Raw genomic sequence first — 433,479 nt, 5'->3', positions numbered from 1 at the left:
AGATCTATAAAACCTTGCCCGTGAATGGCCCCAACCAGCTTCTCCTCCCTTCCACCTTGTAAACCCCCAGGGCCTAGCCAGGGAGGGCGAGGGGGACAGTGGCCTGGGGGGTTAAGAGCTCTCCTCACTGAGCTTGGCCTCTGGGCACCGCCCTGGGAGGTCCAGGCAGCCCTTTAAACGCCCAGGTCCCTTGGGCTTTAGACCCCCAGTGCTCCAGCCCTCCTTGGACAGAGGCAGCTCCGGGAGGTCTAGGCCTGGGCTCACCACTGTCCCGGCACCTTGTATAGAGTCTTTGCCGTGGCTGGGCCCTGCACAGAGGGCTCCCCACCCTCTCTCTGCACCCTGAGGTGGTCCAGTCCAAGGTGCCCTGGGGAAGGGATGCTGTAAAGAATCATCTGGCAAAGCCCTGTCACCTGCTGGCACTTGTAACCTGGTGGCCAAGTGCCGGGGGAGCATCTCCCTCGCTGACTTCTCAGGAATGGGGTGTGGCCGGCCTGCCGCCCCAGGGAGGCCACAGGCTTGGGACACCCCGAGTTCTGTTTGGCAGGAGATGGTGGGACACTGTGCTTACTTGCAGGGCAGGTCGGCCGTGCAGAAGTTCTGGGCAGACTCCTTCTCCCACGCCTCACCCTCCCATCCAGCCGGCTCCATCCATAGAATGAGGAGGTGGCTGGCCAAGAGCATCACGCTCTGAAACAACCAGCCCTTGATGAGTCACTCAGCTTCTGCTTTCCAGCTGCCTTTGGTGAGGCCGGCTGTGGCCGAGGCAACCCTTTGCGAGCAGACCGCCCTGCACGGCAGCCTAGCCGCCTCCACGGCACTGCCTGGGGCTCTGCTGAGTGTCCGTGCGGTCAGGCCAGTTGCAGGAAACCCAGAATGCACTGGAAATACCTGCCTGAAACCTTTCAGAGGTCTTCATTTGAAAGCGATGGGTTAACGTTAGGGATGAGGTTTGCTATTTCTGGTTGCTGCCACTGGGGCACTGGGTTCTGCCTAACACGACATCTCTGTACCTCGTTTGGGATGGAGACTGTAATTTCGATGTTTTGACGTGAAATTCCAATAAAGCTAAGTGCCTGAAACCCTTTAATCCTAAAAGAGAGGCCAAGAGAGAGACCTGAACCCCTTCTCTTGACTTCTTTCCCATCTCCTCCCCGACCTCGGGTCCCGACAGCCAGGCACGTGGGGACGGGTAGGGGAGCATCTCCATTTGTGGAGTCCTTTGTTCTCCAGGGAGAGGACAGTCGCTTGGCAATTAACCCCTTAACTCGCTCAGGGAACAAGATCTCCTCTTCTCACCCGGGTTTCACAAGCCCGCGAACCAGGCCGAGTTACCCCACCAACAGCTCTGGACCGACCATGGCGCTGAAAGAGCAAGCCGTCCTCTCCCACGACTGGCCCCTGCTGGCCACGAATGCCGCCGGCGGTCCGGAGCCCGACGGACGCAACGGCAGAAGAGGCACGGGCTGGGGCCTCCTCGCTTCCACCAGACCAGGGCACCGACGGAAGCTCACGCTGGGCGCCTCCTGTGCTCTGGTCCCCCCTCCGGATGGAGGCATCACCTGGTTCGTGACCAGACTGGCTCCTGTCGGCTCATCTCCTCTACTCGGCCTGGAGGGCAGAGCTCATGCCGTCCCGTCCGCTCACCCTGGGAACGTGACAGGGGGAACACAGGCTGGAAAGGTATACTTCCTGGGGCAGCAAAGATCAGAAGTTGTGCCCCTGAGAAAGTGAGTGCCAGACTTCCCCGTGGGGACGTAACTGTTCCAGATTCAAGTTGATGTGCTCCCTGGGCCCCAGCCAGGCCCCCTCACAGCAAACTGGGTGAGGAGCGCAGGTGTCTCAAGTCTCTTCTGGCTGAAGGACAAGGCCAGGAATCCCTGAGAAGTTTATTACCGAAGAGACAGTCTACACCCTGAAAGGGACTCGGGGGAGGAGAATCCCGAGCCAGGTGGACACACTGAAATCCCGCCTGTCGCTTAGTATATGACCTTGGGGATAGCACTGTGCAGGCCTGACCCACAGGGGGAACTTGGGGAGGGCAGGCTCCCGCACCCTTGCCTCTCCGAGACAGCCAGCCTCTGTCCCCGGGGCTCCTGGCCCCTCGGCAAACACTCCCGCCTGGACTGAGGCATCCCTCAGGAGGTGCCCGCGTCGTGCTGATAAAGCAGCCTAAGTTCCATGACGTGCCCTGGGGAACCTGCCCATCACCCACATGAAACTTTTTTCAAAACAAATGAATCGTGTAAGAATGCAGAGTGCTAGCTTTACACACCTGTCTTCTGACTGACTGGTGGCCACTCTGGAACCCGGCAGCGCCTGCCAGGCCCTGGCCTCAGGCTCCTCCACAGCACGCCCTCCGCAGCCCTAGCGGGAGGTACGGAGGGCCAGCTCGGAGAACCCGCCCCAGGAGTCCCGGAGCCTGAACGGAGCGGGTGCGGGGTGAAGCTGGAGGGAGGCCGCTCGCCCCTCCCTCACCACAGGCACAGCCCCTCCCGCAAGAGCGCCAGCCTACAGACGGAAAGGCAAGCTACCCACAGCCGGCGAGGCGGCGCTCGGGTCCCGACGACCCCTCCAGGACCGGCCGCCTGCGGGCCGGACCCGAGCTCGGAGCCAGCGCGGGACCCCCGGCCACAGGGCTAGGGGACCAGCCATCTTAGCGCGAAGCCACTCATGCGGCCACTCACCTTGGCCTCAGCAGTTTCTAAAGATGACAAAGCGTGGCTTTAACTTTTCGGAAAAACAAGACCAAAGCAAACCACCAGGCTGGTTGGTCACCCGCAGCCCCTGTGGTGCACAGAGCAGCAGGCTGTGCCCGGGCTTCCTGCTCCGCCGCACAAAGGACCAGACTCACACCGACCACAGGGAGAAAGAGTCATTTATTCGAAGTCTTCACAGAGAACAGCGTCCTGACATTTCTTCATATTTAAAAACCGAATGTTTATTCTTCCACCAACGTGGTGAACAAAAGCACATACAACCATAGGCAGAGCACATGTAACAGCAAAGAACCAACCCGTAGGAACCCTTCCGGAATGACGGTCACTGTTAAGTAACTCTGAAGGTCAGGAGCTCCTAAGGAAGGGCTGTGTGGAGCCGCACGTCCCCCCACCGGCGGGTCCGCGGCCCTGCGAGCGCAGCCCCTGCAGGCGGGTCAGTTCCCTCCCGCTCCGCTCAGCCTCATGCCATCACGTGACTGCACCAACCACTGTGGCTTCTGGAGCGTTTTAAAGCCGTCCTTCCCTTTGGACAGTCCTGAGAAGCTTTTTTTTGTTTTTTAACTTCAAACATTTGTGGGAAAAGAGGCAACATCACCACAGACCCCAGGGTGCCCGATGGTACCTCCATCAGGAGCAGGGGGCCCCACTGTCCTCCCAGGAACAGCAGCACCACCTTGAAAACTACAGAGAAAACCAGTAAGGTGAGAGAAGAATGACACCAGGAGGAGGAGACTACCCTCTTCTTCCACGTTTTTTTTTTTTTTTTCCTTTTCAAAAACAGTATTAAATTAGGAAGCAAACAGGAAGAAAAAAAAAAAACGAATCCATTACATTTTATTATTAATACATCTTCGAGTGTTATCCTGTACTTCTACCAAAAGGTACTAAAATTTTGGAAACTCTAAATACAGGACCTATCAATCAAAGTAATCCCGCAGAGGTGGTCCCAGTACGCAGAAACCCTGACCTTCTGGAAGCACAGAAACAAACATCCACATGCTGAGGGACGGATGGAGGAGGTTCAGCAGGTCTTCCGACGGGCCTCAGGTATCTTCCATCTTTGTGTGAAAACTGCATTGAACTCACAGGGGAGACTCAATTCAGATTCAGGATCTTGAGGTGGCACAGCCAGGGTGGGCACAGAGGCATCACACAGCCCCGTGGAGACCGTTTACAAGGATGTGCCTCTGACACGGGCTCCACTGTGAGGGCCACGGCCTCTGGGAAGGTCGCCCCAGTGTGCACACTGCTGCCGGCTGATGGCTTTAGCAGCCCCATAATCCTTCCTTTGATGTCCAGGGTCAATGTGATCCTGGTCCCACCAGGGCTACGAGTAGATGCATGAAAAAGAATCTCGCTGTGATCTTTCCTGCAAAGGAAACAGCAATAAAATTTACTGCCCAGTCACAACGGAGGAATTCTTGTAAACGAGTACCTTTGTGTGTGCCTTTGCTCTCGGCCCTGGAGAGAGGGCCGTGAGCGGAGGACAGGAGGAGGCCAGGGCACATCTCACAGCCCCGAGAGGGGCTTTACAGCTGCACCATGTGCCACTCGCTTTGCTCACACGGGGCTGTGAAAGCCGGCGGCTATAACTTGGGCTCCGTTCACAGGACAGATACTAGAAAGGCAGCCTGTTTCAGCCCCGCACTCACTCCGACTGCTTTCGGGCCGTCCTACACCGTGACAGAGAGGTATGCACTGCCTGCATGGCAGGCGTGGCGCCAATGGGTGGAAGTTCGTTCCTGTCATGTCAGCAGAGCTCTAGCAACACCCACACACAGGGCACATACGCAGGGGCCTCCGCCGCCGGTCAGCTCTGCTGCGGACGCTCGGGCCTGTCTTCGTGCGGCTGCAGCCCCAGCTCCCGAGCCGCCGGGCACTCACAGACAGGAAGGCTTTGCTCTAGGGCTCGACTCCTGTTCCTGCTGAACTGAGCCAGTGTGTAAAATGAGAACTGATATCAGCTCAGTAGGCACCGGAGGGCGGGTCCAATTGACAGCCCGGAGAAGCAGTGCCTCAGCTGGGAGCTCGCTCGGCCTCGTCCCGCGGGCGGCTGCAGGAGACACAGAAACCTGGACTGCAAATACAAGAGAGAGTTCACCGTGCTCGGAAATCACAACAGGCAGTCTCCTCTGAAAGTACCCAGCTCTACTCACACGCCATCGACTGCTGACGTGGGCTTACTAGACTTTCGTGGTTCACTGGGTTTTAGATTTTTAAAAGAATAATTTTGCAGCTTTCAATACATTTGAACTTTCAGACACCGGTGTCTAATTAGCGGATTTATATTTCCGTAGACTTTTGGTATGTTCCTTGCATTCGTAACAAGACAAAGTGCATCCTCGCTGGGGCCAGGCAGGCTCTCGTCCTCCAGAATCGTGCTCGGTCCCCGAGCTGACCGCTCAGCAGCGGCCTCTGCCCCGGCAGGTCCAACTTAACTGTCCCCATCTCACCTTCTCTTCAGGTGCAGAACTTAGCCACTGTGAACAAAGCGGAAACCAGTCACTGTTCACCAATCAGCTAAGCTCTGCACCTCGTCAGAGAGGTCGTCGGCTGGGCATAATGAAAGGGCTGAAGAGCATCTTCCAAGGCTGTTGGCTTCTTCTGTTTCCAGAGAGGAGCTATGAGATGTATCTGTTCCCCGAACTGCAGAGAGAGAGTAACTACGGCTTCTGGAGGAGCAGTCAGGGTCGTGGTTGCGTGGTAATCCCTGGCAATGTGATTTTAATCTTAAGTCACAAATCAGCATGCCAGGAACCCAAGCAGCCAGAGCACTTGGGGGCAGCGCCGCAGGGCTGCCCACACCGCACGCACCAGCTTCCTCGGGCACAAGGTGACAGCACCACCTCCAGGCCTGCTACACTACCAAACGGGTTTTATTTCTGTTCACTATTCATTTACTGGGCGTCCTAGGGGTACAATTTTTTAAAATCAAAGGACTCACAGATGACCATACACATGCCAGTGCAGCTCTGGAAGATGAAATGAAAAATGCACTGACCAGCTGTTCTGGGGTAGCAGGGGGAAAGGGTGTGCACATGACCCTGTGTTCATCCAGAAGGGCAGGGACAGAGGGGCGGTGAGAAAAGAGCAGGCTTGTGACCGGGACTACTCCTTTGCCTGCTTGGGGCAAAAACATCACAATGAAGAACTGCCAAAGCTGTGTAGCCCGCGGTGGTTTCTCCACAATCTGGAACCCAGGGAACAACATCAAAGGCATAGTCTGCACCACTGCAGTTTCACACACTTCAAGAAACACAAACTCTCCGTGAAATTAAAAATCTGAAGAGAAATACGATTTATCCTGATTACTATATGAGGCTGGCAACACCTGACTGTGTAACTGTTCTGTGTTTTAAACTGGCCCGTCGTTGAACAGGCTCTGAAGGTGCCACAGGGGAGCTCTGGGGAAGCCTGCACATAGCTGCTCTGCTACGAGATATACAATCGTGGCAATTATTCCCACCATTTCCTCTCCTGGCCAACATGGCTCCTTGACTCTTCTGGAAGAACAGAACCGGACTTTAGAAAACCTTTCTCTCTTCAGTATTAGAGTTCTTTCAGATAACTAAGACAGTTAAACATATTAGACAGAAATGGTTTTTTATAAGAGCAAAACATTAGAAGCAAACTAAATATCCCACAATAGGTTAAGAATATCAACATAAAATCTTAAATATCCATTAAAATTATAGAGAAGCTATATGACATGAAAAATGCTTGAAATTTGATGCTGTTTTTAAAAAACACAAAATTAGACATACCCTATAATATCATGTAAAACCTTAAAGCAAACCAGAGAGTCAGAGAAATGACGTTAGACCAAAAAAACCCACTTATAATCCCACAGTTCTACTTACAAACCTTTATGTACCATTGCTAAATCACTTTTAGAATACAGAAATCCACAGTTAAAAACTGCTAAAACGTGAACGTAACAGGTCAGTGCCAAGCACATTTAAGAGAGGAAGCAGTTTAAATACTTAGGACTCCCACTCGAGGTAACCTGCCCGCCTGCCAGCAGACACGCAATGTGGAGAAATTCAGGACACCGGGGAAGAAGGACCTGCCAGCCTCGCCCACCAGGCGGGGACAGCCCGAGGGACTGCAAGTTCTCACACGGCTGCTCACAGCTCAAGGTGTGGGGAACCCACCACACACCCCCGCGCCAGCCTTCCCCTTGAAGACGCGGCTCACGGTTACACGAGGCTCTCCAGCGCACCTTCTAACCAGCTCAGGACGTTCTCCTGCGAATTCCCTCCCCACAAATAACAAAACCGGAAGTGGCCAAAACGGCGCCGAGGAAGAATGTTCCGCCGGGGTGGGTGGCACGGGCTTTCCAGTGGCCGCTCGGCCAGACGAGGTGCCCCTGCACCCTAAGGGAAGCTGCCCTCAGCTCACCACCCGGCTTACTAGCTTACTCAGCTCCTAAGAGGAATCTCAGAGCCGAGCAACGAGAAAGGAAAGAGAGAGAATCACCTCTTTAATATAACATCTCGGCCACCACCTCTGCTGAGGATCTGTCCATCTGCTCCTTGCTCAGCTCGAAGCACCTGCGGGCGAGACGCTGCTGCCGGGCATCCTCACTCACCATCAGCTCCCCGTAGAGGTAGATGCCCATGGCCTGCGGAAGGCACAGAGGCCAGAGAGCTGAAGAAAAGGCAATCGTGTGTCCCCACGGGCTCGAGTGCACAGTCTGTGCTTGTTCCGCACGGACTTGCTGGTCTGGAAGTTACAAAGACCCTAGAAAAGACAGACGGCTGAATAGCTGTACTTCAGGAACCTGCAGTTTTCAATCCCCTTCTCTTTCTTGTTCTTCTCGCTGCAACCCCCAAGGAATTCTTGGCTATCAGTTCCGTCAACAGACCCTGGTGGTTGAACTGACGACACTGCGAGCATTTCTCTAGTGATGGCTGACGAGGACAGGGAGGTTCCCATGGTGACTGACCCCCGTGGAAACCCCCGCAGCTGAAAGGAGCACCCGAGGCGCCGTGTGTATGTCACACAGACACAGGCCATCTTCCTAGGAAAGTGTGTGCCTAGCACAGCTGGGGAACGAAGACCACCCCGTCACATGGCACCATGGGTGGGGAGAGCCATCGGGCCGCCCTGGAAGATGCCTGCTGCTCCAGCCCAGCCTGCCAGCTCCCTTCAACGGGCCCCACGACCGCGGCAAACACTGGCTCTTCTGTTTCGAGAACAATGACTCACATCTGCATTTTTCCTACAATTTTAAAAACAGCCAGTTATGTTCTGGAAAACCAAAAGATCCACTTGGTTCCGCCTTCTCTCTTGTTCTAAGCTTAGTTATGCTACAGATTACGTTCTCCTGGAGCAAATTAAAAGAAGGATCTCAAACACAGCGCAAAAATGAAAACTCGGTGGTTAGGGGTTCAAAAATTCTTTCCTGAAAAAGCTGATGGTAATCCTTATTTGGCAAAGATCATGGTTCCAAATATACTGCAGTTAATTTTGGTTTTCAGAACAGGCCTTAAGTTGCTCTTACATTTTGTCCTTATACTCCCCTCTCTGTTTCCAAACACCTCTCGCTTCACTGTGCAAATGTGACATTTCTTCTGGTACAAAGTCGTGTATTTTTCTTTGCGGGAATAACGAGCCCTCACTTGCTGGCTGCCCCCTGTACTCAGGCCCTCTCAAAAGTCCCTTTGTTGCCCCTACCCCAACCGAAACATGGCTCCATGCTGTCAGCCCACAGCGCCCGGCAGAACGCTCACTCAGAGGCATGCACTGGTCACGCCAACAGGAACGAGCTGCAGCCAACTTCCCGCAGCTGACAGAAGCCACGGCACATGCGCCACCATGGACAGCCACGCTGGGGGACATGGTGTGGCGGGGTGCTGACCCCCATAGGCTGCGGCCCAGCAGAGGCGGCAAGGAAAACGTCTTCCAACGGGTTCGTGCACGCACGTGCTTCCTGTGGGCTCCTTGCAAGGTGATCGCTTTCCCTGGTGAACAGTGAGGAAAGTTCTCACGGGAAGGAATCTCAGCACAGGGTTCCACTTGGTGTGGCACGTGCAGATACAGACCAGACTGTCCCAGCCAGCTGGGGCTCTCCCAGTCTAATCTTCATACATACTTTAAGTGAGGCCCACTGAAGGCACAGGTACACACCATGGCATCACTAAGCCACAACCTTGACCTAATGAATCTGAGGTTCAAAGATGAAGAAAGCTCACGAGGTCTGCCCATGCTTCATTTGGTAACGGCAGTGGGCCACAGTTACGTCAAACCAAGGGAGCTTCTAAGGGACATGATTCAATGGGATACAAAGACAGAGGAAAAAAATCAGCTCAAAAGTCTGGTAGGTAAGCACCTAACAACTCTTTAAAATCCTTGAAAAATGTTTAAATATTCGTTATTTAAATAGAGATGTCGACAACTTGGGTGCCCGTGTTACGTCTACTGCATAGTCAGGGAACAGCATGTGAAGAATCCCCATCTGCTGAAAACTGAAACTTACCTGATCCTCCTGAAGGAAGCTCTCCACGTTGCCGTACGCTTCTGTGTATTTGTGCTTAACAACAAGTTCACACCATCGATGGCGAACCTTAAGAAAGGAGAAGATCCAGTAAGCAAAAAACTGGTAGGTTTCCTTGGCCTAACAAGTTTAATGATGGAGAGCCTTTCCTGTTAGAAAAAGTTAGTCTCTGAAGTATATTAACGTTGTTGACGCTTTTAAATTTCATTTTAATTTCATCTCTTTTACAAAGGAAGGAACCATGAGGTTCCTTCATGAGGAGGGCTGCCAGTCAACTTTAGGGGAAGACGATGCATGTTTCACTTAGGTATTTTGATGTTTTTAAAGACAATTTTGCCAGATAATAGATAAATGCAAAACGTTAACTGGGAAATTAAACACACATCCCCAGGCAGCCAGGCTGGTGCTCTGCCCTGCAGGATGCTGTCAACGAAGGTTTCCTTTATAAACCACAACTACTTAATTTCCTGCAATAACCGATTTGGTTCAGTGCTGGTGATTGCAACAATAAACACAGTAAAAGGAGGAAGACACACTGCTCTCCACATTCCTGAGAGGCAAAGCGCACCCTCTGAGGAGCTCAGGGTGCCTGCCGGAGGGGAAGGAAGGGGAGCAGCCCACCCTGACGCAGGCAGATCCTGCCACACGCCCACGAGTGTGTGCTGCAGGTCTGCACGACCTACTGAAAACAGACAAGCTAAATGTGGGTGCCCTTTAGTAAAGATACGTGACACAAGGTTTACAAGCAGGAATTTGCCAGGAAACCCTCCCCCAAACCCTACAGACAACAGGGGAGCTGGATCCCGGCACTGGCTGCGTCTGCGGTTAAGAGGCAGTCTCGCACCACCCCCCATCTCCAGGCACTTCAGACACATTCTTTACGTGGAGATGCTACCTACATCTGGTTTAAGAATTCAGTCCTGGGCCGTCTTCTACTGCATTAAAGCCCTCGCAATTAAATCCGGTGAGCAGTCCACCATTTTATATTCCATTATTGGTTCAACACTAGCCATACATGGAAGTGATTATGTGCATTTAAAAAATAAAAAAGCCTCCTTCCATCACTCTTCGTTTTTACTGGCTTTGAAAGAGGGAGACCCTTTCTAGTAATCCATTTGTGGCAATAGTAGAATGTAAGCAATTTCAACATTCTGGCCGGGGCCCCTGTAAATTATACCGTTACCCACTGATGGCCGGATCGCTTCTTTAATCCACCATAAATGCATTTACACACAAATAATTAGGAATGAAGAAAAAATCTTTTGGAAAGAATCCTTCCCCTAAGCTACAGTGCACTCTGAGACATGAGGGGGTTCTGGTGGTGGGCCCTTTGCTTACAGGCAGCCAGGCCCTTTGAACTTCTAAGAAAAGGATGCCAACACACTTTTTACATTCATGAAGGAATTTCAGAGGCACATGGACATGAGCTAATAGCCTTGGATCATCACAGCAAAAGGGAAGCAGGTTGGGCTGGACAGGTCTTGGAAATCTTTCTACCTTCAACAAAATGTTCTCTTTCCTATATAGCCAATAGAAATTAACACCATAAAAGGGAAAGGGTAGCCCTTAAAATATCTGGAGCAGAAGAACAACTGAACAGAGCTCAGATACTGCACCAACCAGAGAAGAAGCTACCAGAACAACCAAATCCCCGCTCTCGTGCTTTGGTTTGAGTACCAAAGGCTGAGCGCTGGACAGAACCCAAATGGGGCCCTTGGATGCCTCCATTTCTCGTTTCTGTCCCAACTCACGGAAACCACCAGTCCCATCCACGCACCAGTGGATGTGCTGTGTCTTTTTGTTTGCGAGCTCTGTGAAAGGAGAAGGCCCCGGCAAGTCAGTGTGGCCCGGTGGGATGTCCGCCATGCGGCACGAGAGTCAGGGGACTGGGGCCACCTGCTCTCACTTCTCACCACCGCATAGGGGGACAGCTGTACCAGCTTTTAGGAGAGCCAAGTATAAGAGAACTCTTGTCAGCCTGACAGTGATCTAACGACTTAGATTTTGCAACCTGATCACACCAAGCCTTTGACAAGGACCGTTGTTTATCGCTCCAAAACTTGGGGACACTGTATTTTTTTAGACCTGATTTTGAGAATGGAGGTATTACTGGCCTCCCATTGTTTTTCTCCCTGTGCTCTCCTTCATCTTATTTACACATACAGAAATAACAAAGCATAAATTGGGGTCTGTTTCCTAGGAGGATAAGGTCCACAGAGGGGCAAAAGGCAGGGTCGGTCCCACTACAACGACTGGAAGAAGATCCAGGAGCTGAGCTGAGTGAAAGAGGCTCTTTCACAACCAATATGAAGTCAGCATTTCCACTTCTCTTACTGTTAAAAATAGTTAGTTGTCACAATTAATAAGATCTAATCTTCTGACCCCTGAAGGCTAACATGGCATCCAGGAAATACAGACCAACCCCCCTCTCCACCCCACAAAGAGCAGAAAAAACAACAAGACTTTTCATTAAAACAGAATTAAACATAATTCAAATGTTCAATGACAGGATGTTTAAAAGACATCACAGAGATGGTGTGTGAGGCCGAGGGCCCAACTATCTCTTGCTTGTGCCCAGGGTTTTTACTTCTCTTCGCATTTCTTTGAGAAACAAAGAAAATTTTTATCTTTTATCCTCTGAACGGTCCAGGACCCACAATTCACAAGGCCACTTGTCACACCTGGAACGGGGGCTCTTCCCGAAAAGCTGGCAGCAAAGTGACATTTGTCACAATTTCTCCCGGCAGTATTTCCACGGTGGGCACTGATGGAATACCTTTCTCCAGATCACCGAGAAACTTAAAAAAAAAATTCCTGACAGAGGTCACCACACTTGTATCTGGCTCCTTCCTCTGTTAATAATGGAGGAAAGTGAAGTTCCCGGTGCTGGGGAGCACCAGAGAATTCGGAAGCAGAGGCAGGTCTCCAAGAAGAAAGCTGTTTGTTCTGCAGATCTGTTCTTGTTTTCTAATTAATTAATTAGTTAATGGTGGTAGTGGTCACCTTGTCTTTTAACTTCCTCAGTGAGGTGAAAAGTCAACAAACACCACCACATAAATACATCTGTGGGAACACCTGGGCCCGGCAGGCCTTCCACAAGCGTCTATGGCCTCTCGACTCCGTTCATTTAGCGTCAGCGTTTCACGGGTGTATACATTACGCTAAAACCAATCAATACTTACACTTTGAATATTCACATTATTCTGCAATGTCTCAAGAGAGAGAAAAAAATGTAATGACTTTTTCAACGGTGACTCAGATTCATAAAGTCATTCCAAACTCATGCTAGGAATCACCTGAAAGCCTCGAGCCAGCAAACCTCAGCCCTGAATTCCAGCAACGCGGTCACGCCACAGACAGGTAAGGGGCAAGGGCGAGGGAAGGGGGAGCGGGCAGAAAAAGAGTAAGAAATCTCGAGAAAATCAGAAAAGGGACGTTTCAGGAGTGGGAAGAGGCAGAGCTGCCCGTGGTGGCGAACAGCAGGGTCGGAGGACCTGGAGCACAGCACCCTCGTTCCAGCCGCCCCAGAGCGTGTGGTGTCGCAGGGCACTGGAAGCCTTGCCTCTGGAGCACGGGCCCATCTTTTCCTCACTGAGTCTTCAGTGCAGACAGCAGATGGTCTGGCCCACCTCCTGCCAGGACAGGAGCACATCCACCACCCACAGCACGCTGAAGGTTCCGTAACACAAGCAAAGCATTTAGCAGTCCCTGGCACAGGAATGAGGGGGGATGATGACGACGAAGAAAGGGAACATGGGTCCCTGACTCTTGCCACAATGAAGATGTGCACACACAGGTGTGCACCTCTTATATTCTGGTCCAACAAGAATTAGTTGGACTAATTCGAACACTTTTCAAAGTGTTCTGCTTAAGGGACATTGAACTGAAAAATGATATGGGTGGTTCCCTCAGTGCACGGGTAAGTTTTAAATTGGCAGTGCTAATTTACACCTTTGGAAATGAATTCCAGAAGTTTCCAGGTTTCCAAAGCCTCCATGAACAGAGGGTGAGGAGCACACAAATATCAATGCTCTCCCAGGAGTGCCCACTAATGCAATGGTTCTTTGGGGCTGGGTGCACATGGGAGGGTCTCAGAACTGGGGGCAGGAAGAAGGAAGGGTAAGTCTGCAGAAGCCCATTCATGTCAGACCCACGTTTGGTGATAGGACATTCAAACCCTCCTATAATTCATGTAACTGTAACTGCTCCAGGATGGGGGACCCCCGACCCACAGCAGGGACTCCACCGGGAGGATGGAGTGCATCCGTGGTAACAGGCCCGAGCCACCTGGGAGACCTGAGCAGACATGTGTCCTGGGTATACAAAACATATTTTTCACATGACATGTATACATGTGTATGTGCACGCACACACACACACATCGAAACAAAAGTTTCTTTTTTAATACTTTCCCTCACTATATGCAACTGCTGATAGTTATTGTTCTTCTTTCTTCATGCTGGCTGGCAACCTACTGAACTGATTTCATGACCCACTGGGTCCTGATCCAGAGCTGTCTCCCCAGGGCGGGGGCTAGAAGAGCCTCTGCCCCTGGGCTGCTGTGGGAACTGCCCCAGGTCGCTGCAGCAAGCCTTAGGATTGTGACTCCCACACAGTAAGTGCTTGTCTTCTTAGCAGGTGTAGCATGTTTCTGGCTTTCATTTCCACTTCAAAAGTTCCATTTCTTGAATTTATAAAAACTTGATAGTATCAACTCCAAGGAAAAGTTTGTTAACTGGTGAAAACCGAAGGAGCAAGGTGCCTGTCAGGTGGGTGTCCAGGAGGGAAGGCACTGGCAGGGAGTGGGAAGTGGGAGGGAGAGGATGGGACAACACAGCCGAGGAAGAAGAGCCGGCCCGCCCTGCGCCTAGCCTCAGGACTCTGAGACACCAGCGCCAGCGGGAACCCGCAGAGGAAGCAGGGCCTCCTTCAGGGAGGGGCCTCCTCGAGGCCTGGGCGAGCTGGTACTTACCATCCACCCTCGGGGAAGTATACCCAGGGGCCAGGCGCCTGGGAATTTTCCAAATCTGTCTGTAAAGACAGCCTCGCCCCAGCGTCAGCTCCAGGCACATGGCACTTCTACCATTTCAAGAACGTTATCACTACCCAAGAGGCCCAGGCGAACTGAACGACTTCTGGCCGGCCTCTCTGACTTCCAGCAGTGCTGGAAAAGTGGGACCTGCCTTGTAGGGTCAAACCGCAGCTCAGATTCAGGGACAAGTCCCACGATCCTCTGGGCACCTCTGTGATATAACCACACGTACCTCTCATTTATTAATTGTTCCCTCCTGGAAAAGGAAAGGAAAACTGCTAAAAGACCAGCCCCCCAACCTCTTCAATCTGAGAATTTTAATGCAGCCAGAACCAACTCCTATTAAACTCTAGAACAAGGGGTTGCCAATTTTTTCTGTCAAGGGCTATACACAGTGAGCATTTATGACTTCTCACCCCATTTGCCCTTGTATCACAAGAGCAGCCCTAGATAGCGTGGCTATCTTCAGATAAAACTTTATTTACCAAAAAAAGGGCAGTGGGCTGGACCAGCCAGCTCTAGTCTGCTGACCCTTGATCTGCAAAGGAAGCCCACGCCTTAGGCTGCCCGAGTGATGTGCTAACCCCCCAAATCCACCAGCACGACGCCAGAGAACACAGAGCTGGGAGGCCCTCCCCAGCTGGCTCCGGCGAGCTTCTGCCCGTTCTGCCAGGAAATCTCAGGTGTTCTTGAATGTGGGGACTTTGCTTTCCTCCGTGGACTGCACTCCTCTGTGCCGAAAAACCTGCTCTGGCATTCGTTCGGAAACAGAGCACCTCTTGGCCTACAGCCCAGCATGAATGCAAGGCGCCACTTGTGGGTAGGGGACCCAACACTGAGGAAACGCGAACTTTAAGAAGAATAATCCCCTCCACCAGGTCACTCCCAATCTCCCTCGCTGACCAGACGCTTCCTCTGCAAATCACTATACACCCCAGACCCTGCGTTCATTAACACTTTACAATTCTCAATGCTCTTTTTATACCTTTTATCTCGTTTCTTTTTTTTTTTTTTTGGTCTTCAATTTTAGTGTGTTCTCCGTGAAGCTACTTCAAAGAAATAATTCTTACATGAGAATGCTCCCCCACAAGCTGCTTATTATCTTATGGACTAATTTTCCAAAGGAGTCTTCAGACTTTCCTTAAACATAATTCTTCTTTTAATAAAAATGTAATCTGTAATTCCAGTACATATAAGGACATATTAGGGAGAAAAACATACGTGGGTTATTCAAGCAGTTTAAATCAGTCTGGTAGAACACATCTTAAACACTAAACTCCCTTGGTTGGGGGGTGTGGGGGGCTGGGTTCCTTCGAGGTGGAGTCTGCAAAGCAGGGTCTCACAGAAGCCTCACTGTGCCTGAAGAGTACGTGGAGTCACAGAGGCTGAGCAGACGCGCTGCAGGGTTAGACAGAACCAGCTCAGCGTTAACAGCCTGGCCCACACCCCAAGCTTGGTTCTGCTAGCCACTGTGCCGTCAACAAAGCACACTACACAGTCAAGGTCGGACTCAGAAAATCAGCTGGGTTGCTTCTGTCACTGCAAGCCTGGAGCCAGGGTTTGTTTTGGTGCACACTCACTGCCACGCCTGAAAAAGCACCTGTGGCTCCTGCACACAGCTGCTTCCCTTGCTTTATTTTTGAATAGTAAAAGTTATAAACGGATAGCTTTACATATAAACAACATGGATATATTATTTTGTGTTTTCCTCATTCTCCATTTGCTGCCGTTGGATTTACTAGCTTAGTGTGGCCCATATACTTTAACGTGGTAACAACTGCAGGGCATCCCCTTATTAATATACTACAGTTCCATTAGTCTTTCAATCCTCTGACGATGCCAGAAAAGTCCATTTCAATCAACTATCAACTGTGTCCCAGAAAGTCCCAAAGAGTGTTAATAGCCTTTAGCTTTTTACCAGGAAGGCTATGAGGGGTCAAGTCAACAGAGGTCAAGGACATCTGCTGTGACACTAGATGGCACTGCTGTGGCCCCACCTCATCCAGCACACCCTAGCTTAGTGGAATGACCTGATATTGATATGTCCACATCCCTGAACTCACCTCTTGGGCCCAGAATTCCTCAGCTCCACCCGCTTCCCCATGGGTCACTCTCTCAGAGCTGTGTCTTACATCCTCTCCAGCCCAATGTTCTTTGAAACTGCTGTCTCCTTATTCAGTAGTTTATGTCTTTACTAACAATACAGTGCAAACTCAGTGAGAGCATGGGCCTGGGAGCCTTCAGGCTATCTCCAGGCCCTGTCTCAATGCCTGGCACATAAGTAGCTGCTTAATAAATGTTTCTGAATAAACGTACCATTTAAAAAACCTCAGAATGCTTTTCAGCTACTTTGAAATTATAATGCACAGTTGGAAGCTGTAAAATGCTTTGAAGAATGCCACCCATCCCATTTATGACAGGAAGCACTCCTCTTTTTAAGTCCTTTTGATTTCAGAATTTACTGTTGAAGGGGAAGAAAAATCTGTCCAGGGAACACGATCTGGGAAGCCCATTAAACCTCATTTTGAGTTCCATTTTATAATCTGTAAACAGAAAGACCAAGGCTCATGGCTTTTGCGAGTTAATAAGTCTAACGCTGCAATAAACAAACCTCCTTTTTAAATTTGCGTCCTTAAATTAGACTTAACGTTGCTTTAAAGTGGGTTTACTGCTGGTGAGGGAAGCCTGCCTGGCAGCCTGGGCGTGGGGAGGCCTTCCTAGAGCAGCTCCAGAACAGACGGCCTTTCCAGCAGGTATTTCGTTTAGGGGCATCTGTAACGGTCCAGGATGTCTCATCTACTCATTCTCATGAGAAAAGATGAGAGCACAGCTGAGTGTACAGCTGTCACATAAAGATTTCCAACACTTCTCTTCTCCTTCTCTCTCTCACCTTACAGCTCCTTACTCTCAAAGGGCTGAGATCTTAACACTGTTTTAACTAAAGGGAATGAAAAGTTGCTCTGTGTACTGCCACAAAGCCAGGCTAGTAAACCCCCTTCGCCCTGAAGTTAAGACAACAAACGAGGAGGCGGAGGCTCTCAGCTCTTTTGCAAGGGCTCTTGCTAACCTTGCTTGAGTCAGACCCTAAAACTCTCCGCTCTATGTTAACTGGATATAGCCGGTAATAACGGGTTTTACCAGTTATAACTAGAGCTGTGGCAACGTGCAAAACAGGGATCGTCCAAACCTGCTATCGGGATCATCACACCAAGTGTGCACATGGAGTGACGGTGAGGATCAAAGGTGATGACAAACATCAAGTTTTATATGTTCTCTCAGGCAAATTCCAACCTTTCTTCCTTCTCCTATGTATATACTATTTCAATGAATGACATTAATGCCATGCAAGGCAGCTGGCTCCAAACAGTAGAACTCAGTAGCCCATGTTGAGTCCACCCTGAAATACAGCACAGTGAGCCTTCCCTCCCTATCAAAATGGCACACTAAATGGTAAAACATTCCAATATGGAATTCCACCTCCTTTCCTCATTTCATTAACATACGACACGTGGCCTTTGCTAAAAAAAAGGACTTTTACTGTTGGCAGAAAACTGACCATGGGTTACTTCCTCTGAGAAGCTCTGAAGGGGCACTCGTGCTTTCTCTCCATTTCCTCAGGGGCAGACGTGACTGACTCAGGAGGGCCTCACCAAGTCTGCCAGAAAGGTTCGCTCCCTCCTGAAGGGGTTTCCCTATAGCTTTAGTTATCCAATCACCTTATCCTGTCATATACTAGTCACTCTATTCCAGAATACCTGGAGATCCAGGAAACGTCATTCTCCAAAAAAATAAGTACTGGGTATTAAGGATGAAGTGGTGAATAAAACAGACAAGATCCTACCCTCTTTGAGCTTATAGTTCAGTAGAAAGTCTAAGAAAAATCCAGTAAGCAGGCAAAAGCAGACTCACGTTAGTGACAAACGCCCTGACAGGAGATAACAGGGTGCAATGAGGGCAATGGGAGTGACCCAGGGATGTAGTCAGGAGACTCCCTGAGAAAGGGCCACTCTAACTAAGAGACAAAGGAAGAAAAGACACCAACTGCTGAACGGGGCAGCCTAAGCTCAGTCGATTGCCAGCCTTACCAAGTGTTCCATGAAAAAATTCAACCCTCCCTTCCCCGTTTCTTCTTAGTGGCTATTTCTTCCAATACCTTCCTTACAGAAGCTAGAGAAATGAACTTTAAAAATTAAACCCGAAGACTTAAATGTAAGAGCTAAAACTATAAAACTCTTAGAAGAAAACACAGACATAAATCTTCTAGACATTGGATTAGGCACTGGTTTCCTAGATTTGACACCAAAAGCACAAGCAAAATAAGAAAATACAGGTGAATCGGACGGCTTCAAAATTAAAACGTCTGTGCTTCAAAGGACACTTTCAAGAACGTGAAAAGACAACCTAAGAAAATGAGAGAATATTTTTGCAAATCATATACCTGATAAGGATCTTGTATCTAAAATATACAAACTATTATAATTCAATAATAAAAAGAAAAACCTGTTTAAAAATGAGCAAAAGATCTGACTAGGTATTTTTCCAAAGATGTATAAGTGGCCAATAAACAGATGAAAAGATGCTGACCATAATTAGTTAATAGGGAAATGAAAATCAAAACCACAACGAGAGGGGCCCCGTGGAGCGTCGACGCCTGGAAGAGGATGCTCTAGAGGCAGGGGTCCCTGTGGGAAGTTGCCACTCCCCTAGGGCACTGCTCCACGCCTCAGCCACCTCCTACCCTGGCTTTCTTTCACCGCCACCCACTGTACTTTGTGTCTTGTCACTCCCGAGTCATCTTACCTCCAGTTTTCCAGAAAATAATTCGGATTTTCCTGTTAACCCCTGTGCATTTCCAGTACTGCCGACAGAAGTAAACGCATGGATGAACAGGCTGAACAAAAATTCTGGAGGTTGGGAAGTTATGATCAACGCTAAGACCCAGCTCCACCCAATGGCCAGCAAGCTCCAGTGCTGGACGCCCCATGCCAAACAACTAGCAGAACAGCAACACAGCCCCATCCGTTAGCAGAGAGGCTGCCCCAAATCATACTAAGTCCACAGACACCCCAAAACACACCACCGGATGCAGCCCTGCCCACCAGAAAGACAAGATCCAGCCCCACCCTCCAGAACACAGGCACCAGTCCACTCTACCAGGAAGCCTATACAAGCCACTGAAACAACCTTAACCACTGAGGGCAGACACCAAAAGCAATGGGAACTACGAACCTGCACCCTGCAAAAAGGAGACCCCAAACACGGTTAAGTTAAGCAAAATGAGAAGACAGAGAAATGTGCAGCAGATGAAGAAGCAAGGTAAAAACCCACCAGACCAAACAAATGAAGAGGAAATAAGCAGTCTACCTGAAAAAGAACTCAGAGTAATGACAGTAAAGATGATGCAAAACCTTGGAAGTAGAATGGAGGAAATACAAGAAACGTTTAACAAGGACCTAGAAAAACTAAAGAGCAATCAATGATGAACAACACAATAAATGAAATTTAAAATTCTCTAGAAGGAATCAATAGCAGAATAACTGAGGCAGAAGAACGGATAAGTGACCTGGAAGATAAAATAGTGGAAATAACTACCACAGAGCAGAATAAAGAAAAAAGAATGAAAAGAATTGAGGACAGTCTCAGAGAATTCTGGGACAACATTAAACGCACCAACTTTCGAATTATAGGGGGGCCCATTAGAAGAGAAAAAGAAAGAGTCTGAGAAAATATTTGAAGATATTATGGTTGAAAACTTCCCTAACATGGGAAAGGAAACAGTCAATCAAGTCCAGGAAGCTCAGAGAGTCCCATGCAGGATAAATCCAAGGAGAAACACGCCAAGACTCATGTTAATCAAACTATCAAAACTTAAATACAAAGAAAACATATTAAAAGCAGCAAGGGAAAAGCAACAAATAACATACAAAGGAATCCCCATAAGGTTAACAGCTGATCCTTCAGCAGAAACTCTGCAAGCCAGAAGGCAGTGGCAGGACATATTTAAAGTGATGGAAGGGAAAAACCTACAACCAAGATTACTCTACCCAGCAAGGATCTCATTCAGATTCAATGGAGAAATTAAAACCTTTACAGACAAGCAAAAGTTAAGAGAATTCAGCACCACCAAACCAGCTTTACAACAAATGCTAAAGGAACTTCTCTAGGCAGGAAACACAAGAGATGGAAAAGACCTGCAAAAACAAACCCAAAACAATTAAGAAAATGGTAATACAAACATACATATCAATAATTACCTTAAATGTAAATGGATTACCATTTGGTCTTATGTTCAACCAAAAGACACAGACTGGCTGAATGGATACAAAAACAAGACCCATATATATGCTGTCTACAAGAGACCCACCTCAGACCTAGGGACACATACAGACTGAAAGTGAGGGGATGGAAAAAGATATTCCATGCAAATGGAAATCAAAAGAAAGCTGGAGGAGTAATTCTCATATCAGACAAAATAGACTTTAAAATAAAGACTGTTACAAGAGAAAAAGAAGGACACTACATAACGATCAAAGGATCAAACCAAGAAGAGGATATAACACTTGTAAATATTTATGCACCCAACAAAGAAGAATCACAATACAGGCATAAAAGGGGAAACTGACAGTAACACAGTCATAGTAGGGGACTTTAACACCCCACTTTCACCAATGCACAGATCATCCAAAATGAAAATAAATAAGGAAACACAAGCTTTAAATGACACATTAGACAAGATGGACTTAACTGATATTTATAGGACACTCCATCCAAAAACAACAGAATACACTTTCTTCTCAAGTGCTCATGGAACACTCTCCAGGATAGATCATATCTTGGGTCACAAATCAAGCCTTGGTAAATTTAAGAACTGAAATCGTATCAAGTATCTTTTCTGACCACAACGCTATGAAACTAGATATCAAGTACAGGAAAAAAACTGTAAAAAACACAGAAGCATGGAGGCTAAACAATATGCTCCTAAATAACCAAGAGATCACTGAAGAAATCAAAGAGGAAATCAAAAAATACCTAGGAACAAATGACAATGAAAACACGACGACCCAAAACCTATGGGATGCAGCAAAAGCAGTTCTAAGAGGGAAGTTTATAGCAATACAATCCTACCTCAAGAAACAAGAAAAATCTCAAATAGACAACCTAACCTTACACCTAAAGCAATTAGAGAAAGAAGAACAAAACCACCCCCCCGAAGTTAGCAGAAGGAAAGAAATCATAAAGATCAGATCAGAAATGAAGGAAACAATAGCAAAGATCAATGAAACTAAAAGCTGGTTCTTTGAGAAGATAAACAAAACTGATAAACCATTAGCCAGACTCATCAAGAAAAAAAGGGAGAAGACTCAAAATCAACAGAATTAGAAATGAAAAAGGAGAAGTAACAACTGACACTGCAGAAATACAAAGGATCATGAGATTACTACAAGCAACTCTATGCCAATAAAATGGACAACCTGGAAGAAATGGACACATTCTTAGAAAAGCACAAGCTTCCTAGACTGAACCAGGAAGAAACAGAAAATGTAAACAGACCAATCACAAGCACTGAAATTGAAACTGTGATTAAAAATCTTCCAACAAACAAAAGCCCAGGACCAGATGGCTTCACAGGCACATTCTATCAAACATTTAGAGAAGAGCTAACACCTATCCTTCTCAAACTCTTCCAAAATACAGCACGGTGAGGAACACTCCCAAACTCATTCTACGAGGCCACCATCAACCTGATACCAAACCAGACGAAAATGTCACACAAAAAAGTAAGCTATAGGCCAATATCACTGATGAACATAGATGCAAAAATCCTCAACAAAATACTAGGAAACAGAATCCAACAGCACATTAAAAGGATCATACACCATGATCAAGTGTGGTTTATCCCAGGAATGCAAGGAATCTTCAATATATGCAAATCAATCAATGTGATAAATGATATTAACAGACTGAAGGAGAAAAACCATATGATCATCTCAACAGATGCAGAAAAGGTTTTCGACAAATATCCACACCCATTTATGATAAAAACCCTCCAGAAAGTAGGCAGAGAGGGAACCTGCCGCAACATAATAAAGGCCATATGTGACAAACCCACAGCCCACATCGTCCTCAATGGTGAAAAACTGAAACCATTTCCTCTAAAATCAGGAACAAGGCAAGGGTGCCCACTCTCACCACTATTATTCAACATACTTTTGGAAGTTTTAGCCACAGAACTCACAGAAGAAAAAGAAATAAAAGGAATCCAAATCGGAAAAGGAGAAGTAAAACTGTCACTGTTTGCAGATGACATGATACTATACATAGAGAATCCTAAAGATGCTACCAGAAAACTACTAGAGCTAATCAATGAATTTGGTAAAGTAGCAGGATACAAAATTAATGCACAGTAATCTCTGGTATTCCTATACACTAATGATGAAAAATCTGAAAGAGAAATTAAGGAAACACTCCCATTTACCATGGCAACAAAAAGAACAGAATACCCAGGAATAAACCTACCTAAGGAGACAAAAGATCTGTATGCAGAAAACTATAAAACACTGATGAAAGAAATTAACGATGATACAAACAGATGGAGAGATATACCATGTTCTTGGATTGGAAGAATCAACACTGTGAAAATGACTATACTACCCAAAGCAATCTATGGATTCAATGCAATCCCTATGAAACTACCAATGGTAGTTTTCACAGACCAAAAAATTTCACAATTTGTATGGAAACACAAAAGACTCTGAATAGCCTAAGCGATCCTGAAAAAAGAAAAACGGAGCTGGAGGAATCAGGCTCCCAGGCTTCAGACTACATTACAAAGCTACAGTAATCAAGAGAGTATGGTACTGGCACAAAAACAGAAATATAAATCAATGGAACAGGACAGAAAGCCCAGAGATAAACCCACACACATATGGTCACCTTATCTTTGATAAAGGAGGCAAGAATATACAATGGAGAAAAGACAGCCTCTTCAATAAGTGGTGCTGGGAAAACTGGACAGCTACATGTAAAAGAATGAAATTAGAACACTCCCTAATACCATACACAAAAATAAACTCAAAGTGGATTAAAGACCTAAATGTAAGGCCAGACACTATAAACTCTTAGAGGAAAACATAGGCAGAACACTCTATGACGTAAATCACGGCAAGATCCTTTCTGACCCACCTCCTAGAGAAATGGAAATAAAAATAAACAAATGTGACCTAATGAAACTTCAAAGCTTTTGCACAGCAAAGGAAACCATAAGCAAGATGAAAAGACAACCGTCAGAATGGGAGAAAATATCTGCAAATGAAGCAACTGACAAAGGATTAATCTCCAAAATAGACAAGCAGCTCACACAGCTCAGTATCAAAAAAACAAACCACCCAATCCAAAAATGGGCAGAAGACCTAAATAGACATTTCTCCCAAGAAGAAATACAGATTGCCAACAAACACATGAAAGGATGCTCAACATCACTAATCATTAGAGAAATGCAAATCAAAACTACAAAGAGGTTTCACCTCACACAGGTCAGAATGGCCATCATCAAAAAATCTACAAACAATAAATGCCGGAGAGGGTGTGGAGAAAAGGGAACACTCCTGCACTGTTGGTGGTGGGAATGTAAATTGATACAGCCACTATGGAGAACAGTATGGAGGTTCCTTAAAAAACTAAAAACAGAACTACCATATGACCCAGCAATCCCACTACTGGGCATATACCCGGAGAAAACCATGATTCAAGGAGTCATGTACCACAGTGTTCACTGCAGCACTATTTGCCATAGCCAGGACATGGAAGCAACCTAAGTGTCCATCGACAGATGAATGGATAAAGAAGATGTGGCACATATATACAATGGAATATTTCTCAGCCATAAAAAGAAAGGAAGTTGAGTTATTTGTAGTGTGGTGGATGGACCTAGATAGTCTGTTATACTCAGTGAAGTCAGTTAGAAAGAGGAAAACAAATACCATATCCTAATACATATATATGGAATCTTAAAAAAAAAAAAAGGTTCTCATGAACCTCGGGGCAGGACAGGAATAAAGACGCAGACGTGGAGAATGGACTTGAGGACGTGGGGAGGGGGAAGGGTAAGCTGGGACGAAGTGAGAGAGTGGCATGGACATATATACACTAGCAAATGTAAAATAGATAGCTAGTGGGAAGCAGCTGCATAGCAGAGGGAGATCAGCTCGGTGCTTTGTGACCACCTAGAGCGGTGGGATAGGGAGGGTGGGAGGGAGGGAGACGCAAGAGGGAGGGGATATGGGGATACATGTATACATATAGCTGATTCACTTTGTTATACAGCAGAAACTAACAGAACATTGTAAAACAATTATACTCCAATAAAGGTGTTTAAGGGCTTCCCTGGTGGCACAGGCACAGAGTCCGCCTGCCGATGCAGGGGACGCGGGTTCGTGCCCCGGTCCGGGAGGACCCCACATGCTGCGGAGCAGCTGGGCCCGTGAGCCATGGCCGCTGAGCCTGCACGTCCGGAGCCTGTGCTCCACAACGGGAGAGGCCACAGCAGTGAGAGGCCCGTGTACCGCCAAAAAAAAAAAAAAAAAAAAAAAAGATGTTTAAAAACAAAAAACCACAATGAGATAGGTCTTCACACCCAGTAGGATGGCTAAAATGAAAGCCAGACAATAACAAATATTGACAAGGATGAAGAAACACTGGAACCCTCATACACTGCTGGTAAAGATGTAAAATGGTGCTCTGGAAAACAGCCTGGCAGTTCCTTAAAAAGTTAAATAAACTAACCATATAAGCCAGCAATTCTACTCCTTAGGTATAAGTCTGAAAAGAAGTGATAATTTACATCCACACAAAACACTGCACCCAAATGTTCACAGCAGCGTTACACATACAGCCACAAAATCCAAACGTCTATCAACTGATGAACAGTTAAACAAATGGGGTTTACTCATACCATCACAAGTATTTGGAAATAAAAAGCAAAGAAGTATTGACACGTGCAAAACATGGATGATTCCTGAAGACAGTATGCTACGTGAAAAGAAGCCATTCACAAAAGGTGTATGTGATCCCATTTACATGAAAGCCCAGAGTAAGCAAATCTGTAGACACAGGAAGAGTCTGGTTGCCAAGGACTGGAGTGGGGGGAGATGGGAATGACAACTAAAGGGTACAGGGTTTCTTTGCGATCGGATGACGAACACATTCTATAATTGACTGTGGTGATGGTTACACAGCTCTGTGAATACATACTAAAAACTACTGTTGTGCACTTCGAAATGGGTGAATTATATGGTATATGAATTATTTCTCAAAAAAAGTTGGTATTAAAAACAAGCCTAGAGTCAAGCTGGGGAAGGCTGTTTCAGGAAATGGTACTACTCTACGCAGTCAATTCCTGAGAAGACCACCTGCTGTCCTGACAGTAGAGCCAGGCGGACAAGCCTGCTCTGGGCTGCTGCTGGCTGGCTGGCTGCTCTCCCCAGTGCCTGTAGATTTCCACGCTCGGCGTGGTCATCTGCTCCTACCCACAGATCAGTTGGTCTATGGAACACAATTCCATGTGGTTCAAAGCTGCAGCAACATGTAGACTAAGTAGCTTTAAAAATCATTTTTAGGGCTTCCCTGGTGGCACAGTGGTTGAGAGTCCGCCTGCCGATGCAGGGGACAGGGGTTCGTGCCCCGGTCCAGGAAGATCCCACATGCCACGGAGCGGCTGGGCCCGTGAGCCATGGCTGCTGAGCCTGCGCGTCCGGAGCCTGTGCTCCGCAACGGGAGAGGCCACAACAGTGAGAGGCCCGCATACCATTAAAATAATAATAATAATAATAATAATAGTAATAATATTTAAAAACTCATTTTTAGTGCCACCCCATAAAGTCTGCTGATCTTTAAATTTCGTGCCCTGACAAACACAAAATACCATCATTTGCACATAAACAGGGGTCCTTTCATTTTTTAAAACAATTTGAATTCAATACAACTGTTTTCTCTTTGCTATCAGGTACCAGCACAAACATTCGCGCCTAAGAGGCATAAGCTGCCAGGGAATCCTGTAGGATCTATGGAGCACCGCCTCCTCCCTAAAGGGCAGGTTCAGGGACCATACTTAGGCCACTGACGCTGTGGGAGCCTCCCACAGACTACAGGAAGAGCTCATTTTATCTACAGCCTGAAGGTTCCACAGCTTGAAGGCCAGAGAGAGCGAACTCTCAAATTCTGGTGTACCATGGAACTAGAGAGCAAAGGAGGGTGCACCGGAAAGGCACCAGAGGGAAGAAGAGCAATCTGGAAAGGTATTTTGGCAAAAGTGAGCCCTCTATTTTAGGGCACTGAAGGCAAACTTTACATGGGAATGAGACTCTATAATTGCGAAAGAAAATGGCAGTGGGCTCACAGACAACTGTGTGCTTTTTGGGGGTGTGGATTTCAGTACAGAAATCTAATACAAAAATATATAAACTACTGATGGAGGTATAAAGAACCTAGAAACAGCAATAAAACCCCACATGGTGATTTTACTCACAACAGCATTAAAGACAAAAGGAACAGGAGATGTAGCTGGGTTTGGGGCACTATCGAAAGAAGAGTGTCAGGGCAATGTTATTTATTAACCCAGAAAATGTGTACATCTCCACATCTTTCTGAGAAAATCTGTACAGACTTGGCGGGGGAGGGGGGAACATACACAGATGGCAAGAGGTGATAATGCCCCTTAAATCTCCAAATATCTATACAGTAGGACGTGCTGCTAAGTACATGGAAGAAAGAATGGCAAAGAATAAGCAACCAGGGACTTTTCTAATAAAGTCTGGCTGAACCTGTAGCTAAAAGCCCGCCGTTAAATGCTCTTTTCCTCTTTTATTTAACAGATAAATTCTAAATGCTTTGACTGATTATAATTGTTTACTTAAAAGGTCTTTTCAGAAAAATTAGGCAGATTATGCCACCAGTGGTTCATTTTCTCTTTAAACAAACATCTGATCAGCCACAATGTCCTGTAACAATTCAAGGTAAATAAAACTCAGGCCCTGGCCTCAGGAACAAGAGAGGAATACTCATCTAAAAACAAAGTCCTTTGTCATTTTAGCTCAGTTTTCAAAAATCATCGTATCACTATATAAAGCAATGGAGACTTTTCTGGTCTCCAAAGGTTTCCACAGAAAAATTCTAGGGGCACTGAACTGAATAACAGAGAAAGAAAATGCCAAGAAGAAATATCTAGAGATATCCTCCTGACTTTGAAGAAATGTTCTAAAGCAGTAAGTGTTTCATAAACCAAATACAACAAAGAAAAAAATACACAAGTATAACTAAAGAATTATATAAGAGCTTTTTATCCCACATTATAAAACGCACATGTTTTAAAATCCCAGTATGTCTAAGCAACCAAAGAAAATCACCCCAACCCTTTTATCAATCCATACCCTGCCCAGCTTTCCAAACTCTACAAATTACAACGCTGTATCAAAATGACAGCCGCGTCCCTCACCAGGACTGTTTTAGCTTTTTAAAAAATGGATATTAAGTCACACTACTTATAGGTCACATCCTCAAGTTCAGATCCATCAATGTTTGACCCTCTGATTTGCAACCTGAGCTTGACCATGTCAAGGAGCCAAGGAGCCAGACCCCTTGTCCCTGGGAAGAAACGGTGACAAACCTGCCCAATGTTGGATATGGCAGGTGTCAAACTGCCTTTCTGGAAGCTCCCATTCCATCGGGCTCCTTGTATTTTACCCTGGAAAACCACTTTGCTAATTGCACCACACCGTTCCAACCCTCCACAACGGTCTCCTTTTTTTTTTTTTTTTTGTCTGCATTGGGTCTTTGTTGCTGCACAAGGACTTTCTCTAGTTGAGGCAAGCGGGGGCTGCTCTTTGTTGCAGTGCACGGGCTTCTCATTGCGGTGACTTCTCCTGTTGTGGAGCATGGGCTCTAGGCACGCAGGCTTCAGTAGTTGTGGCACGCGGGCTTCAGTAGTTGCGGCTCGCGGGCTCTAGAGCGCAAGCTCAGTAGTTGTGGCGCACAGGCTTAGCTGCTCCACGGCATGTGGGATCTTCCCGGACCAGGGCTCAAACCTGTGTCCCCTGCACTGGCAGGCGTATTCTTAACCACTGTGCCACCAGGCCCCAACAGTCTCCTTTTTATGTTCAATCTGAAAACCTGCCTCCTGGCGCACTGTTCCACAATGGTGCCTCCTGACACTGCTGGGCAGTGACCTGGGGAAGCCTGGGGATGTGCATTCCCCCAAGACAGACTCCAAAAGGGAAGGAGGGGAGGAAGAGGCGCCCACCAAGGGGGCTGGGGCCGGCGCTCTGGCACTGCTCCTACGCTTGGGCCCTGGCGACCCTGCACAGCTCTGCAGTCCTGCAGGGGCTGTGGCGCCAGCCCGGCAGGCTGCCCTCACACACCGCCGTGATGACAGGACCAGACGTCAGCAAGGCTGGTTTCTGCCTTTGTGCTACTTAGATTCTGCATCGAGGTGTATCAAAGGGGAAGGAGGCACCAAGTTCAGCACACCGCGGTTTACTAAATATAAACTGTTGAGCACCCTGAAGTGGCAACAGAGCCCACTGAGATTACATCTAACCTCTCCTCTAAACTCTTCCTGTGAGGAGCACAAAATAGAAATGTTTTCTTTATTTTGTAGCCAGAATACTACAGAAAAGCAGCCAGGGGAGAAAAGGGGAGTGCTGAGCCCCTGAACGGACGGCAGGGAACAGACCCTGAACACTGTGCAGAAGACGACGGTCATCATGACCAGAAGGAGTTTTAGCATAAAGGGAATGGGCAGAATCACAGCTACAGATCAGTCTTACATTTTAAACATATGATAACCTGACTAAACCTTTCTCCTCTGCCCTTTCAGTATGCCTCTCCAGAGGTCGGTTGATAATGGAATGTTCTCAGTTCACAGAAACTATGCTTTTGGCTCAAATGAAATTTCAGAAATGAGCATCGGAGCTGTCAGACTTTTGTGGGCCTGCAATCGTGCCTTCCACTTGTGGACTTCAAATAAATGCTGTGGTATTTTCTTTTCAAATAAACAATGAGTTCTCTTACTGACCAGTATTAAAATCTACCCCCTCCCTGCAGAGGTAAAACCCACCAAGGGAGGTGGCCAGTTTACACGGTTTTCAAGGGCTCTTCCACCTGCGCCAGAGGAAAGGCAGTGGTGAGGGAAAGGCCTGCAACGTTGGATGTTCTTCCATTTGCAATCAACCTTGAAAGTGTCCTTTTCAGAAAAGAATGCAGACAGATACTGGCATGGCTTTCTCTGGGCACTAGTGGTAAAACAGATTTGTCCTCACTCACTCACCTGTTTCCTTAGATTTACTTGCTACTACTACTTTATTTTGCAATTCCTTCTTTTTCTTCCATGTGAAACATTTTGTTTTCACCTGACCCAGGGTTACATTCTTCGGAGCCCTGAGAGAATACAGCCGGCTCAGGGTGGCCCCTAAATGTAGTTAACCATGTTCTAGCTATTCCACTCTGTATTGTAACCATCAGGCACTTCATTAGATGAGATGAAAAAATTGCCTTTTGTGGTCAGTTGCTGCTTTAGAGCAGTGGTTCTTAACCAAGATGACTTTATCCCCCAGAAGATATTTGGCAATGTCTGGAGACACTTCTGACTGCCCAAACGGGTGGGGTGGGGAAGGGAGAGAACTGCTATTGGCATCGCAGGGAAAAAAACCGGGGGTGTGATACATCACCCAAGGCACAGGACACCCCACAGCGGAGAATTATCCACTCCAAAATATCTGTAATGCTAAGGTAGAGAAACCTCGGTTTAGAGCAAACCACCCTGGACCCGACCCCACCGAAAAAGCTGCCAAGACCCCAGATTAAGAATTCTGTGACCAGGTGCTCAGGGGCTCCTAACAGCTGGTAGCTTGTACTTCTTGTCTCTCTTTCTCATTGCCAGTCCTGACAGATTAAAGAGACAATACAAAGGTTGTCTGAGCTAAATAAAATTTGACCGTTTCACACCAAACGAGAGAATGTGAATCTTATATGACAAGAAATTATGCTAAAACTTCTCCTCATGGTGTTAACAATCCCATGAAGAGGGGGTTTATGGCTCCATTTTAATCTTGAGGAGACAGAGGCTCAGGGACCTTGGCCACAAGTCTGAAGGCAGGAAGCTGGTGAGGACTGTGAGATCGTCCTGTTCCACGTTTTCCAAACTGTGGGCTGCGACTCGTTAGTGGGTCACAAAATCAATTTGCTGCATCACAATGCACATTTTTAACGCAAATAAAATAGGAAATAATAGCGAATATAAGAGTACAAACAGTTTCGTAAAGCCGTTTCTGCCAGTCGGCCGTGGTCAAAAAGGCTGATAGCCAGCAGTCTAGTCCCGGTACTGCTGTGCAGATGAAGAAAAAGGGGCCCGGGAGGGTGGGCAACTTGTAAGCGGCCACCAGCCATTTGGGGACCTGGGACCAAGTCCAGCTTTTTGCTAAGTTGATGCCTCTGCCAGTACCAGGTGCACGGCCTGGGTGTCTAGATGGGATGGAGACCTGGAAGAGCAGTACCCCTGAACAAAGACTGGGACGTGGAGCCAGGGCAAGATGGAGACACTGTGCCCACCCCTTCCCACCCCAACCTAACCCAGGAGGCCTCTTCCTTTCAACCAACAGCACTTTCCCAAATACAGTGAGGGGGAGACCTGGCTGGTAGTGGCCTCACCCAGAAAACTAAATTTCTGGCTCACCCTACCAAATGAAACATCAGAGCAGAGCATGGTACTGTGGGGACCATTTTGACTAACATCCACCACTCCCATCTGAGCCAGATGAGACAGGGAGTGGGCTGCTTCCACATTTTCTGAAATTCACCTGAGGGGTGCCCCAATTTTGAAGTGTTCAACTGTAGTCTGTAGATAGAAATAGCTGCTTCGAGGTCAGTCATGGGGCTTTTGGGGAAAAAGGTCACAGAGCCAAGTGGAGTGGAGCCTCTCTTCATTAACACAGGAAAGCTGTTTTTGAGGCTTAGGAGACCTGATAAAGCGGGCTGGGAATTCATTATTTTAAAAAAGGATCTCAGAAAACACCTCTTGTTTGAAGAATCAGTTGTTTAACATGTTTTAAAACCTTTTGGGTCTTTCTTGGAACCAATATGCTCGGAAACTGTAGACAATGTATTCCTATGAACTAAGTTTCCCTTTCAGTTCATTTTCTGACCTGGTTAAAGCAGCCCAGCAACATGGCCAGAGGCTTCTTTGATTCAGGAGGTAAAAGATGGTAACTACTCCTGTAGTCAGTGTTACTTTCCAGGCTAAGGAATACAAACGTTCCTCCTCCAAAGCCCCACTTCTCACGTGGTGGCGACACGAGTGGCCAGGCAAGGCATAAAATGGCCTAAGATGACATGCATTACTGTACCTAGCTTACTACATCTGTCCTCATGCACTTTTCCTTTAAGATTCTGAACACAAGGTGTCCCTCCGTGCAGGGCAGACTTGTGTATTCACACCACATGTGATGCAGGCACCCGGAGGACAAGGGGCGCGTAACATGGAACAGCGTTCCCCTGACACGCAAACAGCTGGCAAAGAACACCATCCACCTGGTCGCCATGCTCGGAAATCCTGACCAACAGATTGGACATTCTGTGAATACAACCGGAAACACAGAAGCAACACAACTAATACAAATATTGAGCTACACGAAGAGCATCATTAAAATAAACTTCCCAGTGAGACAGCACCAGCCCACCCACAGACACAGAAGGAAGGAGGGAAGGGACAAGTGGGCACGACAGCAAAGAAGCTAAAGCAACTACTGAACAGAGGGAGCTGATTCATGGTAGCACAGGCTTCTTACACAGTTGAGACTTCTGGTACATCAAGAACATGCTGCTCTGCCAACGAGAGAGCTCTGCAGTGCGCTGGGCAATTAGGAGCTTAAACGAGCTACGGAAATAGCAGGCTCACCTTCTCAAAAAGTGACTTCACATCTGTGCTTGCTTTCAGGAGAAATGCTAGTCCAAGGAAGACTAGGGGGAGCCTTTCTTTACCTCCTGGAAATATGAGGAAGTAGCCCCCCGCCCCACCACTGTCCTGAGCACTCCCTGCTGCTGTGCTAGAGACCCTCCCCGCCCCCCGTCCTGGGACTGAAGTCCTTCTGCACAGACACCTAACCCAACACCATGGTCCCAGGGCCTGTGACAGCACCCTGAACAGAGAGTATCAGCACAGTCACGCACATTGCTCCTTGCCGGGAAAATACCTCTAGAGCCATTTCCCACAGGGACGCTCCACATCCAAGCTGCCCCTCTCCAGCACCTTCAGCCATGTTTTAAATGACTGCTATTTACTACACATTTAAAGCCCTGATGATAACTGAAAGGGACTATCCTTGTATGTTTGGTCAAGGAGAAGCACCAAGAGTAAAGTCAGAATCTTCATTTTCCCAGCAAATAACAATTCTTTCTCCCATGAAATGTTCTGTCACTTAAAATAAAGGCAGATGGTTAGTCAACGAAATTCCTGCTAATCAGTGTCACAATAAATCACACTTAACTAATAAAGTTTCTAGAACATACCCTGGTTGGCCAAAATCCTGTTGCTTTTCTGGTTCTGAGTGACCTTTCAAGGAAACCTCGCAGTGGGATAAGCTGTCAATGTAACTGACTATGTGCCAAGGCCTAGGAGGGCCTGGGAAGGGGGCAAGGCAGTGGCACGTTAGGCCTCAGGGCCTTAAGGCCCTGATCTGGGCCCTACCCACCCCTGACCTCAACCCTGCAGGCCCCAGAGCAGGGGTCAACAAACTCAGAAGGGGGCAGGCCAAACCAGCCCACAGCTAGAAGTGGTGTGGGCGTTTTAGAGGAAGGAACAACAACAAAAAGAATTATCTTGAGATGTGATAATTATATGAAATTCAAGTTTCAGGGTCCATAAACAGCTTTACTGAAACACAGGCACGTCTGTTCGTTTACATACTGCCTATGGCAGCTACAACAGCAAAGTTGAATAGTTAGTTGTGACAGAAACCGTATGGCCTGAAATACTAAAATCTGCTCCTTTACAGAAAAGCCTGCTGACCCGTATCCCAGAACATGCCATGCTCACACCTTTGCACTTGCTGTCACCTCTGTATGGAAATCAGTCCTGGCCCCTTGGCTTTGTATGGCCAACTCCTTCTTGCCCTTAGGTCCTGGCTCAAATGTCACTTTCTCTTGTGGCCTTTCCTGAACTCTACCTAGAGACACCTAGCTCACTTTCACCTGCAATCTCCTTTGTAGCTCTTATCTGAAACTATCCTGCTCATTTCCTTATGAGCTGTCGTTCTAGAAGAATCCAAACTTCCTGAGGGTGACCCTTGCCACTACTGTATCCCTAGTGACTGGCAGAGTATTTGTGAACTGCATGGACGCTGACCACGCCAGTTACTTAAACCAGTTAAGCCTCCCTCAGGCCCCAGTCTCTCATAACCAAAGAGCCAAGCCTGAAGAGACTGCTCTGGCTTTGGGCATCATGATGCAGTCTGAGATGCAAAGAAGCAACCAAAATAAAACCTGTTATATTTCCCGAAGGTTTAAGAAGTTACGTATAACAACTAAGTTGAGCTGTAAGTTAAGAACACAGTGTGCTTTATGTTTATGCCAACAGGAAAGGGGTGGGGGGACCAGGGTCTACCACCTCCCAGCTTCTGGCAAAAAGTGGAGGAGTGACAGGTGCCCAGCACCTGCTTTGATCCTCCCGCCTTCGTCTGCCCACTGCCTGTCACTGGGGCCTGGCATTTCAGTGGTATTCAGCTCTGATTAAAGCATAACCTCATGCCTATAAATAGAGACCTCTATAAAACACTAATTAAAAATAACAAGCTGGCATTTGGAAACTCCTATAAACAAAAATATAAGAGCTGAAATAAACAGCAACAGTTGCACGTTTGATCTATGCTGAGATGGGTAAAGAGCTACATATGTCTTCTCTGGAGTTTTTCAATTAACTCCTGAATTTACATAAGGGTTTTAACATGTATAACAGTGCCCATCTTACCTTTTAATCTAATAATGAGCTGGCTTTTCTCCATTTACTCCATTTTAAGAATTGTGAAGTTAATTTTTAATAATATTTTATTTAACCCAACATGTCCAAAGTATCATTTTGAGAAGACATTACTGAGACATTTTGCTTCCTCTTTTTATACTATGTCTCCAGTATCTGCTACGCATAGTTCACACTTACAGCACACCTCAATTCAGAACAGCCACATGTGCCTAATGGCTGCCTTACTGGACTGTACAGTTTTTAAACGTTCATTTATTCTCAACTGAACACAAATCAAACCTACTTGCCTTTAAGGAGTTTTATATAAGAGAGACCGTGTGCTTTTTTACTTTAGATGACTAAATAATTTATTATTTTATATATTTAGAAAACTCTGGAACTCATCCTAGGGTTCACATTGCATTCTTCACAATAAGCTAAAAGATATTAAGGACCCCATCATATTGCTTTCCCACAAGCATCCAAGTTTGCTCTTCAAACCATGGCTGTTAGATTTAGTTTTCATTTCCTTGACACATGGCTCCTTTCCTGTCCTAACTGAATACAACTAAGAAGCTCTGGCACATCTCAGCCCAGTTTTCTTAATGTGCAACAGGACGGCACCACCATCATGCACAAGATGACCCACCCAAGTTTATAATTCAAAAACATTCCACCCGCCTGCTCATTCCTTTAGGAGACTTATGTCCATCTTAATGATTTAAGAAGAAAGAGGGAAAAACTTAGGACCTCAAAATACCCTGGTAATGACCAGGATCAGAGGTCCCCTGCTGGAGCAAGCGCAACCAGGGAAGCAGTTTACTCTTTGCTCGAAGTGCTGCTTTTCACTCGTAAGACACAGCATGGGATGCTGCTTACAGAGAGTTCCAACAGCTGGGGACGCAATGGGATCATACTTCACCAACAGTGAGGACCCACAGTGTAAATCCTGAGGGTGTTCCTGGTTACCTCTGCATCCTGCTCCGAGAGGTGGTACGTCCTCTCAAGTCTTTGCAGAGTTCGGGGATTCAGAGTCCTCTGCTCCAAGAGATGCTCCAGAAGCAAGACCAGCTGGTCTGGAAGAAGCTGAGGACAAAACCAAACAGCCTGTGAAAATGCCATTCAGCTTACAAGAAATTAAACCCAAACGTTTAGACCAAAGACAGCAAATCCAGGGTAACCCTGGGGACTCCCAGCAGCTGCTGAAACATTGGAAGACTGTAGACTTTACTATGGTAAAACCTCAAGGTTTACCTTGTATCCCCAAAGACACTGCATTCTGGGGTCTGATTAAGCCCTATTCTCCATGGCTTCTCATGTCAGTTCTATATTTAAGAGCAGATCAAAAACTGAGTCTACCTTGTTTATTTTTTTAGGTTGTACACCATGAGTTTTTTTTTAAGGTGTACAACATGATGACTTAAATGTATACATACACTGTGAATGATAAAAACTGTGCTTATCTTAGGGCTTCCCTGGTGGCACAGCGGTTGAGAGTCCGCCTGCCGATGCAGGGGACACGGGTTCGTGCCCCGGTCCGGGAAGATCCCACATGCCGCGGAGTAGCTGGGCCTGTGAGCCATGGCCACTGAGCCTGCGCGTCCGGAGCCTGTGCTCCACAATGGGAGAGGCCACAACAGTGAGAGGCCCACGTACCGCAAAAAACAAACAAACAAACAAAAACCTGTGCTTATCTTAATAAAACATTATCATGGTTTTATTAGATCTTTTTCTCTACAGCATGCATATGCCAAAAAAGGTCATTTAGCCTAGACAAATACTCAAGAAACCGTCTGATCTTAGGTAAACACATGGAAGTTTAACAGAAATAAGCAACTTTCAAATTTCCTTCTTTAGCATGTGACTTGCAAATGTACACCAAGAAATAAAAAGCATGTAATGAAACTAGAACCATGTTTCACAATCCCTCTATTACAAAATCTGTAAGTTTATTATTCCATTAAAAAGAAGGTTGTATGTATGATTACACACACACACACACATGCCCAACCACACAAGGTCACTCAGATCCCTGAGTTTTCATACAGGATAAGTAAAAATGGTATTACCACTTAAGGGCAAAGAGAGCAAGACGTTTTTATATGGTTCAAAAATAACACAAACTAATCTGTGAACAAACAATACTTGTGAAATCCAAGAACTTAAAATATCTGTCTTATTCACTCTTGTACCACAGTGCCTAGATCAGCCTCTAGCACAGAGCAGCACACAAACGGTTAACAGAAGAAAAAAATTCAATTTAAGACACATCTTGTAGGAACCAAAATGTATTTATTCTAAAATGAAGGTTTTAAAATAACTACTATGAATTCCACTATTCTCGACATTTAGCTTTTCTCCATTCCTGATTATGCCCAGGCAATCCTGTCAACTAACTCAAATTGACAGTTCTGGAAGTCAATACTAGAGCAACAGGATATTCACAAGAACACCTGGATTTTAATCCCCATTTTGTTACTCTAAAAGAAATTTCAAAAATTATTGGCTTCTCCCCTACCTCTCTTTACCTTTCAGCCCCCAAGTGTGCACTGCACCTCTGCCTCCCTCTCCATTCACACACACACTCTTCCAAAATGCACTTGCAGGAAAACCCAGCAGAGACGGCATGCATGAAATTTACTACATAATTCCACAAAGAAAGCATTTCTTATCTTTCCTCACCTCACCTTTCTAAGGTCTAATTAAACCGCCACTTCCCTCTAGACAGACAGACACAAATGCACACCACTTGATTCTTGGTTATTTTCATTTCATAACATCACTCCATCCACTACAGTCATGCCGTGGCTCCTCTCTCAGGCTGAGAGGAGAAACGAGGTGCTTCAGCAAAACCAGAGGTTTACGATTCAGCACTGACCTGTGAGGTTATATATGAGAACACTTAATTTCCTTCCATTAGAACTACTGTGTCTGTAAGATGCTTTAAAGATATCAAATTACTATATACTAGTACAAAAATGCCATGTTTCCATTTTCTACAGTTTTAGACACATGAGGCTACTCGTATGATATTAAAAGAAACTCGCTGTTTTATAAAACAGACCAAATTCAGAACCACCAGCTTCTGGGGAGCATGCATACCCTTGTATACCACGGGCACCATGAGCACTTGGCAGGCAGGCACTCATGGCCGCCGGCGGAGGGAGGAGTCTTACCCAGCCTCTGGCACTCCCGACCCGGCAGCAGAGCTGACACTTTGTTCTCAGCCTTTCTTGTGGCCCCTCTTATTGTAGTTCCATCTTCTCAGCTCGGCCCAGCTGGGCCTGGCACCCAGGCTCCCTCTGCCCTCCTTCCCATCCATCTCACCCTGCAGCCTCCCTCTCTGGATCTTCCTTCCCTATGTTCCAAGAGGGGCCCCTTCTCTGGTGGAGGCTAAGCCTTCAGCCCCAGCCATGAGTGTGCCCCTCATTCCCCCCTAAGGCCACTCTCCCTGACTGCCCTCCTGCATTTGAACCCTTCTCATGGAGTCTACCCTTTCTCCCCAAAATGGTCTCTCCCCACCTGCCCCACTACATCCCTTTCCAAAGTGTGCTCCAGGTGGCTCCCACCCTGCGGCGGGCCTAGGTGCCCGTCCAGCAGCAGCCCATCTGTCTGTACAGGGGCAGGGGAGGGGAGGGTCCCAGATTGGGTCAGAATGGCTAGCCAGTCCTGCATCCCCACGCGCACGCTCAAAACCGGTCAGCAGTGCTTCTACAGGCAGCCAATCCAGGGCAGCAACAGCTACTCAAGAAGACCGCTTCTGGGGAAGGGCCCAGCCTGATACAGCACAGAACACCCATGGGCTGCGGGTGGCGGCCTCATTCGCTAACTAAGTGCAGCAGGAACAAGCCCGGCCAACTTTCAGAACTGCAGAAAAGGGAAGAGTAGAAAGAAAAGCATCTCCCTATTACGTGCCTGCGCTTACAAAGAGGCCTATTGTTAGAACCCAAGCTTAGGATTTGGTTTAAGCTAGAGAGACCCAGGGAGGAAAGAAACCCTGAGTAAGACAACTAGCTTGGTCCTCAACTTACCCCAGCTGGGTTTGACCAACAAACTCCTGTTTAATATCAGAGAATTACTAACATGGGAACCTATCAAAATATCTGGATTCACACTTTCGTATCTCTCGCAGTTTTCTTCTAAGCAAAAAGTTCATACACACCTGCACAGAGAAACAGAACCAGAAGGATCACTGACAGCTTTCGCCTTCTCATTTTATGCAATGGAAAAATATCTAAAGCCAAGCCCCCTGACTTAAGATGGGCAGCCGAGATGGAAGGGAGGGAGTCAAGCCTTTGCGGTTCTTTGTTCAGTTTAATTGACTTTAATTGGAGAAAGGCAAAGAACAAGCATGCACACACCCCACCAGCTCTCCCTCCTCCTTCACTAAGGTGCCTGCTTGCTCAGAGGTGGGCAGGGGCACCAAGGACCAACACAGAGGCTGAGAACATTCCTCCATGATGCTGAGAGGTCTTCAGAACGGACTTGTGTAAGTGACTCTCCTTAGTAAAACCACCTGTAGCCATCTGGCTTTCAACTGTCATTCCTCCAATTCGGGGGGGAAGGGGGGGCTCGTATTTCAAATCGGTGATCAAATGCTATTTTAGTACATAGGCAAAATTCAGTCTCTCTCACTCACAAATGAGTACGTGAACATTACATAATTTTTACATGAGATTACACACCCTGAAAAGAGAATACTGAAGCAAAAATGTGGCAAGCAGCTTGCTTTAGTACAGCATATTTCTCTTTGTAAAATAAACACTCCCTATAAAGCCACCCTATAATGAAAAAGAAGTACTAAGTAATAAACCAAAATGTTCGCAAAGTAACTGAGAGAGATCATACACCAGCAAACGTGTTCAGACGCAGTGCTGGGTGCCACCCGCCCTGGCAGCAAGCACAGGGGTGTTAGGAAATGCCGTGTGGGTCACTCCACTCCCACCCATGTAGAAATCAAATTAAATTTCACATGACTTCTAGGCCCACTGTGTTTAATACAGCAGTGTGGGGCGGTGGGGTGGAGACAGACACGGCTTTAGTCACAGCATGGAGTGATTAAGAAAAATAAAGCACATGCTTCAGAGCATTATCTCCTGAGAAAGCAGCTCGTTCAAACATTAGAAAAAGAAACTGCCTTTACTGCTGAGGGTCTAGGAGTGCTCACACCCACAGTTCAACAGTGAGAGGAAGAGCAAGTTCTTTCCTTTGCACAAACTAGGAACTCACGATGAGGTTATTATTTTTTCCGTATGGAAACCAGCTCGGTATTTTTTAAATGCATCTGCCTCAGAAACTTAGACAAAATAAGAGTGGGGTGCCAAAGTCATGTGGGCACTTGAAATAGAGGACTTCACAACACTGGAACACTTACTCGAACACAAACAATAAAACACCAAAGGAGGTCAATACATTGAGATTTGTTAAGAATTCTGGAAGTCTGTGTTCTTGCTCTAAACATGGAGGATTCCACGGCTGCTAATTACCCAGAAACGCACAAAGAGAAAAAAAGTCTACCTCATAATCTTTCCCAGTCAGCCTAAGGGTTGAGGCAAGTTGCACAAGTTTGAACAGTTCTAAAGAGTTCTTACACAGGCTCTTGGAAAGAAAATATGGATTTTCCAAACGCACCCTCCTAGTCTACAAGCAGCACAAAGAAAACGAACCTTGACTCTTCCAGAAGCCTAGAAACCTCTTTCTACTGTCACGGGGGCATCACTCACTCCTGGCTCCCTGAAGACCAACCACACAACCGAGGTCCTCCACCATTTCTTCTATAAACAGGACTCCGAAAGGGCCAGCTAGGCTCCTAGATCAGAAAGTGCCCCATACGCATCTCACTACTGACCTTCCACAGGCAGGACCAACACAGGGAACCCGGGGCCCGCGAACATCCACGTCCACTGCCCGTGCCCCTCCAAAAGCAAAGGAGGGCACCTCCCCTCACAGCCCAGCTGGCACGCTGCAGCCACACACGAAGGAAGTATCAGACTCCCAGACGGGGAATGAGCCTAGGACTAATGCAGCCACCGACGGACAGTGGCGTGAGTTCTATTATTACCTCACTATCACTCTGGGATCTGCGCCTAAATGAAGCATGCTTCCTCCCTGATGCCATTTCCTTTTATCCTGGCTGGAGACTAAATGCAGATCAATGGGGGCAAAATACATATGATGTCACTTCAATTTATAGCAATGGCCTCCCTCTCTTTCGGTCTGCCTGAAATACACAGAAAGATCAATTCTTCCCAAAAATGGTTAAAAAATGCTTAGGGAGCATTCTTCTTCCAGAAAAGCATTCTCTGCTATATTTGTCTATGTTACTACGGCAGGAACTGTTTACACTGAACAAAAACAGAAAAAATGGGGGAGGGAGGAAAAAAATCTCAAATTCTCCTGTACGCTGGCTGAGATTCAACACAAGCAGGGTCCAAACCAGAATTGGGGAGGCTGACCTTTGAAAGTCACATGTATTCTGGCATAGAGGCACAAAAGAGACAGCAGTTCTCCTTTGCCCCTTGGATTAAAAAGGTAATCCCACAGATATAAAAGGTCTTTTTAATAAGATTTCCTCCAAAGTCTAACAAATTCCTTTCTACTCTTCCCAGAAAACACATCCACCACACTACCCACCCTCAGGTGCCCTGAAGAGTATCAGAACTCTGGTGAAGTTGACCTTGCCTACTCCAAACACTGGCCAGGACCATGGTTCTCACTTCATTGTTTGTATAGGATCTTTCATCTGGCACTTTCTTAACGATAAACATTTTTAAGTGACAAAAATGAACTATTTGATAATATATACATAGGAAAGTGTCTGGCCAAGAGCTGTTGTCAACAAGGATATCATGATATAATTAAAATGGTTTGAGTCTAAAACAGTAACTTATATAGAAGAAAAACACAATTGTTCTAACTGCTTCTAGAAACAAAACTTACAAAAGAAAAACCATCCTTTCCATGTTGAAGAAAAACAATACATTTTAAAGAACTGACGAATTTAAGAATTAAAGTCTCTGGTTCACATTATTTGGGGGACATAAATTTGATTTGCCAACCAATGAAAGTCACTAAATAAAATTAAAAGTGAAAATAATTTTCTTCAAAAATAAGGAAATCATTGAATAGATGTACTTATCCAGCATAATCAGTATTTCTGATTATCAAACATCTTTAGGGAGTATGCCTATGGACAAATTTTAGGAAAATTCAAGCAGAAGAAAATATTTATATAATTCAGTTCACATAGAAAAAAAGCATATTTACTATATTTTGGGGAAAACAATTCTAACAGCTACAGTTGAAAAAGACTACCGAACTTTTGAGCCATAGTTTGGTTGTGGTGCTTCCAAAAGTGACACCACAGTGACCAAAACAGACACCATCATTAGCAAAGAGTACCTGAAATAATTCATTGGCATAAATCATTCTCATATCTCACTCATGTTAGATTATAAGGGTCAAATTTTCATGTGCTAACACTTCCCTAACTTTTGTAAAAAACATTACCCAAACTATATGCAATTTGATACAAAGCGTATTATTTAAACTACATTAAATGCAGTCCTCCTGTCAACTCTTATAATCACGTGTACACTTATGGTTTATGTTATAACACAGTTTGAAAATAAATCTTTGTACACACTCAAATTGAAAATTCCCAAGTATTTTATAAGAGATTCTTGGTATCTTTGCGTCTGCCTTCCCTATTCAGGAACTTGCCAGACCAATAACCAAAGGGGCCAAAGGGAGACCATTCCTGATCTGAATTTTATGCTTCTCAAGAAAAACATCGCGCATGAAGAAGAAACTATAAATTCCTAAGTGATTCAGTCCATTCACCCTGCCATAATAACACTTATGCTCCAGGCAGGGCTTGTTTAAGGCTTTCTAAAGAATTTGGAACACTTGAAAGGCTCAGAGAATACGTCTAATTTTTCTCGTATTCACAGGTTTTTGGTTTGTTTTTACTTTTAATAGAAATCTGCTTCTTTTCCTTTCTTTAGAATTAATGCTCTTATCTAAGTTAATATTGTATTTAATAATTGATTTATTTATCTTAAGAGTATACATTTTATGAATCTGAGTTCCTAAGTTGTAAAGTGATATTTTCTAATTCAAAATTCTGGTTGCATACCAACTGATTTATGAACCTCCAAAAGTCCACCATGTGTATATACCTTTACCGTGAAAACTGTCAGTCAAAATCTGTGTGTCAAAATCGTGGCTATGGTATATAACCATCACACAACAGAATATCACACAGCTATTAAAAAGAATGAGATGTTAACTGTTTCTGTAATATGCTGAGATGGAGAGAAATATTATTAAGTGGGGGGAAAAGTTAAGAACAGAACATAGACTATGGCTGAATTTGCGTGAAAAATTTTCTAAAGATACACAAAAAGGAATTAAGCAACTCTTCACATCAACTTTTCTCTGAGTAACCTACATGAGCAGCTAGCTGCCTGGCCTTTTTCTTTTTCCTGCCTCCAGATCAAGCTGAACTATTTTTCTTAAAACATGTTAAAAATTTCCCAATAATTTACTTAAAGAAGAGAAGATCCACTTTATGAAGAAATTTAATACTGCAATCTAAGCACTGAAATGCATAAATGATTAAAGCACATGCTCTAACAAAATACTGAGCTAGCAACCTGGAAACCAGGGGCTTCTATAAAGCAGTTAGAAGCAGATCCCCTAGCAGGAGTGTGCACCAAGAAATCTATCAGAGCCTCTCTATTCTTAGTCATAACAACAGTATTTCAAAGCAACATAGGTCTCAAAAGTTCTGATGTCAATACTTCTCTGCGTAGAGATGAATACCATTAAATATAAGACATAAGTTCTGTGCGAGCAATGCGCGAATACTGAAAGAATTTTAGAGCAGCTCCCTCACTGTGATCTGTTGAAAGTCAGCCTTCGGCATAAGGGTTTATAAGAAATAAAGAATAAAAAAAAAGAAACAATTGAAAGAATTTAAAATTTTCCAAATGCTTTGCAAATATACATGAAGCACTGCATCAGTCACGTGCTCAGATTTTTATGTTGTCATTTATAATATAAATGAACCATCAAATATTTTCAGAGTTTTTTCCAAGGGAAAAACCAGTAACTGTAATTTCATTCAAACCAGAATTTTTTCCTATCTTTCTTCAACTTCTGCTATTACTCCCAATATATCAAAATCAGATCATCTGCGAGGGATTATTTGTTACAAATTTAACACTCCTAGAAAATAACTGCATCAACATTAGATTCTTCTGGGCAACATTCAGTTGCGTTTATTTTCTATAGCTAGCCCTATGTTCCTGGCAAAAAGTGATAATACGCACAAAATTAAGGTGTTCATATGCACAAATACAAAATTCTTAGGAATATTCAGTATGAAAACAGTTTTCCTCTATAAATTACAGGTGATTAGCAAAATGGGGGGGGGCGGAACCTAAGCATTTACCGAAATTAAGCTCCTTAAAATTTTACAGACAAAAATAGGATCCTCCTCTTTTAAGTTTAAACAAGAATAACTGAGTTCAAATAAAACCATATTTCAACTTCTATAAAAAGAATGTACCTTTTTAAGGCAACTCCCTAAGGGATGGAACCCTATCATTTCATGTGCCACCTACCTCATGCCAGATACTCAAATGTTTATCAAATTTAAATAAAGGACTTAATGTCCAACCCGGTAAGATGGAGTAATACAGAAAAATGACTGCAAGAACAACTGTCAAGCAACCATTCAGTGATTTAAATAAAACTATACTGAAAGAAAATTTATATAGCGACACATGAAAATTCAAGCCAGAAGTGATTCTCACTTCTAAACGAAAACGAATCCAAAAATACACAACTTAAATATATCAATTTTAAAAGTTTTGTAAACCTTCTGTATAATAGATTCTTACTCTAAAAGCGAATGGTAAAATAACGGAAATGCCTCCTCAATTATAATCGACTGTAATCAACAAAATGATGGTTCTGCGATGTTTTTAAAGAACTAATCTAATGAATAAGCTAGACTGTAGTGTTTGTAACAATCCATTTTGCGCTAAATGCAATGACTCAATAGTATGTCTTACAAAGACCTGTCCCTTTGCTTTCCACAGCCTCCTTGTTAAAACCTGTTATTAGATTAATTTTTAAAAATTATCAAAACTAACATCTATAAAAAAGTAAGCCACAAAAGCATTTTAGAGATAATGACACTAACAAGAGTTGCAAGGTGAGAAAAAGACAAGAAACAAGGAAGGAGAAACGAAGTCACACGCTGGCGCTTGGCTCAGACAAACGACTTGGGAATGGACACACACATATACTCAACAAATTTTTAAGGAGAGAGCATAATTTACAAGCAAATTTCACTCTTGGGTATTTATTCTGGTGTAAAATACTAACATTCCATTACTCCTAGTTCCTGTCCTTTCTTCTTCATAGGTTCATAGTCAAAACAACATAAACACCTTTTTGATTAGATTTTAATTTCTACTGTTCTTCTTACATTTTCTACCAAACCCAAACTACGCATAAATATTAGCCACACGTCCACAATTTGTTGTGGTTTCTGTCATAAAGTAGACAAAGAAACATATCCTTAGGGATATGTATAGCCAACCACAACTAAAGAAAAATTGGAGGGGGGGTGAGGTGGAAGAGGGTAGGAGTCCAACTACAAGAATTACTGCTGGAAGAATAAAGGAATAAAGTTGTTTTTACTTAATAAAAATGTGTTGAGAGTATCGCACAATTTACTATCCAACGTCTCAGTTTTCTTTCACAGAATGATTTAATGTATATAAAGCACAGGGGTCAGATTTCACTCAAATTCTGTACACTTTTGGATTCTAGTCCAGACATTTTATATCCCGGATTAACTCTGAAAAGTTTTATGAGGAATAGAGCAAAGAATTAACTTCTTAAGGGTCACTGAGAAACTTACGGAAATTCATATTATTGAAAAAAAACATGGACTTAAGAGCTTCAGGAAAAAGAAAGGCAAAGAACAAGTTTCACATACTTTCAAGAAATGTTTCCCTCACGTTTAACTCTTCCTTTTCTCTCCTCCACCTCAATACCAGTGCAGCTGAAGGGAATAAAAGCTCTTAATGGGTCAGCATTTTGTATGGAAGAGAAATAGCTGTCTTACAGATGCACATCATGTGAGAAAGTGAAACAAACAGGTGAATGGGAAACAGAACAATAAACTACATGCACATGAATGGTGCCAGGTTTTTTACCCCAAAGTTGCAGGCTACGTACTAAGGGCTGAAAAATTCATAAATTAATGTACTTTCCATCACGATAAGAACTATTCCCAACTAAACAAGAGACTGGAATAGTGTTATAAAAATGTTCTTTTAAAGCTAAACACACTCTTTACAGCTATCAGAATTCAGACATTAAAATCTTAAGTCTACTGTGAGCTCCAGCTTGGACTCATGGCCCGGAGCAGCTGGAAGCTGGTACAGGAGCAGGAAATCTGAAATTCGGCCTTGTTTGCTGCCATAGAAAAATCCTCTCATGTGAATTCAAATACTTCAAAGTCAATCAACAGAAGTAAGTCTTCAAAGATGAAAAATAGATACATACCTAAAATCCTAGTAGGTCTGAGACCTACCAAAACCTTTTCATAGGTGTTGGTTGGCATAAAGCTGATTAAACCTAAGATACATTTTCTGGTAACAATCTAAAATCTCAAGTATTGCAAGTTATTCCTAATAGACTCCTAAAGAAGTGTCATACAAATTGTGGTTAAGTTTTAGCATTTCTATTCTGTTTATATCTGCCTTCATGTATATATAACATGCTTATATAAGAAAAATTCGGTATTATCTTATCAGCGTAATACATTTTAATAGCACAGAACTTTTGGAAATTACAGGAAATGTTAAGACACTTCTCAGTTTTTGAATTGCTTATTCAATTTTAATGAAAAACAGTCAGTCTGCGAAAAACCAAACTTTCCCTCCCCCGAGTATCCAAGCTTATCTGTTTTATGAATTAACTTAGAATTCATGTTAAAAATAAAAAAGGGAGCAATCAGTTTTCTTTGTGTAGGTTTTAAGAAATTTTTCTTATATAATTAAAACTAAAAAAAGAGAAACTTTAAAAAATGTTTACTCTCCACATTTTTAACAGAATTTCTGCAACTGTGCTTTTATCGAAGTTACAACATACCAATTATAATCTACACATTCTATTCCGAAGTGAAGCTTGACTTGCTTATAACAAATCAACCTGAAGAACCAGTGATCACAGATTTCCGCCCCCCCCCCACCACCACCAAAAGGAAAAGTAGACACAAAGATTTTTAGATTTACTAAATGCAACCTCACAGGTTGAGAACCACTTTTCTGCTGACTTCACAATGTAGGGTGTCTCATCTCAGAACTTTACAAGTAATAGTTACCTTTGAGACAGAAATAAAACATGAACAGGCTGCTCCCTCCAGGGCAACCCTCACAAACTTTTCCTCAAAGTTTAAAACCTGGTCTACGTTTCCATCTAAGAATGTTTTCTAGGAATTGAGACCAAAGACCAGAACCCCTCTAAGTTAGCACACACCCCTTAACAAAGAGGAAAGAGAACAGTAAGTTAACCTGCGGAACATTTCTAAAGAAGGCTCTAGTCTGAAGCAGTAATTTGTTACTCTTTTCCTGCTGGATTTGTCCTTCAAGTAAGCTTTCTTGAGCACTTCAGAATGTATCTGTTTACCTGATGTGTCTTCCTGGAAGGCTTGGTAAATAAAATACACAAAAAATTACAATACCGACACCCATGCCCTTGAATGCACTCAAAGTTTAAAACGTTTACAAGTACAACGGCGTGAAAACAAAGGCAAGAGCCCGTCAGAAGCACTCCACAGTATTTTTGAAGGCAACGAGAACTCCCATTCACATCAAATGATACCACCATGGTAGTGGGAATGCAAACTCCACAGAATGGGCTGCTCGCTATAAGCAGATAAGGACAGGATTATGAAGCAAAACGAATACGAGTGAACCAAACTTGGCTTTCTTTCCTGCTAAAGCTCATTTGCTGGAAAGACTGAGGTTATTTAAAAGGAGGAAAATGAGAAGGGATTTGGTAGACGGAGAAGAAACCACCTTAATTCTCCTAACGAACACCAGCTGACGGCCCCGGGCCCCCGCAGCTGTCAGACGGGCCCGGCTGCGGCGGGTGGGCCCGACTTGGAAAGAAGAAAACGGCTTACTTACTGCGGCTCCCGTCGGGGCGCAGGCCAGAGCCTAGAGTCCTCCCGGATCCTTCCCGGGCGCCGGCTGATATCTGCAGCGCCCGCCGCGCGCGCCGCCTCCTCCTCCCGGGCCAATCCCCGGAGAGGCCGCCGCCGCGCCTGCCCGCCCCGCCCCGCGCAGCCAGCCGGGCCGGGTTCCCACCGCGCGGCGCCCCTTCCCAGCCACACCCCTGGCCCCCACCCTGCCCCCGCCAGTCAGCTCCCACCCAGTAATTACTCTAATTAGAAGTTTTAGTCTCAGCATTTAAACAATGTACGAACCAGTCCCAACACAGCCTGCAATTCAAATGGCTTTGAGAACAAAGGCAATCATAGCTGTAGCAATTTTTCCTCTAATTTATAGAATGTGAAGACTTTCTCTCGTTGCTCACTGTACTTAAAACAAATTTAACCTCTAGTGTACATGCCACTTCACTTTCCATTTGAATGGAAAAACACCAGACCATGCCCGTTACAACAAAGAAAAAAAGAAAAAAAAAACACTGTTTTCAAAAAATGAATATTGAACTGATGAGTTTCGTCCCTCCTGCGGAACATTCACAAATGTTCCTGGATCACCTGGTAGAAACGTAAAAGATGTACAAAGATGCGGGAGGGCTGTTTTGTTTACAGATTATGTGAATAAAAGGGAAACAAACTACCCAGGGCATCTTTCTAGTAAACAATCTGCATAATTCTTAATTAGTACTGATGGAAGTGATCAGGCCTATTTTCCCCAGAAATTTATTAACCGTCCATTCACAGTTCTGAGTATTAATCTCTTCAGCCTAGTTTGAGATGTACAGGAGATATTTCAGGATGAGGAAAACTATACCCATAAAATATGTGCTTAGAAAAATAAAACCAAACACCAAAAACAAAAAAGCCTTTCTGTACTTTCTTTTCCAGTACTGGTTTGATCTTTAGAGCAATCTGCATCCATTTTAGAACTACTGAACAATTTAGAAATTAAGTTCATGTGAAAGATTTTTTAAAAATAGGCAATGAACTACTGGAGTAGAAATAATAATAAAACAACCACTACAAAAACGCTGCATGAAACAGGTTGTATGACTCATATGTCTTCCCCTTTCAATCTATATATTTCAAAAACATTTTCATTTTTTTCAAAATTTCAGGTAACTATAGTTTTCAGTCCCACTCCATGCATTTACTAGATATGCTCTAAAATTTCTCCATTTTTAAATGAAGGAAATCTTAACTGCCACATTATGAAAAATTAATTTAGTACCTTATTTTACTACAAAATGCTATTTTTGTTTAGCAGTTAAATTTGCCTCTCTAAATATTAATATGACAGATATCTGAACACAATGTAACGTTTCACTGCAGTAACCACTTTGAAAGTTAGTATCTTTTAAGAAGAAAAGCAACTAATTTCAAGTTAAAACAAGTAGAAAATAAGAAACAAAACCAAATGCAAACACTTTTAAATGCTAATGTGTCTACCTCACCTAAAACTTTAATGTCCTGAAAGTAAGATGACATTCTTCAATGCTTAAACTAAGAAAACCAGGTGTCTGGGAAATAAAAACTTTAAAAGGACTCCCAAACACTTGTTCTGCAGGTGAAATAAACATGATGAGCAACTGAGGACATAGGTAGAAAGCGCCTGCAAGGAAAATGTAATATTCCCCCAAACTTATTTTTCCAAGATTCCCCAATGAGTCAAGATCTAAATCTTTAAATTAAATAGATTTAAAAGTTCTCTTCGCTAAGTTTATCTCGTGTGCAAGACAGGACACCACGCTTTAAATGTTAAGAACATTAATAAGGTTTATGCATATTTTCAAATGTATCAGAACATTTCAAATTTTTTAATGAATTTTTTCAGTTTGAAAAATGCATGATATCTACCTTCAGATAATTAACAAATATTCTTCAGTGAGAGACAAGAATACAAAAATTTTACAAAATATACCAAAATGTTCTTGTAAAAGTAAACATCTAACGGCCAAGCACCATGCTGCTATCAGCCTGACAAAATTATTTTAGAATTTACTATTAAACGCAAAAAGCTGTTGCTGATTAAGCTGTTGATCAAATCTGGAATTCTGCTTTAAACTGAAAGGTAAAGCAAGACTTAAGATAAAAACCACATACCACATACTGTCCGGAGAGTATCTCCACCTAAGATAGAGTTCTCATCATCACCACAGACTTCATTTCTCACTGACTCCAATACTATTTGTTCAAGCTCTTTCTATAATTACCATTTCCCATTTTGCAAGTCAAATCAGTAGCCCTATCCCATAAAATTATTATTGTTTTTGAAAGAAACCCTATCTCCGAAACGTTTTACCCTCTTTTTTCTAAGCAGAGCACAGTCGTTTGCTGGCCAACAGTGCTTGCAGCCACTTGTGCATCACCCAGCTCCCCCCGCCCTTCAAAGCGGGGGTGGGTGACTCCTTTCCAAAGCAAGTCCCCAAACTGCACTACCAACTCTGCCGGGCCCGCTGGGCAATGCTGTCCTAAATCGCTGCACATCGAGCTCCCCGCTCTCGACTAACTTCATCTAAGTTTAATTACGGGGACTGACATCTGTCCCCGGAGCACGTTCGTCTCTCAAAGCAAAGAATGACCCAAATTAGAAGCACGAGGACAATGGAATTATGAATGGAAGAGACCAAAATTACAGTGCCCAGCTCTTAGTGGAGCTGCGGCTGTGGTGCAGCAATCGATCTGAGCAACTCTCTTGGTTCCACAGCCGAGGTCCTGGTGAACACGCGGGATCCCTCATTGCGGACAGAAACCCTTAGCTCTTCGCCAGAGGACCGAGCCTCCAGCGTCCACCAGGAAGGCGCAGTCGGTCTCCGCAGGGAAGATGGGGGGAGGGGCGGTTTAGGGGATCTCATGTGAATCCAGCCCAAAAGCCGGGCTCCAAAGCCGGGAGCACACCTAAACAACAAGGGTTTAGCTGTGCTAAACCTAAACCAAGCAAGCAGTTCTTCCTCCATGCCCTGGACCCTCACCCGACACCGACCGCGAGGCCCCAGCTAAAGTCTGCCGCCCACACCACTGCCCAGGGCGGCCTCATAGTCTGCGTGTCAGCCCACCGCCCGTGCGGAGGCACCGTCGGCGCGAGACGGAAGGGGGGTGGGGCAGGGACGCAAGGCCACCCACGGAGCGGCATCCTGGCCCTGGCCCTGCCCCCGCCCCCCCCCCAAGCTGCGGCCCCCCTCCCCGCACCACGCACTGCGTGGCCCGATGCGGGCCCTGCCTGCTGCAGGGGAATGAAACTACCCCTAATTAAACACTAGCGTCCTTTCCTCCGAACACATAAATAGTAGGCACTAGGAGCACCTTTCCGCTGACGAGTCACCTACAACCCGGGTCTAATCCTGCCGGGCTACTCACCTAGTGACCTTGGGCACAAGCTTTGCGACTTTCCTTCTCTCATCCATTAAAAACTCGACCCAACTCTTGAGAGTTGTCAGGAAATCAGGAAACACTCTTGGCGCCCACTTTGCTCGCTCCTGGGCGTGAATTAACAATGGCCCACCCTCCTCCTCAAAGTTCCTTAAAAGACCAACTGTGCAGACAAGCAGCAGAGGGTGAGGAATACAACCGGTGACCCTACCAAAATAACCAGCAAATGTAAACCAGTTGCCCAAAAAATTCCTTTCTCATCCCTGATTTCCAGCGCCCCCCTTTAGTGAATCAGACCTGCCCTGCTGCAAAAACCTGGATTATTAAACCCATTTTGCCCACCACTGCCAAGCCGGGCGAGTGTCACTAAGGCACAGCTCTGACCCCGGCCTTCCCATCTTTCCGTCCTGACTAAAACAATGACATGTATGCCCCCATGTGTGTTGTTCAATACGCTCATTTCCAGTTTCAATCCCAATATGAACTGATATCCCCATGCCTGGACTTCTCTTGCTCTCCCTCTCTGTGAATCACTTTCCAAGGGCTACCTTTTTCAAGAACCCTTCCAGAAACAATTTTTGCTTTCTGGGTTTTGTTCTCTCATTCATTCCCACGTAGGCAGTTCTATTCCGCCATGTAACAGAATCATTAGAGTGCTACTGTGCATATGCTCAAATTTCTGAGCTCCTTGCAGGCCTGGGATGTCTTCTCTGAATCTCCCCACCTGCCAGGACCCACCACAGTCAATTTTGTATTAACGTAACCGTCTGTAGCAAGATCAAAGTTTCGATCTTGTGCCCATTAGCACTAATTTTTAGCAACTAAATGATGAAAATTTGTTAAAATAGGTTCAACCTTAGAAAAATTTTAAGATAATAACTTTTTTAAAAGCCTTACACTATTAATTTCACAGGCAAAGAAAGCCATTACAGGTAAATGTCATATCTATTTCAGGGACATTTTCTACTAGGAAGCTGTTGACAGCTTAACCACTGCAGCTCTGCTTTATGCAAATGCATGTGGCGCTTTTCTCCCAGGGAACTTAACAAATCTATTATCTCAGCTGACTTTGCCATGACCTTGAGGGGGGCAGGACGGGCAACACAGTACCCAAAACCTTAAATGACTGGGGAAAAGGAACCAGAAAAGTCTAGCCACTTAACACACAAGAACATGTACAAGAGCGGTTAAAACTACATAAAATTTTTACAGATGTGCACACCGAAAAGAATTTTATAGTGTTTAAAATAGAGTATCATTTTTTTTGGAGGTTCTCCTATGCAGTTGTGTTAATAAAAACAAATTACAGCACAAAAATGTTCACAAGACGAAACATGACTAATTCTAAAGTTAATAAAACTATAATAATTGGATCATTCTTTTGAATAGAGAAATGCCAATTTCCCCCAAACTAAAATTATAAATTATTTGGATGTCACACTTAAAATTCAGCAGTTGACATTGGATATAACAGTAAGACCCCACTTAAGCTAAAAATATGAATGACTTTTTGCACTGTTATAGCATATATGTGTGTGTAAATATACATATATCAATATATGTATTTTTCCTGATGGTAGCTATGAGAAACTGTAGTAAAAGAAGCTGTAAAAACCCATTTCTAATACCACACCCTGTATTTGTCTTCTATCCAACCCTCTGAACTCCCCAATTCACTTACCCTTTACATTATCAACATTCTCTGGTGTGGTGAGCAGGATAACAGCCACGTCCTAATCCCTGGAACCTACGACTATGCTCGGTTACATGGCAAAGGGGAATTAAGGTTGTCAATCAACTGACCTAAAGATGGGGAGATGATCCTGGATGATCCAGGAGGGCCCAATACAACCACAAGATCCTTGTAAGTGAGGAAGGAAGGCAGGAAAGAGAGAAACCAGAGAGGCAGCAGCATGAGAAGGACTCAGCCTAACCTTGCTGGTTTTGAAGATGGAGGAAGGGGTCATGCGCCAAGGAATGCAGGGACCTCTGAAAGGTGAAAAGGCAAGGACATGGATTTTCTCCTACCACCTCCAGAAAGAAACAAAGGCCTGCTGACATCCTGACATTAGCCGAGTGAAGGTGATTTTGGACGTCTGACCTCCAGATACCATATGATAATAAATCTGTGTTGTTTGAAGTCACTGGATTTGTTACAGCAGAAATAGGACACTAATACATCTGGGTTCCAAGTTCCTCTCATAATCAACCTCACCGCTTCTTAATGTTTGGCTCAACATGTGAGGAAAATAAAAGCATTCTTTAAAATCTCTTAGCTAGGGCTTCCATGGTGGCGCAGTGGTTAAGAATCCGCCTGCCAATGCTGGGGACATGGGTTCGAGCCCTGGTCCGGGAAGCTCCCACATGCCGTGGAGCAACTAAGCCCGTGTGCCACAACTACTGAGCCTGCACTCCAGAGCCTGTGAGCCACAACTACTGAACCCACGCACCACAACTACTGAAGCCCGCACGCCTAGAGCCCGTGCTCCGCAACCAGAGAAGCCACCGCACTGAGAAGCCCGTGCACCACAATGAAGAGTAGCCCCCGCTCACCGCAACCAGAGAAAGCCCGTGCACAGCAACGAAGACCCAATGCAGCCAATAAATAGATAAATAAATTTATTGTAAAAAAAAATCTCTTCACTACACCTGAACTCTAATCTTTTCCTTCTAAAAGGAGATTTCTTCGAGGTCCCTCTTCTCACCTCCCGCCAAGTACACACCTTTATGGGGGGATTTCAGGTTCATTTCTAGGGGTTGAAAAGTTTGCTGGGGTTGCTGGAGAGGTTTGAGAAGAAAGCTGGATAGGGGTCTAAAAGCCCTTTTGGGTCTGGTTCCTAACTGCCTGGCTGCTCTTATAGTGCCACAGAGGACTGGGCAGAGCATGTCAATGAAACAAAGGACAAACATGAAACAAAACGCCATAAGCAACCACGTCTTGATCAAATCTAAGAGCGATTCAAGTTAATAAGTAACATAACCCTACCACCTTTTTCATGGCTTTAATTATTACAGCCAGTAAAAAATATTCAGGCCATCCCTGTTTAGGGATGTTTTATTTACCCCTAAAGGCTAAAGTCTTCATTAAATGCAGAAGAGTTGTGTTCAATTCATCACATATGGTGAGATCACAGCCCAGTTTAATGTAATTTTTAAAGTGTCATTCCTCCTTCCCCCAAACACAGACCCACACACACATACACATGGACTCTGAACACACAGCACTGCAATTACAATCTGGCTATATCAGATCTTACATTATTACATAACTGGTTTAAAAGACAGTCTTATTTCTGAATAGTTTCCCTTATTTTCTATTTTTCCAGCATGAATCAATCCTTCCATGAGGCCATTTCCTACAATGTTCAGAGGGCATGTTACTGCTGTTAACAGGGTAGGGTCTTCCTTGGCCCCCAAGTGTTTCATTCACATAGGTTAAACCTGGCTAAGTCTGAATGGCACAGGACCTTTTGGTCTGAGAAGTTTGACAAAGTGTCTATGTAGTAAAAGGAACGGGTAAGAGGCTGGAACAACCCACATGTCCACAAGATCAACACCATTATCTTCTTTTTTCATTGTGTAGAGACTTTGCCAGGGAACTGCCTGATTATGTTTTACAGAGTTCACAGTTATATTTTCCAAAGGGAAACAAACAGCCATATCTTTCCAGATAAACTCGTCACTGAGGAATGAAGTACAATTCTTTACCATGTCTTACATTAGAAAAGCCATTTTTTCCTATCATTCCTCACTTAGATATGTTTTTTTATATCTTTGGCTCTCATTTGGCATTACTGTCCATGGAGCCGAAATGGCATGAGGAGATGGGATCACTCACAATTAAGTCCCTGAACCCCTGCAAGAGAAGGAGGCTGAGCTGCAGGGGGTTCTATTGTGCATGGCTTCCACCTCCATGAACATGCAAGCAGGAGAGGATGATATAGCCTGCAGCACCAACAGGCGGCTCCTGGAGCACGTGGTCAGACATAAGTGAAGGAGAGGAGCGGGAAGAAGACACCTCCCTGCTCTCCCATTTAATCTCAGGGATGGAGACAGGATCTGGGGAAGAACTGGCAAACGTGCCGCTTCAGGCAATGGGTAAGTAACCCAAGATGAAACACACCTGGGCCTGGGCCTCTGCCCTTTTTCCTTTGGAAAAAGGTGCTTATCATGTGGCTTTACAATGGTCTAAGGCTAAAGGCTAAACTTGGCTTTGTATTTGATCGCCAATTTTATTAGCAGAATTGCACATCATGATATACAGCCCTCCTTGTTCTCTAGTTCTCGGAAAACCATTCCTGGTAGCTATATAATTCTAAAGGGGGAAAATAAAATGCAGAATAAAAAGGCTTGGGCATTAAATTTTACAAAGCACAGGAAAGTAATGGCTGTTTGATTTCGTACGTTCCTATCAATGTAGGTGCAAGCCTGTGGGAAGGGGCTTGGGGAAGCAGAACCCTCTGGTGAAGCTGTCTCCTCAAAGTCTCCTGACCCTGTGCTCCTCTCTCCCCTACTGAGGTCCTATGCTCTCCTCTTCTAGTTCCTCTTACATGCCCCTAATGCTATTCTTATTATATTCCCAGAATTAAATTAAACTAAAATAGCATCTCTAACATGCTTTAGTTCTGTGGGAAAAGGAAATTATCAATCATGCAATAACTATAAAAAATTAACATCCTGAAAACTGTTTTTACAAAATCTGAAGAATAAAAAAAAGTCAGCAATCTTATTTAGTCTGCCATCACAAATCATTGCTCTTGACGATAATGTCAGTGGCTATTGAAAAGATTTCTTAAAATCAGTAACATAAGAAATGAATGAACGACTGAATAAATAAAAAAGCATGATGCCCATAGCAGGGATAAACAAATTAGCAAACTCATAAGCTGTTTGTTTGTACAGCTTGCCCTAAAGCTTTTGAGAGAAGTATTTCTTAAGTAAAATGTTGTTGTTTTGCTGGTAAGATAGGACTTGCTTAAAACTGTGATCCTGTTTTTGGTGAAGCCATGAAAAATTAGCATTGAGGATAACCATGTAAAAATACATGAATTTGTTCATTGTTTCTATTCGTAGCACAGTATATTATTGACTTATTATTCACAAAAATATCATTCTTAAACCCTGCCAATGTAATTTAGGTCACTTAATTTTTGTGCTATGAAAATAAAGAATAGCTTGCGATCACCTCCTTTGAATACCAGAATAAAGGTAAAGATGGCAGGGTGTCTGGCTCCCTCATTACATGAGAGTTTTAAGCCCAGAGGCACCCAATGACTTGTCTGCGGCACAAAGGTTAGGACCCTGGTGCCAGCTCATCCCCAGAGCCCTGAACATTGTTATTACTAGATGGAACAGATCCAATTTTTAAAATCTTATCTCATAGGTCTTATTTTTTATCCCCATAATATATATATATTTTTTAATTTGGACCTGTCTCAACTGATCCACATTGTTCAAGATGCAGACTCCAAAAGCATATAAAGTGGCCTGGCTGATCCCCTCCTAACCCTTCCTGCCATCACATTACTCAATATTTAAAGGCATTGAACACATACCCACAGGTGTTCCATTTGACTTCTGTCCATCCGCCGGACCACATTAACCGTTTTTTCAAACCTAGAGCTGGTCAGTTTTCCACGTGAATCTAAACAGTGCCTAGTTTAACAAGATCACTTAGACTGCCAAATTTACAGGCAACCATATTCAATCCACCTCGTTTATAAACTCAAACTCACCAAGGTTACCTTCAAGTCCAAATCTCCAATAGCAATATTAAGCCACCCTGATGGTGGGACCGCTCCTATCATCTCCCTTCTTGTGGCAGGGGAGTCACTGATGAGCGCCTGCCCACCCAGAACTTGGACACTTAAATATTTGAGTCCAAAGAGCTTCTATGGCAAAAAATGACTGGCGGAGACCAACAAAGCCAGTATTCATCTAGTACCCCTTCATGCACTGAGCGCTCTGCTGACAATAACAAGATCTACAACTTCTAAGAATTTTAATGCAGGACTAATTAAAAGTACAGGAAAAGAAATCTCTTCTCTTGCAGGGGACGCTGGAGGTAGAGTACCCATGATTTGCCTGTACTGTAAAAAGAGTCAGCATTTCAAAACAAACGGAGTTATTTAAGCTGCTTTGTCTTCATTTTCTAGGTTTAACTACCAGAATCTTTAAATAGTCAGGTAGTTGCCTGGATTTGTTTGCTGTAGTTACTGAGGGCTGTGGCAAACAGAGGTTATATCATTAAGCTTTCTATAATTTTATTTGTTTTTTTAATTTTGGGGGGAGGGGTATATGTTTATATTCAGATTTAAAATTTGTGCAAGTTACCTGGAAACCAAAGCACAGAAGCATTCACAGCCTGATGCATGCTAGATGGAAGCTGCTGGAAATAGTATGTTTCCCCAACTGCACTCCAGGGTGGGCTCATTCCTATCTAGCCTGTCATTCAAGCTTGATGGTATCTAGTTTTCCAGAGAGTCTGGTTTAGTTATACCATCGCCATGGATAAAATGGGAGAGAAATCAGTGTGGTTTTTTGTCCTGCTTGAATGCACTTTATTCTTCAAGAAACTTGTGTCCCTCCTCCTGTAACAGGACAGTGTGTGTAGCTTCAGATTTGGGAGATACAAGCCCAAGTGACATAGAACTTGCTTTGCATGCAGCGTGGATGGATAAATAGATGGAAGCTTTCTCACTCTAAAAGCATCTCCCACACTGAGAAACCTTCATCCAAGGAGTGTGCCATGTATTTCGTACAGGTCTGAGGTGCCAACATTCCCCACCATGTCATCACACTCACGGTCACATTTTGTAAATGGGGGCTCAGTCAGAAAGCCAGTCAGGATCACCGTATATCCGAAAGTGAAGCCAGATATTAACCCTTAGGAATTTCTTAGCTTGTCCTGCCAGGTACTAGGCTACACTATTTAAATAAATCACTTATAATGTTGCCATAGTTTTCAGGACTGATCACTTCCCTTCTCCAAGAGTGCCTAAAAGCACTCGGCTTTCAGCTGAAGAGGAATGAATAGAGCTTGTGAAGTTTCCTTTTTAGTTTAGCAAACTGGATAGTTAACTACTCCTGAAACGGTCTTTCCTCAGTCCTCCAGCAACCTCTTAGAAGAAACTGTGCCTAAAACAAAGGTTATGCTTTATTCACTCCACAAAATTAGGAGTGGAAAAGAAATGTGACTATACCAGGGGAAAATTGCAAGTTAAACTACTTGGTAAAACACCTGAATTCATCAAGCTCTGGTGCCCAAGACACTGCATTTTTTTATATCATTATCTCAAACAATAAAACCCTACACACCCTTTATAATCAAATGAGGCAATACTCTGACAACGACTTTAGGTGCCAAGGACAAAGATATTTTTCATGGTTATTTGTACAGACCATGATTTTCTATCAGCGAGCTCTAATCAGCTTTCTGGTTAAAATAACAAAGAATGACTTCCGGCTAAAATAAACAAATAATTCTTAAAATGGTTAAAGGTTGTTAAAGAAAAATTTCCCCTCTTTAAGTCACAATAAAGGCTAAAAGGTGGACAAAAAATATGTTACTCCTGAAACTTCATAAAACAGTCACCTATAACTAAACTACCAACAACGTGCTCTGAGGTCTTTTCGGTAAAAAACTTCAGAAGCCTCTACGTGTTCTCCTACAGTTTTCATGCCCACTCTTAGGCTGAAGACACCTCATACTTCGGTGATGTTCAAACTAAAAAGAAGCGTATCTGCTTCGAATGAAAAGTCTAACATATGTCACCACTTTCTGCAAGTGGCACACTGAGAACGCCTATCTTGCCAAATCGCAGTGAGCATCTGATCCCCTAACAGTTGAACGGGCAAGAGAAGACACTCGGGGCACTGACTGCTAGGACAAGCTTGTGGTCAGGCTGGAAGAACAAGATCACAGGGCTCCAAAACCCAGACCTCCACCAGGCTGACTTCAAGCCTAGCAACTCGAGGTCACATGTGGAACTCATGGCGACAGCTTTCTTCCATCTCAGTTATATCATGCCTGGTGACATTTGGAACAAAATACAATGTTTTCCCCACAATGAAAAAAAATTCCCTACCATTCTGACATCTGCTGAAAGGAATGTAATGCCAGATTTTTGTTTTTTAAGAGCAAGTAAATACATATTTTATTTTATGGCCAATATTTAAGATAATTAAGGAGTAAGGAAAGCTTTTTTAAAAAAAGATTAAACACCTTTATAAGGGATGAAAGACCTTCCCCCACCTTCCATTATGATTCTTGTCATTTTAAGGGTTGCTACTCTAAGGAATTTATCTAAAACTTAGAACTTTCTTTCCATAGGCAAAGATTAAAAGAAAGTAGGACCAACTTCAAAAATAAAATCAAAAGATTTTATTTCCATATTTTCAAATAGCTAAATACTTTAAAGTGTCTTGAGAAATCAGTGGTAAGATCTTGAAAAAGCAAGCAAGGTCACTGGAAGATTGCAACTGGGCTCAACCTTAGGCTTAGAGAGATGTGCTCACACAGGATCATACATATGTACATCCTCATAAAGGAACCCTTAAACACAGCAGAAATTCTTAAAGACATCTCAATCACTAGACAGAAAACATCTAGGAAGATTTAAAACACAAATATTTGTATAACCCTTTGTTTTCAAGAAAACTCAGTGCGACCAGTGTCACGGGAGCCTCTCCTTGAGGTCTACAATCAGAACCCTCATGCTCATTTTCTAGGTGAAGCATCTGAAAGCACAACGTAGGAGGCACGTCTGGGAGAATGAATTAAGAGGGGGTGGGTGCCTGCTTTTACTGACAGACAAGCTATGTCACAAGCAATTGCTTTAAAAAATATTACCTGAATCTGGTGTCAAAGGAATTCCTATAAAAAATACCCGCAAATCACCAATACAAAGGAAATTCCTTAGAGTTTTACTACTGCTTAGATATTCAAGATATTCCAACTGGTCCTCAACTTGAGTCACACTGCTATCTCTGGTTAATGACTGTCCCTATGGGATGTCGAACAGGAGCAGATTTTTCAAATATGCCAACAATTAATGTCCAGTTTCAGGAGAAAATTGGTATGTGATTACTGTTAAAAATGTTTTCCTTCCAAGTTATTAAATGAAATGCTATGTTAGTATAGGATGTCTTCCCACTTCAATCCCAGGTTCATAATAACAAAACCAAATTGTATCAATCAATCCAATCCAGCCATTGGAGAGAATCACAGCAAGGCCTAGTTGTCAAGCTCCTCTTTCCAGAGGTCCATATTACAACACTGAAACAGTATCTGCTTTATCTGTGTGGCCCATGTCAAATCAAAGACAGTCAGCTGATCAGAACTGAAAGCATGATTGTTCCAACATTTCTCCATTAAAAACACGAGGATATTTACATCTTCCAAACAAGCGCCTTTAGCCCTTGGCTCATAAAAACTGATGAGCCAAAGGAGGGCTCACAGGCCCCCAGTGTGTGGCTTAAGGACAAAATTATTAATACCCACGTAGACTTTCAAGACTAGCTCACCTTTACTTTCAAACTGTTTCAACCTCGCTCCTCATGCCATTTCCACCCCATTTACAATTCCCAAGTTATGAGGAGCATGGTCTCAAATTCTCTCATCTCTATGATCTGTGTCAGAACTCAATTTGCATTTACCAGTTTTGTCCTTTGATACCCTGATGCTATTCTATCAAATCTACCTATTGTAAGGAAGGAGAAAATGGAGGGAAAAGGTATGTTTTAGTGCATATCTAAATCTATTTTCCTTTGTCAAGGATCCCCTTTATGAAGACACCTGTCTAAGCTATTATCCAAAAGTATAGTTAAGAATAAAGTTAAAATAATTGCTGCTTACATCTTGGCTTTCAGCATGAAATAAGAATACTGATTATGGGGGCTTCCCTGGTGGCTCAGTGGTTGGGAGTCCGCCTGCCGATGCAGGGGACACGGGTTCGTGCCCCGGTCCGTGAAGATCCCACATGCCGCAGAGCAGCTGGGCCCGTGAGCCATGGCCTCTGAGCCTGCGCATCCGGAGCCTGTGCTGCGCAACGGGAGAGGCCACAACAGTGAGAGGCCCGCGTACCGCAAAAAAAAAAAGAATACTGATTATGTTTCACATATATCTGAAAAATATAGCTTTCAAATATGTACCCTGAGAACAAAGTAACACGAACGTCAGGACTCAAAACCAAACTTCTAATAGAGGACAAAGTGGGGACATGGCCTCAACATGTCATTCAGAAAGCAATTCTCTCATTTTTGATGGCTTCACTACCCTGATACAGCTGACAGCAAAACAGGGGCAGAGAACAGCACACAAAAATTTAAAGTCTCCATTTGGTTAAGCACATAATGTAATCTGATATTATAAATTTCTATTTACAGTACACTACATTTAATTGCTCACACATGGGATTCTGGGCATTTAACTTCTGGCTACACGATATTCCCATTTCTGAAATGTCACAAAATAAATACAAAAAAAACAGTATTGTGATTTGCTGCATCTTGCCAAAGACTCAATGTAAAGCTCATGTTTTTAAATGTCAAAAATTTCCCATGTGATATTTTTGGTGAAAGGCATATTAACTAGGTTAAATTTATTATTAGTTATAGTGTCATATAATTAACCTAATATTTCATTTTCAAGAAGGAGGGCACTTTAAGTTATGGAATTGTACCTTCAGTAAATCTCTCTTTTTTTTTTTTTTTTTGCGGTACACGGGCCTCTCACAACAGTTGTGGCCTCTCCCGTTGCGGAGCCCAGGCTCCGGACGCGCAGGCTCACGGGCCCAGCCGCTCCGCGGCATGTGGGATCTTCCCGGACCGGGGCACGAACCCGCGTCCCCTGCATCGGCAGGTGGACTCTCAACCACTGCGCCACCAGGGAAGCCCCAGTAAATCTCTTTTAATATGAAGAATCACTGACCAGTGGGGAGAGGACCACACACACATAAGCCCATCAATTCTCCTGGTTTATCATAGCACCTATGGAAGAAAGTCGAGCTAAAGGAACACGATGGGGTGGAAGGAGAGGAAAACTGGACGAAGAGGTTCTGCAGGAGGGAAGGAGCCACCATGTGAGCTGCTGCAGGAACAAAAGATGAGAATGGAGACACACACTGGGCACTTGGAGGGTATGAGCACCTGAACTGACAGGCGGGAGGAGAGACTAGCATTGGAAGAACAAAGGTATCAAAAGAAGAGGTGAAATGAGGACACACTAGGCTGGCACCTCAACTGTGCCAACCACTGGCCTCCATGACCCCAGCAGGAAAACACTGCCTCTGAGACTAACAGCACCCAGTCGTGGGGCTATTCTTAGCTATCTGTGTTGGCTGAAGTCAACCACGTCAGGTGTGCCTCCAGCTGCACTGTTTCCAATCTCATTGGAAGTTACATGGGTACCTTAAAAATAGCCATTCTAAAATGAACTCAAGTGTTCTAGCACTTGGCCCAACATTAGAAAACCCTTATCCCCATTACACACACAAGCACACACACACCCCCACTCAGTAAAGACCTACGGGGAACCTTTCAGGGCAGCACATCCTACAAAATCAGCAATAAGGCACGGAAGTGGGAATAACTACAGATCACCCTGCCCTAACTTTATTCAGTTGTGTATTTACTGACCCGCTTCAGTGAATGTGCATTTATTCCTAACTATCATTTACTAGTTATAAATAACTAGCCTCTGGTACGACTGAAATGTGCCAAACCTGGGCCTCAAGAGTGACCTACAGAGCAGCGATATGCTGAGAGAGCATCAGTTCTTCTGACTAGTCCCACTGGGCACCTAAGGTGAAGGTGAACAGCGCCATCTTTCACCGGCCCTCCCAAACGACAGAGGAAAACATCTCTCAATTTCACCCTGCGGCTTGTGTCAATGGAAACACCTTTGAACAACAACTTATTTAAATGAGAACATACCTGAGAGGCACATTTTAAAAACAGCGCTGCAGGGCCCGCCTCGTCTCCCCAGAGGCCAAGTCCACTCTGGTCCTGAAGGGACAGGCCTTCTGAGGGCCACGCAAGGCCTAATAGACCGTCAGGCCCAGGATGGCTACCCTGCACCTGCAGAACACCTGGCCAGCCCCAGCACTCTGAGAGGGCCAGGGGGTGTACCTACAGCTCTAGGAGGGGTGACCTGACAGGAAAGCACACTACCAGCAGTTGGCCTCGGCCAGTCAGGGCCAATGGTGTTTTCCTGGACACACAGGACAAAGCATGTCTCCAGGCCTACTCCAAGTCACACACCAGAGGTTTCCAGCCACCTCACATTAGTTTGATATCCTGGGACATATGCCTTCTGATCAGGCCCCTTTCCATGTTATGCTTAATACAAGATGAGAGAAACCACAAATTACAAAAAACTACAGGGGACTGAGCAACTTATTCATGCCCCCTATAAACACTGGAAAAAGATGTCTTTAGCAGAAACATGTAATCAAAAGAAGGGGTGGAGTCAGTGGAACATCAAAGCCCCTCAGCTGTGGCACACAGTCGACAAACTGGAGAATCCTCCAGATATATGGGACAGGTTGAAAGACGGGGCAGATAGCGTTCACTTGTCTGAATTGAGATACATTTGGAAAAGCGAACCTAAGATGACATGATCCAGCGAGCGCTGAGGAAATGTATGTTCTAATTCTCCCACCCTCCAGCATTCCAGCTGAAAGAGGATGCACAGCTGAGCTTTAGCAGCTCTCTGGTGCCTTGTGGGAGTAAAACCCAAAAGTCCCTTTTGGTCTTCAGGAGCATGCAGTTCCAACCTCAAGCTCCACCTGTCGGCCACTGTCAGGGCATCAGCACAGAGCTGTGCTCCCGGTCTTTGATGGATGGCGAGGTTTCAATCAGGTACCAGTTCCTACAAAAAGCTGCTCTAAGGAACTTACTTCCTCCTCACATTAAAATGGAGACCTACCTGACATCACGTTCCGGTTCTCTGGGAACACATGGCGCACGCCCAACACGTTCTGCTACTGGATGTTGTGAGGGAAGGCGGCCTACTTAAGTTTCATGACATTCTTTTTAAACTAAAAAGAGCAGATGCGTGAAGAACAAATACAGAGAGAAGCACCGACTCCATTTCACTTAAGTAAATACAGGTAAATGAAGAGAAATCTATTAATTGCCAAAATAATTAATGCTCTTCACCCACACAAATGTGCATTTGACATGCACTTTTATGTGCTAACACTACTGGGCTTGTGGGGTGCATGTGTGCCTGCACATCCCAGAGCTGAGCCAGGCACTGCAAACACCAGACTTTCCACTAGCCTGGGACCACACCTCGCCAGGAGGGGTTTTCACCAATGTAGAGAGCAAGATGGTCAGAAAAGCCAGCCAGGCTGGAAGGTAAAACAAAAATACCAAAGAAGTAGCAAAGCATCAGAGTAATAACCCCTTTCAGGATTCAATTATGTTACTTTGAAGTTAAGACTATTTGCATTTTAATAAAAGCCAGAAAGCAGGAGATGGTTGTGTGACTGCATATTCCTTAGAAATAAGTTGAGAGTATCGATTTCAGCATAACTCTTAAAGTAGAACAGAAAGAGCCTCACAGTTAATTGCTGAACAGAGGCTCATCTTCCATAATTTCCATATTGTGACTACAAGCTCAACACACAAGTCACAAGGTGAGCTGGTAGCATACCCTCAGATCTTGAAATGGATGTCAGTTTGATTCCCACTGAGAGAAGAAGAGGAAAAACAGCACAGCTGCTGCCACTTTTTACATCGACTGTCACAGAAAGTCAAAGGTAAAAGGAGTCATCCACAAGCCCTCATTTACCCAGTCCAACCAGCCATTCATGAGACAGTGGTATCAGATTGCAGTCTGTATTTACAAAAGTTTACTCCAGTATACTGGGGATTGTTTTCAAACAGATTTGGTTAAGGTATACAAGTCCTGGGGAAAGCCAGGACTACAGCTGCAGTTAAATGCTGAATTCCAGTACACGTCAGTCAAGTTACCTTTTAAGAAAAGTACAGATCTTTCCAAAAAGGCAGAATTTCAAAATTGCTGAATTAAATTTTTTTAAAACAGTAACCTGAATGAACCACCTTTGAAGTCACAAAGTAGAAGTGACAAATAAAAACATGCTCTCGCTCTTTTTCAATAATTATTTTCACCAAAAGATTTAAATGACAAATACCAAAATATTCAGAGTAAGTAGCTCTCTGGATAACTGGATTACTGGTAGTTTTCAATTTTCTTCTTTCCACCTTCTTAGATTTCCTAGATTTTCTCTAATCGACAGTATCACTTCTATAATGAGAAAAAAATGTTAATTTCCTTGGCTCATGGTTTGTTTGAAACTGGAAGGCGGGGACTAAATATGCTGAACTGAAATAAAAAGACAGGAAAGGTGCCACAACAGAAAACAAAACTTAGTTACCCTGCGCAGAAATTGGAACATACCACGGCTGCAACAGTCAACTTGGCATTCGATCTAGATTTTAACAATTTGAGCAACATGAACTGGTGTCCCCGGGGAGCCTACCCAATCAGCCCAATTGGGCCTGCTGTAGCCTATGCTGCCCTGTGGTAGCACTCAGATTTAATCAAGGCACTCTCAAAGGTATATGCTAATAAGGCTTAGTGGAAACTCAAGTTTTTATGTTAACAGTGGCTTGGTTATCACAAATGAAACCAAATTAAAATTAATTCCAACCTCCTGCCCCTGAGTAAACCTTTCTCAGGAGTTTTCATGATATGGCTGAATTAACTTCTTTCCTCTTCACCGTGTCCCTGATAAGCTGCTGGAGAAGGTGCTTATAATCACTGTAACGTCCAAAACATCAGTAACAAATACAAGAAGGAGGAGAACGTTATTAGAAAATCTACAAACTTTGATCAGTGCTAAAACAGCCAGTAAAATGCCACGTCTCTCAAACGTGGCATGACACGTGTTTGGCATGACACCAAGTGGCCTGGAGTGATGAACGGACGGCAGGTGTCCACAAGCTCAGGAGGGCATTGAGAGCCCAGGTGGGTGAAATGCAGCACGCAGGGAGAAGGGGGCTTACACCTGAGGGCTCCGACTAACTCTACGCTGCTAAGAAAACACAGGCTGTGGAAGGGGCTGCTCTGATGTGTAACAGGGCATGGCTCCTTGTCAGGCGCACACACCGACCGACAAAAAGGCAAAGGCCAGGAAAGTTGAGACTGGTAAAGCGATTTAACGTCTGCATCTATGCAACACCCCTAAGGAACTCAGTAATGTTATCGTGAGGCCCAAGAGCTTAATTCTTCACTCTCATCTCTGCTCTATACCTCTCAACCACATCCCTTCTCAAAAGTACGTGGCTGGCCTCTTGACACTACTGTTCCCCTACTGAGAGGGCACATGGTGACAGGGATGATTCTGCATTGGTGAAGGCAGCCAAGTCCAGAAGGTTGCATCCTAGGGAATGTTACAGAACCCATTAGAGAATCGGTTTACAGAAAATGAGCACAGATCAATGACATGTAGCCCTCCACCCAATTACCAGGATGCTTTGCGCCATCTGCATCACCTGAGAGCTGCTACTGCCTCCTGTCACCTCTGTCGCATCCCTACTCTCACACACACACACACACACACACACACACACACACAACATTTCGGTAATATGAACCAAAAACCTATTGTATCTTGGAGCCCATGGCTCTCATGATAATACAAACAATGCCTCACTTTTAACACTATCTTGAAATGAAATTTTTTTTCATTAATTAATTTATTTTTGGCTGCATTGGGTCTTCGTTGCTGTGCGCGGGCTTTCTCTAGTTGCAGTGAGTGGGGGCTACTCTTCATTGTGGTGCGCGGGCTTATTGCGGTGGCTTCTCTTGTTGCAGAGCTAGGCGCTCTAGGCATGCTGGCTTCAGCAGTTGTGGCACACAGGCTCAGTAGTTGTGGCGCACAGGCTTAGCTGCTCCGCAGCATGTGGGATCTTCCCGGACCAGGGCTTGAACCCGTGTCCCCTGCATTGGCAGGTGGTTTCTTAACCGCTGTGCCACCAGGGAAGTCCTTGAAATGAAATTCTTAAATGCCGTAACTCACATAACACATATGATGCGGGGACCTTAATAGAATGCCTCATCTCTAACATAAAGGAAAATTAAAAGGAAAGTGGGTCAGGATGCATTAATACGGATTTCAGTATTATCAAGCCTGAATACCCTATAAGACATAATGAAGCAATGAGAGGCCTAGGGAATCCCCATAAACACACAGCTATTAACACAAACTGAAGTAGGTGTGAGGTATAGTTACTCATACACAAAAGCATTCCCACTGATGACAAGATTTTCCAAAATGGCAAACAACTCTCCGGAAAATTCAACAAAATACAATCTTCCCAGATTTATCTGGCACTCACATTCCTAGATAATTCAGTAAATATTAAAACTGTGCATATAAAAGAGCTTAAAGGTTAAACATTAGACACAGGTTTTTCACCTGTGTAACTCTCTAGCAGACACCTGAAGACTGTGTGGAAGACAGAATAATTCCTCGCCATGCTGGGAACTGCTGCGCATTGCAGGCATAATGTTCCTGGACTGAGGCTGAGGCCACTGAACGCCAGGAGCACCCCCAATCACTGCAACACCCACATCACCCCCATGGGGGTGATTCTGACCCGGGAGAACCACCTTTTCACCAAACTGCCCCCACAATGACAAAGTGCCTATGGAAGCCCGACTAATTCATGCAAATTGTATCCAGTTGAGGCTCTCTCTTCAGCTATCAGATCGTAAGAAAATCACCTCGGCCACTATTTCCCTCCCAGACTTCTGTCACTTGGTGCTTGAGTGCCTCTCATCCTTTCCTCTCGTTAGGTCACGTGCCCTCCCTGAAGGGTATCATCTTTAAGCTGGTCATTGCTAAAATCCACTTTGAACAATCACAAACTCAAAAGACAAATGGGCCTGTAACGAGTGTTCTGAGACTCACGCTTCGGCTCATACCCAAAGAGCGGTCATGAACCTCACCCATGATGAAATGTCTACTTTACCAGAATGCTCGGTCATGACTGAGTGTATGACTTACTTAGAAAAATAAGTTTATTTGATAAGCTCACGCCAAAATAAAACATACCTGCAAATCCTAGAATAAACAAAATAATGAGCTATTTTCACCACTTGGTCTTGAACGTGCACAGTAATCCCTGCCATGTCAAGTGATGTGATAAATTCTTCCTGTAAAACTTTTGTGAGATCTTTGGAAATAGCCCAGATTCATACAAACATCCCTAGTTGCATTTTTAATAAAGAACCCTTAAAAGCTACCTAATTCTGTAAGCTAGAAACTTTACCATTTAATTATTTAAAGCACCATAAAACATGGTTCTATAGATACATGTGTCTATACTAAAAGAGTGTATATAATCAGAAACATAAACTTACAACCTTTGATTTGAAAAACAAGAGAAACTAAAAACAGAAAAGTGCAAACAATAAATCCCTTCTAAAAGTAAACCAATGTTTAGATAATTAACGGCATATCAATTATGATTAATTAACACACATACCTACACACACACCCCTCCATACTTTATATTAAGTTTATAAAATTAAATGGAAAGTTGTCAAACTATTGCAAGCATGCCTGGTGGCAGAACCAAGAGATTAGACAGAATACAGTACCAAGGACTATAATTTTAGTTAACATGTGTTAACGATGCTTGAAAAATTGCAAAATACTTAAAATTGTTCCTAGTCAAAGGTTCCGAGTCAAAGGTTAAGATTATTCCTTAAATATGGCCTGTGATAGGGATGTGGAGAAACTGGAACCCTCATACATCACTGGTGGGAAGGTAATATGGTGTAGCCATTTTGGAAAACAATCTGGCAGGTTCTTAAAAAGTTAAACATAAATTTACTATATGACTTCTAGGTATCTACCCAAGAGAACTAAAAGCATATGTCCACACACACACAGAAAAAAAAACACCCCAAAACACAATAAAAAAAACTCCACACATGTCCACACAAAAACTTGTGTGAGTCTTTAAAGACAGCCCCAAACCAGAAACGACCCCAATGTCCACCAACTGTGAATAGACAGACAAAAATATGGTACAACCACACAATGGAATACTGCTCAGGAACAGAAAAGAACTACTGATACACACTACAACGTGGATGAACTTCAAAAACATTAAGCTAAGTGAAAGAAGGCAAACACGTAAAACCACATATTGAGTTATTCCACTGACATGAAATCCAGAAAAGGCAAACCTATAGTATAGAAAGAGGAAGTAGATTACTGGTTACCTAGGGACTGGGGAGGGGGTGAAACGGGGAGTGACTGCTAATTGTCACCAGGGATCTTCCTGGGATGATGGAAATGTTCTAAAACTGGATTCTGGGGATGACTGAACAACTTGGCAAATTTACTAAAAACCAGTGAATTGTACACTGACTTATATGGTATGTACATTACACCTTACACAAGCAGTTTAAAACACATATATACACACACAGAGCCTACAGCTGAAGCCCTGCACAGCTACAAAGTGTTAAATCTGTGTTTTGGTTGTCCCTCTTACTTTCTTGACTCCAGAGTGGAAAAGATGACATCAGGCTATTAACATTATGAGAATGCAGAATTTTGCTATTCAATTTCCTCTTAAAGATAATAAAGGAGGATGAGGGGAGGGAATCATGCAGGGGGAGCAAATAAATCTGCTCTTTCCTCATTATGGAGTTCAAACCGGGTCACGGCCCTATTAGCTGGTAACCACGAGTAGCTTACTTATTACTGTGCGCTGCCGGCTGGGGCAGTGCTGGGGTCTGGGAACAGAGTCCACCACCCTGTGAACACAAGACCTTTGTAATGGGCAAAGCCAGGCCAGGCATTAGGCTACGCACGATAATGGACACGCTAAACAATTAGGAAATGAGAAACTACAGAAATTCTTATGTTTAGTTCACATATTGAAATCTAGCAAGAGGGAGGGTATATGGGGATATATGTATACATGTAGCTGATTCACTTTGTTATACAGGAGAAACTAACACAACATTGTAAAGCAATTATACTCCAATAAAGATGTTAAAAAGAAAAAAAAAAATCTAATACAAGCCACTTACCTCCCAAACCTCAAACTGAGGTTTTATTTGTTAAAATCAGTATCAACTTAATAATTTTACATAATCAAAAACCTTAATCTGGTAAAACAGGCACACCATGTATGATACCCTAAGACAACCTACGTTGCCTCCCCTCTCCCATCTCTTAAAGAGCCAACTTGCCAAGCATGTATTAAATAAACTCACTGCTTTACTCAGTCGGGCCTTACAGCCCATGTGCTAGCTCTGCTTTGCAGACTCATGACGGGTCTCTTCGCAGCAGAACAAGGGACCGGACGGTACCATCACTGTAGACAAGGAGCGGGCTCTCTGGGGCCACGTCTGAGTGCTGTGAGCTGACAGTACTCACTGATGGAAGGCTGGAAGGGGCAGGGTGACAAGCATATGGAACAGCCCCTGCTGGAAAAAGGGTCATGAAAGAGCTAAGTGCAAGGATAAGCTAGTCAGAGTCTCTGTAGTTTTCTGACCATCCACAGCCAGGACACCAAGACTGCCCCTGCCACCTACTCACAGAAGTTCCCAGCTGGAAGCTGCAGCACATGTGCCATGTCCAGAAGACATGCATTTTAGGCCCATCTCATACGTCCCTGTACAAAAGTTTCTGAATAGGGGAAAAAAAAATAGTAAGTACATAAGTGATGAGAGGACCAATCTGATAGAAACGGCATGGAATTATTTTTAGTTGAAGTGGATAGGATCTCATGAAAATGAAATGTTGTGGAAAAGAGTATTCAGGCAGGAAAAAGGAAATACTATATTTATCCCCTTCTCTCCCACCACTCTTGAGCATTTCCTCTACTTTGAGAAGAAAGCAATAAAACTGTTTTCCCTCTGCTCAGAGACACAGTGACTCAATGGCATGGGGAACCCCACACTTGGGCCCGGAGTACAGAAAAACACCACCTGACAGGGGTCACACATATTATACGGTGAGTGGCACTTGGGTGAGTGGCACCCCCCTGGCCTATGAAATCCTTCCAGTGGCTCTCACTGTTCTGCCTGGGAGAAAATGGGGAGAATGTTCCAGCGGCCTCCTCAGGGGCCCACACTGTCCCTGACTGCTTGTGAGCCTGCAGCTGAACTACTGCTCTCTGTCAACAGAGGTAAGAATATTCCAAGAATGCCAAGGACTAACAAAATGACCAGCACTGTTTTCTCATGATTCATTCCCCTCGTCCACATCCCACTTTCTCTCTCATTCCTTAACCTCTATTTAAAATAAACTTCACAGGGGAAAACTAGGGATCAGGTGAGTAAAAGCAGTTACCTGCATGATCTGATAGAGCTAGCTGGCTAATATAACATTTGACATGAAAATTATGCTGCATAAAAAGACTTCCCTTCTCATAAAAAATTCAAGCATGCTCATAATGTAGAGGGCATGTGGAGCTTCAATCCTTAGCAACTAAAAAGCCAGTGTCAGTCTATAGGGTTTTGTCCAATGACCCTTTTAACTACTTGAAAATTATATCTAATTATCAAATAATGTTATGGCTTATCAATAAAGACTTCTTCCTGAAAAAATATTGATCCTGGATTTACATAAGCAAGGACATTCTGAGAAGCCTTTTTAAAATCACGCACAACCCATTACTCATAGTTGAGACAAACACTGGGCCCATTTCTTCTGTGTCTGGGTGGGTTTCTATTAGTAAGTCAGCACCTGGGGAAACTTACTATTCCAAGCCAGTTCTACATAAGAATAATAGTTATTGTAAACTCAGACCTCTATAGTTACAGGGTGTGTGTATGGGGATATCTCAACACTTGTCTTTAGAAGCTTCCTGGAATTACATAGGGCTCAGGACACCAGCAAACACTGTATTTCGTGATAGCCAGACTTTTTGCAAATCGAGATCACTTTAACTAAGACCTGAACCCAAATCAATAAAACTGCTCTGATGATTTCAACTACAATTCTCTTTGGAGGATCCCTGTGGAAACTTCCAACAGAATGTGAGGCAGTTTTTCCCTGAGGCAGAGTGGCCCCAAAGAGCAGATTCATGTGTCAGCTTGGGAAACAGGTGCACCTCTAGGCATGGCTGGGACCTGCCAGAGAAGTAATGGGGCTGCCTCCCCGGTCTTAACTCTGGGGATACTTCAGCTGGCCCATAGACACCAGGCTGATGTTCCAACTCATGCCCTTAGGGCCATTCTTCCCGTGGCCACATTTCTTGGTCTATCCTGTTGGTTCTCAGGGTTACTTCTGTTCTCATTAATACACCACGGATGACAAATGACTTTAAACCCTGATAACAGCATTGTAAAAGCCCATCACCACCAACATTAATAACTACTGTTGGTGAGCAATGACGCAGCCGCAGCTCTTTGCTAAATGCGTTACAGTAATTATTTTACAGGTGAGGAAACTGAGGCTCACACAGGCTAGTTTATTCAAGATTAAAAAGCTAGCAAGGGGTGAATATGGGATTTCAACCCATCTGTCTGACTATGAATTCCATATCATGAAGGCCTCTAGGGGGAAGGAAATGTACTTTACGATTTCAATTTACTTCTAAGAGCGCAGATGACCCACAAGGCATTAGCTGCGGCCATCTCCAAAGTTCTGTGGAGAGAGAAGTTAATGGAAACCACACGTGTTCTGGGAAAGGAGAAAAAAAGTGTCTATCCACAACAGATTAACATTTCTCTTGCCAAGAAAACTAGAGTCGGGAAACTGCCTGGGAAGTAAATGCTCTTGACAAATGAACTCTTTATACTGAGCTATTGTTAAAACTGAACTATTGTTGAAATAGTATTTTATTGTTCACTTATTTTAATTTTGAATTATTTCTGATATTACAATTTACTATAATGAGCTGTCTTTTTAAAAAAGGAAGGTTTTTGTTTTTGTTTTTTTTCTTTTTTTTTTGTGGTACGCGGGCCTCTCACTGTTGTGGCCTCTCCCGTTGCGGAGCACAGGCTCCAGACGCGCAGGCTCAGCGGCCATGGCTCACAGGCCCAGCCGCTCCGCGGCATGTGGGATCTTCCCGGACCGGGGCACGAACCCGCGTCCCCTGCATCGGCAGGCAGACTCTCAACCACTGCGCCACCAGGGAAGCCCAAAAGGAAGTATTTTTAAATATGCTGTTAACAGTTTTTCACAGGAAAAAGTGCCACCAAGAATACAACAGATATACTTCTTTATTTTTAACCCTCATTTAAACGATGTGTCTCACCCTCCAAGATTATTGGACGATCACTTTAAAGACAAGTAATAAGAATACTGCAGGTCAAATATATTTATAATACATTCCCCTCCCCTTGTCTGTAACAGTGTATGATTGCAAAACAGGTCTGATACAAAAAAATTAAAAACCGAGCAACTATGAATACATGTTCAAGAACTACAACAATCACTGAGGGTTATTTTACTCTCTTCTCCTTGTCCTGTTCAAGAATTTGAACACCAGAGCAAGGAGTCTTGTAGCAACAAGTCAGATTTCCTCTCTTTTATCTTGAACTTCATCAGGATTATAGCACTTCCCAAAAAAATCGAATGTGAAGTTAAGCAAAAGTAAACAAAAACGTATCTTTCACCTTCTGTTCTGGAGCCAGGTTTGCTCCACCTTCACTTTTTCCACTGAGCCTCTCCCTAGGAAGGCTCATGATGACAATGACTTTGCATTATGCCCAGGGCAGTTCTAGGGAAGCATGAGTCAGAGGCAGACACAGACGCAAACAGCGCCAGTTCTGGAAATAGCGGCTGCAGCTTTCCTCCAAGATGGGAGATAGTGGTCACAGTCTCAGCCCAAAACCTCCCCAGCTCAGAGGTAAAAGGCCAATGAAATGGTTAAAGTGTGTGTGTCTGCATGCACACGCACCCAAGCTATACATGCACAGTGGTACATCAGTGATCCTTTGATGGAAGATAGTTCAGCATCATTTAGATTCATCTTATGATAACCTGGTGCTCTACGATTAGGTAATGCTACTGCTGGCCATGCCAGTGACTTAATCTCTAATACAGACTCAAAGTATGCCAGGGTTGGCAATACGGGAGTATCATCCAGTGCCTTCTCTCCAGCAGCGTTCATTTTGATGGGAACGAAGGGAAGGGCGCCTTCGACAAGTCTGAAGCAGCTCAGTACCTACCTTTTCTTTTCACCTGCCCACCTGAGACACTATCTGCCCGCTGTATCGCAGAAAACACACAAGCAGTTTCTTCCGCAAACCATAATATTCCTATTCACTTTGTCCTGCCAATAGTACATAGAGATCTGGGGGACTAAACCTTTTATAACCCAAGTTCAGCATTTATTAATACTGTTTTGGGGGTAGAGTTGGTTTCATTTGGCCTACAAGCAAATAGCCAATTCAGAAAGATTACAGAAAAACTTCACTTCACTTTAAATTTGCAATACATCAAGGTATGAATATATTTAAACATGGAAAGCAGCCATGCATTTTAGAAAAAAATTATAATGTATATATTAAAAAATATCTGCACAGACTGAAGAAAAGGCATTTGTGAGAGTACCTTTACTGCATTCCAAAATAAAATGGCTTGTTATCTGGTCACACTATTGTTTGACTAAAAACAGCAAAAACATTTTCATGTCAAAGTTGTTTGGTCCGTGACAAATATCACAAAAACCTCAAATAACCTATGCCCTGTAAAGTTTACTAACTTAATATGAAAAGCAAAATTTCACACCAACCCTTGAAGACACCTGTCTCACCACGTAGTCTTACCCACTCTTTGGAAGGCCTGAGCCTTCAAGATCTGACCCAGTCCACACCTAACCAAGCCAGGATGGGAGAGTCCTCCATAAACCATGAAAAGGCCCTCACTCTGGACGAGTTTCTAGGCCACAAGGGGTGGCCTTGGAGGGGCAGCCTGAGTCTCCCAGACCTTGCTTCCTGCCACCCCCAGGTGTCTGTGCCCCAGAACACGACAAAGACCAGCTGCACACGTTTCTCCTGGCCCAGCATCCAAAGCTGCTCCCCACCTCCTACTTCGAGGAGCTGCCCTGGCAGACAGCTGAAAAGAGCACGGGGGGACAGAGCCGGGCCTGGTCCCAGGCCAGCACTGCGGACCCCCATGTTCTCACATGTAAAACAAGGGTTGGAGTCAGAGAGGCAATAAGGCCTTTCCCCCAGTCTAACAACTCCAGTCCTGTACAGCATTCCAAATAAAGTGCTGAAGTGAAGCATGAGTTGTTGAACTCTCCACGAGATGCTCTCCCCCCTGTTCACTCTTGTGGCCAAGCACACCCAAGTGTCAAGGACTTCAAGTAGCTTTCGTAACATTTTATTCACTAGCACACTCCTCCAGGTGCTTGATTTATCATTTTTCCAGGTATTTTAGACAGCTCCTAGCTGGCGATTTTATTTTAAGTTACCTGAACTTTTTAGTTCTTTCTAATGTTCTGTGCAGCTGCACTACATAACGATGATTATTTCCACAGATCCAAAAACTATGTTCTAAACTATGTTAGAAACTCAAGATGACCAAGAACTATTTTAGAGAATATAATCATTTCAAGACAACTACCTGTACTAGAATTCACTTTTTGTCAGGAGATAAACTGAACAATGCAACCCTGCCTAGTGAAAGGTAACAGAGGTAGTCTTCCCCTTAGACCAGAAATATACTGCAAAATGACAACAGAGGAGGAGGTATGCCCAATACTCAGTGCCATTCATTAGCGCATATTTGTATAAGCTCCACCAGCCTTTAAAGGAACTTCAAATCATAACAGTTTGGGGAAAAGAAATAAAAGCAATGACTTGAGTACAAAAAATGATTATAGACTGATTTTAAAATGGAGCTTTACTAGAATAGAAATCTTATCAACCTGAAGAGCACTTTGAGAGCTTCCTGTTTGGAACAACAACAATGACAATTTACTATACTGTAGTAGACAAACTGAAGAGAGATGCAAATGAAACTGTAGAGTAGTGCGGAGAAATAGGACCCGTCTTCTTGAATAAAGTCAAACGATAGAGACAAAACATACAGACTTGTATGAGTACTACCGCTATATGTGCTGCCAACCAAAGAACAATTACAGGAAGAAATCAAGGCTGGTTTGGGGGGTGGGGGGGTTGTTTTTGTTTTTTGGGGGTTTTTTGGTCTATAAATAAATTTAAGAATGTTTTCCTATCTCACTACTGTGGAGAAGGAAAAAAAAAAAACGAATGGTGTCTATCCACATGCTATTAGGTAGTCAGTCTTCCACCATCGTATTTGAAGAGGTGCTCCAAAATGTACTAAATGCTTCGTTAGTGCCAGCTGTTTTAGATAAGACACCTCACTTAACTCCCACAAGGCTCTGGCAAGACGAGTATCCAGCCTCTTTGACAGGATGACACGTGGTGGTTACAGTCATCAGGGGTCCACCTTGGGAGCCAGGCCCAAGCCACCCAAGGTCTGCAAGCCACCCAAGATCTGCATACTTCAGGAAGGGTCACCTCTCCAAGACATTAGCACCCCTCTGCAGAAAACAACTGGATTTCATCAGACAAAATTCCAGAGACAAGAATGGATCATTCTACGAAGATCAAAAGAAAGGCACACCTAACAAGGCTATGTGGACAAGGAGGACCAGAGTCACAGGGAGACAAGAGTCGGAACAAAAGTAGGTCACGGCGACTCCCACTGACACATGAGGACTCTAGGCTCAGTGACTCATTTGGGGATCTTGGGGGAGACATTCAGATTTTCCATTTACTGCACTACTGCCTTCTGATCTGCAAAATGGAGGACAAAAGTTTATTAGGATTATCTAGATACTTACAGATCCTCACAAGAAATAAAAGCCTTAAGTATAAAAAACATGGTTTAATACCCATGAGAATAGCTAATGTAAAGAAATCTGACAAAAAAAAAAAAAAAGAAATCTGATAATACGGAGTGCTGATGAGGAGGCACAGAAACTGTAACCTTAAACATTGCTGGTGGCAATTTTTAGTAATTTCTTAAAAATTAAACATACAACTACCGAAAGGCCAAGCCATGCCAGTCCTAGGTAACTACCCAAGAGGAATAGGTCTACATTGAAGACAGTTAAACCACTATGCTAACAGCCAGACACTGCAAAAAATCCAAACATCTATCAACCAATACTAGATAAACAAAATGTAGTACGTCCACACAACAGAATACTTCATAATAAAAAAGAACAGGGACTTCCCTGGCGATCCAGTGGTAAAGACTCTGCACTCCACTGCAGGGGGCACGCAGTTTGATCCCCGGTCGGGGTAAGATCCCACATGCCGTGGGGCAACTAAGCCCACATGCCACAACTACAGAGCCCTCGCACCGCAACGAAAGATCCTGCATGCTGCAACTAAGACCCAACACAGCCAACAAATAAATAAATATTAAAAATAAATATGGTATTCCTTATTTAAAAAACTGCTTGTGTGATTTATAGAAAGATACATAAAATGATCAATGATTTGGATATACACTTAATGCCATTTTTGTGGCCTACCTCACAAGTTCATTTGTTCTCATCACCAAAAAATAAAAGGGGTATATAACTGTTCTTTAAAATACTGTTTAAAAAAAAAAAAAAAAGAGGTCATCTGTGGTGTTGAAAACACGTGGAATACTTTTTGAATAAGAGAACACAACATCCAAAAATCACAAGAGGGGGCAACTCTGAAGAGCTCTGGAACTTGAAGTCACCACCCCTAACTCTGAAACATTCTCATTTCTCATTTTGCCTTGAAACCAAATATTTAGAGGGAAGGAAAAAACCCCAAACTGAAAGACGCAAATAAAGGGGAAAAAAATAGAGAAATAGAAGGAAAAATTTACATCCTCAAGTTCAGAGGTAGCCTAAACTTGCTGCAGCACTTTGATTTCACATTAGTGAGCCAAAGAGAAATACAGCTTACCCCTGAGCAATGTGAGTTTAAACTGCATGTGTCTACTTACATGCGGATGTTTTTCGTTAGTAAATACTACAGTACTACATGATCCATAGTTGACTGAATCCAGGGATGTGGAGGAACCTCAGATATGGAGGACTCACTGTAAGCTAGTTATACCTGGATTAACCTCCAAGTTATTCAAGGGTCAACTATACCGACTTTACAGTTTCAGTATGTTATGAAGACAATCTGAATTTTGAGAACAGAAATTATGGCATCCTCAATTCTACAAAATAACAGAAGTTGAATGAACTGGAGCAAATATTTGTTTCCTGCTATTAGCCTGGACAAGGCTTGTGGATAATGCAAATAGCCCAAAGTGATATGGCTTCCTTTCCTTATGAGATCCAAATTGCTCTGTATGCATACCTAATGTACCTCTGATACAGGTTTCATTCAATTCTGTTTTCTTCTGTTTCTAGTTTTTTACATCTCAACTGTAAACTCTCTGAGGACTGTTTTCCATTCATCTTTGTACTCCCTACTCCTTACTCATTTATGTTTTATGTGTTGTGGATATGCAATGAAGTTAGTAAATAAATACTTTAAGTAAATATAGAATTTAATAAGGAATGCATTACACAGAATCATAAACAGTATTACATTTCTAGCCCTGGGTTTCCAAATCATTCTGATTCATAAGTGTCAGAAGAATTTTTATGATGGGTTCCAGCCTTACTTGCAAAACATGGATGGATTTATTTTTTAAAATCACATATTCAATAAAGACACTAACACTATTTATATGTATGTCAATCAAACCCCTATCTGTGCTTACAAATCAGGTAAAAGCATTAAAATGGATTCAGTTAATTCAATTACTCCATTTCCCACCATAACTTCCAGCCTGCATGTGTACAGGGCTGCTTTATCAAAACAAGGCCCAGGAATGGAAACTCTAGTCCAGGGTAGCCTCAGGTAAAATGCATCATATGCTCATATCCTTAGTTTGTGCTACATTGGTTTAGATTTATTTATCACATGCTAGCTTGTAGTAAATGATCTTTGATATGTTGTGTGTTTTATCTCCCATGGCCAGAAATGACATCTCCTGTTTCTTTGGCATTTTCCAGCAGCTTCTTACACAGGGCCTTATATACAACAAATCTAAGAAAATATGTCGACTGATTAGACTGATTCAGGTTTTCAGCTCTCCTCATTATCTGAAAAAATAGAGTCCTTTAACTTTTTTTCCTCTGCCTTGTTTTATGCACATATAAACTAAAATCACACAACCCCAGAGCTTTGTGTGGGAAACTAACATATGACAGGAAAGAGTATGAGAAGAATACAACGGAGATGGAGTTTTCTAAATGAGACACTTTCAAAAAGCACCAGTGCTTTTAGGCCAGCAATTCTACCCAAGTGGATCAGGGTGAGTTTATTCACTGCCAGAATACAGACAGAAGACTTCAGGGTACCCACTTTAGATTTCTCACAAATATAAAGCCAACTCAAATCCGAATGACTCTAAAATGAAGTACTGTAAATTTTAAAGTTCCTGACAACAAGGCATCTTAAAGGGTAACAGGAAAGTAAAATAAACGTAAAGCACTTTATATACGGTATCTCGTTTGGTCTTCAAATCCACTCCCTGAGCAGGCAAAAACAGTTATCATTATTCTCATTTTACAGATGAAGAAAATAAAGCTCAAAAGCAAGTGACAACTGGGAAAACGGACCCACAATGAGTTATATTAAAGAAAAATTTGGGGAATTTACAGAAAAAAAATCTGGGCATCCAGGAGAAAAAACCAGGTCACTCTGAGGAAAAGAAATGAGGCCACTGTCAAACTTTATGCAAGACAATGGAGGAACATATCTAGGATACTTAAAGAAAATATGAGCCAAGGATTTTATGTCTAGTTGAACTGACCCTCGTGTATAAAGAACAAAAACTTATAAACATACAAGAACTCAGGAACTACTGCTGCCCCAAGCTCTTCCTGAGAAATCCACTATAAAACTAGCTTCAAAAAACCAAACTGACTGAAGATCAATACAAGGGTAGGTGATGAGCATTAAATATAGATGGACTTGCAGAATTAAAACTAAGTGATTTTATAAAGGATACAGTATAATATGTACTGGTTACATCCTCTGACATTGTAGGTACAACTATCAAAAAGGGGAGAGGGGACGGGAAGATTATATGAAAAATACTATTAGTTTGTTGACTGTGTCATAGGTATTTACCTGGAAGCTAAAAGGTAACAACACCTCAAGTCACAGGATGGAAGACAGAGTGGGGTGGGGCAAGAAAAGGTTAGTATCTAATTTTACTATTGCTCACAGCAGGAAATCAATACACATGAGCAAAAAAAGTGGACAAGAGGCAGAAATGTGTTATCATGTCAAAGTAACCATTAGAACAAAAATACAAGCCTTCCTAAATGCCAAAAAATGGACAAAAGAGAAAAAAATGTATCATAAAACTGTAAATATTAATTTTATAATTAATACAAATTGGCTTAACTGGCCTATTAAATGAAAGGATTTTCAGATGAAAGCAAAAGTCAAGCAACAAACTTAAGGAACATAATTAGGTGGCAGAGTTGGGATCAGTGTCAGTCTTCCTGGCTGTGAGCTCTCTTTATAGAAGAGATGAAAAAGATGACCCACGACAGCCAGGAAAGCTCTACCAAATGTGCTTTAATGGAAACCTCCGTCATTAGAGAACAAAATAAAAACCTGGACATTAAATTTTTTTTAAATGCAAAAGCCAGGTATAACTTTATAGAAAGGTACCATTTGTGAGATTCACTCATCTAATTCATTCCACAAATATTTATTGAGGCTGTATGTGATCAGGTCCTTTTCTAAGTACTGGAAACACAAGGCTTGAGTGTCATTTTTCCTTTGTGCAGAGACCCAGAAATATAAATGAAATACATGTTGGCTAGACTTAAAGACACATGCTAGTGTCGGCCTCCTAAAATAGAAGATTAATGGAAACAATGACAGGCCCTAAACTACACTGACACCAGTAGGTGCTACTAAAATAATGCATCTTATTAGTGCCATATGATACCAGGCACAAAACAGCAGCTCATTAAAATGCCTAAGATGAGAATGATTGCCAAGTAAAGCATTCTGTCACAGGAATGTAACTAATGCTTCCTATAAAACTAAAAGTCACAAAAATTTCCTCTGCCCGCCTCCCTTTTCTAGCCAAACTCTTATGTTTTATATTAAAATGGCTTTCATCTCTCACGGCACATAAGAGTTGATGGCTGCTGGCATCAAATCTGCTAAAATCAACAATGGTGTAATTATCTGCACACTTTCAAGTGTTTCCAAAATACATGCTGGTTGAGATTTTCCTAACTTAGAAACGTATGCTTTATGTTGGTGGTCTAGGAATGTCAATAGCCTGGGTTAAAAAGAATTTTTAAGTCTTGCCCAAAGCATTCTTTTCTACAACAATTATTCGATTTGTTTATAACTCATCTACCTCCACAAGGCATCTGACATATCATATTGCTATTTTGTGAAACTACTTTAATGGTACAGTTACATGAGTTGATACGTGTAAAGCACTGAGAAGAGTGTTTGACACATGATAAGTGTCAGCTATTATTACAGTAATAGTTCCATTCAAAGAGTCTTTTTAAAATATGTGAATAAGTGCATGAGGGTAAGTGGATGACTTTTAAATTTTCCCCATCATGCCAGCTGAAAATGGGAAGAAATTTTAGTACACTCAAAATTCTCACTTTTCTTTAAAGAACTGCAGATTCTTAAGAAAAATCTACGAAATCGATGAAAATTTAATCCTATAAAATTATACAGATCAGACCTCCTTCCTGAGGCTACCAAAAATACATTTTATCAGCAATTCTTCTTTGGTCCAGCTAAGGGGGAAAAAAAAAAAAAAACAACCAAGATCTTGTGAAACCAGATCTAACCTGAGACCTGGTACAGAAAATTTAATAAGTTATGTATTTGTTAGGGATTTACAAGGAAAAGAGGGAGACGCACAAAAAAGACTGAGTTCCAAATATTTCAGCAATAAAATAACGAATTGCATACTAACAGTGTTATAATTCCCCCTTTTGTTTGGTTTCTTTGTAATTATTTTTAATAAATTATTCTGCCTCCTCCTATCACTCAAGTAAGTCGTCATCCAAAGGCACAATCAGTACAAGAGAGGACACAAAGCCACTCACTGATAGGGAAGGCGTAAGAGAGGGCGGCTGGTGCCTCAAGAGCTGTGACTCATTAGAATCCATAAAGCTTTTCTACGAGATCAAGTATCAATGAAGCTATTGTAAGAGGTTACAGCTATATAAATGTAGACTAGTTATGAATTCTCACATGGCAAGAGCATTTTCGAAAAGAGGAAAGGGCACCAGTGCCTGGGAAACCACTCAACACGAATGCTGCCTCAGTTACAGAAGAGTGGCTGCCCACACCTACCATTTTGCTAAATGCAGGTAGTGCCTATAAAGAGGAGGGACCCTTTGGTTCAGCACTCCCTAAATTCATCTTGTGCCGTTTTGCCAAGCTTTGAATCCTAAGAGCTGCAGAGTCAAGCCTAACACCGTTGCCGACTGCTGTTAGAGATCCAAGAAAAAAAACAGAAAATTTTTATTAGTCTTAAACACTGTTTTCCAGAAATCATAAACCAAATAGAAAACAGATCTTTGTCACAAAAGACAAATAGCAGTAAAGCACTTTATTAAATAGTTTAAAATTTGTACCTACCTTTATCATTTTGAATATTTCAATATCAGAATTGTAATAAAAACATTCTCCTAGAATGTGTAAAATTTTAAAAGGAGCAATAAATGTGGCAAAATGCATAAGCCAAGTTGGATTTAAAAAATCTTCTGTGAATTATTATCAAGGTTATCAATGATTTCAGTTCAGAATCAAGCGTGTGGAAAGAACAAATGAAAAAGCTGAGTGAAAATGGTCCAGAATTTAGGAAGGATACTGTCACAAAGAAAATAGTTCCAGTATTTTCTCTCAAAGACTCAGAAAATAGAATTTACCATTTAGATCCCACTAAAATGGCCGCTAAATGCTATGAATCCAGTTTCACAACCATCTTTCTAGATTTTCATGTTTCGCTCAATATTTCAAGGAAAACTTCACCAAATTTTAAACAATTTTATGCTTACGGGTATTATTTTTCAGGTTCTGGCAGAAAAGAATAATTAAGGTAACCTTAAAGGGTGCTTTTATTGGAGACCATTTGCACCTAGCGTTTCTTATGACTAATCGTAACAGAGGCCAATCTTACCCTCAGCAAGGCACTTGCTTGTAAACAGACACACATGAAGGAGCTCTTGTTAATAATAACAGCAAACCTTAGTACTGTTGAATTTTCAATGTTTTGAAAGTATGCCAATGAGTACTTCTGACATCATATTACTTACTGATGACTAGAAATTAGTATTTTTAAAATTTGTTCTATTTTCGGATGTGCATAAAGTAGAAAAGGTACTTCTTTCAAATATGAAAACTGGAATTTTCTTCCTCTAAAAAAATCATAATGCCAGTCAGATATTTTCTTCAAATATATGATTTCACAAATTATTATATAATCCTTAGAATACTGATTAAAGAATTATCGAAAATGCTGTATTATCAAGTGTATATTTATAAGAACATTATATTAGTCCTTAATCTTTCAATATGATAGATAATTTGTATTTATCTTTGAACCAGTTAAAAATAAAAGCAGGAAAAAAAATGTGTGTTCTTCCAAAACCAGTAGTCATTTAGTAAAATCTATTAATATTATTTTTTAAAATATACATTATACAATTCACTGTGGCAATCGCCATTGTTTGACCCGCCCCTTGCAGAGCAGCCTGATCCATTCATCCTAGTTGTTCTTTGTATAGTTGTTCACATTCCCCTTGCCTTTCTGTTGCATAAATTATTCAAACTAAATAAAAGGAACTCGAAATAGTGAAAAAGGAATATCAGAATGTAAGGAGAAAATACCTGAGGACCAGAAGCAAAAGAGAGGTGAGTTTTGTAACTAAAATTGAAGGAGAAAAAACCAACAATGTAAAGGAATTCAGTTACACCAGTGGAAAAAGGGCTAAAACATAAAGTAAAATGGAAATAAGTGTGAGAGAAAATAGGAGAAAATGCAGACAAAAGAATGACGCATCTACAGAAAAGACAAGAAATGAAAATCCGTAAGACAGCACAGAGAGACAGCAGAGCTATCTGGTGGGTGGGTGGGAATGACACAACACAGCAGTAGGCCAGGAAAGGCCAGGAGAGCATCTTAAATCACTTTACCGGTGGTACCTCTCATTCACCCAGTTTACTTTATTTCATTATTCGTTATTTTAACCCACAGCTGAGCACAGTATAAGTTTGTTTTGCTTCTCCTTCTGAGTTCACTGAAAACCTCAACTAGTATTTCAAGTTACACCAGGTTATGCCTACCACTTAGCGCCTTCAAGATTTTAAGGGGGGGAAATAATCATTCCTGTAAGATTCCATTCTTTAACGTTTAACTCCTCACCAAACGCCCCTCTTCAGACTCTGGCCTTGCACCACTGCTTTCTGTTTTCCTTCCTCGAGCAGGTCAGTAAAAATCAGAGAAAAAATGTTATGACCCTAGCATAGTTAAATACAGACCAGTCATCCCACAAGCTCACCCATCAGGGATGAATTCTGCCTGAGGCCTGAAGGTGCAAATACAGACTTACGGGATGGAGGAAAGGGCAGCAGGAGGGAGAGAAAGGGGCAAAGACAAAGTAGGCAAATAAAAGCAATGGCTAGATTTTAAATGTACAACCAACCAGAAACGACTAAAACTCATATTCTTATTTTACAGTTACATCAAATGAATAAAAGCAGAAAACACCATAGTTTTATTCTAACGTTGCAGAGAAACAGTAAACGCATGAAAAAAGAAAAATTGACTTCTGCTATGGCAAACATTTAAAAAAACTTACTAAACTCAATAGTAAGTTAACTACCTACATTCCTACGAATAACAGGTTCAAATCCCAGCAAAAAGTTAACAAATGACCTATCTGAATACCCATAAGCACAGAATTTGATCTGCGTTTTGGAATAGACACTCGGGCAATCAGAGGACACACCTCGGCTACCAGCTGCAGGGTAGCTTCTGTGCCTTTCAGAACTTGTTCTCATGCCCCTGGCAGCTGATCGCTCCCCCTTTCTAAACCCTGCCCTTGAAAATATTGCATGTGCTTTGCCTCAGTGAGCTCCAAACTCTCTCGCAGGTGCGGCAGAGGCAAAACAGTGGGCAAAGGGCTCAGCCGCTGTGCAGAACCAGAAGGAGAGACGGAAGACGCTGATAATTAATATTGTCTGATACAATTCTGAAATCTCCCACCTTCTTGCCCTGCCCACCTCCACCCTCAAAGCTAGTCAGCTTTAAGCTCCATTCCTGGAAAGGAATCTCAGCATGATGGTCTCAACCCACTTCATTTTCACGTCCTCCTCAAAACTGCTGCCTACAATTTCTAAGAAAAGTCAAAAGTGCGTCCTCCCCATAAGCTCCAACACAACAGCCTCTCTCAAGGAGAAATGGCTCAATGAAGAACTCCAGTTTTCCTGGAAGGCAAAATCCTCAGTCCCTACCCTTCTCATTCTCAGAAGGCAGTGGTCAGGTCTTGGGTGTCACAGATAACGGTTACTTCAAATTCAGATTTTGGTAGTGATGGTAGCTGGTAATCCACAAAGATAAGGGCTTCCACTTCTTTTATGCATGATACATTGTGTGCTTGGGTAATCTTACTTTGGGTTTAAAAAAATAACAGCTAAAAACTATTTTTTAAAATACTAAATAAGCCGTAATTCTTTTTCCTTCTTTGAACATTTTATGATCTCATCTATCTATCACCTCACAAACATTTTTAAAAACACCTAGACCATGAAAGTTAAACAAACACGACCTACCATAGCATGTCAAGGTATGGTCAGAAAACTCAAGCCCATTCAAAATGACAACTTTTTCTATTACTGTTTAACTGAAGTGACATATGTGACTCTTGGTTTAAAGAGTCACACTCTTCACACACTGGATGACTCCTTACAAATGACTATACTCCTAGGCCAGTTCTTTTTGTAATTCTCTCAGAAGCTGCCCTTGGTATCCTTAAATGCACTCTGAAACTTTGGTATCACCTTCATTACAATGTGCTCTATGCACATTCTCGGACGCTGCAATGCCCATACTAAGGCAACACATCACAGAAGTTGGCAGCAATGCTATCAGCAAGAATTTGGCTTCAGAATCAGAAGTGATTCATCATACATTCTAGCAGCAGAAAAACAACACACTGCTATTTTAATCCCTTGGTGCTTTCAAGAATCAAAAAACAGTAAAATAATTAAAGCAAAAGCAACAAAAATCATATCTGCTGTAAGGTTTGTAAAAACATTATTCACTTTTGAGAGTTTTCAATGAAATCACTCAGGAAACGACAGACTACTTACCTTATTTCGTATTACTTATTACAATGACAAATCAAGTTTTGACTTAATACAATTTCAGGAGAAAACAGGTAGTCCAAACTTCTGCAAAGTAGCATACTGAAATTCTAAGTGTAGAAAAACAAACTTCTCATTTGCATTAGTAAATAAAATCTCTCCTAGTGTTTCAAAAGTAATACACTTCTTTCATTTTCTCTCTCCATTTTTCAGAGTACTCTAAAGTCTAAATGAATGAGTGTGCTACTGTCTCTGTCACGACCAAGCAGAGAAACCTGATACTGTGGGTGACTTACTCAGAACAACCCCCTTTTATAGAGATAGTTATATAATAATATAATACCATAATAAATACTACTGGTCTAATGTAATAATGGAACTCGCTTATGTCCTAACGCTCTATTTAATAAACATGAAAGAAATCTCTATCCTGGGTCATTCTAACTTCCTGAGAACACAGTACGTTGATAAGTCACTAGAATTATCAACCAGCGTTTCTATAGAACTATCCAGGTATATCTAAGGTTTACTGCAAACTTAAAAAAAAAAAAAAAAAGCTACTCTGTCGTTGCGACCAAGTATTCAGGGCCAGACGGGGAGACTGATCAAGAACTCCATCCAGTGCTCTCTTTCGGGGACCCCTACCTTTTCCAACACTTCTTCTGTCTCCTTTCGTTTCCGTTTTCGGGGTCTCCTGTTCACTCGGACCCATTTGGCGACCTGAAGTTCAAAAACCACAGGGCATTTTAAACACAGAACGACGGGTCCTGAGGGCCGCCCCTCAGCGTGAGAAACAAACGATCGACAGCCTCGCGACATAGCCTTCCTCGGCTTCACCTGGGGGAGCCACAGGCACCCTTCGGGGCTCGCGGGGCCGCCTCAGCGCAGGGGGCCCTCGGGTCTGCGGCGAGCCGAGGCCGCGACCTTCGCCCCGGCCGCTCCCTCCGTTATCGGCCCGATTTGCCGCCCCCGCGCCGGTGGGAGCCAGAGCCCCCGAACGAGGGCCATCTTACCCACCGCTGCCACGCGACGCAGCCGACCGGGGTCTCCGCGCCAGGGATGCAACGCGCGACCCACCGCCCGGGGAGGGAGGGAGCCCAAGGACCGCGCCGCCCGCACTCACCTCGGCGCTCACTTGCCGCACGAGCCCGCACTCCGCCCCGGCCAGGCGCTCCCTCTGCAGCGGCTGCGGGGGAAGGGGACAGAGTCAAGTTTTTCCCGAGAGCCGCCCCAGCCTCCCTCCCCCGCGCCCCACCAACTCGGCGCGCCAACCCCGTACCTCGCCCGCGGTAGGTGAAGGTGGGAGCCTGGGGCCGGAACCCGCGCCCAGGGCCGTCCGCCCCGCCGGCCCGCCGGAGAGCGGGGAACGCTCGAGGCCCGCAACACCTAAGGCACAGCGCGGGCGGCGGGCGAGCGCGGGGCCCGGGCGGCGGCGCGGGCGGCGGGCGGGCGCTGGGCGGGGGCGGGGCCTGCCTTAAAGGTATAGGCGGCCGCGCCGCCCTCCCCGCAGGTCGCCTCCGCCCCCACCCCCGCCGGCGCTCCGCCTGTGTTATTGTTCTCTTCGCAAACATCTTTCTTCTCCTCCCTGCGTCCTGCCCGCGCCCTCCCACGCGCGGGCCGATCCCCGGCGCGCGCACTTACCTTTCCAGCCCACAAGCCTGCGGGACCCCGGGTACCGCGAAAGGGCTTCTTGACCGCGGTGGGAGCAGAATTGCTGCCCGCCGGCAGGCGAAAAGGCTTAGCGGCAAAAGCTCCCTCAACCCCGCGGCCAGCCTGAACTCGCCCTTCGGGTCAGAAACCTAAGTGTCCAGATGGCCTTCGCGGAGGGAAAGGAACTTTCCTAATGGAGTTTTCTCTGGGAATGGATTAGACGCCATTGAGTTGACCTTTTTCAGTGGCCCCTCCGGACTCCGGGGCGGTGGCAGGTGACCTCCTGGGAGAGAAGCCGCGAGCGCGTGAAAGGCGAACCCGGGGCTCCGCCCGCGCGTCGCGGGAGCTAACGCGCTCTGGGTGAGCCCGGCCGGTGCCGCGCTTGCCCGGCCTGTGGACCCCTCCAAAGCGACTAGCAAAATTTAAGAAGGGGTCAATACGTCTTCATAAATAGGGGTAAACTTTCCACTCAGTTTATAAAAGTGTGAGACACCCTCAGTCTTTTCCGCCGACCCCCAAAAGGCTTTCTTTCCATCCTCATCAGAAGTGGGCTGAACCAGCCTGGGGGGTGAGTGCTTTGGGAGAAGAGTCGGGTCGCACTCGCGTTTGCTGATGTTGACCATTCCTTTAACTTTATCGCATTTCTTTAAAGAAAATCTGTCTTGCCCTCTCTTTATTGCTACTCCATCCTTCTTTCAAGATCAAAAGCTTTAGATCAAAGCCAAGATCAAACTCACTACTTTAAATAGAAGCAACTTTGCCATGGAGTATTTTACACAAAGGGGAGCTTCTTAATGGAGACATCAGAGTGGAAAACTTTATTTTATCCCTTCATCCCAGATTCATAACTGGACTAACTTAAAATTACATTGATGATGCACTTCTGTTTCCTAAAACAAACAACAGGACTGCTCAAACGGGAGATTCTTGACTCGGTGTTTGTGTTAACAGGAATTAAAAAAAAAAAAAAAAAACCCTATGTAGAGTTAAATCAACATATTAACCGGTATTAGCTAAGTGCTATGAAATGCATGCTCGTTTGCTAAAGATTTTTTCTAGGTGTTATCGAATCTTTTTATATATAATGTACAACCATCGCATACAATTTTTTTACTGTAAACGAAATGCACAAAAATAGATAGTCTTGCAAGCCTCAAATGCACATCAATATAGGCAGGTTAAAATTACAAATGATGAAGTGGATTATGTAATTGCAGAGCTGCTTAATTTTAAATGGAAATAAAACTTTGAACTATTTAAGCTTCCCTGCTACTAATAACAGTTCCAGAATCAATAGAAATCTATCACTGACTGACATTTCCCTTTACCCACTAGAATTTTTTTTCTTGGGAATTCACCATGTCTAAGATTCCCTGATACAAACAGTTCAATATTGATGTACAGTGCCATGCCTAAATGGACCTCTCTTAAGTGTCCTCTTTGTTGATTTAGCAACAATTTAAAAACATGTCTTAGAAGAAACAAAAACCAAAGTAAATTCCAACAATCCAGCAGCAGGAAGAAAGATAACTATTGCAAATTAAACCTTACACAGACTTCTATGAAAATCTGCTGTTACAGCTGGGTAGTTAGTACTTGAAAGCTTTTTCCCCTTATAATTTTCATCTGGTTGTGGTCTCAAATACACACACACACACACACACACACACACACACACACAAGATTGTTCCTCATTCTAAAAATCCCTTTGAGCCAGTGGAAAGATCTTAAGAACTGAGACCTGGGAACACCATCTCGGTGCCATTGACAGTCTCCTTTCTTGCTAGCACCCAGTTCACAGAGAATCTAACGGTTTCTGGCACAAGCTGAGCAAGAAAACATCCTACTGTTACTCTGCTCTTCTAGGACTCTGAGTGGGTAGCAAAAGCTGTGGTCCATTCTAAGTGCCTACTAACTTGTCTCCTTGTTTGTCCTCTTGCCCCCCAAACCCACCCCCTCAATCTTTCTTCTCCACAAAGAAACCAGAATGGTATTTACAAAGGTAGTTCAAATGGTATCACTTTGCTTTACTGAGAATGCATTTCCTTCTCTTTTTTGCCTGGCTGGCTCCTACTTATTCTCTAGTGCTGGGCTTAAACAACACTTCCCCAGAAAGGTCTTCCTCACTCCCCAATCCAAATTATGTCATCCCACTGTGTTTTCCTGTTTATTTCCTTGAAAGTAATTATTTTTTATAGATATTTAAATTTTTTATTTTTATTATTTTTAAAATTATTTTTAAAATAATTATTTATTTTTGGCTGCGTTGGGTCCATTGCTGCAAGCGGGCTTTCTCTAGTTGCAGGGAGCGGGGCCTGCTCTTTGTTGTGGTGCGCGGGCTTCTCATTGCACTGGCCTCTCTCGTTGTGGAGCACTGGCTCTAGGGCGCGCGGGCTTCAGTAGTTGTGGCTCGTGGACTCTAGAGCACAGGCTCAGTAGTTGTGGCATGCGGGCTTAGTTGCTTCACGGCATGTGGGATCTTCCCAGACCAGGGCTCGAACCCGTGTCCCCTGCATTGGCAGACAGATTCTTAACCACTGCGCCACCAGGGAAGCCCTAAAATGTTTTATTTTTATTGAGACATTATTTTTTAGAAAAATTTGTGCAGATAGCACAGAATTCCCATGTGCCAACATAACCCACAGTTTCCTTTATTATTAATTTCTTGCCTCAGTGCCAGGAATTTGTTACAATTAATGAACCAATATTTAATACATTATTAAGTAAAGTCCCTAGTTTACATTCGGGTTCACTCTTGTGTTATACAGTTCTATTATAACTATTTTTTATTAATTTATCAAATATCTATTTCCCTGACTGGATTTTAAGGTCCAGGAAGAAAGAGATCCTGTCCCTTCTGTTCCTGATTTTTGTCCAGTCACTAAAAACACTGCCTGGCACATAGTAGATGCTCAATAAATGTGTTAAGTAAGTGAATGGAAGGATAAAGGAATAAATGACTGAATAAGTGGCATATGAAATTTCATGGGGGAAAATCTTAAGAAGAAGATCTTTCTAATTAACTCCTGCTCTACTAAAATATCTTAATTTGTAAAGAGCACAGAATTATACATTTTTAAAAAGGAGACACCATGGGTTTTCAGTTACATTGCCAGGGTACTTCTAAAATGACCTTTTTTAAAAAATAAAATAAAAATAGAAATGGGAAATAAAAGTTCCTAATTCCCTCATACATTATTCACTAAAATTGTATCCCAAAATGGTGGTAGGAGCTGAATTTAATCTGGAATGAAATATTAACATATTTCATGACCCTGGAAAAGTATTAATTCTCTTTGAGCATGTTCAATATAACCTCAACACGTTTCTCCTTTTGTCCACCTAAATCTACCTTTCTTCATCAGGGGACCCCAGTGAAGGACCCCAGTGAAACTTGAAGAAGACGACTTTTTAAAAAATTGAATTCTGTAGCTGGGGATGAATACTCTAATAACTGTCTTTGAAAATGTGGTGAAAGCACTTTAAAGCTCTCTTTTAAAAACAGATGTCTTCTATTTTAATTATATCTTTAAAAATGGCTTGTCTAGTAGAGATGCAAGTTTTTTTAAAAAAAAGTGTTTTAAGAAACTTTCTTGTCAAAGCAGTTTATAACAGCTGAAGACAATTTCAGAAGCTGAGGAAAATGCCATTGCTTTTAAAATAAAAGCATTACTTAACCTAGTGGCTGGAGATTACTTTTGGAGGGAAAAATCCTTTTTCTGTTTTCTTTTTTTAGTCGAGAGGAAGTAACTCCTTGAAATGACTCCTTTCACTGGAAAATGATAGTGATACAAATTTCATATTGTTAATATGGATGTGTGCCTCTGCTTGGTGATGAGGTACAGTCCAGAGGAATGAGAAGCAGCAGCATGCCTTCCTAGGCAACCAGAAGGCTGAAAGGGCTAATGAGGGAAGCCCTTTAATTAGACCGAACAGCTTCAGATGGCAAATTATACTCCCTTATGCACAGCAGAGGGAAAACTATCCACTATAAGAAGTCAAAAGACTTTTTAATACCAAACAAGGTACAAAGGTCCAGAAGCTTTTGCTGGCTTCAGAAGGGCTCTATAGCCAACATATATTCAGGGTAAATTAGAAGGTAAGAGTCTACACATGTCTGGAAATAAAATCAAGGTTAGTTCAGGTTGCAAATAATAACAAGCAAGGAGTAGGGGCAAAGTTAGCCAATGTTTATGTCTTTAAATTTTGCTCTTTCATTTTAAAATGTAACATTCCTTTATGATATCTTTATATTTGACTTATTTGACTTTAGAAAAATTATAATTTGTATTATAATTTATTGCCCGTTTTGTCTGTATGTTAGAATGAATGCCTAATTTCTTTCTGAAGAAGATTTTGGCCCTGCCAAATGAACTTCTCAGTGGAAGTCCTTATAAAGCATAGCTTTCAAAAAAGGAAATCCATCCCACACTTGCTTCACAGTGACCTGGCTGACAGAATCTCTCCTCTTAGCAACCATAACCCTGAACTCACTGTTGCTCAAAAACTTTTACAGAGCTTGCCTGAGGTAGCATACTCAGTTCTTCCATTTCTTGATTCCCTCTGAAAATCTGATGAAGCATTTGCTATCAACTACTGGCTCCCCAGAGAAAAATACACCAAGGTGCACAGCCACCCAACACACCAATTGTCAGGAGGTTCACAGAGTTTGCGGATACCAAAACTCCTGCCCAGGAGAGTCTAAGGTTTTCTTGGGTTAAGGCAGACCACCTCACAGCTGGTGCAGGATGCATCTTACTGGTGCTCTGTGAAATTCCTTTTATCGCATTACATTCTGGGAAGAAGCCATCAACCTTTATTGAGGTGCATTATGAAAAACAAGCCATAAAATCCATCACAGTGTTTACCGTAAGGATGGTTTTAGATGGTCGTTTATTATATTAAATAGTAATTTTCTGTGAGGACCCATAGGAAAAACTTCCCCGTAGTATCAACATCAGGAATAGCTGGACTTAGGCAACTGGTTTGTTTTACCTCATGAACACTGCAAATTGATCCTTTTTGCTTCTTCTAGAAAGCTCTGTGACCCTACCTTAAGCCAAGTACAGGAACTTCAGGGGGTACATATTGTATGCTAATGGAATTCCTGGCCCCATCTTATTTTCCTAACGTTATTTTCACATTGCTTCAGTTTTCTTATTTTAATTTACTTTTATCATGCTATATTTTGCTTTCTAAGAGTTTGCTTAACTCTCTTTTGAACAAGGAGGAGTATAAATAAATAAAATATTCTGGGTTTATTTTTTCTTTCTTTAAATGTCTTTTTCTCTTTTGGAGGGAGGAAGGGGGTCTGAAAAAAATTTTATGGTTCTAGTATTTCGCTCCATTAACACTTAGAAGTGACGTATAGAAGGTAAGGACTTATGATTATACCCTATTTATAAAATTTGAGGAAAAGAACTGTTAAAAAAATAAAGCCAAAAAGAAATATAATACTATACAAACATCACAGAGGACTAATATAAAAATGTTAACCAACCAAGTATTTTATCACTTTTGATATCAAAACCAGAGGAACATATAGACGGGTTATTCACTTAACGAACACATTGAGTTTGCCTACTGCAAAACAGAGCACTAGACTTTGTGAACACAAAGATGAATAAGACACCATCCCTGTCCTCAGGAGACTAGTATGACCAGGCGGTAAGGCGGCATGGTATAAAGAGTGCGCAGACAGCCTGTCTGGGTTTGAATCCAGGCTCTGCCACATATTAGCTGTCTGACCTCTTTAAGCCTCTTTCTCATAGAGTTGTGAAGATCAAATGACACATGCGATGTGCTTACAAGAGAAGGCAGTTGTTACTTATCAAAAGTGTAGACTACCAGAACTGAGAAGCAACACAACGTCACTAGAAGCTGGAGGAAAGTGACCTGAAGACAAAAAAAAGTGCTGAAGTACTACATATATCAGAGACCGTGGAACCTCAGAACTGGTAGAAAGAACCAGAGTGGCCAGTTTTGTACAAGATTAAGTTTACAAAGCACTTCCACATATAGACTGTTCTGTTTGTTTCTCATACTGTCCCATCTTCAGGATGAAGAGACTGAGTCTCAGGGAAGTATAGTGCTTTTAATATCTCATACTGTGTGGCCCTTAGACCTCCCGGCTGGAAATGTAGTGTTCTTTCTACTCTAGCATGAGAGCTTAGGGAACATCTAGCCCGACTGTCTCGCTTTAAGATATTTGCTTATTATGTGGATCAGATCAACCATTCATTAAAACACAGCCCGTAAAATATAATCCCATACCATAAAGGTCTATTGAAACAGACATTTTAGAAAACAGGTATAAGTATATCCTCCTCAATCCCCATATGACTGCAGTTCTTTACAGGCACTTAACATTCTTGGACACTATAATCTTAAAGAGTTTCACAGGTGAAATATAAAATTATGGAGATGTGGTTTTAGATCAGTTGTTGCCAACCCCTGACTGCTCATTAGAATCACCAGGAGGGTTTACAAATCCTAGTGCCCAGGAGGCACTCCAGACCACTTAGATTCACATCTTCGAAAGTGGGCCCCAGGCATCAGTCAGTTTACAAGTCCCCCCCTCCCCGACCAGGGATTCCAACGGGCAGCCTGTGTTGAGAACCACTGGTTTGGATCATTTTAATGATGACCCATCTCTAATAGGTTACTATGAAGAAATTCCAGGCGTTTGAGAGACATCTAAATTTCAAGGTCAATGCCACAGAGGACAGCCACCTATTGTGTTCTATTACAATAAGTCCCTTTGGGCAGATGGCAGACACAAAGCTGGACAGGATGGGCTGTCAGGCTGACCTAGGGTAGCATTTCCTATAGCTTACTCTTAGGGATAAACTTCAGGGCAAGATTACTTAAGCGTGCCCGTGTGCACGCACACACACACACACACACACACACACAACACACACACACAAGAATTAAAAAGAAGTGGAAATGGAAGATCTCAACACTACCCAGAAGGAAGGCAAGAATGGATGGATATTTGACTGTCTATAGAGTTTTTTCCAGGTTCCTGGTTAATATGATTCTGGATCCTGACTGAAAGAGCATAGATCCTCGTCTTCAGGGACCCTGATTTTAGTGCTGACCTGGAATTCTGTATACAGGAGGTGGTATTTCCCACTCCTCCCCCGTGAACAATGCTCTAATTATGTTGATGGCTGCCACACATTCCCTGGAAACAAGCATTTTGCATTTGGAAGATTGCTGGCTAGGATTAGGGGACAGTGGCTACCAATGGAAAAGACCCTTTGCTGCGTGCAAAAGCTACTGTTTCACGCAGAAGGCAACCCGGGTAGCTTGAGTCTTGGGTACCGTGCTCTAACCAAATGGGCTTCCTTGTTCAGGAAAGACACACTACATCAATGCTACAGGGAAACTACTCTGGCAAAATGCCTTATATTATTTATTTATTATTAATTATTATTAATCCCAATCAGGGATTGAACCCGGGCTCCGGCAGTGAAAGTGCCAAGTCCTAACCAGTGGACCACCAGGGGATTCCCGTGATATTAGTCACTAATTTAAAACACAAACCTATATGTTAACATTTCACTAGCTTGAAAAGCAAATACTCACGTCTGGGTCCCTTTGGTTATTCCCTAAACTGGAATGGGTGTGGTATCTGTAAGTGGGTGCACATGGAGTGCCCGTGCTCCCTGGAGTCTGTGGCCCTTGGCATGTCTATTTTTCTTTTTCCAACATTTCTATCTTTAAAAATCTTGGCACTCAGACTCTGTTGCCTATCATCTGGTCTCCCAAAGGAACCCCATGAAGTCACAATTTGCAAAGTCACAAGAGGAATGGGCCTAAGTCATCCGACCTCTGTAGAGAAATAGGATCACACACGTACATACGTATACACACACAGTGTAGGAAGAACAAAATTCATCACAACTGGGGGGAGATGGCTGTCCCAAATGTAAATAATATACGAAAAAAGCTATTTTCCAGAATGTGTGTTCACCAAACATTTAGATCCATGTAAGAGATGTTCCAGAAGAACAATGGGAAGGGCCAGAATTAATTGGCTGCTAATCTCTACTTTCTGTAGGATGTTTCCTCCAGCGGTGGATTAAATCAGTGTTTAATGCTACACAGGCCCAGCTGTGTCCATATTAGGAAATCCTGAGCTCACATCTCTCTCTCTCTCTCTCTCCCCATGAAAAGAGGAGGTATCCTCCCTCCCTTTGCTCTGCTTCCACCCCCTGCATGTGTAGGTGGGAGAGTAGGAGCCTGGGAATGTGAACTTGATCCACCATTGGTCAGCCAGGCAGTAAACTCTCATTGTTCTTTAGATACCAAACGTAACTTCTTTCTAGTAGGGATAAACCCAGCCATTCTGCACACAACACAGCTTTTGTGCTCAGTAGTATGAGATGGAAAAGAACCGCAAAGAACGTTAGCGCTTCATTAGACTCATAAACCTCTCTTAATATGCAGAATTTAAGAATCCACCCAGCTAATGTATATTCATACTAATATTAGGTACGTTAGAATCTCAAACCTAACAATCTTCTGGTCACTTGATTGTTTTTATAATTATGGATTTCAATTTACAGTTTAAATCCTGTGGTCTGTTTTAGCTTTGCCTTCTATTTGAGCACTTCCTATTTCACTACCTTGCTCTCAGGTTCAAGGGCACTGGAAATCATGCTAGTGTACAACCAAATATGCTGTTGCTGTTTTCGGCGCTGGCTTGTGAATGTGGCTTAAGTACCTCTGTACAAAGCCATATGTAATGGGAAATACACACCTGAGAACTTAGACCTAGGCACCCTCCATTCTTGCCATCTAGAAGCTATGTAACCCTGAGCATGTCACACAACCCTTAGGAAACCTGCCTCGCAGAGCTGTACTGAGGACGAAATGAGATGGTGCATAAAGGGAGAGGCACCAAGTAGACCAGTAAATGCTAATTCCCTTCCTCTTTCCCCTCAGAAGCAAACGCCGGTCTCGTATTATGAACCTAAGTAATCTTTGAAAGGTCTCAAAATAATCGAGTTGTGACATCCTAATAAAAACCCACCACACTGACACGATGCCACTGGACAGAGCCTGCAGAGATATGACAAGTCTGAGGCGCTGCAAACCACTGCCTGTCCCTTCCCAAAGGACTGGTGGACAAAATGGAGCAAGTTCTCTTCCTCGTATGCCTGATTATAAAGGAGATTGTGCTGTTTCTGACCCCACCTCGCTCAAAACAATAAGCCCACTGTTGTTACAGAAAGACCGTAAAATGAAATTTGATATTTCTACATTCTTCTCTGAAGATACCAGCACGATCTGGTGCTAGATGCAGAAACATCTAAAATCCTAATAGTAGCTACATGCATTTAAAACCAATATAATAATTCAGAACTTGGGCTTTCTAGTTAGACAGATTTGCTTTTCCTCATCTATAAAATGGGTATAATAATGATGTCAGTCTTAGAGAGCTGTGACTAGAAAAAGTATATAGCAATTACGTATAATGTACTGAGCACCGTACTCAATAAAATGCACCTACTCAGTAAAATGATAGCCCTTTTTTCATTCTGGATATTCTAATAGGCAAAATAGTATACCCCAGTGCACTGTGGGGAGGGGAGAAGGATTAAATAAAAAATACAATTCTATAGGGAGTTACACTACCTATATATTCTTGGATTTACCCATTTACAGTTTAATTCACTATAAGTATTTATGCCAAACCCAGGCAGACATCCCTCAATTACAAAATCAATGACAGTGTTGAAGAAATACAAGTTGAGAAGCAGAGAACCAGTGAGAACTCAGGAGAAGCCAACTTTGTAATAAATACAACCGAGAAGAGTCTTAAAGAGAATGTGTTTTTGGTTGGCCGCACAAAATATGAAGTTTCAGCACGCAGAGCTGAGGGAAAAGGGAGAGAGCACAGAGGGAAAAGGAGGTGGAGTGCTTGGAGCAAAGGCCAAACGAGCCACTGGACCTGGGGGGTGACTTCTCCCCAGGGCAACAGGCCACAGGGATGAAGGGGCTCTCTCCAGTCTAGTCGCCTTGTCACTTGTGCCCCTAGAGTCTCAGTCCTCCATTCTGATGTATTGACTCTGGCCTAGCTCCCATGCATTTTCATGCCAATAAAGTTGCTGAAATTAAGAACCGAACTGTGACTCTTCGGGGCATAAATAATATCATATTGTGAAGTCTGGGCTGATAACAACCAGGATGCCCTTAACACTCTTAAGAAAAACCATCTGATCTATGATGCCCTCGATGTGGTTTGAAATTTCCCTCGGCCTACAAAGGAAAATATTTTTAGCATGTAGCACAGTTTGTAACAGACATATAAATGCACTGAAAATATAATTTTAGGAAAGCATCTGGGTTTAATCATTTCTTGTTATACCTCAACACCTAATAGGTTCTACTTTCTCAGTATAAGGAGCACTGCAACATTCTGCTACAAACTATGCAGCAATCACTGTAGCAATTTCTCATAAATATTTCATTATTGGCTCTGTTTTTATTTTTAAAGTGGCAAATACTCTGATTTAACTATAAAAGCAGCCTAAAAAGGAAGTGCTCCTTCTGGAGCATTTGCCCCCAATGTTTTCCCCTCCTTCAAAAAGCAACCTAGAATTCACTGGACGAAGTTTCCCAAGGTCATTTGGACAACAGACATATACCAGTACTTGCTTTTATGTCTCAAAATGTATCCTAGCAATAGTTGCCACGGTCCAAGGTGAAACTCACCTGCAGTTTTTATTGATACGCAGGAATTTTAAGTCATTAACAACCCTACCAAAATTTTTTTCATCTCCTGAGGGTCAAACAGGTTAATATCTGTGAATAATTGATTTTAATCAGTAGCAAGTGCCTATCCTTCAATGATCAACCAGCATAAATGCTCTGGCAGATTGATTATTACTTAAGATTTCTCCCAATAACCTTTCATATAGCAATTTTCCAGTGGAAGAGAAAAGAAAGGCATGAACAGGGTTTTTTTTTTTGATAGTGTACGTTTGTAAAACACCACTCAGGACAAAACATATGAAAACTCTCCCGATATCACTCCTAACTAAGGGCAAGTTTTCAGTCTGAGGGCAATTCAACAGATTCCTGGAGAGGAAAGGAAGACACTCAGAGGAAAAGTAAATTCCAACTTCCTCCTTTCAGAGGTAACCAGGAGCTGAGGCCTCAGCGAGGTACTAGGCACAGCATACGGTGACATGAGGCTCAAAGTGGCTGTGACTTTCACCTAGGCCTGTTCCCCTCATTCCCCAAAGAAGCAGTGAGGACTCAGAGAAGACGAGTGGCTCGCCCACAGGCACACAGCTTAGTGGTGCAGGGCTCTCTCCAAAGCTGTATCTAATGTATCAGTTATCTCCTTCATCCAACATAGACGATTACAGAACAAAACTTCACTACCGCATGCTTTGTGAAGACAGCACATTGCATATAACACGCTTGACTCTGCTCCTCCATCCAGCCTCCACTCTTGTTCACTAACCTCAGAATAATGCAGCTTTGCATTTTATGCATCAGATTGTCCGAATCCCACTCAGAGTGTGATGGTAGCAATTATAACTAGACAGGATCAGAAGCAGAAAATACTGAGCTTGTAAAGGCCCAAAGCGGAGGATTGACCTGGAAGGATGGGGTCTTCTGCTGAATGAGCTGAACACGCTCGTTACCAAGCGCCAATAAATCCTGGAGAACTGCCATTTGGAGATATGTGTGACACGAACGCTGCCCTGTTTTAAACACGCATTTGGATTTGGACAGTCTGACAATCATTGACTGTTACCCTGACCTGTGATACACTTGCTGGTTGGCTGCCACTGGGCTGTGCCACTGACACTCTCCTCCTCTGGGTCAGCAGAGGGGACAAACGAAGGCAAAAGCCAGGGACTCTAGTTGGCATTTGCTTTTGAAAGCAAATAAGCAGATATGGGAACCATCCCTTAAATGCTTTAGAAGGTACATAAAGACACTTTTTTGTTCAACCAATTGCTTTTTCTCACTTGTTGTTTTGGCCACCGGGTATTTATTATTTAATTTGGTTTCCAACTCAAGAGAGGAATAGTTGTATCTATCTTTCCAAAGACAATAGACCTAATCTCTACACACACTTGCATTCATTCACTCCAAAAAAGATACCAGCTCTTCAGTACAATAATGCCCCGTACTTTCTTTTTTTTTTTTTTTTTTTTTTTTGCGGTATGTGGGCCTCTCACTGTTGTGGCCTCTCCCGTTGCGGAGCACAGGCTCCGGACGCGCAGGCTCAGCGGCCATGGCTCAGGGGCCTCGCCACTCCGCGGCATGTGGGATCCTCCCGGACTGGGGCACGAACCCGCGTCCCCTGCATCGGCAGGCAGACTCTCAACCACTGCGCCACCAGGGAAGCCCTGAATGCCCCATACTTTCTATGCAAAATATTTTGTCAGACATACAGGGCTACCATTTAGATATATATAAATGGAAGAGGGTCGTGTATACCTGTGACACATGAAAAGCCCTGGAATGTGAGATTCACATTACTGTACACACAAAGCACATTTTTTTTTGGCCCTGTAAAGAATAGAAATGAACATATTCAGGCAAAATAGCGGTCATTAATTAATTCAAAATCATCCCTGCTCAGGCTTTCTGCTGTATTCATTTATTATCTCTTTATATGTCTTGTAAAAACTAAGTCAAGAATGGGACCAAACTAATTTGGATTAAAAGCAACTCTGCTAAAAATATAAAATGTCTTAGGTAGACTGAGGACTCAGGGTCCTAGAGCGAAGCCCTGGCTCTGCCATTAACTAGGGCTATGAGCTTGGGCACAGCTACCCCACAGATGAACAGATGAGCTCTTCTCCAAGACTTGCTCCTACCAAGGATTCTAAAGCAGACTGAAAGTCCTGCAACACCAGAAAAGCCTAAAATTTAACCATGAAGCAATAGAGGCCACACCCAAGAGATATGTACCACGCAGATATTAAATGTACACCTATTTTATACGACATGATGGCTCTCCACAAAAGAGGAGAAAAGAGCCCCACGTTCTAAAAGCAGCCAAGTGTTCCTAATAGCTTTTGTTGTCAGCAGGTGCTCTGGCAGCAGAGATGGGCAGAAATCCCGTGAGCACTGTGAACGGCCATAGCAGGAGCTGATGCCCCCAGGCCTGGGATGCAGATCTGAACACCAGCATGTACAATGATGCCGTGCGATGTCAAAGAGTCAAGGAGGCCTGCGTGTGTGTGCACCCACGTACACAACTCACTGCACTGCTAGGTCTCAGGGCTTTCCCCCAGGTGTGGGAAGAGCACGATGCAAATATAGAATAACGTGCCTTTGATGAAGAGTCTACCAGAGTACGTCTTCAGCCTAATAGAGAGAATGGGGGCAGTTCTTAAAAGGCAGAACTGAATGTCTTTTCTATTGACAAAAGGTTTGTAATCCGAAGTTGAAATCCTTGTCGTAGTTCTTTGAGTTTACCTTGTTCCTTCTTTCTAAAGATCTCTCTCTATGAAACAGATAAAGCAATGCTCAGGGAGATCCTGTTAAACAGAATCACTCTTTGCAAGAGCTACAGTGTCCTTATGTAAGTGAATCTTTCTGTGGGTGCACAATATGTATGAACCTGAAGAACAGGTAATGCCTGTGTGTTCAAACATGACCCACCAGTCACTGCACCTTGAGGACCATCACATGGGCTCCCTTGCACAATAAGCTGGCCAACTTGTGACCAAGAGGGGGCAGGGGGGATGGGGGTGGTACAGCCGAGTCTCCAGCCTCCAAGCATGTTGTCTTCTAATGGACTTGGCCTCCTGGCTGAACTTGGCAAATACAGAAGTCAACCTCTACGGTTCCCCATAGGTCTCAAACTCAGAGCAGAGGCCCCCTGAGCACACCTTGAACAATGGTTGGTTTGCAGATGCTCCCACAAACCATGGGCTCCTGGGCAGGGATTGTGCCCTTTCAGCTTTGTTATGTCCACGGCCCAGCGCAAGGCTAGGCATATTGGTTGAATGAATAAACTAAACCACAAAGCCAAATATTTGGATTGCTCAGGAAGAACATAAACGTGAAGGCCTCTAAGAGTTTAGATGGTACTCGGCAAAGAAGGAGAACCCTTTTCACAGAATATATTTCAGAAGATGACATAATTATGGATTCTATCAGTCGGTCCCAGCCCTCCTTATGGCGATCCTCATTCAGAGGGTGTGGCCTGAGTCTGGGACCTGTAGTTTTTTTTGTTTTTTTTTGCGGTACGCAGGCCTCTCACTGTTGTGGCCTCTCCCGTTGCGGAGCACAGGCTCCGGACGCGCAGGCTCAGCGGCCACGGCTCACGGGCCCAGCCGCTCCGCGGCATGTGGGATCTTCCCGGACCAGGGCACGCACCCCTGTCCCCTGCATCGGCAGGCGGACTCTCAACCACTGCGCCCCCAGGGAAGCCCCTAATGATGCTTTTTTAAAGTATCCATGTAAATGAATAGCTTCTAGACATAAAATTTCAAAAGTTGAAAACCAAGGAGCAAAAGTCTCTCTAACTGTGCCTCTCACTCCACGAGACTCCCTAGTACCTGCGTGGAGGGGAAAGACTTGGCCCTTCATCCAGGGAGTTTTCTTTCCAGCAAGGCTGCTGGCCCACCTGTCCAGGTATCTAACTGCCACTCAAGCACTAGCACTCTTTCTACGAGCCTTCGGTGCATTTTGTGAGAACTCTTCATCATCACGTTCAGCCCTGTGCAGTCTGGCTGTGTCCTGCCTTACTAATCAATCCGCTTCGCAGATCCTGCTCTCCATGCAAAGTGGGCAACAATAAACTACTTCCTAAGAAGGAAAATGGAGAGGGAGAGATCGCTGTTCCAAATGATAGTCAAAATGCATTCACCTGATGTATTTTATCACTATGAGTTGCATTCACCTGTCTATTTTGGGGGGTGGAATCGCCTTGGTTAGAGTGTGGCAGGGGCCGGGGCTGGGGCAAGTGAGCTGAGAGTGAGAGTAAGGCTCACTTAGGAGGGTGGGTCCTTTCCTCCGCTCCTCCCCCCGGGAAGTTGCCTCCATTCCCCTTGTCCTGAGGCACGACCCACAGAGCCTTAATCATGCTATGACAAGCTAGTTAGTCAACACCTCCCCTCACCCCCATCACTGAGATCTGACTCTGCCCCATGCTGCTCAAACATGCACACTTAGTTTCCACCACTAGACGCTGAACGTCACTCCCCCTGCCTGAAATGACCTTCTCCCCTACCTGTCCTTCAAGACTGAACTTTAAATGGTACCTCAATCCTTTCTGCTTCCACAAATGCAAAATGACCTCTTTCTTCCCAACCCTAAAAGTGAGTTAGTTTTACACCACTCACGGCTCTCTGCCTTAGGTCGGTTATTTGCGTATCTATTTTTCCCACTGAATTATTAAGCATCCTGAGGGTGAAGCCTGTGTTTCTCTCATCTTTGAGTCATGCACAGTCCCTGGTAAAGGATAGATATACGGGCAACATTCACAGAAAGAAGGGAAGGGGCAGGGAAGGAAGGCACCAGGGAAGGGGCAGGAAGGAAGGGGCTGGGAGGTATGATTTCAGATCCTGGAAGAAGCGTCCCCTAGCAAATCTCATCCACCTGGTCTGGGATGCTTGACAGTTTTGTCGAAGCCTAAGATCTGACACAGTTACAAAGGAAATCTTCAAGGGAGAGGAGACACTTTTAATCCTTACTATTCACTTGGTGTCTAGTCATAGATTACTGTGAATGAGATTCAAATTCTTTCTGGAAATCAGGTTTTGAAAGGGAGAGAAAAGAAGGAAAGAGACAGTGCTTTCATTTGGGGCACCAAAGGAAAATGTCTCCTGTTTCACAGTGCCTTACACTGTGAAGAGGTCAATACATTTGGACAGTGTCAAATCGGATGTCCCCCCAATAATACACAACACCTGGCACAGACCTTCGATTACCTACTTCTCCCTGGGAGAATGGACTCTTCCTTCCCACATTTGTCTCTCATTTCATCAGAGACTTTAAATTTTTGTGGACAGGATGCTAATGTCATTTGGGACCAAAAAAAATTACATCCAAAGCATATTCATTTATAAGGGAATAAAATACAGTATGGTTGACTTGAGTGATTTTTATAGGTCACTTTGAAAGGATTCACAAGAAATGTGGAACTAATCAGAGAAATATTGGGAATCAGCATTATTGTGGGCTAAACTTGTACCCTCCAAATTGACATGTTGAAGTCCTAGCCCCCAGTTCCACAGAATGTGACTGTGTTGGAGACAGGGCCCATAAAGAGGTGATTAAAGGAAAATGAGATCACATGGGTGGGACCTCATCCAATCGGACGGGTGTCCTTATAAGAATAGGAGATTAAGACACAGCTCTCTACACACACAGAGGAAAGACCGTGTGAGGACACAGCAAGAAGGAGGCCATCGGCAAGCCAAGGAGAAAGGTCTTGGGAGAAACCAAACCTGCCTGCACCTTGATCTTGGACTTCCATCCTCCAAAACTGTGAGACAATAAATGTCCGTTGTTTAAGCCACCTAGTTTGGTATTTTGTTATGGCAGCCTGAGCTAACTAATATGCGCACAAAGCCACAGATGCCAGAAATAAAGAAAATTAGGCTAAAAATGAAAGTATTTCAATAAAATCTCTCCTCGTCTCTTGTGACTGCCAAGCAGTATATCACTCTGTGGAGCTTGTGGGAAGAGGGGCCGTCACTTCGATGAACGCTGACAGTGGTGACTCATCGACAATGCAGGCCCTGCCCCAAGTGAGGACAGAGAACGTATCTCCAAGGATCCCCGACAAGATGTTTAGTCACTTAGAAATTGTTAATCTAACCACTGAACAAGAATGACAGCAAAATTACTAGGAGCCCAAAACCCACACCACATTATGGCCACGGCTATTATTGATATAAAAGAACCAAGGATCTCATAACACATATAATTTGAAAAATATGATTTCTCTGGAATTTGCAAAATAACCAGTCTCAGTTTTCTTGAATGACCATTAAATGGAGAATTTTTATAGACACCACTAAGATTAAGCATCCTAATGGGCCTTTAGGTTATGCTGATAATAGTACATAATCTGTGCTAAAAGAAGCCTACAAGTTATTCCTCTAACAAACCACCTGGCTTGCTCTGTGCTAAAAGCACATCACGGCCCCAACGACATGCACCTCTTGCGTCATGTCTTATCAAGTTTCCTCAATTTTGTGACTGCAGCATTTTTCCCTACGAGACTTCACTTTTGCATCATTTGCTTGTGTGGCCTTTGGCAACTTGCAGGTGTTTGTTTAGAAAGGAGAGGCATTTTCCAAGATGACACAATAACCTGATGTTCTAAAGCCTGGGAGCTTGACTCCTGCCTATTTCTAGGATGCTTTATGTGATTGGCCATTACCCACCCTCTCTATCCCCATTGCTGCCACTGCTGCCCGTGACTTTGCCATTGAAGGCTGCTGAGCGCTTTCCCCAAAGAGGAGCCCAAGCCATAGAAGGGCTGTGAGGTTCACCGGCGTTATTGTGTTACTTGTTGGCACCTTGGGAAATGGGTCACCTGGGAGTTGAAATTAAGAGCTGAAGAGAGGCTGGTAATTCGTTCATACCCTTATGAACGCCTGCTGTGAGAGCAGCGTCCGACTCCTCACCCGTGCATTATGATCACCCATGCCATCAGAGCAGATTGAAGGGCGTCTGTGGATTGGCCAGCTCCATCTTTATCCATACATGTGACCAAAATACAGATGATTTCAATGATATCTATTCAGTGAGGGATTTTAAGGCATTATGCACTCAGATTTTAACTCAACTAATAGCTTCAGAGCATCACTATTCAATACGAATATATGCAAGCCACATTTGTCATTTAAAATGTTCTAATTGCCACATATAAAATGTAAGCTGTAACAGCTAAAATTCATTTTAATAATATATTTTCTTGGGTATGTATACATTGGGTTATAATGTATCCGAAGTATAATCATTTCAACATGTAGCCAATATTTTTAAAACTTTAATGATATATTTTACCTTCACTTTTTTGTATAAGTCATCTAAATCTGATGTGTTTTCATAGTCTGTCTCAATTGGATGCTAAATTTGATTCAGAAATGCTTGGTTTGAATTTAGATTTCATAGAATTGACAGTTGAAAAAGTGGATACATTCACACACCCATGTTGTTCCAAACCATGACAGTATTATTAGATTTTCAATTTAAATTTAGATTATATTAAAATTAAACTTCAGCTCATAACTATTTGGAGACTGATAATTATGATTGGGCATATGCCTAGCAGTGGTGGAAAATAAAGTTTAAAAAGGTAGCTTGGGGCAGTTCTGCTGACAGCCTCAAACAGCAAGCCAAAGAGATTGTTCTAAATGGGGAAAAAGTTTCTGGTGAGGAGGGATGTAAGCTGTGTTTGGGGGAAGATTCACTTAGCATTGATGTAGATGATGGATGGAAAGGGTGACAGCTTGGTGGCTAAAAGAGCAACTAGCTACTGCACTAGTCCAAGCAAAATATAATGAAAAAGTGGGGGAGGTGCTAAGAAAGGAAAGAAAATTATAAATTTACATAAGGATATCAGGTAATGTGGGCAGGAAATCAAAGAAAGGGAGGAGTCAGAGAGTTCTGTAACAACTAAAATAAAGAAGTAAAGAGGAAGGGCTGGAGGGAGAAAAGTTATTTCTAACGTATTTGCATAGAAATGTTTAAAAAAAAGATTGGAATATATGTACATATGGGCCGGTGGTGGGAGGAGATCTTTGGGCAAACATGAAAAGAAATAAAAATCTATTTATAGAACTGTCAAATTAGCAGAATGGGCAACTTTCTTAGAAATAACGTATACTATTCCAACAGTCGGGAGGGTCTGAGTAAATTAAATTATGGTACCACTTATTAGAAAGCTATGCAGCTGTTAAAAATCATTGCTCTTGAATTATATCAAGGGATATGGGAAATTGCTTAAGATATATTTTTAAATGAAAACCTTAAGTTTGGATGATAAGATTCCATTTTTTTTTAAAGGATATACATTTACATAATGTAAAGCACAGACAATGTGTGGAAGGACACATACCAGACACAGATTATCTCTGCAGAGTAAGACTGAAAGGGGCAAGAGCTTTTATGTTTTATACTTTGGTAGTGCTTGAACTTGCTACAGAGAACATATCATTTTTATTTTTGAAAAGGGAGACCAGTAAAATGACTGAAAGGATTTCTATCAAAAAATTATCTCTGGGTCATTTTAATTTTCTTATTACAAACTTTTTATATTTCAATATGTAATACTTCTATAGTCAGAAAAAAGTCATAAAAGGAATAATCTATAATTCCAACGACACAATCAATTTTAAGTCTGTTTGCAAAGTCAAAGTTTATAGAGTTGGGTGTTTCTTTAAAGAGGTTTGGATCCAATTTCTTTTACTTCTTTGGGGCTCATGCTTACTTTTATAGCTGCTGAAGCTATTTCCACATTAAAAAAAAATGATTTCCATTCATGTGGGCAGAAAGGAAAATGGAGGCCAACCCCAAGGCAAGCCTTCCTGAGAGAAGACAAAAAGCCTCTGTAACCTGTAGAATGAAAACTTCACCAGTAGAACGTGACTCTTTTGTCGTGAATGACTTCAATTGCTGGTGAACAGAAATTTTCAATGAGAACAAAGAGCATCAGAACGATTTCAGTGCTCTGGTTGTCATTCCAGGCCAAACACACCAGTAACTTTATATTATAATGATGGGGACAAAGAACAAGGTGTTCCATTCACTGTGAGGCTCCTGCAACAAGAGGGCGCAGAGTCTTTCACTGAAGTGGAAACGAGAAGGAACTCTCAAGGAAAGCGAAAAGGGCTGCGAGCAGGTAAATCACCATCAACTGCATAAATAATGGCAGAAAATGGGTGAAGAGATGAAAAGATGCCGTCTGATCATTCACCAATGGAGAGATGTGCACTAAATCAGGGTCTTTTCTGTCTGACGCTGTTGTTTTTACCGAACAGTTAAGCACCCAAGGAAATACCAGTTGGGTCTTAAATACAATTTATAGCCGGGTTGGCCTCATTGCACCTGGCTGTGTTTTGACAGCAGGTTTCGTCAGTTTATAGCGGAGATGCTTGTCTATGCTATAAGCTGTCACTAATGCAACTAGACCTTTGGAAAAAACGTACCGCTCAGAGGCAAATCTCTCCCTTCCACGCACCCCTCCCCCTTTTAATGAAAAGCAAAAGCCTCCTGCTGGTGGCAAAGCCTCTTCTTCTTCAGGGGAAATTAGAGCCTCCTGGGAGCAAGCGGGTCAGTCCCAGTGCTGCAGCCCGAGTGGGGTGCGCCTGCTTCTGGGCACTCGATTAAGGACTCTTTCTTTTCTCTTCCCTCGGGGCTAACTGTTGAACACAGTGGCCTTGTTGTTCTGGGCCAGGAAATGTGGGATTCTGCTCTTTGAGCTCCCAACTCTTCCCAGCTTCCAGGCCCTGCTAAGAATGTCTGGAAGCCTTGCAACAGCCTGGCCTAGGAACACAAGGCAGACGGCTTCGCGGGATACCCAGCCCTCACCTCAGCCTCATCGGAGACAAGAAGAGCAAGGCTTGGCTATTTAGGTTCAGACAAACCTTAACTTTGTTTCCCGGGAGTTTTGTACTCAGCTAGTGGCCTGGTTTGGAAGCCACTGACGTAGAAATCACAGGAGCTCATTATAATATACACGAGTTGAAAGCACTGCCTCCCAGGACCAGGTGCTGCCTTATTCCACCCATTTTGTTTTGCGTGTTTATTCTTCTTCACTGCCAGAAGGACTGGGCCAAAACACAAACAAGTTTTAACAGGTGACATGCATTCCCGAACCGAAGGCAATGCGTCCTTTTTAGGAATGAGCTCATGGTGGCTGGTGGCCGACATTTCCCCCCGTGTGGTAGAACAGGACAAAGATGTGAGTAGAGGGATGAAAAGGTAATGGAGAACAGCCCCTTCTGTTCCTTAATTTCATGGTTCACAGACCTTCATTGACATTCAGACACTCCCAAGGGGAAGCTCATATAACCGGTCATGAAACCAGAAACGAACAGGCTAACAGCGCTGCTTGCCTGGGCCCGGGGCAGAGTTTCTCACCACCTTGGGGGTCCACTCCCAGACGCTAGGGCCCACTATGATGGGTCTGCAGCTGCTCCGGGGGCCAGCCCAGGCTGGGAGAGTTGCAGGCCTACAGGGTCCTTTGACCAGCCGCATCCAGGACTCCACCCTCGGACTTCTCAGGGCCCAGGCTCCAGCTAGGGTCGGCCCTCGGGGCTGCCCTTCAGGCTCCGCGAAGCACAAGACCCGGGGAGCGCGGAAGGGAGAGAAGGCTCCAGGCCGGGTGATCCCCTCGCAGCGAGGGAGGCCTGGGAACCGTCTCTCCCTCAGAGTTGCCCATGGGCTGAAAGGGAGGGAGAGAAGGAAAGCTGAAGGAGGGATGGGTCCCGGTCCCTAAGGCAGAGAAATGAATCTAAACTGCTCCCTCAGATGAGAAGAGCAGCCGGAGGTAGAGATGCACAGCCAGGGGAGGAAGTCGAGGGCAGCCGCACAGGGGTGACGACGGAGAAACTACGGGTACGCCCGGTCCGAGGGACGCGGCAGGCAAGCAAGCTCACGCGTATGTGGCTGCATCCAAATGGCAGAGCTCGAGGCCCGATGGCAGCATTGACCTGCTGCCGGGTGACACCGCCCAAAGTATACGCCACGCTTTGCAAGACCTCATTTAACACTCAGTTCAGGGTCAACCAGAACGTCCACCTACAGCACCACGCTCACTAGAGGCAGAGGCCTGAGGCACACATCACCGTGCAGGCCTAAGCGGGTGGGAGACCATCATTTTCCTGACTCAGGGATATTCCAACTCAGCAAGAGGATTACTTTTGTAAGTATATACAGATAAATCACTGTCATGATGGATACACCAAATATGAAAAGCAAAGTACACAAGCCTTACTGTCCTCCACAGACTCTCGGGAAGCAGTTATCTTAAGCACACCTGTGGTATTCCGGAACTCTCCAGCCAGTCTTGGAAGATGTTTTCAACAGACAACTCAAGCCTTTAAAAATAAAACAACAACAACAAAAAGTAAAGGACTGAAAAAGTTACAGAGCACTCATTACACAGAATGGTTCCAACTGTTCGGGCACATCACCGCATCAATCTTCCAGAGAAATCGGGAGAAAGCGCAACACTGTCGCAGGTTAAAGTGAGGAGGGGGACCCAGTCACATTCAGTACAGCTCCTCTCCAGTCAAAGAGAGTGCACACAATGAAATCTAAGAATCAAAGGCACACCACAATAGGTGCTTTTAATGTCTTGAGAGGAACTTCTTGGTTGGGAGTGCCATTCAAGGAGGATAGGGCATGTTCATGGGACACAGCAGGCGTGACTGCTTCCTGGAAAGAGGTGGAGTAAAGTGAAATCTGAACACTATAGCACTTAGCACACCAAAATGAAATTCCAACTTTATGGTGACCATGGGCTACAGCAAGCAAAAATGATACAAATCATTATTGGAGCCCTGAGAGGCTCACAGCCATGGAGCACACATGGCTTCTGCTGCTTGTTTTCAAGCAGGCCTTCGTTCTGCTTTATCTGAAATATTATGATTGCTTGTTACGTCTGATCCAAAGGAAGCTGAAATCTTTTGGTTTCATGCCCTGCTGATTTAAATACTCCTTAAATGTACTAAGTGTCCAATATTTTTAGGCTCAGCAGACTGTCTTCCTGAAGTTTAAGCCATTCCTCCCTGGCTTCTAGATAATTCTTGCTCATGCCTAGTCTCTCTAACCACAGAGGCCTTCCTGGAGCCTCTCCCAGGCTGTGTGTGTCATACCCACCATGCTTCCTGTCTTCTGTGGCACAGCGTCCGTCAACAGTTTGTGACTGCAATTGATTTGGTTACTTGACTTTTAACTGTCTCCTCACTGGCTCAAAGCTCTCTGAGTCCAGGGTCCAAGTCTGTTTTACTCACTTCCCTAAACCCAGCACTTAAAACAATTCTTGGCATAAGAGAGGATCCCCATAGATATTTTTTATTTGCATGAATGAAAACACATTTCATTGTTGACTCAATAAAGATTATTCCTTTTTAAGTTACTAATCACCTTTCCCAGTAGGATATTCCCAAGTTGTTACGCTCTGTATTCTTTTTTTAATTTTATATACTATATTACATATATGTAATATTCCCTCCTCCCTCCCTTTGGAATTGTAAAGAAGTTGTGCAAAGATACAATGCTGTCTGCATTAGTTAAGGTGCTGAAGGCCAAGTACCCCCCTCACACCTGTGCTGGTTGGGCTTTGGGCTGGACCACAGTGAGAAGGGAGGGAGGGAAGGAGTGGGGTGGGCTTGGGGAATACGGGGCTGACTGATACTGTCCCTTCCTTTGCTTCTCCACTGAGAAGCAAGTCACCTGTGTGCCTCTGTCTTCCCTGCCCAGGGCAAAAGCAAAGATTGCCGAAGGAGGCAACTGTTGCTATTTCAAAACAGAGAAAATACAAAGAGGGAAAGAAACTGGTTTGGATTCATTTTCAAGATGATGCCCACCTGTGGGACGACCAGGCAGGGAAGAGGCCAGAAGTGAATAAGGGGAAGGTGACCACCTCCCTAGGCTGTCTGCCCAGTTCCCAGGTCAGCGGAATTACTGGCTGTGCCTCTATGAAAGGCCAGGTACCACCATCCCTGGGCTTTTCCCCACTATTTCTTGTCATCTAACATCACCACCCTCAGTGCAGATGGCCAAGTCCCCTCTGTAGGCTGTGAGAGTGTGGAAGTGTGTGAGTGTGCTCACGTGCGTGCATGCGTGTGTGCCCTCAGGTGTCTGTGTGTGAGTGTGTGTGCACATGCACGTGGGCCGGGGATGGGGGCGACGAGAAGAGAGGAGGCATCTCTCAGAGCACCTTAAATCAAGATCATGATTCTTTCTTGGTTTCTTGGGCTTGATTTATTTGCTTGGCCATGGAAAGAGGCACTGGAAATGCCCTCAACTGGCATGACTGATCTGCTAGGAGGAGGAAAGTGGGGCAGAAGGGCCACTTAGAGAAGTGTCCAAGGAGACCTGAGGTTGTTTTATTTTCTAGTGACATTGGTGAGGCTGGAAGGTAAGACAAATCTTGTAATTTCCACTGAAGACTATGCTCAGTGGAAGGCCTGTTCTTGTTTGGAACGAATGCAAACCTTCTGCACCTTTGCCTGGCACCCGGGTGGGAAGGGTTGCTGCCCCGGGGTTTGAGCGGCTGTGCAGGCCCTGCTGGCAGTCTAAGTTGTTTGCCCTGATTCAGAAGCAAGGGTCCATTTTCTTCCCTGTCCTTCCTTCACTGGTGCTTCTGTCTAAGCAGCTCATTCATCTACTTCCTTTCCAGCCAAAGAGAGACACTCCTGTGTCCAGGGCCCTGGGGCCAAAAGCTCCCGTCACCCATCCTTCAGGTGATACCCAAGAAGGCAGCAGCAAGTGTCCGACTCGGAACTGAGCTTCATTGTGCCGCGGATTCTAGGAAAACGGGCATTCTTAAACCTGCCACAACTTAAGACAGAGAATTTAGAAAGGATTTAGAAAAAAGCAGTAGTGATGATCAAAGGGCTAAGCACATTGGACCCACAGGGGAGGTCAAGGGAACTGGGATTAAATATCCTGAAGAAGAGAAGTCTGGGGAGTGACTTCAGAGCCATTTTCAAGCGATTTTTACAAAAGATGGTGAACAGCTGTTGTGCATGTCCACGGAGGAGTGAGTAAGAGGACAGGGACATAAATTTCCTTCAGGGAATTTTAGCTTAAAGACACTTCTTTAGCGGTGGCATGGCGGGGGGATGGCATGGAGGAGGGCGGGGGCTGGGGAGTTGAGTCCCGGCATGTTACTAACTGAGGTTCAAGTCTTCACCGGAGAAGACTGAGAACAGGCAAAAGCTTCTCTCTGCGGCAAACATTCGGTGGATGTCTATCAGGCGTGAGGTTCTGTACAAGACCAATATTATTATCCCCATCTTAGAGTTGAGCAAATAAAGGTCCAAGAGACTGAGGGCCTTATGCAGGGCCTCCTAGATGGTGCTTGAAGAGCTGGGATTCAAACTTGTGTTGCCTGGCTGCAAAGCCCTCGCTTTTCTTTCTGCGTTTAATTCAGGAAATTAATCCACAATACATTGGTTCACGATTTATCATGCAGACAAGCCTGCAGGAGGAGAAGGCCTGCGCTGGCTCTCACCAACGCTGACTTCTTGTTCACATCTCTCCTGCTGAAGGTAACCTGGCCGCTGCTGCGGTTGCCCTGCGTGTCCATCCCTCAATTACAGTTCCAAAGAGATAGGGAGACTCTTGGGAGGGGCAGAAGCATGAGGACAGGAGAGTTCATTGTTTAGCTGCATCCAGGAGCAAAAGACACTCTCCTGTGAATGAAGAGAACCTGTGTTTCCAGATCGCTTTCCCCTGGAAAGGTTCAATACATCTTATAACCATTATCACTTCATTCCTCATAATATCCTCGTGAAGTGGGTGTCAATGGTTGTGCGGCTTTTTAGCAGATGGAGAAACTGCAGTATAAGAAGACCAGTCAAAGTCAGCCCAGGCTAAAGAAAGGATCTCAGTTTCTAGACTCCCAGTATCAGCACAGACATCAAACTGCACTGATGCCTGTTTACAGATTCCTAACGTGGAATGAGATGTTAAACTATGAGAGGAAGGTCAAAGCACTAACTCCATCTGCCAGAAACAATTTTTTAAGGTAGTATAAGTAGCCTTACCTCCCAAGGAAATTATGGGAGACTGTTTGAAAATGCTGAACTTTCAGGAAAGAAATGGGCTGTATGTTTTATGAAAAAATATGTACAGAATTTTGGCTGTTTTGATCATAATTACTGAGATGACAGTACAGGTGAATTTTTAGGTCTGAGCTTGGATATATAGCAGTGGCAAAGCTGAAATCTGACTTTTTCAAATCAAGACACTCAGAGTCAGAGCCAAGGGTGAATTTTTCCCCTCTGAGATCATGTGGCTTAAATAATCACAACAGACAAGCAGAAGCATTTCCACTTTGCTGGGATCCAGAACTTACAGGAAATTACTCTTCTGCATGTCTGATCACTATGGAAATTGATTTTATACAGATAGCTAAAAGTACACAGACCCACGACTGCACGCCCTCCATCTCTGTACTAGTGAGCGGTACTTCTGCCTCATTACTGAGACCTCCTGGGTATCTGGAACAGCAAGTTGTTTTACCCTCTGGCAGGAGAGTTCCCTTGCTGTACGCCTACGTCCTGAAAGGCAGCTCTGAGTTTTAGGAGTGGGGTCTCCGGACCCTGTGAGCTCTAAATGTGGTCACGTGTAGTTAATGCTGCAAGGGAGAGAATATGCTGGCCATCCTGCACGACGCTGGCTAGAGAAATAATCTGTGTTTAAGGCTGCGGAAGTGACCAGTTGCTCCTCTCTTCGTAATATTACAGTACATAGAAACAGACCCGGGCGTGCGAGAAAGCAGTATTGCCTGTGGTGTATTGCTTCTTTGGTTGATCTCTGGGGTGGAGTGGCAAGGATGGGGAACTGACTATTAACCAGATCTGCTGCTTGTGCCTATCAACTTGTTGCTGATCAGGAGAAAGGTCTTTATCACTCTTGGCTCTGTCTTCGGCCTCTTGAGATTCTAAAGATCACATTCTATCTGCGCCTCTGAAGGAAAGCGCAAGGCCCGGTAATGTTCCCAGGAACTGAGAGAAGATGGAAAGAATTGGGGAAGTACAGTTCTAGATGGATGAAGGCTTTAGGAGCTTCCATGCTCAGGGTCTGAGACAGAAAATGCTCTTGTTCTGGAATGCAACTTACATTCTGTATGGGTTTTTAAATTTTAGTAATTTACGTTTATAAGTTCCCTCCCTATGTGGCGGGATGCAAATAGTGTATGCCTCAAAGCTTTACACGTGGTTACTTCTTTTCTTGATCAGAGCAAGTCATTTGTGCTTGGGTAGATAATGAAAATTGCTGAGGTAACAGTTACAAACGAGTACTCCCTAGCTTCGTGGGGGAGGAAAAGTACTGAATTAAAACAAACACGTGAATGCACACACACAAACAACAATAGCTGATGAGCAAAGAGAGAACCCGCAGCTGTTGGTACCGCTGGAATATCAGATGGGCAAGGCATGTTGGATATGGTGCTGTTCTACCAGGGCAGACAGGCACCCAGGATTTGTTTGAATCTCCTTCTAAGCACTTCTAGCTTTTTCTTTCCTTGGTCTCATCAGCATTTAAACTGAAACCTCACACTGAAGACGTCTAAAACATGACTTCTCATCTCCGCTCTTCCACTGCAGATACCCTCCCTTCCTTCCCTCTGCCCCATACTGACTCCTGAGACCAAACAACTACCAGCTGGATTTCCAGGGCTTCTACACTCAGCACGTAACTAAGTGGCCAAGAGAGAAAGGTCAGGTCACGCTGGACTCCTCTTTTCAGCTTTCACAACCAATCAACCAAGTCTTAACTGTGGCACCTCCGGAATATTCCTGAGATCTGTTCGTACTCTCAAAGCCCACTGCCACCATCCCACCCACGGCTCCAGCTCTGGATCTCTTGAGTGAACTACTGTACCGGTCTCTAATTGGTCTCCTGACATCTAGTTCTCCCCACCCCCATCTATCTTCCCTGCTGCCTCCCCCGAGTATCTTTCCAACCTGCTGACGGCACTTCCCTACCTAAAACCTTCAGTAGTACCTCTGGCCTGAAGGCTCGAGGCTAGGACTGCTGAACTGTATCTCCATGCACCCAGGACTCTGAAGCTCACCAGAGAACCTCCTACCCTGAGTCATGACCTGTGTCACGTACATCTTCGTCTTCAGAAGTTGACCAGGAGCTCCCTGAGGGCTAGGCATAGAATTGATTCCTTTCTGTTACCTAGTGTCCAGCCTAAAGTCTGGTAAGGGAGGTGCTCAGTAGAGAATGCTAAAATTCATCGAAGCAGGAGAACAATGGAAACGCAGTATGACACAGACGTGCCAGCCCCAGGACCCTAACTGGCTGGTCTAAAGTGAAAGACTGTCCTGTTCGGAACAGCTCACGTGCTTAACAGATGTGCCTGAGGATCGGTTTGCAATGGAGCCAAAGGTTGGAAGCTCCAGGGGTAGGTGTGGGGCCTTTGGAGACCTGGATGAAATTGGTACAACATGCCGCACAGGCAAAAGGGTGAACAGTCTGCTTTAATAGCTGGATTCGATTCTGAGATTAGTTGGCAGGAAAGAAGATGTTTCAGTTTCAAAATATATTCTAGTATACTTGCTGAAATACATTCATTGTAGCAATGAAATCTCCTTAACGCTTCAGGAGAATTTTAAAAAGAAGCTTAAGCCTGCTAGCGAAAAAGTGATCCTAACTGGGCAAGGCGTCCTCTCAGGGGTGAAGGTTGGTGGTTGTGGCCACCATTCAATGGAGATGCTGCTCTTAACTTCCACAATCACAACAAAAGTCTCTTTGTGGGTCCACAAAAAATATTCGCAATGATAAAATCCAGGTCCCCCAGAGCCAGAGGGCTTGGGGCCATCCAAATGAACTCCATAACCTTATTAGGAAGAGGATGAAAAGAAAGAAGACCTCCAAAACTAAAAATGCACTTTGTGGCTTCCACGAAAATTGCTGTATTTGTGTCCTGAGAAGTTCTTCTTAAAGAATGCTCAGTCGTCATTCAGAAACAGACTTTCGTAACAGCCTAAGGAGGCAATATACAATTTCTATTCATTTTCTTTTTCCTTTTTCTGTATTAGTTCCTAAGGAAACTGCTCCATTCTATTAGAGGACCTGAAAAGTTATTTCAGGGCAAGTACAAAAGAAAAGAAAAATTCTCACAGGTAAACTGTTGTTCTTGACCTTAGGAATAATGGCTACATCTGATGTGATTTTTTACGTGAAGAAAACCCATATGTTTACTTTAAAAAAAGAAGGATGGTAAATCTGAAACATTTCAGACATTTCAAAACAAGCCACCCTAACTGTTAGAACTTTTCTGCCCTCCATTCTTTTCCACAGCAGCTGAGGCCACAGAGTGTCCTTGGCTTGCCTCCTCTACCACTTTCAGGACTCCTGACTCTGGGGCTCCCCTGCTGCGTGTGCTGGCTCCCAGAATCCACACTCCCAATATTTCTAGACCTAGTTGATCATCCCAGGACTCCTGCTGTCTGCGGAGGTCCCTCCTCTATTGAGAGAGGAAGATTAAACTTTCTAGGTTGCAACTTGCCAAACAATGGCAGAGTCATTTTTAACATTAAAAATAAAACTGGGCTCCAATAAAGATGTTAAAATAAATAAATAAAACTGGGCCCTTAATTCCTAAATCGGTCCTCACCTTCTTTCTTCTGGGATGCTCTCCAACAGCATTTGAAGGAAATCCTGGAATAAGAAAAAGACAAATCATTAAAGATGTCCATCAGTAAATAACCCTGCCCAGAGTCACGCCAGGGACTGAGCGTTCCCAGCTGCTGACAGCTCACCTGCTAGGGAAGGTAGGCCGATACTGAATTATTAGGCTATATACTCAATTTATTAATTTACCAGGGCTTCAATCCAATCAGTTACAACCACAAACAAATTGAAAAAAGTAACGTTTGTTATTTTGACCTAACCCAACGGTTTATTTCATTTCATGTTTCACTATTTTCAAAAGGCTGGCCAGAGCATAAAGCCCTATCCCTCTCTACTTAACCATGCTCTACTCTCTGTGAGCTCTCCCTGGATATCCTATTACACACTGAATAATCTCAACTCTGGGAGGCTAGTAACCAACAGCTTTTTTGCATTGCTCTATAGACAATACAGACGAAAATCAAGGCAATTAATATCCCAGTGGAGGAACAAAGATGTCACAATTCCAGAAATCGTTCACGGGCCCTTGCCTCCATCTGCAGCCTCTTCTGGTGCCACTGTGCAAGTCCTCAATTGTTTGACATTTAAGATGTTTCAAGAATAGATTTTTTTTTTTTAATCTAAAGGCATGACTTACACACAAACCCATTTTATCCTTTATTATGGAAAATTTCAAACACATTCAAAAGTAGTAAAAAAGCATAATTACCTTCATGTACCCATTATCCCACAGCAAATCTGCCCCATCCACTTACCTACCTCCTGTATTATTTAGAAGTTAATCGCAAACATTACATAATTTCACCAGTCAATGTTTCAGTAAATATCTCTAAAAGATAAGGCGTCTTTTAAAACATAACCACAATACCAGAAGACCTAAAAAATATTCACACACGAATGTTCAAAATCACATTTGTATTTAATTTACAACTTGTGTGTTGTGATCAATCTTTTTACCCCATCTAACTCTGGAATCTTGATTTGGTCTCAACTAGGTTTGTCAGATAAAATATAGGATGCTCAGCTAAATTGGGGGCATATTTACACTAAAAAGTTATTTGTTCTTTATCTGTTATGGGGGTTGTACATTTTTATTTGCTAAATGGGTAAGTCTAGTGTCAACCCTCCCCCATCTGAAGGTTTGATAAGATACATTTTGGATAAATACAGAACACGAAACAAACAAGAACAATGTTTAACTTTCTAGAGGCTTGATATTGAGCAATAAATAAGATCTATACATGAAGGTTTTCTTTCAATAAATTGAAAATAACCCTTCAAACTCGTCCTTTAAAGAGGGCACATATGTAAGCCCAGATGACCAAATATGACACTGCTGAATGAGCATCCCTCCAGACTGAAACGCCCACCCCAATCAAGTCTGCAGATCCAGGGTCAGCACAGGGCTCTGATGAGATCCATTTAACTCAGAGCGTGAGGTGCCAGCAGCAGTGCAGACCGTCGTATTACAAACAGATGGAATTACACAGGAATAGAAATCTGCAAACAATTTGTATGACAAGGGTGTTCTTTTACTATCATGGCATTAAGCACAGCCGTCACTACATTGGTGAAGCCAGCCATCACTTCCTATGTGTTTATGGGTGGCTAGGTCCATCTCTTCCAGAGGCAAAAATCTTTCTATTAAGAGCAGTAGTGAAAGATTTATTTCTTGCAACTTCTGTTCTTCTAAGACTCTACTTGCCTATTGCTGCTTCACCCAAAATAGACAATACAAATACAACAAAACTAATATTAAAAACATGTATCAGTCCATGCACCCCAATGTTCATAGCAGCACTATTTACAATAGCCAAGATATGGAAGCGACCTAAGTGACCACCAACAGATGGATAAAGTATTACTCAGCCATAAAAAAGAATAAAATAATGCCATTTGCAGCAACATGGATGGACCTAGAGATTATCATACTAAGTGAAGTAAGTCATACAGAGACAAATACCATATGATATCACTTACATGTGGAATCTAAAAAAATAATACAAATGAAATTATTTACAAAACAGAAACAGACACAGAAAACAAACTTATGGTTACCAAAGGGGACGTGGGGGAGGGATAAATTAGGAGTGGGATTATCAGATACATACTACTACGTTACACACTACTATATATAAAATAAACAACAAGGCTCTACTATATGGCACAGGGAACTATATTCAATATCTTGTAGTAATTTATGATGTTAAAGAATCTGAAAAAGAATATCTGAATCACTTTGCAGTACACACCAGAAACTAATACAACATTGTAAATAAACCATAGTTCAATTAAAAAACAAAACAAAACATGTATCAGTCAAAATGGAAGGGGACAACCCCAAATAGAATAATGCACCTGCAGTGGGTATATTGGGAAAAATAGCAAGGGAAACAAAAGCAATATTTAGAATGCAAAAAAGTATTTTTGACTGAGGTTCTTAGAGTCATTATTTTTATTATTTTAATAATTATTTTGTAAATAATAGTTGAATTAGAAATTAATTTTTCATAATCTATTATTAGATTACTTTGCAGATATTTCATTGGCTTAATGACAGAATTCTTGCTTCTTAAAAATCCAAGTACTGTATTTATAATTTCTTATAATTTTACTTCATTATCTTCTTATAGTCCATATCAACTTATCCCACATTTGTCCAGTAATTTATGCCCAATTATGTGGGGGGAAAATTACATTAACTCAATGGCAAGGGGGAGAATTTAATTGCATGAGAAGCAGGAAATCCAGAGTTAACCTTAATTCTGCCCTTTTGCATTTTCCAATTACAATTGGATCTTTCTTTACAAAACTGCAGGGCGCAATGTTTCAGATTTTGTGTGAATACAAGAAAACTGCAGGAAGTCCCCAAGAAACCCTGCTTCATTTTTTAAGAAAGATAACTGTCCCACTTCTTAGCAGGTGGCCATCTGCCTCTTCCTGTCTCAGAGCTGAGACCTGCAAGACACACAGCAGCTAGCTGAAGGCTGCCAACCAATGCTGAGGATGATGGTTCTAAGGGATCACCCTAGGTCACAAAAAACCAATACCTCAAGCATCTCTAAGACACGATGCCTGTATTTCCACAGGCTATGGGAATGTTTGTCTACAGTGCTAGACATTCTCTGTCCTATGCTCCATCCAATGCAAGAAGACACTTGGTCTCATCCAGGCGGTCTTTGTATCATCAGTGGAATCAACTCAACTGGCCCTTTGTATTCCTTTCATAGACATAATCTTAACCACAAAACGCTAGTTCTCCTGGTTCTAGTCATAAATTGGCATATACTCCTGGAGTGGATTCATCATAGAAGCCTTTCCCCATTCTCCACAACAGAATGTTATAAAAAGAAAGATGTCTCTTATGATTATTCCTTCCCTTACCACCTCTTTTCAATTTTCATCTGTCTTCACTCTTCCCTTCAGCATGTTGGCACTTTTATAAAAACAATTTACAAATATCAATTGGACAAGGAGGGTTTTCTTTCAAGGCTGATTCTAGGATCACTGACAGGATCTAAGACACTGACTTGATCTAGGATCACTGACAAAGTCAGCTAGCAACAAATACTAGGGGTCCCAGTTTCTCACCACTAGAGTATGCCTGAAAAAAATTAAAGCCAAAGACAAAACCAACAACAACAACAATCCTGCCGTTTTGACAGTGGGTCGGGGTGAAATTTTATCTGGATCCCTGACAATTATTACAAGCCCACACTCTGGTCGAAAAACACATTCCTTGGGAATTTTTTTTTCATTTTTTATTCTCCTAATAATCTATATACTAATCAGGTCAGTCCCAGACAGCTTATTTTGATTATCACCTAACAACACTAAATAAAGCATTACAATTAAAAAAAAAACGACACCGATTTCGGCACATGACGAATTTGGTAATTATTTTTTAGTCCTGGTGAAAGTATTCAACAAAAAGCAGGCGCATGTGGAGTCTACTGGATAAACTGACACTGGCTTGATAATTACCCAGGATTAGGGATTTCTGTCAGACGTTTTATGAGTAATTACTATGGTCATAGGGAAGGGGGAGGTAGGAGAGGCAAAACAAACAATCAAAATGTTGAAATAAGGACAGTGTTGGCAGCATAAGAACTGAAAAGGAACGAAATGGTCAGGAATAAGTTATTGTTAAACTCAAGAGAGCAATTTTAGTTGGGAGGTAGAAAGATGATAATTCTGAAATACTGGGCAGATGGGGTATTCGGAAAGAAAAGGATTCAAAAGTAAATTGGAAAAAGAAGAAACTGAGGAACTTCTGAGTAAAGAAACTGAATCATGGTCTTCCTCATCAATAACTAACTAGCAATATAAACAAAAACACAATCCATTAAAAAAAGTTAGCAAAAACTTCACCAGCAGCGTCCAAACACAGAGAGAATACAGCTTGTGGCATAAACTTCAAAGAGACAACTAAAGAAGAAACATAAGATTCCAACACAGCCTCCAACCTTCCCTCTGTACCACCCCCTCCCTCAAGCTTAGCAGGAGTGGTACTGGTGAATTGCCCAAACCCCACAAATTCTCACAAATACCCACACATTTGGAAAGAAACAGGAATATCTTTATTTTTCCTCTCTTTTTGACTGTGAAGGGACTGAAAAATGTTTGCTCAAGTGAGATGAGCAAAACCTGGGAAATAAACAACCGAGGATGACACTCTCATGAACTGTATAGGTTCTAGGGCTCCGAGCTGAATTGGAAGAACAATATTAATTGAGAGAGTACCTGCAATGGAAAAAAGTGGCACCCAAATTAGGTGAAGAGAATCTTGGCTGGGGACCCTTAACAAAATTTCAAGAGTTAGTGGAGCCAAATTCTTACAACAAAGGCTGTATACAGCTCCAGAGGAGCTCTTCCCCTCCACCCTCTCCATGCATAATATCCAAACTTCAAACCGTAGCTCAGAGGGGAAGAAAAACACTCCTAAGAGAAGTTGCAAAAGAAATCAAGGATAACGTTCCAATACATAATGAGAATAAACAGAAGGTCAGGACAGTGCAACTCATGCTGAGAATGAGCCAGAAAAAAAGTATGGCAACTATGCAAACTAATACAACAAAAACCCACCAAAAGAGAGAGACAGAAACAAGAAGCATAGCATAAAAGACAAAGAATCCAGTCTTGAAGAAAACATAATCCACGGCACAGAAGAAAATTCTCCATGAATGCTTTACACTAAAATATAAATTAAAAGAAAATAATAGGAACATAAATTCAGTAAAATGAAAGCTCAGACAAGATGACAAAACAACTAAATGAGAGGAAGAGATTTCAAAGCAAAGGGAATAAATTAGGAACCAAAATAATACCACTATACAAGCATTAATAAAACAGAAACATCAAGAAAAAGAACAGCTATTAAAGAAAAAAATTAATAATTTTATAATAATAACATTAATAAAAAATAATATTGCTTGAGATAAACATATACTATAAAGACAAAAGCGACTAGAAAATAACAAGTACGGAGGACAAAGATGACATAACATACAGATAACCAGTAACCTTGAAATTCAGAATCCCGCAAGGGAAAAAAAAAAATGAATGTGTTCAAACATACAATTAAGACAATTTTACTGAAAGAAGGAAGAATAGATTCTGAGTCTAAAAATGCACAGTGTTTTCCAGGAAAAAAAACTGATGCAGACTCACGGACACCAAGCCACTCTTGATTAAATTACTAAACATCAATGGTAAAGAATTCTTCTGTCATCTGAGTGGTAGAAAGAGAAAAAAATAGACTGACTTCGAAAGTTTCAACAGCAGTATTTAATGCCAGAAGGCAGCTGAGCAATAGCCACAAAGTTCCGAGGAAATGAAAGCATGACCCAAGAATGTTATACCCAGACAGTTTGTAATTCAAATATAAAGGCAACAGGCAAACATTCTCAAGCAACTTGAACATCAATTTGCCAACTAAATTTAGCCAAAGAAGAGTTGAACCAAAATAAAGCATTCATGAATACAGAAGCGTGGTAAAATGACTGTTAGTGAATACCGAAATCCTTTACATACAGAGCTAGGACTATGCAATGTGAAAACTACATTGTAGTAACAGCACACACCATAAATGATATAAACCTCTTAACTATGTAAAAATATGAATTAAGAACAATCTAGAATTGGGGGAAAAGTAGTTGAAGTACATAACTACTGGTTTCCTCATCTTATACATAAGAGAAAAAACTGATGCTTTCTAAAAATAAGATATATATCTAAAGAGAAAAAAACTAACAATTTCAATCTCTTAAAGATTTTCTGTAATTGAAGAATCTTTTAGGAAGTGATCTCTCTTATATTTATCTGAAGTTCAAGAAAGTCTTTTATATTCATCTTAGTTTCTTTTTCATGTGTTAAATCCAAGTAAAATAAAATTTAAAACATTTCATTAAAAAGCACATATAAAATAATCATATTTTTAGAAAATTATTTCTAAATATGTCTTTGTAACTATACATGTGTGTACAATCATACACAAACACACATACATATGTACTATATACCCATATACACATAGATACGTGTATACATATCATATATAATATATAGAAAGAAGAAAGAAACAGAGTGCAATTTCTAAAATGGTGTTCACCTAATATTAATTATAGGTAATTATGGATGGTGAGATTTTGAATGATATTTTATATTCTTCTTTGTACTTTTCTGTACTGCTTATTACATTTTTTTATAATGAGTAGGTGTCAGTCGGAAAAGCAATAATTTCCAAACTTACTATGGGACTGGCAGAAGGACGACTGGATATTCACATGCAAAAGAATGGAGCTGAACCATCTACCTCACACTATATACAAAAATTAACTCAAAATGGGTAAGAGACCTAAATATAAGAGGGAAAATACAAAGTCCTTAGAACAAAACATAGGAGTAACTTTTAATTAGGCAAGAAGATATTTGCAAATCATATATCTGATAAGGGACTTGAATCTAGAATATATAAAGTACTCTTATAACTCAATAAAAGACAACCCAAATAAAAAATCAGCAAAGGATCTCAATAGACGTTTCTTCAAAAAATATATACAAACGTCCAATAAGTCCATGAAAAAATCCTCAGCATAGTTACCAGAAAAATGCAAATTAAAACCACAATGAGGGCTTCCCTGGTGGCGCAGTGGTTGAGAGTCCGCCTGTTGATGCAGGGGACACGGGTTCATGCCCCGGTCCAGGAAGATCCCACATGCTGCGGAGCGGCTGGGCCCGTGAGCCATGGCCGCTGAGCTTGCGCGTCCGGAGCCTGTGCTCCGCAATGGGAGAGGCCACAACAGTGAGAGGCCCGCGTACCGCAAAAAAAAGACAAAAAAAAAAAAAACCCACAATGAGATACCACTCACACTCACTATGATGGCTATTATCAAAAAAACCAAAACAACAAGTGTTGGTGAGGATGTGGAGAAACTGGAACCCCTGTGCATTCCTGGTGAGAATGTAAAATGGTGCAGCCCGTGTGGAAAACAATATGGCAGTTGCTCAAAAAATTGAATACCACATAATCTAGCAATTCCACTTCTAGGTATATATTCAAAAGAATTGAAAGCAGGGACTCAAACAGATCTTTGTACACTAATGTTCACAGCAACATTACTCACAAGGGCCAAGAGGTGTAAATAACCCAAGTGCTCATTAATGGATGAATCGATAAACCAAATGTGGAATATGCATACAAAGAAATATTGATAGGAAGGAAGGAAGGGAATTCCCTGGTGGTCCAGTGGTTAGGACTCTGCACTTTCAGTGCTGAGGGTTCAATCCCTGGTCGGGGAACTAAGATCCCACAAGCTGTGTGGTGCGGCCAAAATAAATAAAAATAAAAAGGAAGGAAATTCTGATACATGCTATAACATGGATGAACCTTGAAGACATTTCGCTAAGTGAAACAAGCCAGATACCAAAGGACAAATATTGTATTGTTCCATTTGCGGGAGGTACCTAGAGTAGTCAAACTCAGAGACAGAAAATAGAATGGTGGTTGCCAGGGGCTGAAGGGAGGAAAGAATGTGGAGTTATTGTTTAATGGATACAAGTTTCATCTGGGGAAGATTGAAATGTTCTGGAGATGCATGGTGGTGACAGTTACACAACAACGTCAATGTATTGATACTTAAGGCACTAACTATACACTTAAAAATGGTTAAAATGGTCAATTTTCTTATGTATATTTCATCACAATTTAAAAGGTTAAAAAGTAAAATTAAAAAAGAGAAATGAGGTACTGATACATGCTACAACATGAACCTTGAAGACATTATGCAAAGTGAAAGAAGCCAGTCCCCAAAGGCCGCGTATCATATGACTCCATTTATACGGAATGTCCAGCATAGGCAAATCCATAGAAAGTAGGTTAGTGGTTGCCTACGGCCGGTGGGAGGTGGAAATGGAGCAGTGACTGCTAATGGGTGTGGGGTTTCTTTGGGGGGTGATGAAAATGTTCTGGAATTAGAGAGCAGTCACGGTTGCACAACTTTGTGAATACACTAAAAACCACTGACTTGTACACTTTAAAAGGGTGAAATTTATGGTGTGTGAATTATATGTCAATAAAACTGTTATGAAAAAACAATAAAGCTATAATTCAGAAGAGTTTAACAAAAGTAAAATTGAACGATTTGGTGGAGGGAGCACTGAGTGTTCCATGGGAAGCGGGTATCAGAGCCTCAGAAGTCACAGTAAACCCAACACTCCTTCAGTGCGGCAGTATCTTGGCGAGAAGTGGTTTGGGCTATTCAGTCAACTGATCATATAAGACTCCTGAGCCAGTTTTCAAGCTGCCTTTCCAAATACAGGTTTAGGAATACCGCCCCTCCCCTCAACCAAAGAATAAGAAGAGGGTAGAGACACGGAACGGGTATCTAGTTTTGTCACACTCATGCTATTCCTTGCACATATGTTCGATTATACACGTACATCCTTTACATCTAACATTGTGCACAGTTTGACTTCAAAACTGTATATGAGCACAACTGTCAAAAATCAGAAATACACATCAGTCCAATCTGCGCTGGGACTGCATCCTTTATTCTCTATCAGCTACGAGCACTGTTTTCAGAGCCTCTCCCTCTTTGTTAACTTTCTTGTTATGTGCAGCTTGGCCTCACGCCCGTATAAACTGACAGAGTCTCTCTCCGACAGTTTTGTGGCCAGACTGTCTGAATATTTCAGTGTATCTTGTCTTTAATCTATTTGTATATCAAATATATATGGTGTATGTACTGTGTGCGAATCATATACTAAGTACTGGTGAAATAAAGTACTAGTACTTCATACTGGTGTGGCCTTGTTGAGTTTATACACAGAATGGAGGAGAGGGAAAAGAAACAAATGGACCCGTAAAGGAAAATATAATTGTGAAGAACGGTGATGGCAAGGAAGGCAATGAAAAAGGCAAAGGTTAGAGAAGAACTGGGTGAATGTATATCTGCTCAGCTGGAGTGACTCTGAGATTGTGGCAATGACACTGAGACAAAGGACAAGCAGCCAACCTTGGAAAGCTCATTCCAGGTGGAGGGGAGAGCAGGATTGTTTCGTTTTTGTTTTCCAGGTCACTTAAGGTGCAACTACCCACATCACTGTGCACAGGACAGCTTTGGGTTACAGTCTGTCCTAAACTATGGGGAGATCACCCTCCCGGAAACAACACTTCCCTGTGTCCACTTCATTAACTTCCTATCTTTCCTATTGTATTAAAACAGAAATCTTTTCCCTGCTTTTTTTTTTTTTTTTTTTTTTTTTGCGGTGCGCGGGCCTCTCACTGTTGTGGCCTCTCCCGTTGCGGAGCACAGGCTCCGGACGCGCAGGCTCAGCGGCCATGACTCACGGGCCCAGCCGCTCCGCGGCACGTGGGATCTTCCCGGACCGGGGCACGCACCCGTGTCCCCTGCATCGGCAGGCGGACTCTCAACCACTGCGCCACCAGGGAAGCCCTCCCTACTTTTAAACATTCACATCATCTAGTCACCACAAGCTACACCTCCTCCAATTGTATATCGTGGACTCACAAGGACTTATAAATTACCTGGGAAAGAATCAGCTGCCCATGAAATTTGTGCACAAACTTTCTTAAAAATGAAAAATAGGTGTCATCTCCAAGTCTTCTGGCAAGGAACCGGAGAAGGAAATAGCCCTAAAAGAAAGGAAGAAGAAAAAAAAGATACTTATCATGTGTTCATCAGAAAAATGCTTACAAAGTCAACTCTAATCTACCCACCAGCACCTTGTGCTCATCTAGAAAGTTTGGCCTGACCTGTCCCAGGCAGCCCTTTATATTCTTACCAGTAAGGTTGAGTCTGGTACTTAAGGATCAACTACTCTGCTTTCAACTGATCTACTAATGGTATCACCATCTTGTTTATCCTTGGCTTACGTGAAGCCTGGAGGTCCATCATGGACCAAAAGGGAAGAGAGACCCAGCTCCTCTCTCCCTCAGCTATCAGGAAAGGCCTTTACGACTTAGAATACTTTTTAAAATCACTCCTATCTTCTAGGTGGAACGTGACAGCAATTTTAAGATTCTGCTCTTCAAAGCTGACATGAAGCAGGGAGAAGGGAGGTACAGGGAAGGGAACAGTTCGGCTTCCTTTGATTCGTGCCTGATTATTCGGGTATGAAATGCTTTAACTATTGGACAATCAGAATCTGCTCAGTCAAATGTCATTACAATGTTGATGATTTTTTTTGTTTTGCCCCAACCACGTTACTAACCTTCACTGTTTATATGTAAGATCTAAAAAGTGCTGCACCATAATAACTGGCTTCTGCCACTCAGATATGCTTACCTTTAAATAATGAACCTGCATGAAGACCTTATCCGGATTGAGCCCGTGTTTGATGACAGAAGATCCTGAGTCACTCACATGGCCAGTTTTCTCTTTATTGGGTCTAAAATGATGCAGTAAAATTTTCTTTAAGTATAGCATATTCTTAACTAATTAGACCATATCGCCTTATTTCTTATTTTCAGAGTTGCCCAACAGCGTCTTAATTCTATTCAATAGTACCAGGTATAATTTAAAACGGTTTACGTTATAAATGCATATACTGAACAGGGAGGGATTTATATCTGGGTTGGCAACCTGAGGTTGGCTACTGGCAGCATTCTACATCATCTTATCCAAGATTAAATCTTGCCAGACCCTCAAGGAATCTCAGCTCCAACATGAATTATTTAAGAAACTATACACTTTTCTTTTGGTGGGAATGTTGGACTGGGAAATGCAATGGAAAATGTAGCTTTACTTGGAAGAGTAAAGAACTTATATCTTTTCCAAAAAATTCTGAAAGCCCCAATGTTATCTACTTCTCTTGATTTGCATTTAGTAATTAAGGCTCCTTTAAGAAATATTCATACTCTAAAGCCATTTTAGAGCCACAGAAACAGAACAAGAAAAGTCACAGAGGCCTATGGTTTTAGAACAGGTAGAGACATTAGTAATCACATACTTCAACCTCCTCATTTCACAAATGAGGGAAACAGGCACACAGAAATTAAGTCTGTATCCAAGGTCTCACAGCTTGTTTTGATTCATGGCGACATTAAGGATTGAAACCAATGATGTCTCCTTATTATCTATCAGTGGTTTCCATTATGCTCTATGGTTTTAAATATTTTTAAAAATTCCCTTAATAAAATATAATTGTGTTACAGTGACAATTCAACAACTAACTAAATTCAAAGTAAGTGACAAGGTATTTACAGCTTTTAGCTGTTCGAAAACCAGTCACTTATTGGACAAACATTGAAGAGCATATGCTGGGGTGAGGGGAAGGCAAGGGTTGACAGAAGGGCTGGCACATCAGAAAGGCAAGGGGTTATTTTTATTTATATATATATATATATTTAAAGATTTTTTTTGATGTGGACCATCTTTAAAGTCTTTATTGAATTCGTTACAATATTGCTTCTGTTTTACGTTTTGGTTTTTTGGCCGCTTGGCATGTGGGGATCTTAGCTCCCCAACCAGGGATCGAACCCGTACCCGCTACACTGGAAGATGAAGTCTTAACCACTGGACCACCAGGGAAGTCCCCATTTTTATTTATATATTTATTTTTTGTTGCTGCTGTTTTTAAACTTATTTGAGGTATAGTTGATTTACAATGTTGTGTTAATTTCTGCTGTACAGAAAGTGATTCAGTTATACACATATATACATTCTTTTTCATATTCTTTTCCACTATGGTTTATTACAGTATATTGAATATAGCCCCCAATGCTATACAGTAGGACCTTGTTGTTTATCCATTCTATATATAATAGTTTGCATCTGCTAACCCCAAACTCCCAATCCATTTGTTCCCCACCCCCCTCCCCCTTGGCAACCACAAGTCTGTTCTCTACGTCTGTGAGTCTGTTTCTGTTTCGTAGACAAGTTCACTTGTGTCATATTTTAGATTCTGCATATAAGTGATATCATATGGTATTTGTCTTTCTTTCTGACTTACTTCACTTAGTATGGTAATCTCTAGATCCATCCATGCTGCTGGAAATGGCATTATTTCATTCTTTTTTATGGCTGAGTAGTATTTTATTGTATATATAGCGAGGGGTTATTTTTAAAAGGTAGTTAGTGTTACAAAGTACACAGCATTTGGAATCAGAGAGGCCTAGTGTTGACTCTCAATCCTACTCTTTACTACCTGTTACTTAGTAGCAGTTTACTTAAATTCTCTAATCCTCAATTTACTCACTTGCAAAAATGGGGATAACCTTACCTCTCTCCCCAGGTCACCCGGGGAATAACTGAATTAATATAGGCAAAGCCCTTAGCGAGGGCTGGGGATACAGAAATGACTCAATAAACTTAATAAAATTTTCTAAAGTTAGCAGTAAATATTGCTAAATTCAAGGTTGGTCATCTGATGTTAGAGGCAATAGATTTCAATGGTTCATCCCCTTAATCCTATATGCCCGCAGACACAAACATGGAAGGGCGCTGGACCTGAACGGCAGTGCCTGAGGATGACCCAGCTTGCCAAATCAGTCCTTTTGCAGTGTGCTGTAGCTGCCAAGCAAAGAACCCCTGATTAAGTCCCTGCTGAATATTCTAGTACGTTATCTCAGCAGACACAGGCTCAGAACCAGCAGATACCTAAAGGAGAGACGATGACGACCAGCCACTAGAGCTAACTGCATAGTTTGAATTTTTCTAGTTGATCCCTGACTTACAGACGTGACCATACTTGCAGGAATAACTAGTTAGTCCCTTTCATCTTGATTTAAGACTCCATTGAAAAGCATCAGCTTTATTCCTGCTCTCAAGTTTGTCCTGGAGTTGAGTGTCTTTAGAAAGAAAGCCATGCTGGTTTTGATAGGAAAGCCTGCCAGACACCTTTGGGGGAGGAAGACTTCTCAGTGTCAACCTGAATTCAAACCAGTTTTCCCAGCCCCAAGACAGACAGAGTTGCTGTGAGTTTCTTTTGCCCTTGAGCTCTGAATGGAGACTGTTAGAAGGGGAGGAACACAGAAGACCAACCTAAATCCCTGCTCCAAAGGCTGGCTTCCAGGCTCAAGTTTCAGATGACGACTTTAGTTGGTGCTTTTTTCCTCTGACTAAAAATGTCCTTCCAGAAAGTATCTCTCTCTTACTCTCCTCTTCCACCCTCTCCAAGCGTTCAAGAAAATTCTTTTACGCTGACAGCATCCAAGGCAAATGTACAAGTCCCCAAGAGATTCCTTTTAAAGTAGACATGGTACGGGAGAGGGCAGTGCCCAGGCGAGCTTCGTGAGAAATCGAAGGGGGCGGTTTTTATGAGGAAAAGATACTCCACAAGTGGAAAAAGGGTGGCTTCCATTTCGGTGCTATTCTGGTTCTCGTGATACCACTTACTCCATGTCTGTGCAGGGAGACAAAGCGCAGAGAGAAAGCAGGAAACAAATGAACTACCACTACCTATGATAATAGATGACTCTCACAGGTGAATGAAAGAAGTCACACCCAAAAAGACTACATACAAATGTATGACTCCAGTTAAATGAAGCCAAAGAACACGCAAAACAGATCTAGGAGGATACAGATTAGAATAATGGTTACCTTTGGGAGAGAGTATTAACAGAGTGGGGAGAAAAGAGGAAAGTTTCTGGGACGGTGGGATTAACTCTATGTTAATCTGAGTGGTGCTTTCGTGAGGATAAATAGTAGAAATCTACTGAGCCATCTAGAAATATCTGTGCACTATAGTGTATATATATTTCCATTAAAAAGTTAAGAAAAAATAGATGCACATGAAACAGTACACATTTTGTGAGAATAAAATGGAATCAGTCTAGAAAAGGGGCTTTGCTGTTCATGTGCCATGAACACATGACTAGGGTTAACTAAGCTCTCTACACCTGAGGACGAATTAAATAAAAAACTTTTTAAGGACACTGTAAGAGGCAGGTAGAACTGTGGCAAATACAATTGGCTCAGTCTACTCCCATTCTCATCCACCTTCTTTCTTGCCACTTGTACAATTAAGTCTAAAAAGGTAAACACTCACTTTCCAGGTGTCCTTGAAGCTACAGAGAGTCAGAAGACATAGTCCAGGCCAATGAGACAAAAACAGATGTCTGCTGTAGTTGGGAGTGGGGTTCTGGGAAAGCTTTTGCTTTCTTTACAAAAGGGGAAATATGACTAGTACTATTCCTCTTTCCCCCAAACATGGTGGATGGAGCTGCAGCAGCCACTTTGCAATCATGAGGCAGCAAATCAACATGCTATGGAGACCCGGATGGAATGAAAGAAGGTAAACAGTCTTTGATAGTCTTTGATTCAGTCTTTGATTCAGCTGCTGGCCAGCCCAAGACTGCCTGCCTTCACACTCACTGTATGAGAAAAGTAACCCCTATTTGTTTAAGTCAACGTTGCTTTACTATTCTGTTAGTTGAAGCCAGATTCATTCCTAATGGATGGAGAATTGAACCAATACTAATAGCTACCATTCCTGTTATCTCCCTGTGCCAGGTACTCTGCCAAGCTTTTTATGTATCATGTCCTTCTACCTTCACAAGAACCTGTGGGGCAGGTACTGTGATGATGCCCATTTAAAAGTGGAGGAAAGTGAGGCCTGGAGACGACCACAAAGCTAGTTAGTGGCAGAAATGAGGCTAGAACCCGGGTCCGTGGAACACCAAAGTCCTTGCTGCATTCTGGGGCTTCCCCAAGATCCAGGCCCCCATCTCGGTTTTGCCAAAAACTAAGTGGAGAACCTCAGACAACATGTTTACTCCCCCTTACGCTCAACTTCCTCACCTGTAAGGAGTGTGATGAGGCTCAGATAACATAAAAGCACTTTGTAACGTAAAAGTGTTAAGTATCTCTTCAACATTTTACACCAGTGTTTATTTCCTTGGCTGGAATACATGGAATGTGAGAGATCAAGTTACCAAGGTCGTTTGGGCTTAAATGCCCTTGGTTTCTGTTGTACCTGGCACCAAATGTAACAACCGAGATTAGCGTGACCTTTCCCTGCCCACCTGCTTGCTTTTCCACGGCGCTCACAGAAGCAATATGGACATTTAAAAAGCTGTCAGATGGCAGTGATATTTGATCCACATGATTTGATTTGGAATCAAACCTGCTGAAGAAAGAACCGATTCTGCAGGGCTATCGCCAAGGGTGGGATCTGAGAAAAGGCCTCTGAAAGGTGCTCAGGCATGTCAGCCTGGGTCTGAACACCTACTGCTCTGCCACAGCCCAGACGGGCCGTCTGCCAGCATTCTCTGTCTTGTACTCCTTGGCAGTAAAAGTGAGAGCCACGAGACAGCTTCATCTATAAACTTGCCGCTGCAGTGCTTGAGCCGGGGATGAAGCATCCCAGAAATGAGACAGAAAGGGATTAATCAGCATTCTCACATCCCTGCTCTATCAGTGGCAGCTGCCCTGCAAGGTTTCAGGGTCCGGGAGCAGGGCCTCACTCACCCTGAAGTAACAGACGAAGTTAAATACTACCTTTGTGGAGACCCCTGGAGACCTCTGAGCTCCAAATGCACAAGTGAGATCTCCTGGGGAAGCAGCATAACACACTGGGTTAAGAATCTTGACTCTGCCACTTAAGTGCCACGTAATCTTGAGTGAGTCAGGCAACCCATAAAGGCCAGTTTTCATCTGTAAAAAGGGGACAATGATAGTGACCGTGGCACCTCATTAGGCTGTTGCAGTGTCTAAAAGTGCTTAGCCAGAGTGCCTGTTGGCATTTTGTAAGCACAATATAAATGATGCTAATCTCACATAATGAATACTGATTGGGGTCAGGGAGTACCAGCTAAGCCTTCCTCTGACAGGCAAAGACGTTAGAAAAACATCACCCTGTAGTTACATGTGTACGATGTTATCGTTGGGGGAAGCAAGGGGAAGGGTACACAGGAACTCTATGATTTTAGCAACTACTTGCGAGTCTAAAATTATTCCAAAATAAAAAGCATTTTTTAAAAAGACTAGGCACATAAATGTGGCCGTACATCTTCTCTTTCCGAGACCCCCGATTTGGAGCATAAACCTTTCAGGGGCTGGTCTGTAAGCCTGCTCCTTGTGGCATCATCATCAGAAAACAAATACAAAGAAACAACAAATTTCAGGTGTTGCTTAAAATTCTAGAAAGCTAGGTATGGGTGTATTCCTGACACCCCCCGCCCCCCAGTCTATACCACTCTGTGAAAAGATTACTAAAATTTTGGGTGAAAAATGGAGGCAGAATGATTGAAAGTACAGGAATTTTATGTCCTCCATTTGTTTTCGCAACAATTTTTCCATCTATAAAATGTGTATAATGAACACCCGCCACTGCCTTGCCTTTGGACGGTGCTACCAAAGAGAACTGGACAAAAGGCTGTGCACACCTTTAACTGATAAAGCTGTATCGTGTCAAAGCTACTGGTGTTTGGCAAGTTTGATTATCTGTGTGCTTTTCACAATGGATTTAACAGCTACCCAGCATGAAGGTTTTTCCCATCGGGGACCATTATCCTATAGCAAACACAGCAAGATGTCACTCCAGTGCTGAAAAAGGCAATTGATAAAATGATTTAAGACAGAAAGAGACATCTCTCCAAGGAGCCACAGGAAAGTGAAGAAGGTATAATCTGTCCCCTGATGGTGAAAGGAGAAGTCAGCTGCTGACGAGGGTGACATGAAAAGACCGTAGTTAGAACTGCGGACAACACAAAAAACTCCTCAAATTTTGCTAAGCAGGGCCGAGAAACGAACGGTGAAACTTAGAAAAGCAGGAAGTAATGAGCATTAATAAAAAAACCAAAATAGTCCTCAGGTTTTGAACGGCCATAAATCAGAAATTCCTTTCTAAGAAATGAAATCTCCCAAAAAGAAAAAAACGTGGAACACACTAATACAATAGTCTGAGCAGTATATCATCATATTCAACACACCAAGAGGTCATTTGCACATGTTTTCAAAGGAGACGAAGAAGAAAACAGAGAGCAAGGAGTGCCCCGGAGGTTTCTGATAAGGTGGGTTGTCAGAGGACATGCACGAAAGAGGAAAGGGGGGGTGCTGGAGAAAGCTCACTACAAGAGCTGGGAAGCAGGAAAATCATTGCCAGGAAGGCAGAAATTCAGAACGAGCCGGTGCTAAGGGAGAGTGCCCAGGACAACAAAAAGGGCTTTTGAAGTGATGTTTGGAGCCTAAAGAAGACCAGGTGTTAAGAGGTGACAGAACGAAGAGAACTACTGACTCCACTTTGCTTCAACTTTCCTGCCAAGGAGAATACTTTTCAAACTATACATGGTAGAACAAGCACTGTTATGTGGGAACTGACGTTTCATACTTGGGAACTGATCCTTGGTACCGGTGGAGAGGGCGCCTTCATCCTTTAAAGGAGCTCTGACTCCAGGCCCAGGTGAGGGACATGCCACAGCTTGGAAAACTTCCATCTGCAATATCACAGGCCTCTGGAGGCATCAAATCATGGAGACGTGATTGCAAAGGAAGAGGGAATAAGAGGAGGGGAGGCAGAATTTGTGACTAGGTATTGAACAGATAGTTTGTGAGCACTTAGAAAATGATGGACTGCAAGGAGGTCGCATGGGATCTTGAGGGCCACTTCCAGAAATTCACTGTGGGTATCAGGCATCCTGACTTCCGGCAGCTGGCAGAATGGATGTGGTGGTTAGCATATGGTGGCTGTTTCATGGCTTTCTGGAAGGTTCAGAAACAGAACCCCAAGGCTGTTGATTAATTACTTGCTATAACCAGGAGGGAGTCCTTAGGGCTGTGCCCAAGGAATGAAGACTTAACAGATTTGCAAATAAGTCGAGTCTGGAAGTCTAGCTGACAGCATCTACAGTCAAGAAGAGCAACCACAGGCTGGGATGAGGATCCAAAATTAATAAAAACAATAGTTAGTAAGGACAAAGGGGCTTTTAAAAGTTAGTATTTACCTATGAAAAAGATTTGGTGTATTAAATTGTCTGTAAACTCAACATGTAGCAAGAGGTGAATGATGTGGCTTCCAAAACAATAAACACAATAGTAGGTGGATCGACAGCAGCAATGAGATGTAACGGGAAGTCCTGCTGGGAACGGGGCAGACATCATGGAAGCTGGGCTCTGGAGCCAGACTTGCCTCCGCTTGCACCCTGGCTCTGCCACTCCCTAGCGGTAGAAAGGTGGTCAATTGCTATACGCATCTGTTTCCTCATCTATGAAATGCGGAGGAAGACGGTACTAGTATCTATCTCACAGGGCCATTTTGAGGATTAAATGAGATAAATGTACATAGAGTGCTTCGAATAATGTTTGGCGCATCGGAAGCACTCAATGAATGTAACTAAGGAGAAAAAAATGCATGGGAGTTGAAATGCTCAGACTGCCCTGGGAAGGTGTATGATACTAGGTTTAAAAATGAAATATGGTGTATATGTGAGCGCTTTCAACTAATCCTATTAATGCTTGTCCTTTCTTTTCTGGATTATCCAGATCAAGGGAAGCAATAATAGTGACACTCTTCACAGGTGTAACCTCAAACAGAGTGCTATATTCAGTTCAGGTGTCACATCTGGAGAAGGCCATTGTCAACAAAGAGAACAACAGGGAACCAAGCCCGAGAAGGGAACCGTTCTCTCAACCCTGTGACCTAGTGACTAGAAAAGGAAAGACAACGGTCTTCAGACATGTGGACTGTTTGTGTGAGAACAAGGCGAATCCTGGGCAACTCTGGAGGTAAGGGCTAAGAGGACAGGGCAGACTTCATAGGGAGGCAGCTTCCAGCCCAATCCAAGGAAGCCCATTCTAAGATAAGCCGTTCCCATGGGGAAGCTGCCGCTTGCTGAGGCAGTGAGATCTGGATGCTGGGAATACTCAGGAAGAAGCTAGGTGGCTGTCTGTCAGGGATACGGAAGGCTAGGCAAAGTCACTTTTAAGGCCCTTTCTGACCCTAATAGTCTATGATTGAATGAGATAAGAGAGCCCAGAGTATATTTAAGCTGCAGCATTTAGAAGTAAAACATCATTCATCCACTGCAGTGGAGTCAATAAGTTTGCTCTGCAGCCTTGGGTTTGCTAAATCCACCAAGGGTGATTTTCATTAAAAAAAAAAAAAAACCTAAATGAATTAGAGGAACCATAACTGAATTTTATTCAACCACATATATTCAGGGATAGACTTAGCTAAAGAGTATAGAATCCAAGCGATACAAGGCTCTCGTTATCTTTTTTACAGGGTTGCGTCTGAGAGGTGCCTATGCAATATACCTGAACTAGTATCCTCATAAGCCAGGTTAAAAAGCGCTAAGGTGATCAAAATGAACCACAGACTGTCAGTCTGCTCCAGACATTCAGAACACAGGAACATACAGAACCTGAAAGTTACAGGAAGCAAAAGGAGAAAGGGTAAAAATGGAAAACTTTTCTTGTGATGTGTCAAAAAAAACTCCATGACTTTATCTTGGAAAGAGGCGAATGAGACAAATGCTGACTTCATTTTACAAGGGGAGATTAGAAGCACGTTTTGAACACTAACAGCATGTGTGGTGCTGTGTGCTGAGATAATGGGAAGGATCGTCTCATCTTATGACTCAAAGAGGAGCAGATGGTCTGTGGGAGCTGGAGAAGGACTTTTCCCTCCTCGGTGGAGGATGGCACAGTGCTGGGGACTTAGAGGTGGCAGCGGGTGGAGGGCCTGCGTGAGTTTGAAGCCCAACACGCACCAGGATGTAAAACAGGACGAATAGTTGGAAGAGCAGCTCTGTTCTCAGTCTTGTGGGCAACTGTGTACTATATTTAGGTCTTACATTTAACATTCATACATTAACTCTTCAACACAGTATGGTTTGTAAAAGCAAAAAACTGGAAATTACCAACATGTCCAATGGTTAACAAATGGTTAGTCAGTCATGGAGTGTTCATACCCTGGAATATTCTGGAGCAGTTAAAAAAAAGGACCTGCATGCATCGATAACAGAACAATAGTCAGGATTACAGGGGGTGGAAAAAACTAACACACACACTGGTGCATATACACTTGTACTTGAGGGATGCTTTCTTGGAAGTGAATCATCTCTCTGAGGGGTTGTTATACCACAGACACTATGGAGACATCTTCCTGGCATGCAGCACTGGAAATGGCTCCTTAAGTCTCATCCAATGCCCTGAGGACAGCAGTTGCCTGCTGCCATACTTTCTTCTTCCATCTCTCCTTGGACAATTGCTGGTCAACCCTGCTACGGCTACAGTGATGTTATAAAACATCCAATGATTTCTATCAATCCCTCTCTTTTTCAAACAATTGAGATATAACTTGCATATCATAAAATTCACCTTTTTAAACATGTAAACTTAGGTGGTTTTTAGTATATTCACAAGGTTGTGCAACCATCACCAGTACCTAATTCCAGAACATTTTCATCACCCCCAAAAGAAACCCTATAAGCAGTTACTTTCCATTTTCTCCTCCTCCCCCAGCCCCTGGTAACCATTAATCTACTTCTTTTCTCTATAGATTTGCCTATTCTGGATGTTTCAGATAAATGGAATCATACAACATGTTGCCTTTTGTGTCTAGCTTCTTTCAGATAGCAAAGTGTTTTCAAGATTCATCCATTTTTGTAGCACATATCAGTAGTTCAATTCCTTCTTATGGCTGATTAATATTCCATTGTATGAGTATAACACATTTTGTTTACCAATTCATCCCTACTGGATGTGGGTTGTTTCCACTTTTTGGCTATTAAAGATAAGGCTTCTATGAACATTCATGTACATGTTTTTGTATGGACTTACGTTTCCAGGTCTCATATATACCTAGAAGTGGAATTGCTGGTGTGTACGGTAACTCTACGTTTAACCTTCTGAGGATCTGCTGGACTGCTTTCCAAAGGAGCTGCATCATTTTACATTCCTGCCAACAGTGTATAAGGGTTTTAATTTCTCCAAATCCTCACTAACATTTGTTCTTATCTGTCTTTTTCATTATAGCTATTCTAGTAGGTATGAAGTGGTATTTCAATGAGGCTTTGATTTGCATTTCTCTGATGGCTAATAATGTCAAGCATTTTATGTACTTATTGGCCATTTGTTTATCTTCTATGGAGAAATGTCTATTTAGATCCTTTAACCATTTTTAAATTGGGTTATTTGTCTTTTCATTGTTGAGTTGTAAGTGTTCTTTATATATTCTGGATACAAGTCCCTCAGATACATGATTTGCAAATATTTTCTCCCACTCTGTGTTGTCTTTTCACTTTCTTGATAGAGTCCTTTGAAGCACAAAAGTTTGAAATTTTGATAAAGTTCAATTTATTGATATTTTTCCCTCTTTGATTTTTGACCCTTTTTAGGTGTCATATCTAAGAAACTGTTACCTAAACCAAGTTCATGAAGACTTATAGCTATGGCTTTTTTCCTAATAGTTTTAGCTCTTACATTTAGGTCTTTGATCTATGTTGAGTCAATTTTTGTATGTGGTATGAAGCAGAGGGTCTAACTTCATTCTTCTGCATGCGTATCCAGTTGTCCCATGAACATTTGTAGAAAAGAATATTCTTTCTCCCATTGAATAGTTCTGGCACCCTTGTCAAAAACCAACTGACCATAAATGAAAGGGTTTGTTTTTAGACTCTCAGTTTTATTCCATTGATCTATATGTCTGTCCTTATGCCAGTACCACGTTGTCCTGAGTACAGTAGCTTTGCAGTAAGTATTCAAACTGAGAAGTATGAGTACGCCACCTTTGTTCTTCTTCTTCAAGATTGTTTTGACTATTCTGGGTCCCTTGAATTTCCATGTGAATCTTAGGATCAGCTTGTCCATTTTTGCAAAAAAAAACAAGGCCACTGAAATTGTAACAGGGATTATACTGGATCTGTAGATCAGTGTAGGGAGGATTGCATCTTAAGGACCCTAAGTCTTCCAATTTGTGAACACAAGATGCTCTTCCAATTATTTAGTTCTTCTTTAATTTCTTTCAACAGTGTTGTGTAGTTTCCAGTATACATTTTGCACTTCTTTTGTTAAATGTATTCCTAAGTATTTTATCAGTTTTGATGTTATTATAAATGAATTTATTTTTTAATCTCCTTTTCAGATTATTTATAGCTAGTGTATAGAAACACAACTGTCTTGATGAATAAAGAAGGTGTGGTACACACAATGGAACATTACTCAGCCATAACAAAGAATGAATTAATGCCATTTGCAGCAACATGGATGGACCTAGAGATTATCATACTAAGTGAAGTAAGTCAGATAAAGACAAACATCATATGATATTACTTATATGTGGAATCTTAAAAATAGTACAAATGAACTTATTTACAGAACAGAAAGAGACTCACAGACACAGAAAACAAACATATGGTTACCAAAGGGGAAGTTGGGGAGAGGGATAAATTGGGAATTCAGGATTAGCAGATACACACTACCATATATAAAATAGATAAACAACAGGATTTATTGTATAGCACAGGGAACTATATTCAATATCTTGTAATTAACCAAAATGGCAGACAATAGAAAAAAAGAATATAGATGTATATGTGTGTGTGTGTGTGTGTGTGTGTGTGTGTGTGTGTATAACTGAATCACTTTGCTGTATACCTGAAACTAACACAATATTCAATTTAAAAAAAGAAGCACAACTGTCTTTTGTATGTTGCTCTTGTATCTTGCAATCTTACTGAACTTGTTTATTAGTTTTAACAGTGTTTGGGGGAGGATGCCTTCCTTCGGATTTTCTATATATAAGATTATGTCATCTGCAAAAAGATAGTTTTACTTCTTCCTTTCCAACGTGGATGTCTTTTATTTCACTTTCTTGCCTAATTGCCTTGGCTAGACCCTCCAGTACAATGTTTAACAGAAATACAATTCCTCTTTTTTATCCCTTCTCTCCTCAACCACTGACTTGAAAGGGGGAGGAGTCCCTATAAAACTGGATTTTAATATGTAGCAAGAAGTTTTTCTTACTACATATTAAAGACATTATGTGTCTTTGAAGCAGGTTCAGTCAAATAGTTGCACAATTTTTGTCAGCTGTTCTTGGTCAAAACTATTGGCCAAAACACAATAGTTTTGGGGAGCATGGGGGAGACCTACAGGGAGTAAGCAAATAATTTGTAGAACAGAGTCAATTTAGGATTACGAGAGAAAGTACTCACTGGTTGAGAGTTTTTCTGAATGGGAAACTAACACTCATTAGCCAAGAATGTAATATACATAGTGCTAGGATTGGCTGAGGGCATGAGATATCCTCCAAGGATGAGCAAAATAGGAGTGAACTATTATAGGTTGGTTTATGGAGATGAATTATTTTTTAAGAAAATATTTCACGGGCAAATACTGTTATAATGAATCAGTGCCCCACAGGGCAGCAATACAGAAAAAGTATGCACATATACTTATAAAATTTATTTTCTGAAGGATTCACAAGAAAATGCTAGCAGTGATTACCTTAGGGTGAGGACTACGGTGGTGGGGATGGAATTTTATACTTTTCTAAACTGAAATTTCCCATGATATACTTGTATTTTTTTTAAAATGGCTAACTAAATAGTGATTATGAACAACTTTATTCCTTCTTTATGTTTTTCTATATTAAAAAAACTCTACCAAGTGTTATTGCAAAAAATGAAACACCATGTACAGTAAGTATGTTATTAGGGGCCTATAAAAGAGAATTCTACCCCTCCCTTAGAAATACCTGAGTGATGAGTAACCAGAGAATGGTCTAGAAAAATGAATAAGGAAGGGTTATTTGAGTTCAACTATTCAGGACATGTCTGTCATCTTTGCTGGGTAAAAGAAGTGAGAGCTGAGGGTGTCCCTCCAACAGGAAACAGGAACTGAGTGGGCAGCTCAAGGGGGTGGAGCTGGCCTTTGAGACAGGAAAGGACAGAGTCTGTTTCTGGCTGGCTGAGAGCCCTCAAGTTTTTCAGAAAATGCTGGCACAGGTACAGAAGCCTCCAGTCACAAAAGGGTAGAAACAGACTACACAGCCTAGCATGTGTGGTTCAAATTAAAAAAGCAAAACAAACAGCAAAAAAGAATGGACAGGGAGAATGGGGTGGAGGGGACCCCGAGCCTGAGTGATGGAGGGTAGAGGGCAGAAGTTCCAGGATACAGAGGTAGAGATTTAGGAAACTCACAGGCCAGTGCCAGCGGTCCGAGCTCAGGTTAGAACTCTTGAAGGCCATAGAGGCAAGAACGTTTTTCTTCTCAGGACGGTAGTCAGATTCTGTATAGGGGCCAGGGAAGTGGAGCCAGAGGGGACACCAGGGTGGCCCTTATGTAGAGATTAGACCAGAAGTAGGTTCCAGGAAGGTATGAGGATCCCATTAGTCTTAGAAGGATTGCCAAGTTAATTCTTCCCTCAAGCTATTCATTTGAGCATCTTTGTTTAACGTTCAGATTTTTTTGGGCGGGGGGGATGGTTTGCTTTTAACCCTATCCTTTTCATTTGTAACCAGGCATTCTCTTGCACTTTTAAAAAAATATTCTCTTAACTTCTTAGCAAAATTAACTTTTTGAACATTCCAGCCAATTGTAAGTTTGTGAGGAGGAAAAGCAGGTGTTTCCAGGCTCTGGTTGTTAAAGAGAGACGAGCAGGATGCCTCTGTGGTTGCCATCCGGAGGGTGGCAGCAGTGAAAGAAGAGACAGAAACCAGAATGAACCAGGAGGCAGAGTGAGGCTGTCTGTGGGGGCTGTGTCCTGTGCCTCTGTCACTTGTTGGGCAAACTTTTATCAGGTGCCGGAGGGTCTAGATGACAGTATCTAACATGTGCTGAGTATTTACTATAGGTTGAACCACAGGAAATTGCCGATAATCGGTTATTTTAGATCCATCAGAATGGCAATTTCCTGTGATTCAGCCTAACACATGTGTTCTAAATGATTTGCACGTACTCATGGCATCTATTCCTCATACTCACCTATAAAGTGGAAACTGTCGTGTTATTATTCCCATTCCATTCGAGGAGTCTAAAGCTCAGTATGGTCGTGTAACTCTCAAAGTCACATAGCAAGTAGTGGAGTCAGCACTGAACTCAAATCCAGGCAGTTTGTCTTCCAGGCTTGCTTAACCCTATACTACTTTCCCTGCGTTGAGAACTGAACACTGACAAGCCCTGGAGAGAGTTCAGTTCTGCATCCTCAGTTGATGTTTCTCTAAAATGAGGCAGAATAGACCAGGTCTTGGCCAAGAAGGCACTGGGACTGTTGCCCTTCACTCTGTTCAAAGTCATAACGAACTTCACAAAGCTCACATATTCAATCAGTTCCTTTATTGGGTCGATCCTTATCTGCGATCAGGGATAGCTTTACATCATATTATTAGAAGACTTCTTGAAGCTGTATTGACATTTCAATCAGTTTTGAATAACTCCAAAGTGACTCATTCAAAGCCTTATTAGGCCATCCAAGAAGAGGATTCCAAGTTCTTCTAATCTCAGGTCTGGGTTCCTGAAACAGCCATCTAATTCTATCTGACCTCTCCACTTTGTCTATCTGATCATGTGTTATCCCGAAGGCTGGGTAATCTTCCCAGAACTCCGTTTGCATTACATCATTCTTGGAACTGAAAATAGCTCCCCACCGCCTGGATGGTCACACGCAAACTCTTGAATTTGGCATCTAAGGAACTCCATTACTTAGCCTGGTCCACCTTCAGTCTCATAGGTTCTTAACGGCTCTCCTCTTCAGTAAACCCATTCTCACTTAATGGACATTTCCACAGTCGATTCACTGTTTATGCCTGCCAGGCTTTGCTCATTGAGTTCCCCTCTCTTCACTGCTTTACCAGCCTCAGTGAAATTCTTTCTCACCATCCCAGCTCAAGCCTCACATCTTCCCAATGGCCCTTTCTAACTAAGCTTACCAATATTCAACTCTCAGCTCTTTGAATTCTGAGGGTGCAGCCTAGAATTCGTCTATCTATTGTCTTGTGACCAATATTTCAACTCTCTGAATAATATACAAAGAAACTCAGGGACAGAGATCATGTTGTCTACAGCATTCACTTCTTCAATATTTATCAAGCACCCACTCAGTGCCAAGCACTGTGGTATACAGAAGCAAAGAAGACATAGTCCCTAGGTTCAGAAGGTTGATGGGTCTGAAGAGAGATGTATCAAGCTGGGCAATGTGAAAACGCTGTTTTTATAGGTTAAAAGTAGTCAAATATTGGGAATTTAACACGGCTCATTCTAAATATAATTATAAAATAATGTAGTAAGGTCATGGGTGGAGATACAAGCAGAGCATTTAGTGGGTAGAGAGGAAGGTCACCAGCTTATCCTGTCAGGGTAGGGCCTGAGACTTATGGAAGGCAGTTGTACCTGTGCTGAGTCAGAATGATCTGGAGTCATGCAACAAAGGAAGGATATTCTAAATAGAGACAATATGAAAAAAGGCAAGGAGATAAGAAAGAACAGGCAGACAGTAGATGTTATGGGCTGAATTACATCTCTCCAAAATTTTTATGTTGAAGCCCTAACCCTCAGTACCTCAGGATGTGACTGCATTTGGAGATAAGGCCTTTAAGAAGGAGTTAAGCTAAAATGAAGCCATTAGGTTGGACCTTTATCCAATCTGGTTGGTGTCTTTATAAGGAGAGATTAGGACATACAAAGAGACGTGGGAGTGCAGACACACAGAGAAAAGACCAAGTGAGGACTCAAAGAGAAGGCAGCCATCTGCAAGCCAAGGAGAAACACCTCAGAAGATACCTTGATCTTGGACCTCTAGCCTCTATAACTGGAAGAAAATTAATTTCTGCTGTTTAAGCCACGTACCAGTCTGTAGAATTTTGTTATGGCAGCCCTGGCAAACTAATACAGTAGGGTTCTATGAACTATTTGTGGTGGCTAGAGAGTGAAGCAAAGAATGGTAAGAGAAGAGACCAGAAGAATGGGAGTGATGGTGTGCCAGGCTTCGCCTGCTGTGGAAGTTTTTCCTGGAGACAAGGGGAAACTTTTGAAGAGTTTTAAGCAAGGAGGTGGTGGAATCATAATGGGTTTTAAGTAGGGCTCCTCAGTGGCAGTGAGGAAGATGGATTTGATGGGGTTAGACTACAGGTAGAAAAAACAAGTCACAGGATATTAGATTGGTGCCAGCAAGCCATTAAGCTCTAAACAGAGAGAGACAGTGGTATTAGGGGTGGAGAAGCGTCGAATTGAGAAAGACTTATGAGGTAAGTTCATAGTGAAGGCTTAAACCCTCCCAGGGAGAGGGAGGAATTGGACAAGTTTCCCAGGTTTCTACCTTGGATGAGTGTGTGAACTTGTGCTACCAGGGATGAGTTCAGTGCTATTGGAGGTGAGCAGATGGGAGTGGGAGAGGGGATTACCACTGTGAGATGTAGGGCAACCAGGAAGAGATGATGTCAAATGGAAAAAGTTTCCCTAGACTTGTGACCCCAGTTCACGTCCAAAGTCATGAGAGCTTCATCCTCCCTTGGTGTACAGCTCCTCCTTCCCTTCTCCCTCGTGGGCAGAGGGTTCCAAAACTCACTTATATATGTAGCTCTATGATCTGCATCAAGGCACATTCATTTCTAGTTCTGTTTCTGGAACCAGAAAATTGTCTTTAGCTGTACTGAGACCGACAAGTTGGCACTCAGGCATCTGAGAGGTCAGGGTAGATGTGCACGCTGATGTGCTTACAGAATCAAAGGGAGAATAGGCTGGTGGCCTCCGCCTTCCCTGTGGGACAGGAGGCAAGAGAAGGAAGAGAGCGTGGGGAAGGTCTGGAATAAATACCGTAGGCAAGGAGAAGGGAGCTGCCCAAGGAGGAGTGAAGGGATTTATTTATGCCTGCAGGGCCAGTGGAGACTGAAGAAGAATTCTGGGGAGTGTTCAGGCCCAGCAGTGAAGCTCTGGGCTGGAGCTTTTCCATGAGGCAGGCTTGTGCGGCTGAGAATGGACACGTTCCCACATGTGGGTGGGAAAGATTGCTATGTTCTTCAAGGACTAGAAATAAAAATTTTGAAAAAAAACTTTAAAGGTGAAAACTTCATGAATACTAGAGAAGGTTTACACATAGGCTTTTAATGGAAAAAAGTCTCACCGGTTAAATGGAATACACAGTGCTTAGGCATCGTGCAAACTCACAGAACCTGTGGCATGCACATTTCATTTTGGCTGTAGATAGAGTTACATACTTGGGGGGGGGTTCCCTATTATTATTATGGAATGTCTTTGGAACCGGGGGCTGAGGGATTCATGAGGAAGATGGGAAAAGAGACTGCATGTCTCTAGAATTGTATCAACTGTGGAGGCAGCAGCTAGAAAGAGCCACGTCAGACTCCGGGCTTGTCAGCGCCTACTCAACGTGATATATTTTAACGTTTTTCTCAGCACGAGCTTGACTTTAACAATGAATCCAGAAAAAGGGGGAAGTGATAATAAATCACAAACTATAAAAACCAACAGAGATTTCTTCTGACCCCGCCACCGTAGCTCTTCCATCCCGCCGGCCTGTCATGATACACTAACTGAAAACACTTAGAGGGAAGATGCTGACGCAGCTATACCCTAGAGACCAAAGGCACGGGAGCCTTTCAGAAGCCCCCTGGCATCTTCCTTGTCAAGAGTCATGGCTGCTGCACTGGACAAGAGTGGGGGGATTGGGGGAACGAATAGGGGAGAGCGAAGTGGTGGCAGCCAGGCGGGGCAGAGTGGAAGAGCAGTCACATCAGGCTTTGAATGGCAAACGGTTCTGCCCAGGCCTGGCGGAGGGAGAGGTGAGGGATAGTCTGGAGAGAGCCACTGGGGTCTCATCTACGGGAAAGGCATTTTAATAATTAACAAATGGGAAAAGGCATGGAGCCAGTAATGTGACCCTAGCATTTTGAAACTATGCCTCGGGAGCCTGCAGCCACATTACAGGCTCCCCAGCCAGGGAAGGCTGAGAAACCTCGGAAAACACAAGGAACTGTTTTAACCAAATGAAACTTACAAGCAGGTCAATTTAAGACACATTTGATGAGAGCCATGATTCAACACTGCATATATGGGAGGCACAAATGGAAAACAGTGCTTATAAATTACTGAAATTAGCAAGTCAGAGACAAACATCATTTTAATTTTTCTCTTCTCACTTTATCAATACCCCTCCAACAGCTATCATCAACACAATATTGAGTTTTCCTGTTTCCCTATATTGACTGAAATAATCAGACACACACTCTCATGTGTAAAAAGACAAAGATACTTTGCCCAAGGATACTTTTTTCAACCCGACCTTCATGTCCTTCCACAGTTCAAGATACCTGGAGTATTTTTTTTTTAATGCAACTAAATGCTATATCAAGTTCTTTGGAGGCAGGGAGGTGGTGTAAGGAAAAGAGGATTGTTTCCATCCCCACTCTGCTCTTTATTGGCTGTATCATGTTGGACACCTTAACTGGTCTTTCGAAGCCATGAGTCACCTAAGTGAAGATGTTAAACAGCCAGCAGGAGAGGTGGGGAAGGACCAGCAGTGAGGTAGAAGGAAATCAAGGAGAGTGTGACACAGAAGCCAAGGGAAGAAAGTGTGTTTAGAAAGAGGGAGTGGTCAACCATGTTGCAAGTTGCTGCAAAGGTGGGTAGGAGAAGTTTCCATTGCCTCTGGCAACGTGAAACCAAGACTTCTAAATTGTTCTTGGTCCATCATTTGAAGACCATGGGGTATCTTAAAAGCAAGAAAGGAAAAAGATAGCATCTTTGACTACTGTATTGTTTTAAGAGACTTCTTTCCCAAGGTCTTATTTGTGTACTAAAACAAAAATCCGAGAACAAATTTTTACAACTCTGGTTCTTCCTTTCACTGTCAGCCATTTCTAGGTTCTCTGAGCCCATTTAAGGGAGAATTCTAAGGGATGGGAATAAACTAAACCTAGACTATATAATTTGGGGCAGGTTCAGAAACATTTCCTCTTCATTGTAAGTGCATCTGATAACAATATTTTCCATACTGATGGGCAACAAATCTTTCAGATGCACTCATTTCATGGTTAGCCTAAATTTAGGCAAACACAATTTCTGAATACTAAGAAAAAGAAAAACAAATGCCATAATAAGCCTTTTAGCACAAGGTTCTAAAAATAGCGTATTCCTTCTCCCGGCTCCACACACAAAGGACAAGCTCTTGGACATCAGAAGCTCCATGAACCCCAGAGACAAGGCTCTCCACTCATGTGTACTGACTTCCCAGGGTCCATCTGACTGCTTATAAGTTGGGAACACGTTTCACCAACTGCTGTTAATTATAGTGTCCTTACCCGAACCGACGGTCTATGATCATACAGAACTGGGGGCATCAAAGGGACTTAGAGACTTGGAGAGTGGGGAAACTGAGTCTTGAGAGCTGGCAGGATTGGCCCAGTTATACAGCTCACACATAAGCTTGTTCCTGCATCAGCCACCTTAAAACAAACCTCCCTGATCCTCATTTCCCTCCCCTCCCGGCACAACATCTCTCACAAGGTCCACACTCAATGTCTCTGCTTCCAGACCTCCCATTCACCCCTCTACCCACTTCAGTCGGGCTCCCTTCTCCACAGCTCATGAATTAATGCCTGCATGTCAAGGTCACCAACACCTTTCATGCAGTCCACCCGAAGGTCACTTCTCTCCCCCCCTTTTACACACCCCTCAGCAGCAGCCGGCATTTCCTTTCCTGACTCCCATGACTCCCGGCATCGGGGTTTTCTCCGCACTGATTTCCCCAGCTCCTCCACGGGCCCCTCATCTTCCTCTCAACCTCTTCTCTCACTTTCCTCTCTAGCTGGTCATTTCAACGTGCTCAGAATTTTAAGTCTCCATAGGCTGAACGTTCCAGTCTCTCCAATGAGCTCCTAACTTGTAAACCTCACTGAGTTTTCAATATTGAATATCTATTTGGCATGTCAAACTTGACACATGCAAAACTGAAATCTTTATTCTTCCCTCCAAAGCCTGCCCCTCCCAAAGTCTTTACCGTCTCCCCAAATGGCATCACCACCTGTCTACTCAGCTGCTCTGGTCAAAAGCCTCGAAGTCATTCTGGACACTTGCAATTTCCTTTTCTCCACATTCAACAGACCAAAGATCTGCCAACACATGTCTTAAATAGGTCTGCTTCTTGTGTCCGCCCTGCCACAACCAGGACCTCTAACGTGGACTACTACAACCTTCTAACCCTTCTCCTGGCTTTCTGTCTGCTGCCTGCAAGCACAAGACAGATAAGGATCCTTCCGTGCTGAAGGCCCTGGGGCAGCTTCCATTGTGCTCAGGGTAAGGCTGGATGATCCGAGCTCCTGCCCGCCACTCCCCGCCCTTCTAACCACACTGCCTTCCTTTCTGCCCCTCGAGCACCAGCATGGCAAGCCCTTTCCCGCCTCAGGCCTTGATGCTCTTCAGAGAGGCATTCCCCAGCCTCTTTACTGTAAATCTCGGCGTTCCCTTCACAGAACTTCTCACCACCTGTAACTAGCTGTGCCTACAAGAGAGTCCCTGCTACGTGAAAGTTCCATGAGAGCAGGGACCCTGTCCACGTTGGCGGTGGGTGTAGCCATCCCACTGGCTGAGTGAACGGATGCTTGCACAGTGGCGCTGGGTGGGGAAGACAGGACTCCCGGCTCCGGCTTTCCTAAACAATGGATGAGTCAGCAGACGCCAGCGGTTAGCGTGCGAGAGAGGACTTCTCCGTGGGAAGAGCGGCCACACCCTGTGCTGCCGTGCCGCACAAAGGACTGGCGAGCCTTGCTGGGGTCAGGCTGGGCTCGGCATTCCCCTCAGACTTTGGCCTCAGTGGGCAGTCCTGCAGAGAGGGGTGTTTATTTAAAAACAAACAACAACAGGACGGGTCCAGGCAGGCTTCTACCCAGGCGGTAGACTGGCCTTCAGAGCTGCCATCTAAAATGAAGGGTGATTCCCGGATGGCTGCCTTCCCACCTGTCTGATGGCAGATTCCAAAGGCTTGGCTCCAGTCAAGAGGGGACAGGATGAAAGCATCTGTTGCCATAGCAATCACAGTGCTCCTGGGGCCGCGGCTCAAGCTTTCAGATCAACAACTATTTACAGAAGTGGAGAAAAAACAAGCAAACAGCGAGGGACAAAAAAAATGGGAAAATGGCAAGAAGTAATCCTACAGGTGCTGCAAGAAACGCTCTGAAAATACAACACAGGAGCTGAGAGTAGAATCCTCCCACCAGCACAGGAGTGGCCTCCTGCCGGGACACATCCGGAACAAAAGGCCCCATTGACACAAACATCTGTTACTACTAAACACTTAGGAATCAATATTTTCTTAAAGGTTTTTTTTTTCCTTTTGGCTTTAAAGAGTTACTGTCTGCCAGGCTACCAGACCCTAACCTTCTCCAAGTCCACAGCCACCACATAAAGTAACTATTAGAACTTCAAATGAAGAATTTGGTCCCGGAAATGGCCTTGTGCTAGTTTTTTCCTGAACAGAGACACCAGGAAAATGTCAGAAGGCAAATCCAAACCCACACCCTGAAAGACTTAAAACATAACAATCACATCCCTGGGAAGATGAGTAATCTAGCCCAATTTAATTTAAAAAGGAAACACAGCAGATTTAAGAGATGGCCTGGACGTGCCTTGCAGGAAAGGAGGAGCGTGATGGGGAGGACCGGAAGGTAACGGGATCACGTAGTGCTTTACCTCAACACCTGCATATCCTCCGGGGAGTTCCGCACCTCGTCCTGGAGGCGACGCCAGCGCAGGCAAGCCCTCAGCTCCCGCTGCTCCTGGGCCTCGTGGGGGGCCAGCTGCTTGGAGCACAGACACACAAACACAAATGCTCAGGACACAGTCACTGTCGTCTTCCCGCGGAGTCGGAGCCACCACTGGAGCAGCTGGCTTTGTTTCAGGGGGGATGGCACAGACAGTCCCCGCCGCACCTTGCGCTCCATCAGAAAGGGCCTCTTAGGTCCTCAAACAAAGAACCAGCCCTCACTCCTGCACTGCCTGTTTGGGAGGTGCTTCCTGGCCCCGGAACCTCCCCCTGCCCCCTCACCTCCACCCCTGGCCTGGAAAGAGCAGACCTCCCTAGGGAGCCATTTCCACTCTGATCCCATCCAGCCTTTTCCTGCTTTGTCTTCTTGCACAGGGTGGGAAAGGTCCCCTCCATTTACCTCCTACTTTTTCCAGCCCTCAGTTTTGTTAAGGGCTGTTTACAGTGCAGCCAGCTAATGCAACCCAGATGATTCTGTTTGCATATAACCAGAAAGAGTGCACTGCCTGGACTCACTCTTGGGGAGGGGAAGGCCATCACACCCTGCCCTACTGGTCAGAATTGGCTCCTGTCACTCGATGTGCTCACAAGGCCCCATGGCTGTAACCCCACAAGGGAGGGCAGCAGAGCATCCACTGTGGAGGGAACTGTCAGTGTCTACAGGAATTTCTGGGAATTAAAGGTCCCTAATAGTTCCCTCAACAGATATTTACTGATTCTCTGCTAGGCCCTGAGGACATAATGGACACAGCTCTGAGTGTGAGGAGTCCAGGGAGACAGATAAGCACAGTAACCATCAGAATTCAGTGATGGCAGGGGTTAAGGAAGAACCCAGATGCCACCTGGCCAACCAGGGTGGTCAGAAGGCTTTCCTGAAGAGGTGTTCCCCAGGGAAAGCAGGAGCCAGCCAGGGAAGGAGGAATTTCAGGAAGATGGAAAGCATGTACAAAGCTCGTGGGGCCTGGCAGGAGTGTGAAATGTTTTAAAAATGGTGAGGGTTAGGGTCAGGCAGGGAGCAGGATGCCAGCCAGGGAGGGACAGAGGTGCCAAGTAGCTGGCAGAGGCCAGGTGATCAAGACACTGTGTGTGTCCTGTTGTCGTGGACTGAGTTGTGTTGTCCCCTTCCCCAACAAAAATCATGTGCTGAAGCCCTAATCACAGCTGTGACTGTATTTGGAGATAGGGCCTTTAAGGAGGTAATTAAGGTTAAATGAGTTCAAAAGGATGGGGCCCTAATCTAATAGGGTTGGTGTCTTTACAGTAAGAGGAAGAGACACTAAAACTCTCTCTCCATGTGTGCACTGAGGAAAGGCCATGTGAGGACACAGTGAGAAGATGGCCCTTCCCAAGCCAGGGAAGAGAGGCCTCACCAGAAACCAAGCCTGTCAGCACCTTGGTCTTGGATTTCCAACCTCCCAAACTGCGAGAAAAACAAGTGTCTGTTGTTTAAGTCTCCTGGTCTGTGGTACTTTGTTATGGCAGACCAAGCTGACTATGACAGCTGTGAAGGAGTTTAGACTTTCTCCAAGTTGATGACAAGTTATACGATTCAACTTGCCACTAACTCAATTCACCTCTCCCTACAGAAAGCCACTCTGAGAGGAATGTGGGTTTCTATCTCCTAGTTCAAAGATTTCTCACTCCCCTTTGCTGTACTTGCTAATGCTCGGTGCTGCACAATGCAGTCTCCTGGGCAGCAAAGCAACACGGCACCCTCACGCCCTGTTCAGTGATGAAATGACCTGCTGACTGGGAGTCCCGTGAGGTGGCCCACCCTTTCCTGCCCCAAGGAGCACTCCTCTCCTGCTTGGGAGGCTTGCTGTGAACACTTGTCAGGGACCATCAGCAGCTCAGTCTAACTCAACCTTCAAGGAAGGGGCCAGAGCAATGGATGTACTCTGGAAATGTTTCCAAACTTTGTGCTGGTTCTAGAATGGCCACTTCACTTCAGGGGTGTCCATGTTTTCACATATTGAAGACTTACTGCGTGTACCTTAAAGGATGATGAGGTGGATTGCCCCCTACTCCAGGTTAAGGGAAAAGGAGGGGTAGAGAAACTTCAACTCCTACTTTCCCTTTGAGACCCACAAGAAGTCACCTCCTCCAAGAAGACTTTTTGGATTTTCTCATACCCAGCCTCTTCCACCTGTGAACTCCCACAATATTTGGTGTTTACCTCTCTTTTGTAACTTATTTTCTTCTTCCTTCTACTGTGTGCTTTCCTTATCTTCAAAATTAGACTCTGACCTCTTTCAGAGCAGCGTTGTAGTCTTATCCTTTTATCCCTACAGATCTAGCACAGAATGGACACATGGAAGTTGTGCAGTTGTGAGATGCAGCCAGGCCAGCATCGTGCCTTTTTTGGTAGAGACAGATGTAAGGTAGGGCAGCTGGAGGGAGGACACAAGCAAAGAGATTCCAGGAGGTACAGGCAAGGGGAAGGATAAAGGGGGAGTGTTCTTTGGGGATTCAGGAGATAAAGGACAGAGAGATGATCATCAGATGCCTGACATACACTCAGGATTATGAAGAATAGCATAAATCTGATTGTCTCAGGATGGAAGTACCTCAGGGAAGTGATGGTGAAAGAGGCACATTTACACTAAACCTATTTAATCCTGGCTGAATGCCTACTGTGTGCAACGTGGTGGCAAAATCAAAGAGGAAGAGAACAAGAAAGGAGAACTGGTATTTCTTGGACACCCTCCACGTGTCAGGCACTGTGTTAAGCTCATTCACACACTATCCCTTTCACTCTGCAAGGTTAAGCATTCCTATACCCATTTTATAAATGAGGAAACTGAGGCTCAGGGAGGCTACATAACCTACTGTAAACAGCAAAGCTGGAATTCCAAGTCCGGTCCGACTCCAAACCCAGCCCCTTTGCTCGAGAACCTTCCAGGTGGCCTCTCTCCACAGGATTCTGTGTGGAGGGGGACACAACTATGCACACTGCTAGCTCTACAGCCAAGGTGTGAAAGGGGGAGGCTGAGTAAGACACAGTGCCACTTTGAAAGGGGTCACAGTCTAGTCGTGACGATAGAAAGAAGAAGAAAAAAGTGAGAAAAAACAGGTGGAAATCCAGTTTCTACAAGAGTATTATTGAACTGTGAGTGAGATGAACAGTCTGGGCTATCAAGGGAAGGTGACCTTGAGCTGCTAGTGAAAGATAAATAGGATTTCAACAGGCAGCAGGAACTTGGACAAAATCATGCAGATATGCACAAACTTGGGAATTTCAGAAAAAGTCAAGTAGTCCAGTGTGTAGAGACGGTAGGGAACAGAAGTAGCCAAATATTAGAAGTTAGAAAATAAGCAGGAAGCCGGTTAGCTGCCATATCTTCCTTATTGCCGGTGGCTAATTCTTTAAAGTTGAGGTTGTAAAAAACAAAAGCCCACAGATCCATAGAACAGACTGGTGGTTGCCAGAGACAGGGGTCAGAAAGTGGGAGAAGTGGGTGAAGGGGTCAAAACGTACAATCTTCCAGATATAAATAAACAAGTCTTGGGGATGTAATATACAGAAAGGTGACTATAGTTAATAACACAGTATTGCATTTTTGGAAGTGTTGAGAGTAGATCTTAAAGTTTTCATCACAAGAAAAAAAATTGTAACTATGTAAGGTGACTAATGTTAACTAGACTTGTTATAATTTCACAATGTATACAAACATAGAATTATTATGTTGTGCACCCAAAACTAGTGTAAGGTTATAGGTCAATTTTACCTAAATTTAAAAATTTTTTTAAATAAAAATAAAGTTAAAAAAAAAAAGTTGAGGTTGCAAACTGGGAGTGTGTTGACTAGGTTTGGCCTCAGTGTATGTTTGGTTTGCATAGTTTTTAAATGAGTAAATTTCACATAAAAATCCAGAGTCATAATTTCCTTTAAAAAACTAGAAGTCCAGGTTGTATTGAGCCCTCCTTTCAGCATGACAGCAATCGGTTAGAGCTGAGGAGAAGCTTCCGGTTTGCCACAGTCCTTACTATTCCCGAATCTATAACACCAACTGCTTCATTCTTCATTACTTGCCAGCAGACATCTGAGATCATGACTCTTGATTTAAAATTTCATCTCATTATTTAATAAAACAAAACACACCACAACCATCCCACAAAGGAGTGCTTGAGTATGCACAGTACCACCTTTTCTTCAAGTCTTTGCTCAGATGTCCCCTCATCAGAGAGCTTCTCTGACAAGCACCTTCTAAAACAGCACTAAACCCACCTCTCTCTATCCGGCTTCATTTTCTTGACAGTACTCATCACTACATGTTAAAGATGTAGTCGTGTATCTGTTCTCTCTCTCATCGCTAGACCATGAACGCCGTGAGGAGCAAGGACTCTCCTCCCATTTACAAAGCAAATAGAACAAGTGCCTAAGTGCATAATGAGCACTCAATACCTATCTGTTGAATAGGAAGACTCTGAGTTGAACTTGACTCTGGGTAGTGAAATGCTTAGTGCACTTGAAACCTACCTGCTGCGCCTTGGCCCAGAATACATCTTCCAAGTGAGTGGCGAACCCTTCACTGAGCCACTCTTCCGTCCAGTCACGGGCCCCGATAGCCAGGCCAAACCAGGCGTGAGCAATTTCATGGCAGAGACGGGTCCCACAGAACTGGCTCATTCCAGTCAAGGTGCTCTGAGAGAGGAAGACGAGGTGTGGGCTGTGGATCATGGGGGAGAAAACACACACAGTCTTATCAGGGCCTGTCCTCACAGCCGCCCCCAGGGCTGGCTTTCTCAGCCCTGCCAGCCTGTTATTATCGTGTGCATGCTAGATCACGACCAATGGGCTCGCAGCTTAGGTGCTTTTAGAAATAAATAAAGTGTCAGTTTAAGTTCCTGGCAGAGGTTCAGGTTGCCTTTTCTGCCAAGCAGTCGTCTCCGTCATCAAGCAGCTATTACCTGTAATAAGCAACCTGCACCGAGGTTTCACACTGAAGAAATTACAAGGCGATGGAAGCACTTACCCTGAAATCTGGACTGTAAAAGAAGAGCAGGTGTGAGAATGTGAAGCCCATGCCTTCGAGACAGTGATCAAAGAAGAGCCTTCAGCCAAACAATCCGAGCAGCTTACAAACAAAGTGAGAAGTCATGCAGAAGGATGGGGAAAGCCGAGAAGAATGGAACCAAACATTTCCTAGTTCAGACTGAGGGTGGTTACAGAGGCAGCAAACTCCTAGGTGCCATGGGTGGGTGAGGTTTCAAGAGACTCTGATAAAGGCTGAGTCTCTGTGAGGCCGAGGTTTTCAAAGGTATCTTCTATCTATAGATGTTTATACGTTCCCATGACATAAAACTAAGCAGAGAGAGAAAGAAGGGAATTAACTCACTCAGGTGCGCAAATGGTTCCAGGGCTGGCACCAGCCTGGGAGATTTATCTAATCTCATTTCCCACACCTTCTTTTAAAACCCCAAATACCATGATTAGAATTGCATTGATGGAATGGGAAGAAGGGAGGCTGAAGAGAGAAGAGGCAAAGGAAATACCTCCTGTGCTTCCACCTTCGGTATTTCTCATTTATACAGGACTCGTTTACCGTCTTATGAATGAAGAATTTGCTCTTTAAAAAAAAGCACTCTCGGGCTTCCCTGGTGGCGCAGTGGTTGAGAGTCCGCCTGCCGATGCGGGGGACCCGGGTTCGTGCCCCGGTCTGGGAAGATCCCACATGCCGCGGAGCGGCTGGGCCCGTGAGCCATGGCCGCTGGGGCTGTGCGTCCGGAGCCTGTGCTCCGCAACGGGAGAGGCCACAACAGTGAGAGGCCCGCGTACCGGGGGAAAAAAAAAAAAAAAAAAGCACTCTCCTCCATCGATTGAACAAAAGCAGTCGTGAAACCTTCCAAATTAAGAAGCTGTACACACTGGTTCGTTCCTTTAAAAGCCATGCATTTGCCATCGTGTGGGCTCTGCGCAAGCCAGGACGGCTTGCGGTTTTGTCCTCTGCCCCCACGGCGGCCAGTAGAGAAAACTCCACCTGTACTTGCCTTGCACAGCATCGCCCGTTCAGCTCAGAGAGCTCAACTGAAAGCGCGGGAGTCATGTGTGCCAAAATAGACAGCTTTCATGTGAAATAATAACAAGGCAGGCGCGCAAATGAGAAGGTGTCAGCCAGGATCCCGGCAGAGTCCACCAGAAACGCCAGGAATTAAAAGTGTAGTTGGGGCATTTAGGATACAAAGGTGCGATGCAGGATGCAAACAACAGAAGTTCAGAGCACTAACTCAGGAAAAAAAAAAAAAAGGAAGGAAGGAAGGCAGACAGGAAGGAAAGGGAAAAGGGTGAGAGGGAGGGAAGGAGGGAGGGAGGAAACAGAGGCCCAGGAGCTAAACTTCCTCTTCTTGAGAAAGTGGCCCCACGGAGAAGACAAACTGCAAAACCTGGCATTTTCAAGTAAATAACCCTTTGCTCTGGCATGTGCAGCACTGCAAAGAAAAGCCACAGAAATGTACCAAGTAAATAACATTCCAGACATACTGCTGGCAGCACTTCACCCTTTTGGCTAAAGCAAAACAGAAGCAACTCCGGGCTTTGTAAACAGGCTCACAGACAGCCTGCGCTGGAAAGGTCTTCTGGCCAGAGACCCAGACGGTGCACACGCAGTTACAGAGATGGTACAGCTGAGCAGACCCCGCAGCCCAGGAAGTGTACACACGCTGATGACCGTGACATGGCAGCGAGACTGTTCACGAAGAAAAAGACTGCCCTGTCCACGGCGACCTGCTCGCTGCTTTGTCCCAGCGTGGAAGCCGAGCCAGGCTCTTTTATGCAAATATCAAAGTCCGCAAGGGCCTGAAGGAAGGCACAAAACCAGCTGTGTGTGGGGGGGATGGCATTTCATTTTCCTGTCCTGTAGTTTTTCCCCTTCAACAGTCTTTGTTGTCTCCACCAGACCTCCTTCCCCACCTGTCAGTACTCTGGAGATACCACTCTGGCCTTGGCTGGGCTCAGGACAGACCCTGGCATTGCTGGAATGGTGCCTGAATTCCCACTTCCCATCCTCAATACTTTCTTCCTAGCCAGGGAGAAATGTATTTCCTCCTGTCTTCTGAGAAAGACCAAAGCTTAAACTTCCTCCTAGGTCGGAGGATGTGCGTTTCACTTGATATAAATGACCCTGTTATCAGTGGAAAACATGACCTTCTCCCTGAAAAGCAATTTTCCAGTTGAGAACCAGACCCCAAATCCTCCTGCAGCGGAGTTTGTCGTCTAAGGTTGGGTTTTACCTGTGGGTCATAGCTTCTATGAGCGAAATAGGTTCTTTCTTAAACTGAATTAAAAACACAGAGTAAGGTTTTGAGAACCTCTCTCAAGGGTTGTTAACAAAATTCTGGCATAAAAGGACCCATAGAATTTTTTTTTTCTAGGAGAATTTCTTCCTCTCCTTTTGAACCTAAGTGTCAGGATTTTTCATGTTAAGTAGAATTTTTAAACTGCTTTTTCCAACAATGAATGAAGAAAGGTATAATGCTCTTAAACTCACTTCAAGGAATAATATTAAATATTTCTCTACCAGCAGATAATCTCCTTCATGCCCACCTTCAAAACAAAATGAATGTTTAGAATTTTCTACTCCTACCTTACACTTGATTTATAAGTTTTACCCCTGGGTTCCTCACACTTTCTGAGTTCTCAGAATCTTATTCATGGTCCTAATCAGGCAGCGGGACACCAGCCTTCATTCTGACAGGCCCTATTTGAAAACAGGTTTTCTTTTTTCTTTTCCCTTTTTCCCCTGAAAGGGCCTGTGTCAACTGCCTCTACAAATGCCAAATTGTTGATTCATCATCGTTACAGAGGACGGAAGATAATCACTTCAATGACATCTTCATCCTAAAGAAGGTTTTTGTTTTGGGTTTTGATTTTTTTTTTTTTTAAATCACAGAGTTGATCATTTTTCCCAAATAAGAGATGGGTGGGAAAGTAATATTTTCAACTCTCAAAAAGTACAAGTCCTCTTGTTTTGTATTCTCCATCATAAATTCTCTTTCACTGCCAGTGATCTAGGAGGCCAGCAGGGCAGAGCAGGGGGGTGGGCAGAGCGACAGCAGGACACGTGTTCTCCTTCTTTCCCAGGAGACCACCAGCAGCGGGGCTGCCTCCCGACAAAGGCCACGTGGTACTGTCTGTCTGCCGCCTTGCCCCTCAAGATTAAAAATATCATTTCTGGTCTGAAAACAGTTTCTCAAGATTGTTCCTAAAAGCTACCTCCCCAACCAGATTAGAAGGCTGTGTCAGTTCATTTAAAACATGCTTCTAGCAGAGGAGGAAGGAGTGCCTTCATTACACGGGAGCTGCTCCAATCCTTCGGGAGGAATTCAATTTGGAGCGGAAATGGGGAATTTCATCAGATCTTAAGCAGGGGCTGGAGTGTGATTTATTTCTCCTTTGTCCAGGGAGACGTGACCAGCGTGGCCCACCTTGCTGCTCAGGGAGAGGTACAGCACTGGGGGCTCCAGCCCTGCAGGCTGCAGGGGGACCAGGAGGACAGGAAATTGCTTTTGGTTAAGGACAAGAAGAGCTCCAGGCCACCCCTCCATTACACTGGAGTAGATCCCAACTCCCCTCAGGGGGAGCAGATTCACTTTTTGTACAGATTCTTGGAGGTTTGTCCAGGAAACAGACACATATTCTTCAAGTTTGAACTTCTTATGGGTTCAAAGTTTTTCACAGTCTCAACATGTGGAGCCCAATAGCCCATTAGAGAGAGGAAAGAAGAACAAAGAAAGAGGGGAACTCAGGCTCCTGTACTTTCAGACTTAAACTGGAGAGTTCTAAGGGCCTCATAATCATGTGAAAGCAACTTTTACTTGCATGACTTAATTACTTGCCAATTTAATTTGGATGACTGAAAGGCAGACTCATAGTACTCTGGGGCAATCTGAAAGGGAGGACGAATCGTAGTTAGCCGTCCCTTAGACTCAGGACGTGCTTTCCCTTCCTCAGTAAGGTGTGATGTGATTTGTGCCAGTGCCTCACTCGGTGCCTTTACAAACCAAACGCTCGGCTCCGGCCCCTTCACCCGTGCAATGAAATCCCTTAGCCCCGCTCCCCGATGCAGTCTAAGGTAGGGGACGTGTCTGTTGTCCCAAAGGCAAAGGGATGGCCCAGATGACCTGGAGGGCCTCTGCTCCCCTCTGGCTCTGAGACTGCTCAGCGGAGACTAGTAACCTTCCCTTTGCTCCATCAGGCATCCCGCGCTGTGGCCACATGTTGTAGTCTTAAACTGGTGCCTTAGGAGATATGGGGATATGGGCCTTTCGGTAGCCTGAGGGGGAAACCAGATCTAAAAACTGGAAGAAAACTTACTACAGCGGATCAACACAAGGATCTAGGTTTGAGAGAAAAAGCTAATGTTAGTTAGTGTATGTTTTCCTTTAAAAATTCTAAATAGCGGGACTTCCCTGGCGATCCAGTGGTTAGGACTCCGCGCTTCCAACTGCAGGGGGCCCAGGTCGGATCCCTGGTCAGGGAACTAAGATCCTGCAGACCATGCAGCGCGGCCAAAAAATAAAAAATTAAAAAATAAAAATTCTAAATAGCAAAGAGGCAGTAAAACATCTACTCACTTATCTGAATGAATTTTGGCTAAAACTGCCAACATGACTATAGCAGAGAGTGACTGAGGGGAAGCCCCAGGGCCAGAGACTTCTACCAGAAACATATACGCCTTTGAAAGACTCAAATGCTTGAGTATCTGCTGTGTGCTAGGCACTATATGTTACATACATCATCTCAGGAGATAGATTTCATTATCAGCCCCATTTTACAGATGATGAAAGTGAAGCACAGAGAGGTAAAAGGCCTAGCTCAAGGTCACACAGCTGGTAAGTAATGGAGCTGGTATTTCCATTCACGCAATCTTGACCCTGAAGTCCTACTCTGACCCACTCTGCCCAGGGTCGCTGGGTTTAGACCTGTGGCTTCAGGGCTCCCATTCCTCCGTGCCAGCTCAAGCCGGTGGTACAATGTTCACTGTTCTCCCTGGTGTTCCATCTTCAGAGTCCACCCAAGGGGAGCGACCAGCCACACCCCAGGACCCAGCTAGAACTGACCGGAGGTTATCAGACCTTGTGATCAGCAAAGCTTTGGCCTCTTTCTGGTGAGATGGAAGGTAGGGAAGGAAGGGAGAGGGGAAAAGAGAGGGAGCATCACTACTCCTCTGGTGAAGCCCCCCCAAGAGCCTAAATTCCTGAATGCAATACCATTCTTCCTAACCCTGTCCTATGCCAGGTCCCTTGTGGGCCACTGCACGGGGATGCTTAGACAAGCAGGTGCAAGGGTGCAAGGGTCAGTCCCTAGGGTACGATTTCAGGAGCCCAGGAAGGACAACATGCCAGACTGCCTACTGCCTCTCCCCAGCCTCTACCTCCCACCCCCTTTTGTTAAAGCCTGACTTTTCTTTTTCCTGAAGAGACATTATTTTTTATAGCAGTTTTGGGTTCACAGCAAAACTGAGCAGAAAGTACAGAGACTTGCCATATGCCCTGCCGCCACACACACAGCCTCCTCCTCTATCAACCTCCCCCGTCAGAGTGGTGCATTTGTTATTGCAGATGACAAATCTGCACTGATGTATCATTACCCAGGGTCCGTAGCTTACATTAGGGCTCACTCTTGGTGTGGTACAGTCTGTGGATTTGGACAAACGTATAATGACATGTATCCACCAGTAGAGTATCATACAGAGTAGTTTCACTGCCCTAAAAATCCTCTGATTTTTTTTTTTTTTTTTAAGAAGAGATGGTTCAAAGCGATCACAAACTCAAAGGACTACAGGAGCCAAGAAGATAACAAAATGAGGGAGGTGGATAACTCAGTGGAGAGAGTAGAAAAAAGATGAGAAAGTAGACAAAGAGGTGGGGGGAGTAGACAGGAGATGGGAAAGTAGATGATGAGATGAAGGAAGTAGATAAGATGGGGGAAGCTGGTAACAAAAGTTGGGAAGTAGATAACAATAGAGGGAAGTGGGTAAGGAGATGGGGAAATAGGTAATGAGAGGTGGGGAAACAGATAAAATGAGGAAAGCACGTAACAAAAGGTAGGAAGTAGATGACAAGATGGAAGTAGAGAACAAGATGAGGGAAGTAGATAACGAGATCAGGGGAGTGATAACAATATAAGGAAATAGGTAACTACGGGAGGAAAGCAGGAAACAATAGGGGGAAGTAGATAACACATTTGAAAAACGTTTTGCCAAAGCAAACCAACCTATGGACAGGAGCTACAAGTTTATCATCTCAGGTTTGAAGCAGTTATCTTAGGAGGAGAAGCGCACGGCCTCATGGCACGTTGTGGTGTAACATCTGGATCCCACCAGGTTCCGCATGGCTGCTCACAGAAAAGAGGGAAAGGCCCCAAAGCTGAGCACGGATGACAGCTGGGAGGAGAGAGGGGGCTCCTCCTGAGGTACAAGGAGGGGGAAAGTGGTGCCGCTGGGGACACCGAAATATTTTTGCCAGCTTCATAATTTTGTTTAGTGCCGGCCTTGGCCTACTGCTAAGAGTAAAAATTAATAGCATGGCCATGACAAAACATGGAGACCACCTCTGACTCCAGACAACAGAGACCGCCTTTGGTGGACTGCTCAGCTAGCGATCAGCAGAGCCATAAGCAGAGCGGACACTTCACTTCTGTGTGCAGGCATCGTCCCTAGAGCTGGATTTCTAGATCTCAGTCCTGCGTGCTAAGTGAAGGCAGCCCCGGCAGTCGATGATTAGTAGTTGGCTACACCTAACTCAGGCTACCCTGCCTGAGGAAGGTGGCAGGGTTGGCATCTCACGGTTATGCTCACCTAAAAAGCTAAAGGAAGTTTCAAGTGGATGTCTCAGGTTTTAAAGCTAAAGGTTCAGAGACAAAAACCAGTATTTGACTGAATTTTCCAACTCTAGATTCGGACTCCTTTTTTTCGGAATCTTAAGGTACATGTTCAACCTAAGGAGTCTCTGGATGCTCCCGGGGAGAAGAAAGAATTAACTTTTTTTTTTTAAGTTACTGAACACTCTGGTGTTTGGGATACCAGGGGCACACCCATACCCAACTATATAAACAATATTTATTGGAGCTGAAGAGGTCTTCTGAATCATCTCTAAACGAGTTATGCACTGAGAGCTGTGCATTTTCTGCAGGATCTGGAGAACTCTTCTGGTAAGTAATTACCAGTTAAAACGTGTTGGCAGCCTCCACTGGAGCACATGGATGACAAAATGTGATTCTCTCTGCTCCCTCACCCCCGCCCCCCCTCCTGGCCTCCCCAACCAGGGTGATGATGTTTGTTCCCATAAAGAGAGCTAATAAAATTAGCCTCTACCATGATACAGGGAAAATCTTTATTTAATAAAATAATGCATTTTGCTTCATTCCCAGAACAGCAATAATATGGCGCAACTGAGAACCATAATAGCTCATCCAGTTGGTTTTCGCTGTGTGTATAAGTCTGTCATTTGTGGCCATGTGGAAGCTTGGAAAGCTGCTTCATGAAGGGAGACGTTTGGGCAGCTGGCACCACCCGCGGTAAGAGCAGTGCGGTTATGGGTTTCCTTTGAAATACAGTGCAAGCACTCTCTGGGTCCACAAATCAAGTCTAAAGAAAGAAATGGTGGGGAATTCCCAAAGAGTACTCAGAACTTTAATTGGTGAGGGGGCCATCCGTTGCTTCCACAACCGAGAGCAAGCACCCGTGGCCCAGTCAGGCAATCTGGGCGTCTGAAAACTCGAGATGTAGTCAGAAATGTGTTTAAGTGTTGTGCTGGGGGCTGGTGGAGGCACACATGAAGCACAAAGGCTGGTCGTTACAGCCACAGGCCTGGATACCGCAGGGCACTGCAGGCTGAGAGGACGAGCCCTGAAAGCAGATGCTGGTGTGGAAGGACACACGAGTTTCCTCTGCCAGACAGCCACACTGTCAACTAGCTTTCAAAGCAGGAGGTTACTTTGGGTAGGAACGAGCACCAGAGCTACCTTAGGGCTTAGGGTGTCAGAATCAGCTCTATCACGAAATCAAAGTTGGATCTAGGATAAGAGAATTGAAGGAAGCTGAGTTCAAGTATTCCCTGACAGTTGCAATGATGGTGGTGGAGAAAAAGAAAAGGAAAAATAAAGCACTGATGACAGTAAACTCTTAGACGTCGCTTACCCTCTCTCAGGCACAGTTCTAAGGACTTTACGTTCACTAACTCATTCAGTTCTAACAATAACGCTGTGAGGGAGATATTATTATCCCCGTTTTACACACAAGTAAACTAAGCCGCAGAGAAGTTATACTGCTTGTCCAAGATCCCGCAGTTGGTATGTGCCAAAGCTGATTCACATACAGGCAGCCTGGCTCGCATACATGTTTCGCTTGATCCACATCAGCGTGTTTCAGAATCACCTAAAGGTAGGTTGTTAGACAAATACTAGACACTCAGTTAAATCTGAATTTCATAGAAATAACTAAAAGTTTTTAGTGTGTGTCCCATGCAATATCGCTAAACCTGGCAACCCACCTGGAGGGCTTGTTAAAATAAATCATGGGGCCCACACCTCCCAAGAGTCTGATTCATAGGTCTGGGTGGAGCCTGAGATCTGCATTTTCTAAGTTTCCAGGTGATGCTGGTGTTACTGATCCAGGGACCTCACCCTGAGAGCCGCTGATCTACACTTTGACAGACGCATTTTTAACTTAAAGAAAAAGAAATCCATTGCCAAAATTTATAAATAGGAAGATTTCACCTAGAAATCCAGATTTTCTAATTTTATTTAAAATTTGAAAGATACGACTACACTAGGTTCACATTCCTATGTAGTAACTGCAGCTGAACAGCAGCTGACCCTTTCAGAGGGGGCTTGGGCTCCCCAGCTCCCCCTCACTCCCCCCTATCTCCCCACCACTGGCTAACTCCATTTGTCATTTTTAATCATGTGATTATATGTGCTTCCCTCCACCCCTTTCCTATAGCAGGATCAAGAGAAAAGTGAAATATTTCTTCTATCTACATCTCCATCAAAAGTAGGCAGAGAAGACCAAGTATTTCTTAAAGGATGCTCTGCCCATGCACTCATTTATATTTGCTGCCTGACTCCTTACAGGCATGTGGATTTAACCTCTTGTTTAGTTTTTCTTTCGAAAAATTCTACTATAAAACTTGTTCATGGGGCTTCCCTGGTGGCGCAGTGGTTGAGAGTCCGCCTGCCGATGCAGGGGACACGGCTTCGTGCCCCGGTCTGGGAAGATCCCACGTGCCGCGGAGCGGCTGGGCCCGTGAGCCATGGCCGCTGAGCCTGCGCATCCAGAGCCTGTGCTCCGCAACAGGAGAGGCCACAACAGTGAGAGGCCCGCGTACCGCAAAAAAAAAAAAAAAAAAAAAAAAAAGGCAAAAAAACTTGTTCATGGCTATAAAATAGTTTAGCAACTCTTGCTTCATGGAGAGAGCAAAGATACAAACTTTAGCCTAGTTCAAGTCAGTCACTACCAATTCCATATCACTAAGGGTGGAATTTATTGGATTTTTTGTATTTTTAAAATCCAAACACAGTTTCAATTATTACTAGCCACTAATGGCTTATAATGAAGGCAGAGCTTGTTAGCTAAGCAGACAACTGGTATGTTTGTTTAAAGTGTAAATAAAGGGAAATTCATGAGTTAAATGAATGAATTCATCGATTGTTCTCCCTGGGCTGTAAAGGAGTATTCAGCTGCCATAATATATATCACCACCTTTTTGCTCGAGTTGTCTTTAGCTGGCCAGAGATCTTTCTTAGAGGTTGCTTACAAAGTCAATGTCTCTGAGTTTTTGAAAGTACTCGTCACACCAGTAAGTGCTATTAAGGATAAGGGATCACCTGGCTCCTGGGGGTTCATAAATAACTGAGCTTTTAAGAACAATAGCCAGATTTCCGAATCTCAGTCTGTGACTCCACAAATAGACCAAAGCAGCACACTTGTGGAGATAAAGGGACAATACGCCTCATATTTTCCAGGGTGGTCCTAGAAAGTATGGGACAGATGGTCATTCTCAGAGGTCCTGAACTTAACAGCATTTCTCTTTAAAAGGCAATAAACCTCACCAGAAACAAAAATAAACAAATAAAAGGTTTTGCTCTCCAAAGTCTCCTAGCTCTAACTAACCTTTTCATTTAAAACTACGAGCACTGCACTTCTTCTCTCCAAATGCAATGCATCAGGTTTACTGGATATCTATAGTTAAATGCCATTCTCCTGGGATGGCTCCCCTGGAGGTGCTCACCATGGTGATAGTGTGTGTGTGTGTGTGTGTGTGTGTGTGTGTGTGTGTGTGTGTGTGTGTGTGTGTGTGTGTGTGTGTGTGTGTGTCTGGTGGGGGGATCAGAGGAATTTCTCTCCTTCTAAATAATTCTTGGTGCCCATGTCCCTATTTCTGGGTAGTTGCCTTATTTATAGTGAGCTGAAAGGCACCTCATTCCATTCGGAATGTATTCGGCTTCGAGTAACAGAAAAGACAACTAGCGTTGGCACGCACACGGCAAGGTTTTTTCCTTTCCTGTAACAAGACCCCTGGAGGAGGGTAGCTGCTGGGGTTGGTTCAGTGACTCAGTGATGTGGTCAGAGCTCTAGGTCTTTCTAGCTTCCCACTCTGCCATCCTTACCATGTTCACTTTCATCCTCATGCTTGCCATCTCATGGTCACAAGTTGGCCACCACAGCTGCAGGCATCACTTTCATGTTCAACAGAGGGAAAAGGGGGGGGGGGCGGGGCTGCAGATGAGGGGAGCCGTGCCAGCAACATCTATCCCTTTCATCAGGAAAGCAAAACTTTTCCTAGAAAGCCCATATTATATTTCCACTCATTGGTAACCCAAGCTACAAGGCAGCGTGGGAAAGGGGATCTTTGGCTTTTTCTGATTCTGTGGTAGAGGTAGACAGGAAGAAGGGAATTGCTTATGGGGTGCTGGGTTCATCAACGCACAGGGTCAGCTGCAGTACCCTAGTGTAACCGTCTTTCTCATAAATATGAGAGAGTCATTCCTTGGGTCTTTTAGAATGCAAATACTTTAGGAAGGGATAATATACTAAAATAATCCACACTGAAGTGTTAGTAACATACCCTCATATGACATTTTTCTAGACAGGAGGCATTCTGAACATGGGGACTGTGGGATGGGCAAGTCAGCATACTTCGAAGACACATTCTACCTACTTCCCAACTTAACCTGATGCTGGATGACGTTTGGACTTTTATTTTACCTTCTGATCCTCCACAAAAGGCCAAAAACCTACTAAAGCTGAAGGCAGTATTTTATATTATGGTGGTTTTTAAGAACTCAGGCTTTGGAGACAGAGCCCTGACTTTGACTTGTGGCTCTCCCATCTACCAGCTGCATCACTGTATCAGTTTTCTATGGCTGCTGTGACAAATAAGCACAAACGTAGGGGCTTAAAACAACACAGATTCATCATTTTACAGTTCTGTAGGTCAGAAGTCTGACATGGGTCTCACTGGGCAAAAATCTATGCTATTAGAAGTCAGGACACTGGTCCCTGTGTGTATCAGGTGGGAGGTGACTGGAAGGGGGCACAGGGGTCTTCTGTGGTGTTGGTCACATTCTGCTGTTTTTTTAAAAATATTGATTTATTTATTTTCCTTTTTTTTTGGCTGCATCGGGTCTTAGTTGCGGCACACGGGATCTTTGTTGAGGCATGCGGGATCTCTGCATTATGGTGTGCAGTCTGCTCAGGTTTCTCTCTAATTGCGGCACGCGGGCTTCTCTCTAGCTGTGGAGTGTGGGTTTTCTCTCCCTAGTTGTGGCGCGTGCGCTCCAGGGTGCGTGGGCTCTGTATTTGCAGCACGCGGGCTCTCTAGTTGAGGTGCACGGGCTCAGTAGTTGTGGCACGCAGGCTTAGTTGCCCCGCGGCACGTGGGATCTTAGCTTCTGACCAGGGATCAAACCCGCATCCCCTGCATTGGAAGGTGGGTTCTTTACTACTCGTCCACCAGAGAAGTCCCACATTCCGTTTCTTGATCAAGGTGCTAGTTATAGAGGTGTGTTCAGTTTGTGAACTTTCGATGAGCTGTACACTTAAGATGTACACTTTTCTGCATGTATTGTAATTCAATGAAAATTTAAAAACAAAGAAACACACAAACATAGAAAAAAGTATCTTGGGAGGTCTCCCTTTGGAGAATCAAGGCAAAGATTAAGCCAGAGTCTTGTCAGTAGGGGCAGAAACGAGACCAGAGACTGGGCTGCCTGCCCCTAGTCCGTCCAGATGAACGTACTCCAGGCCAGTTCCCAACACTAATTGTACATATATTTTAAGTCTCTTGAGGAAAAGGTTTTTTTCTTTTCTTTAAATTTGCTTTTGCCATAGAGTCACATTTCTATTGCAAGTGAAAGGTATCTTGTATCCTTCAGACACACCTGTAAAAACAGAACTGATACTGTCATGTATCCATGCCTGCTTCATTTTCTTCCAGACACAGTGGAAAACATGACACAATAATAAACCCCTTTTCTATCCTCACCAGCTGGAAAATTACGTTATGACTGAAATGACATCATTCAGCTACGACACTGAGCCAGCGGCTGCTCTGAGAAATCAGGGTGAGGCAGTGACAGCATGGATGTGAACGCCACTCAACAATGAATCCCACCCTTTCTACTAGCAAATGGCTTTTTTATTGCCATGGCATTTTGAAAATGAAACTGCAGCAGCTACGTCCTCTGAGGCCATTGATCACCCAACATTCCTTATCTCTGAAACTAACCACATTGGCCAAGACAAAACAACCATGGGAGTAGAAAGAGAGCAATTTTAAATAACTAGTTCCAAAGGCGGGAGACCAGGGGCCAAGGTCAAGGCTCTTAGCTCCCAGGGGGTGATTTAGTGTTCCCTCTATCTCTATCAATTGTTGCTAAAGTGACCTCAAGTAGTAGTGGTAATAACTATATCTATACAATAATACTCTTTGATATAGAATATTAACATTCTTCTGTAATATAATATTCTAGGCAAATATAACGTCAGGACAAAGCCTTGACCCTCCTTCATCTTTTCAACTTTTAGGATGAACCCTATGAAACTGCTGACATTTGACCATTTCAACCTCCCAAAATGAGCAGCTTCACGGGGCTCATCCTATAGACTGTCCCTCCCTCATCCAGGACACTTCACTGCAGAAACGGCAAGATCTAAGGAAATTCCCATACTTTTCAAGCAACAGAATTAGAAACACCACTGCATCCCACTGTGGAAAAGTACAGAGGTCCCTGGCAAATGACACTGTGCTGTCCTTAGAAAGAGCCGGACCCTAGTCACTGCCCCAGATCAGTGCCACCTCAGTCCTTTGCCTGCTCAGTGTGAAGCCAGGTGCCTTAGGGTAGAAGTAGATCTTCAAGTCAACAGCGGAAACGGGAGTGGTCAAAGCAGGGAGACTGGAACAGCAGTGGCCCCCAAGGCTTGGGGGAGGCTGAGTGGATGTGCAGCTGATGTGCCGCACGCTACAAGGCCACCCAAGACCCACGTCTGCACCTGCACACTGGGGCGAACAGGTTGGGCCATTACTGCAGCGAAGCTGGAATCCCAACTGGAGAATGTGATTTCAGTCGACCAGCCTGCCACAGATGCCTGAGCCAACCCCAGTGGATTAGGTATCACACGGTCCCAGGGCCCAGTGGAGAAAGCACGCTGCTTCAGAAACACTTCCCCCAAGGCGAACACATGTACCATGTTCGGTTCCAGCTGCCAGGAAGGGCTCCGGGAAAGAGAACAAGTTCATTTTGATGGAGGACTGGAGGTGAGGCGGAAAGGTGAGAGTATAGGGAGAACTATCAAAGGGAAGGAATTAGTCCATAGGGGGCTGGGGCTGGGGAGGGGAGTGGGAAGAAGAGCACATCTGGGGCAGGGACACATGGATTCAAAGGCCGGTGCAGAATCCGGCTCATAGGTGGGATAGGGTCTGCAGCGGAGAGACAAGCTAACAGTGAAGTCGGGGAAGGTGTGAGACTGGCTCAGGAATGCCTGGACACTCAATCCAAAAGGCATCTTAGAGACCTACCCCTCCCCATCCTACATAGGAGAGAACAGAGATCCAGAGAGCCAGCTTGTTCACGCCACATGGTTGGAGCTGCCCACGTGCCACAGTTAAGCCATATCAGACCTAAATCCGCCCGATGGTTTATTCAAAACTGTTTTACAAAATCTTGGTCATGGGCTTCCCTGGTGGCGCAGTGGTTGAGAGTCCGCCTGCCGATGCAGGGGACACGGGTTCGTGCCCCGGTCCGGGAAGATCCCACATGCCGCGGAGCGGCTGGGCCCGTGAGCCATGGCCGCTGAGCCTGCGCGTCCGGAGCCCGTGCTCCGCAACGGGAGAGGCCACAATGGTGAGAGGCCCGCGTACCGCAAAAAAAAAAAAAAAAAAAATCTTAGTCATAGCAGAACCAAAGGAGCCCCCTTGCCTGAAACTGGTGACTCACTCAAGGCTAGAAGCTCACGGCGACTGAAGGCAGAAACCTGTGCTTGCCGCCCTCTGTAGCCACCTTCACAAAAGGCTTCTGAGATGGGTATGACACCGAGTACCAGCAGCTGCGCACTAAGATGTTTACTCAGGCAAGACTTGGCCTTTTCCTCTGCTGACAAAGAGCTACCTTTAAGGAAAGTTTCAACAACCTCAGATACCACGTTGGTTTGTTGTTCACCAGTTTCACTTGGGAGGAGAATGACAACAGACAAGAGAAAAAAAACATTTCACACTATCTTCTAAGTATAACAAGTGTCATATTTTTCACAGTTGTGTTATTATAATGGTTTACCTAATTGTTTTCAAATTTTCTTTCTTGTTCTTTCATTTTTTTTAAGGCTCTGAATATTCACCTTTGGGTTGAACACATTTGTGGAAAGAAAGCCTGGCCTAAAGAAAAACCAGACCATGCTGGGGCATCAATGCACGTAACCTTAACTACAGTGTTCGCTCCTGCAAAGACTATAATGTATGAAATAAAATATTAATAGCCATTACCTCAGTTCTTCTGAGAACAGACCTGAGTCACAGTTTTCACGTGGCATGATTTCCACACATGCACCTCGCCGTGAACACTGCTCACGTTACCAGGCGAGGGAAGCCTCAAAGTGGGCGAGACCAAGAGGAGCGTGTGTTTTTATTCCATAATGTCATGGGCAATGTTGCTTATTTTGGTGACCAAGTTCAATTCTCCTGAATTTCCCATCTATTACACATTATAAGACGAATCACCTAAACGTGTACTAGGAGGGTTGGCAAAATTATGTTTCACTCAGAAAGGAAAATATTGGAATAAGATTAACATCTCTATTATTCATCAGCAGCTAAATTAGCAATCACTCAGCTGAACTCTCTGACATTTGCAAGCATCAAGAGGGCAAAATATTTGTGTGAATGGATGTCTTTCCAACGCCTCGTATTTGTGCGTTGCAAATGGGCATAATTAGATTTTTAAACTCTGTGTGGATGCTGTTAAGAATGCTAAAGACATTCAGCTCCCCAGGGGCTTATGTTATGGTAGGTCTGGTTTCCCCTTCTCTCCCTCTGCTTGTCCATTGTCTTCTTGATAAGCTTTGGGTTCTTAGTGGCCTAAAAACCAACTGTTTGACAGTTTTGTGTCTGATGATTATACAGCTGAGTTAAACAAAGAATGAAAGTCAAGTGCCCACCCTAGTACCCGGCACACAGTAAACATGCCGCAAATGGTAGTGCCTCCCCCTTACACGCTCTCGTAGATTGCTAAGTGCTTTCAAGTCTGTGTTTATAAATGATTCTTCAAATCCCCCATGCGATAGTGTAAAGTGAACGTTCCGCTTTTATTGGCGGGAGGCCGGGAAGGGGAGGATGGCTAATTTACTCCTTGAGATGGGATCCTGACATAGTCCGAGGCTGGACGGCCGCAGCTTAGCGGTGGGGCTCCTGGGCTAAATTGCTTCTTTAGGTGGCCTGCCACACTGAGGTGTGTTTTTTAAATCTGTGCAATAAAATTTCGTGTGGTTGGAGAGGCGGCGGAAGGGAACCCACCCACAGGCAAATGACGTCAAAAAGCTAAAGGGAAACATTGGGCTTCTCTGTTCTCAAGAAGCTTCTGCTGTGTTAAGCAACCTCAGAAGGAAGCTGGCTTTCCATTAAAAAAACAGCCACTTTGGCAGTTGTCACAGACAGCCTGGGGTCTATACTTCCCCTCTTAGGAAAAGTGGGGAAAATAATTTTCATAAGTTGGAAAGGAAGAAACCTGGAGTTCAAAGAGTCTTAGAGCTGGACAGGCACTTGATGGCCATTTGATGTAACCTCTACGTCCAAACAAGGAAACTGAGGCTCAGAGCAGGTTGGAGACTGAGCCTCGGCCCTTGGATCTCCAGGGCAACCCACTCTCTATACCACACTGTCGTCACAGAGCCAACAGTCTGCACCTTTACAGCCGCTCGGGGGAGAAATTACCTTGCACTTCGTTTACAAAGGGGCTGCTTCAGCGGAAGTTCATGCGTGGCTGAAGAGAGAATCATCCTGTCCCACCGACCCCCTGAGGCCAGAGCTTTTGCTTGGGAAGAAGCTCTGGAGAGGCTCTGCCTATGTATAAGGGGCACACATACAAGCAGACCCTTCCCTCTTATACCTCTGCCCCCAGAAAACAACCTGATATGTGGGGTTAAGCACACTTTGCAGGGGAGCCCATACCCTGGAACCCTGGGGAGCCCCACTGCTCGGGGACTGGGGCCAACCACTGGATCTCTCAGTTCTTCAGGTTTCTCCTCATAGGATGGACGCCGACGTGACTGCTAAGGGACAGCTGAGAAGCCGTGTGCACAAGTCACAAAGCAGGGTTGTCCACTTGTCCCACACATAGCTGTGGGTTCAGCTCTTCCGTGTGTCTTTGGGAGAACAATAAAGCCTGATACTAAAATACCATTAAGTCGCTTATCATTTATTTATTATTATTTATTATAATATTTATCATTTATTATATTATTTATTATTTTCCTTCATAAATTAACTCTCCTGTCGGTGACCTCCCGGAGAAAAATCCTTCAGTTAATAAAGTAAACAGTAATACCCTTATCATTTTAAAAGCCCTTCACTTCCATATTTTCCTTCTCTTTTTAATTGAACCTCAACAGCTTTGTGATGGTTGTGGATTTTTTTCTCTTCAGGTGAGGAAATGGAGGCTCAGAATGTGGAAAAGACTGCCCTGGAACACCAAGCTTGAGCATGGCAGAGCAGGAACTCAAGCCCAGGGCTTCTTTCTAACACCACTCTGAACACATGCTCAGTGGGACCAGCTTTGGTTCCTGGACCACAAAGTGATTTCATTCAAAGAACAGAAACTCTTGGTCCAAGACTAGGTTGGACAAACAGGACACAGAAGGCAGACAGTGATGCTGAACCATTCATTCATTCAGCAAATATTTACTGAGAGCCTACAGCCTGCCAGGCCCTGTGCTCGGTGCTTGGGATACACTAACAAACAAAAGGGACAGGGATGGGCTCTCATGGAGATCACAGTCTAACCGTGGGGACGGGGGGGAATTCAATAAATGAGATTATTTCTTTATTGAGCCATTCACTTCTCTTCCTCTGTTAGCTCCTGTGTTTTCACCTAGAAACTTTGGGTCGTGTTTGGATAGCACCACCTTTGTTTGTGTTCTGCTCACTACTGGCCTCTGCAGCAGCCCTCCCTTTCCCCTCCCTGCGCAAGGCCCTGCTCTCCACTGCCCGCTGAAATGACAGGGGTGACGGATGGTTCCACACACTGTCTGACTGCTTCAGTCTTGAGTGTTGGCAGTTGTTAGTGATGGGTGTTATTATCTGATCACTGATAGATTTCATTCACTGTACCTTTCTATCATGGCTTTTACCGAAAGAGTGTGTGTGTGTGTGTGTGTGTGTGTGTGTGTGTGTGTGTGTGCGCGTGTGCACGCACGTGTGTGTGTGTGTCACAGAGCATATTTTATGATAGGTTTTAACAGCACTGGGGCAAAAGTGTGAGATGAGCAGCTTTCCAATAGAACTCAATGATATGAACAGGGAAGGTATATTTGGATGGCAAGGCTGTTCCCCTAAATATAACTACAGAAAAGAAATGACAGAAGAACGTGCATGTTTACCATTTTGATTAAACTAGAATTTTAAATCAAAGTTTTATCTTTTTTTTCTTTACTATATGTAACTCTTCATTTCTTGATCCACAGGCTGACTCCTCCGTGTTACCCCTCTGTTATCTGGGGATTCAGAACAGTTATTGAATGCAAGCCCTACACAATAACTGCTTTTATAATGTTTTTAAACTTTCTTTCTTAAACAATATGTAAATGGAGTATAAAGGAACCAATATTTTAAGTTTCCTAAAAGACCACTGATTGCTCTTGAGTATGTTATTGAGATGAGTGAAACATATTCTTTAATCAGGAAAAAAGAGAGGAAGAAATCACATAAAAGCATAAGCAGCAGCTCAAAAATTATTTTCTTGGTTTATTTTATGTTGCAGCTACACAAGCCAAGCCATCCCTTTTTGTGCGTCCATCAATAAGATATCTGTTGCGCTTTTGTACAAAGAACAAAGATGCTTTTATCAATTCTCAAAAGTCTGTAGGACAAACCATTCATGCTGTCAAACCCCCTAAAACCCTTTCAGCAAATAATGAAATCCATCAGTGACAAATGTCAACATACTAATTTGTTAAATACAAAACAAAAGCAACATTCAGACAAGGCGCTTCATTTCATGTTATATCAGCACTCCAATTTGTACCAAGTTTATGGCAACCCACAGATCATGCAATATTAAACAGGACTGTATTATAATGAAAACTGGAACAATAAACTCCCCTTAGCTAGAATGCTAATAGTGCAGCTGAAATACATGCTATGATTCTGGAACATTCAACTTCTCCCAAACTACTAGAAATTCTATGAAGATACCTATTTCTAATAGTGATGGTATAACCCAAATATACGGATTTCAGGTAGATGAGAAAAGAACCTTGAGAAATAAAATTTCTTCTTCCTAGAGAGGACCTTAAAACTCACTTAGTTCAGCAAGACCAATCAGAACAAAATGAAATTCTTAAAGGTATGAAAGAAATATATAATGAGAGGATCTTCCTGATTTTTATTGTTGATCTTGATAAAAAGGATATTTTAACTGAGACTATCACATTCCACATTATAGCAGACTTTTAAAAAAAAAACCCTACAGGAAACAAGAGGGTGTGTGACGCTGAAGCACAGGACTCTACTGGAGTGTGAGAGGGAGAGCCTCTGAATACTGTTTCACTGTGATTTAAAAAAAAAAAAAAAAAAAAGCTTCAAATGGCACCGAGTGCCCTAGAGGACTCGCAGTACATTGTCAGGGACCTACTGGGTCTGGCACAGGCTTTGAGGCCAGACATACTTGAGTTCAAATCCTGACTCAAGTGCATGGCTCAAGTGTGACTTCAGACCAAGCTCTCCACCTCTCTGGGTCTCAGTTTCCTTTCTCTAAAATGAACATCACAACCACTTGACAGGGAAGCTATCAGGATTTCCAGTGCCATGTAAATTTTTTTTTTTTTTGCAGTACGCGGGCCTCTCACTGTTGTGGCCTCTCCCGTTGCGGAGCACAGGCTCCGGACGCGCAGGCTCAGCGGCCATGGCTCACGGGCCCAGCCGCTCCGCGGCATGTGGGATCTTCCCGGACCGGGGCATGAACCCGTGTCCCCTGCATAGGCAGGCGGACTCTCAACCACTGCGCCACCAGAGAAGCCCCTAGAACACTTTATAAAATAGGGAATTTAGCTCCTTATTTGTCATATGCTGTAAATATTTCCCCTCTTCCACTTGTTTTATTTTTTTGGTATTGTTTATGGCATTTCTTCAATAAAGAAGTTTAAAATTTTGATGTGAACATGTTTCTTACTATTTCTCTTTATGGCTTCAGGTTTTACTGTCTGAGTATAAAAGGTTTCCCACATTTTAAGAGCATAAATAAATTTATCCATGTTTGTTTACTACTATGGTTTGATTTTTTAAACATGTAATGTTTGATCTGGATTTTTGTGAAAGAAATAACTGTATGCAACTAAATTTCAAAATTGCTTATCAGTTATACCAATAACATTTATTGATCAATCCATCTTTTCCTCATTGATGTGAAATGCCACCTTTATCATATAAAAAGTCCTGAATGCATCTGAATCTGTTTCTGAGTTCTCTTCTATCACATTCCAAGTGCTTAGTTCCTTCCCAGCAAAAAATTATTCTAATATATCTTTGTAACATTTATAATGTTTGATAGAACTAGAACATTTTATTAATTTTGATTTTTTCCCATTTATTCTCACATGTTTATTTTTTTATTTACTTGGTTGCACTGGGTCTTAGTTGTGGCAGGTGGGCTCCTCAGTTGCGGCATATGAACTCTTAGCTGCGGCATGCATGTGGAATCTAGTTCCCTGACCATGGATCGAACCCAGGCCCCCTGCATTGGGAGCACAGAGTCTTAACCACTGTGCCACCAGGGAAGTCCCATTCACATGTTTATTTTTTGAGATGACCTTTAGTATCTTTTTTCTTTTCTTTCTTTCTTTCTTTTTTACTTTTCTAAAATATGTATTTATATGTTTGTGATCTGGGAAATTTATTGAGGCCAGTCTATACAATATATTTTACCTTTTTTAAAATTCTTTTTTATTTAAATGATTTTAGAATAGTTTTAGATTTATGGAAAAGTTGTGAAGATAGTGTACCCCCCATCCAATTTCCCCTATTGTTAACATCTTACAATAGTATGATACATTAGTCAAAAATGTGTACCATACTAGTAACATAATGAACCAATATTAATACATTATTAAATTCCACAGTTTATTCAGATTTCCTTAGTTTTGACCTATTACCCCTTTTCTGTCCCAGGATCCTATTCAGAACCACATTACATTCAGTCTTTATGTCTTACTCATGAAGACATGAAGTAAGCTCCCTGGGCTGCACAGCAGGAGGTGAGCGGCAGGCGAGCAAGCGAAGTTTCATCGGTATTTACAGTTGTTCCCCATCACTTGCATTACCGCCTGAGCTCCGCCTCCTGTCAGATCAGCAGTGGCATTAGATTCTCATAGGAGCGCAAACCCTACTGTGAACTGTGCATGCGAGGAATCTAGGTGTGCGCTCCTTATGAGAACCTAATGCCTGATGATCTGAGGTGGAGCTGAGGTGGTGATGCTAGCGCTGGCGAGTGGCTGCAAATACAGATTATCATTAGCAGAGAGGTTTGACCGCACAGAGAGCATAATAAATCAATTGCTTGCAGACTCGTATCAAAACCCTATCAGTGGGGCTTCCCTGGTGGTGCAGTGGTTAAGAATCCGCCTGCCAATGCAGGGGACACGGGTTCGATCCCTGGCCTGGGAAGATCCCACATGCCGCAGAGCAACTAAGCCCGTGCGCCACAACTACTGACCCTGCGCTCTAGAGCCCGTGAACCATAACTACTGAGCCTGCATGCCACAACTACTGAACCTGTGTGCCTAGAGCCCATGTTCCTCAACAAGAGAAGCCACCGCAATGAGAAGCCCACGCACCACAAGAAAAATTAGCCCCTGCTCGACGCAACTAAAGAAAGCCCGCGTGCAGCAACGAAGACCTAATGCAGCCAAAAATAAAGAAAGAAAGAAAGAAATAACAAAACCAAAAACCCTATCAGTGAGTGGCACATGACAATTAAGCTGCATCTGGTGGCAGGCTTTAAGTCAGAATCTAACATTTACTTTAGTCTGCGCGTGGCTCGCCCATTATTTTATTTACCACTTCCGTCCATGCCTCTTTTCCGCACTGTGCACTTGTCTCAGTCACAGTTTTGTTAAGCCCACAAGCTAACCTGGCCAAAATGAGTAAAAATCAAATGTTGCTGGAGAGCTTCTTTGAAAGGGGGAAAGACCCAATGATGAGACAGCAGAAGACTATAAGACTGCCAACGAAAAGAAAGCTGCATTTAAAAGAAAATACCAAGAGTCCTACTTCAATTACAGGTTCATTGCAACAGGTGATTCATATTCTCCAAGACTGCTTTGTATAATATGTGGCGACCAGCTATCCAATGAAGCCATGAAACCTTCAAAACTGCTTTGCCACATGGAGACCAAGCAACCTGCATTAAAAGACAAGCCTTTGGAGTTTTTCAAAATAAAAAAAACGTGAACACGAAGAACAGAAGCAATTACCAAAGGCCACCGCTTCATCAAATGTTTCTGCACTGAGAGCATGATTCTTAGTGGCTAACTGCATTGCTAAAGCTAAGAAGCCCTTTACTATTGGTGAAGAGTTGATCCTGCCTGCTTCTAAAGACATTTGTCGTGAACTTTTAGGAAAGGCTGCTGTTCACAAGGTGGCACGTGTTGCTCTTTTGGCTACCGCCATAACTAGATGAATTGATGAAATAGCAGAGGCTACTGAGGCACAATTGTTAGAGAGGATTAATGAGTCGCCGTGGCAAGCAATCCACGTTGACAAGTCTACCGATGTTAACAACAAGGAAACAATGTTTGCTTTTTTGCGATATATTTTTCAGGAGGATGTGCATGAGGTTATATGTTATGTGCACATTTGCTGCCAACTAACATCACAGCTACAGAACTATTCAAGTCTTTGAATGATTACATATCAGGAAAACTGAATTGGTCATTTTCTGTCGGTATATGCACAGATGGAGCGGCCGCCATGACTGGACGGCTTTCTGGTTTCACTACTCAGGTCAAAGAGGTCGCTTCTGAATGTGAGAGTCTATGCACTGTGTCATCCATAGAGAAATGCTGGCTAGACGAAAAATGTCACCTGAACTTAACATTTTGCAGGAGGTGATTAAAATTATCAACCACATTAAAGTACATTCCCTTAACTCATGTCTGTTCAAGCAGCTCTGTGAGGAGATGGACGCAGAGCACACACGTCTTCTCTTACACACAGGAGTGAGATGGTTTTTCTAAAGGTAGATCACTGGCCAGAGTTTCTGAGTTACGAGAGCCACTCCAGAGATTTCTTTTAGAAAAACAGTCACCACTGGCAGCACATTTCAGTGACACAGAATGGGTTGCAAAACTTGCTTACTTGTGTGACATATTCAACCTGCTCAGTGAACTCAATCTGTCACTTCAGGGGAGAATGACAACTGTGTTCAAGTTGGCAGATAAAGTGGCTGCATTCAAAGCCAAACTGGAATTATGGGGGTGACAAGTGAACATTGGGATTTTTGACATGTTTCAAACATTAGCAGAGATTTTGAAAGAGACTGAGCCGGGGCCTTCTTTCTCCCAGCTGGTGCATGATCACCTATCTCAGCTTTCAAAAGAGTGTGGGCATTACTTCCCAACCACAAAATACCCCTGAACTGGGAAGGAATGGATCCGCGGCCCATCTGTGAATAAGCCAGGTGAATCGACTTTGTCCGTGCTAGAAGAGGATTAACTGCTTGAGAAGGCAAATGACAGTGGCCTTAAAAGTATGTTTGAGACAACTTCAAATCTCCATATGTTCTGGATTAAAGTGAAGGTGGAATATCCTGAGATGGCCACAGAAGCACTGAAAAGCCTGCTTCCATTTCCAACATCCTGTCTTTGTGAAGCAGGGTTTTCTGCAGTGACAGCAACCGAAACAAGATTACAGAGTAGACTGGACATAAGCAACACACTTCGGTGTCACTGTCCCCCATCACCCCCAGGTGGGACCATCTAGGTGCAGGAAAACAAGCTCAGGGCTCCCACTGATTCTGCATTACGGTGAGTTATATAATTATTTCATTATATATTACAATGTAATAATAATAGAAATAAAGTGCACAATAAATGTAATGCGCTTGAATCATCCCCAAACCATTTCTCCCCCCACCCCCACTCCCAGCCCCGGTCCATGGAAAAACTGTCTTCTACAAAACTGGTCCCTGGTGCCAAAAAGGTTGGTGACCACTGTCTTAGCCTCCTCTTTGTTGTGACAGTTTCTCAAACATTCCCTCTTTTTGATGAACTCGAAGGTTTTGTGGACTGGTCAGGTATTTTAGAGAATGTCTTTCAGTTTGTGTTTGTGTTACGTTTTTCTCATAGTTAGACAAGGGTTACAGGTTTGGGGGAGGAAGACCACAGACATAAAGGGCCATTCTCATCACATCACATCAAAGGACATGCGATGAACAAGACTATGCATTACTGTTGATATTGGGGCTGAGGTGGTAGTAATGTTTGTCAGGTTTCTCCACTGTAAGGTTACTCTTTTTCTCCCTTTCCATACTGTACCCTTTAGAAGGAATTCACCATGCACAGCCCACACTTAAGGTGTGTGGCATTATGATCCATCTCCTTAAGTGAGGGAGTCTCTACATAGAGTATCTGGAATTCTGCACAGGAGATTTTTCTATTCTTGCCCATTTATTTATTTATACAATCATTTATTTATATCTGTATAAAGTCACAGGTATTTATTTTATACTTTGGGTTATAGTCTAACATTGCATTAGTTTATTGGTCAATTTGTTCCAGGTTTTGTCATTGGGAACTCTTTCAGTTGGGAACTCTTTCAGTTGCATCCTTTTGACATATCCACATCATTGTCAGGGGGTTTTGTTGTTTTTTAGAACTTAACTTTCTGGCATTACAGGGTACTATAGACTTATCTTGTATATTCCTGCCCTGGTCCTAGAATCAGCCATTTCCCCAAGGAATTCTGATTCGTTTTATTGGAAAATGTTAGAAACCAAGATCTTGATACCAGGTGCGATCTTTGCTGTTGCGGTTTCTTTGCTTCTAGGTCATTTGAGTGGACAGAACAATGAAACATATGTGCATATACAAACTCATGTTTATACACACATTTATACATATTTTTATATGCATCCATCTGTATCTATATTATTTAGTATCTTTTTTTTTTTTTTTGCGGTACGCGGGTCTCTCACTGCTGTGGCCTCTCCCATCGCGGAGCACAGGCTCCGGACGCACAGGCTCAGCGGCCATGGCTCACGGGCCCAGCCGCTCTGCGGCATGTGGGATCTTCCCGGACCGGGGCACGAACCCATCTCCCCCGCATCGGCAGGCGGACTCTCAACCACTGCGCCACCAGGGAAGTCCCTATTTAGTATCATTTTTAAGTCCCCTTTCCCCCACCAATTCAACCCATTTCCTACTGATATTTTAATTGGCATCACGTTGAATTTACAGAGTATTTGAAGTTGTTTCTTTTTTGTAAGAGCTTACTGTAAAATAAGTGATAGATATATTTTTATAAGTCTATCATTTTCCTTCCCTTATGATCCTCAAGAAAGTGTAGGTTTTTCTTCATATGTTTCTAGACACATTTCTTAGGTTTATCCCGAGAAATGTTTTTTTGTGTGTGTTTTTCTAAACGAGAGTTCTTCTTCTACTATAATTTTTTATTGTTCATAAAATAGAAAATTAATGATTTTTAAAGAAATTTATTTTGCAGCCATCCATCTTGTTGAATTCTCCTATTGTTTGCGTTTTCTGTTCAATTGATTATCTTGGGTTTTCGATGTATCTTCTGCAACTAATGATAATTTCACTTCTTCCTTTTAATAATTATGTGTTTTATTCTTTACCTTGTCTACTTGTACTGTCTAGAACAGAGATGGTCAAACTTTTTCTATAAAGGGCTAGACAGTAAATACTGTGGACTTTATCACATATGTCCTGTGTCACAACTACTCCATTCTGCAACTGTAGCATGAAAGCAGACATAGACAATATGAAAATAAATGGTCAATACTGTGTTCCATAAAACTTATTCACAAAAACAGGCAGTTGGTCCACAGGTGGTAGTTTACTGACCACTGGTCTAGAATCCAAATTAGGTTACATAATGATGGTGATGGTGGGTACCTTGTCTTGTTTTAATCTTCACTTTAAACAGAATGGTTTCTGTGTTTCACTATTAAGCATAAGGCTGGCTTTCAATTACAAATATACACACACACATACACATAGTTTAAATAATGTTAAAGAAATATTAACCTTGTCCTATTTTCTCTAAAAGTGTTTATTAGGAATATTGTTGAATTTTGTTAACTGCTTTTTTTTTTTTTGCACCTATCGAGCGTTGACTCTTTGTCCTCTATTAAGCTATGTTAATACATTTCTTAAGGTGAAGCCATTCTTATACTTTTGGTATAAAACTCACCAGGTTTTGTTTTATCATGTTTTTGATATGTTATATACTACTGAATTATTTTTAATAGTCTATGTACGATTTTTACATTGATATCACAAATAAGAGTAGTTTGTAGTATGTTATTATTCTAACTTGTCAGGTTATGGTATAAGTAGTTTGCTGGCTTCATAAATATAACTTGAAAACCTCACTTTCTATGAAAATATTTTTATGGTTAGGACTTGCCTGTTTATTGAAATGCTGGGCAAATTCACCTATATAACCCCCTGGGTCTGATGTTTTTCCAGGGAAAACTCTTTGATAACTTTCTCAATTTCTTCCATGGTTATTGTTTATTTGGTTGTTTAGGAATAGTTCTTCTGGTATCAATTTTTGGTGATTCATATGTTCTTAGAAAATCATTTATTTCACCCAGATTGTCAAAACTATTTGCTGAAAAACTTATGAAGTACTATTTACGATTCTTTTAATTTCCTCCGCATCTGTTGTTGTTTGCCATTTTTCGTTTCTAATCTTCTATATTAGCAAGTTCTTCCTTTTCCCCTCTTAATTAAGCTAGCCAATAGTTATTTCTGTTTTATTGGTTTTGGCAAAATATCAACTTTTGGATTATTAATTCTGGCTTTCTTTTTCATGTTTTCTAATTACTTCATGTTTGCTTTGATCTCTATTTCTTCTGTGTTCTTTAGGTTGATTTCATTGTTGTTTTCCAACCTCCTGAGAAACGATGTTGGGCTATGAATTTGTCATCAAAAACAATTTCAGTGTCACCCTATAGATTGAGCTATAGGGTGTTTTCATTTATGTTTTTCTCTAGATATGCTGCAGTTTAGGTCTAATTTCTTCTTTGATGCAAAGGCTAAGAGAGAAGAGTTTTTTGGGGGGAGGTATTGTTTCTCCTTTAATATTTCTTAACTTTATTATTTTATTGCATTGGGATCAGAGATAGTCTTATTTCTATTTTTGAGGAACTGAATGACATTTTTAGTAAGTCCTCAGACATGATTAATTTCTGTAAATGTTCCACGATCTATATCTATATATATATTTATAAATTTATTTTTGGCTGCGTTGGGTTTTTGTTGCGCACATGGGCTTCCTCTAGTTGCAGCAAGCGGGAGCTACTCTTTGTTACAGTGCGTGGGCTTTTCACTGCAGTGGCTTCCCTTGTTGCGGAGCACGGGCTCTTAGGCGTGTGGGCTTCAGTAGTTGTGGCTCACGGACTCTAGAGCGCAGGCTCAGTAGTTGTGGCACATGGGCTTAGTTGCTCTGCGGCATGTGGGATCTTCCCAGACCAGTGCTCGAACCCGTGTCCCCTGCATTGTCAGGCGGATTCTTAACCACTGCGCCACCAGGGAAGCCCGTGATCTAATTTTTAAAAGCAATTACACACTTTACATGGTTCTTTCTAAGAACCATGTAAAGTTGTTTCTGCATTATTGTTTTCTTAAGAGCAAGAGACCTATGTTATTTGTGTTTGTATCTCTAATATCTGGTACTGTGCTTAGTACACAATTGTTGTTCAGTCAGTGGTTGATGAATGAATGAATGAACGAATGCTGCCTGTATTCAATGAGTTTATTTTTCTGAGGATAACTGGCTCTGGACAGTCTCTCCTCACAGCGGCACAAGACTGATGGACTACTAAGCCACTCATTTCATAGGGTCTATGATGAAATGGGTCAATGACAAAGTTAAAACAGGATTTTATATGTAGGTTGTTAAAATCCTGGTTTATATTCTGTGTTCTTAAATGTCTCCTCATCTGCTCATTTTATACTCATTTTATGGCTGAAGACCTGACTCACCCATGAAATCAGGCTGAGTTCACTGACTTTCTCCTTTCTCTACTCTTGTAACCTTCACTCACTAGACTCATTTCAGCATGTGATCTAAAGGGCCTTGCACTGTAATCCTGCAAGGATAGATTGGGTAGATATTGCTTTGATCCTTACTTTTGAGATGAGAAAACTAAGGCTCAGAGAGGTTAAATACCTGCCCATGGTAGCAGTGCTATTAGATAGTGGAGCTGAGGCCTAGAACCCAGGTCTCTCTCACACTAAAGATACTTGGTGAAAGTTTTCTTTTTTAGTTGAATTAAATTTAATTTACATACAACAGAATGAACAGATCTTAAGGGTTCTTGACAACTGAATACACACAAGTAACCACCACTGAAATCAAGAGATAGGACACTTCCATTACCCAGAAAGTTCCCTCATGCCTTATTCCAGTCAATCCCCATCCTCGCCCCAAAGAGAGCTACTTTTCCAGCACATACATTAATTTTGCCTATTCTTGAATTTCATAAAAATGGAGTCATATAGTATATATTCTTTTGTACCTGGCTTCTTTTGCTAAACACAATGTTTTTGACATCCATGTTGCTGTGTCATTGAGTAGTTTATTCCTTCTTATTGCTGGGTAGTATTTCATTATACTAATATATTACAATTAATTTATTCTCCTGTTAGTAGGCATTTGGGTTGCTTAAAGTTTGACAATATTAAGAATTAGGCTGCTATAAATATATTTTTAAAATAAATTTATTTATTTATTTATGGCTGTGTTGGGTCTTCGTTGCTGCACGTGGGCCTTCTCTAGTTGTGGCGAGCGGGGGCTACGTTTCATTGCGGTGTGTGGGCTTCTCATTGTGGTGGCTTCTCTTGTTGCGGAGCATGGGCTCTAGAGTGCAGCCTCAGTAGTTGTGGAGCACAGGCTTAGTTGCTGCACGGCATGTGGGATCTTCCTGGACCGGGGCTCAAACCCCCGTTCCCTGCATTGGCAGGCATATTCTCAACCACTGTGCCAACAGGGAAGCCCTGTTATAAATATTTTTGTACAAGCCTTTTGGTGGATAACTTCTTTTGAATAAATTCTTCAGAGTGAGATTCCTAGGTCATACGGTGGGTGTATTTTTAACTTTATAAGAAACTACAAAAACGTTTTTCAAAGTGGCTATACCATTTTACAGTTACACCAGCAATAGATGAGAGTTCCAGATGTTGTATATACTTGTTAACATTTGGTAAAACAAAATAATATTTTATTTTAGCCAATCTTACCCATTAGAAATTCTTGTAGACATATAAGTGGTATCTCAGAGTGCTTTGAATATTTGCATTCTCCTGATGACTGATGATTTTGTATACTTTTTTATGTGCTATTGACCATCTGTAAATCATTTTAGATTGGGTTATTTGTCTTCTTTATATATTTGAAACGTAAGCCCTTTATAATGTGAATATTTTGTCCCGGTCTATAGCTAACCTATTCATTTTCAAAAATTTATAATAAAAATTTAAATTGTATTAATTTTTATCATTTATGGTTAGTGCTTTTTATGTACTAAGAAATCTATGTGTACTCCAAAGTCATAAAAATATTTTATATTTTCTTCTAGAAGAGTTACAGGGAATTCCCTGGGGGTCCAGTGGTTAGGACTCTGAGATATCTCTGCCGGGGCCTGGGTTCAGTCTCTGGTCAGGGAACTGAGAAAGCACAAGCCACATGTGGTGCGACCACAAAAAAAAAAAAAAAAATAGAAGAGTTATAGTTCTAGAGAGTTCTAACAGTCTTCTGTTACACACAGCAGAAGCAAGAAGAACTACAGTCCTGCATCCTGTGGAACAAAAACCACATTCACAGAAAGACAGACAAGATGAAAAGGCAGAGGGCTATGTACCAGATGAAGGAACAAGATAAAACCCCAGAAAAACAACTAAATGAAGTGGAGATAGGCAACTTTCCAGAAAAAGAATTCAGAATAATGATAGTGAAGATGATCCAGGACCTCGGAAAAAGAATGGAGGCAAAGATCAAGAAGATGCAAGAAATGTTTAACAAAGATCTAGAAGAATTAAAGAACAAACAAACAGAGATGAACAATACAATAACTGAAATGAAAAATACGCTAGAAGGAATCAATAGCAGAATAACTGAGGCAGAAGAACGGATAAGTGACCTGGAAGACAGAATGGTGGAATTCACTGCTGTGGAACAGAATAAAGAAAAAAGAATGAAAAGAAATGAATACAGCCTAAGAGACCTCTGGGACAACATTAAACGCAACAACATTCGCATTATAGGGGTCCCAGAAGGAGAAGAGAGAGAGAAAGGACCCAAGGAAATATTTGAAGAGATTATAGTTGAAAACTTCCCTAACATGGGAAAGGAAGTAGCCACCCAAGACCAAGAAGTGCAGAGAGTTCCAGGCAACATAAACCCAAGGAGAAACACACCGAGACACATAGAAATCAAATTGGCAAAAATTAAAGGCAGAGAAAAATTATTGAAGGCAGCAAGGGAAAAACAACAAAAAACATACAAGGGAATTCCCATAAGGTTAACAGCTGATTTCTCAGCAGAAACTCTACAAGCCAGAAGGGAGTAGCATGATATACTTAAAGTGATGAAAGGGAAGAACCTACAACCAAGATCACGCTACCCAGCAAGGATCTCATTCAGATTCGATGGAGAAATCAAAAGCTTTATAGACAAGCAAAAGCTAAGAGAATTCAGCACCACCAAACCAGCTCTACAACAAATGCAAAAGGAACTTCTCTAAGTGGGAAACACAAGAGAAGAAAAGAACCTACAAAACCAAACCCAAAACAATTAAGAAAATGGTAATAGGAACCTACATATCAATAATTACCTTAAACGTGAATGGATTACATGCTCCAACCAAAAGACACAGGCTTGCTGAATGGATACAAAAACAAAACCCATCTATATGCTGTCTACAAGAGACCCACTTCAAACCTAGGGACACATACAGACTGAAAGTGAGGGGATGGAAAAAGATAGTCCATGCAAATGGAAATCAAAAGAAAGCTGGAGCAGAGTACTCATATCAGATAAAATAGACTTTAAAATAAAGAATGTTACAAGAGACAAGGAAGAACTCTACATAATGATCAAGGGATCAATCCAAGAAGAAGATATAACAATTATAAATATATATACACCCAACATAGGAGCATCTCAATACATAAGGCAGCTGCTAACAGTTATAAAAGAGGAAATCAACAGTAACACAATAATAGTGGGGGACTTTAACACCTCACACCAATGGACAGATCATCCAAACAGAAAATTAATAAGGAAACATAAACTTTAAATGACACAACAGACCAGATAGATTTAATTGATATTTATAGGACATTCCATCCAAAATCAGCAGATTACACTTTCTTCTCAAGTGCGCATGGAACATTCTTCAGGATAGATCACAACTTGGGTCACAGATCAAGCCTCAGTAAATTTAAGAAAACTTTAATCATATCAAGCATCTTTTCTGACTACAATGCTATGAGATTAGAAATCAATTACAGGGAAAAAAACGTAAAAAACACAAACACATGGAGGCTAAACAATACGTTACTAAATAACCAAGAGATCACTGAATAAATCAAAGAGGGAATCAAAAAAATACCTAGAGACAAAGGACAATGAAAACACGATGATCCAAAACCTATGGGATGCAGCAAAAGCAGTTCTAAGAGGGAAGTTTATAGCTATACAAGCCTACCTCAAGAAACAAGAAAAATCTCAAATAAACAATCTAACTTTACACCTAAAGGAACTAGAGAAAGAAGAACAAACAAAACCCAAAGTTAGCAGAAGGAGAGAAATCATAAAGATCAGAGGGGCTTCCCTGGTGGCGCAGTGGTTCAGAGTTCACCTGACGATGCAGGGGATGCAGGTTCGTGCCCCGGTCCGGGAAGATCCCACATGCCGCGGAGCAGTTGGGCCCGTGAGCCATGGCCGCTGAGCCTGCACGTCTGGAGCCTTTGCTCCACAACGGGAGACGCCACAACAGTGAAAGGCCCGCGTACCGCAAAAAAAAAAAAAAAAAAAAAAAAAAAAAATCAGAGCAGAAATAAATGAAATAGAAACAAATAAAATAATAGCAAAGATCAATAAAATGAAAAGCTGGTTCTTTGAGAACATAAACAAAATTGATAAACCCATTAGCCAGACTCATCAAGAAAAAGAGGGAGAGGACTCAAATCAGTAAAATTAGAAATGAAAAAGGAGAAGTTACAACAGACACCGCAGAAATACAAAGCATCCTAAGAGACTACTACAAGCAGCTCTATGCCAATAAAATGGACAACCTGGAAGAAATAGACAAATTCTTAGAAAGATATAACCATCCAAGACTGAACCAGGAAGAAATAGAAAATATGAACAGACCAATCACAAGTAATGAAATTGAAACTGTGATTAAAAATCCTCCAACAAACAAAAGTCCAGGACCAGATGGCTTCACAGGTGAATTCTTTCAAACATTTAGAGAAGAGCTAACACCCATCCTTCACAAACTCTTCCAAATTATTGTAGAGGAAGGAACACTCCCAAACTCATTCTATGAGGCCACCATCACCCTGATACCAAAACCAGACAAAGGTACCAGAAAAAAAGAAAATTACAGACCAATGTCACTGATGAATATAGATGCAAAAATCCTCAACAAAATACTAGCAAACGGAATCCAACAACACATTAAAAGGATCATACACCATGATAAAGTGGGATTTATCCCAGGGATGCAAAGATTCTTCAATATGCGCAAATCAATGTGATACACCATATTAACAAACTGAAGAATAAAAACCATATGATCATCTTAATAGATGCAGAAAAAGATTTTGACAAAATTCAACACCGATTTATGATAAAAACTCTCCAGAAAGTGGGCATCGAGGGAATCTACCTCAACATAATGAAGGCCATATATGACAAACCCACAGCAAACATCATTCTCAATGGTGAAAAACTGAAAGCATTTCCTCTAAGATCAGGAACAAGACAAGGATGTCCACTCTCACCACTATTATTCAACATAGTTTTGGAAGTCCTAGCCATGGCAATTGGAGGACAAAAAGAAATAAAAGGAAAACAAACTGGAAAAGAAGAAGTAAAACTGTCACTGTTTGCAGATGACATGATACTATACATAGAGAATCCTAAAGATGCTACCAGAAAACTACTAGAGTTAATCAATGAATTTGGTAAAGTTGCAGGATACAAAATTAATGCACAGAAATTTCTTGCATTCCTATACACTAATGATGAAAAATCTGAAAGAGAAATTAAGGAAACACTCCCATTTACCACTGCAACAAAAAGAATAAAATACCTAGGAATAAACCTACCTAGGGAGACAAAAGACCTGTATGCAGAAAACTATAAGACACTGATGAAAGAAATTAAAGATGATACCAACAGATGGAGAGATATACCATGTTCTTGGATTGGAAGAATCAATATTGTGAAAATGACTATACTACCCAAAGCAATGTACAGATTCAATGCAATCCCTATCAAATTACCAATGGCATTTTTTATGGAAGTAGAACAAAAAATCTTAAAATTTCTATGGAGACACAAAAGACCCCGAATAGCCAAAGCAGTCTTGAGGGAAAAAATCGGAGCTGGAGGAATCAGACTCCCTGACTTCAGACTATACTACAAAGCTACAGTAATCAAGACAATATGGTACTGGCACAAAAACAGAAATATAGATCAATGCAACAAGATAGAAAGTCCAGAGATAAACCCACACACCTATGTTCAACTAATCTATGACAAAGGAGGCAAGCATATACAAGAGAGAAAAGACAGCCTCTTCAATAAGTGGTGCTGGGAAAAGTGGACAACTATATGTAAAAGAATAAAATTAGAACACTCCCTAACACCATACACAAAAATAAACTCAAAATGGATTAAAGACCTAAATGTAAGACCGGACACTATAAAACTCTTACAGGAAAACATAGGAAGAACACTCTTTGACATAAATCACAGCAAGATCTTTTTTGATCCACCTCCTAGAGAAATGGAAATAAAAACAAAAATAAACAAATGGGACTTAATGAAACTTAAAAGCTTTTGCACAGCAAAGGAAACCATAAACAAGACGAAAAGACAATCCTCAGAATGGGAGAAAATATTTGCAAACGAATCAACAAAGGATTAATCTCCAAAATATATAAACAGCTCATGCAGCTCAATATTAAAAAAACAAACAACCTAATCCAAAAATGGGAAGAAGACCTAAATAGACTTTTCTCTAAAGAAGACAGACAGATGGCTAAGAAGCACATGAAAAGCTGCTCAGCATCACTAACTATTAGAAAAATGCAAATCAAAACTACAATGAAGTATCACCTCACACCAGTCAGAATGGGCATCATCAGAAAATCTACAAACGACTAATGCTGGAGAGGGTGTGGAGAAAAGGGAAGCCTCTTGCACTGTTGGTGGGAATGTAAATTGATACAGCCACTATGGAGAACAGTTGGAGGTTCCTTAAAAAACTAAGAATTACCAAATGACCCAGCAATCCCACTGCTGGGCATATACCCAGACAAAACCATAATTCAAAAAGACACATGCACCCCAATGTTCATTGCAGCAGTATTTACAATAGCCAGGTCATGAAAGCAACCTAAATGCCCATCGACAGATGAATGGATAAAGAAGATGTGGTACATATATACAATGGAATATTACTCAGCCACAAAAAGGAACGAAATTGGGTCATTTGTAGAGATGTGGATGGATCCAGAGACTGTCATACAGAGTGAAGTAAGTCAGAAAGAGAAAAACAAATATCGTATATTAACGCATGTATGTGGAACCTAGAAAAATGGTACAGATGAACCAGTTTGCAGGGCAAAAATTGAGACACAGATGTAGAGAACAAACGTATAGACACCAAGGAGAGAAAGCTGCAGGGTGGGTGGTGGTGGTGGTGGTGTGATGAATTGTGTGATTGGGATTGACATGTATACACTGATGTGTATAAAACTGATGACTAATAAGAACCTGCTGTATAAAAAAATAAATAAAATAAAAAAAAGAAGAGTTACAGTTCTAGTTTTCATATCTAGAGCTACAATTCATCTCAAATTAATTTTTCCTTATGGAGTAAGGTAGGGGCTGAGGTTCACTCGTGTTCATAGTGATATATAGTTTTTTCAGCCCCATCTCCCCCCACTGATTTCCCTTGACATCTTTGTGAAAAACCAGTTGACCATGTATGTATGGATCAATTTCTAGATACCCTATTCTGCTGTAGTGATCTTTTCTACCCTGTGTTCAGCTTCCATTATTTCTGAGGAAATGCCTGCCGACGTTTCTAATGTTGTTTCCCTGAATGTAAGTGTCTTTTTAATTTGGCTGCACTTTAGATTTTCTATTTATCTTTGATATTTAGCATTTGACATGACCTTCATAGGTGTCATTTTGTTTTAAGTTCGTTATTCTGCTTGGGGTTTGCTGATCATGTTAGATTTGTGGGTCAATTTCTCTGACAAATTTTGTAAAATTATTGGCCATTATCTCTTCAAATATTTTGTTTCTGCATTCTCTCTCATCTTCCTCTGGGACCACAACTACTTACGTGTCAGACCATTTGATAATATTCTATAGTTCCGAGATGCTCTGTTCAGTGTTCTCATCAGTTTTTCTCTTTATTTTATTTTATTTCAGAGAAATATGCTTCACTTTATTTCAGATAAATTCTATTGACTTGTCTTCAGGTTCATTGATCCTTTCTTCTCTGTGTCTAGTCTACTCTTTATCCCATTATATAAATGTGTCATTTAATATCTTTTTTCTTTTTTTTTTTTGACTTTCCATTTAGTTCTTTCTTAGCATTTCCTTTTTTCCTCCTGATATTCCCCATCTATTGTCTACCTTTTCTATTAGATCCTTTAACATATTTATCATAGTTATTTTAAAGTCCTTGTCTGCTAATTCCAACATCTGGGTTTTTGGTGGTCTGCTTCTAGTGACTAATTTTTTCCTTGATTTTGGGTCACATGTTCCTATTTCTTCACCTTTCTTTCTTTCATGTTTGTTTTTCTGCTTACTCAGCTGAGGGTAAAAAAAAAGACTAAAATAGATAATATTTACCCCAGGAAAAGGTATGCTCTTTCCTTTGTCAGGCTAAGTCAATATAACCTGTAGTCAAACAGTGGCTTGTTTTTGTTGCAGCTGTAGTTCAATCAGTTCACCACTGGCTTCAAAAAGTTTTGAGGTTTGGATCATTAATTTTCCTCCAGAAGAGCCAATTCCAGGAAGAGTCAGATACTGGAATTATCTCACAAGGTTTTTAAAGCAGCTGTAATCAAAAAATGCTTAAACAATCAATTAAACAGTATCTTTAAATAAATAAGAAAATAGAAAATTTGAGCAAAGAAAAAGATGTTATCAAAAAGAACCAAGTGGAAATTATAGAGTTGAAAAATACAATCATTAAAATAAAAACTCAGTGGATGAGCCTGATGAGTAGAGTAGAGATAATGGAAAATAGAATCAGTGAACTTGAAGGCAGATCAATAAACTTAACTCAGTTTTAACAACAGCAAGAATATAGATTGGAAAAAATAAGCAGAGCTTCAGGGTTCTGTGGGAAAATAACAGAAGATCTGACGTTTATATCATTACAGTCTCAGAACAAGAGGAGGAAGAATGTGGAACTGAAAAAGTATTCAAAGAAATAATGACTGAGAACTCCCCAAATTTTGCAAAAGACATAAACCTACAGTTTCAAGAAGTTGAGCAAATCCCATATAGGAAAAACCCAAAGAAATCCACACCAAGACCCAGCACTGCTAAACTTCTGAAAATCAAAGAGAAGGAAAAAGTCTTGAAAACAATCAGAAAGAAGTGTCACATTATCCATAAAGGAACATCCATTCAAATGACAGTGGTTTTTTCATCTGAAAATATGGAGGCCAAAAGGAAGTGGCACAATATTTTTCAAGTATTGAAAGAGATATCAACTCTGAATGCTGTATATAGTGAAACTCTCTTTCAGAAGTAAAGAGAATATAAGGACGTTCTCAAGTGAAGGAAAATTAAGAGAATTTGTTGCTAGCAGATCTACTCTTAAAGGATGGCTAAAGGAAGCTCCTGCAACAAAAAGAAAATTATATCAGAAGAAGGTTGGGAGATTCATAAAGGAAATAAGAACAGAATGGGTAAAAATAGAAGTAAATGTAATGGACTATTCTTCACCTCACAGGTTTCTTTAATCATATTTTATGGTTGGAGCCAAAGTTATAATACCATGTGATGTGGTACTCAAAGTATGTAGATGAAATATTTAAGACAAAATATATCTTAAAAATGGGAAGGGTAAAGGGACCTAAATGTAAGGTTTCTGCACTGCAGTTGAAGGAATAAAATGTCAACAACAGTAGGCTGTGATAAGTGACATATGTAAATGGTATCACCTAGAGAAACCACTACGAAACCTAGAAAAAACAATATACTTAAAAACATTATAAATAATCAGAATGGAAGGAAAAAACAGAAGAATGACAAACACAGAAGAGCAAACATAAAACAAATAAAATGTCAGATTTAAGCCCTGTTATGTCAATACTTAACTGTAAATGGTCTAAATATGTCAATTAAAAGACAAAACCCAATTCAACTACAAAAGCAACTGTCTACAAAAACTCACTTCAAACATAACATTGGTAGGTTGAAAGTAAAAGAGTAGAAAAACGATATATCATGCAAACATGAATTTAAAGAGTAGGAGTGACTATATTAATATCAAATAAAGTAGACTTCAGAGCAAAGAAAAGTACGAGAGAAAGAGTATTAATTCTAAAAGAAGTTATAGCCATCCTAAATGTGTATGCACCAAACAACAGAGCTTAAAAATAAAAGTACATGCAGCAAAATCTGATAAAGCTGAAAGGAGAAGTAGGCAAATCCGTAATTGCAGTTGGTTTCTTTAACACCCCACTTGCAGCAATTGATAGAACTACTAGACAGAAAATCAGCAAGGATCGAGAAGAACTGAACAAACACCATCAACCGACAAGATCTAATCTGATATTTATAGAACACTTTACCTAACAACAGCAGAATACATATTCTTTTCAAGCACCCGGGGAACATTTACCACAATGGATCCTAGGTCACAAAACAAATATTAACAAATTTAAAAGAACTGAAAATCATACATAATGGAATAAAACTAGAAAAATCTCCAAACACTTGGAAATTATACAACATCCTTCTGAATAACCCATAGTCAAAAAGAAAGTCTCAAAGGATATTTTTTTTAAATATAAGAATGAAAATGCATATATCAAAGTTTGTGGGATACAGCTAAAACAGTGGCAGAGGTAAATTTGTAACACTCTTTATATTCAAAAAGAGGAAAGACCTCAAATCTATGATCTAAGTTCCTAACTCAAGAAACTAGAAAAAGAAGAGCAAAATAAACCCACTGCAAGGAGAAAGAAAAAAATAATAAAGATTATAAATCAATGAAACAGAAAACTGTCAAAACTCAACATTAAAAATCAAATAATCCAATTAGAAAATGGGCAAAAGACATGCACAGACATTTCACTGAAGAGGATATACATATGGCAAATAAGCACATGAAACGATACCATTAAGCATTAGAGAAATGCAAATTAAAACCATAATGCAATATCACTACATACCTATCCAATTGGCTAAAATAAAAAAGTGATGACACTAAATGCTGGAGACAATATGGGAAAACTAGATCACTTATATATTGCTGGCAGGAATGTAAAATGGTAACCCTCACTGGGAAGTAGTTTGGCAGTTCCTTTTAAAACTAAAAATGGACTTACCATGTGATTCAGCAATTGTACTGCCTTATACATTTATCCAAAGAAATGAAAACTTATTTTCGGGACTTTCCTGGTGGTGCAGTGGTTAAGAATCTGCCTGCCAAAGCAGGGGTCATGGGTTTGAGCCCTGATCCAGGAAGATCCCAGCAGGGGACATGGGTTTGAGCCTTGATCCAGGAAGATCCCACACGCTGAGAAGCAACTAAGCCCGTGCACCGCAACTACTGAGTCTGCGTGCCACAACTACTGAAGCCTGCATGCCTAGAGTCCATGCTCTGCAACAAAGAGAAGCCACTGCAATGAGAAGCCAGTGTACTGCAACAAAGAGTAGCCCCTGCTCGCCGCAACTAGAGAAAGCCCACAAGTAGCAACGAAGACCCAACGCAGCCAAAAAATAAATAAATAAATTTATACTAAAAAAAAAAAGAGAAAACTTATTTTCACACAGAAATTTGACATGCATGTTCACAGAAGCTTTATTTGTAATAGCCAAGTAGTGGAAACTATTCAAATGTCTGTCAGTGGTGATCGGTTAAACAAACATCCATACCATAGAATTCTACTCAGCCATAAAAATGAATAAACTATTGATACACACAACAACTTGGATGAACCTCAAGGAAATTATGCTGAGTGTAAACAGCTAATTTCAAAATGATACATATTGTATAATACAATTTATATAACTTCTGTGAAATAATTATAGAAAGAATATATTAGTGGTTGCCAGAGGTTAAGGATGGGGGAAGGGGTAGGTACAGCTGAAAAGGGACAGTATGAGGGAGCCTTGTGGTGATGGTATACTTAAGTATCTTGATTGTGGTGGTGGTTACATGTCATGTACCATGATACATACATGATAAAATTGCATAGAGCTATACACACACACACAGACACACACACACAGAAATGGATTCATGTATAGCTGGTGAAATCTGAATAAACTCTGTGGATTGTACCAATGTCAATTTCCTGGTTTTCACATCATGCTATAGTTATGCAAGATGTTAACACTCGGGAAGGCTGGGTAATAGGTACATGGGACCTCCCTGTACATTTCTTTGCAACTTCCTGGACTCTGTAATTATTTTGAAATAAACCCACACATACAACACGTGCATGGTCTCAATTTATTCTATGAGAGGTTAACATTATATGAGCACTATGGCCAAAAATGTTTAAAGTCTCATCTTATGGAGAAGGGAGTAAAATTCTAATTGGTTGACACGTCACCTGTTATGGATAGATTTTCTTGCTCTTTTTCATTTTTACTCCTTTCCTTGTCATTTAAGTTAGTTATATGCTACTGTAATTAACATAATGCTCTTTCTAAGATGTACTATTAGGAAGAAGATGAAAGTTTGGTGAACAGACATATTTTCAATAGTCAGTTAAAGCAAACAGTGGCCTTATAATTAGAAAACTTAACAGCGTGATGAATCTGTTCCCAATAAAACCCACTGCTCTCTGCCTACTGAGGGAAACTTCCAGTGTTTACACTGGATTTCTCGATGGGCTTATTTCACGTAAACATGCACAGCCTAGCTTCTCTCTGTACAGGCTGAAGTTCAAGAAAAGAGCCCAATTTGCCTTCATTACATCAGATACATTAACAGTGCCTTGTGCATAGGTCCATCTGAGTGTATTTGCCACGAGGGCAGGGAACACAGGACTGAACTATCTCACTGATTTGGTCATCCAACGTAACTTCCGGCAGAAACTTATGAAGATTCAATAGCAATAAGACTGACATGGTGCCAGCCCTCCTGACACTGGTGGGGTCAACCTAGTGGAGACCTCTTAATATGTTTAGTACGTTAGAGTTTACATCATTTCATTTGCTCTTTATAGAACTTATGAGGTAAGTAGTATAAGCCTCATCTTACAGGTAACAGAGGTAAAGCCTGGAAAGATCAAATGACTTGACCAAGATCATAAAATGCCAGGACTTCCAACTCAATCAAGTCTAGTGCTTGTTGCTCTGTATCACAGAATTTCATCTTGCATGGATATAACTTTCATGAACTAAGCCATACCCACTCATAATTAAAAAAAAACTAATAATAATTTAAGTAGTACCATGAGACAACACTTGCATGTACATTTCATCATTGATTATACATTAGTCTATATTACATATTCATATTACATAATAGATTTATATAAACAAATCCACATACAGTATACTTTGTGGGTGCTTTAAGGGATTCTAAAGATAATTGCAGCTACTGGGATTTTAGACTCATGAACTTAATTTAAAATGTTACATAAACCCTTTATAAAACTGTCTCCACTGTCCCCTAATAATTCAACAGTGCTAAGAAACAAAGAGCAATCCTACTGTAGGAAATCAGTCTAAACCCCTTTCCTAAGAAAATCTTGCATGATACCATCTTCTTTTTACTTTTCTTAATTCTAAAAGTAACATATTTATTATAGAAAACTTGAAAAAAAATTTCTATTTTGGATTTTTAAAATTATCACAAGTTTGCTTTCTTAAATAGGTAACGTGAACTGGTAGGATAATCTACATCAAGAAAATTAGTAAATGTGTATAGACCACATGAATATAACAGAATTTTAACCTTTTCTGTATGGCTCAGTTACACAGGTATCTTTTCTAAAGCATTAAAATTGGATTTTTACAAATTTAGTTTGTGGACGTCTTCTCAGAAGTGTTTACACATTAAGCAAAGAGCATCTGGCCCTTGGCTATGTTTTATTTGTGTACTTTAAAAAGTGCCAAGGAAATTCCATTGCCCACCACCTGTCAGATGCACATGACTTCTCCCTCTCCTTTGGGGTAGCTTTTTCATCAGACAATAGAAAATTTAAATTGCTGTGACCCTTGTGTTCCATCCAGGCCTCTCAATTTCCTCCAATGCTTTGTGGTTTTAATTTTCACTAACACTTTGGGGTTTCAAGTGTACTAACCTCAGGTTGTACTGACACTGACCCTGGCTGCTGAGCCAATAGAGTGAATGTGGATTTTACAACGATGGGTCAGTTGTTTGTTACTGAATGGAGAATGTGTTTCAGAACTTCTGGCACTGTCCTGATTTTGCACAATGATATCCTGTTAAATAAAAGTAACTCTTTAAATATACAACCAGGCTTCCCTGGTGGCGCAGTGGTTAAGAATCCACCTGCCAATGCAGGCGACATGGGTTCAATCCCTGGCCTGGGAAGATCCCACATGCCGCGGAGCAACTAAGCCCGTGCACCACAACTACTGAGCCTGCGCTCTAGAGCCCACAAGCCACAACTACTGAGCCCGCATGCCACAACTACTGAATCCCGTGTGCCTAGCACCCGTGCTCTGCAACAAGACAAGCCACAGCAATGAGAAGCCTGCCCACTGCAACAAAGAGTAGCCCCTGCTCGCCGCAACTAGAGAAAGCCTGTGCACAGCAACGAAGACCCAACACAGCCAAAAATAAAAACAAATTTATAATAAATAAATAAATATACAACCAAATGAATTTAATATTTATGATTTTGTAAGACTTTTCATAGAAAAAGCTTGCACTAATCAGAAAAAAAAATTTTCAGGCCACATATAAAATGTTCAGTAAGCAAAAATATGATCACTGCACATGTATTTTACCCACATGATATCGTAAAAGAGAGAAACAGCTAGGAAATTCTCGATGGGTTTTAGGGTTGTGACAGAGACTTTTGCTCAGCAAAATCTACATTCTCCTTTTGTTCCTGGACTCCCAGTGTTAGGCTGTATTTTCCAGCTTCCTTTGCGGTTAGATGTGGCCATGTGACTGAGTTCTAGCCAGTGGAATGTGAGTAGGAGTAATGTTAGCCAGGACCAGGCCCAGCTCATAAAACCTTCCTATGTGTACTCCTCCATGTTTTTTCCCCTTCAACCATTTGAATGTCAGCAGGTAACTAAATACAAAGTATTTTTACATTTTTTAGTACAAAATCATCATCATCATCACAGCAGTTATTACTATAATATCCACTTTGTGCCAGTCCCTGATTTAAGAGCTATCTGTGCATTAACTCATTTCACCTTAACAATCCTGTGAGATAGGTACCATAGTAATATTGTTTTCACTTTTCAGACGAGGAAACTGAAGTGCAGGGATGTTAAGCAACTTCCCCAAGGTCACACAGCAAACAAGTGGCAAGGTTGGGTGAGCGTGCTGCAGTCCAGGTTCCAGTGTCTCTGCTAGACATTACTCTAATTCTCTACCGATTAGTAACATGTGTTTCATGTTTTGTGATAACTCTAAGTTAACCTAAATATGTGTTCAGTCAGAAAGTCCCTACTAGCTAACAGAATTTCATCTTCGGCTTTCCCAGCAGTTGAGGTGGTTTGCCACACCCAATTCCTTATAAATTCATTCTTTAGCTAGTAGAACAGCTATCTTGCCTTTGGATTTCAAAGCCTTACTTAGGCATCCTTAATTGTCTTTCATTAACAATTTTACCTGCTGGTACTTGGAGGGAATTTGAGACAAAGGAAGAAGTAAACAGCATTATTAAAAGGTATTTCATGGTTTCTTCCTCTCTCCATCTCTCTCTGTAACCAGAGGAGAAAGACTTCTCCCCAGGCTTATGGTTTGCTTGGTGCTGATGAAGACAGAGGGTCATAGGGAAGATTCAGTCAACTCTTTGCATTCCAAAGCAGTTGAGCATGAGTTAGGGATGTGTCTCGTGCAATTCCATGTGGGGGCATTCCATGAAGCGACTCCATCTTAGAGTGTAGTCCTGAGGAGTGAAGTAGCCAGAAGCCTGCCCTGAGTCCCAGCTTTTAGAAACTCTTTCCGGCATAGAGGCCCCACAGTACCATCATTCTGTGGGGTCTCCTCTCGCAGCCTCTCCATATCGTCTTTACTATGTCACACAGTATTTCTCTGATTTCTGTTTCAAACTTAACTCCTGTTTAACATTTTAAACTGATGTCTTCTGCTATCAACTGAAACTGTTTCAGAGAGATAGACAGATGAAAGAAACATATTTTTCTGATACTTAGAAGTATCTTACTCCTATAACTTTATTATTCTCATACATAAAGGTCCGTACTCAGAAACAGTATTCTCACGCCATTCTTGAACTGGAGTAATTAAAAAACATGTGGGTGAAAAAATACGGCCCTTGAGTTGAAAAATATCCCCCAACCCCGCTCTCCACCTTAACAACTTGAAGAATATCTAGAAAGGCCACTGAATTGTACCTACCAAAGGAAATTAGCCTGTTTATTGTCTAAAAATGGCTAAGTCTTGAGACTTTTAATCAACAAAATCTTAATGGATACTTCATAAAACTTCGAATTACTGGCAGCCTATTTTCCTATCCTTGGCCTGGGAAATATTTATAGATTAATTCTGCAGCCAAGAATCCATCTTTGGGACTTCCCTGGTGGCACAGTGGTTAAGAATCAGTCTGCCAATGCAGGGGACATGGGTTCGAGCCCTGGTCCGGGAAGATCCCACATGCCGTGGAGCAACTAAGCCTGTGTGCCACAACTACTGAGCCTGTGCTCTAGAGCCCATGAGCCACAACTACTGAGCCCACGTGCCTCAACTACTGAAGCATGCCTAGAGCCTGTGCTCTGTGACAAGAGAAGCCACCACAATGAGAAGCCTGTGTACCACAGCAAAGAGTAGCCCCCACTCACCACAACTAGAGAAAGCCCGTGCACAGCAATGAAGACCCAATGCAGCCAAAAATAAATAAATAAATAAATTTATTAAAAAAAAAAAAATCCATCCTTAATCTTCCTTCCCTACACAGATGAAAGGCATCAATTCACCTTTGGAAGAAATATTATAAGTAACATAGTTGTCCTGTTGAAAAATACTGATTAAAATGTCAGTTCAGCAAAGCAAGTCTGCCTCTGTATCTTGGAATAATTTAGGACTCGGAGTCTACTGAGTACCTTTGTGGACACTTCAAAATATGTAGAGATTTCTGTCTCTGGTTTTTAAGTTGTAGCATGTGTTATTGGGAATTTGAAGACCTTTCCATGGCTCCTTCCTTCATCACACTGAGTTCCTAGTGGGTTGGGACCAAGCCATATTTCTTCTGGCCTTTAACAAAGAAAAAAAAAAAAAGAAGAGGAAAAAAAGAAGAAGTAAAAAAGGAAAAAGAAAAAAGGAGAGTCCACATGTCTTTGGACCTTAGGACACAGTGAGTGCTTTGAAATCAAACAGAAGCAGAATTACTGCCCAATCTTCTAAGTGTGTTATGGATTGATGAGTCGACACTTGAAAAGTGCTTGAAAGTTCTTAGATGAAAGACCACAGATCTGTATAAAGTATTATCATTATAAAAGTAACTCAATTTTCCTGTGGTTATTCTTTTTTTAAAAAGGAATATTCATTTGGTTGCTGTTTTAATCAATTAAAAAAAAATTAAAACCACCAAAAGTAGGATATTCTTGTAAAAGAATGTGAAATAATCAGGACTTTTCTGGGATTAAAAGAAGGGAGTAGGTAGCTGAGCAATGCCTTTAAGAATGCTCAAGGTGCTGCCTGGATGGTAATATTGGAGAACTGTATTAATACAATTAAAATGTTTTTTATAATTGTATTTAATGAACTATAACAGGAAAATTTCTAATCACCATTTTTCACTTTTTTTCTATCTAGTTTTACAGGGAAACCACATTTCTCCAGAATCACAAAATAAAATATAAGCCTCATATTCTTTACATGCCCATTCCTTCTTCTTTTTTTTTTTTTTTTTTTGCGGTACGCAAGCCTCTCACTGTTGTGGCCTCTCCCATTGCGGAGCACAGGCTCTGGACGCGCAGGCTCAGCGGCCATGGCTCACGGGCCTATCTGCTCCGCGGCATGTGGGATCTTCCCAGACCGGGTCACGATCCCGTGTCCCCTGCATCAGCAGGCGGACTCGCAACCACTGCGCCACCAGGGAAGCCCCATTCCTTCTTTTTTTGAAGAGAAGCTGTATTCTACATCCAGGCTGCACACAAGAAGGAATGTAGTCAATCAACTACTAATAGTTTATGTATCCTCCATTGAGAGTAGGACCTATAATCTTCTCACTTCACCGAGCACAGTGGCTATAACTGTCACAGTGGCTGTGACCTGAATTATGTTGGGAATATATCATATACTGGACTTCCCTGGCAGTCCAGTGGTTAAGACTCCATGCTCCCAATGCAGGGGGCACGGGTTCGATCCCTGGTTGGGGAAGATCCCACATGCTGCGTGGCTCAGCCAAAAAAAAGGAAAAAAGAAAGAGAAAAAATATATATATCATGTACTACCTAAATCTTTTTATAGCATGCTGATGAAACAGAGAATAATATATTACTGTTTCAAAGATGTTGTTTGAAAAAAATTATACTAAGCATTTTCTCATTTTTATTAAGTCAATAAATATGTATTAAATATGTGAGTATAATAAACAGAATAAAGAAAATGAAATTTTTTCTTTATGGTCAACAGATAACTGCTCAGCTTCTCCAGGTTGATAAATTCTTATGTACAAACCAGACACGGAAGGAGAGAAAAGTGAAATGCAGAGCAGAGATTTCTCCTCTTCTTTGTTCTTTCTTCCAACTTGGCCCAAGTCCGAACTTGTTTTCAGAGTTATCTCCTAACCACCCAGGCAACTGTAATTTATTAAGTTATACTCTGGCTCCAAAGATGTCAAGTGTTTCCCGAAGTGATGAACTAAAGACCACACCTCACATATGTTAATTCCAAAAAACTCAAGAATCAGAACTTTAAAATTATATTCTTGGTCAAAAGGTATAACACTTTCTTTTATATTCTTTCAAATAAGAGAAATAAAAGTAGAGGTTTGGGGAAAGCATTCAAGTATTTCAGTAGGGAGTTTTCTCCTAAGTTTCCTCTGGACACCAAGCCAAAGCATTTTTGACAGATAATTGGACTAGAAATAGTGCCCTTGGAAACCATCAGCCAGCATTCCCACCCATTAATTAGGTGATTCATTTTCATCTTTTTTCCTCCCCATTTCACCCTCCACCCCCAGTTCCTTTTCCCACCCTTTCCTTGTTGGTTTTTCTTTGGATCATCTATACCTCTGCTCTCCTCCTCTATTTATTTGTGCTATAACTCACTGCCTCTGGATATATTTCCTGTTCTTATTGTCTCTCCTGGCCTCTGGGTACCTCTCTGACAGATCCTCCTGTCTTACTACTTTGTAAAAAACCTTAAGCATGTTGCAAGTGAGAAACCTCTCTAGAAGCCTCTCTGGACTGCTCCAACTTCCAGTGATTTTTATTTCTCTTAAAGTTCTGCGGCACCAATGACTGGTACCACACAATTAGTACTTTATTGCTGTTTGTTCATCTTTCACGTCTTTTCTTTCCAATTGAGTAGGCAGCTACTCAAGGACGTGGAACATCACATCTAAGTCTTGAAAAACATACTGTATAAACTTAACAAATAGTTACTGATGGAGTAGGATGGTCGACATATCTCATGGAAGTAAGTTAGAGCCTCATTTGGGGATAACAGGATTTGAGGTAAATGAGTTTTAGATAGTTAAGCTCTTTTACTCAAGAATATAGGAGACACATGGGTTATAAGAAGCTAACTAATGGAATATAGAACTTTTGCCTCAAAGAGGCATTTCTATTGCTTCATCAGTTAGTGACCCAATATTATGTGGAAGTAAGGTTTCAGAATTCCTCCTAGAGGTTCTGAGTATACGAACTCATGAGCCGTGGGTCTGAGACCACTTCTGTCATAAATTAGCTTAGTAATCATGAGTAGGTCAACCTTTTTTGGCTTCAGTTTACTCCTCTGTCAAATGAGGGAGTTGAATAGATGCCCTTTAAAAACCAAATAAAGAAAACAAAAACAAAACTAAAGAATGATTAGTACCCTCATTTAGACCTTATCAGGAAGTGTCATTGTTTATCCTGCCATAAATCTATTTTAAACACATGCCCTACTTAGAGGATCACTCATTCAAATATCCAGAGAAATGTCATCCAGATGAGACCCAGAGAAGAAAAGAAGAAAAATGAAATGGAAATTCTAGGTACTACTTTTATTGTCATCAGAACCATTTACTTCCTATAGATAGGTATCTTGTTGGACGATAGAAAACTAGTAGGAAAAATCTTCAACCTGTCATATTTCTTATTACTCTATGAGATACAAGACAAGGAAAAAAACCAACTGATCTTCAGTGCCAGCAAATATCAGATAGGTGAAATACTTTTAAGTCCGGAATGATGAGGTTAATAAAAGGTTACAGAAATCCAAGTGTGCTGGAATGCCAATTTGACACTCCGATGTTAGTAAAACAGTGCATGCCAGACCTACTTTCTTAAATCAAGCAATCTCTGTGGTAAAGGAAAATGGATCAAAATATCAAGGCAAGCATGCCATTGGCTTGAGGTATGCGTCAGATTTATTGTGGCCGAGAAGATTAAAATCAGCCAGCATTAAGGAGGGCGTGTATGTGCCGCATTCAGATGTCAGGAAGTCTGAAAATTACGCCATCAACCCAAAGAGTTTCCTGGGTTGATGATAAATAAAGGACACACTTAAAACAGAAAGGCTGAAAAGCAGCCGAGACCTGAAGATAAAGTGATCACTTGAGTCGTGGCATTACCTGTGCCTACGGTTAAGAGAGCGAACCTAAAGATAGCAAGATGAATCAAGGTCATATGAAAAGACTGTAATGAGAGTGAGGAGAAAGGTTGCTGACACAGGCTCAAAAATATGGTGTCAGGGTGGGGCGCCAGAATGCACTCCAGGGTACAGACCTTTTCAGAGAATGGAATTGGGAGTTACGCCCATGTTTCAGAAGAGTCGGGGTGGAAGGTTGAGAGAAGGCTGGAGAGAAAGGAATGACCGACCTCGTGCATTGAGAAAAAACACTATTTAACTGCTGGAGGAGTGTACTCTGGCCTAGCCCGGGAGAGCAGAGAGAGGCGGGTGATGGTCCCACCACCCTTCAGAAGGCCAGCCAGCCACAGACAGACCTCAAATAGGGCAGTGATCCTTTGAGGCCAAAGGCGGATCTGTAAAAACCCAAATCATAGTGACTTTTTAGTTTTTTTGGCTCTTCCTTAGAAACCACATAACCACTAACATTCTACTTCTTTTCCCACTGAGCTGACCCACATCCAATTTATATATTCCCTATCCACAAAAGTCACAGCATACATCCAGTCATCACCCTGTGCCAGGCACCAGTGATGATTCCGGTCTATGGCAAAGCTGAGTTGCTGCTAAACTGTGGCATCAGCAAGCTTGGTTTGCTGGAGTGTGTAAAGAACCCTGCCTCTATAGCCACGTTGGGGTCCAATCCCAGCCCTTCCGTTACCAATTCTGGGACCTTGAGGGAACTGTTTCAACGTCTTTGAATTTTTCTCATCTACAAAATGATAAAACAAACATCTATTTTGCAGGGCTGCTGTGAGAACTGAATGGTATTTGAATATATGTAAAGCACTTGGCATGTGCTGAGCAGTATTCTAGAAATGGAAGCGATTATTATTAATTCTCTGTACTCTTCTCCTTTAAAAAAAAATCATGTTTTGACCATTCCTTCCCCTTTTTCAAAAAAATCCATGGCTTTAATCCCCTCCCCTGCCCAAGCACCAAGTACCCTTACGTTGCCCCATCTTTCCTGTTAGAGAAATCAATTTGATCATGTCACTCATGTCAAAGGGTGACTCTAAAAAGCAATGCATATAATGGGATTGGGCAATGATTATATAAAAGAATAATTTGTGGAGAGATATTCACAGCAGATAGGCTGTCCTCAAATGACATTTCTATAGATGAGTAATCATTCATTCTGCTTCTGGGTAAGACAAGCCTTATCTGGCTTGGATTCTACATCTCTACCATGGTTCCTTTTATACTAATTCAATCTAATTTGAAGGTAAACAGTGTAACCAAAAAAAACATTACCCACTTCATTCTACATGGCTATGCCACCGCACAGCAAATGATTGCCAAGAGACACTAGTAAACTTTTCCAACACATATTTTGCCCAGACAATGGCTGAATGGAAACCCAGTGAAACAGATAAGGGTTGATGACTCAAGTCTCCAAACAAGTTTTCAGTTAAATAAAGCTTCAAAGGCTAATCAGCATATAAAACCCACCCTAGCTAGAAATAAGGCATTCAATAATAATCAACAACTCCCTACAAGATCACAAACTTGGAACTTCGGAAACAGAAAATTAAACTGGACACCAAGGCTAGTGCCATAACAACATGGACAAATTTCAAAAACATACAGTTGAGAGTAAAAAACAAGCTGCTGGATGTGTACCAAATGATACTGTGCACAGTTAAGTTTTAAAAAACAACAAGCAGTACTAAATACATGTTTTAAGAGTACATACATATGAAGTAACAAAATAAAGATATGCAGGAGAATAAAAAATAATAGTAGTTGCTGGAGGGAGGGGCAGGAAGAGGAATGAAGTTGGGGAAGGTAACACAGGGAACCGCCATTGTATTTGTAATATTTTAGGTCTTATTTGGACGATGGGTACCCAGATAATATGTAATTCTCTAAATCTCTTTATTTTTCTGTGATATTTCATATTAAAAAATATTAAAAATAAGAACAGTTCTATGACACAAAATTGTTGACCTATGAGAGAGAAGTCTGTTCGATAATATTGTTAAGTTGTTAGTAATAATAAAATGGATCCTAGCAACCCTCATTTCCATTTCACTGGGTTGAGTGGGGAGAGATTAGGGGAGGGTTAGATAAGAGGGAGCTGAGCTAAAGGGGAGAAGGCCTGCCTTGAGACAACTCTTTGATAGGGGCTGAGCAAGGGCAATCTGGGTCAAGGTGGAAGCATCAGCCTCTGGCTCATTCCTGCTCTCAAGACCTTCCCAGCAGGCAAAACTAGATAAGGCAGGTGAAGCATGAAGCCCCATACCTTTTAGGATCTTAGTCTACATAGGAGGTACAGAGTACTCAGGGCCAGCTTCATGAGCATGTGACCTGTGTAGTCAGTCACACAAGTGTTCCTCGTGGTTGGTTTAATGTCACTGTCTTGAAATTCTTAGTAGTGTTGTCTTTGAACCTGTGTTGTGTAAGTGAAGACTGATGGAACAACGGAGTGTGTGCATAAACAGAGGAGCTACAAGCATTATGTGTGTCTGCCACTGTTCCTTCCCACCCTGTCCACATACAGCAGTCGCAATGCCCGTGAACAAAGACTTCTGGTAGACCCACCACGTGTGGGAGGTTCAGTGAGACCCAAAGTGAGTACAAGGTAGCTGTGTTATGTCTAAGACAGAGTAAGTGGAATTGCTGACAGCCTGACAGGCTCTGCTTTCCATTTGAACCAGAATTTTCTTCAAATGCAGAAAGAAAGCAGTAGTGTTCTAAGAAACACTAACAACCAAAAGACCCTATCACATCATTTCTTATTCCTGCTACTTCTCCATATTAGCCAACCACGTATGTTGAAAAAAGGCATAAAGGAAAAGGAAAGATAGGGCAACCTATAGTTCATTTCCTTTTAGTTTTCCTTTACTCATCAGTAAGACAAAAGTAGAAAGTGCATGTATCAAGAAGCTAAATAAAAACAGTGAGTTAGTTTTGTGCAGGCTTTCCACTGTGCTGGTAGGAAAGAAAGAATACACGTGTGTACAAGTTACGAAGAATTGTCTCATTTCAATGACTCTGCATATGAGTTAGATGTTCTTACATTTGCATTTAAAATTGACTTTGATAATATAGAGATGTGTTGTAAAATTCATGCCAATAATTTAATCTTTAAATTTTTTCTTTACTTAAAATTAATAAATGATAAATAAAACATACCATAAGAAGTTGAGAGAGAGACTGAGGAAAAAAGGAAAAATCTCTCTATGTTACTACCTTTTTCCCTGCCTTTGAATAAAGGGCCCCACATTTCATTTTGCACAGAGCCCCACCAATTATGTAGCCAGTCCAGAGAACACTTAACTACCAAGTTCTCCCCCAAAGGAAGCATGCTTCTAACAGTCCGAAATGAGTGTTCATTTAATTGATAGTATCTGTATTTAGGTGTATCTCCTGAACAGCATTTTAGGAAGTGTAAGTGTCGAAGACACACTTAGAAGAAAAGAAAAATTGTTAAGTCTGTGCCATTCTGAAGAGAAAGAGGAAATTTAATTGGAATATATACCTCCTAATGTTATGTGGCAATGTTAATCACATTCTCTTCTGAAACCACCTTTTCCCCAAATATCAGTAAGTAGATATGGTTATACATTTTAGTGAGGGTACCTTGAATACTCTTTTGAGAAAGAGAGAGAGGAAGAGAGAGATAGGTTGAGAGCACAGCATGTCTGTGTGTGTGTGTGTGTGTGTGTGTGTGTGTGTGTGTGTGTGTGTGTGTGTGTGTGTGTGTGTGTGTGTGTATGTGTATGCTCAGCAGTGCACACTCAACACAGGGAAGCACAGAATCCTAGTTCTGGGCTGTCAGTAACTCCCTGGGGCTCCTCCTCAAATTCCAGTTAGGAACTGGTTTTACCTTTATTTATCATACTTAAAACATTTCACAGGGGCTTCCCTGGTGGCGCAGTGGTTGAGAGTCCGCCTGCCGATGTAGGGTACACGTGTTCGTGCCCCGGTCCGGGCAGATCCCACATGCCGCGGAGCGGCTGGGCCCGTGAGCCATGGCCGCTGAGCCTGCGCGTCCGGAGCCTGTGCTCCGCAACGCGAAAGGCCACAACAGTGAGAGGCCCGCGTACCACAAAAAAACAAAACCAAAAACATTTCACAAACATCACTCGGGTGGCTCAAAAGCTTAGGAGACACGTGATGTGTAACTATAACAACTGAAAAAAATCAATGTTTTGAAACAGGTTTTCTCCAAGGTCAGAAAGCTCGTCCTCAGGATCAAGGGACCCACAGGTATTCTTAGCCCTGGCTAACTGTCCTCCCCACACTGGTGAATTGGAGTACATCTGAGCTATCTGAATCTGGAAAGAAGAAGTAGTCATCTGCAGCCTCTAAACTGCTTTCCTGGGAAATGAGTGACCCAAGGCCTGTCTATCCTGGTTGTTATAATAATTAATGCTAATGGATCTTGGGAATGACTGATTTGGGTCCACTGTTTTACCCAGCAGTGGGCTCATTTATTTGAGCTTTGTAATTTTCCTTAATAAGTAATCAACAAATCCTTAATTTGGTGGCCACTGTCTGTAGGCAAATCTCCAGAGTTTTCTGACAGTAGAACGTAAAACAGCCATGGGGCAAGCGTTGAGAAAACAGGAAGGATTTATATTATAAACATGTTACTGTCCAGGCTCTCATTTTCCTGGCTGGTCTGATGTTATAGCTTTATTTGGTACTTTGACATGGTTGCAATGAAAGGCAAGTGACTTAAATTACCCAGCTACAGGGAAGTCAATGCACTGGTACATAAGAAGCAAGGTTCATTCATCAAAAGAACGTTCCTTGATGTTCTGAGTCAGAACAGATCCTCTCAGAGCTGGGAGGACTCTGGTAAGGATGATAAGGGGTGCTGACCTAGTGCCATTCCTTTCTTTGGGATGAGGTGGTGGGAAAGGGAGCATTCAGCCATCATGGTTAAAAGGCCAGGTGCCTTCCACGACTGGAAAAGAGTCAGACAGAACAGGAAATCAGACAGAAAAATAAACCCATTCTTCAGAATATGAGGTGAATTCCATTACTCTTTTAAGGTAGAGTCAAAGAATTTAGACCCAGAAAAGAAAGTAGGGAGGATGCCTTGGATAAAATATTTTCTTTTCCTTCGCCAGTCGTGTGGAACAGGCAGACTTATATGTGGACTGCTGAGGTTGATGTTAAAGTGACCTCTGAAAGCAAACCCCCCAGTGAAACTGTTCTGTACATCGAAATGACTAGACATTCCAGGCCACCGCAGCATGGGGCAGACTGTGCTAATGACAGTTCACCACCTGTAAGTAGCAAGTATTACTGAACAGCAATGGATGGATGCAAATATCCTGTCTGATTTTACAGTAGAGATAAAATTTTACATTGGATAAAGTTGTGTAAGTAATGGAGATCTAAACAGTTCAAAATTTTAGAGAAAGGCTTTATAAACTTGATAGGTTGTAATAGGAAGACTTTGCTGTTTCGAATCTGAATGGTAGGAACTAAATCTAATCAAAACAGCAGGCCACAGACTGAAAAGTATATAATATAATATGGACTAATGTGTTATTGGCTCATGTTCACTACAATGAGATTAACTCCCATCAGCACCATAACTTTGCTGGTTAGATCTATGTCCAAAGGACATATGGCCAGAAATAAGGTTAATGCATTTCACATTAAAATTTTGACTTATTTAAGTTGCTTTTAAGAAATCTCCACATTGTATAAACCGATTGCGAAGCAACAAACCCTTCAAAAACCCCTTACATAAACAGTCTTAAAAAATCCATTTCGAACAGTGGTTATATTGATTTTGCTTATATTTTTAATCAATCAATGAACTTTATTTGTAAAGCCAAATGTTTGGTTTTAAAAAGCCATATATTTGATGTGCTTCACACCAAAAATCTGCATATTCAAGTGAGCTGCTTTAAAAAACAATCCTAAAATTCTAAAAACTGATTGAAGTCATTCACCTCTTCGAAGGGCTTTTCTTAAAGTAAACAATCGGAAATATTCTTTTTGAAAAGTGGCTTCACTGATGCTTGTTCTATTTTTCATCAACCAATAAGCTTTATTTGTAAAATTCAAGACTTGGTTTACAAACGCCAGGAGGCCTGGGCAGAATCATCAGAGAGGAGCCCTGCATGTCCTTTGTGCATGAGAGGCAATAGGATTAAGGCTTGAAGAATCGAATAAAAACCCTGAGCTGGTTAAGATGGGTGTGTCACATTTCAGGGCTCCCATTTCATAACCGGCATGCCTCACTTTTCATAAAGTAAAACATGCTGGTGAGCTTATTTAAATGGTTCTTCAGGAATACGTCGATTCCAGAAACTTTAAAAGGAGACGAGTGTCCATTTCCTCGAGCCATGTGGCTTTTTGTGTACTCGGCCTGCCCGGTTTTTGGCTTGCTCCTGCTTCACAGTCAGCGATTCTCTGCTATGGCCCAGTTACAGGGAGAAGAGAGGACAAATTTCTGTGCTCAGAGAATTTCTGTATAAGACCCAATACTTGCTAATTTTCACAATGATGCAATTTGCACTGGAATTAATCATCCGTAAATAAAGCAAATCTAAGGTAAAATGCCAAAGACCTGTTATCTTCCTCCAGATCATGTAATGGAACTGGGGGTCTGCTGCTTTCTGCTATTAAGGTGGTTATTATCAAGTATAATTTGTGGTTGGAAATGTTTGGCATTCCTGTCTAGCAGTAGCCCAGAGTGTTTAGAATAGATTTTTACATAGGAGTTCAAACATCTGTCCATTTTAGGTCAGATTTCTGTGAGAATTTAAGCATATAGTATCTAAACAAATGCAGCTGTCCCGGATTAAATGGGAATGGTTTCTTGCATTACGATGGCAACAAAGGGTCAAGTTTAAAATTAAGAATATAAGAATAAGCCTAAGAATGGTAAGCAAAAGGTATTCTCATTCTACAAAATGCCAGATAATGTTACCAATTAAAAGTTGGACTAGAAGCCTGTTTAAGTATTATCCTGGCAAAAGACTCATTAATTAGAAAATTTATAACACCAGTTTGCCTATGGATTAATATGCAGCATTACAATTTCATTATAGATTCCTTTCATTTGCAATTCCTCTATTACAGAAATCCAGTTTGAAGTGAAAAGTGCTTATTAAATGAAAGCTGTATATAAAACTGCAAAGAAATATAACATCAAATTTTGGAAAGGAAGTTGACAAAGAATTAAAACAAGCTGTGATAATCTTAACAAAGACACATAAAACCTGTTACTAGGAAGAGTTGTTTGGTCCAATTTCCTGTTTTTTCCTAAGTTCTGGTTTGTTTTCAACATGTCGTCAGCACACAGTTTATTGCTGTTGATTAACGTTTCTATGTGTAAAATCAAGAACTGTTCTCCAGGACTTCTTATTTAAAGATATTCTAAACAATATGGATTTTATCTTTCTTATCCAGATTGTGCTCTTCACCATAATTAAGAGATGACAGGCCATGGATCAAAATAGCTAAAAACTAATATGATAAACTAGAAAGTTACTCAAGCACGGGTTAATGAAAGAATCATAAAATGAAAATTTCATAAAATACCCCTTTATCCTGAAGCAATTTTACTACAAGATTCCAGGAATCAACTTGGACTGCTATAAAACACATCAAATCAAAGCCACACGAGTGTCACTGATGGCTCTTTGTTCTGTTCACTTAAAAACAAACAAACAAAAACTCCTCTGTAAAGACATATCTGACTCTAACGGCAACATATTATAAAATTTTAAAAACTGAATCATACTGTTGTGTGTGAAATGTAGGGAAATAAAAATTCCTCCCCTGGGAAAAGAGTATAAAACATTAACATTTTTCTAAGTATTTTATAAATTATGCAGCTTTATTAAACACATACCATTAGAAATCTCTTCTATTACTGACAACACTTTTCTTAATGGTCTTTACATGTTTAAATAAATGGCTCCTGAAAAATGTGCATTTATATTATATAAATAAAACCTTAATTAATATAAATATACACCAGATATAAACTTTTTAGAAATGTAGGCTTAAAACTTTCCAGTCTAAATAAATCCTCTTATAAACGGTCCAGCAAAGCAATCTTTAATGCATTTTTCCCCCTAAAAAGCTCACAGATTTACAGGCACAATCCAAAAGAGAAACCAAAATAGCTTTGAAGGAGACTGAATGTTTCATTCATGTAATTAATAACTCTACTCATATTCAATAGATGGATAGTTTTTGAAACCAACTAAGGCGAGTGATTTTCTTTTCTTTTCAGTACTCACTCTTATCTCATATTATTTTGTACACTTATTTGTTTTTCTGTTTATTGTCGTCTCCCTCACTTGAATTGTAAGCTTTCTGAGAGTAGAGTCATCTGTCTTGTTCTCTGCTCTATCTCTAACACTTAGAATAGTGTCAGACACATAATAGATGCAAAGAGTGGCTCTCTGAAGAATTCATGAATGGTTTGATGAGATAAAGCTAAAAAGATGCAGTTATTTCAATGTACTTCACTTTATCCAATTGATCCTATGTGTTAGAGTCTCTAGCTGTTTTCCCTTTTCTTTTTTAGTATCCCTAAGTTTCCACTGAATACATGGCCCCCTGGAATAAAGACTACATCTTCCAGCCTCCCTTGCAGCTAGGTGTACTAGATGTGAACTAATAAGATGTAAACAAAAACATTTAACAACAGCTTTTTGGAAAGCTCCTCAAAAGACAGCCTGTGTGAGGGGCTCCTTTGCCCCTTCTTCTTCTCCCTCTCTCCTTCCTGCTGCCTAGAATGTGCATGTAATGGCTGGAGCTCAAACAGCCATTATGGACTATCAGTTGACCTTGAAAATCTAGGAGTTGACCTTGAGAATGAAAATCATATGTTAGGATCATAGAGCAGCAAGAGAGAAGGCTGGGTTCCTGCCCTGTGGAGTCCCACTCCACCGTGGACTCTACCTCTGCCTTTTTTTTTTTTAACATGGAGAAAGAAATAAACTTCTGCCTTAATTAAGGCATTATTATTTTGAGCTTTCTCTCACATGCAGCCAAATCAAATAGTGATATGATTTTGAAAATAATTTGAAAAACAGGCACAGGTAGACTTTACATAGGCCTTTTTGAAATCTATTGTTTGATAAACATACTGAGAACTCTTTTCAATGAGTAGGCAAGTACAGTCACACTCCAATATCTGTGGGCAATTGGTTCCAGGATGCTCACCAATTCCAAAATCCATGGATGTTCAAGTCCCTTATATAACATGGCGTAGTAAGGTTGGCCCTCCTCATCCACAGATAAGGATGGCTGACTGTATTTGTGGGCATATATTTTGTCTTCAGAATTAAGCCTGATACTATAAGAAAATATAAAGAAATTCAAGACCAGGTTTTTATCCTTAACAAGTTAGTGATTTAGCCGATGGAAAAGAACATTCATGAACTGCCAATACCTGCATCCCCAAGACACCCACCAAGAGGAAACAATGAGGAAACAGCACACAGCAGCAAAGAACAAAAAGTGAAACTGAAGTGAGATGGCAATTATGGAAGGAATTCGGAAACCAAAGGGGCAATGAGGACTGGGGTTCTTGTGGAAGGGTGCAGGGAGGAGCTGGCCCTTGAGGTGAGCCCTTCAGGAGGGGCGGAACCTGGAGAGTCATTGGAAACTAGCTGGGTGTCCCCAGGGTGGGGACCAACAGCAGGGAAACCACTGTTTCAGTAATGAGCACAGCATGTTCAAGGAGCCTGGAAGGAGGTCAACCAGATGTGTGGCCTCTAGAAACAGAGCCCTCCCTTTTCCCAGAATGTGGTCTCTCAGTCCTCGTAAAGGATGGCTTACCTCACCATTCACCCCATGTTTAGGAGATGAATCTCTGCTGCACATTCTCCCTGCCTTGCATATCACACACACCTGATGTTGCTTATGGCTCCCCCAGGGCCGACTACGTAGGCCCTCAGCCCAAGGCCCTTGCTTTTCTTTAGAGATCCTGCTCAGAGCTCAGCCCAGTAGTGACTTCTAGAGCAATGTGCTTCCTACTCTGCAACAGGCACGTACGGAGTCTAGCTTGCACCCTCTGATGGGGCTTTTAAAATTAAACTGTTAGGTAGAGGTAGTGTGATCCGCCTCCTACGTTGCTGAAATAACAATAAAGCCGTAGACGGACCAGTCATTGCTTCCAAAGAAGAGGCCAGGGAATTCGATTACTCACAAGCTAACCACAATCACAGGATGAAGCAGCATCTTTCCCAATAAGTTTCCTTTCAGCTGCTCCTCATAAACAAAGTCGTTCAGTTTTGTTTTCTTTTTTTATTTTATTTTATTTTATTTTATTTTTTTGTGTGTGTGTGTGGTACGCGGGCCTCTCACTGCTGTGGCCTCTCCCTCTGCGGAGCACAGGCTCCGGACGCGCAGGCTTAGCGGCCATGGCTCACGGGCCCAGCCGCTCCACGGCATGTGGGATCTTCCCGGACCGGGGCACGAACCCGTGTCCCCTGCATCGGCAGGCGGACTCTCAACCACTGCGCCACCAGGGAAGCCCTGTTTTGTTTTTTTTTAAATCAACCAACACCTTTGGGGAAAAGGGCACTGTCTAATCTAATGAAAGACTCGGGCAGAGCCTTCAATCACAGAACATGCATCGGGAGAGTAAGCATTCCGAAACTGGGGAGCCCAGATGAGGTCAGTAAAATAGAAGGATCCCTATGGATCAAGGCCCAGCCAGGTTTACTAGTGACTAATAAAGCACTGACTGAGGAGAGGGCCCAAATCGTAACGAGTTGCAGAAAGTGTTTTTCTATCTGGAGGTTAGGAGGAGTGAATAATCTCTCTGGGGTCTCGACTAAGGCAAATGAAACCAAACCTGACCCCTTTTCCACACTTGGGCCTCAAATGGCTCGCAGGAGTCACTGCTGGCAGCCCAGTGGGGCAGGAAAGTGCGGAGCAGCTTTGACTGCTGGTCCGGCTCTGCCACCGTGGCGATTGCTGTTGACCTTGGTTTCTTTCTCTGTAAATGAAGGGAGTTGGCCTGGAGATGATCTACCCCTAACCCCCTCTGGCTCCAGCCATGACTCTATGCTAACTACAGAGGAGTGCACAGGAAAGAAGGAAATATGATTTTTCACTCATCTTCTTTTCTGCCCATCACCATTTCTCCATATGCCCCAAATCACATTAATTTGCCAATGAACAGGCAGCCATCCTTGGCTGCAGTCTCCTCCTGCGAAGTTTAGTGAATTTCATGCTTATTTGGTGACAGCAGCAGCTGCTGCTCTCCTCAAACCACATCCTTCCCTTCGTCATGAGGCCTCCTCACTAGCCACAGTTTGCCTTGGCCAGACCTCCCTCTGCGTCAGCTTCCCCCAGAAACTGCCACCCATACGCAGAGTTCTAGTTCATCAGCCTCTCTGAAGGGGATCCAACTGGCCAGAGTAGCATTCCAGGTGGTCAGGACCAAAGAATTTCACGGCACTGCAGGCATATTAAAGCTGAAAGGGAGCAAAAAACGCATCTAATTCAACTCCGATTTATAGATGAGGGCACTGATGCCCAGAGAGTTTTATGTATCTAAAGTGGCCTAGTCAGAGCTAGAACCTAAGTCTATTGACTCAAAGGCCAGTTATGATTTTGAAATGACTGACTGAAATAGAAGCTACTATTTATGGTGTGCTCTGTGCCAGGCACTGTGCCAAGTGACATCTTAAAGGTTAACATATACAAAGTTGAACTCAGAGTCTTTCCTCCAAGTGTGCTCTTCCTGTCCTCCCACCTTCATCAGTGGTACCCTCACCCATCTCACTGCTTAAGCCAGGGACTTGGGAGTCATCCTTGACACCTCCCTCTCCTCACAACTCCCCCACATAAAACTTTCAAGTTCTGCCATTTCTGCAGAGCATATCTTGAATCTCTCCAATTTTCCCCACAATCACTATCTCCACCCTGGTCCAAGCCACCTTTGCCTCTTGCCTGGACTATGGCCAAACCTCTGCTCTCACATCCCACTGCCACCACTCCTGTCTCTGTCAGTCCCTTCTCTAACCAAAAGCCAGAGTAATTCTGTAAAAACACAAACCAGATCATGTCATGCCCATCCCTATTCCCACCCTGCCACTGCATTAAACCCATAGTCTTCCCAATACACTTAGGATGAAGCTCAGATTTCTAGAAGGCCCTGCCTAGTCTGACCCCTTGTCTCACCCCAATCCTCCCACAGCTCCCTAAGTCCTACCAACACTTCTTTCAGGTCCTCCAGAGTTCCAAGTTCCTTCCAGCCACAGGCTGTCCCTCCCTGCATGAAATGCTCTTCTTTCTACGCCTAGCCATGCTCACTTCTCACCATCCTTCAGATCTCAGCTTAAACACTACTTCCTCAGATGGACCTTCCCTAAGACCTTGTCAGGAGCCACTCCTTCTGCATAGCATTGACCAGTTTGTGGTATTATATTTTTCAGAGTATTGGTTTAATTTCCATTTCCTGAACAAGACTATAAACCCCATGAGGACAGGGACCATATCTATTTGTTCATTATTGTAGCCACAGAATTTAGTGGCAGGCACATAGGAGGTCCTAAATAAATTAGTGTTGAATTAATATGTTTATGCTCTTAACACTTAGATTACGTCAGGAGAAAAAGAAGATACAGGAGATATGGAAGATATAGGAGCCATGATGTTTAGTGGATTCATTTGGAAAAAACGGAGCCTGTGATAGGCTGAAAAATGACCCCCCAAAAGATATCTACATCCTAATTCCTGATACCTGTGAATGTTACCTCATATAGCAATAAATAAATACATAAGGAAGAAAGGGAGGTCTTTTGAGAGGTGATTAAGTTAAGAATCTTGAGGTGGGGAGATTATCCTGGATTATCCACCCGTGCAGGCCCTAAATTCAATCACAAGTGTCCTAAAAGAGAGGCAGAGGGAGTTTGACACACAGAGGAAATGCGGATATGAGAAGAGAACAGAGAGGGATTTGAAGATGCTGGCCTTGAAAACTGGAGTGATGCAGCCACAAGTCAAGAAGTGTTGGCCACCAACAGAAGAGGCAAGGAACAGATTCTCTCCTACAGCCTAGGGAGGGAGTGTGACTCTGCCAACACCTTGACTTCAGCCCAGTCACTCTGATTTCAGACTTCTGGCCTCCAGAACTGAGAGAGAAGCAACTTCTATCGTTTTAAAGCAACAAGTTTGTGGTGATTTGTTATAGTAGCTATAGGAACCTAATACAGAGTCCATCACATTGCCCTGCTACAACACAGTGGTTTATACCTGGGGAAGTTCTACTCCTTCCCTATGTCCCCCATCTGCATTGCACTATTCAGCCACAGATAAACATAGCACCTCCATTCTCAGCACCATCTCTACTATACATTCCCAAAGACAAGAATGAGTAATGAGGAAAGAAAAAAGAAAAGAAACGACTGACCACCAAGGATAAAACTGCTTCAAAGCTCAGGACTTATGTCCAAACTAATGCAAACAATGTCTTAATATTGCCTCCAAAATGTTTTTGGACCCACAGAGATCTTCTGTTTGCACTTATACAATACAGTAAATTATTTATAATATACAAACAGCTGCTTTCAAATAGCTAAAGAATCATATTCCATGAAACTAAAGGCCACGTACTTTCCAATCCACCTTTCAGCCTACCTTTGGGTCATGGTTTCATATAGTAAAGGTCTGGATTTGGCAGAGTGACAACATACTCTGCTTTAAGACAATCTATAATTTTATAAGACAAGGTGCTGAGAAACATAGTTTTCAATGACTAATTTCAACATCATAAGTCAAATGCTATTTATGAGGTGAGACATACTGTGAAGAAATACATTTTAACATTCTCTCAATATTCCCACCCAGGGTACAGGGATGATAACCCTGTTGCCAGAGCAGCCATCTTGCTATTATTCCATTTAGAGCTTCCAGAGGGGAAAAGGATATTAAGTCGTTGGAAATTAATCCTGCCAAAGGAAATCGGAAATTTTCAAAGCTGTTGTCAATATGGCTCTGCAGTTTAAGATGACATACATGAGGTGAGTTCACAGTAGTTAAAATCTGGCTGAAGAAATGACTATCATAAGAGCCGTGTAAGAGAGCACAAAGAGAACTCTAGAGGATGAGGGGGAGAGAGAAAATATGGTTGAGGGAATTCGGTAACTCGAGGTTGCTGAGTTTTGACAGAGGCAAGGCAGGAAGGTGAGCATATTTCAATGCAAGAAAATCTCCTGAGCAAAGGTGCTTCTCAGACAGTCCAGGGCACAATTGGAAAGCAGTTAAAACTCTTAAAAAGTATTTCATTTATCATAATATTTAGAGAGTAGGAAAGACTTTTGGAGATCATAGCTCAACTGCCCCATTTTATAGATGAGAAACTGAAGCAGACATGGGTTAGGTCACCCTCCTAAGGACAAGCAGCTGTCACGTGGCCAAGCTGGGTTGCAAACTCAGGTCAGGTAGACCCTCCTCTAGCACTCTGTGTGCTCTGCCTCTCCACATTCCTTTCAGACGTTAGAGATGTACCTACTGGCTTAAATAATGACAAATTACCTTTTATTTCTTAGAGGCAAATTAATTTTTAAGCACTGTCAATCTACTCTATAATGAGCTATTTCAAACCGATTGCTTTTGACCAATTCTTTTCAATAGGACATTTGAACAGACGTAGCACCCCCTGGTCCTCTTTTACCCTTTGCCTCCCCTTAATCTCCTTGGTGGTAGATAGTTACTTGATCAAATAGTTTTTTTTCATGGAGATTGCACTGGTTTTACAGCTGAGTCATTACCAGCCACCCTGAAGACCGCAGCCTGTGGTGACACTGCACCTTTGCTGAGCGCAGGTGCCGGGTGAGTGCGTGTGTGCACACTGGTCCATGGCTACAGTGCCTAAGGCACACATACCAGATGTGATGCGTGCCTAGCCATCACACTCAGGGGCTCTAACCTCTCTGCTGCTGTACCCCCAGCCCAGAGCTGGTGCCCAGAGGTACTGGCCTCCCCAGTGACAGCTTGCTTCTTGGCTTTTAGATTCAACTTAGGATGTGAGTAACTCTAAGGCATGAACCCTGCGTATGTGTCCCTTTGCTGGGTTCTTACGCTAACGCTTCCTCAGTGGTGACTCACGCACATCTGATGACGGGAGTACACCTCTCCTTCATCATATATTCTTTGAGTCTCACCCCAGAATCCAAGAAGAGGACACCTGTGACTTTGTATAATGGAGTTTTTATAAGAATAATTTGCAAATATGTTTTGTCTATCTCTAGGCTATTATTTATCAAACCCAATGGGAATCTGACCCACATGCCAACCACCAGTTCTAGGCAGATTAAAAACAAGATTCCTCACAATGTTTAAAGGATAAACTAAAACATAGTATTAAAACATCATTATTTTAGAGCTTCCCTGGTGGCGCAGTGGTTGAGAGTCCGCCTGCCGATGCTGGGGACGCGGGTTCGTGCCCCGGTCCGGGAAGATCCCACATGCCGCGGAGCGGCTGGGCCCGTGAGCCATGGCCGCTGAGCCTGCGCGTCCGGAGCCTGGGCTCTGCAACGGGAGAGGCCACAACAGTGAGAGGCCCGTGCACCGCAAAAAAAAAAAAACAAAAAACCCCATTATTTTAAATAAGTTCATATCAGCAAAAGGGATGATATGGTTTATAGCATTTAGTTAATGTGTGTGACATGTCTATAATAACAAGTTATTTTGTTATTATACATATAATGAGAAATAGTTTGAGCTGTCTTCTAGGTAGTTTCTTTTCTTATTTTTTATTTCTGCTAAAATAGAATCCTTACATGTAAAGATCGTCAGAAAGGGCCACAAGTGTTTGATGGCTCTGTTGTATATATTTGGATGTTCACATTCAGCATAGTCCTAGAAATCATGGGATGATTTCTCACCAAGGACTTCTTTTGGTGCTGGTAAATATAAGTTGATGAGCACATTAGATTCAAGAGCCAGAAGACTGGGCTGAATATTCCAAGAGGATTAAAGCAACAAACAGATGCTTACGCTACTTTTTGGTTGTATTTGGCAAGCATGTTGCAGCATTTGGATGTGGTTTTAAAACATAACCTATACTATACCACCAGTTCTTTCTCTGACTAATGACTGAACATCCATTCATTCAGCAAATATCTGTTGAGCTACTGCAGACATTGCTAGGCACTAGGGATACAGTAAGAAACAAGACTGGGTCTCTGTCCTCACAGACCCACAAGATAACAGGATTTCTCACACTTAAACGTTAAATATCTTAATGTTCAGGTCCAAAATAGTATACCACTTGAAAAAGCTACCTAAATAATAGAAATGGCTTTTATAGACACTAATCAGAATCACAAAGATATGTTTTTAACTCATACCGCATTCTAAAATCTTCTCCTCCTCTATGCTATTTGCTGCCCATTTTCTTCATATTGCAAGAAATTGACACACTTTTCACTATTTCTTTCAACTACAATCAGGATTAAGAGGCACAGTACAGATCACCCACTGTTCTCTGAGAATAAAATAATGTTATTCACATTCTAGTGCAATTTATTTTATTCATGTAGCAATGTCCTTTCTCCTTCTTTACCTATCACTACTGATTCCAACTTACCTTTTTCATTCCCCTTCATGGCACACAATATAATCATTGACCAAAACAAAACAAAACATTCTTCTCTATGACAAGGGTTTTCACCGAACAGAAACTCATCAAGCAATTCTCTTTCTTGTAAGTACTGCACATAGGTCAAGAGTTGACTCATAATCTGCACATCACTGGTTTTGCCCAAATGTAAAGCAAAAGATCTGCTGGCATATACTATTATATAACACGAACTGCTTTTCCATACTTATATCATGGATATTATGCAGTATCCACTTGATAAAAGCATTTTGCCAAATACCCTATTCTGCTTTCTCTGAGAAATACACTTGTCATTAACTTTGGAGACAATCTTAATGCGCTTCTCAACGTGGTGCAATTTGTGCCTGGTTTTCACTATGTGGAGTATAGCACTGAGTAGTGTCTCAGTCATTTTGATGTCTCTGATTTCATTATAGAATTCAACAATCTCATTCTGAAAATCACTATTTTGGATATGTTCTGGAAAAACTTAATGGATTTACCTCTGTTGTGTTAAAAGTAACAGAGAAGCTTCAGTGACTTCATGGCACTCTTTGAGAAAAGGGGACTGTGAAATGTTGTTGAATGGACTACTGGCTCAATAAAATCTAACTTCAGATATTCATCAGTAACCTTTCTTCCTTTGCTGGCTGCTTATGTTGAATCATGCTACTCAAGTAGTCATTTGTCCCATCAGCTTGCAAATACACATTCTATCTTTGTACTGGTACCCTGCTCACTATTTACAGTTCTAACAGTATTATGAGTGCTAGTATTTACCTGACTCATTCCATTCTTTTGCCCTTCACCATTGAGGCTTTTTTTAAAATTGGTGTATAATAACTGTAAAAAAATGAAAATTTATGGGAACAGTAATGGCAGATAATGTAAAGCTATGTCCGCTAAGATGAACTTCACTAAGCTGAACAACAAATAGCCAAGACAAAGTGAATGACAGTCTTTCTAGCACATACACAATCTTTGAGTATAAAGATTATTAGGAATAGGATTACTGTGAAAACAATAATGTTAATGTTATTTCCAATCGATAAAAGTGCGTGAATATAATGACTTCATTGATCTCTTCTCTGAAACTGTCAAAGCACCTGTGGATCACCCGACCGGATGGGGTAGGGGGGAATCCATTTGGGCCACACTGAGAAATTGCTCTCAGCGTTCCAGCTTGACTTAGGTTTGTGTATCAATCAGTCATATAATTGTCATGGATTTCAGACTCCACTGTCCACTCAAACTGAACCTCAAGAAGAAGCGTTTATCTTCTCCCCTCATTCCTTACCCTATGTCCAATTTCCAGCCAGCCCTCCCGTCACCCCTGGTCTATGCAAGCTTCTCCTCAACATCACAAGTCAGGAAGCTTGGGATAATCTGTTTGATTTCTAATATAAAAGTAGGGTCAAATTCTACTGCTATTCTTATAAGGCAGTCGTTCTCAATCTCATTAGAATCACTTGGAGAGTTTTAACAAAATTAAAACGGACCATTGCCTAGACTCCACCACAGAGCAATTTAATCAGAATCTCTGGATGGGGTTCAAGTACTTTATGTTTTTAGAAAGCTTCCCCAGTGATTCTAACAGGTAAGCAGGATGAGAATCATTGCCATAAGGTAGTACTGCCATAAGTTATCTCCCATAGTAGTCCCTCAATTATTATGCCCGATGACCCCACTCACCTGCTGAGATCATTATCTCTCATCAGGGCTACTGTGACAAGCTCCCTGCTGGATTCTCTGGATCCAGTGGATCTACTGATGCTGGTGCCTTTTACATCTACTGTCAACACAGTTCTCAAAATAGCCTTCATCATCTTTCCCTCTGGCTATGTTATTCTCTCCCTCCAGGACAATGGTCTCAATTGACTGAACTCCGCAATCCACTAAGGCCTTTAAAATACCAACATCCAGGCTGCACCCCACACTAAATAAATCATCACCTCTGGGGATGGGAACCAGGCACGAGTGTTGCTAAAAATCAGCCAAGATTGAGAATCAATACTCTGGGATTGCATTATCTTTCTATGACTACCACATCTAGGTTCATCTAGGTACCACGATTGAGCTGGCTCTGGGCTTCCGGACAGCCATTCTCAGTAAAGAACTTTTTTCACTCAAGAGCTTACAGTCCACGGGCAGAGATGAACTTGAAAACCCAGTCTTTAAATCACAGTGATGTAAGTGCCATAACAGAAATATTAAAAGTATTTTATAGGACACAGGAGAGAGCAATTAACAACCTATGAGATCGGGGAAGGCTTCTCAGAAGAAATTATACTTGAATGGGATCTTGAGGGTCATCAGGCTCAAAGAGAATGGGGCGTCAGATGTTTTCTTAGAAACATACATTTACCCTTTCAAATATTTTTATTAAATATTTTTATTACTGACACACACTGAAACATAATTTTTCTCTTATGTGTTTTTGATCAGTTAGTACAGTGTTTGCCAATCTTCTTTTTCATCAGTATATTTAGTTGTCACAACCATAGGTACATTGTCATCTTGTATTTTTTTGTGTTTACTTTGTTTATTTAATAGAAAATTTTTTTCTGATTTTTAGTAGGAAAAAAATTTTAAGCAGTTTTAGGTTCAGAGCAACACTGATCAGAAGGTACAGAGATTTCCCATATATGCCCTACCACCACACATGCATGGCCTCCCCATCAACAACCCCTGCGCCACAGTGATACATTTGTTACAATTGATGAACCTACCTAAACACATCATTATTTCCCAAGGTCCATAGTTTACATCAAAGTTCACTCATCCCACTTTGTCCAAACTCACAGAATGTTCAAATTCTCTCAAAGTTGTACATTTTGTGAGTTTAGACAAAGTATATCGACATGTATCTACCAATATAGTATCATACAGAGTAGTTTCACTGCCCTAAAGATCCTCTGTGCTCTGCCTATTCTGGGTATCGGCTGCCTCTTTAGGCTGGTGGAAAGATGGCTGCCACATCGCTAGGCATCACATCCAGATGTGATAAGATCAGGGAAAGAAGAGAGGTGTCCTTCCTTATGTGTCTATTTCTCTCAGTGAAGAAATCATTCTCAGAAGCCCTTGGAAAGTTACTCCCTCAGCCAGAATCTTGTCAAATACCCTGGCTTAACCAGATTCTTGGCAAGGGGAAATGGGTCACCATGATCGATTTAGATGAACCAGGATGGACTCATGGAAATGTGGACAGGATTCACCTTCTCTGAGACACATAGGGAGAAGTAAACAACCAAACAAAATCAAGTCTCCTTCAGCAAGGAAGAAAGTGGCACTAGGTTTTCGACAGGCAACAACAGGTCAGTTCAGGTTTACATCATATTAGAAACAGGCTGTAGAGCATAGTAGTGAAGAGCATACGCTCTGGAGTCGCAGGCAGTGGGCTCAAATTCCACTGTACCAATTACTAACTGGTTCTGTGGGCTTCAGTTTTCTTCTTTCTGAAAAAGGGATAATTAAATTTCCTAGCTCAGAGTGTTGCTGAGAGGATCTATAGTGCTTCAAATAGACTTGGGCCCATATTAGGGCTTAATAAATGTTACTGGCCATCTCCACAGTCTCAGTCATAGGCAATAATAGCTAACAAGCAGGGACTACATCCATAGGGGAGAAGGGAAACAGAAGCAATCAACATGGAATGCCCTAACTCTTCCACTACCAAATCTACCATCCTACCTGCACCCACCTCCACGTGTGCCTCTTCTTCTTTGACAGTGGGAGAATGTTTTGTGTGCCCATCAAAGACTCACTCTACTCTCATTCTAGTCCTCTCTGACTAGTACTGAGTACAGTGTCACGCTCAATTAGGCATTTAATAAGTTCATTTGGTTTTTTGCATATTAATAACTAAAAGGACCATTTCTTCTTATTGCTAGCAAAAAGATGTTACTGACCAAAAGTAATTACAGTTTGAAATACTTCAAAAATATATTGCTCCCTGGAAAATATATCCAGAGAAATACAATAATTATTATTATTTATAATGAACATTTATTGAGCCTTTATATACTATGTGCTGGAGCCTGCTATAAATGTCTTATATGCATTATCTCATTTAATCCTAAAGCTAATCTATGGAGTCAGGTTTATCAGTAAAACATTCTTAAAGCTAACCTTAAACAAAACATAGGTTTATCTTTTTTTTTAAATAAATTTATTTATTTTATTTATTTATATTTGGCTTCGTTGGGTCTTCGTTGCTGTGCGTGGGCTTTCTCTAGTTGCGGTGAGCGGGGGCTATTCTGTTGTGGTGAGCAGGCTTCTGGTTGCGGTGGTTTCTCTTGTTGCGGAGCACGGGCTCTAGAGTGCAGGCTCAGTAGTTGTGGCACAGGGGCTTAGTTGCTCCACGGCATGTGGGATCTTCCCGGGCCAGGGCTCAAACCCGTGTCCCCCACATTGGCAGGCGGATTCTTAACCACTCTGCCACCAGGGGAGCCCCGAAACATAGGTTTATCTTTAAAGAATAAATGTTTCCACAGTATAATGTCAAATGAAAATTTTAGCAGCCTAATTTCCAGTTCTAAGCTATGTTTTCTCCCCTTCCTATGACCTCTACCCCTATTTTAACATTGCTAAAATCAGGATGCATCTTACATTCAGTGTTTATGCTTACTATAATAATGTGTGTGTGTCCCACTGTTATTTACTTGGTGAGGCCTTCGCAAAAGGGAGGAAGCTCAGCAGTTCCAGCCATCAGGGAGTCAGGTTCCATGGTTTACTGATTAACCCTCATTAACCAAATATACGCTGCTTAGATGCTCTCTTCCACAAAGGGCCTTAAAATGGGAACTGAATGACTAATTGCAGTATTACATTTCCCCTGGAGCCAGTAGCCAAATAATTCCCACTTTAAATTGTAGAAATTACGTGAAGCAGTTAGGGCCTGAAAGTTGAAGACTAAGTGGTATGCCTCAATCCTGCAGGTGGTTCATAGTCAGGATTTACCACTTTGCTTCAGTCCAGGGACCAAGTAAAGCACTAGAAATTCAAGGATACTATTTAAATTCTGGATCTATCCTTAATTTGCTGGGTGCTACAGGCAGTTACAGAAACACTCTGGGCTCTCATTCTTCATCTGTTAAAGGATATCAACTGTCCCTACAGAATGTCTAAGGATATTAAGAGTAACTAATGAGATTGTTTTGGTTCCACCAGAACTCAAATATTCTCCCACTCATATCTGTTTCCTCTTTTACCACACACGAAGGCCCCAATCTCCCACCCCTTGAATGATTCAACCTATTAAGGAAATCAGTTGCTCGCCTGCAGCTAATAACATAGTTCTGCTTCATTACTTCTTGAATGAATTTTATTTTCTCCCAATCTTCTATAAGAATCTATTCAGTCTCAAAAAGGTAGGTGTTAACAAGAAATCAAAAGCATAAAGAACCAAAGAGAGATGTCACCTGGTCCATGGCAACAGCCTCTGACTGTGGCTTCTGTGGGAAACAGAAGCAATCAACATGGAATGCCCTAACTCTTCCACTACCAGATCTACCATCCTACCTGCACCCACCTCCACACGTGCCTCTTCTTCTTTGACAGTGGGAGAATGTTTTGTGTGCCCATCAAAAACTCACTCTACTCTCATTCTAGACCCCCCATCCTTCTCACCACAATGATGCATACGGTTGCTGCCAACATCACCTGTCTTCTCATTCTCTCCTTTCTCATCAATTTCTTCCTCTTTACTCGTATCATTCTCATCAATGTACAAACATGCTCTGATAAAGTCTGTCCTTAAAACATCCCCACTTGACTTCATATCCTTATCCAGCAACCTCCCTATTCCTCTGCTCCTTTAGAGTAGGACTCCTTCAAAGAGCTTCCTTACTAGATATCTCAACTTTCTTGCCCCCCCCATTCTCTCCTTAACTCACTCCAATTAAGCTTTCTTTCCCACAATGCTGTCACCATTGTTCTCTATAAGGTCACCTCCACTGGACCAAATCCCATAGTCCATTCTCAGGCCATGTATATTTCACTTCCAGTGGCTGACACACTTGGCCACCACATCTCAGTCCCCATACCTCATCTTTTCTTTCCATCTCCTTCCATGATGTGCTTCTTGGTCCCATGATTTTAAATACCACCTGTATCCTAAAGAACCCCTCCAAATTCATATCTCCAACCATGAACTTCCCTTTGAATTCCAGCTACATTTCCACTTAGACATTTCAAACACAACAAATTTAAAATCAATCCTGATCTTCCCCAACAACCTTATTCTTTCCCTGCCGTTTCCATCTCAATAAAATAGCACCAACATTTTGTTCAGGCCCTAAATCTTGAAGTTGTCCCCAATTCCTCTTTCTCTCACATCTTACATACAATCCACTCTAAAATCTCATCAATTCAATCTTCAAAATATCCCAAATTTGAACACTTCTTTTTTTTTTTTTTTTTTTTTTTCTGTATGCGGGCCACTCACTGTTGTGGCCTCTCCCGTTGCGGAGCACAGGCTCCGGACGCGCAGGCTCAGCGGCCATGGCTCACGGGCCCAGCCGCTCCGCGGCATGTGGGATCTTCCCGGACCGGGGCACGAACCCGTGTCCCCTGCATCGGCAGTCGGACTCTCAACCACTGCGCCACCAGGGAAGCCCATGAACACTTCTTACCTCATTCACTGTTACCACCCTAGTCTAAGCTACCATTATGTCTCATATAGATTTCTCTGTTAGCTTTCTAATTTGTATACCTGCTCTGCTCTTACCTGCCCCTATCCCCCAACCCCAAATATCAGGCAAGCATCCAGAATCACATTTTCAAGGTATAAATCAAATCATGTTACTCACTACACAAAACCTTCAGGTGGTTCCCCCATATCACTCAGAATAAAAGACCTAGAAGGCCCTACAAAACTGGATCATCCACAGCTTCTCCAACTCCACTCTCTATCACTCTTTCCCTTGTTCATTCAACACCAGCTACCTGGCCTTCTTTCAAATTGCTAAGTATATTCCTACCTCAGGGGCTCTGTCTCCCTGGCCTTCTCCCTTGCTTCATTCAGATCTGTGCTCAAATACCACATTATCAGAAAGTTCCACCTGAACTCGCCATAAAAAAATAGCAAGTTTCCTCACTCTCAGTTCCCTTACCCTGCTTTATCCTACAGAGCACTTCCATTACCTGGCTACATATTACGTGTTCATTTGTTTGTTTATGTCTTCCTCAACAGAACTTAAGCTCCATGATGGAATGGACTTTGTCTGTTCTGAGTCCCTGGAATAGTACTTGGCACATAGTAAGTGTTCAATAAACATTTGTTAATTGACAGGTTGAGTAAATGATTAAATTCTTAGGCTTCTTCACTTTTTTCTGAAATGGACACATTTTTATTACCACGTAGACTGGCTCAGGTAACTTACTCCCTGGCCTAAAAGGCTTCACACCATCCCACCTGAACTCCACTCCCACAGATAGCCCCTACCTGGCTTGCTCTGGCTTCACAGGCAGCCCTCAGAGAAGGTCCATCAGCCCCCTGAGACCATTAGTTCTTCCAGGGCACAGATTTTGGATTTATCTTTCACCCCCAGTGCTAGGGGTTTCTGGCACAAAGTAGCTAATGACTATGTGTTTTGGGATTTAAATAATATGCTAGATATGACTGAGCAACTCCATGGAGAAAAATAAATAGCCCAGATATAGTTAGATGAAGCAATAATTGTACCTAGGTTTACTCAAGAATTATTTTCATAGCATAGGGCCCAACAATCAGATAGTAACGATCGAAAAAAAAAAATAACACCAAGACATATATAAAAAGACAGGAAGGTGTGTTGAAGGGAAACAAAAAGCCAAGTGCAAACAGTATAGCTCAGGCTATAAGAGAAAAATCTATGAGACAGTATAATCTTTTCCTTTCTGAAGAGTAATAGAGTGTTCAAGAGCCATAATCATTACAGTAATACCTGACAAGACAAAAAAGAGAGTCCTGGTCAAATTGAATGTTTTACCCATAAGTTCCATTAAAAAAACTTGGTTCAAAGGTTCATGGGCATTCTATGCCCAGTACCCAACCTACCCAGTAGGCTAAAGGAGCAAGAATGATGATAATATAAACTAGACATTCATTCACTGGTTGAGCCTCTTCTAAATGCCAGACTGTGCCAGGCACTGAGAACATAAGTACGAATAAGACACAGTAGACCACGAGGTCCTTGAGAACTGAGGCTAAGAGAAGGAGGCATGGACACAGACCATCGTAACAGAGTACAAAAAGTGTAATAATAAAAACACATGGAATGTACAATGGGAAAGAAGAAAGCTAAAATGAACTCACTCTGGAGGATCAGAGATGGATCATCAAGGATGAAAGTCCTGAAATGGGTTTTCTAGGATGAGTAGAAGCTTGTCAGACAGCAAGGGAGGGGCGTGGGGAAACAGGGAGGGCAAGTTAGGCAAAGGAACAAGATGTGAAAAGGTGCAGAGGCACAAAAACCTCAAATTGTGAAGGAATCTGGACAGAGTTCTGTGTTGAGACATGGGCAGAGGCAGGCAGGGAAGGACCTCGTGTATGATGCCAAGGGGATAAGCAGCCAATTCGAGTTACTTTTCAGGCGGGTTGGATAACCAGGTTTGCATTTTAGAAGGATGATTCTGACAGCAGTGCAGAGAATGGATTTGAGGGGAGCAGGCCCAGAGGCACGAGTGCCCAGGAGAAGGCTTCCTCAAAAGCTCAAGTGAGATGCTAGGGGCTCTAATCAGGAAGCACCTGCAGAAGGGAGAGAAGGTGGTCGATTTCATAGGTACTTTGGAGGAAAAACAGGTAGTGCTTGGTGACTGGTAGATGTAGCGAATGTGAGGTCAGCAAGAGTTCAGGCTAACTTGAAGGTTTGCGTCTTAAGTCACTGAATGGATGTCCCACTACCCAAGAATGAAGAGGGGAAGAGGGGAGGGAGGAAGATGAGAGCTGTTAAAGAGATGGCTGTGTCTGCCTGCTCAACTCTGCCCGGGCGCGGCAGCGGGGCCTCCATTACACTCAGCTTGTTCTCCAGAGCTTCCAGAGCTGGCCTGAGGAGAAAATAGGTGCGAGTTCCCTGGACTCTGGCCTCTCTGAAGAGATGTGGTGTCACAGGGCTGGGGACACTGCTTCCCTGGCATTGTGCCCTCACACTTGTTGCACCATACAAAGGCCACATTAAATAAAGCAGAGGTGACACGGTCAACCCCATCTGCTGACAGAAACTGAAAAACCACAGGACTTGGCATCCTATAGCCTTCAAACAATACCGTAAGTTTATTGGCACATGAATAAGCTTTTGGAGGGTGAGCATGGAATTTTTGGAGACTTCAACATTTTCTTCCGTTTGTTCCTTCTTATGTATTATTACTTCCATGTAAGATAAACATTCCAGTTATAGTCTGAAAATATTTTTGAATTTTATTCACTTTTGGTAAATAAAAATGGATTAATAAGTTTATTTTCTGAACTATCACTACCATAATCAATTTCAATAAGCTTTTATTAGTATCATTATAATACAGACTACAAGAAAAAATGAAAGTACCATAAAGTCCTTTGAGAAAAACTCTTGGTTCATGCAGGATAACCAAATGTTAACTAAAAGAATATAGGTCCAGCGGAGTTCTGGTTTCAAGTTGTATGGAATAAGCCCACTTCACCCTCTCTCTCCCAATGAATGCAAATCTGAAACATCGACAGAATGCATGGAACAACTATTGGAAGACTCTGAAAAATAAATTGTAGCAGGAGATTTGTACATGAAGACCAGAATTCAAAATACTATTGAACCAGTGGTGAAATCCCCATTTTTCCTACAGCATTCTCCAGAGGAAACTCAAAAGCAATCTGAAAACCAATGAAAAGCACCAAGGCAAGGACAGATAGCGCTCCAGGAGAAATCCTCTAATTCAAAGGGGGAATAGGATGGAGAGGAAGAACACTTAAAGCTCAGAGGGAGGGCAGGGGAGACACATGGAAAGAAATCCCCTACTTCCTCTTCTTTTTTCTTTCTTTCTCCCTTCCTCCCTCCCTTCCTTCCTTCCTTCCTCCCTCCCTCCCTTTTTCCCTTTCTCTCTTTCTTTCTTCCTCTTTCTTCCTCTCTTTCTTTCTTTCTTTTCTTTCTTTCTTTTCTTTCTTTCTTTTCTTTCTTTCTTTCTTCCTTTCTTCCTTCCTTCCTTTCTTTCTTTCTTTCTCTCTCTCTCTCTCTCTCTCTCTCTCTCTTTTTCTTTCTTTCTTTCTTTCCTCTCTCTCTCTCTCTCTTTCTTTTCTGCATGTGGGATCTTACTTCCCCAACCAGGGATGGAACACACGCCTCCTACAGGGAAGCATGGAGTCTTAACCATTGGACCGCCAGGGAAGTCCCATTCCTCTTCTTTTCTTTCCTCTCTTTGCTCACATCCTACCCCCAGGCAATCTTGAGTGGCTGTGGTGACTGGAAGTAGAGACTTTGGGGTGGAAAACACCTAAAACTGAGGGTGGGAACCTTCCTTTACTTTTGGAGAAGCTGTGATCCCAAGAGGCTGGGGAAAACACCTATTGCTTTTTTTTTTTCTTTTCTTTTCCTATGTCTATACTCTTGCTGCTTGGCCCTGAACAAGGGCAGAGTTGTGGGCAGTATGTGAAAGAGGAGGGTAACTAAAGCCCCAGCTTTTTGGCCAGAGCACCAAAAAAAGGAGGCCCAGGTAACCAGACAGTACTAAAGAGAATGCAGAGAGAGAGGGGCTCAGGACCCCACAACATTGTTTATAAATTCCTAAGCTTACTCTCAAGCTGTGCAAGTAGGGATCTGATCATAAAAGGCATACCAAAGACATTGAGAGCTGCACTAAGGGAAAGACCATCTCCCAGTGCCCACTGGGTGGTACACATGAGGGACAGGTCCAAACAGCACTGCACAGACTTTTACAACAGAGCAGACGTTGAAACCATAACCTTACAGAAGGCTGGTCAGAACCTCTTGTCTAAACCCAATTGTATCAACTACCTGCTCTTAAAAAAAGAAATCAACATAATCCATAGGTTTAAACAAGACCCAAAATTTCATAATATTCAAAATGTCCAAGATACAATCCAAAATTACTTTGCATATGAAGAATCAAGAAAATTTCAATTACGTGGGAAAAGACAGTCAATGTGGAGATGACAGAGATGTTGAAATTACCCAACAAATACTATAACATAGTAATTGTAAAAATGCTCAGCAAAGTGAGGCTGAACACACTTGAAATGAATAAAAAAAATAGAAAGTCTCAGCAAAGAAACAGAAGTCATATGTAGCATTACTTACTATAGCTAAATTATAGAAACAATCTAAGTGTCCATCAATGACTGAATGGATAAAGAAATGTGATACACACACACTCACACACACCACAATGGAATATTATTCAGCCATAAAAAAGAAGGAAATGCTGCCATTTGTGACAACATGGATGGACCTTGACGTCATTATGCTAAGTCAGACACAGAAAGACAAAAATACAAACAACTTATGATCTCACTTATATATGGAATCTTAAAATAAAATCTCATAGATACAGAGAATAGATTGGAAGTTGCCAGAGGTGGGGGGTGAAGAAGGTCGAAAGGTACAAACTTCCAGTTATAAAAGAACTAAATCCTAGGATGTAAGGTTCAGCATGGTGACTATAGGTGATAATACTGTATAGTACATTTGAAAGCTGCTAAGAGAGATCTTAAAAATTCTCATCACAAGAAAAAATTATAACTATGTGCAGTGACGGATGTTAACTAGACTTATTGTGGTGATAATTTCACAATATATACAGATAACTAATCATTATGTTGTACACCTGAAACTAATACAATGTTACATGTCAATCATATCCCAATTTAAAAAAAGAAAGAAAGAAAAGATATAAAGCAGAGCCAAATGAAAATTTTAAAACTGAAAAATATAGTAACCAATATTTTAAAAAGCCACTTCATTGAATAGGCTCTATAGCAGATTAGAACTGACAGAGAAAAGAGTCAGTAAACTTGAAGATATAGTGATAGAATACAAGCTGAATAACAGAGAGAAAAAAAAATTTTTTTAATGCTCAAAGCCTCAGGGACCTGCAGCCACTAAAAGGGCTAATATTTGTTTCATTAAAGTCCCATAGAGGAATATTACTTAGCCATGAAAAGAATGAAATATTTCCATTTGCGGCAACTTGGATGGATCTAAAGAATATTATGCTTAGTGAAATAAGTCAGACAGAGAAAAACAAATACTATATAATATCACTTATAGGTGGAATCTAAAAAATAATACAAATGAATCTATATACAAAACAGAAACAGACTCATAGACATAGAAAACATATGGAAAATTAGGAGTATGGAATTAACATATACAAACTACTATACATAAAATAGATAAGCAATAAGGATTTACTGTATAGCACAAGTAATTATATTCAGTATCTTGTAATAACCTATAATGGAATACAATCTGAAAGGAAGACCTTAATCACTATGCTGTACACCTGAAACTAACATAACATTATAAATCAATTGTACTTCAATTAAAAAAAAATCCAGAGAGAAGAGAAAAACTGCAGTACAGAAAAAAAATTTGAGGATATAACATCTGACAACTACACAAATTTGGCAAAAGACATAAACTTACAGATTTAGAAAGATGAGCAAAGCTTAAACAAAATAGAAATCAATTCCAAGACAAATCATAACCAAACTGCTGAAAACGAAGGACAAAAAAAAAAATCTTGAAAGCAGCCAGAGAAATCACTTATAAGAGAACCTGTGTAATTCTCATCAGAAACTATGGAGGCCAGAAGAAAGTAACAACATTTTAAAAGTGTCAAAAGAAAAGAACTATCTACCCAGAATTCTATGTCAAAATATCCTTCAAGAATGAAGGTGAAATGACATTCTCAAATGAAGGTAAATTAAGATAATTTCTTGTCAGCATATCTGCTCTAAAACAATTGCTTAAGGAAGTTCTTCAAACACAAGAAAAATAAAACCAGAAAAGAAAAAAAAAAACTTGGAACATTGGGAATGAAGGAAAAGCAAGAGAAAGGGTAAATATCTGTGTACATATAATAGACTAATCTTCTCTCACTGAACTCTTTAAAATTGCTTAACAATTGAAAGTAAATATAATATTGTATGATGAGATTAAAAACCTTAAAAAAAAGAATTAATATCACAAAAGTTGTGGTCTCTGAAAATAGCAGAATTAACTGGAAATCAATAATAGAAAGATAGGGACTTCCCTGGAGGTCCAGTGGTTAAAACTTCATGCTTCAAACACAGGGGGTGTGGGTTTGATCTCTGGCTGGGGAACTAGAATCCCACATGTCACATGGCATGGCCAAAAGAATAATAATAAAAATAATAGAAAGATAATAGGAGAATTTGTAGACAACTGGAAATCAAATAGCACACTTCTTAACAGCCCATTGGTCAAAGAGAAAATCTAAAAGGAAATTAGAAAATATTGACTTGAACAAAAATGAAAAAATATCAAGACGTGGAATACAGCTAAAACAGTACTAAAGGAAAATTTATGCTATTAAATGTTTATATAAAAAAGAAGAAAGGTCTCAAATCAATAAGCTGAGCTTCTACCTTAAGAAACTGGAAAAAAAAAAGAAGAGTAAAATAAATTCACAGCAAGCAGAGGCAGGAAATAATAAAAATAAGAGCAGAAACATATTAAATTGTCAATAGAAAAAGCAAAAAACAACAGAGAAAACTCAAAGATGCCAAAAGTTGGTTTTACAGAAGATCAATAAAAGTGATAAATCTCTAGCCAGATGACAAAGAAACAAAGAAAAGAAGCAAATTACCAATATCAGGAATGAAATTATATCTACAGAGTCTGAAGACATTAAAAGGATAACAAGGGGATACTATAAACAACTCTATGTACACAAATTTGACAACTTAGATAAAAGAAAACAATTGCATGAAAACTACAAACTACCAAAAGTCTGCCAAGATGGCAGATAACCTTAATAGTACTACAACTTTAATGAAATTGAATTTGTAGTTAGAAACCTTCTGATAAGGAAATTCTCCAGGCCCAGATAGTTTCACTGGTGATTTCTACCAAACATTTAAAGAATAAACAACACCAATTCTATACAATCTCTTCCAGAAAAAGAAGAGGAGGTAATACTTGCCAACTCACTTTATGAAGCCAGAATTACCCTGACATCAAAACTAATCAGAGAGTATAAAAAAAGAAAAATGTAGGCCAGTATCCCTCATGAACATAGATGCAAAAATCCTCAACAAAATATTAGAATATTGCATCCAGCAATATATAAAAAGAATAATACACCACAACCAAGTGTGGTTTATCTGGAAATGCAAAGCTGGGTCAATATTTGAAAATTAATCAATGTAATCCATCATATTGACAGTATAAAGAAGAAAACCCACATAATTATACCACTTAATACAGAACAAGCATCTGACAAAGTTCAACATCCATTCATGTTAAAATCGCTCAGCAAACTAGGAATAAAAGAGAGTGTATTCAACCTGGAAAAGACATTTACAAAAAGCTACAGCTAACATCATATTTAACGGTGAAAGACTGAATGCTTTTTCCTTAAGGCAAGGATGTGTACTCTTACTACTCCTTTTCAACATCATACTGGAAGTCCTAAGAGTGCAACAAGGCAAGAAAAAGAAAGAAAAGTTATACAATTTAGAAAAGAGGAAATAAAACTATTCCATTTGTTGACTTCTAGAACTAAGAAATGAGAAGTAAGATCACAACATAGAAGGTCAACCCACAAAAATGAATCATATGGCTATATACTAGCTATGAAAATTGGAAACCAAAGAATACCAGTTATATAGTAACTTCAAAACAGTAAACACTTAGGTCTTGATCTAGTAAGACTGTATAGGGTCTTTATATTGTAAACTACAAAACACTGCTGAAAGAAATCAAAGACCTAAACAAATGGAGAGACATACTAAGTTCTTGAACTGGAAGACTCAAAGTAAAGACTCAGTAAAGATCAACACTTTCCATATTTACCTCTAGATTTAAGGAAAATCTAATCCAACTCGCAGCATAATATTTTTGTAGATATAGATAAATTAATTCTAAAATTTATATGGCCTAGCCAAACAATTTTTCCAATGAGGAAAGCTGGAGGAATTACAATACTTAATTTTAAGAATTATTATAAATCTTCAGTAATCAAGACAGGTACACTATTGGAGAAGAGAGAAAACACAGAAATCAATGGAAAAGATTAGAAAGTCCAGAAATAAACCCACACAAAAATGGTCAGAAATTTTTTGCAAAGGCAATTCAATGGAGAAAGAGTAGTATTTCAACAAATGATGTTAAAACATCATTGGCCATACGAAGACAAAAAAATGAATGTTGACTTAAACTTCACACCTTATCAAAAAGTTATCTCAAATTAATCGTAGACCAAAATACAAAGCATAAAATTATAACATTTTTAAAAAATGTAGACAATCTCCAAGACATGGAAAGAATTCCTAGACATAACACCAAATACAAAATCTATAAAAGAAAAGACTGATAAATTGGACTCCATAAAAATGAAAATAGTTTGTTTTGTAAAAGATACTGTTAAGGGAATAAAAAGACAAACTACAGATTGGGAGAAAATATTTGCAAGTCACATATCTGACAAAGGACTTGTATCCAAAATAAATAACAAACTTTCAAAACTCATTGTTAAGAAGACAAACAACCCAATTAATAATAGGCAAAATGGACTTCCCTGGTGGCACAGTGGTTAAGAGTCCGCCTGCCAATGCAGGGGACACAGGTTCGAGCTCTGGTCCAGGAAGATCCCATCATGCCGTGGAGCAACTAAGCCCGTGCGCCACAACTACTGAGCCTGCATGCCACAACTACTGAAGCCCACATGCCTAGAGCCCATGCTCCGCAACAAGAGAAGCCACAGCAATGAGAAGCCCGCGCACCGCAATGAAGAGTAGCCCCCGCTCGACACAACTAGAGAAAGGCCGCGTGCAGCAACAAAGACCCAACACAGCCAAAAATAAATACATAAAAATAAATAAAAATTAAATAAAATAATAATAGGCAAAATATCTGAACAGATACTACACCAAAGAAAATAAGCATATGAAAAAATGTTCAACATCATGAACTATAGGGAAATGCAATGAGAAACCGTTACATGCTAATAGAATGACTAAAATTTTAACAACTGACAATACCAAGTGTTGCCCAGTATGAACAGCAAGTGGTGTCTTGTTCATTGCTGATCAGAATGTAATAGTGAAAAACCACTTCGCAAAATAGGACGTTTTTTATAAAGTTAAACATACACTTACCATATGACCCAGCAATCCTCTCTTAGGTATTTACCACAGAGAAATGAAAACTTATGCTCACACAAAAACCTGTACATGAATGTTTACAGGAGTTCTGTGCATGTCTTAAGTTACATGGAAATTACATTTTCCTTGAAAAGGGTGTGTGTGCCTCTGTGCCTTTGGGCGCACGCACAAACACACACATACACACACAAACTAGCAGGAAGAAAAGTGAACCAAATGCACGTAATCTCATCAAGGCTCTTTCTCCTATAAACATACACAGCTCCATGCCCCCACCCTGCACCACTGCATCTCTGACCTCAAGATCCCCTGCTCTGGGATTGACTGATTTTCTAGGGGAAAAGAGATAGACAAAGAATGGTAGAAGAATCCAGAAAAAGCCCGCTGAAACCTCAATCAGGTGATCAAAGGAGGCTCTGAACTCACTGCCTGGAAGAGATACTGGGACTAGCCATAAATAAAGAATTGCCTTGGCCCTCTACTCTCTCCACGCATCTACTCTTTGGAATTTTCAGATACTATTTTGACTGAAGCAGAAAGGAAATAAGTTCAAGCAGTCACCTATAAACTCTGTGTTGAAGTCTTTGCTCTCACCTGCTTTAAAGAGAAAGAAATATAACAAAATTTTAGTAGAATCAGAAGTCTCAATACCTTTCTTAGAGAGGCCTTGCATCTCTAACTCAAGTCACTGGGAAATGTAGGAAACCAAGTTAGAGACGTGACAGCAAGTTAGACTTACTTTAAAGGAGAAAAAAGAGGCTTATTTGATGATAGAAAATTTTCCATACCCTCTTCCATCAGTCACCAGATTCTCCCCAGTGCCCTGGTGGTTTCTAGTAATGTAATGAAGGAAAACACTGGTCAAGGTAAGGAAGGAACAGATCAAGGGTGATCACAGAGCACGCAACAGTTGAGCCAAAGCAAAACCCTGACTACAGCAACCCTTAGTAAAGAGTTAAAGTATATATTGTTGCGGAAGAAAATCACTGCTGTATGTCCTGTGGTGGCACTCCCCTAGGTGGATTCCTGTCCACCTAATCTATTCTGCTCACTCATTTACATATAATAAAATGCACTGGTTTAAAGGGTATATTTTGAGGAGTTTTAACAAATCTGTACACCCAAGTAACCACCACAATAGTGAAGATACAGAATATTTTCCATCTTGCCACTTAATGCCCCATCCCAGCTAATCTGATCTGCTGCCTATCACTAAAGATTTATCTTTTCTAGAGTTTCATATGAATGGAATTATACCATGCACTCTTTCATATCTGGCTTCTTTTAGCATAATGCTTTTGAGATTCAACTATGTTGCTGGGTGTGTCACTTCTTTTAATTGCACTTCACTTTATGGCGCTTTGCAGGTATTGTATTGTTTACAAATTGAAGGTTTGTAGCAAGCCTGCATTGTCAGATAATAGTTAGCATTTTGTAGCAATAAAGCATTTTTTAATTAAGGTATGTGGAGTGTTTTTTAGATATAATGATATTGCACACTTAATAGAGTACAGTATAGTTTAAACATAACTTTTATATGTACTGGGAAACCAAAAACTTCATGTGACTTGCTTTATGGTGATATTTGTTTCTATTGCAGTGATCCAGAATGGAACCCGAACCATCTCCAAGGTTGCCTGTAATGTTGAGTAGGAGTCCATTATATGGACAGTACAGATCTACCACAACTTGTTTACCCATTCTCCTAATGGTGGACATCTGGTTATTTCTAGTTTAAGTGACAATGAACATTGGTATATAAATCTTTGTGTGGACATACACACAATTTTTATTTAGTTTTAATTTCTCTTGGGGAACTATCTAGAAACGGAATTGATAAGTCATTTGGTAAATGTATGTTTAACTTAAAAACGGCAAAACTGTTTTCCAAAGTGTTTGTACCATTTTGCATTCCCACCAGAAATGTATGAGTGGTTTAGTTGCTCCATGTCCTTGTCAACGCTTGCTACTATCAGTCAGTCTTTTCAATTTTATTCATTCTAATGTGTAGAGGTCAACTGAGGTGTCTTTGAGGAGCAGTTTGCATTTCTCTGATGGCCAGTGATGTTGAGCACATTTTCAATTGTTTGTTAACAATTTATATATCTACTTCTCTAAAGTATCTGTTAAAAATTCTTTTTATAATTAAAGTATAGTTGATTTATAATATTATATTAGTTTCAGATATACAACATAGTGATTCTAAAAAAACTTTCATCAATTATTTATTGAATTCTCTTCCTATTATTGAATTGCAAGAGTTATTTATTTATTATGGATAAAAGTCTTTTGTCAGAAACATATATTGTGAATATTTTCTCCCAGTCTGTTGGCGTGCCTTTTCAGTTTCTTAACTATGTCTTCCAAATAGCAGAAATTTAAAATTCTGATGAGGTCCAATTGAACCTGCTCCCCCTGCAGTGGAAGCCCAGAGGCCTAACCACTGGACTGCCAGGGAAGTCCGCTTATGCTTTTTTATGGAAGTTTTATGTTACTTTTTACTTTAGGTTTATGATTCATTTTGAGTAAATTTTTGTGTATTGCATAAGGTAAGCATCAATATTCGTTTCTAATATGGCTATCTAGTTGTTCCAGAACTATTTGTTGAAAAGACTGTCCTTTTCCACCATGAACTAACCTGGCATCTCTGCTGAAAATGAACTGACCATATACGTATGGGTCGACTTTCATATTTCCTACCCTTTATTGTGCCTCTTCCTTTCTCAAGAATCTATAATGACTCCACACTGCCCATCATATCAAGTATAAATTTCCCATTCTGACATCAAAGTGTTTAAATCCAGCAACTTTCTGGTTCAGCTAGACCTACCTCAACCTCCACCACCATTTCCTGAATACTGTACACCATTCTCACTGCTGCCCTATCACCCCATTCATGCCATTTTTCTTTATCAGCCTGGGATGCTTTCCTACCATCCTCAAAACACTTCCTATCCTTTCGCATTCCTTGATAGTTGTATGCAACAAAGATCTCTTCTCTCACTGCCTATAGTTCTTACGATGCTTACAATACATGCAAATATCATACCCTTTCATCTTTAAATGTGATTCAATAGGTAGGCACTGGGTAAATAGAAGTGAAAATAAAGGATCATCACCCAGAAAGTCACAGACTAGTGAGGAAAGAATCAAGTAAACAGGCAAAAGTAATTCAATATACTCTCTTATACTGTTCACTATATCATGTTATAACTGTTTCATGATGTACATCTTGTATCCTTCAAATATTTCAGTATGTAGCTCTAAAAGGACTCTTTTTTAAACAAAACAATACCAATATTATACCTTAATACTGTAATAATTCCTTAATATTAACTATCCAGTCAGTTTTCAAATTTTCTCAATAGTCTCATAAATGTTCATTTACAGCTGGTTTGTCCAAACTGTTATCCAAATAAGGTCCATATATTGGAATTGGTTGGTATTTCTCTAAGTTTCTTTCAGGTTCCTCTCTCTCTCTCTCTCCTTGCAATTTATTTGTTGAATAAACCAGGCTGTCTGTCTTATGAGTTTAAGATTGCCTAGAATTTGCTCATTGTATTCTTGTAGTGTTATTTAATTTGTTACGCTGTCATCTGTATTTCCTGTAAATTGGTGATCAGATCTAGAGGCTGGATCAAATTCAGGCTGATTTTAGCTGGGAAAGAATATTTCAATGAAAGTGTGTTGTATATCACCGTGAGAAGACACAAATGACCATTGCCTAGATCCATTAAGTAGGTGTTGCAAATCGGTAATATCACATTCTACCATTACTGTTTTTTTTTTTAACTAAAATATTGAACAGTTTATTTTCTGCTTTTGCATAAATCAGGTGACAAACATTTTTTTTTTTTTTTTTTTGCAGTACGCGGGCCTCTCACTGTTGTGGCCTCTCCCGTTGCAGAGCACAGGCTTCGGACGTGCAGGCTCAGAGGCCATGGCTCACGGGCCCAGCCGCTCCGCGGCATGTGGGATCTTCCTGGACCGGGGCACGAACCCGTGTCCCCTGCATCGGCAGGCGGACTCTCAACCACTGTGCCACCAGGGAAGCCCAACAAACATTTTTAAGTTTGCCAAATACTGTCATCTTTTGGCAATGTTAACATCACTGGCTTGATCTATTTTCTTTGTGTGTGTGTGTGTACTCTGTTATTATTTTGATTTATTATCATTATTATTTATAGTTTTTTTAAAAACTTAGTTTTTTATTGAAGTATAATTGATTTATAATATTATATGAGATTCAGGTGTACAGCATAGTGATTCAGTATCTTTACAGATTATACTCCATTAAAAGTTATTACAGGATAATGGCTATAATTCCCTGTGCTACAATATATCTTTGATGCTTTTCTATTTTACGTATGGTAGCTTATATCTCTTAATCCCATACCACTAATGTGCCTCTCCCCCGTTCCCTCTCCCCACTGGTAACCACTAGTTTGTTTTCTATGAGTCTGTTTCTGTTTTGCTTTATAGATTCATTTGTATTATTTTTCAGATTCTACATATAGGTGATATGTACAGTATTTGTCTTTCTCTGTCTGACTTACTTCACTAAGCATAATACTCTCTAGGTCCATCCATGTTGGACCATGTCACATCTTCTTTAACCATTAATCTGTTGATGGACACTTGGGTTGTTTCAATATCTTGACTGTTGTAAATAATGCTTCTATGAATAGTACATGTATCTTTTCAAATTAGTGTTTTCACTCTTTCCAGATATATACCCAGGAGTAGAACTGCTGGATCATATGGTAGTTCTATTTTTAGTTTTTTGAGGAATCTCCATACTGTTTTCCGCAGTGGCTGCACGAATTTACATTCCCACCAACAGTGTACAAGGATTCCCTTTTCTCCACAACCTCGCTAACATTTGTTCCTTGTAGACTTATTGATGATAGTCATTCTGACAGGTATGAAGCAATATCTCATTGTGATGATTAATGATGTTGAACTAATGATTTCTCTAATGATTAGTGATGTTGAACATCTTTTCATGCGCCTATTAGCCATCTGTATATATTCTTTGGGAAAATGTCTATTCAAGTCTTCTGCCCATTTTTTGACTGGGTTGTTTACTTTTTTTGATATTGAGTTGTATGAGCTATTTATATATTTTGGATATTAACCCCTTGTCAGTCATATCATTTGCAAGTATTTTCTCCCATTCTGTCAGTTGCCTTTTTGTTTTGTTGATGTAAACAATGAGATTAGAACATTTCCTCACACCATATACAAAAATAAACTCAAAATAGATTAAAGACCTAAATGTAAGACCTGAAACCATAAAACTCCTAGAAGAGAATATAGAACACTCTTTGACACAAATCGTAGCAATATTTTTTTTGGATCTGTCTCCTGAGGCAAAAAAAATAAAAGTAAAAATAAACAAATGGGACCTAATTAAACTTAAAAGCTTTTGCACAGCAAAGGAAACCATTACTTCTTAATTTATTAGCTGAAATTCTTCTGTAAAGAGAAACTCACTTTCTCAACAATTTGTTTATGCTGTATGCAAGAAAGACAGGATAAATGCTTGATTCTTTTTCTTTATCTCTTTTTAAAATACTGAGTTAATTCTCTGGCATCCTTAAAAGGCAACCAATTATGTGAATTTATTTTTATTATTATGAACTTGTGGATTTAAACATGCTTGCTGTGTTTTAAACCACTGCAGTTTTTACCCTTTTGATGCTCAAGTCGTCCCAGTAGGAACCTCTTCAGTTTGGTTCCTGAGTCTTTTGGCAATGGCTCTAGTTGTCTTTGATAGTTTCTGTGCTTTGCGGTATGACAAGAAACTCCAGGCACAAGTTATAAATTTCCTGCCCTAAATTGAGAAATAATCGTTTCTATAAAGAGTCCTAGTTCCTTTTAGCAAGAAAAGGTACTTAACATCCACACACTATGTGCTAGGGATACTCACTGCTACTGTGTTAGACACTATTCCTCAGCCTTTCAGCTGACAAGAGCTGGGAAATATTTTTTCTCATGATGAGTTCATACAAACTCTTCCAACTCAAATTCATGACTGTAAAGTTTTTACTTAACCTCATCAATTTTACATCTGGATCTTATTTCTCCCATGCCTTAAATCTCAGTTATTAAAGATACCAACATAATTATTCATTTGCTTTACCCTACAATAGACAACAATTTCAAAATAACAATACCATCACTACAAATCATGCTAGATAGACCAGAGTAATCTCACTAGGAGTATACAATCAAATTACTGCATTTTAAAGTCACTTGGAAGAGTTATTCTGCGCAGTTATGCTATCAACCCCAAAACATAGATATGTTCATTTGTTTCATTTTGCTTTTAATCTTTAGAGATTGCTTAGAAATAACTAGTTTTGTAATTATATACAATACTTACTTAGTTCCAAAGTCAAATCTACAAAGCAAGTATAGTCAGTAGAAATCTAGCTCCTATCCTTGTCCCTGCCACATTGTTCCCTTCCTTCTACCATAGGTAACCCCTTTTTTAAGATTATCATTTATATTTCCATTGTTTTTGTTAAATACAAATGGAAATGATATTTAACATACCATACACATTTTCTCCATCTTGTTCTTTCCACTTAAAATGTACCTAAAGATTACCGTATAGCTTTAAAGATAGTCCTCATTCCTTTATATAGCCATATCGTGCTCCACTGTGTGGATGTACCATAGTTCCTTTAAAAAGGCCCAAATTAATGGGCATGTGGGTTGTTTTTAGTCTTTTGCTGTGCCAATAAATAACCACATATATGAGTATTTTCATATTTTTGCCAGTGCATCTTTAGTATAATTTCCTAGAAATTGGAGTGTTGAATCAAAAGCCTATTTAATTTTGCTAGATATTGTAAATTCCCCTCTATGGAAGTTAAACCGGTTTGTATTTCTATCAGCAAATTAGACAGCCTGTTTCCCTGTGCTCCACCAACAGAGTATGTTGTCAAATTCTTGTATCTTTGCCAGTCTGATAGGTAAGAAATGACAACTCAGTGCAGTTTTAATTTGCATTTCTCCTATGATGAGCAAAGTTGGGCATCTTTTTATAGGTTTCAGATACTTGCATTTGTTTTCTGTGAACTCTTTGTTTATATCTCTAGCTCATTTTTCTATATGGCTGTGGGGTTTTTTTCTTATTCTGTTTTTAGAAGCTCATTATTTATTTGTGGCATAAACTCCAGATATTTTTTCTCAAGGAATCATTTGCTTTGCTTTTTTCTTTACATGCAAACATATTTTGTTTTCATGTCTAATTTATCAGTCTTTTGTTTTATTGGTTCTGGATTTTGAAACCAGGATTTTTTTCCACTTTCTGGTTAAAAAAGGAATTCATTCATGTTTTCTTCTAGGACTCAACATAACGTTTTTACTTATCATCACCTTTTCCCCTTCCGTTCCTTGGAAAATGTACAAAAGCAGTCTTATACTCAGTCAGTTCATATGTTGGAAGTAGTTCACTTACCATTTTAAAAGTCAAAACCTCGATGCGGCTCATGCCATCATTTTCCTAACACTGCTCTTTCACACACATGAACACTTAAGATTGTGCAGACAATGTAAAGGGATGCCTGTGAATGCGTCATTGTGTTTCCCTTTTACAGAGCTCCCCTGTGCCACCTGCAGTCATGAAGTCAGATAGTATCCAAACCACCAAATGCCCCAAAAGCCAAGGGAGAGCTAGCGCCAAGGCATTCTGTTCCTTCTCCATTCAGGGAATGAACAGCAAAGGAAATCTAGGTGCAAGAGGAGAACAGATTCTCCCTGGGGCCAGTGGCCAGGGCGAGTAAGGGGTATTCACACAGATGTTTTGTGGGTGTTTTTATGCAAGAGAGAACAATTTTGGTAGAAAGAGCAGCTGCGGCCAGCTGCTTAGGGAAATTCTGCCCAGTGCCCTGGCATCATGGGTATGGCCTGTGTGGTGAAGTGCATCCAATTTAGGAATGGGGGGAATAGTTTCTTACTTCTCTTTCCAGAGATATATCATGTTTCCCATCTAAAATATTTCTTCGTCAATAGGCTTTTGGAAGAATGACTTCCACAACTGCAGTCTGGTATGTGTTTTGACAATGGCCTCACTTCTTTGGATCTCAAAATAAGGCCACAGAAAAGGCTGACTTTTTTCATGTTGAAAAATACAAATCAATGATATTCAGATATTTGATAATAATCTAAAAGGAAATAATATCCAGGCCTAGCTAGCTTTCAATATATAAAGCCGTGATTCTTACACTTGAGTTATGTAAGAGTTTTATATATATATATATGCATATGTAGATATATATAGAAACTCTTTATATATATCTACATATACATATATATGTGTGTGTGTATATAAAATCAGTCTGTTTGCTTTCTTAACAAGCAATCCAGGTAATTCTAATGCATGTTTCCTTGTATTATATTTTTTTAAAAAACTCTGCTCAAAAGTCTAGATAGATCCTCTAAAAGTCTACCTTACCTCCCAAATTTCTTGAATTGCTTTTTTTGTCCCCAGGTTCTGAAACCACTATTTTGTTGACAGTTCTATCCCTGGCATCCAATACAATGCCTGGCACACAATGTGTATGTCATACATATTTGTTGAATTAAGGAATGAAAACCTGGGACAAGTAGATATCCTCAAGCAAAAGGATGAAGTTCTCATACCATAAACAAAAATCAACTCAAAATAGATTAAAGACCTAAATGAAAGAGCTAAAACTATAAAATTCTTAGAAGAACACATAGGTATAAATCTTCATGACCTTGGATCAGGCAATGGATTCTTAGATATGACACCAGAAGCACAAGCAACCAAAGGAAAAAATAGATAAACTGGACTTTATTGAAAATAAAAACTTTTGTGCTTCGAAGGACACTATCAAGAAATTGAGAAGACAGGGACTTCCCTGGTGGTCCAATGGCTAAGACTCCACACTCCCAATGCAGGGGGCCAGGGTTCGATCCCTGGTTAGGTAACTAGATCCCACATGCCACAACTAAGAGTTCGCATGCCACAACTAAAGATCCCACATGCTGCAACTAAAGATCCCACATGCCACAACTAAAGATCCTGCATGCCACAACTAAAAAGAAAGTTCCTGCATGACACAATGAAGATCCCACACGGGGCAATGAAGATGCTGTGTGCCACAGCTAAGACCTGGCACAGCCAAATAAATAAAATATTTAAAAAGAAAGAAAAGAAATTGAGAAGACAACTCACAGAATAGGAAGAATAAACATCTATTATAGCATCTGCCACCATGCTTCCTATAGAAATATTTCCCTGCACCAACTCTAGAACTGCTGCTCTTCATCCCTCTTTTTCTTGCTATCTGTCTCTGGTCCTTTCTTTTTCCCTTCTCATCTTTTATCTTTTCTTTTTGTTCCTACTCTGTTTCTCCATCTTTTTCTTATTCTGTGCCTAGGGAATGCAATTTAAATTTTTATTTTTATAAATTGGATTCTGTTTTTTGTTTTGCTTTTTTCCCCCCAGTGTCACTAGGGAATTAGTTTGAGGGTTAAAGACCCTGGGTACCACAGGGCCTTCACTACACTGCCAGTCGCCTGCTTCTGTATACTTATCCAAGGCTCACGAACAGATACACACAAAGTAGGCCTTTGATCCTGAAAACCTAGGGATCCCACTGGGATGACGATAAATATTTATCTCTATTTGCTTTTTTCTGTTGGGGCCTGGTTTCTGGCTTGCTCAATGTCCTATTTGGCCAAAGACCAGCCAGGTCAGGAAAAGATCACACCACAGATCCAGTCCTGAAAACATGCGGGAAGAGCCTCCAAACAGTTCCCATATGAATTTTAAAAGGGTCATTTGAGTACACTATGAGTGTAAGGAAATATGTAGGAAGAAAAGACATTCTTTGCCCTCATGCTAAGTTAGAGAAGAAAACCAAATACAGAATGTTCTCTTATGAATTTCTTCTCATACCCTTCCCTAAGTAAAGACAACAGACATTCTAGAATGCTCTATGAGGGCTGAAATAGTTCTCTGGTGGCTGCAATGCAGGAAGAAGGAAAGGGTTTGGGGTCACATAGACCATGGTTTTCAAATCCTAATTTTGCTACCTATGAGCCAAGCCTCACTTTCCTAAACCTGTAAAACCAAAATAATAAAAGCCTACTTTACAGAGTTGTTGAAAGGATTTATAGATAATCATGTAGGTAAAACACAGGGCATGGTTCCTGAGACACAGTAGCAATCCAATTTTGGTAGAATTACTAGATACGTCCCACTCTCTACTAATAGCTCTGGTTCCAGAGCTTCAGGTCACCATGTTCCTTGATCCTAAACTGGAAACCATAAAAGAAGATAGGCTGGGGCTTCCCTGGTGGCGCAGTGATTGAGAGTCTGCCTGCCGATGCAGGGGACATGGGTTCGTGCCCCAGTCTGGGAAGATCCCACATGCCACGGAGTGGCTAGGCCCGTGAGCCATGGCCGCTGAGCCTGCGCGTCCGGAGCCTGTGCTCCGCAACAGGAGAGGCCACAACAGTGAAAGGCCCGCGTACCGCAAAAAAAAAAGAAAAAAGAAGATAGGCTGTTCTCTGACTCTAAAATGGAGACCTGCCTCTGAAAAAGGGCATGTACCCATCTCACCCACAAACAAACCTCACTATTCAGTGGAAGGCAAGATCTACCAAAAGCCAGTTGTTAGCTCCACTGGGCATACTGTGTGTAGCAAAGGGACAACAAGCAGATTCCCTAAGCCAATGCATCTGCAAAGATGAAGAATGGCTTCTGTAGGCAGAAGTCTGTAGCCCCCAGTGCTGCCACCACCACCATCTCTACCCATCACCACTGTTACTTCCCCCATTGCCACTGCTGCTATTGCCATTGACTACTGCCATGGCCATCACCACCTCCACTAGTAACATTATCAGCACCATCACCATGACCAATACTACCTTTTCTTCTTCCCCCATCACAACCACCACTACCATCACTATCATCACATGGCACCAGTCAAGGCCCCGGTTGCTAGAAAAAGAATGGTTAAAAGTAAACCTGCTTAGCATGATGACTTAAAGGTGGTTCTATTTAGAGAACTTTTGAATCACCTGGAAAAACTGTGCCACATCCATCTCTCAGCATGTACAAAAATGGCCGCACCTAAAGCCACTTGCTACAACAAATACCTCTAAATTGAAAAGAGACTCCTGGAGAGGCACACTTCTTCCTCCCCTTCCCCACCCTTGTGGGACGCAGAGCAAGGACTGAGAGAAGGCTCCCCAGGCCCCCAAGTGGGTCTCTAACCTGGCTTTGTACCTGGGCTATTCACTGTGTCCCAACATACAGAGCCCAGAAGGTTAGGGTTGAGTGGAATAAGTGAGTAGCCATGGCCTCATAACCGGAAGGGCTGGCCATATTTCCATCTGCCAGGAAGAGGCTGGCCAGGAGTTTTGTAACAACGAACTTGGAGCCCACTGACAAAACAGCTTTGCCAGTAGTCCTATGGGAGGCTCATGTCTTGGGAGAACAAGAACGCCCTGCTTGTCACCGTAAGGAAAACTGAAACAATACCTTTTTAAAATATCTTTCACAGAGATTTTGCTGTTTTTTTCTTTGAAGACATAAAAAATATGTAACAACTCTGTCCACATTTAAAAAATAGGTCACAAGTTTCTGCTTAAACAAAAAAAAAAAAAGGAAGCTATTTTTATTTCCTTACATCCTTGTAACTTAACAGTAATAAACAGCTAAACTGAATTTTTAATTATCTTTTTAAAAAGACTTTTTTTAAAAAAAATAAAGGTTATTCCTAGGTTGACACTGAATATGCCAGGTTTGTAGCGAGAAGCAAATTTTTATAGCTGGTTATAAAGCCCTGAATATGAGTTTATATTGGAAAAGCTGAAGCAATCTTAACTTCAACCATGCCGATGGGCGCCACTTTAATTACAGTCCCAGAATCAAATAAAATACAGTCTCTCTTCTATAGTAGCATCACAAAGAAGCCCATTAACTCTCCAATTACTAAATGAGGAAACAACATTCTCTAGAACCCAAGCCAAGGAAAGAAGAGCACTGCGTGTTCCAACTTAAAACCTTAAAACTGGGCTTCAAAGTTACAGTCTACATAAGAAGACTATCCCCTGCACATTAATGTTTACTTCACTTATTTAAAATAAGTGAGTGTCCTGGCCAAGGTTCACATAAGACTATTTGTTTAACAAATAAAGATGTGTGTTTCCTGGAGTGTTTCTCATTGGGATCTGAGATCCCATCTCCTAAGAAATCTGGGCTTGGATACCTCCCGCAGGATGGCTTTGACAATGTGGGTATCCCCTATCGAGGGGAGTAGAGGGTCTGGTGTTCATAAGGAAGCACGCACATGGAAAAAACTATAGAACAAATGGTTTGTCTCCCACCAACGCATCCATCACGCTTTCAACAGGAAAGAAAAGTGGAGAAGGTCAAACGGTGTCCAGTAGGATTTGTAAATTGAGCTATTCAGTAGGCAAGCGAACTTTAAAAATAGTGATTTGGGGGAGGCCAGTTTCCCTCATCTCCCCCATTCTCTCACTCCTCCCTCCCCGATCTGCCATGCTCCCCCTGCTGTCTTTGCAACAGCAGTTAAACAGCCCTGTTTTCAAAGCCATGCTAACATCTTGGGAAACACCAGGGCAAAATCAAAGATTCTTTGGCTGGGCGTGTAATATAAAACTTGAAGTTGTTCCTGTTAAATAAAAACAGCCATGTTAATTTTGGTGCCATTGAAAACACAGGAAAATGCTGTTGCCAAATGGAAAAGGGAAAAAAAAAAAAATAGCTTACCAAAAGGGAAGCAGTTGTATTTTCAAGACTTGAGAACGGTATTATAAAAACTGGAGAGCAAAATTGAACGAGGAAAAAGAGATGTAAAAGAATGGTTGTTTTCTCTATTTAATTCTTTTCCTCCATCAAGGTAAAGGAATGCACCCATAATTCCCTGGAGGAGACGTGGAATTCAAGCCTCAGGGGTTTCATTCCCTTGTACTGTAAATAAGGAACCATTTTCTTGCTGGGTCTCGAGCTCCTGGTTCCACCCTTCTGCAAATGCACTCAATAACACTCCCGTGGTTTACAGATTAACTGAGCTACGCAGCAACCAGAAAAAATATTCTGTACTCAAGATCTTGTTTTGAGCTGAGTTTGACAATTGATTGGAAGAGCATAATCGCAGAGGTAGAAATTGTTTATTTTCTGTTTCCACCTGTAAGTTAGGAACTATTCCCAGCAGTGTTTCCAAGTGCCTCTGAGTCCTGAAATAGAGTAGACAGCAAGCTACACTTGTAATGATGAGTATAATTGCAAGGGATTCGCAGGAGACCATCCTTGGCTGATTTTAACATCTTTGGGAAAGAAACCAGAAAAGGGGAGATGGAAAGAAATGCCAAAGACCAGAGACTCTTGAGATCCTCTTTTGAGGGGCTTGAGGAGATTCTGGAACATTGATTTTGTTGTTGTTTGTTGTTACTCCTAAAAAAATGTGTTATGAGAGATACTTTTCACTTTAATTTTAATTTCAAGTATTACTGTAATGGTGATTCCTGTCTTACTCTCCCCTGTTGAAACTGATGTCCATACACTGGGGAAATCACACCAGCTTTGGCAGAAAGTAAAATTGCTTTCATCACCACTGCTACTCCTATATGCCTTCTTTCCCTCACTTTATAAATAGTAACTGAATGTCATCTACATGCCCGGTACTGTGTAGTATGCTGGTTGTGACACAATTCAGCGTCAGGTGAATATTTTTCATAGACAGTGTTTTTTCATTCCGAAGACATGACTTCCACAAACTGGCATCTCGGCAGCGCCCCGCATTCTCAGTAAGAGCAATGAGTATACAGTAGCCCTGGCCTTGAAACAAAATCCTAGTTGGATTTCCTAGTTCTGAAGTTATTGTGAAATTCTGGTGGATCCTCCAAATAGATAGTACTTAAAAATTCACTGCCACTGGACAGCCAACATTGTTGCTCACTCTACACCTCTTTCCATTCAGTCTGCTGTGGAAACCAGGGGAGGGCCAGGGTAAGTGTGGGGAATGACATCAGGGAGGGCACTGGACACCCAAGACTCCCCAAGGGGCGCACCATTTAAGAGACCTCATTAGATCCTCCAGGGAATCAAGCTTAGAGGAGTTAACAGCCTGTTGAAGGGCTGAATTAGAATGCAGAGAGAATCAAAGGACTTGGAAAAGTGGTTAAATGAAATGAATTTCCAGGAACGCATGCCCACCAGTCTGAAGTAAGGAATGACTGATCGTGTTGTTAATAAAGTAGTGAAAGGGAGCTGTAATGATATCAATGGAAAGCAAGTCAGCTGCTCAGCGAAGTTGTTAGAGTTAAATGTAAGATTCTGGGATTGGTGAATGAAATCATGGCACCAGGGAGAAGTGGTTTAGACTGCAGGCTCCACAGTCAGAGACTGGGGTTGAATTTCGGCTGTCACTTGGGTGATGGGAAAGACAGAGAACTACTCTTTTCTCAGTTTCTTCATCTACAAAATGCCAGTAATAACAGCCTCTACCCTGTAGAGGCTGTGAGGCTTAAACAGGATAACGCACGCAATGTCCTCGGCACAATGCTGGGCCTAGAGTTAACAGCTCCATAAATGGATCCCATTTTCACCGTGGAGACACCTTTGCAGCTTCCCGTGCCTGGTTTTGGACTTTTCAACTTCTGAGTAATGATGAGAACTAGAAAGTGATCCAGAAGAAAGCCACTGAAATGATTAAAGAAAAGGAAACTAGAAACCATAAAAAGGAACTCAAAACTGTTGGGACTATCTAGCCTAGAAAAGCAAAAGGCGGAAGCTTAAGTAGCAAAGCAAATAAGCAATAAAGCACCCCTTATTCAGAACGGGGTGACCAGCTCTTCTGCTGCTGGAGTTAGGCTGTGAGGGAAGATATGCTATTGCAGCAAGAGGAGCAAGGGTTAGCTATAAGAAAGAACTTCCTCACAATTTTCTTTTTATGAAGCGTCATTTCCCTTGGCCTTAGAGACCAGACAAGCACAAGTCTATTTCCCATCAGATGAGGCATCCATTTCAAAATCTAAGAAAAATGAGCCTCCGGTTCCTGCTTTAGCTTCTAACAAGATCACCACATCCCTAAAGGGGTCCAGGGTCCTGCCAGGTGGCGGAGGTGACACAGATGACCAGCAGCTCCAATTACTGCGCTTTCTGAGCCTCTGAGCCCTTCTGTAACAGTTCTCTTTGTCTGTTCCCCCTAAGTGATGACTGTCCTGCCAAGCCAGTGCGGGGATCGCTATATTCTGTGTGTGTGTCTATAGGAAATAACTACCAGGGAGGTCAATAGGCTGAATGCTTGTGGTGTGTGTTTACATATAGTGCAAAGGCCTATAGCTTATATTAATTTTGTATCCACTAAAGTGGTTGCCCTTTAGAGATTTAAAAAAAAAAAAAAATTGCCACGCTGGTAAAACATTTTCCAAATTTGTTCTTTCGTGTCATGCCTTATTAAGGCTGAAATAAATCATGTCCATTGCTTTCCTCCCATTGATGTTACGGAAAAAAATTAGATTATTCTGGCCAACATGAAACCATAATGGAGTAGCAGGCTAGGCCCTGCCAACTATTTAAAATTGAGTTTTGAGTGATATGCTCTAGAATTATGTGGCATATGGATATTCAACTGAGCTTTAAAAAATGTTTCAGCAACACTGCCACAATTCAACCTATTCCTTGAAGAGCCTGGAAATTCGGACACATTTGGTTGTTTCCGTAACTCACTACTTTCCACTTCCCTTTCTGGCATTTCATTCTATGTTTTCTGTATTCAGATCATGCTTGGCCTTCTGCCTAAGTCTGAAGATTAAAACCATTAAAAATCTGTCTCCTCAACATCCTCCTATTTAAAAAAAAGATAGCATTAGCTTTCTCCTTCATTTTCTTCTCACTGTGGTTAAAGACTATTTTCCCTTTTCCTCCTTCAAATTTTCTGACTTGAAACCTACACAAAGGCATTATTTTATAAGACTGGTTGCTGGCCTTTTGGTGTGAGCTGAGTGCAGCCTCTTGCTGGCCTACCTCTGGAGTAAACGCTCTGCTCTTAGAAGCCCAGCTACAGGTCCCTACACCAGCTAGTACCGCTCATTCAACACCAGGGCGCAACCCAAATAAATATAACCGACAGCTCAAATTGTGTAAATAATATCCAGTTCTCTTTACCAGAAAAATAAATGGTACTTCTTAATGCTATTTAAAAATAGCAAATAGATGGGTTCATTTTTTTAAAAAAAAGGTTCTTTAAACTTCCAAAGTTACTGAGAATAGAATGAACACAATTTTACGGTTGATCAAATTAATGAAATCTGAAGAACAAGGTCATTACAAAACTAGTGAAAAGGGGGTCATTATGGCTTCCACTTGGTTTATTAGATGAGGACTTGGGCCTATATGAGCAAGGGCTTCACAATGATACTTTAGGTTTATTAATCTTACTTCCATCCCTACTTTACTGCATGGAGGTTCCTCCAAGTCTTAGTGAGCCACACAAAAGTGCTGCTATTCCGTTGCGTTGGAAATTTCCCAGAACAGAAATTTCATGTGTTTCCACCTACAGTTATAGCACTGGTGGGGGATACATCAGATGCAGGCACATCCCTACTTCCCACAAGATGGCAGGTACATCAGCAGAATGATGGAATCTTTGTGCAATTTATCGACTCTAAAATGCACCAAGAGCTCCATGCAGCATTGTTTACAACAGTAAAATAGTCAAAGATCCCTAATCTGGAAAAATGAACTGAGAACATCCATAGAATAGAATACCATGCAGCTAAATAAAAACAGAACGAGAAAACTCTCTAAGGCCTAATAATAGAAAGAAATCCAGGATATAATGCGAAGCGATAAAAGCACAGTATAAGCAGGGTGTGTGCTCTGCCCTCCTTTGTATAAGAAAAAGGAGCAGGGATAATAATCTGTATAGTTTTATTGGCTATTTATTATTGCATCTGCATGAAGAGACTCCTTAAAAAAAGAAACCACCAGTCCAAAATGAAGTCACTCGTGCTTAAGCCCCACGTCAGCAAACCAAAACCTAATACCCAGCACAACTGCAGTTTCAGCCTCTCCCAGGAGCAGGATTTTCAACCAATCAGTCTGGAATTTCCTAATCAAAATCAGTGAGGTAATCTGCATGACAGATGCACCTTTCCTCCAAAGGAAGGTGACTTTGCCTGAAACAACCCTTTCTTTTGTTTTTGACTTCCTTGTTCACCCACTTTCTGCCTTTAAAAATCTTCCATTTTGTACAGCCTCCCAGAGCACATTTCTGCTTGCTGTCCGATTCATGAATCACTGAATAAACCCAATTTATTGGGATCTTCAAATTTACTCAGTTGAATTTTGTTTTTTAACTGGACACAGAAGGTTATACAAAAAGCTACTAAAAGTATACAAGGAATGAGAGGAATGGGGTAGATGGAAACAGAGGTGGGGAACAGAAGTAGAAAACAATTTTACTAAAGAACTTACTATTCAAATGCCTTTTAAGATTGATTCCTTTGCAAAAGCGCCTTGAGCCATTCTGGGCTACAGGATTATCTCAACCAACATAGGCAGTACTGTTTACAAAATGCTGTGTGTGCTTCTGGGAGAGGGACCTTGCAAAGGCTGTAGAGTGGGACTGGTATTCAAAGGAGAGCAGTGAGAGTCACCCCACCCTGCTGCTGCTTGCCCCCTCCATCCTGGCCTTGTTTCTGACTCTGAGCCTCTCTCGCTCCATTTGGAAGCAGCAGATGTGGCAACACTGGGTTCTTTCGGAAGTTTCCATCATGTAGTCCTTTCAAGCACAGGTCAGATAATGCCTCTGATACCAAGAGCAGACCAGAGACAGATCAGAGACAGCTGCTTCAGGAGTGGACAGGGCTCAATCTCTGACCCAAAAGTGAGGGGAAAAGAGGTCACTGTCCAACTGGTGGACCCAAAGCCCCAGAGGAGCTGGGACAGTTCAGTCGAGTCCAGGTGGGATCCCAAATCCCAGGAAGATCAGGATTTCTTTTAATTTGTTATTAGATACGGAAAAGGAACTAAGAAATGCATTCAACCTAAACCAGAAATGCCCAGTGGTTTTATTCTGCTGCCCTCTTCAACTTTCTTTTGACGGGAAGAAAAGTTAATATGTACATTTAAACTACTAAAGTTCAAGCTACATCCCTAAAGGAAGACCTGACAAGAATATAGGTGCTACTCTAAAATGCTCCCTCAGTGAATTAAGAAATTCCATTTGCACAATCTAAGTAATCTGGACTCAATAACTCTTTGAAACAAACCGTTCATGTCTTCATACTACCATGGTTACTTATCACACCTATTTTTTTCTTCTCGCTGCGGCTATTGTTTCAGAGAATCTTGGACATTCTGGGTTGGTAGGGACCTTAAAGTTTGTGGTTCACAGTCATAAGCAATGAATCATAGGTGTTTTCTGACCCAGAAAACTACCAAATTTCTCCAAGCCTACTGAAACAAAGGGACCCATGCCGAGGACGTTTTACACATGATCTTATCTAATGTGCCAAGAGTTCTGGAGGTGAGTAGTGCTTTCACAAACGAGTAACTGGGCTAGGTTTCACAGCACTCAACAGCACAGTTGCATTGCCACCTGGTCTTCTGACTGCAAAATCAGGACTCTCTTTCCACCGTCTCACATGGTGTCCCGAGGGTCGGACGGACGAGCACGGGCTCTGAAGAAGCGTGAAGTAACATCACGGCAGTTCTACAGGCTAACCGAGGAGAAATAAATGAAATGAGAAGACAGTAGGTGCACTTGGTTGCCTGGGGCTCACCCTTCCTTAGCTCACAAGCCAGGCGTGGGCCTGCAGGTTTCTACCGCTCAGCTCAGGCCCACAACCACCATTAGGCTCCACTTGCCCTATGCCTCAGAGGCTGAGAGTCACAGAAGCCTAGGCCCTGATCCCAGCTGTCAGCACCTGCTGGGACTCATCACGCCACAAGATCAACTTCTGGGCTGAGCAGAAAGCAGGAGAATCACGGGAGGGGCTAAGCAGAGAGGACTTACTCAGTAACAGGGATTCCAGATCTCAGACACACTGGGCAGAGCTGCCACAACAGGGCTGGTCTTGAGGGAAGCCGTGGGAAGCCTGTGACAGCCGGGCCATGGAAGCAGGCCGAGAGCTTGTTTGGGAGGATCAAATGGGAGAATGTATATATATGTTCTATATGGTGTGTGTGTGTGTGTGTGTGTGTGTGTATTCTCTCATTTGATCCTCACAAACATATATGTATATGGAGACACTCTACAACCTATAAAGAGTCAGGCGGTATCACCATTGAAGAATGAAGGCTGGAGGGGAAAGGATCCGAGTTGCTCAAAGCCACTGACTTCCTTTTTTAATCCTAAGGACTAATGATGCTTTTGTTTGTACAGGCAAAAAAGAAGTAGCCCTTGTAAATTAGTCAGGGCCCTGGGTTGTAAATGTCAGAAACACAGCTCAACTAGCTTGGGCCGAAAAAAAGGGCAGGGGCACACAAGTGAATGCCATTTCTCACCCATATTTCTGCTTCTCTTACATTCTCTGAGACCAGGTCCCCCTGGTGATTGGAAACATAGTCCAGTTGCCCTCACACCACACACTTCGCAGCCTCCTCTACTCTTCATTCCAACCAGGAAATCCCAGGGAAGGACTTGGGCCGAAAGTTAAATAATAAGATCCCTACACAGAGGTGCCCCTAGGGCAGGGGTTATGAAGAGTAAGTGGCTTGCATCCCCTGGAGGGAGATAGTGTGATGTCCAGCCATGGCTTGGGAGGGTTCCTGAGAGCTGAGGGGGATGCGTTGACTAGCACTGATCTTACTCTCAGATCCTCAGTCAGATCTCAGGGAGGTGTCTAGAGGACCAGCAGAGACTCTCTCCTCCAGGCACCTCTGGGAGCCCACTGAATGCAAGAACACATGGTTGGTGGTGGCAACGTCAGAAAGGTAAATATCTAGATCTGGGCCTATTTCCCTTCAGATGTTGGAGGGAGTATTACAGAATAATAAGATGGACATTCATTTGTTCTTGAGAACAAGCACCCTCTCTCTCACCTCTACCTTTAGAAATATAGTACAGATTACCTTCAACAACTTTGGGCCTTACACATGGAAGTCAAAGAAGAGGGGTTCCCGGAATAAAGAGCCATCATCTGTATCCTCAAATAACTTGAAACTATCCAAGCATTTGTAGGCATGAGGCTGAATCCAAGGGGTTTCCTTCATCTGTCCATTCACTCTCCTCACCCCAGCTTCCGGACACCAGCTTGTATGGTCTCAGAAGGCAGGAGAAAAGCTCAAAGTTTAAAAGGACAAAATTCAAACAGAGATGACCCTGGACCACATAGGAAAGGTCAGAATTATTCCCGAAGAGGTCTGTTCCCCGAGACACCACTTAAGCTGAGGAAGTACCTCACCCCCCAACCCCGGGGATCTGGTTACCAGAACAGGCACAGGGGCCAGGGTGGAGGGTCTGGAGGCTGGCAGATTTTCTGGGTCCCATTTCCTGTGGTGGCCTGGGGACCGGGGCCTGAGCCCCCTACCAGGCATTGTGCCTTGCTGAGCTCTGGGGTCCATAATCTCCTGATTGCTTGCAGCTCTGCTAGGAGATATCAAAGACAGGAAGAAATGGTTTGAAGCCAAGCAGAGGGGGTGAAAGAGCAGGGAAGGCTGACTGGGGGTGGAGGGAGACTGGAGGGGGTAGCGGGGAGAGCCTAGGGGCGGGGAGCGTTAGGCCAAGGGAGAAGAGAAATCAGAATTAAATGAAAACAGCATTGTAGCTGGGCCCCTCTCAGTAAAGTCCTGCCATGCATGCATTAACCCTCCATCGATGAAAACAAAATCCAGGGGCCTGGTGCCTGCCTGCTGGGGCACATAAAGCGTAGGGGATATAATATCTTCCAGGTGGGTGTGCCCAGAAGCACACAAAGGTGCTTGACAGGTCGTTTAAAGCTGACTGTCAAGGTCAAAACAACACCACCTGCAGGTTAAACTGAAATGTCTTCATCCATCCCCCACCCGGGGTTGTCTGCTGTTGTTTGTTTTAAACCAAAGCACAGTTTGAGCAGCAGAGAAGCCTGACAACTGTTCAAACATATGTACGTGCAACTTATTGGCTTGCAAATGGAGATATCTGGAGGCTAAAAACAAGTGGGGCGGGGGGCAAGGGGGACTGACAAATTAGCTGCTAACTTTGAGGAGATGTGGGGAGGGGGTCTGAGTGGTAATTTGCCAGGCTGAAGGAAGAAGGCCTTCTTCCACGCAGCATACTCCTGATGTAGTATTTGGAAATGCTGTTTTGCATTGATGGTGCACAGAGCAGAGGGGGCTATTATGAAAGGAAGGGGCCCCTGACCTTGAGATCTGTTTATTTTGCAATTGAGTAGGGGTAAGAGAGGCCCCTTCTGAACCTCCTGCTTGCAGGCCTAACAGTTAAATGCCTACTGCTGCCCAGGTGCCCAAGTACAAGGAAATCGCAGGCTTGTGATGTAACTAGCCCTTACATCAAAAAGAAAATAGGGCTTCCCTGGTGGCGCAGTGGTTGAGAGTCCGCCTGCCGATGCAGGGGACGCGGGTTCGTGCCCCGGTCTGGGAGGATCCCGCATCCCGCATGCTGCATGACACAGAGCGGCTGAGCCCGTGAGCCATGGCCGCTGAGCCTGCGCGTCCAGAGCCTGTGCTCCACAACGGGAGAGGCCACAACAGTGAGAGGCCCGCGTACCGCAAGAAAAAAAAAAAAGAAAATATACCTGTGGTAAATCACTGAATGAAACTGAGTCACCCCCACTCGGGTTCAAAATAAAACTCAAACCTAATCAAATCAAAGAATGTTAAGGCTCTAAGACACTCTGCAGGCGATTCTAAATCAGCCTCTTACTTTACCAGAGAAGAAAACTGGGCCAGGGAGGCCCAGTGACTTGCCAGGGATTCTGGCCTGTCACTGGGCCCAGCTCCTGGGGAACACATTCCTTATGAATAACAGACAAGCAGACAGCATCACCAAGGAGCTTCCCCACCATCCTCTTTCCTCAGTCTAACATGCTCTCCTGAGAGAAGACAGCAGGGTGTAGTCTGTGAAAACTACCCAAGAGACACGTCCCTGTCCAGAGACGCCCTCACAGTCCCCACAAAATAACATCTGCAGCAGAATCACCTGGGCAGAAGTGTTAACATACCAGATGCCAAGACGGCACCTCAAACCCACTGAATCAGAGTCTCCGTGGTGGGACCCAGGTAGCTGCAGAGACCCTAGGGCACTAGCCAACCCAATGATGTGCAGGGAGAAATGTTAGAACTTCCTTTCATAATTGTTTTCTTCTTATGGAAACTTTTAAGTTTCCATTTTTGTGTGTATTTTATAATATACCTAATATATTAACACCGTACTAAATGTATACAACTAATAAATAAATATAAATATGTGGAAGGGGTGATTGTTCAAAAATTGATATATAGTCAGAAAAGTGTGGGACCTCCTGCACTAAATGGTGACCCCATCTTCTTCACTGCTGTAAAGCAAGGCCTTTGAGCAGTGGCTGACACACGGCAGGTCCGCAACTGCTACCGACAGCATGAAAGCTGGATTCCGCAGCCAGCTATGCAATGGGCTCCAAGATATTTCTTCCCCAAGAATCACTTCCTAAAGTGTGTTTTGAGGAGGTGGTTTTCTTGAGACCACAACGGCCCAGCAGCCACAACAAAGGATTAAAATTTTACAGGAAAAAAAGAAGGTACGAGCTGCTTTCTAGGATTCACACCCACCTGTTTGTAAAAACAGAAAAGAGTTATAGAGGAAAATGAGCATGGTAAAGGGGGATCCCTGGGCATAAGATTTGGGGGAATCCTGCATATTATGGCCCTGTCTTTGAGAGGCACATATATGACAGGATATTAAATCAGGATAATAAGGATATTAAAGGCTTTCTTTCCTCACATCTTTGGCCTTTTAAAGTTAATGCTTCTTTTTAAGAAAAGTAGCTGGGATACTCTTCCAATTACATTCTAGGGGTGGGTAAAGTGACAAGGCAATCTCTTACCCACTTTATGCAAACAGGCTTCTGGGGCTCAGACGGTGGTGGGTTCCAGATGCACAATGGCTATCATACAACAGAGGCAATGTTCCCTTGAGCAGAGCTATTCATAGATTGTGCCTTGCTTGTTTCCGGAGTTGGTGTTTTCCCTAAAAGGAGTCTAGCCCTAAGAGAAATACATAACACCGCTCCATGGCCACATGCACACACAACACAGTCCAGAAGCCAGGAGCATTCGCTCACTCTGTGAAGTGCTTCAAGGAGTGAGAACGCACAAGATTGGTAATATTCCAACTCAGACAACTTTGCACATTCAATTCCATGGTACTTTTTCACCCAAGGAATGTATGTTCTATTCAATAATGGTGCTTCTGTAGAGAAATAACTGAGAGGAGAAAAAAATACAAGGCTTTTCTTTGCAATGGAAAGATGGAAAAGTAGGGCCAACTGGCCATCTCAGGCTCGAGGGCTGGAAAAGATTAGGGGCCTATGATGACATCAATAGAGAGAGAAGATTACAAATGTAGGTAGATGGATGATTGCTTCAGGAAGGCCTTTCAAAGGCCTGACAACTTCTCTTGAAGAATGGCCCCAGCAGTGTCCTCTGAAGGTAGGACTGTTCAGTCTATGTGTGTGGAGAACAGTTCAAAGAAGACAAAACACTTAAGCGTAATCTCTCAGAGGGTGAGGAATTGTAGTAAAATGGTGATAAAATGCTACTTCGGGATCTGACAAGCAGCGCAGCTGTTTGATGGCAAGAAGAAGATTCTGGCTAAGCCAAAAGCTGTGAGTTCACTCTGCCTGCTGTTCCTCTATACAGAGAATCTGGCCCCAACATACTCATGTGATCCAGGAATTTGCCCGGTACCCAGATTCTATGGTTGCCTCAAAGCGAGCCCATAGTGAACACTGATCTTCAACTAGACTCCATGACACTATGATTCTACAGGGGGACCTTGAAGCAAATATATATACCCCAGAGAGGGTTACAGATAAGTCTTGCCTAAGTCTGAACCCCAGGCTCTGACAGCCATCCCAGGATGAGGCCCTTTTACTTCTGTCTCTGACTTCCCAGCTCTAAGTGACCTGGGGACATCATATATTCTCCTGTACCTGCGCTGTAAGGAATGTAGCATACGCACACCTCTTCACTCCTGTCTCAATCACTACAGACTGATATTGTCAAAACTAACCAAATAATCACAGTCAAGGGCTTCCAGAGTCCCAGAAGAACATCGCCTTATGAATACCTGTTTATATTTCAAGAGAGAAAAATGAAAGAACCAGAGCACATTAGAGGGGGAAAGCCCTTCTCTATAAGATAGGAGGAAAATAAAGTCAGGTAATTTTCTTAAGAAGAAAAATAGAAAACAGAGTGGAGAAATAAACACAAAGAAAGCAACAAAGGGGAAGCATCTGAGGGGGCCTGAGGCCCCTTGTGTGGACCTGTGGACCTTGCTACTCACAATGTATCCTATTTGCTCATTGCTCCAGCAATGGCAGGGGTGCCAGTAAACAAAGGATTAAAATTTTACAGGAAAAAAAGAAGGGATGAGCTGCTTTCTATCATTCACACCTCCTGTTTGTAAAAACAGAAAAGAGTTATAGAGGAAAACAGGGAAGGAAGTGCTCCTTCAAAATACTTTTTAAAACAATCCATGCAGAAAGAAGAATTTATTAAAGTCTGGGAAACAAACAGCAACAATAACAAAGAACTTAAACCCACACATAGACCCCGAAATCCACAGCACATCAGAGAGAGCAGAGGAGCTGGCAACCTTGGTGAACCGAAAGGTACACTAATTTCTGGCTCAAAATCAGTTTCCCCAAGGAAAGAATCCCTATGGTTGCATCCTGCCTTGAAATCAAGGGGTCACAGCCCCTGAAATTTACAAGAGGATTGTCGAAAAGTATAGCAGTTTTTGGTTTAGGGGAGCCAAAACTTCAAGTAGAAGCTAACAAAGAACAAGTAAAGAAAAATTCCCAAAACTGTGAAACCTTGCTACTTAAGATAATGACAAAAATTTACGACCGCTTCCTTCCCCAACAGAAAGGAGCACAATTAGAAGGCTGAAAACAACAGGCCCTTTGTACCAGCACGTTATGTTTTGCTTATTCTATTACACACTGGCTGGGAGATAAGAATAAACGGGGCAATACCCTGTCTAACCCCAGGAGGAGGAGGTGGAAGGAGAGCTCGTTACATTCATTCTTGGGCATGTATGCGCACACCGCTTATTTGCAAATTGAGGCACTTAAGAAAATTGGGCATGCAACAGTCAGCAACTCTTACAAGCATTCAGAAGCCTTTTATTGCACAATCCAATCTTTTAAGAAAAAGTCATGTGTAATTGGGAGCTTTATAGTTTTGCTCCACTGTGAAGTGCACTGAAGATGTTTCAGTAATTGATAATTATTTCTCTATGTTCTTTATCCATCAGTCCTATTTTTGCTCAGTCTTTAAAAACCTTAAAAATTAGGCTGAGCAAACATATAAATAATGCCTCCCTCCTTGTGACCTGTTGTGTTAAAAAAAAAACTTGCAAGGAATCAACCAGCAGCCACTGGGGAGAGTTGCCAGTCTGGGTACCAAGTGCTCTGATGCCCCCTCAGTGGAGAATTCTGCTCAAGCACAGTAGATGCTAAGCCAAGTCAGGCTCCAGTCAGTCAGTCACAAGATGCTATGGTCCCCAGAAAGCCGAGAAACAATTTGACCTCTCTGACTACTCTCTCCATATACACAGGACTGCATGGAACCATCAATCTCTGCTCAACCTCTGCCCTTTCTTAGTGGCTCTCCCTCACTTTCCTCAAATGGGTGTACGGGTGGCTCAGGTGACCCAAGCCCTGCAGGACCATGGCATTTCCTGGTGCCCAAAATGAGTCTAAGGAAAGCCATTCTAAAAGCTCATTGCCCTCTAGTCATGCTGGCCTTCTTTCTGCCCCTCCAGCCCATTACAACGGTTCCCTTGGGGCCTTTGGACTTGAACTTCCCTCAGCCTGAGTTGCTTTCCCACCAGATTACCACAAGACTGGCTCCTTCCTGCTCTTCAGTCTCACTGCAAAAGTCACTCTTTAAAGAAGCCTTTGCCTCTTCACCCTAACGATGCTACTGGTCCCCAGTTACTCTGTCACTTAATGTGGCTATATTTTCTTCATAGCACACATCTCAGTTGTTTGTTTTCATGTATACTATTTTCTCCCCTGACTGGAATGTAAGTTCCGTAATGACAGAGATTTCATCCACCTTGTTCACCCTTGTAGACTCAGCATCTTAAATCCTACCTGGCACACAGTATGCGCTTAATAGAACTTTAAGAATGAATAAATGAATAAATAAACAAACAAATGAACTGATGAACGAGACAATCTGGTACAGAACCAGAGGGAAAAAGATCAAAGCAGAACTGGTCACCTATCATCAACCACACTGCTACCTTTTTTTTTTTTTGTCCCCAGTTTTCCAAGAAGGACTGGGGTGAAACTACACGTGAATGGTAGAGGGGGGAAGCACGGCCATAGAGGACATGGCTTTTTTATTCAATGCTCTATACATAAAACCACTCTGAAATGATTTGCAGAAGATTCTTCCAATTCAAATAGAGGAGGAAAAAAAACAAGAACGTATTTCGATGTCAGCAAGGTAGTTCTGCCAACCTAATTACACCCCGTGACATGTAATTGTGAACCGCTGAAAGACAAATGGTGGAGCAAAGCACCTATTACAAACATACACAGAGGTAAGACTGAGGTGTTAATTTTGAGACAACTGTCATAAATCTGATTCCAGGATATTATTCCATTAACATTATTATTATTATAACAAAGGGTGTAAGGAGGATGACGAACTCCTTTCATGAATTTTGCAATACCTAGGAAATTAGGCTTACTAGTCAATGCCTGGCTGAGACATTTGAGAAAATAAGAGGACACAATGAAAATGACAGAATGCTAATTACACCAACATGAAGAGAGTTGTTCTATACATTAGAGACTCATTTAAAATGCATTCTTATCTTTGTTTAGATAACATGTTACTCAATCCAAGAAATGTACACTCCACAGCTCCTCATATGGCAGATTCAGCCTTTACAGAAGGCAAACGTAACATGAAACAAAAACAGAAAGCCCACATTTACAAAATGAGAAAAGGATGGGAATGCAACTGTGAATAGTGCCTTAGAGGCAAACTAGTCATTTTTCTTAAAATCAGAATAGAATGAAAGTATCTCTCCCCTGGAGGGGTTGATAAGTAACAGTTCCTAGTATATTAAAAGGTGACAAAAATCATGAAGTGCAGTATTGATAAATGTTCTACTTACTGCCATTTGGAGTGAAAAACACTCCAAGTTCTAAACAGTTGTTGTTTTATTATTTACTTTGTTATAAATTGATTTGTCATTATCATACATTCAAATTGTACAAATGTTTTTTTCTTGCTTTATTGAAATATCAGAATCAGGCTCAAAAACAGACTCAGAGCGGAGAGTTTTAAGGTTATTCATGTGAACTATGATATGTAATATGTAAAATACAGTGAAATCATTATGGATATTATCCCCAAAGTTTTTAAAACTTTTATTAACAATTCACCCATTTTAGTTCATGTGGGACTGCTTAATGTCATCTACTAAAAAAGAATACTAAGTTTATGTAAAATGTTATTCATTATGATTAAGACCTAGTCACTAAAGAAATCCAGAGGTATGGAATTTACGATCTTACATACATGTTTATAAAATGTGGACTCAGGAAAGAAGCATTTAATTTACCAAGGAATCCTTTGATCTCCAGTGCATTACAACTAATAGAACAATGGCAAATTTCAGAGTAGATGTCTTTTTTTTTTTAATAGATCTTTATTGGAGTATAACTGCTTCACAATACTGTGTTAGTTTCTGTTGTACACCAAAGTGAATCAGCCATATGCATACACATGTCCCCATATCCCCTCCCTCTTGAGCCTCCCTCCCACCCTCCCTATCCCACCCCTCTAGGTGGTCGCAGAGCACCGAGCTGATCTCCCTGTGCTATGCGGCTGCTTCCCACTAGCTAACTATTTCACATTCGGTAGTGTATATATGTCGACACTACTCTCACTTCGCCCCAGCTTTCCCCTCCCCAGCCCGTGTCCTCAAGTCCATTCTCTATGTCTATGTCTTTATTCCTGCCCTGCCACTAGGTTCATCATTACCATTTTTTTTTTTTTAAGATTCCATATATATGTGTTAGCATACGGTATTTGTTTTTCTCTTAGACGTCTTCTTGAGTGGCTCCTACTAGACTTGGGGTTTCTCTACTCCTCTTTAGGGTACAGAATTGACCTACAAGGCTGTCATTTTTGTTTCAGTTTGCTTTATAGAGCCCCAAGCAAAGATTTGACCATAAATAAGGCAACAGGGCCCCAGGAGCCAGCTGAGTCATAAACCTCACTCAGTTGCATGTGGCTCAAGGTGTGGGGATCCCGAGAGAGTCAAGCCAAGCAAGTGGAATCAATTTAGGTCAGAGTTAGGAAAAACAGTGCCTCCGTACCCCCAGCTGGCAGTGGAAGATACCACAATCCCCCCTCCACTGTTCAAATACAGGGAGAGGTAACTAAGCCCAGGAAAACATCTAGACCAGGGCAGACTATTTCTACAGTCTAAAAAGAAGGAAAAAAAATGGTATTTGACAACCAACCACAAATTTTTAAATGTACGGTTCTCCTGTTTTTAAGCATAAAAGCAGTCTTGTTCCTGCTAAGTTATTATCACCATCACAGTTTTTGACATTTGTGCCCAGTACCATTTGGCCGTAGGGTACTTAGGTTTACTACGTTAAAAAAACAGATTTAGGCATGTTTAAATCAATTTAAATATCTCAAAAAGAAGCAAACACACAGCTTGGGCACACAAACTTAAAAAGAAAAGCTTTATAGATTGGCCTACAGGTCAACAAATTCTGGTTTTGGCAGACTGATACCAGAAAGGAGCTATAGAAAATAAATAAGTTTCTCTGTATGAAAAATACTATGCCTCTGGTTCCCTCAGGTCAGAACATGGAACTGTTAGCAAACATGCCCTGAAAAACTGCAACTCTCATAAAGTGCTAAAAACTCCCAAATAAACACGGTCCCTCAAAACGGTGTACAAATCAGACACATTTAACAAACGACCCTTCCTTTGCCAGTAATTCCACTCAAATTAAGTCCAGCGGTCTCTTCAAAGGGACCAAAGAAGACCCCTTGTTAAGACAAATTCTATATATAGACAGCCAAGACAATTACATGAGGCACATAACCAAATATATATAATGATCCTAGTTTTTACATTCCCATTATGTTCATGAATATAGGATACACGTCAGTCTAAATGACCTTCTCAGACCTCCTCAAGGATTAAAACTACCAGCCAGCTTTTAAAAAGTATACGTATATAGTAAAGATCAAAAGCAAATGTTCTGGTCAGTTCTTATCTACTCATGGGTTTCACTAAGAATGTGTGCAGCTTTCAGGGAAAACACCACGAATGACAGCTGTTCAAAAGCATAGAAATTAATTGGCAGCAGGAATTTCCTTGACTAATAGGGAAAAACTTAAAGTCACATGTTTTGATGAGCTTATTTTTCCCATCCTTAGTCGAGCATATTCACTGTTAATGATTAAGATTTTCAAACAAATAGAACCAAGAAAATCCTGAGTACATAACCAAGTAAAACACTGAGTGAAACGCAGTTACCTATTACTGAATGAACAACAGCATTAATGAATGAATTTTAGGCATAAATTACATATAGGAAAAGGTTCAACTTTCAGGTCTTGATTTTCCATAGGAACTGAACTGGGATGACAGTAAGAATAATACATTTATTATATTAAAAAATAGTAGCAAGACAAGTGACCCCCCCCCCCAACCTTCCCTAGTGAGCCATCTGCTTTGAGCTGTTTTTCTAGCAGCCGTGATAGATTTACACTGATTCATCCACAGTCTCTCTGACACAGGGGCTCTCAAGTCGTTGCCCTTGTGACCAGTGGTGAGAATGCATGAGACAGCTGGTCGGGATTACGCGAGCAGCCTGTGCTCTAGAACCAAGTTGTGTTACTCTGTCCAGAGCTATGACCGTTGGGCTCGTTAGCATCATGCTCTCACCACCTGAACTAACTAGCCCCTGATTAGCCACAATCCAACATACACCATTCTGGGGGCACAGTGTGTTCTCAATCCCAGCAACAATGTGAGTGTTTACTCTCAAGGCAACTGAATTGAGCCCATGACACCCAAAGGCTCATGCATGGTGGAGTATACACACACCGTCCCTCAAGGCAGCGGTGAGATGGCCCTTCCAACCTAATCAAACGATTGCTCTGACAGAGCTCAGGGAAAGCAAGAAGTAGTCAAAAAAACTTCCACAGAGCCACAACAGAACAACGTACCTGGCCATCCCCAGACTCGGAAAGTTGGCAGGAACAATGAGTACATCCAGCCTGGAGAACGGGTGTGTTCCCAGGACAGAGTGTGCTGCTGAGAGGCAAGGAGGGATCAGCGGCAGAAGGGTCTCTTGGCAGGCACCCTTCAGGCACACTGGAGCGAAGATCCGATGAGGAATTATCTCCTGGGTGGTGGCAGAAGCGTTCTGGAAGCGGCAGGGGTATTCCATGTGACCACAAACACCAACATACCTGGGAACAACATGAAATAAGTAGATGCGTTTTATTGGTAAATCAGGTTTATTCCCCTTGCCATGGAGATGAGGAACTCTCACAGACACAGACAACTTCTGGGAGACAGTGGCTCTGATGGGCTTATAAGCAAAGCAGTTCATTTTGGTTCCTGGCTTGTCTGTTTCTGCACAGTGGTGAAAAATGACAGGTCAAAATACTTATCAATGTGCTGAATAGACTATTTTCAATCTAAGCTAAGTAAAAGTAGTAAAATCTTCTTTTAGAATAAATAGGGGGAACCTCCAAGATTCAAAATAACAAAACAACCCCCCCCATCAAAATAAAAAGCAATTTCCTGCCCTCAGAAACGTGCCTTTCAAATGTCACTACGGGGAAAATCTTCTCCAATTCAGGGACAATTTGCAACTCAGAAAGGAAGGGACTGTGCAACCAAGCTAAAGATCTCACTCTGAAATGTTCTACAATAAAAGATACAGACTCGGGCTTCCCTGGTGGTGCAGTTGTTGAGAGTCCGCCTGCCGACGCAGGGGACACGGGTTCGAGCCCCGGTCCGGGAAGATCCCACATGCCGCGGAGCGGCTGGGCCCGTAGCCATGGCCGCTCAGCCTGAGTGTCCAGAGCCTGTCCTCCGCAAAGGGAGAGGCCACAACAGTGAGAGGCCCGCATAAAAAAAAAAAAAAAAAAAAAAAAAATACAGACTCAGTGATGTATCATGCGAACCAAATGACGAAGCTTTTCAAAAGAATACAATCCATTTTACTGAAAAGTAACCTAGCTGTTCTTTACAAAGGCCATCAAAAGTTGTGCTGTTAAGGAATACAGAGGCACTTTGATACAGTATTTCCCCCAATCCACTTTCAATACAAATTTAACTGAATCAACCTTTTAAGGAAACAGACCAGAGCCCAGCCCATACCATCTGACCACTGCCAGTTATTCTGTCAAAGGTGGAGCTGAAAAAGAATTCCTAGAACCTGACTCAGAGGCCTCAAGAGAACTTATCTACCCAAAGAAACCAACATCAAAGGAAACTCTATTTTTCCACCGGTTAACACATCCTTTATTCAAACAGAATGGAAAGCCTCTCTAATTTAAATTTACAAATTATAATTCTAACCGTAGGTGCTTATTAGATTCATACTGAATACTGAAAAACCTGAAAATTCTGGCACATCCCAATAAGGGCAGACTGCAACAATAATTCCTCTCCACGTTTCTGAAGTGCCTTTCACCCATCCAAGGCCAGCACTGCCCAAGGAGATCCACACAGCTATGGAGATAAGTCTTGCTCTCCACCAGCCTGGGACATAGAACACAGCTTCCAGCACTGATGACATTTCACCACAGTTTAGGGTAAGAGAAATGGGTGGAGACCCATAAAAACTTCTGCCAGGATAAAGTGACAGGAAGAATATCATTATTGACATTGAACGCTAGCCAAAGTCCCTGGATTGATAACCTTGCCTTACAGAGAGTGAGTATAGGTGCCTATTGGTAAACATCTAACTGAAAAGGCTGCAACTGTCCACCTAATGACAAGTACTGTGCTGGTGCATCAATTCAACCAAAGGTTAGAGAATAGTTTGGGGTAGCCAAAGGTATACCCAAAAAAGCCACTTCGCTCAAATGAAAAGGCGAGTTAAATTCTCTCTGGACGGGAATGGCACTAGCCAGGGTAATGAAGGTCATTCCGGTTGTGTGAATCAGCACCATTTTTCATAATCAAAGCCTGGGAGAATATGCAGGACTTTAAGGCAACCTAGCTATAAGCAAGCTATGTGAGACCATTAAGGCTCCCAATAAAAATGGAAATGGCATCTGGGAAGCCACACGTGTGTTCCTAACGTGGGGATCAGGAAACCTAGGCTTCAGAGTCTGTTCTCAGACTGGCTAGCTGTGACCTGAGGCAAGCAACTCAGTATCCGGGGCCTCTTTTTTCCTCATCTCTTAACACGGTCTCACAAAAGTGGCTGCTGGGGGGAGGGGAGGAATTGATTGGAAGGGGGTGTGAGGGAACTCACGGGGGTGATGGAAGGTTCTCTGTCTGGTTTAGGTACATACAATCATCAAAAGCTCATCAAGCCAAACACTTAAGATCCATGCATTCTGTTGTATGTTAATTATGCTTTAATTAAAACCAAACAAACAGAAAACCTAAAATGGTTTCTAAGATTTCTTCTGGCTCTGTTATTCCATGACAACCCACCACAGAAGCCCCTCTTCATACAACAGCCATGTTCCTGAAGCAGTGAGGCAACACTGTACTTGCATAGAGTCAAGAATAGTCTTCCACAGAACCAGTATTAACTCAAAGGTGCTGTATCTTCCTTTCACACTAACCTTCAGTTATTAATCTCTGTGTATGTGCCTGCTCCAATATACTCTCAATACCAACAAATCAAGCATTTGTAAATACCTCTTCCTTGTGCCCAGACTTGTAACCAGAGTCAATATATTAACAGTACAGATTATTAATAATATTCGATTGTTAATTAATAATCTGTAATACTAACTATAATAAGAATAAACAATAACTCCTACCACAACTGCTATTGAACATTTACTATGTGCCAAGCACTGTTCTGAACACTTTATGTACATTATCCCAATTAATCCACACAACATTCCTAAAGAGTAAGAACTATTCTTTTCATCACATCGTGAATCATCATAAGCTCCTCACTGCTGACCCTCCTTCTCTACATACTTCATGATGCTTCTTGAGTTAACTGGGACCCTGGATTTTTTTCGAAGCTGAGCTCAGCTGGTATGTGGTTCTCTGGCTTCCTGCTCCTCTTTTTTTTTTTTTTTTTTTTGCGGTATGCAGGCCTCTCACTGTTGTGGCCTCTCACTGTTGTGGCCTCTCACTGTTGTGGCCTCTCCCGTTGCGGAGCACAGGCTCCGGATGCGCAGGCTCAGCGGCCATGGCTCACGGACCCAGCCGCTCCGTGGCATGTGGGATCTTCCCGGACCGGGGCACAAACCCATGTCCCCTGCATCGGCAGGCGGACTCTCAACCACTGCGCCACCAGGGAAGCCCTTCCTGCTCCTTTTTGTAGTTATTGCCCATTAATGGGCAAGAGTGGGAAGAACTGGTGAAATATATGTTAGGCTAGTAAATGATGGGAACCTGGTCACTGGTTCCCTCTCATACAATTTCTAGGCTGAAATTATTTTATAAGAGGTCCTTCCAAGGAGTGAGAGTGACCATGTTTTACTCATAATCCCAAGATTGAAAACTGTCAGGAAGTTCTCCTTCAGCCATCCTCTTGTTTCAAGAAGGTTCTGAACTAGAACCACTTGACACAAACATTTCCCTGTCATAGGTTCAAAAGGAATGGCTGGAAAAGTCTCCCTTGGGAATGCATAGCCTTTACTCAAAAACCCCTTCCTCGGTTCAACCTGACAATTTAGTAAATATTTCCAGCATCCTTGCTCTATTCAAGGCACCTCAGAGGATGCTGCTGTGTACACATGTATGAATAAATCTCTAACCCTATCTTTTTTTAAATTTTTTTTGCAGTACGCGGACCTCTCACTGCTGTGCCCTCTCCCGTTGCGGAGCCCAGGCTCCGGACGCGCAGGCTCAGCGGCCATGGCTCACGGGCCCAGCCACTCCGCGGCATGTGGGATCCTCCCGGACCGGGGCACGAACCCGCGTCCCCTGCATCGGCAGGTGGACTCTCAACCACTGCGCCACCAGGGAAGCCCTCCAACCCTATCTTTGAGGAGCTTTTTCTCTTGGGAGAAAAAATTTTAAATTCTGAAAGGTACAGTGACACAGTTTACACAATTTATTAACATATTTCAGCAAGCGGATTAGATGCTTGCTTACCGTAAAAATCACGAGTGTTCAAAATCCCAGCACCAGCCCCCAATGAATTGTTGACAATGATGTCGATATATACAGTGATGTAGTAGTGTCTGGAAGCTGGATGCATTTTCTCAGGGCATTCAGTACATTGCAAAGCAAACTGAGATGGGTGCAGTAAGAGACGGAAAGCCGAAATACCTTGAGGGAGCAAGGGCTGGAGAGATCAAACCAAGCCAGAAAGATATGGAAAGGCTTCTCTCATAGTGAAGGGTGTACTGGAAATTGGAATTTTTTCCTATGATTTATATATATGTATAATATGTTATATATATATATTATTCCTTCTTTTCCAGACTCTCAAAGAGATAGAAACAGCATTCATCCTCCAAGGTCCACAAGGAAATTTTTCATCGCCTTTACAACTCTAAAGAAGACCTCTTCCCCTACCAAGTCTTCCCTTCTTTAGAATGAACAACCTCAATGACTTTTCTTCTTTGGGTTGCCTGCTTTCCATGCTTTCAATCATTTTTCCTGAGTCCTCTGAACTTTATCCAAGTTTCCATGTCGTGCTTAAACTGTATGGCCCCCAAGTGAAGACAATGCTTTAACAAAGGCCTTTTGAGAGGTTAAACATAACACAAAGATTCCCCTGTGGCTGCAGAAGGTTATACCGCAGCCAAAGAAAGTTGATAAACTTTCAAAAGTTTACCTAAGTGCCTGTTAACTAACGTATTTGCTCACCCAGAATGGGCTAGAGCATGTGTGGAACTGGAGCTGGAAGAGAGAATGTTCTTCCGATAATTTAGGCCACATGAACAGTGATCAAAAGTTCAGTGACCAATACTTTGGTCAAATTTCTGGGACCCAGATGAACACTTCAGTCAAACGCAAGCCTGTGGTATATAAGGCCCCTGCATACGTTACATTTACATGAATTGAACTGGCGGTCTTAGGAAGGTTTGAAGTAGAAAAGGGCAGCGGGGCGGGGGGGTACTGGGGGGGAAGCCAAGGGGACCAGATGTGAACATAACCAAAAACACCACTGCGGTTGGCACTTCAGAGCACCTCTGTTGGCAAACTTAGCATGGAGCCAAAGATTTAATGGATAAAAACACAAAGCCACCCTTTGATGACTAAAGACAGCACACATGAAGCACGCAGCCAGGGAAGGATTAAGCAAATGTAAGCTACTAATTTATCAGCAGTACATTTTTGATGAACGGAGGGAAAACTTAGTCATAGCATGTCAGACGTGGAAGGGCGTGCAGGAGGGACTCCATTCTGCAGGCCCTTGTTTCCATACAAGGACATGTTTCCCCGGAGTGGTACTCTTGACCTCTCTCCACAGCTGATCAGACTGGCTTGCCACTCTGGGCTTTCTCTTGTTTAATCCGCTTGCCCACAGAGGGATTACTTTTGGCTATTGGGCAGTCTGTGTGCATCTGTGGAGGCTGGCAGAGGTCCAGCTGAGTGGGTCACTGGGTGGGTGGGTAAGTTTGTCTAATTTGGCAATGAAGTACTAGAAAGCCCACTGAAACTGTGCACCTGAACACTCCCTCCGCCCAGCTTCTGTCAACCAAAAAAACCCTTTATTTTGCTCTCCTTCTATCTGTTTCTCAATTGGTTCTGACTCAGGAGGACAAAAGAGGAAACAGATTTACCCCTTCCCCTAAACCCCATTAGGAATTTCAGATACCATCTCTTCCCAGAATCCCCACCCAATCTGTCCATATCCTGCTCCCATCACAATTATGGGTGCAAGAAGAGTGAAAAGCCATTGCAGTTACTTCTGGGCAGCAAAGAGCACACACGAGAAATGGTTGCTGCCCCCACCTCGTGTCTCTGGGAATATGGCTAGAAGGACAAAATAACAAATTTCTATCTTTGCTTTTGCCTCTCTTCCTAAGGCACACATTTTTCAATGCACACCTCCCCTAAGAGTCAATGAGTCCTGAGGGTGTAGATGATGAGCACAGTGCTTCTTTACCACAAAGAATCTGAGAACCCCGAACAAAGTCTTTATTCTACAGAGAAGGGAAGTATGGCTTGCCCAGAGACATATCCAATCAGTAGAAATGGCACCTTCGGCCTCAAAGGCAATGCTCTCAACTTCTGCTTTCTATTCCAACATGACAGGTTCCAATCAACAACCGTGGCTCAGTCATGGTGCTGACTCTCCAGGTGGGAAGGTAGATCAGACTCCAGGTGAGGTGTGGATGTTACATAGAGTTTTTAAAAGTCCCCAGGCAAGATTCTGAATCACCTGTCTAGGGGGTCAAGCCCAGATGTGAATCTGGGCATTGTAACTCAGTAGGGTTATGAACATGAACAAGTTGCTGTCTGAAGCTTCAGTATCTTTATGTGAAAAATGGAGATAATAAAGCCTATCTAACTTACAGGCATATCCTCAGAACTAACTGAGATGACATTTAGATCAAGACTTTCCCTGACTGCCACATCCAGTGGCTTCTGTATCAATTCAGGATGGGCTAGGATATGCTGCAGTAAGAAACAGCCCCAGTTTTTCAGTGGCTTAACAGAAAAAAAGGTTATTTCTCACTCATACCAAGGGCACTGTGAATCCAAGTGACTCTCCAGGGCACCTGTCCTCCCCACTCAGAAGTCTAGGCTGCCTGCAACTGCAAAGTGAGGCCTATTCTGTGATCTCAGTAACAAGCGAAGAGAGTATCGGAGGGTTGCACGTGCAATTAAATGTTCCCATGTGAAAGCAGCATGTCACTTCTGTCCACAATTCTCTTCTTCCCTCAAGAGTGCATAAGTAAAAGCCAATAAGCAGTCTAGGATCCTCTATATAGCTCAGGGCTGACAGTCCAAAATAGGCAAGTTACTGAGTAGCAAGTAGAAATTACTTCCCTTCCTCCAAAAAGTAAATGCAGGCAATAAGTCGTGCCTACGTTAAGAGAGGCCTCAATGGCTTTATCTCCTAAGGATACCAACCACTGTTGTCACTGTGGTAAGAATGAAAGCAACGTAGCAAAATAAAACAAAAGGAATTTGCACTAAGAGCGTATCTTAGTTGGTTTTCAAGGATGAACTAAGCATCTGTATCATTACTCTCCACCAAAAGGTACTGACTTAGTGACTTTCTGTAAACAGGAAAAAAGATTAAACCGAGGTGGCTGTCAAAGTCCTAGGGATAAAGCATGATGCAACAGCGCACAGTGAGCACACTTCTGTGCCTCATATGTGCATTCTCCTCCCTATTGGCTCTGAAAACTAGAAATAGGTGAATGCCTTGGGAGGCTGCAAGTAAATATCCTAAGGCCTATACTAATTTAAAAAAAATTTTTTTATTTTCTCTGATCGACCCTGAAAAAGAAGACATTGTTGTTGAAGTTAACAGAGCCCTGACCCGGCAGGATTCTTATAACCCAATGGCCGTCTGACAGCTTCCTCATGTCCTGTGCTCCTAAGGAGGCTGACTCCCCCCACGTTTGTAGGGCTGCCCCTACAAACGCACTGCTAATGGCAGTCTCGGAACCAAAACAGCAGAGTGGCCTACAAGGTAATCCATCAGACGAGCAACTTCTTTCTATTAAGTTGTGTTTTCGAACAAGTACTGAAAACCAAAGTTAAAAGGTGTAGAAGGAAAGTATTGAATCTGAAGATTCTGTTGACTTAATGAAACACATAAAGATATTTCACCTGACTACACAGAGGATTTCATATATATTTCTTTTCTCTTTCTTTCTGCATAAACAATATGCCCTCATTTCTGCCTCTCAACTCTCTTTCTCTCCCATCAGGGCTTTTCCTGCTTTGATTAATCATATTTTGGTTTAATTTCTCAGCAGGAATGACTCACATTCCCAGCGCTTGGAATAAATGCATCATACTGCTCCCTCAAGTGTTTGTTTTTCATCAAGTTCCCAAGTACAAACCTGAAGTCAGCCTCGAAAGGTGAGAAGGATTTCTCTGTTGCCAGATCATCTGATGAGCAGATCTCTGGCTTCGTTTCTGTCCAGGATCCTACTGCAATTGTGAAGGTGGAGGCTGGCATTGGCATGGTTACGTAGTAATGCCAACTTGAGCATCCTATAAACAGAGAGAGGAACACATAATGAGGCCAATGTATGGTCCTAGACCTTACTCTGTAATTTTTCTCTTTAGTCACTTGAAGAGCTTGTGTGCTAAGCTGGGATGAGCTAATTCTTGGAGGTGGGTCATGTCAACTGTGGGGGCGTTATTCTAGGTCTCAGGGAAAGCAAAACAGGGATGATGGATTCAAGACAGCCAAGGAGATCTGGATCTCTTCCAGGGATCAGTTTGAAGCCCTTCAAGTGAGGCTATAAATGAAGGGTGGTCAAGGTGGCCACTAATAGCTGCAAATGTGTAAGGACAGAGGTTGTATGCTGCTATGGAGTCAAGGACATGGCTCATCTGTATTGCCTAGCACGGTACTTGGCATAAAAAAGAAGATGCTGTGTTGAATGAATGAATGAGTGAATGAACAAATGAATGATCGCTTCTGTGCTGCCAAACTACTTTGTCTAAATTCAGTTCAAGTCAATCTAAAATGCATACAGTAAAAAACAATGAGACTAGGGAAGGAAAGTATCTGGATTTTAGTCCCAACCCTGAAACTACTTATCTATGGAAGTTCAGTCTTATCCCTCACCCTTTTTATCTGTTAATGTATTGGGGCGGTCCCAATTCCTCATTAAGCAGATGAAAAACAGGTCTACAGAGGTTCAGGGGAGCCAAGGACTCCCAGCTAGTTTGTAACAGGGCTGGAATTCGTAGCTGGGGCTCCCTACCACAGCCAAAGGTATACACTCCATTTAGTCCAAACCATAAAGAAGGTTTTTTAACCAAAGGAACAAATGACTAAACTTATAACACTATGCTTCCTTTCTTCTAAGATGGGAAAATGATTTTAATGTTACTGAAATAAATCTCAATGTATCACGCAACCTGATTTAATATATTATTTTTTCTGAGCATCTGCTATAAATTAATGGTGTGTCTTCAGGGATTTGGTATCACCTCACATTATAGAACACAGTTCTCCACTCTTCATGTTCCCATGGGGGGAACTTCCACTAGAGTAACACCCCTAGCCTCTCTTTCCACCCCTTACTGACTCCCTTTGAGGAGCTATTCTTTTCTTTCTTGTTTTAAGTTTTTGAGGGTTAAACACTTATAGAGTGGCCTGTGCTCATCCAATTTGGTCAATGAGTGAATAAGATGTCAAATTCGGGGTAGAAATATTACCATGCCTATATTGACCAGCAGACCTCTAATGACATTTTTTAAAGTGTTTTACCAGTAAAAATCAGTAATAGGTTAGATTTTGCTCTCCATATGCTTGGATTTTTGTCTCTCAACTAATTCTGAACTTTGGAAGGTTAGTGGGGTCATTATTTATTACCCTCTGAAACTCTACCAACTTAGATCCAAAGAAATACATGACAGAACTTCTCTGATAAAAAACAAAATTTTAAATAGGAAACAATGACAAAATAAACATGATATCAAGTTTGAATAAATATGATATGGTATCACGTTTGGAAGTTATTAGAGGAGATACTTGAAGAAGAAATGTAGAAAGGCATGCTGCTGGAAACCCATTACAGAGGCAGCCATTCTCTCAAACTTGCTTGTAAGTTTGATCCTGGTTCTAGAATCAGAATGGCCACTCTTGAGATCACTTCCTCCACAGCTGACTAAGAAGCTGAAGGGATGCTCCTCTTTAAAGAGACAACCAAATCCAGTGATGCTGGAGACAACCTGATGACGTGCGTAGCTTCTTCTGGGCTTGAAGGAAAACCACAGATTTAAAGAAAATGGCTGCTGTGATCCCACGCCAGTAAGAAGAAGGCAGAGACAATCCCAGCAGTCTTGATAAAAACCTGACATGGATCTGACGTGGCATGCTGCACTGCACCCACCTCCCTAATGTTTCTACTTTCTTATAACTACCTCACTCGCAACCTGATGTCTCCCTGTAGCAGCTCCATGAAGAACTTCAGTTTGGACTGAACAACACAGTGAGAGCTGGCACAAGTTGGGTGGGGGGAGGTGGAGATAGAAGAAGAGAAAAGAAGGCATGGGTAAAGAACTAAATGTTTTGAATATCCTAGGTTTAAAAGAGAAATTTTAAATAACAAGACTCTCTTGGTCAAAGGGCTGTGGTCTGGTCATTCTTTCTCTGAAACATATCTTGGAGTGTTTAACATGGGTCACTGAACCTTCCTTTTAAAACTTCAGACTCTTGGGGGTTCAGTGAATAAGCAGCAATAGTGAGGATTTCAGGAAAAAATGGAAGATTGAACACACTTATCTGATAAGGAGTTAATATCCAAAATATATAAGGAACTCATACAACTCAATAGCAAGAAAACATATAATCCTAGTTAAAAAATGGGTAAAGGACCTAAATTGCTTTCTCCCAAAACCCAATTAAAGGACAGTAAAGGGATTTTTTTAAAGGCTTAAACCAAAAGGAACAAGGAGAAAGTATAGGAGACAATTACCGCAAAATATTGGAAGCCACAGTGCAGGTGGGAAGAGTGGCGGATGACATGGCAGCCCTGAATCCTAAGTTAGCTGTGGGAAAGACAAGATTCACCTCATTTTATTCCCCAGATGCCCCCAAAAGGCTGGGAGTAGAAGAAGTACTAAACTAAGCAGGACAGGCTGGATGACTAAGAAGGGCTCAGATCCCTGGATGGCTTCCCCTACTCCCCACACCTGGACTATCTGCCCATCCCCACACACACACACCCCAGCAAATAACTGGAGGTTTATTTTCTAGAGAATAAAAGAGAGGGCCTCTAGGGGGAGAATGGCATAGTTGAAGGCAAACTGAATGGGATTAGATGAACATATGCATATCAGATACTGAGACCATCAGCTATTTCCCCTTATTTGGTTCCCAAAATGCTGACAACCAGGTTTTTACCTCCAGGCAGGAAAATGAAAAAACCTGACCAACCCAAGAGAAGGATATTGACATTGGAGGTTCCCTAAGATCAGCCTATGATGAAACTTACAGATGAGAAGCCTTATGTGTTCACTCAGTGCTCCAATCAGCATTTTAGTCCCCTACCCTCAAACACCTACAGAGAAATCAAGGACCTTCAGGCATCTTTAGAAAGCCCCTAATGCAAAACTGAGAGACCCAAACAAAGAGAAACAAGCAACTTGGAGGACAGTGACCATGCAAGAAGAAGAAAACTTCAAAAAACACCAGACAGATACACACTGAAAGTTCAGAGAATTTATTGCAGTGCTGAAACAAAAACAGTATAAGATTTAAAAAGAGGACTTGAAAGTAAAGAGAATTAAGGATAGAAGGAAAGAAAAAAATTAAAAGGAGTAAGATGGGATATAAAGCTGAGGAAATCTCCCTAGAAAGAAAAAAAAGACAAAAACATGAGGGAAAAATAGAAGAGCAGTTCAGAAGGTCCAGTATCCAAGTAATAGAAGCTCCAGAAAAAAGACAACAGAGGAAATAGAAGGGAGAAAATCGTCAGCTAAGAAATTAGAGAAAATTTCCCCAAAGTTAAGGGACCATGAGTTTTCAGATTGAAAGGGCACACAATACCCAGGACACTGGATACAAATCCAGCCACATCATGATGCACCATTATGAAATTTAGAACCCTGAGGATAAAGACAAGATCCTACAAGCTTCCAAAAAGAGAGAGAAAACAAAATTCACATACAATAAGGACATTTTCAGACACGTAACGTTTCAAAAACAATTCACCTCCCACACATTCTATTCTCTGGAAGCTACTAGAGTATGTAAAATATGCTTCAGGGCTTCCCTGGTGGCGCAGTGGTTGGGAGTCCGCCTGCCGATGCAGGAGACACGGGTTCGTGCCCCGGTCCGGGAAGATCCCACATGCCGTGGAGCGGCTGGGCCCGTGAGCCGTGGCCGCTGAGCCTGCGCGTCCGGAGCCTGTGCTCCGCAACGGGAGAGGCCACAGCAGTGAGAGGCACGCGTACCGCAAAAAAAAAAAAAAAAAAAAAGCTTCAAAAGGAGGTAGTAAACCAAGTAAGAGGAAGACAGATGATCCAACACAGGTTCAAAGGGAATCTGTAGAATAAAGTCTACTTCTGGGTATATACCTGAAGGAAATGAAATCACTTATCTCAAAGATAGACGCACTCCATGTTCATTGCAGAATTATTCATAATAGCCAAGACATGGAAACAACCTAAGCCCCAAATGACAGAGGAATGGATAGAGAAAATGTGATACACACATGCACTCACAGAGGAATATTATTCATTCATAAAAAAAGAAGAAAATCCTGCCATTTGCAACAACGTGGATGTACCTTGACGGCATTATGCTAAGTGAAATAAATCAGACCGAAAAAGACAAATACTGTATGACCTCACTTACATGTGGAATCTAACAGAAAAAAAAAACCAATCATAGAGAAAGTAGATTGGTGGCTGCCGAGGGTGGTAGGTAGAGGGCAGTTGGGGAGGAAATGGGTGAACGCGTTCAAAGAGTACTAACCTCCAGTTATGAGATGAATCAGTTCTGAGGATGTAATGTACAGCATGGTGACTACAGTTAACAATATTGTACATTTGAAAGTTGCTAAGAGAGTAGATCTTAAAGGTCCTCACCACACATGCACACACACACACACACACACACACATATATATATATATATAGAGAGAGAGAGAGAGAGAGAGAGAGAGAGAGAGAGATACATAGAGAGAGAGATTCTTATTGAGGTCATTTTGCAATATATACATATATCAAATCATCACATTGAACATCTTAAACTTACATGTTACATGTCAATTATATCTCAATAAAGCTTAGGGGGGAAAAAGAATGAAACACTATGCACAATAGGTTTTCTCCCTACGTTCTGCTTTGAACTTTTGAGCTGTTTTTTTGCTGCCCCTCTAGTTCTTGTACCATCCATCTAGCACAGGGACAAGATGAAATTTGTGGAAATAGCAGGAATTGAAACTACTTTCAAGAAAGAACACTGCTAATGGAATAAGAGGTATCTGTTAGATGCCTGCACATGGCCATGGAGAATCCACACAGAGTGCCCAATCACATCATGTCCCAGCACCTTTATCAGAATGTCTGTACCCTCAAGGTGATGTGGGGAGGGCACTGAAAGCCACAGAGGGGTGTGGCAGGGGACTGGAATGAGATTAGCAATTAAAAAAAGTCAGAAACCTTAAAATGACCTAGAGTTTGGGAGTGAGATAGCAAAAGTGATAACAGAACCTGAGTCAAGTCCAGCAAAAGTATTTTAGAACTGCCATGCTCTCTCCTCAGTCTTCTCAGGAAGTTAAATAATAGAAAGAAAAGGATTTGAGGGGGAAATGTATTGAAAACATCCCCCAAACCCATATTCTAAATGTTCAAAATGATTTTCTCCTATACAGCCCTCAAGACTTTTTATTTTTTTAGATTTCTCTACTTAGTGGAGCTCATATGGAAGAAACTGTTTCATACTTCAGGCTTTTAAAGTAAAAGAGTTTTCCAGGCTACCAAGCAAGTCAAAGAGGGGCAGATCATCACTAGGCTGGGCCACATAAGAACTGGCCAGGAACCCACTTCCCAAAGACTCTAGCTGGACTCTTCTCAGAAGCTTCTCAAAGGTCCAGTCCAGTGGGCTTCTTGCCTGACCCTGGGTAAATCTGGAGCCAGTGCTGCGACAACTGAATGCTTCCAGGGCTCTGGGGAGGCTCTTGCTAGTTGATTACTATGAGGACCTGTCTAGTATCCTCATTTGGTAGCAAAGTCTCTTTTCGGTTGTCTGTTCACGGATTATTCCACTGAGTCCAATCTTGCATGAAGAAAGCCCACTGCTACAGGGAGGTAGCTGCTCAGGAAATAGCTGACCTCACCTCAAACCAGACTGCAAAAAAATGCAAATAACAAGGTGGGAATACTGCCCCCAGAAAGCAGAGCGTGCATTCCAAAGGCAAAGAGAAATAATTTCTGGATTATCTATTGTTTGGGATAAGTCGACCTTGCGAGGAGAATTGACAAGAGTTTATTTCTCTTGAATATATCCACTGACTGAGTTCCAGCTCTGGAATCTGATTGCAAGGGTTCAATTCCCTGATCCACGCTTACCAGTCTGGGCACATTGCTTAATCTCTCCATGCATCAGATTCCTCATCTATAACAAGGGAATAATCACAGTCTCTACCTCACAGCATTATGTGAGGATTAAGTTAGATAACATATATATTGATAGAAATCTCTAGGCATGGTAATTGGCACATAGTAAGTGGTGAAGAAATGTTAACTGCTGTCATCTTTACAGCTGCCTCCCCCTGTTGCTTGGGCTGACTTTCTGGAGGCAGAGACTAAGAATGTCGAAGGTATGGCTGCCACATGTGCACTGAAGCCTGTGGCCCGATGAGGCCCACATATGGGGTTTAAGGTTGAATGGCATTAAAACACTGTGCACACAAAGCGATCCATTTAAAGGAGAATGACAGCCCAAAGGGGGCATCCTGTATGACTTCATATAGAATGGGCCATTTGGAGACTATTTAAATGGTGTTTACTTTAAATGAGCCATCCTCGATGAAATAGACAGTGAATGCCTTCATTTTCCTTTTTGATTTAATCCACTTGCCCTAGACTCCCTTGCTACACCAGCTGCAAAGCAAAGAGAACATCCTGTGCTTGAATTAACCCAGAGTTTTTCCTCTGCACATGATTTCACGGCCAGGCCAGGCCAGGATTCATTAGCAAGATGCACGGGGAGAGGGGCGGTAGGAAGGGGCCCAGAGGAAGAGGCGCTCCCTAACTGTGCAGGCTTGAGCAGCCACCAGTTCGCCTCCCTTCTGGGCCTCCTCATAAAGGTCCTGAAAGCCTCTATGCCACCTCCTCTCATTGGAACGTGTTTAGGAGAGAAAATTCTTACACTTCAATAGTCTCACTAGTAAGACAGATATAACAAATATTGTTCTTATAATTGTGCTAGCAGCCGCTACAAGATCCAAATAGACATTTTCGTCTTCAAAACAGGACTGAAGGGCTTCCCTGGTGGCGCAGTGGTTGAGAGTCTGCCTGCCGATGCAGGGGACACGGGTTCATGCCCCAGTCCGGGAGGATCCCACATGCCGCGGAGCGGCTGGGCCCGTGAGCCGTGGCCGCTGAGCCTGCGCGTCCGGAGCCTGTGCCCCGCAACGGGAGAGGCCACAACAGTGAGAGGCCCGCGTACTGCAAAAAAAAACAAAACAAAACAGGACTGAAATTTTCCTTAAAGATGACTGTGTGTTTTGCAAGTACGATAAGAATTTGAGAAGGGTAATTTTTCAAATTGTAAGTTTTGAAAATCCTTATGACTAGAGAGTGTTAAAACAATTACCTTAATTATTTTCTTCATATACTATTCTAAAAAACTGTCTTATGAATTGTCTTGAAGATTCTATCTTTCAGGGGAGGAAAAGTGGAGAGGAAAAAAGGAAGAACATGATGGAGTATTCCGTTCATGGGAAGAGAGAGAACTTTTTATGCTAAACCTGTGAAAAACTTTGCTAATTATTTGAGGAAATCGTTCCTACAAAAAGAAAAAAAAATTAAGGGAAAAAAATCAAGATACCGTAGTTATTTCTACACATCGATCGTGCCTGCTAATAGTAAATTAAATACAAAATTTATGGAACGTCATTGTACTATTCTTAGGGGAGTCTTGGACATACTCACTCAACTCACACTAAAGGCACAGCCACAACACACAAAAACACTCTGCTTCCACAGAGGCAAAAGCAGAAGACTTATCTTTGCAAAGTTAAGCATCTCACAAAATTTCTTGTTTTTAAAGAGTTATTGTTTCACTGAAAATTAAAACAGGCACTTAAATTCTCCCTAGTTAAAGCATCCACTTTATCTTTTAAACTCTTCCACCGTAGGTTAGACAAACAGCATGAAGCAAATGGAAACACCAAAATGATACGTGCTTTTATTTACATATATTTCTTTACTCAATTCTTCTGTAGTGCCTGCTTCTTTCCTACCTCAAGCTTGTTTCTTTCTCTAGCCACTATTCTTAATTTCAGAACTTCCTGCCCAAACTAGTCCATATGTCAAGCTATTTCATTATTTTGGAACATATTTGTACTACAAACTTAAAATGCTTGATGGTATATATAAGAGCATGTATATATAGGGATATGAATTTATAAGTGTATATAGACACACTATATATAATGTTTTTATTATATATTTTTATATATTTATTATAATAAATATAATAGATACATAACAAGATAGGCAAAGCTCCCAGTTTGGGTTGCTCTTCCTCTTTTGGCTTCTTTCTCTAGTGCTTGGGGCTTTCAGCAAACCCCAGCTTTTTTGTTTCACTACTTTTTGGATGCTGAGTCTACACGTTCTGGTTTTATGAGCTAGTACCACCCTCGTGAATACCCATGGCATGTCTGCCTTTTGTTAGTCCTTTTCCGCTGTTCCCCAAGGGCAAGAACTGGCACCACAACAAAGGAGACGACAGTAAGACGCCCTGGGCTGGTATGCACCAGCACTGCCTGACCGGGGCCATGTGCCAGATCATGCCACCACTTCCCAGGCACTGATGCCACCTGGCAAGGCTTCAGGTTTCCTTTCCTGGCAACATGGTACTGCTTATGGCACAGGAGACCCAGGAGGGAATGGCCTTCAAGATCATTCTCGTGAACCAGGTAGAAGAGTGCCACCTACTGAACCCAGAACACAAGCACCTCCACAGGTTTTGAGGTTTTCCCTCGTGGCTGATGGAATACCTAAAGGAATACATTTCACCAGGCTTGTTATGCCAAGTCTCACCTGCACTCTGCCCTACGCTGTGGATAACCTAGTTCCCCTTAAACTTAAATACAAAGTGGATCAGCAAACTGGACACCAAATCATTCTGTGCCAGATGGTCACAAATGTGCTTTAGTACTTTACTCACTTGAGAAAATTCATGAATGTCAAGCCTAAAACAAAAATCCAGGGGCCTTCCCTGGTGGCTCAGTGGTTGAGAATCCACCTGCCAATGCAGGGGACACAGGTTCAAGCCCTGGTCCGGGAAGATCCCACATGCCATGGAGCAACTAAGCCCGTGCACCACAACTACTGAGCCTGTGCTCTAGAGCCCGTGAGTCACAACTACTGAGCCCGCATGCCGCAACTACTGAAGCCTGCACGCCTAGAGCCCGCACGTACTCCGCAATAAGAAGCCACCGCAATGAGAAGCCCGTGCACTGCAACGAAGAGTAGCCCCCGCTCGCCGCAACTAGAGAAAGCCCATACACAGCAGCGAAGACCCAACACAGCCAAAAAAAAAAATCCATAGCAACAAGAATGCGTATACACACGCCTGCCGGAATCATCACTACCCAAAAGAAAGCACGATGACTTCCCCATTTGCCAAATAAGGTAAGTGCAACTCTAGGAGGGCAAGCAAGAACTAGACAAAAAGCAAATCACAAACAAAAGAATGAACTGACAAAGATTTAGAAAGTGCAAGGCATTATGTGAGACCTTATGAGGAATGTAACAGAGCAGAACACAGTCTTCAATCAACAGTAGCTTTCTAAAGAGAAAAGATGCATTCACTCTGTACTCCTACCCCTTGAAACACATGTATGTATACTAGCCCAGTATAAAGTTTCCTCAGTTCAAGAAACAAGGAGCTCTCTCAACTTTGCATTCTCTCTTTGTGAAAACACTTAATCATAACCATTCCTAATGTCTTTTAATTTACCATTTCCTTATACGTAATTCCTGGTCTCATACTGTGGAAGCAGTCTAAATAGTAGTATTGCTCATTTTGAGCCATCAAGAGGAAAGAAAAGTTGGCTTTCAATTGCACACAGGAGGGTCCAAACCCTGAAATCTTGGCTTTTCCCTGGAATTTCCCACACGAAATCAAGAGAGAGAACGTCAGGGAGCTGGTCAGTTGGGCAGGCCAGAGAGTAGCATTTTGCTCAGGATGAGGTAATGTCTACAGTCTCCTACTTTTGCATAGAAAAATGAAATCAGATCCTAAGCAAAGGCACAAATAGTTTTTAACACCTTTCACTTGTTCATATGCTTTTTCTCCTATATTTGGAAGGAGCTTAAATTAGTCAGTCTTGTTCATTTACTTGAGGCTTCCCATGAAAAACATAAGTGGAATGTTTTAATTTTCTAGGAAGTAGACACTAAATTAGACTCTGTGAAAATAAAACAAAATTAAACAACAACCACAAAATTACCAAATTGGGGGAAATAAGCATGTACTACACCAATTTTTTCCTTTCAAAATATACTGAGACTGGAGAAAAGGCATAAACTCTAATCAGAAGCAAAACTAAAGGAATGACCCTGAAATCACTTTTGTTACTATCAGTAGTGATTTTAAATGCTTCTTCCATGAACCTATTACTTCTGTCTGATTACAGAGAACACATTTATTCAACAAATAGGTATTGAGCACCTGTTATATACAAAACACTGTACTGGACATTGGGTCTCTGTGCTTAAGAGTTTAGCTACATTTTGGCAGGGAATATAGGCTGACAATAACACACAGGCTAACATTTCGGTCTGCCCAAATGACATGATGCTGGGGAAGTTATATAATAAAGGAGCTAAATAAGTCAATCTAAATCTATGGCCTTGACTAAGCCTTATTGAGAAAAAGGATAGTGATTTCTCAGCTACTAAGATGCTTATGATGGTCATCACACTACCGCCTAAACCATTAGCCTTCTTCTTAAAAACAGGCAGGAGGGGTCTTCCCTGGTGGCGCAGTGGTTGAGAGTCCGCCTGCCGATGCAGGGGACGCGGGTTCGTGCCCTGGTCCGGGAGGATCCCACGTGCCGCGGAGCGGCTGGGCCCGTGAGCCATGGCCGCTGAGCCTGTGCGTCCGGAGCCTGTGCTCCGCAACAGGAGAGGCCACGACAGTGAGAGGCCCGCGTAAAAAAAAAAAAGTAGCCAGGAGGAATGATTTCCCTCATGTAGTGAGAACTCGGAGGTCCATCGTCTGATTTCCATCCCCTGCCCAAGGGTTGTTATCATTTCTGTCGCTATTATCTGCCTCATTACATTATGCTGCTCCCAGGTGCTTTTCTTCTTTCGGGAAATCAGCTGGTGCCTGGCAAATGTACTAATCAGGTTGACGTGTCACTGTGATGGAAACTGTGACTTGCGGGTTGGGTTTTGCTGCTCATGTTTTCAATGATAGCTCTTCGTTTTAAAGGGCACTGTGCACAACAGAGTGGAGGTCCTATGAGACCAATCTACCAGTCTAGAAAACATGACTTGGAAAGGAAGTAGTAGCATCTTGTATCCACATACCCTTTTTCTCTAAGGAGTGCAGACACATTTGGAGATATTACTCCATCCTCAGAACAGCCATTTTGGGCCTGGCAAAGAGCGTTGTTAATACTCTTGCCTGACTGTATTCTGATAAACCCCAGCTGTGGGCTGCAGGAGGCGTGCAGTATTAGCATAAAGTTCTTTCTGCTGGTGTAGCTCTCTCCTCTCTCAGTTTGAATTGGTAAAGTCTGCTCTATGGTATCATATAAAGTTGTATATAAGCAAATCCCAATTATTATCTACTTTATTATAACTATGCCCTGAATTGGAAATTCGGAGGAAAAAATCCACAGACACACTGTTGGAGGTATGAACATTTTCCATGCAAATGTTAAAGTCAATTCTTGTTTTAATTTTTGATGGTAATCTTCAAATAGATAGGTAAACAGACAGATGTTGAAAGGATCAGAAGACTTTTTTTCTGTAAAGGGTTAGTTAGTAAATATTTTAGCCTTTGTAGGCTATGCAGTCTTTGTTGCAACTGTTTAACTCTGCCATTGCAGCACCAAATCAGCCATAGACAATAGTTGTATTTCGATAAAACTTTATCTACAAAAACAGGCAGTAGACTGGATTTGGCCAAAGCGTTGGATTATCCAGATACAAATAAGTCCTGACAGACAATTTCAGAGTTCACATCTGCAGCAGTGTATATGATTGCACAGGGACATGTAGCACTGCTTTAATTATTGAGAGATTATGAGAAAAGAACATAAGAATGATGCTTTTGGTGAGTAAAGGCTAAATGACATCACGGCATGATTTGTAAGCAAAAGCTTTACAGCATATGGAAGAAAAGTGGTGGAGAATAAGATCATCATGTGGCTCAGGGTAGAACAGGCACAACGACCTCAAGAGAACCTTCATGGAGCTGTCAGCACCACATTCATATTGTAAGGGGCAGCTTCATTTCAGGAAAATAATAATCTTTTACAATAAACTGAAGTTGTCCATTTGAATTTCATTGATTTAATGGTTTGGTCTGCATTTAATTTAAACTTTTTTTGGTGTTTTAGATGTGTAAGAGTATAGGAATACAAAATTGTTTGGCAGGATTTATTTATATCTGGATAATCCAGCCCCCTGGCCAAATCCAGTCTACCGCCTGTTTTTGTAAATAAGCATACATTTATAGTTTTAAAGATATCATTCTAATACAAATAACTTCAGTCAACCCTGGTGAATCATGAGGGTTTTTTCCCTCTGACAAGAAAAGTAATGCTCAAGTTTGAGCAACACTGCCAAACACAAGCTTTGACATCTGAACTGCAGGACCAAACCATGAATGAGAAAGTATGTCGGCTTGGTGAGGTGGGGGTAGGGAGTGCCACATCGCATCTTGGGAAGCGTAGTTATCATCAGAAGTAAACCAGAAATGGAGGCTGGAGGAGTCCAGCTATCAGTGCCTGCTTGAGACTGCAGTGTTTCATTTACTCAATCAATTCAGCGTGTCAGGGAAACAAGCAGGGAGGGTAAAAAAGATGCTGTGTGGGTCCCAGAGAAGCTCACCAGACAATTCATGAGACACCAAAACCTGGATAGAGGAGCTGTGTGCCTCAGTAACCCTTCATCTGTTGAACAGAGAGGGGATTTCAGGCAGCACACAAGTGGACAGTGAATGGAGCTAAGGGAAATCCTCAGACTTTATCCTGTCTGTTGAAACACCAGAGAGGAAAGCCATGAGCATGACAGGAAAAAATACTGCAGGATAAAGGTAAAAGAAAACATTGTTCTAAGGACTCAGAGGAAGAACAAGCCTCGGAAATAAATTTACTACAGAAACCAAAACAAGTTTAGAAAACTGGCACTCCCATTATGATACAAGAAGATATAACTTCTGTGAAAAAATGGTAAAAAGCCATGAGAGGACAACAGGCTGAAACAGTGTAACAGATTGAGATCAAAAGACAACAAAGTAACAAAAAAGATAAGGAAGAATTGCAAGGGTTGTTACAATAACAATCTATAATGGAATTACTAAAGAATAAAATGTCTCCATGGAAACTCAGTGGTATAAAGTGTAAATAAAAAATGAAAAGGCAAGCCATACAGTCGGGGAGAATATATCTGTGACACATATCTGGCAAAAGGCTAGCATCTAGAGTATGTAAAGTATTCTTACAGTCTAACAAAAAAACAACCAAAAAAACCATATTAAATAAATGGCAAATGACTTGAAGAGACACTTTTCAAAGGCAGACATAAGAACGTACAATAAGGGCATGAAAGTTGCTCACCTTCATTAGTTATCAGAGAAATGCAAATTAAAACCACAAGATAGTATTTCACCCCAGTTGGAGGGCTAAAATTAAAAGGACTGACAACATCACATGTTTCCAAGGATGCAAAGCTACTGGACTCTCATACACTGCTGGTGGAATATAAAATGATTGAATCACTTTGGAAATAGTTTGCCAGATACAAAGTTAACTTCTCTGAGCCAGCAATTCCACTCTTAGGTATTTACCCAAGTGAAATTAAAACCTTTGTCCACAAAAAGGCTTACACATGAATGTTCACAGAATATTTTTTGTAATGCCCCCTGAAAATTCAGATGTCCATCAACAGATGAGTGGATAAACAAACTAGTTTACTCACATAATGGATTACTATTCATCAACTTTTTAAAAAAGAATAAACTATTGACATCCATAACAATATGGGTAAGTCTCATGCTGAGCAAAAGAAGCCAGACACAAAAGAGTACACACGAATGATGCCATTTACATGAATGTTTAGGAGAGGTAAAACTAATCTATAGATATGGAAATCAGATCAGTGGTTGACTGGAGTGGGGTTAGGGAAGACTCACTTAAGGAGGGATGGCAAAGGCACAAGGGAATTTCTAGGGTAATAGAAATGTTCTACATCTTCATAGGGGTGCTGATTAATTACTTAGATGCATTTTTTTGTCGAACACCATTGAACAAGATGAACTGTGTGCGTTTCATTATACATAAATTATACTGTAATTAAGTTGATTAAAAACCAAGGTACCCACAACCAGCTCCATTCTAGAAAGTTTTGAATTACATAAATAATTTTTTTAAATTCTATGAGCCTAGGCAGAATAATCAGGCTACTTTCAAAGAATTTTTTAAAATGATATCAGATTTCTCCTCTGAAATACTAAGTAAGATATGGTAATGAAAACATTTATAGTCGTTTAAGAGGGAAAAGAAGTAAGAATTTAATACCTAGCCAAGGAATGTTCATAAGTAAACACAACAAAAAGCTCACCTAAAAATGGGAGGACTAAGAAAATATACCACATACCCATCCTTCTAGGAAGAAAAAAAAAGTAGTGAAGCCATTTCCCAGCTGACTAGGAGATGACTCAGACTTAAGAGATCAAGAGTAAAGAAAGTCTAAATACTTATTGCAAATATAAAAATATAATTTGAAACTGGATGAAAATGTAAAACAACGATTATAATTCCTAGAAAATAAGATATAATACAAAAACAAAATATAGAGATAGTATGAGTCACAAATCCCAAACTGTATTTATTAAAACTGGAGAATGTGGGTGAGGGAAGTTGACAGAAGTAAATGCCCATTAAATTCTTTATTTGATATAGAATAAAGTCAAGAGCTATTGGTTAACTAAATTGTGAAACATCCATTTATGGAATACTCTATAGTCATAAAAATATTGAGGAAGCTCTTCATGGTCAGATACGAAATTATCTATAAGATAAACTTATTCTAAAGAGGGAAGCACAATACAAAAAAGTGTATAGCATGTTATGATTTGTGCAACAAAAGAGGAAAAAATATACTATACAAAGGAAACTGGTGACCTTGGTTGCCTTGGGGAAGGGTTACTGGGTAGCTGGGAATTAGGAGTAAAAAGGAGACATTGTAAATTTTTTTGTCCTTTGCTCATTTGTAAATGAACCATGTAAATGTGGCTTATTTTTAGAAATGAAATTTTAAAATGTATGATTTGTTTTGTTTTGACTTTCAGAATCAAATAAACATTCATTGAAGACTTTATCACATGTGTAAATCTAGTTTTTTTATGAAGAAGGCATCACAAATCAGAAAAGATTCAATAAATGATCTTGGATAACTGGTTTCCTATTCGAAGACAAAAATGTTTAGTCCTCATTTCACAACCCTGACCAGAATAAACTACAAACAGATTAAAGAGTGAAATTACAAAAATAAATAAATAAATAAAAATTAAATAAAAATATTAGAACAAAACAGGTGAATCGTAGAGCAAAGAAAGACTTCCCAAGAGAAACCTAACATATTTTATTACATAAAATTTAAAATCTCCTATAGATTAGAAATATTATATAAAATTAAAAGGTATACTAAAAACTGAGAAAAATACTTTTCACAAATATAAGAGATTAATATCTTTATTTTATATATATATATATATATTTTTTTTTTTTTTTTTTTTTTTTTTTGCGGTATGTGGGCCTCTCACCGTTGTGGCCTCTCCCACCGCAGAGCACAGGCTCCGGACGCGCAGGCTCAACAGCCATGGCTCATGGGCCCAGCCGCTCCGCGGCATGTGGGATCTTCCCGGACCGGGGCACGAACCCGGGTACCCTGCATCGGCAGGCAGACTCTCAACCACTGCGCCACCAGGGAAGCCCTATTTTGTACATTTTTTAAACAGGAGAATAGCTTACAGATTTATGTAACGTAAGTCTTATGTGACACGGGAGCCTCCACAGGAAATGAAGGCCCGAAGAAACAGACCTGCATACTTTTCTGCTGGGTTTGATGACGAGTGGACACTCAACTCAGGAACAGCCAGATGGAAGAGATGCACGGGGCAAGGTACGTGAGAAAGAGCACGGAACTTCCATGCCCTCTCCAGGTACACAATTCTCCCCACATCTCCACGTGTTCACTAACCTGGAAGTTCCAGTATCTTTATTTTTTAAAGATCCAATCAAATTAGAAGACAAAACAAACTTTTTGAAACCTCACTAACACCTCGATATAAAAATGAGCAAAGGAAATTAACAAACAGGAAATGAAAACGGTTAAGAAACATAAGGATGTATGAAACCTCATTGATAATTGTAGTAATCCAAATTAAAGAGAGGCCTTCTCTTGCCTATCAGATGGCTGAAACACCAAGGGAAAGAAGACCTTCATAAACTACTGATGGATATGTAAATTGGTACAACCTTTCTGAAAAACAACTTGAGATATGTACCCAGCCTTAAACAGGTTCAAAACTTTTGACTCAATAATTCTAATTTTATACAAACTGTCTCCCCAGGAATTTAATGCAACTTTATTTATAATAAGAAAAAACTTTGGAAACAATAAAAATGTCTAATAATGTGGAAATGTTAAGTAAAATCTGATACATTCATACAATAAAATATTATGCAGACATTAAAATTATCAACTTGGGGCTCTCCCGGTGGCACAGTGGTTGAGAGTCCAAGGAGAAACCATATTTTAAATAAAGAAATGTTACAATTACAGAAATTTTACCTGGCATCAACATGCCCAGGATCTCAACTGAAAGTGTTAATTATTGCAATAAGCAAGAAATTCGCAGACAAAACCTTGATGATGCATTAGCACTTGCCTTCCATCTTTCTTATACACCTTTGGTTCAAAACTTCATGGCCAGGGCTTCCCTGGTGGCGCAGTGGTTAGGAATCCGCCTGTCAGTGCAGGGGACACGGGTTTGATCCCTGGTCCGGGAAGATCCCACATGCCGTGGAGCAACTAAGCCAGGGGGCCACAACTACTGAAGCATGCACTCTAGAGCCTGCTTGCCACCACTACTGAGCCCGTGCTCCACAGCTACTGAAGCCGTTGTGCCTAGAGCCCATGCTCTGCAACAAGAGAAGCCACCGCAATGAGAAGCCTGCACACTGCAATGAAGAGTGGTCCCTGCGCACTGCAACTAAAAGAAAGCCCGCGCACAGCAACGAGGACCCAACACAGCCAAAAATAAAATTAATTAAAAAAAAAAAACAAAACTTCATGGCCAAATAGTGTACAGAACAGATGCAATACTAGGATGACTCCAGTGGGCCAGCCCACAGGAGCACTGTCGCTCAGAATAATGAATAACCCTGTACAGGCTCCATGACCAAACCACAGATAACTCTACTATAATGGTGTTTCCATGGCACACTTGCCTGCCCAGAAAGTCTTCAACCAAGAGCACCCACTTATGGCCCACAAACCATCAGCTGAAAGCAGCTGCCTTAATAATCTAGGAATTGATAACTCTGGCATGAAGAACCCCACATGCCATGCCTAGGCTTCCAAGTGCCTCTCCCCATCCCGGGCTGTTTTCTCTGACAGGATGTTTTATAGTATGTTCAGTCCAACCCAGCTAATAAAGGAGCTCTTTTAAAGTGGAGAAAAACACTGTGTGTTGGGTTGCTGGGTCCAGCATGTGTGCAATACATAAAGAAGCACAGAACACATGTACAGTACCTTCCCGAAGCTGTGTTGGCTTGGCAGAATTTTCCCCACTCATTAAAACAACAAAAGATGCAGCTGCTCGAACCGTAGCCTGCCATGTTGACATGGCAACGGGTGGCTCCTGGCATGGAAAAAGGGCCCTGTTGTTTATGGGCGATCCCATAGTATAAACACATGGCCTGCAGAAGAAAGACAAAGAAACAAAGGGGGAGAATCTTTAAAATGAGTTGTCACTTTTCTCACCACCATGGTAGCGAAGGTTAAGTTGAGCTTTCAAAGAGAAAATATCTCAGACTTTGTAGCTGGCTGGTTTCAGAGCATCTTGAACTGAAACTACCAAGGGCTGTGTGAATAGCTGAGTGGTAATTTCTCCCAAATGAATTACTTAAACATGTAAAGAGAGTTTTTTGTTTGTTTGTGTGTTTGTTTTTTAAGGGGAAAAATATTTTTTTGGATAAAGTTTTAAATACTAGTCTGCCAAGTTAAAGTTTACATTAACCTTGCCCCTCCCTTTAGGCCCTTAGGCCTTCGAAAGAAAAAAGTTTTAGAGACATTCTTAAAAAATTGTGGAAAATATTCTGGAAAAGAAAATATGTTTAGCGATCACTGAGATATTAATACTTAGAACAAACAAGCCGGTGGTCTCAAATCCAGTGCTGGCGGACAGATACCCCCAATCTTGGAAACCACCACCTCAAAATGGAACCCTTGTGGGAATCCTTGTGTGGAGGCCAAGAACAGGGGTTGGCATATCAACAGGACTGCAGGTCACAACAACCAGGCTTGTGACGGGAAGGCCAAGTGCAGAGCTGTTACCAAAGCAAGTGTAGGAAACCAACGGCATCACATTAGGGCTCATTCTGCTACAGTTAAAAAACACAAACCCACACATACCAAGAACAATCCCTTCCATGATTAAGTCACAGACAGAAATGGAAAAAAAAATCTATGAGATCAAAGAAATCTATTCTTTTAACACCACAGAGGAGAAGGTACAGACTGACCCTCAGGAAGATGTCTTAGGAAAATGTTTCTACTTTTTGCTTTTCAGGAGTTATGGCAAATATAGTTTTAATCAGCTTGATTTATAGAGTAAATAATAGAGCAGAGCACTACCTCTCTCGCATAAACTGGTTTTCCTTTTTAGTTAACATTGTTATGACTGAACATTTATTGTGTTCTTACAATAAGCAAGAACACACAGAATGATGGCCCCACTCCATCAGTCAGGGTCCAGGAAGGAAAAAAGAAACCAGTCTAGGACTTAATAAACAGAGGTAATTTAATATAGGGAATTGGTCATACAAGTAATAGAAGTGCTGAGAAGCCAAACAGGGGAGAGTGAGGCAACTCAGAGATTAGCCACAGTGGTAAGGAGCTGTGACTCTGCAGGTTGGAGGAGGTACTGTTACTGGGTGTTACAGGGTCATTTGACAGAAGCCAGAGTCACAGTGGGGAATGTCCAATGGGTGCTGGGACCAGGGAGACTCAGTCATTGATGGAGATGCCAAAAGAAGCAGAAAGAGGGGAGGAAATACCTTGTTTCTCGCCAACTCTCAAATGTTCCATCAATGCCCCGCATTGGCCAAACCTGACAGGAAGCCAGAAGACGAGGCAGCCTGAGAAATGAGGTTCCTTGTCATTCAGAGATCATAATAAGAGCAGAAAATGGACCTTAGAGCAAACAGGCAGTCTACCTCCTAGAAGTGTATATGCTGTGATAACTCATAGAATTGACATGAGGCAGAGAAAGAAGATTAGAAATTCAGAAGACTTTAGTCCTGGCTGGGTTACCAACTCATTAAATGGCTATGGAAAAGTCCCTTGACCTCTCTGAGTCATATGCAAAATGGGGATGGGGGGCAGGTATGTGACTTCTATTGTCTGTTCTGGTCCATAAACCTATGATGATGTCCCAGAAACATAGATACAAGAACAAAGGCAAATTTTCATGGAAGGCCCAGAATCCCCCATCGATTTCAGTGAGTGCTGAGCTCCCACCCTGGTCCCCTTGGATCCCTGGTTAATTGACTTAGCCTTAGTTAACTGCCCAACTTCAGGTTGTTTGAGAACCTAATGACAAAGTTGCCTAAAGCCACCTCCTCCTAGGCGGGGCTGCTGGTTGTGGTTGCCTGGGGTGGGGGGGGGGAATGCTTTAGCAGCTCAAGTTCTGAAAATTCCACCTGTTTTTCCCCAAAAGCCCCATCTTAGGGAAGGATCCCAAGAGGAAACGTATGGTCAGTGGAAAGGGAGTATATTGCCACTGGCCAAATGGCAGGTATAACTCCTCTTCCTCTGACCATGGCAGCCATTGAGAATCAAGGCTTTCTTTCTCACTGAAGCAGAATGGATCCCACAATTTTGCTCAGCTCATGAGCTTTAGGAATCCACTTCCAATCTAAGTAGACTTGTGGAGATAAACCTATTTGTGATGCTCACAGGAAGTGGGAGGCCCTTGCCTAGAGATCGCCTAAGACTTTCTCTGCCTTGTGCACAGGGGAAGCTGACCCCATATTATGGTCCTAAGTCCTAGGGTATTTAGGCCAAGTCTGAAAGTATCTGTGCTCTCTTGCCTTTGCACGCAGCACCTCATTTCCCTCGGGTGACTCTGGTGCTACAGGTCTTCCCTTCCCTGCACAGGGAGCAAATCCTCCCCCAAAAGACTGGCTTGCCCAGATGTTTGCTCTCCTTCTCCCGATAAGCTTGGGTTGGAGGTCATGCTGGTATATTATTATGCATTCCACCTGTGCCCTTAGGTATGTGGTCTCCAAGGCTTCCTCCATCAGCCTCCCTACCTCTTTCCAGAAGAAACAATCAGATTTGAGATGAGGTCATATGTGAGAAACACTGCAGAGGAAGAATCAGAAGGACATAATGATTTGCTGCAGGAAAAGGAACAGAGGCCTCTCTGAGGTAACCAACTTTCAAGATGGACCCCAATGACCCCTGTCCCTGGTATTCACACCCCTGTGTAGCCCCCTCCCACATTGTATCAGGTTGGCCTGTGTGACCGATGGCTATGGCAGAAGTGATGTCACTTGTGAGATCAGATTATTTAAAAATCTGTGACTTTTGTTTTAGGGGTTTTCCTCTGTGTCTCCTCACTTCCTCAGGACAGGGCAGGGGGGGCCATGTCATGAGGACACTCAGGCAGTCTATGGAGGAGCCCACGTAGTAGGAACGAAGGCCTCTAGCCCACAGTCAGTGAGGATCTGAGGCCTGTCAACAACCTTGCATGTGAGTTTGGAAGAGGATCTTCCAGCTCCAGCCAAGCCTTGAGATGTCTGTGGCCCCGGCAGACAGCTGACTGCTACACTGTAAGAGATCCTGGGCCAGAACAACCCAGTTAAGCTGCTCCTGGATTTCTGACTCTCAGAAACTGTGTTTAAGTTTTGTTCTTTTAAGCTGTTTAGTTTTGAGGTAATTTGTTATGCAGCAATAGATAACAGAATTTTCTCAGGTTTCTGCCTCAAGGGAGAAGATGGATCATGAAGCTATTAAACAAGAGAAGAAACTAAGGGTACCAAGCAGGTCACAGGAAGGGACAAGGGAGAAGGAGAGTTCCTACCTGTTTAATTTGCATAGAAAGGGCTTTACACACCATATGGCAAAGGACACTTGTACGGACACAGAGACCTCAATTTCCTAACCCCAAACAGTATAGTGTCCAACAATGGGACTGAGTGTCTGAAATTAGATCTATCTCAGAAATTTAGAAATGATGATGTTATGAAGTAGTAAGTTACTGAGGCTGCAGGCAGATCTGAGTCTGGGTATCGTACACAAATAGGGAGGTGGGGAGGGAATCCTTCCATTGACTGGATTTAAAAAAGCATGTTATCACCATCATTTCCTCCCCAGTTCTCTATTATTTCCCCCTCTAAACAGCCTAGTTCTAGATATTTTGTTCTAGAGTTTTGTCCTGATCCCCTGTCATCCTCTTGAAGGCTCATTTTGCATTGGCGCCTGAAGTTTCCCACCAAGGGGATTAGATGCCTGGCCAGATCCCAGGAAGCTCTCACCTCCAATCCTCCCACTGTCCCCACAAGTCTCTTTCTCTCCCCTCTTTATATGGCTGGGGCATCCTTTCTGCCAAAGTCTGTATGTTTTCTTTCTAGCTTTCCACTTGGTCTCTAGAGCTATAACTCTGAAAGTATAGATCCATTCATCTGTCTAAAAGCCACACCCATAAATATACCCTTGTCTGATATGACTGAATCACTTTCTTATTGGAATGTTTTCAGAAATAGGAAAACAATCGTAGGCAAAATTTCTTGAAAATGTAGATTCCCTTCATGTTCCCAGTCTACTCCCTTCTTGGCCTTTTCTTCTTTCTCAGCTGCAGCTTCACTCCTCCCTCCTCAACACACTCAAACCGAGTGCCAGTGACTTCATAACCGATGGCTTTTTCAGCTTTCACAATCTGATATTCTTATGCATGTCATATGTCATGGTGCAAATGTCTAAAACAATCTAAAGTTAAGTAACTACATTTTAACAGGGATGAAAGCTTTAATCCCTGGATAAAGGTCTAGTGGTGGAATTTTGGGCATCCGACAGAAAGTGGAGAACTGGTCGACATAAGGTCTTCACGGAGTTAAACCCTCCTGAAAATCATACTCTCTACGTGGTGACTCCTACCACACACACATTCCCCACCCCTCCCTCCCGCCGCCCCTGTGTCCCAAGAGGGGAGGAAAATCTACGTGCATTTATAAACATGCTCTGCAGTTATCTGGGTATGTAATCACCGAAAGAAATGCAGCTGTGTTTATTCAACATGCACAGCCTTACACCTCGGCCATGTTGCTAAAATGCTTATGGGATAGATGTTTAGGCGCCAGCCTGCAATTCTGATGTTTATAACTTCATTATTTCCTAACTGAACAATTTCTTCCAACATGAAAAGGAAAACTCTCTTTCACCAGGGCTCGTTCTACATGCCCTGGGATACCCACCCGCATGGAAGACCCCCCTGGAGAGCCCAGACTAACTGCACAGGAGTTGTGGGAATGGGAGGAGGCCACTGAAAATCAGAAAGAAAACAGGGTAGGATGGGGGTCACAGGCAGGCCCGTGGCTTGTTGCGTTGAAAGAACTTCTAAATTGAGGAAGAACCTGTCAGAGTTACAATTACTTCAGCTTCTTGTGTGTATGCGGAATAGTCAAATGAGGATAAGATACACTATGCTGCTATGGTCTGAATGTGTCCGTCCAAATTCATATGGGAAATCTTAATGCCCAAAGTGATGGTATTAGGAGGTGGGGTCTTTGGGAGGTGCTTAGGTCATAAGGGCACAACCCTCATGAATGAGATTAATGCCTTTATAAGAGGCCAGACCGAGCTTCCTAGCCCCTTCCACCATGTGAGACCGCAGCCAGAAGTCGGCAGTCTGCAACACAAAAGAGGGCCTTAACCAGGACCTAACCATGCTGGCATCCTGATTTCCAACTTCTAGCCTCCGGAACTGTGAGAAATAATTTTCTCTTGTTTATAAACCATTCACTCTGCAGTATTTTGTTGTAGCAGCCCAAATCGACTAAGACATCAACTAAACTAACATGTTTGCTTGTCTTTTTGGGAGGAGCCATCTTTAAAGCCATCTATAAAACTTGTAGGGAATAGATTCAAACCATATATTTTCTTTATTTTCAGTTTACTATATGCATGTCTTTTTGCGGTCGGAGTGAAAGGGGGTTATTTTTAGTTTAAAAAAATGTTTCAAGTTTCACCACTTTCCATAAAAATCACCCATTTTCAGAGACTTGATTATCACAGATCAACAACTGGGGAGAGGGCTGCTTCAACAGACTCGGGTAGGAGGTGATGAGCCCCCTGTTGCTGTGGGTGTGGCTTGATGGGATGTTTTCCCACACTGATCTGGTCACTGGAAGCCAGGGGACCACAGATGTGACAGCTCAGTGGGTCAGATTCTTTTATAAACTCCCCAGAGTTACAAAGTCTTCAGGCCTCCTCTAATTCCTTTCCGTCTGTACTCCTTCCTGCACCCGATCTTTTTTATGGCTCCATGTTCTCATTAAACCTAAGTTACAATTTCCATTGTAGGTAAGAAACCCTCTTGCTTTCTTGTTACACAAAAACCAAGAGCAGACTACTAAAACAGGAAGTGTCAACCACAACTCTCTCTCACCCCTATACACACACACACACACACACACATTCTCACACACACCCCTTCTTTATTATCATTCTTCTTCATGGCACAGTCACCAAAACTGTGACTCACCAATCATAATAAACATATATGGCAAGTTCAAGGAGAATGCTGCTTTGACTTGGATAGATTTTGTGTATGGTCAAAATGGACTGGACTGAAAGTGGCTTTGAGTCAGAAAGTCACCTCTCCTTTAACAGAGGTGTTTTGGGTGCAAAATAAGCAAGCTGTTTGTACAGGCAAAGATAGTACTTTTCATCTGGAAGTCCCTTGTGAGTGTAGGATTTCATGTATGGAAAACATTTGGAGGTCCTCTCACGGAATTTTCTCATTTTACACACAAGGAAATTAAGCTCCAGAGATGTAAAATGACTTATCTGAAGTCACATAGCTAGTTGGCAGCCCAGCTCTGAGTACTCAGTTCTCTTGGCTCTCATTTTTTAGATTCTTTTCAACACTCCAGGCTTTTGGTTATAGGTCATTTTGATTTGTTATCTTCTGTTGATGTTTGGTGATTCATGGTTTTTTGTTGTTGTTGTTTGGTTGGTCATTTTTGTTACTTGTTTAAATTAAGACAGTCCATCATTGCCTTTTCTCGCAAGACTCAACTGGGATACTGAGAAACAGAGATCCATCTAGACAGTGCAGCAAGGGGATAAGGAGGCTGAAAAGGAACACTTCCAAACATTTTCATGTTTGGGATTATCAATTCCTCCTTTGCAGTTATACTATGATATTATAGAATTAATGGGTATTTCCCCTCCAGTTCTCATGAATTTTACATTGGTTTCTTGATGCAAGTAGGGGGGAAAAAAGGTATTAATTACAGAAATGTTCATTTTAGACCTGAAATCTCTTCTAAAATATCTTCTGCTCATTCTTTTAATTTTAAAACTTAATAGTAAGATACAAAACAATGAAACTATTTTCGTGTTTGTGTGTGTGTATGTGTGGTGGGGGGACATGTTTTAACATCTGGTTTCGATATCAAACTAAAAATACTCCAAAGGTCTACATCGTCCTTGGTCCAACAGCTGAACAATAAATATAATTTAAAAAAATCATTCCCTCCTTAGTATTTTGCCAACATCATTCTGGCTTTGTCTAAAACAAAGAAACATCATACTGATCTAGGAAATTTTAAATTTTAATATCACTTTAAGTTATAATGTATTTTCCTAGTCAGCTACCTTTAACAATGACCCAAATAATTATAGTTTTTAAAATAAATTTCCTATGTTTAACTGAATTTCCCCTCCATTCAATTCATGTTCAGTGATGTCATCAGCTTAAGCAAGATCTCCTAGACCACTTGGCTGGTTCCACAACTATTATAATGATCCAAAGGGAAAAAGGAATGGGTTAACAGAAAAAAATGCTTTGGTTTTAAATAACATTTTATTCACTGGAATGGAAAAAAGGCAGGAAAATGCAGAAAGTACATAAACTTTGAATAAAGATTTCCATTTTTTTAAAGATTTTTTTTCTTAAGTATGTTGAGGCTCTGGAATCAAAAAGATATTAAGGCCTCTTCCTGTCTAGCTTAGCAAGTACACCATTACACATTCTTGACTGTTCCAGGTCTCATCAAAATATTTTCAAAGGGCACACATACTCACACACCACAAAAAAGTAAACATTGTTTCCAAGAAGCATGTATCATATTGTTAAGTATGTGGTTATTTCATCAGTCAGTTTTAAAGGTCACCTAAAATCCAGTATCTGAATGCTGGAGGCAAGAAAGAGCACTTAGGTTCAAGAGAAGCCAGAACCCCACAATGGCTAAAACAAAGTAAGAAAATGTAGTTTTGTTTGTTTTGCGGTACGCGGGCCTCTCACTGTTGTGGCCTGTCCCGTTGTGGAGCACAGGCTCCAGACGCGCAGGCTCAGCGGCCATGGCTCACGGGCCCAGCCGCTCCGCGGCATGTGGGATCTTCCCGGACCGGGGCACGAACCTGTGTCCCCTGCATCGGCAGGCGGACTCTCAACCACTGCGCCACCAGGGAAGCCCAGAAAATGTAAAAACAAAGTAAGAAAATGTAGTTTTTATATTTCCAGCTATTTCATTTTAGAACTAGAATAACAATGAGGAAGAAGAAATGATTAACAATGATTTAAAGAAATACTCTTTTATAGCTGCAAATACATTTTCAGTTCTTGTCCAGAGAACACTGCTACTTGGTAAAAGTGGGATGAGAGCTCTTATGAAAGAGGAATTTCAGGATGGAAAGATGATGATTTTTTTTCAAATTTGAAGTTTATTCTTTAATGAGTTTTTTATTTGATCAGTTTTAGATTTATTTTTAAAAGTACAAAGATAAAACACAGTCCCCATATATCCCATACCCAGTTTGCCCTACAACTTACATTAGTATATTTGTCACAGTTGACACATTATTATTAACTAAAGTCCAGACATTAACTAAACTACTCAGATTTCATTAGTTTTCCTCCCTTTTCTATACCAGGTTACTACATTAATTTTAATCATCATCCTTAGGCTTCTCTTGACTGTGACAGTTTCTGAAGACTTTATTTATGTTGGCCTTGAGAGTTTTGAGGAGTACTGGTCAGGTATTTTGTTGAAAGTCTGATTTATCTCATGTTTTTCTCTTGGTTAGACTGGGGTTATGGGTTTTGGGGAAGAAGGTCACAAAGATGCCATTTGCGTCACACCATACCAAGGGTGCATACTATCAATGTGACTCATCACTGTTGATGTTAACTTTGATCTCCTTGCCGAGGTCACATTTGTCAGATTTCTCCAATGGAAATTTACTTTTTCCCCCTTTCCACACTGTCATCTTTGGAAGGAAGTCACTATGAATAGCTCACACTTAAGGAGTGAGGAGTTATGCTCTACCACGATAAGGGCAGAGTATCTATATAACTTGGACTTCTTTTGCACCATGGATTTGGCTATTCTCCTCCATTTGTTTATTTAAGTCAATCACTGTTTTATATTAGTATGGACTCATGGATATTTATTTTATACTTTGGGTTATCATCCAAAACTAGTTTTTGTTTTGTTTTGTTACTTTTTTAAAACATCTTTATTGGAGCATAATTGCTTTACAATGGTGTGTTACTTTCTGCTCTATTAAAACTATTTTATTTTGTTGCTCAGTTTGAGTCATTAGGAGTTCTTTCAGATGGCTCCTTGGACTTTGACAGACACACGTAATTCTGGGTTCTTGTTGCTGCTCTTTGAGCATTTCCTTATTTTCTGGCACTATAGATGCTCCAGCTTCATCTTGCATGTTGCCTGCCCCAGTCCCAGCCGTTTCTCCAAGAAGCCCTGGTTCCTTTACTGGAGAATATATTAGAGGCCAAGATCCAGGCACTAGAGTACACTCACTGCTTCTAAACCCACTCAGCTGACAAACAAGGAAATATATGTGTGTATGCTATCACTTGCAAACAACCATATCTATAATTATTTCTATATGCAACCATCTGTATCTACAGTATGCTAAACATGAGTTCATAGTGATGTCTCCAATTCTAATCCATTTCCACATGGATCATTCTAGCCTCCTCCCCTTGCTCATCTGTAATCTCCCACTTCAGCAGTGAGAAACCTGGCTCCCATCACTTGCACCCATTTACTAAATTGCTCAATTCCAGGATATATATACAGTGGTACCAGTATTGTTAACCTGTACCCCTATGGGAAACAACTCTATCAACTACAGTACAGTATTTATGTACAGTTCCTTTTGCCTTTAGCCTTACAGATTCAACTCATTTCCAAAGTTACTTAGGTCAGTATCTTTTTCCTCTACTCCCTTCAGTGAGGTTGTTTCATACATTTTTAATATAGCTAGATTGTTCTGTCACATTTTACATTTCATCCTAGGATCCTCTGACCTCTTGATTATTTATTTACATATTATCAAACAAAATAACAAGTTTTATTCTCAACAAAGGGTAGGATAAGAGTGGGAAGGGGAGAAGCCACTGATGGAACTTGAAAGGAAAAGTACCAGTTTTGAGCTTTTCTTAAGTTTCTGTCTAGTATCTGCTTAAAAATAGAAGTTTATTGAAAGCTAATATAATTTGTTTCTTTAAAGGTATTGAAATCTTTGCATACAATAAAGGACATGGTAAAAATCAAAAGTAAGAGACATAGCTCCCTTTCACAATTAACACATGGATTTTTGTAGGCGCTTTCAGTAACTTTATTCAATTTTCCTATTTGTAAAATGGGAATAAAAAGTTTCTCATCCAGACTAAGAATTTATAGTAGGCGTATGGATAGTATTCTGCCATTCAAGGGTAAAAATGTAACCACTGCTTTAGTTTAATAAATGTAGACTCTATGCCTTGAAGGAAGTAAGCTCTACCCAGTTATATTTTTCACACAATTGTGAAATTTTACATTTTCACACAATTATATTCATAAAGCATTGTAATCGTGATGATTACTATTTGCTCATATCACTAAGCAATTATTTCTGTCTAGTAACCTGGGATCCTTGGGCATTTTAAGTCCTTACAGTATCCAAACAGTTACCAGTATATATCTAGATTTATTCTTAAGCATGTGGGAAAATTTATATAGAGAGATTTGGTGGTCATTCATGGAAGATTATCTTGACTATAATAAAATTCCCCAAAAAAAAAGAAAAGAAAAAGGAGAAAAAAAATCTTTGAGGATTAAAAAAATTTTTTATCCCTGTAAGACTGCATAAATGCCATTTATTTACTAACATATAATCACAAACTTCCAAAAATGCACCTTAAACTCCTGCTGTGATCATGTGTTTTACTGAATTTTCAGAAAAGGAGACATCAAGAGTAAATTCAAGTCAACCTTTCAGGAGCAAAATGTGCCCACGGACCTTCTGAGTTTCTTTAAGGAAACCAGCATTTATCAATAACTCATTCCTACTCAACACTTTACATGCAGTGTAATTCACAAGTCTAATCTCTTTCTTTGTAGTAAGCACTAAGAAGAAAGCCATGTTTGAGGCCATTACTGAGAATTTCTTCTAAATACTGTCGACAGTTTCTTCTTCCCCGTTATTCTAATTCAAAAATGAAATATCTGAGAGTATAAAATCTAGAATTTCCTAGTTAAATATTCAGAGACAGTATATTGTCAAATCTTACTGAAAAGCCCATCTTCAATAATTTCAAAAAAATCTGAAGATACAGTAGGAACACCTATTTCTTTCCCTCGCAGACTCCCAAGAATATCAAACAAGTTATTCTATAGATAAGTCACTACGCTTTTGTACTGATGTAAATTTGCACCACCCCTGCACTATCCCAAAGGCCACCTCAGACTCCAGCAGAAATGACAGGAAGCAAACTCATTCTGAGCAGGGAGGGAGACCAGAGCAGGAGGTAAGATTAGAGGCAAAGAACGGGATAATGAGAGCTCAAAGTCAAAGTGATGGCTTTCAAAATATGATCTAGAAGGTTTTTTGGGGGGTGAGTTGGGGGAGAGATGTAAGCAATTTACCGAGACCACTGCCTCCATTAAGGGAGTCCAACGCTATAAAAGAAGACGCTGAAAACAAGCTCACAGAGATGAACGCTCCTCCAACCAAGATCTGCTATAATTATTGTATTGCTTTGCAGTACATTAGCACAAAGAAATAGGTAGAATAATGAGGAATCAATAAAGTTTGATTTGAAAATTCTCAAATTCTAAAAACCCTGAACAACTGTTAGAGGACAGGCAAGAAGAAAAGAACAAATGACTGCCTAAATACCCACCCTCTGAACATCGATGCCTCATCAATTCCTTCTCCCCACACAAAAAATCAGCAGTCTCCTTGGTGTCAGATACCCAGAATCATGGCCAAAGAGGCAAGTGTGGACTCAGCAGGACTGACTGTCACCCTCAGAACCAAATCCTTCCAGTGTTTGAGGGTTCATATTACATAATAACTGACAAAGTCCAGGGAGGCATTGCTGCCAAGAGACAGGTACAGTAAGAAAGCCACAAAGCGGAGCTGGCTTTATTTGGAAGCACTTTGCCAGGCTTCACACCAACCCAACTTGGCAGCCATGTAATCCCTCAGGGGGAATATGAAGGAACTTTGAGAAAGTATTTGCTCAAAGATACATATCATTTCCATCTACAGTACTGGAAGCTGCCAGCAGAGATCTCAACAGAGAGCTAGGCTCGGCATTTAACCATTAAACCTGACTTTCAGTCTCCTAACTCAGAAATACGGGGGCTTAATAAAGTAATCTTTTCATCCTGACTTAAGGGAAGTAATCCTATTAAGAGTTCAGCATGCCTGGGAATTTACCTGCTTCACTGTGGGTCGAAGGATTTAAGGTTAGATGGGTAATGCCACAATAAAGAGAAGTGTCTTTACACACCTCCCGGTGTGTAAGATTAATGGGCAGGGGACTGCAGAGTGCCCAGATAACCTACCTGCCACTCTGGTCTGAGGTCCACGTAACTGATCGCCCCTGGGGTTTGGTTGTGTACTGTATCCTTATGGCATGAGGAAAGTCAGTAGCTGTCTGAACCCCTGTCTTCCTGATCTGTAAGCTCCAAGTGTCAATGTCAAACAGGAGTTCCCCACAACCAGGAGCCTGGCTGCAGCGAGCATAATAGTCTAACTGCTCCCTCCAACGATCTGCAGGCAGAGCCACGAGTTCACATACAATCTGATTCCTGAGCTTGGGAGACCTTGTAAATTTTTCAATACCTGGCACAGCAGCAACATCCACCTCCTCAACCTTTAACACAGATAAATCACAGCAGTCCAACACTAGCAAAAAATCCTCACTCCCATGATTCCCTGCGTCACAGCAGTACTTTGAGCTAGAAATCCCAGAAGCCTGTTCCTGGTTGTCATGGTTACCATCTTTACCAGACGTATCTTTTTCACCTTTACCACAGATTACAAAATCATTATATCCCATTTTAGATGAGACGGTCCTTGTATTTGTTACAGGAATATGGCAGGGTTCAGGCGTCCTAAATTTGCAGGCTTTGTTTGACTCTGATGGGTAGGTTTCCTCGGTGGAACTACTCTGTTTCTTGAATTTATTTCCAGACTCGAAGAAAAGCACTATGGTGCCCTCAATGATTTGACTTTCGAAATCCACATCTAAATCCAGTACATAGTGCTTCACAAGTATGTGGCTGGTGTTGGCCATGAGAGGCAGGTCATCTCGGGAAGGATCCAGCTTTATGTCCATGGTATAGGTGTTGTTCGAGAACTTTGTTTAAATCTCAGAAGGGGCTTCCTGTCAGTCCCAATCTTCCAGAGTCATAAATGGCTGCTTACCAAAAAACACCCGATGTCACAAATTAGGGTTCCACAACTTTCAGTCCCCTGGTAAAGAAGAAAAACACAATCACACAAAATTCCAAACAAGACCCTTTGCTCCTGCAACTGCTGCTTCTGCAAGTTGACTACCTCCTTAAATAATTCCCCAATGTAGTAGAAGCTCATGGCTAGAAGGCAGACTAATCTTTTTGACTGACATCAAAGAAAATTACATTATGGGTTTCTAAAAATATTTCAATTATCAATGGAATGAAAGGGGCCTCCACAAAACCAGAAGAATCATGTTCCTAACTAGAACAGTCCTTGTTCCAGAAAACAGCAATTGTTAGGCAAAAGTGTAACATCACTGTACCTCTTGTTTTAAAAGATATTAAATGTATCGTTTCTAATTTTGTGCGCCAAAAGAAAAGGGATTGTTTCTCTACTGTGATTCTAAGTAACAAATGTGAATGAAGGCTAAATGGTCTCATATGTTTTATTCTTTGAGAGTAATCATTTAATACATACAATGTAACTCCAGGGATTATTGTACTTTTCACATTAGGACTGCTCTCATATCAGCACTTCCAGTAAATTACAGGAAAATGAGCCAATTTACCAAGAGTGCATTCTAAGTATTCCTTTGAGATTGTTCATGGAGATTTTTCAAATTTATAGTTAAATACTCAAGGTATATCATTACATCTTAATAGCTGAAAGCCCATTAACATTCTGGATAATAGCCTTCTTGTGGCAAACGAAAAGGTCTTCTCATCTGAAAAAAAAAAAAAAGGTATGCAAATGCCTATAAAAGGAAGGAGAGAAATTAAAACGTGGAAACAGATGTTGTAATAAAATGCCCAAGTTCTTCATAAAAGTTCTGATCAAAATGTAGTCCTATTTTATAACAGCAATCCAGCTAAAAGAAAAATTATTTGAAATTATTTCAGTCCCTGTTGTGTACCTAATTTCTTTCAGCATATTTTTTTTTAACCAAAAGTGGAAAAAAAAATGGCAGGGAAAAAGAAACAAAAACTCTGACAGAGTAGATTTATTTAAAATCACTTTTGTATTTCTAAATATCAAGAGGTATTCTTTTATCAACAGCAAAACATTACTTGCTTGACTTTTCAAGTAAAATTGAGCCCTCCATTTTTATTGTTTAACTCCTCCTCACTTCCCTTCTAACTTTTTCGGCCAATCTACTAGACTCTTATTTCCTTTCCTTCTAGAATCTCATTCCAACAATCAAAACTATTGAACTTTCATTTTCTACCTCTCTACAGGCTATTTCCTCATCAAAATCTCACCTATCCTTAAAAGAAGCTGGCTTCCTGCAGCCTTGTACAATCTGGTTTCAGGCTATTTTTTCCAGTCATGGAGACCACACTCCCTTTGAATCCTTGTCCTCTAGTCAAAGGGCCTGCTCAGCACACTGCTCCCTAAAGATGACCTGACATCTTGCCTCCATGCTTTTTGGAGGCAAGTAGTGTGCCACACCTGGAGTGCTCCTGGCTCCCACCTCCCATATCCACCTGCCAAATTCTCTTCTCCCTCCACACAGTTCAAGTCCAATTGCCTCCTGAAATCCTTCCCTGCTCCCTACTCTCCCTCCCCCATCCCCACCAAACCGTATGTGGTAATACACACTTTGACTTTAAGAATGATAGGAATTGAGAGAAATCAGGGATGTAAAAGAATAGTCTGAGATTACCTTAAGGAGAAGCTGGCACTCACTTTAATCCTAGAAAAGTCAATGGGCAAAGGGAATAAGCCAGGGTATTTTCTTTTCTGCATGAGAACAATTGAACTTGTCACATAATGAATAATAAACTACAATAAAGCTACTGGCTATATCTATGTAATCAGAAACAATGGATGCTAAAACTTCATCCTGCTGGTGTTTGGAGCTGCTGTAATGCAGTATTTTGTTGACTGGGCTATTAAAATTTTTTTTAATTAAAAAAAAAACTGAATACACACACGAGGAAAAGCCTGAATCAATTAAGACAAGGCTTAACTTTGTGGCTGTCTAAACTATCAAATTTGAAAAAGAATACTTTAGTATTTCTAATAATATAGATAAAACCATTTATTGTCTAACCCTAATAGATTCCTTCATTTACTTGTGAAAGTTAATATCATTTAATAAAATATATTCTATAGAGTAGTTTTCATCACTTCTGTCCCTCGTGGCTGTCCCTAGGCTGCCTTAGAGCCCTGCCCATCCAAGACTGTTAATGTCACTTTGTTTGTCAACCTAACTGGAAATCCTTTTGTCCTCTTCAGTAGATTCTTTTTTTTTTTGAATTGAAGTCTAGTTGATGAACAATATTATATAAGCTACAGGTATACAATTCAGTGATTCACAACTTTTAAAGGTTACACTCCATTTATAGTTATTATAAAATATTGGCTATATTCCCTGTGTTGTACAATATATCATTGTAGCTTATTTTATACATAATTGTTCATACCTCTTAATCCCCTACGCTTATGTTGCCCCTCCTCCTTCCCTCTCCCCACTGATAATCACTAATTTGTTCTCTATATCTGTGAGCCTGCTTCTTTTTTGTTATATTCACTCGTTTGTAGAATTTTTCAGATTCTACATATAAGTGATCTCATACAGTATTTGCCTTTCTCTGTCTGACTTATTTCACTTAGAATAATACCGTCGAAGTCCACCCACATTGTTACAAAAGGCAAGATTTTCATTCCTTTCTATGGCTGCATAGTATTCCATTGTATATGTATACCACATCTTCTTTATCTGTTCATGGACATTTACGTGGCTTCTGTATCTTGGTAAGTGTAAGTAATGCTGCTAAGAACACTGGGGTGCGTGAATCTTTTCCAATTAGCGTTGTTGTTGTTGTTGTTTGAATATATACCCAGGAGTGGAATTGCTGGGTCATATGGTAGTTTTATTTTCAGTTTTTTGAGAAACTTACATACTGTTTTCCACAGTGGCTGCAACAATTTACATTCCCACAACAGTGTACAAGGGTTTCCTTTTCTTCACATCCCCTCCAACATTTGTTATTTGTGTTCTTTCTGATGACAGCCATTCTGACAGGTGTGAGGTGATATCTCATTGTGGTTTTGATTTGCATTTCCCTGACGATGAGTGATGTTCAGCATCTTTTCATGTGCCTGTTGGCCATCTGCATTTCCTCTTTGGATAAATGTCTATTCAGGTCTTCTTTGCCCATTTTTTAATCAGGTTGTTTGTTTGGTTTTTTGTTGTTGTTGTTGTTTTGATTTTGGGTTTTTTTTTTTTTTTTTGATGTTGAACTGTATGAGCTGTTTATATATTTTGGATATTAACCCCTTATCAGTCACATCATTTGCAAATATTTTCTCCCATTTAGTAGGCTTAGTAGGTTGTCTTTTGTTTTTGTTTTTTTTTTCCTTTGCTGTACAGAAGCTTTTAAGTTTAATTAGATCCCATTTATTATTTGTGCTTTTATTTCCTTTGTTTAGGAGATAGAGCCAAAAGAACATTGCTGTGATTTATGTCAGAGTGTTCTGCCTGTGTTTTCCTCTGGGAGTTTTATGGTTTTGGGTCTTACATTTAGGTCCTTAATCCATTTTGAGTTTATTTTTGTGTACACTGTTAGAGAACGTTCTGATTTCATTCTTTCACATGTAGCTGTCCAGTTTTCCCAGAACCACTTATTTAAGAGACTTTCTTTTCTCCCTTGTATATTCTTGCCTCTTTTGTTGTAGACTAGTGACTTTATTCCTGGGCATTCTATCCTGCTCCATTTGTCTATATTCTGTTTTTGTGCCAATACCATTCTGTTTTGATTACTGTAGCTTTGTAGTATAGTCTGATGTCAGAGAGTGTGATTCCTCCAGCTCTACTCTTCTTTCTCAGATTGTTTTGGCTATTTGGGGTCTTTTGTGTTTCCATACAAATTAAAATTTTTTTTGTTCTAGGTCTGTGAAAAGTACCATTGGTATTTTGATAGGAATTGCATTGAATCTGTAGATTGCCTTGGATGGTATGGTCATTTTAACAATACTGATTCTTCCAATCCAAGAACATGGTATAGCTTTCCATCTGTTTGTGTCATCTTCAATTTCTTTTGTCAGCGTCTTATAGTTTTCAGAGTACAGGTCTTCTGCCTCCTGTGGTAAGTTTATTCCTAGGTATTTTATTATTTTTGATGTTACGGTAAAGGGGATTGTTTCTTTAATTTCTATTTCTGATAGCTGTTAGTGTACAGAAATGCAACAGATTTCTGTATATTAATTTTATATCCTGCAACTTTACTGAATTCATTGATGAGTTGTAGTAGTTTTCTGGAATCTTTAGGATTTTCTACAAATAGTATCATGTCATCTGCAAATAGTGACAGTTTTACTTCTTCTTTTCCAATTTGGATTCTGTTTATATCTTTTTCTTCTCTGATTGCTGGGGCCAGGGCTTCCAATAATATGATGAATAAAACAAGACAAGGGCATCCTTGTCTTGTTCCTGATCTCAGAGGAAATGCTTTCAGCTTTTCACTGTTGAGTATGATGTTAGCTGTGGGTAGGTCCTATATGGTCTTTATTATGTTGAGATATGTTCCCTCTATGCCCACTTTCTGGAAAGTTTTTATCATAAATGGATGTTGAATTTTGTCAAAAGCTTTTCTGCATCTATCAAGATGATCATCTGGTTTTTATTCTTCAATTTGTTAATGTGATGTATCACATTGATTGATTTGCAGATATAGAAAAATCCTTGCATCTCTGGGATAGATCCCACTTCATCACTGTGTATGATCCTTTTAGTGTATTGTTGGATTCAGTTTGCAAATATTTTGTTGAGGATTTCTGCATCTAGGTTCATCAGTGATACTGGCCTGTAATTTTCTTTTTTTGTGATATCTTTATCTGGTATTAGGGTAATGCTGGTCCCATAGAATGCATTTGGAAGTGTTCCTTCCTCCACAATATTTTGGAATATTTGGAGAAGGATAGGTGTTAACTCTTCTCTAAATGTTTGGTAGAATTCACCTGTGAAGCCATCTGGTCCTGGACTTTTGCTTGTTGGAATTTTTTAAATTACTGACTCAATTTAATTACTGGTAATTGGTCTGTTCATATTTTCTGTTTCTTCCAGTTCAATCTTGGGAGATTATACATTTCTAAGAATTTGTCCATTTCTTCTAGGTAGTCCAGTTTTCACAGTAGAGTTGTTCACAGTAGTCTCTCATGATCCTTCATATTTCTGTGGTGTTGGTTGTAACTTCTTTTGCATTTCTGGTTTTATTGATCTGGGCCCTCTCCCTTCTTTCTTGATGAGTCTAGCTAAAGGTTTATCAATTTTGTTTATCTTTTCAAAGAACCAGCTTTTACTTTCATTGATCTTTTCTATTGTTTTAGTTTCTATTTCCTTTATTTCTGCTCTCATCTTCATGATTTCTTTCCTTCTACTATCTTTGGGTTTTGTCTATTCTTCTTTCCCTAGTTCCTTTAGGTATAGGGTTAGGGGCTTTTTGGCTTTTTTTTTTCCTATAAGTTATGATAATGTTTTATTTTATTTCTTTTTTCCCAGCTTCATTGTGATATAATTCACCTATATTTTATTTTTTTCCATTCTTTTTTTTATTGAAGTATAATTGATTTACAATGTTGTGTTAATTTCTGCCATACAGCAAAGTGATTCAGTTATACATACATACACATTTTTATATTCTTTTCTATTATGTTGTATCATAGGATATTGAATACAGTTCTCTTGAACTATATTGAATATAGTGTTACACAGTAAGACCTTGTTGTTTATCCGTTCTATATATAAGAGCTTTCATCTGCTATAGGGTTAGGTTGTTTATTTGAGATTTTTCTTGTTTCCTGAGGTAAGCCTGTATCGCTATAAACTTCCCTTTTAGAACTGCTTTTGCTGCATCCCATAGGTTTTGGATAGTCATGTATTCATTCTCATTTGTCTCCAGGTACTTTCTGATTTCCTCTTTGATTTCTTCAGTGAGCCACTGGTTGTTTAGCAGCATATATATATAATTAAGTTGTTGATCTGTTAATTTCAAATGCATTTTAACAACCCAACAGTTGTACTCTCCTCCCCTCATGATTACTATTTTTGATATCATATTTTACATCTAATTGTTTTGTGTCTCCCTTAACTGCTTATTGTGGATATAGATTATTTTACTACTTTTGTCTTCTAACCTTCCTACTAGCTTTGTGCATGGATGATTTCCTACCTTTATGTTTGCCTTTATTGATGAGCTTTTTCATTTTGTAATTTTACTTGTTTCTAGCTGTGGCCTTTTCTTTCTCACCTAGAGAAGTTCCTTTAACATTTGTTGTAAAGCTGGTTTGGTGGTGCTGAATCCTTTTAGATTCTGCTTGTCTGTAAATCTTTTGATCTCTCCATCAAATGTGAATGAGAGCCTTGCTGCACAGAGTATTCTTGGTTGTAGGTTTTTCCCTTTCATCACTTTAAATATATCATGCCACTCTCTTCTGGCCTGCAGAGTTTCTGCTGAAAAGTCAGCTGATATCCTCATGGGAGTCCCCTTGTATGCTATTTGTTGCTTCTCCCTTGCTACTTTTAATATTCTCTTTATTTTTAATTTTTGTCATTTTAATGACTATGTGTCTTGGTGTGTTCCCCTTTGGGTTAATCCTGTAGGGGACTCTCTGCACTTCCTGGACTTGGATGACTGTTTCCTTTCTCAAGGTAGGGAAGTCTCCAGCTATTATGTCTTCAAATATGTTCTCAGCCTCTTTCTCTCTCTCTTTTCCTTCTGATACCCCTATAATGCAAATATTAGTGCACTTGATGTTGTCCCAGAGGTCTCTTAAACTGTCTTCATTTCTGTTTTTTTCTTTTTTCTTTTGTCTGTTCAATGTCAGTGATTTCCTCTACTTTGTCTTCCATCTTGCTGATCCCTTCCTCTGTATCATTTAGTCTACTGTTGACTCCTTCTGGTATATTTTTCATTTCAGTTATTGTATTCTTCATCTCTGTTTGGTTGTTCTTTATAACTCTTTGTTAAAAACTTCTAACTTCTTGCTCTGTGCATACATTCTTCTCCCAAGTTCTTTGATCATTTTTATGATCATTACCCTGAGCTCTTTCTCAGGTAGATTGTCTATCTCCACTTCACTTAGTTCTTCTTCTGGGGTTTTATCTTTTTCCTTCATCTGGAACAGGCTCCTCTGATGCCTCATTTTGCCTGAGTTGCTATCTGTATTTTTATTTATCTGGTAGGTTAATTATGTTTCCTGACCCCAAAGAAGTGGCCTTCTGTAGGAGAAGTCCTATGTGTCCCAGCAGTGCACCCCCGTCTCATCATCCAAGCTATATGTTCTAGGGGTTTCCCCTATGAGGGCTGTGTGGGTCCTTCTGTTGCGGGAGGCTATGTGGGTGGTCTGGTAGTCTTGGTTGGCCCCTAATCCACTTGGTTGCCAGGCCCTGCCTTGTGCGGAGCCTTCTGGCTGCTGGTTGGCTGGGCCTGGTCATGAAGCAGCTGACTGCAGAACCCCAGGGGGCCTCTGGGCTAGTGCTGGCTCACTGGTGGGCAGACTCAGGGTCCAGTAGACCCCAGGGCTGTTGTCTACCCACTGGTGGGTGAAGCCAGGTTCTGGGGTTAGTGCTGGACTACTGGCTTACAGAGCTGGGTCCTGGAGTCTGGCTACAGGGCCCAGGGATCCCACGGCTTGTGTCAGATCACTGGTGGGGAGGGGCTGGTTCCTGACACAGTTGGGTACAGTACCCGGGATATCCCAGAGCTTGTGTTTGCCTGACAATGGGCAGGAACAGGGCCCAGCTGGCCCCAGGGCAGGATCTGGCCTGCTGTAGGTAGGCTGGGTCCATAGGCTGTGGGATCATAGTTTTCTTATACCTGGTGACTGCCCCCTGGAGTGTGGAGCTGGGTCCTGGCCCTCTGGTGGGCAGAATCATGCCTAGAAGCATGTCTAGAGGTAGCTGTGGGCTCAGGAAGTCTTTAGGCAGCCCATCTGCTGAGGGGTGGGGCTTGTTCCTACCCAGTTCATTTCCTGGCCTGAGGCATCCCTACACAGGTGCTAACGAACAGTTGGGTGCAGCCAGGTCTTAGAACTGAGCTAGAGGGAGGGTTCCACAAAGGCACCTACCAGCACCAGTGTCCACATAGTAGCAGCTCCCCAGAATGGCTGTCACCAGTGTCTATGTCCCTACGGTGAGCCACAGCTGACCCCCGCCTCACTGAGAGACTCTCCAAGACCACAGGTAGGTCTGGTCCAGGTTCCTATCAAATTACTGCTTTTGTCCTGGGTCCCAGAGCATATGAGATTTTGTGTGTGTGCTTTAAGAATAAAGTCTCTGTTTCCCAGTAGTCCTTTGGGACTCCCGAAATTAAGTCCCACTGGCCTTCAAAGCCAAACGCTCTGGTGGCTTGTCTTCCTGGTGCAGGACCCCCAAGCTGGGGAGCCCAACGTGGGGCTCAGAACACTCACTCCTGTGGAAGCACTATAATTATTCTCCAGTTTGTGGGTATGGGAGTTGATTATATTGTGAATCCGCCCCTCCTACCCGTTTCATTGTGGGTCCTTCTTTATGTCTTTAGTTGTAGAAGATCTTTTCTGGTAGGTCCTGGTCTTGTTCACTGATGGTTGTTCTTAAAATAGTTGTGATTTTGGTGTGGTTGTGAGAGGAGGTGAGCTCAGGGTCCTTCTACTCCGCCATCTTGGTCCCCACCTCTAAACCTCTTTCAGTGGATTCTTGAGTATACTCCATATAGAGGCAATTATAAATCTTTTCTCCTTTTAACTTTCCAAGTCCATGCCTGATGACTCATTCTCAGCTGATTATTTGGCCTCCTACCTGACTGAGATGATTTTGAATCCCTGAAACTCCACCATACCTCAAGGATTTCTAGTTCTTCACAATTAGTGCCATCTCCTGATTCAGAGGAAACATATCGCCTTATCCAGATTCAGAGGAACCAATAATCCCTTCTCACCAAAGCCAATTTTTTCCCCCTGCATCCCAGCTTTTGGAGTCTGAGAGAGCCAAATGAACAGCACTCTTCTTGCACATTCAAATTCTGAACATACTGGGAAATAAGATGAGGATATGGCAAAGGGAGACCAAAATATCACATTATTGATGAAGACTAAACTGGAGAATATGACTTAGTGTGGGAGCCATATATATCTCAAAGCATTACGTTGTACACCTTAAAGTAATACAATATTATGTGTTAATTATATCTCAATGAAACTGGAAAGAAAACAAACAAGCAAAAACTACGTTTGGTCCTATTGTCCATTTTAACTAGTCTACTTTACTGAATTCTCAAGCTGAAAAATTCCTTAGGGCTCACTTCTAACACTCTAGTTTTACCAATGAAGACAATGAGGTCCAGAGAGGTAAAGCAATTTGCCCAAGGTCAATTTCTGAGGCTCTTCCACTTGCTGGTACTTTTCCTTGAAATTCTCATCCTCATGACCATTTCCTTCATATTGTCCAAGTCATAAATCAAATGCTAAGAATCTCTTCCATACCCCACTCTACCTTTTTTATCTTCTTTCAGTTGTGTGGACTAGAATCAATTCAGAGTATAATAGCTTTGGAGAAAAAAGGAGAATTTTTAAGCAAGCCCAGAAGACTCAAAAGATCACCATCACCTTCGCATGGTTTCTATCCTAAGTTATGTTTAATGTGTAACTCTATTAAAACTTGTTTCTTATTACACCTATTTCCTTTTTGCCTTGCATTCATGGATGATCTAAACATTTTTCTCTGCAAGTACATAACTCTCACTGACATCAATCAGGGTCACAGTCCCATGTTTAGGGAAGAACTGAACTGACTGTGGTTGCAAACGCATATATCTGGCCACCTTGAAAGGCCTCTCTCAGCAAATAGTAACCATATTTCTAAGCAGTTCGTTGACTTCAGCACTTTTTGCTATTATTGTGCTCCAATTTTAAATGCCAGCTCATCTCACTAAAACATTTTTCCATTCTCTGTCATAAGCCATAACATAAAATTCCTCCCTTTATCAAACCCAATGATTAGTTTCCAGTGGCTAACCACTGCTACCTCTAAAATAAGTGTACTATGTGGTGTGTGTTTTAAATGCTTAAATGATTGTTTCAGCAACACCATTAAAGGCTTTGAAAGATTTAATGTACAGAAATATTTTTCTTAAGAAAGGCTGGGGGGGGTGCGGGGGTTAGTGGAAGAGGATTAAATACTAAACAGAGCTATGGCACAGCAAAGAAACTGCCTTGTCACCTTTAATCATCCAAACAGAAGTGAGCACATTTACAAATGTGGAAACAGCTTCCATTCTGGAACCCTCCAAAGAAAATAATTTCTCTCCTTTCAAGCTACAAAGCCCTCTGTATCACTCTCATGGCCCTTAACTTATCCTGCCTCGTTTTATAGTTACCTTCATCTTCCAAAGGTCTATAAAGAACTTGGGACTCCTAACTCATCTCTGTGTTCATGACCATGTTAAGTAGAATACCCTGTACACAGTAGGTTCTCAATAAATATCTGTGGAATTTGACATCTGAGGGCATTTGTGATTTCAATGTCTAGTTATTTACAGCACAGGGATTCTGGTCTGCATAGGTTCTAGAAGAAAGTTATTGCTTAAACACCTTCTTCCAGACAGCTCTCATTTCTTCTTCTCATCATACACCTGTACTTCTTTCTGCCACATCTCTTTTCTTGTAAGCAACTCAAGGGAAAAGGAGAGAGTTTTGCATATATGCTTATTACATAGCGTTGAGCATACTGGGAACAGTTACAAAATATTTAATTCTACAGATTACTTGTTCAGAGGAAGACAGTTGTCTTCTATTGCAAGTGTGTTCATTCTTTAGGATACAGTGATTGCTCTTAATGACAGTAATTAGGTTACTGAAGTATACTGTTTCTGGGCATACTTCCTCAGATAGTCAAATGCATATTGTCATAGAAATATAGCTTATTGATGTGAAATTTGATGATTTCAGAATTAGAAGGAATCTTAGAAGTGCAAATGTATTATGTTTAGAAATGTCACACTAACATGTTATTTTGTAACTTATTTCTCTCACTCAAATAGATGCAAAATATAGCCATGAAAATGCAAATAAATCTAGCTTATTTAATTGCTATACGTTGTCCTGATATGAATTTCCACAATTTTTTTTTAAATTTACTTGGTTGCACCAGGTCTTAGTTGCAGTAGGCGGGCTCCTTAGTTGCGTGCGGTTCATGGGCTCCTTAGTTGTGGCATGTGAACTCTTAGTTGCAGCATGCATGTGGAATCTAGTTCTCTGACCAGGGATCAAACCCAGGCCCCCTGCATTGGGAATGAAGAGTCTTAACCACTGTGCCACCAGGGAAGTCCCTGAATATTCCACAATTTAGCCATACATTTCCCTACTGATAGAAATTTCAGTTCTTTCAAATTTTTCATTATTACAATATTGCAATGAACATCCTTGTACATGTCTCCTGGTACACATGTGCAAGTGTTTCCTGGGTAAAACACCTAGAATTCCATTTTGCCTAATATTAATATTGTCACACCTGCTTTCTTTTTTTTTTTTTTTCCTGATATACTGATATATCTTCTCTATCCATTTATTTTTAACTTCTTTGGGTTGTTTTGCCTTGGGTATCTTTTTAAAGCAACATTGGGCTGTATTTTTTTTAATATATAGTCATTTAGATAACTGAAATTAATTTTATTTCCATTTATCATGATTATGTTATAAGAGCACTAGTCTCAACCAACTTATTTTGTGCTTTCTATTTACCATGAATTTCTTTGCTTCTTAGCTTTTACTTTTCTACTTTTTGTTGAATTTTTCTGAATTCTCTTTTTTCCCTCTACTGTTTCATACCTTATACAATCTATTTCTTTTCTTGACTATGCCTACTTAAAGTCAATCTCTGAAAAATACAAGGACCATAGAAAGTCTTATCATGAGTCCTTCCTCTTCCCTACTCTATACCAGCTTCCATATTATTGTTGCTAATATCTTAGCATCACATTCTTTTCAACAACCTTCATCCAACTTAGGAAAAAGTCAGTACTTATTTGTTCACAAGCTTCCTTGCTCATGATGGATTCATACATTTCACTCCTTCTTTCGGGGTTCAATTTTATTAGTTACTACTGCTACATAACAAATTAACCCAAAATTTTATAGCTTCAAACAGCAAGATTTTATTATATTCTTTATAAATATAAAATATATTTATTATACGCCTTATATATATTACTCAGATAGGGCATTCTTCTGAATCTTATGAATTTGACTACGGCACTCAGTGGAGAATGGGCATGTCTGGGAGGTCTGATGATCAGAGTGGCTACACAAAACCTCTCTAACATGGAAATCTCAGAATAGTCAGAAAACTTAAACAGTACCTGGCAGCCTCCAGAGCAAGTGTCCCAAAGAACCAGTTGAAAGCTGAATGACCTTTTCTGATCTAGCCTCAAAGGTCAAGGCTTTGTGGAAGTGGTATCACTTCCACCAGATGCTACTGGTTTCAAAAGAGAGTCATATAGCCAGTCCAGATTCAAGAAGAGGGAATTCAACTCCACCTCTGGTTAGGTAACATTGGAGAAGAGCATGTGAGATGGTAGATATTGTTATGACCCCTTTTGGAAAATACAATTTGCCACAATTTCCTTTTTACTTAAGTATATCTTTAGTAACTCTTTCAGAAGGAATCTGGGAGTAGTAAACTCTTTCAACACTTGCATGTTTGAAAATGTCTTTAATACATCCTCACTATTAAATGATCATTTAAGTGTAGACTTTTAGGCTGACAGTTATTTTCACTTAGCACTTTGAATATATATTACTCTACTATATTCTGACATCTTTTTGCTGATAAGAAGTTTGTAATCAATTTGCATTTCTTGATATTTATTGTTTTTTCTCCCTAGTAGCTTTTATATTCTTTCATTATCTTTGAGTTTCTACAGTTTCATTCAATGTGACTAAATGTGGATTTATTTTTATTTGGCTTGCTCAAGATACAGTGTGCTCCTTCAGTTGAAGGACTTGGGAATTCTTTCCATGTCTAGCCCTGAGAAGACAGCAGATTTCCTTGCCTCTCTGTTGGGACAGTGTAACGGAATTTTCTTTCTCCACTGAATGTAGGGATCTCCCCCTTATGGCTTCTGGCTTTACACAAATAATTCAGTTTTAGTTCTCCACATGTACTGAGTCCATGGCTGGGTACCCCTTCCTTGGTGGAGATCAAGTCTCCCTTACCCACCCCCGCCACACCCAGCTATTAAGGCCTATACCTATTCCTCTGTGAGAGCCTCTTAGATTAGACTCCTATTCATCATACTAACTTTACATTCCCTCTCCATTTTGGTCAACTAAGATAAGCCTTTTTTGGTTTTGAATTTGCGTGTATGTGTGTCTGTGTGTGTGTAGCCATGTGTATGTTGTTATATTTTACCCAGCATTTCTAAATACCTGATATTGGGAGGGGGATTTCCTTTTAACTCAGTTGATCATATGGACCCTGCTATACCACTTAAATAGTCCATACCCACAAGTCCTTTGGCTCAAGAAATTTTCATGAAGGACATGCTTCACTGAATAATTTTATAAAGACCATAGCTATAGATACCCATTCATCATCACAGAAGCCTGGAGAGATGATTAAAGATTAAGAGGATAAGAATATGTGCAAAGAAAGAAGCCAAGATGCAGAGAAAGCTGGATTATATTATTCATTCATTCAACAAATACGTGGAATCATCTTCAATTTTCCCTTTGTCTAGTAACTCTCTCGCTCTCCCCACCATGTCCTCAAGGAAAGCTTTCCTGACCTCACTGATTAAGTCAAATTACCCTATTATGATATCTCACAGCACTGTGTAGTTTGCAGCACAAAAAAAGTTTTAGCTTTACATCTGTTTTTATAATTATTTAATTAATATTATTCTTCCTCTAAAATGAAGGGGAGTGCCCCTTCTGGTAGTAGTGGAATAGCTTATATCAGACCAATCCTCCCATTGACAACACTTATAAACTCTAGACAACAACAAAAAAAATCTGAAGGCATATGGGAATAAGCAAAAAGCTCACAGAAACTGTAGGTAGTTGACACCTGGGAGAAGAGAATGGCACTGAGCTTCCTGTTTTACAGTTTTTCATCTAACAGTAGGCCCTACTTGGTGCTAGGCAGAGCAGCTAAAATTCAGACTGAAATCTGCAATTTCAATGGTTGAAGAATCGGAGGACAGAGTTCAGAACTGACTCAGCAGCTAGAAAGTAAAGAAGGAAAACTTCAGGAAGGACGAGAGCCTCATATTCTACATATAAACTGCCCAATTTTCTAACTGACCCCATGTTCAGGGCAAACCAAACAGTCCTCTTATGCTAAATGAACAGAACTAAACTGAGATTTTTACTGCTGCCTAATGCAGGGAAGGTAAAGTCAGAAGTTTGAGTTCAGCCAAGTTAACTGCCTGATAAAATAAAACATTTAGTACTGCTTAGAGAAACATAAGGAACCCAGAGTTTCTATAAAATATCAACACAATGTCCAAGGTAAAACCCAAAATTATTAGGCATAAAAGAAACAAGAACATAGGACCCGTATTCAAAGAAAAAGCAATCAAGGGAAACTGACTTGAGTGGACCAAAATATTAGAATTAGCAGGCAAGGACCTTAAAGCAGCTATTAGTATTATAATTAAGGACATCAATGATGTAATAAATGAACTAAAAGGAAAACTGAGCAGAGATAAACAAAACTAGACTCACCAAGAAAAAAAGACAGTAAGTTCAAATAAATAAAATCAGAAATGAAAGAGGAAAAGTTACAACTGATACCACAGAAATACAAAAGAACATAGGAGACTACTATGAACAATTATATGCCAACAAACTGGACAACATAGAAAAAAATAAATTCCTAGAAACATACAGTCTTCCAACACTGAATCATAAAGAAATAAAAAATCTTGAATAGATCAATTACTAGTAAGGCAACTGAATCAGTATCAAAAACCTCCCAACAAACGGAAGTCCAGGACCAGATGGCTTCAGTGGTGAATTCTACCAAACACTCAAAGAAGATTTAATCATATCCTTCTCAAACTGTTCCAAAAAACTGAAGAGAAGGGAACACTTCCAAATTCATTTTTTGAGGCCATCATTACCCTCATACCAAAACCAGACAAGGACACCACAAAAAGAAAAGAAAACAAAAGAAAAGAAGAGAAAATTACAGGCCAATATCCCCAATGAACAAAGATGCAAAAATCCTCAACAAAGTATTAGTAACCTAATTACAGCAATACATTAAAAAGATCCTGCACTATGATCAAGTGGGATTTATTCCAGTGATCCAAGGATGGTTCAACACAGCAAATCATCATAGGGATACATTACATTAACAAAATTAAAGATAAAAATCATATGCGCATCTCAATAGATGCAGAAAAAGCATCTGACAAAATTGAACATCCATTTAGGATAAAAACTCTCAACAAAATGAGAATAGAGGGAACATACCTCAACATAATAAAGGCCATTTAGGACAAACCCACACCTAACAACATACTTAACAATGAAAAGCTAAAAGCTGTTTTTCTAAGATCAGGAACAATACAAGGATGCCTACTCTTGCAACTTTTATTCAACTTAGTATTGGAAGTCCTAGCCATGGCAATTAAGCAAGAAAATAATAAAAGGCATCCAAATAAGAAAGGAAGAAGTAAAACCATCACTATTTGCAGATGATATACTCTATGTAGAGAAAACTCAAAGGACTCCAGCAAAAAACTCTTAGAAGTACAAATGAATTTGATAAAGTTGCAGGATACAAAATTAATATACAGAAATCTGTGGCATTTCTATACAGCAGTAACAAAATATCAAAAAGAGAAGTTAAGAACACAATCCCATTTACAACTGCATCAAAAAGAAAAAAATATCTTGGAATAAATTTAACCAAGAAGATGAAAAACCTAAACACTGGAAACTATAAGACACTGATTAAAGAAATTGAAGACATAAACAAATGGAAAGATATTCCACGCTCATGGACTGAAATAATTAATACTGTTAAAATGCCCATACCACCCAAAGCAATCTAAAAATTCAATGCAATCCCTATCAAAATTACACTTTTCACAGAACTAGAACAAATAATTCTAAAATTTGTATGGAACCACAAAAGATCCTTAATAGCCAAAGCAATCTTGAGGAAAAAAAAAACAAAGCTGGATGTATCATGCTCCCTATTTCAAACTATACTACAAAGCTATAGTAATCAAAATAGTATAATACTGGCATAAAAAGAGACACATAGATCAATGGAACAGAATAGAGAGCCCAGAAATAAACCCACACGTATACTAATTTATAACAAAGGAGCCAAGAATATACAACATACATACAATACAAAAGTATTGAAAATACTTTTCAATAAATGGTACTGGGAAAACTGGACAGCCACATGCAAAAGAATGAAACTGGACCACTACCTTATACCACACACAAAAATTAACTTGAAGCAGATTATAGACTTGAATGTAAACTGAGAAACCATAGAACTCCTAAAAGAAACACAGGTGGTAAGCTCCTTCACATCACTCTTCTATATGTGTGTGTGTGTGTATGTGTGTGTGTGTGCGTGTGCGTGTGTGCGTGCACACACGTGTGTGTGTGTGTGTGTGTATTTGGATCTGACTCCAAAGGCAATGGCAACAAAAGCAAAAATAAACAAATGGGACTATACCCAACTAAAAAGCTCTGCACAGCAAAGGAAACCATCAGCAAAACAAAAAGGCAAACTACTGAATGGAAGAAGTTATTTGCAAATCATATATCCAATAAATGGCTAATATCCAAAATATATAAAGAACTCATCTAACTCAATAACAACAAAAAAGGTGATTAAAAACTGGACAGAGCATCTAAATAGACATTTTTCCAAAGAAGACATACAGATGGCCAACAGGCACATGGAAAGATGTTCAACATCAATCATCAGGGAAATCCAAATCAAAACCACAATGAGATATCATCTTACACCTGTCAGAATGACTATTATCAAAAAGACAGGAAATAACAAGTGTTGGAGAGGTTGTGGAGAGGTGGGATCCCTCCTACACTGTTGGGGGGAATGTAAATTAGTACAGCCACTATGGAAAACAGTATGCAAGTTCTTCAAAAACTTAAAAATAGAACTACCATATGATCCAGGTACTCCATTTCTGGGTATAACAAAGAAAACAAAAACACTAATTTGAAGAGATATACGCACCCACTACGTTCACTGCAACATTACATACATTAGCCAAGATACGGAAACAACCTAAGCGCCCACCGATGGATAAATGGATAGAGAAGATGTGAGTTATATATACATAATGTAATACTACTCAGCCATAAAAAAGAAGGAAATCTTGTCATTTTCAACAATATGGATGGACCTTGAGGGTATTATGCTAAGTGAAACAAGTCAGTCAGAGAAAGACCAATACTGTATGATTTCACTTATTTGTGGAATCTAAAAACCGAACCAAATGAACAAACAAAACTACACTAAACTAATAGATACAAAGAACAGATTGGTAGTTTATCAGTGGGGAAGAGGTTTGGGGGTGGATGAAAAGGGGATTAACTGTATGGTGAGAGATGGTAACCAGAATTTTTGTGATGATCACTTTGTAGTGTATACAAATATCAAATTATTATAGTGTATACCTGAAACTAATATACAGTTGACCCTTGAACAAAGCAGGGTTCGGGGTGCCAACCCCCTGTGCAGTTGAAAATCTGTGTATAACTTATAATCAGCACTTCATATACATGGTTCTGCATCAGCACATAACAACCATGGATCATGTAGTACTGTAGTTCGTATTTATTGAAAAAAATCTGCATGTAAGTGGACCTGCAGTTCAAACCCATGTTGTTTAAGGGTCAACTGTAATATTACATACCAATTTTACCTCAATAAAATATTTAAAAAATAATGAAGAGTGAGAACAAGCAGCACCCAGATCGTGGTTTCTAAATACCTTTTCCAATAACAGGAACCAGGCCTCCTTGGAGAAAGGGCTGACTCTAGTACTGGGACAGGGAAAACATAAGATGAGCCTGGAGCATCATATAGGCCCCAAAGTAAGGAAGTTTAAAAAAAAAAAAAAAAGGAAGGGGCATCTAAAAAGGACATAGGAACCAACTGAAAGAGCTTCCAATGGCCAAAGCTGGAACAATCTGAGTAAGATCATAAATAGTGATAGTACTGGATTAGAACCCAAAGAATAAAATAAATACCTATGACGACTCTACTTTAATATAAACAAATGATTGATAAATGGGCAGAGGGGAGGTAGGGTAGGATACATCTTCCTTACAGAAGAATTCCAAATATTAGATGTAGGTACTACCTCTTCCAAGAAGTAGAGTTTAATTTCCCTCCTCTTGAGTATAAGCTGCATTTAGTGACTTGCTTCCAAAGAATAGAGAATGGAAAAGGAAAAATACTAAGTTTACAGTAGAGGAACGTGCAGACATAAACTTGACCACATTATCAAAGTTATTAAGTCATATCATTATTGCCTGATTTGATTTGATAAGAAGGGCGCTTTACCTCTGTAGTATTCTTCCCAAAACCAATAACCTAAGCATAAGAAAACACCAGACAAACTTGACATTAAGGGGCATTCTAAAAAGTACTTGACCAGTACTCTTCAAAAATGTCAAGGCATGGGGACTTCCCTGGCGATCCAGTGGTTAGGATGCCATACTTCCACTGCAGGGGGCGCAGGTTCCATCCCTTGTCCGGGAACTAAGATCACACACACCACGCGGCGTGGCCAAAAATAAAAATAAAAAACATTAAAATTCAAGGCATGAAAAGCAAGTAAAATCTAAGAAACTGTTACAGATTGGAGGAGACTTGGGGATATGAAAATGGAATGTAATGCGGTATCCTACATTGGATCCTAAAACAGGAAAGAAAGAAAAAAGGACATTCGTGGAAAACTGTAGTTCATATCATTGTACCGATGTTACTTTTATCATTTAACAAAGACATCATGATTATATGTATATTATGTATACCATTAGGGGAAGCTGGATGATGTATGTGAGAGTTCTATACTATCTTCACAACTTTTTTAGTAAATCTAAAAGTGTTCTGAAAGAAACCATTTATTTTTAAAAGAATAGTTAAAATTTTACAAATTTGGTGAGATATGTAAATCTAAAGATTCAAGAATCTGAACAAACCCAAACAAGACAAATGCAAAGGAAACCACACCTAAGCATATCATAGTCAAACTGCTGAGAATCAAAAACTTTAAAACTTGAAAGCAGCCAGAACAAAATATTACATTGGGGGACAGTAACACAAATGATAGCTGGCCTCTCATCAGATTGTCACTTGACTTATCAGAAACAATGGAGGCCCAGAAGACAATGGAATTATATTTTAAGTGCTCAGTGAACTGGGAGCAAAGTACATTTGCCTCAACTATATTAGTCCTAAAATCTTATAATTTGTTAGGAAGTCCTTATTTTTATACCTAGCAAAATGGCAGCCCATTTCTGGTTAAAATTATCCAAAATTCTGAATGAGCTGAGATTGAATTAATTTCTACTTTATTCAAAATTGGTATCTCCTCTCATTTATCTGTCTTCTTTAAAATTCTATTTCAAAACAAATATATTCTAATATACTAACCCTCCCTCTAAAATATCTAGCTCTTTCCTTCTTCAAGTATAAATTCTTACGAATATTGGACAAACGGACATAGCATGGAACAGGTTTTCTACTCAAAGGTTTGAGCAGCTATTAAACTCTCAAGTCCCTCAGAACTTTTCTTTCAGATCCTCATTTTCATATAGCCTCAATTTAACAGAAATCATTTGCTCTTAAACAGTTAATAAACTTTTAAAGTTGAAGTAATTTTTAAACAGCAGAAACAAGCCAATCAAAAGATCACCATTATCTCTGGTACAATTTTAATCTTTGAGTTTGGGACATGCTGACATGCTTTCAGTCACTGTATTTGGTTTCTGGCATTTTAACTTTAAGTTTTTCCCCTTTGTTCATTCCTTTTAATTTTTCTTTTACTTCAAGTAAAAATACAGTGTTAAAACAACATTAAGCTATATGTTTTAACTGAATAAGTACCAGGATATTCGGAGTTTAAATTCCCTTGGGAACCATAACTCTAACAGCCTTCCCCCTCCCCCATATAAATACATGCTACAATAGGGTCTTTCATCGCAAAACTCATACCCGCGAGGCAACGTCATTTATCACTGAGTAAATAATGCAAGATAACATAATGAAAAGGGGATTTTGCTTTATTCCCTTAACTATAAATAAAAATATATAGCACTTTGCAGGATTACCACATGTGGTAGGATAGTAACTTAAATACCAACCTTTAAGCCAAACTATAAATAAGATAAACTATGCTCTCTGGTCTCAAGTTTTAAATAGTATCTCTTTTCTTTAAACTTACTGCTTTCATGAAGCATATAAGAGTGACTGCATATAATTTGTGATCATTGTGATCATGTAATGAAAGATCCTATTGTGATATGTATATGCAAAAAACAAAAAACAACTAGAGTTAAGGTTGTTGCAGGAATTACAAAAAGTGCTTGTGATGAAGATAATGCAGTGAAGCCAAGTCAGAATCAGAGCCAAAGACCTTTTCCTGGATAAAGAAAGCAAATCACTGTCAGCTGTGGCTTGATTTATATATTATAACAAACCAGTCAAGGGGTGAGGGAGAAAGAGGTCGAAAATGTGAACACTGAAAACAAAAACTGATTCTACTCGCATCAGTATCAGTACACTGAATTATGCTTCAACATGATGTGGTATGATGGAATTCAGATTCCCTCACGGCAGCTTGTGTTTATTCTGGCTGTTCTGATCACATCTTAGCATCCAGATGCCATTCCTCTTTGGTGCCTAATGTGTTTATGCTCACATTATCATCAGGCATTGCAAAGATCATATTAGAAGTGATTTCACTCCATTTTCAAAGAGGAAGGAATTTATCCCTTTGATTGCTACTTGCTCACAAAATACACCTTGTTTCAGTTTTCTAAAAAAGTGCCACTTAAACTAAATTATAGCAGAGCGATCGGAAAAGGACTCCTGGGAGAACTCATTACAGTTATACAGAAAAGGAGATTTTGCTCTTCTACGCCTTTTTCAAGAAGTCATACTTGCCCATGGAGGCCGGCCAGTGAAGGCACTGGAAAGGTTACTTACCTTCTTAACTTCGATATCTGATTCCTCCTTAGGAGATGTGTCTTCATCAACACTGACTTATTTGTTTTGGGAAGTACCAACAATTAAAGATTTAAAATGAAATACCTAAATTAGAAAATAACCTTTCTGTGTCAAAACTATTAAAGACATATCAATAGAACACAACAAAGAATGAATCAATCAGAACATTGTCTGTTGTAGCTACACCTCTCCTATCAAGTTTGACCATGTCCTCCTATAATCCTTTATCCTTCCCTCTTCCCTTGGCCTTTGTCATCTTGCTCAAGGAACAGGACTTTATATATCCAGACAACTTTCCACTATCCAGGGGCAAATAACCTGATTTGTCAGGTTTTTTTTTAAAAGTGCACTTATGAAAAACTTAAAACTAGTGAAAGGTAGTGAAAACATCTATAAGAGAGTATCTACTTAGAAGAATTTATTATTTATTCAGTGCTTACTATGTAGCCGCCACTCTCCTACTCTCTTGAAATCCTTTTTATTCTTACTATCCCCTTTTACAGATGAGGAAATTATCCCCAGACAGGCTAAGTGCCCAAGATTACCAACACGTGAACTCATGCAGCTGGACTCCAGAGTGTTCTTAATCACTATATACATGGCCTCTAGTGCATGGCAATCCTACAGAGTAACCAGGCCATGCCACCTCGTATCAATGTCATTTGGAAACCAAAAAAAAAGGCCCATCACAGACAACAGCCAAGGTGAGGGGACTCCTGAGGGCTGAGTTCAGGACGGTGAAGGGAGAATAATTAGGTCAGGGAAGGGAGAAGTGGGTACAAACAATAGACACTGCATCTCTGCCCAGCTCTTGCCCCACTCTAACACTTAAAAGAAGAGACAGTTCAATGAAAATGAGAGATCAGTAACATAGTTCTCTGACAGGTAGGAATTTTGAGGCGCTTTTCAAACTTTATAATGTTTAGTGCACCTAACTTCACACATTTATTCTTTTCTTACTTTTGAAGAATAATGACTGTGTTTCTAAATATTAGCTATAAATAATTTTATCCTATATCCATTTTATACCATATTTTTATTCTTCTTTTAATCATGACTGGGGATTAAGTAACCCCACTCCATTCCTCCTTCCATTACATTATTATTCAATACTCCTATTTACTGAGCATTGACTAGAGTAAGAAGTTGAATTTCCTAAGCTGAACCCATAATCACAATTTCAAGCCATTTCATGGATACTCTCACAAGGGCTTCTGAGTCCCTGCTTACTTAACTGTGACCACATCCACCGCATTAATGCTTGACCCCAGTAAAGTGCCCCCTTGTATTTTCCCATCTGAGTCAGCTGAGATTTGCAAGTTCCCATGTTTGCCCCCTGACCACACTCGGTTTGCCACCTCCCAGTAGTTATCTGGGTTCTGCACCATTCCTCTTCAATCCACCCTCATCTCCACCCCCAGGTTCACTGCCATGGCTTCTGCTTTCCACTCCTGCTCCTGGCCACAGACCACTGCCACCTCCTTCCTTCTTCCCACATCTACTTTCCCACCTCTCAGCTGACAGGAGCCTTTAAAGTTGCTCAGGCTTTCATGCTGGAAAGAAACAAGGATAACATAAATGTGTCTTCCCTTCTTTGGCCCAATAACTACCATTCTAGTCTTTGCTTTCATTTTGCTATCAAAGTTTTTCAACTGGTAATTTATACCTCTTCCATTGTATGATCACACATTTCTTATAACTGTTGAAATCTGGCAACTGACCAAACCACTTCACTGAAAGTTTACTTTTAAACATTCACAATGACTTACTTCTTACCACATCTAGCTTGACCTCAGTCCTCATTTTTCTTGACTCTCTGTGGCGTCTGACACTACTACCTTCCAATGATTCCTAAGACATTGTACTACCTATCTTTCCTCTTACATCTCTGACTCCAGAACACTGGGTGTTCCCCAAGGCTCAGTCCTGGGCCCTCTTCCATTCTGGAGTCTTCCTTTTGCTCACATATCAGATACTCAACTAATCATTCTATGGAAAGGACTCAACACCTTATCAACAGCTCTGATCGTTAAGTCCCTGTCACCTCTCTCCAAAGCAATGCTGCTCAAACTATCTGTGGTAAGGGGCTAGTCATTTTTTCCCATTACAGTTCAATACTTTTGTAAAATATAATAAAAACAAATCACAAAAAAAGAAAAAAGCCATACAAAATACAAGCCCCTATTTTAAAATTATTAGATTTAATATAAACACAATCAGAACAAACAACAGCATAGGAAAAAAAGACGAAAATTACTATAACAGTTTCTAAATTATTACTCTTTATTTCTGCACTTCTCTTCTTGCAGACCAACTAGTTTGTGGGTAGACACTGGCCATGGACTACATTTCAAGGAGCACAGCTCTAGAGGCCTGTAGGGCATCCAGCTACCATCCTGCCACTCCCTTAACAGACAACAACTTCCATATTTCCGTCTGTTATGGCAGCATCACCTTCCACTGGGCCCAAAAGTTTTGCCTCATCCTGACTCCTCTTTCCTTTGTAACTCAATCCAATCAATTACCAACCTTTAAATTTTCTTCCTTCAAATTGTCTTCCATCCAACTCTTCTCCACATTGACTGCAACAACCCTAATTCAGAAGCTAAGATCTCCTACTTGAACTATCATACAACAACCTTCTAAACGAGTCTCCTTGTATGGTGAGCAGTCATTAGTGCTATTTACGAATATTTCCAGTTTCACCTCCCTGGCCCTTCCTCTCAAACACAGAAAACTACAGTTTCTGGAACCCTTGTAGTTGGTTACTGCCATGTGACTAGTTGTACCCAATGAGTTGTAAATGGAAGTGTGAGTGTCATTTCCAGGCCTCGTATTTAATTGCTGGTGCCTGACCCTCTAGAGCGTTCTTTTCCCTCTCTTAAGGCAAACAAAATATGAGATATTGGCTATTCTATCAGTCTGGGTCTCTGAAGGACTATGATAAAGGAGAGCCTCCAACTGAGCTGTGATGGACATGCAGCATGAGCAAGAGACATATCTCTATTTTTTTTAAACCACAAAGATTTTAAAGATGCTTGTTTCTATTGCTATCTCACAGCTTGTACACTCTGACCCAAGCCTCTCCTCTCTCCAAAACCACACCACCAAGACGAAGGTCCCTGAAGCACTAATTTATCATCATGTCCCCACTTTTAAAAAATAAAATAAAACAAAATGGCATGCCTCAAATGAATTTCTGTGGTTTAAAGAAAAAAAAAACAAAAAACGCAAACTCCTTAGTATCAAAGCTCTCACTAACCTATTTTTTCAAACATCCTACCAGATCAACCTCTTTTACCTGAATCTGCCAGACTCACCACCCCATACCATCCCCTGCCCAAACAAAGGAACAATTCCTCTCTCTCCTCCTTAAAGGAAAGGTCAGTTCTATCCATTCCACTAAACTTCCTCCACAGTCCTAAAATCAGCCAACACTTCATGAATACTTACTAAGTGCCAGGCTTTGTTCTAAAGTTAGTACTTTCAATGTACTAACTCACTTAGTCTCATAATGACTCTATGAGGTAGGTATCATTAAACTAATTTTACAGATGAGGAGACTGAAACACAAGGATTAAACAACTTGCTGAAGGTTATACGACTAATAAATTATGAAGCCAGATGAACCCAGCAGTCTGACTCCAAAGACTGTCCTTTTAATCACTGCCCTGTATTGTTTCTAGGACACTCTGATCTCCCTTTCACTGAACTTCCATTACACTGTGTGGATCTTCCTAGCACATAAAGTTGTGCCTTGCACGACTAGTCACAATTTCATGTGTGCAGCCTTTACCTATCAATACTAAGCTAGACTGTAAACTCTGGGGATATACCTTACCACTCTTTGTATCATTCAATAAGAAAATGTCCCCAAAGGAATCACTCTGCGATAAGTATGCTTCTACTGACAAGGATAGATATTAGTCATGTTTTTTTTTATTTTCTGTATTTTATAACACTTGAGATCTTGAGGCCTTGCTGATCCTGGAGAGACAACCCCTTCCAGGGATAGCTAATATGCAAACCAGCCAATCCACAGTCCATACCCCCAGCCACCTCCTTTATCTAACTCACACATCAAGCCAATATTTCCCCTACCCTAAATCACCCAAGGCAAGATACCAGACAACTAGGGACCACCCTTGTAGCCCAGAGCCTCTGAAATTATTCAAACTAGCCAATCCTAAGTCTGCTGACTCTGTCCTGCCTTGCCTTTTCCCCAGAAACCACAATAAAGGCTCATGTCCATGCTTCCCCCTTACTCCTCCTGCCTCCTATCAACCCCGGTGCCTCCAGTGTGACCCTGCATAGCCAGCTCCCTTCTCCTGGGAACTGTAAATAATAAACTCTTCTTTCAAAGGCATTTGTCTCCATGTCTGTCATCCTATCATACCTGATTAAAACAAAACCCCGGGTATATTTTAAAACAGATCATCACATCTGGAGGTCCTTGAAAATGCAAACTGCACACTTGAGACCAGGCAGGATTCTATCTCCATTGGTGCTGGAAGGAAGGATTTTCAGTGGGCATAGAGGAGACAGAGGAGTGGTACATGGAACAGAATTGGTTTGGTGGTCTTCCTGCTTAGCATAAAGAAGACAGAAGCCCATCTTGTCTTCCAATTCCAATTTTAGCAGTTACTATCTCAGCACTGAATTGGTAATTGTAATTGTAGAATCTCCAAATCTTTAAAAACCCTACATATGTTAGTTGTTTTCTATTTTTTCCATAAGGATTAGCAAGAAAATCCCTAAGAGTCTGAAGACAACCATAGGGGCAACAAGGAAAGGCAAAAGCTAAGGAAAGTGTGGCTTATCTGTAGACAGTCTTAGGAAAAACAAAATCCAAGGAGAGGAGTGGGTGCAGGCAGTTCTGAGAAGAGAGAACACCAGCTTGAGCCTCTGCAACCTGCCACCAGGAAAAGAGTATAAAGATCCCAACCTGGATTTGAGAAGCAGTCTTAGTAATGAAACCCAAGGGGTTTCCTAACACACTCTCTCCTAGATAAAGCTAAGCAGTGTCCATAAATGCTTAATAGACACTTGTTGAATGGATACCTCAATCATATAAAATTGAATAGTTTTAAGATACTCACGGAGACTTAGACATAGTCCACTTTGTCCCCCCCGCCCCGGTATAAAACCTTTTTTCTTGCCCTTTTCTATATCTCCCCTGAGACAAAGGTACTTCTTTTCTCCTACAGGATAAAATGGTGCAATTTTTCACAGTGCTCTGAGGTTCCAGTGTTCCTATGGAATATCTGCACATTCAGCCATTGCTCCTCTGAAAAAATGCCAGAGGACTCCCACTCCACAAACACTCCACGTTTTAGAGGTTCAGGAAACAAGGTGGGGAACAGATCTGGACTATGGCAGGCCAGGAGAATACTATTCACCCAAAAACTTCCCTAGAACATATTGGTCCCAAGCTAGCAACATGAATCTAGAATGCCTTAGAGAAATCAGGTAGACCAGAGTCTTTAGCCTATGGGGAGTCAGTCAATTCAGAACTCCTCCGGACTACTCAGAAATCTTTGAGAAGGCACCTGACCTTTGCATAGCAATATTAACGACAATTAGCAACTCCATCTAACAACTGCTTGCTATAAGGCTAGGCGTATTAAGTACATCATTGCATCTATTTACCTCTATCTACCCAGTGAGGTAGGTTTTTCATCCTTTCTACAGATGAGTAATTTGAGCCCCAGATAGGTGAAGATACTTCCTTAAATTCAGTTATTAGATGGCAGAGTTGAAATTTAGATTCATATGGTCTGATTTCAGATCGCAGACTCTTAAAACTACGCTTTGCCTGAAGCACAGACCAAGTCTAGATCAAAAATGTCCATTTAAAGCACAGGAAGTGCATTAGATCCTAAATCCATGAGTTGAAAGAGAATGGCGACACTGAAACAGGTAAAAAACTACTCCCGTGTTCCCATACAAACATGGCTATCCACCATCACCAGTCTTCCCACCACTCACAAACACCATATTCTACTGCTTACTGGCAAGGCAATTTATACTATGTCACAGGTCCTGCAATTTATATTATGCTACAGGCCCTGCCTCTTAAGGAGTAATAAAATCTTACACATACACACCAAGTGAAAGGTATATTTTAATCCTGACCTAATAAAAGTTGACTATATAAAATTGCATAATACCAAACAACACTTTACATGTTGATATCCTATTTGTTAAAGCTAAAATCATGTATTAATGATGATGCAAAAATATAACATTCTATATATCCCTGAATAGGCAACATTCTTACCATGAGACACTCGACTAGACATTCTAGGGGTTGGAAGATGACGGAAAGGTAAATAAGGATGGGATATTAGAACACAAACTCATGTTTTAGGTCTACTTCTAGGCTTCCAGGGATACCAGCCTTGTTGATATATGCTTCTTTCACTCAAATTTCTTCCCACCATTCTCCAGAAGAAAAGACTCCTATAGACAAGCTCTGAATGGCTTCATCTCTTCAAAAATGGAACATCAGTTCTTTCACCTGATTTTCACATGACAGTTTCTAAAACCCTCATAAAAATCCCAGGTCACACTCGAGGTCACTCACTGTCCTCAATGCAGTACAACAGTTGAAATAAGGTTTGACCATAGCAGATTCAAAAGGAAGGGGTATTATTTCACCAAGTGCTTTGCATACCACAGGCCCAAGATAAGTAACTACTGAACACTTTTGTGGATATAATTCAACTAATATAGCCTTTAAAAATAAAAAGAACTGGCTTAATATCTAATATTTAATGATGAAAGCATTATCAAACTACCCAGGAATTTTTGTTATGCTATGATAAAAATTAACAAAACTTTTAAAACTCTATTAGGAGAAGTAATAGAATTTATTATGTCCATAAATATTCATATACTGGAAACAGGATCTAGATTAATAGAGCTGGGTTACAGGGTTCAGTAGGGTAAAAATAAAGAAATTGGAAAAGAAAACATAGAGAAAAATATCAGCTTTTTAAGTAAGATTTCCTCTTCTAGAAATGTTGAAAACCACTGGGTTTTTTTGTTTGTTTTTACTTTTTGAAGCCACACCACATGGCATGCAGGATCTTAGTTCCCCAACCAGGGATTGAACCTGTGCCCCCTGCAGTAGAAGCACAGAGTCTTAACCACTGGACCACCGGGGAAGTCCCTGAAAACCACTGTTTTTAATAGAAGCTATTTTTGATATTTTGGCCTTAAAGAAATAATCTGAAAGTAGTTTATTAGTAACAAATGTTCTACCATGGAGAAAAAGTTACTGCTCTAGCTCGTAGGAGAATATATTTTATTAGCATAAAGAGATTACAGATGCAGACTCCTCGAATCTATGATCACAAAGGACTAGAAATCCAGTTCCCACTCACAGCATGAATCCCCTCTAGAACACACCTGCAGAGTCATCCAATGACTATTTCAAAAGCCCCAGGTATTTTTAATATTGTTTAAAAACAGCAGAACAATCCAAATGCCCATCAAGTGATGAATGGAAAAACAAAATGTGGTATATCCATACAATGGAATATTACTCAGCCATAGAAAGGAACGACATACTGATATATACTAAACATGGATGAAGCTTGAAAAAATTATGCTAAGTGAAAGAAAGACACAAAAGGCCAAACATTATATGATTCTATTTATATGAAATGTCCAAAACAGGCATATCCGCAGAGACAGACAGTATATTAGTGGTTGCCGGGGGCTGGGGAAAGGCAAAATGGGGACTGACTACTAATGGATAAAAGGATTCCTTGTGGAGTGATGAAGATCTCCTAAAATTAAACTGTGGTGATGGCTACGCAACTGTGTGAATATACTAAAAAGCACTGAACTGTACACTTTTAAAGGGTGAATTTTATGGTGTCTGAGTTACATCTAAATAAAGCTGTTATTTTAAAAATTGGGGAAAAAAGAAAAGCAAACCATTTAAACAAAGTTTTACAGTGATTTTCTCACAAGTGTCCTATGGAAGATAGAAAATCTTACATAATTTAGAACAAAAGACTCAATAGAAACATATAAATGATATTAGCAAGGATTATTAGGGATATTACGGTTGACATATATACATTACCATGTGTAAAATAGATAGCTAGAGGGAACCTGCTGTATAGCACAGGGAGCTCAGCTCGGTGCTCTGTGATGACCTAGATGGGAGGGATGGGGTGGGCAGTGGGAGGGAGGTCCCAGAGGGAGGGGATATATGTATACATCTAGCTGAGTCACTTCACTGTACAGCAGAAACTAACACAACATTGTAAAGTAACTATACTCCAATAAAAAAAAATAAGCTTAGTACTTTAAAGGGACTATTTTAAAAAGATACATATTGATTTCAACAGGAACTTACAGTTAAAGAATTATGCTAAGTACACGTCTCCTTCCAACATGGCACAGCATTTCAATCTTAGAACTTATTTTGATATTATTTTGAAGACTATTTCAAAAAGTGTTAGCCTTGAGTATTTGTTTAAAACAGTATTTCCCAAGCTTTAGTCACGTATGTACCGTCTTCAGTATTTTTGCCATCCTCACACCATCTGTATTATTATTTTTTAAATATTTTCCTTCAATCCACTTCACCATTGACTCACCTTTTGTAATAACCATGAAATCGTGGGTTTGAAGTGCTAATACACACTTTTCCCCCATATATTAAAATTCAAAATATGCTTATCCATGTACCACTTTAAATCATCTTGTATACAACTCAAGAAAACACTGGTTAAAAAAACCAGCTTTGCCTGGTAACATATCTATACTTTAAAAAGTGACAGGGAAATTAGAATGGTCAGAAAAACACTGTTAGGACTTTTCTATAAAGTAAGGCACATGTTCAACGGGAGCAACAGGGCTTGAACTTGGCCAAGAGAAAGTCTTTGAGAACAGTACTGGCGTGGATGGTAGAGGAAAATGGCGGGCAGTAGGCCTCCATGAGGGAAGCAGCTGAAAGAACAGGGATGTTAGGTCTTTTCTACAAGTTCTTGGATACAGTATGATACAGTCCGGGTGCTACTGCCATGTTCAGCTTGTCAAACAGAGCTGAATTTGGCAGAAGGAAGGCTGTCTGATGATCAGATGGGGCAGGGCTTTTTTTTTTTTTTTTTTTTTTTTGCGGTACGCGGGCCTCTCACTGTTGTGGCCTCTCCCATTGCGGAGCACAGGCTCCGGACGCGCAGGCTCAGCGGCCATGGCTCACGGGCCTAGCCGCTCCGTGGCATGTGGGATCTTCCCGGACCGGGGCACGAACCCGCGTCCCCTGCATCGGCAGGCGGACTCTCAACCACTGCGCCACCAGGGAAGCCCAGGAGAAGGGCTTTCTACTGACTCTGCTTCTTCCTTCCTGTTGACACCAGTCCTAAAAGCCTGCAGAGGGGCCCACTGCTAAAGTAGTGACTCCAGGGCAGAGAAAGTCTGGGCTCTACTACATCTGTTCCTCTTGTGTAAAGGAAACATGAGTTAGATTTCATTTTGAAATATTAGTATGAAGGGTGGTTTGAAACAGATTCCTTAGAGAAGCTTATTCCCATTCCTGATGGGAGATGTCATCATACAACCCCTCCTCAAACAAACACATTGAAGACCCTGGAATAACTGATCATCCCCTTTTTTACTCCCTTTTCCCACTGCAGAGGGAACAACTACTGTTGTTGACAATTATCCATCCTAAGTAGGTGAATCAAGAACATGCCACTGTCTTTACTCTTATCCATTTAAGAAGCCCTAACTGAATTCTGGAATAGCAAGGAATACAGAAAGATAGTAACTGAAGGCTCTCTCCAAAGAGAACAGAAAAAAAAAAGGAAAAAGGAAATAAAAAAAAAGCTTCCTTCCCTATTCTTATTCATTAATCATTTTCCTGAGAACTAGATATAACAACTTTTAAAAGAAATCTATGTAAGAAAAAATCATAAATCATTTTTTAAAATTTATTTATGTATTTATTTTTAGCTGTGTTGGGTCTTCATTGCTGCGTGCAGCCTTTCTCTAGTTGTGGCGAGCAGGGGCTACTCTGTTGCTGTGTGCAGCCTTCTCATTGTGGTGGCTTCTCTTGTTGCAGAGCATGGGCTCTAGGCACATGGGCTTCAGTAGTTGTGGCACATGGGCTCAGTAATTGTGGCTCGCAATCTCTAGAGCGCAGGATGAATAGTTGTGGTGCCTGGGCTTAGTTGCTCCACAGCATGTGGGATCTTCCCGGACCAGGGCTCGAACCCATGTCCCCTGCATTGGCAGGCGAATTCTTAACCACTGCGCCACCAGGGAAGCCCCATAACTCATTTTAGATAAACCTACTCCTGCCCCTGAAAGTGATCTTAGGGTTCTGGTCAATAGGCTCACTGACATATTTTCTTAACACTCTTGATGCCTTTTAGCCTTCTGGCACATGGCTTGGAGACTGTGGAAAGATATACTTTCCTAGTATTTTCTCAAGTTAATTTATTCTTTGTGTGAAGCTTTGATATATAGCCCCATAACTGTAAAGATAGGCTTCCTAAAGACTGTTCAGAAAATATAAATTATAGAACTACAAAACCTTTAAGTCTGATTGGTTTTGTGTTATATTATACTGTCAAAATGGTCTTTGGGAGCATTTTAACCTAGGAAGACTACTGATGATTTCTCAAAGAATTTCATCCCAAGCATCAATTTCCATTGAACATTACACATTCAGGTAGCTTCATTACTAGCAATTCAGATTCACATCTGTAAATATCCTCAGAAACTCATGAAAACATTTGTTTTATAACCAGATAAATCGCAACTCTTCTCAGAGATCTACCACAGCGTGTCTCAAAGTGTGGTCTGAGGATCACACGCACTAGAATCAAATGGGGAGGGTGTTTGTTAAAAATACAGATTCTTCTAAAATATGACACAAATGAACTTATTTATGAAACAGAAAAAGACTCACAGACACAGAAAACAAACTTATGGCTGCCAAAGGGGAAAGGGGGTGAGGGAGGGATAAATTAGGAGTTTGGCATTGGTAAACAACAAGGTCCTACTGTATAGCACAGGGAACTATATTCAGTGTCCTGTAATAAACCATAATGGGAAAGAATATGAAAAATTATATATATATATATATGAACTAACTGTGCTATACACCAGAAACTAACACAACATTGTAAATCAACTATACTTCAATTAAAAAGATTCCTAGAAACTATGTCAGAGCTATTAAATCAAAATCTCCAGGTATGGGGCCACTAATCCACATTTTATATAAGATGGCCAGGGAATTCTTATGTACCTCAATGCTTCTGAACCACTTAGCTACTTGAACCAACTCTTGCCATCACAAAAACACAAAAACAGGATTCTCACAAGTCATTGCATATATAAAGTATACATTAAAAAAAGAATCAAGGAATAAATATTTAAAATGGAAAAGAAGGCAAAGTGAAAAGTTCTCTTCTATTACAGTCTGGAAGAATTTAGATTCTAGTGTGAACTGCAGCCATGAACAGGAAGTATTCTCTACCTGTAAGACAAGTGTTATTTGTTACTATATTTATAGTAAAGATACCAATATCTCTTCTGTCATTCAGTGTGAAACACAGGATACTCTGTAAGAGGAATGCCATACTTACACAATGATTAAAGGATGCTCCAGCATGCAATAAAGTCTGCACTCATTCTTTCTCAACACTGTGACTTTGCCACCACAATTTGGCAAAGTGGTTCTCAACCACTTTGAATTTCCTGGGCCAGTGGTTTTCAAACTAGACATACATTTAAAATCATCTGAAGATCTTGTTAAGACACAGACTACTACTTGCATTTACAAGTTCCAGGTGATTACTGATGCTGTTGGTCCAGAGACCAGACTTGAGAAGCAAGTCTAACTTAGGCTTAATCTAACTCTGATCTCCTTCAATGAGTTCAGTGATGCTAAAAAAAAAAACTACTCCAACTGGCAAAGACTCTAACCACTGGTTGCAGGGCTTCTTGTGTAGGACCCTTGCTGTTCAGTATCTTCAGGAAGTTCCCATCATTCAAAACTTGTAAGGGTGATAAGCTTGTCCTTTCTTGGCAGCTCCAGGGATAAACACCCTTCCTATCCCTCCCCCAATTCCTAGCCTCTGTCTGACCCTACAGCCTCACTTCCTACCCTGAAACTATACTTCCTATGCAGGAAAGCTATTGGAAAGTCAAGAGGTCCGTCTGTTCCTGTCTTAGGGAACTACACTTCCTTTAGCTGGAAATCAAGGCAGCCTCCCTCCAGTTAGTGATTTATTTGATGACTGTCACAGGACTACAGCTGTACAAACGAACTCAGCAAGGAGTACACGTCTGGAGGCACAATTAGGTCAAGTATAAACTCAAAAGACTGTCCAGAAATAGAAGCATTCAGCTCTCAACATTTACATACTGGTCCTTCGTGGGAATAAATATATAACACAGATTTCTCCATTCAGAGATAGATCCAGAATTTACAGACTACAAATGGGTGCCCCATGCTCTCTAAACAGCTTTCAAATTCATCTCATCAAGGTTTAAAATATATTCCCAGCATCAGGTTCTAAGTGGTGAATTGCATATATATTCAGTTCATCCTTCCCAAGAAAAGATATTTCAATAAATTCTTAGAAATTGAAAAACATGTCGGAGCAAGGTAAGAAAACGCATTGGATAAAGCTTAAATATCTTTAGAGGATCTTCAGGAGCTCAATCATCTTTTCAATTTGAACATATAACTAACAATTTGGGGACCATGTTAAAATTAATTAGGAAGTTTAACAGGTAAGGCTAAACAGTTTATTTTTCTTTTTTCTATCCTTAAGAAAAAAGTAAACCTGGAGAACAAATACAGAACTACACCAATAGGGAAGGATGTTTTTAAAATGTTGGCCATAAGCTAGTTAAATGTTGCAAATACTGCATAACATTAATAATTTACTATGTATGGTAAAAATATATGACTTCCTTAAACCAGTGTAAGAAAATGATTAAATACAACATACACTATAACCATGGTATTTCCAAAACCTAGAACACTTGTTTAACAAGAAAATATGTTAAGCCATGTTCTGAATCAAAAAAATTTGTTATAAAAAACAGTCCAAATCCTTGGGCATCCACTTGCTCTAGTGTGACCACTGAAGAGTCTTAGGTTTGTCCAACTACCGAATATGGGTGCAAACTGAGCACACAAATCATTTAATGTCATCTGCTACTGGAGACCAACTGATGGATGTAATGCTGCTGCTTTTTACCACACAACTTCTTTGACAAAATGTTGTTTTCTGGCATGTTGTCGTATTTAGCATAAACATCCATTTTCATGGTTTGGAGAGAGCAACCCATTTCTCCTTTGAGGTGCTAGATCCTAAACACCAAAACAAATCAGATCCATATGGTATAAAAAACTGGTCATGCGCTTCCCTGGCGGCGCAGTGGTTGAGAGTCCACCTGCCAATGCAGGGGATGCAGGTTCATGCCCTGGTCCGGGAAGATCCCACATGCCACGGAGCAATTAAGCCCGTGCACTACAACTACTGAGCCTGTGCTCTACAGCCTGTGAACCACAACTACTGAGCCCGCATGCTGCAACTACTGAAGCCTGTGCTCCACAACAAGAGAAGCCACCGCAATGAGAAGCCCGCGCACCACAATGAAGAGTAGCCCCTGCTCACCGTAACTAGAGAAAGCCCTCCCACAGCAACAAAGACCCAACACAGCCAAAAATAAATAAATAAAAATAAATAAATTTATAAAAAATATTGTTAATCACCAGTAGAGGATTTACCTATTATAGGATATTCCTTGACAGAAGCTGATTTTTTATACTACATCAAATAGATTGGCTTCCATGAAAAATAATTTGTATTACATTCCCCTGCCCTGCATATAGCCACCTGAGGACCTGGTCCTGCTCTCCAGCAGGCCAGCAGCAGACCCACACCACTCCCCACCTCTGAGCAGCCAACCACACCAGAAGTCTACCCCACCCTCCAGCAGACCTGCAGCCACCACAGGAGGCAGCCCTGCCTACCAGCATGCCCACAGCAGTCTGCCTCACCACAACAGAAGGGCACACACAGCCCACATAGGGACACCTCTAGAGCATATAATTCTGATGACCAGAGGGGAGTGCACTGCTGGATCCCACAGGATGTCTCCTACATTAAGGCCACTTCTCCAAGATCAGGAGACGTAACTGAACTGCCTAATACACAGACATAAACAAGAGAATTGGCAAAATAAGAAGGCAGAGGAATATGTTCCAAGTAAAGAAACAAGACATAACCTCAGAAAAAGAACTAAACAAAGTGGAGATAAACAATCTACTCAAAATGAGTTCAAGGTAATGATCATAAAGATGCTCAATGAACTTGGGAGAAGAATGAACACAGTGAGAATTTCAACAGAGTTAGAAGATATAAGGAAGAACCAAACAAAGCTGAAGAATACAACAACTGAAGGAAAAAATACATTAGAAGCAATCAACAGTATATTAGATGATACAGAGGAATGGATCAGCAATCTAGAAGACGAGTAGTAAAAATAAGCCATGCTGAACAGAAAAAAGAATTTTTAAAAAGAAGGACAGTTTAAGAGACCTCCAGGAAAACATCAAGCATACTAACATTCATATTATAGGGGTCCCAGAAGAAGAGAGAGAGAAAGGGGCAGAGAACTTATTTGAAGAAGTAATAGCTGAAAACTCCCCTAACTTGGGGAAGGAAATAGACAAGAGAGTCTTAAACAAGATGAACCCAAAGAGGTCCACAGCAAGACACATTATATATACAATGGCAAAAATTAAACATAAAGAGAGAATCTTAAAAGCAGCAATAAAAAAGTAACAAGTTATGTACAAGGGAACTCCTATAAGGTTATCAGCTGACTTTTCAGAAGAAACTTTGGAAGCCAGAAGAGAGTGGCAAGGTATATTCAAAGTGACAAAAGGGAAAAAACCTACAACGAAGAATACTCTACCCAGCAAGGTTATCATTCAGATTTGAAGGAGAGATAGAGTTTTACAGATAAGTAAAAGCTGAAAGAGTTCAGCACCCCTAAACCACCTTTACAAGAAAAGTGAAAGGGTCTTCTCTAAATGGAAAAGAAAAGGCCACAACTAGAAATATGAAAATTATGAAAGGAAAAAATCTCATGAGTAAAGGGAAACATACAGCAAAGGTAGTAGATCAACCACATATAACACAAGTAGAAAAGGTTAAAAGACAAAAGTAGTAAAATCACCTGTATCCAAAATAAGTAGTTAGGGAATACACAAAACAAAAAGATATAAAAATATGACATCAGGGCTGCCCTGGTGGCGCAGTGGTTGAGAGTCCGCCTGCCGACGCAGGGGACGCAGGTTCGTGCCCCGGTCCGCGGAGCGGCTGGGCCCGTGAGCCATGGCCGCTGAGGCTGCGCGTCCGGAGCCTGTGCTCCGCGACGGGAGAGGCCACAGCAGTGAGAGGCCCGTGTACCGCAAAAAAAAAAAAAAAAAAAAAGAGACATCAAAAACACTCGGGGGGTGGTGTGAGTAAAAATGTAGGGTGGTTAAAATGCATCTGAACTTAAGAGATCATCAACTTAATCACATATATATAGGTTGTTATATATGAACCTCAAGGTAACCACAAATCAAAAACCTCTGATATATACACACACAAAAAAGAGAAAAGAATCCAAACATGGGATTTCCCTGGTGGTCCAGTGGTTAAGAATCTGCCTTCCAGTGCAGGGGACGTGGGTTCAATCCCTGGTTGGGGAACTAAGATCCCACATGCCGCAGGGCAGCTAAGCCCATGCACCACAACTACTGACCTGCATGCTCTAGAGCACACATGCCACAACTAGAGAGCCCACGTGCCACAACTACTGAGCCTACACATTCTGAAGCCTGCACGCCACAACTAGAGAGAAGCTAACGTGCCACAACGAAGAGCCTGCGCACTGCCATGAAAGACCCCGCATGCCTCAACGAAGATCCCACGTGCTGCAACTAAGACCCGACACAGCCAATAAATAAATAAATAAATAAAAGTTAAAAAAAAAAGCATCCAAACATAATCTTAAAAATAGATATAAAATCACAAGGGAAGAGAGCAAAAGAAGAAAGGAACAACAACAAAACTACAAAAGCAAGGAGAAAACAATTAACAAAATGCCAATAAGCACATACCTATCAATAATTACTTTTGAACACAGAGGCAAAGGTCCTCAACAAGATACTGACAAACTGACTCCAACAATAAATAAATTAAAAGGATCATATACCATGATCAACTGGGACTTATCCCAGGGATGCAAGGATTTTTCAAAATCTGCAAATCAATCAACATGATATACCATATTAACAAATTGAAGAATAAAAACCATGTGATCATCTCAATAGATGCAGAAAAGGCTTTTGATAAAATTCAACGTCCATTTATGATAAAACCTCTTCAGAAAGTGGGCACAGAGGGAACAAACCTCAACATAATAAAGGCCATATAGGACAAACCCACAGCTAACATCATACTCAACAGTGAAAAGCTGAAAGCATTTCCTCTAAGATCAGGAACAAGACAAGGATGTCCACTCCTGCAACTTTTATTCAACATAGTTTTGGGGGACTTCCCAGGCGATCTAGTGGTTAAGACTCCACACTTCCAATGCAGCGGACGTGGGTTCAATCCCCGGTCAGGGAACTAAGATCCCACATGCCATGTGGCGCAGCTAAATAAATAAATAAACAAACAAACAACATAGTATTGGAAGTCCTAGCCACAGCAGTCAGAAAAGAAAAAGAAATAAAAGTAATCCAAACTGGAAAAGAAGAAGTAAAACTGTCACTGTTTTCAGATGACATGATACTATTAATAGAGAATCCTAAGGATGCCACCAGAAAACTACTACAGCTAGCTCATCAATGAATTCAGTGAAGTTGCAGGATACAAAACTAATATACAGAAATCTGTTGCATTTCTATACACTAACAAGAAAATATTAGAAAGAGAAATTAAGGAAACAATCGCATCTATGACTGCAACAAAAAGAATAAAATACTTAGGAATAACCTACCTAATAAGGCAAAAGACCTATACTCTGAAAACTATAAGACACTGATGAAAGAAACTGAAGAGACACAAACAGATAGAAAGGTATACCGTGTTCTTGGATTGGAAGAATCAATATTGTTAAAATGACCATACTATCCAAGGCAATCTACAGACTCACTGCAATCCCTATCAAATTACCAATGGCATTTTTCACAGAACTGGAACAAAAAATTTTTTGATTTGTATGGGAACACAAAAGACCCCAAATAGCCAAAACAATCTTGAGAAAAAAGCACGGAGCTGGAGGAATCAGACTCCCTGACTTCAGACTATGCTACAAAGCTACAGTAATCAAAGCAGAATGGTACTGGAACAAAAAAAAACAGACATATAGATCAATGGAACAAGACAGAAAAGCCCAGAAAGAAACCCACACACTTATGGTCAATTAATCTATGGTCAATTATTAGGAGGCAAGAATATACAAGGGAAAAAAGACAGTCTCTTCAATAAGTGATGCTGGGAAAACTGGACAGCAACATGAAAAAGAATGAAATCAGAACGTTCTTTAATACCATACATAAAAATAAACTCAAAATGGATTAAAGACCGAAATGTAAGACTGGATACTATAAAACTCCTAGAGGAAAACATAGGCAGAACACTCTTTGACACACGTTGCAGCAATATTTTGGGGGAACCATCTCCTAGAGTAATGGAAATAAAAATAAACAAATGGGACTTAATTAACTGAAAAACACCAGTCAGATGGCCATCAATAAAAAGTCCGGAGAGGGTGTAGAGAAAAAGGAATCCTCCTACACTGTTGGTGGGAATGTAAATTGGTGTAACCACTATGGAAAACAGTATGGAAGTTCCTTAAAAAACTAAAAATAGAATTACCATATGATCCTGCAATCCCACTCCGGGACATATATCCAAAGAAAACTCTAATTTGAAATGATACATGCACCCCAATATGTATTGTTCATAGCAGCACTATTTACAATAGCCAAGACATGGAAGCAACCTAAATGTCCATCAACAGATGAATGGATAAAGATGTGGTATAGATAGATAGATAGATATAGATATAGATAGATATAGTGGAATATTAGTCATAAAAAAGAATCACTTTGCTGTACACTTGAAACTAACACAACATTGTAAATTAACTATACTTCAATAAAATAAATAAATAAAAATAAAATTACTTTAAATGCAAATGGACTAAATGTTCCAATCAAAAGGTCAAGGCTTTTAATGTCACCTACTTATTTCCTAGCTTGCAATGACAATACTTGTGATATAATAACAAAAACTAGGTCAGCTTGTATCTGTTGATAATATATATAATTTTTAACTCTTTGTAAAAGAGATACAAGTTAGTACCCATTCTTGATGAATAATGCAGGGTAAGTTCATTAAGATAAGGCAAAAAAACAACTTCCACTGAAGTCTGGATTAATCAAACATAGAATAAAGCATATTTATAGGCGTATTCTACTAGTAGTTTATGTCCTGCTTACTGAGTCCATTGTAATTACCTGTCAATTAAAATTGTACAAACATAATTATATGTTCCAAATAAATATGAAACAATAAAGAGCAGGTGGGAGAAGGCAAGGGAAAAGAATACTTCTAAGAGGTTGTAAGAGTTAATGATAAGTTGACATTACTTCAGCCAATGACTGAGATGCCCAAACACAAAAGAAATGTTCTGAAATTAGGTCACATAGCACAGAACCAGGGCCTTTCGAAAAGCAGAATATTTAGAGGTAAAGGATCACAAAATCAGATCAGGAAATATTGAAAAAGAAACAAAAAACAACTACTCACCTAAAAAAACACTGCAAGAAAACCAAACTGGATGAATTCCATGACTTTTTAAAACACTGCAGGAGGGAAGTACAAGTTCAGGGAATTGACAGTGTTAGAAAAAGAGTTCACTAACACTTACTGGATAGAGTAAGAAAACAAACATCCAGAAAGTCTTAGTTCTTGTCTTATTTCAGAATCTCTTAGGATGGCCCATGACTGCTTTTCCAACTTGCTCTGGCTACTTTCTCTCTCTCCCAAAATTACCTACTCAGTGCCAACAACCTTCATCTTCACTCCACTCAGCAAACCAATGGTCCATTCTTGACATTTTTATTACTTGGAATAGATCTACATCTAAAATATGTAATTTTCAAAATAAAATAAAATAAAATATGTAATTTCCATAATCTAATCTCAGAACACGACCTCTTATTCTCCCCACTCTTTCTCTGGCTTACTTGCCAACTCTTTTACTTACTGCATTGAGACCCCAGTCCCTCACCCTTCCTCTTATGTCCAATCGATCTGCTTCTTCTGACTCTAAGGCAGTGGTTCCAATCAGAAGTGATTTTGCCCCTCAGAGGGCAGTTGACAATGTCTGGAGGCATTTTTGATTGTTACAACTGGAGGGGGCTGTTACTGGCGTCTAGTAGGTAGAGGCCAGGGATGTTAAACACCCTACAATGCATAGGACAGCCCCTACAACAGAAAATTATAAATGTTTCTAAAGTTGAGAATACCTGCTCTATGGTCCTCTTTAGATAATGTGGTCTATTTCTTCAATCACTCTTAGGACATTTTAACCTAAATTCTCTTGCCCTTTCATCCTTCTGACACACCTGTTCTATAAAACATAACTCTCAACCAATTGAATCATTCCAATTTTCTACTTCTAAACTTGGTGTACAGAGCTCAACAAAAGCAAAACAAACAAATAAATATCACGTAATCACAAAAATAGCTGACAGTACATATTCACAGATTCCAACCTCAGCAAAACCCTCAGCATAATCAGGCAGGCAACTCTTCTTGTCTCTTGCTAGTCACCCCTTGACTCCTATCTTTTTCCCTCAGTGATTATTCTAAACACTACCTGTCCCCTCAATTCCCCACTCTCCCCCAAATCAAACACTCAATGTCAGCAACTTTAGCTGCTTCACAAAAGACATTTTGCTACCACTAGACAAGAACTTCCACATATTCCTTCCCCATCCTATGGGAGAATTTTTTACATCTATCCCCACCTTTCTCCCTAGGAGAATGGAAGAAATGTCCCTCCTGTCCCAGCAAACTCTGATCATGGCCTACGCTCTGGATATCATCACTTGCTGGTCTCCTCCTGGACCCTGCTTCATCAATTATCCAACCCCCTAAGTCATCTACCTCAACTTCTTCCTCTTTTCCAGCCCTTTTATTTTTAGGAGAAAAAAAGTACAAATGAACGAATGAACAAAAATCTTTCCTTCCACATCTCTCTCATCATAGCAAAATTCCTTAAAAGAACTGCCTTTACTCTGTTGTCATTACTCCATCTCCCTGCTCACATCCCTACTATGCCACCAAGACTCCACAGTGGAGGCAAATGACTTCCTAGTTATCAACTTCGGTGGGTTCTTTCAGCCCTTAATTTTGGAGCATTAACACAAATTACCGTGCCCTCCTTAAAATTTTCTCCTCTTTTGGTGCTTGCAACACCATTCTCTCCTCCATACATACCTCTTTGGCCTTTCCTTCTCCCACCTCTTAGATGTCTGTGTGTCCTGTAGTTCTAGCTTCAATCTTTCTCACTTGTTTGTGCAATCCATGCTCTAGTCACTTCAAATCATACATCCGGCCCTGATTTCTTCTAAGTTTTCCTAGTGAATGACATCACCATCTACCCAGTTACCCACAGTAGAATCCTAAGGATCATCCTAGATTTCTTACTCTCACCTACACATAAACAATTGCAAAGTCCTATCAATTTAATCTAAGTATCTCTTGGATCCATCATATTCATTCTCTCTGCAACCTGTCTAATTCAGGTCATTATCTCTCACCCAGACACATTATTCTAAGAAGAATCATAATTAAGGGTATACAGGTAAAAAACTTGGAAGTCCCTTCTTACCAGTAAGAATGCTACACAAATACAATGAGGTATGATTCAAAAGAACACAGAACACTGGTACTCTTCTTTTAAAAAAATGGATTCTAATACTGTATAAATACAGGCAAATCATTTCATCTCAAGCTTCAGATTCCCAAATGCTGAATGAAGGGTAAAAGAGATATATCTAAGGACCTTTGAACCCTTAACATTCATTCTATAATTCTATTTCTACCAGACAACACTCTGAGAGTTCCTACCTCCAAATATGCACCATACTTGCTACATATGCAAGATATTATTGGTGCCAAAAGAAACAGGCTGATATGTCCCCTTTGCTGCCAAAATATAGCCAGCATATCCTGATTACCATCAGTTTCAAAAAACTAAACCTTCGATTACAAGTGTCAAAGAAATAAAATGTAAGCAAAAGAAAAAGCCAAGAAATAAGTGTAATGAAGCTGACTATATATATAGAAAAATGCTATTTCAAAATAATTTCTTCAGGAATCGAGCAACATAGAATGAGTTAGATATAAAATGAGTGCACTATAAACCACTGTGACAGTCAATAACAACATTATGAACAGAAAACTTTTTCTACCCACAAAACAGTAGTGTGGGAATTGTACAATATCTAAAGTCAAACACCAACACAATATATATGCAATATGAGATCATAAAAAGTTTTAGGATCTACTTTTCAAAGACAAGGAGATAATACAAACTAAGCTGTGAAAATGCGGTCTGAATCCCATTAAAATGCTGTCACCCCACTCAAATAAGAAGCGCCTGTTACTCTTTTGACAGTTTGGGTTCAGTTGCTCTTCTGTTGCCTACTAAGCTCAGAAGTAATGTTCTGTTTTGAAGATCATATAGAAGAAGAGGGTAGAGAAAGAGTGTGTTAGACAAAACAATTTACATTGTAAAGTTGATAATGACCTAATGGTTGGTCAACTCAAAATTTAGGATAAATCAACTCTAGAGCCACACAGACTGGGTAAACTCCCAATGTCACCACCTACCAGCCTCGTAATCTTAAAAATTCATTTAATTTCTCTGTGCCTCAGTTTCTTCACCTGTAAAACAGAACAATGATAGTACCTACTTCATAGGTAAAGTGCTTGGAACAATGCCTAGCATACTGTAAATGCTATAGAAATATTGGGTAAAGTTATCATTATTATTATTTTCCTTCTTATTTTTTGACTAAATATTAGGTGAGAAGAAAAACAACACTATAATGTATGCTCAAGCTCCAGTTTAACACTGTTACCAGGTATTTTGTTCACAGTTCAATAACAATGTTATTTCAGTTGATATCTCCAATCCTGATCCTCTAGGCACTCACAGTCAAATCAAATCTGACTCAAATCAAATCTGGTATGAGTGTTAAGTTCATACCACATGAAATGAGAAGTATAAACAGGCATAATTCACACACACACACACACACACACACACACACACACACAAAACAAGACACATAATTAACTGAACAGAATAGTTAACCTAGGAATAAACCTATGCATGTATGGTCAATTAACTTATGACAAAGGAGCCAAGAATATACAATGAGGAAAGGACAATCTCTTCAATAAATGGTGTTGGGAAAGTTGGACAGCCACATACAAAAGAATGAAACTGGACCACTATTTTACATCACATACAAAATCAACTCAAAACAGATTAAAGACTTGAATGTAAGACCTGAAACCATAAAACTCCTAGAAGAAAATACAGGTTGTAAGCTCCTTGATATCAGTCTTTGCGATGAGTTTTTGCATCTGATACCAAAAGCAAAAGCAACAAAAGCAAAAATAAAGTGGGGCTACAACAAACTAAAGTTTCTGCAGAGTGAAGGAAACCATCAACAAAATGAAAAGGCAACCTACTGAATGGGAGAAAATAATTGCAAATCATATATCTGATAAAGGGCTGATATCCAAAATATATAAAGAATTCATACAACTCAATAACAACAACAATAAAATCCAATTTAAAAATGGGCAAAGTATCTGAATACCCATTTATCTAAAAAAGACGTTACACACGGCCAACAGGTACATGAAAAGGTGCTCGACATCACTAATTATCAGGGAAATGCAAATCAAAACCACAATGAGATATCACCTCATACCTGTTAGAATGCTTATTTTCAAAAAGACTAAAAATAACAAGTGTTGGCAAGGATGCAGTGAAAAGGGAACCCTTGTATACTGTTGGTGGGAATGTAAATTGGTGCAGCCACTATGGAAAACAGTAGAGAGGTTCCTCAAAAATTAAAAGTAAAACTACCATATGATCCAGCTATTTCATTTCTGGGTATTTATCCAAATAAAACAAAAACACTAACTCAAAAAGATATATGCACCGCATGTTCACTGCAGCATTATTTACAATAGCCAAGATAAGGAAACAGCCTAAGTGTTCATCCATGAACAAATAGATAAAGTGTGGTATATACACACAACAGAATATTATTCAGACATAAAAAAGAATGAAGTCCTGCCATTTGTGACAACATGGATGAACCACAAGGGCATTGTGCTAAGTGAAATAAGGCAGAGAGAAAAAAATAAATACCATATGTTCTCTTACATGTGGAATCAATCAATCAATCAATAACCAGGCTCACAGATACAGGGAACAGATTGGTGGTTGCCAGTGGCAAGAGGTGGGCGGTGGGAGAAATTGGTGAACTGTTTTTGGTTTTTTTAGCATGTATGGTCAGTTAACTTATGACAAAGGAGCCAGGAATATACAATGAGGAGAGGACAATCTCTTCAATAAATGGAGTTGGGAAAATTGGACAGCCACATACAAAAGAATGAAACTGGACCACTATCTTACATCATAAACAAAATCAAATCAAAGCAGATTAAAGACTTCAAATCAAATTTATTTTTTTAATTTTATTTTAAAATCAATTTATTTTTTTAATAAATTAAAAAAACAGAAAATTTAAAAAGTTTTTAAATAAGCAAAATTAAATATGCATCAGAAGTACAGCATATGGTAGATAATACAATGGAATACTATTCAGCCATAAAAGGAATGAAATTCCGATACATGCTACAACTTGGATGAACCTTGCAAACATGCCAATTGAACTAAACCAGACACAAAGGATAAATGGTGTCTGATTCCACCCACATGAGGAATCTAGAATAGGCAAATTCATAGAGACAAAAAGTAGAATAGAGGTTAACAGGGGCTGGGGCAGGATGGTACAGGGAGTGAGGGGAATGAGGAGTTGTTGTTTAATGGGTACAGAGTTTCTGTTTGGGAAGATAAAAAAATTCTGAAAATGGACAGTGGTGATAATTAAATAACACTGTGAATGTGCTAAATGCCAATGAGCTGTACACATAAAAATACTCAATTTTATAAAAACTATAGCCTATATATTCAACAAGAAGTTTTAACATGATTATCAGCCTTAATAGTATTAAAATAAAGGATAGATCATTTATTCTCAAGTTCCTAACTAGGGACATCAAAGGAGTCAACATCAACTCTTAGCTGGTCTTGGATTAAAGTACACACCTGAAAATGGGTATATACCTTGCAAATTTCATACGGAACATTATTTCACCTTGTTGATAGAGTCAATTTGTTTTTTACTTCCATGAGGGAGATAGAAGGAAAGAGAACTATACTGAGGAGATAACGTTATATGAGGCCAATGCATAATGGTGGTTTTATAAAGAAGTACTTATCCACAAAGAAGCAAGATAACATGAGTGCAATAGTATAACTGCCCAGGGCACCATAAAGGGTTGTGTAAATCAACTGACATTCAATTCAGACGTAGAGAGGGTTCCCATGTATTGGTAAACCATAATTTAAAACACTGAAATATCCCCCAAAATTCAAACAGACATTGAAAGTCCATTATTTTAATACATCTAATAAAAGAAAATATTTGAAAGCTCTACTCCAAACACTCTAAGAAAAACGCATATTGCATTACAAAGACACAATGAAAGTGAATTTAATAAATTAACATACGGGTAGAAGAACTGAGCCTCTGGCCAACAGCCAGCCAGAAACTGAAACCTGCCAACATGAAACTGAAACCTGCTAACAACATGAGTGAGCTTGGAAGCAGATTTTCCAGCCCCAGCTGGGCTTGAGATTTCTGCAACCCCAGACTTCAGTTTGTCTACACTTCCTAAGAAACCATGAACTACCCAGGGCCTGGTGCTCCAGCCGGGTGACAGGCCTGTGCCTCTGAGGTGGGAGAGCCGAGTTCAGGACATTGGTCCACCAGAGACCTCCTGGCTCCACATAATATCAAATGGTGAAAGCTCTCCCAGAGATCTCCATCTCAACGCTAAGACCCAGCTCCACTCAATGACCAGCAAGCTACAGTGCTGGACACCCTATGTGAAACAACTAGCAAGACAGGAACACAACATCACCCATTAGCAGAGAGGCTGCCTAAAATCATAATAAGGTCACAGACACCCCAAATCACACCACCGGACACAGTCCTGCCCACGAGAAAGACAAGATCCAGCCTTATCCACCAGAACACAGGCACTAGTCCCCTCCACCAGGAAGCCTACACAACCCAATGAACCAACCTTACCACTGGAGGCAGACAGCAAAAACAACGGGAACTACAAACCTGCAGCCTGCAAAAAGGAGACCCCAAACACAGTAAGTTAGGCCAAATGAGAAGACAGAGAAACACAGCAGGTGAAGGACCAAGGTAAAATCCCTGCAGACCAAACAAATGAAGAGAAAACAGGCAGTATACCTGAAAAAGAATTCAGAGTAAAGATAGGAAAGGTGATGCAAAATCCTGGAAATAGAATGGAAAAAATACAAGAAACGTTTAACAAGGACCTTGAAGAACTAAAGAGCAAACAAACAATCATGAACAACACACTAAATGAAGTTAAAAATTCTCTAGAAGGAATCAATAGCAGAGTAACTGAGGCAGAAGAATAGATAAGTGACCTGGAAGATAAAATAGTGGAAATAACTACTGCAGAGCAGAATAAAGAAAAAAGAATGAAAAGAATTGAGGACAGTCTCAGAGACCACTAGGACAACATTAAACGCACCAACATTCAAATTATATGGGTCCGAGAAGAAGAAGAGAAAAAGAAAGGGACTGAGGAAATATTTGAAGAGATTATAGTTGAAAACTTCCCTAATATGGGAAAGGAAATAGTTAATCAAGTCCAGGAAGCACAGAGAGTCCCATACATGATAATCCCAAGGAGAATCACCCCAAGATACATATTAATCAAACTATCAAAAATTAAATACAAAGAAAAAATATTAAAAGCAGCGAGGGAAAAGCAGCTATTAACATACGAGGGAATCCCCAAAAGGTTAACAGCTGATCTTTCAGCAGAAACTCTGCAAGCCAGAGGGAGTGGCAGGACATACTTAAAGTGATGAAAGGGAAAAACCTACAACCGAGATTACTCTACCCAGCAAGGATCTCATTCAGATTCGAGGAGAAATTAAAATATTTACATACAAGCAAAAGCTAAGAGAATTCAGCACCACCAAACCAGCTTTACAACAAATGCTGAAGGAACTTCTCTAGGCAGGAAACACAAGAGAAAGAAAAGACCTACAATAACAAACCCAAAACAATTAAGAAAATGGTAATAGGAACATACACATCTATAAGTACCTTACATGTAAATGGATTAAACGCTCCAACCAAAAGACACAGACTGGCTGAATGGATACAATAACAAGACCCGTATATTTGCTGTCTACAAGAGACCCACTTCAGACCTAGGGACACATACGGACAGAAGGTGAGAGAATGGAAAAAGATATTCCATGCAAATGGAAGTCAAAAAAAGCTGGAGTAGCAATTTTCATAACAGACAAAATAGACTTTATATAAAGACTATTACCAGAGACAAAGAAGGACACTACATAATGATCAAGGGATCAATCCAAGAAGATATAAAAATTATAAATATTCATGCACCCAACATAGGAGCACCTCAATACATAAGGCAAATTCTAACAGCCATAAAAGGGGATATCGACAGTAACACAATAATAGTAGGGGACTTTAACACCCCACTTTCACCAATGGGCAAACCATCCAAAATGAAAATAAATAAGGAGACACAAGTTTTAAATGATACATTAAACAAGAAGGACTTAATTGATATTTACAGGACATTCCATTCAACAAAAACAGAATACACTTTCTTCTCAAGGGCTCATGGAACATTCTCTAGGATAGATCATGTTGGTCCGCAATTCAAGCCTTCGTAAACTTAAGAAAACTGAAATCGTATCAAGTATCTTTTCCGACCACACCACCATAAGACTAGATATCAATTAGAGGAAAAAATCTGTAAAAAATACAAATACATGGAGGCTAAACAATACACTACTTAATAAGCAAGAGATCACTGAAGAAATCAAAGAAGAAATCAAAAAATACCTAGAAACAAATGACAATGAAAACACAATGACCCAAAACCTATGGGATGCAGCAAAAGCAGTTCTAAGAGGGAAGTTTGTAGCAATACAACCCTACCTCCAGAAACAAGAAACACCTCAAAAAAACAACCTAACCTTACAGCTAAAGCAATTAAAGAAAGAAGAACAAAAAACCCCCAAAGTTAGCAGAAGGAAAGAAATCATAAAGATCAGATCAGAAATAAATGAAAAAGAAATGAAGGAAACGATAGCAAAAATCAATAAAACTAAAAGCTGGTTCTTTCAGAAGGTAAACAAAATTGATAAACCATTAGCCAGACTCATCAAGAAAAACAGGGAGAAGACTCAAATGAATAGAATTAGAAATGAAAAAGGAGAAATAACAACTGACACTGCAGAAATACAAAGGATCATGAGAGATTACTACAAGCAACTATATGCCAATAAAATGGACAACCTGCAAAAATGGAAAAATTCTTAGAAAAGCACAACCTCTTGAGACTGAACCAGGAAGAAATAGAAAATATGAACAGACCAATCACAAGCACTGAAATTGAGACTGTGATTAAAAGTCTTCCAACAAACAAAAGCCCAGGACCAGATGGCTTCACAGGCACATTCTATCAAACATTTAGAGAAGAGCTAACACCTATCCTTCTCAAAATCTTCCAAAATATATCACAGGGAGGAACACTCCCAAACTCATTCTCCGAGGCCACCATCACCCTATACCAAAACCAGGCAAAGATGTCACAAAGAAAGAAAACTACAGGCCAATATCACTGATGAACATAGATTCAAAAATCCTCAGCAAAATACTAGCAAACAGAATCCAAAAGCACATTAAAAGGATCATACACCATGATCAAGTGGGGTTTATCCCAGGAAAGCAAGCATTCTTCAATATATGAAAATCAATCAATGTGATACACCATATTAACAAACTGAAGGAGAAAAACCATATGACCATCTCAATAGATGCAGAAAAAGCTTTGGACAAAATTCAACACCCATTTATGATAAAAAACCTCCAGAAAGTAGGAATAGAGGGAAGTTACCTCAACATAAAAAAGGCCATATAGGACAAACGAACAGCCAACATCGTTCTCAATGGTGAAAAACTGAAACCATTTCCACTAAGATCAGGAACAAAACAAGGTTGCCCACTCTCACCACTATTATTCAAAATAGTTTTGGAAGTTTTAGCCACAGCAATCAGAGAAGAAGAAGAAATAAAAGGAATCCAAATTGGAAAAAAAGAAGTAAAGCTGTCACTGTTTGCAGATGACATGATACTATACACAGAGAATCCTAAAGACACTACCAGAAAATTACTAGAGATAATCAATGAATTTGGTAAAGTAGCAGGATACAAGATCAATGCACAGAAATCTCTTGCATTCCTATACACTAATGATGGAAAATCTGAAAGAGAATTTAAGGAAACACTCCCATTTACCACTGCAACAAAAAGAATAAAATACCTAGGAATAAACCTGCCTAAGAAGACAAAACACCTGTATGCAGAAAACTATAAGACACTGATGAAAGAAATTAAAGATGATACCAACAGATGGAGAGACATACCATGTTCCTGGATTGGAAGAATCAACATTGTTAAAATGACTATACTACCCAAAGCAATCTACGGATTCAATGCAATCCCAATCAAACTACCAATGGAATTTTTCACAGAACTAGAACAAAAAATTTCACAATTTGTACGGAAACACAAAAGACCCCGAATAGCCAAAGCAATCTTGAGAAAGAAAAACAAAACTGGAGGAATCAGGCTCCCTGACTTCAGACTATACTACAAAGCTACGGTAATCATGACAGTATGGTACTGGCACAAAAACAGAAATATAGATCAATGGAACAGGATGGAAAGCCCACAGATACACCCATGCATATATGGTCACCTTATTTTTGATAAAGGAGGCAAGAATATACGGTGGAGAAAAGACAGCCTCTTCAATAAGTGATGCTGGGAAAACTGGACAGCTACATGTAAAAGAATAAAATTAGAACACTACCTAACACCATACACAAAAATAAACTCAAAATGGGTTAAAGACCTAAATGTAAGGCCAGACACTATAAAACTCTTAGAGGAAAACATAGGCAGAACACTGTATGACATAAATCACAGCAAAATCCTTTTTGTCCCACCTCCTAGAGAAATGGAAATAAAAACAAAAATAAACAAATGAAACTTCAAAGCTTTTGCACAGCAACAGAAACCATAAACAAGACGAAAGGACAACCCTCAGAATGGGAGAAAACATTTGCAAATGAAGCAACTGACAAAGGACTAATCTCCAAAATTTACAAGCAACTCATGAAGCTCAATACCAAAAAAACAAACAACCAAATCCAAAAATGGACAGAAGACCTAAATAGACGTTTCTCCAATGACGATATACAGATTGCCAATAAACACACAAAAAGATGCTCAACCATCACTAACCATTAGGGAAATGCAAATCAAAACTACAGTGAGGTATCATCTCACACTGGTCAGAATGGCCATCATCAAAAATCTACAAACCATAAATGCTGGAGAGGGTGCAGAGTAAAGGGAACTCTCTTGCACTGTTGGTGGGAATATAAATTGGTACAGCCACTATGGAGAACAGTATAGAGGTTCCTAAAAAACTAAAAATAGAACTACCATATGACCCAGCAATCCCCCTACTGGACATATAGGCTGAGAAAACCATAATTCAAAAAGAGTCATGTACCACAATATTCATTGCAGCTCTATTTACAGTAAGCAGGACATGGAAGCAACCTAAGTGTCCATCGACCGATGAATGGATAAAGAAGATGTGGCACATATATACAATGGAATATTACTCAGCCATAAAAAGAAACAAAATTGAGTTATTTGTAGTCAGGTGGATGGACCTAGAGTCTGTCATACAGAGTGAAGTAAGTCAGAAATAGAAGAACAAATACCGTATGCTAACACATATATATTGAATCTAGAAAATAAAAAAAAAAAAAGGTTCTGAAGAACCTAGAGGCAGGACAGGAATAAAGACGCAGACATAGAGAATGGACTTGAGGACACAGGGAGGGGGAAGGGTAAGCTGGGATGAAGTGAGAGAGTGGCATGGACATATATACACTACCAAATGTAAGACAGATAGCTAGTGGGAAGCAGCCGTATAGCACGGGAAGATCAGCTCCGTGCTTTGTGACCACCTAGAGGGGTGGGATAGGGAGGGTGGGAGGGAGACGCAAGATGGAGAAGATATGGGGATATATGTATGTGTATAGCTGATTCACTTTGTTATAAAGCAGAAACTAACACACCATTGAAGGCAATTATATTCCAATAAGGATGTTAAAAAGTAAGAAAATAAAGCAGAGAAAAGACACTAGAAAGAAACTAGAAAGAAATTAATTAATTAACATACAGGTTAGGATACAGGATTCTAGTTAGTATAATTTAATTTTCTTGTAATTACCACATATCAAATACTATTCAAAGAATAACAATTTTCATAGAGAAATGCAAATCAAAACTACAGTGAGGTATCACCTCACACCAGTCAGAATGGCCATCATTAAATTGTCTACAAATAATAAATGCTGGAGAGGGTGTGGAGAAAAAGGAACCCTCCTACCCTGTTGGTAGGAATATAAACTGGTGCAGCCACTATAGAGAACAGTATGGAGGTTCCCTAAAAAACTAAAATTAGAATTACCATATGATCCTGCAATCCCACTCCTGGGCATATATTCAGAAAAGACAAAAACTCTAATTGAAAAAGATATATACACCCCAATGTTCACAGCAGCACTATTTACAATAGCCAAGGTATGGAAGCAAACTAAAGGTCCATCAGCAGATGAATGGATAAAGAAGATGTGGTATATATGTACAATGGAATATTACTCAGTCATAAAAAGAATGAAATCATGCCATGTGCAGCAATATGGATGGCAATATGGATGGACCTAGAGATTACCATACTAAGTGAAGTAGGTCAGACAGAGAAAGACAAATACCATATGATATCACTTATATGTGGAATCTAAAAAAAGGATACAAACAAACTTATTTACAAAACAGAAATAGACTCACAGACACAGAAAACAAACTTATGGTTACCAAAGTCGAAAGAGGCAGGAGGGATAAATTAGGAGTTTGGGATTAACAGATACATACTACTACATATAAAATAGATTAACAACAAGGACCTACTGTATAGCACAGGGAACTATATTCAATGTTTTGTAATAATCTATAATGGAAAAGAATATATATATGTATGTATAACTGAATCACCTTGCTGTACACTTGAAAATAACAGAACATTGTAAATCAACTATACGTCAATTAAAAAAATAAAAATAAATTAGAAAAAAATTTTTCAAAGAACTAGAATACAATATTCAAAGAACAAAAAGCCAAAACCAGACTAATAATAATATTAGAAACACTTACATGGCTCTTAGAATATGCGTGGTTTGTTATAACCTCTTTACATATACTACTAACTCACATCCCTCACAACAACCTCAGACAACAAGTATTCTTATTATTCCCATTTTACAAATGAGGAAACTGAGGTGTAGAGGGGTCAACCACGTTGTCTGGGCTCACTGTCCTACTAGTAAGTGGCAGAGTAAGGACTGGAATCCTGCAAGTGTGCTTTCCCGGTCCTTAATTTTAATTGCTATGGTTTACAATCTCTTGGTGATATTAAGGAGTACACTATATAAAGTCTAGGAAAACTCAAAATGCAAAGCAGTTTGGGGGCCAAATATAACAAATGTCCTGAGGAAATCACCAAATCACAACACAACAATAAATGAGATTCATAATGACTGCTCTGAGACATAAGGGAAAGTTAAAATATGTTCAGTATACTTACTGTTTTAGAAGGCAAAGAATTATTTAGTGCGTTTAAATTTTTTCCATCCAAAACTGTCAATATGATTTTCATTTCTAAAGGGGTAAAACTTTCAACTGTCCAAAATTACTCATTCCCTGAGAGCTCTAAACAGAAAGTTACTGAGCAATCTTATTTGCCAATTATCTCATTCTTAATGAAATATGGTATGTGTGTGGTGTGTGTGTGTGTGTGTGGTGTGTGTAGGGGGATCATAAATAAATTAAGGTTTCCACGTGTTTTGATTCTAGGTATATAAGAACTTAATACTAAAGATATTAGAAAGTGTCAAATCATTTGGATAGATGAGTGAATAAACTCATAGAATTGTGTCATTATTGTAAAAAGCCTAGAATCTGATCACTCATAGTGAGTTATAAAAAAAAAAAAAGTACAGGCTTTCAACTCATACATAGAACTGAACTTCAAGCTTGTCTCCACCAGTATAGTTACCATGAATTTTTGGCAAGTTAATTTCACATACCTGAACCAAAGTTTCCTTCCCTGTAAGTTGAGGATACTAATTCCTAACTCACAAGGTTCTTGTGTGAGCTAAGGAAAAAACACATGCAAAGTGCTGAACACAGTCCCTGGGATATAGCAGATGGTCAACAAACAGCGACTACTATTATTCCCTAACCTTTTTCTACTTTGTCCCCCAAATGTAAGAGCCTAATCTTACCAATTAGCAAGTCATTCATAGGCTTCTCAGAATTACAGTAAGTACAGTACCATATGCCCTATTCAAAAATGGAGCATATGAAAGTACAAGAAAATACAAAACCAAATCATCAAATGAGACAAAAACGTCGGAATCCTGTTTCCCCACCCATATCTTTTCTCGTTGGTTTTGTAATAACCCGCATTCCTTTATCAACAATACGAATCCTATCATTTTTTGGCGGTCTAAACATTCCTAGTTGGGTACTGTTGCTTATTTATTTTGACGGCTACCTTTGCGAGGATAATTGTAATCATTGCTTGAAAACAAAAAAGAAATACAGGACAGGAGCATTTTAATGAAATGCTGTAACTGTTTCATCTATCTCGACGGTTGACTGGATGCCATGTGGATCATTTATTATAGCAATATATTTTCACATTACTGCGCCACCCCCTTACCCAACAAACACATGCCTTAATGAGCAAAACTCCAGACTGACAGTGAACGAATGCTCTTTAGGGACACAATAACTCAAAACTTGGTGCTCTCAGTAAGGATCCTCGGGGAGGAGGGAAGGTGGCCGAACAGAATCGGAACAGAATCGGAAACTGTTCTGTCTCCTTAAACAAGATTGGATTTGAGCCCTGTGGGGCTAGGAGCGGAGAGAGGCGGGTTAGGTGGGCCTTGGAGGCAACACAGGAAGGAGGCGGCAACTGCAGTCTGGGAAATGTCTGTGCCACCGGGGAGAGGAGCGTCAGAGCCCATCACCACCCGAGGGTGGAGGCGGAGAGAAGTGGCAGGCTCAGCCCAGTCCCCAGAACTGGTTCAGCTTCAGGAGTCTGGAAGGACTGAGAGGGAATGGGAACCCAGGTGATCAAGAAAGATGAGGGTAGGGGTGGGCTCCTGGCTGCCTTCAAAACGGGACGCTGCTGACCCCGCCGCCATCCAGGTGCCGCTGGAGAGGAAGGCAGGGACCCAACAGGGAGCGCTCAGGTTACCTGTGTCAGCCGCCTGCCCGCTCGTCTCCACTTCCGCAGACTAGGTGTTACCACGGGCTACCCGGGCACGCGCCGAGTGACGTCATCCTCGCGCGCCCGAGCCGCCGTCCGCCTGGCCCCGCCCCTTGAGTGCAGTGGGTGGGGCAGTGGAGGTCTGCGCAGGCGCGGAGCTGCCTGGGGCTTGGGAAGGCGTGAAAAAGGCTTGTTTTGGATTTTGTAGGGTCGCCGTCTTACCCTCCTACTCCTAGTTGCAAAATCTTATAGGGACTTAAGAAAAAAAATGTTATTGAAATACAGACATGGACTTTTTATTCTTTATTTTGCTCTTCCTCTTCCGTATATAACTCTTGTTTGTATACTCGTTCGTTCCAGCACAGTTTATTTAAGTCCTATTGTGTTCCAGGCAAGCACTGTTACAGAATCTGGGATACAGCGATGACAAAACAGACACAATGCTTCCTCATGGAGAAAGCAAACATTGAATAACTCACCAAAGATATTTTAGGCGTATCTCATTTTATTGCCCTTCACTTTATGCCACTGGGCAACCCTGCCATTGTCAGATAATAGTTAGCATTTTTTAGCAATAAAGTATTTTTAATTAAGGTAAGTAATTTTTAAAAAATGCTATTGCACACTTAATAGACTACAGTATAGTGTAATCATAACTTTTATTTTCACTTAAAAACCAAAAAAATCATGTGAGTTACTCAAAAACTAAAGGAGGATGTCAGAGAAGTGCCCTATGAAGAGGCTCATTAAGCTGAGAAGGGAAGAAGCCAGCTCTATGAAGATCTGGAGCAAGAACAACCAAGAGAATGATGGAAAGCTATGGGGAGGGGACTGAATGTAGTGGTGCCCTTGAGAAAGTGAGAAAATAGGCTAGGGGAAGAATAGAAGATGAGATTAACAAGGCAAGGAGAGTTCTGATCTCGCAAAGTTTCTTTGCAGGAGGCATGGATTTTATTTTAACTATAATGGGAAGCCAGTGAAGAGTTTTAAACATGCAAGTGACAGGATCTGGTTTTATAAGATCACCCTGCCTGCTGTGTATAAGAATAAACGATTTAGAGTCCGAGAAAGGGTTCAAAGAGAACAGTTGCTTTTGCAATGATCAGGTAAGAAATGATGGAGAGAAGTGAACAAATTTAAGGAATAATTTGGAGTTAGATATGACAGACTTGGAGATAGATTAGATAAGGCCATAGGGAAAGAAAGGTGTCAAAATGACTTCTAAATTTTGGGCTTTTGCAAATAGCTGGATAACACAGCTAAGACAATTTCTAATACTTCACAAGATTTTCTCCTCCTCCTTTCAACCCTGATCCCTTTGCTTCTTTGTTACCAAGCCCTCTCAGTTCTCCTCTTACCTTTGTGATCATCTCCCCACGGTTTCCATCAAGGGGCTCCTTTTTCCTTTCCTTTTCCTTAACTCTTCACCCCTTGATCTTCTTATGCTACATCAGGGGCTGCAAGCCCAAAAGCCTACAGTGCCCAGGCAGTGAACACAAAGGAATGAACCTCGTGGATAGACACTATGAAGAACTGGAGCTCATGGTCCCTACTCAGCTCTAATTGATTTTTGCCAACCAGCAATCTTTCCTAGTGATAGATCCTCCCATTTTTAAAGAGAAATCAATATGCAGATACATGAAATCTCTCAAATTTCAAATGTTGGTAACTAATTCAAATTTTGTTGAACTCTTTTTTGGATCAAACAAAATGCATCTGCAGGCCAGATGAGGCCTGCAAGCTACAACTTTGCCTCCTTGATGGACATCTTCCCAGGATGGTGATTTTTGTCTACTTTCATGTGACTATCACCTGTAAGCTGATAACTCCCAAGCCTATCTCACCACCCAAGCCTTTCAAAATTTCTTATTGAAGTACTCAGATTCCACTGAGATATCCAGTTGGCATCTCAAACTGGACATTTAAAACTGAACTCATTATCTACCCTGGCCCCCAAACCTAACCTACTCAAGTATTCTGTCTCAGTTAACAGCATCAATGTCGACCCACTCACCAAAGCCTGAAATCCAGCATCATCCCAGACTTGTTCCTCTCCTTGTCCTGATCTTGATCTCTTCAATATTTATCACATCTGCCCATCACCTCCATTCTAACTAATCACTTCCTTTGCTCAAGCCTTTCTAACCTCTCTCTGGCAAGTCATGTGACCTCTCTACACCTGTTTTTTCACTTGTTAAATGAAAGCATTGAACTAGGTGATTCCTAGGATCTGTTCCATTGTCAAATTCTGTTTCATAGGGCTTCCCTGGTGGCACAGTGGTTGAGAATCTGCCTGCTAATGCAGGGGACACGGGTTCGAGCCCCGGTCTGGGAGGATCCCACATGCCGCGGAGCAACTAGGCCCGTGAGCCACAACTACTGAGCCTGTGCATCTGGAGCCTGTGCTCCGCAACAAGAGAGGCCACGATAGTGAGAGGCCCGCGCACCACGATGAAGAGTGGCTCCTGCTTGCCACAACTAGAGAAAGCCCTCGCACAGAAATGAAGACCCAACACAGCAAAACTAAATAAAATTAATAAACTCCTACCCCCAACATCTTCTTAAAAAAAAAAATTCTGTTTCATAAAGCCACCAAATTTGTCAGAGTAGTTACTTATCACTTTTTTGTTGGTTTTTGGCCTGGCTTTTTTTTTTCTTTTTCTTTTTTTTTTGCAGCTCCACACTGCTTGCCAGATCTTAGTTCCCCGACCAGGGATTGAACCCTGGCCCTCGGCAGTGAAAGCGCAGAGTCCTACCCACTGGACCGCCAAGGAATTCCCTGGCCTGGCTATCTGAATACCAAGAATACTGTGGCTAGATTGACAGGAAAAACTGGACTTGATAAAAATAATCAATACAAAATGAAATTAACATTGACTAAAACTGGACACAATTTTATTGTAGAATAAACACTGGCTGAAAAAGAACTACTGATTGGTAACATTGAAAACTGAAAAAGCCGAGAAATACAGACAAGGTAAAATTTGTCGTTTAGTAAAAGTTGATGTAAAAATCAAATATTCAGGGATTCCCTGGTGGCGCAGTGGTTGAGAGTCCGCCTGCCGATGCAGGGGACGCGGGTTCGTGCCCCGGTCCGGGAAGATCCCACATGCCGTGGAGCGGCTGGGCCCGTGAGCCGTGGCCGCTGAGCCTGCGCGTCCGGATCCTGTGCTCCGCAACGGGAGAGGCCACAAGAGTGAGAGGCCCGCGTATCGCGGAAAAAAAAAAAAAATCAAATATTCATGTCAAAATTTAGATCTACAAAGTTTGTGCAGAAAAAAAAATTGGCCTTGGTTAATTATCCACAAAAGAAAGTTCATGATGTCAGAAGCTCCAATGGCTAGTATATTTCATGAAGAGAAAAAATAATACTGAATTATAACTTCAAATGTAAAAGAACTGGAATTGATTCCAGCTAAAATGATTTTAGTAAAAATGGAAAAACAAGACAGTTTAACTATAATATAAAGTTGATCATGGCGTTAAATTGGCATAATGAAATTTGCTCCAGAAAGTACTATGTTTTATATTAAAGATTTCAAATAGAATTTTAAAACTTGGATTGCAGTCACGAGCATGGTCATTTCTGATATTAACAAGTTATAAAAAGTTGGTTTAGATGTAGAAGTTTTCTCATTTTGATGATTCGGGCTAAAAAGAACTCAGAAAACTAGAAAAGTGTGCAGTTAAAACTCTGTATGTGGCAGTTAAACAACTAGAGCCAAGACAGCAAATCACTTGATATGAGCTATTTTGTTTTTCTGAGTCATTCATATAGTACCAATCACCACCATGTCTTTGTTATATTTTGTTGACACTTTGTTTGTTGACACTTTGTTATATTTGTACTCATAAAAATAAAGACCCCCTTCCATTGTCTTTTTTTCTTTCTACCTGTTTCTCATGGTTATGTAGGAAAAGTCAGCTTTTACAGAATAAATTATTATGAAAAAATGTAATTTTTTTTAAAGAAATCAATTTCTAAGACTCTGGTTTATGTAAAATATGGTGTGTGTTCTTGAAGGTTATTTGCACAACACTTGAAATTATAATTATGTAAGTGCCACCTTTCCTACAGAGGAGATCCTTTGGTTTTAATTTGAAAGATTATAAAAACCCTGATACTTTAATGTCAGTTTCTTATACCTCAAAATACGTAGAAAAAGGTAAATCAAGTCAGTTTATATACTTGATACATAAACACAGCAATAAATGTTTCATTTTCAAACATGAAAAATAAATAAATAAATAAAGGTTATCTTGGAAAAAAATGAAAATTTAAAGAATCGAAACTCACTGTCTTTTTTAAATTCTCTATCTCTAGTTTTGCTTTTGTAGCTTCAGTCTTCAGATATTTTTAAATATAGTATTTATCTTTAGATGGAGAAGAACCCATCAAACTTGTAAAATACTCAGGCCAGCAACTGAAGGGAAAATATACCCCCAGCCCCACTTTGGCTTACCTTACTTTGCATATTACTTCTTAAAGCTAAATCTCAAAAGTCTATCAAAAAATTTCTCATGAATTTCTCACAAAAGAGAAGTATTTTTGATTGGGTCCAAGAGTGTTCAGGGACTTCTATTTATAATGCTTTAATGATCCATTTAAAAATAGTTTTCTAGAAAATACTTTTTTAATGAAAATTATTGGTGTAAGTATAATTTTGATTTCATGTTAATATACACAAAATCAATGCTTCACAGAATCAAAGTTAACATCTTGCATTCATTCAATAGCTCCCGAAAATCTTTAGTCTTTCAGTTCTAAAACTCCTATTTTTGAGTATTTATTCATGCCACAAGCTGTTGTATTTTCATAAGGTCTGCATAATTGGAGTGCATATAGCCCGGTTTCAGATATGCTTTTCATCAATGACTATTTTTCCCTCTGATGCTATCAGCTCCATGAAATCTGTTAATATTCCCACTGAGATTTAGTGCATTGGATTTAATTTCAAGAGAATTTCTGACTTGGCCCAGGTGAACTAAATACAATAAAGGAGGAGAAGGCAGAGACTGCTGGCTATCCCTCAATATCCAGGCTGTTTTCCTCACAGAAATAGAATCCCTCACATTTTATATAACAGAATATCCTATCTTAGCTGGACACATGACCACTCAGAAAAAAGACAATATTTTCCAGCCTCCCTTGCAGCTAGATGTGGCCCTGTGACTAAGTGCTGGTTAATTGACAGTAAGAGTAAGTATAATGTAGCATCCCTTATAAAGTAGATAGAACATGAGTTTGTTTTCTTCCCATCCTCCTTCCTGTTGACTGGAACGCAGATGTGTTGACTACTCCTAGAGTAGCCAACTTGGTTTATAATTTAACCTTCAGAGGCTTATGGGAAAGCAATGAGATAGAAGGAGCCTATAACCCTGAGGACTTTGTGGACAGAGCCACAATACCAGCTCTGAACTATCTACCTCTGCACTTGTGCCAAGAGAGATAAGCCACTCTCTTTTTTAAAATTTTATTGAAGTATAGTTGATTTACAATGTTGTGTTAATTTCTGCTATACAGCAAAGTGACTGAGTTATACATATATATATTCTTGTCCATTATGGTTTATCACAGGATATTGAATATAGTTCCCTGTGCTACACATTAGGACCATGTTGTTTTTCCATCCTGTATATAATAGTTTGTGTCTGCTAATCCCAAACTCCCAATCCTTCCCTACCCCCATGTCACCTCCCCCTTGGCGACCACAAGCCTGTTCTCTATGTCTGTGAGTCTGCTTCTATTTCATAGATTATGTTCTTTTGTGTCATATTTTAGCTTCCACATATAAGTGATATCATATGGTATTTGTCTTTCTCTTTCTGACTTACTTCGTTTTGTATGATAATATCTGGGTCCATCCATATTGCTGCAAATGGCATTATTTCTTTCTTTTCTATGGCTGAGTAATATTCCATAATATACCACATCTTCTTTATCCATTCATCTGTCGATGGATATTTAGGTTGTTTCTAGGTCTTAGCTATTGTAAATAGTGCTGGTATGAACAGAGGATTGCATGTATCTTTTCGTATTATAGTTTTCTCTGGATATATGTCCAGGAGTGGGATTGCTGGGTCATATGGCAGCTCTATATTTAGTTTGTTGAGGAACCTCTGTACTGTTTTCCATAGCGGCTGCCCCAATTTACATTCCTACCAAGAGAAGCCACTCTCTTTTTAAAGTCACTTTATTTTGGGTCTATTTCTTCCACCTTACCTAACTGATATATAAGGACTAGGATTCAAAAGAAAAATATACAGTTAAGCCATTTTCAGACTTCATGCAGACCTGAATAGCAAAAAGGAAAAGCCTCCTGAAGGAAGCGCAGGCTCGCTTCAGTAACCCCAAGGCCTGAAGACCAGAAGACAAAGGCCTGTAAGAGATATTGTCTAATGGCAGTAACTCCTAAATTCAGTTTCTTCGTAAAGCAAGTACTTCATGTTTATAGCCTTACTCATTGTATCCTACCTAATATCCTGTCTTTCCCTTACTAACAGAGCCCTGATTTTGTGGAAGAAAATCCATCGACCTCAGAGAAATTAGGCCCCTTCACCACCCCAACAGATGAAAGATTATAAATCTAAGCCAGTTATGGAATCCCATTCCTTTCTGTCCCTTATTCATGGGCCCAGCTTTCCTTACAGCCAAGTGTAGCCATGTTGCCCAGTCTAGCCAATGAAATGGATAGGTAGCTGCTAAGAGCTCCTGGGACAGATTTTACCTCCTTATAAAAAGATAGCCGTAAAAGGAGAGCTAGCTGCATTGTACTGCCCTTTTCTTTATTACTTGTGACGCCAACGTAAGGGAAAAGATGGTTGGACCCCCATGTTGACCATAGGTGGTCACAGGATGGAGTCAACATGCTGAGGAACGAGGGGGAGGAAAAGTGTAAGAGCCTGAGTCATTGCTGACATCGTTGAGCTGCTGACCAGCCCTTGATATCTTCCTCTGGTCTCTTAGTAAACCATTCTGCATCTGGTTTTAGCCTTTAGTACAGGTTTTGTTGTTTTTGTTGTTGCTGCTGCTTGCAATTTTTTTATTTTTTCTGCAATTTAAAAAGAAAAAGAAAGAGTCTCAGCATTTTTTTGTGTTACAGATTTCTCTCTTGACTCTTTTCCATAAAGACTTGTTTTCCATGCTTGCATAGTACTCAGTGCTGACGCTTCTGCCGTTACTCTTGTGCTTCTTGCTTCTGTTGCTACTATCGTCTTTCACTTTTAAATGTGCTAAAGAAACCCTTCTAAATAATTTTCTCTACCAATTATGGATTCAAACTGGATTTAAACTATATTTACAATAGCCTATCTGCATAGCTCTAATATCAATCCAGTTTTTGGTATGTCATTCCCACTGCTTTAGGCTGAACCGTGAAGAGTCCACAGAAAGGAAATGGGTCTTTGTGTTCAATAGAAGATACAGTTGTGCCTTGCTTGTTATAAGAGGCCCCAGGAATTCTGGGTATTTGTGTCCCACTAAATCCCCAATTTACTAAAGGAAAATCCATAATTATTACTGATCCTGTCACTATCTACTCATTCGACTTCTCTGAGCTTGCTTTGTTCTCATCTGTATATTAGAGAATGTCACTAAATGATTTTATGAGCTTTTTTTAATTTCAAAATTCTTCTTTTCCAACTTCACCTAGATACCAAATATATAAGCCTGTAAGTTCTTGATAAAATTTCCTTAAGAATAAGGAAGTTAGCCTAAAGCCTGTCTGCCATGCCTCTGGCCTATTTAATGCCACCAATAGTCCACCCACACGTCACACCAAAGGAATACGTGTGACAGACCCAGCTTGGGTTTGCATGTCATCATTTCCTAAGGCGGGAACTGTGGCAAAAAGATTCTGTCTAAAACTCACTGTGGGTTGATGAGAGACAGGTGGGATGAATGTGTCAAAATATAAATGCAGGATTTGAAATATTTGCAAGTTTCCAGGAGAAAAATCATACTAGAGAGAGACGGCTGGTAAATGAAAGTTGAATATAATGATTGACCTGGCAGCCATGAGCTGAAAGTCATCTCAGTGACTTGGTCAGTACGAGCTGAAGAGATTACTGTAGAATTTACATATATAGCTGTTTGGGCCACAGATCCTATCACTACAGAGAGCACTGGTGGCTGATGCCAGAAGTAAACAGAGAGAAGAGTCTGTGGCTTGAAGGGACAGGGTCACTTCCAAGGGCACTGAGTCTGAAAATGTTGCTCTTTTTACTAAAAATAAAAAATAAGAGACTCAGGGACGAATCAAGGTAGTGTTGCCAAAGACGATGATTCCTAAAAAAGAAAGAAAGTGGAATTCATGGTGAAATTTCATTTTTCCTGGAGAAGGAGACAACAGTTTTCAAAGAATTCCAATGAAAGTAAACACATCAGCATGGATGGCACAGAGCCTCTGACTTCTAGAAAAGAAAGTCCCTCTACCCCCAGCTCTGGTCTCTTTTTTTCTCTAATGATGGAGCACAGTCAGTGGGAAAAGGTGTGTGTGAGACTTGGCATTGATACATTGCTGCTAATTGAATGTGTCATATAGCCACATTCATTTTTTTTTCTTCCAGCCATATTTCCAGATGCTACCATGTATTAGGTACATTTCTGGGCTCTGAGGACACAAAGAGGAAAAAATACATCCCTGACATCAAAGAACTTCCAGGCTACTCTGGAGAAAAAAAGTGGTTTATTACATTAGAGGCCAGAGCCCTAGACTTGTGTCCTATATGGGTTCCAAATAGCAAAAGCAGTATGGCAAGAAAAGACAGACCAAGAAATGGGGGTAAAATTGGGTAGGGGAGTGGGATATTGAGAAACCAAGAAAGCTGAAGACAAGGTAGAATGGAGAGGTCAGAAAGAGCTGGCCTGGGCTTCCCTGGTGGCGCAGTGGTTGAGAGTCCGTCTGCCGATGCAGGAGACGCGGGTTCGTGCCCCGGTCCGGGAAGATCCCACATGCCGCGGAGCGGCTGGGCCCGTGAGCCATGGCCGCTGAGCCTGCGCGTTCGGAGCCTGTGCTCCGCAATGGGAGGGGCCACAACAGTGAGAGGCCCGCGTACTGCAAAAAAAAAAAAAAAAAAACAAAATTCTGGTTGACAGAATGGGAGAAGTTAAGCAGTTTGTCAGCCTCAGGCTAACAAGGGCCGGCAGTTGCAACGCCAAGTAACATTGTCCTTGGGAAGGGGCTCAGTGCATATTTATTTATTTATTTATTTACTAAAAGAATGGGTGAATGGTAGATAAGACTCATGATTTTTGTGCCCATGTTTTTGGTAGGTGGGAAAGCAGACACATGAAAATATAAACACTCTCTATGAATGGGACTGGGGGGAGGCATATTCTGTCTACAGCCAGGCACTGAGCCAACACAGCCCAAGTAATACTTCACCCAAGCACAAACCCAAAGGTATAGCTTTGGAAAGATGCCAGCAAAGCTCTCTTTGGTGGGCCCCTCACAGGGACTGGGTCCTGGCAACCCAGGCAATCACCCCATAGGAAGGCTCCTCCCACCAGTCCTGCTTATGCAGATGGAAGCAAGTTGCACTGATCACCAATGACACTGTTGGAAACAGCCAGAATTGGGGTCCATTTGCCCAGCAAAAAGCAATGATTTTAAAAGCAATAGCAAAAACTTGCTATTTGTCCCAACCTAGAGAGATACATTCCTAAGAACCTATGGGATTCAACTTGATTGAAGCTCTTTCAAAAGTCACTGAATTGGGACTGCCCTGGTTGTGCAGGGTTAAGAATCCGCCTGACAATGCAGGGGACACGGGTTCGATCCCTGGTCCAGGAAGATCCCACACGCCGCAGAGCAACTAAGCCCGGGCACCACAACTACTGAGCTTGCGTGTTGCAACTACTGAAGACCGCATGCCTAGAGCCCGCGCTCCGCAACAAGAGAAGCCACAACAATGAGAAGCCCGCTCACCGCAATGAAGAGTAGCCCTCGCTCACCACAACTAGAGAAAGCCCGCGTGCAACAGCAAAGACCCAACTCAGCCAAAAATAAATTAATTTTTTAAAAAGTCACTGAATTTCTCTAATTCCATCACTGCCAATAATAACAATGTTTTAAAGATTCTGATTTTAAAACCCACTTAGGGCTTCCCTGGTGGCGCAGTGGTTAAGAATTCGCCTGCCAATGCAGGGGACACAGGTTTGAGCCCTGGTCCAGGAAGGTCCCACACGCCATGGAACAACTAAGCCCTTGTGCCACAACTACTGAGCCTGCTCTCTAGAGCCCATGAACCACAACTACTGAGCCAGTGCGCCACAACTACTGAAGCCAGCGCACCTAGAGCCTGTGCTCCACAACAAGAGAAGCCACCTCAATGAGAAGCCTGTGTACTGCAATGAAGAGTAACCCTCACTCGCCGTAACTAGAAAAAGCCCATGCGCAGCAATGAAGACCCAACACAGTCAAAAATAAATAAATATAAATAAATAAATAATAAAGTAGCCCAGTCCCTGCCAGCACAAAAAAATAAAATAAAACCCACTTAAAACACAAACAGTTCCATAAAAGGATTGATAAACACTAATCTTTAGCCTTTTCAGATGAAGGAGCGCTGTGATAAAGTTACTGTGGGGCAGCACAAACATTCCTCAACATTTTAATCATTTTAATCAGTATTTATATGTATTATTTCTTTTAAAAATCACATAGCTCATTGTTGCCAACTGAGTTTTAGCAGGAAGCCAGCAGTGATGTCACACTGCAGAGGCTCTCGGGAGATTCTTTTGAACACAGAAAAAAAAGTTAATGTGTCAGCCATAATGTCTCCTGTTTTCCATCAGTATTTATTTCCATCCTTCAGAAAAACTGATAGTTCAATATTTTTTTCTGGATGAATTGAAAGAAGAACAGATATTAGCAAATAGTTTCATTGATTGAAATGTACTCAGAAAAGGCCCATGGTCAATGAACTGTGAAATATTTCACAAAATATTACTATTACTGAACAATAGTAATAATTTGCAAAGATGAAACATATATAGGAGGAATTTTACGCATTACACAATTTTTTCCTACATTAGTAATGAATGAATACAAGTAAGAAATGAAACTAGCTTTTGATGAGATAATTTTGGCAGGATATTAATTTGTGTTTGTTCTTAGTGCTGTCGGAGTGAATAAGGAGGCGTTGTCTTTTCCCATCTCAAGAAGCCTTTGTGTTCTGAGTTTTACACCCTGAGCCTAGGAATGGCTTTTGTGTTGGGAAGCTGAAGTTTAAGGCACCTGGAAATCAACTCCCTGCTACCCAGGGAGGATAACGGGTGATGGGAGAGTGGGGGTAGTAGTGGGGTGGAGGCAGAGCTGGCCAAGTGAGGGTAAGTGGGAACCTTACCCTAAAGGCGGGGTCCCAGTGGTAGAAGGTCAGGTCATCCTGCGGATGTGAGGGCTGAGGAACATTCCAGAAGGAACAGCATATGCAAAGATCCTGTGACAAACAGATACACAGTACATCCAAGGAACTTAAAGAAGAGAGGAGGAGCAAAGTAGGAAAGCATGTCTGAGAGATAGGGAGGGGCCAGCTTTTACAGGGTCTTGTATCTTGTGTTAAGAGATTTTGGTCTTTTTCTTGAAAGCAGTGGGAAACCATTGAAGAGTTTTAAGCAGGGGAGTAATGTAATCACATTTGCTTTACCGGCATTTTATCTTTACAGTAGTTCTATAAGGTAAGCATAATGGCAGGCTCACGCAGCTAGCTTGGGGAAAGTTTAGCAACCCTGTATTCTCCATCAACCACCCCACATAAACATGCATTCTTATCAGACAAAAAACAAAACAAAACAAGAAAACAGTGTGCTGACTATGGAAATGCAAGTTCTAGACAGTCCTTAAGCACTCCTTCCTAGCACCTCTAGACCTGGAACTGCCACTACTTGTGTGCTATTATTATTATTTTCTGAGATAAAGAAATCAAAGCGCAGAGAGATTAACTAACTTGTCCAAGATCAAACAGCTAGCCAGTTTCAGAGAGAGGATGTGAATCAAATCTGATGAGAGTTCTTGCAGCAGATGTGGTTAGTGCCCCACTCATATCCCCTTGGCCCACCTAGGAGAACACCTGCAGATAGTCCCCCCAACATGCCCACCTGGAAGGTCCCCTGCAGATATTTTCCCAACATGCCTATGGGCTTCTTGCATATCTCTGCATGGGGGCCTTCTCCTGCCACTGGAATTCATTTGACCTGTGCACAGGAATTTAACCTCATAGAAGTGACACTCAGTCAATGAGGACAGGAGTTAGGAAACAAAGAGCCCCACTTGCTTGCTCCTCCCGCAAATGCTTCTGAGGTATGCTCCACAAGTCTCTCAGAGGGTTCCCAGCAGGAATGTGTCTCAGCTGCTCACACAGGTAACTGGGTCATTAATTTACCCTTTATTGGCTCTCCTCCCATCTCTAACTCCCTTCCCTAACTCTCCCTCAGTGCCTCCTGGAATCAACTTCTATACAAATTACTTGCACCTAAATCCTTGTCTCCGGGTCTGCTTTTGGGGGAACCCAAACTAAAACAGCTTTTAACCAGTACAGTCTACTGCATCTCTTAGTAGTGGCTGGAGAATTTCCCCCAAATTCTCTTATTATGAGATCAATTTAGTGAGCATTTAATGGGTACATGACCCTGTACCAGCAGGTACAAAGGAGCCATTATGACACTTATTTTGTTTATTACTTTGGGCAGAAGGTGACAACTCCAAAGAGGGAATGAATAAATGATAGAAAGAGAAAGATGACAATATTGTGTGTAGGTGGCTCTGTATGGGGGTATGATAGAGCAATAGCACTTATTTTCTAATATATTACTTTACGCTCTGATTCCAGGATATTAAATGTCTCCATCAGGGAAAGTAATGTCATGCTATTAATAATTAATAATATACACTCTTGGACAACATTACCCTATTAATTCTAGTTCTATATCAGTTGAATACAAATGCTGTTCAGTGTTTGGATGATTTATCAAGATATGAAATAAAGCTTGCCAAATCTTTAGCTGTAGTCATAAGTAATTTCACCATATTTTATTTCATATTTTCTGTTTAAAAGGCCATATATTGGCAAACTTGTCATGGATGCACTTTACTCCTCAAATTGTCTTTTGAGCATGAACTCTAATCTTTAAAAGTGGCATACGTTTCATGACTTTTCTAAAAGTATAAGTCCAATGACATGGTACAGAATCCTACATGAATATTTCATAAGATTTGCAAATCTACTTTACTTTTCTAGTCGTCCTAAGAGGAAACACCAGATGGCTTGGCGTTAGCATGCCAGCTTCTAGAAAGGAGTAGAGTTTACTTCACAGTTGACTGAAGACACTGACTATTCCAGTCCTGGATTTCCACTGATTTCTGAGCGTCGTTAAAACAAGCCTCATGGCTTTAATTAAAACAGCATTTGTGTAATTCTGTGTATGAACACACAGAACTCCAGAATGTCCCAGCATATTGTCACCATTCCTAGAGTGCTGAGGTCTTAGGGTTCCGAGGGGTTGACATGCAAGCCAAGGAGTTCAACTTACTAGAATTCTCTGGACATGGGGGCAGGTTTTTGGAGGTATCCAGAAGTGGAGGAAAACTGTTGTCAACTCAAACTGCCCCCAAATAGCAATGGTGAGAGAGTCTTTGGAATATTTAGCGTCCCATGAACATCGGATTTCTTGCATTCATGCTGGGGAGACTTCTTCTGTAATCATGTTATACTCTAGCAGACCTAGGGTTAAACTATTCTGGAGTCATGACAAAGCCATGGCGTGAAATGTGGGGTGAGAAAAAGGCACAAAGTCACAGGTTCAGTGATTGGGAGTCAGTCTATCTAACCTCTCCTAGATATGCCAAAACATTTGAGCTAAGAGGTAATGATAGGAAAGAAGAGAGACAGAGACAATTCATGCAGATGCTTGAGAGATAGAAGCACTGAGAGGAAGAATTGTCTGTTGACATCATATTCCACTGATTGACATTTCCAAGAAAGAAACTATAGCTGATCGTGGCTCAAATTTCAAAACAACTGAAGAAGAATGAAAAGCTGTACTGGGTGATGAAAAACCGTGTAGGTGACAACATGCACCAACAAATTAATATGAAAGGAGGAGTGAAACAGGGCCTGGATAGGCAACAAAGATGTCACCTCCAACCGAACATACAAATAGCTCACAGCATTATTTTTCTATCTTGATGAAAAATTTGCAATTTTTACATTGGTGCAGACCAAAGAAATTAGCAACTAACACATCTCAACTTGCATTACCCTTTCCGTGAACTTTTTTTGGTATTTTTTTTTACAATATCATCATGCTTACAATAGTTACAAAAATAACCTCGGGCTTCCCTGGTGGCACAGTGGTTGAGAGTCCACCTGTTCGTGCCCAGGTCCGGGAAGATCCCACATGCCGCGGAGTGGCTGGGCCCATGAGCCGTGGCCGCTGAGCCTGCGCGTCCGGAGCCTGTGCTCCACAACGGAAGAGGCCACAAAAGTGAGAGGCCCGCGTACCGCAAGATAAATAATAAATAAATAAATAAAAATAAACTCCCCTCCCTTGTGAAGCTGCCTAAGAGAAGCACCCCTCACCTTTCCCCTCAACCTACGTGACATCCCAATTATCATTCGCTATTTTTTAAACAGCTTTATCAAGGGATAATTGACATACAATAAACTGCACATATTTGAAGTGTAAAATTGGACATTTTTTTGACATTGTGTCCACCTGTGACATCATAAAATTACCCTGGAAACTGTTTTCTTTTCCTCTGTAATCCTCCTCTCACATTCCTCCCCCTCCCTAGGTACCACTGATCTTTTTCTGTCACTATAGATTAGTGTGCATTTTCTAGAATTTCATGTAGGTGGAATCCTACAATATGTACATTGCCTGGCTTCCGTGACCACATAATTACTTTGAGATTCATCCATGTTGCACTGTGTATCAGTAGTTCATTACTTTTAATTGCTCAGTAGAATTCCACTGTACGCATATACCGTAATCTGTTTATCTATTCACCTGTTAATGGACATTTGTATTGTTTCCAGTTTTCATTACTACACATAAGTTTGTTACAAATATTCATGTGCAAGTCTTTGTATGCACATATGCTTTCATTTCTCTTGGGGAAATACCCAAGGAATGGAATGCCAGGATAGTATGTTTAACTTTTTAAGGAATTGCCAAACTGTTCTCCAAAGTGGTTATACCATTTTAAATGTCACCAACAGTGCATGAGAGTTCCAGTTCCTCCACACCTTTGCCAACATTTGGTATGGTCAGTCTTTCTAATTTTAGTAGTTTTAGCAAATTAGCAGTGGAATCATGCTGTGATTTTAATTTGCATGTCCCTAACGACTAATGATATTGAACATCTTTTCATGTGCTTATTTGCTATCCATATATCTTCATTGGCGAAGTATCTGTTGAAATCTTTTGCCCATTTTCTATTTGGTTGTTTTCTTATTACTGAGTTTTGAGAATTCTTTCTATATTCTGTGTATGTTTTTATCATATGTATGTTTTGAAAATATTTCTCCAGTGTGACTTATCTTTTCATTATTTCAAAGTATTTTTCAAACAGCATAAGTTCTTAATTTTAGTAAAGTCCAATTTGTCATTTTTTTTCTTTTATGGATCATTCTTTTGAGGTTGTATCTAAGAAATCTTTGTCTAGCCCGTGTTCACAGAGATTTTTTCTGATGTCTTCTTCTGGAAGCTCTATAGTTTTAGGTTTTACATTTAGGTCTAGGATACATTTGAAGTTAATTTTTGTACAAGGTGTGAGATATGAATTGAAATTTGAAATTCTTTTTTTTTTTTTTTTTGCATGTGGATATCCAATTGTTCCAGCATTTTAAATAAGTTCCTGGGTGATGTTGATATTGTTGGTCTGTGGGGGCCATACTTTGAATTGCACTGTAATAAAAGATATGCAAGTGAAAAACTAAGGAAATTCTTAATTTTAAAAAATGATTAAAAGAAAGGAATTGCAATCATAATGCATTACTTGGCTCTGCAGTTAGTACACGTATAGTTGTATTAGTCTACTGGGGTGCTACTGGGTGGCTTACACAACAGTTCTGCAGGCTGGCAAATCCAAGATCAAGATTGTTCCTGGTGAGGACTCTCTTCCTGGCTTGTAGATAGCTGCTTTCTTGCTGTGTCCCCACATGGAGGAAGGCAGTGAGAACTCTGGTCTCTCTTCCTCTTCTTATAAGGGCACTAATCTCATCATGGGGACCCCACCCTCATGACTTCAGCTAAACCTAATTACTTCCCCAAAGTCCCATTTTCAAATACCATCACACTGAAGGTTAAGGTATTAACATATGAATTTGCAAGGTGCAGGGGAGATGCAATTCAGTCCATAACAATGGTCATAATGATGAAAGCATTTGATTATTGATTTCTCTAAAAGTATTAATAAAACTAAAAAGGGAGAATGAGAATGGTGGGAAACAAACTAAATCTCCATCTATCAAAAGAAACTCTATACATAATGCCAAAAATTGATAACTCAAGAAATAACAGTGTAATGCTATTCTTTAGTGATATGAAGGCAGCTACAGAGCTGGTGGTCCCTATTTACTATTGGTTCTAAAGAGTGAATAGATCTAGGGTTCAGGAGAGTGTGTGGCAGGAGCCTGCTGTTTTTAATTATCAGTCTTTTAGTATTATTTGATTTTAACAGTGTATGTTATTTTGCTTAAAATAAAAATTAATTAAAAAAATTAATTAGATTTGAAAATACAGGCATTCTATACAGAGTTTGGTGTTTTTGAGTAAACTTAGGCCTTTTTTAGTTCAATGTTCTAGAGAAGGGCAGAGCTGAATAAGGCTTTTCAGGATAATTAAGCCAAATAAATATGGAAAATAGGCCTTTAATTAATTAATCAACTAATCTACCTGTTGGAATTATAAGCACCACATAGACCCAAGAATAAGGTTGCCAGATTTAGCAAATAAAAATAAGTATGTCTCATGCAGTATTTGAGACATACTTATGCTAAAGTATTATTTGTTGTTTATCTGAAATTCAAATTTAACTTGGCTTTTTGCATTTTATCTAAAAACTCTATCCAAGAGGTAGGTGATTCATGAAAATTGCTAGAATGGAACACAGTGGGGGTGGGAAGTGGGAGATTTTTCATTTACTCATCCTGCACTGAGGTGCGCCAGGGTTGATCTCAGGGTATTTCTGGGGTGACATCCTGGTGTTGCAGCACTTTTTTTTGTTGGTCCACTCCAGTCCTACCAGTCTGCCATTAACAGTTAGAGCACATGCACTTATAACAGGAAATGGTCAAGTTGCAATCCTTGAAAATGAATCTTGGCCCCCAGAAAGATAATTTCTGAGGGCTGAGAAAGAAAGTGGTCAGAAATGAAGCGAGTGTACATTTCTGTTACTTTTTACTTCATCCAAAATGTGGCATTTGAAGCAAGAGAAACTTAGGTCTATGGTTTCCTATTTATGGTTCAATTGTGATGCTACACCAGATTCTCCTCTTTTGTAAATGTAAAAACTTAGAAATTATTATGGAAAATTTTAAACATATACAAAAGTAAAGAGAATAATTTAAGGAACCTCCGTGTATTCATCACCCCAACAACCATCAACTCATGGCTGGTCTTCCTTTGTCTCAATTCCTATTCTTTATCCCTCCCCAGTTATCGTGAAGCAAATTCCAGACATCATCTAATTTCATCTCTAAATATTTCAGTGTGTATTTCTGCCATACAAGCACTCTCCCTTTTAAACATAACCACAATACCCTCATCACAAACACTCCAAAATCAACGATAATTCTAAAAAGGCATTTTAAAAAATACTTGCTAGATGAAACAGAAATGCTCTCCTAGGATTTTAGCCAACACAAAACTTTCTGGTATTAATTAAACGATGTGAACAAGTTTAAATACCATTCTGGTACCACTTCAGAGGAGGTAAATTCAAACACTCCAACTGGGTATTAAAATAGCTTGCTGTTTTAATATTGAAAGAAATATACTACTGTTCAATCACTCCTTGATCCAACAGATATTTATTGAATACCTATCTTGCTAAGCACAGGATACAAAGATCAACACCTTTGCCTTTGTGGCATTGTGGAACACACAGGTTTATATCCAAGTACATGTGATACAAAGCAGAAGGAATTAGCCACAAATAAGGGTACAAGGCAGAACTAGCAACTTAAAAGAGTTCTAAAGGATGTGTGCTCATTCTGAAGTAGCAGAGGAGGACTTTTCACTGGAGAAATCATCATGAACAAAGGTATAAAGAAGACAAAATCTCCTAAATTATTCATTCTTCAAGAACAAAGACCAGGTCTTTCACATCTTTGCAAATCTCCTGCCCTGGCCTGTGACACCTAGCACAGTGCCTGACATGCCTGGACATTTACTGAAGAAATGAATATTAAATTCACTTTTTACCTTAGTGATTATTAATATTAATTCTCAGCCAGTCCTAAAAGCCTATGTTATACTGTATTGTTTTCATGCACAAAGACCATGCCACAGAACCCCTTCAACCCCCATGAGGAAGAGGCCAGCGTTAAGCTATTTTACGATGAGGGATCGATAGATCGCCCTGAACGTTTTCAGGAAGATGCCGCTTCCCTTTATGCGCTAGTTTCTTTCATATGCTCAAGCATTTTGTTGGTGAATTTTTGCTGATCTCCTTTATTAGTTTAAAAGATGATCGAACCATCTGTGGTTCCCCCCCACCCCCGCTCTGCTATTGTGATCTGCCCATTCGCTTTCTAATGAGCAGATATGAAATTTGCTTTACTGACCATTTTCTCTGAAAATAAAAGCCAGAGTGAAGCTTTGCTAACCATATGATTGAAATTTATTGCCACTGAAAGGACTGTGTGTGTGTGTGTGTGTGTGTGTGTGTGTGTGTGTGTGTGTGTTTAGGGTTTGGATGGGGCTCTAGATTAAAACTTCAATAGCTCTCTGTAATCATTACATGGACTGTACTGTCCTGAGTAAGATTTAATCCTATCTGTTCCATAGGAGAGAAGGTCTGCATATTTACCAGCTGGCCAGCAGTGCAGTAAATTTATATGAAGTTATTTTCCATATCATTTTATTTATTTATACAGGCCCGATTAGACCCTTTCAAAGGCTTAACTTAGTGTGGCAGTTGCAGACAGCTAGTTTACCCCAAGCCTTTCTTGGCAAGACTTGAAAGCGAACGGTAAATGGTGTAAACAATTGTACGTGATTATACACTGCCAAATAATGTGCATCTGGGAAGGCAAACAAAACTTATTAAACAGACAACAAATAGCCGAGGTAAATATCAAATATGTTAACTCTACAAAACACGGGGCTGTATCTCGTCAAAGTCTTATTAACTCGGCACAGCTGGATTAAAATAAAAAGCACCATTTAGACTTAAAAGCAAGGGATCCCCGAGTTAAAAAGTCTGGATTCTGTTCCTGTCTCCATCACTAATTCACTGAGTGACATTGATTATTACTTTGATTTTTGTTTGAGTTTTCCCATCAATGGCAAAAGAATTTCAGGGCTCCTCCTGAGAGCATAGGAGAATGGTCACCATATGCCTTCCCTGGAAGGGAACACAAGAGAATTGCTGCCTGGTTACCTCCCAATTTATCCTGCAATCTCCGAGAGTTTGATGTCCTCTGGAAATTGAGTCGGCCTAAGTAAGACTTGGTGAAGGAGATGACATTCTTAAGTCAGGTCACCACCGCGGCCGTGGCAGGCTTCGGAGGTAGGCAACAGTAGGGGGACATAGTTACTAATGACCGATTCTGCTTCTGAGTCATATGGGAGAGGGAAGCATAAAAAGGGGGAGACCATGACAGCCCCAAAGTAGATAGTCATGCAGGACCCTTGTCAAACCGCTCTACAGCCAGAGGCGTTTGGAACCACACATGGTTATGGCCATCTTTGAGTGTTTTTAATAGAACTTGCTTTAAAAGCAAAGCGTTGTCAGTGAATTCTTGTACCTCGTTTTACCTGCTCTTGTTCCTTTCCTGCCTCGTGCCCTGAAATGTCATCTACCTCACAACCTAGGGTTCCCACTATTCTCTAGATCAGAAATGTTCAACTCGGCTGCACATAAGAATCATCTAAAGAGATTTTTTTAAAATCCTGATGTCCAGGCTTGCACTCCTAGGATCTCTGAGAGTGGGACAGACACATCAGTATTTTGTTAAGTCCCCTGGGTGCACCCACATGGAGAAGCCCTGAACTAATGGTCCAAATGGCTGATCATAATTTAAAGTACTCGTGCTCCTTGATCTTGGAGATTCACTTGAGTTACGTGTGGTGATTTTAAGTCTCACGTTTGCCTGGGCCACACAATCTGAATATATCCCAGATGCAACTGTTGCATTCTCTACTGCTTCTATCTTAATTCATGCCACTGGCATCTCTATCCTCTACTTCTGCAACAATATCTCTGTTTCCATGGCACCTAGCGTGAGCCTTTGAAGCATAAATCTGATCATTTATCATGCCGCTCAAAATCCTTCAAACTTAGAATAAAATCCAAGGTTCTGACTATGGCCAGTTGGCCCTAAGTGACTAACCTCTGCCTCTTTCTCTCCAGCCTCATTGCCTCCTACTGTGTGATTTACTCTCCAGCCTCTGTACTGTGCCTCCGACATACCCAGCTGGGTCTTATCTCTGGGCCTGCGCACTTGCTCTTCTTTCTGCCTGGCATACTTCCTCCCAGATGTACACATGGCTTTGCTCTCTTCATGCAGGATTTTATTCCTCACAGAATAACTTCCCTTAACTATATCTATCTCAACTATATCTATCTAACACTTCCTTTCATTTTGTTCCCTTACCCTGCCTGCTATATTCTCTTTCATAGTTTTTGCCACTACCAGAAACTAGCAAGGTAAACTACTTGCTAGTTTATCTATCTAGTGCCCATTTTCTCCTAGAAAATAAAAACTCTATGAGAGCTAGCACTTTGTTTGGGTGTAACCCAATATCTGGAACAGTGCCTAGAACATAGTAGGCACTCAATACATAGTGAATGAATGAATGAGTAAATGTCCCTTACTTTCGTTTCACTCTTCTTGTCAAATATATCACAATTATGAGGCTATCGCAGAACGAGCTATTTAGATCAACCAAGTTTCTCAAACAAAGCAACATGTAGATGCATTTTTGCTCTCATTTATTTGGCTTCCTTTAATTTGAAACCTGAGTTTCCCTAGATCTCACCAGCTCATAAATATATTGAGTCACGTAAATAATCAGTAAAAATTTATTTTCATAGGAAAAGGTGACTGCTCCAAGTTAGGGCTGTCAGATTTAACAAATAAAAATATAAACTGTCAGGTTAAATTTGAATTTCAGATAAACAACAGATAACTTTCTAGTATCAGTATGTTCCATGCAATTGGGACATAACACTACAAAATTACTCATCGCTTATCAGAAATTTTAATTTGGGTGCCCTGTGTTTTTATCTGACAACATAAATCCAAAATGCAGTGGAATTTGTTTTAATACAGGAACCAGTATGAAGTCAGATGAACTGGTTTTGAATCTTAGCTCAGCCACTTATTGGGTATGTGAACTCGGGGAAATTATTTAAATTTGTCAAGCTGTAGTTTTCCCATCTCTAAAGTGGTGATAGTAATACCTGCTTTGTGTGATTATTGTGAAGATTACATTTTAAAACTATCTAAATCACTTAGTTTAGCACCTGGCCTATTACGATCACAAATAATATTACTATCATCATTGTGACCATACGTACAGTGATCAGTTATCCGAGATTTGTCCAGGACTGAGGGGTTTCCTTGGTTGCAGGACTTTCGGTGCTAAAACTGGGAAAGTTCCAGGCAAACGGGGACAGTCGCTCATCTCGGTAGCTACTTAGAAAAAGTTTAGTACTGCTACACTACTGCTCTTACTTTAAGCTTTAAGTAATGTATGAGGATTGTTTTCTATCCATTACCAAGATATGTCTGGTTGCACTGGAAAGTTTTCCAGCTTCTATTTCAAAAAGCAAATCTATTCTTTTAACCTTAGACACATTTAGATCTGCATTACCGGAAAGACGTGTGTTTGAGTTGTATATACTTAGAAAACCATTCAAGTGGTGCTGTTAAGGGTTGATTAATACACTTTAAACCATTAACTCTCAAAATGGGGAATTTGACTGCCAAACAGTTCTGTGTATTTATAGTTCAGCCTTTTGTTCTCTGCACCAAAAAAGGCTGTTAAGAAAAAACTTGTTTCACAGATGAAATGGTGCTAATTTATGCAAATACAATGATTGAGGCATCAGGGCTCAAAGAGGTTATATCTTAAATCTCTTAGGTAGGGAAATGACTAGGATGCTACCTAAAACCCTCTGTAATGATAAAATCTCTCAGATAGGTGCTTTCTGTGAGCTGGTACTTGCTAATATGGTTGAATTTGGAGAAAAATACATCCCTTTGGCAGTGACCAAGAGTAACTGAGCAGTTACACAGCCTCTGTGTACTGGATTTCCACCTTTAGAGTTAGTTTCAGTAGACAAAGCACAGAAGATTTGGTTGAGGATTAGGTAGCATCTTCCTGATGTAATGGTGTTTTACCAACATAAGGTGGGGAACAGGAAGAGGGGGAGAAAGGAGTTGACAAGCCCCAACTAGGCAACATCCTCATTTTATAGTGGGGGGAGTTGCTGGAAGAGAAACTAGAGATTCAAGCATATTATTTATTATATTATAATAATATTTGCATATAGTATATTCTTTATAGTTACAAAGATCATCATAGAAGAGCTAATAATTATCATTTAACTCTTGAACACTAGAAGAAGTGGGAGGAAGAGATGGGCTGGACAAAAGCAAACTAAAACATCATCTTTCTTTTTTATTATAAATTTATTTATTTATTTATTATTTATTTTTGGCTGCATTGGGTCTTTGTTGCTGCACACGGGCTTTCTCTAGTTGCGGCGAGCGGGGGCTACTCTTCATTGCAGTGCGTTGGTTTCTCGTTGCGGTGGCTTCTCTTGTTGCAGAGCACGGGCTCTAGGCACAAGGCCTTCAGTAGTTGAAGCACACGGGCTCAGGAGTTGTGGTTCACGGGCTCGAGAGCGCAGGTTCAGTAGTTGTGGCGCATGGGCTTAGTTGTTCCGGGACATGTGGGATCTTCCCGGGTGAGGGATCGAACCCGCGTCCCCTGCATTGGCAGGCGGATTCTTAACCACTGTGCCATCAGGGAAGTCCCAAAGCATCCTCTTTCTTACCAGAGTCAGTAAATAGTCCAGAATTAAGTCAAGAAACTGAGAAATAGGCATAAAATATAGAGATGAGATGGAAGCCACCAGAAGAACTAAACACAGAAATCTTTTTTGATTTTTTAATGATAAAACTGAGTGGGGAGAGCTGAGGTGAAGACAACTGATTTCATCCGGAGCTGCCCTGCTTGACTTACTGTCACGTGCACAGATTACTTAGATTAAAAAAATCAATATAAGATGGTAGTACTGTGGTACAAAGATGTGGTTATATTGTTCTCCTTAGGCAAAAGTGTGCACTATTCTCAGTATTGTTGTTTGGTGAGCTTTCAGGAAATGGAATTAGAGTTGTTCACACTTTCTTTGTGGTTCAGTGGCCTTAGAAACTACTTGGCAAAATTCAAAATATTAGGCAAAGAGATATTTTAGAAGAGGGAATAAGAAGAGCGAGAAGAAAGGAAAAGAAGCCCAAGATCACTTCCTTTATGCCATCAGTAGTGGACATAGCACCTACCAGCTTTAAATGCCAAGAACCTTAGTGCAGTTGAACCTTGAACAACACAGGTTTGAACTGCATGGGCCACTTACATGCAGATTTTTTTTTCACTGTACTACAAAATTCAAGGTTGGTTCAATCCAGGGATGTGGGACTAGGATACTGAGGAAACGTGTGTACTATATATGGAGGGCCGACTATAATTTATATGCAGATTTCCAGCTGCACAGAGGGTTGGTGCACTGTTCTGCCCTAAGTACTAGTTATATATATGGAGAGGAGCATCTTATCACCTCTCACACCCATGCCGGTCCCCCTGGCTTCCTCTGTTCTCTGCCTCTCTCTACCTTTAACGCTAAACAATTTATCATTTTTCATTTCTCCTCACTTTCCATTTGTTTTAAATTTTTTCAGACACGCGATATTATCTTCATTTATCGGCTGCTGCATTTAAGAAGTGTATGCCATCTGCACAGGGCAGAGGATTTTTTTAAAACCCGGAGCCTTCAATCTTAGCAACAAACCAACCTTCCTCATTTTGAGCAAGTTTGCTGCCAGAGAGGATAAGAGTAAATCCCTGTCGGTCCAGCTGTTCATGGGGTACAAATAAACACAGTCTGAGAGTGGAAGACTGCCGCTTTGCTCTTTATTTTTCTTTCTGACTTGAACTTGCATTTTCTTTCCCAATCAAGAGCTGTTATGGCCCAACCTGCTTGTGTGAATTAAAAGCCTTCCAAGCATAAAGGAATCCTTCTTAGAGAATCATGTCAAGCTCAGATGCACTTTATAAGGGTCACGTCTCCAATCACTGTCAAATTGTCTCCTTTTGAATTAGCTGTCTTTCCTCCAGCCACCCCTTCTTATTCAAGGATTTCCTCCCATCTTTGCCTGGTTTCACACCATCCAGGCTGCATTCATTTGCAAAGGCTCTGGCCCAGGGACAGAGAAGTAAGGGTTGGGGGGAGAATGTGAGCCTCTGATGTAGGAAGCCAGGTGGGGGACACCTCTCTCCCCAAACCCCAGAAACTTTGAGCAATACAGACACTAAGCCCTCACAATTGTTGCTGTGGCATTGAACTGTGGTGGCAACGACAGTTGTGACTTCATTGAAGAAAGCAGAACAGCTGGCGAGGCCTGGTGGGTGTGCTCCTAATTTGTGCACAGATAGCTTTGTTGTTGTTCACAATGGGTTCCGGCCTTCAGTGACTGGAGCCAGACAAAAAAGTGCCCTTCTATTGAAAACGTGGCTTCCTCCTCCTCATTGAAGTCAATGTCAAAATTTGCTCTTGTGAGGGCCAAAGGGTTGAGCCCAACAGTTTTTAAAAAGCAACACGCACACACAAAAAGGCTGTTTTCAAGGCTGACCACACTTTTCTCATGAATCCTGAATGCCTACTGCCTTCTCTTGGCTGGTCGTTGTGCAGAATAAAGCTACGGATGAGATTTCTGGAAAATGCTGGCATCTCTAAAAACATGATTCCTTTATTTCCAATTATACATTTAAGAATTCTCTGCATTTGAGAAATCACTCTTGGGTCTACGTGAAGCAAGACGATGCCTTTCTAAGACTCGCTGAAGTGAAAGGAGCAAGGCATGTGCACACAGGGCCAGGTGGAAGTGGGGGAGATACCTAGGTAGTTAGCTCACAACGCTTCAATTTCATTGTCTTGACTATCCTATAACCCTTCTTTTATCATGTTTTTCTTCCAGTGGACATTTGTCACTTCTTGGCCACCCAGCGGCCATTTTCCCTTCTTAGCAGTACTTGGTGATTCCTTCGGGAAATCTCTCTTCCTTCTCAGCCCTGTGGCTTGGGAGGGATTAGACCTCATTTCCCACTCTTAGGCATGAACGCTGCTGGGCTTAAACCAATGAACTTTTCCCATTTACCTACTCAACTCCTCCACTGGTCCTCAGATAAGCCAGTAACACGGTCAAATCCATCAAGACACAAAGAGATATTTGAGACCTCTGAGAAAGACTAACTTTCTCTTTCTTCCACAGGTACTACCAGAAAAGATGCTCATGGTTCCTCTGGAAGATGTGGGAGATCTGAGGTCTGGAGTTGCTGCAGCCATTTTGTGGCCACAAGTGGAGACCCTGGAACTGCCTGTGAGGAGAAGGGGATGGGAAGGAAGGACAATATGGTGTCTGAGGATGAAGCAGAGACAAAAAAGAACCAGCCCCCTAGTGTCCTTGTTCGCATTGCTAGATGAAGCCTTAACTGAGGCCAGTATCACCTGTGGACATTTTCATTGTATAAGCCAAGAAACTCACTTTATTATTTAAACCAGGTCAAGGTGGCTTCTCTGTTGCTCATGAGAAAATAGTTCCAAATGATATAAGTCCCTTGTTAAGAATCCTCTCTATCTCCCCGTTGTCTATAAAAATGAGCTTCAATTTCTTAGCTCAGCATTTGAGGTAGTCCACAGGTGGAACAGAGCCAATGTTTTTGTTCTGGTCAAATTAGTCTTATATCAGTTCCCATCATGCTCATTTTCTCTGCTTATTCCTCCTTAAAGGTCACTGCCCTTACATTTTACATCTTCTGTGGTCTTCCCAGGCTATACTTATCTCTCTTGATCTATGTTTCCCCTCACACTCTTCCAATTATTACTTAAACTGCTATATTTTCTTTGCCCTTTTTGTAGGCTCTCTTATGTTGTTAACCATTTTAATGAGTGTTTAGCTTATCTCCTTGTGAACAGATACGATAGCTTTCTGATCAATGTCTATCTCCTTGCAGCTGGAACCATGTCCTACACATAGTTGGTACTAGTTACTAGCTACATGCTGGATAGTTAGTAATAGTCATGTTTTTTGATCAGCATCGACACAAAGGGTTATGTCTGGGTAAGGTTAAGGACTCAAATACTACTTAGATACATGAGAGCAGTACAACCAGGGGAGTCTGGCTAAATAATTTTCACTTGAGAATAAAATGGGGCTACTCCATTTTAAGAAAACCATTTAGATGAGACGAACTTGGTTAGTGGAGTATAACCTAACTCTTAACTTTTCAAATCACAGGGGTCGTGGAAACAAATGAGGTAAACTGATTTGCCTAATACATCTCTGTTATGAAAACCCACTGGAGCTTACTCAATTAGAAGCAGGTATCAAGTGGCCATATAATATAGCCCTATAACTCGAGAGCTCCCTGTGGTCAAATACATCTGCCAGGAAGGCATGCAATTTTGTGGTCCCAGTTCCCAGCTCTATGCAGAGCCTCTGTGCGATGACCAGCCAGTCAAGAGGCCCCCCCCCACCCAAAAGCCTGCGGAGTGGCTGTGTAATGCTCTTCATTTCATCATTTCCTGCCTCGCTTTCCACCTACGGTCCCTCTGGCTTCATGGAGTCTGTTTACAAAGAGAAGTAAAGGTCCATATTCTGTTTGGCCTCCATGTAGGTTTTATTGTAACCCTTTAAAGCTTTACGACATTCTAAGGTATATTCCCCTGGCATTCCAGCATGATCCACAGTACAGTGGAAACAGGCTCTGCTTAGCATTTCATAGCCTGAACGTTTAATGACGTCACTCTGTGAGATGAAGGGAAAGCTATAAGAAAAATCCAATTTGGGCTGCTCTAGCCACAGTTGCCTTCATTAGCCTCCATTTTTAATGTAATGAAAGGAATAAACCTAAAGATGGCCAGCTAGGAAAGTATGAGCTTTCAGGTGTGCTGGGTTACTGTAATTTTTCTGCTAGCAGAAAACATGGTTAAGCCAGGGAATTGCTCTCTATCCTGAGAACACAGGCTAGAATGAGAAAGAAAGGTACACACATAAATTTTTTAAAAGGCATTAAGTATGCTATCTGGTACTATCACCGTCTTGGCATCTCATTCTTTCCAGAAAGCTTAAGCACTTTCTCTCTGTATCGGTTCCTCCCTCTTGCTGTGAGCCTTACAATTTTGGGAAACATAAATATGCAATATTGAGCTGGAGTGCATCCCCCCTTCACTCTAAAGCTGCATTGTCTAACGTTGGCATCCCTTTGGAGTAATCTTTAAGCAAAGACGCATTTGGAACATCAGATAGAAGAAGTCACTTTTCCTCCTGAGTGTGGGCTTTCTTCTTCTGAGTAAATAGATGCTACAAAAGCAGCCGAGTCTCCATTTGGTGTATCTGAGTAGGTGTTTGATATTTGCACTGAGAAATATTGAATTCCTAGAACACCAAGAAGTGATTCAAGAATTTTCTCACAAGTCACTTAGACTTTAAATCAATTATCTGCATATTTATGAGCAGAAAAGAGCACCAACCATCAACTCTACCTTTTCTATGGGCATGTCTTGTGATACACAAGAATCTTAGGTGCTACGGTTAAAAAAAAAAGTAGATTAGGCAGAAGGCCCTCAGGGTGATTAACTACCCAAACCTGTAATATCTGTGGAATTAAAACAGTCACAGCCTTTCTAAGGTCTCTGCTACGTTGTGATCTGAGAGTTTGAATCATATGCCGTAAGTCAGCAAGTTACTTGCCGGCTGGTGGGCCTAGCCAGTCTCCAGCATCCACTCCCAAAGCAACTTTATTGCCCTCTTCCTTAGGTAGGATATGCAGTAACTCTGATGACTTGTTAAAAGTGTCTTTCTAGAAAAAGGGCAACTTCTGTCCTCTCTCACCTCCCTGCCCCGTAAAGACAGGGAATGCTGCTGACAGATATGAAAAGTGAAGAGATTTAACAAAGGGGTGGTGTGTATGATCAATCGCTCTTGAATGTCAAGGTCACTGTGGTTGTGTGACCTGGGGCACTGTGACCGATACGAGCCTTATTCTTTCCTTCCTTCCCTTATTCCTTCAGCTCCTCATTTATTCAACATTTATTTACTATGCGTCAGGCGCTGGTCTAGGCAGCAGGGATATAATGGTGAACTAAACCAAGTCACTGCCCTCACAGAGCTTATATTCTGATGGGAGAAGGCAGGAGAAGACAGACAATAAGCCATAACACCTGGTTGTTTTTAGTCGGTTTGCTGGGACAAATGAAGCCACTTTATTCTCATTCTGTGGACAAGACTTTATATTTAATTATTTTAAAATAGGGACTCTGCCTTTTAATTAACCTTTATAACATCTTCTGAAGGGCTTATTCTGCAGCTTTCCTTGGAGCAACGTTCAATATGAACCGGAGGTAGCAGAGAGGCAGGGCTTCCTGCACTTCCTAAGCGCATTACTTGCCGAATTCATTTAACCTCTTAAAGGCTTCAGTGTGGCAAGAATGCCCTCCTGTGTTAACCTAAGAACCAAATTGGGGTGAGCTCTGGGACACAGCACTAAGAAATACAAAGGCTAACCCCAGGGATGCTGATTAAGGTGCAGTAATGTCACAGTGACAAGAAACAAGAGGGGAAGTAGAAGGTCATTTCTCTCTGAGTTTCTCTTTGGCTTCTAAGGGGGTCCAGATTCAGTCTAACATGGTACCATTGACAGTTACAGAAAATGCGTCAGACACTCGCCTAACCATATATCTAAACCCACAGACTGGTGACAGACACTGTTCCCTCTGGGCTCATTCATTTCCTTGTGGGTCCCGTCACCTCCAGCAACGGGCATTACCAAACCAAACTGACTAGCCTGAAGAAACCCCACCTCGCCTGCACCTCCACAGGAATCCTTGCTCAGTTTGGGCTCTGAACATTGAATTGTCTTGTGTTCTTTAGTGTCAACGTTAATATTTAAAGATACATAAATGATTGCTTTTAGTGGAAATTGAACGGACTATTGGTGAAATAAAACTGCAGGTAGAATATCTTTCTCGATTTTCAATCTGTTTTGGACTGAAGTCAAGAGAAGACCGCAAAAGACCGCAAAAGACCGCAAAAGCAAAAGACAACTTTGCCTAAATGTGAGAACAGTTGGCTTTAAAATATATATATATTGTTAAGTATTCGCGGAGTGGCAAGGAGCCAGGAAAGCACTCAGTGGAGTTTTCCATTCCACTCCCCACATCTTGTTTGCAGAGTGTGTACTTTTTTGTCTTAAAGCACCCTGCTCCCAAGTTGAGACAGGTAGTCTGTCTTTCTTATTTCTAAGTAAATAAAACAATTAAAGAAGAAACAAGCAGGATCTTGATTTGAAGAACAGGTAAGTAGATTAAGACATGTTAAGCTAACAGAACCTTTTCCCCTCGAAGACCTTGTCGTTGTTAGGGATGACAGTCTGGTCCTAACCCAACGCAGATGAAAGCTAATTGACTATAATTCCCCAAGCATGGGAGTGCGGCTGGGAAAGCCCAGGAACAGAACTCAGGCTAGAGATGGAATGATTCTATGTTGCTTCTGCAATAAGTGTGAGATAAACTACTGATACAAGCAACAACACGGCTGAATCTCTGATTCCATTTACATGAAGTTCAAGAATAGGCCAAACTAATCTATGGAGTGTCCAGAACAGTGGTTGCCTCTGGGAGGCGGTTATTGACTGGAAAGGGGAATGAGGGAACTTTCTGGGGTGATGGGAACATCTTAACGTCTTCAGCTGGGTGGTAGTTAGACAGATGTGTACACATATGGAAAAGTCATTAAGCTGTACCTTAAGATTTGGGCACTTCACTGCATGTAAGTTATATCTCACTTACTTTTTTTTTTTTTTTGCGGTACGCGGGCCTCTCACTGTTGCGGCCTCTCCCGCTGCGGAGCACAGGCTCCGGACGCGCAGGCTCAGCGGCCATGGCTCACGGGCCCAGCCGCTCTGCGGCATGTGGGATCTTCCTGGACCGGGGCACGAACCCGCGTCCCCTGCATCGGCAGACGGACTCTCAACCACTGCGCCACCAGGGAAGCCCCTCACTTATTTTTAAAAAGGGCATCACCCTTAGGAGCCACCCGAGGACAACGATATATTTATAACATTTGCCAGTCTACAAAAGACTTTCGTATGCATTACCTCTTGATTCTTGCAAGCACCTCTGAGATTAGATGAGGAAGGTGAGGTGCATCAGAGTTAAAGGTTACAAGGATGTCCCAGGGACACCAGCGTGTCTTAGTCACAGTGCTTCTCAATGGGGCGCTGATGGCATTTGGGTCAGGACATGTCTCACTGTGTGTGTCTGTTCCATGGATTGCAGAACCTGTGCCATCTCTGGCAAACGCTCTTCCCTGAAGATGAATGGGCAGAGCAGAAACTCGTAGGAGCACACTACCAATCCTGGTAGAGAACCCCTGTGCTCACAGCATCCCTGGATAACCGGGCCTGAGTGCCAGTTAATTACTAAGTCACAGAGGAACCGGAACCCTGATGATGAGAGGACTTTTGTTTGGGCACTGATGCAGGATGGGATGTTGGGCTACGTCTTCTGCTTGAGCCCCTGTTTCTGCATTGGCTTGAGGCCCATCACACAGGTCCCTTCACTTTATCATGGGCCCAGCATTACACATCCATCAGTGTGCTATTGGGATGGGGCTCGAGCTCACAGTCTGTTCCCTGGAGGGCCTGTCCCGTGACCATGTTCCTTTCCTCTGCTGCTCCACTAGAATCAAGTATCTGCAACTCCCTTTGGCCCTGGAACATAGGAGGTTAGCCAGGATCCCTAACTTTGTCGCCCCCCCCCCCCACCCAACCCCGCTCAGAAGTGAAGCCTCCGCCATTGGCAGAACCTCCAGCAGGGCCTTCTGCCATAGATGTGACTGCTGAAGATCACGTGATTATAAGTGATGGTGCAAGGGCTTGAACCCAGCTCTCCTTACCTCAAATCTTGCTTTTAATCAGCTACACCCTGGGTTGGCAAACTATGGCCTGTGATCCAAATCTGGCCCACTGCCTGCCAACTCAAGGATGTTTTAAATGCTTCAGTGGCTATGTTTAAAATGGTTATATATGGACTTCCCTGCGGTCCAATGGCTGAGACTCCACGCTTCCACTGCAGGGGGCGCAGGTTCGATCCCTGGTCCGGGAAGTAAGTTGCTGCTTGCCTCGTGGTGTGGCCAAAAAAAATAAAGCGGGGGCGGGGGGGCGGTTATATATATATATACAATTTTGCCTCTTGGCTCACAAAGTCTAAAATATTTACTATCTGTCTCTTTACAGACAAGTTTTACCGACCTTTTCACTGTCATAATACTTTTTCCAGGGTAGGACTCTGACAGGGTTTATGAACAAATCTCCCCTCTTGGGAGCAGTTGTGACTTCTCTTATACTGCGAGAACAGGACAAGGAACAAGAAAGAGATCAACTTCATTAGATATCCACCTAGCCTATTAGGGAACAAGGAGAGTTAGATGTTAAAGGAGGGTGTAGGAACAATCAATTGCGTACACGGTTCCATCATTTTAAATCAAATAGTTGCATTTGATCTTCTCACCTGGGCTCCTCTCCCCATGACGGCTTGATGACCAGCTTCCACACTGAGCTGGCTGACATTAAAAAAAATCACTCAAGCAATGGTAGAAGAACCCCAATGTAAAACGTTAGTAATCTGACTAATTTATTGGATTTTTGCCTTGCGGTTCTTAGGACCACAGGCCATTCATCCAACAACAGATCTGAGAATAGAGAAGAGGAGAGAAGAGTCCCCTCTCCCAAGGAACTTCCCGAAAAGTAAACCGATCTCTACCTTGCAGCTGAGGCAGGAACAAGAGGAGAGACGTGTGCCCTTGCCGGAATGGAGAATGTGAAGCCCAGGCTAGGTCTGGGTTCACCTGCCAGGTGAGCAAAAACCAGGGGGAAGGGCATTCTAGGCAGAGAAGAGCATGGACATCTATTGTGTAGCATCTATTGTGTACTTTGTTTTTACAGTGTACATAAAATATAAAGTAAATAAAGGCATGCAAGCAAGGTGAAGCATGGGGTGTTAGAAAACAGTGAAGAGCCTAGTAGAGCAGGCACCAAAGCTGAATGTGAGGGCAAGAGCTGCCCTTCGAGGTCAGCAGGGCCAGACCCTGAAGGCTCCTGTAGGTCGTTGTCTCAGGTGGGGCTCCCCCAGAGGCAGCCCCTGAGACAAGGCGAGGTAGAGTCAGGACGGCCACAACCCCTTGCTACTTCTCCCACTGAGAAGTGGAGTCTTATTCACGACCCCTTGAAACTGGGCTGAACTTAGTGACCTGCTGACCAAAAGAATGTGGCAGAAGTGACATTCTGAGACTTCTGAAACTAAGTCACAAGAAGCCTTGTAGCATCTGCCTGGGTCTCTTGGAGCACCCTCTCTGGGAGCCCTGACCTGCCACGTAAGAACTCCAATGACCCTCCCACTGTCATGTTAGAGAGACTGTGTGTAGACCCTCCCAGACAAGTCTAGCCTCTCAGCCATCCCTGAAATCCCTGCCAGAGAGCCCGGCACATGAACAAAGCTGTCCTGGATGCTCTGGACTTTCCCGGTTTTAAGTTGAACAGCTCTGGACTTTTCCCGGTTGTAAGTTTTCCCGGTTGTAAGTTGAACACCTACACCTCCGTTGACACCACGTGGGACAGAAGATGTGCCCTGCTGAGCCCTGCCCAAATTCCTCACCCAGAAAGTGCTGAGAGAAGAGAAAATGGCTGTTGTTTTTGTCCCTAAATTTTGAGGCAGCTGTTACGCCTAGCAATAGATAACCGCATTCATTTCCCAGGGCTGCTGTAAAAAAGCACCACAAACTAGGTGGCTTAAAACAACAGAAATTTATTGTCTCACAGTCCTAGAGGCCAGAAGTCCAAAACCAAGGTGTTGGCAGGGCCAGGCTCTCTCTGAAGTTTCGAAGGGAGAACACTTAGAAATGCTGGAAACCCTTGGAATTACTTGGCTTGTAGACATATCACTCCCATCTCTGCCTCTGTTGTCACGTGACGCTCTCCCATGTGTCTCTGTCTTCACACGGCATTCTCCGCCCTGTATGTGTCTCCACCCTCCTCTTATAAGACACAAATCTTATTGATTAGGGCCCATCCCTCATCTCAACTTAATTACATCTGTAAAAACCTTTCCAAATAAGGTCACGTATACAGGTACCTGGGGGTCAGGAATTCAACATATCTTTGGTGGGGACACAGTTCAATCTAAAACAATAACCAAAACACAAAGATTTGAATACAAGTCGTTCATCTGGGGGATGATTCTAGGAAGCATTGGTAGAGGAGTGGGAGAGAAAGACAGAGAAGAAAAGGAAGCCAAAATAATGTGCATTATGGAGGGGTCGCTGCTGTGGACAATTGAAGTCAGTCCCACTGGGAGCATCCGGGAGATAGTACGGAAAATACTTCAAAGTTCTTCTCTCTCTTCCTCTCCACCCCCCTGCCCCAGGGGCCAGGAAGATGGAGAATTTATCCTTCAATTCCCATCCATCACTGGCTGAGGGCTGCTCCCCAGGAGCATTAATTTCCTGACACTTATCGCTCACAACTAAGAGAAATCCCTCAAGTGAAGAGTAGCAGGCACTTACAATAGGATGCTGTGGGCATATCCTGGAACAGCGAGTGCTAGGGGATATGAGTGCGGCACTGACCACCTTTGCTACAGCCATGCTGAGGAGGTTATGGAAGCTGGAGGGAGTGGTGAATTGAAATATTTAATACAACAGAGCGATGTGCTCAGATTTGAATTATAAATCACTCCGACGGGAGCTGCAGGGGGCTGGACTCTCCAGTTAGGAAGCTGTATCTGTAATCCAGGGGGAAAGTCACAAATGCACAAACAAGTGCAATGGTAGGTCAGATGGAGAAGAAGGGATCCAATCAAGATATGGATAGATGAGGTAGAAGCAACAGGAAATACAAAAAGAAGGTAAGGGTAAATTTGAGGAAGTTCTGGGACCCTAAAGGAACTCTTCACATTGAGCTAAACTAAAGGTGAAATCTTGTCTTTCATTCAGATGGAATACAGCTGTGATAGCACCTTGCCTCAGGGCCCTTGCACGGCTGTTTCTCTGCCTGCAACATCTTCCCCCACAGTCACGTGACCCACTCCCAGGCATATTGCAAGTCTTTGCTACCATGACCCCTTTTCAAGAAGACCTTCCCTGACTCCTTAATTTAAAATCGCAGGCTACCTCCCCCCTGTCATTTCTCCCTATGGCCTTATCCTGCTTTATCTTTCTCTGCTCGGCACACTCTGACGTACGTTCATTTTAATTATGCATTTGCTTATTGTCTCTTTCCTCCTACTCAAATATGAGCTCCACAATGGTGGGATTTTTGTCTGTTGTGGCTGCATCGCGGCATCTAGAATAGGACCTGGCACACTGAAGGATGCCAGTACTTGTTGAATGAATGAACAATTTAAAAAAATGTTGTTAAACACAAACAGACTGTAGCTGCTTCTGTCTTCTAAGGGGGAAGGATGAGGGTGACACAATTTATTGTCCAGGAGAAATAAAATTCTATATCACTCCCTTTCCCCTGCAAAGATGAAGGGATAAAGAAGGGGAGATGCCTGGGCAGAGTGCAGGGAACATTTTAAAATATACATGGGGAAGACCTGTGGTTAGCCGGGGTATAGCAAGAGAAGACGGAGAGTGTAGGCATTGTTGTTTCGAGAAGGAAATAGATCAAAGAAAGCAGCCAGTGAAGCAGCCACTTCACTCAGTGTGGTAGAATGGGTAGAATAGCCAAAGGGAGTCTCAGACTCAGTTTTATGGTATTTGGAGTTTCTGCCATGTAAACCTACTCTGTCTCCTCAAAAACATTAGTAAAGTCTGCTACAAGCACAGGCCTTGTGTGAAGTTTCGGGAGGAAACGAGGAAAGGGCTGGAATTCTATATCTGGATTGACACATTATGAAACAGGGACAGCAAGCAGAGAACCTGAGATGATACAGAAATGGGATTCAGAGGAGGCGGAAGAATGGAGCCAGGCATGACCTTGAGATTATGGGGCCCCGAGAATTTGTGGAAAATTTGGGAAATGCTTTGGAGTGAAGACAATCGCTAATCAGACCAGTCACTTGGACTGCCGTAGTACAGTACATTCATACGGTGCTTTATAATTCAGAAAACGTTTCGCAGACATTATGTCATTTTTATCTTCACCCTGCACAACAGAGAGTTTGGGTAATTTGGCCAAGACCACTTGAGGGTCAAAGCTAGAGATGAACTTCAGCTCTTTGCACTGGAAGTCAAATGCATGACTACATTACTCCTAGCTTTTGTAGATTCAATATTTCCGCTTTCAGCTGTTTGAGAAGTTCAAGTGATGCAGTACCTTGATACTTTTGCTGTGGCACAGCTCGAATCTGTTCCGGGAGGCTGGTCTGCAGGAGGGAGGCCCTGAGCTAGTGAGTGAGTCTGACCACTTGCCTGGTAACCTCGGCCCTCCTCAGCTCTGTTGCTCCAGCCTGTGGTACATGGTGGAGGGTTTGTAGGGTTGGAAGATCTTGGGATCTATCTATGGCAAAGAGCAAAGGGCTAAAACTTTTCTCTTCTAACATGTTTTCAGGAGGGGAACTTAGAAGTTGCTTTTAAAGAAAAGAAAAAAATAGATGTCAATTTCTTATGCTGTATTTGGGTCTTCCATGGTTAAAAGCATGAATGGAGCATAAGTCTGGGTTTGGAAAATTTGGGAAGATATATTTCCACAATCCTTTCTCAGTTTAAGCTGTTGCTATGATATCTTACCCAAAGTAGCCTGACTCTTTTCCCAAGAGATTGCTCTTCTTGGAAAAAATGCAACGATACTCAAGTTAAAAATGGAGTATGGGGCTTCCCTGGTGGCGCAGTGGTTGAGAGTCCACCTGCCGATGCAGGGGACACGGGTTCGTGCCCCGGTCCGGGAAGATCCCACATGCCGCGGAGCGGCTGGGCCCGTGAGCCATGGCCGCTGAGCCTGCGTGTCCGGAGCCTGTGCTCCGCAACGGGAGAGGCCCCAGCAGTGAGAGGCCCGCGTACCACAAGAAAAAGAGAGAGAAAAAAAAAAAAAATGGAGCATGATACAAATTACTCTTAACACTGCTTCTTTTGGTGGAGGAAGGGAGGCATTTGTAGTTCTGATTAAAACTGGAGCAAAAATATGTTATACGGACCCTAACTGAAATGAGGGAGAAATGCCACTTAAAATTTTCTTTAACATATATGCTATTGAAGCAGGTTTGTGGAATGAGAAATAAGCACACCTATTTTTTAATCCAGAAAGTAATCCACGAATAGAACCCAGTGTGGCAGTGGCATAAAATTTAATTATTTACTCAGATCCATTACACCTGTTTCCCCTTCTTTCTGTGAATGACATTGATGTGCCCTGAACCACAAAGGTAAATTTGTAGAAAATTAGCACTAAATCTATTTCTGGTTAGTGAGACTGAGTAAGTGATTCCTTGCTTTCTTCCTTGTACTTTATTGCTCAACTTTTAAAGTTATGAGTGTGTAGTATTAAATTTCAGAACAACAGAGCTATTACAAATTAAAATGTTATCATTTCATCAGGGTACAACCGGGAAGGCAGAATCGCTATGAGTTACAGAACTCAGGATCGATTACAAAAAGTAGACGTTACACCATGGCGAGAGGTGTTGGGGAGAGAAAAACCTGAAAGGAGGACTGGGGATCGGAGGACTCAGGTTCCAGTCAATCCTAGAAGCCGAAAACATCCCATCCCTGACCACCAAGAAGCAGTTGTGGGAGAAGATGTCTTTGGGGCTCCAGAGCCAAGCATCTGCTGATGGGCCAGAGGTCAGGAAGCAGATCAAGATACAGAGCACAGGAGACAGAACAAGCTGGAAACCTCCAGCACCTCCAGGAATGCCTGTCCAACTGCGATGACCATTCAAGTTGCGGCTGTTGCTTCCCTTCCTCATGCAAATTCCTCTTTGGACAACATTAACCTGGAACCACACAGGGAGGAGATTCTGGGAAACAAGTTTCCATCTTAACCAAGCTGACACCCAACCCCACAGATACCATGAAGCATCGTATTTATTTGATTCTGAGCAAGGTCCTTCATTAAATGAAGCTGGGCATAAGAAATCCCATATATAATCCGTTAACCCCATCCTTTATAAACTGAAACCTCTGGCACAGCCTCTGGTGTACCTACATCTTGTCACAACTTGTCTTATCACAACTGCAAGAAGCTAGTTATTGGAGAGGGGCTGTTTGGACTGTGGAAATAGCAGTATTTTCCATGCATTGTGTGTAGACAAGGAAAATCTAAACTGACATGCTCATGTTTTTACCCTCTTAATGCTGTAGAATCAAAATCTCATGAACTACAAAGCTGCTTCTGTTCTGTTCATACATCATCTTCTAATCAGTGTCAGATCACAGAAATTGCATCGTAAGATGTACAGTGTGAGCAGCCAGAAAAATGTCTAAATACTGCTTTATTTTCATCCCAGTGTTTAGCACAGTGGTTACCCAACTGTCTGATAAAATGATACAAAGACTTTGGTCTTTCAATATCACTTATTTTCCCCATATTTATTAAGCTTCTGCTAGGTTCCATCCAAGTGTGTGCATTTAGGATTAAACAACGCATGATAAGGGAAAACTTTTAACAATGGTACCAGAGCACAAAAGAAGAGAAAAACCCCAAATATTCAAATTGGTTGTGTGTAAAAGTCATTCCCATCACTGTAACTTGAGAATCACCAACCTTTAAGACTATATCACTCTATGATATTATTGGAAGTGTAATTAATATGTGCCAGATTAATTTTGATCATGTTTTGTTTACTTCCCCACATATACCTACTTTGTGCTTTATACACTCATGCTCTAGAAAGCATTGCCACACGCTTAGGATTTTTAAAAAATTTAAGGGATCCTGTATGCTTCCACAGGAGGGACTGCCTTTTGTTCATCACTCTGTCAAGAGTCGTATTTTATAATCACATAATGAGTTCTTGGAATATTCTATCTAAAAGGATAAATGCAGGATTGCAACAAAATAATGTTATTAAAATTTGATAACCTGAAAACATCCATTTGTGGTTTTTTAGTACTTAAGTCTCCTTCAAGATAGTACTTGCAGTTGTCCTAAATTGCATTATTTATGACTCTAGAGGAAGAGTAAAGAATTATAAGTTATTAAAAGAAATGTTGACCAGTACAATACAAGCAGTGTGATTGCTTATGGCTTTCGCTTAGCTTAACCTTCTTTTTAGCCCCATAATATAGTAGAAAGGGCATGGGATTTGGAGTCCACCAGATTTGGGTTCAAAATTTTCTATTCCTTGATTTTTTAGCCAAATGACTGATGGCAGTATATTTATCCACTCTGAGGCTCAGATTCTTTACCTATGATATGGGAATAATAATTTTTAGTTTGAGCCAAATGATATTGCTGCTAGTCAACCATTTTTGACTTATAAAAATGACAATTGAATGTGGTTCAGCCTAGAATATACATTACAGGTTGGTGGGGAATTAAATATTCCTGAAGGTGAGGCACTTGGCTCACCACCAGCAACACTGTCAGCATTCACTGCATGCTAATTCTCTATTTTTTAATTTTATTTATTTATTTTTTGCTGCGTTGTGTCTTCATTGCTGCACGCGGGCTTTCTCTAGTTGAAGCGAGCAGGGGCTACTCTTTGTTGCAGTACGCGGGCTTCTCACTGCGGTGGCTTCTCTTGTTGCGGAGCACGGTCTCTAGGTGTGTGAGCTTCAGTAGTTGTAGCATGTGGGCTCAGTAGTTGTGGCTCCGAGGCTCTAGAGCGCAGGCTCAGTAGTTGTGGTACAAGGGCTTATTTGCTGCGCGGCATGTGGGATCTTCCCGGGCCAGGGCTTGAACCCGTGTTCCCTGCATCGGCAGGTGGATTCCTAACCACTGTGCCACAAGGGAAGTCCCAATGCTAATTCTCTTAATGCTAGGAGGATGTCATCGTGGTGTCCAACAGAAACCCAAGGCAGAAATTCTGGTCTAGGAGAGGAGACCTGGGCCCTCCCTGGCCACCTGCTCCTCGGCCAGCTGTGGGAAGGGACCTTCTAATTCCTCATCTATAAAGTACTGGGAGTTAAAGAATTGCTTAGCCCTCCTCAGTGCTAACTTTTTTGGTTCTGTAATTCCATGTTGATTGACATCGGTTAACTCCTGATTGAATTATGTGAGTTTTGATTGTTTTAATACATGAGCAAGTATTTGGGTACTCTCCTTAAATACCTGGGTTTTAGAGTTCATTATGGTTAGTGTGTGTTTTGCTTAAACAACGCAGCCATTCTCACAGTCATTCTGGAAGGTGACTGTAGAGTCAAAGTCTACAGTAGATTCTGACTGTAGGCTCAAATGTGCTTTGTGGAATCATAAGTAGTTGGGAGAGGCAGGGCACTGTCAGCATTTATCCATTCATTCCACGAAATATTTGTGTCTGCTATTTGCCAGCCACTGTTCTGGGGACGTATGAAAGTGAACAAAACTCCCTGATCTTTGTAGAGAGAAAGATAGACGGTAAGCAAGAAGTCAACCTAATAATGAGGGGAAAATATATTAGAAGGTGTTGGGACAGTGGTGAAAATAGAGTAGGGTAAGGTGCTAGGAGGCCAGCAGTGATCCAAACACTTTCAACCCCTTTTTGTAGTTCTCAAGATAGAGATTGGTCCTCTCTGAGCTTCCCTTCTGGCCTTTGAGGGAACCCTGCAGGCCACATTGATTCCACTGTGCCTTCAGCAGCCACCAGCTCCTGGTGGCAGCCACGGGGAATGGACTACTACAGACAGACCCCATGAGGCAGAAAACACTCACTCCTGCAAACTATACACCCACTGGAAATGACACGATCCATAATTTAGTTACATGTTCGGCTACATCTAGCCATTGAGCACACACACACACAGGATAAAGACTAGGACAGATTTCCTAATTTTTTGAAAACAGTTTCCTTAATTTTATGTGAAAAAGTAGCCTAGGAAATTCCAAGAAAGGTAGAAGGCCTCAGAGTACCAAATTCTCTTACCCTTGCTCTAGCCAGTGGCTTTCCAAGTGTCCTCCTAACAAGTAACATCAGTATCATCTGGGAATTTGTTTGGGCTGCAAATTCTCTGGACCAGAAACACTGGAGTAAGGCCCAGCAATTCGTGGTTTAATAAGCCCTCCAGGTGATTCTGATCCAAGATCATGTTTGAGAATCACTGCTAGACCATACTTATGAAAATAATTGATAATAAAAATAATGTTTTATAGTTTTAATAGTCATTTTCTCACTTGAGCTGTGCTACAACAGTACAGAATCAGCATAGCGGACACGCACATGAAAAAAGCAAAACAAAACAAAACAAATGAGGATACTTAGACTCAGAGAGTTTAAGTGAGTAACCCAGGATCACACAGCTAGTGAGCACTGAAGTAATGTCTTGGTGTTCTGTTTCCTTGTTCCTTCCGAGCTCTCTCCATTTCATTCTCAGCTCTCTCTTCTTTATCCACAATTTACATATACTGGAACTGAGATGCCTGCCTTATACCTTCATATCAGTAGGAGACAGAAAATAGAGATCCTAGTTGATATGGCAAAATATTGTTGACAAAAATCAGTGTCTGAACTGTAAGCTTCTTCAAGTGAAGGGCTTAGAGTTGCAGTTCAGTGTTTCTCTCTTTAATAAGAATAAAAGACCTTGCAAAGTTGGAAAATATTCACTCCAAGTAGCCTCTCGGGCTAGTTAGTGGTCTGACTGCTGTTTCCAGGATCCTTTGCAAAGGCCCCTGAGCCCAACGCACGCCATTGTACCAGAAGGATTCACTGGCTGGTGGTGAAGTGTCTGTGTGGATGGTGTGGTTTTATGAACCACACTGCCATCTTCTGGGGATCTCACCTATAGCCAGCTGTTCCACTTTTAGTGCCAATGTTCCAAGTCAAAGATGGGTCCACTTATCTCAACTGGACCTACCTATTTCAATGAGCGGAAAAGATGACAATGATAATGATGATGATGATGATAAAATACAGAGGATACTGTGGTTTACAGCTGTTCTCACTGTTTTAAAAGCACGTCCCATAAAGAGTACAGCTGAGCAAACAAAAAAAAGAGAAGAAAATACACAAGAGAGTTGCTGCTATTTTTAAAAGGTGGAAGTGGATGGAATGGCCAGGGGGAAGAAGTGAAGAAAACTTGAAAATATATGATCTTCAGTGATTGGCTCTGGAACACGGGATCATGGGCACTTTGTAAATTTTCTTCTTCGTTTCCCAAAATTTCTACGGTAAATGGTTTGTAGGGTATATTGTGGACTCTATTAGTTTGCTAGGGCTACTGTAACGAAGTACCACATAATGGGTGCCTGAAAACAACAGAAGTTTATCCTCTAACATTCTGGAGGACAGAAGTCTGGAAGCAAGGTGTCAGTAGGGCCATGCTCTCTCAGAGGCTCTAGGGGAGAGAATCTGTTCTGTGTCCTTCTCTCAGTTTCTGGTGTCATCGGCAATCCTCATCATCCCAAACTCTGCCTCTTCCGTCCTCACGTGGTGTTCTCCCTGTGCTTCTGGGTCTCTTCTCCTCTTATAAGGACACCAGTCATGTTGGATTAGGGTCCGCCTTACTCTGCCATGACCTCCTTTTAACTAATTACATTTACAGTGACTCTGTTTCCAAAGTCACATTCTGGGAAGTGCAGGAATTTGGGAGACAGTATCCAGCCCAGTACATGGTCATTGGGTTCAGACATCAGCTCAGCCACTAATGAGCTGTTTCACCCTGAGCAAGCTGCTGACTCTTTCTGAGCAGCCGTTTTCTCATCTATAAAGTGAAGCCAAGAATATCAACCCCACAGGCCCTTTGAAGGGATGAATGTAAAGGGCTTAGCATATGCCTGGAGCAGAGTAAGTTCTCAGCAGGAGACAGCTATTTCACTCTCAGGAGAAAAAAAAAAAAAAAGCTTAACAAATTTAAAGAGGGGAGAGAAAAGGGACACAATCTCTAGACCAAAACACGCCATTTAAATCCAGAGAACTTGGGGGAAAACAATTTCTACCTTTCTCTCTCACGTTATATTTAGTACTTAGTTAAAAAAAAAAGAAAGAAATTTAGCCCAGGAGATACTGGGTTGTGGTTAACTGATTGTTTCCACTGCAAGAGGTAGTATTTGGGTCTGTTTCAGTCTCATGTGAGAGGCTCAGAAGAGAGACACTATTTTAAAATCTAAGAGTACCTGCAGCTCCCTTTCCCGTTCCCCCCACCCCCCTCCAGCTCTGTGCAAGCCTGACTCTCCAGGATTAGGTTCATTCTAACTTAACTTTATGGAAGTTTAGTTAGAATGTCCAAGACCTTTAGTGTTAATAGAAGGGACTTGTCAGAAAGTAGCCCCTTGTCAACCTGATCAAACTTCTCTTCATTAAGGTTGGGGACTGGGGACTTAGAGATATGTTATCTGGGAAGACCATGATATTGGCTTATTAGAAATCATTACCACTTTAGAATGCATCTGCTTTCCAGTAAATTAGAAGCTCAAGAGACTAGGACATTCTCAGGGGAGGAAAAAAGTTGAGAAATTTCCAGAGGCTGACTTGCTGCAGGGTACATGTTTACCTGAGAAAAGGTGGTAACTGAAAAAAGACCCTGGGGCATCAACTGTGGTATTTACATGTGCAAAATGTTTCATGTCTCCTCTAAAAATGTCCATGTGGCTCTGTGTATGCATATGTTTACAGAATGTGTAAATAAATATGAGTAGAATATGAAACACATGTGCCTGTGTTTATAAAATATGCATCCACTTATGTTAATGGAATTACTTCCATCTGAGAATAAATGGTCATTGTCTGCAGAAGCACTAGGAATTAGGGAGATTCCTGGAATTTTTATCCTTACGCTTGGAGAAACTGAGTCACTAAAGTAATGTTTTTGTCATGAAAGGCAGGAAATGTCGCTTATGCCAACATTGAAAACTTTATTGCTTAAAGAGAATATAAGTTAGAAAGAAAGCTACTCTCAGAAATCCTACTTTCACAACAGAGGAACTTTTAAACTCAAATTCACTTGCAGTGTTCGTTGCAGTAAGCATCCCATGTATTCGCGTGTCCAGTTTTAGCAAACTTCTCCAGGCCTCCCAACAATTTGATGTGCAAAAAAATCCCTGGAGACCTTGTTTAAAATGTATATTTTTGTTAATTATATTAATCATGTAGCACAATACATCGCTAGTAATTATCTTATAACTGAAAGTGTGTATCTTTTTTTTTTTTTTTACGGGCTCTAGGCACACAGACTTCAGCAGTTGTGGCATGTGGGTTCAGCAGTTGTAGCTCGTGGGCTCCAGAGCACAGTCTTGGCAGTTGTGACGCACGGGCTTCATTGTTCCATGGCACGTGGGCTCTTCCCGGACCAGGGCTCCAACCTGTGTCCCCTGCATTGGCAGGCAGATACCCAACCACTGTGCCACCAGGGAAGTCCCGAAAGTTTGTACCTTTTGACAATCTTCATCCAATATATATACTGGATATATCCAATATATAATTAACACTGCTGTATATTATATATGAAAGTTGTTAACAGAATAAATTCCAAGAGTTCTCATCATAAGGAAAAAAAATTTTTTTCTTTTTCTTTTATTTTGAAGCTACATGAGACAATGGATGTTCACTAAAATTATTGTGGTAATCATTTCATGATATATGTAAGTCAAATAATTATGATGTACACCTTAAACTCATACTGTGCTACATGTCAATTATATCTCAATAAAACTGGAAGGAAAAATGAAATTAATTAATTTAAAAAATAAAATGCATATTTCTGAACCCCACTTCCAAAAAGTCTAATTAATTAAGCCTGGGGACCACACTTTAAGAAACACGGCTCTAATGTTTGAGTGGTGGAATGAGGATCAGTTTTTTTAATGGGATGTGGGTAGGGAGGAACGTTTATATAGAAGATGACATGCAAACAAAAGGGAACAAAAGTCTGTCTACTCAATGCAACCCCAAAACCAATTCCACTGGATGGCTAATAGGAGTTAAAGTTGTAGCTCAGCTGCTCAAACACAGGTCTGCAGACACTGAAGTCCTTCTTCAGACAAATCAGTTCATGTAGACACAGCTGTATGCTAATCCAATGTCCACCTTTGGAGAAATAGGGCTTAATTTTAAAATTATGGGTTGCAACCTCATGATATCAATCTAATGGGTCTTGAGCAACATTTTTAAAAACTTTTGTTTTGAAATAGAGATACACAAGAAGTAGCAAAAATAGTTCAGAGAGGTCCCATGTACCCATCACCTAGTCTCCTTAAAGGCAGCATCTTATTGTCTATAGCACCTCATCAAAAGCAGGAAATTGACATTGGCAGAATACATTCACTATTACAGATTACTGACCTCACTCAGATTTCACCACTTTTTACGTGTACACCTTTATGTGTGTATGTATAATTCTATCACATGTACAGATTTGTATAACAACCACCACTGTAATCAAGATACAGAACTCTCCCTCTCTATGAAAGTTGATGTTACCCCTTTATGGTTACCCTCTCTCCTATTCATAACTCCTGGAAACCACTGATCTGTTCTCCATTTGAGCAGTATTTTAAAAAATGAAATAGAATAGAACAAATGGAAAATAAGAGAAGAGAATAGAAATAAGAATGGAAACTAGGAGAAGAAGAAATAGCTGAGTGCATTTCAAAGGGGAAGAGGAAGTTTTGATTTGGGAGACTTTTGTTTCTGTTATATGTATGTATGTATGTACTGGGCTGTGTTAGAAAATATATTTCTTAGGGAGAGTAACAGGCAAGAAAAAAAATTGAGAAATGCTATGATATTAGACAGCCTGCATCATCAGCAAAAGCTTCCTGCTTCCTGGGCTCACAGTCAATGAGTAGAGGCCTTTTCTGTTGGGTGATAGCTGCTGTTGTCCTCCAGGTCCTTAGTTAATGACTGTCTGTTTCACATTTGGATGCAAATCCACCATCTGGACCCTAAGTGTTTGGATATTTCTGCTCAGACCTGCAGACCAGGAGACAAAGTGAACCAGAAGCAGGTAAAGGACCATGAGGGACTCAAGGACCATACAAGTTCCAGGCTTCCCTGCCCCCCCTAGGCTCCCTTGGGGTCTAGAAGCTAACAGAAGCCAGCAGGTAAACTCAACTCTACTGCCACCCCAAAGACTGTTCCAGTGAGCAGCTAAGGGTGTTCCTGGAACATTTTTTTCATTTATAAACCAATTTGTGGTGTGTGGTTCATACTCAGGCAATTTCAGGAAAACTTAAAAGGTTCATCACAATTTTAAATAAAAATATTTGTTAACGTTTTAAGTAATATATTTCATATTATTGACAGGGATAATATTTTGGTACTATTTGGTAATATTTCACCAAAATATATATATATATGGCTAGAAAGTAAATGGATTGATGCAGAGGTGAGGTTCCCCACTTTTTTCTTTTCTTGTTCCTTATTCCTAATGAATTAGAGCTTATTGTGAATGGTGCGTGTTTAGTGACTTTGTCAAACATGTTCAGAAACCACAGGGTTATTTCTCTGTAGGATGCCTGTTAGCGCCCTGCAGTTGTGATGTGGATGGGCTTGTTCTGCCCAAAAGCTGGAATATGGAATGTTTCAGCTCGGGAGACAGTGGTGAATGGTTGCGTGCCTAATCCATTCTTTGGTTGCATATATCCCTGGAAATAATTCCTTCACATTCTGTTGCAACATTTGGGCTTGAGTTTTTAAGTATATCCAACCTTATGCCATCGAGCTATTTCACCAACGAGCAAAGGAAAACACCTAGAGTTGGGGAGAGTCCAACTCTCAGGGACTGAGCCGCTTACAATAGAGCTTTGTCACCTTACAAAGTCCGGATAGCCTACTCTCAATGCTAAGAATTTTTACAGCCTGAAGTGACTGAATCAGGTACTGCAAGGTACTGAAAATTTCGCTGCCAGATGTCACTTGAACAAACTTTATGAAGTCACAGAAACAATCTTTACTAAAGTTATCATTCTTTACTTTAGAACCTCACGTGAGCATTCTTTACTTTGACAGCTGTTATATTGATTTTGGAAGAGCAATGTCACATGTTTACTGTCATTTTTTGCCACAGCTTTTTCTTTTTCAGTACATGCATTTGGATCACAGGTGCAATTTTCTCCGTTTTCTTAAATACTGACTCAGGATCAGAAGCATGCTATCGACCATTGGCTGTTCTCTGGGGATAACCCTGAGTGTGGATTGACATTCGATGTAGCCTCTTTTCTTTACCTGGCAATGTCCCTTCTTGTGGACACAGAGCCGATACCCCATCAGAACTGACCCCATGGCAGCTTTTCCAGGTCACATCACATCTCCCAGGTTATTTAACCAAACAGCCACACACACCATTTTTCCATAGCATGGGTTCTCATTGGTAATCAGCAACAACAAAGTCATTAATTCTTCTCCCTCGTACAAACACTATGGCAGGGACCATGGTTTGTTGTCCCCACACTGTTTCCTCCTGGCTTTTCCCAGTGTGTCATTTCCAGGCTAACGTATTTAAGAGCTGATGTGCCTCCTCCGTCTCTTTCCATGCTGTAGTGATCTTGGAAGACCTTGTCCTACATGGCCCAGCTACAATACAGTAGGGGGTCACCCAGCTGCGTCAGACTTTATAAAGGCACAGTTTCAGGGTTTATTTGTTGTTACATGTAGTCTAGCCCTACTTGACTTTACACAGACCAAAAGTTGATTCATACTTTGGACATGAACACTTTTATCTAGCTTTAAAGTAAACTATCTGCTCATACGCATATGATAGCAATGGCTTTTCCACATTTTTACACCATTGAATTTTATGTGATGTCCACAGAGATGTTTTATATAGGAATTTACTCTGCTGTTTCTCCTGGCATGACATTTACAAATTTGGGACTGATTTTACAAGATTCTTGGCAGCAAAGCAAACTACTTGTTTTTATTAAAAGAAGTAGGGATTTGAATGGTGTCTCTATGGTTTTGGTCTCTTCTTTGGCCTTAGCAACAAAATTGAATACTGCAAAACATTACTTTGTGCTTATCCTAGAAAAACTCAATTGTTCTACTAGAGAGTTCAGAGTGTTTTATACAAAAATAAAGCAAGAGTTTGACAAAGTTTCATAGAAGACAGTACATGCTCAATTTGACTTTTCTTTTTCTGTTTCTTTTGTGAAACAATCACTTGTTTGATCCACATGGACTCATATTCCATATATACAAGAAATTCCTACCCACTGCTTATATTTGGGAAGCTTTTCTGAATTGCAGTTTATGTTACCATGCTCATTACTCTGTTCATGCCTCAGTGAACCATTTGAAAACCAGTAACCCAGTTTCATAAATTGGGAATATAAAATAATTGTTTTAACCCAGGTCCTCAAGAAAGCAGAGCCTGAGAAAAGGATTAAAGTTCTGGTAATTTATTTGGGAGGTGCAAACCTAGGGCAGTGAGGGTGAGGGAAGAGGGGGCCTGTGAAGCAAGGAAAGATGCAAATCAATGTGAGGTAACACATTACTGCACTGGCCATGGCATCACAATGAGCCACAAAGAGAAAGAGCTACTGTACAGCAGGTGTGGCCACTTCCCAAGGGGGCTTCTCTGGAAGGGTTATAACTCCATGGAAGAGGGGGGAATCTATCCGCCCAGCTCCTTCCTGTCTCCTGTATCCCAGTGGTCAGTGTATACCCCTAGATGGCCAAATGCCTGTCACTTCTGGGTTGTGCCATCTAGACCCTTGGTGGCTTCTAAGTCTCGTTTTTGTCCTCTGTCAAATGAAGACAATTACATGATCTCCTTGTGAGGTGTTTGGAGGGTTAAACAGGACAAAGAATTTAAAAGCTTAACAATTGCAGGTATTCAAATGAATGACTGCTAAAGGAAAAGATGATAGGAACTCCTAGGTGCTCAGCCTTTGACCAGAGTGCCTATTCATCTATGAAATGATGAGGAACTTGCAACCAGCCAGACAGAAAGGAACAGTGGAGACAGCTCGGTGTGGTGACAGACTTGGAACCTGGTCCAATAGTGATGTACAGCTATTTTGACCATATTCATGAGAGTGGACGGAAAGGATGGGTTCCAAAAATGTTTCAGCAGGAATAATAATAAGCAAAAATTAAATAACTTTGGAAGGAAAAGACCTGCTCGGCAGTGGCCAAACACAATACCTTATAATGGCTTCTTCAGAAAAATGTCTATTTCAACATTGTTCCGGGAATTCAGAGAATGCTGGAAATCACTTATTTTACCCTGTTTCTGCTTTTTTTTTTTTTTTTTTGGTAAATATCACATAGACCAAGAGCAAAAGTTTACATCTCCATCTGTTGTCTCACTGGGGCAGAGCTGTTCCTTTAAATCTGGGAGGTAAGAACATCAAAGTTCCCAGAGCTGTCTATTCCTCCGCACAGAATTCTCTTATTTTGAATGGTATAGTCACAGGTTTCACTACAGAGTGGCAACCCCATTGCATTTCAGCCAAGAAACTCACACTTAGAAAAAATATTTCCAAGCCCTGATGAAAACAGATCCAGTGGTAACACAGCCAAATTAAACACTGAAGTCAAGACATTTAAAAATCGGTATCCTCATGTTGCATGCTACTTCTTTACATGGCATGCAACTGAATACTTTAAATCTCTGTTGAGTTCGTTAAGAACACGACTTTTCATTCAGCAAATACTCCTTGAGATATGGTGTAGTGCTATGGACATTAACAGGCAAGCATTGCATATCATTTGAACTTTCTATTATTTAGTGAAAAATATGTGACAGTTAACTAATACAGTAGTGAAAAGGATGTTATAAGGCAGTATGCGATTCTGGACTATTGAGTGGTAAAGATAGCTAATTCCAATGCCAAAAACTCGGTCTCTGTGCAGCGGTGCCAAATCGAGTCACCGAGACAGACTTTTGGGTGAAGTAGAAAAGAATAGCTTTATTGCTTTGCCTCAAAACTGTGTGTCCCAACACAGGAGGATTCGGTAAGGAGTTTTATAGCAATGGTTCAAGGGCGGGGTTGCTGATAAAGATGAGGGTGTGTGCAGGGTCTGCACTCCTTTAATCTCGTCTCAGGTGGTCTCCTAATCTTGATGAGCTTCTCTGATTTCTTTAACCTTGCCTCAGGTGGTTTCTTGGCTGCTCCTCCCTTGATTAAAAGCAAGGATGTAGGGCTTCGCTGGTGGTGCAGTGGTTGAGAGTCCGCCTGCGAGTGCAGGGGACATGGGTTCGTGCCCCGGTCCAGGAGCGGCTGGGCCCGTGAGCCATGGCCACTGAGCCTGCGCGTCCGGAGCCTGTGCTCCGCAATCAGAGAGGCCACAACAGTGAGAGGCCCGCGTACTGCAAAAAAAAAAAAAAAAAAAAAAAAGCAAGGATGTGATTGCCATAAAAGTCAAGATAATGATTATCTCTGGAGTAGGGAGGTGGAAGGGAATTATGATGAAAAAAGGATACAAGATGACATTCTGAGGCATTGGTGATGTTCTTTAAACAGTACATTTGTGTTTTATAAACTTCTACGTATGCTTCACAATTAAAAGTTAAAAAAAAAAAACCCAACCACATTAGTCAAAATTCAAAAATCTTATCCTCTTGGAACAAAAAAGTACATAAATAGAAAAATAGATGAATTTCAAGTAAAATCTGAGGTGTAATTAATAATGTACCAGTGTTAATCTCACAGTTTTGATGCATGTCCTATGGTGTGTAAGATGTTAAAAATCAAGGAGGATTTTTGGCGTCAGGAGCAGAAAGGTGCTTCAATCTGTCTGAGGAGCCAACAAAACTGGGCATAGGAAAACCACAGCACCACTGGAGACTGTAAATGTTAGAGTTTACAAGAAAGCACCAACAGAGGAACAAGGAAGGACACAGGAGGACCTTCAAGATGGCAGAGGAGTAGGATATGGAGATCAACTTCCTGCCCACAAATACATCAAAAATACATCTACATGTGGAACAACTCCTACAGAACACCTACTGAATGCTGGCAGAAGACCTCAGACTACCCAAAAGGCAAGAAACTCCCCACGTACGTGGTCATGTGGCTGACAGGGTTTTGTTGCTCTGGCTGGATGTCAAGCCCGAGCCTCTGAAGTAGGAGAGCTGAGTTCAGGACATTGGACCACCAGAGACCTCCCAGCTCCACGTGATATCAGTTGGGGAGAGCTGTCCCAGAGATCTCCATGTCAACGCCAAGACCCAGCTCCACTCAAAGACCAGCAAGCTACAGTGCCGGACACCCCATGCTAAAAAACTAGCAAGACAGGAACACAACCCCACTCATTAGCAGAGAGACTGCCTAAAATCATAGTAAGTTCACAGATACCTCAAAACACACCACTGGATGTGGTCCTGCCCACCAGAAAGACAAGATCCAGCCTCATCCACCAGAACACAGGCACCAGACCACTCCACCAGGAAGCCTACACAACCCATGGAACCATCCTTACCCACTAGGGACAGACACCAAAAACAACAGAAACTATGAACCTGCAGCCTGCGAAAAGGAGACCCCAAACACAGTAAATTAAGCAAAATAAGACGGAGAAATACACAGCAGATGAAGGAGCAAGGTAAAAACCCACCAGACCAAACATGAAGAGGAAATAGGCAGTCTACCTGAAAATGAATTCAGAGTAATGATGGTAAAGATGATCCAAAATCTTGGAAATAGAATGGAGAAAATACAAGAAGCATTTAACAAGGACCTAGAAGAACTAAAGAGCAAACAATGATGAAAAACACAATAAATGAAATTTAAAATTCTCTAGAAGGAATCAATAGCAAAATAACTGAGGCAGAAAAATGGATAAGTAACCTGGAAGATAAAATAGTGGAAATAACTATCACAGAGCAGATTAAAGAAAAAGAATGAAAAGAATTGAGGAGAGTCTCAGAGACCTCTGGCACAACATTAAATGCACTAACATTCGAATTATAGGGGTTCCAGAAGAAGAAGAGAAAAAGAAAGGGACTGAGAAAATATTTGAAGAGATTATAGTTGAAAAATTCCCTAATATGGGAAAGAAAATAGTCAATCAACTCCAGGAATCACAGAGAGTCCCATACAGGATAAATTCAAGGAGAAACACACCAAGACACATATTAATCAAACTATCAAAAATTAAATACAAAGAAAAAATATTAAAAGCAGCAAGGGAAAAGCAACAAATAACATCCAAGGGAATCCCCATAACGGTAACAGCTGATCTTTCAGCAGAAACTCTGAAAGCCAGAAGGGAGTGGCAGGACATATTTAAAGTGATGAAAGGGAAAAACTTACAAGCAAGATTACTCTACCTAGCAGGGATCTCATTCAGATTCGACAGAGAAATTAAAACCTTTACAGACAAGCAAAAGCTAAGAGAATTCAGCACCACCAAACCATCTTTACATCAAATGCTAAAGGAACTTCTCAAGGCAGGAAACACAATAGAAGGAAAAGGCCTACAATAACAAACTCAAAACAATTAAGAAAATGGTAATAGGAACATACATATCAATAATTACCTTAAATGTAAATGGATTAAATGCTCCAACCAAAAGACATAGACTGGCTGAATGGATACAAAAACAAGACCGTATATATGCTGTCTACAAGAGACCCACTTCAGACCTAGGGACACATACAGACAGAAAGTGAAGGGATGGAAAAAGATATTCCATGCAAGTGGAAATCAAAAGAAAGCTGCAGAAGCAATTACCATATCAGACAAAAATAAACTTTGATATAAAGACTATTACAGGAGACAAAGAAGGACACTACATAACGATCAAGGGATCAATCCAAGAAGAAGATATAACAACTGTAAATATTTATGCATCCAACATAAGAGCACCTCAATACATAAGGCAAATGCTAACAGCCATAAAAGGGGAAATCGACAGTAACACAATCATAGTAGGGGACTTTAGCACCCCAGTTTCACCAATGGGTAGATCATCCAAAATGAAAATAAATAAGGAGACACAAGCTTTAAATGATACATTAAATAAGATGGACTTAATTGATATTTGTAGGACATTCCATCCAAAAACAGCAGATTACACTTTCTTCTCAAGTGCTCATGGAACATTCTCCAGGATAGATCACATCTTGGGTCACAAATCAAGCCTTGGTAAATTTAAGAAAATTGAAATTGTATTAAGTATCTTTTCTGATCACAATGCTATGAGACAAAATATCAATTACAGGAAAAAAAATCTGTAAGAATTACAAACACATGGACCCTAAACAATATGCTACTAAATAACCAAGATATCACTGAAGAAATCAAAGAGGAAACAAAAAAGTACCTAGAAACAAATGACAATGAAAACAAGATGACCCAAAACCTATGGGATGCAGCAAAAGCAGTTCTAAGAGGGAAATTTATAGCAATACAATCCCACCTCAAGAAACAAGAAACATTTCAAATAGACAACCTAACCTTACACCTAAAGCAATTAGAGAAAAAAGAACAAAAAACACCCAAAGTTAGCAGAAGGAAAGAAATCATAGAGATCAGATCAGAAATAAATGAAAAAGAAATGAAGGAAATGATACCAAAGATCAATAAAACTAAAAGCTGGCTCTTGGAGAAGATAAACAAAATTGATAAACCATTAGCCAGATTCATCAAGAAAAAAAGAGAGAAGACTCAAATCAACAGAATTAGAAATGAAAAAGGAGAAGTAACAACTGACCCTGCAGAAATACAAAGGATGATAAGAGATAACTACAAGAAACTATATGCCAATAAAATGGACAACCTGGAAGAAATGGACAAATTCTTAGGAAAAGCACAACCTTCCAAGACTGAACCAGGAAGAAATAGAGAATATAAACAGACCAAACACAAGCACTGAAATTGAAACTGTGATTAAAAATCTTCCAACAAACAAAAGCCCAGGACCAGATGGCTTCACAGGTGCATTCTATCAAACATTTAGAGAAGAGCTAACACCTATCCTTCTCAAACTCTTCCAAAATATAGCACAGAGAGGAACACTCCCAAACTCATTCTATGAGGCCACCATCACACTGATACCAAAACCAGACAAAGATGTCACACACACACACAAAAAAACTACAGGCCAATATCACTAATGAACATAGATGCAAATCCTCAACAAAATACTAGCAAACAGAATCCAGCAGTACATTAAAAGGATCATACACCGTGATCAAGTGGGGTTTATCCCAGGAATTCAAGGATACTTCAATATACGAAAATCAGTGAATGTGATATACCATATTAACAAATTGAAGAATAAAAACCATATGATCATCTCAATAGATGCATAAAAAGCTTTTGACAAAATTCAACACTCATTTATGATAAAAACCCTCCAGAAAGTAGACATAGAGGGAACTTACCTCAACATAATAAAGGCCATATATGACAAACCCACAGCCAACATCGTTCTCAATGGTGAAAAACTGAAACCATTTCCTCTAAGATCAGGAACAAGACAAGGTTGCCCACTCTCACCACTATTATTCAATATATTTATATAAGCCACAGCAATCAGAGAAGAAAAAGAAATCAAAGGAATCCAAATCGGAAAAGAAGTAAAGCTGTCACTGTTTGCAGATGACATGATACTATATGTAGAGAATCCTAAAGATGCTACCAGAAAACTAGTAGAGCTAATAAATGAATTTGTTAAAGTAGCAGGATACAAAATTAATGCCCAGAAATCTCTTGCATTCCTATACACGAATGATGGAAAACCTGAAAGAGAAATTAAGGAAACACTCCCATTTACCACTGCAACAAAAAGAATAAAATACCTTGTAATAAACCTAGCTAAGGAGACAAAAGACCTGTGTGAAGAAAACTATAAGACACTGATGAAAGAAATTAAAGATGATACAAACAGATGGAGAGATGTACCATGTTCGTGGATTGGAAGAATCAACATTGTGAAAATGACTACACTACCCAAAACAATCTACAGATTCAATGCAATTCCTATCAAACTACCAATGGCATTTTTCACAGAACTAGAAGAAAAAATTTCACAATTTGTATGGTAACACAAAAGACCCCGAATAGCCTAAGCAATCTTGAGAAAGAAAAACGGAGCTGGAGGAATCAGGCTCTCTGACTGCAGACTGTACTGCGAAGCTACAGTAATCAAGACAGTATGGTACTGGCACAAAAACAGAAAGATAGATCAATGGAACAGGATTGAAAGCCCAGAGGTAAACCCACATACATATGGTTATCTTATCTTTGATAAAGGTGGCAAGAATATACAATGGACAAAAGACAGCCTCTTCAATAAGTGGTGCTGGGAAAACTGGACAGCTACATGTAAAAGAATGAAATTAGAACACTCCCTAACACCATACAGAAAAATAAACTCGAAATGGATTAAAGACCTAAATGTAAGGCCAGACACTATAAAACTCTTAGAGGAAAACATAGGCAGAACACTCTATGACATAAATCACAGAAAGATCCTTTTTGACCCACCTCCTAGAGAAATGGAAATTAAAAAAAAATAAACAAATGGGACCTAATGAAACTTAAAAGCTTTTGCACACCAAAGGAAAACATAAACAAGACGAAAAGACAACCCTCAAAATGGGAGAAAATATTTGCAAACGAAGCAACTGACAAAGGATTAATCTCCAGAATATACAAGCAGTTCATGCAGCTCAATAACAAAAAAACCAACAACCCAATCCAAAAATGGGTGGAAGACCTAAACGGACATTTCACCAAAGAAGATATACAGACTGCCAACAAACACATGAAAGAATGCTCAACATCACTAATCATTAGAGAAATGCAAATCAAAACTACAATGAGGTATCACCTCACACCGGTCAGAATGGCCATCATCAGAAAATCTACAAACAGTAAATTCTGAAGAGGGTGTGTTGAAAACGGAACCCTCTTGCACTGTTGATGGGAATGTAAATTGATACAGTCACTGTGGAGAACAGTATGAAGGCTCCTTAAGAAAATAAAAATAGAACTACCATATGACCCAGTAATCCCACTACTGGGCATATACTCTGAAAAAACCATAATTCCAAAAGAGTCATGTACCACAATGTTCACTGCAGCACTCTCTACAATAGCCAGGACATGGAAGCAACCTAAGTGTCCAATGACAGATGAATGGATAAAGAAGATGTGGCACATACATACAATGGAATATTACTCAGCCATAGAAAAAGCGATATTGAGTTATTTGTAGCGAGGTGGATGGACATAGAGTCTGTCATACAGGTTGAAGTAAGTCAGAAAGATAAAAACAAATACCATATGCTAACACATATATATGGAGTCCAAAAACAAAAAGTGATCTGAAGAACCTAAGGGCAGGACAGGAATAAAGACACAGATGTAGAGAATGGACTTGAGGACATGGGGAGGGGGAAGGGTAAGTTGGGATGAAGTGAGAGAGTGGCATTGACATATATACACTATGAAATATAGAATAGCTAGCTAGTGGGAAGCAGCCCCATAGCACAGGGAGATCAACTCAGTGTTTTGTGACAACCTAGGGGGGTGGGATAGGGAGGGAGATGCAAGATGGAGGGGATATGGGGATATATGTATACATATAGCTGATTCACTTTGTTATACAGCAGCAACTAACACAACAATGTAAAGCAATTATACTCCAATAAAGATATTTTTTTAAAACAGAAAAAAAAGTAAAAAGCAAACAAAAAACAACAAAATAAAACCAAAAAAATCAAGGAAACTGGGTGAGGGATATATGAAGTCTCTCTGAACTCTGTAGCTTTCAATAAATGTGAAATTAGTTCAAAATAAAAATTTCATTTTAAACAAACCTCATCCTGGGACTTCCCTGGTGGTCCAGTGGTTAAGGCTCCACGCTCCCAATGCAGGGGGCCTGGGTTCAATCCCTGGTCAGAGAGCTAGATCTCACATGCTGCGACTAAAGATCCTGCATGCCACAGCTGAAGATCCCACATGCCGCTACTAAGACCCGGCGCAGCCCAATACATAAATAAATAAATTAATTAATTAATATTTAAAAGACAAAACAAAACAAGCCAAATCCAAATCTCATCCTAACATTTGTAAATGTTTTTCTCCAATCTTTCATCTTTTTCTAAGTTTTCACTTGATCTTCTTTTGCTAATATGAGCAATAGCTATGAAAACCAGAGCTAATAATTGCAAAGCATTTATTTTATGCAAAGCACTGCTCTAAACACTTAATCAGTATTCACTCATTTCATCCTAACTGAATTCCATTTTTCCGGTGGTGAAATAGAGACAGAGAGCTGTGTGTGAGGACTAGCCCAGCTGGCAGGCAGCAGAGAGGGTAAAACACCAGCAGTGGCAACAGTCTGGCTCCACAGTCTGTGCTCGTAATATACTGGCATTACTGAGAGTTTGGGAAGTACAGAAAAGTATGAAGAAACAGAAAAAAAAAAAAAAAGAAAAACAGATGCAACCACTATTTTTTACTGTAGCATGCTTCCTTCCTGCCTTATTTTCTCTGTGTGTTTTAATTGGGTAGACATCATTTGTAGCCAAATTTTCTTTTTACTCTAAACATCATGTCATAAGCATTTTTCATGCCACTAAAAATCTAAACAAAGCATTAAAGGCTACACAGTATTCTGTGTATAGACACGCTATGCTTTACATACCTGCATCTAGAATGCTGGACGTTTAGGTTGTTTCCTTTGTCATTCTATACAAAGTTGCCATGAATATCCTCATTCTTAATTCATGTTTCCTTTTTTGAGTATTTGTTCAATTTCTTCTTTTTTTGTCACTGACTTTTTCTGTTTTTCTTACCATAACTTACTATACCAAGCAATTCTATAAATTCACAGGGTACCATTTTAGTATAAATATTTGAAAGCTTTTAAAACTCTCTATCCTATACCATTCAAGAGTGAATGGCAGCTTTTCCATGCTATGGAAATGAGGTGAATAATACCTTTCTTTACATGTGATAGAAGGGAGTTTCCAAAGTGAAATGGGATAGAGACAATGACAGTAATAACTAAGGATGAGAACACAAGTAACAGCTCGAAGCTTCCAGTGATGTAGCAACTGCTCTTGGCATGCCGTATCTCACTTATTCCCCTAACCTGTACCATAGGTAGACATTTCTATCCCCACTTTACAGATGAGGAAACTGAAGCCCAAACCCAGAAGGAGTGTGCAAGGAAATAGGGATGATATGGGAGGGGGAGAAACTGTGCAGACAAAACCCCTTGGGATATGTGTCTCTGAGCACTTAAGCCAGAGTTGTACTGAATATTTACAGGAAAACACACACACACACACACACATCCCTTCAGGGTTGGAATCTTCAATTTATGACATTCTAACACAGATATTTGCATTAATTCAATCCACTTGGTGTGAGGCTGGGGTGGGAGTGTGGTGCCTGTAAATCTAGCACCTGAGTTTGTCAGACACAGGGAACACCAGACCCCACCCCAGGCCCACTGACTCAGGATCTGTATTTTAACAAGATCCCAGGAGATCTGTGTGCACATCAAAGTCTGAGAAGCACTGCTCTAAGAGTTTATTAAGAAGGATTTTCTTTCTTTTTTTTTTTTTTTAAGAAGGATTTTCTTAGGGTGTGTTTGAGCCCAGTGCAACACCTACAAGCCATGAAACACATTATCCAGCTCGGTATGTTCACAAAACTTGCGCAAAGAATGTTGGCTGACAGCAGAGGCTGTTTAGGGACTCTTGGAAAGGCAGGTGTGGGATCAGAGAACTTCAGCTCTGCCAACATTTTCCTGCCCTATTCCTACTTCTAACTGCAGCAAATTCCAATGTACTCTAAAGTTCCAAGGTGGGATGGGTTGAAGGGCATCTGGGGGAGTCCTATAAATAGAAAACAGCTGAGCCCCAGCTGCTGCTAGTATAAACTTCCCGGAAAAGACAAAGACCGCAAAGCCAAAACAATGCTACATGGGGGAGGTAAGGGGCAGGAGGAGGATCTCTCCTCGTGCTTTTTACAGAAGTGAATTTTTCTTTCAAGAACTGACAAGATCTTTAGAAAGGGTGTAGTTCAACCTCCTTGTTTTACATGGGAAAGAACCAAGAGCTTTTACTGTGATCATACAGCTACTAACAAGGGGCAGAGTCGGTGTTCACATTTGGTTCCTTGGCTTCCAAGCCCAGTCTGGCCCCACATCACAGGTGATGCTAGAATGGGCTGGTACTCAGCAGCCATTTCCAGCTCCTTCTAGCATGCTTTCCTGCACCTCCTTCAGAAGTAAGAAACCTCCTTTTCAGACTCTCCTACAGTTGGATTCTGGGTACGATTTGGGTTACGTGGATTAGATGCACTCCCACGATGCCTGAAGGTGGATTAGCGCGACGCATCTTTCTGTTCTCTCTGCTGGCAAACTCAGCAACGGAGGTGGATTGCCGCACAGCCGCCTGGGAGTCAAGAGACGTGGAGGGATACTAGTTTTGCCAGCACAGATCTAGGACGAGAGATGTGGCTCTGAGGGCTGAGGCTGCCGCGAGGCTTTCTGATCCCTGACTTGCATCGAAAGTACACCCCAAGGCTATAGTCCCAGGCGGCTTCCTGATTCCCCATATTTCTGAGGTTGCTGAGGCAGCAGCTCCTGGAGGGCTATTCCTCCAAACCCTCTGATGATTCTGTAAGCACATAACTCACAGTATGAAGTCCCTTTGTGCTTAATGTGCCTAGGCCATTTCTATTTTCTGCTGCTGAACCCTGATGAAAATATTCACTCTCTTAAGTGTGACGCATAAATTTACAGTAAATTATATTAGGAAGGAGCTGCGCAAAAACCCATTTTTTCCTTCTCTCTCTGAATACTAACACACAGTATTTGAAACATAAATGTTTCACAACGCACGATTATTTTGGAATTTATATTATGTCGTCACCCAAACTTCCTGGAACTGTAGGTTATTGGAATATAAACATTGTCATAGGGCTTCCCTGGTGGCTCAATGGTTGGGAGTCCACTTGCCAATGCAGGGGACACGGGTTCAGCCCTGGTCCGGGAGGATCCCACATGCTGTGGAACAACTAAGTCCGTGCGCCACAACTCCTGAGCCTGAGCTCTAGAGCCCCTGAGCCTCAACTACTGAGCCCACGTGCCACAGTTACTGAAGCCTTCACGCCTAGATCCCATGTTCCACAACAAGAGAAGCCACCGCAGTGAGAAGCCTGCGCACCACAACAAAGAGTAGCCTCCGCTGCCGCAACTAGAGAAAAGTCCATGTGCAGCAGCAAAGATCCAACGCAGCCAAAATTAAAATAATTAAAATAAATAAATTTTAAAAATAAACAAACATTGTCATATATCAAAACTCTAGGTATCAGGGAAAATGTCAGAGGTTTCATTTAATTTGAAATAGTAGTGCTTGCTGACAGAACAAACAAACTTGACTCAACAAGAGTTACTGGGGGATAGGAAAATTTCGATTTTTCTTCTGAACATTTGTATGCAACATTTCTAATGCTGAGTCCTTTTTATTTTCTTACAGTGCAGCTTGCATTCATTCATATGGCATATTTGGCTCCAAAGGTTTGAAATTAATCATTTAGAGAAAACATTTATTTCAAAATTCTAGCTTATGTTAATAATAATAATAATAATAATAATAGCTGTTATTTACTGAGATTTTCTATGCTCCAATCACTGTGCTAAGTGCATTCTATCTTGTGGGCATTATTGTGTTGAATGTTTCCATAAAGGAGATGTTATTATTTCCATTTTACAGGTGATGGAAATGAGATTCAGTGAGATTAAGCATGTTGCTCAAGGGTACACAACTAGTAATTGACAAAGCTGGCGTTTGAACTACTCCTTTTTGACTCGAAAGCTCATAAGCGTTCTACCATCATCTCCCCAAATAGCACCTGCCTGAGAGAATAGGACGTTTAGGATTTCACATAACTTTAAGAAGTTCAAGATGTCTGCTGTAAGTTCTAACGCAACTAAAGGATGTTAAGGGAATGGCTTCCTTTTAAAAAAAACACACAAAAATCTTATTCCCTTTCCTGGTAAAAATTTTGGTCATGTAAACTTTTTATATATGTCTTAATTCACGGAGTTCTAGAGAGAGGGGTTAGTAATAGGTACTCGTGAAAGGTAAACTAGACCAAGGTGGGAGGACAGGAAATTTGCCTTTTTGTTTCTCCCTCTCAACTACCTGAGGATTCTGTGCCATCCACATTTTGACAAAGGTTCGTGAGGATCTAGGATCTGACGCTTGCTGGATCTCACTCCAGGTGGGTGTGAGGTGCAAACTCATTAGTCATCAGGAAAAGCCCTCATCCTCACCTCCATCCCCCAAAGTAGCTTTGTGCACATCCCTGCAACATCCGTCGTTTTCAGTGCCGTGCTAAGAGGCGCCTCAGAGATAACCTTATCTGTAGAAAAATGATCTTTCCTGTTTGCTCAACATTTATGACAAAAGGAGTGTGGGGAAGCAAGACTGCCACCCACAGCAAAGCGCTTTATTCACCGGGGCGTTGGAGTCGAGACCTTGGCAACTGGGTGCTGGAAGACTCGGGCTGGGTTTAGTTTTGAATGTTGCCCCATACCCAAGTCCAACAGTTACGTGGCTGCAAACAAATGCTGGCTTCTCTTCCCTGAGTACGGACGTCGGGTCTCAGTTGTTCAGTGGTTGCATCAGCGGCTTTTTGCAAGAATAGCTGACACCAAGAGCTATTTTCCTGCGTTGCAGGCTCGAGGCCCCCAAAGCCCACAGGGCCTGCAGAAGTTCCCCTTACATCTGGACCTTGTGCTCCAAATCAAACACCACCCACTCTGCAGCACAGAAATAGCTTATTTGGCTTTCGGTGACCCTTCAGACACGACCTTTCTCCTATATTCTCTAAGCTTGTTTTTAATAAATGTTTAACTTCTTGATTAATTTCCTTAATTTCTGAGGGCAGTTTTTCACAACTGAGATAATGTGTTCTAAATGCTTGCTGAGCTGTTGGCGCACTTGAGACTGTAAACACTTCAGACTGCTTTTTGTCTCCCTAACACTCTCCCTTATTATGTGGGCTTCCATCGCCGCTGAAATTGAGGCTTTATTCTTTCCGCCATCTGCATAATTGCCAGTGTTTAGAGATGCTTGCTTCTCCCTTTCTTTGCCACTGGGAAAAGAATTGTTTGTTCAACCTTCACTAAATTAGTATTTTTCTGGCTGCTTATCTCTCATTTCTTGAAGAGTGGTATGTAATTAACTCCAAAATTTTGACGGTTTTTCACGTTACTGTCTTTTCTTTGGCAGTTCATGTGCTTTCTACTTTCTTTCTCCCGGATCTGTTTATCTCAGGAAGGGGGACTTCTCACTCACATCTTTGTTCCATTTGCTTTTTATTTTTATTATTATTATTATTATTTTTTGCGGTACGCGGGCCTCTCACTGTTGTGGCCTCTCCCGTTGCAGAGCACAGGCTCAGGACGTGCAGGCTCAGCGGCCATGGCTCACGGGCCCAGCCGCTCCGCGGCATGTGGGATCTTCCCGGACCGGGGCACGAACCCGTGTCCCCCGCATCGGCAGGCGGACTCTCAACCACTGCGCCACCAGAGAAGCCCTCCATTTGCTTTTTAAAAGGCTTTGTGGTTATTTGGAAGAAGGGAATGTTATCTGCTCCCGTAGAGCCTGAACCACCGGCTCCTTTGTTGTTTTGCCTGCACTCCCTGGGCCACATCCCCCATCCTTGGGATGCAGGTATTGGACTTGGAGGCGCCGCGTAATCCCATAATGGAACCACATTTAAAAGCCGGACGGATTCCTCAGAGTACTATTGCTGTAATACGTTCCCATTACCGGCATTTGCTGATACAGGGCTGAGACAGCAAAGCTACCAGGAGGATATTTGAAAATGGGAGAAAAGACCTGGATGATGTGAATCTTGGCAGATACTTTCCAGTGTTTCTTTTCCCTCCTTCCATAGCCCCTAACAGGCTTCCTTATTTTATTGTTTTGCTCTCTCTCCTTATTATGTTGCCTTTTCTTATAATAGCAAGTGATTTAAACTAGAAGTCCTGTGATAGGATTTTCCAATCACTCATACACACTGTTTTTTAAACACAAATTGAAGAACGCTATACATACTCCTATACACCTTACTTTTTTCATTTAAACCTGTAACTTGAAGATTATTCCAATCTCCCTCTCTGTTCTTTTGCTTTGCAAAAAATAGTATCAGATAGTGCATCACAATTTTCACTTAGCCATATACAGCAATCATTTTTCCTTGCTTAAAAATATCTCCTTTAGGGCTTCCCTGGTGGCGCAGTGGTTAAGAATCTGCCTGCCAACGCAGGGGACACGGGTTCAAGCTCTGGTCCAGGAAGATCCCACATGCCGTGGAGCAACTAAGCCCGTGTGCCACAGCTACTGAGCCTGGGCTCTAGAGCCCGCGCCGCAACTACTGAAGCCCGTGTGTTGCAACTACTGAAGCCCGCGCGCCCAGAGCCCGTGGTCCGCAACAAGAGAAGCCACCGCAATGAGAAGCCCGTGCACCGCAACAAAGAGTAGCCCCCGCTGGCCGCAACTAGAGAAAGCCCGTGTGCAGCAACGAAGACCCAATGCAGCCAAAAATAAAAAATCATGTTAAAGGAGATTTTTGTTTTAAATTTTTTATTTTTGGCTGCATTGGGTCTTCGTTGCTGCACACGGGCTTTCTCTAGTTGCGGCCAGCGGGGGCTAGCGGGGGCTACTCTTCGTTGCGTTGCACGGGCTTCTCATTGCGGTGGCTTCTCTTGCTGCGGAGCACGGGCTCTAGGTGCGCGGGCTTCAGTAGTTGCGGCGCAGGGTCAGCAGTGGTGGCTTGCGGGCTCTAGAGCACAGGCTCAGCAGTTGTGGAGCACAGGCTTAGTTGCTCCACGGCATGTGGGATCATCCCGGACCAGGGCTCGAACCTGTGTCCCCTGTGTTGGCAGGCGGATTCTTAACCACTGAGCCACCAGGGAAGTCCCAAAATGATGTTTAAGAAGTTTAATTTTCCATTTTAGGATCCTGTCTTAGGTATCAGTAACTCCCCTTTTGCAGTTACTAGGTGCTCCATGAATATCTGTGGACTGGACTTGAACTGAACAGATGCATTTTTATGTAAAAAGTTAAATAATAGATTTGAGTAGTCAGAGGTGAGGTTTAGGGAGACTAGATTCCAAGCCTGCAAAGGCACCCAAGGTTTTTTCAGTTTCTTGTTTCTCTTGTTGCTTTATTTCTTTAGAACAACCAGAATTATTTTCAAACCTCTCATCAGAGTGGTGATGAGTGTTCTCATCACACCAGGGAAGATGGGAGGGAAACTGGTCTTCTGGGTCAGCACTGACATGTAATCTAGATTTTCTCTCTCTGAGATGATTTAGGTATAGACCTCCCAGGAAGCCTGCGGGTTGGACTAAATGCTCTCTTGAGGCCTTTGCCAACCGTATGGTCTTATAATTCACTGTAAAATGTTGGAATGACTAACTCACACTTACTTTAAGATAAAGCTCAGAAGACAGTGGAGATATGAAAGGAAGTCACCCTGAGTGACCCTAAGAGTTTATAATTTGACTTTCTTTCACAAGTGGATAAGAATACTCCTTGAGTATCACGGTATCTTAATAGCTCTGAGGGCTTAATTTTTGAAGTGTGAATCAGATCCTGTTACTCGCCATTTATAATGCTCCAGAGCCTTCTCCTTGCAAGAGGGATAACATCCAAACCCTTATTGTGGCTGTACATCGGCGCCTCTTCACCACCCAGGACTCTGTTCATTCTAGTCTGCATCTCACTCACCTTCACTGGCATGACAGGATTCCTTAAAGCAGCTGCTCTTTAAGACATGCCTTAAAATCACCTGGACTGATGTCTGAAAATCTGATTTCCACCTGCCCTTCCCCTCCTCCACCTTCTGAAATAGAACTTTTGTGGGGGTAGGACCCCGGAGCAGGTATAGTATTTTGAAACTTCCATGGGATTCTGATATACACCCACATTTAGGACTTCTGCCTCACGGGGAAGTTTCTGGGCCTAGCTGCTGGCCTGTCACCACATGGCTGGGGCCATACCCCCTGTCATCCAGGAGTGCTGACAACTGGACTAACTTCTCAAAATCCAGACCAAGGAAAAGAAGACACAGATAGAGGATCTCCGTCTCCAATCTGCCTGGAGCTCAGCATTTAACTTTCTGCCTCCTGTCTGAGGATTGCCTCTCCACCCAATATTCAATCCTAGATATGGACTCATCTTCAGGAGAGACCTCCCCGCTGCCCCCTCACAACTGTGCCAGTAGCTGATGGGCTCAGCAGGGCAACCACATCAACACATGACAAAACACGACCCAGTGCGCCCAGCTTCCCCGAACAAGGTCTGAGTACCTGAGGGTTCTTCCAAATTTCCAAGGAACCTGTTGGGTTTTGGTGTTTTATCATCTATTTTGTTATGTATCTATGGCACGCCCATCTGCACAGCCCCCCTCAAATCAAGCCCATCGGCTGCCCCTCTGGCACTGCTGGTTCTTACAGTAATCATGGAAACCCTCCCCTCATACCTCTGGAAGGTAAGCGCCAACACCTGGCCTCTTTTGCTTCAGACCCTATCGTCCCCACTGCTCTCATCCAGGCAAGTTCTGAGACTTCCTCTCCTACCCTCCACCCTGCCTGCAGAGGGGACAACACAGAACTGCTTAGTGATGCTGGAGTCCCCTCCCCAGCCCCTTCCTGATGTAAAGGGTGTGTCCCCTAGGACCCCACACTGGGGGCTGTCAGGGCCTCACATTCATTCAAGCACCCGCTTCCTTGCCTTTTGTTCTTTTTTAAAAAAATATAAATGTATTTATGGCTGAGTTGGGTCTTCTTTGCTGCGCACGGGCTTTCTCTGGTTGCAGCGAGCGGGGGCTGCTCTTTGTGGCGGTGCGCAGGCTTCTCATTGCAGTGGCTTCTCTTGTTGCAGAGCACGGGGTCTAGGCGCGTGGGCTTCAGTAGTTGTGGCACACAGGCTCAGTAGTTGTGGTGCACAGGCTTTGTTGCTCCATGGCATGTGGGATCTTCCCGGACCAGGGATCGAACCCGTGTCCCCTGCGTTGGCAGGTGGATTCTTAACCACTGCGTCACCAGGGAAGCCCTCCCTGCCTTTTGTGGAAATTTTTAAGTAAACAATTTGTAGTATTTAGTGCATTCATGATGTTGTGGAATCTCCCCTGTCTAGTTCCAAAACATTTGTATCACCCGTAAGAGATCCTGTAACCCTAAGCAGTCCCCATCCCTTCTCCCCATAGCCCCTGGCAACCACTAATCTGATTTCTGTCTCTATGGATTACCTTCTTCTGGACCTTTCGCAGACAGCACAGGAATTGCACTGTCCCAGCTTTGACACTGCTCTTGCAGGAGACCATAGCTACAGCCACTGCTCAGGTTACTTAAGTCAGCCCAAGGCTGACTTCTAGCTATATGCACCCTGAACCAATAAACTGTGGCTGGGTGGGTGGGAGGCAGGGTCACAGGGCCTCCTAGGCAGGAGGGGCTGTTGACTGTGTAATTTCTTTTGGAAGGAAGTGTGAGAAAGCATGCCAACATGATATCCCTAAGACAACACTTGAAAGTAATTTGCAGAAGTCTGCTTTGCTAGGAGAGAACTGAGAAACCTAAGAACCTGTATAGAGAAAAAACAAAGAACAAGAATACTGAGGAGAGAAGTTTTACCACTTAATAATTTTCCAAGTGCTGAGCTGGGTGGTCCACAAGAATTCTCTATAATGGAGGCATCTAAATTTTGGTACACATTAGAAGCTCCCGTAGAGTGGCTTGAAACACACTACATATTTCCAGGATTCTGATTCGCTGAGTGGGAGAAAGGGTGTGTTGAGAATCTATATTTTAAAAATATACTCCTCTGTTGATTCAGAATTTGAGAAAAACTACCCTATAGGAATTTTCAGTAAGAGGAGAATTAAAACAATAGAAAATCAAGCCTCATTCTTGGTCTAAAAATTCCTTCTCAGCTGCCTGCCATCTGCCCTGGCTCTAGGCAGTAATTCAGCAAGTGAGAAATTAGAATGCATTTTAAAGTTTAATAATGATAATTGTAATAATAATAATATACTAAAAAGGCAGTCAGGTGCTATGAACAGAAAGGGATACAGTCATGTAGGAGAAGGAAGGAATCCATGTTCTAATTAGGGATTTTCAAAGAGAGTGGTGGGACTTCCAAGCCAATAGGGAGGAGCAGGGACTAGGTGTATCCTTCCACCTGAAACACCTGGGAAAAATCTGGACAAAATAGCAAGGTGGTGAGACCAACAATATATATTGATCAATAACAAGATTAATATAAAACCCCAGTTTCTTTTTTTTTACTAACAATAAACCATTAGAGGTTGAAATTTTAAAAAATGCTATTTACTATAGTGTCAAAAATTATGAAATGCTGAGGATAAAATCTGACAAAGGATGAGCAAGACAGGTACACTCAAAACATACAAAACATTGCTGAGAGAAATGAAACAATATCTAAATGAATTGAGAGTTATGCTATAATCATGGGTCAAAATGCCTATCAAAATTCTTGCAGGATTTTGTCAGAATTGACAAGCTGACTCTAAAAGTCATATGGAATTGCAGGAAGCTAAAATAGCCAAAGCAACTTTTAAAAAGAACAAAGTTGGTCAATTAACACTACCTGATTTCAAGACTTATTTTAAAGCTACAAAAATCAAAATATATGATACTGGTATAAGACAGACAAATCAATCAATGGAACAGAATAGGGAGTCCAGAAATTAGATGCACACATACATGGACAACCAATTTTTCACAAAGGTGCGAAGGCAATTCAGTGGAGAAAGGATGGTGCTGAACAACTGGGTATCCATAGGCAAAAAATTGATCTTGGATCCATGCCTTGCACCACATATAAAAATTAATTCAAAATGTATCATAGACCTAAAGATAAACCTAAAACTGTAAAACTTCTAGAAGAAAACTTGGAAGATCATTTTGTGATATTGGGCTAGTCAACGTTTTTTTTTAGATATGACAGCAAAATGCAATCCATAACACATAAAATTGATAATAGGACTTCATCAAAATTTAAAACTTCAGCTTTTCAAAAGACACTGTTAAGAGAATGAAAAGACAAACCACAACCTGGTAGAAAGTATTTGCAAATCATATATTCGATAGAAGGCTTGTATGCGGAATACTTAAAGAATTTTCAAAACTCAGTAATAAAAACAATCAATCAACCCAATTTTAAAAATGGGCAGAAGATTTGAACAGAAATTTCATTGAGAAAGACATACGGTTGGCAAATAAGCATATGAAAAGATGCTCAATATCATTGCCATTACAGAAACTCAAGTTAAAATTACAATAAGAGACACATACAGGGCTTCCCTGGCGGCACAGTGGTTAAAAATCCATCTGCCGATGCAGGGAACACAGTTTCGAGCTCTGGTCTGGGAAGATCCCACATACCATGGAGCAGCTAAGCCCGTGCGCCACAACTACTGTGAGCTACTGAGCCTGAGCTCTAGAGCCCTCAAGCCACAACTACTGAGCCCCCGTGCCACAACTACTGAAGCCCATGCACCTAGAGCCCGTGCTCTGCAACAAGAGAAGCCACCGCAATGAGAAGCCTGCGCACCACAACAGAGTAGACCCCTCACCGCAACTAGAGAAGAAGGCCGAGCGCAGCAACGAAGACCCAACGCAGACAAAAATAAAATAAATAAAATAAAATTAATTTAAAAAATACCCATATAACCTGTTAGAATGGCTAAAATTAAAATTACTAACCAACCATACCAAGTGTTGGTGAGGAGGTAGATCAATGTAACTTTCATAAATTTCTGATGGGTACAAAATGGTACAATGGCTTTGGAAAACAGTTTGGCGATTTTTGAAGAATTAACTGTATGCTTACCATATGATCCAGCCATTCCACCCGTTGGTATTTTCCCAAGAGACGTGAACGCATATGTACACACCAATGTTTGCAGCAGCTTTATTTGTTACAGCCCCAAACTGGGAACAGCCCACATTTCTCAACAGCTGAAGAGCTAGATTGTGGTATATCTGTACAACGGAATGCTACTCAGTGATAAAAAGAGATGATTGATGCTAGCAACAATGTAGGTAATCTCAAAATAATTATGCTGTGTGAAAAAATAAAACGAGTGCATGTTGTATGATTCCATTTACATGAAATCTTAGAAAATACAAACTAATTAACCTATAACAATGAAAAGCAGACCAGTGGTTGCCTGAATATGTGTGTGCTCTCACGTGTGCAGGTGGGGGACGGGACTGGCGTGGGGGAGTAGTTTGGGAGGGTAGATTGTAAAGGGTATGAGGAAATTTGAGGTAGCGATGATATGTTTATTATTTTGATTGTGAGGTTATTTCCACAGGTATATACACATGTCAAAGCTTATCTAATTTAAAGGTATGCATTTTATTATCTGTTAATTACACCTCAGCAAAGCTGTTTTTACAGAAGATCTTATTAAGGGTTCTCACTTCCTGTGACTCTCCCATAGCAGCAGGGAGAATGGGTCTAGAGTAGAATCTGGTAACACAGCAGCCTTGGGTCACTTGGCTGGTGGCATCTCCCAGGGACTCAATCACCTGCAGTGCCCGCTGAGGCAAGAAAATGTTCCGAAGGATGGCTCTGGCTGTATCTGAATTATAATCAAAGCTGCAAATAACCCCAAATGCATTAAGACTCCCCAGCTAATGTGTTGCTCCTAATTTAACTGGCCTCTGAATGAGAGCCTCAGCCTTTCTCAGAGGCAAAATTTCCCAAACGAAGTGACTTTAAACTGCTAAGTAATTGCAAACTGGGGGGCTTTATCACAAGAACAGTTGTTATTGTTCTTTGATTATTTGCTCAACAGGATTGTTCACTCATTACCATTAGAACCATTGGGACTTTGATGTAGTGCCCCTTGCATCTCATAAATATTTTATAAGACAGACTGGAATGGAGGGTCCCCCAAACCGCTCGGCCTCGGAGAGCTGTTGATTATCTGGACTTTCCGAGTGTTTGGAGAATCTTAGAGCATATTTCAGAAAGAAATGAACAGCCCATACAATTCGTTCAAGTAACTTGCAGCTTATGACCCCTGTTGTTTGGAGACATCAATTTTTATTTAGCCCAAGGATCTAGGTTATGAGCTCTGAGGTCATCCCGCAGAACCAGTCTCTTGATGGTTCAACAGTTTTGAGATGCAGCCTATTGTACCTGGAGCAGAAATAGGAGGGAAAAAAGTCCTCTATTTTAGACTGTTTCTCATCAGCGGTGTGATGTGGATATGTCGTTGGACCCCTCTGAGACACAGGCAGGAGAATTGGTGGGAAGAGTATGAACTTTGCAGGAAGAATCCACGTGCTGCTCCAGCACTTAGCTGCTTGTTATCAGGCAAATCCTTGAACTGCTTTCAGTTCCCTCCTCTTGCACAACAACCGCTATCTTGGAGAGTTGCTATGATTATTGAATGTGATCGGCTGTGTGGAAACATTTCCTACTTGCTAAAATATTACTTTTCTCATCTGTAAAATGAAGGAATTCGATCAGGGGATTTGAATTGTCCCTGTATTAGTTCCCTATGGCTGCCATGACAAAGTATCACAAATTGGGTGACTTAAAACAACAGAAATGTATTCCTGCATATTTCTGGAGGCTAAATCTGAAATCATGGGGTTGTCAGAGCTGTATTTCCTTTGATGGTTGGAGGGGAGAAACCCTCCTTGACACTTACCACTTCTGGGGGTTCCAGGTGTTCCTTGGCTTCTGGCTACATCACTCTAGCCTCTGCCTCTCTCTTCAGGATGTGAAACAACAGGAACTCTCATACATGGCTGGTGGGAATGCAAAATGGTACAGCCTCTCTGGAAGGCAGTTTGGTGGTTTCTTACAAAACTAACGTACACTTACCATACAAACCAGCAATCATGGTCCTTGGTATTTACTTAAAGGAGTTGAAAAGTTATGTCCACAAAAATACCTGCAAGAGGATGTTTATAGCAGTTTTGTTCATTATTGCCCAAACTTGGAAGCAACCAAGATGTCCTTCAGTAGGTGAATGGTTGAATAAACTGTGGTTCTTTCAGACAATGGGATATTATTCAGTACTAAAAAGGAAAGAGCTATCAAGCCATGAAAAGACATGACGAAACTTGAATGAATATTATTAAGAGAAACAAGCTAATCTGAAAAAGCCACGTTGTGTATAATTCGAACTATGACATTTGGGGAATGGGCAAGACTATAGAGACAGTAAAAAGATCAGTGGTTGCCAGTGGCAAGGTGGTGGGGAGGAATAAATAGGCAAAAAGGAGGATTTTTAGGGTAATGAGAATATTCTGTATAATATAATCATGAATATATGTCATTATACATTTGTCCAAACCCATAGAATGTACAACACCAAGAGTGAACCTTAATGTGAACTATGGATTTTTTTTTTTTTTTTTTTTTTGCGGTACACGGGCCTCTCACTGTTGTGGCCCCTCCTGTTGCGGAGCAACAGGCTCCAGACGCGCAGGCTCAGCGGCCATGGCTCACGGGCCCAGCCGCTCCGCGGCATGTGGAATCCTCCTGGACCAGGGCACAAACCTGTGTCCCCTGCATCAGCAGGCGGACTCTCAACCACTGCACCACCAGGGAAGCCCTGAACTATGGATTTTGAGTGATGATGTGTCAATGTAGGTTCATCCTTGGTAACACATATACCACTCTAGTGAGTGATGTTGATAATGGGGTGGCCGTGCATGTGTGGGGCAGAAGGTGTATGGGAAATCTCTATACCTTCCTATCAATTTTGTTGTGAACCTAAAACTTCTCTAAAAAGAAAAAATGGGGTCTTTTTGAAGATATGAAGCAACTGAATGTAGGAATCTGGAGCTCCAAGGGGAGATCTGGGATAGAGATGGGAGTTTAGTCGCCATTAGAAAACAGATGGTAATTAAAGCCATGGGCTGGCCTTGGGAAACTACTACCCAGAGGGTCCATGAAGAGCTCCAGAGGGGTAGAAGACAAAGCAGGAGGGCGTGTGACAAAGGAACCAAGAGAGTGTTGCAAGAAAAAGGGAGCAGTCGACAATGTCTAATGTTCCTGAGAAGTCAAGAAGAGAACTGAAAATGTATGCTGAGTTTAGCAACGTGGAAGTCATCAGTGACCCTGGCGAGGGTTTATTCAATGGGCAAATGGGGTTCAAAGCTAACCCACGATAGGCTGTGAAAATGGAGCAAATTTTTACAGTATTTACGTTGACCCTTTTTACATTTTCTCAAGAATCTTGACTGTGAAATGGTAGCTGGAGAGGAGTAAGGGGGGGCAAGGGAAGGATTTTGTTTGTTTTCTTTTTAAGATATGAGGGATTTGAACATAATAAGATAATA

The 433,479-nt window shown here is 41.5% G+C and overlaps 1 protein-coding gene across 1 annotated transcript; it reads right to left on the bottom strand.

Moving 5' to 3' along the window:
* Window positions 1–2,861: 2,861 nt before the first annotated feature.
* AOPEP (aminopeptidase O (putative)) lies at window positions 2,862–361,680 on the bottom strand. Its single transcript, XM_082656731.1, is given in 18 exon segments — window positions 2,862–4,043; window positions 4,046–4,066; window positions 4,069–4,089; window positions 9,202–9,288; window positions 35,223–35,339; window positions 86,933–87,007; window positions 87,411–87,473; window positions 109,926–109,986; window positions 117,255–117,298; window positions 127,320–127,427; window positions 128,080–128,182; window positions 150,376–150,482; window positions 154,929–155,118; window positions 267,177–267,422; window positions 275,142–275,295; window positions 292,996–293,162; window positions 305,556–306,468; window positions 361,615–361,680. Coding segments are annotated over 17 exon segments (2,568 nt in total). The 5' UTR covers window positions 306,332–306,468; window positions 361,615–361,680; the 3' UTR covers window positions 2,862–3,815.
* Window positions 361,681–433,479: the final 71,799 nt, after the last annotated feature.

This window comes from Grampus griseus (assembly GCF_964374135.1).
Source record: "Grampus griseus genome assembly, chromosome: 6".
NCBI lineage: Eukaryota > Metazoa > Chordata > Mammalia > Artiodactyla > Delphinidae > Grampus > Grampus griseus.
Note: the sequence above shows the minus strand (reverse complement) of the source record. Positions and strands in the feature narration are given on the sequence as shown.